Here is a 536,555-nt window from a genome sequence, read left to right on the forward strand (position 1 = left end):
CAAATTGGCATGGGAAGAGAAGCTGACAAAAGAAAGGTCAGCTCAGAAATGGACTAGATCAAACTGGAGGTTATAGAAGAAAAAAATATTTTAAAATATTTTTGAGTGTTCCATTCTACAGCCAATATATCTAGCTCAATGGTGGGTTTCACTTACCTTTGCTACCGGTTCACTCATGCGCAGAGCGTATTTGATGACATCCGGGCAGGTGGGCGGAGCCTCCTGCCGCTGCTGCTACCAGGTCGCCCGAACCGGTGCAAACCTGTAGCAACCCACCACTGATCTAGCTGTACTATACATTTTAGCGCCCAGGCGTATGCATGCACACACAAATGGCAATTCACTATGTTACACACCACCTTACACATCTATTGGTGCCTCCTATGACCACGGCTTGAAATGATTTTGGAAAGAAATCCAGAAGCTGTGCTCTGCAGGATTTCCCTGTTTGTGAAGACTGAAAAATCACCCTGTGGAGAAAACCTCCTGCACCTTTACCACCCCTCAGACTATATCTATGTCATTTTTAGCTCCACTACATTCTTCATTGAGGTCAATAGCCATATTATTTCTTTGTTTAGATTTGCATGGCCACCTCCCTTTCCAGAGTTCTGGTTGGTGAACAAAGATTACAACAGAAATTACAATATAAAATCATACAATAGTCAGGGGTAAAAACCACAGAATGACATCAGCCAGCCAGGCTTCACTAATTTCCTTCTGGGCAAACAACCAAGTTTTCAGCACTTTCTGAAAGGTCAAGAGGATTGGAGCCAATCTAATCTCAGGTGGCAAGTTTTTTTCAAAGGATACACACCATGAGGACAAAGGCACCCTTCCTGGATCCCATAGGATGGCCATTTTCAATCGATAGGACCCAAAGCAGGCTTCCAGATCTAATGTGGATGACATAGACTTACCAATGTATGGGGGACAGGGATAGTCTCAAGAGGTTTTTAAAAAGGGCAAGAAGTGGCTACAACTATGCAGTCAAAATCCTGACCCTTTGATGTTTGGCACAAAGCATAGATGGGGGGGGGGAGGGATAGGCTTTGATTGCACCTTGTGGTCACCATTTTGGCTTTTTTGAGCCACTCCCTGCAGACCTGCCTGGTATGGGGAAATTGAAATAATGAAGTAACTCTTGCATTTGGTTGACCTGATTGGGATTGCAACAAATAAGATGGGGAAGCTATTTCTTTCCCCGTAGAAAACTCTTCCTCATAAGCTTTTGTATATATTTTTAGGAGGTAATCTTTGATTGGAAATACTGTAGGTGATAATCTGCTGGCTTCACAAGTTTCCTCAAAGAATCAATTTGTCATGACAGGCATACATAATCTCTTGTTTCCTTGCTAGTCATCTGCGTCTGTGTTTTGGATTTTAAACAATTGGTGCAGATTTTATTTTATTTATTTTTTTTGGCCCTCGGTCACAGTAATTGCAATCTACTTTTGACTTAGAGGCCATTCTGGTACCTTGACTAAGGTAAGCAATGAGGTTTGGGGCAGAATAAGAGGAACCATCTGGGAAGCAATAGAAGACAATGAGTAGAGGAATAGGAAAATATTTTAATTGCTATGGATAGCGCCAGTAAATATGGCAGATTTATCCAATATCTACTTTCTAATGCAAGACCAAGTCATCACAAAAGTGCCTAGAAGAGGAATCTATCCACGGATATCACTTCCATCTGCTATATTATTCTACGTCACCTCTTCTTGGGAATCCTGCTTTCCTGTACGTGATACACATGCCAGTGTAGCCATAGCAGACTCTGACCTTTTTTTGGGGGGGGGAACGTTCTGCACCTTCGGAAGGTTCCCATCACACGGCCTTGAAGTATCAGGATCTTCTCAGGCTGCAAACCTGAGTTATGTTAGCTCACATAACTTCCTCACCTCCCTCCCAGCTGCCAATACATTCCAAGTATTCTTCTCCTTCCTCCCTTCATTTCTGTTGTCAAGTTGCAAGTAGAGGTACATTACGAGTCAACCTTGATAGACATTTTCTACAATCTTTTCGCCAATGATTGTGCATATTCAGTTCAAACACAGATACCACACAGAAGTTGCAGCAATCTGCCAAATTTCTACCTTTTATAAAAAAAATAATTCTGGCGTATGATCTAAAGGTAAATTGTAGTTATGTACACGTAACTACAGGAAGACACTGGACTGACTGTCTTCCTTGGAAAAAAGAAAATGTCAACAGTGTTTATATTTATCCTGATAATAAAGTGTTCAGTGAGAGATTGCACAATTTCACCATTAAAATAGGCCACAAATTAATATAACTTTCTAAAGAGAAATTATTTCCCAAGGCAAAAATGTAAATGTTTTTTCTTTCATGAATGCTGTTATTAAATCAAATAATTCTTTTAATAAATCCATCTTTGTTGGATTTTTAGAGACAACCTTTACAGGAATATGTCTGCTGCATATGAATATTTTCAGCTTGTATAAATTAAGTATTTCTTTAGCTAAATCCATTCTCCTATGATAATTTCTTCATGCAAAATGATCGTATGGGAGCATGTTTTTTGTCTTTTAATAAACAAACCCTAAAACCTTAAAAGATACATCTAAATATATCCAAATTTAGGTGACTATGGCAAAGTGTGTATTTATGTAATACAAGATTATTCAGCATTATGTAAAGAATCGTGCACAGAAAATCAACACTACAATATGTTCATGAAATATCCCAACACTATTTAGCTGATGTGTTCTAAATTCTTCCTTTATGATTTTTAATTAGCTTAATTTTATTCACATTCAACCCAAGTGCAAAAGTGTAAAACGCAGGTGAGAGACAGAAGGCTGACAGAATGAATTTTTCAACAAACAGCAAACTAGGTGAAAATTATTACACTCAATCAGTAGCATGGTTCCAGAGAATAAAGATCGTGTCAAATGCTATTTGAGATCAGAGCTTTTGTAACATAACTGTCCTTAGACCAATGTTAAATATTACCTTTTGGGTCATTGAATAATCATTAACTACATGTGGTTTTTTTTTAGTAGTAATGGAGTTTCCAATTTATTTCTTCATTCTACTAACATATAGAAGTCTTGCAATCAAGACCAAATCTATAGAGTTGCCTTAAATTATTTCAAAATCTGAATGTAGAATTTCAGTTATCTTTAGAATATAAAATTTAAGCCATGAAAGCTATTGCAAAGTTGCTGTTAAATACCAGGTCAGATCACTATAAAGTTTTACAGCACTGCTTTATGACTTGACCATGAATGAAAGAATTGACTTGGTAAGTGCTTCAGAACTCCAGATAGATGAGCTGGTTGGTATGGATTTGACCCAGAACAGCTGACTTGGTTCCTTGGTTGTGGGGACAAGATTTAAACAACTTTTTGTGGTCTGCCAGAATATCTTCCCATTTATGAGAAAACTTCAACTGTGGGTTTTTACTAGTTGCTGAATCAACAGAATAAAGATATTACTAGTATACCACCACCTTATCATTCAGTTTCCTTGATGATTAAGTTGTAAGAGTGGTATCCAGTGTGATGTAACTCTGTAATTCTAAGAAGCTAATTTTGGGAGACAATGTTGATATTTATGCTGAGACAGTCCTAGTATGCTTGGAATTTCATGGTCTCTATGACATATATGGATCTCTGTCAAATTATAATCAGGCTAATGAATAGTCAAAACTCATTTTAGTTTTTGCTTTAAACTGAGTTGGGATGGATAGTTAGGGATATTGGGGCAGTTAGTGTTAACTCATTGTTCTGATCAAAGTTCACAATCGTTTGTCTCATTTCTCAAGATTGCTACAACACTGGAGTTTTTAAAGAAAAGATTGGACAATCACTTGCCTGAAATGGTATGGGATTTCCTGCTTGAACAGGGGGTTGGACTAGAAGATCTCTAAGTTCACTCCAATTCTGTTATTCTCTTATTCTGTTATTCTGTCATGATGGCATTTCTATTCTGCAGAGATTAAGGACTTTGCTGCAGAAACTTATGGAAGCTGGTGAATTTTTGATGGTACTGGGATATTTTATAGAAGTCAGAGTCAGGGATTGTAGTAATCCCTTTTATGGACATGGAGGGTGGTCCTTTGACAGTATTCCCTTTCTTTAGCACTATGACATCAGGGTTTCTCCATGATCTTTCTGGGGGGTTCCAGATGATGAAAAAAGCTAGAGTGCAAATGGGGTAAGATTCATTTTGAAGCTGATTAGACATAACATAGTATTCAGTCATGCTTACTAAGTGCCAACGAAGGTTCTAAAGCAGCCTTCCTCTTTATACAGGCTAAGAACGTACTGTCATTTCCTCCAGAAAACACTTAAGAGAGCTGCTGTGACAGATGTGCAAGACATTTTGAGAACAAAATTACAAATCTTCACAATGAGTCATACAAAGAATAAGTGCTCAGAAGATGGGAAGGGATTTGTCTATTCCTCAAAAAGCTTATCTGGTTCCAAGGGATTTGGTCAGTTGTTATTGTACCATGATGGTATTCTTATTGATAAAATGCCAGTGTGAGCTGGGATTAGAGACATTATGTCAGAGTGCTTTTTCTTCTATGTTTGGGAACATTCTTAGTAATAATGGGTGGCTGTGCCTCTGATTTCAGGCGTTTATGCTCCATAGTACTCCAGAGCATTGTTTTGTCCCCAGGACTCTTTAACATCCATCTATCATCTACTATGAGCCTAACCTATCACATTTATAGGCTGCACAACTTAATAGCAATTAAGAGTAGTGCCTATGAAGCTAATGGAAGTTCTCATCGAACATTCAGGGTTCAGTGTCAACAAAATCTTTATAGCAGTAACAATCTGCACAAGGAGGGCTTGGGCATGCTTTAAATCAATATCTAGGTGCAGTGAATTAGTGGATGAGGGCCAGTAAATTGAGACAGAACCTAACAAGATGCACAATCATAGAATCATAGGGCTCTTTCGAGCTTCCACCTATTGCTTCTTGTGCTGCCCTCAGGTGCAATGGAAAATAAATTGATCTCTCTTCCCCATGACAGCCCTTTGAGGGATCCTTGGTATTCTCTGAGCTTGGTTGATTTTTTGTAGATGTTTCATTACCCAAACTAGGTAACAGCACAATAATGATGTTACCTAGTTTGGGTAATGAAACATCTGCAAGAAAGCATTTTATCCCTAAACTACAAATATTCTCCTTTATCGGTACCTTCAGGTCTCCCCTAAGACTTTTCTAACTTAAGCTAAACATACCTAGTTCTCTTAGCTGTTCATCATATGATTTAGCCTCCAAACCCTTATCATCTTTGTTACTCTTTTCTGCACTCTTTCTAGAGCCTCAACATCTTTGGTGACCATAACTGGACACCGTATTCCAAGTGTGGTCTCACTAGTGCAGTCCCTCTATTAATACAGCCTAGGACTGCATTGGCTTTTCTGGCAACTACAGCACACTGCTGGCTCAGACTTCAATGGTGTCCACCTAGGACACCTAGTTCCCTCTCACAAGCAGTAATGTTGAACCACCTATCCTGTACTTCTGCATTTGTTTTCCTGCCTATATGCAGGACCTTACTTTTCATACCACTAAACTTCGTCATGTTGGACAGAGTCAAAACCTCACCTGTCTTGAGTCTTAACTTTAAAAGTGTTAGCAATTCTCTCCAACATGGTCATCCATCTCTTCAAACCCCTCATCTAGGTCATTTATGAAAATGTTAAAGAGCATTGGGCCAAAGCCAAAATCTTGAAGTATTCCACGGCATGCTTCTCCCCATGTAAATGTAGTTCCATTGAGGGATAAACAGTGAGTGCAGTTCAGTGGTGGGATTCAGCCAGTTCGTACCACTTCGGGAGTATTGGTTGTTAACTTTCTGAGCAGTTTGGCAAACTGGTTGTTGGAAGAAATCATAGGGCAGAGAACCGGTTGTTAAATTACTTGAATCCTACCACTGGTGCAGTTAGTCAGCCAATTGCAAATCCATCTGATGGTGGTTCTATCTTTTTGAAGATTGGAATCATATCACCTTTTCCGATCTCTGGCAGTTCCTCCTGTTCCAGGAGTTCTGAAAGATTTCATAGAATCATAGGGCTGGAAGGGACCTTGGAGATCTTCTAGTCCACCCCCTGCTCAAGAAATGAGTTCTTATCCTGGACAAATGATTGTCCAATTTTTCTTGAAAACCTCCATCAATGGAGTACCCATAAGTTTAGGTGGCAAGCTATTCCATTGATTAATTGATCTCACTGTTAGGAAATTCCTCCTTATTTCCCGGTTAGAATCTCTCTCTTCTACCCATTGCTTCTTGCCTGCTCTCAGGTGCTATGGAGAATAAATCAATGCCCTCTTCCCTGTGATAGCTCCTTCAGGTAAATGAGTAAATAAATTGTGTTTCCAATTCAGAAAGATCAGGTGCATTAGCTGGATGCTAATCTGGATGATCAGGAGCATATATCACCAATTGTATGCCAATGACGCCTTTTCCTAGCTATTGTAGTCTATGGACTGGTAACCTAATGCTTCAATCATTATATTATGCTATATTTTGAGATACATTTATTCTTAGTCTAGTAGCTGCGGCTGATGCAAATTCAGCCATCAGGTTGTTTAGTGGAATCCCTGATTATATGCCCTCTCTCAGAGAAACTCACTTTTTATGCCACTGACTTATTTTATTATTGACTCAGATCCAGAAAGTTGTTTATGAGATGTAAAAACATAAGCAGCATATTTGGTTGTATACAACCAGGATACTTGATTGATAGGCTTCACAATTAGAAATGGATCCATCACTAAGATCACCACCTGAAGTCATCATGACTTTCAGGCAAATACTTTCTGCAGGGATAATACTTTTTGGAATACTCACTCTCTGAAATAGGGACATGACTCCTGTTTTACTTCTCGAAGGCTTAAAAGCCTCTCCCTTCGTGCAATATTTCCCTTATAGATGTTGGATTTTTTGTTTGAGTATAAGAAAAAGAGAATAATAATAACAGTCATTAATAACACAGGCAAAAACTGAACTTGTATCTTAGCTATGATTACAGTAGCACTATCTCCCTTTATTATCTAACTCAGAGCTCCCTCTTCTGGATTTATAGGACTATACTTCTATGCATACAATTAAATATAAATGCACATTTTTGATAGAAGCAATCTGAAAATTAGTCTTATTTACAATAACTCATATTCAACTTTTATATTTGCATAGTTGAACATATTCTAAATATATTAGAAAACTGAAATCTAATCGAAGCTCACCTTTTCCACCAATTTATAGCAAAACCAGGAAATTATGAGAGGTTTAGAATATTCTTTTCCTTTTAAACCATATTATCTGTAAATGAATATGGAAGAGAAAAGAGGACAGCATTGTTAAACTGTAAGCAATGTCATTGCGAGATTAAGGAAAGGTAATGGGAATGTCAAATCCTATCGGCTTATTATATTATTTAAAAATATTTTGATGATCTGTTTCAGAGCTTTTGTAGAAACCAATAAAATCAATAAAAAGAGATCCAGGTTTTTGTATTCAGCAATTTTCAGTTTTTTGAATAAAAAAAAGGTACCAGTAGATAATTTGAGTCTAATCCATTTTCAAACTTGTAATTGCCACAGAGAAATTTTGTCATAGGTATAGTAAGAGGCAATTTGGTGTAATGATTAAAGGAACTAGGTTAGAAACTAGATGTCTCTGAGTTCTAGCCTTGACTCTTAGGCACAGAAACCAACTGGGTGATTTTGGGTTGATCACTCTGTCTGTGTCCTAGGAAAAAGGCAAAGGCAAACGACATATAAAAATATTGCAAAGAAAACTGCATAATCTTGTTCATATTGTTGTCAGGATTCAAGACAGACTTGAAGGCACCAGAACCAATAAAACATCTCCATACCTCATCCAATCTTAGCCAAAAGGCCAAGATAGATTCAACATAATGATTTTTTAAACTTATGTTTGGTCTATGACTGTATTTTAATAAACCAAAACTAAAAAAACTATCTTCTGCCATGTCTGATAATCTCAACTAAGAAGATAATTATTTGATTGAATCCAGATGCTGTTCTACAGTTCCCAATGTTCAAAACCAGGGATTAAGAATGCAAATGGCTTAAAATTGAAAATGCATATTTCCCATGGAATGGAATAGTCTGATAAAACAGCTCTTTTCCTTGTCTTGCTAGCTGAAATTCATTAAAAGAAGTAGTTGAGAAAGAACTGTAGGATGAGACTAGTACCATACCAGTTACTTAAATTGTGGTTTGGAGGTTTTTCACCAATAGCTCAAGTATATTAGCTACCCCCATGGTGTTAGAAAGAAAAGTTCCTGGGTATTCATCCGTGTCCCTCAAAGTGAAACTGGGGCCATCACTTCCTGTAGACTCTAATGCTCAATGCAGGTCATGGCACCCCTTGGCATGTAGAGAGATATAGAAGTGGTTTTGACTTACATCCAAAGTTCTAAGCTACAGTGGGAATTTTCAGTTGATTGCTAGGGAAGAAACAATTCTATCTGTTTCTATGAGTTTAGTTTATATAAGGCCTGAGCCTCTATTAATACACTCTAAATTCCAACCCACATGATGAACATATGACAGTTTGCCATATATGCAGTGAAACCTATAGTCGAGAGAAGAATGTGGGCATGAGTTTATATGTGTATCTGAGGATATTCATGTTTGATTGCAGCTTATAACATAGGGATAGTGCACTATGCATACCCAAGCACTGAAAAGCACACCTCCCCCAATACTTAACTCTTCTAAAATTGGAAAAAGTAGAACAGGGTTAATTGAACTGTGGCAAAATAATATTAAAGTAGCAGATGGTCAAAAAAGTCATGGCAATACCAAAGATCTGCAAATAAAAATGGATGGTCACTGTCTTGATTTTTTTTGGCTGCATCCTACAGACATTCTTGCTAAATAGGAATTAAAAGGCAAGAAAGTAATAACAAATATGGGGGGGGTTGTGTTTCATGTGTATGCAGTTCTTTCACCAAATGCAACAGAGGCATAAAGGTAGCATACACATATGGGCAAATAATAATGTTTGACTATTGAATGGAAAGCAATCTCAGAAAGTTTTAAACCACAAGTTGTAAAAGGGCCATAGTTGCCCAGCCCTGTTTTAAAGGATATTATGGACATTAGAGAAGTGCAAAGGTTGACAGAGCAGCAGAAATATGGACCCAGGGCATTGTGTAGATTGCTGCTTCTCTGGAATTAGCTCCCAATGTCTTCTGTAATTTAAAAACTTTTTAACAAAGGCCGTTGACAATCATTTTGGCACTCTAAAACAAAGAAAATAGCAAATAAAACTAGTTCAGCACTTGGAGGCAGCCCAGGAAAGTTTTGCAGCTTATATTACATAGTATTAAATGTTTAATTTCCAGTTTGCTCACTTTTGGAAGTAACAATGCCTGGGAGTGAGGGCGAAGCAAGAGTTCAGCCCAGGCTGTTAATATAGGCAGGAAAATTAAGTCAAAGACTATGGTGGTTGTTTTATTGGTAATGTGAAACTGACTGAAAGGATTAAGATCAGATTTCTGGGTAAAATAAAGCAAGCGGAAATGAGACCTATGGATTTTCTTTTTTGGGAAGAGGGCTTATAAATCTGATCAGAACTAGAAGAATTAAGACTGAATTGGTTGATAATTTCCAGAGAAATTTACTATCGTAGTCTTCTTCTATGCCCTGAGCGTTACTAATCCTCAACTGGTATTTTTCTTGGCAGAAAATTTTATAAGTAGAACGTTGTAATCTTTGTATATTAATATACATTTACTGTGTTTTTTCCAGTATTGCTTACTATAATAGGAAAACTTTTGATTTGTGTTAGCTGTGATATTCTGGAATAGGATGTATAAATTTGAAAATGGAGGAAGGGAGAGAAGAGAAGAATATTTCAAGGGAAAAGAAAATGAGGATAATGAAACCAACTGTCAGAAATTTCATTATCTCACACCTTTTGATTTCTATCCAAAACATTGGCGCAAGGGCAGTAATTCTTCTATTGTGCTTTAAAATGTGTAGTCAAAGAGAGAAGACCCCACATCTTTCCTCTAAGCAATCGATAATCTAAATGTAAGACTGTGAGAAATTTAATACGAAAGGTGAAAAAGGAACAGTTAGAAAAAAGTGAGGAGTGGAAAAGGCAAGACAAGGCTAGGAGAATAAGGAATGAATTTGAATAAATGCAAGAAGAATAATTTTTGACTGGCAAGAAAAGCTGTTCTAAGACAATTTTTTGGGGGTGGGGGCAACTTGCAAGAAGAGAAGCAAGAACATTTGGCAAGTCTGGATGTATCCAGAGAATCATTATCTAGAATAAAGGTCCTTGGTTATTATAGTTAGTAGAGCTGATGCTCTAAGGTCAATCCATATAAAAATGACATTTCTATGTGAATAATAAATTCACAATTATTTTAAGTTCTGGGAATCAGGCAGAGGGATGGTACTGTAAACTCTCACAAGAAATAGTCTCAAAAGTAGTAAAAAATCAGATCAGAAATTTTCGTCATTTTTCCTTCTGATGGGATTTTTTTTTAATGTCTTGTTTGTTTTGAGGGTTTTTTGTCTGTTTTTTGAAAGAATTTTTTTTGAAGTTTTGTATTTGTATTTTTACCTTTTTTTGAATAAAATTAAAATAGAAAAAAAATTCCCCATTTCCCCCTCTGTTGAATTAGGCACTGCGGCAGGTGATACCTTAGGCTTAATGGCCCATCATAACTTATGGGTATCATCTTAGGTGACCCACATGCAGCATTCTGATGAGCAAAATCCTATAATAGATGAACAAATTTTAACTCACATTATCAACTCTGTACAAAGGAGATACTATTTGTATCATATTCTTTCTGCCTGACTCTGGGATTTAAAACTGAATACTGTTTTTCCTCCTTCTGTTTATGCTTCATGTGTTGCTTTGAATGCTCTAAAAAAGGACTTTCTGAACAGTTAGCTCTTCCTTACCTTCAACAGTAATGCTGCTATCAACACTCTTTGCCTCACAGTCTATTTTTGCATTCACATATTTTTCACTTCTTTGTAGTTGTTTCTGTTTTTTCCCTTGGTATTAAATTGTTACTTTTTGAACTTGAACACTTTATCCATGTCTTATTGTTTCTTTCTGCTTAAATCAGTATGTCATCCTTTTCTCTTTTTTGCTTGTTCTCTGCCATTTTTATTTATTGTTTTTGGTATAAGTCAGTCTTGACTCCTGCCTATGGCATCCCACTGTTTTTCTTCCAAATGGTCAGATCCTGGTTTGTAGTTTAAACCTCTTTGTCATAAAATCTACTCTGCTGATGATCATGTTGCTAGGGTTTTTTTTCCAGAATACCTGCTACTCTTAGCTGTCATCAAATGTCACTCAGTTTGTTTGCCCTCAATTGAAACGAATGAATTGTTTAATGTGCCCACACTAATTTGCCAACACTGCCTCCCCAAACTGCAGCTATCTAACAACGCTTCCCCAACAGGCAAATGAAAACCAGAACCAAAATTGAGTGAAGAGTGAAATAAACTTGAAAGCCAAACCATCAATCTGATGCAGAAGTCAGCTATTCCCCAGTTTCAGGGAACTGCAAGACAAATAGCACAAGCTATTCGCAACCCCCACTGCCAAGGGGCCTGGCAGCTGAAACTAACAAAAAGGAGTTACTATGGCAGAATTACTGACCCTCCTTCATTCGAGCAATTCCACGATCTGCCCTGTCTTTCTCTTTGTCTAGAGTTCTTAAATTCTTTAATGTGCTTTCAAGTCATACTGAAAGCCTCCAATCTTTTGGGAAGTGGTTTGCTCAAGTGTTCCCAGATGTGCTTTTATTAAACAGACATATTCAGTGTAACTAGAGTGAAAAGCTTCTTGCATATGGCTATTAGCTTTGGAAGGCAGGGAAGTTTCCTGTTCAGCAAGAATAAAACACAAATCCCTTTAGAAAACGCTGCCCTTCCTACTTTCATTATTATCCTGCTGCACTCCCCCTTCCCTGTCAGCCAAGAGGCAACCTACCAATTAATAACATGCTAAAATGCCCTAGATTGAAGACTGTTTGGAGTGGGGGGGAGGACAAAAATCTGACTTCCACCATATGGGGCATTCTGGAAAAGCCCCATCAGGGTGATGGATTCCTGAACTACTCTGCAATATTTTGCTGTATGTCCGATATTAACATTTCCATAATTATAGGCAACGACCCTAGAGAGTTTCTCAGATGATGACCCTAAGGAACCTATCTTGTCTACAGACTTCAATGGTAGCAGCGAGATTCATAACAGTCATATGACTCTGCAGATTCTGACCTATGTAACGCAGTGTCACCATTGTGTCAAGGAGGCAAAACACAAGGGTGCTGGATTATAAGAATGTGACCCTTGGGAGAAATGGCTTTTTAGGGGTAAAAATCATGTAGAAATAGTGATAGAGTGAATTGAAGAAAAAATCAAATGCCTGAAATTTAAAGTGCAACCCAGGAAACTAATAAAAAGGGGCTCTCTCATTCTCTATTAATCTGCCTAGAATTCTGCTCTACTCAAGAGAGTTAGGTATAAGGACTTCTATATCATAAACTGTTCTCTGCCTCCAACCTTATGGACCGATGGTTTTATTTATGTCACTTGAACCTTGAAATGAACTCAAATTCTTCTTGCTATAGCTTCCTCTGCTGCATTTGTCTCCTGTGCCTGCGACCTGGTTTGTTAAACTACATTTTGCTGATGTTCACACCTTTGAACAGGGGCAGAAGTAAGTTTTAAAAATGCACTGAAAGGAATATACTTTGGGATATGGCAGACTCACACTTCTCTTTTTAGTTATGAAGCTCTCTAGATAAAATCCATCTCCAAGTCTCAAATGAGCCACAAAAACTGATTAATACAGTACAGTTTTGCATTCAAAATACAGTAGATTCACGATGAACTTATGTTTTACAAATCATCTCCTTTGCCACACACCCCCTTGAAAATACTATCAGTGTAAGAAGTCATTGATTCAGATCAGGTTTGGTTTGTTTCATTTCTTTCTGGTTTGGCTTCCATCATGAAACTCACAAATTCATTGTCCAAACACTGAATGTGAGCCCCCTTTACATAATACTCAACTCTTAACACAATCTTCTTCATTTTTGTTTTTCTCTCATGGACATGCACACAACCTTTTCTGAGCTCCACTTTGCCTGAGCAGCAACAACTTTGCTTAACGCATTGTAAGCCGCCCTGAGTCTCCAGAGAAGGGCGGCATATAAATCAAATTAAAAAAAAAAACTTTCTCAGTTTAATGGCAGCTGTTGGGCACCCATGTCACCTAAAGTCCACTTTGGCAGGCGTCCTTACCATGACCTGCTTAAATTAGTGATTAGGGAATTAAAAAAAAAACCATTTTAATAGACAATGGGTTATAGGTTCAGGTATCTGTGTGAGAGATTTATTGAAATTTATTCAATAATTATCTGGAATGCTTACACAGTGAGTGCTCTAGATAAGCCCCAATCCCAACTAATATCATTCAAATGACAGCAGCCTGCTTGTGAGTCAGCATGCCCTGCCCCAAAGCAGCATGGATGAGAACTTCTCTGTGTATAACTCTATACTTGAAACCACCCTTTCTGTCAATATCATCAGTGATCACTGACAGAAAGCTTGGAATGCGTAATAAAGCTCACTAAAGTGACAGAAAAGCTGCAGAGTTTTTAATCAGTACTAAGAATCTTTTTAAAGGCATCTTCATCTGAAATACAGTATGACAAATTTCTATCACTCCCAAGAACAGAGTCAGACCATAAGGCCTTGTTTTTCTATTATAACGTTGACACGTTTGATTCCTTGAGCTATTGTTTACCATATGATTTCCAACCTATGCCATCAGTGTTTTTTTCCCATTAGTGGTAATTAAATATGTTCTTCCAGCATGTAATCTGAAATGCAAAACTCTCAAAAAGGTGAAATAAGAGTCCTATAGCCAGTTACGTGGCTAATCATTGAATTAAATGGAACTTTTTTTCTCAGTAGAATATATAGGTTTCCATTAGTACTGGAGGAAATAAAAGGTGAAAAGGAGTCTATTTGGACATTTAGGGAGGAATTTTATGCATTTCAATATCCCTGCAGAAAATTTCTGGATTGAGACAGCACAGCTGTCTGCGTGAGAGAGCTCAGGTCTCAGGAAGTGAATTGTAGAGTGAAAAGCAAATAAAGCTGGAAGCCTGGGAGAGAACATCTGGTATGTTTGAGGCGGTAGAACATGAGTTCCCTTGAGCCAATCAGCAAGTTTGCTGGTAATTTTTCAAGCTAGTCATGTATGCCATTTAGGCCCCCAAAGATCCTAAAAGTCACAAACTGCAAAAATAGTTTTGTCCATGAGGTTATCCTACAATATATAACTTTTGTGCCCCACTCAAATTAAAATGGACCAGTGTCCTACAAACATTGGTTGTTCTTTCTTTCCAAGAAACTGAGAGCTGAACATGATAAATCTAGGGTTTGGTGATTTTTTGGTAGTTTAGCACTTGAGAAAAATGCAATTAAAGCAATATTTTGGCATAAAGGTGTGCACAGATGCCAAAATGATTTCACCCCAAAATAATCCTGCACAGTGGCATGCAAAGCAGATTGAATTCTAACCACTGTAAATTCCAAATATACTATTTTGAATTCAAAACAGCCTGTCTTGCATTTGAGCACAGCCGTTTCAATTATTTTAGAAAGTGTTCTGAAACATCTGTTTTGTTTCAAAACAATCCCACAATGATCCAAACAGTCCTTTTCCAATACAAAACAGCTGTTTTAAAGTCAAAACAATGGTTTCAAACTCGAAACTGGGCAATTCAAACTGTTTTGCACGCTTCAGTTCCTGCATACCTATCTTTTTACTAAATGCTTAATTTTTAGAAAAATGCTAGTTTTAATAATAAACTATTACATATCAGGTATGAAAAAAGATCTCTTTCCAGAATCCTGCAGTGAAGGGTCAGATATGTGATTCTTGTCAAACAAATATAACAATCCAACAGATGACTCTAAATTATACAGTTCAACTGTTTTGTATTAGGCAAGTTCAAATATATCCTTAGGTTCAAATTCCACATGACCATGAAGCTTTCTTGATACTTGACCAGCTACTAACTCTCAAACTAACTAAAAGGACTGTTGCCACAGTAAAATGATGTTTAGTTGCGTTGAGGTCCTTGGAGAAGCAGGTATAAATGAAAGAAAGCTTTTTTTCACTAAAGGAAGACTTCATAAGTATTCTCAAACTGATCTTTCAATATATAAGATGTTTTCTGAAAGATCTGTGAGAAAATTGTATTTTCAATTATTATAATTAAGTTTGAAACATAATGGTGTAAGGAGAATTCATACCTCAATGGCCGAACCAAGTTTCAAGCACACCATTAAGGAATCAAGATGGAAAAGTCTGCTTATTTCCTCTTCCTAAGGAGGAAGACAACTGCTAGTTGGGAAGAGACAGCATTTAGCAAAATAAATTATTAGGTGGCATAAGGCTTAATTTTTTTTACAAAAATTCTAACACACAAAAAAGTATAACATTCACATGATAAAATGAGTTGAAAACACAGAACATAATTGTATGCACATTTTCCTTACAGCACTGGAATTTGCAAAATAAAATAAAAAAGGCTTGAAAACACAACATATAACCAAATGTTATTTAATATTTTAAAAAGTAACACAATCCAAAATGGATATTTCACACAACACTACATAAACAACATGAACACAGTATTACCATATGAAGGGACTTTCAAATATAGACTTACAAAAATCCCTGTCCTTTTTTTAAGTTATTTTACTAAGCATGACAAGTTATCATCATTTACAATATGGTACACTGACACAATAAAAACCATGTCACAAATGTGCTGTTATAAATCAGTAACGTTAAGGGAAGACATTTCATGAACTGTAATTATTTCATATGAAATTCTGTACAATATAAACAGAACATCCAGCTTGGATGACCTTTACAGCAACCAGAGACCAAGTAATTTTAATATTTCTTTTTCAGTGCAAACACATTTGTACAAGGCTGTCTTGGTTGCAAAACTCCCTTCTAGCATACAGTAAGTCCCACTTGCATTTATTTACTCATTTAAACCTAATGCAACAGTCACATTCAGTCACTCACAAAAGGTTACCTGCAGAATTATGAACCCTTAAATGGAAAGTCTTTTGATGACATATAAGTTACTCATTGGGCCCTATTAAGATCTTTCATGCTCACAGGCAGGTGTTTGATGTATATCCATTTTAACAGCATTGTTAACTTGAAAATCAGAGTACTGTTACAGATGATTATCAACTAGCATCAAGGGGTGTGTGTGGGTAAGTTTCTCACAGAGAGAAGAGCAATTTGTCTAGAATACCTTTTATGATCCAGAACTCAAAGTGGAGGCACTCTGGTGAGTTTATGAAGTGTTTGTGTATCATATACTTGACATGATACGAGCTTGCAGGCCCAAATTATGAAATACAATAGCTCTGTGTGTATTTCTCCAGTAAAAGTAAATCCCAATGACTCTATTCAAACTACCTGTCCAACATTAGAAGTCATCTACTGTTCTATACTGCTGCATAAGCTAGTAATACATTACACTTCTCTGAAGTGTTGAGTGTAGCCTTTGCTTCAGTCACATGTTAGAAGAGGCACCATATTTTGTTTTATCCATGGGACGCTCACAGAAGAAGCCTGAATCGTCCTGCTAATTTTGCCATCATGCTATGCAGCGGGTCTGTTTTTCAATCTGTCTCTGCACCAAAAATGGGGGATCAGCAGTTTTCCTAATTATCACCTGATGTTTAAGCTCTCTGTCTTTGCGGATCCAAGGAAGACTGCAATATTATGAGCAAAAAACTATAGTACGATATACTTAGTTCCACACATTATTTAACCCCCACATTTGTCTTACACTTTGTGTACTGAATGCACATCATACAAACATTTTTATGCATTCATCTTACTTGAGCTGAGCTGAAACCATTATTATGACATTAATGGTTCTATTCCAGTAATGTTATCTTTAAAACAAACACAAATATTCAAGCCATTGTAAAAACGCGAAGTCTACGTATATTCTATCATTTCAATTAAAGTAAACATGATTTGCACCAATGAACATGAAAGCAGATTTGGAATGACAGCATGTAACAATATCATGAGATATTTTACTAGCCTTCCTTTGATCCCAAATCCAGTGATAGCACCTCGTATATAAATCTGCAGCAGAGAAAGGCTTAAAATGCCAGCTGTACGGAGAGAAAACCTCCAGTAGCTGGTTTGTGTGCTTTCAAAGAGGCTGTGATCAATTCTTGGTAGGTAATCCAAGAATGTCTAAATTCTCAAAAGGGCAGATAAGGGCTGGGCAGTTTGGAAGTGCCACAGACCTTGAAAAAAAAAATAATGCTTACGATAATTAACTGAATGCTTAGGACTGAAAGGGGATTTTCTTTTCTTTTTCAAAAGCCAGTCCACAAAAAGAATTGAAAATTTTTCTACTTTACAATATCACTTGCATGGAGGAGCAGAAAGAAGTATAAACTACACCAAACTACATTAATGAATTTGGTGACTTCCTGTTAAGGTAAATCCTGCATAAAATATATTTAAATTATTTAAATTATTTTCCTTGCTTGTATTAATTTTGTTTTTTTGTCAATGGAAACAGCTATGTTGTTGGAAGTAAGACATTTTGGCACTCTGGTAAGAGCTAGTGCAAGGATTCATAATAGTTTCTTTTCTTCAATAACTTTAAATGAATGCTTCTGTATTAATACTGATCTTATTTTAAACATTTATTATAAGCAGGCAGGCAAAGATGCCCTGATGTACAATAAATTCAGGTCAGATGGCAGCACCCTTACTTGATAAATTTGTGAACCTAAGAACACTTACTTAAAAGCAAGTCATTGTATTTCAGTGGAGTTTGGACTTGTAAAGTCAAGGCACAATATTAGTGCAACCTATTACCACTGTTTCAAGACCTACTCTTTGTATTAAAATCATTCACTACCTCCCAAAATAGAAGCAGCTGCCATTTTTGATTGACAGCTAATGCTGGTGATTTACTGAGAGTAAGAATGCTGTTTAATTACACAACTCTTTTATATTTATCTAGTTATTATATTCAGGGAGGACTGTTGTCATTGTGTCCAGGACCGCACCACACAGCTTGAATTCTGGGAATTGGCACCTTCTGCATTTCTATAAGGGAGATTAATCCCTTCACCTCTGGGGATTACTTCTTGATTTCTGGATGGATCTGCATAGGGTTGTCATTAGGAAAAGTCTAGTTGCGGTTCTCCTTTCAGGTGAACAAAGGAGCACAGGAGCAAACCAGCATTCAGATTGCAGGTACAGAATCTGGATAACTTTGCTGTATCCTGATAACTGCTGTACAGGATAACTGCTGTATTGCAGTGTGTTTCAGGCACACTGTGTCCACGGCCATGAATATAATAAAGCCAATACTATTTTAACATCTTAAAATATTCTGAAAATATGTTCCTCCAATTATCTTTAAAAAAAATCCTGCATTGAACTGAAAAATCCAACCTGTATGTCTAGCACATCAGAAACAATATAGTTGTTGTAAGGCAGCTGCCATTTAAATGCCTCTTGATCCTCCAACTTTCTCTAGATTTTTTTAATGTACTTCTTAACTGCTCATTAAAAAAAACAACAGGAAGCAACCTGATTTTCATTTTAAAAAATGAAAATCAGTGGTTTCATCTTCTATTGTGGCTACATTCCCGATGTCACAATGTCAAGACATCAGATTATTTCATTGTGAAAAGGACTCAATTTATAACATTTAACCCCCAAGATGCCAAAGATCAAAAACTGAGAAATTTATCACACTCATGGTCAATTAATGTAAGGATGATAGTTAAGTTCTGGCATGCTTCTGCCCACAAGTGGGGCAGAATAGGGCCCAAAGTGTTCCAATGGAGGCAGTTAAAATAGCCAGCGTGTCTCCTGTTAAGCCCTAAACTGCCAGTCATATTCCATATACTGTATCTATTAACAGGCTTCTAAATTACAAGCAACACTTGACTTTCTATCAGGTCAACATTTCGACAGAAATGGAAATACAAAGGACAATTTTGATCCTCCCTTTGTTTATCTAAAAGATTCTACAACTTTTTATAAAATCTTGTACTACTAAAGTCAAAAGCCAATTTAACACAGTAACAGGAAATCATGGCAATGAAAAATGACTTCATACACAAGCACCGACACACAAGAGAACATCATGGCCTTTTTTTCTTCATAAAGTTTTAAATGCTGCTCTTAACATTACCTTTTTTTAAAAATTTTTGCTGCATTTCATCAAATTCATGGAGGTAGTTATATGTGTAAAAAAATCTTTTTTTACCATAAAAGTAATATGTTGTATTATAATAATACATATTCAGTGTGCAAAATGCCGACAGATTTGTGTTGACCCTTTAAAGTCACAACATAGAAATTCAACGCATTCTGGTTTTGCAAACCTTTCAGCTGATATAGTAAAAGGAGGATAATCAACCATGTAATACAAGATCATTGTAATTTTATCACAGGATAACAGTTTGTCACTCAACACTCAAGCTCCGCTCCTGTGGGTATATATCTATAATCTCAAGATGGGCTTTCCTTTAAAAATAATGCACAATAAGAACATTTCTTTTTGTAACTTCTGTTTATATTACATGTTGCAAGAATTACATTAATGCTAATAAAAAGTCATAAACATACTATTGGCCAATAACCATGCCAACATAGCCAGGACCTTTTTAAAGCTCTTCTTTGGGAACCCTTAAATGTCAACTTAAGATAATCTGTAAATATAACAGCGGTGTGATTTATTTTGCATAACTGCTACAGGTACCCATTTCAATAATTCTCATTGATGAAAAAAGTAATTTCCCATATGTGGTAATATCTGCCCCATTTTAATACTGAATTTTAATTTTTGCTTTTGGCCATAAGTTAAGCAATCTGTTTCTACAATTTTTACTTGGTGAACTAATACATATGATACTATCAGAACATATTTCAAATTCAAATTATAATGATTATGATAACAGTTTTTTCCTCAAAACCTATTTGGAATCTGCATGTATTAAAATACTGCTACTGTTATATGTGTCAGTAGTAAGTTCTGTCCAGCAATGACTTACTGGTTTATTGCAACATAGCTTCAAATTTAGAGGAGAGGCGACCAAGGAATCAAGCAGCATAATATTCTTCATTACGTGCAGTGGGTTCTACCTTTCTCTTTACAGGAAACAGAACTTACACATGATAATAAATAAAGTATCTAGTCCTTCTCCTGTACTGCTTGTTCTAAGTGTAGAATGGTTGCAACTCAAAATGAAGTGACTCAGGAAGCATGGTGGAACGCTTGCCAACACTGAAGGGAAGAAAGCGGCTCCTGCTTGTCAGAAATGCAAAAGGTACTTCTAAGTTTTTCAAATGGTTCCAAACCCCCCCGAATATGGAATAATATCAATGGAATAATTGATCAAAATGTAAACTGAAACCAAGTAAGTCTAAGATTTATAAAGCTATTTCAAGAAGCACCTGCAAGCTGTTCAAAACCGGTTTCAAAGTGCACCTTCAGAAGACAACACAGAACACAAGTGAAGCTTGAAAAATTATATTGTCACCAATAGCTGATGAAATACTGCCTTTAATGGTATATTTGATTTTATCACCTGAAGATCAACAAAAGACAAATAGTGTAAATGTCAATGTGCACAACAATTTACACTACTCCTGATCTTACTGAATTTCATAGTTTGACTTGCACCACAATTATGATTGTTTGAAAAACTAATTCTCTGCAATGTGGGATTGCATAAATAACTGAAGCAGAATTTGGCCCTTTATATTATTCAAGTTTACTTCTGAAACTGTAAACCTCTCTAACCATTAATTTAGTATACTTTTTTTTCAAAAATAAATTACTTTGGATTAGCCATTGCAGGACATATACTTTATAATAAATCAATGCATACATAAATTTTGTTATTAACTTTGTGAATTTTATGCGAGAGGTAAATAATGTATTTTATGGACCTAGCTTTTGATGATGAAAAATCTAATTAAGCTTTCTATGCATCAATGCATCAATTTTTATCACCTCTCTTATCAGGAAAGTGATCTCTTTGCATATCAGCAACACTTCTAGATATGTTTAATTTCAATTTCTGTGATTGTTCTTAAACTTAGTATTTCCATACAATGTTTACTTACAAAGAAATATAATTCAATAAAAAGCCTGAAGTTTATTAGTCTCTATATCTGTTTTCTACAATGTATGCTCATTTCAATAGCCTAATTTAGGCACTCTAAAATATACATAAAATAGAAATATAATATGTCCTTCCATAGAAAGAAATCAACTCTTCAGGCCACTATTATTTGTATTACAAAGAGCTTTTTTTAATAATTGTTCAAATTCTTTCAATATTAGTAATATTTGGGGGTAATAGCTGGGGTAACACATTAAAGTGATTGCTTAACTTTATTTGCTATTTAGTATTTGCTATGTTTGCTACCTCTCCTATCACTTAATGATATGTCCCAGTCAAAGTTAGCATTTTCTTTACTCACCATCTATTACAAGTATTAAACCCCTCCTTGCAAATATGCAAAATTAAGAAATAAGATTTAGGCAAATATCTACTTTTTACTTTAAAAGAACTCAAGTAACATAAAAATAGGTAACTTCTCCATTAGCGCCTACCTCTTCCCACATTTTTAAAACATGACCTCTTTTAACTTACTTTTGCTATGATTTCTTGCAAGATCATGTCATGAAGACTCACAGTGAAAATGACAGATATATAAATAATTCACAGGTAGAGCTGAGGTCTTTCCTAATCTTGTTTGGCATTGTTTGCCTTCAAGGTGACCCTTAGCTGTTTACTTTCAATGAAGGCTCAGTTTATAAAGGAAAAAAAATCACATCTGTGGTAAACAGTTTAATCAGTGGTGGGGGCATCACATATCTGTGGCATTTTTAAATGAAGTTGGCAACTGCATGACATTGAAAATGCAGATTACACTTACAGTGTCTAGACTTTCATATATGTGCTCAGTTACAATAAGTGAAGCAAAAGTGTACATATTGTCCCTATTCTGTTGCTACAGAGCCGCAAAATGTGAAAAGCAATGCCTTGAAATAAAGATTTCTTTGTTGCCCCTAGCCTATCTAGCAGCACAGTTTAAGTTGATACAAAAACTATGCAGTTAAAATGCCTGGTTTATTTTTTCCTTCCAAACACGTAAACATCAATCTCAGTGTCGTAAACTTTGATGCATACGATGAGACAGAAGATGTGAGGCAGAAGCACTATCAAACACTTGTAACAGAAGCTTGCAAGCAATTAGCGGGTTTCTGCAGTTTTTCAGTTTCGCTTGTTGGAGGGTCAGCAGTTGCTCGGAAGCTGAACACTGGACCTACACCACCATGTGCAGGACTGAGAGCTGGATTTTGGCGTCTGTTGCTTTCAACAATGCTTGAAGTATTGGAAGCTAAGCTCTCACGAGTACTAAAGAAAGAGAAAAAATAATTATCAATGTAACCTATGTAGGTATCCATGAGTCGACCATAAGGAAAAAAACAAAGTGCCATCAAGAGAAACTTCTGTCTCCGATTATAAATATATGCTATTCTGGGAATTCTGTAAATTCCAACTCAGGTACTAAAACACATATTTTATACTTATTTTTAAGGAAAACCATGCTTTAGTCCCCCATGCCTATAAAGACAGATGAAAGAGTCTAAAGAATGTTTGCTGCAAAGTCACTACCCAAAGAGTGGCAAATTTTAAACATACATGAAGCCTTAGCACTACGAGCAGAATCAGAATAAATTCTGTACATTAAGGAAACAAATTATTCATTTCACTCCACATTATATTGTTGTTGCAGAATGTAGCCTTTTGTGCACTGTTTACCATTTCCTGTTGGGTCTGATTTTACCAGTTGTTGTTGAGTATATATGTGTGTATGTTGATCTTTTTAAATATATTGAATATTCATAGCTCTTTCTAAAATTGACTTTGAGAATTAATCTACAATGATACTTTATAAATAAGTAACTTTAAAAAAAAACCATGGAGCTAAAGATACTGGAATTATTAAAAACACTTTGTAGTTAAAATGTTTTTTTTTAATGTTAGAATTGCTGGATTTATCACTTGTCATTCAACTGGGAGAATCAGTGTGCTAATACTGCAGGTGAACTTTGGCATCTTTGCATTTTGGACTGTCCATCCAACAATACAGTTATCCTCAATAAGCTGTGTTCCTGCATGATTGAACAAAAATAGAGGAATTAGTGTTTTATTACAAGTTCTCATATAGCATAGAGGACCCTATAGACTTTTCAAAATAACTTACAGTATTTCTAATGTTAACTCTCTCCCACAGTTATATCTGTTAACCATGTCCAATATTTGAATTTATGCTTAGTCCATTGATATATTAAATAGAAATTTAACCAAACATTCAAACATAATCAGCAGTGGAAGGCAAAGAGTAATTACATGTACAGCAAGTAACACTTGGTAGTTGTTAGGCACACTATAATATGGAAAAACAATTGGTATTTTTGGGACAAATGACATTGATAGAATTTGTATGTCATAGTAAATTAGGATTTCCAAGTATTCTGGCTTAGTATACACAAGCCAATATGTTTATTAACAACTAAAAAAGATTGGCTCAAGGAAACAGAGACACTGGAAACTACTTCTGTAAATTGTTTTTTATGGTGTTGGTGATTTTGTCTGCCTTCCAAGCCAGAATTAAAAATCATTATTTGTTCTTGTTATTTGATTCTTGTCTTAGTTAGGAGAAATACCTCAAATATATTCCACAAATACTGAACTAAGTTTTCAGTCAGTAAGTAAAGCATTGCTACCAATCTATTTATTTCTGCTGAGAGTGATGATTGAGCAATGTCTACTACCACTGATTGATTCATGGTAAGCCAGAATTATCAGAAATTGGGATTCACTGTACTACATAAAGTTAGTAACTTTCTTGTTTCCTTTACCTTCCTTCTAATTCTTCTTATAAGTGTCTTAATATTACACATACATAAGTACATACAAAAATCAGTACAGGAAAGTAAGGCTGTTCTCCTTGCCATATTTTGGAGTATAATTTACTTTATTTTGGTACTTATATTTCACACAATATTAATTGTTCATCTTATAATAGAATACAATATTTCCAGCCAATCAATTGTTCTGTTGCACTTAGACTACTAAAGCCAATATCTCTTTTCTAAGATGTCATGCATCGGTGACATATTAAATGCAAGTTTTAACAGAAATATAAAATTACTTATGAGTTAATACCAGTGAAAAATCAGAATGAACATGTCTGCCATATTTCTCAATATAAACAGATGAGAGTTCTATTTATTAGACCTCAGGCCACATATTTGTGAACAATAATAGATTAGTCAGCTCCTATGAATTATTCTTCCTTTTATTATCTTCAGTATCACTTCAGGAATATGGACATTGGTGTAACATCATGGTGGAAAAAAAGCAAATAAATAAATGAAAAAGAATCTGATTTAGCGAGCTGCAGCTCATTAAAATCTATGCCTTATATTATGGTGCTACCAGACTCCTGATTTTCAGGAATATGGGTTATACTACAAAGGAGCCAGAAACATAACTAAGATATTTCAAAATAAAAATGATGATGTATAAATTTAGAATACTGGAAGGAAATCAGATGTTCTCATTTATACATTGATGCTCTATGTGTTTTTATATTCTCAGTGTAGAAATGCTGGTAAGAGAAATAAAATATTGATTCCTTCCAAATAAAAATTATGCATAAAGGTTGTTTAGATCAGCGGTCCCCAAACTTTGTGGCTTGGCGGCTCAGCCGCAGGGAGGGTAACTGGGCAGCATGAGTGGCAGGTTGGTGTACAAACATGTAGCTCCACTCATACAAGAGAAAACAGAAGCCTTTGGGGCGCAGTCTTGGCTCCTTCAGGCTTCTTCATGCCAAAAGCTTTTGCAAAGGTACAGAAGGCCTGAAGCAGCATGAGATAGCTCCTCTGAAGCCTTTCATCTCTTTGCAAAAGCTTTTGGGGTGAAGAAACCTTTGGGGGCACGGTCTTGCACTCCTTCAGACTCACTGAGGCTGCCCAACGCTCCAAAAGTGGAATGGGTGTCCTGTTCAGGCAGCCTCAGTGAGGCTGCCTCAGCAAAGTTGAGCAGGCGCGCTTGTCCCACTCAGCCTCTGGTCTCACCGCTCCATTTTTGGAGCATAGGGAACAGGTGGCTTGGCTGAGGGAGGTAAAGGGGAACAAGGTATGCAAGCAGTGGGCCGACGTGCACGCACGGGTAGCTCCATTCATGTAAGAGAGAAGTCTTTGGGGCACTGCAAGTGTAGAGTGGCTGTAAGCGCTGGACGTTTGTGCAAATGGAGCTGCGAGTGCCCACTGCTTGTGTGAGTGGAACTGCACATGCATGAGCCCACAACTCACATGGCCTGGTTGCGAGTAGGCCACAGCCCGGTAGTGGGCCGCGGCCCACAGGTTGGGGACCCCTGGTTTAGATAAATGCAATACTCTTTGGTATTTGTTGCATGCTAGAAATTACTGTAATAATATTATGTTGAAGAAGTGTTAAGAAACCTTTATAAAAAATCTATGTACCACTAACAGATTTTTCTTCCGATCAAAAATTTATTATCATATCTGTAATCATAACTGAATATGAAACAAACCGAATGGTTGAGTATAATGCTATATGAAAGAATAAATTACAGAACACTACAAAAGAAATTTAGTCTGTAATGATAAATATTTTAATTCTGTACGTATTTATGTTGGTGCTATGTTACCACCCTTGGTTGGTCAGATGATGCTGTGAAGTGCTAAGCTAATTCTTGGAGTCTGTGAAGATTTGGATGGGGAGAACCAGCTCCAATTAAAGATTAGCAAGTAGAATGGCTTTAGGGTTTTGGCTTCCCAAGATCTGGTGATGTTTCATCTTTAATTCTTGATGGGATTGCACTTTCCTAGACAAAGCTAACCGATCCTATTCTTGGACAGAATGGCCTTGCTTATGTTCTTCACTTGTTTGTGTATTCTTTTAAGCTGGGTGTGTGTGTTTAGGGTTAGAGTTTTTGCTAGATCCCACATCAGCTGCCCACAGTAGGTAAATTGCAGCAAAGAGATAGACAGATATGAAACAACATATAATTTACTAATGTTGACTTTCCAAGCTAACATCCTCCATATATGTTGAATTCCAACTGTTATCATCTCAGGATTAAAACAGCCAAAGTAATTATATCTAGAGCAACATTTTGAAGGGGAATTCATGCCCTCATTAGCTGAGGTGGGTAATCAGTAGACTTCCTGACACTGATTGATGATTATGTGCCATCAAATTTCTGACTTTTTAAGCACCTACATAGATTTTCTCTGTCCTAAACCTGGTCCTTCAAGGCTTCCAAATGGCCATCTATCACCATTGTAACTGAATCCATCCACCTTGCTGCTGGTCATTATCTTTCCTTTCACCTTTCCCAGCATAAGAGCTTTCTCTAAGGGACATTATGTCTTTGCATGTCTGAAGTAGAACAATTAGAGCGTGGTCATTTGTGCCTTGTGTGAGAATTTTTGAGTTAATTTATTCAATGATCCAATGATTTGTTTTCTGGGTATCCAAGGTATATTCAGGAGTCTTCTCCAACACCCAAGTTCAATCTGTTTCTTTAAAGTCCAACTTTTGCTTTTATAGGCTATTACAGACTTGCACGATTCTGATATTATTATACAATATGATAGGTGCAATTCCTATAATCCCTTACCACTAGTTATGCTGACTATGGATGACAGAAACTGTAGTTCTATAACAAACAGGTAATATCTTGCTGACCTCTGTTTAAAAGCAATATGCACAGCTAATCCGCACTTAAGATTCTGAAATCATACCCTTAATTTTTCAGATCATAGTGAAAAATTGGAGAACTGAATAGGGGAACTAGGAAAGAAATGCATCTTCTCTGAAGCAATGGAAATAAGGAGATTGAAAGAAATGTAAAATCTGTGGGAAGAGGAAAAGATTGGTGTCTTACGTTTATGATAATATCAATAGTATATTCGCTGAAGTGATACAAAAAGGCCCTTATTGAAATAGCCACAGCAAAAGTTTTCTTTATGCAAAGACAGCTATATCTCTTAGAAAGCTGTGCCAATTTTATTAGTTGTTATGTGAAACTATGTAAGATTCAAAACAGCTGCAATAATATAGTCTAGTCTGGTCTGATACAACTACATGCTTAGTAGCAAACAAACCAATTTGAGAAGTAGCATCATAACTCAAAAACTGACCACAAAACAAAGGGAAGGTCTACAGATGCGTTGAGAAACTCAGGTTTCCCGGCACAAGTGTAGAAACATTAAATGACAAGCAACTTTCAGAAAAATAGAAACTCTGAAGCTAACTCCAAGTCTATTAAAATAATGTAACTGTTTCATATAAAGAGCAACATATTATTCAATGTATGTAAGTATCTGTACCATATTTTCCTTTGAGATTAAGGAAAAATATATCTAGGATGTTTGTTCAATCCTTTTCTCGCTTCTTTTCTTGCTGTCTAACCTGAGATTTTGGTCTCACCTCAATGGATTTCCCTATGATTTTTACCTGTTTTATCTCTATATACAGTAGAGCTAAGCTAGCTAGAGAAAGATGGAAAATTTCTACTTTAAATAATTATGGCTTTTAGTCAAGTTTAATAAATGTAGATTAACTCTATAAGATATACTAAAAATCAATGCTGTTAAAATATCTAATGTCAATTGAAGTGGTAAATATTGATTGCAACGTCTGACTGACTTGCCTGTTGTCCAGCTATCCACTGCTATTGAAGCTGTTAAAGGTACTACAAAGAATCAAATAGCTGAATAGCACAATTGGAGAGATACAGTTTTGACTTGGTATTAATATTTCGTAACCTCTAGCTTTCTTCTAGAGTAGAGTCTGGCCATAACAATCACAGTCATATATCTATCTATATCTGTTTTGCTCTACATTATTCCCTTCTGATATAATTGAATGGGCTGATTTTGTACTGTTCTAAGAATTGTCCAAAAAATTGCAGGAAAAAAAGGAAGAAAATCATAACCTGTCAATACTTCATGCATATTTCTATTTTGCACATAGTTTTGAAAGTGTCAGAAATTTCCAGGAAGAGATGCATAACGTGGATAAATCAGAAACACAATTAAGGAGGCAAATGTATCACATATCTAGGAAAAGAAGAAAATCTGAAAAGTCGCTTTGTAGAATATGGTATAGCTGCAAAATTTAGTTTTAAGTGCACAGCTTTTATTTTAAAAATAAATACTTCTCATAACTCCCTTCAAAGATGGTATTTGAAACTCTGAGGGAAATATTTGATGACATTAAATAAATTTGCAAAGGTTGGAATGAAAGGAACTTTATTTCCTAGTATTGTTTTCTCTTTGTTTGTAATAGCAATAGGGACAGAATAAATCTGAAGTCAATAGTTTTATAACTTCCTCCAACCTATTTATCTTTAAATAGAGCTTCCACCATGGGAGAACTATAGAACATTTGAAATTCTATAGTATTTTTCAATTCATTTTAGGATAAAAATTATTTTAACTCTGAACCTTTATTACCAGAAGTGGACAGAGACGAATAGGTACTCTATTTATTGCAAAACAGTAAATAGTATGGCTATAAAACACATCTGAAACCTTTGAAGTGATGAAGCAGTTGCATTCTCTAGAATGCCTCGCTTCAGCAATAGTCACCAAAAATATCTGTACATGAATATACAGAACCTGCTTCAACACTTCAAAGAGGGGTGCTTCACTTGCACCAACATGGTTTATGTATTAGCTTTATGTTAAGCCTTAACTCACAGTGAAACAATGATTTTACCAATAGGCTGAATCTATAATATACAGACACCTGAAATGTAGCATCCTGTAGCCAAAGACAGCAAGCATCTGTAACAGAGGTGAAGTTAGAATCTTCCAATCATGGGAAGTTAAGCTACTATAATGTAAATGTTATTCTGAAAAAGTCTGATTTATTATATGAAGTCATAGTTTAATTATTTAGGTGATTGATACCAAGCCATTGTGATGCAGATTCTACTCAAATCAAAGACCCTAAACACTGCCTCAAGCTGTAGGAAACCTCCAACCTAAAACACTATAAATCTGCAATATTTCCATGAGTTGTTTATGGTAATGAGACATTACATTTAAGGTATTTAAAATTAATGTTGTTAATTTAAAATCTTACCGTGGAGAATTGAATCCACTATCAACTGTGATACTACTGCTGTCCATGCTGTCCAGCCGTGCCGAATGTGTGGCTCTCTGGCTGTTGCTGTTTTCCGTTTCCTTTGGAGCAAGTAGAGTGAGATTCTTTTCAAATTTCCTTTGCAAGTCTCTTTCCTTCTCTCGCTCAAGAAGCCACTGCATAGTGCCCACATCATCCCGATTCTTCTCTTCCTCTGTATTCTTATTAGTCCCTTCCTCAGAGTCATCATCATCAGAGACATTGTAATAATCAAAAGCTGCTTCTTGGTTTCCAGCTGTTTCTTGCTGCCTCTGGGAAATTGGTATGACTTGTGTGACTGAGGTTACCATAGCTTGTTCAAGTTTATCACATCTGCTCGGCAAAGTTTCAGAAGGTGTCTTTTGATGAGGTTTTAAGTGTGGCACATTAGGTTTGTGAAAACTGTTGACAGAGAGAGTACTGTGGAGAGGCTTAAAAAGTGTGTCTTTACTAAATATTTCTTTCCTCTTATCAAGGCTACTGGATTCTGTGCTATGATGTTGAGCTAGTCGGCCATTTGTAATTACTTCAGCTGTCTGACTTGTAGCAATTGGCCCACTACTATTACTTGGCCCTTTAGGTGACTCCTCTCTATGAACTCCTGGTTCTCTAGCTAAGTGCTGTGACTGTCTTTCTGAGGGAGAGACTTTTTTCGTACTGTCTGCCAAAGTCACTGGGTCACTGTCATCTTTGTTTTTTCCTAAAGGTGAAGGAGCTGTGAGTACTGTTTCACTGGAAGTATTACACTGAAAATAATCATCAATGGCTGATTTTGTTGTACAAGAACTGAGTTCATTATAAGGTGGTAAGTTCTCAGTTGGTTTGCTTTGTTCTAACAAGGTACAGGAAGTAGGAGTTTCTGCACTGCCAACAATCTTTTCAGGTTTAATTACCTCTTTGTAATTTACAGATGACAGAAGAGCCCTTTGATGACTAAGTGATTGTGAAGGCCTTAAGGTGCTATCATCTATATATGTTTGACTGGTTGCTTGGTCATCTTGGCTGCAAGCTTCAATTATGTCTTCAGGGGTACCTAAGGAAGCAGTACCCAGAGGTCCTTTTGAATTATCCATAGATCGAGATCGTTCCTTGGCTTTATTAGATCTCTCGTTTCTTGATCTTCGGTCCTGTGTGTGGCTGTGGCTTCGATGGACCTTAGAATGAGAGCTTCCTCTTGAAGGTTCAGGAAAAGGCATTTCTGTTCTTCTTTTGGCCAGTTCACCAGATACATCCCATTCAGGTGTCATAGGAAAATGAGACTCAAGAACATTAGGACTGCTGTGCATGATGAAGTTGTCCCTTTTGTGTTCTATTATGTAGCAGCCTTCCCTTGGGGACCTCATGAGAGGATCATAGAAATCATATTCCCTTTCACCTGGCACATCTAAATGAGAACCCTCTGAAGGATCTACTTTAGAGACTCGAGTTTTGCTGTGCGACCGAGATTTCCCATGAGATTTTCTATGACTTCTACTCTTTTTGCTTCTCCCGCTATGATGAGCTGATGATCCAGCCTTGCTCCTTTGAGCTTTTTCTTCTTCAAGCTTCTTCATTAGTGCAGTGTGCCGCATGACATTTTCCACAGTCAGATCAGGATTGATACGCCTAATAATCTCCATTTCTACCTCCCTAGGTATAGTGGTAGGAGTATCTTCATCCCTTAAAGGCCATTCTTCAGGAGGAAATTGGGCAGAAAAATTGGCCAGCTGTTTTGTCTTATCTTTTTTGAAACTCAGTCGAAACAATTTTAGCCCAAATTTTTTAGACTGCTTTTCTCCATCTTTAGGCTTTGAAAGTGTCTCTGTTTTGTAAGAAAAATTTACAGTACTTTTACTTTTTTCAGTGGGTGGCACCTGGCAAAGAGAAGGGGGGCAATAAGAGTCTTTGCAGTCTTTTGTTGATTTCCTCTGTAGAGTTGATGCATGCATGCTATGCATGTCTTCTCTGCAACAATGGCAAGAGTCGCAGTGGTTTTTAGGTAACGTTCGATCTCTGACACAGCCCGAGGTGGAAGGAGTTATAGTTCCTTGCTGTGGAGAGGTACACTGAGACCTGTCAGGTATCCTCTCATCCAGATGGTACCATTTACTGTTAGTTCTTATGAGAGAAGGTGTTATAAAATAAGTCTGTGGGGTCACAATGAAGTAACCATCTGGAGTTGGGTATATTTTTCTTTCTCGTACAAGCATGTTTAAGGTATGACGAAGGATTTCAGGACTTGGAGTTGGAACACCTAAAAAAAAACAATAATGTGAAAATATATTCTCAATATATCTCTAGTATATAAATGATCTAAAAAATGAAGTACAACATATAATTCAACAAACTACTTTGATATGAAGATGTCAAGCAAAATATTTTTGGAACTTTTTCCTTGATATCTGAGGGACCACTGCTGCTTTGATGGGGTTTTTTTGCAACTATAATATAAAAATGCTCCAGATTAAACAATTTAACATATATTTCCTAATAGTTATAAAATACAATGTAACAGTTCTAGCATGTAGGTGAATTTCTGTAAATTGTCATATAAATTGAATATAATACAAACAACTTCTTAGCTGTGTTTCACTGACTTTCCTGGGGCACATGTTACAGCCATTACAGCCACCACGGACTTTCAGATTACTATTTTATGACTTGAAGAAAAAAAAAAGACTAACAGAGGACTCTTTTATATGTAAAGACATTTTAGATTTAACACCAACTATTGCCATGATACAACTATGAAAAAGAAATTCAGCTATTAGAAAAATCACTTTTCATGTTAGATCAGTTAAATTTCATCCCCATACCTTATGTACCTATATATCCATACAATCAATGGCAACACATATAATATACTGTAAAATTAAATTGTACAGGATCCATTTATTTTATTGAGGAAAATATAAATACAATTATATATCTTTACACATCACTTGTAACTGTACAAGATGAAATAAAATATTGGATAAAAATAAATGAACTATTGTCTTAATGTAGATTTTTATGACATAATGCTTCCCCTGATATTTATTTGAATCTACTATGTATCTAGAATCATATTAACTTCATTAATATAAAAACAGTTATATTTCTTTACACTTTTGCTGTCTATCTTATGTTCCATCTAAGACTATATTCACTATGGCCTGGAATTTTTTTTAGTTATATATGTATGTTCATGGATGCTGCCGCTTGCAGCACGACGTTGCGTGGTGTCTTGTGTCATTGCGCACGTGAACAGTGGCACCAGTGCAACAAACCTTGTGGCATCCTGCTGCAAGTGGCTGCAAAAGAAGTCAGACAGCGGTATGACAGGTGTTGAGGCATGGGAGGTCTGGCTGCGGCGGTCCTAAGGTAAGCGGCACAGGGCACATGGGGCAGCTCCATCCACCACCCAAGCTTGATTTTTCGCCTGTGCCTCACCCCACCTCGAACAACCAGATGGTGGGCGGGGCTTAATTAGGACTTATTTTGGGGTAGGGCTTATATTAGGTGCAGGCATGAAAATTGGACTAGAGCTTGTTTTCGGGGAAAGTTGTATTTTCGGGAAAACACGGTAGAATAAAGCAGGTATTTTAAAAGTCATATGGAGGATTAAAGCACCCTTAAAAATCCTACTCCCACCACAGGGCAATTTCATCCTTTTTATTGGTTTTCCAATCCTCTGCATGGCTTACAGTAACAATTTTATCCCTTTAAAAAACCCAAATGGAAAACAGGTCATCCATTCCAGTGAGATATATATCCCACCATGGTCCTTAAGTAAGACTCAAGGAGTGTAAGTTGAAATCTCTCACATGAACAGGCTGCTGCTGAAAGAGGAATTATTTTAAGGACTTCAGTACAATATATGTAGAGTTTTAAATATAATAACCAGTAAAGCTACAAAGAGATTTGGATTCAAAAGGCAATGTATGACTTGGAGTACAAGTGAGAACACACATAGTATCTATTGGGAAAAAAATGCATCTCTCCTACTAAGCTCCTGTGGCAGCCACTTAATCCTGGGGAAAAGACCAGCTTTTTAGATAAACTGTATCAAAGTTACTTGAGTTGATGGGTCGAATATTATTTCTCATCACACCCTATCCCAGAGCGTTGTAGGAAAAACTGATGCAATATTAAATCAATAAAATAATTACATATGAGGTTTCAGGAATGGTATAATATAGATTCTCTAAGAACCTCTGGAGATCAGCTAGCTGTGGTGTACTAATTGAAGTTTCCAGACCAAGGACAAGGTAGCCCCCTTATAGATTACGCTATAGCTATTAACCCTGGAGATTATCATAGCATTTACCACTGGATAATTCCCCTCCAGGAAATGGTGCAGCTGATCTATATGCCAAACATAATTAAAGGTGTTCCTGGCTGTTGCCGGAGTCTGAAAAAAATTGAGAGATTCATACTGAGAAGCACCTCCAAAGACCTTCCCTTCCCTTCTGGGGAAATGTAACCCTAACTAGGAGCCAGATCAGTTACTTCTTAGAGTTGTAATCCTGTACAATACCCATCTCCATCTTGACTGCATTTGACTTCCATTGATTTTCTCTCATCTAATCTGTTACTAGCTGAAGGCCGCAGCTATTCAAAGGAACCACATGATTATCTTAACAGAATTAACAGAATAACAGAGTTGGAAGGGACCTTGAAAGTCTTCTAGTCCAACTCTCTGCTCAAGCAGGAAACCCTTTAACATTTCAGACAAATGATTGTCCAATCTCTTCTTGAAAACTTTCAGGGTTGGAGCATCCACAACTTCTGGAGGCAAGTTGTTCCACTGATTAATTGTTCTAATTGTCACGAAATTTCTCCTTAGTTCTAGGTTGGTTTTTCTCTTTGATTCGTTTCTATCAATTGCTTCTTGTCCTGCCTTCAGGTGCTTTGCTAAAATAAGGTTTACAAAGGAATAATTTGTGTATCACCGGAATATGACGGAAACCCGATTCTATAAATTTCATGGTACTATTAGAATTAATAATGTGCAGTTAGTAGGAGAATGGTTTAAATGAATTCATACAAGGTGACAAATCAAGCAACAAGGAGGACATTGACACTTTAGAAGCCATTTGAATCTATCTGGCTTCCCTGACAATCATTAACTGAACTATTTACGTTGACATAAATTAGCATCATGAAAGAAGAAAGAAAATACTTATTTCATTTACAGAGATACTGGATATATTCATTTACCTGGCCAATGGTTTCCATTGACAACCATTTCATGAGTCAAACTTGGAAAAGTGAGAGCTGGAATCTTATAAGAATAAATCACATATTAGTTTTAAAAAAATATCTATTCTGACAGTTCAGGCCAGAGAGGAAGGTTTTCACAGGCTATTAGTAATTTGTATGAGGCCTTGATTAGGATTGGAAAATAAATTTGCATACAAATCCTCCCCCATTAGGGTTAGAATAGGAATACTGAATTGGAATTTACATTCCTTCAATAAATCTGATACAGTAGTCCAGAAGAAAATTGAATTTATTCCTTTCATTAAAACTTCTACTTCTGACTACATTTTAACTCTATAGGCGGCTTTTTTTTTTTTTTTAAAAAAGGCTATTAGTTTGTGGTAGTCATGCATAATTTTTAGCATTTCAGTGTGGTTTTTTTGTGGTGGGGTGTCCGAGGGCCTTGTACATTGCTGCCCTCAATAGCTTTCTGCTATGTAAACAGTTAGAATCCAACCAATTTGATCTTATTTGCTAATGGTTTCAAGTGGAGGGGAGTACAGCATAGGTCGGAGAAGCTGCATGGGTGAAAGAGTGCGTAGAGGTTCCTTCCTCCTTATTCCTCCCTCCCCTTTCCCTTCTCTTACTTTCCCTTTCAAGCAGGCAGTTAAGTGGCTGCTGCTTGGTGGGTGAAGGAGCAAGAAAGAGTTTGCAAGACTGGTTGGGAACCTTTGAAGGAATTTTGAAAATGAAGATCACATGACCGCAGCAGCAGTGTAGCAGCAGCCAGTAGCATATATGCTAAAGATTTATTTCACTTTAAAAAAGAGAGACACTGATTCTGGATAAGATGTTCAGTCCTCTCCTCAAAATTAACATTATAGTTTGAAGTTCCTTCATAATGGAACTCAGATGTCTCTATACCCGTGATGGCGAACCTATGGCACACAGGTGGCACGTGGAACCTTCTCTGTGGGCACATGAGCTGTTGCCCAGCTCCATCGCGCATGCATGTGAGCTTCCCACCAGCCAGCTGATTTTCAGGTCTCTGCCCTGCAAACGGGAGACGCGCACGCATGCGCAGAGGGGGGGCTACCTTTCTCCTTACTTTCTGCTGGCTGTGCCTTCCCAGATCCCCGGAGATTCCCTTCCCAATGCTGTTTTGGGAGGCAAGGCTTTTTCCCCCTCCCAGCCCTGTTTTGGGAGGCGAGGCTTCCCCCCCCAGAGCTGTTTTGGGATGTGAGGCCAAAAGGAGGGGGGTTTTGTGTGCGCAAGTGTGGGAGGAGGGGAGTGCGCACATGCAGGGAGGGTCGTCCGTGCATGTGCAGGGGGTGTGGCGTGTGGGAGGGGCATTGCTTTTGGCACCAAAGGAAAAAAAGGTTAGCCATCACTGCTATATACTATTAATGTATACTGTGGACAGCCCACAATCCTTAGATGTCAAGATCCTCTTCAAAAATGATGGACAAACAACAACTATTAATGTGAGCATGCAGATGCTCTATGGCTAGCCATATATTCCTAGATAGTCCATAAGTATGAAACAACATAGGTATGAAACAACATATTCCAAATATTACATAATCTTCTAGTACAGGGGTGGGCAAATGTGGCCCTTTTACAACCTGTGGACTTCAACTCCCAGAATTGGCTTGGCTGTCTCAGGAATTCTGGGAGTTGAAGTCCACAGGTTGTAAAAGGGCCACATTTGCCCACCCCTGTTTTAGTATCATTTTCTTCTAAAATGTATTATTAAGATTCAATAAACAAAACATTTGCTTAATATATTTGATTTAAAATGCATAATGCTGGCAATGTGATGCCATAAATAATTAGCACATTTTTTCTTTATATAGCTGTGGTTCAGATTCCCCACCCCCACCCCATTGCTTAGTAAACTATGCATGCCATCATTTCAATTTGGTTTCATATGCTGTTAACCTAGGCATCACACAATCTATACACATGCATTTCAGAACACAGGCAAAACAGAGCTACATTCATCAGAGCATTTACAAAATTTCACCCCCAAATTAGAATGCATTTAAAAATATGCATGTTATCAGACTATATGTGACTTTAATAATTGTTTTCAAACTGCTAGTATTTTTTCAACTCCTACTTTAAAACCTGATGGATCTATTTCAAATATATTTGAATAGGAAGGTGTTGTGGTGGCACTGTGGTTAGAATGCAGTATTGCAGGCTAACTGCCCACAGCCATGAGTTCAATCCTGACCGGCTCAAGGTTGACTCAGCCTTCCATCCTTCTGAGGTCAGTAAATTGAGGACCCAGATTGCTGGGGGCAATACACTGACATTTGTAATTTGCTCAGAGAGTGCTGTAAGGAAGTATAGAGTGGTATATAAGTGTTAAGTGCTATTGCTATATTTGCAATATATGCCTTCCATGCATCACGATACATGGGAGGAAACTCTTTAAAACAGAGATGAAAACTTAATTGAAAAGATGCATTATTCAGACTTATAAAAATACAATAACTTTCTTAAACAATATAAAACTGCAAGCTGGGCAAGAAACTGAATCTTTTTCTGTAAAGCGTGTTATTTTAAATTACTAATTGCATATATCTAAAATAAAGAACAGAAAATCACTTCTAAAAAACAATTAGGTACTTGTATAAGGAGAAAATATTACTAAATGTTAAGTAATTATCATATGTCATTCATGTCCACAGAAAGTTGAGAAAACATTCTGTGATTCCTTACATGAAATTCAATGTTCTTATTTGTTCTAAGAAAGTATGCCAGTCTAGAAGTAATGAGTAAAAGTTGATCTGAATGATAAACTAAATTTCATCTTGTTTATTAACTGGATCTACCATGAAAGAACTATAGTTCATATACAGAGATTGTAAAATAATTTAAATAAAATGTATGACCTCATGAACTGAAGATAGAAATGTACTTAGCACTAAAGGAGTAAAAGTAACATAAATGTAGCCTCTTTGTTAATCATCGTACACAGGCCTAAGGCTTCTTTCTTTAAGAGCTCTATTCTTAACAATATTATGACACCTTTAAATAAATATCAGTATGTGAAAAATATATTCATGTGACCTATAAGAGAACAAGAAGAAAAATAAAAGAATATAGGTTTTATTTAAAACACAAAAGTAACCAGGTAGAGAAGAGAATGAACGTAAAGGTATAATAGATTCTACCATTATAGGAGAACCATGGAAACAGAACAATATAGGTTAAATGTTAGGTAATGTAGTTTTTTTAAAAAAATGAAAGAGCAATTAGTTCAGAGCCAATACAAATGTATAGCTGGGAATCACACTGATATACAGGTGAATGATACAGAACAATTATATATACAACTATCTATTGATAGATATATATATAATAGCATATATTGTATGCAATATCTAATTGAAAATCAACAGAAAACCTGATCAATTATTATAGTGAAGCAGGGCATATACCTATCCACCTAATCATCTGTGCATGCATCAATGTGTTTAGAGATAGACTAGTATATATTTTACCAGGAAAGCAGGTTGTTAGATGCTCTATTAATGCTTCTTGCGTGACTTGTTTTCGTGCTGAGTTCATTGATGAGATGGCCAAGCAAAGGATTTCTCCAAGTGGAATAAATTGTGACTGACTGATGGGTGACATACTGATTGGCGATACATCACCTGTAGATAGAAAACGAGATTTTGCTTAACCATCCTGAAGTGATTGTAATGAGACACATGCTTCCATTACAACTTTAGAGTAAAGCCTAATAATATTTTGAAAACATAAAAAATGCAGATTGTATTTTTATAGAGATTAAAATAGCAACACCTAGTTAATTCAAAGTTTGGCTTAATAACTGAATGGAGGAAGAGATAAAGAGAGATTAAGATGTATAATTAACAAGGTACATTTGCAATTATAAACAATTTTAAATAAAGTGTATATTAAGTTGTAAATTCTGTATAATTAAATACCATTAGTGAATTAGTGAAATAAGTATAACAGATAAATACTAAACAATTTACTCATTGTATTAGTGACATCAAAAATCCAATGAAACTAATGGAGAGAAGTATACCTAAAATCATTGAGTGGTCTAACCTTAAATTGGGATTTTCAAAAAGTAATGAATGAGTACATATTCTGATACAAAATGTCAGAACTGACAATTTTACCTTTTAGGTCATTTAGCCAAGCATTTACTGGCCACTTTCTATTTATCCAAATCAAGTACTTCACAATAGCTATATTGGTATAATATAGATCGTTTTTAAACAGCAGTAAGATTATCGTTTTAAAATTATCCACAATGAGTGCATGATAGAATCAATTTTAGGAGCCAAATTATTATTTTTTTTCAAAACTGCATTTTGTCTATTCTTCAGATTCAAAACAACATGCTAGAAAAGTGATGGAAAACCACAACAGGAATAGGCGATTAATTTCATGCTTTTCAAAGATACTTGGTAGTCAACTCAAGATATTATATCAGATACATTACTAATCCAATCAATGAAGTGACTGCTTATGCTCCTAAGGTAAAAATAACTTTGACAGAAAATTGTCAAATTATTTATTTAAAATCAAATATATTTTATTTGGAGAGTGGAGACAGAGACAATGTCAGCCCCACTTTGCCGGGTCTGTCATTCCGGAGGGGACGGAGACAAACAAAGCATGCCACCCTTGTTCGGCACTGACACTCTTGCCTTAACGCCGCCTGCTTCCTCTTCTGACCACTATTCTCAAGATCTCCGGCACCGTCGGACGGGTTGCCGCCCCTCAGCTGAGAGACGGATGGAGCCATGCCTGTGCAGATGCCAAGCCGGCTACTTTAGCCAACATTAATGGGAGCTTACCGAACCTGACGTCCCTGGGCTACTCACAACTAATGACCAGCTAGGGGAAGCAACTGGAATCCTCCAATTGGCGCTAGGGTTTGGGGTGGAGTTAGTGGGTGGAATAGCAGGGTGGGGCGCACTGGGTTTAAAAACGGTGATGGGAGCACGTATGATTAGAGCTGACAATATTTCATTGAAACTGCACTGGGTGATTGTTAGAGCGTGCCGAATCGCCTGGAAGGTAAAACTTTACTACAACTTCCACCTTGTTGTCTGGCGTTTCCTTTCCCATTCTTTTTCGGAACCTGACAGACAAGATAAATATCCCAAATCTCTGTAACAATATTTTGACTGTAAGCAGGAAGTATATACAGTGCTAAAGCCCTGCCTGATATAAGTAGACATAAATATAAGTTCACTAAATGTTTGTGAAAGGTTAATGGGGTTGGATTCAATCTCTCAGATGAATATTGAGTATTTATTATTGATAAGCAAACATTTTACAGTGGTACCTCTGTATTCAATTGCTTCAAAACTTGTCAAATTTGGTACTCAACATATTTTGATGAGAAAATGTTGCCCAGTACTCTTTGTTTGGTACTAAATACCCTGCAATAGGAAAAAGCAGACAGCTGGGGAAAACGGACAGGAAGTTGGTCATGCAAGGAAGGTCACTGCAAAAGGAAGAGGGGGACCGTACGTTGCAGAGGAAGGTTGTAATTATAGGAAAAGGAACAGACAGGAAGTCCTTCCTGGTGAAAACAAAGGGTCAAGGGGGAAGTCATGTGGTTTGTTTGGCAATCATTGTTTTTAGTATTTATCATGCCTCCCTGAACCTATTAATTGTATTTTCAATAGTGCTACATGGTTAGTTGGGGCCACAAATATTCACATATGTATATATTACACATGCCCATCTGCATTCATACAACATATTAAACTTCTGAATTGAGAACATCATGCGAGAGGCTTCCGGTTAGGTTTCCGTCGTCGCTAGACGGTCTTTTGGGACTGCCACCCCCCGCCGCCTGTAAAGAGCCGCCCTTACAGCTGGGAGGTGGCTCGAAAAACTCCGTTTCCTTAAGGAAATGTGAGGTGAGCCGGCGAGAGCAGGTAGAGCCCTCTGCGAAGTCCCCAGAGTTTTTTTTTTACTCTAGGGGAGGAAGCAGGATGAGGCTCCCTATCCAGTTCGCCGCTGCTCCGGGCTTCGGGAGAACTCTGCGCTTTGCAGAGCTAGACGATGTGACCAACCTAATTAGCGAAAACTAACAGATTGCTTGAATAAGCAGGATGAAATCAGGATTTGGGACTCTAAATCGCAAGTATTTGTAACAACCCTATGATTGATTTTAAGAATGAAGAAAGAGTGAAAAGGGGGGAAAAAAGTTTAAAATGGCGGCTGGCTGAGGCTTGAGAAGAAAGCTGAAAGCGAAAATCTTTCCGTTTGAATGGTTTAATATGTTACAAAGTATCTGAAGCAATAGCGCTGGCTACAAGAGAAGAGAAAAATTTCTGTTTCATACTTCTTCCTTTCTTAGAGACTTGATATTGATATTGTGTGGAGAGAAGACTTTTTCTTTAAAAAGAGTCTGTTTGTGTGGCAGGATGGCGTTAAAACTGACAAAGCCAGACAACCAAGCTGTGGGGGGGGGCTCCCCCATTTATAAATCACAAGAGCAATTTTTGAGCTCGCAGATGCAGAAGAATGGTTTTGATTTAAAGGAATTTGTTGTGGAGGAGTTGGCAAGACATGATGAGATTATGAACCAGAATCTTGAAAAATTTAGACAGGAAATTAAAGAGTTGGTTCAACAAAAGTATGATAACCTGAAGCGATATATTGTAACAGCTTTGAAAAGCTTCTCAGAAGTAATTCTAAAGATGGATAAAGATATTAATTTAGAAATAGAGTCTAAAATGAAGGAAGCTGATTATAAGATTCATAATCTGGATAATAAAATACAAAGAATTGAAAATGATTTGACAATGATTCAAGAAAATAGCTCAGAAGTAGAGTCTATAAGACTTACAATGCAGATAATATAAAGCAAAGGATTGAAAATGAAGTTACAATGATGCAATTTAGATCCATGGAATTTGCGATCAGAATGAGAGGAATACAGGAAAACAACAGTGAGGACTTGAGAAAGATGTCTGCTGAAGTTCTGGCTGTGATTTTAAAGGTCAGCTCTGAAGAAGTATTCTGTAAGATTGATAAGGCCTCCAGAGTAAATTCTTGGGTGGCAAAGCAAAGACAATTGCCTAGAGATGTGGTGATTTATTTTACTGATAAAGGAATAAGAAATGATATTGTGCAAAGGTCTTTTAACTCCACTCTAGAAATGAATGGAATGAAGATCTGGATATATAAAGAGCTGCCGTCCAAGATGTTAAAAGATAGAAAGGACTTTGGATTTTTGGTGACTGAGCTAAAGAAACAAAACATCCCATTTAGGTGGGATGCTCCAGTTGGTATAATATTGAGATATCAAGGAGAAAGATATCAATTAAACACTGTTGAAAAAGCGGAAGAATTTTACTACAAGGTTTTTAAAATGGATCCAACATCTCCACGTATGTCATCAGTGTCAGGAATACAGGAGGGGGATAAAGAAAAGCAAAATGAACAAGAGATTGAAACTCAGGCTAAGCAGATGGAGATGGAGGTAATGGAAAAACGACAAGTTATAGAAGGCTTTTTGGATGAGTCGCTTTTGGATTCTCCTTCAGAGGCTATAGCTGGATCACCTATAAATATAAGAGAGGCGGCTTTGGATCTCGATTTGATGTCTTATCAAGTTAAAGACCAGCATGTAACTCAATCAGCTGATATACAAGTCCTAGAAAGGCAACCAGGGTGGAGATCTAAACCACAACAAGTTAAGAAAAGAAGAAGCAGGTTCTACAAAACTAAAAAATTTTAAACTACAATTCTTTTTTAGCCAACAGATTAATGCCAGTTATTTAAGAGACGATTAAATATAATAAGCGGGATTTATAGAAGGCTGATACATGAAAATATAGCTGAGGCAAATTACAGACTTATACTATTTTGAGAAGAATAACAGATCTCTGCAGTGCTGGTGTTTTTGGAATGTGGAAGATGGCCTGTAATTGAGTGGATTGGAACTTTCTATTTTGGACTCTCTGAAAAATGGATTATGTATATGTGGAGCTATAAGGCAAGAGAACTATGGAATTGGGGCATGCAGATGATCTGGTTGTTACCCTAACGTGGTTGTCGGAATTAATAATCTAGATAAAAGGCATTACAGAAGATACCATATGGAATATAAATATAAAGTCACTCGGTTTTTTTTTTTTCATATATAGAAATACTTATTAATGATGGGGGCAGATGGTAATTGAAGATACTGAATATACTGTTGGAGCAGGACTTGATGTTACCCTAACATGGTCGATGGAATTAACAATCTAGTTGAAAGACATTACAGAAGATACTACATGGAATACAAATTTAAAGTCATTTGAGGGTTTTACTTATATATGGAAATATCTTTTAGTGATATGGGCAGAAGAATAAAGATATTAAATATATTATGTATGGTAGACCTGTAGGAAAGTGGGTGAAATAAAATTGATATGGTACAAGGTGATAGGTAACGTTACTGATTGCTTAGTTTAGCAAAAGGGATGTTATGTCTAGAAATTAATATACTTAAAAGATTTGAATTAAGAGATATACGTATGGGGGTGGAGGAAATGGGTAGATTATGAGTAGAATAAATGCCAAATTAGGATTTATTATATAGTTTCATAGCCGAATGTTGTTTTGAACGTATAGTATATGGGGGACATAATAATAATGTTAGAAAGAAATGTTTAGCACATAGGAGGTGGTGTAAAAGGGTGGTAAAGTATTATATAATGTGATATTAATTTGGATTTCATCTTGTAGAAGCCATGGGGGAAGGGGAGAGGAGGGGGGGTTAGGGAGCGGGGGGGAAAGGGGGAAAAATTTGTATTTGAAAAACTTTTTCAATTAAAAAAAAAAGAGAGAGAACATCATGGGAGAAGAAAACTTCTTCCTATTTTAGCTGCAAATTCCTTGTAGCTTTCTGGTTCCCCTCTGCTGCTAATACCAAGGAAATAAGTTTGACCTTGTTTCATCCCCACCCAGCACTTCTATTTTAAGGCTATTTTCTTGCTAACATTAATAGTGGGCAATGAGTGATCTGTTGAAACTTCTAACAGAATGCTGATCAGATGGGAGGTGGGAAAACTGGGAAAAACTGCCAGAGGATCTGTGGGCCATCTATCAAGCACCATATGTACTCTCATTTGCTTTACATGCTTTTTAACATAAATGTGAAAGTCACAGCGTAGTTCAGAAATAAATCTGCCAGTTTTAGTGGGCTGAAGAGCAATGAGCTGGATTTCAGACTGGCCACAAATAAGGCAACCTCAACAGAAGAGCACTTATAAAAGTTCTTTTTAATACTGACCAGCAAAATACTAGGAAGCATTACTGAAGAAAAAATAATCATAAAGAAGAATAAGTCTTGCTTATTTCATTTACAAAATAAAATAAATATTTTGTAAATGAAGTCTTGTCTCATATTTTTAAGGATACAAACATGCAAATAGAAGCTAACCCAATTGATTAAAACTTTAAAATATTATTGGACTTTTTAAAAAACTTGAAAAATATTGAACAAATTCCCTACTAGAGTATAAGGCAACAGATATTCTAATGCAGTAATTCCCCCCCTACTCTCTTATTCATTCATTCATTCCTGTGATTTATATGCTGCTTAGTCCAATATGTTCAGAGCTACTTACAAATTGTAGAAAATAAAACGGAGGAAGTTTTAAAAGAACCCAATCAACTTTCTAGTCAAAAGTTTACACTGAGGAAAACACTTCTAGCAGCAAAAATCATCTTTTATGGGGAGGCGAGTCTGCCATGCCATTAATTCTTATACATTTTTGAAACATTTGCTTCTGGCAAATTTCCTGAATACCATCAGGTTGGTGCTAACCAATCTCCAAAGAAGAAGGGCACTGGCTATGGCACATCAAAAAAGAAATAAAAAAGTAATAAATGTTTACATATGTCTAATTGTTCCATCTCTTAAAAGCCTATCCTAATTCAGTTCTTTTGTACCTTAGATAATGACTACTTGTTGTGTATCATGACGGTGCAATCCTCATTCATCTTCTCTACTGCCAGAATTAATTTTAAAGGCACTCAACTGATGTCTATAAGCTACTAAATGACTCATTTAAAAGACAAGTACATTAGTAAAGCTTACAAAGAACCAATGTCAGCTCATCTTCTTTCTTCTCACAGAAATGATAACTGGCCACAAATATCCTTTGGGACTAGGAAATTTCAAGTACTTTATAACAATAGTTAAGCAAATAATTTGTGGGATGCTCAAATGATGGATAAGACTTTTCAATTTCATTAATAATTGGAAAATACATTTTTAAACCAGAACTGTACCAGTTGCATTAGTTTTAAGCCATACTAAGTTTTGCAGTCTGCTTTTCTAATATATGCATAGGCAAAATATATGGAGGGCTGAGTTTTTAAGAGATGAAACTGGTTTCACCTTAATCCATCAGTCAATTTTTAAAAAGGTGAAATGTTAGGATCCATTCAATTCAGGAAAGTATCTCCTCCCCCACCCCCCAAATAAAGGTTGGTTGGCTACAGTTTTTGCACTCTAGCTTTAACACATTATAAAATATATTTGCCATGTTGTATCTGTTATGGACTTTCAAAAATAAACCACAACAATGAGAATCCTTTTAATTAATAAAATATGTTATTTCTTCTGAATGCTACTCCTCTTTTCTGGTATGGACAAAATCAAACATAAACTCCCATTAAATTACTAGATTCAGCTTGTCAATATTTTTGTTACAAATGAAATGGAAAACTAAGGGCCACAAGATAAAATGGTTTTACAACTTGACTGTGCATTTTATTCAAATGCTTCCAATAAAGGTCTTATAACTACTGCTATTAAGTGAAAGAAACAGCAGTCAACTCAGAACAAACAAAACAGAAATTCCTGCTCCGTTACCTTCTCATTTTCAGTACCCAGCATGAAAATGTCTACATAAAGAAGTTGTATTAGTGAACAAGATGCTGCTTACAGATTCTACAGAATTGTAAAACAGAACTGAATTTCATTAATTTACAAAGCTATTGTACAGCTCTCAATCAACATAAATTACTATCCCATTTTACAGACGCAAAATAAAATACAAAGTACAGTGAAGTTAGTAGCCATACAAATGAATATGACCTCCATTGTGCCCTTTCATATATCTGATCTATGTATTATTATGTGAAATCTTTAATATACCTAAATATCCAACTCTTTAAACATTTTAAACACTGCAACATAGGAGAAAAGATAAGCAAATATGGCTTCTGCAATTTTTTCTAGTCCATTCACCAGCAATTGACACAAGAGGCACTTCTATTTTCTTCTTTGTAATGACACAGCAGTTGCATCTATAAATTTCCTGCTCACCCCTTGTGTTACATCAGTGGGTAAGCATAGGTATTTGTGTACCCAGAAGCAAAGAATAAGCTACATATACTCTGTTCTGGGTCATATGACCAGGAGGAAGGAGGGATGGTAACCACCACTCAACTGCTTATTCCATATGTGGGGGATCATCTCTCCCCCATTCCCTCACTCCTTGGCAATTTTGAGCCTGATGTACTATTTAGAACTCAGCCTTCCTTTTTCCAGCTTCTCAAACGGTACCAAATTTGGGTTTATTCCGTTCAGTTTATTAAGCATTAACCTGCCAATGGGTGGGCCGTCACCTGGAGTCATGAGCTCTTCTGCAATGTCCTCCAATATTCTTGGGTGTTGGAAAGAAAAAGGAACCTCTAAGGGACTATCACATCAATATACCCCCATGGATATCTGTATATATGGATATGTACAAGCCACTGATGATCTGAAGTTGAAATAGTTTTATGGTATGGAATCCCAAACTGCAACCATAATAAGAAAGTAATTTTGTCAGCATTCTAGTGTTTAACCTACTAGATTTTTCTTCATATTCTTTGAAGCTTGAAAAGTATGCTATAGAAATAGGAAGAGTTTCTTTTCCTCCATGTTTCCCAGCATCTGTCTTTAGACATTTAGACTGCTTTTGGTGTTTTGGTTCACAATGAAAACATGCTCCTGAAACATCAAGTTATGATAAGAAGAAGTCTTAAAGTCTGCCATCTAGTTCCAGTGATAAAAAACATAATATTATAAGCATTATCCTCACCAAAATAGAAAAATAAGGAAATGTCTTCCCCTTTAATCGTAAGTACAATTTCAGTAATGTATCACCATTTCTGTACTACAAAAAAACCCTTTTCTTCCCATAACTCATATCTTATCTAAGGTTCTTGCCAGTCAGTCCATTAAGAGTTTTGAGAAATATCAATCTTGATCTTTGATCCACATAGTATCTCAGAATTTGATTCTTCTCCATTTCTCTTTGTCATCTCTCAGAAGCTTCTTTAAAAATTTAACATTTCTCGTTTGTAAATTCAAATTAAGATTCCCAAGTCATTCTTCAGTTTGTTATTTCTATATCCCTTTTAATTATTAAGACATCAGCTGATTTCATTTATAAATCCAGTGTAACATCTTTTCCTTATCATTTTTGTAACCTGTTATTGTTAAATCCACATTCAAATCAGACTTAGTCTTAATCTTGTCCAGAACCTATAACCTCTTTTAGATCCATGTTTATAATAGGTAATCTTAGCTCTTGAGTACTTTGTTCCCCAATATTGAATTCTTCCAAAGTTAGAGTATTTTGCTCCATTCTGTACTATTAGCTCTCTTCTCCTTTAATTATAATCTTCATAATCTCTTCTTCCCGATTCTCTCTAGCATCCAACCTTCATCTTATTATTTTCTTTTTCTAATCAACAACATTTTCTCACAGAAAGATTTCTTAATTTCCAAATCTTCATATATTTTTAAATAGAACGCTAAACAACCCACAGGAAGGATCCTGTAATTCATTTTAAAAATTATTTCAAATTCATCTAGTTCATTTATAACTTTTCAAAATCAACATTCAGGTCAACCTTTTGCCATTTTATTAAAAAATAACAATTTTTAAGTCCTTAAATTTAAATAAAACTTATTTTGCCAAGGATTCTGAAGGTTCTTAGTATCCGAGAAACCATTACCAACAAGTGATTAAGAAAGAAAGTATGGAAAACCTGTGTCCTTTTGGGCAAAGATAACAATCCCTCAGTTCCCAAAGCCCTAAACTTGCGAAAATTGCTGTGTTACAATCTCCTCATAGGGAAACTACTGTATGGGGCATGTGTGGGCAATCTCAAGTCCCCTTGTGACAAGAATGATGAGAAACTGATCCATTTGCTGTCTTACTCGGCCACGATCATCAGCTCCGCTTTCAGCAGAACTGACTTAAATTCATCAATGCTCTCCCCAAAGTCAGAAACAAAGGCATCTATGAGAAGTCTTGAGATCATGCCAGTATGTTGACAGAAACTTCCTGACATAGGAATTACTTACTTTTCTTGCTCTTGATAATGAGTAACTTTGGGAAGTTATTTTCAGTTTAATGTTTCTATCTGTTGACTGGACACAGCTAAATACTGCAACTCTCAAAAGTAAAAAAACAAGACTGACTTTACGGGGGTGGTGGTGGTGAGACTGAAGTCACAAAAATATATTTGATATTCTATATTGGAATGAGAATAGTAAAATAGGATAGTTAGCAATTCATAAGAAACAGAATTTATGTACAGAAAAGGGTAAATTAACAGGCAATAACCATCAGTGAGATGAAACACTGAAAGATTAAATTTTCTCAGAGTGATCAGATCATGGTTTGATTTTTATGATTACACAAGGAAATTTAATTTTTTTTCATAGGGCTGTCCTTAAACCTCTTTATATATAACAATTATGTTAAAAGTTTGTCTTAAAAGTCCAAATTCCTTCTTCCTATTCAGTCTTTGGAAAAAAAAATCACAAAATGAGTTTTCACAAAAATTTGGTAAATTTGGTAACCAAAAATTTGGTTTACTCTCAAGGAATAAAGGAACTACTATAAAAATACATAGACAGACACCCTTCCATCCCACCCTACCATGTAAAAGCACCCATACACAAATATATTATTGTCCTTGTAGTTTGGTTTGGCCATATCTTACCCACCCACATATAGCCCCTTAAACCTTATACAGTGTAGGGCAATTCTCCAGAGACTTACTTGGGAGTAAGCCCAGATAAATACAGTGCAATTTGCTTAGTAAGAAACAGGGTTTTTTTCCCCAATGCTTTAAATCTCATTTAAAAGAAGTCAAAATAAATTCTGCCCAGAATTGCAAACGGCTGTGCCGATGAACCACCAGGGGGAGCATTTTTTGTAGAAATAGACCGTTGTTGCTCCTAGGAAGTATTTAATTTTGTGCTGACTTGCAAAATATACTCCCATACTTCGTAAATGGCCAGGGACCATAAATAAAGAAGATATCTCCCTATCTTCTGGTGTTTTTCCAAACATGTTCTTATCTTTAATAATGAATTAGGTCTCGATTAGGCCAGGTTGTTTTCCAAACAAAGCTGACAAAACGCTATAATACACGTAAAACAACTCAGAATCACAACTATAACAATAGAATAGAGCTGGAAGGGGCCTTGGAGGTCTTCTAGTACAGCCGCCTGCTCAAGCAGGAGAACAAGTGACTATCCAGTATCTTCTTAAAAATCTCCAGTGAGGGAGCACCCACAATTTCTGAAGGCAAGCTGTTCCACTGGTTATAATTGATCTCACTGTTAGGACATTTCTCCTTAATTCCAGGTTGCTTCCCTCTTTGATTACTTTCCAACCATTGTTGCTTGTCCTGCCCTCTGGTACTTTGGAGAATAATTTGACCCTCTCTTCTTTGTGCAGCCCCTCAAATAGTGGAATACTGCTATCATGTCATCCCTAATTCTTCTTTTCTTTAGGATAGCTGTTCTTCATACGGTTTAGTCTCCAAGCCTTTGATCATTTTAGTTTCTCTTCTCTGAACTTTTTGCAAAGTCTCATCATCTTTTTTGTAGTATGGTGACCAAAATTGGTTGTAGTATTCCAGGTGTGGTCTTACTAGGGTTTTATAAAGCGGTACTAATACTTCACGTGATCTTCATTCGATGCCTCTGTTTATACAACCCAGGATTGTATTAGCTTTTTTGGCTGCTGATTCACTTAAACTATAAAACAGATTCACTTAAACCATAAAAATTTAGTCTTAAAATACATACATTAAAGTCTTATTTGTAGCATGAAATTTCTAAAAATGTTCTTAAAAGTTTACTTTGTTTCTTAAAGCAAACTGCTAGTAGAATAAAATCACTGCTGAATATGCAGCATTGAACTGGATGAGAATAAAAATCTTTTTTATATTCCTATTTTTTAACATAGTCAGGGACAGGCAATCTGAGAACCATATGTAGCCCTCAAAAATTTGGGGAGGGGGAGGCAACCCACAGAACTTCCCACTGCAGCAAATTAAGAGTAGTATCTTTTCAGTGAAAGGTTGGTATTTTCATTGCAGGAGACAGTTTTCAAAAGTTTAACTCATGGATGGTCTAAACACAGAATGTCAATGACTTTTGTTTTTTCTTTTGTGGGGGACTGCTTTTCAATACAGATAATCCTCAGGTTATGGTGGCAATTGGGAATTTCTGTTGCTAATGGTGTGGTCCTAAAGCATGTCATATAATTGCATCCTTAGCACCAGCCATCCCGGCAGTTCCGACAGCTACTGTAATTCTACCCCATGTACGTCATTAAGTGAAGAGCTCACATGATTGGGACATGGAAAAAGTTGGGAAACCTAGGCAAGCCGGCCAGCCAGGAGAGCTATGGGCTGGTGGGTGAGTGCTGCAAATGGGCAGTATGAACTACAGGCAGGAGGGCCTGGGTGGGTAGATGCTTTGGTCCAGCACTATGGAGTGCAGACAGGCAGGTAAAAAAAGTGGCAGGAGTAATTTATGACTTCCTGTCAGCTTCCAATTTGTGGGAAACTGACAGGAAAGGTCACAAATGAGGATCATTTGATGCTGTAACCATCATAAATGCAACCTGGTTGCAATCTGCGTGATTAGCGATCATTGAACAGTTGTGAACAAGTGATCATAACTCAAGGACTACCTGTAAAAGCAATTTTCTAGGACAGGTCAGGGTATACTCAAAAAATAAGCTGATCTTATCTTCAGATACCTACAAAAATTAAGAAATGAAGAAAAATTTGTATTTTTAATGTAACAGAAATCTGGCTCTCAGCTGCATTAATGATGTTATTAAAACATTGCTCAACTTACTTTTTAAATATGCCCCCTCACCCAAAATTTGCTGAGATATAAATAAAATAATAAAAAGGACTAAGACTCTCTAATAGAAAAACACAATTTTTAGTAATGGATTTATCATCCCATTTATTTCCATGTTTCTACCCAACTCGAGGGTGGCACGATGGCTCAGCAGTTAAGATGCTGGGCTTGTTGGCTGGAAAGTCAGCAGCTCATGTTCAAGACCCAAGCACCTCGCAACAGGGTGAGCTCCTGTCCTTGCCCCAGCTCCTGCCAACCTAGCAGTTCGAAAGCATGCAAATGCGAGCAGATAAATAGGTACCACTCTGGTGGGAAGGTAATGTCATGCTGGCCACAGGACCACAGAAATGTTTTCGGACAGCGCTGGCTCAGTGGCCTTGAAATGAAGATGAGCACCGCCCCTATTGTCAGCTATGACTAGCAGAGTAAAATCTGCAGGGACTCCTTTACTTACCTTCTATCCAACTCTACCCAAAACATTCCAGATATTTCTACCCAAAGACTTCAGAGGCCTATACTCTCTGTATAGATATGAAATATTGCTGCCTTCTAAATGAAGATTCCCAGCTTTAGAAAGGTCTCCTAAGTGAGGCATAGCCAGTTCCTACCTTTGGTAATTTCCTGGGCTAAGCAAAGAAACATTTATTTTTGCAGTAGTTTATTTATTTACTTGTTTATTTAAACTATGTTAATAACTTTTCTATTGAAATGAGATATATTAAATTTTATTTCTGCCACCAGTCCAGCAAATAGAAGACCATGAGTTCTAGCCCTGCCTTATCCTGGAAAGCCAGCTGGCTGACTCTCTCAGCCCAACTCACCTCACAGGGTTGCTATTGTGAGAAAAATAAGAGGAGGGAGAAATATTAGATATGTTTGCCGCCTTATTTATAAAAATAATAAAGGGAGGAAATAAATAAACAAAGAAATAAATAAAGCAAGCTTGTTTTTAACATGCTGCATGGTTTTGCCATCTTTTTTTTTTTTTACTTTAAACTTACAGCACTTTTGATATAGGAATTCTTAGAAGACATTGATTTGAAGGGTTAGGGTAAAAGAAACTGGGAATCTGTAAACCTTAAATCAAGTTAGCAATAGCTTATTCTGAAATTTGCATTCCGAGTGGAATTGTACAAGTAGTTTAACAATCATGCCGGAGAGCCATTCAGTTATGTCAGTACTCACTCAGTAACTTTGTGACCAATCCTTGCAGTCAAAAAAATCCTTTTGCAGGTGTGTAGTCATGAAGTTTCACTTAGTGACCTTTTTGTTTCACAACTGAATTGCTGCTCTTAACTGTGGTCACAAAAATATAATGGTATATATCAGTGGTGGGTTGCTACCGGTTCGGGCGACTTGGTAGTGGTGGATGGAGGCTCTGCCCACCCACCTGGACGTCTCTGCGCATGCGCAGAAGCATTGCACATGCAAGCGCACCTGCGAGCACACCGGTAGCAAACGAAACTGAAACCCACTACTGGTATATATGGTTTCTGACAAGCTGATAAAAGACAGCTTGGCCTATAGTAGGAATATGAGTGGAGGAAGGGTCTCAGAGAAACTCACTCTGGTTTCCTGGGCTGTAAAGGGGACAAGGTGAGAGAAGTACTTTCAGACTTGCAAGATTGTGTTAGTGTAGCCTTACAATGAAGTGGAATTAGCTTACTGGGTCATGTTTCCTGTATGGTCTACTCGTAAGGTTGACACTGAATGAAGACTACCTGAATTTGCAACAGATGCAACTGGTAGAAAGAGCAACTTTTGCTCCAAATTATAACCATTAAATTAAACAATATTTCTATAGTTGTAATTTATTTCTAGAAAAATTTCATCGCTTTTCTTGAGAAATGCATATATTGTGTAACTGGATCTTAACTTCTATTACAAAATAAGGAGAAGCCAATTATTTATAGGCACAGAAATTGTGATTTCTAGCCATGAATTTGAATGCAATTTGTTAACAATATTAAGTGTACCTCTGGCCAATACATAAAAGAAATGTGAATGATAAAACATAGCACAACTAATTTTTTGAACAACATTCTACACAGCCCACCAACAAACAGCGGTCCATGTCTCCTCTTTTTGAAAATTGTTAAAACAATTTATTAAATAAATTGCTGGTTGCTGCCTCCATTTCAACCATATGGTGGAAGTAATGTTTCCCCACTAGGTACAGGCAATTGTTTTCCACCACTCCCACCCATATAGACGTAGAAGCAGTTGTATGGAGAGAAATTGATCAATTTCAGGACAATCCTGTAGATTATGCAACAGCTCTCTCTGCACTGCTCATTTGTTCCCCATGCAACTGCCAAGCATGTGCGCCATTTTCCAAGATCCTTTCTCTGGGTAAGGAACAGGCTTACTTCCCCCCAGCCAAGTATTTGGTGATTTTAAAGATATGGGAGATACCAGATCTCCTGGTCCCTGATATTGCAGTAAATTCACCTAGTAATTCTCTGCACTTACAGTGTGATGTGAATGAAACAATGATGAAACAATTTTGCCCAATGATAAGAAAGGCAAACCAAAGAGGGGCACTGAGATAAGATAGAGCACTGGTCAACACTTAATGCACTTATGTGACTCCTGAGGACGTGGACAGGATCCTGGGGAGATTAAACGCAACCACATGTTTATTGGACCCGTGCCCCTCCTGGCTGGTACTGGCCACCCGGGAGGTAACACGAGGCTGGCTCCAGAGGATCATAAATGCTTCTCTGAGAGAGGGTTTCTTGCCTCCCGCCTTGAAAGAGGCGGTGGTGAGGCCCCTCCTCAAGAAGCCTTCTCTGGACCCGGCCGTTTTGGCAAACTATCGTCCGGTCTCCAACCTTCGCTTTGTTGCGAAGGTTGTGGAGAGTGTGGTTGCGCGACAGCTCCCACAGTTCCTGGATGAAACCGTCTATCTAGATCCGTGCCAGTCCGGCTTCAGGCCTGGGTACAGCACGGAGACGGCATTGGTCGCATTGGTGGATGATCTCTGATGGATGAGCGGTTGTTCCTCTGTTCTGGTCCTGTTAGACCTCTCAGCGGCTTTTGATACCATCAACCATGGTATCATGCTGCGCCGGCTGGAGGGACTGGGGGTGGGAGGCACCGTGTTGCGGTGGTTCTCCTCCTATCTCTCTGACCGGTCGCAGTCTGTGTTGGCAGGGGGGCAGAGGTCGACCTCGAGGCGCCTTGCTTGCGGGGTGCCGCAAGGGTCGGTCCTCTCGCCGCTCCTGTTCAACATTTATGTGAAGCCGCTGGGTGAGATCATCCGTGGTTTTGGGGTGCGATGCCATCTGTACGCTGATGACACTCAGCTGTACATTTCCACCCCAGACCACCCCAATGATGCCCTCGAAGTGATGTCCCAGTGTCTGGAGGCCGTGCGGGTCTGGATGGGGAGGAACAGGCTTTGGCTCAACCCTTCCAAGACCGAGTGGCTGTGGATGCCGGCGTCCCGGTATAGCCAGCTGGTGCCATCGCTGGCTATTGGGGGCGAGTCACTGACCCCCACAGAGGGGGCTCGCAACTTGGGCGTCCTCCTGGACACACGGCTGTCTTTAGAAGAGCATATGACGGCCGTGGCCAGGGGGGCTTTTTTATCAGGTTCGCCTGATACGCCAGTTGCGCCCCTTTCTGGATCGGGACTCCTTGTGCACAGTCACTCATGCCTTGGGTACGTCACGCCTGGACTACTGTAACGCTCTCTACATGGGGCTCCCCCTGAGGAGCACCCGGAGGCTCCAGCTGGTGCAGAATGCGGCCGCGCGGGTGATTATGGGAGCGACGTGGCGCTCCCACGTAACACCTCTCCTGCGCGAGCTGCATTGGCTCCCGGTGGTCTTCCGGGTGCGCTTTAAAGTGTTGGTTCTCATCTTTAAAGCGCTCCATGGCTTAGGGCCAGGGTATTTGCGAGACCGCCTGCTGCTACCGATAACCTCCCACCGGCCAATACGCTCTCACAGAGAGGGCCTCCTCGGGGTGCCGTCGGTCAGGCAATGTCGGCTAGCGGCCCCCAGGGGGCGAGCCTTCTCTGTGGGGGCACCCGCCCTGTGGAATGAGCTGCCTCCTGGAATACGATTGATCCCGGACCTCCGGACCTTCCGTAAAGCCCTGAAGACGTTTTTATTTCATCAAGCCGGCCTAGCCTAAATGGTTTTTAATTGGGATTTTAAATTTTATGGATTTGGGGTTTTAAATTTGGGGAGCCAATGATTTAATTCTTTTAATTATCTTAACTTTTGCATTTGTATGTTTTTTAATTTTGGCTGTTCACCGCCCTGAGTCCCTTCTGGGAGAAGGGCGGTATACAAATTAAATTAATAAATAAATAAATAATAAATAAATATTAGGTTGCATCTCCTTTTGCCTGTGAGATACAACCCAGAAAAACTGAAACATGTCCAATGAACAACATGGGTCTCGAGATTGATCTGCTAGTGATGGTAGTCAATGCAGACAGCCTCAGGCAAAGAGTTAATTCTGGCAAGGCTACAAGTAAAAAGTTTGAAATTGCATTAATCCATTACCATAATAAGGGGCAGGTATGTACTGTCTTCCCATCTAAAACATAGAAATTTCAAACCTGTTGTACCACACTGTTGTACCGCAAAAAGGGTATAAGAATATGTCACAAGCATTTCAATGACTATGTAGTCACTGAAATTCTTATATAATTATTTAATTTGCTTGTTTTTGCAATAAATTTATTTATTAGAGTACCTGCATCCCTGAAAGCCTGCCTGCATATGTTTCCAGTTCTAATATTTGCCATTCAAATTCCTTTAATGAAATCTGTTTTGTTATCATATATATTAACAAGGCCCTGGAAGTAGATATTAAGTCTGGGGATGAGGAGATTATCAAACAGCTATTTTCAAAGGCACTATCAGGCGTAGACAAAGAAAACAGGATTATCTGCGAAGCAAATTTCACTAGACTTTATACCTGTGTCCAAACTGTCATCCACCACAGCAAACTCTAAAAGACTAACCATTTCTGGCTTCCTTCATTTTTCAACTGTTTACATTTCATTTGCCTCTGGAACAAGAGCAATAATGCCTCTCTGCATTGTATCTATCATTATAAGATTTAGTAACTTGCCTTCATTTGTTTTGATTTCCTTATTCCTTCCGGAGTCCTTTTCCCTTTTGTACTGTTGAAGGCATAGTCTCATTTTTATTTGTAAGCAGATCTGGGAGACTTTCTAGGGTATGAATGCTTTAAATAAAGAAATTAAATAAATTAGTCACCTTAATGATGCCTCTGGTTGTGATGTAACATACTCTTTCATCCTGTGCTCACCAGGGGAAACTTCAAGGAGCACCAATTGAACAGCTCCAGCTATAGTAATATTTAAAGCCTGATATAGGGACAGTTATTATACATTCTTTCCACTCCCACTTTAGCTTTTATCAATCAATGTGGTCTTTGAAAAAAGTTCCTATTTGTTATAAACAAATCATTTCCCAAATCTGTTCCTTTCATATCTTGTATTGTTTTTGTATTGCATGCATGAGTTCAGAGGTCACTGGGCAAGAAATGTATTATTTTTCAGTATTTATACAATTCCTAGAAATTTACAATAGTAAACTAATGTTATTGCTACTGTTTCTAAAATAATTGGACTGTACAACTATTAACTACAAATTATAAGGTCTTGGCTTGAACTCAAAATTACTGAAACTTAAATTACCAGGAGAAAAGTGGTAGAATAATCAAATATTTGTCTTCTAATATCTTCTAATACATTATTTGATGAACTACTTCTTCCCAGTACTATCAAAGTATTTTCTCAGCTATTCCATTCCATATCACTCCAATACAACTTAAATGAGCCCTATACATATATATTTAAAATAAGCCTGCTGAAAACAATAAGATTTACTGTTTAGTAAATATGAATGGGATTGGATTATAAAGAACTTTTTTAAAAAAATAAACCCGGTTAACAGAATATACATTGAAAACTAATGAAGTATTGAAATGTGTTTTGATAAAAAAAAAAAAGTTTGCAAACAGAATTACCCGACTTAACAATAACTATAACACTCCTGAAAATTCAAAAGTTGGGTAATTATTTCTGACATTATTTCTATCTCTCTCTATCTCTCTCTCACACACAAACACACACACCCTTCCTTGAAAGTATACAGGCTCATACTTGCCTCTGAAGCAAATCTATGAGGAACTGGAAGCTTCACAATGTAAGATTTTAAACTTTGGTTTTTCCAAAGCCAGATACCAGATTTGATTGCATTACATTAAGCTTAATAATCTCAAAATATTTTTAGGAAATGTGAGTTCAAATCATTCATAAACAGAACATGCCAAACATTCTTGAAATAGACGAGAAAGAAAACAGATTTAAAAATCAAGTGGATATGCAAGTTTATGATGAAATAATACAATCAACTTTTACAATAAGCACACAAGTAAAGGAGCAAATATTTTTCAGAAAGTATGTTAATTTACCATACAAGTTTATAGGATACTGGAAATCTACTGACTAAAAAAGATTGAATTGACATTCTTTCTTGGGTCACTGGAATACTCAACATCTTTTTTTTTTTTAATTTGATTTATATGCCGCCCTTCTCTGGAGACTCAGGGCGGCTTACAATGCGTTAAGCAATAGCCTTCATACTTTTGTATATTTATACAAAGTCAGCTTATTGCCCCCACAAACTGGGTCCTCATTTTATCTACCTTAGAAAGGATGGAAGGCTGAGTCAACCTTGAGCCTGGTGAGATTCGAACTTACAGTAATTGCAGACAGCTGGTGTTAATCACAATGCTTTTAGTCTGCTGAGCCACCAGGCCTTATCTTACACATAAATGCATAAACACATACATAGACATGCACACAAAGAACAAATATTCACTTCTGTTTTGGATTAGATTCTCAATACAAAAACCTAATTGTATACGTGAAAGTGTTAGGAACTACACTTCTACCATCTATATATGTGTCTTGTCTTCCTGCTGGACATTTCATTATCTATACCAGTATGACTACCTGACTGGCAACATTAACTTCCCTGGGGCAGAGATCTTTCACTCTGACTTTACTGCACTCTGTGTTCCTGGCCATTCGCCAAATTTTCTGCTAAGCCACAGATCCTTTTTCCTAAATAAGAAGAGAGAAACCAGTTTTTTTTAAAAAAAAACAACATAATAGCTATAACAGTACAAATTATTAGTCAGAAAACTATAGCAAGGCAAGAATTGCAGTTCCAATGACAGTGTCCTATGTGAAAGAGAAAAAAGGCGCTAGAGGTAATTTTTCTTTTCAGTTGAATTAGCAGATAACATTGTTCTTAGAAGTGTACCCATTATGGATCACCTGGATGTTTCCAATATTAATCCCCACTGCTAGACCAAGTTATAAAAACTTTTAAACTTTTCACTACAGAGCAAGGCAGTTTCACGACAGAAAACCTACTGTATTAGCTTCATTGATACTCATAGCAACTCTGAGATATTCTGTCCCATCAGCATAATTTACAATTTTGGATGCTGTCCGCTAACCAAATAATTTTACTTTTTTCCTCTTTAACAATTATTCATTGAAATCCACATACCAGTACTTGCTTTCCTATATTCTAATCCATGTGGCCTATATTTTTAAACGGTTATTTTCCATCATAGTAAAGGGCAGCAAAAAGGATATATAACTTGTTCATGTCCAAAATACTAAGGTGCTGGATGGAATAGAGACAAAGAGTTGTTTTTCTTTAAGTACCGCATTCCCATATGAATTATTTTATCTAGGGGGCTACATAACAAATGTAGATAGAGCCAGTGGTAGGCAGGATGAAATCAAAACAGATTCCACTTCTTTTTTTCTTTCTCTACTTCTCTTCCCCCCCCCCCGCCCTTTTCTTTAAATATCTTTTATCTTTCTGATGTTTGCTTCTGTATGTTTCTCTATCAGGCTACAGGAAAAGGAATAGGTCAGTCTCACCAAGGGTCACTTTACAATTGAACTTGTTATTCATTTGTCAGTTAAGGACACACATTACAGACTGAAAAGAAGCATGAAGTACATCTCATGTTCATTTTAGGTACACACCCCACAATGTGGAAAGTTACTGCACCTAATCAACATTGTGGTGTGGAAATGGAGTCACCCTTTTTGCTACTCTTGTGTCCCAAATAATCAAGTTGTTTCTAGTGTTCTTTCGTTCCTGGAAATTTGCTAAGCTTTCTTTGGAAATATTTTTTATAAATATTGAAACTACGTATTTAATGCAAGTCACATGTGAATTTATATTTGCAACATGCAAATCTGATAATGCAGCAACTGTTTTGATTTGGTTATGTATGTGCTCAAACAGGCCAAACTAAACATTCAAGAAAGTGATGCCACAACATGATGTAACTCAAAGCACAGCAATTATTTCCAAAAAAAATTATTGGCTCAAAGCATTATAAAAACCTCTTCCGATGCTTAGTCAGAAAAAGAATCATATAATTCCTAGTTAATTTCAGGGACTATTTTTTATACAAATACAGTATAACTTGATAGTACATTTTGGTCTTAGAAACACTCTCTGTTTTTAACAATAACACAAAATATATTTGCATATCATTGCTCTTAGCATCCTAAATAGCTACATATTTCCAGACCATTAACAGGTGCTAAAACTACATTAGATACTTTTTTTCTGCACAGAGGAATTATTTACAGGCGACAGAACTGACTATAGGAAATTACTATATAACTGAACGAACTACCCAAATCCCAGAAATCACTTCACGAAATAATTTGGTTTTTCCTTCCAGGGGAGGAGAAAGTAATTCCAAACTTTCCAACACCAGCCCTTTTATGATGGGTTACAAAGGGTAACGCCACCACGTTTATAACCATGCCGAGTGTTACGGCGGCATGATGCTGAAAGTAGCTGTTCCTAAATAATGTCAATCAATCTGCAATCAGATAAACCTTAACACTGATCTCCTACGTTCCCCACCTCTTATCACATTAGTACAGACAGAAACCCTGCAAATCATAGGCAGGCAATTAGTCCAAAATGGAATGAAAATAATCTACTCTGCAGCCTTTTAAAGATGCATTCTATAATCCCCAAAGATTCAAAAGCATTACCTCACCGCTGCTTTGAGACAAACTGAGCATTCACTCTGGGCTCTACCCAGCATTCCCTGGTTCACACAAAGACAACAGAGGTGTGACCAATCACATTGTGGCAAGCAGGCACTGTTTGAAAGCTCCCTCCCTGCACTGCCCATTGACATGCTCGCTGGCAGCCTGCTGAACTTGTTGTCATGGCAACACATCTTAGCTGCTCTCCACTGAGGTTTGTTATATTATTCAGCCCCTCTCCCTTTTCACCACTCACTTTTGCTAATTAAAAATTTAGGCCCACGTTTTGCGTTTTGGAGCAAACAGAAAGGAACAGATTCCTTGGTCTTGAAAAAAGCTGAAAGTGCACAATTAAAAAATTAATTACAGGATCTGTTCTAACCTATCAAAGGTCCGCTGCTCGGACCTGGACAGATGAACTTCTCACTCAAGCCCGTCTTTGTTTTACAGCAAACAAGCTCAGACCAAAAGCATCGCCTTCTACATCTTGCAGACCATGCTAAGACAGAGACATCGTTCTCCTTAAAATCATGGCTTCTATACTATCGGCTGGCTAGAATACTTTCTCAACAGTGCTCTGAGTGCTCTTGTGAAGTGAGGCAGGAGAAAGGACAAAATGAAACTTTCCATGGCTAAACAGTACATTGTCAAGGAGCAATGTTATATTGAATATTACAGAGCCTACATGAAGTCCCTCAAATGACCTCATGGAGCTTTCCTTCGAATTGAAATGATGGGTAAAGTCATCAAAAAAAGAGAAAGGACCTAAAAATGAATTACATCAGGATTAAAGCTACATTGTCACAATGATATGCTTAAATAGTGAGATAACCATAGCTGACCAAATAGAAGAGGTCAGAAATAACAAATCTGTGAATGCACCAGTATCTTTAGGGCTACAATCCCAATGTGCCGGTGTGGGTTTCTTTTAAGAAATTCTAGGGTTTTAAAAGCGAAGCAGTTAATCACTTTTAAGGACACTATTTGCTTTTTACTGGAAATTGTTTGATTCCCTCCTTGAAAGAATAAACAATCTATAAGAATATGCTTTGATGTCCACATCACTTTGTAACTTCTTTTTGAGTTAGAATCCTTTAAATTCTACCGTAATGGAAATCATTCCTAGACTATAATCTAATACGCAGATTTATATCATAGCTGAAAAATGAGGTTTTCTATCCATACAGCCTATATTTTAACTTCATATGAATTAAAATAATCTCATGGGAAATTATATTCCTAGTATTAAATCAATTTTAATCAATAATTTTTAGTGTTAGCTATGGTTCTTAATAGATATGTTAGCTTAGATAATTTTAAGTGACGTAATAGATTTTATAATTTTGTAAGTAATTAGTGATATTTGGAAAGCCTGTTTTCAGACTAGATTTAGAATAGGCAATTGGAAAAGATAATACTCTGCTGTGTCGTACTTTTTTATCAACAGGACATTTGGATTTGTTGTCATTTATAGAATTTGCATGTGACTCCTCTCTGTGTTTGAACACATTTGCCTTCTGAATGGTTTATAGCTATTATCTCCATCATTTGCCCTTTAAAACTCCTGCCTCTACAGATCTTTGAGGGTCTTGATTTTTTCTCAGGTGATAAAGATCCTCTTAAAAGAACAGTTAGATTTAGCCAAGGCTTTGTACATATATGCAACCAATGCACAAAGGCAAGAGGTACCAATACTGCAAGGTGGGGGTGAGATTTTATATCACTATGGTTTAACCTTCCTCTTGACTACTGAACAAACTAAACTCAAAGTTTATGGGTTCCTTCCCTGTCATCAAATCAGACAGTAGCTTTCCATCTGTAATTGCCCATCTCAATAAAGGTACATTTCACTTTTCTGTCCTTGTATGAAAGGAGCCTCCTTATTCCTTAGGATCAGGGCCTTCCCCTCCCCCACCAGTTCTTATAAATGGAAAGGGAGATAAAGTGTATTCTGGAATCTTGATTTGCAGGACTCTGCTATCGTTAGCACCCTTTGGAGGTCTCCACTGACATCAGTACCAAAAAGGTTTTTTCCCTTCCATTCAATAATGTTTGACTCTTGGGAGACTGCCTGGACAGGTCCCTGCAGTTTTCTTGGCAAGGTTTTTCAGAAGCGGTTTGTCATTGCCTCTTCCCTAGGATTGAGAAAAAATGACTGGCTGAAGAACTGAAACAACTTTCTATTAATCTGTCAGTAACAAGGACTAGAAAACTACAGAAACAGAAAGATAAAACTGAATAATTTATAAAGCACTGATACATCATCTCTATTACTAGACTAGTTATGCATTCATCCCTATATTCGTTTATAACATAGCAACTGTCACAACAAAATACCTGTTCACAGACTGATAGCCTGAAAGTAGCCTTACTTTCTCCAGATAATCCAAGAAGTGATTATATACAAAACTAACCTTAGTATTTGTGAAGTATAGATAGCTAATGTGAGATCTACAACATGATTTCTCAGAGTCAATATAGGAGGCATATAAATGTAACATATAAATAAATAGCTAGTTAATTAGGTATTGAAATTAAGACATCTGTTAATAACAACTATGTTATATATTATATATTAATTATATTTTATTATGACATAATACAATACAACTGATATAACATATTACATTTTTGTAAGCCACCTAGAGGAGTGGCTCCCAACCTTTTGGTACCATGGACTGGTTCCGTGGACAGAGGTTTTTCGGCATACTAGAGGGGGCGTGGTTTTGCATGCTGCCTGCATCCCACGGATGGGATTTGTTTGTTTGCTCTGGCATGCCGTGGCCTGATGCCAGTCCATGGACCAGGGGTTGGGGACCCTTGACTTAGAGTAGCCCCATGGCGAAACAGGCGGCAAATAAGTTTAACAGATAATATATAATAAGGACTGCATCATAATTTACAATATAAATATTGAAACAAATGTGTAGAGTTGGGTTGTATAAGAGAAGAGATCTTACTCAGAGTTTACTTCCTTTTCTAACTCCAGCACAATTTGTGTCCGTGTGAATATGTGTATGACATTTTCCATCTCTTTTCCTAAACAATCTCAACCTATGCAGATCTTAACCATGTAGCAATATTTGTCAGATGGGTGCTAAAAATCAGATATAATATCTTTAATAGGGTAAAATATATAACTTCATAAATAGCATATCAAATATAGGGTTTTTTTAAATCACCCCACAACTCAAACACTGTCAAATGATAACTTTCAACACATTATAATAAGGGATTCCTTAAGGAGAAAAAATAATAATGGTGGAAATGTATCCCTAGAGATACTTTTCATTTGTTCTACCGAGTACACACAACAGAATGATGCATGAATTGTAAAAAGGAATACTTTAAGTTATGAAGATTAGATGTCAGGACAGTAACAGAAACTCTGCAACATGCTGCAGCTACCAGTCTCAGTTGTGATCACTAAGCAAGGACTATCTGCACACTGGTTTTACTCACTGCCTTTTCTTATCTGAGAAAGAAAAGACTTAACTATTCAGAAAGTCTTTATTTATTTATTTATTTGACTTCTATGCTACCCATTTTGACTCCAAGTGGCTTAAAGACATGCAATAAATAAGAACCATATATTTACATATTTAGACACATTAAAAATGTGATTCAAAAAATTCCTCAATGTGGAATGGTTAGCAATGATTGTGCAATGGCTATAGTATATAAGCTATGTATACAAAACAAATATGAAAATTCTTAAAAGTGGATATGTACTTTTGGATACGTAAATGTGCATTCTGAGAACAGATTAATATTTGGAGGAAAAAGTTAAAATAGAAAATTCCAGACTTTGGGGAAAGAAATGGCAAACTGAAAATGGCTTTATTAAAAAGTGGATCCAATAATCAGGAAAAAAAACTAGCAAGTAGATTGCCCTTCATAATTCTTCTCTGGACACAAGACAATGGTCTCTGTTAGTTTTAAGAACTCTGGGGGATGAGGGAATAGCCATCTTGCTCAAACTAGTTGTCCCCGTTAAAACGACACGGGGTTCACATACTTCCTTTTCTACTCACTTTCAGAAATTAGCTTCTTTTCAGCTACTGGGAACCTTTGGATAAACTAGTCTGAAAACTCTAGATAAGTTCCCTTTGATCTTTAGCCAAAAAAAAAAACAAAAGTATTAAATACAAATTAGGACTCTAAATTTTTTTGGGCAGAAACAAGTGATTAGAACATTGATTTTGGAAAGATTCAAATAAAACTAAGGATCCAAATTTGAAATAAGATTTTAGAATTAATTATAAAACTCCTTCCTATGACAAAATGTTTTTTTGTTTTGAATTATTTATAAAGAAGCACGTCAGGGTGGAACTTTGAAGGTTGGACACTGAAGTTAACTAAAAATTAAATTTAAAGGAGGAGAATGCTTAAATTCAACTTACAGATACAGAATGAAGAAAAATAACATTGGACATACTGAAGAATATTTTTGAACCAATGCATCCATAAGTTAATTTAAACAGCCTCTGCCTCTGTAGATGGAATCTATTTAAAAGAAAATTTTTGAATTGCATTGTTCAAAAAAGGCTTGTTAAACATTTGAATAATTTTGTGAGAAGGGACAAAGAAAAAAATGAAAATAAATCAATAAATTCTACAACATTATTTAAAGGGATAAACATCAAGATTATCAAAAGTAAAAGGAAGGAACATAAAGTTGTTTTATTTGATCGAGATTAAAATAGATATCTTATCTCTGGTGACTCTTAATGGATTTTTGTTGATATCAGAAGTGAAGTGATGACTTTAAAATACTTAAAAATGATAGAGAGGATGGAGAAACTTTGGGGGAGAGTGACCATGTCATACTGGAATTCAATATAATGCAGACACAAGCAATAGAGCAAAATCAAGCTAGTGTCTTCGACTTTAAAAGAACTGATTTCAACAAACTTAGAGGAAGCTTGAGAAGAATTCAATAGATGAAAATCTTAACAGAGAAAACAACTCAAGGAGCTTGGAAAACTCTGATTATAAAAGCCCAGTCCACCACAATACCACTGAAAAAGAAAAATAGGAAATTCAAGAAGAAACCAACATGGATGCATAAATAATTCTGTGATAAACTGAAAGACAAAAAGATAAGTATAAAAAATGGAAAGTGGGGCACATAGCTAAGGCAGAATACCAGCATAGTCCAAATCTGCAAAGATGAGGTCAGGAATGAACTAAGACTTGCAACAAATGTCAAAAATAATTTTAAAAGTTTCTTTCAACATGTAAACAAGAAAAAAATCAAGGAAACAATTGGTCCACTAATGGGAGATGATGGCAAGCAAAGAAGTGAAAGCAGAATTGCTTAATTCATTCTTTGCATCTGTCTTCCCGCAAAAGGAAAAAAATAGCACAACTTACCAAAAACAACTGTAAAGACAGACTAGAAATACAAATTAAAATAGGCAAGAAAATGGTAAGAGAACTCCTGTCCACCCTAGTTCAAATCACCAGGACCAGTTGGATTACATTCTAGAGTTCTGAAGGAGCTAGCAGATGTGATCTTAGAACCATTGAATCATATCTTTCAAAGATCCTGGAACACCAATGAACTACTAGAGGACTGGAAAAGCCCTGATGCAGTTTGCATCATCAAAAAAAGAGAGGGGGGGAATGGATTTAGGAAACCACAGACCAATCAGCCTGACATAAATATCTGGGGAAATCCTGGTAAAGATCAAACAACGATTAGTGAACACCTAGAAGCAAGCAAAGTTATAACCAGAAGCCAACACAGATCATGCCAAAGAAATTTTATTTCACCCTTTAACAATGTGACTAAATAAGTGGACCAGAGAAATGCTGTGGACATAGTATATTTGGATTTCAGTAAGGCATTTGACAAAGTAGACCATAACCTACTTCTTAGTAAGTTACAAAAATGTGGGATAGACAGCATCACCACCAGATGGATTTGTAACTGATTGACAAACAACACTCAACATGGAGTCCTTAATGGAACTACATCTAAATGGAGGTAAGTAAGCAGTGTGCTACCTCAAGATTCTGTATTAAGCCCAGTACTGTTCAATATCTAATATGATTTAGATGAGGAAACAGGAGAGAACTCATCAAATTTGCAGATGACACTAAGCTGGCAGGAATAGCCAAACACACCAGAAGGTAGCTCAAGATCCAGAAGAATCTCAACAGACTTGTATATTGGGCCCTATCTAACAAAATGAAATTCAATGGTGAGAAAAGTAAGATTTTCCACTTAGGCAAGAAAACCCAAATGTACTCCAAGATGCCTCTCACAGTTACTGCTCTTGAGCCAGGTTCCACCTATACTGTTATAGGTGGAACCTGGCTCAAGAGCAGTAACTGTGAGAGGCATCTTGGAGTTCTAGAGAACAATCACTTAAATATGAGCCAGCAGTGTGCTGCTCACCACCAAAAATCCAATGCAATCCTAGGTTGCATTAACAGAAGGGTAGAATCAAGATGACGTGAAGTACTTACTACCACTTTAATAAAGCCTTAGTAAGACCACACTTAGAATACTGCATCCAATTTTGGTCATCATATTGAAAAAAGATGTTGAAACTCTGGAAAGAGCAACAAGGATGAAGAATGGCTGCAGGAATTGGGTATGTTTGAGTAGTGAAAAGAAGGACTAGGTGACGATAGCAGTTGGGCTGCCACAAAGTACTACCACAAAGAAGAGGGGGCTCAACCTATTTTCCAAAGCACAAGGCAGGACAAGAAACAATGGATGGAAATTAATCAAGGAGAAAGGCAATCTAGCACTAAGGAGAAATTTTCTGACAATGAGAACAATTAATCAGTGGAATCAGTTGCCTTTATAAGTTGTGGGTGTTCCATCACTGGAGATTTTTAAGAAGAGACTGGACAGCCGTTTGTCCAGAATGCTCTAGGGTCTCCTGCAGGGGGTTGAACTAGAAGACCTCCAAGGTATCTTCCAACTCTGTTATTCTATTATTCAGTCATAAGTTAAGGACTATCTGTAATGATAAAACAGGATAACCTATAGGGCTTATATATAGATAAGAGATGGGATATTGGAAGAAAAGATCATTTGTTATATTTTAAGAGAAAGGAATAAGTAAATAAATACCAAAATAAATAAAAAGATAATCAAAAAACAGATCTGCGAACATCTAGAAACAAATGAAGCTATAACTAGAAGCCAGCATGGGTTTGTTAAAAACAGATCATGCCAAACCAATCTTATTTCATTCTTTGACAGAGTGATTAAATTAGTAGACCAGCGAACTGCTGTGGACATAGTATACTTGGGATTTCAGTAAGGCATTCTACAAAGTAGACCACAACTTACTTCTTGGTAAACTAGAAAACTGTGGGATAGACAGCATAACCACCAAATGGATTTGTAACTGGTTGACAACCCATACTCAATGAGTAGTCCTTAATGGTGCTACATCTACATGGAAGGAAGGATGCAGTGGGGTACCACAATGTTCCATCTTGGGCTCAGTCCTCTTCAATGTCTTCATAAATAATTTAGATGAGGGAACAGAAAGGGAATTCATCAAATTTGCAGATGATACTAAACTGGCAGGAATAGCCAACACCCCAGAAGACAAGGTCAGGATCCAAAAAGATCTTGACAGACTTGAACAATGGGCCCTATCCAACAAAATGAAATTTAATGTGCAGAAAAGCAAGGTTTTACACTTAGGCAGGAACAACCAAAGGTACAAGTACAGATAAGGCGAAACCTGGCTCAAAAACAGTAACTGTGAGAGAGACCTTGGAGTTCAAGTGGATGATCACTTAAATATGAGGCAGCAGCGTGCAGCAGCAGCCAAAACAGCTAATACAATCCTTGGCACAGCACAGAAGAAAAATCATGTTAAGTATTTAGTACTGCTTAGTAAACTGGAATACTGCATCCAGTTTTGGTCACCACATTACAAAAAAGAGACTTTGGAAAAAGTGCAAAGAAGAGCAACTAAGATGATTAAAGGCCTGGAGACTAAAACATATGAAGAACAGTTGCAGGATTTGGGTATGGCTAGTCCAGTGAAAAGAAGGACTAGGGTTGACATGATAGCAGCATTCCAGTATTTGAGGGGTTGCCACAAAGAAGAGGGGGTCAACTTATTTTCAGAGGGTAGGACAAGAAACAATGAATGGAAACTGATTAAGAAGAGAAGCAACCTTGAAATAAGGAGAACAATTAACCAGTGGAACAGCTTGCCTTCAGAAGTTGTACGACTGAGCAGGGGGTTGGACTAGAAGGAGGTCACCAACCGGTGGTCTGGGAGAAAAGTTTGGTGGTCTGCAGTGCACCCGAGCTGCTCCGGGATGACCAATGGTCAGTCCTGTGACTAGAGCTCTGGAATATGGGGCTGACCAGGCAGCTCGTGGTGGGGCTGGAAATCTCCGCTGTAGAGGGAGCTACATGCAACTTGCAACTTTGCAGGAGGTGCAACATGCAAGGAGTAGCGCAGCCCTCACCGGCCGGAATGAGGTAATGGTGCAAAGGCGGGATGGCAGCGCAGGCGGGCCAAAGCAACGGGTGTCGGCAACCCGCAGCTTTTTCTTGTCCTTGCTGTGGCTTCCTGTCGGCTGAACCCACCGGCTGTCTCCGACCCTCGCCCTCCCCGTCACTCCTTGCCTGGCCTGAGAAGGGAAGGGCGGGGGATGGATATTCGCTCCATATTCCAGAGTGGGAGTGAAGCCTCATCTATTGCTGGGTCTTGCGAGAGTTTCTTCAGGTCCTTGTTGGTGTTCTGCACACCTCGGTCTCTTGGGGAGATGGGTGACTTCCTCTCAGCCCTCAGACACTGGCCCGGCCCGGCTGATCCTCTCCGATGCTGCTGTGGCGCCTCCAGGGCCTGGCTGCTGCTCTTGCAGCGCAGTTAAAATTAGCATGCTTCACAATGGGGGAGATGGCGTCCTCTTTTCCTCCTGGAGCCCATTATAACACAGAGCATCGGCTGCAGCTGGGTCGGGCGAGTGTCTCAGGGCAGACAGCAGGTCATGCTCCCTGAGCAACCGAGGTGCATCCAGCACCAACAAAGGCCAAAGAAGTGCCTGTGAGACCCAGAAAGCGCCGGAGAATCAGAAAGAGAGAGAGAGAGAGAGAGAGAGAGGAGAGAAAGATCCCAGTTTTGTTTTCTGTGGGAAACAGGTCCAAATGGCTCTTTGAGTGTTTAAGATTGCAGAAACAGGTGACCAAACTAAGTGCCTGAAGGACCCCATCCTGTCACTGGGAATCCAGCCGCTTCAGTGAGCGGCGTGCTGGATTCATATTAGTGGTCTGCGGGATTTAAAATTATTAATTTAGTGGTCCCTGAGGTCCGAAAGGCTGGACTAGAAGACCTCCAAGATATCTTCCAGCTCTATTCTGAATTGAAAGTTACTAAAATTGCTTATGCTAATTGAGATGAAGGAGGAAGTCATTCCTTTATAGATTTTCTCTTTATTATATTCTTATTTTTTTTTCTATTTTTTAATTTGCATTATTTTTTACTGCTGCAGTAATTTTTAATAAAATTATCATAAAAAAGAAGTTAAAATAGAAAGTTTCCACATGTGCTCTGCTTAAAAAGAAAACAAAGGTTTTTAAAGATACACTTTTAATCCTGTCCACTAAATATATTGCAGCACGCATTCAAAGTTCTACCAATTTTGACAAAGACAGATAGGTTTAACTGAAACATATGCAATTTCCATAGTAACCTTCTTCATTGTTTATTTGCCAGTTTTATGATGCCCTTGAGCATCCCTCCCCCCCCCCTTTTTTTTTTTTTTTTTAAATAGCACTCAATTATTGTAGTTCATCCCATCTGGCTGGGAGGTAAATTTAAAATGCACTAAATTATCAGCAACTATTTGGCACGCCTACAAATCTACATAAAACAGTTTTTTGTTCCAGTTCTAACATATCACAGGCTCAGATAACTGTGCAAAAGAGTAATGATTTTAGTTTGTTTCTTTTTTGCCAACACTCTATTTCATTAAAACATAATGAAATATCATATTTGGCAAATATGACATGCCTGCATTAATAAAATATTACTTTTAGGATAATGATAACCCAAAACAGATAACAGTATACAGAGAATTAGAGAAATAACTGTCTTAAAACATCTGGGAGCATTAGTTTGCAGGAAACTGGGAGAGACAAGTAACTAGAGTAACTGCAGTAATAGTAACTGCAATAACTGGAGACAGTTTCATACTGAGGGACTTCTGACTTGATCCAGCAAGCGATTTGTATTATTAAAATAATTTTTGGGTATCCTAGAATATTTATGGCTAATATGCTTTAAATTCAAACTTCCTAGATCAGTGAGCGAATTTCAAGATGCAAGCTCAAAATTCCTGCACTGAGCCTAGAGCTGGACTAGGTAAAATTTATAATCCCTTCCAATCCTCCTAATGTATTATTATGAGTATATTATTACTGATATCGCTATTAATATTTTATTTTCCGCAACAATCCTGATCAAAGGGCAAAATGTGACTTGGAGTACATTATGTTGTAAATAGGTATCTAGCACTTAGTAAGGAACACTTTAAAGCAGCTGCATCTTTTCCTAGGCTTGCACAGCTGCCCTATGCAGCTGACATGGAATCCTGGAAAAAAGCACATTTGGTTTAAGATACTTCCAACAGATGCTATGGTTACACCCACACATGTTCCAAATCAACTTTGCCTTTTTTTGTCTAGATTCCTGCACAGTGCTAAAGCTTATGATCAACTGAAAAAGTTAGTCATAGGAAAACAATTTAACTTTTGAAGTCATTTTAGTCTCATTTGTGTGGGAAATATTGCACCTAACTATTCAAAGCAGTAGTTCTAACATAGTTGTCAGAACTACTTTCATCACTAGCTTTCATATAAATAGAGTATTCTGTACTTATGCAGGACTATGAAGCAGTGTACAAGTAGTATTCAGATATTTCAAATGACACACAATCCTTTCATAAAGAAAGCGGTAACAACCTTAGAAGTAAAAATAAATAACAAAATACAGGTCCTATTGTTTCTAAAATTTACTCCAAAGCCATAATGCACCATAAAGATACCCTAAAATCATATTAGCTTGCAAGTGCAATTCACTGAGGAATGCTCTATGGCATAAAGGCTGGTCGTTCACTGTCTCCTGAGCAGCACTGTGGGCCAAATCTAGCCACATCGCCGGCCGGATCTGGCCCACGGGCCTTGAGTTTGACACCCCTGATTTAAGCTATTAAGTATCAGCAAAGGCTTATCTGTGGCAGCCCCTAATATGAAATATGTTGAGAGAGAAATTTTATTTTATTTTTTTTAATATAATAAAAGATTTTTTTTCATCCCTGTCCATTTTAAGCTGATTTTTTGCACAGTACAGTATATTAACAGTAATTTTAGCTAACTTTATTTCAATATTCCTTAATAATGTTCAGATCTATTATCTTATTGGCTTATAACTTTTATTGTGCCCTTTGCGCATTGTTATTCTTTGAGAATACAGATTCCCAGAAAGGGGGTTTGGAAAACAGGTCAAGCTAAATATAATCTGCTGGAGAAGGAAACACCAACCAACTCTGTTATTCTTTTTCTTTTCTTTTCTTTCTTTTCTTTTCTTTATTATTGTTTTCTTTTTTCTTCCTTAGATGGTCTTTATTTGTATTTGGGGCTTCAAGGGGGGGGGGAGAGATTTTTGTATGTTTTTTAAAAACCTGTAATAAAATAACTTTTATTATATTATTATATTGTAACACCCTCCCAAATCATACTAATTATAGTAGACTGGAATGCTGAAGTTAGAAGAATAAACAAGTTGGAAGTAAATAAGTACTATGAACAATGAAAATTTGGCCTCAGAATACCACATGAAGCTGAGCAAATTTGCTTTTCTTAATGTCATTGTGCAAAAATCAGCCCATAGCAAATAATGGGTTTGTTTAATGACCGTGGCATTTGCTTACGGGCCCTCGCAAAAAAGTCGTAAAATCAGCCACAGTCATGTGGTGACCCGCTTTATGACTGACACAACTTACAACCAAAATTGTGGGCTCAATTACGACTATTAACTTGACAACTAACTGTATTTTTTAATGTGACTTGTCAGGACTATTTTTTTATTGCAGGGCATATAAATATGTTTAATTAATCTATAAATACCCTGCAAGCAAAGACAGCTTTATTCAGTCAGTTAAAACAAAACCTGATTGCAACTCAAATCACAAATTCCTTGCAAAGTTGTTACTTTAAATAAAAGAATATTATCAGTACATCACAGAACTAGCTCAGCAATATTCCACATACTTATGTAGAGAAGGAAATAAATATAATGGATTAAACACAGTATGTGGACTTAAATTTGTCATATCATTAAATATGAAGTAAACAAATATATCCTGAAAGGCAATTTAAGAAAGCAGTATGCAAGCGACACAGACAAACTATATACTGACTTGTTATTCTTAAAGAAAATGGCAATAAGCAGCTGAATGGGAAATCAAGAGATTTATTTAAGAAATGATGGGAAATCAAGGGAAATTTTTTTGTATGACAAAAGATGGAAAACATCTATTATAGATAGATATAAAAAAGAGATGGTGCAAACATGCAGAAAACAGATGACACTAATAAGTAGCACTTGGATTAGGATGGCAATTGGGATCAGGATTTCATTGCTAAGAAAAGTAGTTGTGAAGTACAGGTAGTCCTCAACCTACGTCCACAATTGAGCCAAAAATTTCTGTCATTAAGCGAGACATTTGTTAAGTGAATTTTGCCCCATTTTATGACCTTTCTTGCCTCAGTTGTTAAGTGAATCACTTCAGTTGATAAGTTAGTAACCCAGTTGTTAAGTGAATCTGGTTTATCCGTTGACTTTGTTTATCAAAAGGTGGCAAAAGGTGATACCATGACCTTGGGACTCAGCAGCAGTCATAAATATGAACCATTGCCAAGTATCTAAATTTTGATCATGGGGCTGCTACAAAGGTCGTTAAGTGTGAAAAACGGTCATAAGTCACTTTTTCCAGTGCTGTTGTAACTTTGAACGGTCACTAAGTGAACTGTTGTAAGTGGAGGACTACCTGTATGACATTACGTGACTGCACTGCTTAACAATCTATCAGTCCCAGTTGCCCAGAACAGGCTGTGCATAATTGGGGAGGCCAGGAGGTGTGGCACTACACAAGCACAGGAAGGCAGGGGAAATGAATGGCATGGTGCCACATGAACACAGGGTGACCAGGTGAACGAATGGAGCATCAATATGTGAGTATAGGCTTACCAGAACAACTTGAGACCGTCTTCCCTGCTGGCTTCCCCATTAACTTGTGTGTAGGAAGCTGTCAAGGAAGGGCACAACGTGACCACATAAGTGCAGGGTGTTACCATTGTGAGCTGGTTACAAAGCTGGCCCAAATTGTGAACATGTGACTGGGGGGGGGGCACAACAGCTAGAACATTGAAGATTGGTCGTAAGTATCAGTTTTCAGAGCCATGACAATTTGGGTCAGTCAGCAAGCACTATTAGTACATAGATAGTATATATCTTTAGTAGATAACTGAAGTTCTGGAAAGTAAAATGAAATGGACCCTAAAAAACACATCAAACAATGAAACTGCAGAAATTGATAACAACATAGAACTGTTTAAAACCTTGCAATACAATGCTACATGATTTATAAATGCACACACAAAGCACAATAGTGGACACAGAACTAGAAAAATATTGATCTATAGTCCAATAATGAAAGTGCTTAAGGATGCTCACAGTATCAAACAACACATCCTAATAAAATAGCTTAGATGCTAGCGAAATAAATATTCTGCGTTTTGTAATCAAGATTTCAACAATACATGACATGATATACAATGTAAACTGGATTTAAAAGAGGCACAAAGAGGCTAAATCAGAATAGGATATAGAGCAACTTAATGGTTCAAAATTGAGAAAGGATTTTTTTTATAATAATATAATATATAATATTTAATATTTAAATAACAAAACTGGCAAAAATAAACCAACAATTTATTATTAATAAAAACCCTAAACATTTTTATAGAAATTACAGTAGAAATTACAGTAGAATAAAGACTAAACCATCAGAAAAATAAACTTTGTGGGTGGACAGTTCTGATGCATACAATTGGAAATATCAAGGGGTTGCAGTCTATCAAATATATCAGGTATTTGGTTTGGCCATCCTTCTACACATCATCACTGTCTTTGGAAACCAAAATGAGCCTTGTAGGCAAGAGTGCTATTGCCAGCTTTAGCCAGTATGCCATCTAACCCTTTGCTAAACAGGTAAGACCTAGTTCTAGTTGTTCAACTATGGATATGTCACATTTAGATTATTGTACATAATATTGGGGTAGCAATTTTGTTGCTAAGTCACATGGTCAGTAAGCAAAACATTATGAGATGGGGCGTTGGTCTTACCTGACATGCTCCTTCTCGTGGGGATGAAGACAGCATCCAGGAATGGGTTAACTTCGTCTGTCAGCTAATTAGACTGAGTCTGCAAGTTGTGATGACACGCCTCCTCTGCTTGCATTGCCAGCTTTTTGACAAAGGCATTAATGCAGACTGACGTGCTGTGCTGTGCTGTAGTTGTATCCACTCGTGGGTCCAGGACCGGATACTACTCTGGGTGGGACTGGATGCTGTTTCCACCCCCACGAGAAGGACCATGCCAGGTAAGACCAATGCCCCTTCTCCATATTGGTGGAGACAGCATCCAGGAATGGGACATACCAAAGCTGGCTGTCCTATGGGCGGGGTGCGGTCCGGTCCAAAGTCCCCTGCTCCATGTGGACACTCTGAAGCACCCGCCTGCTAAAAGTCACCTCAGCCAAGGCATAAGCGTCCAATTTATAATGGCGGATAAAGGGGGATGGCAAGTATCAGATAGCTGCACAACAGACCTCCTCTATAGAGGCCTGCATTGCCCATGCACCAGTGGTGACCACGCTCCTGGTAAGAGTGGGTGGTTACTCACCAGCAAGGCCTGGATCTCATAGGCCTTGGCAATACATGCCCTAATCCACCTTCCCAAGGTTGAGGGGGTAACCCTTTTTCCCAGCGTGGCAGGTTGGAAAGAGACAAACAGGGATTCTGCCCTTCGCAGGGCGGAAGTCCTTTTGATATATATATATGGAGGGCCCTCTGCAAATCCACAGTGTGCCACTTATGTTCTAATCGGTTGACTGGCTCAGGGCAGACGTTCGGTAGCGCCAGTTCCTGAGCCCTGTGGAACCAAGTGTTCACCTTAGGGATGAATGAGGGGTCCATCTGCAAAACCACTCTGTCAGAGTGGAATACACAAAGGTCTTTGCGTAGCAACAGAGCCGCCAGCTCTGAGACTCACCTGGCTGATGTGATGGCCACCAAAACCACCACCTTATACATAAAGTAGCGTAGGCTGGCTTCTCTCAAAGGCTCAAAGGGGCCCCCTTTAAGGGAGTTTAGGACTTTGGCCAGGTCCCATACTGGGAATGTGTGCACCACTGGTGGCCTGAGGTTGGTCGCTCCCCTGAGGAACCGACGAACCATGAGGTGCTGAGAAAGGGAGTCCATAGCTCCACATGTCAAAACGGAGGACAAGGCCACCACCTGCCTCCAGGTCATATTTGGGGATAGCCCGTTATCCAGTCTTTCCTGGAGAAACTCCAGGATCTGGGCTATGGAAACGTCCATAGGGACTAAACCCTCGTTGTCACACCACCCACAAAAGGCCTTCCATGTGGCATTATAAATTCGGTTGTCTGAGGCTCTGCGCGAGGCCTGAATCATCTTGATGACCCTGGAGGAAAAACTGTCCGCACTCAGAAGGCTCCGCTCAAGTGCCAGGTGGTCAGTTGGAATCACTGAGGGTCTGGGTGGACCAATGCCTCCTGGCTGAGGGAGACCCTGTTCTGAAGGATCCTCCAGGGTTGAGCCACCGACAGGTTTATCAGGTCTGCGAACCAAGGACTTCTGGTCCAGTGGGGGGCCAGAAGCAGAAGCTCCATCTCCTCCTTCTCCAGCAGCTTCTTGATGACCTTCAGAATAAGTGGAAGAGGAGGGAAGGCATAGAGCAATTCTGGAGGCCATGGACTGCGCAGCGCATCCACTGCCTCTGCCCCCGGAGTTGCAAACCTAGCAAAAAACCTGGGAAGTTGGTGGTTATCTTGAGTGGCAAAAAGGTCGACTGCCGGGAGGGTGAAGTGGTCTGTCATCTCCCGGAACAGGGATGGATGCAGGCGCCCCTCTGCGTGGTCAACTGCTTTGCTGAGCCAGTCCGCCTGCACATTTGCCACTCCTGATATATGTGCTGCCTGATGGACAGCAGATGAATCTTTGTCCAGAGGCCCAGCTGCTCGGCCTCTTGCATGAGAAGCCTGGAGTGGGTCCCCCCTAGGCAGCTGATGTGGGCCTTGGCGGCAATGTTGTCCATCAAGACCAAAATGTGCCGGCCCGAAACCACATCCTCGAACCTCCTGAGGGCCAGCTGGATCACCCGGAGCTCTAACTAATTTATGTTGTGGCTCAGATGCTCCTGAGTCCACTGTCCCTGAGCCATATGTGATTGTAAGTGAGCTCCCCAGCCAAATAGGCTGGCATCAGTTGTCAATATCAGGCGATCTGGTTCTCTGAACTGGCAGCCTTTGGAAATGGCCCAGGATGTCCAACAATCGAGAGAAAAGATCACCTCTGTCGGGAACTGTACTCTGGCCTGAGAGCTGCTCTTGCTGGATCTCTGATGTGGAAGTAGGAACCACTGTAGGCTTCTGCTGTGGAGTCATGCCCATGGGATGACAGAAATGCAGGGCACCATCTTTACTAGGAGCTGAGAGACAAGGAGCAGTGATACAGTATGCTCTCTCCTGATATGAAGTGCCAATTCCCTCAGGCTGGATTGGTGCTCCTGGGATAGATATACCTTGGACTCCACAGTATCAATGACTGCCCCCAAGTGAAGTAGGCGAGTTGTTGGAATCAGATGGCTTTTGGTCAGATTTATAGAAAAGCCATAGTCCTCTAGGACCTGTATCGTGGTAGCCAGGTCTCTCCTTGCCTGTGGTTCTGAGCTGGACTGAATAAGGATATCATCCAGCTAAAACTGGATCCTTATTGGAAGAGTCCAGATGGCCCAAAAGTGCAGCCATCAGCTTAGTGAATACCCTAGGGGCGGAAGACAGGGCGAACGGCAATGCCCAGTATTGATAGTGTTTCCCCGCATAATGGAAGTGGAGAAATTGTCTGTGGGCGGGTAGGATGGGGACGTGAAAGTATGCATCTGTCAGATCCACTGACGTGAGGAAGTCGCCCTTTCTGACGCTCTCTAAGATGATCAAGAGCAACTGGATCTTGAACCGTTGGTAAACAATGTGACGGTTCAGAGTTTTAAGCTCGAGAATTGCCCTCCATCCCCCTGAGATTTTTGGGATGATGAACAGTAGGGAATAAAACCCCTGTCCCTGCTGCTCCCCTGGAATCGGTTGGATATCCAAGAGATGTTTTATGGCCGATTCCACAAGAAACCGCTTCATCTGATCTTTTGACACTGGACATTGGATGAGAAGCCTTGGGGGTGTGTGGAAAGGAATTCCAGGGAGAGGCCCGACCTCACAGTCTCCCTGACCCAGGCATCCATGATGGTGTCCTCCCATTGGTTGGCAAAGAATGCCAGGTGACCCCCAATGGAACGGTTGGATGAGCAGTCACCTCGAGCATCAAAATGAGCGACCCTTCCCACCTGGAAAGGACCATTTGGGTGGGTATCATTGCCCTTGCCTGCCCTGCCTGTCCTGTTGTTGCCCCTGCTTGGGGAGAAAAGACCTTTGTGAGCGTGGCATTCCGAATCCGCTGTCTGGTCCTCGAAAGGATGAGGGAAGAAAATAAGGCTTTGGGCAGGAATCTGCTCTCCGGGACATGGAGGGCAGAACCCTGCGCTTGTCCTGGACTCGACTAGAATGGGATCCAGGGAATCCCCAAACAATTTACCCCTGGGGTGGATGCCAGTCTCCACTTATTCCTAGCATCGGCTTGCCACTGGCGGAGCCATAGGAGACGTCAGGTTGCTACCGACGAGCCTATGGACTTGGCCACAAATTTCACTGCATTCAGTATGGCGTCCGCTGAAAATTCCATTACCACCATTAATTTATTAAGGTCTTGATGGGACCTTTTTTTTTTTTTTTGGCTTTAATTTATATGCCACCCTTCTCCAGAGACTCAGGGTGGCTTACAATGCGTTAAGCAATAGCCTTCATACTTTTGTATATTTATACAAAGTCAGCTTATTGCCCCCACAATCTGGGTCCTCATTTCACCTACATTTGAAAGGATGGAAGGCTGAGTCAACCTTGTGTCAGCAGCTAGAATCCTGTCTTGTAGTTGCCTCAACCAGAGCAGTGAAGGTTGTCTCAGCCGAGGAAACCCTTTGTCTTATAGGTTGCTCCCAGGTGGTCTCTGGTAGCCTGGGTTTTGGCATTGAGCCAAAGAGCAACTTGCTTTTGCTGGGCAGATCAGAAACCTGCTTCATGGTGCCATCTGGGGAACATGCTGCCTCTGGCAATTCCTCCTGAATATCAGGCAGTTCTAACTGTCCTGAGGCAAAGGGTTGGGCACAGGCCAGCTCCATAATTTGAAGGCTTCTGGGCTCGTTATCAGCCTCCCTTTGGGTCTTTTCAATGGCTTTTTCTATGGCCTTGTGCCTCTGCTTGGCCTCCCATTCTGTGACCTTAGAGGCCTTTCTAGGTGGCTTGTTCGAGTGGTGCTCGGCTGCTGCTCTCTTTCTTGAGGGCCTCGCTCCGGAGGGCCCTGCTTCCTGCTCCATGTCCTGGCAAGGGATCATTGGGTTTCCTGCCCTGAGAGTGGTGTTCCCAGGAAATGCAGCCACCATTTTGGGCTGTCTGGCCCAGCAGTCTTGGCCTAATAGGGCCCTGTTGCATAGCTCGCCTGAGTGGTCTGGCAAGTGGCCTGTCGCATCTAGTATGCCCGGGGTGCGGGCAGGGGCTAGAATGGCTCATATTGCACCACGGTATAAGTCTTTCCTTGTAGGGCTGATTACCACGCAGCGGGAGTGATCCAACAGTCCCGTGACTCACTGCGCCCAAGCGCAAAGCTCCAAGTCCTCTGAGCCTCCAGGTCCAGTATCACGAACGCTGTCCCATTCTGTGATTCGGTGTTGGAATCGTGGCTATGCGGCGGGAACTGTTGTGATTTGCCCTGCTGGCCCGCACACCTTCAGCTCCAGCAGCCCTTTTGGGTTTCAAAATGGCATGGCCTTTCCGGGCTTTCAAAATGGTGTGTTATTCCTCCTTTGCGCTCCAAGGCTAACGCTGTGGAGCCAGGCTCATGCATGCTGCCTTCACCCATGCTGCAATCTGGCAGCTCTTACTTTACTTTACTTACTTTAGGCCGAATCGAGGTGATTAATCGAACCCCAGGGTCAGTGGTTCGGAACGAAGCTTGTGAGCACTTCCCTTTAAGATCTGCCAGCTGGCAGTCTTTTACTGCCCATGCGGACTTCAGCGGGCTCTGGCTAAAAGCCGTTCACACACTGGAATAAGCGAGTGATTCGACCAGCTGAAACTGGAAGCCGCTGCGATGACTCCAAGTTTTCTGTGATTGCAGAAGGTGAGTTTAAAGCATTCAGGAAAAAACACATCTTGTCCAAGCTGGACTGAGTCTAAAAAGCTGGGGACGCAAGCAGAGGAGGCATGTCATCACAACTTGCAGACTCAGTCCAATTAGCTGGCAAACGGACTTAACCCATTCCTGGATGCTGTCTCTACCACTATGGAGAATATGACAGATTTACAACCTTTCTGTGGTTCAGTAAATCACCCATGGTCATTAAGTGAGACATCATGTGACTGTGACTGTTCTATTGACTCTGATTGTCCAAAGCCAACTGTCAAGTATGCAAATGGTGCTCACGTAACCTTAAGATGGTTATCTGGTGGTTATAAACATCCACTGGCTGTGAAGCACTCATATTTTGATCACGTGACCACAGGGATGATGCCACATGTGAGGACTAGTCATAAAATTACTTTATTGCTTTTTCAAAACCATAACAACTGGTTGTTAAACCGGGCAATCATTAAACAAACTCTACTTCTACAGAATCCTTCAAATATAGAAATTATTTAATGCAAAATTGCAGGGGTTCAAATAAGAACATCTACAAGTTTTAACTGAATAAGTAGATGTGAAAGTTCTGCCAGTAACAAGTTGGACAAAGCTGTGTGTGCGCACTGCTGCTTCTTTTTCAATTACAAGGCAAAATATGTTAGCTCTATGAACTGAAAAACAAACAGTATTTTGATTTTGTTGATAGGGTAAGCCAAAACAATACTAAGATGGCCAAATGGAGAGAAATCATTCCTTTTAAGATGAACTTAATTCAGTAAAAAAAAAAACAACACCAAAAACATTATTCCTCTTCTCCTTTACACTAGCAATATCTGGTACAGCTTACAGTTAATGATTAATCATTCTCCTATGAAGGAACTTGTGTACTGCAGACTGTGGAAATTTTACACCTAGCTCTGAAATCCTTTCATTTGTCTGTGAAACTGAAAATGGTATAACCAATAAAGTGGAAATTCCAGGTAGTATTTTTCATGACTAGTATGACTGTTTTTTGTTTTTTTTTAATTTGATTTATATGCCGCCCTTCTCCGGAGACTCAGGGCGGCTTACAATGTGCTCAGCAATAGCCTTCATCCTTTTGTATATTTATACAAAGTCAGCTTATTGCCCCCACAAACTGGGTCCTCATTTCACCTACCTTTGAAAGGATGGAAGGCTGAGTCAACCTTGAGCCTTGGCGAGATTCGAACCTGCAGTAATTGCAGGCAGCTGGTCTTAATAACCAGCTTAATAACAGGGTGTCTTAGACAACTGTACTACCAAGGCTCTGTGTGACAGTAGTAAAGGACAACGACTGTACTCCTTTTGTTTACAATATATAGAGCACCAATTCAAAGCAGTATCAAGATGCTCACTTTAGAGACTGGAAAAATAAATGTTACGAATCAGTGGTGGTAGTTACTGTTAGTTCTTTTATATGCAGTTACTTTCCACAAACAAAAAAGACTTCACAGCATTAAACTATGTTATAACAATTAAAATTCATTTGGAAATGTCAACAGTTTAAATAAAGACAAAATGTATTAACAAATCAGACAACAATACCCAGTTTCAAAATATCTACATTATATCTATCTTAAACAATTCAGCAATTCATTTTAAAAATTTAATAATCAAAAGCTTTCCTATAGTGAACAAACTGCAAAAGCCTGTTAAAATTAAAAACCTTTAAATATATTGCTTTAAAGAGATACAAACAAGGCATTACAGCACAGCTCCCGCTTCAAGCCTAGCACAGTGAACAGTGATGGACAATGGATCTTGTAACCTTCAAAAATTCTGAATACCATACACAATTGTATGAATGGATCATAATGTTGTCCTTTCCCCAACCGCAGGAAAGACTACAGTTACCCAACTGGAATCAGCAAACATTTAATTCCTGGAAGAGATATCATCTGTGGCCTCTAATCCTGTGAAAAGTACATTTTTATTGCAAGTAAATGGACAATAAGATGATCATTTACAGAAAATGTAACTTCACCAGACTGTTGACTGACTAGTAGCAGCCACACACTGGAGTTACAAATTCATTTTAACAAATTTACAAATTCATGTTATATTGGCAACCTATCACATGTTACAGCTAATACACTATGTGGTAAATAATTGTTATGGTTTGCAAACCATTATGTTCATTTAATATAATGTACAGTAGTTTCTCTGACAACTACTTTTCTCAGTTACTATCAACTACTGATAATAGGGTTGCCTCTTCTTTCCAGGCTGCTTCTGCACCAAGAGAAGCTGCTGTGAGCAAGTTCTGGCTCTTACTTCATTTATCGAAGTTGGTTTCCAAAAAGAACCACAAATTTCTGTGGCTTTTATTGATTTGACTACAGTTTATGACACAGGGTGGGGCTTGATGGTTTGATGCTCAAGCTGAAGGAAATTATTCCGTGTCTTAAAGTAACAAGCTTCTGAAGAACATGTTTAAAAAACGATACTTTAAGGTTACTGTAGAAGGCACCACTAGTAGATTCTTCTCCATTAAGAATGGCTTGCCACAGGGATCGGTTCTAACCCCACTCCTATTTAATCTATATACTAATGATTTACCCGAAACCAACCAGGGTGGATTCGATTTAAATCATAATTTTTAAAGAGCAACTGTCATCTCTGTCCCATAGCAGCTCCTCTTCTGACCCCGTTGACTCGCCAACAGTCCCACTCACTTTAACGGGACAGCTGGTGATGAGGCAGTGACACAACAATGTGAGGGACATGGTGGGCAGCAGGTGAGTGGATGCCCACTAACAGGCGCTGCCATGATGGATCTGAAATGACAGGTGCTCTTTAAAAGTAAGGACTCATTCTTGCCGATAGTTAGTATCTTTAATATTATTTGCAAACAAAATTAAGGTTGCCTATTTAGCTTGCAGAGCGCTTGGATTCATTGAATGAGTTTACCAAAAATGTAAATATTGCAGAATATACAGCCTCATGCTACATAACTAAGCTCCATTTCATGCTGAATAAACTAAATTATTAATGTATCTTAAATAGGAAACTATTTATTTTCTTTTATTAAAATAAATTTTATAAAAATAAAAAATCCGACTTAAATTTAAAAAATCTGATTTAAATTTTTAAAAAACCTATTTTTTTTTATTTTTAAAAAAAGTCATCAATTTTTATCCACCAACTCTGAATCATTTTATCAAACCAACTCTGAAAAATTTTGCTATGCTAATGATATGGCACTAGCTATCCAAACCAAGGATTTTGAAGAAGCAGAATGCATTCTTACTAAGGATCAGAGATCATTAAGTCAATATTATGGGAAGTGACAGCTATGGCCTAAACCAAATAAAACTGAAGTACGCACCTTCCATCTAAACAAATGTACAGCAAAGAGTTAACATAGCTTCTTGTGGGAAGAGGAAAAAACACAATTATGGTATCATCCAAAATATCTTGGAATAACCTTTGACTGATCCCTTATATTTGGAAAACACCTTGAAATAATCGGACAAAAATTGAAAACCAGAACAACTTGATCAGAAAGATCACAGGAACAAGTCAAAATATTAGATATATGATAGTGGCACAATCATTAGTATACTGTGCACCTGTATGAAGAAGTTGTCATACCAACAAGATTGATGTTCATCTTAATGACACATTGAGAATAATATCTGGAACCCTTAAATTCACACTGCTCATGGGTCCATGTTCTTTCTAACATTGCCCCTCTTGATCTCAGGTGACAACATACAATTCGAGATTGGGGAAAAATAAACTTGCTATTAACTCCTAGAGATTTTCCAATACATAAATTATTAGACTTTCTACCTCTCATCGGGCTTAACTCTAGGAAACCAATTTGGAACAACATACCCACAGTCTTACAATCTAGATGAAGAATGGTGATTAAGATGGGTGACTTTTAATAACCATAACCAAACAGATCACAGATCGAACAAATCACTTCCAGGAATGTAGTTGCCACCCCAAAGATGGAGCCACCTCAATAGAATCAGGACAGGACATGCCAGAACTAAGGCAAACTTCTTTAAATGGGGAATGGCCAAGAGCCTGCAATGCGACTGTGGCACACCAGAACTATAACACAAAGAAGGTTCCCTCAGGAAATTTGAAGGCACCTGGGATGACCTCACCACAATCACACCAGAAGCAGTTAGATGATTAGCTTCCTTAGATATCGAATTGTAACTATTCGATGCAATTCTATCCCTCCATATTGTGATGATTTCATTATGGTTTTATCTTAATATATAATCTCCTATATTGTATTGCCCCCAAATCATATATTTATGTGTGTATACACAAACACACGGGTATATGTATGTACATATATGTACATGTGTACACAGAGAGAGAGAGAGAGGTAGTCCTCAACTTATGACCACAATTAAGCCCAATTGATTTTGCTTATCAGAAGGTCACAAAAGTTGATCACATGACTCTGGGACACTGCAACTGTTATAAATATGAACTAGTTGTTAAGCATCTAAATTTTGATCATGTGACCAAGGGGATGCTGCAACAGTTATAAGTGTGAAAAATGGTCATAAATCACTTTTTTCAGTGTATATATACATTTGTGGGATACCCACACACACACATACGAATTTGCTGACACTTTATTTAAACTAAATTTGTATTTTCAGTGATTGTATTACTTCTTTAGAGGTCCTACACTAAATAAAAAAATATTTTCAAGGCACTGAAGTATGTATGTATTTTCCAATATTGTACTCTTGAGTCTTTTTGCCTAAATTTTCAATTATGAAGTAACACATGGCTATTTTACTTATGGAATGTAAGAACATATGAGATTTAATATCCTATCATTGAGTAGTATATGTATCTTCTATGTCCTTTGTTATGGGATGGATGCAGAGATGCTGTTCACATAGTAATACTGATCTGTACATTGCATGCAGCTCTCATCACAAGATTTTTGGCTACAAATGGTTGCTCACTCTTCCAGTAATACAATCAAACTAAGTTCCCACCTATTCAAACACCACATGGCTTCTTTAAGGAAAAGTCTTTGACATTAATTTCCACAAAAAGTATGGAAAATATACTTTTCATTAAAGAACTCAGAAGTACAAAAAGTAATCAGAAGAATGTAACACATTTCACACACAAATCAGAAGTTTATACATTGCAAACTCCATCACTCTGCAAATTTATTAGGAGCAACGCAATGCATCCTTATTTTTTGCTATGCTAAAAGTGAATTATCAGAATTGTAGGGAGAGGGAAAGAAGGAAATATTTCTGCAATTAAGAGCTGATAGTTCTGTATATCCCCCAAACCAAAAAAGCCATCTGCTTGACGTATCTCATTACAACTCTAACTTCCAAAAATGTGGGACAATTTAAATCTTTAAGCCATTCGATTTTATTGGGAGACATAATAAAAGATGAGGTATACTTTTTATATTTATAACTTTAGAAAATAACTTCGTATCCAGAACAATTATTATTCAAAAACTCAGTGATTTCTCCTAGACATTTGTTTTTCTTTCTGTAGTTACATTCTTTTAAGATTTATCTTACTCAGCATTATTACTATTCCAAAATAAACACATTTCAATTCCAAGTATCAGACAAACTGGCAATAGAAAATACACAAGTATAACACATTGTCCAAAAACAATGAAGAACAATGAAGTACAATATTCCCACTGAAATGAATTATTAAAAAATAACATGAAGACAGATAGGGGTGCAAACATTTGTTCATCCTGGAAAAGACAGATCCTGAGAATGCCAGAATATTCCATTTTTCCCAAGACCATGTCAATTCTCTTCCTCCATATCATGTCATAGACCATGATACTCTAGCTGAAAAAAATCTTCTGATTGGAAACTGTTCAAGCTATTCCATAGGTGGTCTTGTCTCTAAACTGGCCTGCTGCACCTGGTGCATCAAAAATCTTGAACTGCTTCTAATCTAGGAGTGCCAAATGTCCCCCCACCACCACACTACATAGTCTAGAGCAGTAATGGCTAACCTTTTTGCCGTCGTGTGCCAAAAGCAGGGGGAGCATGGGGGGCCGCGTATGTGCGTGCCCACACCCATAATTCAATGTGCCCTGCCTCCCGTGCATGCATGCATGACCATACGCGACCCCCACTTTTGGCACACGATGGCATGGTGGGCCTGGTAGGCCTATTTTTCGAAAAAATGGGCTTCCTTACCTCCCCTGGAGGCCGGAAACAGCCTGTTTCCTGATTTCTGGTGGGCCCAGAAGGCCCGAAAATCAGATGGCTGGCACATGCATGCACACCAGAGCTGTGCTAGGGCAACGCTCGCATGCCCACTGATATGGCTCCACATGCCACCTGTGGCACACATGCCATAGGTTTGCCATCATGGGTCTAGAGGGTAGCAGAAAATATGAGAGGTTTTCCAGAACAGTTATTTGTCGGGTCTAGGAAAGGAGAAATTTCCAAGAACTAAGGAGAAATTTTGTGACAGAACAATTAATCAGTGGAACAACTTGCCTCCAGAAGTTGTAAATGCTCAAACACTGGAAGTTTTAAAGAAGAGATTGGATAACCATTTGTCTGAAGTGATATAGGGTATCCTGCCTAAGCAGGGGGTTGGAGTAGAAGACCTCAAAGGTCCCTTCCAACTCTGTTATTCTATATTCTAAATTAACAGGTTTATGTATTATCCTCAATCTTGCCAGAGTAATATCTGGGAATTCTACATATTCATGCATGTCAATGTATTATATTTTATGTTTCTTTTGAAATGCAAATCAATTCTATCAATTCTTCTACCACTTTCATTTCTTTTGAAAATATATAGCAAACATTGCAGTGATTAGTTTCATATTATTGCTGTCTCAGTTTTTCTAAAATAGGCAACATCAATCCATAGTTTTCTAGAACATTATAATATCTAATTAATTAGAGAGCACTTCTATAACCAATCTTTTCATTCCTTCAGGCATGAAAGACCAGGTCCACACGTGAATGTTCAATTCAATTGATTTACTGCTGAACACCTACGCACAGCAATCTCAATCATGGTCAGCACTTTCCTAGGCTGATCCCCCTTTTCACTCTGCCCCCAGGTTCTGATCCCTTCTCCTACACCTTCTTGATCTTTCACTACCCAGGTTGAAGTTGAACTGGACTATCCTAAATTGCCAATCTTGAAATAAAATGATCAATTAGTACTCTGGTCCATTTCTGTGGATAACAATAATCACAGCGAAGTCCCAGTCAGTGATCAGTTACAATTATTCAAGTCTTGAAACAATAATAAAATTCTCAATCTCCATTCTATGTAAAATAATAAACTATATCTATCCATATTTTTAGAACATACTGTGCACATCTACAAGATCCTTTGCAAAATCCACCCCACAAACCCTAAAATGTTTAAAGGGATAAACTATGAATCTGTCAAAACACTATTCCTCTGTTTCATTAGAAACATCCTATTGTTTTCCTTATTTTCCTTTGTATGACTTTATTAAATAAATAAAAACAAAATAATAGTAGTAATAATAATAGTAATAAAGTTTCTTCCTTAGCATTAATAGAACTGGACTGCAAGCATCCAAAGGACCATAGATGGCAGCAAAGAAACAGAGAACCCACTTTGTTTCCATCCAAATATGACCTGAATTTCTGTGGCAAAAGTAGCATACCAGCTATTTTGCAAATGCTTTCTTTAAGTGGACACTGGTTGAAGGCTGGTGTAGTGGCTGGCTTGGAGGAGACGCATTCATGTTAAATATTCATATCCATGTAATATTGTTGTATGAAACAAAGCTTATGGAAAGTTGCTAATAGACAGAGAAATGACCTTAGATCTGCGGAGCAACGAAAATCATTTAAACCATATATGAACAGAGAAGAAACCCACACACTTTTTGGAGGGGGAACTTGGACTATAAGTAAGTCAGTTCAGCATAAACAATAATACAAAGGAACATAGTTGATTTTCAATCAATGAAGAAATGTCTAGTACAAGAGTTTTTCTTACATGCAGAACAAAAGTAATTGGATACCTTCATCAGCTCATCATTATGTTCTTCGGAGTAGTTGTACTCGACACAACAAATCAAAATAGCTTTCTATGAGTTACTAAATGAAAATAAATTTTTTACTTGATATATTAATTCTATAATTTCGAGTTAATATCATTTAGAGTAGAACACATTTACAAGTAAAGTATTATTAGATACCCCTGCGGTTTCAAGGAAAATTATATCCAATTCCTTCAGTCTCTTTTCATAGGATTTAGTATCTTTCTTCAGTTCATACTTGTTGCCTTTGTTTGAAGCTATTTCAATTGCACTGATGTTTTCTTACAGTACCATCCCTAATCTAACCAGTGCAGAATGAGATGAAATTATTACTTCCTTTAACTTGGAAATCAGACTTCTATGGATGAAACCTGAAACAGGATTGCTGATTCAATCAACACCATTCCAAGATATTTTTCACAAGCACCCTTCACACTTACTTTTACACCAATGCAACTTCTTTCTAAGTGAAGAACTCTACATTTTCTCTGTGTGTATGGGTATGTATATGCATATTTGATTTTTTTTAAAAATTCTGAAGTTTCTATCCTCCCCATTTTTGTGTGATCTATAAAATTAATCAGCATTCATACCAACTCTCATTCCAAATTATTAATATCACTGAAAACCAGAAGTCCCAGGAGAGAATTTTGTAGCCCCTGTTCAATTTGATGAGGAACCACTGATAGAAGACAGATTTATCAATCTTCCTGTCACTTGGTTTAGGAGAATAAATGGCAGAAGTCTTCTCAATTTAACCAACTCCAAAATATCTTACTCCCAGTAAGTTTTGCAAAAGAATGACAGCGCAGGCAGCAAGTGGTTGCAATCAATTATTCCTGGCGCATCCAAAATGGTGCTAGAGTAGGCAAAATGGCACCTCCTCATTCCATAAGTAATAAAACAGTAAACTATTTGACCATGCAAAACACCTTGCTGGGGATGAGCAATCAGAGTAAATGAGAATTAGAAGACTAAACTCTGTTTTATTAGCCAGATTAATACCCTGGGCTATTTCCTTTCTTTTGATTTGTGTTTGAGATCTTTAATTGTACAATTAAACTTTTAATGCACTCATTTGAAGCAAAACCAGCTATACATCTGTTTTCTAGTTTGAATCAAACAGTGAAAGCTATGAACTGTTAAAGTCAATGTTCAGTTATATCCTTTGTGATTAGGCTCATTATGCTTTGGGCAAACACCTTTTTACTAGCTCTTTGTGCAACCTAGAAACCAAATCCCTCCCTTAGGTACCATTTGCACAGCTGGTCATTCACTTGCAGTGGATGTCTTCTGTGGACTGGAGGAATGAATGAGCATACCCATCTGAGTCCTAGGACTTCAACTTTCCCTCCAAAATCCATAATGTCTACCTGTAACTTTTCTTTAAAATAGTATTTGTCCCAAAAGTTAACAGTAATAATGTTAGTATGCCACCCCCACTCTACTTTTCACAAAAAATCTGAAAATACTAAACCTATAGGACCAAATGAAGAAAGAAAAAACCCCAAAGCTAAAGAATAAACGAACTGCTCCTTTGGAGTAAGCACAATCTCACTAAATAGAGAATGCCTGACTGACTCTCTGACTGCTATAAATATATATGATTATGGATGTTTGGAAAGTTTTGTGCTATAGTTTGCGGGGAGGTTGAAGGCTGATTACAGAACTGAGATTACAAACTAATTCACTGCAATGTGAAATTTAAAAACAACGAAATGTTTCAGATAAATTTTTTTAGCCAGAATATATTTGTGGGATATCCATAGTCTGTCTAGAAAAAGAAATAATAACAACAACAATTCTTTTGAACAAAGAATTTTTCAGAGTGGAATTTCTTGTCATATATTGGATTATATAGCCTGAAACAATAGAAATAAAACCTTAAATGACTCTGATAGGAAAATCTAAAACAACCTTATCGCTTACAACAAAGAGAATATGCAAATACATGGAGGAAATGCATGGCTTATACAGAATTATCAGCTAAAATATCTTAAAGGACATGTATTTATGTAAATGGATGGAATCCAAAATACTTATTCACTTAATAAATGCATTATTCATTAAGGTACAAGGAGATCAATTGAATATGTTCAGTGGGCAAAGAACAGCAAGAGTTTTGTAAGATTGCCACTGCTGTTGATTGTTATTGTGTGTGCATCAGTGGTGAAATGTAAAATTTGTTACTACCGGTTCTGTGGGCATGGCTTGGTGGTGGTGGGGTAATGTGACTGGGTGGGCATGACCAACTTTTTTTTTTTTTAACTTTTAAAATCATGTTTTCTACAACCTCTTCACCGAAGAGGTTGTAAAAAAATGCTTTTAAAAGCCTCTGACGATCCCAGCTGAGTTGCTTGATGACAGAGGCTTTTTTTTTTAAGCCTCTGATGATCCCAGCTGAGCCCCGCGATCATTAGTGGCTTTTTTTTTTTACTTTTAAAAGCATTTTTTCGGCTGAAGAGATTGTAGAAAAAATGCTTTAAATTTTTTTTAAAAAGCCTCTGAGGATTGCATGGCTCAGCTGGGCAGAGGTGGGGGCAGGGATTTTTGCTACCGGTTCTCTGAGCCACCCGCCGCCATCACTACCGGATCAGGTGATCCGGTCCGAACCGGGAGCATTTCACCCCTGGTGTGCATGTGTAAGTATATATAGGTTTCATGCTTTTCGACATGGAATAAGACAGCAGGTTCTTAAATAGGTGAAGATTTCATTCAATCGCATTAAGTGAAGCCAATTCATATTTTTGGGTGAATGCATGATTGAAATAGTGTGCTCTGTTTACTTTATACTGTATATGTATATTACGCTTTTTTAAGTTTTATGAATCCTGCTACACTGATCATGTCTCAAAAAAATCCCAAATGTGTATTTTTAGCCTAAACAACAGAAATGTATATTTTTATAGAAATTATCAATTATGCATTTAAATACAGATACTGTGGGAAAATGTTACTTCATTCTTGGAGGACTGAAGGTCTTTTTCAATTTAAGAGAACCTCTTAGCTATTTTTCATCACTCCACCTAATGAAGGACTTCTATACTGAGGAATGCAATTTATACATCAGGAAAATGGCGATAGAATTTCTCTGATGACCTTTAAGGAATCTGTTTAAAAAACAAATGCCCCTCAGGTTCACTCAGTTTTACTCATAAAGAATAAATTGACTTTGACTCCATCAAATTAGGTATGGAAGTTGGTTATTGGGAAAAAGATAACTGGCTGTATTCCAGCTGTGCAATGTCTTTCCTGAAATACTTGACTGGCATTTTACAGGCATCATCAGATCAATGCCTTTTTTAATTCTTTCAAACATTTTTTTCTATTTTTAAGTATTTTAACAAAGGCTTTGGGCAAGTTTTGAGGGGTCAGGAGCCTTCTGTAGGCCTACAGAAAATAATGACAGCAACAAATTTGGCCAAAATTCTTAAGCCTATTTTTTCAGAAGCAGAAGAACTTTAGGAGACCAACTGTGATCTTTCTCCAGCCATGAAACTTCCAATATCCCAACATAGGGACCAAATTCACACTATTTACTGACATTCAGTGATTTTGCCCAATAATTTTGACAGTGCATCTTCGGATAGCTGGGGACTTATAGGTAAGTTGACTGACCATTTTCATTGTAAGGGGAAATTTGATACTTTTTTTCTTCATCCTGATTTTAATTTTTTATTTATGCTGGTCTATGGCTGTAATAAAGATTTGATTCATTTTTGATTTTATTCAGATTCTATTTTCTTCTTATGTTTTATATTAATTCCAGACTACATCATAATCGGTGATATAAAATATGGAAAATATACTTCCTTTTTAATAATACCTAATATTATTATATTATATTATAACATTATATGTTATAATACCTAATATTAATCTATTAATCTTTCACATAATTTAGTTAATTAATTCTGTGGCATTCAAGGATACATATCAAAGCTCAAAAAATATCCCTTGTGATACAATTGTCCTGCCAATCTGATATGAACTATGTGTGAATATTCTTTCACTTAGGAAGTGTACAATACCAAAACAGATTCCCCATTAGAATCGGAATGCTTGATTCAATTTCAGTTCCTTTTCTTTGGTCAAGCAATGGTCTCATGAACAGAGTACAGGTAGTCCTCGACTTACGACCAAAATTGAGCCCAAAGTTTACGTTGCTAAGTGAGAAATTTGTTAAGTGAATTTTGCCCCATTTTACGACTTTCCTTGCCACATTTGTTAAGTGAATCGCTGCAGTTGTTACGTTAATAATACTGTTGTTAAGGGAATCTGGCTTCCCCATTGACTTTGCTTGTCAGAAAGTCGCAAAAGGGGATCACGTGACTCTGGGACACTGCAACAGTCATAAATGTGAGTCAGTTGTCAAGCATCCGAATGTAAATCATGTAACTATGGAGATGCTGCAATGGTTGTAAGTGTGAAAAATGATCATGTCAGTTTCCAGTGCCGTTGTAACTTCGAATGTTCACTAAATGAACTGTTGTTAAGTCAAGGGCTACCTGTACTACCAAAAAGATGGCCATCATGCTTTGTACTATTGTGTTACTTACGATAGGGATGGCAGTCTTCAACAGAAGATCCCATTTACTTCCTTGTATTTTAATGAGATGAATATGCCAAGGATTGCAGGTGGTCATACTAAATGGGCAAAGGGAGAGTATAATGAGAGTGAGGGAGAGTCTGAGGGAAGTTCTGTTTTAGCACCTGGCCACCACAGGTGCCTCCCAACATGAGTCATGCCCATCCCAGCCACACTCATCATGACCATGCCTACCCTGGCCCTCTGACGTCAAATACAACCCTGATGTGGCCCTCAATGAAATCGAGTTTGACATCACTGCTCTATTCCAATTACTGCTGGATGGAACATGGCTCTTGGCTTTCAACCAATCAGGATATGTGGAGGGAGGAGACACCAAAATGGACACTGCTCTTTTTTCTTCTATGTTAGTCCCCAAGAGGGAAAACTGCTCATTTGACTGGCTGTTAAGCATTTCATTTCCCAGGCTTTGGATTTTCTATCCATTAACTGGATTGATGGGTTGTCACTTTTCATTAACCTTTTCAGTCACTGAACTTGAAATGGAAGTTCTGCATATTCACTACAATATGCAAGTCTACTTAAGGCTTAGGTAACAGTTAACTTGTTTTTAATCTAAGTCAAAGGGGCTCTCAGGCCCTTAAAAAAGGAAGTCAAAAATAGGCTATTCACTCCTTATTTAAATCAAGCCCCACAGCCTGTTCATAAACCAATGGGCAATATTTTGGCCCTAGTCTCTCAAATATGCTTCAGAACCTCATCACAGAAAAAGATTAGAGCTGTATTTGACACAATGAAGTTTACAAGACCTTATGTAAGGTATATAAATAATCCTATAGATAAGTTTCCTTTTTATTAATTTACACTATTTCTAGCTGTTTATTGTGCAACAGCTCTCTGGTATATTAAAGTTTATGGAATGGCAGAAAATATTCTATAGAAATTCTGCTAACGTACAACCCTGATAGAGTTCTACTGCCAGTAACTCATAGGACAATGTTTTATTTTTTAAAATACGTTTTCCAGACTGAAATATTGCCTGTTCTTCAACAGTAGTCCTATCAAGAATTCACCCAAATATGTGTGAATGCTCACCATGCAGTCTTTGCCAGTACTTTTCCACCCTGAGTATGTTTTACATGAAGGAAGAAAACTTCTATATCCTCAACAACATAGAAAACTCTAGTGCCGTGATGGCGAACCTATAACATGGAAATGGCACAGAGAGCCATCTCTCCAGGCACGCCAGCCATCGCCCGTTGCTTTTCCGGGTTCCGGTGCACAAATGCACGCCAGCCAGCTGGTCTTTGTCTGTGTGGGAGCACTGGAAACTGTAAGAGTAGCTCCCTGGCATGCATGCGTGCGCCGGGAAGCTGAGCTTCTGGTGTGTGTATGCACGCTGGCCAGCTGGTCTTCTCACGTGCATGTATGCATGCCAGAAACCAGAAGAACAGGTGACTGGCGTGCATGCGCACACCAGAAACCGGAACTTTAGGTTCCTGGTGCGCACATGCATGCCTGGTAGTTGTTCTTCTGATTTCTGGCGCTTCCCCACGCGCACCCATTTCAGCATTCAGTGCCGAAAAGGTTCGCCAACACTGCTCTAGTGGCAAGGGAACCTTGAACTGAAGACATTCAGAACAAAGACCTGGCTTATGCAAGTCAAACAAAACTGTAATTATGAGCATTCCAGTAGTTTAATAGAATGGAACAAACATGTGGCCAAATTCAGCTTGTCCTTTAAAAAAGATTCAGCTGAAAGTTATATTCCCCTATATTAGGATTTATATATTATATGTATATAAACATAAACTGTATTCTGCAAAATTAAAAATTGAAAATGTTGCTTCTGCTTCCTGACAAAGAAACAAAAATTGGGCCAAAGTCAAAAAGTGGCTAGACAAAATAACGGAACAATCAATAAAGGGAGAACCAGAGACATTTTTGCTAGGGATCTTCACAGAAAATTATACAAAGGAAATAAAATATTTAATACTACATATTTTAACAGCTGCCCGCATAGCTTATGCCCAAAATTGGAAAAAAGAAAATATACCAACAGAGGAGGAGTTGATAAAAAAAAAAATTGGAATGCGCAGAGGTGAATAAATTGACAAAAGAACTCAAAGAAAAAGAGGATACAGAATACTATAAAATTTGGTAGAGATAGCATGAGTGGCTGGAGGAAAGGAAAAATGAAGAAGAAAAGTAAGGGGGAGAGAAAGAAATGTCAAAAATAATGGGAAAATTGTTAAAATACAATTTAGTGATTGAAATGAAAAAGAGAATTATATTGTAAATGAAATGATGGGGACAGATAGTAATTTGGAATAAGATAAAGTAAAATTCATGGAGGTAGTAAATAATAAGGAAGGACCACTATGAAAAAGCTGTAAAAAGAGTTTTGTATATAAGTGTTGTATGTCTTGTATTGTCTTACTGTGTTATAATAATAATAATAATAAGAATAAGAATAAGAATAAGAAGAAGAAGAAGAAGAAGAAGAAGAAGAAGAAGAAAGAAAAATTGGTATATAATAATTTGGCAATTCAAATTAAGGAATTCTGATTAATTATGCAAAATATCCTAGGTCAGAATCACATAATACTTTTATGTCTGCTTAAGTAGAATTTATCCATTGACTTACAGGCATAAACAATGTTGACAAAAGAATAGTATTACAACAATAGAGCATTTTCAGAGTACAATATCTGTTGATTTACATTCAGCAGAACAGTAATTTTTTAAAATGCCCAAGTTTCTCCAATAGATTCAAGGGTCTTAGATCAATTAAACAGTTTTGGGGTAAAATAAATCTCCACAAATTTGACCAAACTGTATATTTAGATGCAATCTTACCCCTTCAAAAATTGTTAAATCAAAACTATTAAATTAATGAAAAGTGCTAATGCTCTTTCAACAAATTTGTATGAAATATGTAGAAAAGCAGGGGTATACAATCTTGGCAATTTTAAGTCTTGTGGACTTCAACTCCCAGTATTCCCTAGCCAACCCACTTCTTAAAGTTGTCAAAATTGAACACCCCTGTAGTAAAGGATATTATCGATTATCTTATCTCTTATCCCTATTGCCCCAAGGGATTCGTATCACCTTATCTGTTGTATTTTATACATATACATAATATAATATGCAACACTGAAGGTTTTTAATAAGAGATTGGACAACCATTTGTCTGAAATGGTAGGGGATTTCCTGCTTGTGCAGGGGATGGATTAGAAGCCTCCAAGTTCCCTTTCAACTCTGTTTTTTTGTTGTTCTATTATTCAACATTACAATGCTATCACTGGAAAATGATCTTTCCTTTAATTCTGCTCTTAACTATCCAGTGTAAGGATATAGCTACAGGACATAATAAACTGTAATTAAAATTGGAAATCAGCAGGAAAAAATGGATAAAATTGCAAGAGGAAAGGAATTTTGATGAACCTGAAGTGGAGAATCTAAAACTAGTATTTAAGAGATGTGTTCTTATGACTGACCTTGCTTCCTGAGACATAAACATTCTAATGAAGGCCTTTCCTTTGTTTCAGCTGTGCTAGAAAACTGTGAAAGAAAAACAGGTGGCTAACTATTTTCCTCACCTACACTTGCACTTTACATTGCTAGCAATCAAGAACTATCTACCATTTAGGAATGGTTTCAAATAAATATGTAAATATTCAAACAGATGATAAAAAAAGTTCAACAATACAATTTGGGATAAAATGGGGCATTGGTCTTACCTGACATGCCCTTTCTCAGGATGGAGGGAACAGCAGTCAGGGATGGGTTAACTCTGTCTGTTAGCTGCTAGGACTGAGTCTGCAAAACTGTTAAGCCACGCCTCTTCCTGCTGCTTCCCAGCTTTTTGACGAAGGCGGCGATGCAGACTGACGTGTCGAACTGTGAAAACAAAAGTAGTGTAGATCCCCACTGAATCCCAATATTGGACCGGAAAAGAAAAACCGGGTGGGGCTGACTGCTGTTCCCTCCATCCCAAGAAAGGGCGTGTCAGGTAAAACCAATGCCCCTTCTCCATAAAGGAGGAAACAGCAGCCAGGAATGGGACATACCAAAGCCGGCTGTCCTATTGGGAGGGTGTAGTCTGGTCCTGCGTCCCCCGCTCCAAATGGACTCGATGGAGCACCCGCCTGCCAAAAGCTGTCTCAGCTGAGGCGTAGGTGTCCAACTTGTAATGGCAGATAAATGGGGATAGGGATGACCAGGTAGCGGCCCGGCAGACCTCCTCTAGAGAGGCTTGCGTAGTCCATGCAGCTGAAGTAGCTGCGCTCTTGGTAGAGTGGGCAGTGATATGTCTTGGGACTGGGACTGGACTTCATATGCCTTAGCAATAGAAGCTCTAATCCATCTTCCCAAGGTCAATGTCATAAACCAAGACTGTAGAGACTGTGAGACTCTCTGTAACCGAGAGTCGCAGGTTGGAAGGAGACGAAAAGGGCTCCCGTCCTCCTGAGGGAGGAGGTCTGTTTAATATAGATTCGGAGAGCTCTTTGCACATCCAACGTATGCCAAACACGTTCCAACCGGTGGTCAGGCTGAGGGCAGAAGTTGAGTAAGACCAGTTCTTGAGCCCTGTGGAACAACGTGTTGACCTTGGGAAGGAATGTTGGGTCCAGTCGTAAAACCACTCTGTCTGCATGGAAGACGCACAGGTCGGATATCCACCTGGCAGATATTATAGCGACCAGGAATACCACCTTATATGAAAGGAAGCATAGACTGACCTCTCTCAGGGGATCCGGGTTAGGGCAGTTAAGACCTTGTTTAAGCTCCACGTGGGATACCAGTGTACCACCAGAGGCCTAAGGTTAGAAGCCCCCCTGAGGAACTGGCAGACCACCAGTTGCTGAGAAAGGAATTCCCTGGATCCACAAGTCAAAACGGAGGAAAGGGCTGCAACCTGCCTCTGAAGGGTGTTTGGGGCTAGCCCATCGGCCAACCCGTCCTGTAAGAAGTCCAATATGTGAGCTACAGAAACATCCATGGGGACCAGGTCACATTTCTCTCACCAGGTGCAAAATGCCCTCGATGTGGCATTATAGATGCAGTTGGTGGAATCTCTGCAAGAAGCCTGAATATTTTTGATGACCCTGGAGGAAAAATTGTTCCCCCCCCCAGCAGGCCCTGCTCAAGCGCCAGGCGGTCAGTTGGAACCACTGGGGGTCCGGGTGGGCCAATGCCCCCTGGCTGAGGGAGATCCTGTCCTGAGGGATCCTCCAGGGCCGGGTCACCGATAGGGTCATGAACCAAGGCCATCTGGGCCAATGGGGTGCCAGAAGCAGAAGCTCCTCCTCCTCCAGAAGTTTCCCAATGACTTTGGGAATCAATGGAAGAGAGGGAAAGGCATAAAGCAGTCCCAAACGTCACAGGCTGCATAGAGCATCACTGCCTCTGCCTCCAGAGTCAGAAACCTAGTGAAGAATCGCAGGAGAAACCACTGCAGAGCCCTGCTGTGGAGCCGAGCCCAAGGGGTGATGCCAAAGCTGGACACCATCTTTGCCAGGAGCTGCGATAGCAGCAGCAGAGAAGCCAAATGCTCCGTCTGGACACGCCTTGCCAATTCCCTCAGACTGGATTGGCGCTCCTGGGAAAGATACATCTTGGACTCCAGCGAATCTATGATAGCCCCCAGGTGGAGCAATCATGTAGAGGGGACCAGATGGCTTTTGGTCAGGTTTATGGAAAAGCCATGATTTTGTAAGACCTGGATCGTGGTCTCCAGGTCCTGTTTCGCCAGGATTTCCAAACTGGACTGTATAAGAATGTCAACCAGATAAAACCTCTGGACAAACTTCTTATAGGCAGAGTTTGGAGATGACCAGCCAGAGCAGCCATCAGTTTGGTGAACACCCTGAGAGTGGAGGACAGGCCAAAGGGCAATGCCCGGTATTGGGAATGTTTCCCCATGTAATGGAAGTGGAGAAACTGTCTGTGGCTGTGTAAGATGGGGACATGAAGGTACGCCTCCATCAGGTCCACTGACGTGAGGAAATTGCATTTTCTGATGCTCTCCAAACTGGTCTGGAGTGACTGCATCTTGAACCATCGATAAATGATGTGATGGTTCAGAGACTTGAGGTCAAGAATTGCCCTCCATCCACCTGAGGCCTTCTGGACAATGTACAGTCAAGAATAAAACCCTTGTCCGTGTTGCTCTCGTGGAACCGGCTGGATGGCCCGAGTATCCAAGAGATATTTTATAGCAGATTCCATGAGGAGCTGTTTCATCTGGTCCTGTGAAACCGGGCAATGGACGAAGAGCCTCGGGGGGATGGAGAGGAATTCCAGGGAGAGGCCCGACCTGACTGTCTCCCTGACCCAAACATCCATGGTGATGTCCTCCCACTGACTGGCAAAGAGGGCCAGGCATCCCCCTATGGGAGGGTTGGACCAGCAGTCATTTTGAGCATCAAAAGGAATGATCTCTCCCACCCTGAAAGGGCCGTTTGGGTGGATATCTTTGTCCCTGCCTGCTCTGACTGTTATGGAACTGTCCCTGCCTTGAAGGAAAGAATCATTGAGTTGTGGCATGGCGAAACCGCTGTCCAGCCCTCGAAAGGACGAGGGACGAAAATAAGGCTGTGGACGGGAGTTCCCCCCCTTCTGGATAAGAGATAGTAGAATCTTGCATCTGTCCCTGGTTTCGACTAAAATTGGATCCAGGGAAGCTCCAAGTAATTTATCCCCAGTGTACGAGGACGATGCCAATCTCCATTTACTCCTGGTATTGGCCTGCCACTGGCGGAGCCATAGGAGGCGGGACGTCACTGAAGAGCCGATGGATTTGGCCGCGAACCTAGCCACATTTAGCATGGCGTCCACCGAGAATTTCATCGCCACCATGATTTTATTGAGATCCTGATGGGACCTCGAATCAGTGGCCGGAATCCTATCCTGTAATTGCTTAAGCCAGAACAGCAAAGCTCTGTTAAAAATGAAGCTGCAGTGGCGGCCCTAACTGACCAGGCGGCAGCCTGGTGGCCTTTCTCCAATGATTTCTCTGCCCTTTTATCCTCAGGGTGTAGGTTTTCCTCCGGGGTGCCTGCTAAGGGCGAGGGAGAGAGGCACTATAGGGGCATCTACAGGAGGCACTTGGAGGATATTAGAAAGCTCTGGAGCCATGTTATAGAGGTGTTTATCCATGCCATTAGGATTGGGACCTAATGCCCACTGCCTCAGCACTACATCAGAAAAAAGTTTGGGAGCAGGTATGACCTCCGCTTTCACAGTGGGTTCTACAAATAGAGGGTTTGCTGGATCAGTCACCTCTGGAGCTGTCACCAGGGAAGCCAGAATGCTGCCTAGTTGGGTAGTGTTCCGTGCTTTGAATAGCAAGGATCTAAAAATCTAGGGCTGGACAAGGCCGACAAAGGCGGGCTGGTCAGAACCAGGCCCTCACTGTCAGTGAAGTTGAATTCATGTTGTGTATCTTCGCTGGACAAGGATGCCTGGCTGGAAGAGACAGGGGAGTAGTCTTGCTTGCGGGCCCCCACAGCATTCCAAGACCTGGGTCCTTGATGACGGTCCAGGTGTCTGGTGTAGTCTGATTCAGCCCTTTGTTGCAGCCTGGCTGCAATGCCCTGCAAATTTAGAGTTCTGGTTGCTCATCTGCGCGAAGACCAGCAGCCATGGGCATGAAGTCACTGATGGGTCCCACTGTGTCTCAGGTTGTACCCAAGAAGAATGTGGAAGCCTGGTCTCTGGTATAGGGCCGAATAGCAGATCAGTGTTGCTGGGCAGATTAAGGCCTTGTTGTATGGAGCCATCCGAGGACCATGATGCCCTGGGACTCCCCTCAAGAGGATCAGGCTGTTGAGACCCTTCAGGAGCAATAGATAGGTCAAAGGCCTTCTCCATGAATTGGAGACCCTTGGCCCTTTTTTCCGCCTCCTTTTGTGCTTTACTTATGGTCTTCTCAATGGTCTTACGTCTCCGTTGCTCAGCCTTAGAAGCCTTGCCATGTGGCTGTATTGGAGGCTGATGTGCCTTAGTGTATTTGCTATGGGGCCTTGCTCCCAAGGGCCCCTCCTCTGGGTCGCAGTCACTGCGTTTGTTCCCCCGGGTACCAGCGACGCATTTGCCATCTGTCGGCATGGCAGCTGCCATTTTGAAATTGAGACCAAGCAGTCTCAGCCTGTAGGCCTGCTGCTGGAAGAGTCACACTGGCCAGGCATTAAAGACCATCCCAATGTGGTAAGGGCTGCGGGGGTGCTAAGAATGCCCCGCTACTCACCGCCCTCCATGTTGCGATCCACAGCTTGATCCGAGACTTGCAATTGCTGCCTCGCCAAAGAGGAGAAATGAGGTGTGGGGAGTGGTATTGTTCTCACTCACCCCTCTGACTCGCTAGCCTTCCAGTTTCAAGCGCGATTGAAATGAGTGTGGAATTGTCCCTCACACTGTAAGGGTAGCACTGCGGAGCAAAAGCTCATGCACGCAGCCATCGCCTCCACCACTGCTCTCCTCATCAATATCAGCAAGCCATGTGGGTTGCCAAAGCAAACCCCTGGGTCAGCATTTCGAAGCAAGCTTGTGAGTACTGTCCAGTCAGACCTGCCAGCTGGCAGTCCGATGCCGCCCACGTGGCCTTCACTGGGGTCAGGCTAAAAACCTTTCACGCTGGAAAGCTGGTTGCTCAACCAAATGTCCTGGGAGCTTCTATGAAGAAATATTTCTCCTCAAAGGTAGAAAAGTAGTTAGAAATGCATTAGCAGAAAGGGACATGTCTGTCCAAGCTAGACTAAGTCTAAAAAGCTGGGAAGCAACAGGAAGAGGCAGGGCTTAACAGTTTTGCAGACTCAGTCCTAGCAGCTAACAGACAGAGTTAACCAATTCCTGACTGCTCTTCCCTCCTTTATGGAGAACATCCTGTTCTAAAATTCACATCCTTATTTTTGAGGGGGGGTGGGGGGAAACAGGCATCACATTCTAAGATTTTCTCAAGGAACTAGTGTTCACATTCAACACTAGGAACTTGCCTAGTTCCTGCAATAAATCAACTTTGCTCATCTGTCAGGCTTCTTAGACTCAAATCCTTCAGAAAATCTCTAACTTTTTGTTTTAGTGACATCCCTCCCTCCACCTGTTGCTCCCACATCTACTTGAAACAAAATTGTCTACTGAGTTCAATAGTCTTCATGGAAATTCAAATAGATTTTATATCAGATATTTTATTTCTTGTGGTTAAGTTATATCTCAACACTTGTTTGACAGGCTCTCAGTTGCTACATCCATACAGAGCAGTAAAGAGAAACAAGCCAAGAACAAGGCATTAGTATTGTTAAATGCAAACATTTATTGGTAAGCAAGTGGTTGACATACTAAAAAAAATATACCAGTACTTAGCAACAGTAATTTTACATCATCCAGAGACATTCTGGATGGGCAAAATTCTTATATTGTCATCAAGAAGAAAAAGGGATAAAATCCTGAAAAATGTCATGGAGGAGGCAGCATGTAATTTTTGAGTCAATGACTGCACAGACAACAAAATCCTCAACTTTAAATATCACATTTTTTTCTTCCTTGCAATTGTATCTGATGCTTGGAGGTTGCCTCAACAGGTCCCTGAGGTTTTCCAGAAGTGGTTTGCCATTGCTTCCTTCCTAGGGGTGAGAAAGTGACTGGCTCCAAGGTCACCCAACTGGCTTTGTGCTCAAGAGGGGATCAGAACTCATGGTCTCCCAGTTTCTAGCCTGATGCCTTAATCAGTCTACCAGATTGAGTCTTCTACATATCATGTATAGATTATCTTATTAAAAATATTCACACTGTTCGTCTATGGAGATTCTCAGTCATCCAGATCATGGTTGTCCCAGTGGTGCTTTTTCAAGAGGCAACTGGACTTTCTGGTTTTTCTTGGAAGATGTTTTGCTTCTTATCCAAGAAGCTTCTTCAGCTTTTCAAGAAGCTTCTTGAATAAGAAGCAAAACTTCTTCCAAGAAAAACCAGAAAGTCCAGTTGCCTCTTGAAAAAGCACCTTTGGGACATTCACACTGTTTCCCAACACATTTAGAAGTGTTCTTATCATTGCATTAGTTGAAGACAAAATGTCTATTCATGTTGGCCCAATGTATACTGCTAAATAGAACAGCTTAGTTTTATTTATGGAAGCAAAAAAATTAAAATTAGATAATGAAAGGAAGGAAAAAAGATTCATGTATTTTAAGCTCTTACAATGTGCAAAAATCCATCAACTGGTATAACAGTAACCAGATTATTAAGAAATTACAGAATATTATAATAGAAAACTATGTGCTCAATGGCATCAAATAATCCAGTTAAAAGAGATGGGGGAGTCATGGGCTACAATTATAGTTCCCAGCCTATCTCATAATTTGACCACACTTCCTGAGATATCATCGATCAAATAACCATATATTCTTCAAGGTATACATGTGGACACACATTGAGTGCTCATTGAAGTCACCTTTAAAAACAAAAGATATCAACTTTTTAATATTATATTTAAATACCACTATCCTATGGATTATGTCCTCTAATTTACTATTCCAATAAGACCTCATGCATACCAAAAGAGAAATTTTAGTAATACATTCTAAATAAAAAATATAGCGCAAATTCCAAGTATCTTACTAAACTTTTACAAGGAACTACCAACTCAGATGATCAAACATCTAATAACAGCCTAATCAAGGAATTACCAAGAAGAAAACAACCCACCCCCACCCCCACCAACAAGGCAGCCCATTGTATATAAACAGAGAGCAAACCACACCCACTTCTAGCACTGATGATGTTAGCTATTGGGTATTTATGTATGTATGTATATATGTATGTATGTATGTATGTATGTATGTATGTATGTATTTATTTATTTATTTATTGGTTCGATTTATATGCCGCCCTTTTCTGGAGACTCAGGGCAGCTTACAATGCATTAAGCAATAGCCTTCATACTTTTGTAAATACCTGCTTAGTAGGGCTTTCGCCGCCGCCCCCCCAGCGGTGTTCTTTTTTATACAAAGTCAGCTTATTGCCCCCACAAACCGGGTCCTCATTTTACCTACCTCAAAAAGATGGAAGGCTTAGCCTGGTGAGATTTGAACTTGCAGTAATTGCAGGCAGCTGGGGTTACTTAACAGTGCTTTAGTCTACTGCGCTACCAAGGCTCTTAATGAAATATCTTCAAGAAAAAAACCTAAGCTCAGAGAACACCAAAGACCCTACTATTCATTTTCACTATAAAACTAAATATTACTCCAGAAAATGTATTCCTTATAAGGTATATAAGGGGGGAATAAGCACCGAGTGGTTAAATCTAGATTCATCATGTATCTAGTAGCAAACTTCCAGATAGTAATACTCTACCTTTCTAACCAAAGGCCTATTGACGAGAAACAAATTAAGAGGTATTCATTTTCACATCCTTAAACCTTCCCAACAGAAGATTGGAATACTTTTAGATCTACTTCATCAATTACTGTAATTCCCAAGTGAAATTCTCAGCATAACTTCTTTCATTAACTTTAGTTAGTGCATCTGTTCTAATTGTCTCCTGGAATGGGATAATCCTTCACAATTATCCTGCTATGGAATTATCCAAGCAGGGATACTAAAACATTATACATTAGGTGAGTTTTGAAAAGCACTGGGCATTTCAACTTGTTCAAAATAGGACATCAAAGCTGTTAATTCAGACATATATCTCACTAGAATTCAAAAATCTGCTGTAATGTGTAGGGTCAGGCACAACTGTTCTGGGGCCACAATATTTGAAAGACTATTTTTCCCATATGATATGGCCAATCATCAACTATTATAAGATCTGTTACAGACTTGCCTTTTCAGACAATAAATTACTATGGATCAGGCTACAATTCTAATTCTTATCCAGTAACATTTTTGTTCTCTTATTTTGCAAATTTTTTGTTTTAATTGTTTTTCTGTTCAGACTTTGATTTTTAAAGAGTGTTTTTCCTTTGTCATTTCACTGCATACCGTACTTTTCTATACACACACAAATAGAGACACATCACTGTAACAAAGGCAATTCGCCAGCAAGCTGTTTGCCCAAGGCAACTTCAAGTCATTCTAGAAGAGCATATACTCACTTGGCAAGTTATACAGCTAAACTAAGCAAAATGTGGAAAGAGGATAATTTCCAACATTAGATAATAGACCAGGTGCACAGGAAACACTACATTTTTATTCTATCCTATGGGTTATGCCTTACCTAGCTCTCAATTTAAAATAAAGAATAGGTGATGTCTAGAATCAGTAATTATAATTAAAGCTATCAAGCAAGACTAATGCCCCTTTTAAGTAACATTTTTATTGACTTATTTGTATTCATCCTTCCTCCAAAGAGCTGGAGCACTATACATATTCCTTCTTTATTTTAACAATGACTGTGAGATTGGGCAGGTTTATAACAAAAAACAGATTTTTACCAACAATGATTTGGAGGTGACAAGTATATCTAATTCTCCATCTAACAATCTAACCACAAAACTATTCATACTTTCACTCTCCGAAGTGGAATCTTGGTGAGACAATTTTAATTTGGTGCTTGCTTTTTCCTCATTATAGTATCTTTCTTTAATGTAGAGGATTCTGTAGTACTTATATTACAGATCTGTTAATATATTATTTCTATCTTACTCCTCAGCAGGAATACATTTAGTGATTAAAAACAGTTAAGATCTCCACAACCTTCCACAATAAAAGTAACTTCTTCATTCAAAAATATGCTGAATCCTTGATTTCTGATTGATTTTATTCAAATGCATGGATTACACAGTTGTAGAATAAAATGGATAACAACTTTTTATTTTGATATAAGGTAAAATGTTTATTAGATTAAACTTTTTTCTATTGTCCAGATAAATATTCCAAAATCTGGAAGTTTAGACAATAAGAAACAGTTAGTGAATTAATTTATTCCTTAATTTGAGCACCAGCATTTCCACATTTTAATTGAGGTAAACCCTTTTTCACCTCAAACCACCTAGTTTCTTGTTTTAAAACAAAACAAAACTATCTGAATGGATCTTTTTAAAAAATATCTTCAATTCAACACTAATCTAATCTAATCATTACCAAAATTAGTATTTAACATCTATGTTCCAAATAAGTCTTTAATGGAACTAATAGCCCATCCGCGAAAGATTTCCAATAACCGGAAAACTACTTTGGTATAGATATGAGAAAGAGCAAAGAAAATAAAAGGTATACACACTACCAGAGTATTTAAATTATACAATTAATGAGGCCATTCAAAATTTGTCTCAAAATACAAAAGTCAAACATGTTGATTGTTCTACTCTTTATTCCTTTGAAAAAGTTAAGGCAGTGAGTTTTCCTATGGAAAATTTCTACTTCCAACATGAAATAAACATGAATAAGCTCTACAAAGTGGTGGCTCAGAAACTTCAAGAAATTTTGGATTACAGGTAGTTCTTGATTTACAACCATTCATTTAGTGACCAAAGTTACAATGGCACTGAAAAAAGTGACCTATGACCATTTTTCACACGTTTGTTGCAGCATCCCCATGGTCACATGATCAAAATTCAGACATTTGGCAACTGGCATGCATTCATGCGATCACCTTTTTCGGCGTTCTGACAAGCAAAGTCAATGGGAAACCAGATTCACCTAACAACTGTGTTATTAACTTAACTACAGTGATTCGTTTAACAACAGTGGCAAGAAAGTTCATAAAATGGGGCAAAATTGTCTTGCTTAACAATGGAAATTTGGGTCAATTGCGGTTCTTAAGTTGAGGGTTTCCTCACCTTTGTCCATAGGTGGCTGTTAGTTTTAATAATACAGGCAGTCCTCGATTTACAATTGTTCATTTAATGGCCGTTCAAAGTTACAACAGCACTGGAAAAAGTGACTTATGATTGTTTTTCACATTTGTGACCATTGCAGCATTCCCATTGCCACATGACCAAAATTCAGATGCTTGGCAACCGATTCATGATGGTGGCAGTGTCCTAGGGACGTGTGATCAGCTTTTGCAACCTTCTGACAAGCAAAGTCAATGGGGAAGCCAGATTCACTTAACAACTGTGTTACTCATTTAACAAGTGCAGTGATTCACTTAACTATGTTAAGAAAGGTTGCAAAATGGGCCAAAACTCACTTAATTAATATCTCACTTAGAAACAGAAATATTGGGCTCATTGGTGATCATAACGACTACCTGTACTTTCTATTGTTTTTCTGAAAAGGGATCAAAATTTTAGTATCAAATATTATTTACCATATCACAAAATCTCAGCTATCTATATTAGTGAAAGGAAAACCATGCTTAAAAATGGACCCTTACCAAATGCTAATTGAAAATCATAACCTATCAGAATACATAACTTAGATATTTCTATATTCAATGCCTTTATAAGGTATTCTAGGGATGTTCCAGCTTAAAAAATCTTACAGATGGAATGACTTGGAGATTTAGGGAAAAGAAAAAATGATTTGCTTGTGTATTTTAACATTATTGACCAGGGGTGAAATCTAAAATTTGTTACTACCAGTTCTGTGGGCATGGCTTGGTGGGAGGTTAATGTGACTGGGTGGGCGTGGCCAATTTTTTTTTACTTTTAAAACCATTTTTTCTACAACCTCTTCGGCTAAGAGGTTGTAAAAAAATGTTTTCAAAAGGCTCTGAGGATCCCAGCTGAGTTCCCTGATCGGCAGAGGCTTTTTAAAAAAGCCTCTGCCGATCAGGGAACTCAGCTGGGATCCTCAGAGCATTTAAAAGAAAACAAAGGTTTTTTTCTTTTAAATGCCTCTGATGAGCCGCGCAATCATCAGAGCCTTTTTTTTAACTTTCAAAAGCATTTTTTTGGCCGAAGTTGTAGAAAAAATGCTTTTAAAAGTAAAAAAAAAAAAGCCTCTGATGATTGTGCGGCTCAGCTGGGTATGGGGGGGGGATTTTTGCTACCGGTTCTCCGAACCACCCGCCTCCATCGCTACCGGATCGGGCGAGCCAGTCCAAACCGGGAGGATTTCACCCGTTATTGACCCACCTATCTTTTCTTTCTTCTTCCAAGAACTTACTGAAGTAAAATTGCAACAATGTTAATAGCAATTAGGCTGAGTAACAGGACAAACACAATTTGGCAGTCTGAAAAATCAAGACCGTCCCTTTTGTATAACATTTTGAGCGACAAAGAAAACATTTGTATTCAGTCTGTCAATTTTATGCAAGGCTGCTTCCTATAGATTTCCTGACCCAAAGAGGCCTATAAAAAGAGCCAGGGTTTAGAACATTAATTCATTCCTCCCCAACCAATATACAGAACGACAAAAGACACAAGTAAATTCAGAATGAGGCTAATTTTTTTTCAGTCATAGCATCATATATTAAGTTTGCTTTATATAACTTCTGATATACTCTTAACAATTATAGAGTATTACTCATAGTTGATGTGTCACCTGCTCTTTTCTCACCCCCCACAGACACCATATATTTTTGCACTGTTAATTTTGCAGACTTTGCCACCAGGCTAGGGAGATGGAACATTTTGTTTTACAATGTCCTGACCCAACACAAGTAACTCTAGCACCCCCCAAAAAATTCATATCAATTTCAGTATTGATGATGAGATTAGATCAAAAAACTGCTCTTCAAATTTTGTAGTAACTATTTCAAATATATAACCTGTTCCCTAGGGATTTTACATAAGTAATATGAGTTAAACACATATGTTAAACTTACCAACAATACAGATTTGCAGAAAAAATATGAAACTGTAATTCTAGTGACACAAGACCAGACCACAATGCAGTTAAATACTGGTTACTCTAAACTATTTTTTAAAAAATAACTGCATAATGAATTACTAAACTCCCATTCAAATTTTAGAAGTATACAGCATGTGCCAAATGCAGTATTAAATATACCGAAGCAACAATATTCCAAAAAGTGTGGCTGGTTTTTATTTTTTATACAGATTTGGCATTTTTCTGAATGCATGCCTATGTGGCAGCCTAAAAGCTTGTAGACCAAAACTCAGTCAAACAAGATTCCCATAAAATATTTTTCCTCTATGTTTACATCTACTGACAAAAGGCTGTTAACAATCTATTCTTACCTTTAAAATTTAGTGCTTAGTAGAAAAAACATAATTATTAACAAAAGAAAACAAGTTAAGTAAACAAGTTACTCACAACCACTAACTTTAAGAACTGGGCCAGAACAGAAGAGAAAAGCTACCCTTTGCCAAGTAATAAAGGTTCATGTTTTTATGCTGAAGTGAGTTTAATTCCCAATAATAAAAGAAAATTTAATATTGTAATAATGAAACCTGACCTCAGACTAAAAATAACCAAGAATTAAAACAATAAAAAATATTTCCATATTATGTCCTTTCCAGTAGGATTCTTATAAAATATTCCTTTTGGTCTCTCTTCAAAGTTTGAAATTTAAAAACCATCAGTTAAGCAAACATGCATTATTGCAAGAAGGCATTTCCTTCCATAATTCCTGACTGAAAGATCAAGTTGCCCTGATACATAGCTTTCTGCAGCCCTCCTGTCACATTTTGTTGTGCTCTGATCTTGTTATGCATGCACAAACATGTTAATGCAGTATCCATTATTACTAAGGAGCCTGCGCTGAAGCAATAGATAGGGAAAGGCACACATATGATACACACCCCCAGACACTCTTCCCTTCCTACCCACTAATGTTTACATATGTACTCATTTTTATCAGCAAAACAAAACTCCCCTTCAACCCGCCCCCCCCCCAGCCCCCAGCCAAATGGATACTGGAGACAATATTCCCAATAAGGCCACGATGGCAGGGCCACTTCCAGATGGAGAATGAAATTCAGAAATGCCTTTAGAGATCATTGCATTTAGGTAAAACAAGAGACAATATCTGGTTTGATCATCCTTGGTGAGCCCAGCGATGGGGATGGTGCTTGGGCTCTCACAAAGGGGTGCAAGATTCCAAACGCGGGCTTGAGCGTTTCCTTGTCTCCCCATTTATTTTAAGGGAGCTGGAAGGTTTTAAATTCCATATTGAGAAGGCCCTGCTTCAAATAAACCTTCCCGAGGTACAAAATGGTGGATGCGAGCTTTAAAAGAAATTGGCTCCTTCATTGCAACCTATGCTAATCAGTGGCAACCCTTAACACGGCGCGGCGGAGATAAACAAACACACCAAGACCAGCCCTTTGAAACAGGCAGATTTGCATGTACGTGTGTACACCTACCCACCACCCCCACAGACACTGATGTTACAGACCTGATGTCATGTAGCCCCGTGATGCTTGGGAGAGGAACGCTGGTGGGAAATGTTTGTGCAGGCGGTAGTCCTTCTCGCTGCGGGACCTCATGCGGTCCGAAGCCCGGTCAGAGAAATCCGAGCTCGGCCAGGCTCGCCGTAAGGTGATACTTCGGGTCTTCTTCATGTTGAGGCTCCCCCGCAAGCTAATTCCGCACGAGCCGCCGCGGCGGCATGAACCAGGCAGGCCTCCCGGCTCGCTTTATCTCAGCCGCCTCACAGGCAGCGCTCGGGCTGGCAGCGCAGCGCGCAACCTGGAGTCCCTGCCTCGTCCATCGCGGTTCCTCCGTGCCTGGTTTCCCTCCCGCGAAAGAGCCTGCGTTACGCGCGCCCCACAACGCATCCCCCTTCACGGGCACTCCAACCAGCTTCCATCCCGAGTCATGTGGAGGACAGGCAAATGGGGCGGCTTCGAAGGCGGCGGAGGAAGAGCAGAGCCCTCGACGGCGTGGAAGAAGCGCGGCGGTTCCAAAACAATAGCTTCGATTCGGCGCGATAGAGCTCAACCAGCGGTGAGCCGGGACACCCAAGGCCCGAGCAAATCAGGCAGCGCGCTCGGCCTGGGGGCGCTGACCCCGAAGGCTGCGAAAAAAAAAGCAAAGAAGCCTCCGAGCTGTAAAGCCATAGGAATCGCCCGAAGGGCTGGCAGCGGCCAAAGGCTGGCTTCCCCCCCTCCCTCCGTCAACCTATCAGAATCCAAGCAAACCATCAAGGAGGCAGCCTAAAAAGCATGGCTGCAGCAACCATTCTTCCCGTTCGCAGCACCCACTGCCTCTCCTCCCGCCCTGGCCGCGCATATTCCTCCTTCGCGCACTCCAGTTGCCTAAACCTACAAGCGGCGGCAACGGTAACAATCGCCTTCACTGCAGATGGCTGAGGCGCCCATCTCCATCGCGCTCCCGCAGCAGCGGCAGCATCCCTCGCCAGCCGTTCCTCCCTCTTGGTCGCCTGCAAGGTTATTCTCTTCTTCCCTTCATTGAACGCGCGCTTACGTCTGTCTGTCAATCGCGCCAGCAGCTAAAGCCCGAAAGCGTTCGGACTGCGAGATTAATCCGAAATGTTTTTCTCTCCGAAAATCCGCCTTGGATTGTCTGCTGCTGCTGCTGCTGGTCGCTGCTGTTGCTCCTCCCCTCCGAAAATGGTGAATAGCTACTGAAGGGCAGGAAAGAAAGCAACAAACCAGCCTTATGCTAATCGAGAAGCTGTCTTAGGTTACGCGCGCTGAGCGAGTCAGCCTGCAAACTTTCATAGAACCCAGCCTAGAGCTTCTCCGGACCTTGGCTTGTGCTCCGGCCACCATCAGATTTGTGGATTTACATATTATAATGTTATTCTGTTTCAATGGGCAATATGTTCTACACCCTTTTCTCACAAAGAAAAGGCAGCAAAATAAAACTCTTAAACTGGTTTAAACTAAGCCTGCCTTTCCAACTATTTCCAAATATTATTTTGGAAACAAATACTCAAAACCAATGGACAGGAATCCATTGGAGCTGGACTAATGGATGGAACCTGCAATCTTTCTTTTCTATATACTTGCAGTCCAACAGGCTCTATTGTCTGTAATTTTTGTACCAAAAGAAAGAAAAGAAAAACAAGGCCAATCACCCAACTAGACAGTGACAGTGATAAAAGAGGCCCACTTCCATATAAACTTGAAATCATTTAAACTGGGACACCAGAATTGAGGAAAAATCTCTCTTTTTTGTTCAAAGACTTAAAGAAAACCCCCATTTTCCCCATGCTCTATTAAAGGACATATAACTATGGATCACTTGACTCTAGGGGGCAATGCTCATTTCCGTTTCAAAGCCGAAGAGCCAGCGCTGTCCGAAGACATCTCCGTGATCATGTGGCCAGCATGACTAACCGCCAAAGGCGCATGGAGAGCTGTTACCTTCCCACCAAAAGTGGTCCCTATTTTTCTACTTGCATTTTTTACGTGCTTTCGAACTGCTAGGTTGGCAGAAGCTGGGAGCTCACCCCGTTACGCGGCACTAGGGATTTGAACCGCTGAACTGCCGACCTTTCGATTGACAAGCTCAGCATCTTAGCCACTGAGCCACCGAGTCCCTTTTATACATACTTTATATGTATAGAAATACCATAAATCTCATCTACATTACCAAAGACACTTAGCACATTCCTCAGAATTGTTTGTTCACCAAAACTCATAGAATGATGTAGTGGTTAAAGTAATGGATTGGCACTGGGGAGACTCAAAGTTCAGTTCTCAATTATGGAAGCTTTACTGGGTGACTTTCAGCCAATTATTCTCTCTTAGACCAACAATCTCACATAGTTGTTGTGGGGAAAATGGCAGGTGAGAGCAATTCTGCCATCTTAAGTCTTTAATAGGAAGATAGAACATATATATCTAACAAATACAAAACCATCAACTAAAATATGTTTGTTCTAAGAAGATATCCACTTGCAAAAAACTGCAGACAATCTCAGAAGAAAGTCCCTTACAAAATATTTATCCTCCTTAGCATCTGATTCAGGAGCATCAGCAGGGATAACCATTGAAATAGCAGGCAGTTCAGCAAGTCATGATAATTTCCAGAAAAGCATCATGATTTTGACGCTTATTTTTGTTACCCCACCCCCCAAAATAGAAGTTAAATAAGTTCATATTTCTTATTCAGACATACGGGGTACATCAGCTTATAATTAAACTGAAATAAAACGTCTTATGTGTCTGTGGCATATTAAAACGAAATGCAAAAGCAACATTTCCTTAAAAATGAAGTTAACACCCTGGCTTGTTTTGAACTAAGATTTATACTCTCCAGATCCAGACAAAATGGAAACTATGGTTAACTGAAAGCTCTCTAATTTATTGCAGGATAATGAAAAGAAACAAGCAAAAGCCTCACAGGTTATTTTAGCTAAAATATTTCCAGCTAAGAACAAAGCTAATTTCTTGCCATCCTACCTCATTCGGAGTGAATGTGCTGTCCTATGGTAGCTCTCCCATCCTGGTACCATCCAGATGAGTTGAACAGGTAGTCCTCAGCAATCACTCAAACTAAAAAGGGACCCCCAAATAAGGACTTATGACATGGATTCAAAAGTCCAACAGTTGTCTCTCTCCACAATCATGTGGTTACATTTTAGACAGCATTTATGGCTGTTTGCAGCATCCCGCAGTAATGTGAACCAGTGTTTACTTCCAGTTTCTGGTGAAAACAGATATTAATATAGACAATGAATTTGGTTAGCAACCATTGCAAAAAAATAACATAAAATCAGGTCATTCACATGATGACCATTTAGCAATTGGCACGACATGTGATCACAATTCCAGGTTCAATTATGATCATAAGTTGAGGACTACCTGGTTCATCATTTCCATTCTGACTTGTGCTTTGACATTGGGAATTATAGACCAAGAAAACTAGACTCCATCTTGAGGAAAGCTACTATGTAGAATTTAATTCCCACCCTCTAGCAGACAACTTGGCCACTATTTGTATGATTATTCACATAGTAAATAAATAAGGATGTGGAACTGCCTTTATTCAAATCTGATTTGCCCATGATAACGTAAACAAGTGAGAGGTTGAAGAAAGTTCAGATTATTAATTCTAACTCAAGCATATCTGGTGCAAGAAAATCCTTTGCCTTCCTTAGATTTATCCATGCCTATCAATTTACTATACAAGCCAAGAAGTACATTTACCCATCACTTATGTAACAATAACAATCATCACATAATCTGCCTTCTTTACAATGAAAAAAACATGTCAAATATTTCCTTCTGTCTTGTTTCTTTCAATACATTAAACCTCTAGAGAATACAACCATTCTTTAAATATACTTCTGAAATCTTAAATCCCAGAGAGGAGAGAAGAAGGGGCTTGTTTGTTTACAGACAAGCAGATAATTCATACATGGAACTAACAATTGATCATCTATCAATTTCCTATTTAAACAATACAAAGTCCTGGCAATTATTTTTTAAAAAGCTATCTATAATAGCATGGTGAGTGAATACCATGCCATGCCAATACCATGCCATTTCAGATCTGTAATGTTTAATTGTCTTGGGAAAGCCCCAAGAAACATTTAGAAATTGGTATCAAGCTGTATTTTTAATGGGGAAGAAGGAAACTTATTTATTTATTTTATTAAATATTTTAAGCCACCCTCTCCCCTACAAGATGACTGTGGGCAGTTTACAGGTTATAAAGCAAGCAAGAAATAGTTAAAATATTAAAACAATACAGAGTAAAAAAAAATATTAAGAAATAAAACCGAACTAAGAGAGCTAAGAGCCAGACGGGATGGAGATGAGGCCTTCTTACTCCATCAGCCATCTTCAGCAATGAGTACTCCCTTCGGGGTCCCAACGCAGCTGGCAAGGCCAAATTTTGATATCCTTCCAGAAGGTCAAAAGGAAGAGGGTAGTGCTCACCTCCAGTGGTAGAATGTTCCATAGGGATGGGACCACAGAGGAAAAGGCTAGGATAAGGGGGGCAGGCTTGTCCCAATTGGGGAGAGACGATAATGAAATATATAACTGGAAAGTAATCATATCAACTAGATGTAATACTATCCAAACACCTGGATATGAAGTTTTATTCTGCTCTAATTCCAATCACATGTGGTGAGGAGAACACTCAAAGGCCATCTGCGTGCTCAGCCCCTAAAATGTTATGTATTTAATCCCAAACCAAACACCTTCATCTTGCTGAATATATTTCTTGTAAATTAAAAATAATTAAACATAACTATTAAAATTGAATTGATGCTTTATGTAAGAATTAATTAAGCAGCTAAATATCAAAGAACATTTTTTAAAAAATCAAAGAAGACGTCATGGACCAGACGCCCCTATTCAGATGAATACAATCCCTGAGTGACTTCCTGCTATTTTCTTCAGCCTTTCAAATAGAGCTAGAAGGCACTAGTGGGCCATCACCAGTGTCTCCACCCTGGAAATATAATCTCTTAACCTGAGATCAAAGGCTCAGCTCAGCAATAAAGAAATACAGCATTTCAGTATTCAGTGCAAATATCTCTTGAAATCTTACAGAGTTCATGGGTTCAGGGAACATTTCTTAGTTTCTGTAAACCAATGAAGACCTGAAAATGTTTTGCTCAAGCTGAAATAATACGAAAATGAGGGTCAGAAATGATATACCTGTTTCACAAAGTAAAAACAAATGATTGCCAGATAACTCACACAATTTGTTAAAGTTTTAAGTGAGACATAGTAGAAATTGTTATGGAGGAACACTATAGGTATACATGATGTCATTTTGTAGCGAGTATTTCCATTATCTCGTTTCAGGTCTGTTTCAGAAGATGCTTTCTGTGAGCCGGGTATCTGGTGGCAGCTATCATTTATTTTAAAGAAGACCTTCATTCTGAGCATCTATCACCAAGTGGCAAGGATTGCAACTGGCAAGGACTGCCTAGATATGATTACTGATAATGGTATAAATTAGCACTTCAGTTACTATTTGGCTTGCTTAAGATATACATTTGTGGACATCATACCAGCAAAAATATTGTTAAAGCATTTTTTAAAATGATAGAATAAAAATAGATAATTCATAGCCTGTCAGAGTAAGAACAGGATCTCCAAAATGTGAAGACAAGAGCCATTCAAGTATCTTCAGGCTAGTCTGCTGCTTACCAAAAAGGCGGCAAGTACATTATGCTGCTAAAATAATCCAGTGATAATTACAGAACCTCTTAAGCTTATTTCAGATCATATTTCTCTTATTTTTTACAATTCTGGAATGCATCCTTCTATAGCCATATCATTTCCCCCACCTTTACTTTGCTCTATAATAGATTTGTTTTTCAGTCAGCTTGGAGGCTCCCTCAATCACAGAAGGGACAGTTGGCAGCTTACACAGCAGGATCAAAACATTAAAAAAATAATGAGTTAAAAAAAGAAAAAAAACCATGATTGACAACAGCTGAAGCATAATCTTAATATCCTGAAAAGTCTATTTGGAGAAGAAACATTTATCAGTGTTCGCCTTACTCCATTTCTTCTGAAACTGCAGATTTTTTTAGTTCATAACTCCATTACAACATATAAACAAACTGGATGAGTCAGCACAAAGGTTTCTGTATCACTTAGATACAAAGCTTGATGCTCATAGGCACGTATTTCACAGGTTACAAGTGTTATATAAACTTATATAAGCTTATAGCCTAAGTTTTAATATGCAGAAAATATAATACATAGCACCTCAAATTTTAAATATCCAATAAATGTATTTGCCAGTTTAAGAACGCTTTTGCCAAAGTATACATGATTTATTCTCATGATGAAGCTGTATCAGAAGAGAGGAAAAAACTAGAAGCTTAAACATATTGTATAGTCTCCTATCATGTTCATAGCAAAACCTCCAAGACTCACCTGCACATCTAATTGAATCCTTTTTTCTCTCCACAAACAGAGGTACCAGAAAACATTTAGTTTACTTAGCTGGTTTAAGATTCAGATTTAATCACAAGCATATTATACTGCAGAAATCATGCAAGACTCTACGGGGTAATGTTATCAGTGCATGTATATGCAGCAATTTGTCTATGTCACATGTTGCAATTCGGAGAATATCAGAGCAAAACTTAAACTCCCAAAGGAACCAGATATTTTCTTACACAACAGCCCATTTGCATCTAACATATATCTGAACTGTTTTGAAAAAATGTCTACATGTAAGGGTCTGGACCAGAAAAAAACTAAAACTACCGCTTAGAAAAAGAGAAGTCAAACACTCTATTTAACATGTAGTGCATGGTCACAGGCTGTCAAGATGGTAACCACCTTTGAGTTGGGTTCCTTAATTTTTGAATTGCTCATATGAACAACGATCAAGATGAATTTGGATAGCAACTTTTTTGACTAACAGAGTTTATTAAAAGGCATAAGCTCCATGCATCTGATGAAGTCACTGGCAGTTCATGAAAACGTAATGCTTTTTAATGGTATTTGTTAGTTGAAAAGGATGCTATTAGGCTCATCCAGATTTTGCACTACAATAAAATAATACGACTTTCTTTCTATGTTATCTACATATAAACAATTATCAATTTAGTAGGAATGTATGATGGGACTACCAATACAACAGGGTAATTTTAACCAAAGAGAAGAGAGTCAAAGAATTATTGTCTTTTCTTCCAATCCGGGATTGTGTCAGAATATATGTAAGATTGACAAGTGTCCCACTCTGGGGACCTAAAAATCTCCATCCTGTGATTTTCCTGCAGAGATGTTTGTGAGCTATAAATTATTGCAAATATTTACTCTACTTGCCATTTGAAAATGGGCAGCAGAGCAGCAACAACAGGAGACAACAATCACTATAGTGATATATGGTGAGCCAAAAGGAAAGGACGATCCAATCAGCTGAAGAGGCAGACAAGATAGCATTATGGTCTTTATCTGGTCTGCGGACCACCTGTTGAGCCTTTTGCTTTATGTCATTTCCCTACCATTTCTAGACTAAAACACATTACTGTTTTAAATGCATGGTGCTAAATGTTAAAACATTCAACAGCTGCACTCCTGTTACAGAACAGATATTGCAGATCGTAGCTTTAAAAAGCATAGTGTAACTTGCCCTTATTTGCCAATGCGTTCTTTGATGAAGATGGGGGGAAGCCAAACAGGTGCCTACTGTTATATTTGGACAACAGATTTAAAAACGTGTAATGGTATTTGCTAGAAGAAATGTATTATCTTCTTCCGTTTAACAGGCTGTCATTTAATATAATATGCAGTGCAGCTGGCTTCAGCATGTCAATGTGTGCCCTTTTGTTGTGGATCTTTAGACAAAGTTTGAGATGAATGTTCATTCCAGACTAAATAATTGCAGTTATTTCAATTTTCTTTTAAAGTTAATACAGCACTTTATTATTTCTTAAAGCTAAGTGTTTTACTTGATGGATAAGTTGTGCATATTTTACAGCGGTCATGCCCAAGCCCAGAGACAATACAGTGAAACCCAATCAAATTCAATCATTTATTTGTTTATACTTAATGGACAAAATTTTACCAAACTCAAACTACAGCCTTCTAACCTACTAGATGTATCCTGAGAGATTCTAGTATGTGGGTACCCTGAACAACTCTTCCCTCTCTCCCATCTAGTTTGGGACTGCACCATCTCTTAACCTGGGCCTTTTTCCGGGAAAGCTCTTTGTTGTCAAAACCACTCCCTCCAGGTGAACAGTCCATGAGATCAGCTAATTTTCTTATCATATATATAAAAAACTGTAGGAATTAGAAAAAAACGCATGGCACCTTATTTTAGGAATTGCATTTTTGAAGACATTTTGGAATTCTAGATACTCACTATTCTGCAAACTGTTTTCCTTTTACTACAGAAAGCAAAGAAGCCACTTGAACTGAAAACTCATCTGAAGACCCTCAAATTAAGGTATAGTCAATGATATATTAGACAAGAACATTTAAAGTCCATAATGTGGGATTCTCCAAAACTGCAGGCCTCCTGGAAAATGTTGGTAAAAGGTAAAGGTTTCCCCTGTCCAGTTGTATTCCTTCCCACCAAAATGGTACCTATTTATCTATTTGCATTTGCATGCTTTTAACTGCTATATTGGCAGGAGCTGGGGCAAATAATGGGAGCTCACCCTGTCACATGGTGCTTGGGTTTCAAACCTGGGCTGTCAGCTTTCTACTTGACATTTTGGAGAACATGAAGCTGAGGATGGTTTCTTTTTAAGTAAATACAATAAGGATTGATGGTGCAGTGGTTAAAGTGCAAGCTTTGCCCACAGTCAGGAGTTCGATCCTGATGAGGCTCAAGATTGACTCAGCCTTCCATCCTTCTGAGGTGGGTAAAATGAGGATTGTTCAAGGCAATATGTAAATAATGCTTATATTGTAAACCACCCAGAAAGTGCATTAAAGCACTATGGGGTGGTATATAAGTCTAAATGCTATTGCTACAAGAACTGGAAATTCTGTGCTAGACTACCACAAAACACAAGTATTGCCTAATACTTAGAATACTCAAATACGGCTCACTTTCTTATTTTCAAAGCCCAAAAAGTAGCTTTCCTCCTCCCCCAAAAATTATCGAAGGAGTTTATTAATGCTGAACACAGAAACATTCTGATAAAGCAACAGACTTTGGACTTAAATGTTGGTAATTTCTCTATTACAATGAATTATTTTTCTCCAACAATGCTATTTATATTTTTGGGTTATACACTTGCAAGTACAAGTTGTTGTTGTTAGTCATGAAGTCGTGTCCCTATGGACATACTGTCCTCTACCATCCCCCGGAGTCCATTAATCTCACTCCGACTGCTTCAGTGACTCCATCCAGTCACCTCATTCTCTGTCGTCCCCTTCTTTTTTGCCCATTAGTTTAGCATGTACTAACTCGTACTTTAAGCCAAAAGTACGAGTTAATACATGCTAAAGTAATGGGAAGCACTAGACATTTCAATTATTCAATTTGAAGCTTTGTTTCAATTCCGTTTTGTGACAGTTATATTGTTCTGCAAAACACTATCTCCAGAGACTTCACTGCGCTGATTTCACACTTTTGTACATAAGATTTGCTTCTGGAATGGTATATAGCGAAATTGTGGACAAGTAAACTATGCAATGCTCCCAAATATAATTTTTGGCAGTATCATCAAATTATAATTACAAAGTTGTGTTGATTTTCTGTATGTTGGCCCATCTATTTATAATCACTTCCAGTTGCAAAGAATTGTGGGCAATACACAAGAATAGAAAACAGTTAGAAAATCAACAAAACCTAGTCAAGACTTATGATTCGTGCCCTCAGTCAATATGTCCACTGAGCCTTGTGGGATCAACACAATATGTTTATGGAATATTAGAGAATAGAGTGTACACATACATTCGAGACATGGTATTTCAGAGAGTGAGCGTTACCACAGAGAAAGCAAGCTGTGGTTGCTCGTATTAAAGTTCCCTAACTTTATTTTCTAAATTTTCTCATTTAGATTGGTATTCATATTTTTCCATGAACAATATGAACAGCTCAGTCACCATTTTATTTATTTATTTATTTATTTATTTATTTATTTATTTATTTAATTAATTAATTAATTAATTTGCATACCGCCCTTCTCCAACAGGACTCAGGGCGGTGAACAGCCATGGTAAAAACACAATATATAAAATTTAAAAACAATTTAAAAAGCATTAAATACTTTTGGCCGTCAATTTAAAATAACCCAATTAAAACCAATTATAAATTTAAAACCGTAAGGATGGTGTCAAGCCAGCCCGGCTAGATGGAATAGATGTGTTTTCAGGGCCCGACGAAAAGTCCGGAGGTCTGGTATCATGTGTATCTCTGCGGGTAAGTTGTTCCAGAGGGCAGGTGCAGCCACAGAAAAGGCTCTCCCCCTGGGGGTCGCCAGCCGACATTGTCTGGCCAACGGCACCCTGAGGAGGCCCTCTCTGTCTGAGCGAACTGGCCGGTGGGAGGCTATTGGCGGCAGAAGGCAGTCTCGTAAATACCCCGGCCTTAAGCCATGGATCGTTTTAAAGGTGGTCACCAACACCTTGAAACGCACCCAGAAGACCACAGGAAGCCAGTGCAGCTTGCGCAGGAGAGTTGTCACATGGGAGCGCCCCGTCGCTCCCATAATCCCCCACGCGACCGCTTTCTGCACCAACTGGAGCCTCCGGGTGCACCCCAAGGGAAGCCCCATGTAGAGAGCATTGCAGTAGTCCAGGTGGGAAGTGACGAGTGCCTGAGTGACCGTGCGTAGGGAGTCCCGAACTAGAAAGGGACGCAACTGGTGTATCAGGCGGACCTGATAAAAAGCCCCCCTGGCCATGGCCGTCATATGCTCTTCTAAAGACAGCTGTGTAATCCAGGAGGACGCCCAAGATATGAACATCTTGCGTATACATACATATGTATATACACACACTATATCACACACACACACAGTACATACAGTACATACGTACATACATACAGATATGTATCAGGGGCAGGTTCCAAATCCCATTGCTACCAGTTCACTCATGTGTATGTGCAGGGTGCTTCTGCGCATGCGGAGAAGTGTCCGGGCGGGTGAGCGGATACTCCCACCACCACTGCTACCAGTTCGCCCAATCCAGTGCGAACTGGTAGCAACAGACCACTGATATATATGGTTCAATTATGAGATAAATATAATCAAAACTTTCATTAATTTATACAATTAATTTATACAACCATCAAGATAACAAACAAGTCAAGTCAGGAACTAGTCTGATGTGGAGTGGAAAAAAAGACTATATAATATATTCTTGCTTTGAAAAATATGGATTAAGTTGCTATATAGCCATCAAATTTAACTTCAACATATAAACTTGTAGCATTTTCCAAGTAAAAAGCTAAATTCACCTGGAATATATTACACAATAACAAAGAAACTAAAAAATAATTAAAATATAGAACCCTAATTATTCAATCCACGACTAAGCTAAAATCTAAGCCCCAGCATAAAAATCTGGATGGTCCTTCTATACCACTATATAGTAATTTATAAATACAACATAATTGTTAACATTTAATCACCAGTATTAAAAGATTCCATTCCAAATTACTTGTTTCTTATTCTGCTACATATGTTTTAAGAAGAGTTTACGACTACAATTTCTGTTGAGTTTTGCCCCATTTTACGACCTTTCTTGCCACAGTTTTTAAGTGAATCACTGCAGTTGTTAGAACAAGGATAGTACCAATAGAAATAGATGCCCTGAGTGTAATCCCAAAACATCAGGGTCACATTTGAATGCCATCTGTATTGACAAAATCCATCAGTCAGTTGCAAAAGGAAACTTCACTTGGACAGCTTAAGTCCTGAATCATCAATTCCCCTAACACCATCAAACAACATCTGCTTATCCCAGGTCATCGGGAAGGACTCACCAGGTGGATAAAAATACCAAGTGCAGTCTAAACATTAATGGAACAATTAAAATTCTTAGAGATCAGCTCACATGAAACAAGAACCATCTACCTTGAAAATTCTGAAAAGAAGCATGCCACAGAATAGAATAGAATAGAATTCTTTATTGGCCAAGTGTGATTGGACACACAAGGAATTTGTCTTTGGTGCATATGCTCTCAGTGTACATAAAGAAAAAATAAAATATGTTCACCAAGAATCATAAGATACAACACTTAGTGATAGTCATAAGATACTAATAAGCAATCAAATCATACTAGGAAACAATAAAAACAACATAAATTGTAAAGATACAAGCAACATGGATATCACCATAAGTGGGAAGAGATAGGTACTAGTAAGGATGAGAAGAAGAATAGTAATACAGTCTTAGTAGTTAATTTGACAGTGTTGTGGGAATTAGTTGTTTAGCAGTGACGGCATTCAGGAAAAAAACTGTCCTTGTGTCTTGTTGTTCTGGTGTGCAGAGCCCTAAAGTGTCGTTTTGAGGGTAGAAGTTGAAACAATTTATTTCCAGGATTTGAGAGGTCTGTGGTGAAGCAATGTTGAAAATAAATATGTTTAAGAGGTACCTGTCTATAGGATTGGTTCCCAGGCGGGAAGTGATGAGGGCATGAGTGACCGTACTTAACAAGTCCCGATCCAGAAAGGACTGCAACTGGCAAATGAGACGGACCTGATAAAAAGTCCTCCTGGCCACAGCCATCAAATGCTCTTCTAAAGACAGCTGTGAGTCCAGGAGGACACCCAAGTTGCGAGCCCTCTCCGTGGGAGCCAACAACTCACCCTCAATAGTCAGTGATGGCACCAACTGATTATACCAGGACGTCAGAAACCACAGCCACTCGGTCTTGGATGGGTTGAGCCTGAGTCTGTTTCTCCCCATCCAGATCTGCACAGCCTCCAGGCACCGGGACATCACTTCAAGGGCATCATTGGGATGATCCGGAGTGGAGATGTACAGCTGAGTGTCATCACTCAGGGATGGAGTGGGAGGGGAGGGAAGAGCCGAGGATTTTGTTCAGTATCTGTATGACAAAATCACTCAGATTCGGGCAGGTCTGGACTCTGACGGGATAGATCCAGCGAGGGTAACGGAGACAGGTCTTGAGACTGTTATCTGGGATGAGTTTGATCCTGTGACCCCAGATGACGTGGACAGGATTCTGGGTAGATTGAACGCGACCACATGTTTGTTGGACCCGTGTCCCTCCTGGTTAGTGCTGGCTTCCCGGGAGGTGACGCGAGGCTGGCTCCAGGGGATTATAAATGCTTCGTTGGGTGAGGGTGTCTTTCCCGCCGCCTTGAAAGAGGCGGTGGTAAGGCCTCTCCTCAAGAAGCCTTCCCTGGACCCGGCAGTATTGGCTAATTATCGTCCAGTCTCCAACCTTTGCTTCGTTGCGAAGGTTGTTGAGTGTGTGGTTGCGCGACAGCTACCCCAGTACCTGGATGAAGCGTCGTATCTAGATCCGTTCCAGTCGGGCTTCAGGCCTGGGTACAGCATGGAAACGGCATTGGTCGCGTTGGTTGATGATCTCTGGAGGGCTCGGGACAGGGGTTGTTCCTCTGTCCTGGTCCTGTTAGACCTCTCAGCGGCTTTTGATACCATCGACCATGGTATCATGCTGCACCGGCTGGAAGGGTTGGGGGTGGGAGGCACCGTTTTACAGTGGTTCTCCTCCTTTCTCTCTGACCGGTCGCAGTCTGTGTTGACAGGGGGGCAAAGATCGACCCCGAGGCTCCTTATATGTGGGGTGCCGCAGGGATCGGTTCTCTCGCCCCTTCTGTTCAACATTTATGTAAAGCCGCTGGGCGAGATCATCCGTGGTTTCGGGGTGAAGTACCATCTGTACGCTGACGACACCCAGCTGTACATCTCCACCCCGGACCACCCCAACGATGCCCTTGAAGTGATGTCCCAGTGCCTGGAGGCCGTACGGATCTGGATGGGGAGAAACGGGCTCAGGCTCAACCCATCCAAGACCAAGTGGCTGTGGTTTCCGACGTCCCGATATAGTCAGCTGGCGTCATCGCTGGCTATTGGGGGCGAATCATTGGCCCCCACGGAAAGGGCTCGTAACTTGGGCGTCCTCCTGGACTCACAGCTGTCTTTAGAAGAGCACTTGACGGCCGTGACCGGGAGGATTTTTCATCAGGTTCGCCTGATTCGCCAGTTGCGTCCCTTTCTAGATCGGGACTCGTTACGCACAGTCACTCATGCCCTCGTCACCTCTCGTCTGGACTATTGTAATGCTCTCTACATGGGGCTCCCCTTGAGGTGCACCCGGAGGCTCCAACTGGCACAGAGTGCGGCCGCGCGGGTGGTTATGGGAGCAACATGGAGCTCCCATGTAACACCTCTCCTGCACGAGCTGCACTGGCTCCCGGTGGTCTTCCGGGTGCGCTTCAAGGTTCTGGTTACCACCTTTAAAGCGCTCCATGGCTTAGGACCTGGTTACTTACGGGACCGCCTACTACCATCAACAGCCTCCCACCGACCAGTACGCTCCCACAGAGAGGGGCTCCTCCAGGTGCCGTTGGCCAAACAATGTCGGCTGTCGGCCCCTAGGGGGAGAGCCTTCTCTGTGGGGGCACCGACGATCTAGAATGAGCTCCCCCCAGAGATACGGAGGATTCCGGATCTGCGCACCTTCCGCCGCGAGTTGAAGACGCTTTTATTTCATCAAGCTGGCCTTGCCTAAATCTTCTCCCTTTTAAGTGTAAATTTTAAATTTTTTAATGTATTTTAAAATATGGGTATCTTAAATTACGGGTATTAATTCAGCCAAATTTATTTAATTCATTTTATTCAATTTTAAATTTTGTATATCTATGTGTTTTATTTCATGGCTGTGCACCGCCCTGAGTCCTTCGGGAGTAGGGCGGTATAGAAATTCAATAAAATAAATAAATAAAAATAAATAAATAAATCAGTGTACTGATGGTACTTCACCCCGAAACCACGGATGATCTCACCCAGCGGCTTCACATAAATTATGTAGCATGAGGCTATATATTCTGCAATATTTACATTTTTGGTAAACTTGTTCAATGAATCCAAGCTCTGCAAGCTGAGATAACATGCACTGCATTGATGCTTTCACACAATTTCACAGTAACCATGAGATAAATCATAAAACAAAGTTCAGGAATATTCCTTTATCCCATTGTTTTGCAAATCTATGTACGCTACAAACTGTATAATTGTTTGAAGAGAAATGCATCTGTACCACCAGGCTCTAAGTGTGAAGAGGAAGGGCAAGCAGTAAAAATGAAAGTGAAACATTCTAAGCAGCTTATAAATATAATATTAAAGGGCACCTGTCATTTCAGTTCCATCATGGCAGCACCTGTTAGCGGGCATCCATTCACCTGCCACGTCTCACAGCTTGTTGTGTCAGTGCCGCATCAACAGCCGTCCCATTAAAGGGTCAGAGGAGGAGCCACTGAGGGACAGAGATGACAGTTGCTTTTTAAAAATTATGATTTAAATCAAGTTGATTTAAATCGTGATTTAAATCGTGATTTAAATCAATTTGATTTAAATCAAATCCATCCTGCTCAGGGCCTACACTTACCGATTTTAGCTAGACTGGTATTTGCCGCAGTGTATTGTCAAACTAAGTACTCACACTGTGCAAAATTCTAACATGGTTTGTTATGTTCATGTTTCTTCAGGACAGCAAGATTTATGCAAAATATGAACTAGGCAGCATACTATAGCACAGAATATAAATTGGTGATCTGAAACTGCACCATGGGTAATGTGAGACAAAAACAACAAAAAGGGATGAACTCAGGAAAATCACTGTGCAATCCTCTAAAACACAGACTATGGATATTATATCTACACATAGTTAAAATTCTAACAGCAAAATTATAGCAAAACAGACATTTAAGTTACAGAACATTTTAAAACATGAGTTAGTATGTATGCTCACACTTTTAATTCTTTGTAAAAGAAACAAAAATATTATAATAATGCTGATGATTTAATAACAATTTCCTCCTCATATAATTTTATATTATTTTCCTGGCAGTCAAGTATTCTTACACAAAAAGAGGATGAGAATAATTAGTATAAATATTCTGACAGCAAAAGTATTTAAAACAGATATAGTCCTTGATTTACAACCACAATTAAACCAAAACTTCTGTTGCTAAGTGACACATTTGTTAAGTGAATTTTGCCCCATTTTATGACCTTTCTTGCCATAGTTGTTATATAAATCACTGCAGTTGTTAAGTTAATAACACGGTTATTAAGTGAATCTGGCTTCCATATTGACTTTGCTTGTCAGAAGGTTGCAAAAGGAGATCATGTGACTGCCGGACACAGCAATCATCATAAATATCTGTCAGTTGCCAAGCATCTGAATTTTGATAATATGACCCTGGGGATGTTTCCACAGTCATAAGTGTGAAAAACTGTCATATGTCGCCTTTTCAGTGCCATTGTAACTTAGAATGATGACTAAACGAACTGTTGGAAGTCAAGGACTATCTGTAAAAACTTGTTTCAAGTCTCAAATAATTTTTTGCAGGTAAGTATTACCAAAAATGGAATGCTAGAAACATTAGGTAGAATGAAGGTCTCTGAAGGAAAATTTATATCAGTCTTCACAACAGTTGTAATATAAAGGAGGGCTACAGAGTTATCCAATGGTAAGTTTGCGAACAGAAAGAATTCAGGCTAGGCACCCATGGACTGTAGCAGAAATAAAAGTTATCCCAAATTTAATTCTCTCTTTTCTCCAAAGAGTTCGGTACAGGACACATAGAATTATTTTGCTATTAACCACAGCCAATCTTCAACTAATTATATGATGACTTAGGATCCAGATTGATGCCCCCCTCCTGAAACATAAAGATAGGATTCAGATGCTGACTTTTTGCAAGGCCTTAAAGACCTGGTTTTGCCATCAAGCCTGCAGCCGAGATAGTTGGGTAGATTGTGTTGATTGAGTATGTTTGTTAGTGCTGTTGCTCAACTGCTCTTTTATGTTATTTATAATTTTGCTTATTGCTTTTATTGTTTTTAATTGTTAGTACTCCAGAGTTATGTACTTGAAATGGAATGTCATATAATGGAAGGCCATATAATTTAATAAATATTACATACTAGGCAAAACTTATCGTATTTTTCAGAGTATAAGATGCACTTTTTCCTCCCCTAAAAGAGAGTGAAAATTTGGGTGCGTCTTATACACCAAATGTAGCCCCACTCATCCGCCGGCCCCCACCCTTTGGCCTCTGCCTCCCAGCAATTTGCCTCCTTGCAGCAAACAGCCCGTTTCAATTTCAGCTTCAGCACAGCCTAATTAGCACAAGCAGCTGATTGTCGGTTGGATCAGCCTCGCAACCATCAGCTATTTCAGGCTGCAGGGATTGCCATTGCCTATTGCCACCGCTGCCCACTCCATTTTCAGCCTCTGCTGTTTGCTGTTTGCTGAAAGGAGGCAAATTGCTGGGAGTGCTGAAAATGAAAATGAAACTGGCTGTTTGCTGTTTGCTGCAAGAAGGCAAATGCTGAGAGACAGAGGCAGATTTTTTCCTCCTTGTTTTCCTCCCAAAAAAAGGTAGGTGCATCTTATAGTCCAGAGCATCTTATACTCCGAAAAATACGGTATATACACTCTGTGTCTGAAGAAATCAAGTTCTTCTCCTTTCAGGTACAAATATTTTATTGTAATCTTCAAATAAGTGAGTTTTAAACTACAGGTAGTCCTTGACTTATAACAGTTCATTCAGTGACCATTCAAAGTTACAACATCACTGAAAAAAGTAACTTATGACCATTTTTCACACTTACAACCATAACAGCATTCCCATGGACATGTGATCAAAATTCAGATGCTTGATAATCGACTCATATTTATGACAATTGCAATGAACTGTTGTCATATGATCCCCTTTTGCAACTTTTTGACAAGCAAAGTCAATGGGGAATCCAGATTCACTTAACAACCGTGTTACTAATTTAACAAGTGCAATGATTCACTTAAAAATCACTGGCAAGAAAGAGTGCAAAATGGGGCAAAACTCACTTAACAAATGTCTCACTTAGCAACAGAAATTTTGGACTCAATTGTGGTTCTAAGTTGAGGAATACCTGTAGACTATAAGACGACCAATAAAAACAATGCTTTTCTAGGTACTCGTGACTTGTCAAAAGATCTTTTTTATATTTTGAGGCTGAAAAATGAAGAATTCATTTAAAATTTGAATTCTTCCAATGATTTTTTCAACCGTATCTTTTATGATTTCCTTTCCCCTCATAACCTGTCATTCAAAACCGATTTAAGCTGAATTTTGAGCTCGTGCAGTGGGCATACTCAAAAATGGCTCCCAAGGAAGATTTGCAAATTCACCAAATGGCTGCCATAGTACAGGTAGTCTTCAACGTATGACTACAATTGAGCCCAAAATTCATATTGTTAAGTGAGACATTAGTTAAGCGAATTTTGCCCCATTTTATGACTTTTCTTGCCACATTTGTTAAGTGAATCCTGAAGTTGTTAAGTCGGTAACATGGTTGTTAAGTGAATCTGGCTTCCCCATTGTCTTTGCTTGTCAGAAGGTTGATGATCCCATGACTTTGGGACACTGCAATCGTCATAAATATGAACCAGCTGTCAAGCATCTAAATATAAATCATGTGATCATGGGGATGCTGCAACAGTCGTAAGAGTGAAAAATGATCATAAGTACCTAAAAAAATAGGTATAGGTAGTCCTCGATTTACAACAGTTCTTTTCAGTGCCATTGTAACTTTTAACAGTCACTAAATGAAGTGTTGTAAATTGAGAGCTACCTGTACTATTTTTTTCCTTCCATTCAATTGTATCTGATTACAAGACACAATTCAATTCAGAGACTGCCTGGATAAGTCCCTGCAGTTTTCTTGGCAAGGTTTTTCAGAAGTGGTTTGCATTGCTTTCTTCCTGGGGAGGAGAGAAAGTGATTCGTCCAAGATCACCTAGCCGGTTTCATGCCTTAAGGCAAGACTAGAATTCATAGTCTCCCAGTTTCGAACCTGATGGATCTCCTAGTAGGCATAACCAGTCACAATAAAACTCCATTTATCTGAAGGTGAACGTGGCCCCATCTCACTACCACAAATAGTAATGCACTGGAACATGTCATTTTATCTGTGAAAATCTTTTAAAAAGACAAGGTGGAACAGAGAACGTGATGGAGACTAAGGAAGCTGTCCATGTTAACTATGCTGTAAGTAAGTCACATGCGTTCATGAGCAACATTGAGTTTAGTGGACTATACAAAAAAGACTTCAATATTTCTGCATGGTTATTTGACTCAAAAAAATCAACCGAAACACTTCTCTGTTGTTCAGGATGATTCATAAGTTGAAAGAAAAAGAAAAATAAACAGTGAAATAGTCCTTCGGTAAGCATTGGGGAAAAATTAGTACAGATACTTTACATGCTTTATTCTTCCTTTCTGGTTTCCTATAAAAACAGTTAACTGCAAAAACAAGTTGAAATAGACCATACTAAATATTTCAGACATTAGAAACTTATTCTCAACTGGGATTTGAAATCTTTCTACTATGTAAGTTTTCATTCTCATAAAGAATATACTATAATTTATGTTTAGCTAAAGATAAGATCAATTATGTTACATTTCATGCAAATAAATTATTCCCCTTTATTCTCCTTAACAATGGGATCCCTCTACCTTTAAATTAACACCAAGAGGCCTTTCTCTCCTTTTCCCCACCATCTGTAGAACAGCAAGTAGAGACACAGCTCAACACGTTTCTATTGCAGATGCATCCAACAGCCTAAGTCTTCTCCAACAACACCCATCAATTTCAGCCAATTTGGCCAGTATTGGGTGGGAGTGATGGGAACAATAGTTGAATGAATCTGGTGGGCTCGCTGGGGAAATCTGCTATAGATTAAAGTCTTCTGCCATGCTGTCAAGACCCCACTTTTTCATAAGACGCTTGGGAGAAGCTGATAGCATGGATCGTGGCTGTTAGCCAAGCTCATTATGTGTTGTTGCTGCTGCTTCTGTTGTGATACTCAGTTTGATTTGTGGGTGCATGTGGGGAGATGGGGGAGGGCACTTTCTATGCCTGGGGAACAGTTTTAAAAAGCAACTTTCAAATGGCATTCAGTGAACAAAGCCACGTTTCACACATCAGCTTTTGACATTAGACAGTGCCCTCTGTTGCATATATGATGAACAGCACCATCTCACAATGGTTTTAATGATAACTAATACTGTATTCCAGTTTAAATATACTGTATTGTAATACAGTATGGCTTGTTACAGGTGTTACACTTCCCATAATTCTTTGCCACTGGTCATCCTAGCTAGAACCAGGGTGGATAAAAATCAATGATTTTTTTTTAAATCAAAAAAATCAGATTTTTTTTAATTTAAATCGGATTTTTTTTATTTAAATCGGATTTTTTTGATTTTTATCGAATTTATTTTAATAAAAAACTTTTGGGGTAAAAATCTATCGTAAGATAGTTTTCTATTTAAGATACATAAATAATTTAGTTTATTCAGCATGAAATGGAGCTTAGTTATGTAGCATGAGGCTGTATATTCTGCAACACTGGGACTATCGGTGAGTCAACAGTGGGTCAAAGGAATAGCAGAGATCACAGTTGCTCTTTAAAAATTATGATTTAAATCGAGTTGATTTAAATCAAGCCTTTTTACTAGTGATTTAAATCATGATTTAAATTGTGATTTAAATCAACTCGATTTAAATCAAATCCACCCTGGCTAGAACTGATTGGAAGTCAAGTCCAAAACTTCTAAAGGCCCTTATATTGCTCATTCCCTACCTGCCAAGCAATATTTTCTTCAGTTAAAAGTATAAACTTATAATACTAGCCTCTAAATAGTCTCCCAACCTTTTTCTCCTTTTCCATTTATCAAAGTTTCTTCCTTCAGGTATCAACAATGATTTTGCTAGTAACATTTTTTTTTTATGGTAGTCCTGCTACTAGGGAATCTGAAATAAAAATACTATTATGCAGCAAACAGTCTAGCCATACCATTCATTGGCTAGGGAGGCTGTTCTTATGTTAAATACTCAGCAGAATCGCAATAAAGACCACATCACATGACATCCTTTATGACAAAGGAAGTACATGAATAAATCTGTCCACATTGTCCTCAAGAGCTGTCTTTTAAATACAGATGTTGAACTGTCTCTAACTTCAGATGCAAATCTACGTTAATACCAAGTAAAACATTATTTTATCCATTTTAAAATTTAACACTGTAAACAGCTCCAATTGCTGGTTTTATAAAGGAAACAAATTCACACAATTGGAAATGAATGGAAGGCACAGACAGAAATACAAAGCACCCAAAGAAACGTATTGATCATCATGTAGATCCAGGGATTTCTGTTACCCAGAACACAAACATTCAGCTAAGAAATCTTAGCTACTCTCTTTAAGGACCTTAACGTAATATTCACTACCACAAATTCTGACTATCTAATGAAGTGATGCATTTCCAAAAATAAGGGCTTGTCTTCTGCAATAAGACTCAAAAGCAACTGTCCTAAGGCTACAAGGTCTGGCCTGCAAAAATCCAGATGATCACTAGCTGGCCACAAACAGATAAAGAAAATTCTAATGCATGCTGCATTTAGCAATCACCTGGATTTTTCATCCCATATTGCCCAAAATTGGTCAAACACAGACAAAAGAGGACATAGGATGAAGAAAGATTTATGTAGTTAAACACCAATCAAGGCAAGACAAAAATGCTAACTCTGCATACATTTAGATTATACTGTATTCCTAATTGAATCAGAGATGCAAAGTATACAGAACTATCAAATTAAATATATTTAATAAACAAACATCTATATTTGAAAATGAGGATTTTTTTGTTATATTCTTGGGCTTAAGCAAAATTGGAGCTCTTGCTAGATGGTGAAAAGCTCTAAGTTGATCCAAAAGATAGACTCTAAAGCACTTATGATGCTGAATAGTCCCCTTTGTGAATAGGGAGACTTTACCCCGTGTATCTAAAAGAGGAAGAAACTTACAGAAAGAACAGAAGCAGGCATAAAGATAGTGTGCCATAGATTACCGGCTGTATCCCATTCCACATCCTCTGGTTTGGGCCAGAAAATCCATTAATTTACAAAAAACATTAGGCACACCCCAGCTATCCATAACAGCCCTCATATTGCCACAAGGGCTATGTCTAGACTAGGATTTACAGGCTGCATTAGCTTATCCAAGCATCTAACTCAATCAGTGTTAAGTATGCTGAAGTATGTATACATTAGGCTTTTTAAACAATGGTTCGCACAATCTACTTAAATTAGCAGGCAGACTTTTTAAAAGCTGCTGAGTGAAAATTAAAATGCCAGGAGCCCTGGCTAATTCTGTACAGGGGTACAGATCTAACCTAGAGCTGCTCAAGAGGCTGGTGACAAGGGTACAATAAGCTTCTTGCAGCTTGGCACCACAGTTGCCCCAAAGGGTGTCCCCGGACATAGCCTCCTACAACGTGTGAAATAGATACTGCTGAAGTCAAAGATAGTGAGTGACCTTTTGACAAATGATCCTTTGGTCCATCAGAGCAACCCAAGAACCTTGACACGTTGCTGAAGATTTTAAACTAAGAACTAGTAGAGTTACCTATTGCTAACTTTTCTCTTAAGATTATAATTATAATCTGCTATTATCTAATTACAAGCAGCAATCCTAAACCATCTTTTCAAATTTGACTACATTTTTAAAAAAAAAGCTTTAAAGAGGATCTCAAATATTCACATCTTCTTTAAAAGTGTGACAAATGGTGATCCATTTTGGGCTCTTTAGTTATCACAAAAACTGCCATCAATTTTTCACAAAGGCCTTTAAAAAGCTCAATTTCCTATGTCATGAGCAGAACCATATTTCATTTAACCTAATGTTTTAAAAGGGTAAAGACTACTATGATTTTTCATGTAGTTCTATAAATGTATTAATTAGTTTAATATGGAAGGAAGGAAGGAAGGAAGGAAGGAAGGAAGGAAGGAAGGAAGGAAGGAAGGAATTATTCCTTTATTTTAAAAGCAGATCTGAAAATTAATAAGTTCATAAACTGAGTGAATCTGTCAAGGGTACTGTGAAGTTCCTGGAGTGGGGGCGGGGGGAGGGGGAAGAGACATGGTAGAAGTTGCTTAATAAATATCTCTTCTTCTCAGGCATGTCTTCTTTCCTCATTCAGTTTCTCAGAATCTTACTTACAAAACCTCTACACATTTGAGGAGTCTTTGAACAAATTAACCAACCTCAATCTTAGGACCAGTATCTAATTTTTAGTAACCAAATATTTTGCATACGTTTATCATTAACTAGAGGGAAAAGCCATAATGGAGCCCAGCACTTACTTTCCAAGCAGAAGACCTCAGATTCAATATGTGTCGGTGCTAGGCAGATGTGGAAAAGAGTCTCTTCTCAAAGTCTGGGAAATCATCGCCAACAAGAGAAGGTAGTTAATAATGGTAGTACTTGATTTATGACCATAATTGAGCCCCAAATTGAGCTCAGTTGCTAAGCAAGACAGATGTTGAGTGAATTGCACCTCATTTTACCTGTTTTGCCACAGTTGTTAAGCAAATCACTGCAGTTGTTAAGTGAATCATGCAGTTATTACAAGAATTTGGTACCCGCCATTGACTTTATTGTCAGAAACCAGCTGGGAAGATTAGAAATGGTGATCACATAACTTTGAGACACTGCAACTGTCAAATACATGCCAGTTGCCAATCGCCCAAATTCTGATCCCATGACAATGGGGATGCTGCAGGGGTTGTAAGCCTGAAAATTGGTCCTGGTCATAAGTCACCTTATTCAGCGCTGTTAGAACTTCGAGCCGTCACTAAATGAATGGCCCTAAATTGATGACTATCTGTATTGTCCTAAATTAATAATTGTATGACTGGTACCCAATCCATGTTAGCACAGATCCTTCATAGAAACAAACTCCTATGTAGGGACTATCTTCCCATTGCCATTTTGGAATTCATTACAGAAAAACCGCAAACAAACAAACAAACAAATCTACATGGTTCATAATTCACAGCATAACAAATACTTTTTTCACCCAAACTCTGGCATACTTTATTTATCTATCAAATTTATATGGCTGCCTAACTCACAAGAAATTATTCTGGATAGTGTGCAGCAAACAATATAAAAATAACAAACATACCAAAAGTAGACAAATTAAAAACTAAACACACACACACAAATAGATTAGCAAGGGAGCCACCTTAAGATTTCACCAGTCCCCTGAGCTCCTTTCCCCTCCCTGGCCATATGACAGCCAGGTCTTGAGGGACTTCACAGAAAATAAGTAGGGATGAAGATGATCTAACTTGGGGCAGAGAGTGTTCTGAGAGAGTGTGATAGGTGCCACAATGAAAAGGGCAAGGGGGAAATAATCTTGTCAGAAAGCTATACATTCTAAATGAGGAAACAATTCTTTCATCACTGGGTAGCTTCGTGATATTTAAGAATGTCTATAAGGTTTGGGTGTACATTCTCTCCAATACAATGGGACTTAGAGGTGTCATAGAACTAGTCCCACTAATTTCAATTTTAAAACAGTGATAATGACCATTAGGACATTGTATTTTATTGTTACTGGTTGCAATACAAATGTAGGTAACCACAATATTCTTTGTTTAGTTATCTGTTGTTTCTTGAATATTTTTAAAGTACTTTCCTTTTGGAAATAAAATTTGTTATTATGCAGGAATTATAAAATCCCTCAAAAAAGGTAAGGCAGAATTCTACAAACACCTAATGGTTAGAGCAAGTTCAACTCCTAACTCAATATACAATATCCTGAGTATACGTGTTCCATTGAAACTATAGAGCTGAATATTCAAGATGTTTAATACTGATCATTCCCAATTACTGCACTGAGATTTAACACTGAATCCTAAGGGAATGTGTGGGTGGAGGGACTATGCACAGAGAATGGTTTGTTATAATATATTACTAAAAAAAACCTCAGCATTGGATAAGGGCCTGGAACCAATTTTTGTTGGGACGTTTCCATAGAAAAACAGTGGAGATTTTTTCAGTAGGATATTGCAGCATACTATCCCCAGTACTGTATATTTAGGGATTATTAGTGGTGAACGCTCAATTCTCTGCCAATACTTTACCAGCAATTCATCACTGTGTTTAAATGCAAAGAAAAGAAATTAACCCTTACATGCCTGGCTGGAGAATTCTTAAGAGTTGAAGCCTACAGTTCTTATTTGCTGAGTTGAGAAACACTGATCTAAATCAGTGAAATGACAATACCACAGAGGGATCTTAGACATGTTTGAAAACATGTCCCCAATGAGGAGCGTATTTTTCTTGAAGGCTCAAATCCATAGCTTTGTGATGGATGATATTATTATTATTATTATTATTATTATTATTAATTATTATTATTATTATTATTATGACAGTATGCACAGCAAATGAGATGACCATGCTGGATTTCGTATCCCAAATCACTAGTCGAACACTTCCCAAGTGTTTAGGATTGTGTGATGTATCGGCGGATTATGCGAGCAGATCCTAGTAAGGTGGCCTTCTGCAACTGACCAATGCAGAATGTTGTTGTTGTTGTTGTTGTTGTTGTTGTTGTTATTATTATTATTATTATTATTATTCTGACTTAAGCAATTTGTTTCTCCAGGTATTTGAAAAATCAATATAACCTACAACAGAATTTTTCCGGATTTGTTGGATTATGACTAGGCCAGAAAAAAACTTTTCCATTCTCTGCTGTCTAAGGTATAGTCACTGTAACCTAGGGTTTTTTTTTTAATGGAGATAACAATCTTTTATTTTCTCTTTGGTATCCAGGTTTAGTTCCCCATGCCCAATTGGAAACATTTATATCTTCCTGATGTGGTGGCAGCCTCTAGCAACCTTTGCTGGTCTGGAAATATTAAGGTAGGATAGATTTGGACTCAAGATTACTAGCAAATTCTAGTACTGTGAATTAGACTGGGACGTAAAAACCAAACACAATTATCTTTCCATCATTTTTTTTTTTGTTTGTTATTGTTGCTGTTGCCAACCCAATTCAAGAAAACCTTTTACTTCAGCTAGAAATATTTTAACAGTGGTTGGATGCAGTTTAAGATGCTGGTTGTCACCTACAGAGCCTTCGTAGTCATGGGTCTGGTTCTGAGGGACTTGCTTTCTTCAACCGTTTGTGTCTGTCCTTTCAGACCTGACAGGTTGGCATGCTTCATGTCCCTCCTTTTAAGCAGAGCCATCTGATGGGATTAGGAGACACACATTCTCTTTGGAAGAGCATTCCCCCCCTCACCTCCCCAAGTTTCAGACAGCCCTGATGACTGCTGTCCTTCAACAGAGTCCTGAAGGCATGGCTTCTTCCCAAAGGCCAGATCTTTTAGGCTAGGATGGAGTATGAATTCATATGCATCTACTTGAAAGTGGTATATTCTGTATTAATGGCTAAGAGTATTTCCTCCTCTGCAGTGGCCAAGTTTTGCATTGTTTCTGTCTTTTACCCTTGTAAACTACCCAGGATTGTTGACAAGTGAGCAGCCTTAGAAATTTAAAGTAATAATAATAATAATAATACATATATATAGAGAGAGAGATAAATAAAATGAACAATTTTAACTATTTAGGTGATAGGCTGGGAATACAAAGACTCCTTGGCTGCTTAAAAAACTGGATACAATAGCCTTATAAAGTGAAAAGAGAGCAGTGGAAGGAAAGGGTCAAAATAAAGAGACTTGACAAACAACTGTTTGAATTTTACAATCCCAAAATTGAAGTTTATTGGAATGAGGAAAGAATCCTAACAAAAGACAAAGGAAGAAAACCTATTTAGTATCAAAAGGAGAATGTTGCACTGATTAATCCAGTACTTGGAAGTTCTTATTATTTGCCCTTTTAATAGAGCCACTGTACATAACAATGAAATAAAAATATTATTGACCATCAGTGAAATACCGAAAATGGCATAAAACCAGTATCCAAAGAACTATGATCGCAAGGAATGGGGCTCTAATTTTAAGGACATTCTTTTAGAATTAGGGACGGGAGAAGAAGTCAAATCCTACAGTGAACCCATAATCTTAATGTAGATTCTTTCATGGGTGACTACAGGTAATCCCCGAGTTACAACAGCTCACTTTGTGACCATCCGAAGTTGCAACCTAGCACCTTCCCCATTGGCTTGCCCCTCAAGGACTACCTGTACTGGGAAAGCAGGGGAGGCAAAACATGAAATCTGTGTTGCAACTGCACACAAAAATGTGATTTAGGCATCTGTACACAATTACAAAATTACATTTTGTAATTTTCACGTGATCATGGTATGTACAGTGTGCCTTTGGATTCTTCTGTTGCTCTTATTAAAAAAAAGGACAGCTTCTGAAAATTTTTATAGCAACAAATATTTATACTTACGTGCCTGTATTGCCATTCTTCCTTCAGGCAAACTACTGTATAGTTTTGTTCTTTATTTGTAAATGCCTTGTTTATTTTTAAGAAAATTAATTAGTGGGAGGAAACCCTATAAACTACTACTCTGCTAATATTTCAGCTCCCTATAGTAGCTGGTTGACCTCAGAATCTCAGAAGATACACAATTAAAGGAAACCACTACACATACATGAAGCTAAAACAGACAGAGATAAAAAGAAATGAATGCCAAAAAGAATGCATGCCCCAAACATAAGCTTCAGATTCATCCAGCAACCAGCGTTTTTTAAAATAGCTTTTACAATCATGCTAGTTCAAAACGTTTTCTTTAGAAAGTTCTTGACGAACTTGAGGAGGGAAAGCTGTCAAGTATCATTAGATCGGTAAAATTATATATCAGGGTGTTTAGCATTCAAACCCCTTTTTCCAATCCGCTTGCCAAGTTTTAGCTTTTAAGATTCATTGCATCTTGCAAGATTATATACCATATTGAAATATATACTTTGGACAGAGTATGCAAACTCTAAACTAAACAATGGAAATGGGAGAGAAAGCCAAATGCAGAGTTTTATAGGCAAGCATTACTGAAAAATTGGATTGTCCATTCAAGAAATACTTACTAAATTAGATATATATGAACTATCCTGTTTTAAGAAGAGCTTGAAATATTGCTAAACAACTAAATTTGAAGGAAGCAATATGTATGTATGTATGTATGTATGTATGTATGTATGTATGTATATATTTGATTTTTATCTTTAAAATTAGATGTGATGTATGAAATTCCATACATGCTCATGAGTGGACAATTGTTAGGTGGAAAAGATAGAGACCACAACAACTAAAATTCCAAGAAAGCTGCTGTCTGCAAGGTATTTGAAAGAGTGTTGATGAGTTTGTATGTATGGGAAGAGGAAACACAAAGCGTGATTTCTTGATAAAAAAAAAATGTGCATGTGCCCTTGCCCCTTTGAGCCCCAAATTATCTACAGCTGAGTAGCAGAAATAAGTTAGAAATGTCTGAAGAGGATGTTCCATCTGCACAGTACACGTTCCTCAATCATTTATGATATATCCAAGGATCTTATACCATTGAGCAGAAATTCATCTTCCATCAATTAGAGAGGATCAACTGTCTGGACCTAGGAAGTGGTCTTTGTCTGTGCTCGCCCGCTGAAACAATGTCCCTCAGATGTCCATATGCCCCCAATCCTGACCCTATTTACTTGAGTCCTAAAAATCTGGCTTTCCCCAGACCTTGGGTTATGGTGGGTGGGGATGGACGCATTCTTTTTCCAGATGTCTGTTCTGTGTGATCTCTATATTATTCTGTTTTTAATTGTTTTTATGTTGTATGTCACCCAAAGTTGGATTGGAGTTGGACAGCATTTTTTTCGATTCAGTTGTGTCCAATTCTTGAAAACTATCTGGACAAGTCCCTGCAGTTTTCTTGGCAAGGTTTCTCAGAAGTGGTTTGCCATTGCCTCTTTCCTAGGGCTGAGAGAAAGTGACTGGCCCAAGGCCACCCAGCTGACTCTATCGAAGTGGGACTAGAAATCATGATCTCCCGGTTTCTTGCCTGATGCCTGAACCACTACAACAAACTGGCTCTTGGGACAGCATATACATCTGATAAATGAACAGACAAATACAGAGGACAGATATAGATATTTGGTTGTTTATGTAATTTATATCCTACCTTTATTTATGTCTTATTTGTTTTAAATGTTTAAAACAATTTGCAATTCTCTCAGAGTCATTGGGAGTGGTATATAAATATAAATAATACTATTATTAGTATTACAGTATCAGGCAAAAACTGCTGGAATTAGTTAAGCAAAAGAAATATGATTTAAAAGTTAAAATTGCATTTAAAATGGAATTAAGAAATCAGCTCAACAATGCTACACTATATTGCCTTAGCAATAATGATCTAAAAACCCACCTCCTATTGTCAGTCTTAACAAATAAAACAGCAGATAAAGTAATCCAATAGTTATACATTAGCTGTTTTCGTTTATCGTTTTTCAAAGGGTTCAATTCCAGCAAGCTGGGCTGGCCTAACTCTTTTAAATTGTTTTAATTTTTAAATTGTTTAATAATGGGTCTTAATACAGGGGTGCTTTTAATTGTGGGCCAAATTAATTTAATTGGATTTTAATACTTTTTAAAATTTTGTATTTCTTGTGTTTTATCTGTTGGCTGTTCACCGCCCTGAGTCCTTCGGGAGAAGGGCAGTATATAAAAATAAACAAATCAAATCAAATCAAAATCAAATCAATGATAAATAAATGTTTATTATTATAACCCCAGGTCATAACAATGTAATACATCATAAAGTTCACTAAATCAAAATAACAATAACAAGATAAAATGAAGTAAAATAAAATAAAATAATAAAAGCAGTGTTAGAATCAAGTTCAGATAAACTAAAGACTTACTTATATTTTATAAATTGCTATTTCTTTGCTTATGCTGACCTCTAGTGGTTGAAAGAGATGTGGCAATTTTGTTGCACATTATTAAATGTTATATGTAAAATAGTTTTGGTATGCAGTATTTACTTTTAAAAGTCATTGAAATTTAATCAGACAACCGGTTTATGGACTAAATGACATCTACGTTTAACTTGCAGATATATTTGCATAACCCTTTAGGCTTATATCCAAGATGGGAAAGTAACTATTAAATTATTCAAAGAAACAGAGGATGTGAAAATTAGGACAGAGGCAGAAATACTTCCCTTTGCAAAGTCTCTGAGGTTCGTGGTAGCTATTTTTCATCCAAGGGATCAGAAATATCCCTGGGGAATGTCTGATTGTTGTTCTGAAGTTCTCCAAGTTTTCTAAACTTGTTGGTGGCTAATAAGTTCAAATAAATCAAAGCACTTCTTGATAGGTTTGATCCTTTGGTCATGTTTTTCCATCTCTCTGTCCATCTGGCTTTCTTCTAATTTCAAGAAGACTTCTTCATACTGTTGTTCCTCTGCAAGCACTTCTGTGCCCAAAATGGAGAATTTGTTAGTTTATCCTGATAAGGTGGGCAAGGTCACCCTTATGTCCTAGACCTAGAATAATCTGCAGCAATTTCTCCGCATCCCTGACAAATATTTTCTCTCAATACCCTTTCCTCAAACTGAACTCCTAAATGTTTGCTTCATTTTCTGTCTGGTCACTTAGTAAATCTGAACTACTGATGAATTACAAGCTGAGCTGCTTGAACTTATACTTCAGCAATATTTGGAGGGCCATAGATTCTCTAGCTCAGCCATAGTTATTAAATGCTTGTGATGGATACCATGCATTATGGAAAAACCCTAGAGGAAGCCTTATACTACATCAGTGGACAATATATAGCAGTGAAACAAAAGAAGGAAAATATTCCAAATAGCCTTGGATGTTGAGCTAGAAACAATGGATGAACACAATACTGCTGATGATTAATTTACTATCTATATATACCATTTGCCTGTTAATGGCTTTCAAGTACAAACAAAACAAATTCATTTTGGCATTCTAGCTAGGGTCAGAGGACTGTGAATAAACAGGTCCACAGATGTTGCAAAAGGAAAAGAGAAAGGGTCAAAAGATGGGCAACTATTAGGAAGGTATAAAATCTCATTCAATAATGAAGTTCATTTCCCCTTTTTAAAAAAAACTGCTGGTATTTCCTGTTTCTAGAACTGATTTCTAAGGAAACTGTTGAAATCAAACTTGTGTTATACAATGAAATAAAAAGGTAGTTCACAACCTGATGCTAAATAAAAATTATTAGCTGAAAAAATTATATTGACATTCAGCAAGAAGGTAACTTCAGCAACAAGTTCCAAAGACATTTTATGGCTGGCACAAGCCTTCGTCAATAATTTGTGGCCTAAAGGAAACTTGAAATATAGCTAATATATGTAAAAATTATCTATTTGATCATTAGGCACAGGTTTTTTTCCTTCTCTCCCCAGGCTAAATCAGTATGAGGTATCTATTACAACAAAAGTCTTTTGCTTCTTGTGAATAGCTTGTATTATATCTATTCCCTTTCTGGCTTAAAGATAGGGAAGCCACACACACTCTACAAAACATTCATCAAAATGAGCTTTGTTGCTGTGTAGACAATCTGACTGAAAGGTTACAGGCAACTTGAAAGCCTAATGTATTTGCAAATTAGCCATCAGAATTATCTACTACATTTCTAAACATACAACTACCTTGGGACAGTTGACCAAAATATGTATTCCATGTGAGCTTCAGCTGTGTGTGATTTGAGCAAAAGTGTTCTGAAGTGGCTGACGGTAGAAAAGAAGAAGGGAAGGGGAGATACATCATGCAGGGACATTGTGGTTGAAGAAAAAGAGGGAAGACTATGTCATGTGTATACAAGCATGGGCAGCAGCTGAGAAGTATGGAAGAGGAAACGAACAAACTTCCGAGTTTCCAGTCCTTCCTCCATGAAAGTTATGGAGGGTTTGGAGGAACTTTTCTACTTCATCTGTGCTAAAACCCACATGCTTCTAGTTGAGATTGTAAAAAGTGTTTTATACTAATCCTTGTGAATGCTGGGTGGCATCACAATAGTGCAAAGGTATAACTGATGAAAATTAGAATGCAGCTTTATTATTCTACTAAGGGTGCTGAGTAAATCCAGGACATTATAAACAGAGCACTATGATTGCACTAATCAAAAATCAGTCTTCCCAGGCTTTCACTCATCCTCAATAAAATTGAGGACACCTGCTGAAAAGTTAAAATGGAAGAAGTAACAAAAAGGAAGTCCTCTCTGTGAATATCCTAGCAAGAGAACTAAGGTGATATCTATCTCTGTCTCTCTCTCTGTTTCTCTCCCCCTCCCTCTCTCTCTTTCTTCTTCACAATGAACATGTGTTAAAGCCCAACGGCTTATTCAAGGACATAATGAGTAACCAGTCCAATTAGACTGACTGCACTAATCCCAATCTCTTTATATCTACAGAATTGGCTTTGGAAAGAAAAAATGCACAACTGTCCAGCTACCTCTGTCATTTTTGGATTGACAGAAGTTGTATTAATTCTGAACTTCTAGGTTTTGGGTTGGGGGGTCCAAGATGCTTTCTAATTCTAGTTTTCCTGTAGATGGATTAAAGGGAGAAGTTCTAGTTCTAAAGTGCTAAGAAATCCCCAGATGGGGGAAGACATGTTCACGAAATTTACCTGATTAGTTGCAGTTAATCAGAATGACCTTTTACTGAGGAATGCTTCTGAAAATCTGTCAGGAGGGTTTAAAATTATCTCCTCTACCAGACTGTACAAGATTGTACAAAAGGGAATTGATGGTCTAGATAAGACCACACTGAAATTTTCCAAGCCCTATTCAAAACAACAAGCACAACTGGATATTAGGCCAGGATATAATGAGTTCTGAGAATACATTAGCACATTTGATTATTTTTTTTTAATCTTGAGCTGAATTTAAGGCAGTATCATCTTTTGTAATAACAGTCCACAAACTTAAGCCAAAGAAACAAGAAGAGCAGAGGAGACATATCTTCATATAACAGACATATACCTAACAAACCCTTAAAAAAATAGGAGATGCAATTCTTTACTTTCCAATTACTATTCAAAATAGTGGCAAAGAAAGAAATATTTTAAGTAGTTCAATGGTGCAATTACAATAAGATAAAACCAAGCATTCGAAGCAAGCCATTTATAAAGCTTATAAAGAATTTATTGTTTAGTATTAAGCTCTTCCTTAAAACTGAGGGCTTGCACATTGACCTAATCATTTAAATTGTTAGGCGCCAACCAGTGGGAGACAAAAAAGATCAAGGTGAAGATGAGTCATAGGTGAGGCATTTTAAAATACCCAAGAAAGGTAGCGTTTATTACAGAAGCGCAAACTGTAATTTGCAAAAGCAATTTTCACTGAAAGGATGGGCTATTCATTCTCACTGTTTCTTCCCAAAGAAAAAGACGCCTAGGCTGCAAGAAGTTGAACTGTAAAAAAAGTTGCAAGGTGCTAAGAACATTTACACAATATTGTCAAAAAAAATCAATATAGCAATATTATGATATGATGTGATTGAAGTTCCACCTCCCTACCCTGCAGACATCCCTGTGAAAGACAGAATAATCTTGGGTGTGGAAAATTTCTGCTCTTAGTCTCTGAATTGCAAATTTAACATATTTGAAAATTATTTGATACAGAAGACAGCTAGAAAGCTAAGGAATGTCATTAACATCTTTGTTATTCTTCAAGGTTATTCCCATTTTGCCTTTGTGCAATGTTATTTGAATATTTCAGAATATACTCCCTCTATATCAGCAGCTCCCAACCTTTTGGCACCAGGGACCGGTTCCGTGGAGAGACGTTTTTTGAGGACCAGAGGAGGCGTGGTTTTGTGTGCTGCCTGCATCTGCAGATGGAGCTTCGCTTGTTTGCGAGGCCCGGTTTCTGGCATGCCGTGAATTGGTGCTGGTCCATGGACGTGGGTTGGGGACCCCTGCTCTAAATCATTTTCATTTAAACTCTTTGGTTCAAATTAAAAAGAAAAGTTCTTTACAAAATTGACCTCATAGGTCTATAGCAGTTGAAAGACCAAATCCCAAACAGGTCAATGTTTGCCACTAGAACTTAACATGTTATTTCCTCTTACAGGAATTATCAATTTTACACCTTTTCCTTTCAGTTACGAGAAGTTACACCCTTTCCTCAGGAACACACAAATTTATGCTGCCAAGACTGTCTTACTTCCTGGCTGAATATATACATAACACAGACATTTGTGGGCTTCTACTTTAAAATTGGTTCCTGTAACAAACTCCTCAGGAGTCGGACATCAAACAGGTTCCTGATGTGCCTAGCTGACACCTTTGTCATTCAAAAGAAAATGGTATCAGAGGGCCAGTTATTCTGGACTTAATTCTTAATAACAGGGATGAAATAGTTGAGGAAGTAAAAGTTGTAGGAAGTTTGGTGGGAAATGACCATGTCATACTAGAATTCACTATAATACAGGCACAGGTAACTGAACAGTCAGAATAGTGTTTTCGACTTTAGGAGAGCTGACTTCAGCAAACTGAGATTCCATGGACAGAAGTCCTAGAGGGAAAAGCAGTTCAGAATGCTTTGGATACCCTGAAAAGCAAAATAATAAAGGCACAAAGAAGAGGGGGAGGGGGATAAAAATGTCCAGATGAAACCAGCATGGTTACACAAAGAACTCTGACAAACTGACAAAAATGACAATTTTCCATAAAAAATTGAAAGAGGCTCATATAACTAGAACAGTACACTAGCAAATAGCCCAAATCTGCAAGAATGGAAGGCTAGGCTCAGAATGAACTAAGACTTGCAACAAATGCCAAAAGTAACAACAACGAATTGTTCAATAGGCAAGAAAGAAGAAGAAAAATCAAAGTCATGGTCGGTTCATTAATGGGAGAAGATGGCAAGACAATGACAGGCAACAGGGAGAAAGCAGAACTGCTTAATTTCCTTTTGGAATCTGTCTTTATGCAAAAGGGGAAAAATAGTCCAATGTATCAAAAGCAGCACTATGGTAGATGTAACACGAAAGCAGATCAAAACAGGCAAGGAATTGGTAAGAGAACATCTACGTGGAGGGAAGCAGGCAGTAGGATACTGTCTTGGGCTCAGTGTCTTCAATATCTTCTTAAGTGACCTAGATGAGGGGACTGAAGGGGTGCTCATCAAATTTGCAGATGACAGTAAGCTGGAGGCATTACTAACACTTTGGAAGATAGACTCAAGATTCAGAAGAATCTTGACAGACTTGAGCTTAGGGCCCTAACCAACAAGATACAATTCAGTGGTGAGAAAAGTAAGGTCCTGTACTTAGACAGGGAAAACCAAATGTATAGGTACAGAATAGGCAGTACCTGGTTCAACTGTAGTGCCTGTGAAATGGATTTAAGTGTCCTAGTGGACCACCACTTAAGTATGAGTCAGCAGTGTGCTTCAGCTGCCAAAAAGCCACTGCAGTCCAAGACTACATCAACTTAAGGATAGTATCAAGATCACAGGAAGTAATAGTACCGTTCTATACACTTGGAATACCGCATCCAGTTCTGGTCACCACAATACAAAAATAAATAAATAAATAAATGCCAAGACCCTAGAAAGAGTGCAGAGAAGAGCAACAAAGAGGATAAGGAGTCTGGATGCTAAATTGTATGATGAACGGCTAAGAGAACTAGGTATGTTTAGCCTAATAAAGGTGGTTTATGGGAGACCCATTAGCCATCTTTTAATATTTGAAGGGCTGACACAGGAAAGGCAGGTCAATTTGTTCTCCACAACATCTGAAGGTAGGACAAGAAGCAATGAATGGAAACTCATCAAAGGGAAACCCAACTGGAAAATAAGGAGGAATCTCCTGGAGTTGCGAGTGCCCCATTGCTGTAGATTTTCAAGAATAGACTGGACAATCATATGTGCAGGATGATATAAAGACTTCTGCCTTGGACAACAGGTTGGACTAGAAGACCTCCAAGATCCCTTCCAGCCCTATGAGTCTACGAAAAAACACCTTAAGTTTTATATGGCTAGTAATCTTTTTAATGGCATCTGCCCATCACAAATGCTCCTCCCCTTAGAAAGCATATTCCAGATTCCCTCTTTTAAATTTTGCTACCTTAGGATTCTTACAAACTGTGACAGGAATGATTTTCACCCCCAATATATGACAGGCCCCAATTCTGCTCACTTTTAGCAAAGTCATTAAGACCTGGCTTTTGAATTTTGTTGTTATACGCCATGCAAAATCACATTGTTTGACACTAGGCAGCCTTATAAATCTAGTAAACGCTTTTTATGCTTTAAGTAATTTTAGACATACAATTCAAAATTGATCTAAATATACAAAGTTATTCAAATAAAGCTAATATATAACTTCTTGTCTGCCAAGAAATGGGTGGACATCAAGCCAAATAATGCCTTGTCCATTTATTTAATTTATTAGCTTACTAGCTGTAGACCAAAGAGATACCAAATTCAGTCAAACTGTACAATGGTTTAGACTAGAGCTGCGGTGTCAAACTTGATTTCATTGAGGGCTGCATCAAGGTTGTCTTTGACCTCGATGGGCCAGGATGGGCATGGCCAGCTTGATGTCACTTGTGTCGGGGACACCTGTGGTGGCCCGAGCGCTCTGCCAGCTCTGTTTTTGGCTGCAACGGCCTCCTACAACCCTCTGCCAGCTAAAATGGAGCTCAGGAGTGCCACTCATGGACCTTCTGAGCTCCATTTTTGCTGGCAGAGCCACCGCGGGCCAGTCCTTCACTGTTTCCACGGTGTTCCCGCAAGCCAGATCTAAGCACCCCGTGGGACGGATCCAGCCCATGGGCCTTGAGTTTGACATCCCTGGTTTAGAGGAAGAAAAGCAGAGAGTTGGAGACCAAATTTAATGCGAGTCAAGCCTTACAGATACCTTGTCTAAAACTATGGAGTTGAGCAAAAGGCCATCTAGCCTTTGTTTGAATAATTACAGAAGGTATATTCTCCTCTTATAATGTGGCCCAAATTTGCATATAGACATAAATACAGCTTCTTCCTGAGTTTGGTCTTTTTCATGTTTAAAGCTTGGGAAAAAGCTAATGCAGCACTTTGGAGCCGCTAATTCATTTTTCATTTCGTTCTACTGACTTCTTGATGAACTTGAACACAGAAAGACTTTCTCCTAATCAAATTTTAATGAATACCGCTGTCTTCCCTATTTTCTATTTCTTTTAAATTGCCAACCAAGAAAGAAAATTTTAACAACACTGACTAAATTATATTTTACATAACCATAGATTTTACAGTGGCTTGCTTGCCATAAATCACAGATCCTTCTCTAATACACACAACAAATGAAAGCAGGGGAAAAGATACCATGATGAATCAAGTGAGATAGAAAATGAAAGAAGTAAATTGATAAATATCATAACTTCATAAGTAAACACGAAGGAGAGCATGTAGGAGATGTAAATATAATTATACAATTAATACATTCAATCCATATGCATTCTTTGCTTCATTATTAATTAAAATTCTGTTACCTTTTCTTGACCTTTGTTGTAGGCAAGTTCTTGAGAAATCTCGGTGGGAGGACACCATGTGGTTACAAAGCCTTCTTTTCTACACTAGCAGTGCTAATCCTTGCCCTTCCTTTCTCAGATGTTCCAGATGTGTCATATGTGTAGTATCTATGATTCCCAACCAGAATCATGAGGGATAAAAACACTGGGAAATCTAGTCTACCACACTTGGAGCTGTCTTAGTCAGTGGAGGCTGGATGAGTCCACTTTGATTGAAGCCAAAAGATAATGCAGTTGAAAAAAAAGAGAATGCTACATGCCCCATATCATCTCAGCTTTGAGATTGTAGTTGGATTTTCTTTTTTTTTTTCTTTTTCTTTTTAAACAAACTTTGTTCGTTAAAAAACATTTAAAACAAATATAAGAAAAACATACAAATTTCTTTTAATCAAAGACAAAAATTACATATACAGTACTTAACTTCATCTATTAACTACTTTCTATTATTATATATACATATATACATACGCACAGTGACTTATTTCCTTTTCTATCCATCTGACAGTGCTGTTTTTAATTATGTTGATTTCTTCTAAATTTCATCTTTAACCATTCCCCCTCCTCTGGTTTATCCACTGGTACCATCTATTCCATATTGTGAAGTATTTTGAGTCTTCCTTGTCCTGTAACTCTAAAGTTAGTTTGTCCATCTCTGCGCATATATAGATTTTTTGTATTAGCTCCTGGTCAGTTGGCAAGCGATCTATTTTCCAGAGTTGTGCTAACGCTAGTCTAGCCGCCGTAATAATGTGGAGTAGTAAATATTTTATATCATTTCTAATATTCTTATTAATCATGCCTAATAAAAAGACTTCGGGTTTTAATTCAATTTCGTGGTCTGTTATTTTTAATATCCATGTTTTTATTTTGTTCCAATATTTCTTAAATTTCTGGGCAAAGCCACCAAGCATGGTAAAAAGTTCTCTGTGTTTTTTTGCATTTCCAGCAGGCCGGATTTACGTTTGGATACATTTTTGCTAATCTTGCGGGTGCCAGATACCATCAGTACCACATCTTATAGTGATTTTCTTTATAAGCTACCGATTTTGTCATGCTATAGTTGTTTTCCCATGCTCTTTCTCAATCTTCCAACTGTATGCTGTGCCCAATGTTCCTCGCCCACGCTATCATCTGCCCTTTGACCAATTCTTCTGCCAAATCATATTCAAGTAAATATTTATAAATTTTTGAAATTAATTTCCCTTCTTTAGATTCTAGTAATTTGTCCAATCAATTTTGTTTTAAGTCTATTCCTCCCTCCTCTTGGTCCTTTCTGTATCTTACCTTTATTTGTGAATAGGGCCACCAGTCTATTACTATTCCTTATTCTTTGAGCTCTTCCCTAGTTTTCAATTTCCCCTGAACATCTACTATTTCTGTATATCTTCAGATTTTTTGTTTTGTTAATATGTTGGGGTGAGTTATTGCTTCTATGGTTGATAGCCAGCCGGGAATTTTCATATAGTGTTTGTGTTTGATTTGTTGCCATGTGTTGATTAAAGATTTCCTAATAGTGTGGTTATTGAAATGTTTATATATTTTATTTCCTGAGCTCCATATAAAGGCATGCCATCCCTTCATTAAGTCATGTCCTTCCATATTTAATAGTCTTTGATTATCCAAGGTTATCCATTCTTTGATCTATAATAGGCTTGCAGCCTTATAGTATTTTTCCCATGCCGGGAACCCAAATCCGCCTCTAATTTTGTCGTCTTGTAATATATTTAATTTTATTCTTGGTTTTTTCCCCTCCCACACAAATTTTATAGTTGTTTTGTCCAAGTTATCAAAAAAATTCTTATCTAATTTTATTGGAATTGTTTGGAATAAATAAAGGAGTCTTGGAAGTATGTTTGATTTTATCGCTGCTATTCTCCCCAGCAGAGACAATTTTAATTTCCCACATTTATCTAAGTCTTCTTTTATTTTCTCGACTAAGGGGTCATAATTATCTTCCTTTATTGTTGCCGTTCTAGCCGTCAAATTTATTCCTAAATATTTTACTTTTTTAACTGCCTGTAATCCAGAATCTTTTACTAATTTCTCTACTTGTTTTGTTGTCATATTTTTGTTATCATTTTTGTCTTTTCTTTATTAATTTTTAGACCCGCTACCTTTCCAAATTTTTCAATCTCTTTTATTAATTTCGGGATTGTTTCTATTGGGTCTTCTATGAAGAAAACAAGGTCGTCCGTGAAAGCTTGGACCTTGTAATCCTCTCTCTTAATCTTTAATCCTTGTATTTCTTTGTTTGCCCTAATTCTAATTAACAAGTTTTCCAAAGTTAGAATAAAAAGTAGGGGTGACAGTGGACATCCCTGCCTTACTCCTTTATTTATTCCAAAGAATTTTGTTGGATCTCCATTCACCAAGACGCATGCTTTTTGGTTCTGATATATTGGTGTTATCATTTTAGTAAATCTCTCTCCAAAATTCATACTTTTAATTTGTTGTTTCATAAATTGCCAGTTTACTTGCTTACTTACCAATGGAGTTCTATAAAATATTTGGAGAATCATTAAATGGAATATTATTAGAAATATACAACAAAGCTTTAATGGAGGCAAAGCTACCAAATACGTGGAAAGAAGCATATATTTCCCTAATACCCAAAGAGGGGGCAGATACCACATTAATAAAAAACTATAGGCTGAATTCTTTATTGAATACCGATTACAAAGTCTTCATGAGTATAATTGCCAATAGGATGAAAAAATTATTACATAACAAAATACATCAGGATCAAAACGGTTTTTTGCCCACAAGACAAATAAAAAATAATTTAAAGATGGTAATGGATGTTTTAGAATATTATGAGGTGCATCCAGAGAGACAGATAGCGCTGATCTTTCTGGATGCACAAAAAGCGTTTGACCATGTAGTTGGATTTTCAATATACCATAGTCATATTAGTGCATGATCTAATCCAGTGTTTCTCATGCTGCCTGGGGAATTTTGGGAGTTGAAGTCCCCATACATCGTAACATTGCAAAGGCTGACAAACTCTGATCTAACTTTTTTTTAAAAAGCAAATCTCATGGTTGGGATTTCTACTGACTATCAAGAAATAGTCAGGTAGAAGCATCATAGAGCTAAAACAGGATGGATGAATCCCAAGTCCAGTGAAGGTCTGGCTTTTTACATTCAGATCTGGCCGCGCCCGGCAAATCATACATGCTCTTGGAATGTTAGAGGTAAAGACAAACAGAGATGCCTTTCTATTAGGAAAGTTACAGATTAATTTTTGCTGGTGCACTAGGTTAAAAAGTCAGCAGAAGTGAAAGGGTGTCACATTACCTACTAGGAAGGGAGAATAAAAGGCTCAAAGGGTGAGGTCTCTGTTCAAGACCTTAAAAACCATCACCTTTTGTGCCCACACAGGAAGAAGCTCCTCCTTATACTGAAATGTATTTCATGGGTTTAGTTACAGCATAAATATTATAAATTTTCAGACTCAATGCTTTTTCTTATCATTCATATCTGGAGTTTTCATAATGGCACACTCTTTCATCCAATGTGCACAGATGTTCAAGTTACAGGTTTTGATTAGTGCAGAATGGTTTTACCATCAGCTTAGCAGTTTGACAACTTCAAAGAGGTTATCCTGATTTTCTTTCTGTGACTAGAGATCAGTAGGAGACTTAATCGCTTCATCATTTTGTTTTTGGTTTTTAAATAGCACTGAGCATGCAAGGAGAATTTTTTCTCTGAAAAAGAAATGGACAGCAGTACTGTAAAGTGCACTGGCCCCATGAAGCTGGACTATGGAGAAATTAAATTGCAGCCTATCTAAACTAATGTAGCAACATTGTCCAGATCCCTATGGTAAAATAGATTGCACAAACATTTAACTTCGCTCCACCATCTATCCTCCTTCAGAATTAACAGAAGGAGTGTTAATAGCTTCTGTAATCCATTTACTTGTGCCAGATCAATACATAATGTCTAATCTAGTTTGCTGTGGTGTTTCGTATCAGATTAGAATGAGAAACTAACCTTCAAAAGACAAAAATATTTCATTCTGTTTTGCTTATACAGCAACAGGACAAAATGAAACAAAAATATTTTAATCCATGCTGGGATATACAGCCATCCTTCCCTAAGGCTTGATGGAAGAAGCCACTTTGATTTATTCTTCAACCAACACCCATCCCCACCCACAAGCCAGGCTTACTCTATACTTCACCAACACTAACTTCTAACTTTATTCTTTAAAAGCCTCTTCTTCTGAGACTTTTGTATTACTCGAAAGAGGATAGACCTGTTTTCCATGCTTCAGATTTTGTGCACAGATTTTTTTTCTCAAATTTATACTCACCTTTTAAACCATGAACATAAAGTGGCTTCTAATTCATGCCATATATGAACAAATGTAACTCATATCAAAATAGGCTCTGGAGAACAACAGCAGACCATATCCTGGACTGCTGCTCCCATTCAATGAAGGAAGCTTGTAACACATTCCTACTTGTCCTCGACAGAAACATTGCTAAATCAGAAAGGATCTGGACCAGTTTTCTGGTCACCCTGTTTCACTTCTCCCCATGTCTGAAGAGGGCTACAACTGCACTTCTCTTACAGCAGCATGGATAGAAACAATGAGAATAAGTGAAGTTGTCCTATCTTTACAACACACAGAGTATCCTCGCACCTCCATTAACTTTATTGCCTTGACTATGGCATAATAAGTAGCTTTCCTGGTTGTCAAAATTACAGTTATGTTTTCTGCACCAAACAGAATCACATCAAGTGTCAAACTTTTTTTTTGAAGCCCTTTCACTGAGCTAGGCCAAATGCTGGCAGAGGTCAAATGCCTTTTAAAGATTTTAAGAGGCTCAAGGGCAAAATGTTAATTTGACTACAAAAAGTTCACTTTCTTCTGGTTTCCTACATCAAAGTAAGTTTTTCTTCATGTTTTCTCCATTTTTGTAGATAAATCTCTGATCTGGAGTGCCTAATGTAATCCAAAGTAATTAACAGTATTGTGATTTAACTGATTAGTTCTACTGACTTGAATGAAAAAGTCTTATTTTAAAATATCTTATATAAAATAACCAAATTTTATTTCAGATCAGGGTATTCCACCTGGGGTGGGCACAGGCTTTCCAAGCAATTGCTCATCCCATTAAAAACATCTGGCATAACGACCTATTGGCATTTTGTGGTCAGTAACCAAAACCTGAATGCTAGAGTCAATTATGGAAATGATGAGATGAAGATTTAAGTTTCTTTGTGCAAACCTCACTGATATGTTTGGCAGTTCACCCATGTACAGCAATGAAAAGAGCAAACAACAGAATTGGTCTTGAATTTGTTCACCAAAAATAAATGCTTTACAATTATTTTTAAAAGATGCAAGAACTATAAATTTCAGCTTTGGTATTTGGAGAAGTTGAAGGTGCAGTTATGATAACAACATACAGGTGACATATTTTGAAAAAAATATTCATTACTCTAGTTTCTATTTCACACAGAATATTTTTTAACATTCAAATTGGTTTGAATATCCATTTGAGTCAATGTGTGTCCATTTGAATAGCTATTTTTCTATTCATTCATTACTGTTCCTAAAAAACTAGTCCTGAGACCTTCAAAAACCTGCTATTAGATTAATGAAACTGAGGAAAAGATGGTTTGTAATCATTCAAATTATTTTTGATATTTACTGAGGTATCCAGTCCATCTGCCCCAGTTTCTATGACATTACTCTCAATCTATTGGGCATGAGGATTATAGCAAGATGCTTACAGCCCTATAGAAGGAATACAATCCTACTGATCTTGCTTAATTCTTCTGTAGCTTTTGATACTATTAACCATATAATTTATTTTGGACCATCACAGTGATTTGGCAGCACTAGATAACTTCTACTTGCAGGGACAATTTTAGAATGTAGAATTGTGCCTCTGGCCACTATGCTGGAGAAGCCATAATGCCAAGGTTTGTTCTGAATCTACATGAAAAATTGAAAGTAAATGATCTCCTGAGAGCTTGATAACACACTTATGAAATTGACATCTCTATTTATCCATAACATCTAAATCAGATGCCAGCCTGTAACCATGCCTGGATGCAATGATGGGGTACAATTAATTGAAATTGAATCCCAAGAAATGAAGAGCTTGTGGGCAGACAATTCCCAGATTTGGAAATTCTGAGTTTTTATAATGATGTAGCATGAAGAAAAGATACATATTTTGGGATTTTCCTAAAATTATCATTGGCATGTAACACAAGTTACATAAAGCAATTAAAATTCGGAGAACATAGAAACAATATCACAGAAACTATGTGTTGAAAAGAAAGTTCTCTAAGAGTTATTATGGACTTCCCAGAAGTTGAGGCAGACACGCAACCATGGTAAGACTGAAATTCAATATCTTTTCAGTCAGGAAAACAATATTTGCAGACCACATCTAGACTTGCAATGCTATTGCTCATGAATTTTCTCTCTCTCTCCTCAGTAACCTTAATTAAGTAGCCAGTAAGTGAGTCACCACATTTCAACACCCACACAGTACATGAGCTAGAATGGACCTTTAGAAGTGGGACATTCTTTTCTTTTAGCCATTTTGTAGCTGGGAGAAAATACATATTTTTAATGAACATGGATGTGAAGTAAAGAATCATAAAACATTTTAAGTTTATCAAAAGGTTAGCAAGTAATAAAAAGCTCATTAGAGCACTATTTATTTATTTATTATTTATTTATTAATCAAATTTCTATACCGCCCTACTCCCGAAGGACTCAGGGCGGTGAACAGCCAAGATAAAATACAGATAATACAAATATTAAAAAATCCCTTAAAATTATTAAATATTCGGCCGAAACACAGATTAAAACACCCAATTTGTAAAATCACGAATTAAAAAATTTAAAAATTTAAAAGATGGGAGTTAGGCCAGGCCAGCTTGCTGAAATAGAAAAGTTTTGAGAGCACGGCGAAACGTGCGCAGGTCCGGGATCTTCCGTATCTCTGGGGGGAGCTCGTTCCAGATGGTAGGTGCCCCCACAGAGAAGGCTCTCCCCCTGGGGGCCGCCAGTCGACACTGTTTGGCCGACGGCACCCTGAGGAGCCCCTCTCTATGGGAGCGTACTGGTCGGTGAGAGGCTATTGGTAGCAGAAGGCGGTCTCGTAGATACCCCGGTCCGATGCCATGGAGCGCTCCAAAGGTGGTAACCAAAACCTTGAAGCGCACCCGGAAGACCACTGGGAGCCAGTGCAGCTCGCGCAGGAGGGGGGTCACATGGGAGCACCACGTCGCTCCCATAACCACCCGCGCGGCCGCATTCTGGACCAGCTGGAGCCTCCGGGTGCTCCTCAAGGGGAGCCCCATGTAGAGAGCATTGCAGTAGTCCAAGCGGGAAGTAACGAGAGCATGAGTGACCGTATTTAACGAGTCCCGATCCAGAAAGGGACGCAACTGGCGAATCAGGCGGACCTGATAAAAAGTCCCCCTGGCCACGGCCGTCATGTGCTCTTCTAAAGACAGCCGTGAGTCCAGGACGACACCCAAGTTGCGAACCCTCTCCGTGGGGGCCAGTGACTCGCCCCCAATAGTCAGTGATGGCACCAACTGACTATATCGGGATGTCGGAAACCACAGCCACTCGGTCTTGGATGGGTTGAGCCTGAGTCTGTTTCTCCCCATCCAGATCCGCACGGCCTCCAGGCACCGGGACATCACTTCAAGGGCATCATTGGGGTGGTCCGGGGTGGAGATGTACAGCTGAGTATCATCAGCGTACTGGTGGTACTTCACCCCGAAACCACGGATGATCTCACCCAGCGGCTTCACATAAATGTTGAACAGAAGGGGCGAGAGGACCGACCCTTGTGGCACCCCACATACAAGGGGCCTTGGGGTCGACCTCTGCCCCCCTGTCAACACAGACTGCGACCGGTCAGAGAGAAAGGAGGAGAACCACCGTAGGACGGTGCCCCCCACCCCTAACTCCTCTAGCCGGTGCAGCATGAAACCATGGTCGATGGTATCAAAAGCCGCTGAGAGGTCTAATAGGACCAGGACAGAGGAACAACCCCTGTCCCGAGCCCTCCAGAGATCATTAACCAATGCGACCAATGCCGTTTCCGTGCTGTACCCAGGCCTGAAGCCCGACTGGAACGGATCCAGATACGACGATTCATCCAGGTACTGGGGGAGCTGTCGCACTACCACACTCTCAACAACCTTCGCAACGAAGCGAAGGTTGGAGACTGGACGATAATTTGCCAACACTGCCGGGTCCAGGGAAGGTTTCTTGAGGAGAGGCCTCACCACCGCCTCTTTCAAGGCAGCAGGGAAGACACCCTCACTCAAGGAAGCATTTATAATCCCCTGGAGCCAGCCTCGTGTAACCTCCCGCGAGGCCAGCACCAACCAGGAGGGACACAGGTCCAGTAAACATGTGGCTGCGCTCAGTCTGCCCAGTATCCTGTCCACGTCTTCGGGCGTCACAGAATCAAACTCTTCCCAGATAATACTCACAAGACCTGCCTCCGTCCTCCCCGCTGAATCTACCCAGTCAGAGTCCAGATGTTCCCGAATCTGAGCGATTTTGTCATACAGATACTGTACAAAATCCTCGGCTCTACCCTCCAAGGGGTCCTCCCGCGCTTCCTGGTGGAGCAGGGAGCGGGTCACCCTAAACAGGGCGGCCGGGCGATTATCTGATGACGCAATAAGAGTGGCAAAATAGTTATACTTCGCCACTTTTATCGCCACCAGGTAGGTCTTAGTATGAGACCTTACCAGTGTTCGGTCAGATTCAGAATGGCTGGCCCTCCAACCACTCTCCAGGCGTCTTTTCCGGCGCTTCATCTCCCTCAGCTCCTCAGTGAACCAAGGAGCCAGGCGAGATCGACGCCGGGTCAGAGGCCGCAAAGGCACGACCCGATCCAAAGCTCCAGCAGCCGCCCTATCCCAGGCGGCCACCAGCTCCTCAGTCGAGCCGTGTGCCAGAGCCTCAGGAAATGGCCCAAGCTCCGTCTGGAACCTATCAGGATCCATCAGGCGCCTGGGGCGGTACCACCTCAATGGTTCCGCCTCCCTGCGGCGGGGTGCGGTGGTTCAAAGGTCAAAGCGAAGGAGGGAGTGATCTGACCATGACAAGGGCTCGATCACTATATCCCCTATCTCAAGATCACTCAACCACTGACCAGAGACAAAAACCAGGTCTAGCGTGTTTCCCCCCGTGTGAGTAGGGCCATGAACTAACTGGGTCAGGTCCATAGCCGTCATGGAAGCCATGAACTCCCGAGCCACCTCAGACGCCTCACCGACGGATGGCAGGTTAAAATCCCCCATGACCATAAGCCTGGGGGTGTCAACCGCCACCGCGGCTATAACGTTGAGCAGCTCGGGCAGGGCTGCCGTCACGTGGCAGGGAGCCAGGTACGTAACCAGCACACCCATCTGCACCCCATGACCCCACTTCACAAGGAGGGACTATCCTTTAGTCTATCATTATCATTATCTATCTTTATTGCGATCATTATTGCGTGTCCAAAGCACTTCTGATCAAAGTATCTGTGGCTACTTTCTCCAACTACTTAGTTCCTCATTATTTCTAATCCAACAAACATTCTTATTTTTATTTTTTAACATTTACATCCTTCAAAATGAAAGTTTGACCAGTGCAGCTTATAAACGGTGCCCACTGAAGACAACAGGTTGGACAAAGCTGCTTTCTGAGATAGAAATCTGTGGCTCTCCAAATATTGCTTAACTATAACACCATCATCCCCAACCACAAGCCATCTGCAGATCATAGATTGGTCCTGCCCAGCAACTGCAGTGCCTCCTGCCTCCCGACCCAGCACCCAAGGCCATTGCCAGCCCCATTGACCCACCAGGAATGTGTATTTAAATGTCCCATGCAATGAATTGTCCAGGAGAAAAGGCTGGGGCAGGAGCACTGGTGGACCACTGCTGGGGGAGGAGGGCAGCGGAAGGCCAGCCAAGTATAAATGCTGGGGGGGAGGCTGGCTGGGATGAGGGGCCCATTGAGAAGTGAGCGTGGCAATATGGCAGGTGCCACTTGTCCTAGACCCCCTCTCAACAGCACATTTTTAGGAGAGATTGTGTCATTACTAACAGAAAAAGCAAAACCAAATAAAGAAAATAGACTAAGAGTAACCGATAAAATATTAAGCATCAATCAATACTGTCACCAATTTCTGATGACTCATTCTAGATAGATTTGTGATTAATCTGAAAGTAGAAAGATGAAATCTTTATTAATTGTTTAAATTATCTTTGGAAAAATCCATGTTTGATTTTTATATATCAGTGATATTTTAAAACCATGAACATGATTTCTTTGATCTTAAAATTTTACATTTCTCAACTTTTCAATCCCCTCGATATGAAATAATATGAAACTAAAGCATAACTCATACGGTTTGGCTTCTCTTTTTAATGATATATTTTGGTATGAAATCCATAGGACTCAATACATGTAACCTCATTTAGCAACTGCAATTGGCACCAGCAATGTGGTCATTAAGTCACTGTTAAGTGAAAAAGCACCAGACCATGAGCTTCCAGAACTTGATTCATGAGGAAGATGAGTAAAAGGGGAAAGCTTATTGCCTTTTTTCACCACTCCCTACTCTTTGGAATGTTTATCCCAACACTGGGATAATTAGTAAGAACAGAATTAATGTTTGTATTCATATTCTTGAAGAAAAAGAAGAGATTACAAGAGAATAAGCAGTCACACAATGGGGAATACACATCAAAAGGAATGTGCTAGCAAGCTCTCACCCCTAAGCTACTTGAGAAGCAAACAAGGCCTTCAGTGCGCAACTGCTTAGGGTCTTGTCAGCATCAGGCACCCATGCAAACTAGCTAAGGAGAATTTTAAATCAACTAATTACGTTCACAGAGTTCAGCTTGTTAACTTGTGGTTAGCACTTTCTGAGACATGCTACCTACAGAGAAAAGGAGTTCAGTAAGATATAGTTTGCTTAGGCAATCTTCCATTCTGTGAGAGGGGGAAGAGAAATAAACAGGTCGGGCCTCGGACAATGCATCCTCAGCCATGGTCATGGCCAACGTGTGATTGAGAGAGAAAGCAAGTAAGCTGCTGAGAAAACCCAGGCACTGGCCACCATGTTACTTTTTCATCAGTGTCATGGCCAGAGTCATTCTACAAGGCAACTGCTAAATGAGAATTACCTGTATGACATTTCAGTAGCTTATCAAAGGCACACATGCTCTTTTTGGTTGCATCTGCAGTACATGAAACTTAACCACACATCTGGGGTTTGTGCGTAGCCAATGAATTAATTGAAATCACCAGCAGTGTAAATGTTATTTGACTACAAGATTGTACTTTTTAATATTTTTTTTCCAATACAAGAACAATTTTTAAGTATTCTGATCAAATTTATTTCGGTTGCTTTATCTATGATTATACATTTGCAGAAAATTTATTGTGGTCAGAAAAAGAAGAAAAGACAAGCTGATGCTTTTAGCACAGTATCAACAGCATAATGTTGTATTTCATTTTTGTGACAAATCAGTAAAATCTCTGCCAAGTCAGATTGATTCCTGATGATTGGATTTTTCATGTATTTTTCTGAGCAATGAAAAGAACATTATTTGCCTACAATGGGGTATTTTCTCAACTTCCAAGCTTCTTCCACAAGCCTGATAATCCTCAGAGGTCTGCCAATCAAATACTAACCAGGCCTTATCCAGCTCAAGTCCAAACAAGCTGAGACTAGAAGTAAAAATCTCTTTTGATTTCCATGAACAATTGGTCCTGACATCTCCAAATTCATGCCCAACACTACCTTTATTGACCTGCCCCAGGAGGCTGTTAGCAACTGCAGGAGAAGTTCTCTTCTGGCCCTCTGATCAACCATTGAATCTAATACTAGTAGCTTTTCTTTAATAACCATTTGCAGTGATGATGATGATGATCATCGGGCAGGGTATAGTAAAATATTAAAAGCATTATAACAGTATAAAAAAATTAAAGAAACAAGATTTATTAAAAGTAATTAAAAGGCAGGGGGGAAAGCTTCAGGGCACTAACCAGCTCTGTGGCTGTGTGCTCCTCTGTGTGTCCCAAGCAAGGCAGCAGAGCCATTTTTTACGCCTTTCCTGGAGGTCAGGAGAGTGGGGGGAGGGTGCCTCACCTCGGGGGGGGGAGTGTTCCACAAGGCAAGGAAAACTGCAGAGAAGGCTCTCTTCCTGGAACCCACCAGTTGGAATTCTTTGGCCAGCAGGGTCTGCAATATACTTCCCTGCCATTAGTGGGATAGACTGATGTAATGAGACAAAGATCATTCAGTAGGTACCACTGCCCACATGAACAAACATGAATTTACTATTGTTTGGACCCACCCACATGACACCTCCTAGGCAGCATGTTTTTAAATAGACATTACATGGTTCCCACGCCCATTCAATTGAATACATACATTTTGACTCTACAAACATTCTCACTGAAATAAATACATAACCATTCAACCAAATCAACTTAAAGTACACTCAGGCCCAGCAGCTTATGCTTGTAAGGGCTAGACTGATATTTATATAGTCATGAAAAGTAAATACGCCTTAACTATTCAAAGGATGTATTGATTACCACCAAAATTTGATTTTAGCACTTCAAGATCTACATAGTGAGAGATATTTGAAGGCTGTGTGTATCCTTCAAGCAATCCCTCAGGATTATTCTTCAATATTCTATTTTATCAGTGTATAATAGAAATAAATAAAACATTAAGTGCAAGCATTAGAAATATCAAAACATAGATAAGCAATGTAAGATTACATATTTTGCTAATATTCTCTCACAAGAACTGAATTCCTGGGAATCTCAGGTAGTGTTAGCATCTGGTCAAGCATACTTGGGCTTGGAAGTCAAGTAGGGTTGGGCCAAGTCTGAAGAGCATCAGATTAGATTGGGTTGTCAGGGAGAAAAAAAGCCACTTTCAGAAGGAAGCAGTAGTAAAACACTTCATATTATTGCTCAACGAACTGCATAAAAGTAGCTACAAAGTGGCCAGGAAGTTGAGCTCAGATCAAAGGACCTGACATTACTGAAACTCCTGAAAAAAAGGAACAGCAGCAAAGGAATAAAAAAATAAAAATAAAGAGGATTGTGTGATACCTAAAGCACAAGCAGTCGGTCAATTTATTTGTCTGATTATTTATTTCACATATTTACATGCTGCCACAGTAAAAAAAATGACTCAGTGGTTCATATAAAGAAATGCAATAGAAAGCAAACCCACACACACACACAAAATTAATTAATATATTACCGTATTTTCCGGCGTATAAGACAACTTTTTAACATATGAAAATCTTCTCAAAAGTCGGAGCTCGTCTTATACGCCAGGTGTCATTCTCCTGTAACCAGGCAGACCAGCCCGAAAGGCTCTAACCAGCCTTAAATGACTCTGACGAGCCAAGCTCTGACCATCCCAGCTGAGTTGCCTGCTAATCAGGCAACTCAGCTTGGATCGTCAGAGCCATTTAAAATCATTTTTTTAAAAAAAGCCATTTAAAATCCCCCCTCCCCAGCTTGCTTACCTTAGCTGCTAGTCGCAACGCTTGCCTTGCTTCACTTGCCTGCAATCCATTGTATCAGCAAGCAACTGAATCTCCCTGCCTGCAATCAAGCAGGCAGGGAGTTGTGGACTTCAACTCCCAGAATTCCTCAGCCAGCAAAGCAAAGCTGGCTGAGGAATTCTGGGAGTTGAAGTCTACAAGTCTTAAAGTTGCCAAGGTTGGAGACCCCTGTTCTATTGGCTAAGTTTTTTTCCCCTTTGGGAGCTTTAAAAAAATAGTTAATTGGGGTTTTTTTTAGTTGTTCTTTTTTTAGACCTAGCCATTTAAAGTTTAGGAAGTTTTAAATTTAGCTGCTTTCATATAAAAATAAAAATAAAATAAAATAAAATAAAATATTTGTGCAGTTTTCTGAGATTTAGTGTGTTTCTGTAGTGTTTCACTCTAACTACACAAACACACAAAATCTCACAAAGTTGTATGTGGAATTTTGTGTGTGTAAAGTGTGAAAGTTGGTTTTTTGGGCTTTTTGTGGCTGTGTGAGCATTTTAGATCTAGCACAGCTGCTTTTACATTGTGGGTAAACCAGTTGTGTTATGTTGTGTGTGTGTAAAGTACCAGGGACTTGCCCAGCACTTGTTCTCTCTCTATTGTTTGTTATCTTCCTCCTATCATCATCAGTTCCAGTTTGGTTGACAGTTTAGAAAACAAACAGCATGGCAGCTCTCACTTTAGAGTGAATTAGGAAAAGTTTAATCCAATTGCACTGTTTTATGTTTACATGTTTGATGACAAACAGCCTTATGTTTATAAGTGACAGTTTTTCTGCTAAGTCATAAGCATTTGAATTAAAATTACCATATTGAAATCAAATCTGATGTTTTTTAATTTTTATTTGGTGTGCATTGGAAGAGGAGTAGTCTTATACGGCGAGTATAGCCCAAACCCTATATTTTAACAGGAAAAGTCGGGGGTCATCTTATACGCCCAGTCGTCTTATACGCGGAAAATACGGTATATATATTATAAAATAATAATAAATATTATAAAAATTGAAAATACAGCAACACTACAGAAATTGAAAAAGTATAATAGCTGGTAACAATGATTCAAATAAGGGGGAAACTCTCCAAAAAGACTTTCAGTCCTCACAAGTTTGCAGAAAAGTAACAAAGATGAAATTAGGTAAATTGAAAAGGTACAATACCTTTACTAATAAATATAGGCTGGGACCAGATAGCTCTCCCTTCCTACTCTCTATATCCATACACTAAAAACTCCATAAACTTATCAACTTCTATGTTTTAAATCTGCAAAAACCCTAAATTCTAAAAATTCACAATTTCAGAAGAAAGGGTTGTTCTGCACAGAAATCTTATCAAAATAAGAAAAGAGATGGCAAAATGCTGTTAGATGCCATAGATACCAGCCAAGTATTAACATGACTGAAATTAATAGGGATACTTTGCAGTCAATCATGCTGCCAACTATAAAAGATAAGTGAGAAGTTGCAAAACATGGCTTACAGGAAAAGAACACCCAAGAATTCTGAAGGAGCAGGCAAGGGCAAAAGAATAGCTGAATTAAGGCAGCAAAAATGTACTTGAAATATAATTAAGGATTAAAAATACAGTTTATAGTTGATCTGCACTATGACAGGCTAGGCTAATCTCAGACTGAAAATATTAGCATTTTTTGTTTCTATGATCCTAGGTTTTTTTTATTTCTAAAAAAAGGGGAAATGATGTTGTACAGAGAACGAGCATCACCATGGTTCTTCTGTCAGAGTATCCCTGGTTCAATGAGAAAAATGTGTTACCACAAGAAATCAGAGCCTTTTCAAAGAAAAGAGAGTAATTATAATAAAGTTACAAAAAAAATTCCTTAAGGGTTAAGCTCATAACAAAAGTATGTAAGATGCAGAAAATAATATATCCTCAAGGATTTTTTTCCTAAAACTATTTTGCCAGTTCTTGCAATTAGCAGAAATCTGATAAAAGCCAAATTTGCTCATACCAGAGCTCTGGTTATATACGCCATAATCTTAGAAGCTGAATTTGAAATGTGGTAAATGTGATTTATTTTGGCATACAGATTAATGACCAATGTGTATATGCCTTAGCCAAACTGTAGATAGCAGTCACAGTTGTCCCAAGGGCCAACTGGGAGAAGAAAGTAAACTCCAGATTTTCACTTACTTAAAGCAAGTTGACCACTATATTCTGGCAGGCATTTTCTTCCCAGCCTTCGACCATCAGAGATGAGTGAGGATTATTCCAAAGTTCTGAGCAATCTTTATCTGCACTCCAACTAAAAGATTAGGATGAAGAAGAAAAAAGGTTGGGCAACTTGTTGTTGAGGTAAGCAGAGTATCCATGAATAAAGAGGACCACTTAGGTAACCTTAGTCCTACTATTTATTATTTCTTACTATTTCCTGAAGATTAATGCAATAACAGAGTACTTTTTTTGAATAGCACAAGTATTTTTGATGAGGCACATTATATTAGATATATACACTACTGTAATTGTTCTCATAGAAGCTGTTCAGATATTGAACATTATTTTTTATTACTTATTTAGTTTAATGACAATATAAAGCACAGAGACTACTATTTTCTATAGCCAAATACATACACAAATTTGTTTTTTTGAGGTCAGTATCTGTTTCTTAATATCTGCATCAATGGTGGGTTGCCTGCGGTTCGTACCGGTTTGCAAGAACCGGTAGTAAAACTGGCGGGAGACCCTGTCCACCGCCTCGGATGTCGTCATCAGTGATCTGTGTATGCGCAGAAGCAAGGCACGCGTGAGCAAAGCAAGGGTGCTTGCACAATCATGTTGCGAACCGATGGCAAAGGTAAGTAGAACCCACCCCATACCCTAGATCACTCTTCTTCTAGCCAGTTGTTCCTCGAACATCTTGAAAAAACTACCAAAAATCCCAACTAGTTGGGAACTGATTTCTAACTTATGTAAAAGACAACAAGTTGGGGAAATCTACCCTAGGCTACAATTACAATATATAAGTACTGACATGTATTTACTGATAAGTACTGACATGTCAACTCAGTCCCAACTTCCAGCAGATATGGCACAGAAGAAATACAGAATGTATTTTTTTCCAATCTATATACTTGCAGGCTAATAAATAAAAGCAATATGAACGTAACTACATCTTCCCATTCTTATTTTGATAAACCTTGAAGCAAATTGATTAATAAATGTTTCCACAATAAATGTTTATGTATCATGACTGGGGCCAATGTCTTTCTTATTATATCTAGTCATCTAAGCTTCATCAGTGCCACAATCTTCCTGGATACTATCCAAGTACCTGACGGGTCTTGTACTCTCAACTCTAAGCATCAATTTCTTTTAATTCCTAGTGTACAGTTGCTATTGCTTCCTAATGTAAATAAATTGCTTGAAGTTTGTTTCATAAAAAATAAAAGTTTTCATTTCTTGATAACTAACTTGACCTCAGTCATCTTATTCAAGTTTTCATTTTTCAAATTATAATAAAGCAAGCTTCCAGACATGGGGAAATTTCAAAAAGTCCCTTGTAATATCTTTTCCATCCAGTTCATCACATTACCTTTCCATAATTATGCTCATTTTAGAGATGTTTGAAGAGTCCCAGAAGAGAAAGAATGCATGAATGTCCCTGGTAGTTTAGATCAAAAGCATTTTTTTTTAAAAAAAAAAGTTCTTTCTTGTTAATCATTTGCCAAATACAATTCAGAGCTACACATTCAAAACAAAACCACATACTACATTTGTGTAGGACTTTACTGGATTGTGATAAAGGGCAAATGAATTAGATTGCTGATTAACTTTACTCTGAAGCTTTAAAAGTTCCTCAACATGAAAAGTAAACAGTTACCTGTATGTCTTATTTTAAGACATTTTAAGAAGAAATAATTTGAGCTGACAAAAATCCATCTGGTATATCATTCTAACATTCATTTATTGAATTTATATTGTTGCTCATCTCACTCTGCAAACTGCTAAATTATTTTGGATTCTAATTAATAGAATTATAATAAAGAAAACAATCACCTTTTCCTCTGCATCAGATATAATTTTACTGCAATGGTATGTGGAAATGACCTGGGAGATTTGGCCCAGAGTTGCAAGCTACTATGTATAAACAGATAGCAAACCCCTTTTAGCACTGAAGATATTACCTAGATGGGTAATGAAATGTCTGCAATAAAACAATCAAACTCAGAAAGCATCAAGGACTCCATTATGCTATCTCTTATCTGACCATTCCCTAGGCAGCATCTCTAGACCTTCAGTCTCTGAAGATCATCTCCACATAATATTACAGATAAAATTATACCTGATAGCCAGATAATGAAACATCTGTACAATCAAGCTCAGAGAGCACTAAGGACTCCACAGTTCAACTTTGAGTTACAAATATTCTTTTTTATTGAAACAACATAATCCAAACTGGAGAGAAGTCAGACAGAAGGCTTATAAGAGATCCTTCCTAATTTCTCAAGGATAAAGGGGATGGGAGAAGAAATGTACTTTCCAGACTTGTAAGAATCTGTTAATGTAACATCGAATAGAATTAGCTGATCTGATGGTGTTTCCTCTCTGGTCTACTTGGTAAAGTTAACATTTATGTATCTCTGTATATATACTTCCTTACCTTTGTTCTAAACTAAAGAAACCACTAACTGTGCTTATGTCAGATGGAATTGTTCCACCCTCGTTATTATTTAATCTCTGCACCTTTTTCAAGTCTATGATTTTTTATAAGCTTGTAATACAACATAGGAATCTATGTGTGGTTACATTATACATTATATTAAAACATTATGATATTGGCAACTCATTTGATACTCCTTTCTTGATAATTCTCAATGTGGAATTTGCCTTTTGACAGTAGTTGCATAATAAGGTGGCATTTTCCTTGCCCAAACATTTGTAATTTCACAATCCATCAACGACTGCTAGCTGAGATCTTAGCAACACAAATATGAGATGAATTTTCTTTGGTCTAACGAGCACAACTTCAAGACTTGCTTAGACTGATTCATATTTGCTAGTTTAATTCCTCTAGTTGGAGAATATTTTGGAGCCATCATAGCTTGCTATTATCAGGTAAAATCTTGGAAGATCAACTCAACTCCTGCTGACAAAGGAGGACTTGTTTTCTGCAACAAATAGAAATGGATTGTTATTGCCATCTTCAAAGTTGTTTTCTTGACTTCCCAGCCTAGTGTACAACAATGACTTCCTGATTGCCCCCCGCCCCTTTCAAATATTAATCAGATTCAACTATGTTTAATGTTTTCAAGATTGGTAACTTTTTCTGCTGCTTAATTCTAGGTAATTTATGCAGAATGTTAAAATCATGATTCCCAATAAAAGTATCTATAGAAATTTACTGCTAACATATTTCCATTGCAAGATCTGTCCATTTAGTGAGATTCTCTGCTTCCCCATCTTTAACCAATCACTATTTTCATTAAAATGATGCAACCCATTTTCCCCAGATTAATTTCTCAACTATCAAGTTACATTCCCTGAAATATAAGATATATTGATTATCAACAAGCTTCTAATATATTTGCATGAGATGTAGAATATCAACATGGAACAGAGTAATAACCAGTAGGGTCTGTGAGAGAGATGCAATTATAAATGCACAGTGCAATAACTGTACAGCTGGGTTTATACTCTGTTCTTAAAGCAACTGTAGAGTCCTCTATTCATTTTCAAATTTCTCAATCGTTGAAAACACTGAAATCAAGGATCTCTCAACTAAAGCAATGTTAATAACATCAAGGATTAAGTTGTCCAAATTGGTCTATTCAATGTACAAGATAAACTTGCTTTAAGCAGTTACTGTATTACACTAGGAATCTTGTCATCTGATACCAGTCTTCTGGCTAGTTAATACTAGACTGAAGAGATTTAGACTATGCATGAGTCATCTAATATCAACCCTTCTTAGGCAAAAGGAACACCAGATAAATGATATTTATACTTGCTGTGGTTGTTTTTCATGAGAAAAGACCTGATTTAATTCAAGAATATGCAAGTATTAGCAAAATTTTGTATAATATATCTATGTATGGTTTTTGACTGAATTGTTTTTCTTTAAATTAATATTCATAAAATAAATTATTCACAAACATTTATGATTACAAGGAAAGTATTCATGTGCTACTATAGCAATAGTTGCCATAAAAAGTGGCAAGAATAAGACCTTAGATAGGAATCAAATTGTGGCTGAATTCTTTTCCTAATGATAAGTTGAAAATTCTTATTTATTTTATCTTATTTATTGTAAGAAAATACTTACAAAATTGTGTACAAATTCTGATCCTTACGATGCTCATGGTGTGAATCTATTTTGCATCAATAAAAACTGAGCTCACTATCATGAACTACAATCTGATGAACAATTATACAAAATAAGAAATTTTAAAAACAAGTTCTGACAAATAAAATACCTAACATAATTATTATGCAGTTCAAGGCCTAAAATTAAAAGCAACTCAAAGAAATGCTGTGTTGGAAAGTTCATTGTTCTTTCCTTCACCTTGCAGCATATGTATGCATGCATACAAATACATGCACACACACAAACACAGACAGATACACAAAGTTAAAAATGAAAAGCTTTCTGCAAAAACAGGGAATTTCATATGGTATTCAAATTTGGGGATTATACATATTTGATGCAGAAAGGAACAACATTTTTGTGCTCTAGAGAAAAAAATTAAATATACTTAAAACTTTTGTAACTTTTGGCTGAAATATATCTAGTGCATTTAAGCAGAGACTTATCTGCATCCATTCATGTACATTTTAGTTTGGATAACAGTAGAAGGTGGAAAGTTTATTAAGTCTGATTCAGGAGCATATACTATGGATTTCTAAAATCTGAAATTCATATTTATGGTCTGCTTTATTAATTATTTTACTTTCAGTATTTGGACAGAATGATTCTCGGAAACTAGCTCATCTTAACATTGGTTGCACTATTCTGCAGTCACATGACTATGATTTGTGATGGTTTCTGACAAAAAAAACTCTCAGAAGAATGGGTTCGCTTAATGACTGTGTCATTCACTTAACAACTGTTGTGAAAAAAGTAAAATAAAAAAAAGGTCCAGTTACATGGGTGCCTTGACTTATGACTGCAATGACTTAAAATTGGATTTTTGGTCCCAATTGTGGTCAATAATCCAGAACTATTTGTAATAGAAAGAGGACGAATGTAATAGAGATAATTGATCGGTTGTCATGTGCTGAATATTTTATTCTATGCAAAGAACTGTAGGTTTCAAATGATTTGTGGCAACCAAACCACACATGTTCCAAACATTTTGGTCAAGATTCTATCTGGAAAAGAGCTGCTTAATTTCAAATATGGTTGAAAATGCAGACAATAGACATCAAATGCAGACCATTTGATTTTAGATTTTACTATAGGAATTATTCTTGTCTCAACAATTAGGGTTTAAAAATCTGCAATCTGCTCCAGTACAATAGAAAGGCTAAAACATATTTCAAAATTATTGGCAAAGACCACATTAGAGGGAGTCTAAGAGAAATATTGGAGTGATGGGAAGTTGAGCATCTGACTCTGTAAGTGAGCCATTCTTGGCGGTGGAGGGCAAACCTGTTATTGGAAAAAAAGATTGAAGACTGGTGATCCATTTAGAGGAAAAGAATTGTGAAGATCATTAACTCAGTGTTGGACTGGTGCTTCTGCTGGAGGGGCAGAGACTAGTAAAATGGATTAAATTATACGCCAAAAATTATGAACTGGTGTCATTTAGGTTATTGTGGATAGAGGAAAATAGAAATCTCTTAGTGACAGTTGCATGTCACATTCCAGAAAACATGATTTTTTGGGGAGGAGGGGAGGGAATTGCAACATTCTGAATAAATATAATCCAATTTTTTTTAAAAAAAATTAGATTTGACATTAAGGGATGAGCAAATAGGGATAAAGGACACACGATAATAAATGAGAATGATCATTGGGGCATGAGTGTCTTCAAAAATGTCTGTTTCTTTCAAGTACATGGTTTAAATACAGGATATTTATATGTACTATACATACAACAGTGTTGAATATGAGCCTAAAAGCATGATTGATCTGCTGACTTGTGATGAAAGATGAAGAGAATCAGTGAAAGATTCAAGGGTGATAAGAATTTTGGATCTGGGACATACCAGGAGATGATGACAGAAACGTATTGCATAATGTTTACAGAAAAGGAAAAGACTGTAAAGATTTAAGCGAAGCATACAATAAAATGAATACTTTTGAATTATGTAATGTTTTGTATGAATGTGTAGTTATTATTAGTATTATTATATTTATTTGCTGCCTACCTTGCCATGGGGCTACTCCAGGTGACTTGCAACAAAAAACAAAAACAAAGAAATAAAAAGGAAGTTTAAGCAAAACAAAATAATGGAACAATAAAACAAACAAGGAGAAAGAAAACAAAGAAAAAACATTGATAAAAATGTAAACATAAAAATGTAAAAAAAAAAAAGAAAAAGATGGGTGAGTGGGGAACAGAGACCGAAGGAAGGGAAGTAGAGTCTGCTTTCAATTTATCAGCTACCTCCAGAGTAGAATTTCCCCCATTGGGTCAAATTGGTAGTTGAAGATTGGTTGCTAAATGCAAGAAGAAAACACATGATAATAAATAGAAAACTTAATGAGAGACTCTACACTGAGCAAGGTAAGATTGTATGACATTTCCATAGTGCATATATTTATCCATAAATGAAAGCATGCCTGTGCTGACATCAGGGGTGTGTTGACTGGGGACAGGAAAGTACATGCACTTTCGTATGCAGATGATATCATGTTGCTGGCTAGAAACCTGCATGATTTGTAGCAAACACCAGAAGGTGTCATACTATGAATATGGATGTGTAAATCAATGTACTAAAAAAATTGCCTGACACACACACACAAAAAAAATCTGCAAACAATGGTAGAAAAATAGTGGGTGGTTTGTAATCTGTTCTGAGATGTGAATGTCAACAAATAACACAAATAGCTGAACATTATGAAGTACAAATCATTGAATTTAAGTAAAAATAGCTATTTCAATCAGATCAGAGGCCATTCTACCAAACTATAAATGGGAATAGAAGTTCTGAAAATGGAAAATCAAACAAAAAGGAAACAATCCAATTTTGGAAAGGTCTATGAGAAACTCAAAAAAACTATAATAAAATGCTGTACAGATAAAAGAATTTGAAGATGAATTTAGTAAAAAATCAAATGGAATTAATAATAACAACAGAAATAGTTAAAATGGAGTGAAAAGGAATTAAAAACTGGACATTTCCTGGAAATCATCAATTGTGTGGCTTGGGTTCAAATATCTGACTAGTTTACATCCAATTGTAGCTATAGATTATATCTGCTCCGCAAAAATGGAAGAAAAGATCTACTTCAAGTCAAAAACTGTCAAAGACAGATTGGCTGATGACATAAAAGACAGCCAAGAACAAGCATTGATACAAGTTAAAAATTGGGATTTATTGAATGTACAGGAAATGAAACATGAATATCGAAACAACATAATAAAAACATGGACAGAATGCTGGCAAGAAAAAGTATCACATGGTCAATTTCTATAAAAGACTAAGGGGAAAGTGGATAAAGATAATCTGGCAAAGGCTTACAACTGGAACATTAAAAAAAGAAACTAAAGCCTTGATTTTGGCTTAAGAACAAACTGTTCAAATTAATGCAATCAAGGCCAGAATTGAGAACTTATCAACTGATTCAAAGTGCAGATTGTGCAAAGGAATGGAAGATACAGTAGACAATACATTAGGCTCAAGCAAGGAGATCACAAATTGAATATAACCGTGATGGCGAACCTATGGCACGCGTGCCAGAGGTGGCATGCAGAGCCCTCTCTGCGGGCATGCGAGCCGTTGCCGAACTTAGCTCCATGCCCATGCACCTCCTGCCGGCCAGCTGATTTTCAGGATGTGTAGGGGACAGGGTGTATGCAGGAGACGCATGCGATGCGGGAAGGGGCAGGGGTCATGCGCGCATGCGCGGGGAGGTGTGAGCATGGCGTCAGCCCCCCATGGCCCATTTTTGGGCCCAGGAGGCTCCCAGGAGTCTCCACGTAGCCTGTTATGGATGCTAGGTAAGTGCAGGGCCCGTGCAGAGCCTGAGAAGGGTGAAAAACTGGCCTCCCAGAAGTCCGGAAATGGGCCCATCTCCGGCCTCTGGAGGGCATGCATGGGGGGGGTCATGCGCACATGCATGGGGGCGCACACATTCCATTATGGGTGCCGGCACGCACGCACACTGCCACGCACGAGCATGAGCACTTTTGGCACACAAAGAGAAAAAGGTTAGCCATCACTGGAATATAAACAACATAACACAGTTGCCAAAATGATTTACTGAAAAATCTGTAAAATAATCGTGTGTAATTTGAAAAATTAGTGGAAACATATAATTGAAAAACTAATCAAGGCTGAGCAGGTTAAATATTGTGGGATTTCTGAATACAAGTATATAAAGTCTTGGCTCATCATACATCAGATTTAACTGTGATTAAAAAGAAGGAGGTTTAGATAATTTATGTGGCAATACAAAGGGGTAGTTGAGTAGAAGACAAAGAATTGGATAAGTATCAAAATGTGAAAATCAAAGTTGAAAGATTATGGCACAAACTGACTATGTTGGTTCCAGTGGTTATTGGCACTAGGTACCATACCAAAAAATCTTGGAAAGCACTTAAAAAATCTGTGCATTGGCAAAATTCCCATCTGTCAATTAAAATGGCCACACTGGATCTGCACATATATAGTACTATGCAGATTTGTTAGAACTCGATGCATATGAAAACCAACACCAGCTAAAGAACTGGCATCTGTGACCTCATATGTTATGTATATAATAAAAACTGGAACACCACTTGAATACCATTGTAATCAGTCAATTGCAAAAGGCAGCTTTACTCGGAACAGCTTACGTCCTGCAATACAGGTAATCCTTGACTTACAACAGTTTATTTAGGGACTATTCAAAGTTACAACGGCACTGAAAAAAGTGACTTATGACTGCTTTTCACATCTGATCAAACTTCAGATGCTTGGCTAATTTCTATCTATAGTTATGACGTTGCTGTGTCCCAAGGTCATGTGATCACCTTTTGCAACCTTCTGACAACCAAAGTAAATGGAGAAGCCAGATTCACTTAACAACCAGGTTACTAACTTATCAACCACAGTGATTCACTTAGCAACTATGGAAAAAAAGTCATAAAATGGGGCAAAACTCACTTAACAGGAATTTTGGGCTGCATTGGGGTCATTAATGTGGGCTCCATTGGGGTCATAAATTGAGTACTACCTGTACTACCTGTACTTTAACACCATCCAACATCAACATCTACCTATTCCAGATCCTTGCGAAAGACTCAACAGGTGGATAAAAATGCCAAATCTAGTCTTAATCTCTGGCTAATTGCAACAAATCATAATTTTTAAACTTGTATGTCATCTGAGTCCCAATGACCCTCTATGGCTCTAATTACAATTTCTTTCAGACCAAAAAATATTTTAGCACAAGATTTGAATGCTAATTAAGATTTATACCATAAAATAGATCCCTTAAGAAATTGATGTTTGAGGATATTAAACATCCTATAGACTTCCAAGTCTGACAGTATAAAAATAACTGGTAGAATAATCAGTTTTTCTTAGCAATCCTAAAACAGATGCAAAAGATAAATACCTTATCAAGATCTACTATTACTATGAAATAATATATATTATTACTTCCTCAGTGAAAGTAAGATTCCGTGGTTCAAGAAACTATTAGAACATGACAGTAACCATTTGTAATTGTTTTTAATGTAATATATCTAATGGACATTTCTACAATGACCATCTTATGACTAGAAAAGTATCACAAAGACCATTCACAAGAGAGAAGATTAGTGGAAAGTTAATTTAATTTGAAGAAGAGGAGAGTGCAGAAAGTGAAAAATGTGCACACTCAGCTTCAGCTCAGAGTGCTGTTTAATAGCTCCTCTCCTTCTCACGCTTGGTGGCTTATGAACAATGGACAATATTCCAGCCAAGCTCACTCTGAAGAACTATTTTGGGACCCGTTGAGTTCAATTATTGAACAGACGTCTCTTGAAAATGGATTGTTTGGGAAAGAAAATAATCTTCTGAGGAAACTGGCTTCTGAACTATAGCAGTTATTTACCATAGAATTTGTTAACTTTAATATTGATATTTTCCAGTAAGTCTATTTCTTTGCATTAAGTGCTAAGCCTTATAGAAATGTTTGCAATTGGGCACTTGATTCAGTGAGCCACTAAAAGCATCTGTGGGGAGTTAAGTTTTCCAATAAAGGAGAAGAAATCACTTATTATTTCTTATGTCATCCCATGATATGTTTCTGGTTAAGTGCTCCAACCTGGCCAACTGCATATGGTAGATTTGAGATACATCAAAACATCAATCTGGGGTTAGAATATGGCCCATCAAACACCTTTTCTTTATTTTCCTGTCACCGCTTCTTTTTGCATGCCAGTCTCAACATTTTTTTTTAAGTCAAGTTTTTTATTTATATATAAATATTTTGAAGACAGTGTATTGTCCGGGCATTTCATTTTACAAAAAAAGGGGGAAAAAACAGATATACTTATAGTAATAATGGTAATACATGTAATAATTACAACCATATTTATAATTATATTAGGTTATTTATGATCATATTAATTGTACTAGCATACTTATAATTAAAAACATTCATATTTTACTTATAACAATAATCTTTCTTCATCTAATTTCTACCTCTTCTCTAAACATTGATAAAACCTATTCCACATTGAATAAGTACTCTGTATTTCCTTTATCTTTTATTTTCAATGTCAATCTATCCATCTCTGCACAGTGCATAATTTTCCAAATTATGTTTTCATCTGGTGTGAAGTTCTCATTTTTCCAGTATTGTACAAATATAATTCTCCCTGCTGTTAATACATGTAGCATTAAGTATATAGTCCCTGTATCATAGCTTTCTGGTATTATGCCTAACAAAAATATTTCTGGCTTTAAATCTATATGCTGCTTAAACGCCTTTTCCAGCCATGTGTGCAGTGGTGGGATTCTGCCGGTTCTAGGGGGTTCGGCCGAACCCTTTGTTAAATTGCTGGCTCGCCCTGCCCCTTGCCCCGCCCCTCCGCACCACTATTTATTGCCAATAAATAGTGGTGGGCGAGCGAGCCAACAATTTAACAAACAGTTCGGTGTTTTTTTGTAATTTTATTGGCCCGCGGAGCTTCAGCATAGGCTAATTAGCCCATGCTTAGATCGGCTCCCGACTTTCAGCTGATTTGCTCTCAGCTGTTTTGCTCAGGGCTCTGCTGCTTGCTTGCAAAGAGTGCTGATTTTTTTCCCCCTAGCTATGCTGAAAAACGAAACTGAAAGTAAAGCAGGCTGTTGGCTTTGCTGTTGCTGCAACGTTGGAAAATTAGGCAGGCAGATTTCTTTTCTTTTTCCTCACCAAAAAAGGTAGGTGCAAACAATGGGAAGTTTAGGGGAAAAGAGGAGAGTTCAAGCTTTTAAAACACAAAAGAAAAAAAGCTCTATTTAACTAGGGAATTGTAATAATTGAGATACTATTAATTGTATATTGTGTTGAAAGCAGAAATGGTTAAGTTGTGGTTTGGAGGAATATATGGGGGAAATTATTTGGTTTATTATTATTGGTAAATATAATTAATTGATTTGTAAGAAATTGGATTGCATGGAAATAATTGTATATATTCATGTTCATATTGATTAATATACAAAAAAGGTAGTTATATAACTAATTGATTTATATTAAAATGTTGAATTTATATTAAACAACTGTAATATTACATAATTAACCAATGTGAGGATGGATATAAAAATAGATGACAATGGGAAGGGATATAATATAGAAGGGAAAAATTGAATTTGATTAAGATTAGAGATGAAGATGAAGGGTAATATTGGTTTTTTACAAAAATAGATGAGGAATAAATATGGCAAAAAGGAAATATAGAAATTGTAAATTTAATTGAAATGACTAAACACTGTTTAAATTTGTGAACCGGCCAAATACTCTGTTCAAAGAAAATACATTGTATGTTTGTATGTGTGTTTCTAATTATTGTTATTTATTCATATTTGTTCTCTTTTATTCTTTAAAGTTTAACAATTCATTCTTTATCTTAATATCTTTATATTTGTTTGGGGTTGCCTTTCTTCCCTTTCATCTTTTTTATTGTACAGCAATCTTTCTCCTCAAACCTACCACCTCTCTCTTTTCTTTCCTTCTTACTTTCTCTTCCTCCCCTTCTTCTTCTCCTCCCTACTTCCTCTTCCTTTCTCCTTCTCCTCCTCTCTTCCTCCCTCTCTTACCCTCACTCCTACTCTAATTTCCTTTTCCTTCCTTCATCCCTCTCTATTGCTGTATCCTTTTATGCATATGGACTATTCAGAGGGCTGAAAAAGTTATTTTTGACTGATCCTCACACTTTTGACCAGTCCTCGAACTTACAACTGTCCTCACATTTTACGTTTTTGCCCTATCTTGTCACCATGGTGAAGAGAAGCAGTTGTGAAATGAGTGACACGGTTGTTAAGAATGCTAGAATGGGCATAAATGATGACCAGTCATAAGTGCGAAGACCGGTCAAAAGTGCGAGGACCTGTCAGAAATCACTTTTTTCAGCCCTCTGGGTTTTTGTGCATATGGACTACTCAGAGGGCTGAAAAAGTTATTTTTGACTGGTCCTCACACTTTTGACCAGTCCTCGAATTTACGACTGTCCTCACATTTTACATTTTTGCCCTATCTTGTCACCATGATGAAGAGAAGCAGTTGTGAAATGAGTGACACGGTTGTTAAGAATGCCACAACAGGCATAAATGTGAGGATGGTCATAAGTGCGAGGACCGGTCAAAAGTGCGAGGACCAGTCAGAAATGACTTTTTTCAGCCGCCTGTAGTCCCTATGCAGATAGCCACGCCCACCGGTCACATGACCACCAAGCCACACCCCCAACTAAGCCACGCCCACAGAACCGATTGTTAAAAAAATTGAATCCCACCACTGCATGTGTGTATTGTTGTCCAATAGTTTCTTGCTTTCATACATGTCCACCACATATGATAATAAGTACTAGAGTCTGATTACATTTCCAACATTTGGCGGACATGTCGTTAAACATTTTTGCTAGTCTTGCTGAGGGCAAATGCCACTTATAAAACATTTTATAAAGATTTTCCTCATGTGCAGTAGCCATTCAGATAATTACAAGGTACTAAAATAGGTTTACTAGCAAGCATGAAGAGAGAGGGACAGACAGAGAAAACCTAAACGGTACTCATTAAGACAAGGAATATTAAAGCTTCATTCCCAGATTTTCTGTAAGCCTTCCTTGTTTTGCTCAAAAAATCTTGCTATTTAGAATTATTGACCAGTCTTAGCTTACTGACCATTTATACTGTAGCTCTCCAGATAGAAATTAGCCACTGTAACATTTTTCCTATATATACAATTAAATATAATTATAATTAAACACATACACATACATTCTAACTTCACTGCTACAAATTTCAAAAAGCATGATGATTCCAAGATTAGAAGCAAAGATCATTCTCAACTGCAGAAAGATTTCCCCTTTGGGGACTGTACAATTACTTAAATCTTTCACTCAGAGAAACATGATTGACTCACTAATTACTGTGCAGAAACATTTTTTGCTTAAGGTTCTAATACTTCAACTTGATTATTCTACTTCTATGTATTCTGTATTGCTGGTGCTGCTTCTCTGATTGCCAATTATGTTTATTTTATAAGCTTTTACTATATAACTTAAATGTATTATATCTTAAAGTAATATGCATTTTCAGTACAAGATGATGAAAAATGCCTCATGTCTTGTATTGTCTTGGGTTCTGATGTAATATCTGGCCATAATTCAGTAATCCAAGCTTCAAACATGGGCACACTATGCCATATCCTGTCATTATGCTCTTTGTTCTTCTGTACTTTTACTAATTCAGCTAAACTGGCATGCTATGGTTTCTACTTGCCCTCAAGTCTAAAATGTAAATCTGATTATGAGTTGCAATTCTTCTTTTGAAGTTAGATGTAATAGCAAACTGTCTTCTGCAAAGGAGACAAGGGAGGGTTCAAGGAGGAAATGATGGTTTGGAGCTCACTTGTTTATGTCAACTCATGGGTCAATGTTCCATTTGAACAAAATCATTCTGAAGATACTTTACAAATAATGTAGAATTTTTAAAAAAATTAAAAAGTTAAAACTATGAAGAGGTATAACTTGGCAAATTATTTCTCAGTAATTATCTTTCTATCCTTATTCTTCCATTCATTTGGCCCAATACATATTTTCTATGCAAGAGAATATGTGCCTGTCAACCAACTTCCAGCAGTCCCAGCTGGATTGGCCAGTAATGGGATCTTCTGTTCAACTTCTACAAAATCTTAAAGAGACATGGATTTTTTTTTACCTCAATCTACATTACAAATAGTATTTTAAAATATATAATCTACAAATTTTGCATTTTGTTTTCATGACAAAATAAACTTAAAGAGACTTTCAAGCAAAATATATTTCAAAGCACACAAAAAAATCAGCTAGGAAAACCACAGTAATAAAAGCCAGAACCTTCCCAAAAAAATTGAAGAAATAGAATGATTCCTCTGTTAGTATTTTATATCAGATATTTAACATGACTCTTTTTGCAAGTCTAAAATAAATATGCCAAGTACTGAAGGAAATAGGATGCTTTACTAATAAAGAACTACTACGAGATGGATTTGTGACAAGACTAAAGAGAAGCAGAATATCTGAGACATGGAATATGCTTCCTATGTAATCCATTAAAAGGCTCAAATTAAAAAAATACAATTAAAAAAAAGGGTCAAATTCAATTTATATGATGGAGCTGAACTTCCAAAGAGCCTCAACCATTCAGAGAAGACATTTCTACGTTATATGACTTAATACAAAGGAATTTGTTCTGTCTGTACATGTTAGATCTCTGTATAGATTTCTTATTGTCTGACTTCCATATTAGAAAAATCATTATGTGAAAAATCATTGTTGTATAAATGCAGGTGGCAGAAGGTCAATCAGATATGTAAATCCAAAAGCCAGAAAAAACAACTTACAGAAGGCATACCTTGTGTTTACCATCAAAGCTGACACCAGCCAAAGTATAGAAAAACTTAAATAGTGCAAGATCGAAAGATGTGGAGAGAATATGATTTCAGCAACAGAGTGGTCAATGCCTGGAATGTTCTACCTGACTCTTTGGTTTCTTCCCCAAACCCCCAGAACTTTAAGTTTAGACTATCTACTGTTGAGCTGACCCCATTCTTAAGAGGTCTTTAAGGGGCATAAATAAGTGCACCATCCCTGTCGTAATGTTCCCTTTTATTTGTATCCATCTCATGTATTCATAATTATGTCTATACTTATATCTGTTATCCAATACATGCTTGATGAAATAAAATAAATAAATAAACATACAATTTCAGTCCTCATCAAATAGGGCCATTATGGTAATAAAATATGACAAACTAATAACAGACTATTGGGAGAAATGTCTTGATAAATACGGATCATGATGGCAATGCTGGAAAAAAGTTTATAATAGATTTTTAAAAGTATGTTTGAGAAAGTATTGCAGGTACTCTTTTTTTCCTATTTGCTCTCACATTAGGAAGTGTTTTGTAATTTTATTATTATGGGCCTCCTATTAGAGGCCTCAGGATTGCCTTCCCTTAAGGGGAGGGGTGATGTAACTTTAAACATATTAGCTACTGACCATTAGGAGGCACTACATGGGGGTCATTGTTTTGTTCCAGACACTGTGTGAAAACCATCTGATGTAGTAGTTAAGCCATCAAGTCTAGAAGCCAGGAAAGTCAGCTGGCCTAATGACTCTTCCCCAGCCCTAGGAAAAGGCAAGAGTAAGCTATTTTTGAAATTTTGCCAAGAAAACTCTCCAGGTAGTCTCCATTAAAAGGCTTTACCAACCTTCAAAGTTATGCGGACTGAAAAAAATAACTTTACAGCCCATTTACAACCTTCACAGCTTTCTTCAGTCAAATGATCATTATTACAGTCAGTACACCTTGACCTCTATGTTCTTTTCTTTTTCCATCCTACATCCTTCCCATCCTACAGAACAGAGAGACTGGAGAGGAAGAGATTGCAAGAGACTAAGGTGTTTGCACTTCAGCACATTGAAAGCAATGGAATGGCGGTAGTGAAAAAAGATCAGGCAAAGGAGAGATTACCTACAGAAATCATTTGCTTTTTCTGAGATTTCAAGAGTTAACTGTTTGTGTAGGACTCTGGCAGCTTCCAGCCTTGGACTGGTGGTATGACGGCATTGCTTTCAATGTGTACAAGATAACAAAAAGGATCTCAAGCATTCCAAGAGGTGAAGTGGTTAGGAGGCAAACAAAAACCAAAGGTGTAAAACTGATTAGTCTTGTGTCTTTCTAGACAGAAAGCACAGCTGCCATCAAGTTATTTCCTACTTAGATACCACTTTGCTTAGAGGCAGAGTTGTCAGGTTCAATTAGGGTTCTTAAGTGAGGATTAGCTGTAGTGTCTCCTACTGATCAGTAAATAACAAAAAATATATTAACTTGGACTGTTGACTCTACATCCCAAAGAGTATCAATATCAATTCAATATTGCTACTTTGGTTAATTAGGGAAATGCAAATACCAATATGCTGTTAGGCATAACAATAAAAGTTGTAAGCAGCCAAAACCAAATCTGTTCAGTCATCTCCATGCCACATTACTTAATAAAGGGCACTGTGTGAGGGGAGAGAATTATAGTCTTTGTTCTATTCACAATACAATCCTAAAATTTTTTACTCAGAAGTCAGCACTTCTGGAAGTCAAGATAATTTATACCAGACTCTAACCTCAAACCTATTCAATGCAAAAATGCTCAGTGACTGCTAATTTTTAAAATCAGAATTCTCAGCCATTTATTCTGTTTCACTCAAGAGAACCAAGCTAGCAAGTTAGACAAGAAAGAAAAGATAAGTCTATTATCTGAGGTGAACTCCAGAATTACATGGACACATTTCATGTGCTTTTCTTGGCAATAATCCAGTTTGCTTAATGCCTTCTTCCAAGATGTTTTCCCACCATTTCAATCTTGCCTACGGCTCCTGAAAGTATACCATAATGTGCATACCACACTAAAAAAAAATTGAGCAACATAAAATACTTTTTTACTAACAGCAAAAAATGTAACATTTTCTGAAACAACCTGAGAAAACCACTTATGAAACCTGGTATACAAATTAACTCTTTTATAGATAGGGTTTTGCAAAGAAATCAGCGTTATCTCATTACAATAAAAAAAAAAAAAACCAGTGAAATTTCCAAATCCGGATGGCACTCAGGTACCAGGTCATATCTACCTTTGCAAACACAAACTCAGGATGCAGTTTTACTATAGCAGATTGTCCTAATGCAAAAAAGTCAGCTTTCGCCTTAGATACTGATGCAGGGGGTTGAAAGGGGTTTGGAAACAGGCCGCAAAAATGTGTGTGTAATTTGCCAACCATTCAATTAAAGAGTTAGCTGAAGACAAGCTTGATAAGCGAAGGGCTACCAGACCTGCCGAAACCTCCCTTAAGTTATGCTTTCTGCTGAAGCTGGAAGGGGGGACAAAAGTAGGCGAGAGTTCGCACTAGTGTGATGGCTAAAAAGGTTAAAAAGTTGCACTGTTCCCTTTAGACCACGAAGTGCGCGCGTACAGTACCGCGTCCGCCAAAAGCCTCCCCAAAAGCCCACAGAGAGCCACGGAAGAGCAGGGCAGCCAGCGCAAAGGGGAGAAGCGCAACGAGGAGGAGGAAACCCGGCTCGGGGTTTGCTCACCAGGCCGAGCCCGAGCGCCTCCCTGCCTTCCAACCGGCCAGGAAGGAGCGCGGCGGTTGCCTCCAACGGCAGCGGGAAACGTTAGCGCCCCCGGCGCAGGGAAGCGCGTGGCGCCGGCCCCCGCCTCTCCACGGGGACGCAGCTGCTCCCCCTGTCCTGCCCCGGCTTGTCCCGGCGCCGCCTCCGACTCGGCGCGCTCTTACCCAGGCACTTGATCTGGAAGCCGGCGGGGGGCTTGAGAGCCCTGCGCATCCAACCCTCGCGCAGCGCCTCCAGGTGCTCCTCCTTGCCCTGGATCAGCAGCACCTGCTCGTCGATCCAGCCCAGGAAGAAGGTCTCGGCCACGGCCGCCGTCACCTTCTTGTTCCAGAAGTGCTGCATGTTGCCCTGCTTGAAGTCGGCGAAGATCTCGTAGCCGATGTGGTGCCGCCCCAGCTCGCTGTCCGCCGCGGGCTCGCCTTCCGCTCGGCTTCCCTGTCCCGCTTCCCCGCCGGCGTCGCCTTCTCTCTGCGCTCGGGCTGCTGCTTGTTCGGGCGGCGCGGCTTCATCCCCGCCGCAGGGGCTCAGCACGATCGCCAAGGAATGCGGGGCAATTTGCAAAAATTTATCCAGCCTGCGCGGCATGTCGGCCCCGGAGGAGATTTAAAGGGAGCCGCTCAGCGCCTCAGCAAAGGCAAGCAGCCGCCGCCAACTTGGGACAGCCATGAGCCCGGGACAGAGCCCGCTGCAGCCGCTCTGCCGGTCGGGCGCGACTTCCAGCTCAGCCAGAACCTCCCCCGCCGGGCCGGCCGCAGGTACAGCGCCTCCCCGCCCGGCCCGCCTTCTCCCAGCCACACGTGCGGCGCCCGCCCGCCTCCGGGCCAGGGGGCTCTCTGCGACTCCGCCTCCGCCTCCGCCTCCGCCTCCTCCTCGGCGGCCCTCGGAGCATGCCTGGCCGGTCCGGCGCGCTACTCGCCTTCCGCGAGTTTCTTTGCTGCCTTTTAACGTGACGCGCTCAATGTTATGACGTAAACCCTTAATTAAAAGCTTTCCTTAAAGAGTTTCGCAGTACGGCCAACTTTTCTCCCGGAATTAAGTGAACTAGCTTAACAAACATTGGAGCCTAATTAAAAATGCTGATCATGAGCCATTGTGTAAAGACCCTGACTTGAAAAGTATCTCTGACCATTTCCACTTCATTAAAAACAAGGTATAAATATAATGTCCACTTCCTGTTAGCCTATCAAGGAGCTAAATTCTAGCAAAAAGAATATTTAGACCCCCATAAGTTAATTTTTAGAAGCCAGACTGGAAAAGTTCATTTACAGCATCAGGTGCAACACTCTGCTCTGTAGAACTCCAAATTATTTATTTATTTATTTATTTTATTTCTATTATTAAAGCATTTGGCTCTATCCTCTACCTGAGCATAACCAAACAAGTGGATCTTTCTGAGTAATTGATTCTTATTCTTAACTGTGAGAACTTTTTTCCCCTTACATTCAGTTAGAATGTATCTTTCTATAACCTACATTTTGCAACAATGGTTCTATGATAAGCTGCAGAAAATGTCAGTTCTATCACCAAGTTCCATTGTTGGCTCCTTGGTGACCTTGGTGAGAGGTTAGAAGATGTAATTTTTCACATTTCAGAGAACTTAGATACGTGAGTTAGGAAACATCTTGACAAGTTGGCACAACCAGTAAGGAGAATTTAAACCAGAAAAAAGTAAGCCTATATCGGGGTTTGAAAAATAAAAATAGGAATATAACATGGGGAACGTGATATAGGGCAGTAATATCTATGAAAAGAGCCTAAATGCTTTGGTGATTACAAATAGTTTGCAATTAATTATTCCAACTTATTTACAAACAGCATTTCCAAATCAGATATTCTCTATGCCACAGGTGTCAAACTCCCGGCATCACATTGCTGTTACGTGAAATTTGTGACATTTTGTGACCCTTCACTGAGGTGGGGTGGGCATGGCCTGCACATGACGCATCTGGCCTGTGGGCTGCCAGTTTGATACCTGTCAAACTGGGGTGCATATACTTGTGCATTTGTTTTTGTTTCTTGTGTTAACATTTGCCTTTCATATTTTAGCCCATTTCTCTAGCCCAGGGCTGTCAATGTCACATCATCATGTTGTCATCACGTGACATATCTTGACTCTTTTCCCTTTCACTAAAATGGGGGTCGGGTGGCCAGCACGTGATACATCCAGCCCACGGGCCGCGAGTTTGGCACCCCTGCTCTAGCCTATCAAACTTATTTTGCATTTTGTTACTTTATGTTATTAGGTACCTCAGTTCATTTTGTTTTATCTGCAAATCCAGTAAGAATTCCTTTTTAATTGTTTCATCAATGTCATGAATATGGAGAAATCAGATTTACTTCTCTCCAATTTGATGAGAAACCATTCATGAGCACTCTTTGAGCATAATGTTCAAGCTAGCTATGCAGCTAATTTCATGCTGTCCAGCCAACACTAAACTAGTTTACTTTGTCAAATGCTTTGGTAAAGCCAACATATACCTACTGCATTCCTAAAATCAATTACGGAAGTTATCAAAACATAAGAGTAAATCTGAGTCTAACTTTACAAATCCATTCTGATTTCTGGGAATTAAACACTGTTTTTCTAAGACTTATACCCACCTAGCAATTCGAAAACATGGAAATGCCGGTAGATTAATAGGTACCACTTCAGTGGGAAGATAATGCCTTTAGCATATAGCTATGCTGGGCACATGACCACAAAAATTGTCTTCAGGTACCCCTGGCTCCCTCAGCCAAGAAACAGATGAGCACTCTGCCCTGGAGTTTGACATGACTGACAGGGAAACATTTACCTTTACTTTCCTAAGACTTATAACTTATCTTTTTATGATATACTCTTCCTAGTATCTACATAAAAGTTATTGGTCTGTGGTAGCTTGGATGCTATTTTTTTCTCCTTTGGCAGTAACAGACATTTGATCTGTTCCAATAATCTTGCACTCTTCAAGTCCCAGAATTTATTTATTTATTTATTTGATTTGATTTGATTTGATTTGATTTTTATACTGCCCTTCTCCAGCAGGACTCAGGGCGGTGAACACCGAGATAAAACAGAGCATACAAATTTAAAAAAAAAAGTTTAAAAGGTCATTAAATAATTTCGGCCCAGTCTCAAAGAGTCTCAAAGACTCTTGTTTACTCACATTTGTATGCCACCTAGTCTTTGCAATTCTAAATAGCATGTAGTCAGATGCAATTTGTCTGGTTTTGGAGTTTATTCAATGTATTCCTGACAAAGTTTCAATCAATCTCCAGCTTCAAACCTGACCCTTACACAGCACACCTTGCAATAATTTACAAGCTGCAGTCATATGTCATGCATAACGACTGCACCAGAATTGATGAAAGTATGACAGTCATGCTTTTCACTTAATAAACACATCACTTAGCAATGGGCCATTAAGTGAGGACTATGTTTTGTTGAAGAACTGAAATAGGAATTGTCTTAACATTGTTACTTTTTACCCATTAGCCAATAATAAAAAAAGTCTGTTTATTATTCTTGCCATCTTTAACTCTATTGATTCCTTTATGACCTGGCTTTTTATGTTTCCTCTATGTGTTCTCAGTATGGGTGAGTACACTGAATACACCTCCTACTTGGTGGGATGCAGGCAACAGTATGATAGTAGTATGCTGAAGAGTGAAAAAATGCTATATTGTCCGAGAAAAAAAACTTAAGACACCCAATGGAGAATCTTTCATTCTTATTTTTCTGAGACAATCATTCTCTTGTATATATATATTCAACTAGTGTTACAGTCAACAATTCCAGAATTACATGGTCTCTTTCCTCCAATATTTTTGATGGCTCAAGTGTTTGAGGTTAAGTGAAGTAGTGATTGTCTTCAAAAGATAGGCCAGTTAAAATTAATTTTAAAAAGATATTTCAGTGATCTTGTTTAGCTTGAGTAAGAAAATGAAATTATTAAATAAAAATGTTACAGTTTAGTTGGATATTGGTGAAAATAAAGTTGTAATGTTTTCCCATCCAGGTTCATGGACTGTTAAATCTATCCATGCCCCATCCTTCATGTCAAGAGATCCTGCAGGTCTTGGTATCTCATCTTTGTATTTTCTCATCTTTCCCATACAATGCCTACATTTTTATATTTTTTTTTGTTGAAACTAGACTAAATTAATTAAAGAAATTAGGTGGCAAGAACACTTGAATAAACATTCAAAGGTAATTGTGGTAATTTTTTAAAAATTCAAGATTTTTTTTTTGCTGAGGATAGTATTTCTTATCCCTGAGGACAAGTTGACATACTTTGAGGATACTACCTAATTTCAGATCTTTTTGTTAACTAACACTAAATCATGTCACTTATTTATTTATTGTATTTATATGGCCACAATCTCACAAGAGTGTGACTATCATCATACTCAGCAAGATTTATTGTTAAATCAAGTGATATTCATCATTACTTCATTTTGTTCTGTTAGGAAATTTCTCCTTATTTCTAGGTTGGTTCTCTCCATTAGTTCCATCCATTTCTTCCTGTTCTGCCTTCATTTTCTTCATTTCTAAATTTTCCTTTATTTAGATCAGTGTTTCTTAAGTGGGATGCAAGAAACCCTGGGGGTCCCCCAAGACTCGGGTCCACAGAGCCAAAATATTTGCCAGATACTGAAGATATTTGCAAAAATTTAAAATTATTTCACTCTTCTCATTATGTTTTGTTTAAATTATCATTTTCAGTAACAATGCTAGTATCTAATGGGTTTAGTATTGTTAATTTTATGTCATTCAATAAATATTGTACAAATGTGATTTTAATTTTTAATATGGTAAATATTTATAAATAAAACCAATACAACAAAAGCTGCTTCGTAAAGTGTTAAAAAGTGGGAAGATGTCCTAAGAGTAAAAAGTTTAAGAAACACTGATTTAGATTATTGTTGACTCATATGAACATTAGATTGCTCATTTGTACATTTACAAGGATAATTAGTTGGCATCATGCTTGAGCCTTGACTGAAGCTATTCCAATGTGAGTTTTTAATATACTGGGTGGCTCTCCAGAATGCAGAAACATTAGCATTATAACGTCAGCCAAAATGTCTCACCCCCACATATGTTACTCATCTCTTCCAAACAAAGCAAAAAAGCAAATACTGACAAAATCTTCCTATACAACTTCTTCATTCTTACAATAGTAATTAAAATAGATGCAAATTTAAAATGAAGAGATTAAAAATACTTAATGTTTCTCTAATCTATGAGGCTTATGCTAACCATATTCTTGCTGGGCAAAAAACGTAAGTGTCGCGATCCACTCGACATCTCGCCCCGCTGCTACGGCCATGGACTCACGCTACGATCACGGGCTCAACCGCTCCAGCTGACGTGGGCGTCAAGGGGGGGTGTTGGGCGTCGGAAGCTATCTACGCTGTTACACGGTGGTGGGGTGTTATTTGAGGCGGTCGGTCACGGTGGCGGCCGGGGAGAGGGAGTATTGTTTACCTTCCTGCTGTAATGGGACGGCAGCCGGCGGCGCATGCGCAGGAAGCCCGGAAGGGCGATGGTCTTAACTACCATGCCGGCGCGCTATTTAAAAGGCGTTGGGAGGCAGCCGCTCCCAATGCCGACTTTATGTGTATTCGTATACCTGCAGCTTTGCCGTGCGGCGTGTGAAGGCATAGTGAATAAAGAAGTTGCATCAGCTTAGGCTCCGTGTGCTCCTTTCGCCTTGCTAACACGGACCCGCAACGCATCGTTGACAGAAAAGTCGGCGTTCTACCTCCTCGCTTTCGGCGGTGCTCAGCGGCATGGCGGAGGGTGCAGCAGCTGAGTCCCCGGCGACCGAGGAGGAGTTGGATGTGGACATGGAGGGCCTGTCGGAGACTCCGGCGTCTGAAGAGCTGGAATTGACCGTCGTACGCCCGAAGGAGATTACGCCCCGGGCGGGCGCTGTTGACCTCCCTGTGGACGAGGGCATTCTGCGAGGTGAGAGGGATTCGTTAGGCCAGTGGTCGTCATCCCCTCCTGACCTGGGCAGCGCGTCGTTCCAAGGGTGGAGGGAACGGAGGTGGACAGAAGACGATGAATATGACATGAGCTACTCGACCGGACTGGGGGCGTCCACGCTGGACGTTTTAAGGGAGAAGTTTGGTGAGGCCAGCTTCCGGGACGCCCCCTCTTGGCAACCATGGATACCGGAGGCACATCCCTGGCAGGGACAAAGAGCGCCTCATAGCGCCTCGGAGCCACGTTTCCGTCTGGCAAGCCCGAAATTACGTATCGGGGAGGAGACACCACGGCTCGAGTATCGTGACAAAGGAGCGTCTAGTTCTACCCAGACCGTGTCCCATACAGGTCATGTACGGGCTCCCGAAGGGGATGGAGACAGGGCAAGGGGCTCACGCTACGACCAGCAGGGGCCGCAAGGACACAGTCGTCAGCAGAGAGGCAGCCACCGCAGGAGTGGCGCCAGGGACGCTCAAACCGTTAGACCAATGGTCCCGGGCCCCGGCTGGGGTCCTGGCCCATGGCACCCCCAGCAGCAGCTGTGGGGCCCTCCTCCCCTACAAGCCACCTTCGACGGCAGTCCAGATAGAGTATCATTATTTTTGAGTCAGATACTCAATTATATGGACTTGTATGGTCATCTTTTCCCATCGCAATGGTCTATGGTGGTAGCCATCACCACTGTTCTGTCGGGCGAGGCGGCAGACTGGGTTGCCGATTTACATAGCGACCATGCCAAGGAATTAGCTGATGTGGGCCTCTTTTTAGAGGCGTTGCATTGCCGCTTTGAGGACCAGTCACGCACCCAATTGTTAGAAGGCGAGTTGGTGGCGTTGAAACAGGGGGGTCGGCCTGCTAGACAATATGTCAAAGAGTTCCGAGCTGTGGCAGGTCGCTTACGGGCATGGCCTGAACGGTTACTCATCCATCAATTCCGCCTGGGGCTAGATCGGGAGTTGAGACAGGCATGTGTCTATAGAGGGCTACCACCGAAATTAACGGAGTGGTTTAAGGCTGCGGTGGACCTTGACGTAGGGTTACGGGAGTTTAGATCCCGGGGGGTGGCTAGTTTTCCCACCGCCACACGGCGTGGTAGTGATAGGCCTGTGGGGACCCGGGGCGTAGGCTCTTCCCCTCCTCGCTCTTTCCTCCCTGTTGGGAGGGGTGCAATCCGGTGTTTCAGGTGCAATCAACTGGGTCATCGTGCAGCTGATTGTCCTATCCCTCCTGTATCGGCCACCTCCAAACCACCATCATCTGCAGGGAAAGGTCGAGAATGAGTTAGGTCGTCATCGGACTGGTCCAAAGGGGCTACGCCTACACTGACGTCGGTGTCTACCTGTGGACCGGCGTCAGAATCAAGATCCCTTCCACTCCAGGGCAGTACCCCTTTGGCCTCGGACAGCAGTGACGACGATGCAGCTGGAGACCCCATGGTGAGTGACCCAATACGACCTTTTGTGATACCTGTGGTCTTAAAACACTTACGTACAGCGGGAAGGGTGGAACAAAATGCCCTTATTGATTCCGGGTGTACCCGCTGTCTCCTACAGGAATCTATAGCTGTGGAGCTGGGTTTACGAATGGTCCCCTTAAAGGCCCCCATACGTTTTGAACAAATGGATAGGTCGTTATTGGGGGGTAGGCCAGCAACCCGGGTAACTGAGCTGGTCCGGCTGGAGGTGGGAGACCATTGGGAAAAAATCCGCTTTGTGGTTGTTGATACTATGGTAGAGCTCCTTATCCTTGGTCTAGCATGGTTAGACAAGTGGAGACCGACTATTTGGTGGGAGGACGGTTACCGGAAATTACGACTGGGGCTTGGCCCTGATCCAGTCCCGGAGGAATCCAGCGGGAGGGCGGAGGATGATGGGAATGCTGTACACCAACAGCCGACGGGTGGGTACCCTGTGGAATATAATGATCTGTCGGCGGTTTTTGACGAACAGGAATGCGAGATATTACCCCCTCATAGGCCGACAGACTGTGCCATCGAACTGAAACCAGGTGTCCGTTTGCCAAAACCCCGCATGTACGCTATGACAAAACCAGAGTTAGAGGAATTAAGGCGGTACATTGACAAGAATCTGGCCAGAGGCTTCATACAGCCCAGCAGGTCCCACATGGCAGCGCCCGTCTTGTTCCGGGAAAAGAAGGACGGCGGGCTATGGTTGTGTGTGGACTTCCGGGGTCTAAATGCTGTTTGTGTTGAACATCTATATCCCCTGCCTCTCATGAAAGACCTCTTGGCTACACTGTCAACCGGTAAAGTGTTTACAAAACTAGATCTGCGTGAGGCGTACTATCGGGTCCGGATTAGACCTGGTGATGAATGGAAGACCACATTTAACTGTCCCCTGGGCAGTTATAAATTCCGGGTAATGCCCTTTGGTTTACAGGGGGCACCAGCTGTCTTCATGCAGGTAATAAACGAGGTCCTGCATGAATTCCTTTATCGAGGTGTTCTCGTATATCTGGACGACATTTTAATCTACACCAAAACCATGAAGGAACATATAGTATTGGTACGACAGGTGCTTAAAAAATTGTTACAAGCGAAACTGTTCGTCAAACTGTCGAAATGCGAATTCCACCGCACAAGGCTGGATTATTTAGGATATCGAATTTCGGGCGATGGAGTCGAAATGGATCCCAAGAAGGTGCAGGCGGTGCTGGACTGGCAAGCACCGAGAACACGAAAACAATTACAAAGCTTTCTCGGTTTTGCGAACTTTTATCGCCAGTTTATACCAGCGTTTGCTCAAATAGCTCTTCCGTTAACGAACCTGCTCCGCACAAAGGACACAGGCCAGAAAGTGAGACCAGGTCAAGTGATAGCCTGGTCCGCAAAATGTCAGCAATCGTTCGATGGTTTGAAAACCCTGTTCTCACAAGCTCCAGTCCTGAGGCATCCAGATCCCTCCTTGCCATTCATGGTGCAGGCTGATGCAAGCGATGTGGCTGTGGGGGCGGTTCTTATGCAAAGAACTACGACAACCGGGTTAGTTCCTTGCGCATACACGTCCCGTAAATTGACCCCAACGGAGAGGCGTTGGGCTATTTGGGAAAAAGAGGCCTTTGCTGTTCGGTGGGCTTTACTCACCTGGAGGCATCTATTGGAGGGTAGTGGGAGAAGGTTTGAGGTATGGACAGACCATAAAAACCTTGAGGCACTACAAACCCCAAGACGCCTATCACCCAAGCAAGTGAGGTGGGCTCAATACTTCCAACGCTTTGACTTTGACCTCAAATACGTCCCGGGGGGTAGGAACTTCTTGGCTGATGCTTTATCGCATCTCCCTCAATACAAGAGTAAGAGGGAACAAGTCGTACAAGCATTAATGCCTGGGGTCCAACAGGTAGGTCGGACGTCCCATACTGTGCCACTCCAGTGGGAGAAAGAACTAAAGGATGCCCTAGCAACTGACACCTGGCTGGCAGAACATAAGCAAGCGTTAACATACAGGAACGGTCTTGCCTGTGTGGGAGATAAAATATACGTTCCCCTGGCTCTGCGGTTGAATGTACTACACCGATGTCATGACGTGAAAACTGCTGGCCATTTCGGATTCATCAAAACATTACATCTGGTACGACGTCAATTCTGGTGGCCCCGTATGAGAAAAGAGATCGAGGACTACGTAAAAAGTTGTAAAGTATGTGCAAGTGCGAAACCCCGGCCTGGAAAGCCTCTTGGCCTGCTACAGTCCGTAGCAGACCCCAACCGACCATGGGAGGAGGTTGCTATGGACTTCATAGTGGATCTCCCACTAAGTAATGGATATAACGTTATATGGACTGTAATAGACCTTTTCTCGAAGCAGGCCCACTTCATACCATGTCGTGGGTTACCTTCTGCCCGTAAACTCTCCAAACTGTTCCTTGTACACGTTTACCGATTACATGGGGCACCTCGGCGTATCATCTCGGACAGAGGTGTTCAGTTCACCTCGAGGTTCTGGCGCACCTTCATTACCATGATCGGTTCGTCACAAGGGTTGAGTTCTGGGTTCCACCCGAGTACTAATGGGGCGGCGGAACGAGCGAATGCTATGATAGAGCGATACCTACGATGTTATGTCTCATATCAACAGACAGACTGGTCGGAGCTACTCCCCTTCGCCGAAGTTGCTTACAATAATACAGTCCATGGGAGCACAGGGGTTACTCCGTTTCATGCAGTCTCTGGAAAGGAGTTTTCCGCTATCCCTGAACTCGATGTGCCATCCCAGGACCAGTCGGCTCCTGGTACCTGGGCCAGCCATGTTGGGAGGGGTTGGCCTCATATAAAAAAGGCCTTGGAGAAAGCAGCCCTTATGCAGAAATGCCAAGCTGACAAATGGAGGGCAGATCATAAACCCTTTGAGGTTGGAGATAGGGTATACCTTTCCACCAAATACCTGAAACTACGAACACCGAGCCGTAAATTAAGTCCCAAGTATCTAGGCCCATTCCCTGTTATAAAGATCATTAATCCGGTTACAGTGGAACTCAAGTTGCCGCCGTTACTCGGCAAAGTCCACCCTGTATTCCACAGCAGTCTGTTGAAGCCCGTAGAGGTAGTCCGGGAACCTGTAGGTATGAAGTGGAACAAATCCTAGATGCAAAACTTAGTAGGGGAAAACTCAAATATTTAATTAAATGGAAAGGATATCCTTTCGAGGAAGCGTCATGGGTAGCCGCTACCGACGTAGAGGCCAACCGCCTGATCAATCGGTTCCATAGACGGTATCCCCATAAGCCAGGGCCTCGGGGCGCGGAATTAGAGCCTTGAAGCGTGGTTAACATGTTCCTTTGTGTCTTCCAGGAGGGCCCCTGGTAGGGGGAGCCGCCTGTCGCGATCCACTCGACATCTCGCCCCGCTGCTACGGCCATGGACTCACGCTACGATCACGGGCTCAACCGCTCCAGCTGACGTGGGCGTCAAGGGGGGGGTTTGGGCGTCGGAAGCTATCTACGCTGTTACACGGTGGTGGGGTGTTATTTGAGGCGGTCGGTCACGGTGGCGGCCGGGGAGAGGGAGTATTGTTTACCTTCCTGCTGTAATGGGACGGCAGCCGGCGGCGCATGCGCAGGAAGCCCGGAAGGGCGATGGTCTTAACTACCATGCCGGCGCGCTATTTAAAAGGCGTTGGGAGGCAGCCGCTCCCAACGCCGACTTTATGTGTATTCGTATACCTGCAGCTTTGCCGTGCGGCGTATGAAGGCATAGTGAATAAAGAAGTTGCATCAGCTTAGGCTCCGTGTGCTCCTTTCGCCTTGCTAACACGGACCCGCAACGCATCGTTGACAGTAAGATTTAATCTTTTGCAAACTAAGTGGAAAAAATAAAGAGTGGAGAGAACAGAGCAATGAATGCTTACCTGTCTTACATGTCATCTATTTCTAGACATATGCTTAAAGGAATTTGGAATTGAAGAATACGATCAGGAATGACAAACCTGTGGTTTTTTAATGCCGAACTGCAATACGCATTGCTGTACAATTAATGTTCCTAAGATATATTGGAAAGAGTAGACAACCATGTGATTGGTTACATATTTTCAACTTGCATTAGACCAGCCAATATGACCAAGAGCAAGGAACTATAATTTAGGTCATCTGGAGAGCACTAAATTGCCTATTTTACCTTAGGTTAAGTGATGTGATGGTTATGATTTGTCTGAATACTATAAAACATTAAGAATCAGGTATTATATTATAGTATAAGAGGTCTAATAAGAACTTTAAGACTTGAGAAACATAAAAATCTTTTTGGGAAAATAACCTTTTGCTGATCCCAATTACATTTAAAAATATAGATGTACTTTAGATGTAAATTAAATATAGATGACGCAGATAGTACAAAAATATTTTTCAAATAAATCTATTAGGAAAATAATTTTGAATGAAATACTTAGCATAAACTAAAGATGTAAAGAAAAGTTAAAAAGCAGCATTTCAAAAGAATGTTATATTTAAAATAGTTTTTTAAAAAAATGGAATGCAAAAGGCTAGAGCTAGGTACCCTAATTGCATTTCTGTTTAGATTATAGCCTTTCACTGAAGATAGACAGCTCGATTGTACTAGTGTCTCAGGTCTCGACACATCCTATAACATCCTGCCATCACTCTGAGAAGATAGAGAAAAAAAGTGGCACAACACAAATAAAATGGAAAAATCAAGCGGATCTTAATTCACTTTCTCAATAGCCTTTTAAAAACTGTAGGCATATATTTTTAAACAAAGTATCACAAGTTTGCTCATACCTAATAAAATTTCTGAAAATCACTGTTCTACTACGCCTAACGAAATCTCATCAACTGTTTGAAAATTAATGACACATTTTTAACTTAAAAAATATCATTGCTTATTCTTGTTCATTTTCAGATTTTTTTTCCCCCTTCCTTTGTACTAGTAAATTCTTCAATACTTTTGTTTTCTTCTTTAATGTTAATCTGACATGCCACTGATGTCCTAGTATAGAACAGAGCAAATATTACAAACAGACCTTTTGACCTTACAAATTTTTTAAAAAATGACAAGAAAAGGGAGGCAAAACATAGGCAAGGTAAGAAGCTTGTATTTCAATAATGGATAATGCCCAAGGCTTGAACAAAAAGATGATTTTTCTCAGGGAGGATTAGAAGAGTTTTCAAATGGACTTCTGGGTATTAAGGGCCTCAACAGTAGAGTGCTATTTTCTCTAAGATGGGCTTTTGATGCCCTTCTTTTGAACCTTTTAAAAGCAATTGGCTGATTACTGCTAGAAGGAAATATCTTGTATGGTATTTGCTTGGCTATTTAAATATTAATTTAAACATATTTAAAATTTAAAAATTAAAGATGGACCATTTCCATCTTTTTGTCCGCATGCATTTTTTAATGAAGTCCACCAAACTCCACAAAAAATCCAAGATGTTCTTTAGCATAAGAATGATTGCTCATATGAATTATATCATTGTATGTTAGTATTGGTAGATATTTATTTACTTATTTATGTAATTGTAGAGCATCATCCAATGACCTCAGTTGTAACTGTTTAGTGGTAACTAAATTTTTAGGATCTTACTCTTAATATTTAGATGGCATTTTGGATATGAAAATGTTTTCCATTTAATATCCTAGCAGTTCTTCATAGACCTGGAATTTACTGTATTTCTTACCTGCATATTACAAAAAAGGAAAAAGAACCAAAATACCATCCATTTATTTAAGGTGGCACAGAAAGTTCATTATTCTGAACTATGAACTATCCCAGTTCACACAATTTGGATATACTGTATCACTTTGGAAAAGGAGAAATGTCATGAGACCAGAAACTAAAGCTTAAATTAATTTATTAAACAATAGAAAATCATTCACAAAACAGGTATTTACATGATTTAATATGAATATTAAGAAGCCATCTTATATCAACATTGATAGGATGAATTTCTCTTATCTGATACGGTATTTGAAAAAACTGATAAAGGAATGAGTACTGATTAGGCAAAAGCTTTAAGACTGAATGCTGTTGAATATTCCTATAGCATACAAACCTTTTCCATAAAATGATCTCCAATTCATATTTAGCAGCCCAGGGTTGTACACTTTTTTGAAACATTCCATAGTACGCTTGCTGTAAATTATTTTAAAAAATATTGACAACTTCAGCCTACTCCAAAAAATCTGGCAGTGGCTTTATGGGATAGTTCCACAAGGATGATCAGCATTTCTTATATACAAGTGGCTTTGTAACAATATTTAATGGCAACATATATAGTTTGTTTCTTCCTATGGCAAGCTTTATTATATTTTTTCTAAAGTACCATAAGCTTCTCAGTATTTTACAGAGTAATTTCTTTATACTAAATAGTATCACTGCCTCTTCCTAACTATGGAAGAGAAAATGTGTCAAAAGCAGTTTCACACAGAGCCAACAAGTATTAACTGGTCTCTCAAATGTAGAAAATGACCATGCTGATGATTAAACACAGCAACTCATCATATGAAAAGCCAGAGCCTACTATGAAGGAAGAAAGTGTATAAATACTGTTATTTCAAATATATGAATATATTTGATATTCATATTATATAAAATTAGGTTCTGTAAGCATAAAAATGTCAATGCTAAAGTATTTGTGATAGTAGTGAAATCAGTAACTGCAACAAGTGACCGATTTGTGTTTTTTTAGCCAACATTTTTTTTATAGTAATTTCACCCAGGTTGTCAAAATATTCCATTTACTTAATTTCAGGAAAGTCAATGATAAAGAAAACCCTTGTTTTAAATAATAGCACAGTATTTTTTATATATTTAATTATTATAATCAAGTCCACAAGATACTTAGTTCATTCCACATTTTTTACCAATCTAAATATAAAGCAATTTTATTTGTAGCTGAAGACAAGCAAAAGTTTGAAATAAAAGCTACTATAAATTCTGTGCAAAACTGTTTCCCTTGTGCATAAATCTTCAATTATGCAGCAGCAATAGATGCATCGTCCAATTGACGGCCCTGTGGCTTCAGAGAAATAGACAGCATTATTTCATATATATGTTTTCTCACAGTTACAAAGGGTTCTACAGAGTTACACAATATCTATAATATATTAATTTCACATTATTTTAGGATCAATACTGCAGTATGACACTTAAAGATTTAGCAGTGATCCCTAATGTTCCATTGAAAGTACTGTAACAGCAAGCAAACCCTATTAAGATTGATAATACTGAATAATTCTTAATTAGACTAAGATGACAAAGTAATTATGAAATTATTATCTACTGATAGAAATGCATAGAAAATGGCAAGTTGTTTTACTTTTGTTTCACTTGATCTATGTCTACCATTTTTGGAAACTAACAACTATTACAGCAGAAAACATTTACTATATAATCAGAAAAATTACAATACTGTACAGCGCAAGGAAGATTTTAAGAACCAAATGTCTAGATTTGAAGCATTTGAATTTTTTTTAAACTTAGGAAAAACAGATTGTACAACCTAGAAGATACTGCAGTTTAGGAATATACTTATAAGCTTCTTTCTCTGTTAAAAGAAGGCTTACATCCGTAGCTAGCAGCAAATGTAAATGACTGATTTAAGAAGCATTCTGACTGTCAGAATTCTTGAGAAATACCCATCCTTTCTGGTTGTACTGTGATCAAGTAGCCTACAAAGCCCCGTCACCATAAAGGGTGGATTAAGTTGGTTTTACAATGTAATTCACAAAAAGCACATCACATTTTTTTTCCAAAGATTTCATTTACTCTGCCTGGACAGATTTCTTCCTACTTATTTTGATAATCCCTGCTACGCAAAATGGGGAGGAGGGAGAAAAAAAGAGCCCTTCACTAATGTCTTGGTAGCTAAATAATTATCACATGCACAGTTCTTAGTACCATTACTGCTGCAATGTGACATTACATTATTTCCAATTCCTATTATTTGCATATATGACTGGTCATTCATAATGAGATTTATTCTAGATTAAAAATCTGCTTCAACTAATCATTTTCAAAACAGAACATGGAATGACATTTTCCTCCAGTGTTTAGACCAGTGAATTTAGGCAAAAGCTTGAGCGAAAAAGTTTATTTTACCAAATAGCTAGTTTATCAGGGCCGGATTTTCCTATAGGCTAATTAGGCTTCAGCCTAGGGCCTCAAGAACAAGAGGGGCCTACACAGTGGTGGGATTCTGGGGGCTCTAGAGGGTTCGGCCGAACCCTTTGTTAAATTGCTGGCTCGCCCGCCCCTCGCCTCCCACCCGCGCAGCGCCAGCCTACCGTAGCCAGGGGTAGGCAATTGTGGCTCTTTTACAACCTGTGGCCTTCAACTTCCAGAATTCCTGAGACAGCTTCTGTCTCAGGAATTCTGGGAGTTGAAGGCCACAGGTTGTAAAAGAGCCACAATTGCCCACCCCTTCCCTAGCCTGAGTTCCGCTGCCTGGGATCCACGTGAGCTGCCACGTGGTTCCCCACCGGCTCCGGACGCAAGAGAGCAGGATGGAGAAAGCAGCTTCCATGCCTTCACTCACCCTCACTCTCTGCTCTGTTGGATCACCGGCCATTCGCTTACCCCGCCCACTCCCAATCTACTGCTGCCTCCGATGGCTAGAGGAAAAAAAAACTTCAAATACTTGCCGCCGGGCTTCAAAGGGCCGACCTAGAACCAGTGGTGCAGCCGAACCCTTTGTTAAATTGCTGGCTTGCCCCGCCCCTCCACACCACTATTTATTGCCAATAAATAGTGGTGGGCGAGGGGTGGGGAAGCCAGCAATTTAACAAAGGGTTCGGTGTTTTTTTTGTAATTTTATTGGCCCATGGAGCTTCAGCATAGGCTAATTGGCCTCCCGGCTCTCAGCTGATTTGTCTCAGCGGTTTTGCTCAGGGCTCTTCTGCTTCCGTGCAAAGAGTGTTGATTTTTTTCCCCCTAGCTATGCTGAGAAACGAAACTGAAACTGCTTTGCTGTTACTGCAAGGTTGGAAAATTAGGCAGGCAGAATTCTTTTCTTTTTCCTCACCAAAAAAGGTAGGTGCAAACAATGGGAAATTTAGGGAAAAAGAGGAGAGTTCAGGATTTTAAAACACAAAAGAAAAAAAGCTCTATTTAACTAGGGAATTGTAATAATTGAGATACTATTAATTGTATATTTCTGAAAGCAGAAATGGTTAAGTTGTGGTTTGGAGGAATATATGGGGGAAATTATTTGGTTTATTATTATTGGTAAATATAATTAATTGATTTGTAAGAAATTGGATTGCATGGAAATAATTGGAATATTCATGTTCATATTGATTAATATACAAAAAAGGTAGTTATATAACTAATTGATTTATATTAAAATGTTGAATTTATATTAAACAACTAATATTACATAATTAACCAATGTGAGGATGGATATAAAAATAAATGACAATGGGAAGGGGTATAATATAGAATAGAAGGGGAAAATTGAATTTGATTAAGATTAGAGATGAGGATGAAGGGTTATATTGATTTTTTACAAAAATAGATGAGGAATAAATATGGCAAAAAGGAAATATAGAAATTGTAAATTTAATTGAAATGACTAAACACTTTAAATTTGTGAACTGGCCAAATACTCTGTTCAAAGAAAATACATTGTATGTTTGTATGTGTGTTTCTAATTATTGTTATTTATTCATATTTGTTCTCTTTTATTCTTTAAAGTTTAACAATTCATTCTTTATCTTAATATCTTTATATTTGTTTGGGGTTGCCTTTCTTCCCTTTCATCTTTTTTATTGTACAGCAATCTTTCTCCTCAAACCTACCACCTCTCTCTTTTCTTTCCTTCTTACTTTCTCTTCCTCCCTCTCTTCTTCTCCTCCCTACTTCCTCTTCCTTTCTCCTTCTCCTCCTCTCTTCCTCCCTTTCTTACCCTCCCTCCTACTCTAATTTCCCTTCCCTTCCTTCATCCCTCTCTATTGCTGTATCCTTTTATGCATATGGACTACTCAGAGGGCTGAAAAAGTTATTTTTTACTGGTCCTCGCACTTTTGACCAGTGCTCGAACTTACGACTGTCCTCACATTTTACGTTTTTGCCCTATCTTGTCACCATGGTGAAGAGAAGCAGTTGTGAAATGAGTGACATGGTTGTTAAGAAAGCTGCACGGGCATAAAAGTGAGGATGGTCATAAGTGTGAGGACCGGTCAAATGTGCGAGGCCCAGTCAGAAATGACTTTTTTCAGCCCTCTGAGTAGTCCCTATGCACATAGCCACGCCCACCCGGTCACATGACGAGCTACCCACGCCTACACAGTCACGTGACCAGCTAGCCACGCCCACCCAGTCACATGATTGCCAAGCCACACCCCAACTAAGCCACGCCCACAGAATCTGTTGTTAAAAAAATTGAATCCCACCACTGGTGAAAGGGCCTCATAAGTGGAATAGCCTAGGGCCTCTTTTCATCTAAATCCGGCCCTGATCATAATGCTTTCCTAGAAACCTAGAAGTGTTAAATAAAAAATACAGTTGAAGAAAGTCTGAGTAATTGCTGGTTGAGTTATAGATTCCATTCTTATATTTTATTATTTTCAGTAGAAGTTGCACTTATTTCAGAAATCCATTGTAGCATTCCACTGAAAATCATTTTCAAATAACTATCTTTATGAACAAACCACATGTTGAAACAATGCTAAATACTGTCACTTTGTTACCACTATTTGTTACCTTGACGAAGATGTGTGTTGGTATAAATTTCCTAAGCAGTTGGTTAGTAAACTGTGGAAATCGTAGCAGATTGATACTGAGAGATGGCAGCTGCTGATATCCAGCCATAAGAGGATAGAAGTTGTATAGCATTTCTTGTTCAGTGCCAGGAAGGATTCTCAGTCTTATCTAAAAGTACATCCCACAGTAAGTTCCTTGATAACATGTAGACTAACTGATAAAAGTTTTTTTAACTTTGCGAAAATTTTTCCAATTTAAAGTTCTCAACCTTTTTACTAATCTGCAGCATTATCTTTGTAATATCAAAGGCTCGATCAGATGCATGTTCAATATCATTTCATCTACAGCACTTTGACTCAGAAATAGTATTGAATCAGTGGAAGTCACTTTTACTGCATTCAAGTTACGTTTAAAACTTCATTTCCTACCCTACATTTAACAGGGCAAGTAGAAGGCAAGTTTCTTTTGTAACACAAGCATGTTAGCTGAATAATTTCTCTTAGGTGATTTATAGTTCATTAACAGAATTAAATGAAGATTAAAAAATCTGGATGCATCATGATCCATACCTGCTTAAGACCAGAAAACATGAAGGCATCACTAGGTTCCACTGTTATTTCTACATCTTGCACTAAATTAGTCTTATTCTGTAGATGAAATTTTACAGGTAAGGATTCTCTGACTCGACCAAATGATGGCAAGTCTAGGAAAGAAAGCACAACAGTAATTTCCATCAGTTTCAATAAACAGGATTTCTTATTTCTGTTTTAGCTCCACAGGAACATATGAATACTATTTAAGATTACATACTCATAAACTAGAAGATTACAAGTTTTAAACGTTATGACTTAGAAGAGAGACTGAGGAAAACATAATTCTCTTTTCAAACACTCAGGCACTGAAAAGTGCTGTGAGGAAAATTCCACTGTTAATCATGTGTCAATCATCATTATGAGAAAGTGATTAAAACAATGGTACTGAGCTAGCCAATGGAATGTTTTCTTTTTGTATACTGAAAAGGCAGTAGCAAATCAATTGAAAACAGTTGCCTGCTGGACTTAATTCACAACCTGTCAAACCACAAATACTTTAAGCCTTTCCCATCTCATAGTAACAGTAGCAATAGTTAAAATATAAGCATAATATCAACATATGAACCTGTATGTCAAAAAAGCTCACCAAAAAGAATAACCAAGCCAAACAAAGGCAACTTTATCTTTGGAGATAAGAGTAAAGTAGCAGTGACAAGAGCTTTCTGTTTGTATTATTAAAACCAGCTGCAAATTTTGAGTCACGTATTCTATCTTAGACCAGTCCAATAAACTAAATTTTTACTCTCTGAAAGACAGAAACTAAAGTACAAAATTAGAAACTTATTCAATGGGTAATCTCACCAGTGATAGTACAGACTGTAAGAGGAATTCAATGAATAAACTGCAAAACAGTCTTTTTCTAATGATGCCCAGTAAATACTCTGTTTGGGTACACTGTAGCTAATAGTTTGAGGAAGGCAAAGGTAAATAGGGAGAATGTGTGACTTACAGCTAATTGTTTCTCTTTTCTTATATTTTAAAAATCTGATTTTGAGAATTCAAAGCCTTAAACAAAAATTATATAATGATCCTGAAAAAAGATTTGTTTCCAAGTTTTCTTGATTTTCTCCCAGATACTTTACCGTAACTATAATAAATTTTTCGAAAGTTCTGTAAGTCAATCTATGAGAATTGTCATGTTATCAATAACTCATTAATATTACCTGCATTAACATGGAGTGGGATAGTTTCAGTGATCACATGCGGCAGTGTGATCAAAGTATTAACTACAGGTATGTTCTCCACAGCTGAGCTCCTTTAAAAAATATTAAATTTATTTTTAATTATGGTAATCACTAAAAAAGTATCAGCAAATAAACAATTTAAAACAGGAAAATTATAACAAATCCAAATTTGAAATGTGAGGATGTAACACAAAAAGACATAACCAATCAGACAACTGAATTCTATAAATTTATTTCTAGTAATCAGAGAAATGGCGAGTTGATTAATGCACAAAGAATACTGGAACAAAAACAAATGTGGTTCTCTCATTTATCAGTTTCTCCAATGGGTGGTTTCTTGATAGGCTAAAGGCACCGGTTCTTGATTTGAACTTAGTAAAATGTACAGAAAGGGCATATTGTTAAATATGGGTGAAATACAGAACAGAAACTTTAAAGAATATTTTGTTTTGTGAATGAAACTCTTAATAGAAAATTATCTGCATATTTTCTGGGATTCTTCAGGCCCATTTATCACCAGCCCTATGAGGTATTTTCACAGAATACGAATTAAGTCTGGTTCAAAATATTTCAGGCTGTAAAGTCCATAGAATAAAGTATCTGGGATATTGAAGAAAGCCAGGTCAATTCATACTGAGACAGAAAGATTCACGGTCACATGGCTCTGCAATCATATGTTTGGCACAGAGAGTTTCACAGGAGAGCTAGAAAGTCAGAAAAAGCCAACAAATCAGCCCAATCCATGCTATGCATATCAGTGGCCTTCAAGCATCAATATATATCAAGAGACCATAAAGATGAACTTGTGGAAATCAGTCAAAATTCTGTTTTGAGCAACATTTGGTGTCAACTCTATTCTTCAGCATTACTATTATGGAAACTGTTTTTACTTTATTCCTAATGTCGTTGTTAGAGAAAGCCCTCATCTTTTGGAAGTGCTTGGTACACTTTGAAACCATACAGTGGGTGCTTCTGCAAAGTGGGTACACAGAGGTTTACTCATTCACAAAATAGGTATTATTTGGAGCATAACCAGTGCCAAGAAATAATTTACTGCAACCACCTATCTGTTTTTATTTTCTAACAAAGCTTATAACTTTTAGTTAGAGCCCACAGGCATTATTAGAGATAAAAATAGTGCTGGTTTTTTGTTTTGTAGCATTCCAGTTTAAAAAGTTACGTTTGGGAGGTTGGCAAGGGAGGTGGAAATCTCAGGCTAATTTAAAAGAAGGGACAAATACCTTGGTCTGCTTGATAGTATGCTTTGAATAACAGGTGATAGACATATTTACTACCTTGAACATACCTGCATATTTTTTTGTTTAAGATTTTGGAGGAAATGGCAGCAGAAATTTAACTTGAAATGTTTGTTCCTTCTTTTTTTAAACAATAATAATCTTGACTAAAAAAAAGGCCAGGTGCCCAGATGTTTTCTCTGTTTTGCCTAAATGGCATACACGAATGTTTAAATTGTAATGCTAATACATTTAAAATAGAATGTTAATTCACTAGGAGAACAATACAATGGTATTCTTGAAAAAGTAAATAAATAGCAGCTACCTTTTCCAGGAGATTACATAACATCCGGTAGCAACTCCACCCTGACCAGTTGTAACTGGTGGACAACGAAGGCAAAAGCATTCACTAGCACTTTCACCCGTCTGTAAAACAACTAAAAGAAAAGTCAGGTTAAGTCTAAAAAGTTGAAAAAAATAGTAAATGTTAGGTAAATCTGAAAGTCTATTTCATGCATTATTTATTATATATTATGTACAAACAAAGCAAATATAGCAAGAATAATGAGAATAAAAACATGCAGACAGAAGCACAAGTCCATTTTGTTTTGTTTTTTCTCTTGTGGAAAAAAGGAGGGAACTCTATATAGAAGGAATCAAATGATACAGTCATTTCATCACTTCACAGGTTACTAATTTAATTTAATAATAATTTAATTAATTTAATTTAATTTAATTTAATTTAATTTAATTTAATTTAATTTAATTTAATTTAATTTAATTTAATTTAATTAATTTAATTTAATTTAATTTAATTTAATTTAATTTAATTTAATTTAATTTAATTTAATTTGTATACCGCCCTATTCCCGAAGGACTCAGGGCAGCGAACAGCCATAGAATAAAACATATAGATACAAAATTTAAAATAAACTAAAACGAATTAAATAATTTGGCTGAACAAATTTAAAACCCCAATAATTTAAAACCAAATTTAAAATTTCCATTTAAAAAGGGGACAGACTTAGGTCAGGCCAGCTTGATGAAATAAGAAAGTCTTGAGCGCGCGACGGAAGGTACGCAGATCCGGGATCCTCCGTATCTCCGGGGGGAGCTCGTTCCAGATAGTAGGTGCCCCCACAGAGAAGGCTCTCCCCCTGGGGGCCGCCAGTCAACATTGTTTGGCTGACGGCACCTGGAAGAGCCCCTCTCTATGGGAGCGTACTGGGCGGTGGGAGGCTATTGGTGGTAGCAGGCGGCCCCGTAAATAACCAGGTCCTAAGCCATGGAGCGCTCTAAAGGTGATAACCAAAACATTGAAGCGCACTCGGAAGACCACTGGGAGCCAGTGCAGGTCGCGCAGGAGAGGTGTTACATGGGAGCGCCACGTTGCTCCCGTCACCACCTGCGCGGCCACACTCTGCGCCAGTTGGAGCCTCCGAGTGCTCCTCAAGGGGAGCCCTATGTAGAGAGCGTTACAATAGTCCAGACCAAGGCTCTCCAGTTCATCTACCCATATATACTCGAGTATAAGCCCACCCAAATATAAGCCAAGGCACCTAATTTTACCACAAAAAACTGGGAAAACTTATTGACTCGAGTATAAGCCTAGGGTGGGAAATGCAGTAGCTACTGGTAAATTTCAAAATAAAAATAGATACCAATAAAATTACATTAATCAAGGCATCAGTAGGTTAAATGTTTCTGAATATTTATTTCAAAGAAAAACAGTAAACTAGCTCTGTAAGTGGAAAAGAGGGTCAACAAAAACAATATGGTATCAACAATAACTTTATACATTGGGTTAAGTGATGTAGGGCTTGATCTAATTTCAGGCAAGTTCAAGCCCCTGTTAAGAGATGCCTGCATTCTCTCTCTCTCCCTTACTTTTTCTTTTTTTTCCTCTTTCTTTCTTTGTCTGTTTCTTCTTCTCTCTCTCTCTTTCTTTCTTTCTCCCTCCCTTTCTCCTTTCTCCCCTTCTGTGAAGAACCCCAGAAGGTCTTTGGTAGGAGGAAGAAAAGCCAGACGTTTTGAAATGTTTTGTAGTTTACCCTGAGCAAGGATAGCTAGTGCAGGCACTTACTATAAGCTCTCAACTCAAGCTCAGTGCATGTGGGGATCCCCAAACAGTGAGGATGAAGTGTGAGTAAAAGGGTTTACCCTTCCCTCCCTCCCCACCCTCTCTCTTTCTTTCTCCCTCCCTTTCTCCTTCTCATCTGGCATTCTTAGAGCTCCACTATTGATTAGCTTAGCCTAAGTAAGGATAGCTAGCAGCCAATTACAATAAGCTCTCAACTGAAGCTCAGTGAACCTGGGGATCTCCCTAAACAGTGAGGATTTCTTTCTTTCTTTCTCCCTTGAGGCCCCCCCCCCGTTTTTGCTTCCACGGGGTTGCAGGGAGTCTTGCTAGGCACCCCCCTCATGCCCCATTTTGGCCTTAACAAGCCTCCCTGCAGCCCCTGGGAGCCAAAACAGGGCATGGGGGGGGGCGCACCCCCCACGCCCCATTTTGGCTTTAGCAAGCCTCCCTGCAGCCCCTGGAAGCCAAAACGGGTTGCAGGAAAAAAGGCATTTTTTTCTCACTCGAGTATAAACCGAGAGGGGCTTTTTTCAGCATAAAAAATGTGCTGAAAAACTCGGCTTATACTCGAGTATATATGGTAATTGAATCTAAGCTGTCTGTGATAGAGGAAGTGAGAAGAACATTAAATTATAGCATATCCATTCACTAATAAAGATGACAAAATATTTAATTAGCTGAGAAAGAGCATAACTTTGAAGTAAATATGTGGTAGAAGAAAATGTTGCCGAATGTGCCACTCTGCTCTTTAAAAAGGCAGTGTTAAAGCTGCTTGATTGGCATGGCTGCTGTCAAGGAGAAACAGCACCTCACTTCCCAAAGATATACTGGAAAAAAGCCAACTAATTCAGCTTGTATCTCCCCATCAAAAAGGAATAGAGTGGAAATCTGGACAAGGGGTTCTGCCATGAAACCTAACCTACTTTGGACACAACTTGGACTGGTCAAGGACAGGACTATATCTTTAGCAGGGGTGTCAAACTTGATTTCACTGAGGACCATATCAGGGTTGTGTTTGACCTTAGGGGGCTGGAGTGAGAGTGGCCAGGGTGGGCATGGCCAGCTTGACATCACTCGTGTTGGGGATGCCTGTGGTGGCTTGAGTGCTCTGCCAGAGAAAACAGGCCTCTGAGCTCTGTTTTTGGCTGCGATGGCCTCCTGCAACCCTCTGCCAGCAAAAATGAAGCTTGGGAGAGCTACCCGCAGCCCTCCCAAGCTCCATTTTCAGCTGTGACAGCCTCCTGCAACCCTCTGCCACTAAAAATGGAGCTTGGGAACGCCATTTTCGCTGGCAGAAGCACTGTGGGTCAGTCCTTCGTTGTTTCCAGGGTGGCCCCATTGGCCAGAACTAAGCACCCCGTGGGTGGCATCCAGCCCTTGGGCCTTGAGTTCGACATCCCTGATCTATAGCTAGCCAAGTTAGCTCACTTTGCCCCACCTGAGCCCTCAGTATAAAAAGGAAAACTAAGAAAAAGTTTGTGAGGACTTTCTTCTTCCCTGGGAAAAGGAAGAAGGAAAAGCAGAAAATGATGTCTGAGCAATTTAATACCAACAGGCACTGCACAAGACTGCTAGACATCCAGTTGCTAGAGCCAAAAGCCACAAGTCTCCTTAAAATCCTGCCTGGAGCTTTGCTTGACACCCAGCACCAGTTCTGCTTAGAGGTCATCTTGGACCTTGACAGCAGATCTCCCTCACAGCATGAAGGGAGTCAGATGTGAAGAAAAAGACTCCATGGCATCCACATTAAGTTGTATCAAGAATGGGCAAATAACTCTGAAGAAAGAGGCAGGGATTAAGTCCTGCTTTAATCTATAAGGAAAGGGGATGAATAAACTGAAGTCAAGGATCTAGTTACTTGCTAAGTTGGGCAGTGATAACAGGGAAGGTGAAGCTAACCCTATTTAGCCAACTCAAACAAGCTACAAGGCCAAAGGAGAGTAGAGAAAAGAGGACTGCTGGATACATTTTGAAACTTTTGTAACAAACTATCATCCAGCCTACTTCAAACACCCATAATTAAAAGAACTACCCATGGCAAGGTTAATTATTTGAACTAAGTATGTTTCTGATATTTCTCAGGTATCAAGAAGGGTTAATTGTTCAATCGAAGAAGCAATTCACTTAAATTATGCTACCAAAGAAAAAAATTGTGTACACATAGAAAATCTTGTAACTTTCAAAGACTGTTGAACTCTAGCAATACCTGGAAGGTTAAATGTTCACAACGTGACAGTAAAACTGAACTGGAAGTTTCAAACTTTTGTTGAATTCTGGGCCAGTATTTTTATCTTTGATATACTTTATACCAGGTTGTAGAGAAAGATTCTTAGAATTCCAGCAAAAAACAAAATAGTGACTGTAAGCTTAGCCTCAGTTTAAAATGTACCTCATACAAGATTTATGTAACTTAAATGATGAAATTAAAGAAAAGTGGTAACTTCACCAGATGTACTTTTCCAACGATCAGTAATTTTTTGCCATCCCAGAAGCAGATTATCTAAAACTAAACAATTGTGTCTCACCACTTTCCACACAGGACTCTAGTTGGTCCACTGGAACCACTGAAGAAGCAAGCTGCAACTGGCTGTTTACAATAGTAAGGGCCCAGGGTGAAGCACTGAGGATATCTGTCATCAGTAAAAATGGTACGTCGGTGAAGACTTTATCTAAATGCTCAAACTATCAAGAGGAGAAACAGTGTTATTCTACTGTTCATTTGTATATGAGGCTATGTTTTATTTCAGTATTTCTCTACATACCTTACTTGAGACAAATTTAACAGCTACATCAAAAGGGAATACTGTCTCTATAGTAACGGTCTCATCCTGCATTAAAAAAAAGAGACGAAATTATTTTCTTTTTCTGACAGATTGCCATCTGATAGCAAATTCCTTTAATTCTGTTATTACCCTCCCCATAAAAAGACTGCAGAAGTAGCAGTAATATCCAGTGTGCCCTTCCCCCAAAGCAAAGCACAATTAGGTGGTTTCAAAATGTTTAATGGGTCCTACTTATGCTGAGTACCATCCCCCCAAAACACATAAACATGTAAATATATTATAAATATTATATGCTTTCAATCATACCTTATTTATTTAATTAGAAGCATTTATAAAAGCCCCAGAGTTCACACAAAGACATTTAATAGAAGAGAGTGTATGTATGTGAGTGAATAAATGAATGAATGAATGAATAGGGAAATGAACATTAAAATACCAATTCAATATTATTGGCATCTTAATTTACTGCAATGTTTATATGATACTCAATCAACTGCAAACTTAACATACCCTGTGACACCTGCAAAGAATTTCTTTTCCTTCAATGACTGCATTCACCAGGTAAGAAACATACACAAGAAACATCCTACTACCAACTGTTCCACAATGAATATATATAATTTTTTCCAACTGTAAAACAAACAAACAGATAGACTAGTTATAAAATAAATGGTCAAAGACTTTAAAATACTGCTCTATTTAATAATGCACAAAATTTTTTAAAAAATTTCTGGGTTCTGGGTGCAAGTTAATCCAACCTTTTTTTCCTAATTTGAGTCTAATGGTACTATGAGAAAAGGGCAGATTATTATTTGCTATTTGAATAAATCTTTGAAGCTAACATCTGAAATCAATTTCTATTTTAATAGCTTGCTTATTCACAGGTCTTCATCCTAAGAACCATATACAGAATGAATCCTGTTCATTTTACAAGAATTCTAAGACTAAACAGATTTTGTACTGGGGTTACTGTCTCCAAAATAGTCTTAAATATGGCATACTGATAACATAGCACACTACCTTTTCACCTGGCTGCAAGTCTCCCAGAGGGATATCAGGAAGCAAGGCAGGGTAGGAATCATCACACATTTCTGTTCCATTCAGAGTTACATGTGTTTTTTGTGTCAAATTTGCATCTTGGCCTAGGACAAAACAATATGTATGAATATATCTTTATATGTATTTGTGTGTCTCTTGCTTGTAAATATTTATTTAGAGAAAGATTGATGCATTTATCAAGCTAATGCAGATTTTAAGTTTAGTATGAATGTAATATATTTTAATATGAATTATGGCCAGTAAATAAATGAAATGCATGCGAGTTTTAAGAATTTCAGATGCATATTTATGTGTTCCTTTTACACAAAACAAAGCTTTAACCTATTTTAAATAACATATTTTGCAAGATTTCAGACAATTACCATTATGTTTGGAGCAAGTTCTCTAATTTTCAACCCAGCATGGCCATATCAAGGCAACTTTAGAAATATCAAAATTATCAATGAAGAAAATTATTTCTAGAACTAAAGTTCAGAACTGTCACTTAGTGACAACACTGCATCCTGAAAATTCCTGACTTTGCTTTGACAGTGAAAGAACAGGCAAGTCAAGATACAATATAATCTACACAGTTAAATGTTGCAATGTTCTAAAACCTGCTTTCCCAACTAATGCCCTAAGAAGTGGCAGAATGTGCCAATTGGGCATAACTATAATAGTGCAAAACATAAATAAGCACTATGTTGAGGAAGATTCTGCTAAAGTAAAAGTATACCATTTTATATAAATGAATGTTATTTTTCAAAGCCATCAAACATTTAAGTTAGCATATCTAAATAATATGCATATCACTTCATAAAATCTAACTATTAAATGGCCTTTTCATTTGTCTTCTACTATCTAATTGTTGAATTATTGACTTGCCCTATTAATAAAAGAGAAGGGAGTGGTTTAAACCTCTCCACAATGAGAAGTTCCTTGAGGATTGTGACTGAGCCAGTAATATGATGTTACATAATGAATACCTGGTTTTAAGCCTGCTGTGAGCTTTACATCTTTGGCAATTGTCTTCTCATGTGACTCGATTGTCACAGTCAAACAATACATTTCATTCATTAGGGCAGGAGGTTCATGACTAAGCTGGACAGAAATGTTAGGCACTCTAGAAATGATCCTTGAATAAAAACAAGAAACAAGTCATCTGCTTGCTTAGCTTTATCTTCTTCCTTAGTTGAGCTGTTATTCTACAAGCCTCTGCGTGTGTAGTAACAACAATTCTCTAGGCATGCAAGTAAATTCAAACTATTGTGTGTACTTTTCAAACTCTTCCTATTTTTACTCTCTTCTAATACGTTCTTTACAGTGTACAAACAAGCATAGATGGTAGTCCTGTAGCCATTAGAAACTCTTTTAAGGGCCACAAAATGCTTTAATTTAGGTAAAATCATCTCTTAACTATTATGATAAAAATGGTTGTAAAATGAGATCCGGTCATGTGATGACCCACTTAAGGACCACATCATTTAGCAACAGAAATTTTGGTACCAATTGTGATAAGTTGAGGACAAGTTGTATTGAAAACATTTCTAAATGCCTTTCATCGTATAGAATCATTCCAGCGCTTCTTGCAATGCAGATAATAAATTAACTTGAACAACATCATTAAGAATGTGAAAGCCCTACAGAACATATTAGCAAACTGTTGTCACAGAACCTGGGAATCCTAACTTACAAAGTCATAATCCTTTTAGACAGTGGAATATTTTCAGTCTCCGATATTGCCTTGCAATTTCTGATAAACTTTTTCTTGAAAGGTGGAACAGTGAAAGCAATTCCCTGTTTTATTCTATTCTCAAACCTCAAACATTCATAGAATTATTTCTCTCCATGGAACCCATTCATACTTACATAGTGCTTGCCTGAATTGTAAGGCTATCCCAGTGAACCTCATTATCTAGAAGTTTGGGTCGTCTTTTGAAGGAACGCGCTGCCAGCACTGCTTCTCGAGAAGCAGCAGCATCACCCCCTCCTCCATGCCAGTTCAAGACCACACACCTGCCATTTTCACTACCCAAAATTAAGTCCACTGAGGTAATCTGAAAAGAAAAAAGATTATATTTAGGTTTCCCATCCTTCAGTTCATTTAAAGCATTATAATACAGAGTAAATTACTGCTTTTAATATTTATTTATTTATTTTTATTGAATTTCTATAACGCCCTTCTCCCGAAGGACTCAGGGCGGTGTACAGCCAAAAATAAAACCATGACAATATACAAATTAAAAGCAATTTAAAACAATTAAATAAGTTGGCCAAAAAACTCTAATAAAACACCCCATTTAAAATAGTAAAATGTTATTATTATTTAGGCCAGCCCTGCTTGTTGAAATAATAATGTTTTTAGGGCACAATGAAAGGTACATAGGTTGTGAATCCTACGAATCTCCGGGGGCAGCTCATTCCAGAAGGTAGGGGCCCCCACAGAGAATGCTTTCCCCTGAGGGTCATCAGCCAATGGCACCCGGAGGAGCCCCTCTGTGGGAGCGTACCGGTCGATGGGAGGCTATCAGTGGCAGAAGGCGGTCTCGTAAATAGCCAGGTCCCAAGCCATGGAGGGCTTTAAAGGTGGCAACCAACACCTTGAATCGCACCTGGAAGACCACCAGGAGCCAGTGCAGCTCGTGCAGGAGCGGTGTTACATGGCAGCGTCGAGTCGCTCCCGTAATTACCCGCGCGGCTGCATTCTGGACCAGTTGGAGCCTCCGGGTGCTCTTCAAGGGGAGCCCCATGTAGAGAGCGTTACAATAGTCCAGACGGGAGGTGACGAGGGTGAGTGACTGTGCGTAGGGAGTCCCGGTCCAGAAAGGGACGCAACTGATAAATCAGACGAACCTGATAAAAAGCCCCCCTGGCTACAGCCATCAGATGGTCTTCTAAAGACAGCTGTGAGTCCAGAAGGACACCCAAGTTGCGAGCCCTCTCTGAGGGGGTCAAGGTCTCAACCCCAATAGTCAGTGATGGAGTCAACTGACTATGACGGGACGCCGGAAACCACAGCACTCGGTCTTGGAGGGGTTGAGTCTGAGCTTGTTCCTCCCCATCCAGATCCGTATGGCTTTCAGGCACCGGGTCATCACTTCAAGGGCATCATTGGGATGGTCCGGGATGGAAATGTACAGCTGAGTATCATCAGCGTACTGATGGAAATCCACCCCGAAGCCACGGATGATCTCGCCCAGCGGCTTCACATAAATATTGAACAGGAGGGGTGAGAGGACCGACCCCTGTGGCACCCCACAAACTAGGCGCCTTGGGGTCGACCTCTGCCCCCCTGCCAACACAGACTGCATACGGCTGGAGAGGAAGGAAGTGAACCACCGTAGAACGGTGCTCCCCACTCCTAACCCCTCCAGCTGGCGCAGCATGATACCATGGTCGATGGTATCAAAAGCCACCGAGAGATCTAACAGGACCAGGGCAGAGGAACAACCCCTGTCCCATGCCCTCCAGAGATCATCAACCAATGCGACCAATGCCGTTTCCATGCTATACCCAGGCCTGAAACCCGACTGGAATGGATCTAGATAGTCCGTTTCATCCAGGTGCTGAGGAAGCTGTCGTGCCACCACACTCTCAACAACCTTCGCCACAAAACGAAGGTTGGAGACAGGACGATAATTTGATAGAACAGCTGGGTCCAGGGAAGGCTTCTTGAGGAGGGGCCTCACCACCGCCTCTTTCAAAGCGGCAGGAAAGAAACCCTCGCTCAAAGAAGCGTTAATAATCCCCTGGAGCCAGCCTCGTGTAACCTGCCGGGAAGCCAGCATCAACCAGGAGGGACACGGGTCCAATAAACATGTGGTCGCATTCAGCCTACCCAGGACCCTGTCCACGTCCTCAGGAGTCACAAGGTCAAACTCCTCCCAGCTACACTCTCAAGACCCACCTCCATCATCCCATCTGAACCCATCCAGTCGGAGTCCAAGCCCTCCCGAATCTGAGCGATTTTGAGATATTGCACAAAATTCTCAGCCCTATCCTGCAAGGGGTCTTCCCGCGCTCCCAAATGGAGTAGGGAACGGGTCACCCTAAACAGGGCGGCTGGGCAGTTATCTGCAAACGCAATCAGAGCGGAAAAATAATTAAATGTTGCCGCTTTGATCGCCACTAGGTAGGTCTTAATATGAGACTTCACCAGTGTTGGGTCAGATTCGGAACGACTGGCCCTCCAACCGCTCTCCAAGCGTCTTTTCCGGTGCTTCAACTCTCTCAGCTCCTCGGAAAACCAAGGAGCCAATTGAGCTCGGCGCCGAGTCAGAGGCCGCAAAGGCATGACGCGGTCCAAAGCCCCAGTGGCTGCCCTATCCCAGGCGCCACTAGTTCTTCAGTCAAGTCATGAGCCAGAGCCTCAGGGAATGGCCCAAGCTCTGTCCGGAACCTATCCAGGTCCATCAGGCGCCTGGGACCGAACCATCTAACCGGCTCTGGCTCCCTGCAGCGAGGGGTAGCGGTTCGGAGGTCCAGTCAAAGGAGTGAGTGATCAGACCATGACAAGGGCTCCGTAACTAAATCCCCTATTTCTAGATCATTCTGCCACTGACCAGAGACAAAAATCAGATCCAGAGTGTGTCCCCCCGTGTGAGTAGGGCCTTGAACTAACTGGGCCAGGTCCAAGGCCGTTATGGAAGCCATGAACTCCCGGGCCGCCATTATGATCTGTATGCATTTATAAATGAGTCCTAGCCACTACTTATTTGTTTCTAGCAGAATCCTACCAAAATATATCAATTCTCTGAAACCTCTGAGCTCAGGTTGTCCTTTTACAAAGAAGCATTTGTCTATTTTATGCTCTTACTATAATTTGTGCACATTCTTAAAAGATGCCACTACTACATGTATATTCAAGAGCTAATTTATTTCATTTGGACTCTTCCTGTTTTTATTTATTTAATATTTTATTAAATAATTTAAAATATGTAAATAAGCTAAAAAATAAACATGATAAAGCTTAATAACATACAAATGAATAAATCGGATTTAGGAATATCTAGAAGTTATAGCATTCTAATATATGATGATATTAATTATTACTTTTCCAAAGATTAAAGTCCACAATTCCTTTTTCTGGTGTGGTGGCCTTGACTCCAGTTCTTATCCTCTTTTTCTCAGAAAAGGCACCCTACTGTATTAGCTGATTACTGTTCACACATTCCTGAATTATAATCAACACCACCATTAATATTTTTATAACACCCTGTAGAACATACCTCAATTTTTTTCCCCACGTCTTCTGTTTTTGCCACAAATTTGAAAGTGAACTTTTTTGTCTTACCAGGGATAAGACACAATGTTCCCTGTGTAGATGGTTCCAGGATGTCACATTTTGGATAGTTTTCTTCCACTACACAATACTGATTGTATTCCTATGGTAAGAGAAAAATAGGCAGAAGTAGACAATGCAAAAATAAGTAAGATTTACCTGAATTACTATGATAATTTGCTATACTGTTTAGAACTAAGAAATATACTGTGTAGTTCGGATTACTGTCTTTCAAACATTTATTTATATACCATTAATGTTTTTAAAGAAATTTAAGGGCATGCCTTTTGAAGCAATTAAATGTAAACATTTACAATATGTTTAGATTTGTCCAATTTGGCTTGGAAATTATACATGCATGATATTTACGAAGAATTTCTCTCAAAGAACTCTCAATTAGATTTCTAAATAAGTGCTGCAGATGACATACAAGTTTGCATGACATACATGTATGCCTGTATACTATACAATACTACATTTCAAATAGATTAAGCATTTTAATTTTGTCCAATCTACTTAGCTTCAAATATGTTTGAGATAAACTATTCTCATCAAGGCTATGCTAGGTGGCAACATATGGAATTTTGGCCTCCTATATTTGAAATTAAGAAGACTGTGTAGGACAGACTGAATAAAATGTACATTTTGTTCACTTTACAAGTTATTACTATATATATATATAATAAAATAAAAGAAATTCTAAGTCTGTGGAGTATAAAAATAGAAAAGTTCGAGACTGTTAAAACATAGTAGCATTAAAGTGAGAATACTGATAAAAAGCAGGTTGAACACAACCAGAAATAATAATCCCAGCTATCTGTCAGACTTTCAGATGAATATGTGAATCCTTTGGTCTTCCTTTTTTAGTAAGAACAAGCAAAATATATAGAAAGTTTGAGAACAAGCCAGAAAGCCATATTATTTCAATAACATATGTCTGTCATCAAATAAGAAGATGATGAAAGAATAAAGGAAGTAAGAAAAAAAAGCTTTGGGAAATATTACACCTTTCACATATAAAGTGAAGAACTTTGCTAAAATTGTTTTGAAAGGAATTTATTACCATAAGGAATTCCAGATTGATTAATCATGTTCAAAATACTCTTCTTATTCTTCTTTTCTGTGGCTGCTCCTGTTCCTTGGAATGACCCTCTCTAATATACAGTATGCCAATTTCCAACTCTTCTTGCCTTTAAGAACGCCATTAAAACTTGGCTCTTCCACCAGGCTTTTAGGGACCAGTTGAGTGGGAGTCCCTTTCTGATTGCTTGGTTATGTGCTTGACTGCCATTTTATGTTACATTTATATATTCTATATATTCTATTTATTGTTATGTAAGGTTTTTCTTTTATTTATGTTTTTATGCTGAACGCCACTCAAAGTCACGCTGGTTATGTTGGGTGGCCTTTGAAGTCAATAAATAAATAAATGAGATTTTCAATAAAGTCTGCTCTGTTTGATCTGAGAATTTTAAAGAATGCTGAGGAAGCTTTTGATTTTAAATGAGATATTGTAAATATATTGCATTCTTTTAAAAAATTTATTGTCAAAATAGTTCCAATCTGCTAAACAGAAAAAGAAATTATTGGAGATTTGTCTCAATTGAAACTGACTGGATCATGTAAACAGTAAACATCTACCGTGTTTCCCCGGAAATAAGACTGGATCTTATTTTCTTTTGACCCCTGAAAAAATGGCTAGGACTTCTTTTCAGGGGGGTCTAATTATTGACTCACCTCAGGTCAGCGGCACCAACAGCCCTGCCTAGCAGGAGCCCGCCGCTGGCCCACTTCTGCGACCGCTTGCCACTGCTTGCAGGCGTTACCCCTGGCCTTCCATTTCACCTTCAGAGCCTTCCAGAAAGCCCTCTGAAGCTGAGAAACAGGCTCCGGATTGACATGCATGGCGCCTCTGGATTCTGTTTTGCCTTTAGAGGCCTTCCGGAAAGCCCTCAGCTGCAGAGGGTTTTCCAGAAGGCCTCCGATGGCAAAACGGAGGCCAGAGCAACACATGCGAGCTGTGGCAAGCAGCTGCAAAAAAGAGGGCTACAGAAGAAGGCGAGGCTGGCGTCAGGATGTGCGAGGTTTGGTAAGTAGGTCGGCTCCAACCCCCCATCCCCACCTTAGCTAAATTTTTACCTGTGCGCCTCACCCCAACCCCTACATCCCAGGATGGGCAGGGTCTTAATTAGGGCTAATTTTGGGGATAGGGCTTAATTTGAGCAGATGCGTTCAAAAACATGATAGGGTTTCTTTTCGGGGTGGGTCTTATTTTACGGGAAACACGGTACATATTGTGACAACTACCTCATCCCATTAACATATATGAATCATAAAAATATTTTTAAAAACATTACCTGATTACTGAAATTGACACACAACTTCGAAAATTGGAGAGGATGCAGGCAGTCAGTTTTCAAATATACATCAAACTGAATTGGTACGTCAACATGAAAACTTGGAGCAAGAAATTTAGCTTTACATTGCACTAGATGTTGAAACAAAACAAAATCAGAGGACAAGCATGTTCCCAAAAACAATGAAATATTTTATATTTAGCAACAATATTTAACAATTTGGGCTAATTTTCTATCTTGTACAGGTAGTTCTTGACTTAACAACCACAAATGAGCCCCTAACTTCTTTTGCTCAGCAAGGCTGTTGTTAAGAGATTAGCACCCCATTTTATGAACTTTCCTGCCACAATTATTAAGAAAATTGCTACAGTTAAGTGAAGCATGTGGTCATTAAGCAAATCTGGCTTCCCCCATCGACTTTGCTTGTTGAAAGTCAGCTGAGAAGGTTGCACATGATGATCACATGACCCTGGGACAGTGTAATTGTTATAAATACATGCCATCTGCCAATTGCCAGAATTTTGATCACGTGACCATGGTAATGCTTTTAAGTGTGAAAACTGGTCACAAGATTGTTTTTTCAGTGCCTTTGTAAGTTTGAAAGGTCACTAAATGAATGATTGTAAGTCAACAACTACCTGTATTGGATGAAGGTTGACAGAACTTTGACGTTCAAACATAAGCAGAAAGGTGCTTTAGAACCTAGCAGACCCTCTGCTGAAAGCATTTTCCAAATATAAATAATTTTTTCTCATACTAAGCTTGTTACTACAACTATTTCTAGTCCATCGTCTGCATTTTTGTATGCAGATGTGCACCTGCACAACTAGTCTGCTGCCCAGTATATTGAAGAATATTGTATTTCAGAGGTACAGAAGATTTTAATTTGAACATATTGCTGCATAAAAGGACCACTAATCATGTGCAAGAATTTTACATGCAATGGTAAGATTATCCACACTGTAATTTAGCAGGAAATTAAAAGCAAATATAAAAATTTGGGTATAATTTTGTTTCTAAATCAATGACCTATATCAAAGGAATTCCTTATAAATATATATGCTTTGGAATAGAAATCTTTACAGAGTAGCCTAGGATGCAATTTAAAAAACTGTTAGAGGTGTATGAGAGGGCCTTTGGTAATGAATGGCTACCAGTACACCTACCACATTGTAGCAGAAATTATATTTTATTTCGATGATAAGTTATGCATCATATTTCATGTTTTTATAATGTAAACTGCTTGGAATTGTTTTTGTTGTATATAAAAATACAGTAAATCAACAATAAGAAATATTTGACTTTTAATAAAGCATTCCTCTACAATATATTAGTCTCTTTCAGGTATTTAAAAATAATTAAACTATTCTTCGAGTTTTCATTTTGTATCTAATATAGACTTCATTTCATAAGAAAAGGAAATATTGAAGTATTTATGGATTTAAATTATATCCTGCTGTTTTTACTTCTACCTTTATACCACTGGTTCACACAGGTGCTACTCTTTTGTTATAAAAGTTTTAATACATACCAAAAGGAACAAAATCTTGTACTTCTATTGTAAAGATATTGTTGCCTGCCAGGGATACTTTATCAGCCCACAATTTCTGTGCAGCTTTTACAGAAGCAGCATCACAGTCAGATTCAGGATCTGGATTCTCATTCTAAATTCAAAACAAGATTATTTAAACTGATCAAATCTATGCATAGAGCTGGTAAACTCTGCAGATTATTTCACATAAATGTGCTTTTTTCTACTGACCATAAGAACTTTGATCAGATTCTTTTCTATTCGAGATTTCTGATCTTCTTTCAAAGTAGATGCTTCAATAAAACACATATTAAAATGAATAAATAACATTGTTATCTTTAAAATAGTCCTCTAAACGTTTGGAAGAGGAATTATAACCAATATGTTATCTATACGTTGTAGAAAACTGAGCAACAATTAGGTGAAGAAATCACAAAATCATATAGTAGATAAAAATACAAATAGTAACTATATTTGGGTGAAATCAGAAGCCATAATTAATCACTAGATGAAAATGTTATAATGTAATTTGAACTCACATGGTTGCTTCCCTATATCTGAACATTTTTAAGCATTTTAAGTTTATTATTATTTCCTTTCAGGCTTCAAATCCTTGGACAGCATTCAAAGAATAAATGGTGTCCCTTGTGGAACATGGAAGCACAAAATGGTTTGATTTTTATTACTTAGGACATTTTTATGCCTGAACAACAAAAGTTTACAATAAATTCATTGGGAGTTCAAGTAATAAAGAGAAAGTATGCCTTATTGCTCCTTATTCACATTTTTCTGGGCTCATCTATCCTTTACCATAAAATATCTTTTAGCATAACTGTTCACACATAATTCCAAATGCCTGTCAACTTGCCCACACTTGCTGTTAAAAACTCACAGATTGAAAACAGAATTAAAATGCCTTGCTTACCTCTGCCCAGTAGCTCTAATGAGTATGTAATATAATCTTTTATTTGGGCCATTAGATAGGAACATTTAAGAGCAGTGGACAGTATAGAAGTCAGGAGAGTCCACCATCCTTCACTACGGTAATCACACAAAACATAATCAAGGAGCCTAGAAGACAGAATATTTAAATAACTTGATATATGTAATATTTTCTATAAAGTGAAGAGCCAGCCTGAACTAGTAGTTAAGGCACTGGGCTAAAAACCAGGAGACTGTGAGTTCTAGTTGCGCCTTAGGCACAAAAGCTGGAGGATCTTGGCCAGTCACTGCCTCTCAGTCCAGGATGTCACTTCTCTATTAGACTACTGCAAGATCTCTATATAGGGCTTCCTTTAAAGGTGCTTCAGAATTGCAGTTAATTTGACATCTTGCTTTAGTCCCTGATTCAGTTACCAAGGGATTTGGTCAATTACCAAGGAATTTCAGGATCAATTTCAAAGTGGTGGCTTATAAAGCCCTATGTGGTTCAGAGATTTCCTTCAACTCCCTAAATTATCAACTAGAATTGGCCCAACCTGTAAATTGATTTTTGGGAGTGGGAATGCTTAGGGTTTCCATCCCATGTGACATTAAAAAACAATCCTTTGCAGTGGTGGACCCACCATTATGAACATTTTTGTGGCCTAAATTTATCTTATAAAAGACTCTTGTGTCGGCAAGCCTCTGAATGCTAGTGGCTATATCAGGCTACCTTCAAGGTTTTTTTTTTTAAAGGTTTGTTTTGTCTGAGCTAATTGTTTTTATTATATTTGATTTTATGGACTGTGGGAAATGAGGAAATTTTAGAGGTTTATTTTGTTGTAAATTATTTGGAATCTTTGTATTCCAAATAATTTTCAACAAAACAATACAAAGTTCAAATGTTCCCATTATCCCAGTGTCTGTGGCAGTGTATATATTTGTGTAATAAAGAAATAACTACATCTACCTGATGACCTGATGGTGATCAGAGTTAGCTTAAGATATTTAGCAAATGTATATGGCGGGTCTACCACTTTATAAGTTGGACAATCTGGTTGTGTTAGAATTAGGGTCGGTACATCCATGAATCCTGAAAAGGGAAAGCTGCAAAACAGTTATTCTATAACTGGTCCTACTTTAGAAAAAGACAAATATTGAGGATCATTATACTGTATATGATGATATACATTATATACATTATATATACCATGAGAACTTGAATTTTTTAAAATAATTTGATCACAAATTATATATTTCACCATATTGATGAGACAGAAAAATCTAATTCTCATAGTTTCTAGGTATATTAAAGTATTCAAAACTATGCCATACTACATTTATAAAGTCACACTTACTTCAAAGCTTTGGTGTAATCTTTAGCATAATAATATTCTTCACCCATCTGAACCACTGAAAAGAAAATGAGATTATTCCCAGTACTTTAACTCATTTAAACATCTTTTAAAGATGTGTTTGAAAATGAAACTTACTCAAGTGACTTTTCATTCTTGGACACTTGTATCTCTTGAATTGCGTAACTGCATTACTCAACAAGGTGATTATTAGCTCCTAATAAATAAAAAATTCTGGCAGTTATATTTGGACTTACAAAAACTAGAAACTATAAACAGAAATCTAACTTACAGAATGGAGAACTTTCTTCTCTTTCAATTGCAGTGCCAAGATTCCCACTTTCTCCTTTTCAGGATCATTAAGATCAAAACCTGCGTAAGACAATGAAAAATCCATTTTAATGAGTTTTGCTCCAAGAGGGGTACATTATTATTACAACTGTAAGGCACATGCTTAGTTCCAAGCCAGGAGTACATAGATTCCAAACACTTCTGTAACTTAGGAGAAAGAATGTTTGGAATTCTACCATATTCTTAGTTCTTTTGATAAGACTGATCTAAAAGAATCCCTGAAGGAATTAAATGTATATGGAGTATATTCAAAGAGCTCCTGCAAGAAAACAATATTAATAACACCTCACCCCAAAACCTCATAACTGTTTCTTAGCAACAGATAATTTATGGAGGCATTTCTAATAGGCAATGTCCACTTGATTTATGCTACTTTGCAGATTGCAAATAGGAATGCAGGTCTGGTGTCACATATTTGCCATAGGGCATTTATTTCAATTTTTTAAATCTCTACATTCTCTTATGATTAACATTTAAGACCAGATGTTGAAACTGTAATCTCTCCAAATCTCTGCATATGCAATAAATTAAACAAATAGTTTTTCTATGGACTCTAATTCATTTCAATATGCAGATCTATTTTCTTCACTAACATCAGTGTAAAGAGTATTAATAATGCAAAGTGGGTAGGGCAATATATGAATGGAGCCAAAATTTTACAATATTTCCTGGATTTTGGGAAAAAAATATTGTAGCTGTTTTGCCTATTTTAGGGCCTACACCACACATTTCCCAGATGTTGTCCATTTCAAAACTGTGCAAAACCATGATAGTAATTTTTAGGCATCTCAATCACAGAGGGACCAGAAGCAGTCATCAACGGCCTTGGAGTTTTAAGTTGCCCATCCCTGATATAGCAAAACCTGAAATTTGCCATGAAACATGCTCATAACCTCCGGTAAGTATTTCATCTGACTGTAAAATATTAGTTCAAACTTTAAACAATGTTAAATTATGTCTACTGAGGAAGCAGTGCTTAAAACTACTTCAGGGAAACTGTTTTTAAAAAGTGTCTACTGGAAAACATCAGCTAAGTCATATATTGCTGTTGCAGTAAGTTGTTAAATATTTAGAAAATACATATTAGGGGTTCCTGATATATTCATCATGCACGCTGGGTTTCATGCCCAGTCCTACAAAACCAATTAATTCATTCAAAAGAACATGAACAAGTGCTGAGCTGAACAAGGAAGCACAGAATTCTGTTACCATCTCTGATCAGTTGATAAGAGCTGCAAATTTCTCTTCAGACTTTCTAGGATAAATGTTTATTGAGTTATTTGTTTTTTAATTAAGAAATAAAAAATATATTTACTTAATATTCCCTGCCTCCATGGCCTTTGTCCATAGAAGTCAAGCATTCCAGTTGGTGTTTCCAATGGATCCGGATTTGGATATATCACAGAAGACTGTAAATTCAGCAAATGTTTTCTTTACATTTGATTTTTAATATGTGATAAAAGCAATAATGAAATAACAAGTCAAGGAAGAAGAACCCTTAAAATGAGTTCATAGAAGAACAAGCCTGCACCAACATAGTATCTCATAGAGAATGCAAAAATATCAACTGAATTGTAAAATATTAAACTAAATCCAAGTATACACTCTTCAGCTAACTAAATATCAATGATATTGATAATAAATATTTGAGCATAGGAATCACAATTGATAAGGAGAAAAGTATATGTTTTGCCTGGCAATCTGAACAGCTATACTAAATTCCTTTTTCTTAGCAAACTTTCAGTAAAAATACATATTACTGTATAGTCATTCTATCATTTCATGTAGCATGGCTTATAATTAAAATTTGCACACAGGTCTGTAGCTCAAATCTTTCACTTAGTAAAACAGTGGATTGGGACATTAAAAACATTAAATTTAGAGTATCCAACATTTATTTTGCATTTACTATAAAACTTCCAAATTTCAGGTTCCACATTCAAGATTTATATTGAACATGGAAAATGCTTACAACTCAGGTAGGATAGATGATTCTTTAGCACATACACATTAATTATTAGTGTCAACTTGGGAAGGAGAGTCATTTGATATAAGGTATTCTTTATCTGAAATTCATTCAGGTTACTTAATGTATGCCCAGCATTATTTTAGGACCTTATCTAATTAGTATGATATGCAGATAATTCATGACTAAATTTGATATTTAAATAAGCTGCATAGCCATACACAATAGTGCTTGTATGAATGCCTTGTACACAAAGGAATGAACATGTATCAGTTCTTTACACAATACTGTAATAGGGTACATTTCAATGACTTCAAGAAAACTTTTTTGCAAACAAATGCAAAATACTATAATTCTTTGGTATGTCAATTTGCCAGAACACTAGCTTGCTAGAAAGTAAACAAAGGCTTACTAAAAACCATGACATAGAAAAATATATGATCTTACCACAGAGTTTCATGAGCTGTAAAATAATCTGACTCACCTCATGATCACAGAGAGAATTTGCCAATTGCTTCCTTTCTTGTGCATAATATGCTGCCTGCTGATAATAGAAACCTGGGTTTTGTGTTTGAATAGCTGTCAACCCGAGCTTAATAGCTTCATCAAATAGATCTCCAAAAGCCTGAAATCTGTTAAGAAACCACAAACATCGACTCTAATATTTTACCAAAAGTTGAACTGAAAATAAAAGTAGTGGCAAGAGGCAATTCATGAACATGTAAGGTCCTAAGAATCTAAATTTAAAGAAGCATCCTAAATTTTCCAGCTTTCATAATTATATAAAAAAAAACCCAAAACAATGTATTATATGTCACAAAATGTAAAAATAAGAAATTGATTTACAAATTTCTTTTCATTGCTTCCCTAGACTTCTTTGCAGGGTTGCAGTCGTAATACATCAGCTATTAATGACAATTTTAAAAAGGAAATGTATTAGTCAGTATTAGTAAGTTTTTATCATGGTGATTGCTAATTGGACTAGATTCACAAGGCTCACTAGATGATTTTCTCAGCCAATTTTATATATATATTCATATCCATATATATACACACACACATACATAATACATACAGTATATGTACATACATACACACACTTATATATGTATGTATGCTTGTGCGTGTGTGTAAATTCCACCTTTATTATGTTTACAAATAACTCAAGGGATTGAACATATGCAACACACCTTACTCCTCCCAGACCAAACTGGCTGTCATCTCACAGACTGTCACTGTGAGAATAAAATTATAGGAGACACCTTCCCCCACCCCTGCATACTTTGAGTTCAGAGAAAAATTAAGATATAAAGTCAACAAATAAGACATTATTTCATTATTTCAAGCTTAATTCTGAATCTGACAGTCTTCAGTTGATACTAATGTAGGCAAAAAAAGAACATTTTCCAGTTTGAACTACCAAAATAATTAATTAGCCAAGCTTAATATTAAAAATACTTTAAAAACATACTGTTTTGACATCCAGGCAGCATGCTCAAAAGTCAACTCTGCACTTCCTATTTTTTTCTTGCATAGATCTATATGTTTCCTAAACTGTTCAATTGCATCCAGTGGTGTATTATGCTGAAAACACAGGCGACAGATCTAAAAAGATGAGAAATCAGAACACTTTATGAAGGTTAGAAACTCAAATTCAGTATAATGAAATTGTATATTCATGTCGCAAAAAAAACATACCACTTTTATGTTTTTACATGAATCTTTCTATATCCAACCCTTAAATACCTTCATTTTTTAAGTGTGCTTGGCTTATGAAAATGATCAAACTGAAAAGGCTAATAATTAAGGAATAAAAGAATGGATTCCATTAATTCCCAAATAATCTAGATGTTTAATCCCAAAGATGCCAAGAACAATGCTGAAAAATCTGGTCTCCCCAGAAGGGATAGTCTCAGATTTCTTTTATCTGAGCCAGTTTAAGTAAGGTCTGTCCACAAAGCTTTTTATCTTAAAGGCCAGTCCTTCTTTTCTATTGCTAAGAAGAACAGAACAGGCATCAAATGTCTTCCAGAATGCTCTAACCTGAACCACAGCAAAGAATGGTGAAGCTGTAATCCAGTGGAGGCATCAGATTGTCCACCCCTTTAATACAGTATATGAAGAAAGGTCATGTGTTTAGCAGAAGCATGGCTTTTCCCTTGCTTTTCTGCCCTTACTCTCTCCTCACCCAGCTTCAATCTATTCAACAGATTATCCTAAGGTGCACATTGCCCTCAAATCACTATTTAAAGAACTCTATTGCACAACCAAAAAGATAACTAAATGTAAACAAAAAAACATGATATATCAATTTTTTTAGTAAAACAGGATGAATTATAAGTGATTTCCCAATAAAGCTATCTATTAAGACTTCAGATCTGAAGACAAAAAGGCAATTTAGAGCATATGTGGGCTCCCACACAATTCATGGAAGACACAGGTACTCCGAAGAGTTCTCCACATGCTCTGAACCAACTTTGTGATTTTGAATTTAAAAATGCTGCAGAAGCCTAGAACTTAAGGCCAAATCTTTGCAGTTTCCACATCAACTGATTATATCAACAATTTCTGATAATCAACTTTTTCTTAAATCAAAGTAGCAACACTTAAAATTCTCCCTTTAAAAGTTCCACTGGCAGTGAATTTGAAGAAGTGAATATTGCAGTCACTCAAAATGGACAATTTGCATCCCACATGTGGATCTTGGGAACCTTGAACCTTTATCTGGTCATTCTTTATCTTCCAGCTCCTGAACTACCCTCTCTGATGTCTATGGAGATTCTCAGTCATCTAGGTAAAAGTCCACATTCTGGACAGAGAGGATCACTAGTTTTAAAGAGGAGTAAAAGAGGCCATCTGTGTTAAAATTTAAACAGCACTCTCTCAACAGATGGGGAGGAATATGACCTACAGTATCTTCTGTTCACAACACAGTCCTTTCAGCAGTTCCAAAAAGATTCCAGACCCATTTGCACTCTGATTTAGATGACCCTCAGGGCATAGATAAACCCCCAAGTGGCCTCAACAGCTTTCAGAGAGAGTGCTAAAGACCAGATAACAGAAAATGAATCCTTCCATCTCCCTCTCCCCATTCAGTCAGAACTGAAGAAGCTTCTTGGATAAGAAGCGAAATGTCTTCCTTAAGGAAAAAACAAACAGTTGATGTTTGAAAAAGCACTTTTGAGATACACTCTCCGATGTATACACATTTGCCATCCAATTGCTTTATAAGTTAGAAGGATCAGGATTGTAACAGCCAGTGTGTAGTCTCCTTAGTTAGAAATTGCACTGGCATCTTCCTGTCAGTCAACTGACTGATTTTCTGAGAATTACTGACATGTGGTCAGCAATACATCGCCTATTACCACATTCCAACATAAAGGATAAAAATGTTCTTGTCATATATGTTTCTAGATATCATCAACTACAACATTTTAATACATGTATAAATTGGTATTATTCTACCTTTAGCCTAAAAGTAGTACAAGTAAAAATAATACATAGTTGTTACCTTGTAATTTATAAATCCTGCCATAGTCTTGATTTCCAGCATGTTTGTTTCATGAGCTCTCAATTCATGTACAAGATTAAAGGCAGTTTTGTAGTTTCTAAACATAAAATAGTATTCATTTGGAATACAAAATTCTGTTAAACAATCCCAAAATCCCAAAGTTTAAATGACAAACATGGTAACCTTAAGTCTAACTCTAACCCTTTCCTCAGTCAACAATTTTTCCAAAAAAGCACTTCTTCACATCTTTCAAGTACTCCCACCATTTAATTATTGCCATCAAATTGGTGTCAACTCTTAGGTACATTTTCTCTAGGATGAATCCCACTGCCTTTTGATTCATTTAAGAAATTAATCCAGTTGGATGGCTAAGAGTTGTGCTCATCATGCTGAAATGAATCAATATTGTTGATACCATACCATAAGGCAGTTACTATCTTTGAATGAAGTTATTTGAGAAGAACAACATGCAGTATATACTTAATCCTGGAAAATAGCAGGAGGTGATTTAACAATGATCACATACAAAATCTTTCCACTCTTCTACTACCCATTCCCTGTCTTTGATGAACATTCACTTACTATTTCAATATTTGAATAAAAATACTTACTTTAGAGCATTTAATGTGTCTTGCTTCAACTCATTGAAGAATGCTATTTTGAACTGGTGTCTAACAAACAAAAGCTGTAACATAACCAATTGACAACATTTTAAACTATGTTAATTTTAACTGTAAACTTTCTAATGTAGGCAACATTAAATGCGGATCAATATCTCTTCATACTTAGCTAAATAGTAAGCCTGACACATTTTCAGTGGATTTCAATTAATTTTGTTCACTAGCATAAGTTTTATTTTGCTACTAGATTGCACTTTGTAATTTGCTTTTATAGGGCTTCTAAAATTTGCATTTGGATGTTTTATCACTATGTTTTACAATCTCTAGGCAATTTTAGTAAAACAGCAGGATATAAATAATTTTCCCAAACTGCTTTTCATTTCTTTATCTTTTTCTGATACACAAACAGATATACATATGCAAACACAAGTCATTCCTTCTTCCATTTTTCAATATAATGAAACATTAATTTTCTAATAAAAATAACAGTAAAAGTAGTATTACTTGTTAACAGGAATTAATAAACGACAGCACTGAAACATTACAAGAATGCCTTGGTGAATAAACTTTATTTTAATGGTGGTTTACCTACTGAAATCTGAATAAAGAAAACATTCTATAAGTAACTCTTATACTAATATTAACTTTTAATAATGTTATATATTTGTATTCTTTAAGATCTTACTTCTAATGCTTCATCAATAGTAGTTTACTTTATCAGTAATCTTAATAATACCTGATGTGTTGTTTTGTTCAAATACTCTTTATGAGATTTTACTCTTCGCATTTCTGTGTAGTAATAGGTCTGAGCATGTTCATAGAAAGCATTTTCTAACCTATGAAGGAAAATCACGTAATTTTTTTAGAAACAAAAACAAGAGACATATTTCAGAATATACAAAAAATTACAGTTAGGGAAAGTCCTACACAGACTGATAATATTTCTCTGAAAGCATTTAAGTTATATTTGTATTTTGTACTAAACTCCTTCTAACTATTTAAAGGATTGTAAAAAAAAATCTATGTTAACCACCCTTAAACAGTTACTATTTATTTAATGGAAATAATCTCACCTGTCTTTCTCTAATCCTAACCCTAACCCTTTCTGCCTCTCAAGAAGTAATACAGAAAAGCACTATATTTTGCATTATCTGCTTACCTTATAATGTAACCTACAAGATGATCAGTGTGTGGCAAAACAAATAGGGACTTTCCAGAAAGGTCACAAGCATTACATAAAGCTGCTGCCCTTTCTGAAGCAATAACGTCTTCTCCTAAAGCAAATACAGACAAGCACATTAAAAAATGATTTGAATGATCTTAATACAAATATTCACACACTTTATTATGATGTATCTAGGAAATAATGAAATAATGAAAGCAAGATCAAAAATTGTGAAGGAAACAGTACACATAATCATTGATAATCAACACGATTAAACAGTATCATCATCACCAGTCAAGGAATATTGATGTGTTTTGTCTCAAATATTTGTTACAGGTAATAAGAGATTATGCCTCTTCAATTGGTCCAATTTAACTAATCTACAAAACATATAAATGTTAATAAATAGGATGAAGGGTATCTAACTGCACAAGATATGACCTTCAGCAGAGAACAAATATCTTTTAATAAATGCTTTCTCTCTGTATACCCCAGAGGGGCAAATTCTATTCAAAGCAAGCTGCCTTATAGATATCCAAGTCCTAAGCCATGCAACATGTTGAATTGCACCCAGAAAACAGAAACAGGTAATGAATGCAGCTCCCACAACACAGAAGTTATATGGGAATATCAAAACAGTCCCATTAATATGCAGACCACTGCATGTTGCACTAGCTGTCATTTCTAGGTGGTCCTGTGTAAAGGAAATTACAATAATCCAGCCATGAGGAGTAAAGGTATGAGTAACTATTACTATTGTCTCCCACTCCAGGAATGATCTTAATTGGAATACAAGCCCAAATTGAGCAAAAGTCCTTTGGGCACACATTGCCCCTCTTTATCTGGTATAAATTGTTAGCCTGAAAGACACCAAATTATGACCCTGCTACTTTGGGAGATCACAGGCCTAGTCACAAGTAAAACTGGAATTGTTTTGTAATCAGTTGGCTTTTAGGATAATAGCCAGCTGTTTGATTTTTAATTTATTCCTCCTCTTTCAAACCCATAACAACTTCCAAACACAAGATAAAGACTTCCACCTTATCTCTCATTCAGTCTGGAGTTGTATAGCCAAGTATTATCAGTACTGATGATACCTTATCATCTGAGATACTCAGTAAGATCAGGGAGGGATCAGCCCTGTGGCAATCCAGACTGGATGCCCAAGGCTTGATCTCTCTTCCCACTCTCTGACTGCAACCACCCCCCTAGAAAGAATTACTGCTCCTCTGAACACAGCTGTAACCAATAAAGGTGAATATCTGTAGCTCAGGGTTGAACTGATGGCTCTTAGTGCTCTCTGAGCTTGCTTGTTTTCTTTCCAGCCGTTAACTCTTTTATTCATTATGCAAAAGCTGAAATAATTAACTGATTCATTTCATAGGAAAAGCTGATCCATTTTATAGTCTGATATTTTTCCTAACAAGTAAAATTGTACTGCAAAATTGTCAGTTACAAATTGTAGTTGTATTATAAACAAAAAGTTTCTGTTTATTTTAACGCATCTAGTCTTCTCTTCCCTTAACAGAACTATATTGTCAAAAATGCAATGGGGCAAACTTTTACAAATCTGTTTCCAAGGATATCCAATCATCCAGGACAATCCTTCTGGGTTTATTGACAACCAGAGGGGAAAGTGTCCTGCTTTTATTGACAAAAATTTTATAAATGGAAGATGAATACTGGATTCCAACCTAAACTATTTCCAACTGTTTTCACTGCTCATATTTCTGGTCACTAAACAATAATAACATTCCACAATTCTTTAGATTACCATGTTTCAGGTACACAACTCTAGTTAAATTGTATTTTACCTGGAGGTAAGGGAGTTTTCTTCTGAATTAAAACTACAGCAACTTTTGTGTTTCTGCCCTGCAAACTCTGCCTGAAAAAAATAAAGACATCAAGCTAACCAAAAATTATAAAGACTTAACAAACTAAAATTTATTTGTTCTTTCAGATGGGTAATAACAAATATACAAATTTAAAAACTTCACAAGACTCAAAAATTGGTGTTTTGCCATTTAAGATTCTAAAAAGGAACTGCAGAGTAAGACTTTTTACTTGACAGGTACTTTATACATTGTAAAGCTTTTATTTTAAAGAAGCATTCAGATAGATAACAGCTCCTATGCTAAAACCAGAAGAAAAAAAATGAAAAAAGTGAATTATATCTTCTTTCCCTCTTCAGTATTACTGTAAAACAGTATTTTATAGAATACATAAAATAATACCTGACAATTTCAACTCTAGTAGCACACTCTGATTGTTTTTCTTTCCACTGTGGCTCATCCCAGTCTAGCTCATAAAATACCACAACAAGTGCAGGAACCAAATTCAGATGCTTGTTCATCCAACCTGTTTTCAGGATACCCTTTGGAATGTACCATTCATATGACAATCTCTGAAAAGTTGAAAAATTGTATCATCACTACTGCAGACAGGTGGCATTTTTTTGGTCCCTTCAAGTAAACATTGACACCTGGTGACTGCCTGGACTAATTTTTATATTTTTCTTGGCAAAATTTCAGAAGACATTGAGCATTGCTTTCTTCTTCTAAGAGACAATGATTGGCTTCATGCTTAAGGCAGGACAAGAACCTATAGTCTCCCAGTTTACACTAAGAGCTAGCTCTCTGTATTTTTCTTCCCTACTTATCATTTAAATCATATCGTGCATATGTATGGCATGAGTTTTGCTAAACTTATTCCTAACAAAGCCTGTTTAAAATTATGTTGCATTATTTCTTCAGCTTGATATAATATAGCTGCACATCAACAGTATGTTTTGTTTAGGTCATAATCAGAGAAAGCCTCTTTAAGGAGTTCTACCTTTGCTTTTGAAAGAATTACTTTACCAATGTTAATTCCAAAATAACCCTGGAAAAGGATTAATACTCAAAAACAGAATTTAAACACTTGAATCTCAGTAAAATAAATTTACATTAAAATATGATTTTAACTCTTACTGTAAGATTTAGAGTTATACCTTTACTCTGCATTTGGGATACTCATGATCACCGGGAAGTACTTTAAAAGAAATTGGTACTCTGTCTGCTCTCCTATTTGCACAAAATGCATCCCAGACAGCTCGATGAACAGCATTATATACAACATCCAAACCAGTGAGTGTAACAAAGGCCATTGGTCGGCAACATAGTTCCACTGGAAAATCCCATTGTGAAGGGCTCATATTGACGGTTCGAAATATACTCTGAAACTTTAAGCAGAAAAATGTTCAAAATAATTTTATTTATAAATATTGTAATATGTATAATATTTAAAGTTGTTATTCTCTAGACTTGTAACAAGCAGACATAAATTCAGGTGTTTCGGTACAGCAAGATATAAAGTTTGAGAGTATGAGACTGAATAATTCTAGATTCTATTAGACATTCCACTGCAATATTGTGTGCCTTAAAATGGTTTTGCCTGTAGCTAAATTGAACCAGATAGAAAAAAAAATTCAATCTTAGGCCACAGCCTAGTTTCCTGATGTTATCTGGAAGGCCTTCAAAAAAATTACTCACTTGTGAACTTTAAAGACATTCAAATAAATTTACTAATGAGTCCTACTTATTCACATCAAATATGGCTACATTTATAATCTCCATAATACATTTATTTCTTAGTAATTTTTCAAGATTTGGGAAGCCATGGCCATAAAATCAAATCAATAAACCTTCTAAGGCAGAAAAAGGCAGTCTATTTTCAGCTTTCTCACCAAACCATATTTCTATTCTTTGATTTATTTGGTTTCATTTTACATTAATACATTGCTTTGCATTCATTTATTGCATAGTAATGGCAGCCATGCAGGCTGAAGGCTATTCAATGCAGGCTAAAACACATTGAGAGGGGGTTTACACATCATATAAAGTAAGAATATTCTTTTGCTTTTCTACTGCATGAAGGCCAACCCTGCGATTGGCAAATTACCGTTGACGGTTTAGCATACTTTGCAATTCCAGCAAATAGTAGTTTATTCTATTCCTCAGGAAGAAATTTAGGGAATTAAATAAAGCTTGCTACAATCATGCTCAAAGCCAGTCCAATGCACTTAATAGGTCTTCCGTTATCTCTGATTAAAGTGCCATTTATTTTAATAAGTATAACTAAATCTGAATGTATACCCCTTTCATTAAAATCTTCAAGTCTCCATTTCACGTTCCGCGTAAGGGAGGCATCCCTATGAAACCGAAATGCTTTCCGAAAAACAATGACAGAATGTCTTGTGTACAATTTGAATCTATTTCTCAGCCGCCGCCGCCCCTTGTGCCTTTGCCTAAGAGGATCTGCTCACGCTGCAAGCTCCGTCGCGACCCCGTTCTCAGTTCAGCTGCCTCGCACCTGCGCTACGACCTCCCCGGGTATGGAAGGAGCACCTCGCCGTCAGCCTTCGGTGACACGATCCATACGACAAGCGGGTGCAGAGCAAAGAGGGGAGAACACTTGGAACAGAAACCCGAGGCCTGCCTGAGGAAACACCTAAAAGGGAAATTAAGATTGATAGCCATAAATGACCAATAAGCACTGCGGCTCCTGAGCGCCTGGCGCCAACTATTGGAACGCGCTAGGAGATGGGCAGAGCTAAAGTGCCGCGAAGCGGCAAATGAAAAGAAGAAGAAACAAAGAGGCGGAACCGACCGAGCTTTGCTCCAGTCTAGGGCAGGGTGGGCAAATGTGGCTTTTACAACCTGTGGAATTCTGGGAGTTGAAGTCCACAGATTGTAAAAGAGCCACATTTGTCCATCCCTGGTCTAGGGTAAAGGACGTGCAAATCAGAAGGTATGGTGAAAAGAAGCGGCCAATAGTCAGCTGGGGAAAGTGGAGCGAGGAGGATCACACTGTCCAATCACTGCTAAAGAGGTAGCGCCTGACTCCCTTTCCGCCTTGTCATTTTTGGCGCCTGCGCACTGAGGATCATCTTCTGTATTGACCTGGCGTGCGCGATTCCCTCTCCGATTGACAATTCTGTGGAATTGTTTTTCCAGGAGACCGCGGAAGGGGAGAGAGAGCGAAAGGAAGCCGGGGGAGGGCGGGGGGGGAGGTGTCTCCTTTCCCGGTGTCGCGCCATGACGGCGAACGAGGACCAGGAGGTGAGGGAGACGAAGGCGTGGAATAGACTGGCAGTGTCCCGGGAATGGAAGGCGTAAAAGCGCCCTGGGCTACGTGAAGCCCGCCCCTGGAGGGGCGTGGCTAGAAAGGACCGCCCCCCCCGGGTTTCATTGTGGTAGCTGCTGTGGGAGGGAGGGATGGTCTGTGTAGTGCAGGGGTCCCCAAACTTGGCCGCTTTAAGACTTGTGGACTTCAACTCCCAGAATTCTCCAGCCAGCATAGCCATTAGCTGGCTGGAGAATTCTGGGAGTTGAAGTCCACAAGTCTTAAAGCGGCCAAGTTTGAAGACCTCTGGTGTAGCGGATCAGCAATAAGCGGGAAGAAAGCTCACCTGTGGAATGTTTGCCTGTGTCACGCGGGGAGCTTTGACGGCGGGGTAACCGCAACGGTTTGACAGGGTCCTCAGCACCACCCATTGCACGAAAACCCTGGTTTGATTTCCTTCAGTAGAACTCGGATTGGATCATTTTTAAACCAGTGTTTTTCAAACTTGGCAACTTTAACATGCTGGCTGGAGAATCATGAGAGTTGAAGTCCACCCATCTTAAAAGTTGCCAGGTATGAAAAAAAACACTGGTCTAAATGGACCCTTTCTACTCCATGGTTGTACTAAGGATGGCGCTATAAAAACCCCAGTCGGTACATTTGTGATGCGTGAATGTAGCTAAGATCTTGTTTCCCCTGGAAATTAGAGTTCTACAGCTCTACACACTATGTTTTTGTAGATATATTTTCATGCATCACAAAAAGCAATTTCTGGTGGTTTTCAGTCTTTTTAAAACCAATGCTACTGATTATACTTTATGGTTGATGACATCCACCATTGAAAACATGTATTGGCTTATCACATCCCTTTAATTTTATATATAACATACATAGCATGGTTAGTTTCCTAGGGTTATAGAGTTCTTTGAAGATGTTTTTAAATATTTTTGAAAACTACTAAAATGTGATTTAAGATTATATTCAATCAGATATTGTTTATTTATTTTAAATATTTTACTAAGAATATATACTATTCCACTCATGCCTGGCTGAGTGGTTTATAGATGTCCCAGAACAGTTTAAGATTAAAATTAAACATAAAAAATATAAAGTATTTGCTTGTGCTTTTTTTTTTCAGATGGAGTTAGAAGCATTACGTTCTATTTATGAAGGTGATGAATGTTTTAGGGAACTTAGTCCCATTTCATTTCAATATAGGGTGAGTTTTTAGAAATCGTATTAATTCAAATCAGCCTATATTAATTTCTTAAACTTTAGGTTCTGTCTTTATCAAAGTAGTCCTTACTAAACAATGGTGATTGAGACTGGAATTTCCATTGCTAAGCAACATGGTCATAAAGCATGAAGCCTCATGAGCACAGCATTTACCGATGAAAATACCAGCACTTCCAGTTGCGAGTAAATGGATTCCTTCTAAAATTGACATTGAATGAAACATCTATTTCAGTATTTTTGTTGATTAAAGCTTGAATTGACTGGATTCCTGCATAGACATGATTTATATGTGTTTTTAGATAGGTGAGAGTGGAGACCCCAAAGCCTTTCTTATAGAAATATCATGGCCAGAAACATACCCGCAAACTGCTCCAGTCATATCAATGGATGCATTCTTCAACAATGCCATGTAAGTGGTCCAGTTCTTAAGACGTTCAAGAAACAGTCTTTCTAGAATTAACTTTTTATCTCTTCTTGGTCATCTGCCCTAGATCCTCAGCCATAAAACAAGGTATATTGGATAAATTAATGGAAGAAGTTGAAGTTAACCTGGGAACCTCAATGACATACACAATATTTGAATATGCTAAAGATAATAAAGAGATTTTCATGGAGAATCAACCAGTTAATACTGTGGTGAGTTTATATTTCCAAATGTTGACCTATCTCAACATATGAAAATGTTTTTCTATGCAATCTATCAGTTTCTTGATATTGAATTGCTACTATAAGATTGAACTCAATTCCTAGCAATGTTTGACATTTCTATATTAATCCAGTATCCCAGAAGCAGTGGTTAAAGTTATTATGTATTACATCATACAAAATTTTTTGTATTGACAACAGAAACATTTAAGCACAGATGTAATCAGTTTTCATCCCATTTAATGCAAATATCAAGTATAGAATTAATAAACTACAGAGAATTGTTAATAAATAATACATTTCATTTCTTTAGACAACATTAAATAACTGCATCTCAACTGGACATTCTGATACAGCACCACCAACTAAGAAAAAGGAAAAAAAGGAACAATTGTCCAAAACGCAAAAGCGGAAGTTAGCTGACAAAACGGGTTTGTATAACTTACTCCTAATATAGCTTAATTTTCTTTCTTTTAATTAAAAAAGTATGGTATAGAACAGTGTTGGCGAACCTATGGAACGTGTGCTGGAAGCGGCATGCGAAACCATCCCACAAGGAATGCATGGCCTCGACAATGCATGGCCTTGTTGGATCCTCTTCTGCGTTCGTGTGCACACACGCATGCCGGTCAGCTGGCTGGTGCGCGTGCGGGAGCGACGAAACCCAGAAGAGCAGCATTCCATCGTGCATGTGCAAACACCCAAACTTCCGGGTTAACATCACGCGCGTGATGGCCAGCTGTTCATTGGGGCTCATCCATGCCGGAATTTGGAAGTTTGGGTGCCAGCTCGCGCATGCGCGACAGACTGCTGCTCTTCGACATATTGGCACTCCTGTGTGTGCGAAGGCTACCGGGGCCACACATTCCTCACGGGATGGTTTCACGTGCCATTTCCAGCACGCAGGCTGGCATGCAGTGACGTAAAAGGTTAGCCATTACTGGCATAGAATATATGTTTTCTATATACAATATAGCAAATACAGTTTTTTTCCTGTATTGTGATTTATGCTTAACTTTTGTGCACAATATGTGTTTCTTTGTTTCAGAATAGTAATGAATCCTGTTCTTTTGTGGAATTTATGTTGCTGAACCAGAACTATCAGCATGACCAATAGTCAGGGATATTAAAATTCAGAAACATCTGGAAGGCCTTAAGCTCCCTTCCTCATCACTGCCAAGCATTACCCAGTTATTCATAACAGTTTGCAATAAGCCAGAGTTTGCTATTTTAAGCTTAACCACAAACTATGATGTAAATTAATACCTTAATTTTAAAACACATGCTTGAATTCAAATTGCAAAAATACATACAGAATTTTTATTTTGACTAGATCACAAAGGAGAACTTCCTCGAGGATGGAATTGGGTTGACGTAATCAAGGTAGGAGTGTTGAAAATTAACAATATTGGTAATTTTGGGGGAGATTTTAGCAGTATCTAATATTTTTTTCTTTTTTCTTTTTTTAACCATTTTGGATATGAATGATAATGGGATTTTCCTCGTGTTTTTATAAAGCATGTAAGTATTTCAATCTTCTTGAACCATTTTGAACCATATTTTTAGTTCTAAGCATTGATATCTGTATTTTTTTTTTGCCTTGATCAGTGTTTCAGAAATTTTGTACTCCATCCTAAAGAAAAAAATTTAGATATTTAATTAAACACTAACATTCTGTAGAAGAGTGTTACAACTGTTTTCAACTAAATATGAGGCATACTCATAGAGTATGCAATAATGAAATAAAAATATTATAACAGTTTTATGATTTTTACAAATGGGTTGTTAAAACCAGATAATTGTAGTATAAGGCAAGTTGAATGCAAAATAGGCAGCCACAATTTCCTTTCACATTTATATCATACTGGTTCAAATCAGCTAAAATAATTGAGAGCAAAGCCAAAGATTTTCAACAAATTCTTCAACTCTCTAAAAAGCACAAAAAGGGGCCCAACTTATTCAATTGGTGTCCCAAAGAAGTCATGTTGTATCATTCATATTTCAAAGATTAATTTAAAAAAGAAGGAAGGGGTTAGTTCCAAGTATCCATGTTGCCTTTGGAATCCATTGAAAAGAGTATCCAGAAGAGTATCTTAAGCATTTTTAAAAAATATATGTTTGCATTCATTATGATTTTAAAAGTTCCATATAGATAGCATTGTTCAGCAGCCTCTCTTTCAAAAGCCTTTCAAAGTTGCAATAGTGCTGAATGAGGGTGCTTAACCACTGTTTTTCATAGTTGTGACTATTGCAACCATGATCATGTAATTAAAATTTGGGCAGTTGGCAACTAGCTTGCAATTAAAACAGTCACAAATCCCATGGTTATGTTTGCCATTTGTAAACCTCATTGTTCGCTTTCAACAAGCAAAATCAACAGGGAAGCTGACAGAAGATCGCAAATGGGGATCATGTGACTGTGGGACACTGCAACCCTGCAGGATTCGCCTAATGATTTCTACTGAAACTGGTTCAATTGCCATTGAAGTCAGAGTAGTCATGTGACATTATGCTATATGACACTTAGCATTGAAGTTGTTGCTCCCAATTACCATTTTTAAGTGAAGACTATCTGTTACCAATCCAACATGCATATTCTAATTTATCACATGTCTCCTAGTCTCTTTAAGTCCAACTGAAGCCATATCGCCTATAGCCAGTTATGCCCATTTTGGCAGAAAATCCATATTTACAGCCCATTTACAGATAAGCTTATTGTTTGCATTTCAGAAGTGTTTACAAAAAAAAAGTTAATAACTTTTTATGAATGTATGGTGTTTAGTACAAATAAAAGAAATAAGTACTGTATTTTTCGGACCATAAGATGCTCTGAAATATAAGGCGCACCTAGCTTTTGGGGAAGAAAACAAGAAAAAAAAATCTGCCTCTGCCTCCTTGCAGCAAACAGCAAACAGCGTGGTCAGCTTCAGCACAGCCTGATTTAGCACGAGCAGCTGATTGGCGGTTGGATCTGCCTCCCGGAATACCTCCTATCAACTGTTCCAGGTTGCGGGGATCGCTACCGTCCATCGATGCCGGTGGCGCCCATTGTCACTGTCACTTATTGCTGCCTCTGCGTGCCCCTTTTTTGGCCTCTGCGAATCCCATTTTAGGCCTCCGTGCGTCCCATTTTTAGCCCATTCCAGGAGGCGGGATTGCCATCGCCTATCCCTGCCACCTGGAACAGGCCAAAAATGGGGCGTGTGGAGGCCGAAAACGGGATGCACGGAGGGCGAAAATGGGGTGTGTGGAGGAAGTGATAGGTGACACTGGTAATGGGCGGTGGCAATCCCCGCAGCCTGGAACAGCTGATAGGCGGTATTCCATGAGGCCGATCCAACCACCTATCAGCTACTTGTACTAAATCAGGCTGTGCTGAAGCTGATCACGCTGTTTGCTGCAAGGAGGTAAATTGCTGGGAGGCAGAGGCTGAAGGGTGAGGGCCGGCGGGTGGGTGGGGCTTCAGCAACATTCACTGTATAAAATGCACAGATATTTCCACCCACTTTTTTTGGGGGGGAAGTGTATCTTATACTTGGAAAAGTATGGTAATTTATATAAAAACTGGTAACATTATTTTTCATCTAAAAAGATGATATATATGTTCCTTAGATATATCACAATGTATTACTCCAATTCAATTGCTGATCCAGGACATAAAGGTGTTCACTAGGAATAGCCAACATTGTTAACACTGTAACTTGTATATTACAATTTTGCGAACTTATACTATGTAGGACACAACTCAGTAGAGTAATGCTATGATGAAAATAGCAACAGTTGTGTGTTCTCAGTATAAATGCATCTAAGAAGAAAAACAGAACTGCGCCTACAAAGCATATGATACTTTCCCCACAATATTTGTCTAATATATCCTTCTGTTATTATTTTGGCTCTTTTCTATTCATTTTACAGATAGCTAAATACATGAGAACTCACAGTAACAAAAAATCTTTTTTTAACTTCAAGTATGAAGACCTAGTCTGTAAAGAAAAAAAATATTTTACAAACTTCAATGGTCTATAATAAAATTGTCACATTGATTTTAACTGTTCTTTATTGTCACAGAAAAATGATAAAAAAATTTTTGTCTTTTTACAGCTGAGCAAAACGGGTTCCAAGGATGATGAATAGGAGGACTTTGATATAGGAAAACCTTAGCTGAATCCACATTGTAATAACATTGATTTTTTTTTCACAAGTTTTATAAATAACAGTTCCACACATGTTTAAATGTGTTAAAATGTACCCATCAAGAGCAACATTTTTCGGGCTTTACGATTTTCATCCAGTCACATGTTTTCCTTTAGAGGAAATATGTCAAAGGCAGTGTTGATGTATTTTGTCATGACACTGACTGTAACAATATGTAATTTTAACGTATATTGTACTAAATCATAAAAATCTTTGGTGGTAAATGAAATCAACATAGCTAATTTTAGAACACTTTAAATGCTCTAAAAATTCTAGACCTGTTAATCTTTATATTTGTATTTGAATCCCATAGTTGATTCTTATATATTTACTTCAGTATCATTTCAGATACTATTCATAGCATCCAGCCTTTATTGAAAGGCTGAAAATTTTTTATTGCAGCTGATGTTATGAAAAATATGCACCAGCTTAAATTACATTTTAAAAAAGAATGTATAGCCCAATTCAAATGGGCATCCCTTTTGTGCATAGCATATTCATTATATATATATTCTTCAGTGTGAAATATAAAACAAAACAAGGCCATTAGTTACAAAAAGCAATGTAGCAACAGTGATTTCTATTTTCATGACAATTTTGCTACTACTACATTGCATACTATTGATGTTCCAACACTGGTGCGTTCATTCCATGGCAATTAGCCCATACCAAAGAATGACTCCCCATTATTTAATTGAAAAGTGTATATCTGGTGTACTCTAGATAATACCAGTCAGTAAAAAGAGAAATAATATTCCTTTGGCATAACTGCTAATATATGAAGAAAGTAAACAGTTACAAAAGTGGAGCCTACAGATAGGAAAGAAGAAATGATCTGAACTCCTAAGACAGAAATACTGACCCATTTTTCTGCCTGTTGCTGAACTTTCACAGCCAGTTTCCCTTATCACTGGCCATGCTGTTCTTGGCTGCTGGGAATTAGTAACATCTCACTATGAAATAAACTCCATTATAAATAATTGAATTTATCTCTGCGTAGGATTACACTATATGAAGAATTTTGAACAATGCATATGATAAAATAATTACTGGCATTGCCTTTGAAAATGCCATTTCATGTAATTATATTTGTTTTGCAAAAAAAAAATGGGATACTGGCTTCAGGTGCTGCCCCATTTTATTTCAGTTTCAATTTTTTACTTGGAAAAATAGATACTGTCATTAGTTTTCAGCCAGATTAATAGCTAAAATGGTACTTCGATGGATCAGATATCTTGTATTTGAGGCTTCCCTTTTTATTAAGTCAGTAGTGATAAAGAATAAGATGCCTTAATACAATTTTTTTAATTGTTGGGAGGGATTAAATAAATTTCTATTTATCTTTGTTGTGTTTTTATTTATGTTTGGGCTCTTTCTACAGACATTGGACGTGTATTAAAAATAGTCTAAATGAAGTGTTCAGTTTTTGTTAAAATAAATGGAATTGAAATACGTAAGTTTGATTTGGCAGAATTATGTATCTAAGCCATGTTAAATATTGCTACCAAATAAAATATGGTAACTATTAAAACATCTCAATATCAAAAAGGTTATTGATATACTAATAAGTGAACACATCTAAAAAGTCTGACTGAATAAAAGAAGTTAAATTGAAAGATTTGTTGGTGAAGGAAGAACAGAGGGAAGTATCTAAGAATTCACACAAAGCAATATACTACTATAGCTACTAAATTCAAGCTTCCTTTAAAAATAAAGGTTTTTAAGTGAAAAAGGAAGATTTTAAATGTAGGAGAGCTTGTTCCAGACATTGCGTGTTAGAAAATAGTAATGGAAAAATAGAGAAACAGCAAAAATATGGCCCAGTATGAAATACAGCAAGCGAGGGGTCACAACGCAAGGATGACTTGATGTCAAGGGAGACCTAAGTTAGCCTGTGTTTGAAGCAAAACAAAGTGGCAGAAAAGAGGGATGATATGTGCAAGGAAATGCAAACATACCACTATTTGTAAGAACACAGATGCTGTGCTAACATCAGGCCTACAAAACATCAAGGCAAAGAATTTCAGATTTGGTATTTTTCCATAGGGAGTTAAGATATTTCAGGAACAGCTTTTTGTACAGTTTTAACTACGAAATATTTATGACACAAGGGTTTTTGTTTTTTTAGGGAAAAGCTAATGTATCCGTGGTTCCACAAAAGTTTAATTTAGTGGGGAAACTAGTTCTTTACAGTTTTGTTTATGTCATATTTGGCAAAGAAGAGCTACACAAATTTTGGCAGATTATTTGTATAACAATGTGATTTATATGAAATGAATTCTTCGTAGAAAAATTAATATATTTGCACCTCTGATGAATCAGTATATTTTTCTGAAGAAAGAAGGAACTTTTTTCTCATCTCTCAGAGTCCACAATTGCGAAGCTTCAAAAAAATACAGTCCTTTTATTCAATCAGTCCCTTGTTCTTTGTTTCTATGGAACAGAAATCTAGTTACCTTGACAATTTATTTGAATAGACGAGTTATGGGGGAAAAACAGTTGGAATACCCTATCTCTCTTCTGATGTTTAACATGCAAATCAGATCTTCTAGGTGCAAAGAGAATATTTAAAAGGTAGGTATCTGTGTACTCATACTGTAAACTGTTTTAAGCTGTGAATTATGATCAGTTTAAAACCTGTAAAAGTAAAATTATTTCCTTAAAACTTAAAGCAATAAAGAATTTTATTAAAAACAAGTTATTATTAACTATTATCACTATTATATATTAAATTATTAAAATCAATTAGTAAAAGATTTATCTGTGAACTTAATCTATTTAAGTACCTAGAGCTATTTTGATTCTCTAAATGGATTAAGTATATTATTCAATACGCTTAATTCAATAATAAATAATTTATCTACAGTAACCATCTTACTTAAACAGCCACATAACAAATTTCAGACAAGATATTTATTTTTCTTTTCTCATCAAGTTTTATGCTAATATTTGTAATTTAAGTTTTAAAGGCAGATTACAACATGGTACTCATTCTAGTTATTAAGGCAGAAAATCATACTGATATGCTAAAGTCATGATCCTGAGTTCCTGAATAATGTTCACACACAAGATTTGATTTGTGATTCTACTTCTAGTTTCTTTCATATTTGGGCTTGGGCTAATGTCAATAGATCTTCAAAAGACTGAAACCTCAATTGCAACTCAAACAAGTTATGCCACTAAACGTTGCTATGAGTCTATGCTGCCTTGGAAACACCCATTTCCATAAGCCAAGAGCAGAAGGATAAATAGAAGAGGGCATATTCCCAAGACTGCTGTTTTTTGGATGTTTTATAAAAACGATACTTCTAAAGAAGAATTTTGGAAAAAAATAAAGTATAGAGACCTGTTGATAAGAAATGTAGTTATGACAGTAAAGGTAATCCTTGTGATCTGCCTTTGATTGCCAGCTACTTATTTAAATGATCTTGGAAGGAAATATTTAGATATATGTTTATATTATAGGTAACTGATTCTAAGGTCTGGAAAAAGAAAACTTACCTGGAAAAGCCAAAGAAACAATAAAATATAACCTTAAATTAGCTCATTCAGCCATGTTGTCAACGTACAGAAAACAAAATTTGCTTCAGAAGTCTTTACATTCAGTAAGTACATTTTTAAAGATGAAAAATTAATTTTAACTTCTCTCTATTAGTTTATGTTTCATATAATTATTTCAAACCAGTAGAAGTAACAATGAAACAAATGTAATAATGATTTCGGATATATGTAATGTGGTTTAGTAGAACATTGATACTAAATGGGTGTTCCTAGAGCTTCACAATAAAATTACAAGAATTACTATTATTTTTCTTCATACTTTTTAATACAAATGCTAAGCTATAAATAGTTTTGAAACACAAATGTAGACTATAACAACAGCAAAGAGCAAGGAAAAATGTACCATTAAGGAGCACATTTTACAAATACACACAAAAAATAAAATAAAAAGTGAGCTCAACATGTATAAAGCCAACATTAAGCATGCACAAAGCCAACATTAAGCATTTCCATAAATCAAGGAATGCTTTATTCAGTCCTGGCTGAATGTTGAAAAATATTCTCAAGTAAACCTAATAGATTCCCCCCCCCTTGCACAGTGGGCCTGCAAATAATTATAAAGTTTCACATCTATAATTGCAATGTATAGTATATTACTATTTTACATCATATTTTTTTTTAAATCTCAAATATAGAAGTCTATTGTGTATCAATCAAATTGACTCCATATCTATTTAGCTGTAAAAAAAACCTGTAATTTTTGTCTTTTTTCTTCTTGTAGTTTTTTCAACATTTTACCTTTGAGATAAATAAAAACATTTTTATTTTTTAAAATAACATTAATATGTTTTAAAAACATTTTAAAAATATTAGTGCTTGCTAGTAATTATATTAACTATAGAAATGAAGGACAGATGACACACAACTACTTGCCTAGATTTCAGCAATGAAAATTATTTTTTCCATATTCAAATAAATAGATTGTTGCAGTACTGTATTGGACCCCAGTAAACTTTTATGATCTTTTCTACAGGATGATAAAGAAATTGTTGCTTTACCTCCAATTCATAAGCAACCAATGGAAAATGTGGCAAAGGTATGTATATTTCAATAATAATGAATTCTTTCTTTCAATAAAACGTATGGTATATTCTATGAGGTTTACCCCATAGAAAATAGGCTTAGGGAGCAAGGCCTAAATGTACATCCTAAAAATCAAATTGAACATGAATTGAAATCAGAAATAGTGTTTTTTCTTGAACAGGAACAAAATTTGAATCATCATCTGGCAGTTTTTGCTAAAACTCAGCCAGAAGAGGAACTGGTTGAATGGAGGCTAGGTTATAATTAGGAATAAAATGTGGTATCTGACAATACAAAAAGAGCAAAATTCACCAGGCAAGCTGCAATGAGCAGCCCCTCCCCTCCATAAATCTGGCTGTGATGTCAACAAAGAGGCAATCATTTGCAGATACAGCCAGACATCTCTACTGCCAAGATCTTAATATGTCCAGGAGGCCTCTGTAGTGCAAAGAGGCACATGTTCTTACCCATAATTGGTACTTTGCTAATACTGTAATGTGATGTACTGATCAACGCTGCTCCCTGTTGCTCATAAGGTGAGTTCTATACTTCATCTGAATTACCTGAATGAGCTATTGGATCTAGCAGAACCAGAATAAAGGCATATAAACCAATATTTAGAAGATTGTATAGATCTTGCACAATAACAAGTAAAGCCTGTGAAGTTTGTTTATACAACTTTCCGAATCAAGACGTCAAAGTGTACTGTATTGACCATGGCAAGAGATAGATTACAGAGTGGGATATCAGTATCTTCAATGCTTGGAAAGCAATAATTTCCTGGGTCCCTAATGAAAGTTAGATGACATATGATACCAACAATATACAAGAGTTGAGATAATAAGATATATAAGTTGAGATACAACTCCATATCAGCCTGGCTTTAAACTTCAATATATGATTTAAACTTCTGCCTATTTTATTAACTCTACCCAATGTACTATCTTGTCTGAGAGGAATTCTGATCTTCAAAGCTTAATTTCTTTTCAAACATTATTGGTTAGTTCCTCTAAAAATGATCCAGCATAATTGTTAATGCTTTTTATTTGGCAATTTGGTCTTCTATAAATTCTTGCTGTTTCAATATAAGTTCGATTTCAAAAACTCGTGAACTAAAATTCTTATTTTTCCAAATATATTAATTTTGTACACATATTTCCTTCATACTGTATATAATTTTCTCTAAAACAGAGTTTCTCCATCTTGGCAATTATATGTGGACTCTAATGAATAGAATTTCCCAACCAGTGAATTGAAGTCCACACATCTTAAAGTTGTTAAGGCTGAGAAGCATTGCTTTAGAATAATGCATTATACCTATACTATATTATACCTATACTCCTGTAGTCAATGGAGAGGTGTCCTAGAGGCTATTTTGGATTTCTGCTTGCAGGTTGAAAAAGCTTCCCGTGGACATGACGTTTGTCTTCCCTCTGCCACTGAAATTGCAAAAAGTAGAAACAAATAAGGGGCAGATCAAAAAGCAGTCTATGTATAGTTGCTTCTTGATTTATGATATTATACCCGATTTTATGACCTTTTTGCCATGATTGTTAAGTTAATAACTGCAGTTGTTAAGTGAATCACATGATCCTTAAGTAAATCTGGCTTCTTCCATTGGTTTTGCTTGTCAGAAGGTGGTTGGGTAGGTCACAATTGGTGATCACATGACCTGGGGATGCTGTAACCATCATAAATACATGCCGGTTGCCAAGTGCATGGATTTGGATCACGTGACTATGGTTATACTGCAAAGTTCGTAAGTGTGAGGACTGATTGTAAGTCACTTTTTCAATGCCATTGTAACTTTGAATGGTAGCTAAACTAATGATTGTAACTTGAGGACTATCTGTATGTTATAGGAAAATCCACAGGTTTCTAGGAGAGGTGGGAAAACTATGTCAGCAAGGTTCATTTTGCACCTATTGACATAAATATGAGGGCAGCAAAAAGCAGAACACTTCCCGCCCCCCCCCCTGCTCTTTTATTCTTATTAGTGGGAGCCCAGCACGGCTTTTTTGAAGGCTCTAACATCAAAGTTCCTTACCCATCACAAAATTGAGATACAAAATGACGTCTATATGCAGTTTAGTTTCCAGGGTATTCAAAATCTGAGGTATTCGAATTATACCAATTTGCAATATCACAATGATTTAGTTAATCAAGAAAATTGGCAAAATTCATATACAGGTAACCCTCGCCTTACAACAGTTCAATTAGTGACTATTCAAAGTTACAACGCCACTGAGAAAAGTGACTTATGACTGTTTTTCACACTTACGTTACAGCATCCCCATGGTCACCTGATCAACATTCAGACACTTGGCAACTGACTGACATTTATGACAGTTGCAATGTCCCAGGGTCATGTGATTGCCTTTTGCGATCTTCTGACAAGCAAAGTCAATGTGGCAAGCAGGATTCACGTAACAACCATGTTGCTAACTTAACAGTTGTAGTTAACTTAACTTAACAAATGTGGCAAGAAAGGTCATAAAATGGGGCAAAATTCACTTAACAAATGTATCACTTAACAACAGAAATTTTGGGCTCAGTTGTGATTGTAAGTTGAGGACTACCTATATAACAAAGGAGCTGCATAATAAAAATATAATGTATTATAAGAATACTAATATCAGCCATCAGCCACACATCAAGCACCAATTATATAGCTGATTAGCTTTCAGCCTTGACAACAGCCAGCTGAGATCTCTAATCCTTTGCAGTTACCTTCAGATAATGATTGTTTTCATCTCCACAAGTACCGTACTTATCTAATGTGAACATTTGGGAACTGACAGAACAATAATTCTACATTAAACATATTTGTCTTTATTTTTAGCCTTCCAGCAACTTGAATCTCCAAAAATGCACTAGTGATATGCTCCACGAAATGTTTTTATCACCACATATTTCAAAGTCACAGAAACATGTATACAAAGATATGTGCTCAAAATGGACTGGGGTGAGTTACCATCTGACTTTCTTAATAAAGAAGTAGGAGAATACGCATCATCTTAATGAACAGTTTAAGAATAGTCCAAGGCAGATGCATAAAAGTGATAAAAATAGTTAAATAAGAAACATTAATATGCTTCTTTTAAAAATAGAATCAATTATTCATGCTATAAAATATAGAATGCTATCTGGAGCATAGCAGTAAAATATTGTGCATCTGCTGATTTTATTATTGGCGGGGGAGTATTGGAGATTTATTTGCAAAATCCTTAACAGTTGAACTCAATTTCTTCCTCAAGAATGTACAAAGAATGGATATCGGGCTTTCTTTGTTGGAGGTGAAAAAAATCTTGAGAGTTCATTGATTCATGAATTATGATCATGTGTCATTTGGTATCTCTTTGGAATGGAACTGTAAAGTATATAGTGAGGTTTATGGGGATTTTTCTAAGTGTTAAAGATGTTAATGGGATGTTGATTTATATATCAATGCTTTGGCATCTGACTGTTATGAGGAGTGATGGCTATATGGAAGGTGTCTAAAAGAATTATACTGAGAAACTAGAAAAGTTATGTTACAGATGTTAAGGAATGGCTTTTGAAAATGTGTTATTTATTCATCTTGGAAATCAGTGTCTTCTAATCAAAGAATGAAACAATATACGCTACTGTTTATCAGACATGGGCAACTTTGGATCACTACTCTCATAATTCTTGAGCATTAAATAGAATGGATGGGATTGATGTGAATTGTGTTTCAAAACATCTGGCATAGACCACCTGGACCCTTGGATTAAGTTGTGATCACTGTTAGTAGAAAGAAAGTAGTATGACCTGTGGCCCCAATATGTCCCTTTGCTATAATAAGGATTTCAAAGAGAAAACTATGTTCTAAAAAAATGAAAAGAAATTAGTATTTTAATGAAGAAGCAAAACAACTGATAACCCCTTTTCAGTAATCACAGAGTTATCACTATGCCCTTGTTATTAGTTGGTAATACATCCAAATAAAATAGTATTTTTAAGAAGATAGTTAGCAAACAGATTAATAGTTAAAAATATTAAAGATATTAAATTGCCTCTAGAAACAAAGATGCCACTGGAATATTCCATATGTAAAAATAACTGAAGAAACAGACATGAAAGTGAAGAAGCACTTAAAGGTAGGTGATTATTTTTTTCCTTTAAATATTTGGAAAAACCTGGAAAGCAAGTATTTTCCTAATGTGTGTTTTGGTTCCTTCCAGCATCAAATGTATTTTCATTTTGCTAAAAGACTGAATCGCCCTTTAAGCAATAAAAGACACCTTTACAATACAGAGACATTCATCATGAAGGTAAGAGAAACCATTCCATAAATCCCACTTCTCTAATATAATTTTGGGAAGTGTTGTGCCATTAAATAATAGACAGGTAAATTGATAAACTTATGGCTTAACTGTATATTCTCCCACTCTTCAATCAGTGTAATTTTAAAATAATTTGTTCAAATGGAAGATTAAAGATTTTATAAATTTGCTGATCATGTTGTTAATGGAATCTGTTTCTGTTGAATTGGTATTTTTCAAAATATTTGATCACAAACTCCAACTTGGTTTCAAAGGAGTGGAATCAGTTCCTTTGTTATAAGAGCACATCTATATATTAGTAAAACTCTGATTTGATTTATCTGTTTCTCTGTACTCTCAAATTAGCCCAAATGGTGTATTATACCGCAACAACCTTTGAATCAAGGTACTTAAAATCTGCTAAATTAAAGAGTTTGTAAAAAAAACCAAACAGGTCCATTATTCCTGTGGAACTGAAATTTCTAGTTTTATTCACAAAGCTGTGGCCGTTGCAGTTTCCCCACAGTCACATGATGGTGATTTCCAATGGTCCTTGCCAGCTTCTCACAAAGAAAGTTGGGGAAGCTGGCAGGAAGTCAGAAGTCACTCCCACTCCCATTGCTTTTTGGTTCACTCATGATCATTCCATGTATCTCTTTAGTTAAGATAATATTGACTTGTTCAATTTGATTTCTTACAATTATTTTTCTATTTATGATATGTATTCTTCTTAGATAATCACAGAACTGGCTGGCAGTAATGTAAAAAAGAAATGGTTAGCCTAAAATTTAATATTCATCCTGGTGACATCAGACTGTACAAAGGATGACCCAACAGGTCACAGAGTTGTCTAGTCAGTAAGAAAAATTGATGGATTTTCTTTTGTTAGATACCTCTATTTGTTATCCCAAACACTGGAAAAAATAAAGTAAAACTGAAGTGGGATTTAAAAGCATAGGAAATTGCTATGTCTAAAAAGTCAATAATAACAACCACCTTGAATAAATTTTCACTTAAGGATAATTTTTATTCAAATTTATACTAATTGCAAATACGGGTACTATATATTAGTAAAATTTAAGTTTGTTTTATTCTTTCTAAGCCTTTAATGTTCTACTTCCATGGAAGGAAAGAGATACTTGGGGTACTGTCCTCATTACAAAAAAATTATGCTTATTACAGTGGTGGGTTTCAAATTTTTTTACTAGGGCATGGCATGGCTTGGTGGGCGTGGCTTGGTGGGCGTGGCAGGGGAAAGATACTGTAAAATCTCCATTCCCTCCCCACTCCAGGGGAAGGTTTCTGCAAAATCCCCATTTCCTCCCGATCAGCTGGGACTTGGGAGGCAGAGAATAGATGGGGGAGGGGCCAGTCAGAATTTTATTACTGGTTCTCCGAACTACTCAAAATTTCCGCTACCGGTTCTCCAGAACTGGTCAGAACCTGCTGAAACCCACCTCTGGCTTATTAATAGATAATGTACTTATAATTTATGTACCTAATTACAAAACTCTTATTTCTCTTTAGCAGGAAGGAGACGGTAGAGGTCAGGTCAAAAGTTACCATGCAGCTGTCAATATTTGTTCAGAGGAGCCTCTGGTTAGAGACAAAATCTCTGAACTCACTGAAAATTCCAAATACAAAACAAAAACACAAAAATCAATGCAAAACTACAGAGAGTTCCCCCAAAGGCAAACAAGTGGCGACTTTCTTCATTTAGAAGAAAAAGACACAATCCAGGATAATAAATTCAACAGAAGAATAATATATTTATCCAGAAGCACACTTTCAGGCTCTCTGCAGTTCTCAGACATAAATGGATCAGAAGAGAATGAAGCAAAAAAGGCTGTTCACAAGGGTTACAGTTTTTTGACTACATCTCATCTGAAAACCGAGACAGAAGAAACTAAACCCCGTAGCATTTTCCTAATGGAAACCCTGAATGCCACAAATGATGTAATCTGTTGTCAGAAGAGCCCAGCAGACACAAAAACAAGTAGGGATGTAGTGAGAGGACGAATCCATTTGCCCTGTTTAACCAGAAAGAAAAAGTTTATGATCTATATCTGCGGAGGTTATCAAGGTACTTCTATAAATTTTATAGAAGACCTATATCTAATCTAAACAAGAATGAATATTCCTTGAGATTTAAATAGTTTTTAAAATTATTATTCAAACAATTAGGAAGCCAAGTAATAGCATCATCTGAAACATGAATATATCTGTAATTCTATATTTTTGTTCATTTGGTACATTTTTTAATAAATTAAAACCTTCATAGTCGGACAGCACATGATACAAGAACACTAAGCTAAATATGTTTGGATGTAGTTAGTAGCTGGATAGTGTGTATATGTATGGGCTTGTGTATGTATTCAAATAAACTAAAGTAATTAATAGAGATTCTCTTTCTAATTCAATGGGCATTCTTTTTTATACAAGTATTCTTGGGACCATTCAAAGTTAAAATGGCACTAAAGTGATTTATGACTATTTTTCACACTTAATGAGCATTGCAGCATACTGATCAATATTCAGATGCTTGACAGCTGGCATGTATTTATGGCTGTTGCAGTGTTCCAGGCCAGGGTCATGGAATCACCTTTTGCAACTTTTTGACTAGTAAAGTCAATGGGGAGGCCAGATTCATTTAACAACTGTGTTACTAACTTAACAACTGTAGTGATTAACTTAACTGTGGCAAGAAAGGTCATAAAATGGAACAAAATACACTTAAAAACTGTGTTGCTTAGTAATGGAAATTTTGGGATCAATTGTGGTCATAAGTCAAGGACCACTTGTATTACAGTTAGATTTCTGGATATAAATGCAACTCTGCCAATTCTTTTTTTTAAGTTTTAGATGTTACATAGGATTGCTTTAAATCAAGATAACGCTGTTTAGCAATTTTGCTTTGTTATTTTAATTAGATTCAGAAGTAGAACGAAATGCATTAATGGAGAAATCCTTCCCATGGCTATACAACTACTGTAAAAAGAGAGGTTATGACTTCCATGTGTTTGATCTAAGGTGGGGAGTAAAAGATGGTATCACTAATGATCATCAAATGGCTTCTCTACATACAAGGACATTAAAGAAATGCCAGAAATTGGGATTCCAAACCTTTATCGTAAGTTGAATAGAATTCGCAATACATTTTCATCTGACATTTTTATTGTGCAGTCTTATATGTTTTGGTGACGTTTGTTTGCTCTGATTAGTCCTGAGTTCACTCATCATGGTAAGAAATGACCATGGCTTGTTAAATAGACAACAACTGGCTGAATTTACACTTCAAACTAGGCCCTAATGTTTGGTTTGGACTTAGTGTGATATGGGAATCCAATACATAACTGTATTTTGTAAGCCACTGGTTCTCAACCTGTGGTTTGTGGATCTGTGGAGGACCGTGATGTTGTCACAGGGGGCCCATGAAGAAATGTTACAATTGAAATCTTGAGTAAAGTCTCGGGGGTCCGTGGCCATAGTCTGTGACCACAAAATGTATTTAAAAAGGGTCTGTGGTAAAGAAAAGATTGAGAATCACTGTTGTAGGTCACTATTTATGGCTAATCAAAGAGAACAAAAATTTCCTGACAATTAGAACAATTAATCAGCACAATGACTTGCCTCCAGAAGTTGTGGGTGCTCCAATACTGGAGGTTTTTAAGACGAGATTGCACAACCATTTGTCTGAAAGGGTATGGGGTTTCCTACTTCAGCAGGAGGTTGGACTAGAAGACATCCAAGGTCCTTTCCAACTCTTTTATTCTGTTAATCTAACCCTATGATTCGTTTTCAATATTCCATAGTTGAAACCAGCCACATACAAATCCAACTAATGAAACGTTTTGGTCTTAAGAACCTATTTCTGTTACAAATCTACTAGATGAAAGAAAAAGCAGAATTCACCTATGTACCAAAATTAATTGGATCATCTTCATAACATTTGCTTCATTGGATTGCTTAATTTCCAATTGGCACAATATATTAAATAAATTGGAATGCCATCAGCTTCAGAGAAAATAATGATTTGTTTGCTAAGAATCATTTTAAAATTATTTTCCATGCTGCATTTCAGGTTTTTATTGGCCAGAAGTATGATGATCTCTCTCTTCCAGAAATAATAGGCAAGGAAATTTTTGAGTTAATTAAAGCCACGGTGATACGTAGGAAGCTGAATATCAAAACATCAAAGAACGTACCCCCTGCTGATTTGAAAGATGAAATCAAAGTAGAGAGAAATGAAAGTCAAAGTGAAATTGTTCAGGATTTCCAGGATCCTGATGCAATGGAAGAGTTTGAAGCTGAGATAAGCAGCCAAAAAGAACATGAAGTGATTAATTCAAATGAATTGGATCTGCTTAATACTTCTTTACTCACCCAAAAGACTGTAGCTGAATATGAGAAAGAACTTCAGCTTTTGAATCAATGGTACAAGGTGGATGAAAACTGCATCCCTGCAGTTTACAAGCTTCAACCTATTTGGTAGGTTGGGTTTTGATTTTTTTAATTGGCTGATGGCATTGGTTACTCTAATAAATTATTTTTGCAGGAACCTCAAAGAGAGGAATATGCCTTTCATAGACCGGTTTGATACCACTGACTATGGTATCTTGTGGACTGCCTACAAGATTTATTTTATGATAATTTCCAGTCAGCAATCAAAGGGGAACAGAATTTCAGCCCAGTAACACTGTGAGATACTGCAGGGCATGACACTTCCCTACAGTAAGGCTGTGTATTACTTTGAAAAGATGTTTCATGTATTTGTTTCATGTTGCTCTGCTTAGACCTCGACTTACTGAAGCATCAAGGCAAGAACATCAAATGCATATGACAGTGAGGCAGCTAGCTGAAACTAGCAAAGCTAAACTATATGTTATCACTTAGAAATGTATTAAATACATGCAATACACTAAACCAAAGTTAAGCAAACCAAACCTTCCAACTCTGTTATTCTATCTTGAAATATTTAGGGTCTTTGGACTTTATTAACACTAAACTTGCTATTTTTCTTATGCCTTCATGAATAATATCACTTGATTCAGGGCATCTGGAATATTTGCATGACTGTGGTAAATTAAATTTGCATTGACTCTATTTGTTTTTAGAAAATTAAAGTTAAAACTAGGAGAACTCAAGCCTGTGGGTGCAAATTTAAGTAAGAGTTCCCTCATCTTTCTCCAAATGATATCTATTCTATTTATGATAAAAGTAAGAAATTACATCTCCCTATGTCCAGATTATCTAGAGGAGACTAGTTTTCTGCCTAATTTAGTCAATTTTTTCAGCTCTGTAGAACAGTTTTGGTCATTTTGCTGCATGACCAATACTAAATATTGGATAGGAGTGAGGAAATTTTTTCTACTTTTTTACTGAGTTTTTGAGCTTTTCTGTACCTATAACCATGGTATCTCTATAGATTTTCTGACTGGGATTAGGTATTGGAAGTATTATTTTTTGGTGTCTGATTCTCCCTGTCACCAGAAGATGGTGCTCAGGGATTATTATTTCAGAGTTAGGCCACCGGTGAATGGTTTCAAACAGTTTCAAACTCTTTTGTGCTCTATGTGGTCTGATATAACATGAAACTGCAGGAAGAGGTCAAGCACAGTTTTTCAGTGGGATTTTCAGTAGTCTGATGATAGCCAGCTCAAATGATCATCATCATTTAACTCCAAGAAAGCAAATGTGCTTTTAAACATTGTCTTAAATTCAGCAATGTGCTGGGTGGAAAGCATGTTAAAATCAAATACTGACATGACAGTAGATGCAGCTTTTTTTTTTTATTGAAAAAGTTTTCAAATACAAATTTTTCCCCCTTTTTTTCCCCCTCTCCCTCCCCCTCCCTAACCCCCCCCTCCCCACCCATCCCCCCCTGTGACTTCTTCATAACAAAAAAAAAAACCCTAATTCATAACAGATTACTTACTCCCTCCTCTAGATATTGACCTTTACTTACTAAAAATATTATTAATATTATAACATCCCCCTTTATCCATACATTTCAGAAAAGAGAAAAGAAAGGAAAAAAAAAAGACATTATACTATGACATTATAGAATAACTTCTCCACTTTAAAACTATACGATAAGTCCTACTTTAACATTTAATCTTCTATATATATTACTATAACATTTCAAAGCGGCCTTCCCCATAAAATCTAGTTTAACATTTATTCCACTCTATCCATTTCCTCCACTCCCCTAAATATATCACTTAAAAATCCCTTTTCTTAGACTAATCAATCTACTAACTAGCTTATTCACCCACTATCATGCAAAATTACCATACACAACATTTCTTGATATCTTTGATTCACTGCCCACACTACTTAAAAATATATGTCTATATTTTCCATTATATCTAAATAAAAAAAAAGAAAAGACAATGACTTTAAATTTATAATCCATATAGTATCTTCATTGAGGTCTTTCCACTGGATTGGTAGAACCAACATCCATAATCGGGTAACATAGCTTGCTGGTGCAACAGTTTATTCAGGATCTTCAATCATATCTGCCCCCATCAGTAGTAAATATCTTCTTATATATATAAAAGTAAAAACAACCACCCGAGTGACATTATAATTATATTCCATATAGTAATAATTGTGGGTTTCATCAGGATTATTAATTCCCATCATCGTAGTGGGTAACAACCCGATCTTCTGCATGCCCCAGCATAATTCTCTTGCCTTGTGATTCAAGATAATATAATATGTTTATCAACACAAAAAGAAATTCCAAAATGGATAATTCAAATCCATCAGTTTAAGGCTCGTTTCATGTCCCCAGATTACGGCCATGCAGAGATCTGCCACAATCCTCAGGATGATATTAACCAATACGTCGCCTCTTCTGTGTTTACACATAATCATTCATATTTTAAAGTCACTGGCTTCACTGTTGCCTGATTTAGAAATTTCTATTTTTATGCCACCTATTTCTTTTTTTCTTTTCTTTTTGTGGGTTTGGTTTCCATCCTGGTTTCCTTTCTACAAATTGTGTATCATCTGGTCGGTTTTTATTCTGCTTTGTAGATTGGTCTTGTTGGTTTTGTTTTTGTATCTCATGTTTCTTTTTTATCCCTTGTATATCCCCTAATTGGTTTCCATGCTTATCCTTGCCTTGATAAGTCATCACATTAAGGTTAGATGCCACTTCTCTCAAATTTGTAGATAGTCCAGCTGGGGTATCCAATAAATCCAAAGGCAATTCATCTGGTACAGTCTCTGTAATTCGATATTTTACCTTTATTTCCGGCTCCTTCTGCTTATCCTGTATTATACCTGAAGATGTTAAGTTCATTTTCAACCTATTTTGATAAAATTCTTCCGCTCTTTCAACAGTATTTAGCTGATATCTTTCTCCTTGGTATCTAAATATAATACCAACTGGGGCGTCCCACCTGAATAGGATATTTCTCTTTTTTAACTCATTTACCAGAAAACCAAATTTCTTCCTTTCCATCAATATCTTAGGTGGGAGTTCCTTGTAAATCCAAATCTTTCTTCCATACAATTGCAAATTAGAATTGAAGGAATTTTGCACGATATTATTCCTAATTTCTTTATCTGTAAAATAAATCACCACATCTCTAGGCAATTGCCTTTGCTTGGCAATCCAGGAGTTGATTCGATAAACTCTGTCAATCCTACAAAACACTTCGTCAGGTTGAACCTTTAGAATCCCAGCTAGAAATTCAGAAGATATTTTCCTTAAATCATCTCTATTATTTTCCTGCAAACCTCTTAATCTTATCGCATATTCTGTGAAATTATATTGTACCATTAAAATCTCTTTTTCAATCTTCTGTTGCAGATTTTCTGCATTACCATACTTTTGATCAGCATCCATTTTAGGTTTTTCTTCTAAGCTATTATCCTGAGTGTTTGTCAAATCATTTTCAATTTTTTGAATTCTATTGTCCAATTTATCTTGAATTTCTTCCATTTTAGATTCTAGTACATTAGTATTTGTGTCCAACTGTATCATAAATTCTGTAAAGCCATTAGCCACTTTTGAGAATTTTTTCTCCAAAGAATCAAACTTAGATTTCACCAATTCTTTAATTTCCTGCTTAAATTTTTCAAGTTGCTGATTCACAATCTCCTCCCTTCTTTCAATCTCCTCTATAAAAAATTCTATTATATTAAAATCAGGTTTCTGAGACTGAAGAGTTAAGACTTGTTCCTTTAAGTTGTTGGTGGGGGAATCCCCCCCCCTTCTTGTTTATCTGACTTTATGAGTCTCAGTGCCATGTTTCCGCCCAGGCAGGCTTTGTTAAAAAAAAAAAAAAAAAGGGACTTCTTTCCAATCAACAACAATATCAAGTCTCCAAGGGAAGAAAAAGAGAAAAAGACACAGGAGCGAAGTTTTGTCTACAAATGTAGCCAGTGGTATTTATTCCGCTACATTGTAGTAATAGAAAACGGAAGAACTTTCCCTTTCAGTCTCTCCTCCAGCCGACGCCATTTTAAAAGGCTTTTTTTCCTCTTTCTTTTCCTCCTCTCTCTTAAGTAATTTTTTAAAAAATCAGTAAAATACTTGCGGTTCAGTATTACAGGTCCAGCTCACATTTTCTTTGAGTAGTCTGTTAAATTTGCAGGCTTGCTTTTGACGCCTGGCTCTGCATCAGCAGAGGTCTCCCAAAGCCCGGAGCAGCGGCTGGGGATACGGGGCATCTCATCCGCTCCGTCCCAAAAGTAAAGGAAAAACTTTTGGGACTCCGCAGAGAGTTCTACCCACCCCTGCCGGCTCTATCTCCGTTTCCTCATGGAAACGGAGTTTTTTCGAGCCGCCATTCCGCTGTGAAGGCGGCTCTGACAGGCGATGGAAGCTGACGATCCCAAAGGAACGTCTGGCAGCGACTGATGCAGCTTTTTTTTTCACTGGAAATTTGACTCATGGATTGTAATTTATCCTGTTTTGGGTGGAGTTGCACTCCCTTGAAAGAACAGATCTGCAGTTTGGGAGTGCTCCTTGATGAACTTCAAATATCATCATATTCCTAGGTAGCAGCTTGGATAGAAAATACTTCTAAACATTTATGCCATTTGCAGCCATTTCTTGTTGGTCAGTTTTTGTGATAATTACCCATACTTGTTATACCTGTTTTATTTATTTTATGTGATGATAACTGAAAGGTGTATGAAAGTTGTGACTGATGCAAAATGCAACAGGTAAGCTAGTAACTGATGTCCACATTAAAAGATCTGTACTAATGTTTTCCAGGTACAATGTAAGTTGTTACTTTAAAATTTTGAAACTCCCAAGTACCATAGACCCTAACTTTTTGAAGAATATTCTCTCCTATTATTAAACTAACAAAACATTAAGATTTGTAAAGACTCTTCTGAAGTTTCTTATGGTTCAGAGGCCCATCTAATGGATTTTCAAAGCTAATGATTGTATCATTATGATGTTTCAAAATGAACTTTCTTTTATATTTTTTTATTTATACTAACTTCTTTTCCTCTATTTCCCACTTTGGGTGTTCAAGGTAAAAGCAATCAAGCAAGCATGTATTGCTTTGGGAGGCAATCCCAGATGTAGAATAACACAATTGCCCTATATAACCCCATATTTCTTTTGTCCATAACACATTTTAAAGAAAATTCTCCAGTAGTTGCTTTCACTTATCACTAGAGTGAGTGTATATTATAGTAAGATGAGAAGAATGTCTTATTAATTTGAAAGTGGTTTCTCATACTTTGTACATTTTATTTTGTCTGCCCAGCACAGTTTACAGAGATATCTTCAGTAAAGATCCAAGTCGCAGACAGCAAGCTAAAAGCAAATGGCTGGAGTCTTTCCAGAAACTGCATAAGATACTTCAGGAATATGCTACAATTGTTCTTGGTCAAGAAGATGCAGCCATGCTGCTTAGAACAAGTGAGGCTATCCAAACTACAATCCGTATGGTATTTTGTTATAGTTGTTCAAGGAGAGATTTATTATATTAAATTGATTTCTCTATGTTTTCCAAGCTCTGCAGCAGGAAGTGAATCAAGGATTCCGAGTCCAAGGAACACGTGAGGATCACTGTCACTGCTTCAAAAGAAATATAACTGACCTACAATGCAATCTGTCAGATCCCCAGGCATCTAAATATATTGATATCCACCCATTAAAACTAGAAGTGAACAAAACTATTAACGAAGAACATCAAAACTTTGTGAAGAGCATTCATTCCAGGGTAGGATTATCAAACGGGCATAGGTTGTCATGTTCCGTACAAATAACGGTAAATTTAAAAGTACCCTAATTTTCAGATGGAAATATTTAAAGATCCATCGTTGATGTATTATGGAATCTGAGAATTGTAATGCATCTTATTATAGTATTGTAAAGGTTGTTGAGGTCTATGGCTAAGCAATGCAGCTGTTTGAAAAAAATGTATTGAGTATGCTGAAAATCTTGATTTCCTAATCAGCTATGGACCATAATGTTAATGGAAATCTGAAAAATTAAATTTATCATTTTATTTGTTTAGCATTTATTCACCACTATATACTGAGTCTGCTTTTTAGTCAAACAGTGTAAGAAGCTTTGGATCTTTTTTGTGTTAATCTACTTGCAAACACTTTCCTTCATATAGAAGTTAATAGATTTGCTTTTACAGCTTCGTCATACAAATATTTACAAGAAGAATGTTAGCTGGGGAAAAGGTGGCATCAATCCCAACAGGAACAGGTCCCATGCCTACTACCTAGAATGCCTTTGCAATGACTTTCAGAAAATTGTTGTTAATCATTTCAACAGGTTAGCTTCATATCTGCTTTTTGAAAAGAACTGTGGACACTGAATGCATAACTTATTCCTAAAACTAGGGTTCAGTCAACTGGTTTTCTATACTTAGTCCTAGAAATAGAACAAAATACATTATTGTTGCCTTTCCATGCTTAGATTCACTTCCTAAGACAAATTACAAATTAAATTCCGTTGGCTATATTTATAGATCACTTCTGGGAAATCCTGACCAACTTGATTTCTGTTAGTCTGTTCTAAGTTTATATAAGTTTGGATTCAGATATGAAAAGATAAATGGTGATGCACTGAAAGTAACAGTAACATTCAATAAACTGTGATGCTAAAAAGTAATACCTTTTTGAAAAAATGTGGTTGCTATTGTTAATTGAATATTTTGAGGTCTGTGCTATATATGTGTCTCTTTACTTATATTAAACCTTTCTACACCTTTGTGAAAATGGTAATTTCAAATAAATACTGCACAAAGGACCAAACCTTATATCCAGTACTGAGTAAGACTGATCCAAAATGATCTAGGACAGAGATGGCTAACCTTTTTGCCATCGCGTGTCAGGAGGGGGGGGGTCAGGGGGGTCACACGTGCATGTCCACACACATAATTCTATGCGCCCTGCCCCTGCGCATGCGTGCGTACCCCTCCTGCTCCCCGGCTCCTGGCACGCGATGGCTAGGTAGGCCCGTTTTTCTTTCTCACCTGGCTCCAGGGCCTCTCTAGGAGTCTGGGGAGGGTGAAAACGGCCTCCCCCCCCGGAGGTCCTCTGGAGGCTGAAAACGGCCTGTTTGACAACTTCCGGTGGGACATCCTGCCGCAAATCCATCTCCATTGCCTTGAGCCTCTCTGCCTTCTGAAGATACCGGAAGTTTTCCACCCCATCTCCAGGCTCTCCGGAGGCAGGAAACAGCCTGTTTCCCTACTTCTGGTGGGCCCAGAAGCTCGCGTGTCCACTGATAATAATAATCACATGCCATAGGTTCGCCATCACGGATCTAGGATATATCTGAATTCAAATGGAATTGGGAATCCCTTAAAGCAAAGCAAAGCAAGTTTGGATACTTTCTTCTACATGCTTTCATGAACACTATAACATACAAATTATTTTTCTCTATTTTCATTTGACCAGAATCATCAGTTCAGAAGGAATGCCAGAAAGACTATGTACTAAAAGAAAGCAAGAATTTAACATTCTTAATGATGAAGAGATTCTGGAACACATTCAACATTATCAGGCCTTGTAAGTTTTGTAGGGTTTTATTGCTTATCAGAAATACTTTTTATTAAAGGGAATATGAGTTTTAAGGGTTCACTAATGAATGTGGTACCGTAATATATAAATACATCTTTATTAGCTTCTTGTACTGTGGGTGTTTGAAGCAAGCTGGATTCAACCCTTTAGTTCAGAGATCTTCAAACTTGGCAGCTTTAAGACTTGTGGACTTCAACTCCCAGAATTAGCATTGCTGGCTGGAGAATTCTGGGAGTTGAACTCCACAAGTCTTAAAGCTGTCAAGTTTGAAGACCTCTGCTTTAGTTGAACAGCGTTCAGGCCATTCCCCAAGAAAAAAAATATTATGTTGCATACTTTTAATGTTATATCACAATACAATAATGAAACAACATTAGTGTAGTCACTTGATCTTAGCCAAAAGGCCGAGAAGCGATACCTAAAAGCAGATGACTTTTATGTAGGCTTTCTCCTCCAGGATTCAAACCCGGCTACCATGCGTGCAGTGGCAAAATTCTGTGTCACTGCAATGTCCACAAGAAAAAAATTGGTTACAGAATTATAGCTGTCAACTTGTGCCAATTTTTTGGAGATATCTATAACAATTTTTGGAAAAATACATTTACTCACATACTTATCGGCTCTCCACTCACATAAATTAGGGAGTGACCCTAATGGATTGAGATCATGTATTTTCATAACAGGGATGTTATTATTCACTATTAATGTCAGTTTTATTTTTAATATATTGTATGTCTATTGCTGGTTGATGACCATAATAAAGTTATATTCTATTCTATTCCATTAGTGTAGTCTGGGGAAATTTTTTGTAAGGAGCTGTACAATCAGACAGGTTAAAAAGTATTAGTTGCCTATTCATTTCAGTCTATTCTACTATTAGACTGGCAGTCTATTCTCTTGGTAGCATGCACTAAACTGACTTTAAACAGAGCAGAGCAAATATTTCTTTGAGTATTTACTTTAATTTGCAAATAGCCTGAATTGTTAAGCATTTCATTGCTTCAGCACAGACTGGGAGCTGCATGAGGGGGATTGAAAATTACAGCTTTCAGTCACAAGAAGTGCTAATCAGTATGTAGCCTAGGTCACAACAGCTTTGTTAGTGCAGATCATATTTAAGTGGACTCTGCTTTACTCAGTCAAGTTTTCTGGTGTACATTACACAATGAACTCAGACTGTATTATCAAATGTGGTTAATTCATTTATGGTTCCTTATGTTGTCCCAACACCATCCACTTAAAAAAACTTGAGGATTTTAAGTTAAAAGGAGGAAGAGGAGCAGAGAGTGGAGTATTTATTACATTGTTCCCATAAACCAGTCCCATATCAACCATTCTAACATAGATATTGCCTTTAGTTTTTTTAATTACGCAGACTTAAAAAACACTAAACAAATAATTTTTGCTTACACTATTTCTAATTGGAGTATGTTCCGGGGGTACAGAGATTGGATGATTGGTTTCCAATGCTAGCAGGCCACTAAAGGTTTATTGGTGCTTTGCAATCTTTAGGTTTGGTTTAGTATGAATAGATATTAGCCCAAAATTACAGTGCCTTCTCCAAACTGCATGCTGCTTTCCATTCCACTTGGCTGATCCCTCCTTGGGGCTGCGGTGGGAAGGGGTAGTTTTCTCCAAGCATTTGTTAGCACTTCCTGGGGCTTTTTACCTATAGCTTCTCCTAAGAAAGGAGGGCCCTGCAGATTACCAATTTTGCAACTGCTATAAAATATATTTGTAGTTATTCTGACTCCATTAACACTTTCCTGTTCAAGTGCAAAGCAAGGTATTATTACTCGTATAAACAGTCTAAAAGCAGACATCTGAATGTTATTGGGACAGAAGACTCCAATTTTAGTTCAGGAAAAAAGTATTCTGTTGGAAGTCTGGGATAAACTGGTTTGTTTAAGTTGATTAAAAATTGCGATTTTCACCTATGCCATGACATTACAAAAATATGCTTTTCCATTGCAAATAGGATTAAACGTATAAAAGGAAGACAAATCTTCCTGAGCAAGCTGAAGAATCAGGTTACATCTTTAAACAGAAAAGTAACTGTTGTTTGTGGTGTGGCAGGATCGGGAAAAAGTGGGATCATTGCAGAAGTAGCTTCTTTGGCTTCAAACTGGATTTCTGGGTAAGAAGAATTATTAGCACTCCTTTCTGGCAGGGATATTAAGAACTGTAAGTCCTTGGAAATATAGGTAGCTTGAAAATTCAAAAAAAGTCAACATAGAATTTGGACAAATTCTTAACAGATCTTAGTTATTGCTATCTGGCATGTTTGCTTCTTATGAATTAGCTTGATTTGGATCCCAAAGTCCTCTGAATTATGTAAAATAACTTTATATTGAAAAATGAAAATATATATTAAGTTTGTAATAATTTGCATATTTTATGCTCAATTCAGTTCAATAATCACAGTTTTTAAAAAAGTAATTATTTAAAAAACATTCCCTATATAGTATAACTATTTTATTTATTGAATTGGGATAGGCCATCATCACCATAGGATCTTGAAGAAACTCTACTAAACATATAAAATATAGTTCTTAAAATGTACCAGGGATTACAATGCAGCACAAAACATTATTTCTAGCAGATTCTGAAATAAAAGATAATTCAAGCAATAAAAGCTAAGATTTTTTTGGTCTTTTTTAAAAAAATGCAAGTAGTTTTTAATTTTAAAAAAAATCTGAGTGAATTCACTCAGACTGAAAAAAGAGCTCCCCTTGGAAAAATAGTTTGAAGCAATAACTTTTTGTTGCCCAGAATCCAGAGGTGAAATCCACCAGGTTCTAACAGATTCTGGAGAACCGGTAGTGGAAATTTTGAGTAGTTTGGAGAACCGGCAAATGCTACCTCTGGCTGGCCCCAAAGTGGGGTGGGAATGGAGATTTTGCAAATCCTTCCCCCAGGAGTGGGGAAGGAATGGGGATTTTGCAGTATCCTTCCCCTGGAGTGGGGTGGGAATGGAGATTTTGCAGTATTCTTCCCCTGCCACCCCCACCAAGCCACATCACGCCCACCAAGCCACGCCCACAGAACGGTAGTAAAAAAAATTGAATTTCAATTTTTCACTGCCAGAATCCCCCTATTTCACCTTATTTTGTGGAACAGGGACCATATTACAGATAGGCAGTCTTTCAAGTAACCTGACCCAAACCAAAAAGGCTTTAAAGGTTCAAGCTAGCAGTTTAAAGAGCCTTTTCCAATGGGAGAGTTTATTTGTTTATTTCTTCCTTTTTGACCCAGGAATCTCAGAATTGTGCTTCGATTTATTGGTATAACTGGAGAAAGTAGAAATGTCCGACGGCTGCTTCTGAGTCTTTGCTACCAAATAGCTGACATTTATAATGTTTCTGTCACTTTATCTGAGGTATTATTTATTTCCTCCTTGTTTTGATCAAGCACCAATTCATTTTTATTATACCTTCATGCTTTTTCATATAAAACAGTAGGCAGCAGATCACAAACCTTGGGACAGAGATGGGATCAGTGCTCCCTGTGAGTTCTAGGGCAGATGGATATCTTGAGTAGAACAAAACTCAGAAAAGCTATGCAGCTTTTTGTGTGTGGCAAAAATAGGGAAAAGGCATTTCCATCAACTTCTTCTAGGAATTGTTTTGTTCTGAAATTTCCCACCATCATTTGCAGCCATAGGGCTGTCTGATGGTCTCCCACCTACATCTTTACCAGGCCTGGCCCTGCTGTTTATTTAGACAAAATAGTATTGTTTTCCCAAAAGGCCTAATATAGATAATTCTCAAAACTTATAGTACTATTAACATTCTTAAGACAGTCTCATCCCCTAAAACTTTAAATTTTTCTTTGAAAATGTTTCACTTCTCATCCAAGAAGCTTCAGAATTGAAGGGGAATTGAGAAGAAGCTTCTTGGATGAAAAATGAAAGTTTTCAACGAAAAAAAACACCAAGAAAACCCAGTTGCCTTTTGTGGGGAGGGGGGAGGGGGGAAGCATCTCTGGACAGCCTTCGTGTGTTCCAAAATATCTCATCTGAGTAATTTTTAAAGCATGCAGAGCCCTACTAATAGCCACCATGCCTGAGCTACAGCACAGAACTCATTATCTAATCATATTTTGTTTTTCTCAAAAAAGGATTTTGAGGGACTGGTAGAAGAATTTTCCTCTCTGCTGGAATTTGCTACACAAGACAAGCCACTCCTAATCTGCCTGGATAGTATAGATGATTTATCAGAGGAATATGGTGCTGCCCTTTCTTGGATACCACCTGAATTACCAAAGAATGTGCATTTTATTGTTTCTACTTGTTCAGAATCAGACATTTCATGCATAAGAAAACTGGAGGTAAAATGAAGTTCCTGAATGAATTGTTTTTCATTCCATATTTTCTCAAATAGTTGGAATTCCAAGAAAGCTTAATAATGCCAGGCATCTTTGAAGCAAAAGCATCTGGCAACATAATAATATTGATTCCTTATAACAGGGGTTCCCAACCCCTGGCCCACTGCTATAAGGAATCAAAATTATTACGTTGCCAGTTGCTTTTGCTTCAAAGGTGTCCACTACCAGACTGGGGCCTATTCGGAACAAGGCTATGTGAGTGGTTGGCACGTATGCGTGTCTGCCGGCCCACCACATGCACAAATTGAACTGCATGCATGCTGACCCACCACTCATGCAGCCTGGTTTCCTTCTCCCCCACTCCAGCTGAGCTGCCAAGCCGCAAAGGTTGGGGACTGCTGCCTTATAATACAGTCATAAATTTTGTGGGATCAGCACAGGATTCACAAAATTGTCCACCGATCACCCTATTGTCAGGGCAAAATAAGGGACATTTTCAGAACTTAAGATTCATTTAATTATTGAAAGGGAAAGTTTAAATTTTGGAAGTTGCCATTTCAGAATATCTAAAGAGTGGCAGAATACTATTTTTGTTCTTTCAGGTTCTCAGGAAAAGTTATGTAACAGTCTTATCGCCAACATTCTATTAACCAGTGTTGTGGAATTCTGTTAAATTCCCTAAGCATTATAGAGAATATATTATATTCCAGCACATTTTTCTACCTATTTGTAATATTTTATGTTCCTTAGACAAAATGATAATAGACGAATGATTTTGTTGTGCCTGTTGGCATACAAATCTAACTTTTTTAAATGTAAACTGGAAAAAATAAAGCAATGTAAAATTTCCTTTGTTCATTGTTGTTTTAAACTCAGACCTCAATTTCAAGTTTGCATTCATATTCAAAGATGAAAACGAAAATGAAAAGTTTTGTGTATAAAGCAGGACCTTTTTTCTTTTAAATTAATATTTACAACAAAGTGTGCGTGTGAAGGGTGAAGGGTGGGTCCAATAGAAAAGCTTCTCATGTTTTATCACCCTGGTATTTTGATCTTTTCTCAGTCTTAGTACTAGGTAGACTTGGTGAAACAGTGCTACGAAATTGAACTCAGGAAGACAAAATAGAAGGGGAAAAATCTGCTTTTGTTCCTCTATACACAGTTTAATGTAAACCTACTTTGCAGCTATGCACATATGTGTACTAAACATGCACAATTTCAGTTGAGTTTTGAGTTTATATTGTAAACCTGAAAATCAGACCTGTGATTATGGGATTAAGTGACAAAAAAATCTCACTGTAATGTAAAATTTCCTTTGTTCTAATATTTGATTAGATTGTCTTGCATTTGATTAGCAAAAGTGATCTTGTTGCTTTTGTGATTGTTAATAACAGAGCAAAAACTGAGGAATCTTTATTTTATTTAGAAAATCACCTTGAAAGAACATTTTTTTCAAATACCTCCTTTAACATTTGAAGAAATCAATGAAATTATCATCTGTTGGCTCGAAAAGGATCATCGAAGACTCTCTCAGTATCAGTTCAATCACTTAATGGAAGCATGCAAAGCCTGCCCATTGCCACTTTACCTATACTGTGCTTATAAGGAATCCTGTTTATGGACATCTTTCAGCCCAGACACAGAGGTGTATCTCCCTCAAAGTATACCTGACATGTATTCTTGGAGGCTGAGCAGAATGGAAAGATCTCATGGAGAACAAATTATACAAAGGATGGCAGCTTATTTGACACTTTCAAGAAATGGCATCACTCAGGAAGAATTGCTCAACCTCATGTCAATGGATTGTGTGGTCATTCAAGAAATAAATAAATTCCAAAAAAGCTCAGTGTCAGCATTTCCACTAGTGTTATGGCTGAAGTTTTTAGATGATCTTGGCGATGATTTGAGAGAGCAAAGAACTGATAACACATATGTTTTTGCTTGGGCTCATACGTCTTTAAAGCATGTGTGCATACAAAGATACCTGAAATCACAAGATTCCCAAATATCACTACATGCTATCTTTGCTGACTATTACCTGGGTAGAAGCTCACAGGAGTTCAGGAAGTGCAATGAGCCATCAATATTTCAGCCTCTGGCCTGGACTCTCAAAAAAGGATCCAAGACTAGTTACAACTTCAATATCCGTAAAATCTTTGGGGCTCCATATCATCTCATCAGATCAAAAAATATTGCTGCTCTGATTAAAGAGTGCCTCTTTAATTATGAATTTCTTTTGTACAAATCCTGGGCCTCATCAATTGTCAGTATTGAAGAAGATCTAGGAGCAGCTATTAATATTGACAGGTCAGTTCACAAAAGTAAAATAGAATTCTGCATTAACCTAATATAATGAAGTAGCTCATTATTCCCCACTTACTACATCATTGTGAGCTGGCTAGGATTCCCATTAGAACTAGGCGTTTCCAGAGAGTATCAACTACGGAAAGTCTGCAATAGTCTACATTGAAATATGTTTTAGAGATTCACTATACATCAAAATAACATTCAGATAAAGCCTGGCTGGAGAACATTATTTATTTTATCAGATCTGTATGCCATCTTCTCAAAGAACTCTAATCAGCTGTTTTTGAACTCCCCTAAGCCTTGATCGGTGTACCTGCTGGCTAATAATGAAGGGAAAAAATAGTTCAACAACTCACTAAATAACATGTTTCCTATCCTTAATAGGAGCATTTCAACACTCTAATTATTTGTCACTCAACTATTTTGTGTTTATATTCTACTCATCATTTTGTCATGCAATGAATAAGGAATACAATAGCTCAGCCTTAGAAAGCTTCTGTATAAAAACCATGTAAGACATTTGCTTTGGGGGCAAAGAAATCAAAACTATGCATGCTGACCATTTTTTTCTCTGGCTCCCCCAACAGGACTATACCTGACTTAGCCTTATTAAGTGAGACTCTCAAATTGTCCAAGAGGGTTTTAATAAAAGATCCATGCCAGATGGCTTCACAGCTGACAGGCCGTCTTCATCAGATTGTTGCAGCTGATATACCAGTAGCACCAGGTAGAGCAAATTCTGAGCCTCTGATTTTTATAGAAAAATTCTGATTCTACATTTCTTTACGGTGTTTTGGTTTTTAATCTGTAAATGTCACTACTGGGATGTAAACAGCAAAGGCAGAACTAAACTATACTATTCATATATACCTGGAGAATTAATCCCATAAAACAAACTGCAGGCAAACATCCAAACAAGAGTGCACAAGGGAAATTTAATAGGGTGATTCACCAAATAAGCAAGACCTAAACCTAGATTTACATTAGAAAACATTTATAGTTTAAATATATAACAAACAACAGGATAGGCAGAGAGGAGCCACCTAGGAATTTGAAAAGAACTGTTTAGTCATTTCCAAAGGATAGCAAGGATTCAAAGCAATTCAGTTCTTTAGCTTTAGTTTAAAAGAATTCCTGATTTATTGATTGGGATGATTGGGATGTTTATTAGCGTCTCAAAGCAGATCTCTTTTATGGAAGACCCATTTCTCTTTAGCATTGTGTGCTCTATTGATATGCCTTTGTGGAAAAAAATAGTTAATTTGAATTTATTGGGAAATTAGTCATTAGTTATTTTTAGAGAAATGTTTCTAACAATGTCTAAGCCAATCTTGTATTAATTGGGAAAACTTGTAGCTACAAAATTCAGTATGGAGGTTTTTAATTATAGAAGGTAAATGATTAATAATTACACTTTGAAAGCTATAGCTCTTAAGAATTGGAAACAGTAATGTAACATGTAATATTTCCTGTATAAGATGTATATTACAGTATTATTATTAATACATATTTTCCCATGTTGATTCAGGTGATCCAAAAAAATACCTTTACCTGCCAGTTCTTTTATCCCAGTGTCAGAAATCTTCTATTCCTGTTCTTATACCTTCAACCTCTTGCCTTATAGCTCCTGGTGGACTTCTCTGTGATCTTTTGAAAGGTGACAATATTATCTTTTCAGAAATGATTTAATCCCTAATTCATGAAGAATTTTACATAGGCTGATTTCCATAAATGGCTCAGGACCTGGTTATTTACGAAACCGCCTTCTGCCACCGGTAGCCGCTCACTGACCAGTATGCTCCCACAGAGAGGGGCTTCTCAGGGTGCCGTCGGCCAAACAGTGTCGACTGGCGGCCTCCAGGGGGAGAGCCTTCTCTGTGGGGGCACCTGCCCTTTGGAACGAGCTCCCCCCAGAGATACAGAGGATCCTGGATTTGCGCATTTTCCGCCGTGGCCTCAAGACCTTTTTATTCCATCAAGCGGGGCTGGCCTACCCCTTTTTAATTGTTTAATTTTAATTCGGATCTGTTCTTAAAAATAGGGGTGTTTTAATTAATGGGCCAAATCTATTTAATATGTCTTTTAACTTGTTTTTAAATTTTATATTATATTTGTTTTATTTATGGCTGTTCACCGCCCTGAGTCCTTTGGGAGTAGGGCAGTATATAAATTTAAATAAAGATAAAGATAAAGATAAGATTTGGCTAGTACTATATAAATGTATGTAACCTGCAATTTGGTTCAGACAAATCAACTTTGTTATTATGTAGGTGTGCTGAACAATCTGCCAATTTAAAATTGGTTGGTTATTATAATCACGAATTTCTTTTCTTTTAAACTTTAACTTGCTGGTGCTGAAAGCAAATAGTTGGACGAGAAGCAAAATAACTAACCATCTTTTATTTACAAACATAATCACTGTTATCACAAAAAGTGTGTACCCAAGAGAAAGATAAATCTTTCATTCATTTGTTAGCATTGATGCTATTCAATCTACCTCTGACATGTTATTGATTTCATTCTTTTACAATACTTGATAATACCATGTTTCACAATGCTGTACTCTCTGATAACACCAGGTGCTACTATGTATAACAGCCCATAGATTAAAATTTTATGACAACCAGGCACAAGGAAACAACTCTTACTATTCTTTGTAAGGATATGAATCAATTCTTGCATTGCATTTAACAATGCAGTACAATCAGTAATAGGATTTCAGTTGTGAAAAAAAATCTTTCCTCGAGTTATAAAGGAGGTACCAATACAATATTGTATTTTTATAAGACAAGAGCAGACCTTATTCTCAGAGCTGTTTAAGGATTTATTGTGGAGTTACTAATTGCTTCTTTCCACTAATTGATTTTAATCAGTTTTATTGCTCTTGGGGTTTGAGCAGAGCAGTTCTAAATATAAATCAATTGGCTGCAATCTTTGATGCTCTAATCCATCTGGCATCAAGACAGAAATAAGAATTGAGAGATGTTTGTGTTCAGTTTTGTTTGCTGCTGATAGTTGCAATATTTTTTTGTTCAGCTCTTTGTTGTCTTCCACTTAAAAAAATCCTGGAAAGGAAATTGTGTAGATCAACCAAGCCAAATTTCTCTTTGACTTGGTGATCTAGAGAGGAGCTACGGCATCTCTTGTTTGCAGGGGAGAGGGCAGGGGGAGGAAAAAAAAAAACCCAAACCAGAATTTATAATTTCAGGAATTTCTAATCTTGGAGGCTGGAAAAAAAGTTTTATCCCTATAATCATAGCCTTTTCCCCTATATTTGGCTATACTTTGGGAAAGATTTATATAGGAGATGGTGAGTTGATTACCCAGAGACTTTATACACTTTGTTGAGGAATGATATATTCAATGGGTGTCAATACCTGACATTATTTCTCATGCCCAACTGAAACATTTAGCATATCAGTATCCTTCAGAAAATAACATTCTGTAGGTCAGGTACATGGATTTATTCATTGATCTAAAAATATTTCTGATTTTCTGAAGTATTAAATATTTCTATTTTTGATATTCTATAATGTTTGATATTAATGAGCAGAAATATCTGAAGAAATAGCCTAGTAGTCCTTCACAAGAAAAATATTAATTTTCACTTTTTCATTCTGTTCAAATTTACCATCATTCCAGGAAAAGTAAAACTAATCTTAACAATTAAAATTTGATTTTATTAGCATCATTGCTCAGAGGGAGAAGCCAAAAGGTGTAATTTGGTTGAGAGTTGTGCAAACACATTAAATATGAAAAAGCTCCTCTCATGTCAAGATGTTAAGATATCTAAAGATAGAATAGAAATTATTGATTAAATATATGGCATGCATAATTCTCAAAGTATTCATCACACCAGCTGTAACAACGTGGCTTTAAAAAGCTATTAATTTCTCTGCAAAGAAAGGTCAATAGGCTGATTTTATTGAAATTAATCTTCTACCTGTGAGAAAATTCTAAAACTCTGCTGCTGAATCTATAGGTCATTTGGACAGAATTACAGCAATAGGAGAAACCCAGAAACAGCTCATAGCTGCAACAGTTTCCAGGGATGGTATTTTGAAAATGTGGGATTTGACTCTTGGCAAAGCGGTCTTCACTCTACATGAAATTGGGAAAAATATTAGTACTATCACAGTATGTTTGGACAACAGGCTGGTGGCTGTGTCTGACAAGACCAACATTAAAATTTGGGATCTTTCCTTGCAAAAAGTGGTGTATAGTTCTGGTGAATTTTTGGATACACCAATACTAACATCTTCAATGAATGGACAACTTCTGATAGCTTTTTTTAGTGGGATCCACAAAATTCAGGTGAGTTAGTTGTTTAGAAACTCAAAAGTCTATATGCTCTGATTAGACCTAGCTGGAAATATTTTTTGTCCTTTGCTCAGTTGATATTCATAATTGTAAAAACATCACAAACAGATGATTTTGTTAGCATTGCTTTTCAGAGGAAGGAGCCAAAATTTATAATTTAGTTAGGAGAGTTGTGCAAATACATTAAATATGGAAAAAGCTCTTCCTATATCAAGATATTTTGATAGTTTCCCAGGAACATTGGGGAAATAACCCAGTAGGCAGAAACCAGCTTTATCTGCATATGTTGTATAAAGAAAATAAAATCAACTAATTTCAATAGGAATTAAGTATTCCTTTTTTGTGGATGTAAATAATCAGATTTGTTAGATAAATTGTTTGCTAGAGATTCTTGAAACAATGTGTTTTAAAAAATCATGCTTAATTAAAAGGGTTCTTATACAGGTGGTCCTGCTTATTAGCAAGGTTCCATTCCAACCAAGCTACTGGAATAAGACTACTGTAAATATATTTTTTTTCTGTTCAATTGGCTCTGGTTCTTGGAGACTGTCTGGACAAGTTCTTGCAATTTTTTTACAAGGTTTTTCAGAAGTGGTTTTCCATTGCCTCCTTCTTAGAGCTGAGAGAAAGTCACCCAACTAGCTTTGTGCAAGGCAGAACTAGAATTCAGGTCTCTCAGATTCTAGCCTAAGGTCTAATACCACCACACCAAACTGGCTCTCACAGTACAAGAAATGCAATGCAAAATATAACTTACATATGATAAAAGTCTGCAGATGTATAAAGTACATTTAAAAACTCTATAAATACATGATACTTTTACCCCTTGTTAGAAGAGCTGGTCTATATTTTCCAACTGCAGACAATGAGACCCTAGAATAGATAATAAGGCTTTCCTGCATAACTAAATGATTCCTTTTTATTTTTCCTGTTATATTCTACAATGCAGGTTTTAAAAAGAAGAGGGAAAATATGGGGCTTTAAATTGATACGAAATAGCTGGCAGCTGGTTGACTATTTACTTTCATCCACAAATGTTTCAGGTTTTTGATCTTGTTCATTCATGCCAACTGCTCCATGAAGTCTACCTTTTTTCTGAAGAAGCTCCTATGCACAAGACTCATTCTCTACTAGTATCAAAGAACTCAGTAAAAGATTATGTTCTGTGTGCGTATAGGTTAGTGTAACTTAACTTCATGCTAATAAATTATTAAAATTCTCTACATAAAAATAAGCTATTGGTTCAGTAATTCTTGGTTTGCAGAATGTAGTAGATTCCATGAAGAAAAGCCCTATAGTTATGGCAAATTTGCTTGACAATTGTTCAGGCACTACTTTATAATACAAGATTTTCTCTATTTCTTCTTGCAATATTAAAGATGGGATACAAACAAACAAGTAAATATCAGGACTGAATGCTGAATCCTGAGTTACAGTATATTGAATACTCTCCTTTTTCAGGAATTTCAGTTAAATAATAAAGGATTGTCATTTAGGGAGGCAGAATTGTATAGCCTTATCAGAAATGATATAGTATGTACTAGAACCTGAAATTAGAAATAATTCAAGACAATCAAAGAAATATAGCTATGAACAAGAGATATATGAAGTGGCAAATACTTTGGGAGGGGGGGCGTATCAGTGACTTGCTTGGTTTTATGACTTATGAGACTTCGAATAGGGAGGCATATGGGATGAAGGAATTGCTGAAAAGGGCCAAAGAGGCCTGGCTCATTGGTTTAGATCTTGTTCTGTATTTTTTTTTATTGATGGCTCTAAAAATAAAGATTAAAAATATAGTACTCAAACTTACATTCTTAATGAGCCACACATAAATCTGTGAATAAAAAGCATTTTTTAAAGAATTGATTTTGCAATACAATAGTTTCCATCTGTATTTTTTTCCTCTTTTTTTTTTTTTTTTTGCAGAAGTGCAAGCGAAGCAATGGTTTTCAGTGGCAAAAAGGGAGAAGTAGTTGCTAGACTGAAAAGCCAGGAACCAATGGCTGCAGCTGAGGGGGTGGCTATCACTAAAGATTATTTTCTTGTGATCTTCAGGTAGTACCATCAAATTATTCTTTTACTCTCACCTAGCTGGCTCTTTCTTTGTCACTTTGTCACTTTCCCACATCCCTCAGTCAGCAGAAAACTAAATCAGCTTCAGGTCTGCGGTCCCCATTAAGATCTTGACCCAGACTCTGTTTCAGGGCACTGAAGCCCCCTAGCCTCCCTCCTAGGTTACAAAGCCTAACAAAATTTATACACCTTGTGGCTGCCATTGAACACTGGCAAAATAATTAAAATACTCTTTATCATTGGTTCAGTTAAGACAATATAAAGCTAGGAACAAGCTTTATATTGGCTAGGAACAAGATAAAAACAAATTGAAGGGGACATCTATTTGACATATCGGGCATTTGAAGATTCACACATTGGACTAAGAAATAATATGATTTGGTTAGTTTTGACATATGTTTTGTGAATATAGTCAATTATGGCTTATTTAATAAACCAGGACTAACCAAACTGTGCCAATCACAATTTGTAGATTCAGCCATTACATCATGCCAGAACCATACCAGATTCAAATTTTATGTAATGGAACTAGTTTTAAACACATTTGTATATTTTTCATAATAAAGCTAGGTATTCATATTTTTCTTTGTTTACATGTAGTATTTTATTCTATAATTCATTTTAGACATACTCAGGAGTATCTATCTCATCTAAGACTAATTATCTTGTTATAGGTGCCCTTTCATACGAAAGCAAGAAATTGTTCTTATAGAGCTCTACAATGTCCATACTTTTGCTTATGCTCATAGTCTGAAGGGTTGCTGCAATGATTATATTCACACTTTTGCTGTAAATCGTTTGGGATCTCATCTTGTGGCATTTAGTCCTATTCCAAATACTGGTACTACTGAGATAGTATCATGGAACTTGGAGTCTGAAGACCACAAACACTTGGCTAAATTTCCTTCAGTCCTTGTCGATGGTAAGTATTTTTTCTATGAATTTCAAACATTTTTGTAGAAAAAGTGTGTAATAATAATCCAGAAGTAAGAGGCTTTCCCCATTCAGTAAGTAAACAAGAATATCAAAATATAGAGATGCCTGCTCCTTCTCATTCAATCCTGCATTTGTTTTCAGAAATTGACTAACATGGGTGGAGAGCTACAAAAAATCTACAAGTCAGTAAAAAAAAAGTATGGCCAGCATAAAGCCATTATGAACTTTAGGAATAAGACATCTGTAATGCTCACAGCTGACAAAACTTGATCATTTTTCAGAATATAAATAGACTTCAAGAGTATCAGAACTGGCTTTCTCCAGAGACTGCTAGTGCTAGTTTTAAATCCAAGTCTAGCACTCCTTCAAAAAATACTGAACACATAAATAAAAGAGCTAGTACTCTTTGAAAAGAGCATTAACCCAATACTTGAAGGGTAGAGAGCAAATCCATATCAGCCTCAAGCCAATAGGAGTTGATCTGACCAAAGGTCCTGACATTAAATATTAAATATTCAATGAGCCACAGCAGATGGTTCATATGACAAGACTTCTTTTAACAGAAGACCAAAACCCCTACTAGAATAATTATAAGCAAATCTAGGTTGCTTCACCAATGGCCTAGGGATAATGCAATGGCATTCATGAGGAAATGTTCTATAAAATGGTTATCAGGACATCTTTATGTCAAGGTTTGTAGAATGTTAAAATAAGCCCTACAGTCCATTCTCATCAGATGCCATTTTTAATGGATAGTATCTTAAAGGTCCTTAGGAGAGTTTAAAAAGTGAAAATATCATTAAAATGTAGCAAAAGAATAGTCAGTGGGAACATGGGCAGCAGTGCTTTATACAAACAAACAAAATCATTTATAATTTAAATTAGATGTATTGAACTAGAATCAATGGAGGTAGAATTTTCCTTGTCTTCATTATTATCCTCTCGACTTTTTCAGTTTTGCCTACTATGGTCCACCATGCAGTTACCAATGTTACTGAAAGATCTAGTAATAGATTACAAATAATCTAGTTAGTTCCATAGCTAGAGAATATATTGCTCAAGTGATAGATGAAATTCGGCATTTCCTTTATTTGTATTGTTTTATACATTTCACTTTTTTTCTTACTATGCTACTAATATCTTTTTCTTCCAAATATATCCATTCTTTTCATAGCCTTGTGTTTTTTAAAAAAATTTCAGCAGAATTCTTAAAAATGTCTGTGTGCCTACATTGCACATGCAAGAATAGCCAACAATCTAAATTTTGCCCAATCATTGCCACAATATGAATTATATATATATATAAACACACACACACACACACACAGTTTTGGATAATTTTCCTCAATAAATAAATGAATAAATTTATTTAGCTTAGGATTTATGCAGATCACATTTTAGATCATATTTATATAGAAATACTGAAAATTAAAAGGCCAGGAACACTTCTATTACCAAAGCACTGCCCCTCCAGACCTTGGCAGATACCCTCAATTTTATGGTCTGGGACAAAGTTATTCTAAATGCCAACTCTTAGCCTTTTTAATGGTATTTTCACGAATATCTTCCCTAGACCAACTCAAGCTTTAATTGATATTTTTAAATGATCACACAAGCATTAATGAATGTTGAGATTTATTGAACAATGGCCAAAATGATCTTTTCTAATTATCATAATTCATGTATCTGTAGGTATATGCTCTGACCTTCGATATTGTTTAGCATTCTGTGATGGAGATAATTACCTTCGATCCTGGAACTTGGCTTCCAAAATCAATGACCAGTCTTTGACTGTCACTGCAAGCAACACAAAGAAAACAAATGGTATTCAGAATATTGTGACAATGAAAAACTATCCCAGGTAACCAAAATAGGCAGGAGGGAAGTTTATGTTAGAAGTAAATTATGTGTATCACTTTGAGACCCGGAATATATTTTTCACCAATTCTAAAGGCAGGACAGAAGATTGAAACAGCCTGTTCCCAACGTAACAGTTCTATTTTGCTTGTATTTACTGTATAAGCGAAACAAGATTGTGGAAAAACCAAAGGCTACAAAAGTTTCTGTAGGACTGAGAAAAAATTAGAAATTGGACCTCCACAATATTTATGCATTTATACTCATTGCCTCATTTATTCAATATTTATGCATTAATATACATTGCCTTATTTATTTATTTATAAAATTTATAGGTCATCCAATTTACTTCAACATAACCCCTATTACTGGAGGACTAAGTAGTTTTATATTTAATTATGGTAATTTTATTTTATGCTGTGCTAAACAAGCCTGGAATAACAGCTCAAGGCTCTTAATGGGAACCTGTGAAATAGATACGCACAGAATTAAAAACATTGGAAGCATTTGACAAAATGCCTTTGCATATCAGAATTGAAGATAAGTATGGCATTACAGGCCAGGCATTGTATTTCAGGATTAGATGCTCATACTTCTGATTACATTCCTGGCAGTTGTCACAAAAAATAGAATAAATCTGAACCAAATTAACCTTCTGCCACATCATTCTTTTTGTAGAACATATACCTTAGAGTTTACTGCATTGAAGCAACAACTTACATATAGAAATATCTTTTCATTTTAACATTCAGTTTACCTGAACAGAACACCAGTTTTTCTCAAATAATGTAACTTTAATCTACATCATCTTGATTCAGTAACAAAGATACATTGGATGTTGGAGGGTTTGTTTGTTTGTTTGTTGCTTGATTTGCTGTTCATCAGATGAGTGGTTTTGAATTCATAACTGCCTTCCTTGCCATCCACTATCACACAGATTTTTAGTTGTGGGGCCAAAATGAGGGGAAATCCCCAAGTAAGCTCTTGAGCTCTTGGAGGGAAGTTGGGACATAAATGCAGCGCACAGTTCATGATAAAGGAAGCAAGTGGGCATATAGCTGATCACTCAGTTGTACATATTGCAATTCTTAATCCTAATTCCATAGCTCAAAACAACCAACTATCCTACTTCCACATAAAATCATGTTTGTTTTTATTTTACTGCAGTAAAATATAATGGTAAGGAATAGTGTTTCACAAGCAAATATATGGCAAATTACAAGAAACTTTTTTCTTGCCATTTTTTCAACAACAGAGAAATAACAATGTTTTGACATTTTTGCAATATAATAATAACAAGATTATTTATATCTATCTTTCCAAAGGTATGCTGTGTGCCGAAACACAAGTCCGGGAGTCATAGCAGTATGGAATATTTTAAAATCCAAGTGTAAACATAATGCTGTGCGGGTGGAAAGAGGGCTGGTAGAGAACACAGACGTTGTACTGGCGAGAGACATGAAACTTTATATACTTACAGGCAAGGGAATAGCCTCCTTTGCAGATCCTCCAAGATCAATTTTCCAGGTACCAAACACATTTTTTCCTTTATAAATACTGATTCTTTGCTTTTCAGCTGATTTCACAAATGGTGAATTTATTGAGAAAAAGTGGAGTCTGATAAGAAAATGATTTTGTAGTGAATGAGGAAAACCTTATCCAAACTGTAGAGAAATAAAAGTATTAAAGGGTTTAAATATCTTTGAAGGAATTAATGAATTTAAGTCTAAATTTGTCAGTTAAATCTAGAAAATATGGGTAATCATCTATTCCTGAATAATTGAGTGCCGGAAAGTTATTTTATAGAGAAAAATAGTGGATAGAAGTACACTAAAATGGTAGATATATGTGTGGAATTAGGGATTGTCTAATTGTTAATATGTGTGTGGCAGGAGGTATTGTCAGGATGGGGCCTAAGACCACCTAGTATGAGAAAACCAGGAACATTTAGGGTTCCTAGATGTACATGTATTACAATTTAGCAGGTCTTTCTCTACACCAAGCAGAAATAATTTTTTATGCAATTCCAGACGCTGTTAGTTTATGATCTTCTGAAAAAGAAGTACATAAAGAAGCAGAGTGGGCTTTACATAATTCCTTGTCCAAATAATGAATACAAGATGCTAGAAGGAGGCCTTCTACTTGGTCTTTCTGAGAACAGGTAACATCTTGCAGCTATTGAAAAAGCACATATTTATATTACAGGTAGTCCTTATTTAGGGACCCCAACTGGGACCAGCAACTGAGTCATTAAGCAAAGCAGTCACTAAGTGAAATTGCAATTGTGCTTATGATCGGGCGAGAAACTGCTTAAGGTGGAAAGAAATTGCATTATTTACACCATCTATCACTATTACAAGTTTAGAATAGTTTTAAGTTTCAAACCTTAACCAATTAATCTTTTTAGAAAATTGTACTTTTTTTGTGAATTGTAAAATCAGTGGAGTCAGTATAACATTGCAAAATCAGAAAGCTCAAGTCTGTTTTGAGACTGAAAATAAAAAAAATCAACATGAAGTGGCAATTCTTGTGATAACATTTGAATTAATTTTAGCAGATAAATTTAGCAGAAATTTGTAAACTCAAGCATTCTTTTACCTTTCAACATACATTTTAGATTAAATTTATCTCCTATGCTTTATTACAAATTAAATGTTTACTGTATATTAATAGAATTTCTAATAAAAAATAGTACATTTTTGGTTGTTTTGTCTGATTCCTATTGTATTTTCAGAGACCATTTTGTTACTTGGAACTTGGAGACAGGACTTATTAAGGATCGATTAAGACCAGAATACAAAGAAAATTTTGTCTTGCAATGTACTCAACCCACTACCCATTCCTCATCCAAAGAAAACATGAAGAGACCTAAAGGAGTTTTGTATAAAGAAAAAACAGGTTTCAAATATTTAATTCTACTGAAAGTCTAAATTGTCAAAGCTAATTCTATGCAGTAATCAGTAACAATTGAAACATAAAACCATTCCTTGGTAAATTGGAGAAACCACAGAAAACCCATGACGTCAGGTTTATTATTTTTGGCTTTGCATTTTGTTTGAAAGCTCACACGACTGCACGATTGTTCCATTTTATCTTCTGAATAATAATAACTTTCAGTTTTGTTGAAACAGAATGACTTGTTAAACTCTATGATTCATCTGGAGATTTGAACCTTGGTGTTTCTGATCCAAATTCAATACTTTACTTTTAACACTTTACAGCAGGTGTTTGGTGGCTAGCTGAGTGAATACTGAAGCTGGGGGTGGCACTGAGACTTTGAGATGCTTGGCAGTGCATCTTTTGGGGCACTGGTGAATTTATCACTTTTTAAAAACTGCTGATATGCCACTCAACATTGCTTGTCAGGCTACATGCTTTATAGATGTTCTTAATTTTTAATACATAGTTAACATAACTTATTTAAAATAACCTATATTTTGAAGTCATACAGAAAGTTTCCACAACATTAGCTTATTCTTGGCCTGTGTGATCCATTTAACAATCATTTACATATACAGCTAAAACGCAGAATGGGTATAATTTCGTTTTATTAAACTGATAGTTTCTTGAGAACATTGCAAGCATTTGAAGTAATATTACAGGTAGGCAGAGAGCAGAGAAAAAGTAAAATAAATTAGTTCTGAAATACCTAATTTAATTGAAATATCTATCAATCTTCAAAGAATCTATTTTTTTTTTTAATTTTTAAATTACTGGCTACTTTTAGAACTGTTGCTTGAATTTTGCCTTAATTCAGTTGTGTCCCCAAAGAGTAATTCATGTTTAGGTATTTACTCCCACTCTACTCCCCCCTATGCCTAAAGAAATCAATCAATTTGGTTATTGACCAGCAAAACAAATATTTTTGGGGGGGAAAGGGACACTGGATATCAATGCACCCTATACAGGACAAAAATTGTCTAAACTGAAAAAACTATAAAAACACAAAATACAAGTAAAATTATAAGTTTATGAAGTTGGGTCATAAAATTAATATAATAAGCCATTATGCAATTTGTATAAGACTTGTTTAAGAATTTAAAATAATAAAATTACTAATCCAAAATATAGAACCATTATAATTATAATTGTACCGGATTTGAAATGAATACCTAACACTAACCATCATTACAAAGAATGTTCTTCCTGCGTTAACTCACAAAATTCAGACTGCCCCAGGAGCTGCTGATACTGTTCTATAGGGGAATGACTGAGTCTGTCATTTGTACTTCTATAATTATCTGGTTTAGTACAACAACCAAACAGGACAGATATAGACTTCAATGGATAGTTGAAAGAAAGAAAGAACAATTGCAACCAGGCTGCCTTCCATTGAGGACCTGTATATTGCATGGGTCAGGAGGGCTGAGAAAATATCTACAGACTCCTCACATCCTGGACATACACTGTTAAACAATTAGGTCCAGGCAGTTTTTTCCCTCATGCCATCATTCTGCTGAACACCTACTTACCACAGTACTGTCTTATATCTATTTAACCATCTAGTATGGTTGTAAGCTTTATCCTTCTCATCTTTTCTACTACCTTCTTCTACTGGCATCTTACGATTATATTACTTTATTGTTTGTATGTACAGACAGTTTATGCACCGGAGACAAATTTCTTGTGTGTCCAATCACATTTGGCCAATATTCTATTCTGTTCTGTTGTTATTCTCTCCTCTCCTCTCCATTATTTTATTCTTATTATTCTATTCTAATGCAAAAACACCAGCTTCCTTGCTGTATAGCAACTACCCCAGACTCTGTTACCTGTTTCAGGGCACTAAAACCCACTAGCCTCCCTCCTAAGTGACAAAGCCTAACAAAATGTATACACCTTGTGGCTGCCATTAACACTGTCAGAATAATAAAAATATTCTTTATCATTGGTTCAGTTAAGGCAATATAAGGCTACCTCACTCATGGGCTAGGAACAAGATAAAAACAAATTAAGGGGACATCTATTTGACTTATGGGGCATTTGAAGCCAATAGCTCTTTATTATTATTCTATTCTTATTGTATTCTAATGCTAAAACACCAGCCTCCTTGCTGAATAGAACTACTCTACCTAAGCTACCTGACTCCATTTCTGTGTTGGCAATGGAATCCCCCAGATTCATGGTTTTGGGGGACTTCTTTCTCTAGGAAAGAGGTATGAGGGAGCATGTCAAAAATGCCAGTTTTTGACAAAAATGGCATAAATCGATCAAATGACTTTGGGATGCTGCAAATAGCCATAAATTCAGGTCATTTGCTGAATGGCTGAAATGTGGTCATGTGACCATCGGTGGGTTAACCATCAGAAATTTAGTATTGGGTCGTAAGTACATTTTGGGAAGTCCATTGTAATTCTGAATGGTTGCTAAGTAACCAAATGTAAGTTTAGGACTATCTGTATTCACTATCTCTGCTTTGGGTTTGTACATTTTTAGTTTTAATAATCTCTATTTTAATGCTGATTTTTCTATTTTTAAATGTCTGTTTTTACCTATGTATTCTTTTTCAAAAAATACATTTTTCTGACTATTGTACACCACTCAGTGTCACTACTCATGACATGGGTAGCTATATAAAATTGAAAAATAATTAAATATTACATCTAGAAAAATGTAGTAAGGTAATGCATAAGAAAGAAAAATATGTGAGTAGTGATCATGGTTTCAAATCTAAAAGTTAGACTTCATCTATAGTGACTATATTGTTAAAATAGGTCTGGTAGCTAATAACTACAATAAGAGTCAATTGACAATAATGACATACTGTAATATATTGTTATGAAGTAGAATGAATAAATAGACAGCTCTATTCGAATTGTGGAACATATCTAGAAGGAAGAAAAATTATGTTGTATAAATCATGAAACAATATTTGGCTGTTATTTCTGAAGTAGAATCCAAATGATCTGATAGTAACAAATTGAGACAAGAAATCAGTGCAACCAGGGTATCTGATGCTGGGTGGGAATACTAACTTCTGATGAGTGTCAGCACAGAGGCAGCAGTACAACAGAACATCATCTAGCATTTCGATTGCTCCTCCACTGTTCAAAAGGGATGTTCTTTCCCCTCAATAACTGCTTTTGGAAAGACATTGGATCAAGCCATAGACAGAGCCATTCTAAATTTAGGCGATGTTATGTACTGAGGCTTCTGGCTAAGTGAAGTGGTGTCTTGGAAGGGTGTTTCTGGGCAAGAGTTATAGATCTGATTGTTGCTCTAAGTCAATGGCATGTTGTTAAAGACTTGCATATTTGTAACCCATCAAGGTGATAGCTGTCCATGAGAAACCATAGGATTTAAACTTTTCATGTATTGTCTCACACCAGGGAGACTGGAAGCTGTCAATTATAATTAAAGCGGCCACTTGAGGAAGCTTTCTGATTTTGCTAGATCCAGAAATGATTCTTTGGTCCTCAGGAAGTCAATTTTATATAAGCATAAAGAGGTGCTTGAATCAGTTGAACTGTTTTTGGATATGCATTCTTGAGAAATGGGGGCTATTCCACATCAATAGCTCTTTCCTCAATTGACTGACTGAGATGGTGGCAGGTATACCATGCCTGCATGGAAACAAAATTTTGTTGCATGGAAACAAAATTTTTAATATAAATTTGCAGGACAGGCAGACAATTAGACATTGCTTATTCAACATTCTCTCTTCCCTATAGCCACCAAAACCTACGCTGTTTAGTGCAAAGTAAATTCTTTATGTATCTCTGGCGTGTGACCTGCCAAGCTTGAATAGTTTGGTATCAGCTATTGCAGGGCTGTCAAACTCAGCCCGCGGTCCAGATGCGTCACGTGATGGCCACGCCCCCGCCCAGTTTAGTGAAGGGGAAAAAAGTCCCAATACGTCATGTGACGCCGCTGTGACGATATGAGTTTGACACCCCTGAGTTGTAGCCTTATTACCATTCCATCTAAAAATGAGAATAATTGGTTTTACCAACCAAACTCAAATCCAAATCAAGCCCTCATAAATTTATTGAGATAATGCTAGGTCTATTTCTGATTTAGATCCAGGTGTGCAACAAAGGAGCAATTACTATAACTGAGTGCTCTTTCACCAGTTTCAAAAAACAGTATGACAGAAGGGTTTCAAATTGCTGTAGTAATTGCCCTGCTTGTAAAAAAAGTTACACCAAAGAATCATATTTGGAAGGCTAAATTGAATTTAGTAGTAACCTTCTTCCATTTTCATATATAATAGAAACAGACACTCGTCTCACACACAAATTCAATAGCAGATAGATTTTAAAAATTGAGGAAACTTTTAAAATAATTATCAGCAGTAGATACAGTTCATGGAGAAAGCTGAAAATATCACTATGGATCTCGGCCTAATCATCCATTTATGGAAAGCAACATTAATCTTAAACCCCAACCCTGTTGACTTTTTGCAAAACTTTAAAATCCAGGCCTGGGATTCGGAATATGTTAAGGGTCCCATTACTAGGTATTCTTATTAGTTGATTAATCATCATAGCTGCTGTTCGTATTTATTTCGTGAATGTTTTTATTGCTTTAATTTTTTATTAACTGTTTTACAATTTTAGAATTGTAAGCTACCCAGTCAGTTGGTTGAGTTGAGAGGCTATAGAAATTTGTAAGCTATCTTGTTGAAAAGCACAACTAGAATTCAAATTTTGTTTTAATGCAGTAGCCCCCAATCTTTTGGGCATCAGAGACTGATGGTTTTTCCATGGATGGGGGTGGGGGGCAGTGGTTTCACACACTGCCTGGATCCTGGACATACATGGATGGGGCTTCGCTCATTTCCGCAGTCTGGCTCTTGACTGGCTGCAGACTGGGGTATGGGGAGCCTTGATTTAATGGATACAATCATGTCTTTGTAGAAATCTGAAACTATTATATGTGGCAAAAAGTACTGGTACCCCACCTTTTCCCAAAGAATCCCAATTTGCTGCGAAATAAGTTGAAACTGACACTCACTATTCTTTATTCCTCTAATATTTCATAGCATACCCGTTTGAGACAATAATGGCAGTCAAGCATTTTCTGTAACTTTAAATAAGACTTGTACATTTTTCAACTGGCAATTGCTCCAGTTGTCTCAGGTTTGATGGGTTGCTTCCTCCAACTTTATGTTTCAGGGAGAACTATAGTATTGGCTCCTTCTATAGGGGAAGGGTATTGTTTTGGCGCAGTAATGGTGCAGTGATTAGAATGCAGTATTGCAGGCTAACTCTGCATTCCGTTGCCAGGAGTTTGATCCTGACTGGCTCAAGGTGGACTCAGCCTTCCATCCTTCCGAGGTCAGTACAATGAGGACCCAGATTGTTGGGGGCAATATGTTGATACTGTTAACTGCTTAGAGAATGCTGTAAAAACACTATGAAATGGTATATAAGTCTAAGTGCTATTGCTATTTATAACTTGCTATTGTCCTTTTTAGATTTTTTTTAAATTTCCTCAGCCTAACCTACAATCTTTTTTCCTAGAAGTCTCCAAATACCAACCAAAGCCCAAGATTGCTTAATGTTTGACTCTGCTGAGACAAAATAGCTGTTAAAGTCCTTTAACACCACTATTAAGAATCACAAAAATTACATGAAATGGTATTTCATGTGTAATACCATTTTTTTTTTTTACATATGCCTTTCTCTTAGCATTATGGCATCCCTGGGAAAAGCGAAATGAAACCAATACTGGAAAGAAAAGGAAAAAAGAAAAGGCATTAAAACTGGAGGTAGAGACATTACAAAAACTAGCTAAAGAGAAAAACAATACTATTGATCAGTTCCTCCTGAGTGGAGATGAGAAGGTGAGTTATACTTACCAAATCACCATTTATACGTATTTGTACATACTTATTTAAATGTTAACATGCTTAATATCCTACATGTATTCTTTTGTTCTATAAATATATTAAAATATAACTCATTTGACATTGTAACTTTTCAAAAGTTAACTAATGCAGACTTTTCAATGCTGGTATCTTCCTGTTCTGTGTGGTACAGATGACAGCATGATGTCTTGCGCATCATACCAAGGTGCCATTTATTATGTACCATATTTTTTGGTCTATAAGACATACCAGTATATAAGACACACCAAGATTTCAAAGAGGTAAGTAAGAAAAAAAAGGTTTTTGCCCTCCTCGGCCCCAAGGAGCACTCTGCAAGTCTCCCAAACCCTCTGCGTGCTCCGCTTTTCACAAAAATGGGGGCATTTTTGCCCTCCCCTAGCCCCCAGGACAGGGGTGAAATGCTACTGGTTCGCTCCAGTTTGGGCGAACCGGTAGTGATAAAAACTACGGTTCAGGCGAACCGGTAGTAAAAAAATGCTTTAAAAAGTAAAAAAAAGGTTCTGACGATCACAGCTGTGCTGCGTGATTGTCAGAACCATTTTTTTTTTACTTTTTTAAAACATTTTTTTACTACCAGTTCGGACCAATAGGTAGTAAAAAATGCTTTAAAAGTATATATATATTTTTAAAAAGTTGGCCACGCCCACCCAGTCACATGACTCCCCCAAGCCATGCCCACAGAACCAGTAGCAAAAAATTTTAGATTTCACCACTGCCCCAGGAGCACCCTGCAGGCCTCCCAAACCCTCTGCGCTCCCCGTTTTTCACAAAAATGAGCCCGTTTTTGAAAAAAAATGGGGTGCACAAAAGTTTGGGAGGCCTGCAAAGTGCTCTTAGGGGCTGGGGGAGGGCAAAAATGTCCCCATTTTCCCCCAAAACAGGGGCATTTGTGCTCTCCCCAGCCCCTAGGAGCACTCTGCAGGCCTTCCAAACCCTCTACGCACCCTGTTTTTGTGAAAAATGGGCCCATTTTTTGCAAAAATGGGAAGAGCGGGGCTTCGGGAAGCCAAAAACGGCTGTATTCGGTGTATGACCCACCAACATTTCCACCCTCTTTTAGGAGGGAAAAAACTGTGTCTTATACTCCAAAAAATACGCTATTTATTTTTTAATTTGTACTTTGCCTTTATGCTTAAACAAGCAAAGGCAAGTAACATTAAAAAATAAAGAATTAAAAATATAAAATAATAAAATTATTAACAGAACAGAAATGAACCATTGCACATTTTATAAATGCAAGTAAAGTGGGACCCAAATGTGTTTTTAGAATATAGGTAGTCCTTGGGTTACAACCATGTGCCCAATCACCATTTGAAGTTACAGCGGTGCTAAACGGGGGAAGTATGTCCAGTTTTCAAAGTTGCAGCCATTGCAGCATTCCCAGTTATTATTACATGATCATTTGGATGCTTGGCAACCAGCATGAAATTATGACAATTGCAGCATCCTGCAGTCACGTGATTGCCATTTGTAAGCTTCCCTGCTAGCTTCCCATAAACAAAGTCAGTGGGATAGTCGGCAGGAGGTTGCAAGTCCCCCAAGACTGCAAATTTTCTCCTGGGAACACCCAGGAAAACACCCATGAGACATGAGAATGTCATACTTCAGAGCATTAGGCCTCTTGCCCATACACAATAGAATGCGCCTGTTACTCCTAGTACCCATCCATGGCTCCTGCCTGCTTGTACTCCATAGTCCCAACTTGCCTGCCTGTAGCTTGACCACTGGCCTGCTTGCCTATGATTGTTTCAAGGGCATAGCAAGTGCTTCTTCATACATCATGGTCATGTGAGGTTCACATTTGATGGCAATGGGGATTGCTAGGATTACTGTTGCTAAGCGATGGTCACATAACATCATGCTTTATGACTGCATTGCTTAGTGATGAAAATTCCAGTCCCAATTACCGCAAACAAGGCAGTTGCTCAACATAGGCCACCTGTATACTTAGTATTCAAAGATCCTTTAGTATAACAGTCTTAACTGCTACATTTTGCACCAATCGCAACTTCTGGATACTTTTCTGTGCAGCCCAACATAGAGCATATGCAGTAATTATTTGGAGTTGAATTTAGCTCGTTTTAAAATGGAACAATATAATATCCCACTCATTGTCGTAGCTATATAAATTTACTAAATATAAAAAAATAAAAATGTATTTTCATATAAGTTTTGCTGATATATAAAGGAACCCTGTGTGAACAGAGTACTGTGCAAAAGTGCTAGGCAATTGTGCAAAAATACTGTAAATTAAGAATGCTTTTACAAATAAAAGTGTTAATAGTTTATTTTTTATCAATAACAAAATGGAAAGTAAATGAACAGAAGAGAAATCCAAGTCAAATCAATATTTGGTGTGACCACACTTTGCCTTTAAAACAACATCAATTCTTACACTTGCACAAAGTCAGGGATTATGTAGGATTAGTTAGGTGTACAATTAACCAATTATACCAAGCAGATGCTAATGATCATCAATTTCATATGTAGGGTGAAAGTCATTAACTGAAACAGAAACAGCTGTGTAGGAGGCTCAAAACTGGGTGAGGAATAGCCAAACTCTGCTACTCAGGTGAGGTTGTGGAAGAGAGTTTCATGTCACAGATCATACACCCTGAGCACAAGAACAAGACAAAAGGCAGTTATACTGCATCTCCCAGGCAAAGATTTCGAAGCAGACTGGGGTTTCAGGATGTGCTGTTCAAGCTCTTTTGAAGAAGCACAAAGAAATGGCCAATGTTGAAGACTGTAGACACAGTGGTCGGCCAAGGAAACTTAATGTAGAGATGAAAAGATACATCATGCTTATTTCCCTTCAACATCTGAAGATGTCCAGCAGTGCCATCAGCACAGAACTGGCAGAAACCAGCGGGACCCAGGTACACCCATCTGCTGTTCAGAGAGATTTATTTTTATTTATTTATTTTTATTTTATTTCGAATTTATATACCACACCTTCTCCCGAGGGACTCAGGGCGGTGTACAGCCAGATAAAAACATATAATACAAACATTAAAAACAATTAAAAGGATATATATTAATTTGGCCCCAATTTAAGATAACAAACCAATGAAAAAATTAAAAATATGTTAAAAAATATGTTAAGCCAGCCCGGCTTGCTGAAAAAAGAAAGTTTTAAGGGCACGTCAGAAGGCACCGAGGTCTTGGATTCTCCTTATCTCTGGGGGCAGTTGATTCCAGAGGGTAGGTGCCCCCAGAGAAGGCCCTCCTCCATTGTTTGGCTGATGGCACCCCAAGGAGGTCCTCTGTGGGAGCGCCCAGGTCGGTGGGAGGTCATCAGTAGCAGCAGGTGGTCTCGAAGATAACTAGGTCCTATGCCATGGAGCGCTTTAAAGATGGTAACCAACACCTTGAAGCGCACCCAGACCATTGAGAGCCAGTGCAGCTCACGCAGGAGCGGTGTTATGTGGGAGCGCCAGGCGGCTCCCGTGATTACCCGCGCGGCCGCATTCTGGACCAGATCTGGCCAGAAGTGGTCTTCATAGAAAAATTGCAGCCAAAATGCCAAACCTCCGATGTGGAAACAAGTACTGTATATGAATACTTAGTCTTAGAGCCTGGGGTGCAGCAAAATGGCAGTGATCTGGACTTGAGTCAGAATTTGAAATATCTGGTTATAGCAGTTTGTTCACCAAAGGGCTGGAGAGTGGTACAATAATGAGTGTCTGCTGGCAACAGTGAAGCATGGTGGCGCTTTCTTGCATTTGGGGCTGCATTTCTGCAAATGGAGTTGGAGTTTTGGTCAGGATCAATAGTGTCCTCAATCCTGAGAAATTCAGGCAGATACTTATCCATCATGCCATATCATCAGAGAGGCTTGTGTTTGGTCGAAAATTTATTCTGCAACTGGAGAATGGCCTCAAACATACATCCAATGTCATTAAGAACTATCTTCAGCATAAAGAAGTTATGGTTTGGCCCTCACAGATTCCTGATCTCAACATTGAGTCTGTCTGGGATTACATGAAGAGACAGAAGGATTTGAGGCAGCCTACATCCACAGAAGATGGTTAGTTCTCCATAGATATTTAGAACAATCTTGAAACCTTGCTAAGTTTTTTCAAAAACTGTGTGCAAATGTACCTAGAACAACTTATGCTGTTTTGTAGGCAAAGGGTAGTCACATCAAATATCGATTTGATTTGGAATTCTCTTCTGTTCATTTACTTTCCATTTTGGTAACTGATTAAAAAAAAACTTTTAACATCTCTATTTCTAAAAGAATTCTTAATTTACAGCATTTTTGCACAACTGCCTAGTACTTTTGCACAATACTTATATTGTTGAAGTTTAGTGCTTCTATAATTTATTTCATAAACAAAGTAATCAAACATGTCCTATTACACTGAAAAATAATTGCTCCCTACTTCTTGTCTTTTCCCTCTAAAAAGTAGCAAGGCCAAAACCTTTGCAGAGGGGAACCATGTTGCTTAATTTATTTTTGCCAGATGTTAAATATGTTTGTTTTAAAAAGAACTGCCTTTCTCTTTTCACAGATAGCTGTGTGTTCCTACTATGCACATCATCTATCAGTGTTCAGCTTGGAAACCATGTCCTATCGCCACACACTTGAGAGCAAAGAATCAATGCTTTTTTTATATAATGCTACCTTAACATATACTGGGCATTATCTAGTGCTTTCCAATTACAATGAGGAGGAAAAAATCAGCTATGTAACACTATGGAATTTAATCACAGGAAAGGTATAATTTCTGCAATACTTGGGCAACAACAAAGTTTTGTGGTAGCTTGGTTTCCAAATCAAACAATGATAAACAATCTAAGGTCTCTGCAAACAGTTTGTGAACTAACACAATTTATCTTATCATTTCCTTTCACGTTTCCATTAGTTAGTTTAAAATTATTCCTAATTTTGGAATGTTTGAATTGGGTTATTCTATCATCAAACTATTCCTTCTATAATCCAAATTATCCAGATCTACTACAATACATCTTTTTAGCAGAGTTGCAAGAATGTCCAAAAACATCTTTTTTATATGTTCAAGAATAGGAGGTAAATATTTCAAGTCTTTATTTTGCATTTTGAGGCACATGGAAGGGGTAAAATAGGTAGCATAGTCTTAATGTTGCAGATGAGTTATCTTTTATTCCTTAAAAATCTCACTTCCTTCCCAAGAGGGTCCTGGCCCTGCCCAGTTTTGAAGTGTGGCTCTTGACATTTGGGCATTTTACTTCAGCCATTATTCCTTCATTCCTTGCCTTTCCACAATACAGCCAAGTTCTGAAAGAATAAGGATGAACAGGAAAACATTACCTGCAGTTATACACCTGCAAACCGATGTATCTATAGTGTGCATGAAAAGTTACCCATAACCAATGTACTCAATTTATTTTTCTCCGTTATAAAAATACAGGTTAGAAAAAGATTAAAAAACGAGCCTAATGTCTGCTGTACAGCCATTTCTGCAGATGGCAGTAGGATCATTTTTGGAGTGATGGTGGATAACCTGTAAGTAAATACTAAAATTTATAGTTATTACTAGAAAGAATTGTGGCGTGCCCAATACATTTCTTGGTTGCATTCCACAAAGATACTGAAGCAAGATGAGAATACAGGTAGTCCTCAACTTACAGTCACAAAATTTATATTGTTAAGTGAGAAATTTGTTGTGAGTTTTGCCGCATTTTACAATTTTCCTTGCCACATTTGTGAAGTGAATCACTGCAGTTCCTAAAGGTCACAAAAAGGGATCACATGACTCCAGGATACAACCATCATAAATATGAGTCAGTTGTCAAGCTTCTGAATGTAAATCACATGACTATGGGGATGCTGCAATGGTCGTGGGTGTGAAAAATAGTCATAAGTCACTTTTTTCAGTGCCACTGTAACTTCAAACGGTCACTAAATGAACTACCTGTACATATATATAGGTAGTCTTCAGTTTAGGACAATTGACCCCAAAATTTCTGTTGCCAAGTGAGACAGTTGTTAAGTGAGTTTTGCCCTATTCTACAATCTTTCTTGCAATAGTTGTTATTAGTAACACAACTGCTAAACGAATCTGACTTTCCCATCAACTTTACTTGTCAGAAGGCCATAAAAGAGGATCACATGCTCTCAAAACACTGCAACTGTTATAAATATGAACCAGTTGCCAAGCATCTGAATTTTGATCATGACACTGTGGAGATGCTACAACAATTTTAAGTGTGAAATGTCATAAGTCACTTTTTTCAGTGTTGTAATGTTGAACGATCATTAAATGAATAGTTGTAAGTCAAGGACTACCTGTAGCTGGAGACATTTATGTGGAATATTAATATTATACAATATTTTATAACAATTCAAGAGAAAGTTGGATATTTTTATTACATACAGAAAATGTCAAAGATTGAAAAGATAAATGCAACTATTCCTTGAACCCATTTGGAAGATGTCTGGCTACAGTCTGCAAATACCACAGCTTTAAGCTTCTTAGTAATCAGTTAATAATACCTAGTGAGATATTTTTGCATTTAGATACAGATTCATAATAATCAGAAACAACTTGAGGTAGCTTTGAGAGGTTATATATTCCAAATGCAACTTCTCTACCCACTAATGTAAAAGAAGTTGATGTATCACAGACCTCTTTTCAAACTTCCAGGACTGTTAAAAGCTATTAATTATTAAACTTAGCATACCACCAAAAATAATATAACCGGCACTAGATATTTTTATGTAAATGTGCAAAATGGATCCAACTATATAATTAAGATGTACTGCTTTTACAAAAAACAGAAGTTATTTAAATAGTCCAGTATAAATTCAGACAGTGGAGTGATTCGAAGTTTTGCCAAAGTTAATTATAATTACCACTTCATAGTGCTTTACCGCACTCAAAGTGGTTTCCAGAGTCAGTATATGGCACCCAACAATCTGGATCCTCTTTTTATCGACCTTGGAAGGATGAAAGGATGGGTCAATATCTAACAAAATATGATGCTATATACAAAATAATTATTAAACAAGTTATTTCTCAGATTACAATGTGCTATTTTCTGATTTCCTGTTTAAAAAATAGTAGGTAAGGTTGAACTAAATGCTAAGTTTAATTATATCTATACTGTTATCAATTCTAAATAATGTCCAAACTGATACATTTTTCCTTGTGGTTTATAGGATTAAGATTTGGGATCCATTTAAGCATAAACACAAATTAATGCAAGGTTATGAAGGTCTTGATATGACTGTGAATAGCAAATTGCACATATTAGATGGAACAAAAGCAATTCTACTTGCAGGTTTGTTCATAATTTCTTTTGTAGGTTAAAAAAATGTGTTCCAAGACCTATATTCTTTTGATTTTTAATATTATAACCTGTTATTTATAACTACTGCACTTTTCGGAGTATAAGATGTACCCCCCCCCCCAAAAAAAGAGGGTGGAAATATTGATGCATCTTATACACCAAATACAGCCATTTTTGGCCTCCTGAAACCCCGTCCAGCGCATCCAAAAACAGGCCCATTTTTCACAAAAATGGGACGCAAAGAGTGTTTGGGAGGCCTGCAGAATGCTCCTGGGGGCCAGGGAGGGCAAAAACAGGACTGGTGGGGGGTTCGAAAGGCCAAAAACAGGACACGCAGAAGGTTTGGGAGGCCTGCAGAAAGCATTTTATTCATTCAATGCTGAAAATTCTGGCACCACAAATAGAGGTGCATGCAGTTCATAGACTGCAAGTTGCATGTCCCTATCCTCAGTCATGGGTGTGGGGTTTTTTTCCTAAAATTTTGCTTAGATTACCATCATTAATAGAACATGCTTTATGGCTCAGCTTGCTGTTAAAATACAGCCCACTGTGGGTTATTAATAAATTCTAATCAATAAAATACTGTTTAGCACTATGTCTACAGTGGTTAAAGAAAGAAAAGATGATTCAGTGTACATGGTGCTGCATGTGTCAGCGACTCTTTAATTCAATTGATTTTTTCCTGAAAAAAAAATTAAAGCTGTTTAAGCCTAGGAAAGGTAACTGCAAATTGTGACACATAAGCCTTCCCATGTTTTCTGAATTATCCTCTTCCCCTTTGAATCCAGAGTGATACATCACCTCAGTATTCAGATGCAATTCAGACATTACACAATTTAATATCCATTAATTTTGACTACACAATGGCAATACAGTGCTATTGTTTTGCAAAGTTTAATCCAAGCCAAACAGATTCCACAAGAACTTTGCATAACATTATATTCTCATAACAAAGAAGCATAAGCTTCAGTAAAAATGTTAGTGAATCGAATATAAAAACAGATTTAAAAAAATACTTTTTGATACCTATGTGCCTATATATAAATTACAGTCACAAATCTTACTAACCAGGATACTTCTGAAGAATAAAAGTGGCAACTATAGCAGTACTAAAAAATAACCAAAAATTCTTATTCTGTTATTAATTTCAGAATTTTATATTCTATTCTATTTACCACCAATAAATTATACCAAATGTGTTTTTAATCTTACTGCTATAGATTAACCAACAGAAGAGAGTTGTTATTAAAATGAAGGAAGTTTCCAAGCCAAACTAAATGTAGTAACATGCATTTGTCTCTCCCACTTTAGGTGAGGTCAGTTTCTGGGATTTGGAGAGTGGCACAGTTATATCCATCTTTACATTTGATAGCAAAATCTCTTGCATGACTGTTGCCTGTGACAAAAAGACAGTTCTTTTAGGCTTGAGCAACAGCTCTACTCTTACCACTTTGAAAATGATGAGCATAAACACTGCTGAAAATTCAATAGGAAAAGATTTGTTTGGAGAAGACTCATCAAGCAGTGAAGAAGAACATGAAAATATTTAAAAGAGAATTTGAACAAAATAAAATCGAGCATAAACAAATGAAACTTGACATAGTTTAAAAATCATTTTTGTTTTAAAAGCAATTGCACATATCTAAAAGAAGACAATAAGCAATTTGCACATAACATAAAAAGACAATAAATACTAATTCTCCTACCTGTAAATTAATTCTCCCTTCTCCCCAATAATTATCTGCAAGTCTAAGGAGGAGAAAGATACAGCTGATAATGTAGAAAAGTAACTGAAGAAAATGAAACTTTGCTGCCACCAGCTTTGCCTTTCTCTTAGCCCCATATAGTATTGAAAAAAATTATGCAAGATGAGAACCTTTCAGTCTTTACTCCCCATGTAAAAAAGGAGTCAAGAAACTAAAGGAAAATCCCGACAGAAGAAACTCTTCACTGAAAGGAATGCAATGACCACTTTGACAAGTCATAAACATAAGAATTACTGAACTCAGCTGGAGTGAACAAAGAATAAGTTTGTACAAAGGCTTTAATCACCCCATTACCATTCTGCAGAGAAAGGAGAGTGGGGAAATGTCTCCATACATTAAGGACATATTCCAAAATTTATATACCTGGATTTTTTTTTTTTTTTGTGGTGATGTTTCTCTAGGATTTGTTGGAGAAGTCTGTTTATTTTAATCTTCCAGCTTTTTGAGACATTTTAATTTTAGCCAAAGCATAGAAACAATGAGTAACAATTTAATTATGAAGTTATATTTAGAAAACATTTTATATATAGAACAATAGCTGTTAGACCTGTTCACAGTGCTTTACAGCCCTAAGTGGTTTACAGAATCAGCATATTGCCCCTAACAATCTGGGTCCTCATTTTACCGACCTCTGAAGGATGGAAGGCTGAGTCAACCTTGAGCCTGGTGAGATTTGAACTGCCAAATTGCAGGCAGCCGGCAGTCAGCAGAAGTAGTCTGCAGCAGTGCACTCTAACCCAGGGGTGTCAAACTCGATTTCACTGAGGGCTGCATCAGAGTTGTGTTTGACTGGGGGTGGGGGGGAGTGGCCAGTTCAACATCACTCGTGTTGTGGGTGCCTGTTGTGGGTGCCTGTGGTGGCCCAAGCACTCTGCCACAGGCTCCTGAGCTCCGTTTTCGACTGTGACAGCCTCCCGCAACGCTCTGCCAGTGAAAACGGAACTTGGGAGGACCTGTGACCTGTGGCAGAGGCACTGCAGGCCAGTCCTTCACTGTTTCCAGGGCGGCTCCACAGGCCAGATCTAAGCACCCCATGGGCCAGATCCGGCCCACGGGCCTTGAGTTTGACACCCCTGCTCTAACCGCTGCACTACCACAGCTCTTTTCAATATTATTTTTTCAATTGGAAATAGCCATGCTAAGAAAATACTTAACAGCTCACAACATTATATTGTTTTATATAATATTATATAAAATATAATATTCATCATATGAAATGATTCATGCAACTCTTAGAAATCACAGATGCATCCAAAAGTATTGCTACTCCTTACTTTTTCCCAAGAATCCAATTTGCCATGAAGTAAGTTGAAACTGACAAAGTAAATGCCATTCACCATGACAGTTCAAACAATGGACACTTGGATGTATGATTTAACAGATTCTTGTAATTACTAAAACAAGGGTGTCAATAGTTTTGGCCAGAAGAGACTAAACACTGGCTTTGTAGGGAAACATAGACATGTATTTTCTCTGCAAGAGGAAAAGGTGCCAGTTATTTTTGATATCAACTATAAAACAAGTTAATGATACTATTACTATTAGCCCATTTTGTGAGGTAACTTCCCTTTTTAGTCATGTTAAACATTGCTCATTAATACTCTTTTTGATTATATTGAAACTTGCAGAGATAAGTTTTAGGTATTATATTGTGTGATGCAACAGAATATATGTTATGCAAACTGCAATTTCTGACTATTCTTACCTTTAACTTTTTATAAGATACATGGTTAAATTTGGAGAATTAGAAAGAAATAACACTTCACATAAGAATTCTTTTCATTCTGATGTATAAGACTGTTGTAGGCTGTCAATAAGATTTATGGAACCTGAAATGAGTGTGCATGTAACGTAGTAACAATTAAGGAAAACTTCAATACTCATACAAAATGCTAGTTTCACTCGCGCTTTAACAATGTATTATTATTGTTCAAGATGTCATCAGACACAGAATAATATAATACATGCATTTCATATTACCATGTCATATCCTATCTAGAATTTTACTTTTCAATCCCATTTCAAGCTAGACACATCCTACAGTATGCTTAACTGTATTTTATATGCCAAAGAGAACTTATTTAAAAAAATCCTAACAATCTGTTTATACAAATTTAGAAAGATACCTTCTGTATACAGAAGTTTTTTGGATTCCAGCCTATGAATGCATGATAGAAAAAACTGGGGGAAAATTCAGATACAATTTTACAACCAGTATTTTTTATTCATAAATCATAGCATGCAAAATATTAGATCCAAGTAGCTGATACATTCTGGTGGCACATTTCTAATTTCCATGTGCTTATGCTTATAAATTTTGAACCAAGGAGATTGTCATATTATATCAAGCAACATTATATTAAAAAAAAATCAAAACAGAACTTCATAGCAATAATACAGTTTCTCAAAATAGGAAGCATTATAATTTTACTAATGTAGTTGACTAAGAATCAGTTTTTCTCAAAAGTAGAGACACGGGCATTGTGGCTGTTTTTATCAGAAGTTAATGCACATCATTCTCTGGGTACAGAAGTATTGTGTCCACAAACAGCTATGACTATGTAAGTAGTTTGTTTTATGGTAATGATGTTGTAGTGCACATATTAGTCAATTAAAGTTAACATTCTTCAAAATTTTACACACAATCATAAAATTACTGTGTGATTTCTTTCCTTGGATCATCCAGAAAAGTAAGAAGTAGCAACTACAGAAGCATATTAGTAAATTAGAATTTCCTTTAAACTGCCCATTGCAGAACTATGTTGGGGGAGGGGGCAAATATTCAAATTAAAACATATTATAGCTATATTATGAATGTGCAATTAGTGTCCCCCTAACAAGGTAAGACATGATATTTATAGAAGAAGGCAATGCCATTTGACCATGACATACCTTGTGGTCAGTTTAGTGGATACAATTAATTCATAAGATACAATTTCAGATTCAGCATAGATATAACAGCCATATGAAATAATCCAATCCTTACGTAGTAAAACAATTTCTAGTTAAATGGCTGAATATCTTTAGTTCACATAATGCAGCTGTGCTGCCATGCTTTCAAAATAACCATTTTTGAATATTTAAATTAATTTGAAATTTTTGTAGTATCCAAGCTTTTTTTTTCAAACCTCACTCAAAATGTAAGAAATGGCCAAATGTTATTTCACACTATAGGAATTCAGTACTGGAACTTTTTGTTGGCCTGCTTTTCTTTTTACTTTACAATAGGTTTACTTACATGGAGTCTGTAATGTCTAATAAATAAAATAAAGTACTCTAATTTTCTAGAGAAAAATAAGATCAGTATCTGGTAAAATAGTATATGGCATTAAGTTAGGCAGTCAAATGACTAAAGCTGTATATCATCAATTTCAAAATTGTTCCATTAAAGAAATATTTAGTTTGGGGATACTTTTAGTTATTGTTTCAAAGAAATGCCATTGTTCTTAATGTAAATTACTTCATTAAGAGTTGCTATATTTCAGATGTACGTTCTCTCTATGCCTATAGGACTACTCTTCTAGAGAATAACAACTTTTTCCTATGAATGCTCTTTGCTCAGCCCTTAGAGCCTGTAAAGCAAAATAAAATAAAATATTAAGACCAGTCAAGCTTACTTCACAAACTGATCTTACAGTATTTATGTATTCTTTGTATATCTAAATTTTGCAACATGATTACATACTTTTTTTTAAACATCCAAGGAATTATGAACAAGATGTCACAAAAGGACTGAGCATAGTGAGAACAAATAGTTCAGTTTAGGACTGCAATTAATGCTGATTGCAACTCTTCCAGTTTTTGTTTAATATACTTTCTTTAAACGGACTTATAAATTCACCACAAAATTAATATAAAATAAGTTAATGACATATAGATAGATCACATGGAAGACATGAAGAAAAACTGGTTTTATATTTTCAAAGGCTTAAAATTTAAAGTTTGGCAATAGATTCAAATATTATCTTTAGAATTCTGAAGACTAAAAGCATCATAGAACTAACATGTTCTCAGCAAAATGTGCTATACTCAACTAAATTTACAATCACAATTGTTACAAATCAGTTTTAACATGATTATCTTTCCAATCTTTCCTCTTCATACATCACCATAATTCCACAATTAAAAAGAGCAAGGAATCTGGAATTCCTAAATTCCTTCTGTGCTACTCCCATGTGACCCTGCTTGGAAATTTTGGTTTAGTGCAGAATATTCAAAAGCAGAAAAAAGTATTAACATCTGTGAACATTCCAATAGTATTGTACATCTTAAAAATTATTGCATAGTTTTATGCATTATTCTAAAATACTAATCTGCTTATTAAATAGTTTTATAGAAACCACACAGCTGTCTGTGCACTAGAGCATTTACTACCTTGATCTTCTATCCTTTTTGGATTTGTCTGTACATTTATCCATAGTCTTCTCATTGTCTCCTCTGCACTTTGGGCAATACCATTTTCCCTTTGGTTTATAAGTGAGTCCGACACATGAAAAATGAAACCACTCAATGGGACACAGATCATTGTCACAGCCTATCATTTCTCCATAAGACACTTGGTCACAGAGACAGTAAGTTGGCTCATTAGGGTCAACTGCAAATTCTACTGGTGAAGCTTCCCTTTCTTGTTTAGCTTTAGAGCGTTTTTTCTTTTTAGCAGATTTGGATCTTTTTTCTTTAGGTGGCTGGTCATCATAGTCATCAATTCCATTGGCTATATGGCATATATCACGGCTTTCACTAGTACGTTGTCGGCGGGGTCTTCGTGAAGATCTTTCTGGTTGACATGGATCCTGTTTGGATTTTTCAATAGGTTTTTCAGTATCTGACAGATCTTGAAAGCACTGAGAGTGGGATTCTATCTGCCGGGCTCTGTTCTCCACTAATTCAAGCATCTGAGTAACTATTTGGATTTTTTCGTCTCCAAGTTCTTGACTGTTGATCAAAGCCCGTTGAAGATACTGCTGCAAACGCTTTTTCTGTGCAGGATCATCTTCTGCTTTGTATTTTTCATACACCTCATCAATTTCTTTCAAAGCTTCTGTTGAAAAGCATCATAAGAATATAAGATCAAAGTTCCCAAATCATTGTGTTCTATTTTACGAATATTACATATAAAATGTAAATTATAGTAATAAGCCAGAGCTAGCTCCACAGTGCCTGACAAAATCAGCAAACTGCTATTCTACTTCTGGCAGTTGATGTCCTGCTATGGAGCGGTGAGGCACTTTAAATTGCTTTTGAGCCAATGAACCAGTATGCTCCTTTATTACTCAATCAACTTTGCTTTTGTGTTACTTGTTAACTCAACTGAATATGGGAAAGGAGTCATGCCACATTATTTTGGGACACCCCTCATCAGATGTGAGAGTATGCTTCCCAAGGCTTAATGTTTTGTGTTGCAGAAAATTACTCAAGGGGCCACATATTGTCCATAGACTGCACATTTGAGATTACAATTTTACAAAATAACAAACCTTCGGGATTAAAAAAAATCATAAAGATTGTGCATTTTTTAACATATAGCACCAAAACCGAAATTAAAGAATATAAACATTCCATGCTGGAATATCAATGGTTACAGATCTTAAAAACATTTCATTTAAAATTGTTTCAGTCCCTTAAATGTATTCATTAAAAGATCCTATTTTGAATTTACTAGACAACCCAAAGAACATATTTGAAAGGATGCATATCAGATTTCCTCTGCTGGCAATATAAAAAAATTCACTCATAGAATTTGATCCTGTGAATTACTGGGATTTTTTTATTATTATTATTAAAGATGTTAAAGTATGTCCTGAAATTTTGGAATTAAGACTATTTTTTGTGAAATAATGATTATTATGGGCTTGGGCTCTTCCTAAGAGAATTATTTTGAGAAATTGTAGTTATTCTTGATATTAAAGATTTGAAAGATATGTGACTTACTCATTTTGAAAAGGCAATTTTACCAATTAATAAAAATGATGAATTAAGTTTTTTGTGGCAGAGATTTTATGACATTTTTTGATGTTAATCAATCATATTTTTCCCAATACAGATTTAGAAATCTGTTTGATATTTGATAAATAGGTGACGTATATCACCACTTTGTTCTTTTTTGTTTGTTTTTATAGCTTTCCATGTTTTTTCCTGCAATTTTGTATTTTGAAATTCTATTTCTTTTTAATGAAACAAAAGAACAAACCCCATATACATTTATTTGTATTTGATGTTCTAATCTAAATACTAGCAAAGTAGAATCTAATCTAAATAACATTTAAATAATTTATTATCTCCAATATAAAGTTTCATTAGGGAGTGAATTGCAGCATCTTTTAGAAGGAAAACAGGAACAAAAGCTTCGACAGGGTAGTTATTTGCCAAAAATTGCCTTATTCCTGGTCACAAAAGTAAAATACTAAGGAAAACCAAAAATGCTTTTTATTTGATTTATATCTATCTTTTTCTTAGGATCTGAAGATGGTGTGCAATGCATGGCACCACACCTTCAATTTCCCACAAGAGCAACCCTGTAGGCTGAGAGTAGACTAGTGCCAATTCAAAACCATGGTAAAATTATATCCAACTATCTACAAAAAAAGTTTAGTGTGACAATCCTCAACATTTGTCTAGTGTAAATGCTGCTAAACTCAGTAAGACTCTTTCATAAATTAGTCTGTTGTGTGCTTCTCTCCCAAACAATTCTCACTTCAAAAAAAAGCCCAACACCTTCATTTCCCTTGACTGACCTGCACTTCCGGTTATCTGTGCCAAATGTTCCATAATCAATGTGTTTAAATGCGGAGGAGTCCCCTCCTTTCCCAAAAGAAACAAAAAAATTGTACTAGTTTCTCTGTCACTACTGATGTACTAACGAAGAGCATATATAATTCATAATAAAAACACGTGTACCTGGGTCTACCTATACCAGGGGTGGGCAATTGTGGCTCTTTTACAACCTGTAGACTTCAACTCCCAGAATTCCTGAGACAGCTGGCTGTCTCAGGAATTCTGGGAGTTGAAGTCCACAGGTTGTAAAAGAACCACAATTGCCCACCCCTGACCTATACAATTGGGCATTATATTTGAATCCTTTCCCTTTAAACATTATTTAAGTAACATTATTTAAGTAACATTATCTTACCTGCATTCTATGGTGGTCTAAAGCGGGGGTCTCCAACCTTGGCAACTTTAAGCCTGGAGGACTTCAACTCCCAGAATTCCCCAGCCAGCAAAGCTGGCTGGGGAATTCTGGGAGTTGAAGTCCTCCAGGCTTAAAGTTGCCAAGGTTGGAGACCCCTGGTCTAAAGGACTATATACACTTGTACTACTCTGAGGCAAGTAAAAAACTACCTAGCAGCAAGTGATTTGGGAAAGTTATGTTCTCTCAAGATTGGCACCCAAATGATTAGCCAAAAAAGAAAAAAAAAAGAAAAAAGAAAAGAGTCACCTTACTTACTCCCCTACAACTGCTGAAACAGCATTCTGTTTATCCCCAGCTCTGAAACATCACCGCCTACGGAGGGAAGATCTTACCGAACGATACAATTTCACGTATTTGTCACATCCGGAGCATCATCCCAAACAAGGCAACATGCCTCTTCGTCTCCGCCTCACTCGCGGGACCTTGACAGGGGCCCGCGTGAGCGCGGCAAAACAAGGCGACCGTCAGAAACCACCAGAAGCCGGAGCGGCCCCGGCCGCCACCCACCCACCTCGCGCTCCCTCGGGGCCTAAACGGAGCCTCTTCGGGCCGGCTTCTTCCCCCCCCCTAATAGGGTGGGGTGAGGGCAAAAGAAGGGTGGCCATTTTTTTCTGCCCCCCCCCCAACCCAGAGTCGGGAGGAGGGGAAGGAGATCGCCCCTCCTCTTCAGGAGGAAGAGCGCTCCGGCTGAGCGGAGGGGAGAAGCAGTCTCCATAATCAGTTGCCAGCGCCCGTCATCGGCGCAACCCCCGCCGCCTCCCCCCTCCCCTTTACCGATCGCGCTCGCGCCCCTCTTGCTCACCACGGCAGCGCGTGTCCATCTCGCGCAGAAGCGAGGCCAACCTCTGCATGTCCAGCGGCAACGACTCGACGCACTCCAGGTAGTCTTGCACGTAGCGCGCCAACAGCTTCTCAGACGCCCCTCCGCACGGGAAGCTGGCGATGCCCCCGGCCCCGCCGGCGGCAGGGGCAGCAGAACCGGCAGCTGCCCCGGCCGTCGCCCCAGACCCCGCCCCCCCGGGCTGTTGCCCCGGCGACCCCAACATCGTTACCGGACGTGACACCCCCTTCCCTCTTCGCTCAGCCCGCTCGGATCGCTCCAGGGCAGGGAGGGAGGAAAGGGGGCAGTGAGGGAGACTCTCAGGTGGCTGCGTCTTTAATCGGCCGAAGGGGGGGGGCGGCTAAGAGAAATGCTCTCCTGCCTCACTTGGAACTCCCCGCCTCTTTTTCCTTCCTCGCACCCCCTTCGATCCGCAGAGTACGCATGCGCAAGGCCCTGTCCTTATAAGGTGCGGCCGGTTCACATTCTCCCGCCTTCCCCTTACGACCTATGCCATTGGTCCAGCTTGGTGGGACGTCAGAAGACAAACGGGGCGGGAGGGAAAGGCGGGATTTCATTTAAAGAGACCGAGTCAGAATTAGACTCTGCCGGGTCCCAAGGAAACGTGCTATCTCCCCGCCCTAGGCCGCTCCCACTCTTTCTCCGCTCGGGGAGATGGGCGGTAACAACGCCGTAGAAACGAAGCACGTGCCGGCCACTGATCTATTTCGCCCATCCTCTTTTTATAGTCGGGCATGTTTAACAGGAGCAGGCAGGGCAAGAGTCGCGGGTAACCAAATTCAAGAAAAGCAAATGTAACTTCCAGGCAGGGTTTTCACGACATCCCAGCCGCATTGAGTCCCACCGTCACACGGGATCTGCGGTAACGTCTGAAATGAGCGAGAGTGAACAAACGAGCATTAAGTCGCCTCATCCGCTCCAGATCGAACCTCAAACTCCTCCTTGATGGCAAGAGTTAGGCCTCCTCTTCCCCCTCTCGTCCCACACCCCTCACGGATCCCGGCTCCAGTTAGGTGGCGCGATGTAATTAAGTCGAAAAAGGAGCGAAAAAGGTCAAACGATGCTGCTCTTAGGGTTCGGGAAGAGAAAACTAGCGAACTGACAGTTTTTTCTGTGGATTTAGACTGGGTTTTTCCTCTAATCAGCTTCCCGGGAAGAGTAAGCCGTTTGGTCGCGAGCTACCTCCGTGCATTGTTACATTTAGCCATGGTTTTCTCTGGCCTGACTAGGGAAGGTAGCCGAAAAAACAGGAATTCCATGTTACACAGTAAACAGTATTTCTAGAGCAATATTCAGAAGCCTGCCAGGCTCCCTGGGACCGGAGGAAGGCGTGCCATAGACATAGACCTAGGTCAACCTGCTCTGACAGATTTATGTTTTATATTCCGTCATTCGGAGAAACATCTCCCAAGCGCGCTGACAAGGAATATAAAGTTACAAGATTTTAGTGCAAATATTGTTTGTCCTGTACACATGCAACAGCCTTGTCAAAAGCCCCTAAAACACGGACAAAACCCTTGCATTGGCTAATCGTAGAAAAATACAACCGCAACGATTCTACAATGATTCTTTCTACACTTTTCGGGATCGATAAAAAAAAAAAACAACCATTGGTTTACAAGACCTACGTGGTTGCGATGCAGAAGTCGCAGTTAAGGCTCCGTAGAGGCAGCGGCCAAGAAAAGAGAAAAAAAAAAGAAGCGTCCTAAGAATGAGCCCCGTTTTGTTGGTGCGACCGCCTCCTTGGGAAAGGAGCACATGCGCACTACCTGCGTAACTATGGAGCTGACGAGAGCCCCTCCCGCACTCACCCGCTCGGCCCTGAGGGCTTCTTGGCGGAAGAAGCGTGAGTTTGCGAGAGGGCATAGCGCGCGTGAAAGCACGCGGCACTCTCTGCCCGGGGTCCGGGGACTTTCCCCTAGGCGGCGAGGAAGCCCAAGAGGAACAAGTCCTCCGCAAGTAGCCTAGAGAGCAGGTCTTCAGAACGCTGATATGACAACGCTACCATTTTCAGGTTTATAAAACTCCGTTGGACCGGTTATCTTGTAGGTTATAGTGAGCAAAACGAAAGCAGCGAAAGTAGAATATATTTTCCGGTTATTTGATTTCTCGAAATACGGGCTATTTCTTAAATCACGGTCTTTTGTTATGGAGTGAGGAAGGACACAGGAGAACAATTCTGAGCAGAAAACCTCAGATTCTCATCTGTCATTTGCCTGCATATATTATGCAAATATTCGTGTCTTCCCATTGCTTGAGTCAAACAATGACGTGCAGGCGGGTTTGGGATTGGTTGAAGAATGTAATTCCTGAGTAATTAACGAACTAGAAGGGTGGTTTGAAGGTTTGTGGCTAGAAAAGGAGAGTAAATGTGAAAAGTAAATTATGTTAAAACAATTTAAAATAAATGAAAACAAGAATAAAAAAATAGCATGAAAACACGAATAGGGTGCATTCCATTAAAGCCATATAATTACCTGACAGGATCCACTTTTTCATGGGGTCCCCAAAGCTAGATGGCAAAACCTTGTTTTGAGGGCCTTCTGGAAGTCCAACAGGGTTGGGGCCAGCCTCATCTCAGGGGGAGTTAGTAGGGCAAGATTAATGAGAAACAAGCATTTCTCCTTGATCAATACATATTTTAATTAGAAATAGGGATTTTATTCAGATAGTAAGATTGTCACATTTTATCTTCATAAAGGTTTTAATTTACTAGACTTTCAAACTAAAAGTGGGTACTTATTTCATCTATTTATGTGGAATATCAATTTAATTGAATATCAAATCATTATAGACTTCATTGAAAAGGTATAATTTTTATTACAGCCCTAGGACTAGAAAACCCAATATAATTGAAATATCTACAGGTAATCCTCAACGTTAATTTAGTGGCAGTTCAAAGTTACAATGGCACGGAAAAAGTGATTTATACCATTTTTCACATTTATGACCATTGTAGCATCACCATATTATCCAACATATTTAAACTCAAAATTACTAATATTTACAATTATGAAATAAGTGGTTGGAATACCTGATAATGGAACATCAGTGAATGCAAGTTTTAAAAAAATGTTGTTTGTATGTTTGAATTCCTCAAATATGTGCAAAAGATGGATTGTAGATTTTCTTTTGTGAGTGACATATGACATTTAAAATACATTAATTCATATTTTTTGGTCATGTCTGATTTGGTTTCTTTTTGGAGTAATGTTATATTCCAAAATTGTAGAATCTGACCATTGTTGAGGAATATTACCTGTTAGATCCAGAGAATAGCCAGAATTGTATTGAGGGACTGATTTGGATATATCAGAGAATAGATTCAAGTAATGTGTAACTTATCTATTTTTAAGACATATTTTTACTAACTGAAAAAAATGTTATTTCATAACCATTTAGAAGAACAGACATTCTCAAGCCAAATTAGATACATTGATATGGATATAAACATGGTATATTTAAATGGCCTAGGATGTTTTTTCTTTTTTGCTATTATAATAATTACTATAGTGGATGGGTGTGCTTTTGTATATTTTTTTCTATTTTTTTAAAAAAATGGCAAGGTTTTTTTTAAAAAAGCACTTCCAACCAGGCTTAGCATTTCTGATATTGGCTGAGGTCTGTAAAGTGCTGCCACCTACCTTTAGGATATTGTAAAAACAACTGAGTTTTTCTGGAATCAATGGAAATTACTAAGGTCATTTGGCTCTCTCTTAGGTAATGACAGCTACAAGCTGCAAAGTGACTCCTTAGACATAATGGAATAGAGCAGATAGCGAAAATAGAAATAGGATTTATTCTTTAAAACCATGTTGAAATTCATTTAAATTCAACTTTAATATAACTTTTAGTAAAGGGAATTGAATTACATGTTTAAATTCAAATTTTCATCTTTCCTTATTTGTGCTTTCATATCATATATGATAAATGCCAATACTTTCCTGTCATTATAATTTCAACCACTGCTTGCAATACAATTTTTTAAAAATACCAACACACAAGCTTCAACCTGAAAGACCAAAAAATAAAATAAAATGCAGAGGCCCATGCAGCTCCTTTGAGTTTTCCCTGAGCATCACCAAGTTCTACATATGAAGCAGTTTTGGATAGAATGTCTAGCTCATAAAGCATTACTGGAGGAGGATCTTCTCAATTTAGAAATTAAGCAATCCAAGGCAAGAAAAAAGTATCTCCAACTTTTTTGAGAACAAATGGTTCTCAATTTCATCTGTTCTCACTACTTAAGAGTTCCTTTCCCCATCGTAGATGTTAGGCCTGTAAACCACTAGAAGACTGCTTCTTATTCCAGAGGCAATCTTACAGAGTGGTGAAGATATAACCCACTAAATATTTCTGGGGCCTAGTTCTTTTCAACAATAGGCAAAGGGACGAGAGTGTGGTAGATCAGCAATTCTCATCTCATGGATGTATGAAATAAGTCCTATATCACAAATCCTATACGGATACAGTATTACTATAATACAGGTATCTTCACTGCATCATCTGTTAATGATATACTTTTGCATGTATATTGAGACAGAAGTTTTTGTTGAGATAAGAACATAAAAGTGGAAATAAACTGTATATTGTATTAAGCCATGGTTTGCTCCATTGAAGAACCTCAAATTGGCCTGACCCATACATGTCTATCCTTGTTTACAAACCACAGGTGCTCAATTTGCACAACACATAAAGCCAAAATGAAGCAAATCATGTTAGTTTAATTCAATATATGAAGCCAGGCATTAGGGGTCTTAAAATATAGTGTACTCTAGTCTACTACCTTTACCCATTTATTTATTTATTTGATGAGTTTTCAGCTAGCATACCTGTCACAAAACTCTTAACACAAGGAAACATCTCATTACAAATTACCATTCCATGACTATTCCTTGCATTCATTAACTCATTTTCATATAAACAAATATAACAATGGGAACAAAAGTATACATTTGTAGCAAAACATAGGTACAATCTGAAATGCTTTTCACTAAAGGCACTGTTTTTCCTTTTTTTCTACTCTGATTCAATGTTATACATATCTGATTTCAGGGTAATACACCTACATAAGCACTTCATTCAGGCACCGAAGGCAGTATTTATAGCATACCATTCTCCAGTGTTTGTCTACATCATTAAATGGGTTAGCTTGAACAGAGAGATAGGGACTGGTCTGAAGTGAAGCACTGGGCTTCCCTGACTGAGAGCATACCCACTCTTAGTCGAACACAAGTCAGATTGATATACAAGTCTTTTAGCAGAAAAAATGCCACAAAATATCACTAATCCAGAGCAAGTAGTATCTTTATCTATCTTATGAGTCCATAAATATTTAAATTTCTTAAACATTTGTTTAAATTTGAACAGGAGCCAAACAATAGAAAATGTCTTTATTTAAGGTAATTTACACTGGATGCAACTTTAAAAAAAACCAAAATGATCTCTTTTCTAGTATTCCTACACAATACTCATTTTAATTTGATTTGGAAAGACTGTTAAAATACTGCTTTGGATTATGAAGTTAAACAAAGTTCATTGAAGGGGTTTCCTATCCTTCTCTAAACCTTTCCAAAGGATCACAAATCCTTCTGAACAATGTGGATGTCCAAAAAGGTTACTGACAGCAAGAAATTGCCAAAATGGAATCTTAAGATTAAATCTTAATAGAAAAAATTATTCCAGTCCTTTCTTTTGCTAGTAGCTCCCATCTTCCTCTCATTTTTACTGCTTCTGACACACACACCCAAATTCTCTGGAAAGGTTTCCAGGGGCACAGGGCATACATGTAGGGACAAGCCAATCTGTTTCTAGAGGTCAGATGAACTGCATTATATTAGCAGTTCAAGCAATACTTTGCTGTAATTTCTACTTGTGTTTCATTTAAAACATGAAATGATAATATACTGTTTTTGTCAACATTTATATTCTATCCTTGATGTTCAAATCACTAATAGGCTATTCCTTAGATTACTTTAAGAAAAATCTCAATGTTAGGTAAAACTACTGATGGAAGTCTTATCTGTTTTTGTCAAAAGATATTCATGGATCATTCAGAACCTCCCAAAATAAATTCATTAAAACCAAATAGAATACACTTGCAAAAAGAACGCTTTAAAAATATATTGAATTTAAACAATAGTTTCCAAACTCTGACAACTTCTAGATTTATGAACTTCAAACCCCAGAATCCTCTGGCAGCCTAGCCTTTGCTAAGATGTGAGAGTTGGTCCACAAATCTTTAAGTGGCCACTGAGAAACATTGTCACTTAAATCAAATTTCTGAAAATCACCAAATCAATGACTAAAACTCAAGAGAAGCCATAATTCAATTCATAATTTTAATATTTAAAGTATTAAACTTTAAACTGAATTAAAAGAATGGTAGCGGAGGTCATACAGAGGATCCCCAACCATTGCAAAAAATCATTCCTAAAACCAATTCTTAGTGCTAACTACTTTTAAAACGTATCAAATTATATCAACAGCTACTAACTGGATCAGGAAACAAATAAGAAACTCTGATAAATGCTTGTGAATTACTGAATCACAGCCTGGGTCAGTAACATTGCTCTATTTTTCAGGAGCTGTTGCACAATGAAAGTGGTATTTGATTTTAATTTATAGAGATATGCTTGAAATGTAATGACTCTAGAATAAGCCAACATTGCAGAGAGAACACAATATATAGATCTGCTTTAGAAAAAAAGCACTGCCAGACGTTTGTAACTACAAGCGAAAACAGCACTGCAGTGTTTTCACTCTTGCACAGTAAATTAGTGCAACAAGTTTCATCTGTTAAATCCTAGAAAACAGATTTGAAAATACACACTGATATAAGATTAGAATGCAATGCAGATGTTTTAATAAAACTAGCACCTCATATTTGTTGAACTTGTTAATTTACAGCACAAGATTTAAGTTTTTAAGCAAATATCAAAGTTATAAAAAAGGGTTGAGATCATTAAAAGTGCTCAGTCAAAACAGTACATTACATAAATGCAAGAATTTTCCCCTAAATTATTAGACATAAAAATTTGCTTAGTATAGAAAGCTGTATTTATTTGAAAAAGTGAATGAGAGATTTTTCACAAATTTGGATATTAAATTTGAGGAACCTTAGTAAAATAAGAAAATTGAAGATTTAATGACAATTTGATATTAAAAAAGGACCAGCATATACTACTTTGGATTAAAATTTAAATACCACTACTTAATTAAAACAATCCAAATCAATAGCTTGCTTTTTAAACAGGCATGTGAACAGTATGACCAACACATGAAGCAGGTGATTAAATATTTCTATTTTTAAATAATATTTTACCATCTAGGTACAATGGTTGTTGTTTGCGTATTTTATTAACGGTTTATAAAGGATCAGGGTTCAAAAATGAGCAATACTGTTACCAAATTGTAGGAGTTACAAAATGTGACCGCATTGACCAGCAAACTGTACCTTGATTAGTTAAAAAATATAAGAGTTCAGTAGACTATTTAGCAAATAAAACAGCACACTAGTGTGCTAAATTTAAGGCATATCTCTGCACACTTTACATCTTTAAAGAATTATTTACATTTACTACTGAGTGAAAGAACAATAATGGTATTTATTCTGCAAAACAGAACCAAGAAATAAAAAATATCTGGGACTCTCCTTTACTGTTCAAAGATAACACAGTTAATTGTGATAAAACATCATTTGCTAGTATAGGCCGTAACAGATTCACTGTTATGCAGTATTTCTTGAGGATTTCGTAGAGCAGGAGGTAAATTTAATGGTTTGGATTCTTCATCAAGAAGCACCAAATCTTCAATTTCTCTTCCTTTGTATTTCCTTTTACATAATTTCACAATAACTTTCTTCTTGAGAAATAGTTTCAGGGCTTCCCTTGAAGCAACTGCTTTGGCATTTTCCTTGCTTTTCCCGCAGCCAGTACCCAAATACACAGATTTGCATCTCAGTTCACAAACTATACTTTCCTGAGAGCTTTTATTTTGAGGTAAATCTGCAAGCTCTTTCAGTGGAACAAATTCAACATCTAATGTTGCTTTTACAGACTGAATGGATGAGTTTAAGAGTTCTACATGGTTGACACTTGGACTAAATCCTCCAGCAGCAACTAACTTCCAAGCAACAGCTTTGTAGAGTCTATTGAAAAATGGTTGCCTTTCTTTTGCATCTTCATGTGTCAACAATTTGCAGGGCACTTTAACTGGGGCTACACTTGTATGTGAACTACTTTTTGAAGCTAATACTGTAGTACTTTCCAAGCCAACCTTCTTTTCAGCTTGTAAGACATTTTCAGATTTGTGCTTATTAGCTGGTGTAGATTCATAATTAGCAGCTTTGCTTTCTATTCTTCCTCCAGTTAAAGGTGCTGCAGGAGCAATTTTCTGGGTCACAGTTGAAGCTGCTGCAGGCACTACATTGGGAGTCAATTTTGAAGCTGAAGCAGATTTTGTCTTCTGAGATACAGTTGAAGCTGTTGTAGGCTCTACCTTTTGGGTCAAGGCCAAAGCTGCTGTAGGCGAAGACTGAGTCTTCTCTGGGGTTTCTGATATATCTTTTTCTACGTTCTTTAGAGATTCCTTATCTGTTTCCACCTTCAGCTCTGCCTTTGTGGACTTTTCGTTATTAACTTCGAACGGTTTGTCAGCACCAACAGCCTGTTTCTTGCAAGGACCTTCTGGAAAGCATAAACAAATTATGTATGTAATTCTGAGTAAACACAAGTATCCTTATTATCATAAAACACTACCAAGAGAACTAGAGCCAAAGAATCTACTTACTTTTATCTTAACCATAACTCTAATTAAATTTTGCAAAAAGTTTACATTTAATACAAAAGATAAATAACCTCTCCCATGAATTTATAATTTGGATCAAAAAAGATGGAACTTTTTCATGGAGGGGGGATAAAAAAGCAAACTGAACTATGAATTGTAACTATTTAATGCTAGTTAACACCACCAACTTAAAAAAAAAATCACCTTACAAACTTTAGAAGTTTTAAGAATTATCAGAGCAGTAATTAAATTAAATAATTTCTGAAGTATTAACAATTTTAACAAATAAGCTAACATGTATTTGGTTAAATATATTCCTATGTGTATTTGCCAGCTATGATCTGCTAACCATTGCTACTGGATATGCCTCGTTTCACCTTGGCAACCAGTTCATCTCTCAGAGTGTGGGTTGGAGCATTGGTCACTGTAATGCCTACAGCCATGTCCATCACCTTTTCCATCACTTGCGGAGAATATCTAAGCAGGAAAAGATAGAAATTAGCACTTTGAGGAAAATTGATTCTATATTCATGACATTTAGAGCATCAATGGCTTCTAAAGCAAAAGCATTGGGTTGGTGCATGTTAAACTATTTAGTTAAGCTATTTAAAACATATTTAGAATTTCAAGGTGATGTACAATTGTTAAATCTATATAAAGCACAATACATAAAAGCTCAAAGCCTTGATTTTTTAAAAAACAAATTTCAAGTCTAAGTACTTAGGCTAATAAAAAATACAGGTAGCCCTCTATTTACATCTACAATTGAGCTCAACATTTCTGTTGTTAAGTGAGACATTTAAGTGAGTTTTGCCCCATTTTATGATCTTACTTGCCACAGTTAAGTGAATCCCTGCAGCTGGTAAATTAATAACCCGGTTGTTAAGTGAATGTGGCTTCCCCACTGACTTTGCTTGTCAGGTTGCAAAAGGTGATCATATGACCTCAGGACACAGCAACAGTCATAAATATGAGTCAGTTGTCAGCATCTGAATTTTGATCACATGATCATGGGGATGCTGCAAAGGTTGTAACTGTGAAAAAGGGTCATAAGCTACATTTTTCAATGCTGTTATAACTTTGAACAATCACTAAATGAACTGTTGGAAGTTGAGGACTACCTGTATTAGGCTCACCCCAAGAGAGTACAGTGGAGGCATTAGACAAGCTACTACATGGATTTCTACTCATTGAATGTTGATTCAAAGATTCTGCTATAGTAAAGATTTCTATTATGTGAACAGAAAACATTTAGGATGACTTATCAAAGGTAACACCAATAGACCAAAAGCAAGAACCAAGCATTTAAGTGAAAAGAAAAATGCAATCCTCAAGTCAGTGGGGATAGTTTAATTGTAGGTGCCCCATAAGTATTATTACAGCAATACTTTTCCTACAATTCTCTAAATCTGGGCATAGAAGAAAAATAGTAAACAGGAAATTTATTTGGGAAGATTACCCAAGAATTACAATGTATTATTATCATTATATTCTGCAGAGGTCAGTTATACCAAATAACGGCATTGTGCTTTATCATTGTAGCAGCTGCAATAATTAGATGCAGTTGCACCAAAGATAGAAGACCACGTAGGATTTCCACATTTGCCACTGTGACTTTTGTAAGAAAAAGCAGAAGAAAAAAATGACCATCTTGCAAATTTTCAAAATGTGGGAAACTTCAATGCAATCTTTCAATCCCTCTCAACCCCCCCCCCGCTCCCCAATTGCAAATCTCATATGGTAAATAAGAGAGCTGTGGAAGCATTTGCATCGGGCTAGAAAAGACAGAACTACATTTAAAACAGAGAGCCAGTTCTATTGGCTAGAAATTAGGAGACTGTGAGCTCTAGTCCCGCCTTACCCGTGAAAGCTGGCTGGGTGACCTTGGGCCTCTCTCTCTCTCTCTCTCTCTCTCTCTCCAGCAAAACCTTATAGCAGTGTTTCTCAACCTTGGAAGCTTGAAGATGGGTGGACTTCAACTCCCAGAATCCCCCAGCCAGCGTTGCTGGCTGGGGGATTCTGGGAGTTGAAGTCCACCCATCTTCAAGCTTCCAAGGTTGAGAAACACTGCCTTATAGGCTTATGGTGGCGAAAATAGGAGGGAGGGAGGAGCATTTGGTATGTTTACTGCCTTGAGTTGTTTATAAAAATACTTTTTTATATTAAAAACATTTTTTTTAAAAAAACCCTAAAAACATCTATCAATCTTCTTCCCGCACTACTTTTACTACCCTAAAATACGCCGTTTCTTGAAAGCACATTACATTTGCAATTCTTCACCAAAAATATTACCGCCACCAACTTACCGACAACCCAGGAAGACGTGGTTGGCCCACACCCTGGAGAAAGAGACCAGGCGACGGAGCTCCGCGCGGTCGGCGTCGTCCTTTCGGCTCACGGACAGACCCTCCGCATTGCGAATCAAGAACTCCCGCCGGTACTGCCAGTGCTGCTCGGGCTCACACTCGTCGCGCAACTTTTCTACCCAGTCCACGCCGGCATCGCTCGCTTCTCCCGCTTTCTCGTTCCCTTGGCTAGACGCCGCGGCGGGCCCCGCTACCGGGGCGGCCTCCCCTTCGGCCATGGGCCGCTGGGAAGTGGCTCTTAACAACCGGCAGCTTGCAGCTCGCTCTCCGACAGAGGAGTATTTACTTCCGGCCTACGTTACCGCGACGCGAAGGAACTGACTTCCCGTTTAAACCGGAGGTAGCGCGAAGACCACTAAACATCCCCACCACCTCCGGAGGTGATCAAATCAGAAGCTGCCCAATTATCATAGACAAGTTCCGGCTATCTATTTATGACTTCATTTCCGCGCGACCCGCCACTTCCTGTTTATGAAATTTTTCTGTCCTTCCTTCCCATCGTTCCTCCCGACTCGATGTTCTTTCCGAGGGACGGAGGATAGGAAGCGGTTGCTTTTTGGCGGCTTCCTCTCCGGATTGGCTATGGGCTCTCTCGAGCTGTAAAGGCGGGGAGTGTAAAGTAAATGATCAAAGTCTCTGGGTCCACAAGTCGCTTTGGTTCCCCTTCAGTGCCTTTTGCTGAAAGTCTGTTGATTAAAAGGTTCTCTTAAGGTGTCTTTGGATCCCGCGTCTTCTTGGTGGTAGGAATGGGACTTTACTGGAACAATCCAACCAAGAATGTTTTTCTTTTTTTGCAGACTTGAGCGAATAGAACTTAAAATTACAGACAACTTTAAGAAAGATTTTGAGATACTTAAACGGGAGCAGCAAAAGATAACAAGGATAATTAGGGGAAACTATGAAAATACTTATCTCAGAATATACTCAGGTAGAGACTGGGAAGACAGCTGATGGAGATCCTTTAATATTAATAACACACTCATTAGGAAATGCAGTTGTTCTAAATATACTTTTCCAACCGAATGGCTGTGGTTTCCGACGTCCCGATATAGTCAGTTGGCGCCATCACTGACTATTGGGGGCGAATCATTGGCCCCCACGGAGAGGGCTCGCAAGTTGGGCGCCCTCCTGGACTCACGGCTGTCTTTAGAAGAGCATTTGACGGCCGTGACTGGGAGGATTTTTCATCAGATCTGCCTGATTCGCCAGTTGCGTCCCTTTCTGGATCGGGACTCCTTACGCACGGTCACTCATGCCCTCGTCACCTCCCGCCTGGACTATTGTAATGCTCTCTACATGGGGTTCCCCTTGAGGAGCACCCGGAGGCTCCAACTGGCGCAGAGTGCGGCTGCATGGGTGGTAATGGGAGCGACATGGCGCTCCCATGTAACACCTCTCCTGCGCGAGCTGCACTGGCTCCCGGTGGTCTTCCGGGTGCGCTTCAAGGTTTTGGTTACCACCTTTAGAGCGCTCCATGGCTTAGGACCTGGTTACCTACGGGACCGCCTGCTACCACCAATAGCCTCCCACCGGCCAGTACGCTCTCATAGAGAGGGGCTCCTCCGGGTGCTGTCAGCCAAACAATGTCGACTGGCGGCCTCCAGGGGGAGAGCCTTCTCTGTGGGGGCACCTACTATCTGGAACGAGCTCCCCCCAGAGATAAGGAGGATCCCGGATCTGCGCACCTTCTGCCACGCTCTTAAGACCTTTTTATTCCATCAGGCTGGCCTGGCCTAATCTTTTCCCTTTTTAAAATGTAAATTTTAATCTGTTTTAAAATATTGGGGTGTTTTAAACCTGTCTTGGGCCAAAATGGTTTAATTCGATTTTATCTGGTTTTTAAATTTTTTGTATCTATGTATTTTATTGTTTGGCGGTTCACCTCCCTGAGTCCTTCGGGAGTAGGGCGGTATACAAATCAAATAAACTAAACTAACTAAACTTTCCCTTTCAAGCTACAACACAATGGCTTTATTTCAGAGATACTCTATAAATTTCTGACATTTTAAAAAAAAATATCTAAGGCTTCTATGCCAGTCCCTTCACAAGATTCTGAGCAATTTATGTTTCTACATTCAGTAATAGATTAAACTAATTCAAACAATAAACTGCCTCAGTTCCAGTAGTCAGTTGAACCTGCTCCTAATTCAATTTTCCAACTTATGCCAACCATTTCCTGACAGCCAGATCTTCAACAGAAACATTGTACTGATAGGGCGGTCCTTACATTCAGGGAAACAATATTACAGAGAAGGAGGGCTATCACTCAGAAAACTCAGTATTTGGATTTTTTTTTTTAATTTGATTTATATGCCGCCCTTCTCCGGAGACTCAGGGTGGCTTACAATGCGTTAAGCAAGAGCTTTCATACTTTTGTATATTTATACAAAGTCAGCTTATTGCCCCCACAAACTGCGTCCTCATTTAACCTACCTTTGAAAGGATGGAAGGCTGAGTCAACCTTGAGCCTAGTGAGATTCGAACTTACAGTAATTCCAGACAGCTGGTGTTAATCACAATGCTTTTAGTCTGCTGAGCCACCAGGATTTGTGTTGATAATCTTCCTTTGGCAACGGAAACCTTAATTATCTTTCTGATCTCACCAGGTAGGTATTCCACTTGGAGCAAGTGCACTTGGGGACAGTCAGATTCTGAGCTACATAGGGCTTTAAAAGAATAACACCTTAAATTATACCTTGAAGTTAATCAGCAGCTATTGCAGCTTCCCTAGTAAAGGGGTCACAAGACAAGCCCGGGCAAACCTATAACTATTTGGGCCACCATATTCTAAATCATTTGCAACTTCTGAATGTTCTATAGCTGTGATGGTGAACCTATGGCATGCATGCCACAGCTGGCATGCAGAACCCTCTGCGGGCATGCGACCAGTCGCCCAGCTCAGCTCCACTGCGCATGTGTGCGCGGGCCTCCCACCGGCCAGCTGATTTTTGAGATGCGCAGGGACTGGGGTGCATGTGGTAGATATGTGCGCATGCGTGGAGGTCACGTGCGCATGTGCAGGGGCATGAGAGCGTGGGGGGATGAGCCCCCACACACAACCCATTTTTGGCCCAGGAGGCTGCAGGGAGGCCTTCTAGGCCCAAAATGCATGCAAGCGCGGGGTGGGAGCGTGGAGGAGTTGCATGTGCATGCACGGAGGGGCACAAATTGCATTATGGGTGCCGGCACTCGTGCATGCTTTTGGCACACAAAAAGAAAAACAAAAAAAGGTTATCCATTACTGTTCTATAGGAATGGTTCCATGTAAAATGAGTTGCAGTAATCCAAATCTAAATGACAATGTGGCAATCCAGCAGTGTCTCCTGATTCGGAAATGGTTACACCTGACAAAATAGTACAAAAACCTTCTTTGCCATGGCCTCCAATTGCTGTTCTAGACAGACCTCTGAGTCCAAGAAAAATCCCAGATTACAAGCCAGCTGCATCTTGCAGGACACATAAAAATAACTATCAAAGGCTGACTTCATAAATTGGGAGTGCATCACCATCTCCTTGCCTAAAGATGCATTAATCATTCCTTGTACCTTGCCACTAACAACTCTTTAAGGCTTTCACCAATCAAGGACAACAATGATGTAATCAATAGATCACAGACTTAATCACACAGAGAATATTGTTCATTTTTTTCAGGATTGACAGGCTTAAATCAGTTCCAAATCACCTCAAAAGATGTTGCCTCTATCATCTCAGCTAGACTTGCTTGACCAGCCACCAGTTCTGAGCAGATGCAAATGATGTTTAGAGCCAGATGTTTTGCAAACTTAAATTTCATTTGATTTTATTTATATAGCTATCTATTTCAGATACATCTCTGGGTGACTCACAATATTCAAACAAATAAAATATGTAAAATATTAAAATGAAACACATAGCAGCCAAACAATCATAAAAAGCCCTTGTCATAGCCGATAAATAGAGTCTGGCACAGAACAGTCTTCAAAGCCTTGCAAAAGGCCACTCTCAGGGAAAGGATGCAACAAGTGGTGCATGCCCATGGAAAGAAAAGCTCTTCTACAAGGCCTGCCAACTGATACTCCTTGGCTGATCGTACCTGCATATGCCTCTCCTGCCTTATCAGACAGGATGAGTAGGAACTGAGAAGAGATGGACTGTAAGTAACTTGGCTTTAAAGGTAGGTTGGTGAATCTAGAAAAACATTCATGGACATTATTTTACCAAAAATATAAAACTTTACTGAATAAACCACATTGGCACCGAAGAAGTGAAACCAGTTCTGGGTTTCCGGCACAAAAGCAATCATAGTTAATTCCCCTTTTTCCCTTTGGGCCACCCACAGTCCAATAGGTCCACCAATCGCTTCTGTTCATTTTGTTATGGGAACCAGCCAGCCCTGCCAGGACATCTGCTCTGTGTGTCCTTGAGATGCCAGCAATGTCTCACAAAAGCCAACAAATGCTTGAATACCATTCTCCCACCCTTGCATTCCATCTACCCCCTTCCTTGTTATTGTCAAGCTGTGAGTGAAGCAAAATGTAGATGAAAGTGTGAATCAGCCTTGACAAGCACCTTGAATTACATCTGGAAACAAACTGGTAGCCAGTGCAGCTCATGAAGCAGTAATGTCACATGTACCAAACAATTGGCACCTTTAACTGCCCATGCCACTGCAATTTGCATCAACTAAAGCTTCAAATACTTTAAAGTGGTAGCTCCATGTAGAGCATGTCACAGTAGTTCAAATAGGAGGTCATGAGGATACTGTTAAATCTATATGCTGCCTGACTCCCAGTGACAAAAGTTATAATTGCTCATAAACTAATCTAGCTTGGCATTCCCCATGTAACCCAAATAAAATGCTGCAGGGTGGCTATTTACAGATGCAATAAAAGCAGCAGACTTACTATTCAGTAGCACAAATCAGAGTATGGTTTGACCTAGTCATGAGATAATGTCAGGGGCTACATGCGGGAACTGATCTCAACTTTCCAATTTTTCCTTTCCAAAGCGATCTTGTACCTTTGTCTCCTATCATATCTTTCAACTACCGTAATCTTTTAACTTCCTTTCTATTTCCTTTCTATTCCTCGCTTCTTCAAGGCAACCTATACAGATGCCTGTTTTACCCCAGTCCCTCCAATTTCCAACACTCCATTCAATCCAGAACATCCATTCTTCTTGGGGCTGCTGTTGACAAAGTCACTCAGCAACCACCTCATATCTCCAACTATACCACTTTATACCTAGAAATAGCACCTTTCCTTTCACTTGTCTCTCCAGAACAAAAATCTTCCAGACCATAATCTCACCAAAATCATGCTGTGGTGGATCTCCCAAACTTTCACTCCAGGTGGGGAGCATTTCATTCCCACTCTTTACCTTTCATCTTGAGTTTTGCTTTTCCCCAGTAACTTCCCAACATCTCCCTGGAGTCCCATAACTTCCAGAAATCACTTCCAGGATTTCAAACATAGCTCCTACTACTTTCCAGTCTTTGCCTGCTTCTAATGATATCTTTTTTCTGGCAAGCAAACCAGTACTATGGAACAATGTTTATAGAGTATTTGGCTTATAATATGTAAGTAATTATATATACTATGTGCTGCATCTGAAAAATCATACAAATCAAGCAATCAAAAAATACAAGAATACCACTTTAATTTTTCAAAATTAAGGGATCATGAACAGAGAAAGATCTATGATACAAATTCTTTTTAGTCCCTTAAAATATTGGAAATTGGATGCTTGCTTGCTCACATGCAAGCATAAATAAATGCATAAATAAACAATGTTCTCTAATCATGGTCCTTTATATTTCTGCTTTCTGAAAATATAAATAGATGCAGCTGTTTGTTTTTAGCTAACTTCAGGAGAAATAAATTTGTTCCATTCCATGGAACTGTTTTGTATCAGAAAAACAAGCTGCAATGATATAGCTTGTGTTGGTTGTAGGAGCAGTTGAATGGGGGAGGGGGTATTAATGTTCTAAAAGCTTGTCTTAAATTCTCCTATTCTCTGTGTACAATACAGCTTCAAAAGATGTGGCAATTAAAATTACCCTAGATATGAGCCATCAACCATGTCAGTTAGAATCATGCAGATAAACAAGTATAAGCAGTTTCGCTATTCATCTTACAGTTTAGGAAGACATTCTTTGTGTTTAAATAATCAGAAGTGGTTGGTAATGTGCTTATAGTATATATAGCTATATACTTCATAGTATAGCTATGGACTAGGCCCGTGATGGCGAACCTATGGCATGCGTGACACTTGTGACCATATCAGTGGGCACACGAGCTCAGCTCCGGTGCGCATGTGTGCACTGCCTAGCTGATTTTCGGGCCTTTTGGGCCCACCAGAAATAGGGAAACAGGTTTCTTGCCTCCGGAGGGCCTCAGAGGATGATGGGGAAGTCCCATTTTTCTCTCTGATCTGGTTCCAGAGCCTTTCTAGGAGTCTGGGGAGGGCGAAAACAGCCTTCTCCACCCCGCCGGAGGCCCTCTAGAAGCCAGAAACAGCCCGTTTGCCAACTTCAGGTATAACCAGAAGGCCAGTTTTTTGCTGTCCCCAGCCTCCAGAGCCTCTCTAGGAGTCTGGGGAGGGTGAAAATGGCCTTTCCCAGCCCCCGGAGGTCCTCCAGAGGCCAAAAACAGAGGCTGGACGGTAGGACCGGAAGTTGGCAAATGGGCTGTTTCTGGCCTCTGGAGGGCCTCTGGGGGGGTGGGGAAGGCCATTTTTACTCTCCCCAGACTCCTAGAGAAGCTCTGGAGCTAGGTGAAAGAGAAAAATGGGCCTACCAGGCCATCATGTGCCAGAAGCGAGGGGAGCGGGGGGGGAGTCATGCGCATATGCTTGGGGGCAGGGCGCATATGGCAAAAATGGTTAGCCATCACTGCACTAGGCATTGTAGCTTTGTGGAAGAGTGACCACATTTTCAATATATAAGAATCCAATATGTGAATTGTTTTGCATAGGGCTTGTCTTAAGAATTCTGATATTTTCTTCTTTCCTTTAAAAATCAATTCATATCACTCATATAAACGGAAGTGCTTTCATAGACCCACTTCACAAGGCCTCACCTGATAAAAATACTGGTCTTTTTTATGTACAATTGCTGTTATCAGTTCAATATGAGGTAATTTCTTTGAATGTGGCTAAATTTTGTTATATTGTCTGTAGAATTAAATAGACTTTGACTCCCCAATGACAACCCATCACTAATTGTGATATCTTCTCTTTTTTCCTTTTTAATGCTTTTTATTTGTAATGCTGGTCTGTGACCATAATAAAAATTATATCAGTATTAATAATATTTCTATTTACAGAGAAACCTCTTCTACATTTCCTCTCATAACCTAATAATCATATGTAATGCTAAATACTAGATGTCTGTGCCAATCTAGTAGGGATGGTATTGGGAAAAAAGTGAGTGTTGTGTTGGCTCAGAATGCATTTTAATGGAAGTGTGTCATCTGAATGTGTATATTCAGACTTTGGGAAATGGGACAGGTAATGCACTAAGCCTCAAGGTAATTTATTTAGCTTAGTGAAATATGTAAACCAAAGTATGGGTTATTCCTAAATATGTTGTTTAAATCCAGCCAATAATATTTATTTAATACAGTAGATCATTAAGCCATGGATTGTAGAGGGCATGAACTCAGTCGTTAAGTCCTGTAATTCTACATTCTTACTTTTCTTTCTTTTGGCATTTGCCAACAAGCATCATTTATTCATTAGGATTTGAAGATAGATCAAGGTAGTATAAAACTTTCCCTTATTCTTTTTGAGGATAGTAGAGTAAAATTTAGCCAACTATTTAATTTCAGGAAAATGAACTGCCATTGATTGTTAATCATTTTTAAAATACAATTTTTCACATTTTATATCTTAACCTTGTACAACTGTGATATACATTTATTCCACTGGATGGCACTGAAGGAAACTGGATCACATATATACATTACACTGTTGAAGCTGAATTCAGGGGTTACACTTCATTTACGGCGCTGCTCGACTACCAGGCAAATACGATCTGAAGTGTAATTCTGCTAGATTTGTAATAATAAATATTGACATCATCTCCAATCGACTTGATTCCTGGTGACTTAATGGATGTATGCATGCAATTTTCCTGGCATCAGGATAGGCATGGCTTGCTATTGTTTTCTTCTGAGAGGCTCTTAGATCTTCCTGGTCTTCCCAGTCTTCCCTATAGGCTGGTATCCCCTGACAGTCTCCCATTCACCTATTAACCAGGATGACTCTATTTAACTTTCAGTCCCAGAAAGGTCACCTGGGGCTGCCCCCTGATGTCTGAAGAATAGGAGTATGAATTGTGGTTTCCAGGATATCAATGTATACATACTATATGAGAATTAGTTGAGGCTGGATTCATATTTAACATTTTATAGCATATGTGTAATATAGCATAATCATTGTAGGCTACCTTGTAAGCTCTTATGTCTTTCAAAACTGTGGCATTCATTCTAGAATACATATTATATTTGTAATGGGATGCTGTATAAAATAACAGCAACATTATGAGTTCTCTCTTTCCCTGCCGAATTAGCAAGGAATTCTTCCTCTGTGCCACTGTAGGAGAAGGCATGCAAAGTTTTTTCCTTAGCTTTGCCATTGTAATTCAGGCAACCCTTCACTGAGACTGAGAAAATACCTAAAGTTCAGAAAATGACACAAATTGCTAACACTACTCTTTCCCCCAGATTATCAGAGATGCCCTATTTCTCCTATGCTTCTAACCCCCTGATCTATTAACTGACTGAGCTTTTTCAATACAAGTAGCAGAGGCCCAGACTTAGCATGACTCACCGGAGAAACAACATCCCATTCCAAAAGGAATTAATTAGGGAGAAAAATCAAGTGTATACTAACACACACACCCCTTAAAACCCTGTAAAAATATAGGCCAGTTTCACTAGCTGGCAAATTTGGGACATTAAGAGCTGTGGTGAAGCAGAGCTATGGTGGCACAGTGGTTACAATGCAGTATTATAGGCTAATTACAGACACGGCAGTGGTGGGTCTTATCCAGGATGACAATGAAGATGCTTATAGGTAAGAGGTGAAGGCTCTGGTGGACTGGTGCAATAAAAGTAACCTGTTTCTAAATGTTAATAAAACAAAGGAGGCAGTGGTGGGATTAAAGTAATTTAACAACCGGTTCTCTGGCCTAATGATTTCTTCCAACAACCAGTTTTCCAAACTGCTCAGAAAGATAACAACTGGTTCTCCTGAAGAGGTGCAAACTGGCTGAATCCCACCACTGAAAGGAGATCATTGTAGATTTTAGAAAGAGCCTGCATGGTCATACTCCACTCAGTATCAAGGATGTAGCTGTAGAATTGGTCAACAGTATTAAATATCTGGAGTGCAGATAACTAACAATCTGAGCTGGTCTCTCCACATGTCATCCTTAGTGAAGCGTGCAAACCAGAGTCTGCATTTCTTGCATCTGATGAGAGCACATCTTTCTCCTTCTATCCTGGCCACTTTTTACAGAGGCACAATTGAGAGCATTTTAATAAACTGCATCACTGCTTGGTTTGGTGGCTGCAATGCCTCAGAGAGAAAGTCCATTCAGAGAGTGGTGAGGACAGCTGAGAAGATTATGGGAATTTTCCTCACTTCCTGTCATTCAGGATACTGCTTATAAGCGCTATGTGCTTAGAGCTCAAAGCATTGTTAGAGACCCCACACACTCACCTCACAGTCTGTTTCTGTTGCTCCCCTCTGGGAGGAGGTTTCGAAGTATTTCTAGCAGGACTACAAGATTCTGTAACAGCTTTGTTTCCTATGCCATCCATCTGGAAAACTCACAAGATTTGTTTCTCTCACCATGTACATATATAAATCCAAATTAAACTTTGTTGTTTCTCCGTGTCATGTAATATAGGTGGGTATATGCATAACTTATTTATTTATTTAGTCATGTTTATGTAGTGTATATTAGAGGTAGAGACCTTTGAGAGCTGTATGCAACGAAATTTCATTTTAATGTATGCCGATTAATGTATATTCAAAGTGACAATAAAGTTATTCTAAGTCTAAGTCTAAGTTCTAAGTTTAATTTTGCTGCCTGCCGGCTGCCTGCAATTTGGCAGTTCAAATCTCACCAGGCTCAAGGTTGACTCAGCCTTCCATCCTTCCGAGGTTGGTAAAATGAGGACCCAGATTGTTGGGGGCAATAGGCTGATTCTGTAAACCACTTAGGCTGTAGAGCACTGTGAAGCGGTATAAAAAAGTCTAAGTACTAAGTGCTATTAAGAGATCCATGTCCTTGGCTTTGCTGTTTTCAAGAATACTTTCAAATGCCTTTTCATGGAAGCATGAAGAAAATTTATTAGCATTCTTACAACAAGAACAACACCCCTACCTCCACTTCTATTGTAAACTAACACAACAAATGAAAAATTAATAACAACTCTTTCCTTTCGTTTATTGACTCTCAGCATGTTTTAAAAAGAATCTATTTTTTTTCAAGGGAAATGGTTAATGTACCGAAAGGCACATTTCAGCAAATTCAATTCATATAAGGGAAGAATTGTTTGAAGTGAGGATTTTGTTGCAATGTGCTGCAATTTTTAAAAAGGGGAATACATGAAAGCTGCTTTTCCAAAATTGTACAATTTTTCCTCTTTATTTTAGTATCTGGCCCATAGGTGTTCCATGTTTATTTTTCTGGAAGATTAACTCTAACTCTGGGGCAAATTTTGGAAAGACATTTGAGGTTTTTTTTTTCCTTTTTAGAGTAACTGAAAGTGGGAACATCCTTTCTATGAATAGAAGTCACAGGATACTGCCTAGAGTTTAATACTACAGTAAGATGAGAGACTTACTACAGTAGTGAGAGAAACAAAAACAACAACTATTTTTCAAAAAGAGAATTGGAGGATGATCTAAGAATGTTTTCATGAGAATGTGTTGGTATCATATGATTATGTGCCATTTTCTCCATACTTTCATAGTAGTCTGGTTCACACCTTGTAATAAATCTGGTTATTTTTAATCCTGTTTTGAATTAGGCCAAATCCATACATTACATTAAGCATACTGGTGGGCTCAATACTCTAAGACAGGGGTGTCAAACTCACGTTGTCATGGCAGTGTCACGTGATGTATTGGGACTTTTTTCCCATTTGCTAAACCAAGCGTGGGCGCGGCCAGTGCATGATGCATCTGGCCCATGGGCTGGGAGTTTGACAGCCCTGCTCTAAGAAAATACCAAACAAACCATACTTCTCTTTAACATACTTTAGGCTATCACAGACTAGAATAAGCATAGCATGTAGTTTTGTTCTAAAACTGTGTTGCATCAACTGCGAATCATGTAAAATATAAAGCATTAATAAATTGTTAACACTTTGCTGCAAATCATTACACTATTGCTTTGGGAATAAGATTATGTCAATATCACAGACAAAAATGTCAGTAATTAAATTATGGTAAATATTTAAAAATAGTTGTTAGCTTTAAAATTCATCACTTAGGACTTTTCTCATCTTTCAAAGAAAACACAGTGGTATTTTTAGGAAACAAGCTTGCATTTTTGAGCAACACTTTTTGATATTTCAAGGAGCTCTGCTTTTTTATTTATTTTAAAGCCTAACTACAATTGATACATACCATGTGTAATTCTGTTTTACAATCAAAGCCACAATTATCTACCTTGTAGATTGGGATCATGTCAGTGATTGAAATAATTCTGTTTTGCATTTAATTTCTCACAGGAACTGGGGGTTTTTTGGTCCCTTTTTCCCTTCTCAGTGAGACATGGCCTATGACTAAATTATGGAAACATTCAGTACTGCAAATTACTGCTGAAGCAGCATGAAGCTGAAACTACAGAAGAAATCAGAAGCTTAATGCTTTGATAATGCTGTTCTATTGTTTTAGAAAAGCCACTGTCGTCCAATCCTATGTCTGTTACACAGTGTTGTTTCTTTCCTTACTCTTCTAGTTATCTAGCTTTCTTGACCATAATTATATCAGGCAGCATTCAACAATTCCCAGTGAAGTTCTGCCTCCTTTTCCAAATGGGTGACACTGAAGAAGTCTCTCAGGTTGAATCCTGTTACAGATATGATCAGTACCGTAGTCTGGATTTCCCTTAGTCCTGCTATGTGATGCTCTCCAAACTCTTGCCACTCCAAATGGAAAATAGAGGAGCAAAGGTAGAAAGAATATCTTCAAGAAGTTTTTATTTAAACATGGCATTAAAAAAAGAGGGAAGAAATGCATTGAATATACATAAACAAGAAAAACACAAATATTTTGAGTGTGAGAAAAGAACCTGAGAGATCTAAAACTCTCCTTGCTTTAATTGTGGCTTGATCTAGTTAATTATCTGGAACAGCTTGCTTCTCAGAACCATCCACAGACTTAGTATGGGGCACAAACTGCATTAATATGGACACTTGTGACTTAAGTCAATAGTAAAGCAGTAGAATGTCAGCATTACATTAACAATTTTTTAGGATGAATAATAAGATCATCCTTTCAACATCTGAGACCTGGATGGAGATACTGCAGGGGTGAAATGCTACCGGTTCACACCGGTTTGGGCGAACTGGTAGTAATAAAAGCTACCGGTTAGGGTGAACCAGTAGTTAAAAAATGCTACTGTTTGTCTGAACCTGTATTTCCAACGATGAGCTGTGCTGCGTGATTTATATTCGCTAGAAAGCAGGAAATCCTACTTTCTAGCAAATCTAAATTGCACGGCACAGCTGTTTCCTCCCCTCGTGTTCTACTTACCTTCTTAAGACTCTTTTTTCCGTGCGAAGCGTGCACTTGGTGCATACTGTGCATGTGCGCTCAGAAACCAGTGGCGAACCTCAGAGGATTTCACCACTGAGATACTGGTTGGAAAATGCATGTTACTGCTAAGTTTCGGGTGTGGCTTTATGGTTCCAGAGTTACCCCCCTTTTCCACACTTGTGAACAATATGATTTATTTATCCTGCCATGTCCATATGCTACTATTTTTATTTCATCCCAGCCCATGAATGAGATAAACATACATTACAGAAGGCTTTTCTCTTTAAGCTAACTGCCTCCAATTACAGCTGCAAGGGGTATACAAACCATCTCTACATACGGGCTCAGAGAGGCACTTACTGGCTCTTTTAGGCTGATCCAGGTATATTCACTCCCTCATACACTGCTATTCTACGGTCTTCCTAAAAATGTGGATGGGGAAGTGCATGGAATGCAAAGGACACTTTGCATATTGGTGAAATGGTGAAACAGATTATCCAGGGATACTCCTCCCCATACCCCATCCTGAAATAGATGTATTGCTAGCATAAAGAAAGAAAACTAATCCTAAATAAAGTGCTTCGTTTTATAACTCAGCTCCCTTTGTGCTGAGGAGTTTAAAATAGGAGTCATGTAAACTAAGATGATTGAAACTATTGGGGATTCAATCTCTTCCTTAATATATTTTATTACTGTAAACATTATCTTATAAAGGCCATGAACCTGCCATGATTTCAACTGAACTGATCTATGGTGATTGTAAAATCTTCAGTATATTAAGGGTGCTAGGGAGGAAATATTCTCAATCAAAACTATGCTGTGAATTGTTTTCTCCATCCTGGAAGCCTAGCTTTTATAAATCTGGGGTTTATATCACCTATTTTTATAAAATCCTTAGGGAACAAAAATAAGTATACTTGTTTTTATAAATTTGACAGGAATCAAACCTCCTACAGAAGTGTTATTATTTCTCAATCAGGTTATAGATCTGGAGCTTTCCCAGATTGAAACTGGGGATCAACCAGGAAGATAATTTAGTTAGTTTCAGGGGACCCATCTTGCTTGAGGCAGCACTAAAGTTACTAAAATGCTTGACCCATTTACTTTTTCAGGGGAATTTGGTGGAAGGTGACATTCCTACCTATCCGCAGTAGTCCAGGGAGGTCATTACAAGGTTTGCTTAAAAGCCTTGCTTGGGTGATAAGCTTCCAAATAGGATGGGCTATGGCTGAATTGGGGTGGGGTAGGATGTGGGGAGGAGGGAAACAATACTAAAAATTCACATATGTGAATTTTTCACACATCTCATTCACATATGTGAATCAGAAAGGAATGGAGTTTTATTTTACTGACTTAAATATGAATACACTATTTCTTAACAATTTAAGTTACTCAAGACTTTTCAAGGCAGATTACCAAATATATATTTCAATCGATGATTCATCAATTTTATTTGATTAATAAATATTTTCACCAAATCTTTAGAAAACTATGTTAAATAGATGAACAGGCAACAGCAATGCTTTTTTTCCTGTTCCTCTTTCGATAATTTTGACTGTTAGGAGGATGAAAGAGATTTTATAAATCAAAATTAGCTCATGGCAAGTCAATAGAGAGATATGCAACATAATATACTGAAACAAAGCTGGATCAAACTTTGACACCTGCAGTATTTTAAGAAAAAATGCACATTAATAGCTTACTGATATTGAGTTGGTGGTATCTTTTGTTCCATTCATTTTCTTCCTTGTGTTTGTTAGCAACAGAAGGGGTGATTATTAAAGTAACAACTGAAAAAGAAAATGAAGCTTGATATTTTTTCATCTATTTTCAACAAACCTTCCAGATTATATCTTCAGCTAATTATTTTCCACTGTTTCTGCCAGGAAAAAATATGCAAGCATGAACTGCTGACTATTGAAAAGGAGGTTGACAGGAGAAAGTATGTTGTTTGTATTACCTTTACTTATCACAAATTTTAAAGAGACATAGTTACAACTGAGTAAAAGGGAACACAGTTTATCTATGGAGTAGGAGCTGGTTGTTTGGCACGTTGAAATTGAATTGGAGAGTCATATCAGAATCAATAATGTCTTTTTTTAACTACTTCTGACAACTTGACAGATGCCTCTTTTTTTTCTTTGTAAAAGCTCCAGCAGGTGACAGGCTGTGATTCATACGTCTTGATTCAACATATTATGTTGAATCTTAGAGGTCTGACACTTGAAGCTGTTTCTTTCATCAATGATCCACTCTCATTCTGCTCTTCATGACTACAATGCTCTGGATTGAATATATGGAGGGGGTGGTTGAAGTTATTTTTTCCTTTAAAAAAAATCCTGATATTGTATTTCATTAATTTCATGTCAGTGCAGGCCAGGGAAAAAAGAACCTGAAATAAAAAGATACACCCAGACACACAAACTGTCAGACATCCTATGAACAAAGCCTTCTTGAAAAATGTGAAAATACTGCATTTTGAGCCTTATCTCTAACAGACAATTTCCTTTTTGGAACCAAACATTTCAGTGAGTAATTTAAAGGAAATACTGAAGGTACTTGTAAGATCGCACAGGTTTGAGTCTTTATTCTAGCAGCATGAAAACTAGTTCTCCAGAATCTTCTGTGCTTCCAGAATAAATAAGAAACGGATGTTACAGGCAACCCTGGTTTAGCTACCACAATTGGAATCAGCAACTAAGTCATTGTGAAGCGGTCACAAACAGTGACCATGCTTATGATCTTACTTCAGCTTTCCTTTGCTCTATAGACATAAAAAGTTGTAAATGTGAGAATGGACATAAATTACTTTTTCATCGCTGTCATAACTTCAAATGGTCTCTAAATGAGTCAATAAATGAGATCTACTGTTAGTCCTTGACTTATGACCATTTGCTTATAACAGCACCAAAAAAGAGATTTAAGGCCAGTTGCCACATCATTTATGACCATCACAGTCACATGATCATGGTTCAGGTTCTTGACAATTGGTATGTATCTATGATGGTTGCAACATCCCAGTCATGTTATCACCATTTGCAACCTTCCCAGCTAGTTTCTGACAAGTAAAGTCAATGGGGATTCTGGATTTGCTTAATGACCATGGCAAAAAAAAAATTAAAAAAAAAATGACTTCAGCAACAGAGTGGTCAATGTCTGGAATGCACTACCTGACTCTGTGGTTTCTGCCCTAAACCCCCAAAACTTTAACCTTAGACTGTCTACTGTCAAACTCACACCATTCCTAAGAGACTTTAAGGGGCATGCATAAGAGCACCAGCGTGCCTACCATCCCTGTCCTAATGTTCCCTTTTATTTGTATCCATTTCATGTATTCATAATTATGTTTATACTTATATCTGTTATCTAATACATGTGTGACGAAATAAATAAATAAATAAAAATAAAAATAAAACTCATTAAAATCAGGCACAAACACAGGATGACTCTTTTCAGGACTGCATCGCTTAGCGATTGAAATTCTAGTTCCAATTATGGTTTTAAGTCAAGGACTAGCTTTACCTGCATTCAGAGTCAGTCATGCTCTTTGACTGAATCATCTGTGCTGTCATAACCACATTGAAACGGTTGCTACATATATTCATATTTTGGTGGCAATTCCACAAGGTTTGGACCCTAACATCTCCATATCTTAAAGCTTTGCTACATCTTGAAAATACTGTAGTATCTTTTTGTTTGAATTGGCATTTAGCATATGTGTCCATTCATGAACAATACATTAATCAGTGTCTAAGTTGGTTTGTTCAGTTGGTCAATAGCTTTGAGAACAATTGACTAGGCTAAGAAAATGGAGCTGCATATGATTGTGACAGTCACTGTGGTGTTGTGTTTAAGTGTTGGATTAAACTGGGAAAACCCAGGTATAAATCCACCCTAAAATGTGGAAGGTTACTGGGGGAAAAGAATTTTAATATTAAAATAGCTAAATTCATTTTTAAGCATTTAAAAGTAATGTATTTTAACATTGTGCATCTTGTAATGTCTTCCGGGCAACATTCATCGCTACCTGTTAATCCTTTTGCCAAAAAATAATAATAATATTAGTTTGTAACAAAATGGCTCATACAACTGCTACTTTCTTGAGAGCTGAACATCTTCCTAACCCAAAGAATCATGGCAAAGCTTCCTCTCTGTCCATATGTCTACTGATTTAAAAATAATAATAACTGGAAGTATACAAAAAATATTTTGAATTGAAATGTTTTCAATACCAGAGCAAATCAGGTAAGATTGAAACACCTTCAAAACATTTCTGAAGAGATCAGAACAGATGTTTCACTTTGCATACCTCATTTAATAAGTTATTTGATCAGATTTGGATTGTCTGGGATTTGCAGTAATGATGTCAGCCCTTTGAGGTAGACCAGATTAGGAAGCCAATAATCTAGTCTAACGCTACTGTTATTATTAGGTTAAAATAAAAGAATCATTTAAGTCTCAGTGTGCTTTCCCCCTTTCCCTTTATCACTGTGAGAACTAGAAAAGGTCGAATATGAGACGCTTACTCAGGTTACAATTCTAGCTCAGAGTCAGATTTCTTTTATCTGGCCACTGTCTTGGTGGCAGCTCATCCTTATGTTCCTTCTGCCTCTTACAACTAAGTAGGTGTAAGGCAGCACTGGTTGGAGTTGCTAGGCAGACAACCTCAGATATTAATAGGCCAAACAATAATACGACTCCACTGAGTTAGAGGAGAAAAAAAATACAGGGGTTAGAATACCTTTACTCAAATTAATTCTGGATTTCTATATTCCATTATCCTCATTGCTTACTGCCAATACTGAATTTCAAACAAAGGCTTTTTCTATTTATCTATCTATCTATCTGTCTATCTATCTATCTATCTATCTATCTATCTATCTATCTATCTATCATCTATCTATCTATCTTAGATCTATCTATCTATCTATCTATCTATCTATCTATCTATCTATCTTAGATCTATCTATCTATCTATCTATCTATCTATCTATCTATCTATCAATGTATCTAAGATCTATCTATCATATCTATCTATCTATTTTAGATCTATCTATCTATCTTAGATCTATCTATCTATTTTAGATCTATCTATCAGATCTATTCATCTATCTATTTTAGATCTACCTATTTTAGATCTATCTATCAGATCTATTTATCTATTTTAGATCTACCTATTTTAGATCTATCTATCTATCTATCTATCTATCTATCTATCTATCTATCTATCTATCATCTATCTTAGGGAGAAACCAAGGGGAGAAAACTGCTTGTTGGGCAGAATGAACTAAATTCTGGCCACTGCAACAAAAAGTATTTAATCTTTGTTGTTATAAAAAATAAAACTGATCCAAGAACTGCTAGTAGTTAACAATTTGGAATACAAATTATATATTTTTAAATCTTCATCCTCTAACAATTTTCAGAGAATAAAGTACATTTCATGATTACAATAATGGACAGGCTCCAGGAAACCATGTGAGGGAGATGGAAAGATATGTGTGTGTGATCATTACAGGCAATGGCAAATTCAGGTGGAACAGAATTGACCTCCTGAGGTTTTTTTTTTTTTTTTTAAGCAAAACAGTCTGATCAATTGTTAGCTTTCTTCCCGGTAATATAGCCCAAAAGCAACACAGTTCCATGTAACATTTTCTTTGGTCTTAAGAATGGTTGCTAAGGACAAAAGTTGAGTGAAATAGATGGATGAAAGTAAATGAAAAAAGATTTAATATAGATAAACATAAGGCAGCACAACTAGGAAAAAATAGTCATCATTGATACAAAAATGGGACACTGTTTAGAAAACAATGATATAGGGAAGCCCTGGAAGGCCTGTGAATAATTAATTGTTGCCAACTTGAACAGTAGCCTGATTCCAGAGTAGGTTTGATTTTTGTGCGTTTGTCTAAGAAAGCATAGAACATATATATGTTCAACATATATTTGAATAATACTGCTATAGTACCAACAGAAACAGAGAGAATTGTAAGAATTATGTTTTGCCACAAAAGGTTCTCCGTGTATGACTTATTAATTCACAATTGCTGTTGTGTGCCTAGTAGTTTGCAGAATGCTGTAAATGGTCCTGCTTATTCAATACGTTCAAGAAATTACAAATTTCTCAATAAAATGGTACAAATTGCATCTGAGAACTGACATCTAGAGTAACATCAGCTCTAAGGCATTTTCTTCTCTTGCATTTTTATATTTTTAAACATGTGTGTGCACACACACATTCATAATGCGCAATGAGGAAACACTAACACCGAATCAAAGTATTTATTGTATCTCCACCAGTATTCATCAGAACCTGATAGACTATTTTTATGTCTATATATAAAAGTTAATCAGAAGTCTAGACATGTATTTTCTGTATCTTGTGAGATGATGATAATGTACTGATGATCACTTTTAGTCTGGTACAAAGAGATTTTTTTTTTGTAATTTATAAATTAAAGGTTAGGACTGGCATGAGATATTGCTCTTAGAGTCACTATTCTCTACTAGCTGCCTAAAGCATTCCTTACAAAAAGGGAAATAATGGACACAGATCTATTTCCCCACTTGATTGATGCATGTTTTCCTTTAGAGGGGTAGGTCAACTTTGTCCAATCCAATATTTTTCAGATATATCGGATTCCAACTTCACTGATTTTCAGCATATCCAGAAAGCAAGAGTTTGGGAGAGCTACGTTGCTCTTTATTTAGACATCCCCAGTTAGCTCACATCCTGGTAACTGAGTTCCAGCCTCTTGTTTATAGTGTCTATCTGGGCCTATTGTTTAAAATATATTTTCCCCTCTTCTCCTCTTAGGTTCCCATAGTGGCTGCTAAGAAAGTTTCAAGGATGCTCTTGTTTCCTCTTTATAGCTTGCAAGAGACTTTTAAATGCAGAAGAAAGTCAGATTTGCAAGTTTCCCTCATTGTAATTAGTGAAGGATATTTTTTCCAAGCAACTCAAAAAAACATACATAGAAGTGAGGAGGGAGATGCTAGAAATGTATTTTCTTTTCTCTTTTTTTTGTATAATGAGGGGTGAGAAGAAGGATCAGCAGTAGCTCAGAAGGCAGAATATCACTTGATTGTACTTTTTTTTTTAGTGCTGTTCATTGCAATAAGAGGCGAATGCTGAATAGCTCTTAAGTGCTGCATATTCTTGGTATTTTGAAGCTATAAAAAAAGGTTCGCTTTAAGCTACTTTGGAGGGATTGAGGAATGGTCCCAGTGATTATGTAGAAGTACCCAAAATCAGCTAAGGAATAACCCTATTTCTAGCCTGATGGGACCTCCTGTAGAAGTTTTTTAGTTGAGCTATATATAGCTGACTGGAAGTTGAGTCATAGTAACTGGACTTTTCTTGTTGGTTTGAAATGTTTTGGTACTTACCTAAGTAGCTTCTTCAGTCTGGGCAAGTAGGTTAGGGGGACCCTATACAATAGATTGATGAGGTGAGTAGAATGGAGTTGTTGGGATATAGATGTTCCAACAGCTAAACTCCTTTACGCCCAGATCATTAAGAGTGACCTCCTTGGTGAAGTGGTCTTGATCTTCTAGTTCTGCCTTTCCTCACTTTTACCATTCTTTATGTGGAAGACGATAAACACATTTAAAATTAGGACATATTAATTATATCTGAGCATTATAGTGTTGTTCTAAGTATCTGATATCTCTGACAAATGTAAGAAGTAGCCAGTAAGTCTGTCCTGCACCACAGGTATTCTAAAGAAGAAAAAAAAATGGAAGGGTGTGGAACTCAGAAAAGTTGATGGTGACCTGGAACTAGAGCAAAATACTTCTCAGTTTTTCAGAGATGCTTCAGAAAGAAAGGCTATCAGAGAATATATAAGCACAGTGCAGATAATGGAACTAGTATTTTTAAAAGCTTTCATAACCCTAATTAAATAATTAAAATCTAAAATACTGTAGATAACACTAATTGAAACATGTCAAAAAATCTTAAAACCACTACATTTTCATTATTAATAAAACACAATGGCAACTCTTTTCTTTGTTAATTATGGTCACTTGATTATAAGTAAGTAAACTTATAAGTTAAATTCATTTACCTTTTGCATAGAAGTCAACAGGCTAGTTAATTTATGGTTGTCAACCTCAAATCTCAGTTTAATAAAGTCAGAAGAAAGAGGGTTTTTATCCCAAGCCTGCTTATTTTCTGTGAAAGCAAAAATCAGACTTTCAAGAAAATGTTCTAATTGAAGAGGTTTTATGCCTTATTGTAGGTCTCCTGCTCTGTGTAAAAAATACCTAGAGCCATCTTCAAATACAGTTGTAGACTTGTAAATTGTAATCACTATAATGCTGAAATTAAGGGCAAATATAGTTCGTATTTCAGTCAGAAAATGCTGTTTTGTGATTCAGTTCAATTATTCTGCATGTGATCTTTGGGAATATAAATACCTTACATAATGCTCCTTTTGCATAGAGTTAAAAGAGATACAGTTAAAAATCATAGAATCAATGATCTGATGCATTTATGGCAAAGATATTTGAAAATTTGAAAAAAAAATGGAAATTATTATTACAAACCATGATATTGTAGTGCCAATACTTTAGACCTCCTTAGTAGACTCCTAAAATGCCATAATATGAGATTTATTTTCTTCCATTCAATTGTTGGAATGAAGTAGACACATTTCTTTCGATGTAAACCTGGAAACTTTGCAAAAATGACCAGAGCTTATAAACAATATGAAAAGGAAAGGTTGCTGGGCAGCGACCTCATTAATTATCTTTTGGCATGGCTACCATTTCATATATTAGGATTTCCATAAAGAAACCAGGCTGACTGACCGTTCTGGAATTCCTACCAGGTATGAACTGTATTAGTGAGATTTAGATGATATAGACATTATTTTGTCTTGAAGGATCTTGTTAGTGAATAAACCTGTCATAGACATAGAAACATAATTCCCACAATCTTTCAACCATGACATTATATTTTTAGCCACATGCAGTATCATATTTCTAATGCTCATTTTGGTTGTTAAAACTAAGTACATGTCCTCCTGCATCTCCCTAAGAACAGATGACATTCTGTTTTCTTACCATGGAAATGGTGGCCAGAAACAACTCAACTACAAGGCTTTATTTATTTATTTATTTATTTATTTATTTATTTATTGGTTCGATTTATATGCCGCCCTTCTCTGTTAAGGTGTTTCCTCTGTTTTCATGTCTCTCTGTTAGGATAAGTAGGATTTCAAGCTAATAATAAAAGTAAGGAATAGTAAGTCTGCTACTTGCCTGCTCCTTTCAGTCCCGTTGCACTACTAAAAAAAAAAAAAAAAGAATAGTGCCCCATAACAGACAATAATTAGTAATCAACAAAAAATGCAGTAATGGCATCATAACATGTAATATTAATTTTTTTTAATAAAATCCAGCTTTCTGGATTATGACAATAATCCTGAGCATGCAGCTATGTGGATATACACGGACCATCACCAAAATGATATCAATTCAAGGCCAACCCAGTTCTGTAGCTTAGGTTGGGGCAATTGACATTCTTATTTCATTATTTCTGCCATATCTTATTTTTTCACAACCCTTATCTGAGATGTGTGAAGCATTGTGCTGTTATGCTGGTACAAGATCTATTATGACATTACATCTATGCAGTTTCAATCCCTTCTAGGATGCTTTCCAGATGAAGGTGCTAGCCTGATACTTGTGCGAGATGCATTTCTGTTTATCTCTTGATCATAAACAGAAATTTGCAAATATAAGCTATTTTTATTATATTCCTGCCCCAGTGGGAATATATCCATGGACAAGAAAATGTTGTTTCAAGGAAGTAAACGTTACTTCAGGAATGGTATGCCTTGAAGTGTTAGTTGGTGTTCTTACTGGACACGATATGTCTGCCTTGCCTCCTATTAGAGATTTACCATTTTGAGGAGACAGAAGTCCAATTGTCTAGAAGTGTCCTGTGTATAAACTAACAAATCTATTTATTTGCACCCATTTATTTGAAGATAGTATTTTTCTGTCAAAACAAGGACAGTTCTTGCCATCTTAGACAGGAAAAGAGGAGCGTGTTATTGCTATTTTTGGACTATATTGCAATTCACATTAAGCCTTTCATCAGTTAACAAGAAAAATTGGACTGAATGTATTTATGACTCATCTTTTTTACCTTTAGAGCACTTGGAGTAATCCTTTGAAAGCCTTTGATATTTATTTTTCAACTACCAAGAAGAAGAACTGATCTGTACCTTTACAGAGCATGTGTCAATGGAAAGCTAACACTGCAAGGAGTGTTGTAAGAAGACAGGACCATCTTGCAAAAAAAATAATTCATCTTGCAGTCTTAAGCAGGTGGGACATTCTTCCTCTCCATTCAGAAGAAAGCTGCTCTCTTGTGAATGCAACTAATGAAGGCTGTTATTCTGAAAAGGAAGAGATTGCATTTCCTATAGATAGGCAGTATGTATCAGTTTACTTTTTCAGTCAGAGGCTTTGGAATTTATACAAGTTGATGCCTACCACTTTTATTTCACTTTAAATTCTACTACAACAATAACAAGGTTGTGTTTATAAAATGGGCTCTTTTCTCCCCTACGGGTTATCTCTAAGCATGTGCATTATCATGCGTTCCAGTTCATTCAATTTCAAGGAAGTGCTTTCCTTCCTTTGATAAGTTTTCTTGCAATGCAGACATTTTCAAACAAAAGTTAATTAAATATTTTCCATCCAAATTAGCAGTCACAAAAAATAATTATTTTCTAAAGCAAGGCATAGATAGATACTATAGGTGTCCAAAAAGCAGAACAGTACAATTCTGAAGAACCCAGAATGCTTTAAAAATATCATTGTTTTGAAATATAACAGTCATACTATGATAGCATTCAAGAATATAAAGCAAGGATCACAGCATTTTATGTTTGCCTTTAGAGTGACATGAAAAAAATGAGTTGTAATTTTTTGTAGCACTTATTATAGAACAATAAGAACAACAATAAGATAATTTTGTTTTTTCTTATTTGAGGTATATTATATTCAATAACATATGTATCACATTTGCAATCCTCCTTCTTTAAAGGTGATTTAAGTTAATGTCCTATATCAGGGCTGTCAAGCTCCCAGCCTGTGGGCCGGATGTGTCACATGTTGGCCACGCCCATGCCCATTTTAGCAAAGGGGGGAAAAGTCCCAATATGTCACTTGATGCTGCCGTGACGATGTGAGTTTGAAACCCCTGTCCTATATGATTTTTTAATAGGATTGATTGTATTGATCAAAACATAAGAATTTGATTTCCAATTCCATAGCATTGGAACTTGTGAGTCAGATCATTAATCCATATAACATTGTATTGATTATCTCAGCCTTCTCTAACTTGCTGCCCCAGAGGCAAGGGCATTTGTACGACAGGTCAAATCAGTCAAGATAGTATCAGCATCAGCATCATCCAACAGTCTGATTCCAGAATGATTCTAAGTGGCCCACAGTTGAAATCCATAAAAACAATAACGAGAAAATCTGAAGTGTTCAGACATCCTCATCCCATATAACAAAAAAAGAACAATTAACACGAGTCATCAAGCACCATATCCCAAGGCCAAAGAAAGAAGGCAATTTTTAAAAAGACTTCTGGAATATTAGGGTAGGAACTGCATAGATCTGTACCTACATTTATATGTGATTGAACTCCCCCTCTTTTTCATGTGCAGAGCAGTGGTGAAATTCAATTTTTTTTTACTATGGTTCTGTGGGCATGGCTTGGTGGGTGTGGTGTGGTTTGGTGGGCATGGCAGGGGAAGGATATTGCAAAATCTCCATTCCCACCCCACTCTGGGACCAGCCAGAGGTGGTATTTGCCGGTTTTCTGAATTACTCAAAATTTCTGCTACCGGTTCTCCAGAACCTGTCAGAACCTGCTGGATTTCACCACTGGTGCAGAGCTTTGATTGTACAGTTGAATCTGTGTCATCTTGGTGTTTTTTGACCTCTTGTGGATGCCACATCCCAAATACCTTAAGACAACTGGTCCTTGAGTTGGCCATATTAATTGAAAAATGTGGCATGTAACACATCTGGAGAGAATTGTATTAACAAAAAATGTCCTCACTAATTAACAAATCTTTAGCAGAGATCTTTTTCAGCTGTGTGACTAACCATAACTTAAAGAAAGATTAATTAAAAATTAAATAGAGATGTCTGGTAGTTTTCCAAACATATGATCCCTATAAAAAGTTAAAGTTTGAATCTCCACATTCATTACAACTTAACCATTGTGTGTAACTAAATCATAATATATAAAAGTTAAAAAATGATCAAAGACTTTCTTACCTCAAAAGTCATCAAAGTTCAGATGTCAATGAACTTGTTGTGACCTAGGCTTACTGAATCATTACAATACACAATTAGTCCCAAACAAACCTATTTTATTGTAACAGCTGAGAATTACGTTCATTCCCAGCTGAGTCCCAATTAGTTGCAAAACAAGTCCTTCGGAAGAAGTCCTTCGGGATAATCACCAACCTTTATCTTCTTTGACACCCTGCCAAAGGCCTTACTTGACAAAGCCCCACGAAGTTCAGAAACAAACAAGAGATGCCGACTGGAAACAGAGTTAGCAATGTTGCTTTCCTGCAAAAGGCCCAAGTGCCTTTGTTTCTCTTTTAAACCTTATGGGAGGAACCAATCATTTCCTGGCCTTACTCCCGAGTCATCCCTTTTGCTTTAGCTGCTCTTGCCTTCTGGCAGCTCTGCGCATACGTGCACTAGGAACAGACTCCTCCTGTTTCTCTGCCTCTCTGCTGTCCGGCTCTGGGGACTCCAGAGTCTGCGCATCGATCCCAGATGGCCCTGGCCCCATCTCTGCCTCCGACACAGAGCCCCCATCCGGGCCTTCCTCAGACTCCAGGACTGGCCCATGTTCCTTCCCAGCCTCCTCACTGTCCAACTCCACTGCCAGCTTCTCAGGCTGCTGGCAGACTACAACAGAACTCTTCCAAGGTAACCCAGTTAAATTATTAGAAATGAAGCAGAAACAGCTTTGCATAAATTAATAAAACAAGTAGTGTGTCTCTAAAGTAAGAAAAGAAGTAAATATAATAACCATTTCAGAAGGAAAGATTCTATTTGTGTAACTAAATTTGGTTTGTTTCAATTCCTAGAATCTTCAATTCCCATAAGTTTGCTAAACATACTGTCTTTCTTGAAAATTGTAGCTTTTTCTATACTCAGAAACTGAAAATTTGAGGATATGATGTGTGAGAAATGTCACATCTGGAAACTAAACTTGCCACATTTGTCAGATATATCTTGGACTGATAACCCATTTAGTCAACTTTAAAGTTCTCCATTACCTCAGCTTAGCACCAGCATCTTTTCTGCTTACTGTCAATACGTTCATAAAGTGGGATAAGCTTTAGACTTTCCTTTACTCTTTTTAAAAGACAAATATTTAACTTATAAAGCATTTAAAAGTCAAATGACATGTTGCAGAAATTGCTAATGGGATAGTGCCCCCCCATCCCCAATAAAACAAGGGGAAATTTGTGAGAACAAGAGGTCTTGTTTCCACCAAATGTGTCAGGGCAGTAGGTTTTTTTTTGACACTACTTCTCTCCCCCTTTTTTTCCTTAACATTAACTTTAGAAACAGGGGTGGTCTCAATTCATGCCATTGAACCAATCGCTCTGCTGGAACACAGATTACAAAAGGTAATTGTGTACAGTTTTCAAATCCCATTCATCGCCAATGTTTCTTTTCTGTAAGAAATGACTTTTTAATATAACAGGAGTGATTCCTCACAGCTCTGGTAGGATAATAATGAAATAAGAGGCTTCTTATTCTGCACCTGAAAGCATAAATTTCCCAGTGACCCATCCACCCACTGGCACTTGACTTCAGATCTGGCAGGTACAACAGCAGGAGATTAATTAAAGCAAGATCCTCTTTTCATATAAATGGCCCCAGTGTAATGCCCAGCTGTGCTTTCTAATGACTTAATATTGCTCCTTTCGTAGTAGCAGCTGTGGAGTCATACGATGAGAGTTTGGGTAGGAAAGAAAAGGAATCCTATTTCTTGCAGTGGGAAGTGGAGTGAAGAATGTGGATAGTATCAACATTTTAGAAAACTCAAGACTCCTTACCCCTTCCACAAATCTTAAAACTGACAACCAGTAGGCCATTTCATTTTGAAAGACAATGACAGCCATCAGATCTCCCCAAATTGGGGTTTGTAATTTCTCTGCATTTCACTTAATCCAGGAAAAGTCATTCCAAATCTATGTGGATACAATTATTTTGTATGGTTGTATTGAATTAAATCAAGATTAGTTAAACCAAATCTAATCTAACTTTCAGGGTGCATTCAGGAAATGAACTAATAAATTATGAATTATTCCATGCAACTTCTATTGGTTAATCATCTATGCCATGGGTGTCAAACTCACGGTGTCATGTTGCCGTCACGTGATGTTTTGCAACATTTTTTCCCTTTGAGGAGCAGGAGTGGGTGTGGCCTGCACATGACGCATCCAGGCCATGGGCCACCAGTTTCACACCCCTGATCTATTTTATGGTGGGAATACAATACACAACCGTCTTCATTAAACCAATCTCCCAATGAGGTAAGAACAGGCCCACTATGTCTTTCAAACTGATATACCGTAAATACAACATAAATAAAAATAATGGGTGAAATCCAGATTGACTTCTGCTTATAGTAAACTCAAGCCAGTTTAGTGTAGTGGTAAGGCATCAGGATAGAAACAGGGAGACACAAAGCCAGCTGAGTGGCCTTGGGCCAGTTCTTTGTCAATCCTGGGAAGCAATCAATGGCAAACCACTTCTGAAGTCTTGCCAGTAAAGTTTTGCCAGGCATTTACCAGGAGTTAACAGTGACTCAAAGGCATAAAAACATGGTAAACTCACTGGATTTGCAGGATATTAATATTTCTAATATATTAGCACTATGTAGTACTTCATACTTGAACGAGAAAAAGTATTTTTGGATAATGCAGGAATGCTCCTTTAGTGCCTTTGGGCGACTTAAAGCAAATATAGTTTTTGCCAAGATCACATTGCCCTGCAGTTGTCGAAGGTAGCAATCTGAAATTGTCAGATACCTGGGAGACTACTGAATTAAATGCTAAACATAAACAACTAATAGGGAGTAAGAGAGTCTGCTGGTAGTTTATCTCTTAAAAGGCAACTCCAGGCAAGAAACCTGGGAAAAATATTTAATACTCTCTAAGAGATTCCACATTGATGAATAAATGGGAGGTGAAGATTTCTCTTCCCACTTCCCCAAAGCAAATCATCTTGGAGCAGGAAGAACACCCTCCTCTGAATGGTTTAACCAGTTGTACTCACCTTCAGAAGTTACTCAATTGATTCTTGGAAAGTAATGGGTTTTTTCCCTATGTTGTGTCCTCTTTTTCCTAAAGCCTTTCTTTCCGCAGTCTGGCACCTTCCAGCTATATTGGAATAGGAAGGTTGCTTTGAGCATATTCGTTCAGCAGTGCCTTTATTCATTCAACAACCAGACAGCACTGCTATAATGTTTAAGAGCAATTAATATCTACTTCTTTGGCCGCTTATCACCTTACCGGAGGTGTTTGTTTACTCTTTTAAAATTATATTATATTATTGACTTTATAAATAATTTAGAGGGTGTCTCATATTGGAAAGGTCAAGCAGACAGTAAATAAAAGATTGCTCAAAGCACAGAAGCATCTTTCTCCTCTGCTGAAAAAGCTGCTTTCTAAAAGCAGTGAAGATTTTCAGAGAGTGAAAACCCAGCAGACCTGGGAGGGCAAGGAGAGATACGAAGCCTTCATTCTGAGGTTCCAATTACATTCCTATTATTTCTACTCTTGCTATAATGTGGGAAAGAGGATAAGATATTTTCATGTGGCTTATCCAGTCCTAAAGTAAACATGGATATAAGTCACAGCTACTGAATGCTCTTGTGCCACTACCAATGCCCCATTCTATTAGAGCATCTTGATTGATAAGATGGACTATGCCAGACTTTGCTTTCAGGTGTAGCAAGCTGGCTGGCAAAGAAAATACAGTACTGCCAATGCTTAAGGGCTATACGAGTTGTGGCACTGTTTGATTGAAATAGGTTGCATTTTTGTCTCAACACCAAATTACTAGGTTTGGTGCTAAATCTTATTATCAAAAAAAATAACTGAATTTTCTGCTGTATTTTAGCCATTTTTTCTCCCAGAGATGCTGTCGGTAAAGCCTACCTATACAAACTCAGTTAATTGGAAGCACAGGTAATCTTGCTTATCTGTTATCCAGTGGTGAAATCCAATTTTTTTTACTACCGGTTCTGTGGGCGTGGTTTGGTGGACATGGTGTGGCTTGGTGGGTGTGGCAGGGGAAGGATACTGCAGGGGAATACCCATTCCCACCCCACTCTGGGGCCAGCCAGAGGTGGCATTTGCCAATTCTCCAAACTACTCAAATTTTCTGCTACCAGTTCTCCAGAACCTGTCAGAACCTGCTGGATTTCACCCCTGCTGTTATCTCAGCCCAAACTCATTTGGACCAATGGGTACGGCAAGAATGTGATATATTGTATCATATAACAGCCAATCACTTCTCTACAAAACTAGATTCTAACTCTAGGTTTGTTCAGTTCAGCCATTCTTTTCCTTGTTCTTTTGATGTATTGCCTGAATTAATCTGGGCAAGATGCACTTTTTGAAATGCAAATGTAATACTATGTTCTTCAGATAAGAGAAAAATAAAATGAAATACATTATATCCTTTTATAAATGCAAATAAATGCTAAGGGTTGGTACTTTCTGTCAGTTGGTTTTGAATAAACATTCTAATCTATTTTGTATATATTCTGAACAAATAAAAGGCATGCTACTACCACAAATTCATGAAAACATTAATGTTCATGTGAAAGAATGCAAAGTTTGCTAAAAACAATTTAGAATGTGGGAATGTTTTTAAACAGTTCACAAAACTAGGATGAATCAAGTGGCCTTTTCTGTGTTAACCAACACTGAAATCTGATAGTTGTGATATATTTTAAGTGATTAAAGAAGACGGATTCTGACTTGTCTCTTTTGAACAAAGGGAAAAAATAGTTGAGTGGCTTCCCCTTAAAAACTGATGTTGTATTTGAAGAGCACAAAGACCAGAGATTTAAAAAATCTAAACTGTTTGTTTCTTTCACTATAGTCAGAGATATTTCAAGTTGAATCATTCATCTTTTATCTCTATGCTTTAAAAAATTATACTCAGGCTGCCATGGCATTCATAGACAACATAGTACTTTTACAGCTAGTCCTCAACTTATGACCACAATTGAGCCCAACATTTCTGTTGCTTCCTTGCCGTAGTTGCTAAGTGAACCACTGCAGTTGTTCAGTTGGTTGTTAGGTGAATGTGGCTTCCCTGTTGACTTTGCTTGTCAGAAGATCACAAAAGGTGATCACATGACCCTGGCCATGGCAACAGTCAAAATATGAGTCAGTTGCCAAGCATTTGAATTTTGATCACGTAACCATGGGGATGCTACAACAATTATGTGAAAAATGGTAAAAAGTCACTTTTATCGATGCTGTTGTAACTTCAAACAGTCACTAAACAAACTTGTAAGGCAAGGACTACCTGTATTTTTCTTTTTGAGTCAGCACTGTGACACTTTTACCTTCTTCTCAAGCCTCTGTATGATTTGCAAATCACATCAGAAAAACACTCTTTAATTTCCTGCAGAAATCCTCAGTGCGGCTGGTCATATTTAAAGATATTTGTAAAGAGGGAAACCAAGCAAAGATTGAAGTATTTGTGGTATCACATCCAAAGAATAAATTAATGACATAGTATTAATGTATACTAACTCCAGTAGTATCTCTGAAACTCTTAGCCTCTAACAGAACATTACCAGAAATTATAGATTATAGTTAATTCTATGCCCTAACCAAATCTATATATTATTCTCTTCTGGTTCATTTATGTCATAAATTTTGCTTGTCCATATCAGAATGGAATCTGTTGGAGTCATTTAACCGATGAATGATGGCTACTGTATCTACAGTTTAAGAATCTACATTATGAGAAAATGGTTCCTTTCTAAGTTCCTACAGAATGGCAATGCACTCACTATCATATACCATGAGCATTACCATGTATTCAGCATGAAGCACATTCAATATTTTGAATATTTTTACAGACTTAAAATAGGATTCTTCCACATAAGGAAAAATGCCAATAAGGAAGCCTACATACATGGAAGACTTCTGCCTGAACAGATCTTTACATTGTTTCCCTCTTTGACAATGACAGCAAAATAAACATGATTAGGGCATAGGGCCAATTGGGACGATTCTATACTGTCTCCTATGAATTCATTAAATGGTTACACATAGAAGAGTTGCCTAAAGATTTTTGCAATGATCAAAACAAAAGCTAGCTTTAAGCAAACAAGACTTCTTAATATGGGTGAATAACTTTTTAATGTCTGAAGCAATGCATTTAATGGCCTAGCTCAATGGTTTGGGGATGGCCAACAGCTGCAGAGAATGGACTGATGATGCTAAGCTTGCATGTATACATTAGTGGAGCCAGGATTTGATGCAGGGTGGGGGTGGGGGGGTGTCTATGTTAAGTCTATTTTAGGTTTGTGCTACATTTTCTTCTACTTCCCATTTTAAGTTGGCAAAGACATTTAGCTTGTTCACAAAAAACAAAACTACAAATAATCCTTACTCATTTTTAAAACAATCTATAATAATAAAATATTTGAAATGAGTTCAAATTATTAGATTTTTTTTTCATTTAAAGCTCCCGCAATCCTTTTTTATCTCACAATATAAGCAATTTGGTAGTGGGAACTATCATTTTTCTAAACCTCTAGTCCAAAGATTTCTTGGATGCCTGTAAAAAGTATCTTTATGGTATTCCTTGTTAATTTTATGTTATTATCATTTAATATCGGTGTATTTTTGAACAGGAGAAAACTGAAATGATGGCCATCTATCTGGTCTGAAACAAAGATGTACTTTTAACACCAAGCTTGTTCAAACACACATTTTAGAAGCATTGATTGTAGTTTTTTGCTATTGTAGCTTTCCACTTACTTCCTCTGAAGGAGGCAAAGGCAAGAAAATGACCTGGTAAAAACATTACACTCAGAAGATCAAGATGCTCTAGGAAGTCACACTTTTGTTCTTGTAATGTCCTGTGGTGCCACTTATATAAAGTTTTAAGACCATAGCATTTTCTTTCTCTTCTGGTAAAGAAATTCTTTTACTTTTTCTGTTAAAAGACTTTCACAGTGTCTCTTTGAATGGAAGATCTATTTCTGATGCCCGGGGCTAGACAGAGTCACAAGGGTACAATATTAATTATTGAATACATACTGTTGCTAGTCTTTCAAATAATCTTTGGTATGTTTCAATTTGCTGTATTTTTGTAAGACACTTCAATGAAGTCACACTTGGATTTTTTTCATTTCACCGTCCTGAAGTGAGTTTGATGGATGGATAGATGGATGGAAGGACTGCTGCTGTTGGACCTTGAACATATTGTTTTTGGCATTATCTTTTAAATCTAACATTTTTTGATTGACCTTGGCAGACATATCAAAAGTATTGTCTTGATCTCGCTGAATATAGCTGTCTTTTCCCTTTTTAGCGAATATTTCAGTTGGTTTTGGTGGTTTGAGTTTTTCAAATATTTCCAGTTACAATGAAGTACTTAACAATGTCAGCCCTGTCTCGGATCCTCTTACGATTTCCTTTCATCAAGTTTCAAAAGATATCAAGTCCTTCCTTTTTTCTGCCCCTGGAAAAATTTCTTGGCCCTTTTCCATGAACTTCATTATTTCCATTCACATTGTTGTATGCTGTCATCAAACGAATGGACTATTCATCATGTGTAAACAGTGAGTTACAAATGGGATTTTGACTATACTAACCTTTGTGTTTTACTAGTAGAGCAGAAAATACTGTTTCTGTATGAAAAGGGGAACTTACATATGCATGATGGTGCCTTCAAGTGTTCCTTTGGATGCATGAAATGTCTACAGATCAAATGGAACAAACCAAGCATCATCTTACATAACTCCAAATACATCTGAATGAAAAAGTCAAAGTACTGGTGGTCTCACAAAATAAAGCACTGGCTCAAGGCTTCTTCAACCTCATAATCAGGATATCAAGACAATCTGGAGAAAGCGCCCAAAGATTCTATTTAGTTGACTTACAGACAATAAACACTGAAAACCTATTTGATAAATAATTATATAATTTGGCTAGAATTTTGTCATCCATTTATTGGAGTACGATATGGCTGAGGAAGTAGTTAAAGAACCGATGTTAGCATGGGCCAAAAATATCAGACAGAATATAAATCTGAACAAATGGGATTCAATATGGAATAATAATCTTAAAATGACAAAGGCGACAGCTTACAAGGAAAACCAATACAAGCTGTTTTATAGATGGCATATGGCCCCAGCTAGGATAGCGAAGATCTACCCAATTTGAGCCCTAAATGTTGGAAATGTGACTATCAGCACATTTCTTCTAGTCCACCAGCAGTGATTTCTATCACTGCTGGTGGACTTGTAATCAGGCACAAAAATTCTGGAGGATAATATGGATGTGGATTAGAGAAATAATAAAAGAAAATTTTGATTTCGAACCAAAAGCCTTTCTCCTGGGAATTCTGAAAATTGAATATGCAAAAAAGAAAAAGTACTTAATTATACATATTCTGACAGTTGCTAGAATTTCCTTTGCCCAGTATTGGAAAGAAAAACAAATACCACCTCAAGAACATGTTATTGGGAAACTACTGGAGTGCGCCGAAATGAACAAATTGACTTCAGAAATTAATGACAGAGAAGATTCAGAATTTTATAGGGTGTGGGACATGTGGTATGAATGGATGGGGAAAAGAAATAAAGAAGGAAATAGAGTATAGAGATTAAGTATTAATTAATCAACAAAATCCATGGAGAAATGAACAGTATTACATTTAATCTTAGAGATTGGAGCACTATTATCCTTAAATGTCTTAAAATTAAATTTGGCTTTAAGAAACAATATCAAATAAAAGACAAGTTAAAATGCATGTAGATATATATATGTATATATTTGCACCAATGAACCGGAAATGTATTGAATGTATCACTATATGTTATAATAAAAATCAAATTAAAAAAAGAAAAAGAAAAAACCTATTTGATAATTTACTTACAACTTAGTTATATTAATTGGATCTAACACTTAAGACTGTAAGACCCAGGGGGCAATGATCATTCAAGGTAGTTTATTTATTTATTTATTTATTTTTATATGCCGCCCTTCTCCGGAGACTCAGGGTGGCTTACAATACTTTAAGCAATAGCCTTCATACTTTTGTATATTTTATACAAAGTCAGTTTATTGCCCCCACAAACCGGGTCCTCATTTTACCCACCTTAGAAAGGATGGAAGGCTGAGTCGACATTGAGCCTGGTGAGAATTGAACTCACAGTAATTGCAGGCAGCTGGATGTTAAATCCTGCCTTAGTAGGAAGCATTAGCCTCCTACGCCACTTTGACTCCTACCCAGTTTGACTCAGCCTCTTCCCAAATACCCCCTTGACAGAAAAAAGAAGCTTGTTTCTTTTTTCAGAGATCTAAAAAACAAGAGCTGGATTATACTGAAAAAGTAACAGGGACAACGGTTTATCTGTTGCAATATCAATGCCACATATCCTCTGGTGGTGAAGGTATCTATAATGGATTTTTTTAATATTCGACGAATATAACTAGTAGTGTGCTGGACCAACTTTCATTATGTCATGAAAGCTGATAGTTAATTTTCTGCCATTTTGTTAATCTGCTGAGAGCAGAGCTGAGCCTTGACATCTAGAGTGCCAGTCAGCTCTTCCTCATTTAGTGATGCTGTGTGGCAGCAGCAATGGTGCTAGCAGAGCTGATTTTTGAACATTTAGCAGCACACCACTAAGTATAACTAACCCACATAAAATATATAGAACAGTTATTTTGAATATTTGTGCAATATTTCATCAATAATTTTTCATTTAATAGTAGCCACACCAGCAGAAGTAGCAGCCATATCACCAGCAATGTTATTCAACATCATTACTAGTATTCAATATTGCTAAAGATGAGCATATGTTACATGTATGCAATTCACATTTATTCACGTGTCATGATAAATGTGGGATACCAGGCCTTTTCCCAGAGATGTGATGGGCATATTGTCCATTGTACACTGCATTTCTGCAAAGTGAATATATAATACTTTAGCTAGAGAAAATTAACTTGTGATTACTCAGAGTAATCATTGTATAACAGATTTCATAACAGATATCTTAGAGAACAAAGCAGGGTTGAATATTCTGTAATCCTAGAATACAGTATGAACTTGTGAATTGGATAATAATGACAATGTCAGGGAAAAAAAATAAAAGCAGGCAAATTAACATTTTCCAAAGAAAAACTGTGGAAATATTAAAGAAATAACATGAACGTTTTGGAGGAGCTCCATGAGGACCCAAGTGTTGGCAGTGATAATAAACCATGTGGAATAGAAGCTTTAAATTTAGAGCAAGGAGAAAGATAAAGAAACAGACACAAAGCAGTTTTATTTTCAAGGAAGGATCTCATGGTTATTTGGGAGCACACAGCAGCTACAAGCTATTTTCTGGGCTCCAGCTTTTGATTACAAATTTAAGACTAAGAAGAAAACAAGCAAAGAAGAAAACAAGCTGCAACAAAGACTTTACATACCTGTGAATTTGTAAGAAATTGAGCTCAACTTGAAGACAACTTCATGTGACTTCCACGCTAACCACGGCAATGCACAGTTAACTCTTATTATAGGAGTGTATTATGTTCTCAGCATTTCCAAGAGATCAATCACAACGCTAATTATTCTTATGCTCACCTTAAAGAGAATTGTGTTGTATTCTATGTAATGGAATCTTTTTTAGGATAACAACTTCTAATGGCTAGTCTAGATATAAGGAGAAAAACAAATAAATGTGTACCGAAATTAATGCAAGCAAAACCAACATTTCTAATATTATTAGAGGTATAATTTTAGCCTACAGATTTTGTACAGAATTTCAGAAGTTCACAACACAGGATACAGCATTACCGGTGAAGGTTTTTTTAATTTGCATTTGCCTCCTGTTAGATAAATTTATTTATTTACTTACAATATTTCTATAGTTCTGTGTGGTTCCCAGTGGTTCACATATTAGGTTATAAAAAACAAGAACAAAATAAAACTGTTAAAACAATTGCATCAGTTAAGAATAATCTATATCTCTGCAGGGGCTGATCGGTGACCATAACAAATAATTCTTGAATTACATTGTCTTTACATCCTTTCCAAAGGACATCAGCATGGGCACTAACCAAATCTCAGAAAAGAGGCACTTTCAGCACTGCAGAGCAGAAGCATTGAGTCTAACATCCCTCCACAAGATGAGAGCATAAGATGTCTATATGCAGGAGACAAACTGGACTGTTTGATGGCCAAGCTGTGATGGGCCTTATAGCTAGAGCCAGCATTATGAGTTGTACTCCAAAGCCTACTGGTGTTTTAGAGCTGTTGTAGCTCTTACTCACTAGAAACGCAGGCCACAATATTTTGCTCCAATTGCAGTTTCCAAATAATCTTCAAAGGCAGCATCAGATTAAGTAGATTGCAGTAATCTATCCTGGAAGTGATGAGAATGTGTTTGATTTTGATCAAACAAGATCTCTATCTTGGCAAATATTCAATTTCCTTAAAGACAATTCTAAAACTTCACTATGCAAATATTATACTGAAACCTAGTTGTAATCCTACACTCAGTAGTAGAGCAATACCATGAACTCTAAAAAAAAAACCCAGTACTATTTCTATGAGATCTACCACAACCCCGCAAGAGAGAATGGGCAACAAACAGGACAAAATTTGCTATCACTGCCAGTATTATGAAGAAGTGGAAATTGTGAAATTCTTCCTCTCTTATTTTAATCTTAAAGAGTGTTTTTTTTTAAATGAAGAATTTAAAGCCATTTTAGCCACTTTTGCTAGCTGCCATTGCAGAATGAAATAAAGCAATGACACAGTTCTTAATCTAAAGTACATTCTCTGTATTGAGTTAACATTCTTGATGGTGAAGAGCCTGCTTTTCCTATGGGTTAGCAAGTATAAGCATATTATTAAAATAAGAAAATCAGTTGTGCATGCATGCCCTAATTTGCATAGCTCATTCTTTGCACTCCTAGTAGAAAAGTTTTAAGGTGTTTTTATGACAGTAATATAAACGAATGAGACCTTAGTTATACCTGTTGAGGAAATGGATTACCAAACAGTCACAAATGCCTCTGTTTCAATCTCTAAGATTTATATTTAAAACCTGCTAATGAATAATCTTTGTCAATGGTAGATTCTTGAGTACTACTAGACATCAGTTGTTAGCTCAAACTTCTATTTTTGAAAAAGATATTTATCTTGCATATTATTTCACATACAGCTCAAAGCAGCAAACATACCAATACTCCTTCCTATCTTCTCCACAACAATAACCTGTGATATGAGTTGGGCTGAGAGTGATTGGCTCAAAGTCACCCCCCTGGTTTTTCATGCCTAAGGTGGGACTGAAACTCATAGTCTGCTGCTTTCTAGGTCGACATCTTAACCAGTACACCAAACCTTTTGTTCTTGAACTACTCAGATGTAAAGAAAGCCCATTTAAAAGTAACTTCAGACAGGACAGAAAATCAATATATCTCAAAGCTTTCTTTGCAGAAAAATGATGAGAATGAAAGATAAGACTTAATGTATACATTTAACTAAGGAAGTATAGTAGTACGGAAGATAGAAAAACAGGATGCCTTTCTCTACAAGGCCTTGATTTGAAGCCCTGAAATCTCAAATTTAGCTATTACAATGAAGTCCTGTTGCAGACAGACCTGTTTTTTTTATCACCACTTAAAATCTAATTAATCCGTATTGAAGCACAAAGATTTCTGTTGTTTTTTTTTAGGTGAGGGGTCATAGAGCTTTCTTTGTTCATCCTCAGACTTGCAATCATCAGGCATTGGGATATAATTTTACCAAGCAAATTGAAAGGTAACAGATCAAATCCTTATCACAAAACCCAACTCATGGTTAAGCAGAGTCCTTCGTCCTTTGCAAGAAACCTTATATTCAGGAAGAACAAAAACATGTTTCAGAGTTCTTAAAGGGTTAATAGTTAAAGCTTATATTCAGGAGAGCAAAGAGCAACCATCATTGGAGCTGCAGCCACTATATAAAGTCAAAGTTCCAAAAAACCTGGCCAAAAGATTTTCCAGCCAGTTGATTGCATCCTTTACAATGGCTTTAGTGAACCGAACCATAATGCAGTTAGCAGGGATTTTATTTTGCCTGTTAGGATGGGTCTTATCCTGCCTCACTACTTATTTACCTCAGTGGAAAAATCTCAATTTAGAATTGAATGAATTGGAGATCTGGACAATGGGACTCTGGCAAGCTTGTGTGGTCCATGAAGAAGGGGGAATGCAGTGCAAAGAATTTGATTCCTTTTTAGCGTTACCCCCTGAGCTCCAAATTTCTAGGATTCTGATGTTCATATCCAATGGATTAGGACTTTCTGGTCTCTTACTCTCAAGTTTTGGATTGGATTGTTTAAAGATTGGAGAACAACAACAGGATCTAAAGAAGCGGTTATTGTTGCTGGGAGGAATATTCTGCTGGATATCAGGAGCTGCAGCCTTAGTCCCAGTGTCTTGGGTTGCTCATACCACTGTGCAGGAATTTTGGGATGAAACTATTCCAGACATCGTTCCGAGGTGGGACTTTGGGGAAGCACTTTTTATAGGCTGGTTTGCTGGATTCTGTCTCATTTTTGGAGGCTCATTGCTAAATTGCAGCGTCTGTTCTGTTGATACTCAATCGTCCTCGGTCCATTATACAGTGGCAGGTGTGCTAGATGCTTGTCAACACTTGGAAAGTAACAACAGACCCCGAAGTCTAAGAGTCTGAGAGACACAGGAGACCCTATTTTTCCTTTCAGGCACTTAAACACAGTGTGCAGAACCTTATTCCAATTAAGATTAAAGGACGCTTTGTTCCTTACTCGATTAATTACACTTGAGTTTCTAATATTTTTCCTGAACTTATTATTTCAAGAGTAGTTTTATCCTTCTTATTACAAGGCTGGCTGGCTTCACAACAAGAGTAGATTAAAATGACTATAGAAAACGTCATCATATATTTTTGTCTACTTCAGCTTAAAATGTACTGTAAAAACAAAAATGCCCAAAGCTCAAATAAGTCATAAAAATATGAATCCTCATATTACACAATCATACCCTGCTAAATTTGGTACTTGATTTTCAGAAAATGGCTGTTTTTGTTTCTCTACTGTCTTAAAATTCAAAGACTATTGTCATTTAAACTTTCTGCTACAAATTCAAATATGAAGCAAAATCTTTAAATAAACCTTCAATTAGCAATACTGGTTAATAGATTCCAGTTCTACCTACAAACTAGGATTCATGTTAAAGCATGGAAAACACCAAGTTTCCCCCCCTTATTTGTATGCTGTTGCCTCTACCTATTTTTAAGATATAAGGGAATAGCTAACAAAATATTTTAATTAGATGTGAAATACTGGTATTGTAAAGAATCGGTTCTGTTGTGTTATGTGTTGATATTTGAGTGTTAAGTATATATATGATCCCAATATACTTTCTAAAGTCTGAGAAAGACTGTATTAATTTTACTGTGTGATGACAGCATTCTTTTTTTTTTGTTTACATCTTTTAAAAACTGGATTGCTTCTGTGCCATCCATTTATAATGTGTAATGTCTTTTATTAAGCAGCTCCAAGTTACATAATTGAATTTACAAACTTAAGAGTGTTAGGTTAATTATATTTGTACTTATCTGGAGGAAAACATTATTAAACTCTGTGGATTTGCTTCTGAATGAATATGAATTCAATTACATAGTTAAATCTATCCAAGTAAGGATTGACTATTGTTTCCTAAATAGAAGTAAAATATTAATATTTGAACTGTATTTTCAGTGTAGAATGGATCTTATGAGTATAATACTTTTGAAATCACGATTTGTCATTTTTCTCTATTAAAATATCATTGGAATGAACAAATAATCTAAATGTGAGAACATTTACTGTACCTATTTACAGATAGTAATAACACAACATTTCTTCACTGATCCTCAAACTCAAAGTATATTCACAAATGCTAAAACTTGTATACTTCTGATTATATTGCTTAATAGAAAAGTTAATGGTATTTTATAAGAAAATATTGTTAAACCTATTAAGTGGCTTGCAAGGCTAGAATAGCCTTATTGTTTATGAAATGAAGGAAGGTGCTCTGGAAAGCTACATGGGTAGTACGAAAAGGAAAGAAAGGATATAATGTAAAATGCATTTTTTTTCTTTTAGCTTTGCCTAAAGAAGTCAAGGTTTACAGAATTTTAACACTCTTCACAAATGGACAATTGTCTGATGACAGAACATCAAGAGTAAAAGCTACAAAAAGTGCTAGTTGTATAAGCATTGATGTGCTCTATTTCTCTGAAGTATGCCCACTGTTGAAATTTGATAGGCGGCTACTCAAAAGATAGCTGTCAGATGGGAATATGGGAACACACTGTTCATTGGTTACCAGTGGATTTCTACTTCTCTGCACAGAATTGATCATAATTCTTTTTGTTAGGCCACAGAAGAAATGCACAGAAGAGTTAGTCTTTTTGACAATAGCTAAATCATTTTAAACTAAAAAAAAATCTGCCAAGTATATTAAAATTAAATTTAGGATGAAAATTACATCTATTCCTTTTTAGCATAATCTACATTTATGTAGTTTGATTTGTATTATTAGTTAAATAGACACGTTTCAATGTATTATATAAACAGATTTAAGATATTATTACCTTATCTATCATATACATATCTGTTAATATTGAAGAATCCAGATTTCCAGTGTCATAAAATGTATTTTTAAAAATGACTTCTCTGTATTACAAAGTCTATTTCCCATTCTGAAAATAGGGATGGACCTCAGTTTCCATGAAAATCTGCATTTAGTAATATAAAATGAAAACAGAGCATGGACTTGCTGCATTTCAGAGTTTCAGATCCAGTCAGTTTTATATTATATCTTAGTATGTAAAATGTTATCAGAAAAAAAATCATTCACTGTCATGGATTATGGTTTGTGTAGGACCTCACATAAGTACAGTTTACATAATCATTGTTACTCAAGAAACCACCCATCCATAATGCTGATTAATGGACCACCATTATGACATGGTCTTATTAATGAATGTTTTATGTGAACATTTGCACAAATCACATAAACTTGATTTAACTGGTATTGGTAAAGAATAGAAGCATGCAAAAGTTACTGTTAAAAAACTGTATTTTTCCAAATCATTGAAACAATTGAAAAGTGCAGAGACAAAGGTTAAACTGGGTGATGTGTACATATACAGGCAATATTAGGATAGAAGACATTTGTGATACAACTTGATTAAATATTGAGTTCAGTTCTGAGCATTTAATACTTAAATATAACATAACTGTATAAAAATTGAAGTTTAGTTTCATCCAATAAAAGATTTGCTAACTTTGTTCATTTGGCTAAACAATATTGTATAATACTTGTAATACGACGTGCAGGATTGTACTGAAGTAATGATAATCAAGGTATTATTACATTTGTTCTATTCTCTGATAGGTAACTTTTATGATAAAAATGATATTAGTGTAGTATGAGACTTGACTGGTATTTGTCTATGATCACAGTTTTCAAAATTGTTTCAAATGCTAAACAGACTTTGTGTAAGACTTCCAGGACTTCAAAATGTTTTCTTAAATATTAGTTAAGGTTGCTGCAATTTTAGTATGTGAAAGAAGACATGGATGGAAGATCCTTTTTATAAACATCCAACAAAATTTGTCTTGCCAATATATTATTCTTTTTGTTTCTCTCTAAATATTGTGGCATAACTTCAGAAGAAAAAGAGGGAAGTATATTTGTATGTGTCCCTAAAACAATTTGCACAGTAGCTTTCTTTAACCCGCAAATTTAAATGTGCAGAACTGAACTATATTAAACTGTACTGTACATAAATAAGACTGAAAATAAATAAATCACAAGATACAACTCTATACATCATTCTAAAACATTATTATATTGTAATGTCAAACTGAGAAGCTGAAATTATCAGCCTTCATTTCTATATTAAATAACTTTGCGACTTCAGCTTTTAGACAATTGACCTTGACAGAGTAAATGGCATGTACATGTTTAGTTCACTTCTAAAAGATGGGTTAAAAAAAAAGAGGGGCACCCAGGAAATATTAAGCAGTTTCCTACTTCCAAGTAGAAGCAATATTGAAAAGATCTGAATAATTACACATAGTTGTGCATAATAATAGGACCCTTTGGGAGATTTACAAAAATAAATTAAGACACAATAATTTATTTCCTTTTGTAATTCTAAGGATGGCAATGAACATACTGTAAATGTTCTCCTATTTTTTTCAACAATACTATTATATCCTTGAAAAATAAAATACAGCATGTCAATATACAATTATGTTGCAAAATGAACAAGTACACAATTAGTGTTTTGTTTCCTCGGGGTCTTTTTGTGTGTGTATGTGAATATGTATCACATACAGAACTATATGTCACTTTCATCAAATGGCTTTAAAACTGCATGAATAACTTTCATTCTCTCATTATCTTATGTTCCATAGCTTGGAAGCAATAGTTACATTGTTTAAATAGCCTGTTCTTATAAACTGAGAAGTTCTAATTTAGTCAGTGGGGAGTATGGCATGCAGATTAAATTTAGTAAAGACACTTATCACTACTAGTTCTTCAATCCCTTCTTAAATAATTAGATGCCTTGCTTTGGTCTGTTCTACAAAACTGTGACATTACCACTGAAACAAGGCATTAATAACCATGTGTTCCATGATGATGATATCAAAACTAATCAGTGCCTGGTTATCAGATGAGAATTACCAAGGGAAGTGAGGATGCCAAGAAAACCTGTGCCTGTACTACGGCTATGCAAAACGCCTTGATGGACTGAATGAAGCAAAAGTCCTTGAAGAGATACTTCCAAAGTTTTGGCACAGATTTTCTAGACTTTAAACATGTTCACAGACTCTGCACATGTGGATACATGCACGATAACTGAAGGTCAGCTAGAAAAGTACCTCTACCTAGAAGGATGATTGATAAAGCAGCCACTTCCAACTTGAGCCTCCTGGAAGATGTGCAGTAGTTTCCTCAGCAATTTGAGAAAGAACAATTTGGGGTGGGATTTCAGATGTGCCCACATGTGCTTTGTGAAGCACCTTTTAAAATCAGAATGGGACATCTCGCCACAACCAACTCACCATGGCCAACTCGCCATGGCCAATTTACTATGGCCAACTCGCTGCGGGACAATTTGCCATTTAACAATTCAATTTAATTATTTAAAAAAAATATTAAAAAATTTTTTTTTTGCCATTCACACTTCATTTTGTCTGTTCTTTTTCATCCTTTCTTTAATGATTCTATTCCACAATTTCTTTGATATTAGTGTAACTCTTGTCCCACAATGAGTTGGCTGCAGCGAGTTGGCCAAGGTGAGTTGTCCATGGTGACTTGTCCATAGCAAGTTGGCATCAAGTTGGCTGCGGCAAACTGTCATAGACCCTTTTCAAATACTTTGCCTAGAACCTATTGTAAACTTGTAGCCAGAAGCTGATTTTGGAGAATAACCAATTAAAAAAAAAATCACCTTGTATTAAACCTGTTGCTGGTTAAACAAACTAAGGTTATTGATCATGTTTAATCCTTATTGTGCCATAATTAATTTAGGAACCATTTTACATGGTCTATTTAATTTTAATCCAACTAATATTATTTTAAGTGCTCATTATCAAGGTTTCTTAGAAGAAATCTCTATAACAATAGTATACAATGGGTGCTTAGATCAGTGTTTCTCAACTTTGGCAATTTTAAGATGCGTGGGATTCATTTCCAAGATTTCCCCACATTCTGGGAGTTGAACTCCACGCATCTTAATGTTGACAAGGTTGAGAAACACTGCCTTAGAGAAATAAATTTGTTAAGAACAATTCTTGTGAAAATGGATGTTTGGGCTCCATGAATGTAACTATTTTAATAAGCTCTTACTAGATATATTTACATATTAGTTTTAATTTTCATTCTTTGAATACTTAGGTTTAAAAGTGAATTTGAGTCCATTTTCCTAAAACAGCTGCCATTTGGGTATTATCAATTTTAACACATGGAGGGTTATACATACTTCCCTCATATTCTCTCCAAGCTCTTAGATACAGTGAGATTTGAAATACAGCCCCAAATTCAGTACATTCAAAAAGGATACTATTCCAGCTTAGTATTCTAGATCTCTTCCTTCATTCAAGAAAAAAAAAAAGGTAGAAAGGGAAAAAGATTTTTTGTCAGATATGAAAGTTCCCATGTAGACAGCAGAAATCTAAACAGAACCTGTATGCACTAAACAGACCTGCTGGCATGGAAGAGGACTCAACATTTCCTGAAAGCTATGTACATACTACAACTACTACTACTACCACTTTTTTTTTGCAAAACCTATTAGATGGCTCAACAGCCATTTTCACAGTCTGTCCTTGTGAAAAAAAATAAGCAGGGAAATGAAACATATGGGATACATTGCATGATATAGAGCAGCAGTGCAGTTCATACATACTAGGATTTCCTTTGTTTTTACATATACAAACTGTACAAAGTTAGACTCATTGGTGTATCAGTGTATATTTTGCTTTATATTTCTAGCGAAAAGACAAAGGGAACAGTCTGCACATTTGAAATGTTACATTAGAGCATAGTATATGCATTTTATAAACAATATCTACAATTGAATTCAAAAATATGTCTTTAAAAGATTGTAGAACAATAATATAAAAGCATTCACTTAAAAAATGAACAACACCTTTGATGCAAAATATTGTTAGACATCATCAGCTGGTAGAGCTGGTATGCTTATTTTCGCTCTTGTGAAGTATGCCATCTTCTCCCTTAAAAATAAATATAAGGGAAACAAAAATGTGTTTAATTTATAATAGACTCCAATACTAGATAACATATAATAGACTCCAATACTAGAAGATAAAAGAATAAAGAAGCAATTTGCCTCAAAGCACTATATAACAAATCCTTAGGCTTTTAACATAGTGATTAGAAATACAATTTAACTGAGTTCAAGTAGGGTAGCACTCAAATGATATTTCTGTAAAAATATTTAGTTTTGCGATAGGCCACTTAACTAGTTTAGAAAGTTATGGGAGACACAATGTGCCTTTCTTCTACCAAGGGCTTCCATAGTTTCTCTTCCTACCTGGTGACAACATGGTGAATAAGAACATAAATGTTGATTTTACACACCAAGAGTTGGGATTTGTTTTGGAAGTCTGCTTTGTAGATTGGATGGATGAAAAAAATGAGATTACAAGTGTGTTGCATTCCAAGGAAACAGAAGAGACGGAGGCAGGAGGCACTTAGTAACCAGGGAAGTCAATATAGAGGAGGGTGCAATGAGATATGCAATCCAGCAGAGTCAGCTTCATTACTCACCACATTGGATTCTGTTAAGTACTTGGGCAGCATTTGGAATGTAACAGTGGTGGTGGAGGTTCTTGTCTACCTTAACTGGCACTAGCTGGTAATGATGCGCTAGCTGGTAATGATGGCAAGGTTTGCGTAGAGCAGGGGTGTCAAACTCACATTATCACTGTGGCATGATGTGCTGTATCGAGACTTCTTTGTCCTTTGCTAAACTGGGTGTAGGCGTGGCCAGCACGTGATGCATCCGGCCCATAGGCCGGGAGTTTGACAGCCCTGGACTAGAGTGTCTATCTTTATGCATGAGAACAGAGTAGATCCAGTGCAGCAATGCCACTAAGTCCCTTGTTACCTTTGCTCCACTTTTGCTACAAGAAGCAGTGCAGAGTAGAAACCTGAGATATGGCTGGAGAGAGCTGGGGCAATTGGAACAGAGACAGCTTGAGTCACTCACCTGAGCCCTGCTAGGGCTCAGATATTTTGCTGTCTGGGATCTGGTCCAGGCTCCTGTTTACTGAAGTGGTCTTTTTTTCTGTGTGCAGACTTGGAGCGTTGGCAGGCATGATCAACCGCCCACTTGGGAATGGGCTTTTTGGACATGGAAAGAGAGGAATGCAGATGTAGAAATGGATGGTGAGGCTCGTTACTAGGATCTATGGTGGGGAATGACAGTGGTTAGATAGGTTCATTAGCCAAGAAGGGTGTGGTTGAGGGGGAGTGGAATTGGGGGAAAGTAGATGCAGGTAGTAGCCTTAAGGTTGTAATGGGAATAAGAATTTTTGATAGACTAGATCCACCATGGAGGGAACAATTTTGACCAGATCTCGGAGTTGCTTGGTAATTCTGAAGGCAGCCAATCACTATGATCTAGAAGGATGCAATGACCAGATCCCATCTTTTGTTTTCATGGGAACAACCACACCAAATTCTGAGTCGGGAAATGGACAATTTTCCAGCTGGAGCTTACCAATGGGACTAGTGACATCATAGAAGAAACTTATACAAGGACAGTATTTCTTGAGACAAAATCAAAACAAAACACTCCAACTCTTCTGTTCTCTGTAGCAGCCAAAGCAGAAATGGCCATGGACATACAGAGCTCCATGGTCAGATGGAAAGGAACAGTCCTGCAGTGGGCCAACTGCAGGTCACTGACCCTCTGAAGACATTTATCTGACATAAGAAGTTCATTTCAGTCTTTTTCTGTTTTCTGATGGAAAATACTACTTTCCTGCCAAATTACCTTGGTCTGACTTCAGCCTCCTCAGCAGCAGGCTGTCTCCAAGATGGAAGATCCATTGTTAGAACATTTCTTTCCAGCCACCTTGGGGGCTGGGTCAGAGAGGTAAAAGCATTTACTGTGAATAGGCTCTCCTAATCCTGTACAGTAACAGTTCCCTTATCTAGTGGTTACAAAGAAGATTGGCTAACATTTAGGGAAGAGGTCAGGGAAGTTTTCCAATAACCAAAATGGCCATGGTTTTAATTTGAACTGTAACCACTATTTCATCAGAGAAAGACAGACAGATAGATAGATAGATAGAACTTTATTCTGGTCATCAGTTTCTAGCCAGGTGAATTACTTAGGAAAAACTGACTATTGACAGTCAGGATGCTGAAAACAAGTGTAAATAATTTCTGGTGTAAATAATTTGTTAACTGGACAGAAATGTCCTAAAATCGGCCAAACTTTTTTCTCTAATCCTATTCCCGATAGAAATAGTAGATATATTTCTTTAAGCTATCTCTGAATATAATACCTACACATTCAATTTATCACATTCATATGCAGAACTGATATGATCCTTTGCCCACCCCATAAGTATTTCAGGAAAATTATAGTGAATTTATTTTTAATAGACAATAGACATAAAACAAGAGTATTTTACTTTTATTGAAAAAAACTAGTTCTTTATCCAAAGAGTTGGTTTAGGACATGGGACTCCAAAGCTAAATCTTGGATCTTTGATCATTTACTTCAGAACATTTGAATTAATTTATCTTGTAAATGATTGAAACTCTAGTGAAATTTACCACAGAGCTGTCTAATTCTAGAACGATATGCTGCATAGTTAAACTGAAAATTTCAATGTAGAAATTGCTGAACAGTTTTACAAAACTCATAGAGATACAAATTCTCCTCACCTGAAAGACTGCACCTGTAATGGCACTTTCTGGCTTTGCTCTCGTAATCGGCACACGTCTTTTGAAACTTTCCTCATCAATTTTTCTGCATTTAATCCCTGTTTTTTTTTGTCTTTTGACTGTTCAGCCTAATGAAAAAAAATTACAAGCCACATTTAATAACTCATAATATTATAGAGGAGTTAAGTAAGCACCTTGCAAACCATCTTCAGCACAAATAAAAGGAAAGGCATCTTGGCACTGCAATTCAAATGACTTTGGTCTGATTTAATTAAGATGTTGATGAATAAAAAAGGTCTACCTAATTCTTGACAGTTTCTTTAATCCACTGTAATCCGTGGGCAAATGTTTGTACACCAGAAAGTTATGCCCCAAATAGAAGCTCTATTAGCATGCCAACCCTTCCTATTAGCACCTGTAGATGGATTAACAGCATCTAAAAAAGACAGCAGGTCACAAAAAACCTTGCACGGCAAAGTGGCTTTGCATACCCAATAAGCTATCTAATTATCCTTTGGATGAGCTAAGAAAAAAATACCACTGGAATTTTATAATCAGTTTTTAGCTAAGGGTTTAATTTTTTTTCTGACAATTAAAAGTATATAATACACAGTCTAAATTATATTTTTTATCTGCTCCCTGTGATGTTGATTGGTTTTGTTAAATGCCCTCCTTTTGTGTTAATAGAATACTCCACTGCTTTAATACTTCCCTTAACTTTTTATATTAGTATATTAAAAGCCTTTAAAGTGTTTACTGACTTCGGCATTGTAATAGGTATAGTATTTCTGCAGTAGGCTGTTTCTGTAAACATATTGCAACTGAAGAGGGCACCCTAGGAATGCTTTTGAACTATTCAAAGCAGTACACGACCATGAAAATATTTAAAACAGATCTGGCCCTGCTATCATGTGCATTTCCAATCTGGTCTGGTCATTTACAAAGAGAGAGACTCCTCTTCTCATAACTTAAATGGACTGTGGGTAAGACAACAGGAATTTTCTATAGTAGCCCCCATTTTATGGAATTTTCTTCTGCCATAAGATCATGAGGCTCCACTTTCCTGGTTTTTTTTTTATAACATAGGAAAATAATCTTATTTCACTGGGCCTTTGACCTAAAATGATTGTGGGCATCATCAGTGCAGATTAAGAATAATCTCATATTGATGAAGTCATGTCAGGGAATTATTTTTTCTTTATCGTTTCTGTCCAAATAAGCCAGTCTGGCATGGGACAGGGTAAAATTTTTCCTAAACAAACAAACTAACTAACAAAGAAAAACCCAATCTAGGTTTCAAGAGATGAGGATATGCGGGAGGAGATACTTTTAAAAATATTGAGTATGGAATATAGAGGTGTACAGGTAATCCTCAATTTACATCTATTTGTTTAGTGACCATTCAAAATTACAATGGCTGTGAAAAAAGTGACTTATAATCATTTCTCACACTTATGACCGCTGCAAAATGCCTCTAGTCATGTGATCAAAATCTGAGTGCTTGGCAACTAGCATGTATTTACGATAGTTGTACTATTCCAGGATCATATGCTCACCATTTATGATCTTTTTACTGGCTTCCAACAAGCATAGTAAATGGAGGAAAATGGCTTCACTTAACACTTGGTTCACTTAACAACTGCAGTGATTTCCTTAAGCACCATGGCAAAAAAAGATCATCAACTCAGGCACAATTCATTTAACAATTACCTTGTATAACAATGGAAATTCTGATCCCAATTATAGTTGTATATTGAGGACTACCTGTGTTCTGGATCGCCTATATGTCAAACTCACTTTAAGTATATCAGCAAAAATGTTTATATTCCTTTTCCTGCCAGAAAGGCAAATCTCTTATTAAGCAAGATTTTGCCAGATTAGGATAATGTACAGTATTTCCATGGTAGGCTTGCTTCTGTAAACAAATTACAACTGAAGATGGCACTACGTGAGTGCTTTTTAACTATTCAGAGATATACATGACCATGAAAATATTAAAACAGATGTTGCACTGTAAGAGTGTACATTTCCAATCTGGTCCAGTCATTTTAAAACCAGAGATCCTGTTCTCATAAAGTAAATGAGGTGTGGACAAGGCAACAGGCCATCATGGGGCTGATGATACCCCACTGTCTAGGGAACAACATTTGGTGGGCCCTTGGCAGTGGACTATTTCTGCTGTGGTATCCACATTGTGGGATCTTCATCCCTGAGGTGAGATTGGCCTTATGCTTCTGAAAGTCCCTCAAGTTACACCAGCAGGCCTGGGGACCCCAAGGAGATGGATGAACTAGTGAGGTAGTTCCATTACTATTAATATCTCTTTGTCTATTATTTCTTAGTTTTAGCTCTGTTTTTATAATTTTTAACCTTTTAAATAATCAACATTGACTATTATTTTAGATATTTATTATTTTAGCTTCATTGTACACCACTGTATATTGTTTTGTGATATGAGCAACTATGTAAACTGGATAAATAAATAAGATGATGTGAGTTTGGTTATAATGAAATTCCTTAAGAATCTAAAACGTCTTGTGGATTTTGTAGATATTTAGTCATTTATAGAAGTAGAAAGTTGTTTAATAAAAAACCCAGCTTTAATTATCTGGTTTTCCTAAATTTGAGGCAACATGATCTTTCTATATTTAGAATGCAACAGTTTTACAACCAGTTCTGCCATATTCTTAAATGTTTTTAAAAACTAGGAAGCAGTTTCTTAAAGGCAGAATGGAAATAACTTTCTCTCCCCCCCCAAAAAATAGCTATCCTCTTGGTTAAATATAGAAACCTCCTGAGACCCTGTAACATCTAAAATTAATCCTCCTAAGGCAATTCTGTGATTATTGATATCCAAAGGCATTTAATTACTAAATTAATTTTTAGCACCATATGATTATTGGACTCAATAATTTGAACTATACTAATAAATTCTGAAGTGTTAGAAAAAACAGGAAAGTTCTCAGCAAAAAAACCCCACTGTAGGCTGAATGGAATGTGGGGGGGGGGATGCTTTACCACATTAAACCAGTATCCATTTTTCTAAACAATTTGTTTAAATGCCTGCACTCTTCTAAGACAATAAGCCAGTGACTTCTGAACATTTAAAACCACTGAAACCCCATGCAAATCAGTACCTGGCAGTAGGAAAAAAAATTACCAATAATATAGAGATAGTATACATTCTGAGCATTTCAATTTTATATGAACACTTGGTCAAAACTGTACATGCAGACACTAAAACATCATACATTTGCCTCTTTATTAGTTAGTTCATGTTCATACCTCTTTTTCAGCTTGCTTCAAAAGCTTTTGGAATCTTTCATCCTCCAAAATACATGGAGGAAGGTCCGTCTGCCCTGTTACTTTCATGTCTTCTAACTTCTGCCTAAGAGCACGAAGTGTCTGTAGTTCATCATTCAGGCGACTCTGACGGGTCCGGGATGCCTGAAGATCCAGCTCCAAGTCAAGAGAAGTACGCACCAGGCGCTCTCGCACTGCTCTTCGCAAGTTGGACTGGCAAGTAGGCTATAGTTGTCAGGAATTCCATAAAATAAGAATATAATATAATACATGCACTGCATGAGAACAGCCCAATACTCATGTGAAACATAACAAATTTGCTATGGGCACTAAGATACTATTTTTGTACAAATGAAGTTGCAGCAGACTAAACTCTAAGGGGCGGCTATTCTGCAGTTGTTTTTATACAACTGGAATATTTTTCAGCCCCTATAAGATAAGAACCTGTCATACAATTTTCCTTAGGCAACATAAATGAGATAACACAGTAAAAACATATTCTGCAACATCTTTAAACTTTATTTCAATATCAAAACACAACATTTTTGGTACAACTATGATGAAGGGTATCCCTAAGGGGGGGAAAATAGAAGCTTGTAATATTTCTAACTCTGAGATTTTAAAGGCGGCTGACTTTTAAAAAAAGATTGTGAACATCTTGCTAATGCATGCAAGTAAAATACATTACTATAGCAAATGGCAGGACAAAAGCTGAGAGATTCTGAATTCTACCCGCCATCATAGAAAGGCCTCTAGTGCTATGCCTATTTATGGGAGAGGAAAAAATGTTATTTAATGTTATAGAGAAGATTCAGGACCACCCGGAGGACAATATTTTATAATAGTTGTACTGGAATTCACTGCTAGCAGTTATGGAAGATTGTCAAATTGGAAGATTTCTTAAAAGGGATTAGACAGGTTCACGGAGGATCATGCAATCAACGACCATGAATAGGCATAGTTTTTTATTACCCCCTGAATCCTTAAGCAGCATGCCTTAGCTGCATTTGGTTGGACAACATCAGGAAAAGAGAGTTATAGCCCTGCAGTCCAAGCTTGTAAGCTTTCCATGGGCCATTCCATGACAGAATGCTGGAGTAAATGAAACAATGGCCAAAGGACTTTTCTTATTAATTCTGTGTCTGCTACCCAGTCTCCTAGAACGGTTTTTGCTTAGGGAAATATTAGTGGGAACACTGCAATTTAGCAGTGCAACTCTAGCAGCAATTTATTAAAGATTGAGGGAAGGTTCTGGTATATGCATATATAGTGTTAAGAAAGAAAGAAAATTTTGGATTTTCAGGGTTGCTTCTCTCTCTCTTAACGCTGGCTGTACAATACGTGGCTGCTCTGAAATTCATGTATTGTTGTGTATTGTAAAGAATTCTGTTATAAAGTTATGAAACTCTTGAATTTATTTTAGAAAGCAAGCCTATGGGTAAATTTGTGCTAAATACCTCATTGCTTAATTAAAGAAAGCCAAGGAATGTATTTATTTTTTTGTTAAATTTTCATCCCACCTTTCCTTCACAAATGGTGCTCAAAGTGATTAGCTTGTTCTGCCTTTTAACTAATCTGGAAGGGTTCCATGTAATTGAAATTAAGCATAAATCTATAACAATAAAACATTGTTTGAGGACATATCAGTTTCCTTGGGATATATTTGGAAGTAAATTGTCTGGATGTTAACTTTACAATCTGAAAAAAATAAAAGAATATACCTTGTTTTGAGATGGATCTATTAATCTTAGTAGCAGCTCTCCAATCTGCTATGTCACTAGAACTGGAAATGACAGGCCTGTTCTCTGACACTATCTGAGACAATCTCTCCCTTTTTTAGTTAAATGTGTAAGAGGATATAACATTCACAGTTCCAGGAACAAAACACAATTCTAAGAATAGCTACGAGTATAAATTTGTTAGTTGATGAGAAAAAGTGTCTGATGAACAATGTGAAAGTTAAAATTCTGGTCAAGAACATTTCTCTCCACCTCAATTTCTTTGATATATGTAGTTGTCTTTATGATTCTTTTTAATTATAAATTGTCCAGACTTGCGGTGAAATCAGGTGGCCTCAAAATTGAAATATAAAGTTAAATTAAACTAAAAAGAATTTGCCACTGACTGCTGTGATAAATGTCTAATTTGAAGGAAAGATTTCCATCAGTTGCAGAGTCTTTGCTTTGCATGCTTAGATTTAATCCTTAATCTCTCCAAGTAAGGCTGGGAAAGATTCCAATCTATATCTCTGGGGAGAAAGGATAAACAATAGTGAACTTGGACAAAGATCTGAACTAACATGTAGCAGTTTTTTTGTGTCCAAGTCCTACATTTTTCTTGACAAATTGGGTTGCATTGTCAAATTTATGAAAAAGATTGCCAGAAAAATGTCCACATACAAAAACAACTGTAAAGTATATTGTGGCAAATTAACTACAAGTTATGATCATCCCCTATATTGCAGCCTCACTCCTACCCTGGAAAAATCCTTTAGATGCCCAGTTTTACTATGAAAGTTCTCAGAAAAGCAGAAATGCAATGTCAAGAAACTTCCTTTGCTACTTCTTGTTCTCAAAGAAATAAATCGTTGTTTTTTGTTTACCAGAATACAACCTTGGAATAAGAGAAGAGGCAAGATAACGATCTACATCTTCAATAAGAGATTGTACATGCATGCACATCAATCTGTGTAACATGCAAAGCAATGCTTTATAAATAAACCTTTATTATAAGTTTGAATATATTTGATGAAAATAAAGAAATGAATAATAAATGATCAAACAATACCTACCCTTTTGACTCTCAAGCTCCGCCGTTCTGTGGAATTTCTCACAAAGAGAGTTCTTTTGGCCAATGTTGAGCTATCGCTATCGCTTCTATTCAGCTGTCAAAATAGAACAGACAGTAATTGAAACAGAGTGGGTAGAGCTAAAATAAAAAAGCTACTGGTATTAAAACTAGCAAAAATAACCACTGCATATCTGTTAGATTTGACTACAGTTTTGCATAAGAGATAATTAATGTAATACTGATAAAACAACACAGTTCAAACACCAATAACTTAATATACAGAAAAAATATTCACTTCTTGATCTTTAATGAGGCAGATGCTGTTAACACTACTGTTTTTTTGTGTTACTAATGGCAACAATGTAGCATCCTACTTGGAAGGGTGTGATCTAGGATTGACATGGCCCAAGGGGATGATATATGCGGTGAGTGTTGTCATTAGTAATTTTATTTTTCAACTGGACTGATTGCTATGAACGCATACCAGATAAATCCCAAATTGCTTCCAGTATGGAATGAAATGTGCAAGTGATCTGAGAGGAAAAAGAGGTTTTGTCTAACAAGGATTCCCATTATTAAATAAATGAAAGCACAAATAAAAGGAGGCAGGTGGCTATACAGAAAATCTGAACCATACAAAGTGATTGTCCTTGATTGTCTTTTTCTTCTTACATTTGAGTATTTGATGTTTACAGATCTTGGTTGAGACTGATTGATCATCCTGGTACTGGAGGGAGTTTGGATGGAAGAATTCATTCCACTATGAAGCCCTATCAGGAAATGATCAATTCCTCCCATTCTGTTTTGTAACAGCCTGAGGAGGAGAGTCAAGTCTCGATCACATGGTTTCCTTTAAGTAGATGTGTGTATCAGGAGAAAAAATTGCTGTTACAGTGTCAGAGAACTCCTGGAGGGGTACTACTACTGCAGTCAAAGATAAACTGCAAGGACAATGGAAGACAAATACACAAGTCTCTTTCAGCTTTAGAAAATTCTCAAAAGAGCACTGTGCAAGGCCAGATACCAATAGGAACGATTCACAGACTACAATGAAGAACCGTCTTTTGCATTGGAGGGCAAATAAATGTTGAAAATACTGAAAAGCAGATTACTTGATGACTCATCTGCAGCATAGAGTTTTTGATATTTTGTCCCTGTCGTATGAACATATTGTTTCAGATTACGCATGCACACAGCAACTTTATTTGAAGTATTTCATTTTTGTCAGGAAATTAAAAAGCAGATAGATTCTAATTTGTTGAACCTTCTTCCTTCTTTCTTTGGGAAAGTATTCTTAGAAGAAGTGCTATTTTCATTTGGCAAATCATATTTCAAAAATTGCATGCTGCTAGACATGTCATAAAATAGCAAAATGAATATAAATATTTGCACTGAAATGGGTATCAACAGTAAAAAAAAAACCACGAAAAAATTATTTTTGGCGTCTGCAAGCCAATTCTACACATGACTATTGAGAAAGAATGACTGGGTTCATATATTCCACTAAATGTAGCATATGGTGCAAACACAGTCAATTGCAATTGTCTTCAGTAAATCATGGTTAAACAATTCATGCCTTAGCATCCTGTTCAAACCATGTGTTTGCATGTCAGTAAGTGGAAGACGGGAAGAGTGAAGGAATGTTAATTGCGACAACTTTATTCTAGCTTAATACAAAGCTAACATCCAAATAGCTGAGAAGTTACACATTATTTTATAGGTGAAAGCAATAATTTTCATAGCCTCATAGCTGACAGATGGACACTAAGTTCTCTAGAGGTGGCCCACTGCCAGCAATGAGCCACTGCCAAAGAAATTAAATGAGTCTTTAGTTAGCAAGAGTTCATTGAGAACACTCTTTATCTTACCCTACAGATGTACTGGTTCCGCTCGCCTGGAGAGAACGTCTGTGAACGTACTATCATGCTGTTTCTGACAAAAGGATGCTGTTGAGACTTCAGGCTGGCTTTGTCCTTGGGTTGTATAGCTACACACTCAATCCTATCTTCTGTATTTGTTTCTCTATCAACCTGTGGATATATTATACATCATTTCTAATATTGAAAACCAAGACCTGCTCCCCAAATTATATCAATTTATGCCATTAGGACACTAAGTTAAATTCAAACCAAAAAACCAAGGCTCAAAATACATTAATTTCTTAAGAAATAAAAAGTAGACAGACATTTAATGCTCCACAAAAATCTTTCTTTTATCTGGACACTGTATATTTCACTAGATAAAGGACCATATACTAGAAAAAAAATCTTTTCAGGATTCTTAAAATGAATTCATTCTAAACAAACAAATCCCTTGTCCATTTAAAACTACAACTAGGCTTTCTTTTAAATGGTGATTATTATTGCACTTTTAGGAATGTCATATGGACCGAATGTAGGACTTTTGTATCAATGCTTGAACTCTATTTTTGACTACAGCCTTTCCCCAAGAAAAGACTTAACTAACCTAATTTCATGTGATCCTCATTTGTGACTTTCCAAGCCAGTTTCTGACAAGCAAAGTCAATGGGAGAAGCCAGATTCTCTTGCATGATTTACTTAACTGCAATGATTCACTTAACAACTGTGGCAAAAAAGGTCGTAAAATCGGGCACAACTCACTTAACCAGCGCCTTGCTTAGCAACAGAAATTCTGGTACCAAGTCAAAGACTACCTATAATATGTTTCTTGGATTAAATATCAGTATTTAGGATTCTAGCATACGGAATGCCTGAACAATGTACATTTGAAGAGAAACAAATTGATTCACACTTTCTGGTGAATTAAATTTCCATAATTTTCTAAATGTTGTATTGCAGTTCTAAATTCCAGGCTTTAAAAAAAATTCGCAAATCATATAAAATATGGTTTTTTTAGAAAAATATAGCCAAATGTAAATATTTAAATACAGATTTTCATATGGATTATTTTTTAAAAATTCAGTTTAAAGAGGAGTAGGGCAGAACAGATTTAGAAATGAACATATGTAAAATTTATAGTTCATGGACTGAAAATGAACTGATTCATCCATCCATCACATATATAACCGCCCGCCCCCCTTTCTAGCACTGTTTTTAAGAGCTTGGCCCTTGTTATTAAAACTTCAAAACAGTTGCAAAAATAAAAATATTAAGTGTGTATGCTAGTATAATTTAAACATTAAATAACTTATTAAATATTTAAAACATCCATTATTAAACATGAATTATCGAACAAATAAGCATTAAATGTTAACTAGCAAGCTAAATATTTTCTGTGGCTGCTCTAAGGACTTTTTTTCCTTGCTGCTACTCTTTTTTGTACTATGCAACAAAAACAGTACCAATTCAAAATCACTACATATATTAAATGCTATACTAAGTTTCTACATTTATCTGAAAATGTTTTGAGAAGTTTGCAATGACAAATATTATGGCTCAGCTATAAAAGGCATTCTGGGTCATATAGGAAATGTAATTTAAAATGCTCACCAGTATTGGGGATACTATTGTTTTTTTGTTGAGATCCACTTCTGTAAAGTTGTTGCCTTTCTCATGTTCAGTACCACCTGCCTGTTCCAAATTAAAGCTCATTCTCTTGCTATCTGTGCATTTGTCTTCTTTGGTGTCTTTGATTTTATTCTCTTCATTCATTTCTCTGGATACTTCTGCCAATATTCCTACCCTGTGAGAAGAAATCTATCCTTAATTTACTAAGGTATTTGGAAAATAAAATACCAGCATATTTGGAACCTAATATTCATACAATTAATGTGACATTATCAACAACTTATTTTCGCCAGAGGTAAACTTCTACTGAAACATTTCTATGGTTTCAGTATTCTCTTCTTTGGAAAAAGCAGAAGGATCTGTTATAAATTTACTGTGTTAGAACATCATAAAATTAAATGTAAATTTAATATTGAAGGTTATTTTTGAAGATAGATATTGCACCCTCTGCATAGTCACTTGGTGGAGCCCATGGATATTGCAAATAGATAAAATAATAACAATATCCTGAGTGGATAGAAAGTCAGAGCATCCATTCATCTGTGAAAATATCTCTCCCAGCTAATTATAACCCAACAAGTCAATCATCTTTCAAACAACTTTACAGTAAAAGGAAGGTCCAAAAATTGAATCAACTATAATGAAATGTCTGCACCTGTCACATACCTTTTTTTCTTACTCTGAATATGGAGCACACAAATGGTAGGAATACATTGAAATTTGAAGAATGATATCATGTTGAGATCATGTCAGCTTTTGTTCACTTAGGGATTCATTGAAACATACACTTTGACCAAAGTAGCTTAAAGTTTGTATTTTTTATACACCTTGCACCTGTATTTTTTAACCCAGTTAATTCTCCACATGGTAAATTGGGGGGGAGGGGGGAAGCTAGGATGTTTCTATATAAAAACTTGTTAATCCAAGTAAATTGACACATTTTGGATTATATGTTTCATGAAAGATCTACATTCCAAATTGTGGTTAACAAAAGGCTGCTTAGAAACAACTGATTCACATTTTCAGAAACAAATGCTACCAATAAGCATTTCTTAAAAGAGAAGAGGCAAGAAAAGTCTACTGCCTTCATGCCCAGCTTAAATTTACCAGAAGTAAGATGCTATATGAATGTTTGTTCTGATCAAAAATAAAGGAAGCTCATGATAACAAAAGCAAAAGCATAATATAGACAGGATACATCCCCAGTTCATACCTTTTGCACATAGTCTATATTTTGTTAGCTAGATGCACGCTCCCCTTACTTGCTGGCTCCTATTTAAGGAGAATGATTATGCATATTCACCAGGCTGTATCCTTTTGAGACAAGAACACAGAACCCGAACATTGGATTGGAGACAACAGCATGGCTCCATTCCCCAAGCTGCATAGAAACTAATATTATTCATTATTTTCCTTGTTGCTTTCCCTATAATATTTGTGTTGTGTTTCTGTCACTGAGCAAAACAGCAGAAAAAAATATTCCTCCCTAAATTGCCTAAGGAATAATAGGTTTTCTTCCTATCTTTCTTACCTACCTACTGCGGAGGTCAAGCAACATTTTCTGTATTTTGCTTTTTTATGCTTCATATTTTTAAATGCTATTTTGTGAACGACCAATAAATAAAAATAGTTCATCTTACCAGTCTTCCTCAGAACTTCGTGTTTCCTGAGTATCCTGTGCTTCCTCCTCTTCCTCCTCCTCTTCCTCCTCCTCCTCCCCTTCCTCTTCGTTCTCTGCCAATTCTTGTTCTACAGCTTGTAGCTCAGCTGATGTCCTTTCCAACAATGCTGAGACTGCATCCTAACGAAGACATGGAAAGCAGCTCTACTTATACTAAAATATGTAAGAAGTAATGCCAGTAATACACCTGGTCTGTAATGATAGTGTAGATGGACCGAGCCCAGAAAAATCACAAAGCTGCTGAAACCTTTCAGATTAAATTTAATAACAGACCTGAACACTGGGCCCTATATAACAAAAACGAATTCAGCGTAGATAAAAGTAAGCACACACGTATCTACAGAGAGTAGGATTACATCATGAAACACTCAAGACTGATTTAAACCTTGAATTGCTGCATGATATCATCTTAGAATTCATTAAATATATTGTGAAAATTATACCCTATAACAAAACTTTATATTTAAATATAATAAATAAAATTATTTTCAAAAATAGCATAGACAACAAAAATATTGACATGCAGATCACTAAAGACTAAGTTCTAATTCACAAATTATAGGCAAAAGCAACAAGTTATATTGGTTTCTGACATTTACAAATCATTAATCCAGATTTTACAATTGATTTTCTAGTTTAAAACTGGGAATTGTCTGTATTATGAGATTCGTATGACCTAGATTTTGCATATACATTCTTTAAAACAATATTTTGTTTTCATTCCCTATCATTCAAAGGAAACAGAAAAATATATTCACTAATTTGAAGTCTGGTGTAAATGAAGTACTGTATTAATCTACATTTAGTTGTTTGGAATAGACGCTCAAGTATAATGAAATTTAAATGGGGAAAATAGAGTAGACCATAAACACTTACGTTACATTCTGTGAAAAAAATAATCAGCTGCTTGCCAGCAGAAACATAGCATTTAGAAAGAGCAGTTATATTTCACTATTCTTCATTTATTGATTTATTTGATTGATTGATATTTCATTTTTCCATTGTTGTTGTTCCATTGGTTGATTGTTCTCACCATTAGGAAATTTCTCCTTAGTTCTATGTAGCTTCTCCTTAGTTTCCAGCCATTGTTTTGCATCTTGCCTTTTGGTGCTTTGGAAAATAGTTTGACCCCCATCGTCTTTGTAGGAGCCCCTCAAATATTAGAACATTGCTATCGTGTTTCCCCTAGTCCTTTTTTTCATTAGACTAAACATACCCAATTCCTGTAGTCATTCTTCATATGCTCCCTAATCATTTTTGTTGCTCTTCTCTGCACTTTTTCCAGAGTTGGAAAGGATTGAGAGTAGGATTGCATTTGCTTTTTTGGCTGCTGCACAACACTGTTGGCTCATATTTAAGTGATTGTCTAAGATTCCTCTCACAATTATTGGCACTAAGCCATGTTTCACCTAATCTTTATCTATACAGTTGGTTTTTCTTGCCTAAGTGTAGAACCTTACTTTTATCTACGCTGAATTCGTTTTTGTTATATAGGGCCCAGTGTTCAGGTCTGTCAAGATCTATTTGATCTTGAGCTTGTCTTCTGGTGTGTTGGCTATTACTGCCAGCTTGGTGTCATCTCCAAATTTTTATGAGTTTTCCTTCTAGTCTCACATCTGGATCGTTTATTTAAGAGTATTGAGCCAAAAGCAGAAGCTTGGAGTACCCCACTGCTTACTTCCCTCCATGTAGATGTAGTTCTGTGGAGGACTACACATTGAGTATGATTTGTCAGTCAGGTACAGACACATCTAGTGGTGATGCTATCCATACCACATTTTTCTAGCTTGCCGAAGAAGTAGGTTGCATTACACTTTATCAAATGTTTTCCTGAAATCTAGGTATACAATGTCCACAGCATTTAGTCACTTTGTCGAAGAATGAAATAAGATTTGTTTAGCATGATCTATTTTTGATGAACTCATGTTGACTACTGGTTATACCTTTATTTGCTTGTAGATGTTCAATGTACAATGAACAACGTACAATGATGTAGGTTGGACTAAAAGATAAAAAGTGGTCCAAAATTAGTCAGTGAGTTGCCTGACAATGGACTTGAACCTGAGTCTCTGCAGTCCTCTCAAACCCCTCAACCATTATACAACTGAGCAAACTACTGACAAAGAAAGTTTAATGTGGCAATATGCATTTTACATGTGATTCCCTTGTACTCCAACAAATAATGTTTGAATGTTAAGATAAGCACTCTGTTCCTTACAATGAAGAAGTTGTACATAAGCTTGACTGCATTTGCTTCTGTTTTTTAGCAATACATTCTGACAAGGAACTCTGGCTTATTGCTTTCCTCATAATCAAGATTTATCAATTCATTTATAACGTTCATTGTTTGTTTAGCCATTGCTGCAAGCAGAAAAGTCAACCGGAAGCCTAATTATACTTCTATTTATGATAATGAGACATATAGCAACTGGAGGCTACACATAATAATGTAGCACAACTATTTAACTGGTGCCACTTTTTTTTCTAGCAATCAACTTACCAAGGAACCAGGTGATGGATTGGCTGCCACAAAGACTGAATACTTCTTTGGCTTCACATTCCTTTTTCCAGCAGTGTGCTTAGAAGATAGCAAATTATACCACAGAGTAGATATCTCATTTGAAAAGGACACATCTCCCAGACTTATCTGTATTCCACCCTACAAAACAATGTATATTTGTTACAGAATTTTAATTTATGTAAAAACAAATATCATTGAAATGTTTTGTTTGTTTCGGCAGTCAAAAATTATTCTCCAAAGCCTTTTTATATTAGAATTATTAAAAACTTCATTTATATATTTATATCTTTCGGATTAAAATACAACATTTAAGATTAATATTACAACTGAAGTCAAATAACAATGCAACAAAGTTTTAAAAGTATTAGGTAAGGAAGACTTTCCACGTGATACACTTTTTATTATGGTTATAATGCAATGTGTGAGGTAGCCATTCTATAAAAGCCTGATGAATAGGATTCATCTATCTCTCAAGAGGGAAATTGCAGAAACATGTTTTAAAATGAAAAGTGAAGGGGAAAGCACAAAGATAAAGAAAGAGGGAAGATGAATGGGATTTACTTGGAGCAGTTGGCACAAGTGTTAAAGTAATTCTGGTTCATGATAAATCTTGAGGGATTAAGGACACAAGAGTCCTTGGCTTGTAAGATAAAAGGATGTAAAGCATTAAAGTGCCAAGAGAGTAGTCAGGAGTTGCAGGTGAAAACAGAAAAGATTATGATATTGATATTTATCTGGTGATTTTATTTGGTAAAATTTTTGTTTTTGTTCTTACTTGTTGCTCAATCTGCATTAAAATGGAAGTTAAAGGGGCATATTTTTTTAAAAAAATAAACAGATCATTTGTTTAATTATAGATCAGACATACAATACATATCCAAAAGGAAAACAGAGTTATACACTATAAATCTGATCTACAGTGCAATAGATCGATGCAGGAGAAAGCACTGGCTAGGTTAATGCCTGAGGCAAAATATAGTTGGCCTCAGTCCATCTTATTCATGAGGAAAAAAATGGCCTTATATGCAAGAAAAGAAAATTTAAGCTCATATTTAGAGTCTTCGATAGCTTTATTGTATAAAAATGCCTTGGGCACCATCAATTTATATTCTGTCAATGTCTGAAATTATTAATCATTACATTTCCATTTTACAATCAACTACAGGTAGGAATAATAACTTGAAGAATATTAAGAAAAAAAAAAGTCTGCTTCTAACTATAGTAATGTTATATACAAGAAGTGGAACATTTTCGCTGGATGCACCTTTGCCATTGAAGTCAGATACAGTTTTGCATGAATGAGGTCCTAGGTTCAATGCACTCGCATGAGAAATCCCAAGCATGGGATTGTTAAATTTCCTGGCTAATATTTGGGTGAAAGAACACTTCTCAAAAATAGTAACCATAGTTTCCATGGACGAAAGTCACTGCAAAACACTTTCAAATAAATTAAGCACAGTTATGGATGGATGGAAGTTATAGACATTCAACTGGCCAAATTGTATGTCCTGACTGCTCTTTGAAAAGGTTCACCACAATAAATATTAACCCAGGAAATTGCATCATCATAAAACCCACAGAGAAAATATTTATCTTCTTCCTTTCCTCATTTAAATGAAGCCTATAACAACCAAAGCCCTGCAGTTTTTCTCTGCAGTGGCATCAGAAGTGCTTCCTTCATTATCTTGAGTGTGAAAAACTATTCAAGCATTTAGCCTCTCAAGTAAATGGGGCAAGGAAAGTAAATTCAATTTCTATTTATTTAAATATTTGTATACCATTTCTCATTTGCATTAATACCAGAAAGAGTTAATGCTATAAAACAGTGCTAGAACACTAGTTATTAAAAGGACTAAAAATATTAATAAAAATAAGGTGATTGGTGAAAATCCCCCCTAAAAAGAAGAATGGATTTTTAAAGGAGTAAATGGTTGCATTGGAGTGATGTTTTGCAGAGGACTGCTGAGAAGGTTTACTTATGCTGTGCGCGGTAGAGAATGCAGGACCTCACCTTGAGAACATTAAGTGCCAGGAATATTACATACATGAGGATGCTAAGATAACATGCTCCCTTTTTAGGAATAATACTAATTTCATCATCTTGAATCTGTTTATTATCAGAACAACAGGTAATACAGATTTGGTATAGGTGTGATGTAGCTACAGTATTCCAATCAGCAGTTGAGCTGCTATATATTAGATTAGTTGTAGCTTCTAGACCAGCCCACAGTGCAGGCCTAGGAACAGTGCAAAACATAGCATAGGAAATAAAACATGAAGTGCAAGTGGGGGAAATCACATTTAAACCATCCTGCTGAAATATTTACACTAGGTCCTTGCTATTTAGGAAGTGTACTTCCCATGAAAATGGCAAGAAGAATCACCTAGGATCAAAGGTGACTATGCCCAAACCCAGGGGTGGGCAGCTATGGCCCTTTTATGACTTGTGGACTTCAACTCCCAGAATTCCTGAGCCAGCCATGTTAGCTCAGGAATTCTGGGAATTGAAGTCCACAAGTCATAAAAGGGCCATAGTTGCCCACCTCTGCCCAAACCTATAAAGATTGTTAATACATTACTCAAAAGACTCTTATACATCCCAAAAAGGGAGAAAAAGATCAAAATAAATCAAAATATTAAGTAAAGATACTTACTAGACATTCTTCTTGGTGACTTTTACTGACAGAGCAGATATCTACTCTTAAAGTTTTTTTCTGCAAGACTGCCTGGGAAAGAACCGTTCTGAACATCTCACTAAATAAAAGAGGTTCAGTAGCAAGATGGAACTTTGTACGGAATAGACAGCTGATGTCAGTTGAAGGTGGAAGAAGTGCAAGTCTAAAATATCTAAAGGTAAGAAGAAAAATAACAGAAAGGTAACTTAAATTCACTATAAAGTGTCTTTCCATATTATGCAATATACTTATTTAGAAATGACATAAACGTATTTTTCCCATTTAAGGATGAAAAAATGATGGGAGACATCAGGCAGGAAATATAAGCTTCTTCCTTCCTCCATAGATACACTAAGTTTGAGTTTCTATTTATTTCACATTCAGCATGGGTCCTGTCAGATACAAGTGGTTTCCTACAGAAGAAACAGAATCTGTAAGATGAACATAAAGCAGCTTGATTTAAGGAGGTGAGCTCACTAAGTGAGCAAACAGGAGACTTAGCATGCTGGGGAGTTTCGAAGTTCAGTCCCTATTAAATTATCCCACTAAATTAGAACGGAAGGAAAAGTTCCTGCCTCATTTTAACAATGTTCTAGTCATTGACAGTTGAGAGCATTGCTGCTATAGTCAACAGCAATAGGAGCAATGCTTGTGTGAGAGTAGCAACTCTACCACTTTATCACAATAACAGGTGCATTGTGAATCAGTTTTCAAAACATACTTTCCTCCTTTCTTGAAAACAGCAGGAAAGCACATTCTCTGGGGGTTTATGGGTAAATCTCCAGAAGAGTCACAGTACTTAATGATTCACCACTACAGGGAATTAAAATAAATGTATGACAAATCAACCAATTGGCTTGTAAAGTCTTCTGTCTGTCAGATGCCAGGGTTAGGAACATGACAGAACAATTTCCAAGACTTATCAAGTCTACTAACAATGATCCTTTCGTGCCAGTACTGCTCAGGATAAACAATATTGCAAAGAATTTGTACAACAGTATTCTGTGTCACTTGAACATCTCTGCAGGAAGCATAAGACACTGCATCCTGTAAATACTGAGGAAATGAAGGAACTTTATGTTTTCTCCTCTCAGCACTCCTGCAGGGCAGGTATGATAAAACCTCAATAGCATATGAATGTGTACATGTGACAATAGAAAAGTTGAAGACATCTCACATGTCTTATTGTGCTGTGAGCTCTACAGGGACATCAGATCAATGTACATACTCCCTCTATTAGAGAGATTTCTCGGAAGAGCAGATAATTTCTATGCGTACCATCTTCTCCAGGACCCAAATCCAAACTCCACTCACACAGTAGCCAAATTCTAAATAATTTTAAAGGACATATATTTTAATGCATACTTTTATTAGATTAGAATGATTAGTGTTATGTAAATAAGTATGTTATTATTGTAATATGGATGTTCAGATATACCATAGTTGATTTATTTTATAGTTGCTGATATATACAGTAATTACATCCAATTCTCCCTGTCAATCCTGGTTGTAATTGTTATCTTTTATTTCCTTTTTATGTTGCTGATCATTGACTGACTGACTGACTGACTGACTGACTGACTGACTGACTGACTGACTAACTAACTAACTAACTAACTAACTAAATAAATAAATAAATAAATAAATAAATGTTTTAATTGGAATTGGAAAGCAAAAATTAAATGCAGAGTTTATAGGATAGTAACAGAACTTCTGAAAAAGTTTACTGAAAACTGAAGATGATCCAGCAGTGTGATATAGCTGTAAATTTTAGGCTGCATCAGTGGAAATGCAATTTCCAAAGCATAAAAAAAACTCACTCCCTTTTTATAACCCTGTCATTCCTTAATTTGGGGTAGAGTCAGAATGACTGGACGGAGCTGAGCATTTACTGGCTGGATGCCCTTCCTGACACCGCACAGTTTGCAGCAGGTATTTTTTCATTGTGGCCTATGAGAGAAAAATTTGCTGCTACCTAGGACTGAACTTTCAAACTTCCAAGTGGGAGGTAAGTTCTATCACAAGAACTGGAATGAACTTGAGAAAAGACAACTGAAAGGATGCAGGATACAGAATAATGAACTGATTATTACATGAAGGCACATTCTGACTAATGTCAGAAAAACTTTCTAATAAGTAAGAGAAACATCTCTAGTACTGATTACTCATGGAATTGGTGAGTTTCCCTTCATTGAATGTTCTTAGATAGAAATTAGGCAGATAAGCTATCTGTCTGCAGTAATTAAATTTGATTCATGTCTATTTTATGAGAAACAATGTACCGTTTTACTTCCAATTATTGTCAAAATGACAGAGGTATGCTGTGTCAACATCACATCATGGTATGGCTACTTTTTTCCACATTACAATTTAGCAATATGGGAGTACTTTTCATGTATTATTGAAAACAAAAGAGGGAATATGAAAACAAAATCAAACACATGTCAATGAAGATCTGTGGCTTTCCTATCTTTTTTCAAGCTCATGAAACATTTTCCAACATGAAATGAAGTTGGGAAGCAGACCTGTATCATATTGCTGTGTAAATAGTAGCTCTCACAATATTTGTAGAGATTAAACCATCTAGGCTGAAATAAGTGCTCCTAGTAAAAGCAGAATTCCATGCTTTGCTCTTCAAATGAGAAAATGAAACTGTGTTTTCTTTGAAATGCAAATACAACTCAGACATTCAGACAAGGAATGCTTAAAATGTCTCCAGGTAGCATACAAATCTCAAACCCAACGCAAAAGTTTGTACACTTTAAGAACAGCTCCTTCTGGAGAAGTACTGTTGCTCACTTTCTGGTCATCATCAAATGGATTTTATTTAAAGAGTATTTCTTGGAGTCTATTAAAAGCCAAAAAGTCAAAATGCTCCTGACTTAATGTTTATAAAAGATGAAAAAGCTGATGTGTTTTACCCATTTCACTCTGTTTTAATTTAGGTAGATTCAAGCACACCTTCCTACCTGCCTTTTGACAGTTGCTGTGGAGAGGCATGGAATACAAATCCCCAAAACTTAAAAACCTTATCACAGCAGACAAGGTTATTTATTTGAGGAAACCAGGAACTGGAACTGGTAGTCTTCAACTTGTACTGCAATTGGGAGTGGAAATCTGATCATGTCATTACATTCATAGGTTGAGGCACCCAATTGACCAGAAGTGTTTTTATGATATTTTTCTCCATAGCGGATAAGTGAACATGGTGGTGTTTAAGTGAATCCATTTGTTCAAATGGTGGAAATGAAAGAAACCTGGAAAAATCATAGCAAATTATAGTCATGTGACCGCAGGATGCCACACCAGATCTTTGCCAAGCATCCAATATGTGATCACGGGGAGGGGACAGTGCAATCATTTATGTCTTTAAGGTGCTTTACAGCAATAGAGCACTTGTTCTGTGGCTATCTTAAATGTGAATAGTCATTAAGCAATCAGTCATAAGTCAAGGATTACCTGTATGTGTCTGGACTGAAGAGAAAGAGTCATAATTCTTGAGAAAAGAAAGGAAGAATAAGAAAGAGATTTTCAGGAAAAAGGGCAACATAAACTTAAATTGGTCAGGTTTTTTTCCCATTCAGAAATTGCATACATTTTCATGTGGTTCAGTAAAATGCAGTCATTCTTTACAGCAGCAGTTCCCCGACTTTTCTGGCACCAGACAGAAATTTTGTGAAAGACAATTTTTCCACAGGTTGCAGGAAGGAGATGGTTTCATGCGCAACCTAGATCCTGCGCATGCTCAGATAAAGCTTTGCTTGATTGGCCACTGCCTGTGTGGCTCAGTTCCTTACAGACTATGGACTGATACTGATCTGTGGCCTGGGAGTTGGGGACCCCTGCTTTACAGAATAAACCACAAAAGCAAAGGAAGACTTCAGGAAAACTATTGTGGATAAACTCAAGAAATATAAAAAGAAATGTTAATGTGGCAAATTTCCATTCTTTCCATTCCTGTCAAGAAGAATTATTCAACAATGGATGTTGCAGAGATATTTATAACAGAGACTTATGAACTTTGGAAATGAAATGCAGTTGTTGGGAAAGTTCCCAATTAAAAACTTAGGGAAAGGTTTCATTATTAAGAACCATACAAGGGTAGTTGATCCTGGATTGATCAGAGATAATAATAGGGTTATTTGTAGTAAATAAGAAACCATGCAGACTTTCTATGAGTAAATACAATAACAGACTATTAACAGAAAGCACTGTTAATAGAGTGCTTTGAACTTTAACTTCATTGCTGTTTAACCTGTTAACTATTTTTTCTTTCATATAAGTACTGTATGGCAGGTCAGTTGGGTTGCAAATAGATGTAGGAGGTTATAAATTTTGGACCTGTTTTGCAAGGGTAGCGGGAAGCCATTATTGTTGTAATAGATTTGTCAGTGTTCAATTAAGGGGAAATACGTGTTTTTGTCTTTTGTTTTTTGTTTTATCACATTTTTAAAATCCAGTTTTGTTTTGTCTCTGTTTAATTATTATTGTACTTTATATTTTAATCTTCTGGATAAAATAAAAATGGTAAAGGGGACATTCCTGTCCTAGCTAAGAATGAATCATATCCTGTGCTCCAATTAGCCAGCAGATGTCTAATAGGCTCATGAAAGCACTGATAATCCAGATGAAGGTGGTTGGTTGGATGCACATTCTAGCAGCCAACACTTGCAGCACTTAAAAGATGGAAGAAAATTCAAGCTGACATATGCTCCCTGCAACCTGCGTGTTATAAATGCACTTTGATTTCCTGAAAAGGTAAATGCTTAATAATGAATTCCTAGACTTCAAAAAGTACCATTGTCAAAAAAGCATTTTACTTACATTTTGTTACCAGGGGATATTGAAAGAGCCTGAAGATTTTGTAACTGCATTATAACGATCACAAAACTTGAGCTCTTTGTATCATACCTGTTGAGAGGGAAAAAACCTGCATTAGATACCACATATTTACAATGGTCATTAGAAACTTAATATCTTAATATATGTAGTGACTCACCGGAGCCCTATTTGTACTTGAGCGGTTTCCAGCATTGTGGTATCATTTTCACTACATGCGACTTCATTGCTATTGGGTCTAGGGAACAGAGTTTTAAGATAGATCAATGGCAATGACAGAAATACTTTTGCTGACTGGGAATTGAGGTCAAACATATTAAAGCCCATAATTGGTAAATGCTGGTCAACATTTTATTTTATGAACGTTAATATATTTTATTTTTACTACATAGAAATAAATTTGTGTGGGGAGTTTTCTTCATAAATACTGAAGCTGTTGAAGTGTGATATTTAGGAAACAATGCTAAAGATTGTCTCACTAACAGCAATTTATTTGAAGGCCCTATCCTTTAAGATCATAATAATTTACATGATCTGCATATTGTTTGGCTATATAAAATGAAACTAGTTTACATACTTTAATTACAAACAAATGGAATTTGAAAAGAAGACATAATAAAATGTAGTAGTTTGTACAGACATGATCTCATATATTTGAAATTACTACACTGGGATATAAGATTACTGCACTGGGATATAATTACTACATTGAGATATAAGATTACATTGGAATTTTTAGGTCAATATTGGAACAACTTTTCTGTTTTCTATTTCTTTGCTTAAATTAATGAATTACTTTTGCTATGTTTGTTAATCTTACTTGAGGTACTGTCTCATCCTGATGGGAGTGGCCCGTACCACCTGCGCTGGCAGAGGGGACATGCTGCAGATCGTGTCAGCCAAGGAATTTCAGTTGATGGGCTCCAGGAGGAGAGCCTTCTCTGTCATGGCTCCTGCCCTTTGGAACATACCATCCTCCTGTAATTTTGAAAGAGCCTCAAGACCTGGCTCTGCCAAGTGGCTTGGGATCCAATAGGGGAGCTTCATACTGGAGGTGGGTGATTAATTAATATCTAATCCCATCTCCCCACTTCTTGTGTGTCAAGCTCCCACCTTTCCCATCTGGTTTTAACAGTTTGCAATTGTGAATTTTATCTGTTGTGTGCCATGACTATTAATTTTAATGTCTTTTTTCTTTAATGTTTTATGCTGTAAACTGCCCAGAGTTGTTGGATATGAGATGGGCGGCAAATATTTTTTTAAAATAAAATAAAATAAAATTACTGTGCCTTATTTAAATGTTATTGTCCTTCAATAAATTAAAGCATGTACTCTCCATTTTAAATGCCTGAATAATTAAGACTTGTTAAAAAATTATCTGAATACTTATTTTCTAAACATATTAGAATGTTCCATAATGAAGACTGATCAGTTCTCGAACTCTTCAATTGTACTATTTTAAAATTTAAATTAGGTCTATGGAGAATGTTTTCCAGTATTGATATTAATACAAATTTACACAGATTTTAAGGTGTCATTTTTACTTAGGAGAATGCTCATTCTGTTCCACTGACTCTTTATTCTCCTGATTGTTAATTTTTCGGAATTTTTTTTTTATTATTCCTTGCCCTATTTGTTTGATTTGTTCTGAAATTGCTGGAGGGTACAAAGCCAAATGTTTGAATGTACTGTTAATTTTGTTTTCTGACAAATAGGAATATTCCTGGCTTTAAACCTACTGTTTTACAGAAGCTTCATATACACCACTGTCTCCAGCCATGGACTCATCAGATACAGCAGCAGAAACACAGCCTGTCTTCTCATCAAGCAAATGAGTTCTTGTTCTTCTTGAAAAGTCAATACCTAGGTAAAGGAAAAAAACCTTTATTTTGGGCTGTGAATAAGAAAAGCATTTTCAACTCCTGGTCAAACTCACATGAGAGATTCTGGGTTCCAAAAGTGTAATTAAATTTTATCACAAGCATTACATGTATTGAAATAATATTCAAATTTTTCAGATTTAGAATGAGGCTTCTTTACCACTATGTGCATTTTATAAGGCTGAAAAAAGCAACATATTATGGTACTTTTCTGCAACTCTTAAAAGTAAGGATCCCTATCATTCAGCCATCAATTTTTCCTCTTCTCAAAATCAAAAAAGCAAGAGGAGAATGTGTCAATTGAGACAGGTCCTAGCATTAGGTAGAATAAGTTGGCAATTTCAGAGTAAGGGACTATTTTCAGAGCCAACAGTGCTGAGCTCAATGGATTTTTTGGCAACAGAACTATCTTTATGCACTGTGTCTCGTCTTCCAACCGTTAACCTGCTATGCAGACATATAGTTGCAATTTTGCTCCATAGCTACTATTGAAATTTCTTGATTTTTGCACACACAATATAAGAACATGCCTTTTTATCTCAAGCAACAAACATTTTAAGCTGTAATGCACCCCAAGTCCCAATTTACTGCTTAATAGGAAATAGGAACATATGATTTCATCAGAACATCTATACAAAATTGTTGAACTTCTGAGATTTAAACAGTTATGGCTTAAATTGGCTACAAATTTAAGTTCACCTTTATTCAGAAATCTTTCTCTGTTTCATTGTTGCCATTTCAATCATATTGGAGAAACACTGCAAATCACAAAGTTTGAGAGTGCTCAAATGGAATGCAGAGTGTCATAATAAACTAAAGACTTTTGACAACAAGCAAATTAGATTCTAAATACTTTAAGTTTTTTAAAAAATCTTTTCTGAAATTTCTATATGGTAAGATACAAATCCCAATTCTGTTTTGGATTCACCAGTGACAGAATCTAGGACTCTACCACAAAATTTAAGAGAAAATTCAAGTTTCTTTCTCCTGATTTGAAAATTCAATTCTTGCTAGTTTTCTTGCAGAAACCATAGTACAATCAATGCAAGCAGCACATTGTAATGTAATAACTTGCAAGTGCATGGAGTCCTTTTATCTATCAAGAAACTAAATGTATTGGTATGCATTACACCCCCCTCCTGAGTCATGACTTTACATCTTGTTAAGATGTTTAAATTTTAAGGCTTCAGATTAGAGGATTGATTGCTGCATTTTTCTTTTCATTTATAGCAGTAGGGATGCTTTTTCCTTGATGATGAAGTGCTTTTTCTTTCACCACTTTGAGAGAGGTGAAGGTGATGACATGATTTATTGATTACTCTCAGGAATAAGCACAGCGGTCTGGAATCGACTTTGACAATGACAGAGTCTATCTATGAAAGAACTTTACAGTTATTCTAAATCTGTTATTCCAAAAGATGCTCTGCGCAGAAAAAAAGCTGTGTGCAGGAGACAAAGTTTCCTCTGCCTGAAATAAAGATGCAGAGAAAATACAAGCATGTGCACCATTATCAAAGCTCTGTTCAAACCAAGTCTAGAACTGATTGATTTCAATGTGAGCAAAACTAAAGATCTGGTTTTATTGATCTATCAAAATCAATAGAATTACAAGATATAAATTTGAAACTGGACATAATCCAAATATTTTCATAACTTTTAGGAAGCTTTTCATTGCATTCGATTGATTATGAGACAGGGATTATAATAACCTTTCGTAACCTAGTGCTCTTTACCTACATTGGCACATTCAGTCCATCAGTAGGCCTGTAATAATGCCTGGTGTACAAATAATCACCAAAGTGATGTCTCAAATTTGAGAGCAGCTGTCTGTTCAGAACTTAAGTAAACCACATTGCATTGCATTGGCATATTCAGTCCATCAATAGGCTTGTAACTGAGTGAGACCCTTGCAGGTTCAGGAATTTTAAATTGGAGGAGATGGTATAATGAATAATTTTTTCCAATGACAGTTAAAGAATTTTTACCGAATTCAAGAAATTAGAGTTTGTATAATGGAGAACGTACATTAAAAATACAGAAATAAAAGTCTCAAAGTAATTTTTAATATTAACATTAATATTGATACAAAAATAATGTTTAATATCCCAAAGTATATTATCTGACATGGGGGCTTTGTAATTTTAAGAATTAGATAAAACTTATTTATGCAATCATGTCTTCTAAATGTAATGGGTAGTTCTGAATGAATATACATGCAATTGTACTGCTATGTTCCAAATTGTTCTCTGACATTTCACTTTCTTCTCCCTCTCTGGTTAGCCTGCAATTAAAACTCAAACTAAAAACAAGCAATATCCCATTTTGGAATTTTCATGAATGATCATGTGTTGTTGTTGTTTTACAATCTAGGCTAACCTATAGTAAAATTACCTGATCGTCTATGTTCAAGAATTGACCATAGCTGACCCTGCTTAGCTTAAGATACCAGGCTAAAGACTGAGAGACCATGAGTTCTAGTCCCACCCACAGGAAACCAGATGGGATGACTTTGAGGGCCCCTCCCTCTTAGCCTAGAAAGGTGACAGAGGCAAACCAAATCTAAAATCATTGCCAAGAAAACAGCAGGGACTCAATGAGGCAGCTGCTAGGAATCAACACGGTCTCAAAGCCCCTTGACCCTAAAAGTTGACCACTATAGCTGCTGCCAACTGATGTGATAATTAACTAATCTAATAATTGTTATTAATGACAAATCATTTGTGAATGTATGTTTTATATTTTTGAATAAATCTTCACTAGTGGGATAACTCAAAACCTCAGAATGGGACATTTTGTGTTATCAGGGGAAGAGTCAGTAAAACATCATTAAACATTAAACTTGATCTGGCCAAGGGTGAGGGGAAATAATTATTTGTTGTGCTTTCATGTCCGTATTGACTCCTGATGACTGCCTGGACAAATCCCTGCAGTTTTCTTTGCAATATTTCATGGGTTTTCCTCCTGCCTGTTTCCTATGGCTGAAAGAGAAGGACTGGCCTAAGGTCACTCAGCTGGTCTCATACCTTGGACAGAACTTGAATTCATGGTCTCAGTTTTTAGGCTGGTGCTTTAACCACTACACCAAAAGTGGCATATTCATGGTCCCTTTAAACCATCACTCTTTCTCTCCTTTGTTTTGGCAGGATGTAAAACCAATCATCCCCTTCATGTATTACTGCCTTGTGCTGAAGGGGCTTGCGTAGCTCAATGAAGCTATGAACTATGCCATGCAGGGACACCCAAGATGGACAGGTCACAGCAGAGAGTTCTGACAAAACATGATCCACTGGAGAAGGAAATGGCAACCCACTCCAGTATCTTTGCTATGAAAACCCCATGGACAGTACCAAAAGGAAAAAAGATATGACGCTGGAAGATGAGCCCTTCAGGTTGGAAGGTGTCCAATATGCTACTGGGGAAGAGCAGAGGGCTAGTACTAGTAGCGCCAGAAAGAGTGAAGCGACTGGACCAAAGCTGAAAGGATGCTCAACTGTAGATGTAACTGGTGGTGAAAGGAAAGTCCAATGCTGTAAAGATTTTTTCTCCATAGGAACCTGGAATGTAAGATCCATGAATCAAGGCAACCTGGACATGGTTAAACAAGAGATGACAAGACTGAACATCAACATCTTAGGAATCAGAGAACTAAAATGGACAGGAATGGGTGAATTTAATTCAGATGACCATCAGGTATACTACTGTAGGCAAGAATCCCTCAGAAGAAATGGAGTAGCCTTCATAATCAATAAAAGAGTAAAAAAAGCAATACTGAGATACAATCCCCAAAATGACAGAATGATCTCAATTCAAATCCAAGGCAAAGTGCCATTCAATTTCACAGTAATCTAAGTCTATGCCCCAACCACTGGTGCTAAAGAGGATGAAATTGACCGGTTCCATGAAGCCCTACAGCACCTTATAGAATTAACACCCAAAAATGATGTCCTTATCATCATGGGGAATGGAATGCTAAAGTAGGAAGCCAAACGATAACTGGAATAACAGGCAAGTTTGGCCCTGGAGTACAAAATGAAGCAGGGCACAGGCTGATAGAATCTTGTCAAGAGAATACAATGGTCATAGCAAACACTTTTTTCCAACAACCCAAGAGACGACTCTACACATGGACCTCACCAGATGTCAACACAGAAATCAGATTGACTATATGCTTTGCAGCCAAAGATGGAGAAGCTCTATACAGTCAGTAAAAACAAGACCAGGAGCTGATTGTGACTCAGATCATGAGCTTTTCATTGCAAAATTTAGGCTTAAATTGAAGAAAGTAGGGAAAAGCACTAGGCCACTCAGGTATGAACTAATCATATCCCTGATGAATATACAGTAGAGGTGACAAATAGATTTAAGGAATTAGATCTGATAGACAGAGTGCCTAAAGAACTATGGACGGAGGTTCGCAACATTGTACAAGAGGTTGCAACTAAAACTATCCCAAAGAAAAAGAAATGCAAGAAAGCAAAATGACTGTCTGAGGAAGCTTTGAAAATAGCTGAGGAAAGAAGGGAAATGAAAGGCAAGGGAGAAAGAGAAAGATGCACCCAATTGAATGCAGAATTCCAGAGAATAGCTAGAAGAGATAAGAATACCTTCTTAAATGAACAGTGCAAATAAATAGAAGAAAACAATAGAATAGGGAGGACCAGAGATCTCTTCAAGAAAATTGGACATATGACGGGAACATTTCATGCAAAGATGGGCATGATAAAGGATCAAAATGGCAGGGACCTACTTCTACTTCACTGACTATGCTAAAGCCTTTGATTGTGTGGATCACAACAAATTGTGGCAAGTTCTTAAAGAGATGGGAGTATGAGACCATCTGATTTGTCTCTTGAGAAACCTATAGGCGGGTCAAGAAGCAACAGTGAAAACTGGACATGGAACCATTGATTGGTTCAAAATTGGGAAAGGAGTCTGGCAAGGCTGTATACTGTTACTCTGCCTATTTAACTTATATGCAGAGCATATAATGAGGAAGGCGGGGCTAGATGAATCAAAAGCTGGAATGAAGATTGCCAGGAGAAATATCAACAACCTCAGATATGCAGATGATACCACTCTAATGGCAGAAAGTGAAGAGGAACTAAAGAGCCTCTTGATGCGGCGGAAGAAGGAGAATGCAAAAGTTGGCTTGAAACTCAATATTAAGAAAACTAAAATCAAAGCATCTGGTCCTCTCAATTCCTGGCAAATAGATGGGGAAGAAATGAAGGTAGTGACAGATTTTATTTTCCTGGGCTCCAAGATCACTACAGATGGGGACTGCAGCCAAGAAATTAAAAGACACTTGCTCTTGTGTAGGAAAGCTATGGCAAAGCTAGACAGCATTCTAAAAAGCAGAGACATCACCCAGCCAACAAAAGTGTATATATCAAGGCTATGGTTTTCCCAGTTGCAATATATGGCTGTGAAAGTTGGACCATAAGAAAGGCTGAGTGCCAAAGAATTGAGCTTTTGAACTATGGTGTTGGAGAAGACTCCTGCGAGTCCCTTGGACTGCAAGGTGATCAAACTGGTCAGTCCTAGAATAGATCAACTCTGACTGCTCTTTAGAAGGCCAGATCCTGAAGATGAAACTCAAATACTTTGGCCACCTAATGAGAAGGAAGGACTCACTGGAGAAGAACCTAATGCTGGGAAAGATTGAGGGCAAAAGAAGAAGGGGACGACAGAGAATGAGGCGGCTGGACGGAGTCACTGAAGCAGTAGGTGTGAGCTTAAATGGACTCCAGAGGATGGTAGAGGACAGGAAGGGCTGGCGGAATGTTGTCCATAGGGTTGTGATGGGTTGGACATGACTTTGCAACTAACAACAACAACAAAACCAATCATCCTTTTTGGATTATTGGATTATATATATTTTAAGTACATATAAGATTTGGGAAACAAAAGTGAAACTCTACTATGTTCCAATTGATGTATAGTATATGGTAGAAATGGTCCATCACACTGGAGCAATTATTGCTGAATGAGAACTAGAGAAGGTTAGAGTTTGCCAATCAAAGTCTCATGCTGTAAAAAGTAGACATCTACAATCTTCCTCATCCCTTTCCTTGTAAACTAAATGAAAAAAAATTCTATCCCAAAAGTATCTGTCCTCAACTATCTGCAGATTCTATACTGTTAGCAATTTTGTGATAAGCTACAGAATGTACCATTTCATACCTAGTACATTCACCAAGTGTGTTAAGCTTGAGCTAAACACTGAAATATTATTGTATGCATTGCAAAGTTTTTCCGCCCCTTCATTCTACTCAGGGAACTGAGCAAATGGCAGACTGTCAATACTGGGAGCCAAGTTTGGACAAGTTGGCAAGTGACACAGTGTCAGAAGTGTAAACCAGCCTCTTTCACTACAAATATTTGCTTGCTAAACAATGTACTTTAATCCCAATGTTCCCAACATCAACCTACATAATTAAACAACAATGTCAATGACACTTCCATCCTTTACTCTAGCCACAAAGAGCAGAGTTAAAGATATAGGTGCTTACTTTCAAAGTACAATGGCTTGAGTTGAAATACTTGAGGGAACACCTGTTCTTACAATCTGCTTCCTTTGGCTTTGAGTTCATTGCTGCTCTGGGTATTATTGCCATTTGAACTGAGGCAGGTTGCTGCTGGACCAGGGTTTCTAGAATTCCTCTCATGGTATCCATTATACTGTCTTTATGGCAAACACTCCTTTCTTATTTCCCCATGCTTTTAAATTTACATATTTTAATTATTTAACTGACACACCAAGTGACAGTAACTAGTCATTCTCAACTGATTTGGGGAAAGCTAACAAGGGTCCCAACTGGTCTGTACGTAAAGGGAACCATCAGGAAACCACAGAGTGGCAAACTTCATTAGGAAATTAAAAAGACATCCTGTATTTTACCAAGCAAATAGGATGGCATGTTCATGTAGTCACCAAGAGGTCAGGCTTCGCTCAAGAGAGACTTTGAGCAATACTGTATGTTACATGTTACTACTCATTCATTATTATTGTTATTACTAATTCTTATTATTGTTTTGGGAACACCATTTGATTGAAAGACACTATAAAATGTAGTTTCGCCACTATATAATGTTTTTATTTCTACACATGTAACTAAATAACAGCGATTTCTAACTAAAAGAATTGTATGTGAAAAGGTATATATTTGGTTGAAGTATTCAACCAAAATATGGCAATACATTATTCAAAAACTTGGGGTAAAGGAGCAAAAAGGTTTTGAACATGCATCTTCGATCTGTTTAAGTCAATATACTGATAAATCAAGTTCTTAGTAAACAACACAGGTGAAATATGCAAAACAATAATTCACAGCTATCAAAAAGTTTACTGGACACAGTGAGGTAACAGCTGGTGCAAGAAAAAAATGGTCCTTGCTGGCAGCCATGGGCATCATTTACTACTGTTAAAACTAATCTAGCATTGTTTAGAATATTTCTGTCATAGATTTCATTATGTTATATACTTCTGCTACCTTCCGGCTGCCTGCAATTTGGCAGTTCCAATCTCACCAGGCTCAAGGTTGACTCAGCCTCCCATCCTTCCAAGGTGGGTAAAATGAGGACCCAAATTTTGGGGGGCAATATGCCGACTCTGTAAACGGCTTAGAGAGGGCTGTAAAGCACTGTAAAGCAGTAAGTAAGTCTAAGTGCTATTGCTAAAATTTTAATCTCAACCATAAGTATAACAAGCACATTCTAAGAAAGTTCTATACTATGACATTTCCAGAATGGTTTACACTTAAAAATACATTCATTTTGGGACACATTTTACAGTGGGAAAAATGGCTGTTATTGGTTTTCTTCCTGTTTCCTATTTCCATCCCTGCAGCAGCCTCTCTGACTGTTCCTCCTTCCTGATTTTAAATAGGCCAATGGGATAAGTTCATTCACAATGACTTCCATTGAGATCAAGAACTTCCTTTGAGATACAAAGATACAACAATCTCCTCTTTCTTTCTATACCCTTTTGGTACAAGATGTGAGGGGTGGGAGCAAATCTCATCTCTATACATTTAAAGGACAGATTGTTTTGATCTTGTAAAAAGAAATAAAAATAAAGATCTTGTGATGTCAAGTAACAAATCCAAATTCACTCACAACAAATTCATGCAGTTTACTTAAGTTCTGAACCGCCAGCTGCTCCCAAATTTGAGACATCACTTTGTGTGATTATTTGTACACCAGTTTAAAGTTTTCAAAGAACTGTCTGTTAAACTATTGTAAAAACTACAAAGACTCTTGCAGCATTTATTTATTGTGATATAATTTGTTGTAGAGCATGTGGTGCTTCATCAGATATATTAATATGAGGAAGAAATACATACAACCCTGAGGAATTGAGGGGGGATTAAATTTGAACAACATTAGATTTTTGAAGCTTTTAAAAAAGATTTGTAATACTTGGATTTTATGGCTGTTTTTAATACATTGTTGTAGGCTGCCTTGAATTACTTTAAGAAGCAGCATACAAATAATTCATACAAAAAAATAACCATGGCTAGAAGTAAATAATAGAGTAAGAGAGAAATGAAACGCAGAAATTGCAGACAGAAATGGAAATTCCTTGGTCAGTCACAATTGGAAGTCTGAAATGCATACATACTGTGAGATAAAACAAATATCCTGGAAAATGAAGGAATATTTAGAACTCCACAGAACACTGTGACTGCCTTAAAAGTGGGTATTTTTCAGCAGAATTACTAACTTCATTAAAATAGTTAGGTTTAAATTAAATTAAAAATATTGGTTTTGTTAATCCACTAAACACCACTTACCATACTAATGAATTTATAAGATTTCTAGAATGATTATGTCACATTCACACTTTTTTTTCTGAATGATTGCTTTCAATATATACTTATAACCTTCTCTGCAACATGCCAATTCATTCCCCCACCTTTGGCCAGTCCTTGAAACCATGGATAGTATGTTCTCATCTGTCGACATTATACTTTATTCATTTAATGAAGTGAACAGTAATGAAGAAAAATCAAGCTATAATGAAAGTGTTATTTGTCTTTTAAAATGTCTTCCTTATTTTTAATTCCCTTTTGCAAATAGGTCAGTGGATACCCGAATAGGCTGCCAGACTGGAAGAATTTATCTTTTTCTTGAAGTTTCACTGCAGCAGGGAAGGACTATTAAACCCACATAGATACCTGCTTATTTTAACTTCAGTAATTAGTAGGTAGAAACAGATTGTAGAAAATGTGGGGAAAACAATGTGCAGCTTAAGATCAGATCTTTGGGGCACAAGCTTCCCTACCTGTGCTGTTAAATGAGCTGATTGAATAGTGAAGATATTATCAACAGCACTGGCCCTCAAGGGATTCTATTCTGCCCATGGCAGCTCACTGGTTTTGTGAACATCTTCCTGTTATAAAGTTATCCAGTGTCTCTGTCTCAGTGCCTCTATTGTCAGTATATCTTCTTATGAGAGTGAAGGTTCATTCTCCGAGCCTTCACTTAAATCCTGCACCTGAGCTACAGATATTCACCACTATATCATATCTTCCTATTGCTGTGATATCCTTTCTAGTACATTTACTGCCTGTTTTTTTTTTGTTTGCTTGTTTGCTGTTGCTGTTTCACCACAATTTTTAGAATTCTACCCACTTTATAGTAGTTTCTCAAGTTTAATCTCCCTGGATCTTTCATATCTAGTCCTACTTCTTAAAGTTTCATATAGAAGTGATGTGCTGAGCTGATGATGATTTTATTTGTTAACAGTGACTTATCAGCTTATCAGGAAAAAATGCACAATTTTTTGAGGACATATTGGCTGCTAAGTGAGTAAGTAACTGAGTTTGATCCAGAGAGGGAGAATTGGCTGAGTTTGAATAGCAAGACATATTTACCTGTATTTCTTGAATGTGATATGCTCTGTGAAACACTTTCATTGCGATATTTATCATTAAGTGATTGAGAAGATATTCTAGTTTCAGAATCCAGGAAAATTTGTTTCTCACAGGTAGTAATGCCTGTAAAGTCACTGGGTAAATCGCAGTCATCAAAGTCCGTGGTGAAATGATGTAATGGAGAATCTCGAGGAGGGACTGAAAAGCCACCTTCTAAAACCAAAGGTGATTCAGGAGGAGATAATGATGAAAGGGAAGATCTTGAAGAGAATGATGTGATAGATTTAGGAGGTTCAGTTATTTTAGGTGCATGACTTGCTGCCAAAGAACTGGAAGAGTCACTGTATCCCATTTTCTCATGGGAGCTGGCCACTTCATTTTCATGAATGGTGGTAATAGGGCCAGAAGGAATATAACCACATTTCTCTTGTAATATGAAATCCAATTTATATTGATAGTCTAAATCTACAGGTTGATCACCTTGGTTGTAGTAGAGGTCTGTAGAGTTAAGAGAATTCAGTGACCCCCTACTAGATGTATTCAGGGACCCTCGACTAGATGCTAAGGATCCCAAGCTGCTCCCTGAAGACACTGATAACGTACTGGCAGAGAGGCTGCAACAAAGAAGCAAAGAGCTGTCATTCTATTCTATCAGTAGTATATTCAGATGATCTCAAATCACAGGTAAAACTTAAAATTTAATCCATGTTAGTCATGAAATTGACAAGTATAATAATATCTCTTAAAAGGAACACATTTTGCAATGTCTGAATACTACCAAAAAGAAATTTCAGATGACAGAGTATTAACTATAGCAGCAACATGACTTCCTTAGATGGCTCTTTAAAAAAAAAACATATAAGCAATCATAAAAAAATTCAGTTATTTTAATTATAATTCTTTTTTTAAAAAAAAACCCTGATTTTTAAATATATCAATTTTGTGTAATACTGCACAAAATTGTGTGACAATCTCTACCACTTTAAAATATTGCTGATTACTGTAACAGTTTCATGAGGACACATTAGAAAGTACAATTAGAACAATAAGAAAGTAGTTTTGTATTTAGCAATCCACAACTCCTATCTAAATTTAGATAGTCTTAGATCACTGTTTGAGATACCCTATTTTTCCCATTCTGGTATTTTCTACTCAGTTGGTAGGTAAAGTATATGAACATTTATTTATTTAGCATATGGCAAATACATGGACTTATAGTGGTTCAAATGGTAATGTCCAGTCCACCCAGCCATTCAAAGACAATTCAAGTATATGAACAAATAATACATAATACCTGAAGAGAAAGGAAAACAAAATACAGTACAGAAATGTCCATATAACATGGACATTTCTGAATTTAAGGAAATACTGCTTTGTTCACTGGTTATTAATCATAGTAAACACTCTCTCAATAAATGGAATCACATTAGTGCAGTGCTGCCCTTAAGAAAGACGGCACTATGAAATCAATAAAAAGAACATTAATACAAGCTATTCCTTAGTGATTGTCATTTGCATCTGTGCACAGATGTGTTGAGAAAATGAGCATTTGAAGTAAGATGCAATGTACTTATATTCATGATTTATATCTTTCATTTTTGCCTAAATGGTTTAGGTAGTCCTCAATTTATGATCACAATTGAGCCCAAAACTTCTGTTGCTAAGCAGATAATTGTTAAGTGAATTTTGCCTCATTTTATGACCTTTCTTTGTAACAATGTTTCCATGTGCAAAACTGATTGTTACTCATAGTAGAAACAGCCAACCTATTTGTTTCACAATTTTCCACCAATGTAGCTTGAATAATATAGAGAAAGGGCTATAACAGATCAGTCATATATATTTTTTGCTGGCAAAAAAATTGCAGTTCAGTACTTAGACAATAGATAACCAAGCTTTTAGTAAGAAGACATTTGTGTAAGACAGCTTCCAAGTTAATATTCCACCTAAATCAAAATAGACAATTCAGAAATACAGTATGCCAACAGCAGTTTTGGACAAACTGTTATTATCATTTGTCAAAAATCTGGTGTAAACAAAGTTATTTTACCTTTTAAGCTGGGAATGTAAATGGGTGGTTAGATGACTAGTTTCTTCAAGTTTTTTAACCAATTTATTCTTTCTATCTTCTAATTTCAACCTAGAAGATGAAAGAGTTTGTCTGTCAATATATAAATGCATATACATTGTAAAGAGAACCTTGTTTTAAAAGCATAATGACAAACAGCTGAAGGCAATTTATTTAAGTTCAACCAAATCACAAGTCAAATGGAAATTTTCAGGGCAGCTGAAAGATTATGGTACAGAAGTATATTTGTACTATACCATTAATATGTTTAATTGATTAGTGTTAGTGAATAGCCAATACATATTCTCTCTTTTGGGGGGGGTCTAAAAATCTTTCAAAATATTTTCATTTTGTTCTCTTTCTCAGATTCTGACCATGAACTGTTTCTGGAAATATATTAGCCCTGGCTAATGGGTAAGGATATAATAATTCTCAAACTGCTAAAAATTAACTGATCAAATGAAAGTTATAGATGAAGAACAAACTACCATCAATGTTGGACTGTGCAGTCCATTAGCTAATAATCATTTGAAGGTACCTTACATCTATTATGCTTGCGCCTGTTTGTAATTATACTCTTATTTATCCTGGAGGAGCTGGTGAGCTACTAAATTAATTTACAATATTTTTAAAGATGTGGGCTGGATACTGCCAATTCTTGAGAACCATATTCTCAAAGATACTGTCCTTGTATTCCTATCTCTTAGTTTTTGTTTCGCTATTTATCTAGCTCAGTTATATCTATCCTTTACTGGATAGAAAACTCTCATTTGGATATTGTCCAACCTGCACCCCCCCTTCCCCCCAGAATATACCAACATTAAGTGAGACTATACTATGAGGTGAGAAATTCAGTTTTCTACAAAAACTATGATTTATTATTGCATCCAGGTATTTTTAAACAAACGTTATTAGGCCAGCCTGTAATTGCAGTGATATACTGAGACACACCACTCACTTGAAATACTTTTGTTTTGTTCAGAAACCTGGTCCAAAATATTCTCAAATACAGGTGTCTTATTTCCTAATCCAGCTGCACTGAATGAAGGAGTTATGTTAGGCATCTGACCTGACTATAAAAGCTTAATGGCAGCCCTTGAATGAAAAAAAGAAAAAAAAAACTTTCAACCTTCTGCCTACAAAGAAATGAGCTTTCCAATTTCCAGCTGAAGAGAACATAATTGCTGAATAATTAAAATATGGCACTTGCTCAAGTCTCTGCCTATTAATAATCCACTTTAGGCTTTGGAGTCTTTTTGCAAACACCAAGATCTTTGGGGGTTTTTTGTATATTCATCTTAGCTGCAGATGCTGGTATTTCCTATAGAAGAAGAGCATGGATTGAAATGTCATGGTATCATCTACATATAATACTACATACACCTATCTGAAATTCTGCTTTTGATAAATAATTGACCATGGAATTTATGTGATAATTAAATAGTATTGGATGATGTTAATTAAAAATAAAAATGATGAATATAATGATGTTAATTAAAAATAAAAAAAAATATAATACACTGAGCAAAGGGCTGAACTGAAGGTAAAATTGAAGGTTGGAAACACCATCAAAACCTTTAATGACTGGGCCATACATGTGATATGATATACAAAGTGAACCAGGCAGTTTAGACTGCAAAAAAAAAATATTCATGATTATTCACTATACTACATCCCTACAATGATACAGATAGATTATATCTGCTCACAGAAATGAAACAGAAGTTTACTTCAAGTCAAACAAACTGTCAAAGAAGAAAAACATGCACAGGCTGATTATGTCACAGACAACCAAGAACAAGCATTGATGCAAGTTAAAAATTAGAACTTATTGAACGTGTAGGAAATGAAACATGAACCTCTAAATAATGTTTAGAAAGCTGACAAGGAAAAGCATTACATGGTCAATTTCTACAAGAGACTGAGATGAAAGTGGATAAAGATAAAACCTGGCAATGGCTTTCAACTGGAACAATTAAAAAAACCCTTGAAGGCTGGATTTTGGCTGCTCGAGAGTAAACTATTCAAACTGATGCAATTAAGGCCAGAACTGAAGAACCATCAAAATCAAAGAACAAGTAGTGCAAAGGAGCAGAAGAAACAGTAGACCATATATTTGGCTCTTACAAAAAGATTAATCAGACTGATTATAAACAATGACATAATACACTCACCAAAATGATTCACTAGAACACCTGTAAAGATCATCATGCACCAGTAGTGAAAAACTGGAATAATATAATTGGAAAAGTAGTTGAAAATGAGAAGGTTGAAATATTTTGGGATTTCTGAATTCAGTCTTGAATCATAATACTCAGATCTAACTGTGACTGAAAAGAAGATAGATGGATAATTGATGTGGCAATACCAGGGGATAGTATGAGCCATGGTGGCACAATGATTAGAATGCAGTATTGCAGGAAAACACTGCCGATTGTCTGGAGTTTGATTCTGATGAACTCAAGGTTGATTCACCCTTCCATCCTTCCAAGGTTGGTAAAATGAGGACCCAGATTTTTGGGGGCAATATGCTGATGTTATAAACCGCTCAGTGAGGGCTGTAAAGCACTATAGAATGGTATAAAAGTCTAAGTGCTATTGCTAGTAGAAAGGAAAACAAAAAATTGGGGGGGGGGGAAATCACAAAATATCAAGATCTGAAAACTGAAATTGAAAGCATATGGCCTAAATTGGCTATGGTGGTCCCATATTGACACACAGGGTGCCAATACCAAAAATTCTTGGATGGCACTTAGAAAATATACACATTGACAAAATGTCCATCTGTAAATTGCAAAAGGCCATATTGCTTGGATCTGCACATATACTATGCCAATACATTACGACATCCTAAATTCTTGGGAAGAACTCAATGCGTATGAACGCCAACACCAGCTAAGAACTGGCAGCTGTGACTTCACATATTTGTAAACAGATAATAATACTAGCAGCACTTTCCCATTTTCTTTCAGCAAAGCCACAGAAGGAGTTTGGAAGCTCTTATTATTTTATTTCCACACTTCTTTTGCTGCCACAAATGAACAAACCAGAGATTAACTTAAACAATATAATTAGTAAAATTTGAAGTGATATTTTCTCATATAAAATATTTTAGTAGTATTTCTGGATTTCAGAAAAGCCAATGTTGCAAAGGAATAGATTTCATTTTGAATTTAAATTTAACAAGCACTTTTAACTTTCCATTCTAATGTCTATATATCACAAAAAGCAGTCTGTAACAGTTGAGAAGCTGGGTCGACAATAGTTGCCAAATGAAGGAATATTCAAGAATGAACTGAATATGATTGAAGAGTACAATTTGTCTGAAAGGGACTGAAGAAGTAGAAAGGACAATATATCCACATCTATAGAGAATATTTAGATTAAAAGATATTATAACCGTCTATTGTTGCTCATTCAATCAAGAGCAGATGAAGTTGCTATCTTTAAAAATAAGCAGATCTTCAAAGAGACATGGAATTGTAGAGATGGAGGACTTCAATTATATCTATTTGGAAAGAAAGTCTCTCATACATGTCCTTTTTGGAAAATTCCTACCCTATTTTTCTGATAATTTCCTTCTTGAAAAAAGTCAAGAAGGTATAAAACAATCAGCTACCCTTTACCATATTAAATAATATGGAAGACTTAATCAAGGAAGTCAAAGTAGCATTGACACCAAGGGAAAATGAATATTTAATTCATGAATCCTGATCATTAGGAAAACTAAAGCTGAATGTAGTCAAAAATATATCTTGGACTTTCATTGAGCAATGAAAATTATATACTATATGTAATGTTAATAGGAAAAAACCTGAAGGTAAGTGAGAACTCTTGAAGAAGGACACACTACAGTAAACATATATAACAATATCAAATAATTCCAGTGAGGGGAAAAAACAAAACAAGAAAAAACAACAATGCGGCTACTTGTGTTGTTTCCTTTTTACGGTTTGGTGAATACAGACCATGGCAAATTAGTCAATGCTGTGACAGTCCTGTCTTGATGTCTGGAGGCTGTTGAGGTCTGGATGGGGAGCAATGGGTTAAAACTGAACCCTGGCAGGAGGGACGTTGGGAACAGGGCTCCTTGGCTCTTGGGGAATTATCAACTTTGGCCATGGATGGGATTGCACTGCTCCAGGCAGATAAAGTCCATAATTTGAAAATTCTCTTGGATTTATGACTCTTGCTTGAGGAATAGGTGGCCCCTACCTTGTTATTTTTTCTGAAAGGCCTAAAGACATGGTTTTGTTAGTAGGCTTGTAGATCCCAGATTCCTACAGAATTAATCAAGTGCCTTGTTTATGTTTGTTACCATAGGGGAGAGGGTGGAGTTTGGGGGAGGATTCAAATTGTGGTTTTTTATTGTTTTATGCCAGCAGGAGTCACTGTGTATGAGTTGGACAGCTATAAAAATCTGTTCAATAAACAAAAATATGCCATATAGAGGAGGTGGAAATAAATAAATAAATCATTTTTCTCAAAAATATTCATAAATTATATTCTAAGTGCATTTTTAAGGGCAACAATTAAAAAACCACAAAAGCAAAGATGAATGCCCCTCCCACCCACCCATGTTTATTTTCTCCTCAGGGTAATGTTTCATCTATGCTTGGAAAGCCAAATTTAATAAGGCTGAAATAACACAAAAGCAACTGTCACAGAATCAGCTATATGAGAACATGCATAAGAATGCTAAGCTAATACTTAGTTTCAATTGTTCTTTTTCTCAAATATTTGCTTTTTTTTTTTCAAAAAAAGAACTATATATAATTATTAGCCATTGAGTGAAAAATCCATGTCAATAGGTTTAAAGTTATCAAGTTCTATATGCATTATGAGCAAATAAGAGTTAGGGAAGAGATATATTTCTTTTTCAAGAGGCTCTTCAATTGTTTAGTCTTTGGCGTTCTTACCTGCCATAAATCATTTGTGACAATTTTTGTTAAAATATTTAACTTGTTAACTTTAAGATTTGTTCATTGTTGTAATGATTTTACACATACATAAACACACCCACACCCACACCCACCCCAGATTGTTATCTTTTTGCTGCAGAAAAAAATCTAAACCAAATAGATATTATCTTGAGGTTGATTTTTTGCTTTTTGCTTTTTGGTGACTTCAGGTTAGCTTTGACTCCTGGTGACTGCCTGGAATTGTCCCTGCAGCTGTTTTGGCAAGATTTCAGAAGTAGTTTGCTGTTTCCTTTTTGTCGTGGCTGAGAGAAAGTAACTAGCACAAACTCACCCAGATGGCTTTATATCTTAAATGAGACTACAACTCATGGTTTCATGATTTCTAGCCTGGTGCCTTAATCACTACACCAAACTGGCTCTCGTCTTTATATTTATATATTGCAAGTTGAAAGCTCAGTGCTTTTCTGTCATATTCTTTTTATTCCATCTGCTCCTGGTTAGATACACAATCTTTCTTCAAAATTAGCCATTTGGTCAGGGCTAATCTGCTAAGAGCTGAAGATGGAACGGTATGAAGCAGAAGATGTATCTTATTTTGAAAGTTAAAGAAGCAAATTGCAATCTGGAGGTTCTATGAAATTCTTCTGGATCAGCTGCAGGTTGGACAAAGTAAAAGCTTGGAACAATTTTGTTGTTCCTAGTTTCAGTCAAAACAAAATCCTGAAGATTCTAAAAATATTTCATGGTGAGGTAGCAATGCTGAAATACATCACCCCTTCTTTATATATTTAGACTTAGACTTATATACAGCTTCACAGTGCTTTACAGCTCTCTCTAAGCAGTTTACAGAGTCAGCATATTGCCCCCAACATCTTGGGTCCTCATTTTACTGACCTCCAAAGGATGGAAGGCTGAGTCAACCTTGAGTCTGGTGAGATTCGAACTGCCAAACTGCTGATAAACAGCAGTCAGCAGAAGTAGCCTGCAGTACTGCATTCTAACCCCTGTGCCACCACAGCTCATAAAGAAGGAAATCCTTCAGAAAAAAGGATACATGGAGCTAATATTGTTTATTTTATACAATTGGTTCCTTGATGGTCTCAAAAAATTCTCACTGTGGCATATTCCACTAGCCCAGTGCCTTCCTTTCTGTCCCTCCTTTACCTCACAGCACAGCTATTAATACAGTGTCCGTGAATGCATCTCACCAACCCATCTACTTCCTGATCCTTTTCCTGTGTCTTTCTTCCTCTGCTTCCCTTCAACCACTGCAACCTGTGTCTATGTGATGAAAAGGGTCCATGCCAGTGGTGAGATTCTATCAGTTTGCCCCGGTTCAGGCAAACCGGTAGTGGTGGCGGCAGGAGGCTCTGCCCACCCACCCGGACGTCATCACGGACGCTCTGCACATGCACAGAAAGTTCTGCGCATGTGCAGAAGCACTGTGCGAGCTCACAGTTCCGAACCGGTAGCGAAGGTAAGTGAAAACACTACTGGCATGTTATACAAAAGCAATGTGAATGGTTGGAACCTCCCCAATTTCATATTTCACTCCTTTCCTTATTATCATTGGCATCAAAAGCATTAGATTCTTCTAGCTCGCTCTTACCCACTGTTTCAATTCATATCCAGACCAATCATGGTTGCTTCGATTTATGCACAAATCACATGAAACCAGTTGCTCCATTAATAAAAGTTTTCATGCACAAACTGCTTTGAATCTCATTAGCTGAAAGATAAGCAAAGCTGAAACAAGCAGAGGATTCAGACTGAGTCAAAAGTGAGTGGTGCACTGTTCTCTCTCAATCATCCCCCCCTTTTTTTTTGCAAAAGACTTATTGCAAAAGAAAGACGAGTTTCCTTTTTTTTTCTTCCTCTGCTCTTAATACTTTCCTCTCAAATGGTATTCCATGGTTATAGTCAGCATCCCCCTCTGCTCAAATTACATTCATCTTCTGCTTTCTAAAATCCATCAATTGTTTGTACTCTTTAGTAATAAACAAAAAACATTTCCGTAAAGTTCTGATCTGTTTGTATGTTTTAATTCCAATTTGTTCAAAAGCATTTTCATCAAAAAGTAACCTTTCTTATAATAATCAAAAATTACTAAGCTCTTTTTCCATTTTAAACTTTCTTACATCCAATCTTTGTTAAGCCTTTTGCCAAAATTTTTAAAGCTTTGAAACCTGGTTTTTCCTTTTAAACCAGAAAAAATGTTGACTCAATAAGTGAATTTCTCTTAGCATACTGCTTAAAAAATCTCGTTAGCTGTAAATTGATTACAACTGAAACTGTTTAAGAAAGTGAGGCTTCTGCTAACCTTGTGTCCATAAAAGATGCATTAGAGCTGTGAGCTTGACTGAAATGCTTCAGCTCCCAGCTGCTCAATTCATGAGTTCACCACAAAAACCCCAGTTCCTGTAACATCTGTCCAGAGTGCAAGTGGGAGATCTCACTTTCTTTCTTTATCTGGTGAAAGAAATTCACTGTCTGGTCACTGTTATCCACCACAATGCTATCCCCACTCTTTCAGAATGTCTAGTCTGCCATAGATCTTCATTCAGAAGCAGAACTACCTGTTTTGCTAGCAGACCACCTTGCCTCTGAAAATCCCAGTCACAGTTGCCAGTGAAATATCAGGAGGATCAATACTACTATTGTGTTCCCCAAAAATAAGACTTATCACGAAAATAAGCTCATGCCTGGTTTTTAAGCATGTGCCTAATATAAGCCTTATCCCCAAAATAAGCCCTAGTGAAGATCGTCATCAGCCTGGAGGATGGGTGTGGCAGCATTGGAGGTGGCGACGGTGCAGGGGGAAATGCAGGTGAGCTGATTACCTGTCCAAGCAGCAAGCGGAGGCAGAGGTGGGGGCAAGGCAGGTGACCTGGCCATGCCACAGAAAGCCAAGAGTAGGTGGGCTAGACCAGGCGGACGGCTGTGGGAGGTTTGTCTTCACGTGGTGGCACTTGCACCAGATGGAGGCAGAGGCACCGGGGGGAAGGCAGGTGATCCCGACACTCCATGCTGGCCGTGGGCAAGCCAAGAGATGCAAAGATAAGCCTCCCACGACCAGCCACCCACTCTGTCCCACTATCTCTCAGTTTGCCTGCGGTGCATCTGGATTGCATGCCTCCCCCCGTGCCTCTGCCTCCATCTGCTGCCAGTGCTGCCACGTGAAGATGGACTTCCCATGGCTACCTGCCCACTCCATCCTACCATCTCTCAGCTTTCCTGCTCCATTGCAGCTGTGAGCAAGCAGCAGAAGTGGACCTCCTGTACATGGGGAAAAAATAAGACATCCCCAAAATAAGGAATGTCTTAGTTCTTATTTTGGATCCTAAAAAAATATAAAACCAGGTCTTATTTTTGGGAAAACACAGAGTAACAGATACCAGCCATGGAAGCCAACACCAGTACATTTCACCACAGTTTTTAAAATTTCATGACTTTAAATTACAATTATTTACTTTAATTATAATTACCATGGTCAACTTTAACTTATGATAATACAGTAAGCCAAGGATAACATCTTAACATACCAACAAGTGAAGGAGATCAAATTGCATGCTGCTTATTAACCTTCTCTTTACATAAGTGGGTAAACAAACTAGACAGCTTGGTATAACATCCAAGCCCAGGATTACATTTATGGTGTCCAAACAAGCCAGAAATGTGTTTAAATCAAGGTTTAAAGTATCTATCTTATTTGTGCACAGCAACTATACAAAGTTCACACTAACCTCTCCTTGTCTTTTCTTCACCAACAGAGAATAGAAGGAAATAGGCTGCATTTATAGACAAAATACAAAAACCCATGGCGTATACTGTAAGAGCATGATCAGTGTGCAAAACAGGCACAGCAGATAAAACGTGACACTTCTACAGTCATCATTCTCCCTTTATCAAAAGTCAACATTTATATGCAGTACTTAAGGTTTTATAAACATGTCTTAATTAACATAAACCTACTCTGCAATTCTTAATATTCTATGGTTTTCCAATCCATTTTCTTCTTAAAAATACACTGTATTCTAGAAGGCTGAAGCATCTCGGTGTGGACCTTGATATAAATGAATAGAATCCAGCTGCCACAGTATACACCTTCTGAATTTAGTTAACTCCTTTGCACGTGTGTGGAAAAACATCTCTATCAACTATAAGTGGCTCCAGTGCAGAAGCAATGAGAATAATATTTGCAGTAAGAAGTTCATAAGGTCTCAGCTATTATCCCAAAACTTGCCAATGATATATTGCACTCTGCTGACTTCCTTCAGCTATTTAACATCAGGACTTGCTATTTTCATGCTGGTCGCAAATGAAGAACAACAGAGAGCTTGAAATAATATGAACTCTGTGCATTCTGTCACAGTGTGAAGGTCTTTCTGTATTACTGCCCACAAGACTAATTTTAAATTTAATTAAAATGTACATAGAACAGCTACTGAAAGAAAATGGCCCATTAGGGCACAACTCAGGCTCTCCAATAAGTATAAAGGTTAAGATGAATGAATAAATAAATGATAGAGGGAAAGGATTTTTTTCTATACCTTTCTGTAAGTTCATCACTAGGTGTGCTTTTCATAGATAGTTCCTCTTCCAGTCTCTTCCTTTCTGCTTCTAAATGCTTCAATTCATCTTGCGTGCGTTTACATGAGGTGACAAATTGAAGTTCTTTCAGAAGCTCTTCCTTTTCATTTATCAGCATCAACTTTTCCTTCTCAATTTCCAGTGCCCCGGGCCAAGCTTCACTTTTTAACTTAGAAAGTTCTATTTTTAAGTTTGCCATTCTAAAAGAGATAGACAGACACAAAGAACAGATAAACAAGGACTTCAAAAAGACAAAAACAAAGGAAAAGCCAGAAGGTCTCTTATCTCCTGGCCTCCTCCACTTTCAGGAGCTCAATAATATAGTAGGACTATACTATACATAATATTTTATATAAAGCCTAACAAATGCAGGCCAAAATCATGCACAGCATTTCTAATTATTTTTCTGGTTATTTATTTATTTAGGGCATATGGCATTTTTACAATGGTAATGCAGAGTAGTAATTTGGCAGCCTGTTTAGCAGCTCTGTTAGGTACACACCAGTGGTGGGTTGCTACCGGTTCACCCCAGATTGGGCAAACCGGTACCAGTAGCAGTGGGAGGCTCTGCCCACCCGCCTGGACATCTCTGCACATGTGCACGCCCACAAGCAAACCAGTAGCGAACAAAATTGAAACCCACTACTGGTACACACTTGTGTGCTTCCCAAGGTGCACCACAGAAGGTGAACTAGCTTTGCACCAGAAAGAAAGATGAGTGGCTTTTCCTGAAGCACCATCCAAGGTTCTCTCCCTCCACCTCACAAATGGGTGTTGCAACCTGGAAAGTTGGGGGCCAATAGGATTTTAACTGCTGCATGAAGCACCGGCTTGTCTCCCCACCGAACAGGTACCTCTTTATCTATTTGCATACAACATGCTTTTGAACTGCTAGGTGGGCAGAAGCTGAGGCGAGTGATGGGAGCTGACCTCACCATGCAGTGCTAAGACGTGAACCGCCAGAGCAGAGACCCTATCCAGTTTCATTAAGCCACTGAGCCATCACATCTCATTTTTCTAGCAAGTCAATATATAAAAATATTTGAAACAAACATATCATGTAGCATCCTTAATTCTGATCAAGTTTTTCACAGTAATATAGACAGTTGGTGGAGTTAAAGGTCAGAGGATGAGATAGTGCGCTTTTTTCACATGAAGTGAATGAATCAAATTCATATCATTTATTATTTATTTGATTTTATATCACCTTTATTATTTTTATACATAAAAATAGACAACACAACAATGTTGTGCTATGAGGTGGGTTGGTTGAGAGTGTGTGTCTGGCCCAAAGTCATCCAGTGAGGTTTCATGTCTAAAGTGGGACTAGAATTTGACTAGAACTCTTAGCACCTTAACCACTACACCAAACTAGATCTATAATCTGATCTGTCCAGGGCTATCTTAGTTAACAATTAGGGACAGGAAAAATAAGAATCCTTTATAAGTTCCTGAGAGTCGAGTGAAGTGCATTATTTACATGATGGTTGGTTTTATTACAAAGTGATTTACCCATTGATAAGGTTTTTAATTGCAAGACAATGAAAAGTTTTAATGAACAAAGGGTTTCATTTTATACAGTAATTACTACCACAGGAAATAGCAGCTGTCAGCCTTCTCTGACATTCATTTTATGGAATGTTCTCCTAAAGAGATAATGTTTCAAATTCTTTCCAGCATAAAAATTCAAAATGTGTTGTTGGCATAGACTAAACCAAAAATCTGATCCACTATTCCATTTACATAGCCCCCCCTTCCTCCCCCCCCCATGGTGAAACTTAACAAAAGGTCATGAATGCACCAGTATTCTTACTCATGGATTATGGTATTACAGGAAATATATGGAGTTCTAATGTAACCATTAAGGCATTTATAATCCATTGATTATATAATCACTTTTAAAATTGGTATCTACTATGGTAGATATCATAGTTGGTATCTATTAGCTTAGCCTTCTAATTTTGATTTCTTAAATAGCTAAGTGGCAGTTCTAAAAGCTATGTACAACTAACATGGAAAAAGATAAAAATCATTCTGGCTTACTAAATAAAGGCCCATATTGATGGAATGCATCAGGTTTATTTCATTTTATCAATGGTTCGTATTTAGCCAAGCTTGGCTAGAAATAACCCTGACTATTCAGTGACATGCAAGGTGGGATGGTGTCTCAAAGAGTTTTTTTCTTCTTTAAAATGTTACTTATCAGTAATTGTTACTGACTTATCATCTCTCCAGCTACCAGAGTATGCTTCTTAGTTTCTTATATTAGATGACTAATGACTTGCCTTTAATATTGTACTTGATCACTGAATTAAGTTTTCAAGTCTTCTTCACTGATACTGCTTGTCAATTCCACATTTTATTTTAATGGCAGATTTCTATTATATTTGAACCATTTATATGTTTTGAATAAGATGTTGAAGGCTTCCTGAAGCCTTTTAGAAACAATATTTTCAATTTATTAATGTGATGAGAAAAAAGATGGTGAGCTGAAAGTATCATTTATGCTGTATACTTTACATTATTGTATATGTAGACCTACTGCCTTGTGTAGTGACTGTTCAAAGTTATGACAGCACTGAAAAAGCAATTTTACAACCAATCTTTGAATTGAAAACTCATGCGACACCCTTGCGGTCACATGATTGATATTCAGGCACTTTGCAACTGGCAGGATTTTACACATTTACATGGTCACATTTACATGATCGCCATCTGGGGCTTTGCAGAATCAATAGAGAAGGCAGCAGTAGACAGTCATTTTGGTATTGTGGTTGAGGTGCTGGCCTAAATCCTAGGCGACTGTAAGATGACTCTGGGCTGGTCACTCTCTCTCAGCCCAACCCCCCACACATGATTGTTGTATGTGGAAAATAGAAGAAGGAAGGAGAATTATGTATGTTCACCACTTTGAGTTATTTATGAAAGTGAGTTGGAGAGACTGAGCAAGAGTGGATTGGCAAGGGTGTATGAGGAAGCCGTGTGAATCAGGGATGGCACAGAAGGGTATGGCATGAACACAGAGGTGGCTAGAGCAGACTGTGTGGGAGGGGATATTTATCCCAGTGATTTGCAACCTTCCCTGCCAGCTCCCCAATTAACTTTCTCAGGAGGATGGCAGTGAAGGTTGTAAATAGCAATCATGTGTTTATAGAGTACATCAATTGATTATAAGTGTGAACTGGTTGCCAGATGCCCAGATTGTGATCACATAATTTCAGGGGTGCTGGGATGGCCAGAACTCCAAGGACCAGGTGTATCCACATTTGAACAGTGCTGAATTGAATTGAATTTGAATTTATTAAATTTTTATACCGCCCTTCTCCCAGAGGGACTCAGGGCGGTGAACAGCCAGGATTAAAATACATACAATATGAAAATTAAAATAATTTAAAACATAATTAAATCCGTGTGGCTTCCCCAATTTAAAAGCCCTTACCCATAAAACAATTAAAATTTTTAAGCCAGCCCGGCTTGCTGAAAGAAGAAGGTCTTCAGAGCCCGGCGGAAAGTACGGAGGTCCAGGATCAATCGTATCCCTGGGGGTAGCTCGTTCCAGAGGGCGGGTGCCCCCACAGAGAAGGCTCTCCCCCTGCGGGTCGCCAGTCGACATTGCTTGACCGACGGCACCCTGAGGAGACCCTCTCTGTGGGAGCGTATTGGTCGGTGGGAGGTTGTCGGTGGCAGAAGGTGGTCTCGTAGGTACCCAGGCCCTAAGCCATGGAGCGCTTTAAAGATGAGAACCAATACCTTGAAGCGCACCCGGAAGACCACCGGAAGCCAGTGCAGCTCGTGCAGGAGAGGTGTTACATGGGAGCGCCATGTCGCCCCCATAATCACCCGCACAGCTGCATTCTGGACCAGTTGGAGCCTCCGGGTACTCCTCAAGGGAAGCCCCATGTAGAGAGCATTACAGTAGTCCAGGCAGGAAGTAACGAGGGCGTGAGTGACTGTGCATAAGGTGTCCCGATCCAGAAAGGGGCGCAACTGGCGAATCAGGCAAACCTGATAAAAAGCCCTCCTGGCCACAGCCGTCATATGCTCTTCTAAAGACAGCCGTGCATCCAGGAGAACGCCCAAGTTATGAGCCTTCTCTGTGGGGGCCAATGACTCGCCCCCAATAGCCAGCGATGGCACCAGCTGGCTATATCGGGACTCTGGCAACCACAGCCACTCGGTCTTAGAGGGGTTGAGTCGAAGCCTGTTCCTCCCCATCCAGACCCGCACAGCCTCCAGGCACCGAGACATCACTTCAAGGGCATCATTGGGGTGGTCTGGGGTGGAGATGTACAGCTGAGTATCGTCAGCGTACAGATGGCACTGCACCCCAAATCCACGGACGATCTCACCCAGAGGCTTCACATAAATGTTGAACAGGAGAGGTGAGAGGACCGAACCTTGCGGCACCCCACAAACAAGGTGCCTTGACCTCTGCCCCCCCAGCCAACACGGACTGCGACCGGTTGGAGAGATAGGAGGAGAACCACCGTAACACGGTGCCTCCCACTCCCAACCCCTCCAGCCGGTGCAGCATGATACCATGGTTGATGGTATCAAAAGCCGCTGAGAGATCTAATAGGACTAGGACAGAGGAACAACCCCTGTCCCGAGCCCTCCAGAGATCATCAACCAATGCGACCAATGTCATTTCCGTGCTGTACCTGGGCCTGAAGCCGGACTGGAACGGATCTAGATTGACAGTTTCATCCAGGTACTGTGGGAGCTGTCGCGCAACCACACACTCCACAACCTTCGCCACAAAGCGAAGGTTGGAGACTGGGCAGTAGTTTGCCAAAACAGCCGGGTCCAGAGAGGGCTTCTTGAGGAAGGGCCTCACCACTGCCTCTTTCAAGGCGGGAGGCAAGAAACCCTCACTCAAAGAAGTGTTTATAATCCTCTGGAGCGAGCCTCATGTAATCTCCCGGGTAGCCAGCACCAGTCAGGAGGGGCACGGGACCAATAAACATGTGGTTGCGTTCAACCTCCCCAGCATCCTGTCCACGTCCTCGGGAGTCACAGGGTCAAACTCACCCCAGATAACATTCTCAAGACCCGCCTCGGACATCCTGCCTGAACCCACCCAGTCAGAATCCAAGCCTTCCCAGATTTGAGCAATTTTATTGTGCAGATAATGTGCAAAATCCTCAGCTTGCCCTTGCAAGGGGTCTTCCTGCGCTCCCAGATGGAGAAGGGAGTGGGTCACCCTAAACAGGGCGGCTGGGCGATTATCTGCCGACGCGATAAGAAAAGTAGTTACACTTTGCCGCTTTTATCGCCACTAAGTAGGTCTTGATATAAGACCTCACTAGTGTTCGGTCGGATTCGGAACGACTAGCTCTCCAACTACTCTCTAGGCATCTTTTCCGGCGCTTCATCTCCCTCAGCTTCTCAGAGAACCAAGGAGCTGGGCAGGTTCAGCGCTGGGTCAGAGGCCGCAAGGGCCGCAAATGCATGAAGTTGCTGTCGCAACTTCAAACAATCACTGAAAGCATGATTGAAGATCTAGGACTATCTATTAAATTATGACTTCTAGTAACATTTTTTGTTGCTTTTTAATGTTTCAAGTAGCAATTTTTTCATCATTTGCAATTTCTGTAGGTATCAATAAGGATTTCCCATGTCATCTGATAAACAATTGCTATTCCTTTTTAGGTTGAAAAGCTCACTTTATTCAGATCTGACATTGCCTTTGAGTACGTGGTATGTATTTTGCACCTTGGTTCTAATATTGAATTTAAGATTACTGTGTTACATTTTATGTCATTACAATTAAGATTATGTTCTTAAAGCTACTAGTTTACATATCCTAATTTTCCTGTTATCACCTAAACATACAGGCAATTCTGAAGTGTTTGTTTTGCAAGTGAGGAAACTGCTAGTAATAACCTGTTTCCCTAAATTTGCTGTTTAATTTGGTTCACATTCTTTTGCTTACAATTCTTTTGTTAGTGGAAACAAAATAGCTCCAAGTATTCACTAATAGTCCAATATACAAAAATAAATGATCCAATATACACAAATAAATGATCCTGATAAGAATATTAAACTATGTTTTCAAGAGATGCATCCAGTAGATGTCACTGCAAGCATTATATTGGCTACATGGCTTTATAGACTGAGATACAAAATGTATATTGTAACAAAGAAATAAACTGTTTCTTTACCTTCTTTTAGCTTCTTCATACTGAAGACTCAATCTGACCTTTTCAGCTAAATTGGCCATGTTCTTTACACTGACCTGTTGAAAGAATCACCATCTCACAGCATATATCATTAAGGATACATGAAATAATTCAATTTATTTAGCTAAATAAGCTAAATAAATAGAAACACATTTCAAAACACTAATTGCTATTTTGTCAGCTCAACGGCTAATTCAAATGTTTTCTAAAATAATATATGTTTATTACTACTAAATAACCCTAGGATATATTTTAATAGAAGAAAGTACAGTTCTATTAAGGCCAACTTTGAACCTCCATTTAATCCCAAATTGTTGCTTAGCACTTTGAACTCAGAATTTAAGAGATCGATGAAGCTCAAAGGAGGACTTCAATGAGACTGAAATTGTTAAAAACCACATTTAAGTATGGGCTGCTTCTAAGAAAATCCTAGTACAATCATTCACAGAGCCTTTTATGATTCCACCTTAAGAAATAGACCAAAGTTTGGAAAACATTTGTGAATATAAACCTATGGCAATCATTCCAGTCACTGAGAAATATTTTAAAGTGACTAAATTGGACTTTTTAAAATTGGACTTTGGGGTTTGATCATTGCTTTTTGGAGAAAAAAATAAATAAGGTTCACTTATATTTATATACATCAATATTCAATGAATACATGTCATTTTGGATAAGACCTATTTGACATAATGTGTTCGATGACTTCAAAAATGACTTCAGATTAAATTAAAATGTTTTTGAAATGTGATACCAATAGAGGGAGATGTGGTTAGACTGAATCTCACATTGTTAATCTAAATTCAGGATATCAGGAAGCCAAGAAGAAGAGGGGAGAAGAAGGCAGGGGAGGGGAGGGAAGATATCAATGAAATTCTAGACTTAAAATAAATAATAGAAGATGATGACGTATTCCATAGTATAGTAGTATACTATACTACTATACTATATATATATAGTATAGTAAAGGTTTGGTTTTGTGCGAATAAGAAAAAAATGCAAGTTTTTAATGTGTGTTGTAGCTACTTTGCTAAATTAAAACCAACTTGGATTACAATTAATATTCTAGAATAAAATTTATATCTGATATATTGACTAACATTTGACTCAGATCTCTTCAAGAGTATTCCATAGTTATTTTTTTTTATCCCCACCTTTAAATAATAGGAAAAACATACATCACCAGAAATGTCTGTCTGAGACCCTGCATCCAAAGTTTGCTTGGAGAGAGACTGTTGGGAATGTGCCAGGCTGCATCTCAAGTCTGATTCTGATTGGGCAATAGTTTGACCAAGAAGGAATCTTTCTCTCAACTTTGCAAGGCTCTGGGAACAACAAGAAACATCATTGCAGCTTTGTTATTACAAAAGAACAACAACACACAGCAAGAAATGCATAGGTAAAAGAGAGACAGAATAATTTAGAAAGGAATATCTTATAGTTGTTCATCAACATTTACCATATCTATTTTGAAAGACAACTAGATGCATGCTTTCTCCTCTCTGTCTCTCAAACAAGGTATTTAAAAAGGCATGGTGAGAAACTTTAGTTAGCTATGTCAATACTATCTTGCAATGGTTTCCAAAGCCTGGAAATGAAAATGGCAATCGGCAAACATTTTACAAGGCCAAAAGATATGCTCATAACACTGTAATCAATAAAACAATGCAATCAAAATACCCCTACCCTACCAAACGTATAGGAGATACTAAAATACACATATCCAGTTTCCAAGATCCAGTTCTGTAACTTAATCTCTCTCTTTTTTTCTTTTCTACAAATTTAGTAAGACCTTAGAAAGTACCTCTCTTACTTATTATGATGGCTATTAGGGCCTAATGCACCCTTATTCCCAAAAGACCACCACTACAAATGCTGAACAAAAATGATATCAAAATACCTTCATTAAATCTTGCTTTTCTTTTTCACCAGAGTTTATAGCTTTTTGGATAGACTTCAATTCATTCATAATAGCTTTGGCTTCACTTAACTCATATCCATTCTGGCCTCCAGACATTTTTTGGTCAATTCTGTAAAATAGTACATTGATAATAACTCTTTAAAAAACTGTTGTTCCTGGCATTTAGAAGAATAACCGATTGAGGGAAAGAGAAACAGGCAATTCTAATAATATTACCTTCCATAAATAGCAACTATTTTCAATCAAAATATAGGAGCATCAGAGAGTACTTTAATCTTTCCAAATTCTATCCCTACAAATAGATACTGTAAAGTGGGAATAGAGATTTTGGCAAACTGACAGCACAAAGCTTCAAATCACCTGGAAATTGAAGCTACATTCTTATATGTACCTCCCTAGGAAAAAGCCTTTTTAATCCTAGTGAATTTTGCTTCTAGGAAATAACATAGTATTGCACAAGAAATTAGAAATGATTATAACCTCCGTAATGTGATTTTTGATTTGTTAGACCAATTTATAACACACACAGTAATATAGGATTTTTTAAACTTATCATTTCCTGGCTTGCTTCCCACAAAATACTAAATCATACTGAGTAACTTGAACTAAGGTCTCCTCCCAAAATTAAATGCTAGTATTACTGCGTAGATTAGACTTTAGTATCTAGTATAACGTATCTTCTTGAAAGAATGAAAGCAAAAAGAATTATGAAGTGTTTTACATATTGCTGATCAATTATTTTAAAGTATTCATCCACATCTATAACATTAACTCCCAAAGACACATTTTAAAAAATAATTGGAATTTTAAAAGATTGATTTGTAAAAATTACAATAAATATCTTTATTCATAACCCCTGCCCCTGGTTCTGTCACTCCTTTTCCTACATCACCCTCCCCTTCAAAAATAGTCTCCCCCTTCTTCCATGGCATCATTATGCTTCCCCCTGGATATGCCCACTGAGGCTTTCAGCTACAGAATCCTCACATGGTGAAATGGGGGAGCCAGCAGCTTGGTCAGAAAATGGTGAAACTGCTGAATCAAGTCGGGGGACATAGACATACCTGGCATTCTCCCAGTTCATTGAGATTCTGAGTACCTTTTCCAATGGATCAGATACTGTGTGCTTTTGCCCCTTTGCCTAGAATCCTGGATTTCTTATACTTGGTATTCCTTTTATCCTTTCACAATTACAGACGGTGAGAGTGGGTGCTGGGAGCGTAAGGTGCTAGAGGGTTTATCTTTGACTAACAAGGATCAGTGAAAAACTGGATGCACTTTCATGGAGATATCTGTGATATACCACTTTCATGGTGGTATCTGCAAATTAAATGCTTCAGGACTGATCTGCTGGATGACCTTGAAGGGTCCCAGAAATTTAGCATTCAGTTTCTTAGATGGTTTTGTTCAGACAAAAAAATTGATAGAGAGCCAGACTTGGCTTATTCAGCTCTCACTCGCCCTTCCTGTCAATGGACGTCTGCCGGCTTCTTGTACAACTGCTTCAACTTGTTCTAGCTGCAGTTTCAACAGTGTTTGTGCAGCAGCTCTTGCAAAAATCCACAACTCTGGGATGGACTCTTCCTACCTTGGGTTCTCTGGTAGAACTCTAGGATGTGTGTCATACAAGGCTTGAAAGGGAGCAATTGATATGTGGAGACAGTTATTATATGAAAATTCTGGCAACAGCAGTAATGAGGACCAGTTATCTTGGCTATAGCTGCAGTAACATCTTAAATATTGCTGCAAGAATTGGTTTGTTTTCTCTGCCTTGCCATTCATTCTAGAGTGGTGGGCTGAAGACAAGATAACATGAACATTCAAAAGTGGGAACAGTGCCCTCCAAAATCTGGAAGCAAGTTGACTTCCTCTAGTGGAGACTACTCCGGAGACCATGCCTCTATATCAATAGATGTGATTCAAAAATAGCTGAGCTGTTTCCTTGGTAGTAAGCAACTACCCTTTACAAGGGATGAAGTAAGCCATTTTTGTAAAAAGATCCACTATGACTAGTATGGCTGTTTAGCTGAGGACTGAGGGTTAATCAACATCAGTCAAAGGGAGTTGAAAGTAGTTCATTTGTGGCTATGTAGTGATTTTAGGATGATCCCTCTTTTCACTTTTCCCTCAGGCTCTGCTAGTCCTTTTTCTATAAGAAGGAATGCCATGGTTTTCTTTTTTCCAATATAATCTATCATTCTTACTTTACCAAGTTATATTTTCCAAGGAAAAGATTTACAAAGTTTAAAACTCGAAAGGGTTTACCTATACTCTTACAGAGGATTTTTGCATTGAAAATAAAATATTTTCTTGACTTTATTATGGGCTTCCAATTAAAAAAATAATTACTCAAGAATTAGCTTAGAGCAAAATTATCCACATAATTTGATTTGTTAAATTTCATTAAAGAAAAGAGCCTTTGCACTGTAATGCGGGAAACAGAAATGACTATTTGTTGCAGAAACAGGAGATTAAAATATTATCAGTTAAACGACATATATGATGGAGATTAGTTTACCTATCCCAAACTAGAGAAAAGAAGGGAAAACACACTAGTCCAAAGCTTGTAACACTAAACCAGAATTTAAGATTATGTTAAGCATGATCTACACCTGGATTCTATTTAAATATGCTATTGACAGCAGAATATTTACTTCCTAATCATGTTTGATTTTTGTTACATTATCATCCAACCTGGATTAACTGCACATAAAAACAAGTGATATGAATCAGAGCTTTTCCAGCATGCTGCAGTTTTTGCTTGCTATTGCTTCAAAGTATTACATTTTAAGTTGCAACTACTTTTATAACAGATATGGCAGAAATGAATAAAGGGTCTTTCCAATATAAAATGTATTCTGACTCCCTGCTTTCAATAAATAGAATTAGTCATAAACTGACAGCCACAATTTTCATAACAAATGTTCATTGTTTATTTGTAGTACGCTGCTGAATGTTTCCCAAATTTGCTTTGGTTTCCTAATGAAATTACTTGCAAGCAAGTTGGTTTTCAAACAACATTTCATTTTACATTAATGTAACACAACCAGTGTGTTGGACTAACTTTAATTTTAATAGAAGCAGAAATTCTACAGCTTTAGGTATACATATGCTTTAAAAGAAAAAGCAAACTGGGAACAAAAAAATACCAGCATTTTTTATTATCTCCAACACTCATTTAAATTTTAAAAGTCTGTGGCTGTGAATTGCTTAAACTTTAATTCTATTTAATTTCATATTTTAAGATCATTTGGTATAGTAACAGGAATTATAGGAAGATTTAAATTCTTAACCATTTAAAAAAATGAAAAAAGAACACTTGCAAGAAATCTGCTCAACTTTCTTTTAAGTACATTTATTTAGCACTGGGTATTCTGTAATATGCCATCAGAGTTAATATAGCTGCTATTTATTTGCCACCCAGCCAATTTAGATGATTGACTTTTCTTTTTGGGCAGGGCAATCTTCAAACAGATATTCGTATTATGCTTGTCTAAACTTTGCCAAATACAAGTAGAGTGAGCAGGCACTTAGGGAATGCATAGATCAGTGGAGCAAAAAGAACATGGGATTTCTCCAATTTCTGATTTATTTCAGCCCCATCTTTCCTCTGTTTCAACCTTCTCACTGAAGCTTGTCCTTTTCCATGACAGTTAAATATTCAGTAAAGGTCTAATTATACTTAAAGGGCGCATGGTGCCAAATAACCAGCCTGCAATACTGTTTCTCTTTTTTGCTGCTTTTTTTGCTTTTCTCCATCACACAAGTGGCAGACAGGGACCTATTCAATTCTTTCACTTTTTACACCTTTTAAACAGCTTTCTACTTTTCTTTCTTAATAACAGGGCATTCTAAAGATGCTTAGATTTTCCATAGGAAATTGGTTGTAGATTTTTCTTACCTATTTCAAGAGAAATAATTATTCTATTTGATTTAGTTCTAACCAATGGGATGAATTATTTAAGTCAATTTCAATTATTTTCTTATACTCACTGTTGCAATGTTTCATAGCCTTGCTCCTTATATAATAATTCTTGCTTCATTTGCAAGAGTTCCCTCTTCAGTTTTTTAACCTTGTATGTAAAAATAAAAGTTTAAGACATTGCTTTTAAGATAGTGTAAAATAGTTCAGAATAATTAGCACCTTTAAACATGAACAATAAATAATACCTGGTATCTCAAATTGTCCTTGTTCCTGCTTTTTAAATACTACCACCATACATGTAAGACCACATGAAATTGACTTTATCACATGATATTCTGTGGAAAAAATGTTTTTCTTTCAAGTTTCTGCTGACTTGATTCAACATCATCTGATTTATAATATTAAAATGGCCCACAGCTATAGATGGTATCATAGGGCAGGAAAGCTCTTCCTTTTAACTCAGGGGTGTCCAATCTTAGCAATTTTAAGACTTGTGGACTTCAAATCCTAGACTTCTGGGATTTGAAGTCCATAACTCTTAAAGTTGCCAAGGTTGGACACCCCTGCTTTAACTCCTTTTCTGTGATTACACCTGCCCTGTGAAACAGCATTCTCCCTTCCAAGATATAGGTGCCCCAATCCTGTTCTTCTTTTGTAATACTTCTTTTGTAAGACCTGTTTCCCCAGGTGTTTGGGCCAAGAGGCTAGGTGAGCTCCCTAGTTTTGTTGTTGTTATTTTGAAGGTTTTTGTTTTAAAAAGGAAATGAAAGGTTGTATTCTGTAATGGTGGCTTTAATCTTTGTACACTGCACAGTGTCACTGCTGTGAGAAGTTAGCTTTATAAATCATACAAATGAATAAATCAACCCTTCTTAACTAAATCTTCAGGACTATTCTTCTCTCTGCAGAATTTTTTTTACACAAGAGAAGACTAACAGCAACCACTGACTCTAAATGGAAAAAGGAGGAAATCCTTTAAATATGAGAAAAACAATTATTTTGTGTTTCAACATGGAGAAAAAAAATAAGAGGCCCAAGAAGAACAACAACTACATATCAGGTGATTGGATGTATGTACTAAAATTGTGAGGGAACTATTCTGAATCCTGTTCCACATACTATATATGTACATTATGGTTTAGACATTTTACTAAACATATTGTATCTTCAAATACTAGTTACCCTGTTTCCGCGAAAATAAGACATCCCCTGATAATAAGCCCAATCAGGCTTTTGAGCACATGCGCTAAAATAAGCCTCCCCCCAAAAATAAACCCTCCCGAAAATATTTAAACGCAGAGCTGGAAATCAGGCAAGAGGAGCCCCATATTGCTCCACGCACCCCAAAATAATAAGACTTCCCCGAAAATAAGGCCAAGTGCTTATTGCAGGGTTCAAAAAAAATATAAAACAGGGTCTTATTTTCGGGAAAACACGTTATCTCAAAGATTTAAATATTTAGTCAATCACTAGTCCAGCATTTTTTTGGATTGCTATTTTCAATCACATTCAAACTCATTTACCAAGGGTGCTAACAGTCAGCAATTCCAAACCAGATAGCTACATATATAACTAATGTTCGTATTAAGTTCTAATAAACATGATGAGCAGGTCAAAAGAAATGCTTTTATAGGTCAGTGCTTTCTCCAGCAGACATACATAGATTAGACATAAACACTGTCTCTAGATTTGCCTATTAGTGTTCAGAATTCATTTCTACAGAAAAAAGGACCATTACCACTGTGGATATGCTAATGCTTACTAATATTGTGAAAATTAACTATTCATAAATAATTAATTAGTCTGAAAATAATTCTTCATATATGTGTACCACTGTTCGGCTCTGAACGCTGGCATAACTTGTGTTTCAATAAAGTCAGCACCACGACCTCATGTAAATAAACCATTGTTAGCATTTGCTGAACACCAAGAAATTCTATTGTCCTAATGTTCATGACAAGCATCTGGTATGAGAGATATGCTGGATTAAAAGATGTATCTTTATTTGGATAACATCATTTACCATGAAATTCATATTCACTTGCTAAGTTAACTTGTCAATGCCTGTGTGTCTAAGGAAGCTATTCTTATTCAAAAGAGGATTTATCATCAATATAGCCATAGGGAGATAGCTTAAGACAAAAAGAGCACAAATAAGATCAGGGGAGGACTCCTGACAGGCATCAATGTGTGGGCAGAGGAAAGGAGTTTGCAGGGAAACAGAATCTATAAAAAGAACAAAAATTTCCAAATGGGCACACTAGACAATGTTCATTTCAAACATAAATCCTTAAGGAGATATCTTTGGTTTAATACTTATCTCCATATGTTGATCATGAGCAAGTCCTAAAGCAAATATTACTTTAAAAATTATTAGCACTACAAATGTCCACAAAAATATAGGCTTGTATGTGTAGACTATTAGAAAACAATTTAGTTGAGTTATTGGGAGATTTCAAAGCATCCTTACCCTTAATCTTGTAGTGGAGATTTCTGCTTTCAGAATATCAGGATCATACTTTGTGCTGGAAGAGGAGCTGGAGAAAACTTATTAGGGGAATAAGGGGGAAAAGACAATGAACCATTTGGGAGATCATTTTATGTTTCAGTTTCCTAAAATATTCAAAACAGCAGTTCAAAACAGTTATAGAAAGCAAAATAAAAGGTTAGTTACTATATTACAATGAAAACTACAAAATGTAAGGAGCAATTATTCTAAGTATTTTCACTTTTATCATTTGAATAGCATTATTTGTTTATTACCTTTATTTACTCATTTTCTCTAAGAGCTATTAGTGGTGCATGCACCTACTTTTATTCCCATAAAGCAACCCTTGAAGTAGGATGAACTAACAGATAGGCTCAGATTAATTCAGTGACAACTACAGCTGAAGGTAGCCTTGAATTTAGGTGTATCTTTCCAAATTTAGCAATAACCAAACAATAAACTCTCATTGATGCATTTCATCCAACTTCATTTTCAGAAGACTCGTTTGTTCATAGGAAGGCATTAGCAGAATAATTCAGAATACCAGAATAAATAATTACTTCTGCAAGTAGAAGAGCTATTTATAGCACAGGAATGGACATTTGTTTAGAATTATGGTGCTAAATCAGGACTAAATCTAGATGTTGATAATCATCTTTAAAGCCCTTCATGGTATGGGTCCAGACTACTTGGGGGACCAACTCATCCCACTGGGATTGGCCTATTCCACCGGTGCTGGCAGAGGAGGCATGCTGTGAGTCCCATCGGCTCAATTATTCTGGCTGGTGGGGTCGAGGAGAAGGGCCTTCTCTGTCATTGCACCTGCCCTCTGGAACATCTTGTCTCCTGAAGTGAGGTCGGCTCCAATTGTCCTGACCTTCTGTAAGAGCCTAAAGACCTGACTCTACCGGTTAGCTTGGGGCCTCTAACAGTGAGCACCACAGTGGATGTGGTTTATTAACATCAGATACCACCTCCCCACCATCCTGCTTCCACCTTCATCTTTTAATTGTGCCGCAGTGTTTGATTTTTTGTACTAACTTATTTATATTTTTAGTTTTTATAATTTTTATCTTTTATGATTGTAAGTTATCTAGAGTTACCTTGAGGTAAGATGGGCAGCCAATAAATTTTAGAAATAATAAATCAATAAACAGATTTCTGTCCTTTCAGATGGAAACATGCTAGCTAACACAAGCATTCTGAGCCTTTCAGAATGATGGCATTTGCTCACAGTTTTGCAGATTTGAAGGTCCATTCTTCAAGTGTACCAAAGGTTTATTGGTATCCCTTTGGTTTATTGTGGAGGTGAAATCCCTTGGCGTGCTGAAGGAATGGGCCTCACATCTGGTGAAAACACTAGTGAATGCCATAATTTTTGTGATTGTTTTTCCCAATGGAGCTGAGACCATTGGGAAGAGACAGAAGGCTTCCTGGGTATGGTGGGAGGCTCAGGCACTCCACTTAACAATTGCAACTAGGAAAGCAGGGAATACAGTCATTGAGTAAAACAGTCATGTAGCATCTCATTTAATGATCATTTTGCTCAACGACTAATATTACGGGCCCAATTGTGGTTGTAATTGGAGGACTACCTGTATGTATTTGATACAGATAAAGAAATGTTCAAATTCTCTGTAAAACTGAACTGGTTAGAATATAAGGACCCTCTGATTTACCCTTCCCAAATCAGTTTCTGCAGCTCCCAGGACTGGGATAGTTTAACTACGGCTGGCCACAATTGTTTCTTGAAGATAACCCAGATCTTTTAAAAAACATGAAAAGAGAGGGATAGTATATTTCACATATCATACATATGTCTTTGATACATACGACTTGTATATGAGCTTGATTTTTCCTTGTAAACATCATTCAGCCGTACATATTCACCCAAGGCAAGAGCCAGCCTCTGTTCTTTCACATGGAAAAGTTCTTTCTTAGTGCTAAGTGCATCTTGAGCTACAGTAAGATAATCTTTTAACATTTTTTCTTGTTCTTGTCGCCACTGCTTTCTTGGATCTTCTATCTGTGTAGTTTCTGTAAAGGTACAACAAGAAACGCTTCCATTCAGTTAAGACCCCTTAAATCTGTTAGTGTCTTAAATCTAAAACAAAACAAAACAAAAAACCCACCATCCACTTTTATTTTGGTACATGCATAAGCAACAAATTGTTATTAGGTGTTGACATGTTAAACTAAGTTATTTATCAAATATCTTAGGACAGTGATGGCTAACCTTTTCCAGACTGAGTGCCCAAAGTGCATGCGCCCACCTGCCTGAACCCCCAAAATGCAATGTGCGTATGGTCCCTGCGCATACGCCCCATCCCCTGTGCATGCGTGCGAGGTGCTGAACTGGGGACATAGGTTCACCATCATGGCCTTAGGAAAACATTTGTACATGTCTTAGAGAAAAGAATCATTTTTACTTGTATTCTTTGACACATATTTTAAGCTGATTCAAAAAGTACAATATCAACTCAGACCCGGCAATAATTAATGCTTTTTTGAGTTTTGTTGTTTCTGATTATTTGTAAATAGCTTTATTTCTTGCTCCCTATTTCTTTTCTTTGTTTCATTTATTTGAATCCTATTTAGGAAAATGAAAGCAAACTTTAATAGAGAAAATAAAAGTGCCGTCATTCAACTGTACTGGAGAATGTGTGAATTTATGTACATAAATTGTCTGTTTACCTTTTGCAAAACTATTTCTTGAGAATTCATTCAGACTGGAGTCTATATAAGTCACATCTATATCAATCCAAAATGCATTTTAAGCACTGGCATTAGCTTGTGTATAACAGTTGTTTGCCCAAGCAGTTTGAGAGGATCAGAAAGGAGAGACAACTCCATAATCAATTTAGAAACTTTTATTTTGTAATAAGATCAAAGGTGAAGGAAATCTAGTGTATGCCTGCACCTCATTTGCTTCCTATCTTTGCTATTGAAAATGAAAATAAATAGAAATCAAAATGTTGCCTCCCTTTTGTTGTTGTTAGTTGCAAAGTTGTGTTCGACCCATTGTGACCCCACGGACAATTTTCCTCCAGGCTTCCCTGTCCTCTACCATCCTCTGGAGTCCATTTAAGCTCACGCATACTGCTTCAGTGACTCCATCCAGTCACCTCATTCTCTGTCGTCCCCTTCTTCTTTTGCCCTCAATCTTTCCCAGCATTAGGCTCTTCTCCAGTGAGTCCTTCCTTCTCATTAGGTGGCCAAAGTATTTGAGTTTCATTTGCAGGATCTGGCCTTCTAAAGAGCAGTCAGGGTTGATCTCCTCTAGGACTGATCAGTTTGATTGCCTTGCAGTCCAAGGGACTCACCGGAGTATTCTCCAGCACCATAGTGAAAGGCCTCAATTCTTTGGCGCTCAGCCTTCCTTATGGTCCAACTTTCACAGCCATACATTGCAACTCGGAAAACCATAGCTTTGACTATACACATTTTTTTTGGTAGGGTGATGTCTCTGCTTTTTGGTATGCTGTCTAGATTTGCCATAGCTTTCCTCCCCAGGAGCAAGTGTCTTTTAATTTCTTGGCTGGAGCCCAGGAAAATAAAATCTGTCACTACTTCCATTTCTTCCTCATCTATTTGCCAGGAATTGAGAGGGCCAGATGCCATGATTTTAGTTTTCTTAATGTTGACTTTAAAGCCAACTTTTGCATTCTCCTTCTTCCCCCGCATCAAGAGGCTCTTTATTTCCTCTTCACTTTCTGCCATTAGAGTGGTATCATCTGCATATCTGAGGTTGTTGATATTTCTTCCGGCAATCTTAATTCCAACTTGTGATTCATCTAGCCCCGCCTTCCTCATGATATGCTCTGCATATAAATTAAATAGGCAGGGTGACAGTATACAGCTTTGCCGGACTCCTTTCCCAATTTTGAACCAATCAGTGGTTCCATGTCCAATTTTCACTGTTGCTTCTTGACCCGCATATAGGTTTCTCAAGAGACAAATCAGATGGTCTGGTACTCCCATCTCTTTAAGAACTTGCCACAATTTGCTGTGATCCACACATTCAAAGGCTTTAGCATAGTCAATAAAGTAGAAGTAGATGTTTTTCTGAAACTCCCTAGCTTTCTCCATGATCAATTTGATCTCTAGTTCCACTTCCTCTTCGAAATTCTGCCTGTACTTCTGGTAGTTCTCGATTGACATATTGCTGGAGCTTCGCTTGTAGGATTTTGAGCATAACTTTACTAGCATGTGAAATGAGTGAAATGGTGTGATAGTTTGAACGTTCTTTGCCTTCCTTATTGTTGAATAAAACAACAACAGAGGAAAAAATTCTGAAACTACACTGAAAATTTCAAGATTAAAATACCATGTATTTAGATATTCAGCACTGAAGAAAACTTTTTAGTAAACTTTAAACACTGCACTATAAACATTGCATTCTTAGATTAAAAATTAATGCCAAATTGTTCAATGTAAACTTAGATTCCCAAGTAATACCAAAAGACCTATACAATACAGATTTTGTCTTTATTAATAAATTATAAGAAATACACAACAGAGTTTCAGTGGGCTCCCCTTAACTCGGCTAACCTTTTTTTTTTAAGCTTTAACACCTGGGGAATTTCAGAGAAAGATTCAGATTTCTAACAGATTTCAGTCAATGGGTTTAATTTCAGCTGATGAAAAGCATTCTAGCATATAGCTCTTAGGAGATACTTTACATCTTCACAACTCTCAAGAAGGCATTAATCTAAGCTACTGATTTAAGTTCCTCTCACCCCAAAAACATTAGTTACACAACCGCCACTAAGACACTTTTCTCTACTTTTGACTACTTAAATTATCCAGAGCAAACAGTAATTCAAATATGCTACAATAGTCTTTAAACATATGTTTGGTTAGCTTCTGCTGTGGCAGAGAAAGGTCCCTGGTGGTAAAAACTGCCAATAATGCTTGATAGTTCCACACACTTAATCTTTCTAGTGCAACGTTTTGATGTGAATTCAAGAGGCAAATGAAAATAAGACAGTAGCTCTAAAGAGAGTGAGAGTAATAATCAGAATGTCTTTTCTTTGTCAATGCTAAGAAAATATATTTTAGGTGTGCACATTTCTGTGGAAAAGATCTTTCAAAATTCAAAGAAATAGAGAAAAAAAGCTCATGCATTTTTACAGGTTCATAAAAGAAAAGTAAGCCAACTCAACTTTCTGATGTTGACTCCTAAGTGAAATCAAGTGTTCTTCTCTATATAAATAATGTAGGTGTGTGTGTGTGTGTATGTGTGTAATGTCATGTGAAAATGAAAGTACTTCCTCATCTGGTCCTTAGCAGTTCTTAAAAGTAGGTAAATATAACCTCAGGTGAACAACAAGTGACATATTACACCATGTCATCATATATTTTACAAAAAAAAAAAAGCCAAAATGGAGAAGCCATATGTGAAAAACTAAGTATTCCTTATGATTCAATAGAACTACTTTTGGCAGCACTAACTTGAAGTAATCATTTTCTGTATGATTTTATCAGTCTTTCACATCGTTGTGGAGGAATTTTGATCCACTTTTCCTTACAACATTGCTTCACTTTATTGAGGTTTGTGGGCATTTGTTTATGCACAGCTCTCTCTCTCACAGCATTTCAATCAGGTTGAGATCTGGACTTTGACTGGGCCACTGCAACATCTTGATGCTTTTCTTTTTCAGCCACTCTGTTGTAGATTTACTGGTGTGCTTGGAATCATTGTCTTGTTGCATGAGCCAATATCGGCCAAGCTTTAGCTATCAGACAGATGGCCTCACATTTGACTCTAGAATAGGAGTTCATGGTCAACTCAATGACTGCAAGGTGCGCAGGTCCTGTAGTTGCAAAACAAGCCCAAATCATCACTCCTCCACCACTGTGCTTGACAATTGGTAGATGTTTGTGCTGATAAGCTGTATTGGGTTTTCACAAAGTGTGTGGCACTGTGTGCATTGTGGCCAAACATCTCCATTTTGGTCTCATCTGTCCAAAAGATAGTGTTCCAGAAGTCTTGAGGATTGTTCAGATGAAATTTTGCAAATATAAAATATGCAACCATGTTCTCTTTAGAGAGAAGAGGCTTTTTCCTGGCAATCCTTCCAAACAAACCATACTTGTTCAGTCTTTTTCTAATTGCACTGTCATGAACTTCAATATTTAACAAGCTAACTGAGGCATGTAGTCTGAGATGTAAATCTTGGATTTTTTGCAATTTCTCTGAGCATTGCATGATCCAACCTTGGGGTTAATTTGCTGGGACATCCATTCCTGGGAAGATTGGCAACAGTCTTGAATGTTTTGCACTTGTGAATAATCATCCTCACTGTAGAACAGGGGTGTAAAACTTGCGTCGTCACAGCATCGTCACATGACATATCAGGACTTCTTCCCCTTTGCTAAAGTGGGTGGGGTGGGGCTACCACATGATGCATCCGGCCCGCAGACCGCAAGTTTGACATCCCTGCTATAGGACAATGACTTTAAATAAGTTGTAAATGGGCTTACAACTTTTCCCAGATTGATGGGCAGTAACAGTTACTTCTCTAAGATCATTGATGATTTCTTTATTTTTTGGCATTGTGTTAACCCACATTTCAATGCTGGAGACCAGCAAACTCCTAAAATTTCAGCTTTTATAGAGGTAGTCCCACTTGCTGATGATCAATTGATCAAAGGTACTTGATTAGCAGCATCTGGCTGCCACTTAGCCTCTTCATATCTATGGAAGAGTAAAGATGTATTTAGTTTTTCACACATGGCTTCTCCATTTTGGCTTTCTTTTTGTAAAATGATGATGATTATGGTGTAATATGTCACCTATTGTTGTTCATATAAGATTGTATTTACCTACTTTTAAAAAACTGCTAAAGACCAGATGGTTTTTACTATGTCCTGATATGTAAAACCAGAGAACTCAAAGATGATGTACTTTCATTTTCACATGAAAATGAAAACTTTTATTAAGGTCTTTGACCAATATGTAAAATAGTGTAATAGCAAACATAAAACACTTGTGTTACTTAATGAGATTCACAATGAAACCTCCACATAACAAAACCATGTCATAATAATAAACATCAGGGCACTTCCTCTACATCAGGGGTGTCAAACTGGTGGTCTGTGGGCCAGATGCATCACACGCAGGACACGCCCACCCTGGCTCCGCAAAGGCAAAAAAAGTCATAATATGTCACGTGACATCACATGATGCGATCGAGTTGACACCCGTCCTCTACATAAGTAACTTTTAGGATTTCCAGGTGCCCTGAAATTCAGCTCCTGATTATTCAAATGGAGATACATGAATAATTTTGGATCCCATCTTCCACAAGCAGGATTTTATAACTTTAAAAAAACAGTTCTACATATTTCTTGTCAGGTATAGTTTAAGGATGAAACCTGACTGCCCAAGACTAATAATAAAATAAAAATAAAAATATTGCAAGTGTATCCTCCTATTTTATCCTACCCCATTTTCTCATAAGATTCCAGCCCTTTTTATCCTAACATTGAACTTATTGAGAATGAGCATAGTGTAGTGGTTAGAGAATATCCAACTACAGTTGGAGAATCCCAGTTTCACAAGAGTCATAGGAAATATTTGGAACATGCTGCCATAAGAATAAAAGTCAATTCATGCAGCAATGCCTATGTATTTGGTGTTAAGCATTCTGGAATAAAGATAAACAGAAATATTATTATCCTTCCACTGCAATTCATTCCTCTGTCAGAGGCTTAGTAGAATTATTCTGATATTGCAAAAAGAAATGATGGGAATTAAACTTTGAAAGATAGGTTTTATGGAAAATAGGATCTGCGTCTCTAAAAATTTTGTTATATATTCTTGAGATTTTTAGCTGCTCCCTTAGAATCTTCTGATTAAGCAGTTAAATCTGAAATATCAAGTTAGAGCTTGAGCTACTAGGTCAATCTATCAATTCTTTATTTCAGCATAAAAACAAAGCAAAACAGAAACAATCTAGGAACCACACTATACAGACAGCATCAATTTTGATTACTTTCTATTTGTGGGTATGATATACAGCAAGTTTGGTGAGATAGTTAAGGCATTAGTTTAGAAAGTGGGAGGCTGTGAGTTCTAATCCTGCCTGAGGCACAAAGCCACATGAGTGAACTTGAGAGAGTGACCTGTCACTCTCACAAAGCCCTAGGAAGCAGGCAATGATGAAGCACTTCTGAAAAATCTTACCCTAAAAACTGAAGCGACTTATCCAGGCACTCACTAGGAAACATCACTGATTTGGAGGTACTAATATAGTACATATATCTATATGATATATAGACATAACATACTATTGTTAAACAAAAGGGACCCAGAAATTTTGCTTAGAATAACCTACAAGATGAGAGTAAAATTATGGTGTTGTTCAAAACAGTGACCTTGTCAGTAACTAAAGTTACATGGCGAAAGTCTGGAAAACATACTCAGATGAGGCCAGCTCTGTCTAGTTTTAATAACTGTAGGATACAATTTAGCAATATCTAAGAAGTACAGTCTTATTGGTCTGAAAGGAGGATCTGCATGTAAAAAGAATTCATATACCTGGGGTATTTTGATATATGAAGGTAAATGAAACAAACCTGAATTCCTGATAGTAGCTGCAATATAAAAAAAAATACAAGCAGTAGATTCCACACCACCTGTGCCACAGATCTGGTTAGTATAGACTATTTTTATACAGTATATGCTTTCTAGGATAGTAGATGGCAGAGCATTAAATTAGAGCCTTTCTTAGCTTGGAAACTGATAGAATTTAAATAAGCCACGGGTCTGAGTGAAGAAGATCAACTACTTCAGAAAATATTTTTGAGTACTGTAGTTGAGAAAATTCTAGTTGTTTTTCTGTGTCTAACACAGCGTATGTACATGTATCTTTTTAATTGTTCGTGCCCTAGGAAAAGAAGAGCTTCTCTGGAGTATCCACAGAAGTATCATTTTTCAACAAGGTATCTCCTCCATTTAGTATTGAAATTATTTGCTATTGTCAAAGGTGTCAAGTCTAATCCTGAGCAGTTACTATGGAGCTCAGTTGAGCTATAGGAACTGACAGCATATTTTGGTCAAGAATAAATTTAAAGCAGCAGGAATGGATAAGGAACTTCTTAAACACAGTAGAAAGTTTTGATTTTGGGAATTATAGACTACATAGGTTGAGCAAGCACTTCTCTCACCAAAGGCCTGAAAAGCAATTCTATTATATTTAAAAATCTTTGTTTGCTCATTTTTGTGACTGCTTAATAGTTGGTAGATTCTGGGATGTTTAGCAAATACTAGGACTTTTGTTTTTCATAATTACTAATTTTCTGTCCTTGCAATAAATGGTAAGGGATCTCAAAATGCATTTTAGCTCAACTGAAGTCTGATACAGAATGACATCACTGGTACACGTATGCCCTTGAGCTAACATTGGGGAAAAGGTCAGGGCTATTCTATTGGTCAACCAAAGAATTTATATAAACATTGAATAATAAAGGTGCCTGTATGAAACCCTGGCTCACTCCCCTTATTGTAGCAACCTGTTTTAGTTAAATACCCTTGTGGAACAAAATTAATTTTTAACATAGAATTTTTAGTATATCAGGAATAATAGGGAATTATCTATCATGGAATTGACCAATTTGTCCCATAGCCTAATTCTCAATATTGAATCAAAGGCGAATCTAAAGTTAATTAAAGCAGCATATAAAACAGATCCTGTTTGAGCTGTATACTCCTCGCCCAGATGTTATAGAGCCGTGATGGTGAACCTATGGCATGTGTGCCAGAGGTGGCATGCAGTGCCCTCTCTGATGGCACGTGAGCAGTCGCCTCAGTTCAGCTCTGCTGCGCATGCGTGTGCATCTTCCATCGGCCAGCTGGTCTTTGGGTGTGTGCCGCACATGTGCGGGGGTGCGTGCGCATGTGCGCATGTGGGGGAGGCACTGAGGAGGTTGCACGCATGCATGGGGGCAAGGCGCATGCGGGGGGCTGCACACACATACATGGGGGCTGAGGCAGGTACACACATTGCATGTTGGGGTTTGGGCGCATGTGTGCATTTGTGCGCACGTGCACTTTGGGCACTCAGTCCAGAAAAGGTTAGCCATCACTGTTATATGATGACAGCAGAATATACAGGAAATTAGCTCTAAAGCCAATCTTTTCCTCTGCGAAAATTTGTTGTTTTCAAACAAATCATCAATTTTGCATTTATATTTACTGTCCAATTTGCTGATGATTCTTAATAAATTGATAATTATCTGATAAGTCTCTTTTCCCCTCTTTATAAATAAGGATCATAAGAGCTGTGCCCTCAACCTTTTGGAACCATTGTAGTCTAATCAATAAAACAGAAAAGGAAAACTAGTACTGGACTCCACCAATCTAAGTTACGGATATTAGGTAATCATTACCAGGCACCTTTCCTGGTTTAAGTTGGTTAACTAAATTTATGATTGATTTAATTTCATTTCTCCTTGTGCATTAAAGATACTAAATTGTGCATCTCAAATTTCAGCTGGAATGGTAAATGTGGGGCACCTTGTGTCTATCCACTGAACATTCTGAGAAGGAAACTCAAACCCAGAATTTTAGAAGAATTCTACACAAAACAGGATATATCTTGTTCCTATATCTTTTCAAGCTAATTGTGCCTATATATGCAAAGTAAGTTTGTTTAATAGAAGCAAACACAAAGTAGCAAATGCGATTCATAACAAATCAATAGTCAAAGAGACTAAAGTCAGGGAACTGATGTATTTGCTGTGATTCTACTTTAAGAACAGCACTAACTGTAATGGAAAATAATCTTACAAGAAAAAACCATATCTGAACACATTTCAGGTAATTGCCCAGTAGGTTTAAGTTGAGATTGCTCAATATGTGGCCCAAACTGCAAGAATAGCCCGCAGAGTCCTAAAACGTGGCCCACAGCAACACTGTCCTTGTGATTGCTGGACAAGGACAAAGCATTTTCAAGGCAAGAGATGGGGATGGGGATTCAGTACTAACTGACTCAAAATCAAACATTATATTTATTTCCACCTCTCTGTGAGAGCTCATACAGCCACAACACTTGTCTCCGAATGTGAAGAAAACAAAATCAGATATGGCCATCCAAAATTTGAAAACCTGGCAAGGAACTCTTTGAAATAAATACATACTAGGTTAGGAAAAAAAAATAAGGATCTTTATAAGAACTATTTCTAAAGCATGTTTTCTAAAGATGATTTTCATTCTGCAGCTGTTCAGAGAAACAGCATGGTCAACAGGTATATGAATTAAGGCTATATGGAAGAATTTCAGCCTCGTGGAGATTTTGCAGGCCATCCATTCCTAACAGCAGGCTAATGTACTTCTATATCCATGAAGCAGCAGGATGAATGCCAGTTCTGCCTGCATTAAAGAAAAAGGTTTCACTTCCACTTCAAGATAGCTAACTCAAAGCTGAATATGACACACTGTGAGCATCTGCAGAACATTTCCCGCAACCTTGCTTTCCTTCAGATAAAAGCAATTGAGATGGGTCAGACATAATTCAGGTTTTCTTAGGTAGCAGGGCAGTTAGCACTCTAGTTATGCGACAGCAGAACTGCTATTACTAGGAACACTTTAAGACTAACAGTGATAACAGAAATATTTATTTATTTATTTATTTATTTATTTATTTTCAATTTATATACCGCCCTTCTCCCTGAGGACTCAGGGCGGGGCACAGCCAGAATTAAAAACATGAAATACAAATATTAAAAACAATTAAAATCTATATAAATTTGGTCCAAAATTTAAAAAAAACCACAAACCAATTAAACATTTAAAAATTTTAAAAAATTTCTTCCTAAGCCAGCCCTGCTTGCTGGAAAAAGTGGGTTTTAAGGGCACGGCAGAAGGCACTGAGGTCTTGGATTCTCCTTATCTCTGGGGGCAGCTGATTCCAGAGGGTAGGTGCCCCCACAGAGAAGGCTCTCCCCCTGGGGGTCACCAGCCTACATTGTTTGGCTGATGGCACCCTGAGGAGGCCCTCTCTGTGGGAGCGCACGGGTCGCTGGGAGGTCGTCGGTAGCAGCAGGCGGTCTCGAAGATAGCTAGGCCCTATGCCATGGAGCGCTTTAAAGGTGATAACCAACAACTTGAAGTGCACCCGGAAGACCACCGGGAGCCAGTGCAGTCGCGCAGGAGCGGTGTTACATGGGAGCGCCATGCTGCTCCCATCACTACCCGCGCTGCTGCGTTCTGGACCAGCTGGAGCCTCCGGGTGCCCCTCAAGGGGAGCCCCATGTAGAGAGCATTGCAGTAGTCAAGGCAAGAGGTGACGAGGGCGTGAGTGACTGTGCACAGGGAATCCCGATCAAGAAAGGGCCGCAACTGGCGAATCAGGCGAACCTGATAAAAGGTCCCCTGGTTACAGCCGTCAGATGTTCCTCCAAGGACAGCTGCATATCCAGGAGGACTCCCAGATTGCGAGCCCTTTCTGTGGGGGCCAAGGACTCACCCCCAATAGTGATGGAGTCAACTGACTATATCGGGATGCCGGGAGCCACAGCCACTCAGTCTTGGAAGGGTTGAGCTTGAACCTGTTCCTCCCCATCCAGATCCACACAGCCTCCAGGCACTGAGACATCAGTTCAAGGGCATCGTTGGGGTGGCCTGGGGTGGAGATGTACAGCTGGGTGTCATTAGCGTACTGATGGTATCTCACCCCGAAGCCACGGATGATCTTGCCCAGCGGCTTCCCATAAATGTTGAACAGAAGGGGCGAGAGGACTGATCCCTGCGGTACTCCACAGACGAGAGGCCTCAAGGTCGACCTCTGCCCCCCTGCCAACACAAACTGCGACCGGTCGGAGAGAAAGGAGGAGAACCACCGCAATACGGTGCCTCCCACCCCCAACTCTTCCAGCCGGTGCAGCATGATACCTGGTCGATGGTATCAAAAGCCGCTGAGAGGTCTAACAGGACCAGAACAGAGGAGCAACCCCTGTCCCGAGCCCTCCAGAGATCATCAACCAATGCGACCAATGCCGTTTCCGTGCTGTGCCCAGACCTGAAACCCGACTGGAACGGATCTAGATAAGATGTTTCCTCCAGGAATTGTGGAAACTGTCGCGCGACCACACTCTCAACAACCTTCGCCATAAAGCGAAGGTTGGAGACAGGACGATAGTTGGCCAAAATTGCCGGATCCAGGGACGGCTTCTTGAGGAGAGGTCTCACCACCGCCTCTTTCAAGGCAGCAGGGAAGTAACCCTCACTCAACGAAGCATTGATAACACCCTGGAGCCAGCCTCGTGTAACCTCCCGGGAAGCCAGTACCAACCAGGAGGGACACGGGTCCAGTAAATATGTGGCCGTACTAAGTCTCCCCAAAATCCTGTCCACATCATCGGGAGTCACAGCATCAAACTCCTCCCAGATAACATTCTCAAGACTATTCCTCGTCACCCTGCCCTGATCTACACAGTCAGAGTCCAAATCCCCCCGGATCTGAGCGATTTTGTCATACAGGTATTGTCCGAAATCCTCCGCCCTGCCTTCCAGGGGATCCTCCTGCTCTCCCGGATGGAACAGGGAGCGGGTCACCCTAAACAGGGCGGCCGGACGATTCCCTGATGATGCAATAGAGGCGGAAAAGTAATTAAACTTTGCCATCTTTATCGCCACTAGGTAGGCCTTAATATGTGACCTTACCAGTGTTCGATCAGATTCAGCAAGACTGGCCCTCCAACCGCTCTCCAGGCGTCTTTTCCGGCACTTCATTTCCCTCAGCTCCTCAGTAAACCAAGGAGCTGCGCGGGATCGGCACCGGGTCAGAGGCCGCAAAGGCACCACTCGGTCCAAGGCCCCACCAGCTGCCCGATCCCAGGCGGCTACCAGGTCCTCAGCCGAGTCATGTGCTAGATCCTCAGGAAATGGCCCAAGCTCCATCTGGAACCTATCAGGATCCATCAGGCGCCTGGGGCGGACCCATCTTATTGGCTCTGCCTCCCTGCAGCAGGGTGTAGCGGTTCGAAGGTCCAGGCAAAGGAGCGAGTGATCTGACCATGACAAGGGTTCCATGTCTATATCCCCTATAATAAGATCACTCAACCACTGGCCAGAGACAAAAATCAAGTCCAGAGTGTGTCTCCCCCGTGGGTGGGGCCATGAACTAGTTGGGTCAGGTCCATGGCCGTCATGGAAGCCATGAACTCCCGAGCCGTCTCAGACGTTTCACCGATGGATGGCAAGTTGAAATCACCCATGACCATAAGCCTGGGTGTATCAACTGCCACCATGGCTATCACGTCGAGGAGCTCGGGCAGGGCCGTTGCCGCGCGGCAGGGAGCCAGGTACGCAAGCAACAAGCCCATCTGAACCCCATGACCCCATCTCACAAAGAGGGATTCACATCCGGCAATCTGTGGCACAGTGGTCTCCCTCGGACTAAGACCCTCGTTAATAATAACCGCCACCCCCCCGCCCCTCCCCTGGGCCCTCGGCTGATGGAATGCTCTGAAGCCTGGTGGGCACATCTCAACCAGAGGGACCCCTCCCTCCGGGCCCAACCAGGTCTCCGTAATACCCGCCAGGTCCGCTCCCCCCTCCTGTATAAGATCGTGAATGAGGGGGGCCTTATTTACCACGGACCTGGCATTGCACAGCATCAGCCGAAGGCCCAGGTCCTGAGTATCTGAGCCACCTAGTATCCGAGGGGAGCCTTGGAGACCGGGGTGCGCAATAGCTCTCAAACAGCGAGTGCGCACCCCCGACATGTGATATGGTCTCCTGCTCCTGCCATATCTGCCCCTCCCATCCACCGTGCTGATGGTACACCCCTCATTGGTATAGCCCTCCATCCCCTCCCCAATCCCTCATCCTGCACCCTCCAAACCGTTGCCCCGTGCCAGGCTCGGCTCTGACCTTAGTGGATTTCCCCCCCCCCATCCCCTTTGGTCGTCCTCCCAGTTCCCCTTAAAAAATTGTTAAAAGACCCCCTCCCCGACCCCTTTAAAATCTTATTAAAACACTTTCCTAAAAAACCCCACAAGCCCTTCCTCGCACCATGCCATCTCTCAGGATTCCAAAATCTGTCATCGAGATAGGCCCTCGATAGAGTGGAGGGCCAAACCTGCGAGAGGGGGGAATCTCGCAGGGCAAGGAGTTCAGACACTGAGTACATTAAATCGTCAGGGGTGAGGATAGTCCATGGTCGGGAGACCACCATGATGTTATAATACAGGGGGAAAAGTTCCAGTCCATGGCACAGGCAGCCGAATTCCATTGCCCTCTCACAGCAGTGGAGAGGGAGATATGCCATCCGACCCCCGGAAATTTCTTGGCCGACCGTCCTCTCACAAAGGCTGACCAATAAAACTTTGATGGAAACCTGGGAGTGAAGGCAGCCATACACCGACTCCCACCGGCCTCGAGTCCATAGATCCAGTTCCCCATATGGATTAGGAGAAGTCAGAAAGCCCAATCCTCCAGTTCATGAGAAGGATTAGTTCGATGATAAAAAATATCTTATTCTGTGGCATTTTTAACGGTTGCTAACACTCATATTTATAAATGACACATTCTTCTTTAGGAAAAAACACTTTTTCTTCAAAAAAATTGGGCAAATACAAAAAATGATAAATACAATCTAACACTGTAAGGCAGGGGTCTTTAACCTGTGAGCCATGGCCCACTATCAGGCCACAGCCTATTTGCAACTGGACTGTGCGAGCGGCTGACTGGTGTGTGTGCATGCGTGCACAGTCCCACTTGCACATGGCAACCGCTTGAGGCCCCACTCGCACAAGTGTCGTGGGTGTTCAGGGCCCCACTCATGTGAGCGCTCGGGGCTCCACTCACATGAGCGCTGGTGGCCCCACTTGTTTGAGCATTGCAAGTGCTCTTGGCCCCACTCAGGTTGGTGCCTGCCCCTCCCACAAAACTTCTTCCTCCCCCCCGGACCACCAACCCAGAAAGGTTGGGTAACTGCTGTAAGGTACTTCAATCAATCTAGAGAAAATTCAAGGCAAAAATCACTCTGTAATGAAGAGTATTTCTCTTTACTGTCTTAAGCTAAACAGAAATGCTATAACATGGAATTGATAACCATTCTTTGAGTTAACTGCTTTGAATAAAATATATAGTTTTCCTGGGGATCATTAACAATAGTTCTAGATAGTTCTAAACAGTTGGATCTATTTTCTTTCCTAAGCTTCTGATTCTAATAAAATTCATATGTGCTTATTGCAAGCAATGAGTGATGAGTTTTTCTTTCCTGTAAATAAAAGAAATAAAAGACTTGTTTTAAACAAGAATAATAGTGCTAGGTAAAAGATTAGCTGTGCAGTAGCAATGGAATTAAGCCTTTTAAAATTAGGATGTCTACCTTATAGTTCCAGAGATAGCAAAGAAAACACTCAGATGTTATTGATTAACATGTTTAAGTGATGGTAGAACGAGTGATTTAATGGCACTTGATGAAGCAAATTGTGTTTCTGATGAAGTACATTGTGCTCAACCAAAATTAAACTTGCTAATTTTAAGGCATTACAAGATTCTTTGGGGATTCTACTGCAAAGGACTAATAAGATTATTCGATTGGAAATTGTTAATATTGCCTAATCTCTGTTACTTCAACTGCATAAAAAGAATATCTGCTGCACAGCTTGCACTCTGACTGGCATCCTATGCACAGATACAAATTATTATTTCTGCATACACTGGGAGGCACATATTTAGCCAAGCTATGGTTTTGAAGTCACAACAGCCCCATATAGCTGACTTTGGTTAACATTATACTGGATTAGATCTGGTTAATATTTAGAATATTATACTATAAGTGGTATAAGTATACCACTTGGAAATCCATGGCTATAAAGTCAAATTGGTGCAAAAACATCCTAAAAGATAGCAATAGCAAACAAGTTCATGTTCCTAGAGAATAGGTCCAGATTTTACATGTTCTCCAATTCCTCCCTGCTACCTTTTCCCAGCATTTATTGACTGTGGCCATTTTGTCTTTCTTCACAAAAGATAAGTGTGAGATATAAGGGCTACAAAGTTTCACTCCACATGGTTTTTGAGGGGCACATGACAGGGATTTTGTAAATTGCTAACATAATTACTTTGTATTTTAATTTGATTTATTTTTTCTCTTTTAAAATTATACTCCTCCATCACTGCCGCATCCATCCTGGCCTCCATTCCCACTGCCATCCTCTGAAGCTTCCCTCCCTCCTTGCAACCAGCTGTGTATGAATCCCGCAGCCCAGCTGGCCTTCTGCAGGCTCCATAGATGTGGCAGGCTTTTTGGGGATGTGCCTGTCCTCCCCGCAGCTTGGCAGGGGCCCCACGGCGTGTACACCCTCTGTAAGGCTCAGCTGTGTGGCTTCCGGGCTGTTGGTGGGCATTCGTTGGGTGTGGTTTCGGAGGATGTGGACGCGCGACCCAGCTGGCAGCTCTCCTTCCCTGCCTAAATGGCAGCCCCGGCGGGCTGGTGACCCAGGGATGACATGCGGCCCCCCCTACCACGGGACAACACCTGGAAGGCAAAGGACACCATGAGACCTCTCCTGGGTATTTCTATAGCACAGTCTGTTGGAGGGTAGGGAAGAAGGACATTACACTCTTTCTCACTTAAAACTTTGGCTATATCTCTGTATAGTGCTGGGAAGGCCATTGCCTCTCCTGTGGCTTTGGCCCTGAGACTTGGGTTTCACACTTTACTGAATCCCCCCGACCGCAGTTGTTCATTTTGCGGTGGGTTGGGGCTGACCCCTATACACAGGTATCGACAATCCCCAGCATCAGATGGTTGGGCCCCACTTATCCAGCCACGTGAGCCCCAGGATTACTTCCTCCATCATTTTCAGGACCACTATAAAGCAGATCAGTTCCCAATGCTGGCTAAACTCCAGCTTCATCCATTCTGTGACATGTGTAGCCGGGGCGCCACCCAACAGCGATCCATCTACCTGCTCAAATCACATGGGCCTTGACAGTTTTTCACCCTCACCCCTAAATTGGCAGCTGTTGCTAAGCTCATCAGGCATTGGGTACACCCCGAATCGATGAGCGTGTTGCAGAGGTGTGCTTTTGCTTTTGGAGCAGGGGTGGTGCATTCAGCTGCCCGGTGGCCCAGTTTCCCGCACCAAAAACATAGCATAGGTGGCCGGGTGGGCGCAACCTTCTCTGGTTGGGCCACCCAAGGGGGTGGAGGCCCTGGAATGCTACAGGTGGTATGGTCCGGGAACCATCATGGCCTCACGGGCACTTCCCCTTTTGGCCTATAGTCATGTAGCTCCACCTCCAGTTCCGTAGCTGCTTGGTACCAGGCACTCAAGTGGGGAGGTAAGCCCCGGTAGACACAGGCCTGGCATATGTGAGGTCAAGGTCTGTCTTAAATTGGTGCACCAGCAGCCGTTCTGGCCAACCCCGCAGCTTACCAGACAGCCATTGGAATTCACAAATGTAGTCCATGGCTGGCCTGCCTCTTTGCCATAACGCCAGTGTTATGTATGTATCTATTTTGTGCGGAAAATTCAAATGCACAGTGAATTCTAATTGGTTCTTGGTTGCCCCTGAAAAGTATATAAAGAGGGCTGTTGCCTGTGAGTTTTTGCTGAAGTCTCACCCTGAATTAAAGAGCTGTTGTTACTAGCCTGCTTGTGCCTCTCGTTATTCCCGCGCTACAACATTGGCGACGAGGATGGGATAGAGGCCACAAGAGGCGATTCAAAAAGAGCGTGAAGTTTCAGCCAGGGTGACTAGCGAACACGGAGACACGGCATGTCTGCCTACGTTCCGCCAAAACCCTTCGACCCGACCCGAGAGAAGTGGGGATCGTATCTGACCAGGTTCGAGTGCTCCCTGGAAGAGAGCGAAATGCAAGGGCTTTCAGCAAACAGGAAAAGGGCCCTGTTCTTAAGCCACTGCGGGCCAGTCGTGTTCGAGATGGCCGAATCACTCTGCGAGCCAACCCCAGTCCAGACGGTTCCCTGGGACGTCTTCCAGGCCAACCTGAGAGCCCACTACACTCCAGTTCCGTCTAAATTCATTCAGCGCTACGAACTCCAGCAACGAGTTCAAAAAGAAGGTGAGCCGGTCAGCGCTTATGTGGCCGCACTTCGAAAAGCCGCAACGCATTGTGACTACAGAGACTTAGATGACGCGCTGCTTGAACAATTGATTTGCGGGGTTCGAGATACCCGGTTACAAAGGCGTCTTCTAGCCAAGCCAGACCTAACGCTAGCCGGCGCGCTAGACGAAGCCCGAGCACACGAGGCCTCAACGAAAGCTTCGGAAGCGCTGCAGCAATCAAGTTCAAGCAAAGACGGGCCAAAAACAGCCCCCGTCCACAGAGAAGAGGTGCGAACCAGCACAGAGGAAGAGTCGGACGAGGACGTCTTCCATACAGACAAGAAATTGAGTGAACAAAGCCGCCGCCACGAGAACTGCCCTAGCTGTGGCAGGGATCACAAGAGACAATCGTGTAAATACAGAGAAGCCATTTGCAGGCGTTGCGACAGGAAAGGCCATTTAACACGAGTTTGCAGAGCTCAATTTCCGTGTAGTCGAAAGCCACGTGACTACTGCGACCAACCAGAACCGGCTCATTCAAAACAGCCAATCAAAGATGATGGCGCGAGAAAATGGCGCAAACCTCAAAAGCGGGAGACCTACTGCATGAGAATCGGCCAAGCCAGCACAACCGACGACGAGAAAGTCTACACGAAAGTAGAAATCAACGGCAAATCCTGCGAAATGGAAATCGACACCGGGTCTACGTTATCGATCATGTCCTGGTCAACCCTCAAGGCACTCCTGCCAAAGCTTCAGAAAAACCAGCTGTCCCATCAGAAAATCCGCCTACTCGACTACCAGGGAAACCGAGTTCCCGTTGAAGGCGTGGGCACGTTCCGGGTCACCTATGGCAAGTTCCAGAAAGAGCTGCCCCTGACCATCATTAGCAAGCCCCTACCAAGTCTACTGGGCATGAAATGGTTCCGGGCCCTCGGCATGGGCTTCATGGGCGTTCACAGCATTAGCGGATCATCACTTAAAGAAACTCTGCTCCACGAGTTTCGGGACGTTTTCGAAGAGACTCTAGGCAAGTACGTGGGGACCCCCATATCTTTTAATTTAGACCCCAACGTAGCGCCAATTAGACTGAAAGCAAAGCGAGTTCCCTTTGCTTTAAAGCCCAAAATTGATGCGGAGCTCGACAAGCTCATTAAGCAAGGGGTGCTAGTTCCCGTGGATCACGCTAAGTGGGAAACCCCAACAGTCACGCCAGTCAAATCGGATGGCTCAATTAGAATTTGCGCTGACTATAAGTGTTCGATTAACAAGGCGTTGCAGCAGAGCGCCTATCCGGTTCCAATAGTCCACCATCTACTACACTCCCTGGGGCCTGGCAAGCTATTCGCAAAACTAGACCTTGCGCAGGCGTACCAGCAACTGCCAGTAGATGACACTACGGCAGAATCACAGACAACAGTAACTCACAGAGGTGCCTTTAAATGCACCAGGCTTCAGTTTGGGGTCAGCATCGCCCCTGGACTCTTTCAAAGCACAATGGAGCGCCTTCTACAAGGCCTCCCAGGTGTCATCCCGTATTTCGATGACGTTTTGATTAGTGGCCAAGATGAAGTTCAGTTGGGCCAGAGGGTTAGACAAGTCCTAACCAGATTCAGAGAAGCGGGACTTAAACTCAAATGAAATAAATGCAAGATAGTGGTTCTATCAGTGGAATTCTTAGGCTACAAAATCGACGGCACAGGCATTCACCCCACAGAAAGCAAAGTTAGGGCTATCCAAAGCGCGCCCACCCCCAAGTCGAAATCCAAGCTGCAGGCTTTCCTGGGCCTTCTCAATTTCTATATGATGTTTTTGAAACACAAAGCCACCATTGCGGAGCCTCTGCACAGGCTCCTGGGAAAAAACGTTCCGTGGGTTTGGGGCAAGCGAGAAGCGACCGCATTCAACACAGTAAAGAGACTTTTGTCTGAGGACAGTTTCCTCATCCAGTACAATTCTGAACTACCTCTAGTATTGGTCTGTGATGCTTCCCCCTTTGGCGTAGGCGCAGTTTTAAGCCATAGACTGCCGAATGGGTTAGAGGCGCCCATCGCCTATTACTCTCGCACTCTGTCTAGTGCTGAAAGGAACTATAGCCAGCTAGATAGGGAGGCACTAACGGCTGTAGCAGGGGTCAAAAAATTTCACGAGTATTTGTTTGGCCGCACCTTTGAACTCATTACAGACCACCAGCCTCTTTTGGGACTTTTGGCTGGAGATAAACCGACCCCGGTGGCTCTCTCCCCCCGGATGACCAGATGGTCCATTTTCTTAGCCGCATATTCGTACAGACTGCTCCACCGACCGGGCAAAACCTTAGGGCATGCTGACGCCCTCAGCCGATGTCCCTTGCCTGAATTGTTGGACAACCCGACCCCGGAAGCCCTGGTTTTACTGCTTGATATTGTTTCCCTGGGCCCCATTTCTTCGAACAAGGTGGCGAGGGTTTCTGCCAGAGACTCTGTTTTGCGCACAGTAATGGGCTGGGTAACGAGGGGTTGGCCTACCAAGGTGGACGGTGGTGACTTCCAATTGTACTTTAACAAAAAAAATGAATTGTCAATGTTGGGGGGTTGCTTGTTGTGGGGAGACAGGGTTAAGGCACAGAGTTAAGGCACAGAGTTCTAGAAATGCTGCATGAGGGACACCCTGGTGTTGTTCGCATGAAAGGACTAGCTCGTAGTTATGTTTGGTGGCCACATCTCGACCAAGATATCACTGAGTGGGTGGGGAAGTGCAGGCCATGCCAGGAGTCCCGCCCAGATCCTCCCGTAGCCCCTGTTCGGGAATGGGAAAGACCGAATGGGCCATGGGGGAGGATTCATATCGATTTCGCTGTCCCGTTCCATGGCCAGAACTTTCTTATTATTGTAGATGCATATTCTAAGTGGCTCGAAATTGCCTTAATGCCATCTACCACTTCTGAGGCCACAATCAAAGTACTCAGAAAACTATTCGCAACGCACGGGTTACCAGACACCCTGGTATCCGACAATGGGCCCCAATTCACAGCGACTCAATTAGACGGCTACCTAGCCGAATTAGGCATAAGACATGCATTATCCGCTCCTTTTCATCCAGCTTCTAATGGCCTTGTTGAAAGATTTGTAAGAACGGCCAAAGAAGCCCTCTCCCGACTCGATGCAGGGGACTGGCAGGCTAGAATAGATGAGTTCTTAGCGGTACAGCATGCCACCCCGTGCCCCACTTCGGGCCGCAGCCCAGCCAAGCTTTTAATGGGCCGAAAGCTATGATGCGTTCTAGACAGACTGCATCCTAATTACTCCTCCGATAGCTTCACCGGGGAAGGGGGAGGACTAAGACATTTCGAAGTAGGATCACCAGTTTTTGCTAGAAGCTACACCAATGGGCCTTTATGGGTAGAGGGAACCATCGTAGGAATTACCAGTCCAAAGTCATATACAGTTGATAAAGGGCATGGTAAAATCTGGAGGAGACATATAGATCAATTGCGTAAACGTTTACCAAACGAAAACTCGTGTCCTAACTATCCAAGTCTTCCTGACACAGCTATCTCAAGCCCGAGTAAGCCGGAATACTTATCTGGCAACCCTGAGTTCCAGCGCCGCCCCAGCGAGCCGACACTCCCAGCCGGAGATAGCCACACCTCCGGAGAAATCCAGGAGGTTCCATTGGCGGAGCCGGGAGAGACAGGAGGTCCCTCCGACCGACTCGACGCCTCGCCAACAACTGAACTGCGCAGGTCAACCAGGATTAAGACACGCCCTGGTCACCTGTGTGATTTTGTATGTAAATATGTAAATAGATAGAATAAGTGCCTTCTGGGAGGGGAGGGGTGTTATGTATGTATCTATTTTGTGCGGAAAATTCAAATGCACAGTGAATTCTGATTGGTCCTTGGTTGCCCCTGGAAAGTATATAAAGAGGGCTGTTGCCTGTGAGTTTTTGCTGAAGTCTCACCCTGAATTAAAGAGCTGTTGTTACTAGCCTGCTTGTGCCTCTCATTATTCCCGCGCTACAACAGCCAGCATCTCTCCTCTGCTCTCTGGGCCCTGGTGTGGTCTTCAAATATCTCATGCAGTGCCTCCAAGAACAAGCCAGCATTTCCCAATTCCCGGCCATGTTCGCTATACAGGTCAGCCACCCAGTCGGCAGCCTCATCATCCAGCACCACTGCTAAGGCCATTACCATGGCCCACTGGGAAGTGTAAAGGTGTGTGTATCAATCCAGATGGTCTATCAACTGGCAGAAGAAGAGAGCCACTTTATACAGACTGCCGTCGAACGTCACTCACACTGCTGGGTGTCCCAGGGTCCCTTGCCCATGCCCAATCCCAGCCAGCCAAGCATGTGCTGGCAGTGGGCTAGCAACATTGAGAGGCAACCACTGATGACCACTTCTCCCCTTTGGTGTTCCCCTAGGTAGTAACTCGGGTGTCCAGCAGTAGAGGCAGGCTCTGGCGGTTGTCCCCTCATGGGCTTTCTAGTGCATTCTTGAGCTGGCTCCAGTCGCAACTTTGGGCTGGCCAAGCGGAAGAGGGCAGGTAAAGCCGCCGGTTATTAGGTTGATAGTGGCAGACATCGGCCAGTCGGTCGGTCCTCACCCTCCCCAGTCCTTGCTGTACCAGGACCCGCCATCTTGGAAACTGGCCTTTCCAAACCTCTTTCTCAGCCAGTCCATGGTTTGGCTACCCAGTGCAGTGGAGTACCTCCATTCCCCTTCGTCGTCCCACTCCATCAGTTGCCACTCCTGCCATCGGGTTAAATGGCAATGGAACCCCAGAACCTGTAGCCACCGATGAATTCTTCCACCACTCCCCTGCAGGAGCCGCCTTCTGATCTGCACCCCTCATAGACTTCACTGTTGTTCTGACCTAGGCTCTCTTAACAAGCAAGAGGCAGGAATTACTGTCAAAACCTCTTTTATTTACACAGACTGTGAATTACGTTCATTCACAGCCAGCAAAGTTTGTCCAAACGGTTTTTCAAAGGAATATTTCTCAACACACCTTATCTCGTTTGGCAAGCTGCCACGTAACTTGTTTCCAACTGCAGTACAAAGCAAAACCTGTCACAGAGTCTCTCAGAGTCACGGAGTGAACTAATTGTTTCCTGCAAAAGCCCACTCCCTGTTTGCTCCTCTTTTATTTCCAGGAGCCCAACCCACAGCTGGGCTCCTGATCAGCTGTGGGTTGGCTTGAGCCTGCCCGCTCTTTGGGATGCACATACAGGGCAGGGTCGTCTTGTGGTGCTGACAAGGCTTCCAGGATGGATGGCTCCTCCATCACTGCCACATCTGTCCCAGCCTCCGTTCCCTCCGCCATCCTCTGAAGCTCCCCTCCCTCCTTGCAACCCCAGAGGGTGAGGTGCTGGCTAGGTTTGTATGGAAAAGTAAGGAGCACTGACTTAGTGTCACGTTCCAGCATTTAGCAGACAAGAAATGCAGACAATAAAGTTAATTGGATACTTTTTATCTGGCAATGTGGAAACCTGGCACAAAGTGACAAACAATTAGGAAAACAAAGTCAGTGCTATTGTGGTTTAACCCTCCATTCCTTAAATGCCCTCTACCCCACCCCGATTCCACCCCCTGGACCCGAACCCATATAATTCCCACCCCTCACACTTTGCCAACGTCTTTGCAGCTGTAGAGCTTTTCATCCGGCACACCCTGACACATGCTTGTTTCCGGTATGCCAGGCTCCCTGCGCCTGCGTGCGCTCTGCTGCCCAACTGTTCTGCCGCACATCAGCTCTGTACGAAGCCCACGGCCCAACTGGCTCCGTTGATGCAGCAGGCTTTTCGGGGATGTGCCTGTCCTCTCTGCAGCTTGGCAGGGGGCCCGCAGCATGTACGCCCTCTGTGTGTCTCAGCTTTGTGGCTTGTGCACTGTCGGTGGGCATTTGGTGGGTGTAGTCTTCGGCAGATGTGGATGTACGTCCCAATTGGCGGCTCTCTTCCCCGCCTGAATGGCAGCCCTATCAGACCCAGGGCTGATATAGCTTTCACCATTCCCAAACTGATAAACAGGTTGGAGACTAGCTCCGGATAAGAAAAAGATTGTTAGTACAAATTGGGGTCTGGTTTATCTCTTTTGTGAACTTCAAACAACTTTTTTCCTTACAATTTACATCCTTTCTGATTTCAAACCTCCATTTAATGAACATGTGTGATATTATGGGATGCAAATATGTAACATGTTTGACTACATGTAGCTGATTTTCTATGCATAGGGAAGGTTACTTTTATCCTGTCCAATCAACTTCCCTTTTGCATTTTCTTTCTTAGGTTAACTCTAAAAAGGAATGTAACATTAGGCTCCTTTTTCATAGAGAGATCCCACTTTATCAGGGTACCCCAATAAACTGTTTTTAAATTATCTTCCAACTTGGTTGCTTATTGGGAAGGTAAACCGAGGCAGAACCTAGGGCTATATTTGGCTATCAGTTTCAATCTTGCTTGCAATAAAATGTTTTTTCTAGCTAAGCTATTTTAGTGAGACTTGTGCCAGCTCTAACTGTTAGACCAAACTAAGCCTTAGGAAATTTATGGTTTTCTGGCAAATTGTAGTCATGGAACCTGAGAAATTTATATAGTATCTTATTCACTCACTCACGCCCAGTTCCTGGACATCTCATTTGAAATCCTAAAACTATAATAGGCTAAGAATAATAAATTAAAGCAAACAAATGAATAACTAAAATGACCCCATGAAAAACACCCTTTAAGCCCAAATGCTTGAGAGTTGATCTTTATTGTCTGTCTGAATGCCAAAATGTTTGACATTCTACCGGCCCTCAAAGGGTGAACTGTCTGAACAGATAAAAAGGCTGCAGAAAAGGACTGTCTCTTCCCGCCATCTCAAGGAGACAGAATCCAAAACATTTTTCTCTCAAGATAGTTGCACAGGCAGATTAATTCTACCTGCAAAAAATAAAATAAAATATGGTATTGGATAACATGGGCTAGTGCCATAAAGGACTTTATAAATCAAAACCAATAATTAGAATTGCATCAGAAACATATTGGCAATCAATCCAGGGGTACAAAATATGTGTTGTTATGTTGAAGCACTCTCACCCATCAGCAAATGGATTACCATGATTTGCACCTATGGAAGCTCTCTTCAAAGGTAGTGCCAAATAATGCATAATTGTCAGACACAAACAATCAAGTGGCTCTGGAAATCAGACTCAGAGGTTCCTTATTGTTGACTCCACTGTAATACAAGAATGTCGCTAGACTGCCTGCTTTCCTTTGGGCCAGATATAGGCCCAAGTGTTTGATTTCATATGGATCCTCCCACCTATAAAATCCAGACTGCCATATCTCTTAACTTCACCCACCAGGGCTTCCTTCTTTCAGCTGTTCATTCCACAACAATAATGCAATAAACCAGTTTTGAGTTTAAGAGGACATGACTATCTGTTACTCTCAATCCAAAAAGGGCTGCAACTGATGTACCAGTTCCAGCTGTGCAAAGGCCACTCCAGGTTTTGCTGTTCAATCAAAAGTTATGAATCCAAGAGAGCTCTGAAGTCATTGACCTGTTCCTTCAGGGACGATACTGTATGGCACAGTCCAAAGCAAGTGTGAATAGGAACTAGGTCTTGCCAGTGACCTATTTCAGCATATTTTACCCCATCAAATTCTTATAGCCTTCAGACACCAGGTGACCACATTTCTTGTATCCCCTGTTCAACCCATAACAGAGATATGTAACTGAATATTACCAGCATATACTAGATGTCTCATCGCAAACTAAAGAAACAAGCAAAGCAATGCATTTATATTGCACTTCTCACTGAGGCACAATCTAACAACAGTAAAAATTAATAAACAAGTATTAACCACCAATTAAAATTATACAAAAAAATATTAAAATTAATGCCTACCATAATATACAGTATTTACAATTATAATAAAAATATTGCCACACAATTATAAAAGGTTACACGTAACTACTACCTAGTTTTACTGATTCAATTTACAATAAAATAGCCCTACTAAATAAAGACAGACAGACCTCCCATTGGGACTTCATGGGTTAAACAACTTAGACCAGTGTATCCAACCTCTCCAGCTTGATGGCCTGGCCCAGCACGAGAAGGAGGGGAGGAGCGTGTGAGTGGTAGGCTCACACACATGTGCACAGCTCCAGTTGTGTGAGAGGCAGATGGGCGCACTGTCCACTTGTGCAAATGGAGCTTTACCCGCAAGCAGAGGACATTTGCTCTCATGGGTGAAGCTGCACTTGTGCAGAGTGCTCATGTGCAAAACTCCATTCGCGCAAATGGAACTTCTTATACAAGTGCCCTCTGCTCACATGAAGGGAGCTGCGCACATGAGCATGAGTGCCTTTCACTTAATCAAGTGGAGTTTTTTGCAAGAGCACAAGGGCCCACCCACCGTTCGCAAGAGTGAAGCTTTGCACCCATGCCCTTGCCTGCGACTCAGGTGAGTGAAGTTTCACACACATGTGCTTGCCCGTTGTTTGCATGCCCCAGTTTCGAACAAGTGGCAGCCCAGTAGTGGACCATAGCCTGAGAGTTGGGGATCCCTGGTTTAGACCTGGCATGTTGCAGTCCCTGGGCCACATCCAGTCTTTCGCTATCCTTATTCTGGCCTATGTGAGGTCAATTGAAAAATCAGAAATCAAATATAAATAAGTTCACTGCAGGGGATAGAAGAAAAAGTCGAACCAGGTCCAGCTCTATACAATTGCCATGTGCTCCTTCAGTTGGCTGGTGGCCATAGGTGGTGAGGGGAGAAATGCTTTTCTGTGCCTACACAGCACTCGTCCCTCACCTGAACCAGCCTGAGGAGATGGCAATGGTGGTCATCACATGAAGGACCTCAGGCATGGTAATCCACTGCCTCAGTCAAAGTGTAGCCTTGCAGGTGAGTGGGCAGAGCACAGCCAGGAGCTATCAGTTTGGCCCTGCACAACAATCCCAGTTCCTCTGTGGCCCCTTGGGAAAATTAATTGCCCATCCTTGGCTTACAAGAGAGAGCCAAATTCTGTTGCGCCCAATATAGGTGTGATCAAGGCCTTCAGTACTCACCCAGCCATAGAAATGTCCCCATTAGGAAGAAGTAAAAACACTGTACTAGAACATTTCAAACCACTACAAGTAGTCCCTGAGGACTACTGAGAGTTTTAATCGGGCCAGGTAAGTGTGTTCACCCAGAGTCCAATGGAGATCATCCACAAGATCAAACAATGCCATTTCTTTCTCATATCCAGGTCTGATGCCTTTCTAAAATGGTTTAACATAAAAGACTTCATCTAATTCTCTTCTAACAACCTTTTGTGAAATCTTGCTTTATAAATGGAAAATTGGGCAGAAATTGTATAATACTACCAGACTGAGAGGTGGCTTTTTTAGCAGGAATACTCCACTTCTTTAAGACAAAAAGTATTACCACTTCCTCAAAAAAGCATTAATTGTCTTGCAAAATTTGCATATGCTACTCAAAAGAATAAAATATGACAAAAATCTGGACTTGTTTAAGGAGATTCTCAATCATCTAGGTCATAGTTGTCCCAAAGGTGCTTTTCAAGAGACAACTGGACTTTCTGGTTATTCTTTGAAGATTTTTCGCTTCTCATCCAAGAAGCTTCTTCAGCTCTGACTGGATGGTGGGGAATGGAAGGATTATACTCCTTGCAGACATCTGGTCATTTACATTCTTTTGGTAAGTCATTAAGGTCATTTGAAGGTTTATCTGTGTCCTCAGGGTTACCTGAGAGGTGCAAATGGGTGGAGCCTTCTTGGTACTGTTGAAAGGACTGTGTTGTAGACCAAAGATAGATGATGTCGTATCCCTCACTCTCTGCTGAGAGAGGGCTGTTTAATTTTGATATGGATGGGCTCTTTGACCCCTCTTTCAAACCAGCGGTCCTCTCTGTCCACAATGTAAACTTTGCTGTCTTCAAAAGAATGGCCTTTGTCTTTTAAATGCAGATTGACTGCTGAATCTAGCCCTGATGTGTTTGTTCTTGTATGTTATGCCATGCATTTATGAAGTGTACAGACCAGAACATGGCTCACTGCATTGTACTGCATAGACCACATTGCTCAGTTTGTGTCTGGGTGTTTTATCCTTGGGGTGGACAAGCTTCTGTCTTAGTGTATTCTTGGGTTTGAAGTGTGCATGTATGTTGTGTTGGCTGAAAATCCCCCTGAGCTTTTCTGATATTCCTGCAACATATGGAATGACAATGTTGCTTCCTTTATTGTTCTTTTTGTTGTTTGTTATGGAGGAGCTCCTGTAGGGTCTTTTTTGAGATTTGATGAAGCCCCATTTGAGACAGCCAGATGTTCTGAGGGCTTCCTTGATGTATTTTAGTTCTTTTTCTTTCCCATCTTTGCTGGTAGGCAGGCCTTCAGCTCAGTATGTAGGCTTCTGATGATTCCCATTTTGTGCTGCATTTCCCACCCTTGGGCTTATACTCGAGTCAATAAGTTTTCCCAGTTTTTTGTGGTAAAATTAGGTGCCTCGGCTTATATTCGGGTTGGCTTATACTCAAGTATATACGGGTAAGTTATTGTTTACACATGTCAGTCAGCTCATTCCTCCCAAACCAAATAGTCAAAGAACAAGATCTTATTATACATATCATAATACTAGCTGGATACCTGTGCTTCGCTATGAAACTATGTGATGGAGCCAGTGGTGAAATGTAAAATTTGTTACTACTGGTTTTGTGAGCATGGCTTAGTGGGGGGTAATGTGACTGGGTGGGTGTGGCCAACTTTTTTTTTTTACTTTTAAAACCATTTTTTACTTTTAAAACCATCAATACGCTGATGACACCCAGCTGTACATCTCCACCCCAGACCACCCCAACGATGCCCTTGAAGTGATGTCCCGGTGTCTGGAGGCCGTACGGATCTGGATGGGGAGAAACAGGCTCAGGCTCAACGCATCCAAAACTGAGTGGCTGTGGTTTCCGACGTCCCGATATAGTCAGCTGGTGCCATCGCTGACTATTGGGGGCGAAGCATTGGCCCCCACGGAGAGGGTTCACAACTTGGGTGTCCTCCTGGATTCACGGCTGTCTTTAGAAGAGCACTTGACGGCCGTGACCGGGAGGATTTTTCATCAGGTCCGCCTGATTCGCCAGTTGTGTCCCTTTCTGGATCAGGACTCGTTACGCATGGTCACTCATGCCCTCGTCACCTCCCGTTTGGACTATTGTAACGCTCTCTACATGGGGCTCCCCTTGAGGAGCACTCGGAGGCTCCAACTGGCGCAGAGTGCGGCCGCGCGGGTGGTGATGGGAGCGACGTGGCGCTCCCATGTAACGCTTCTCCTGCGCGAGCTGCACTGGCTCCCGGTGGTCTTCCGAGTGCGCTTCAAGGTCTTGGTTATCACCTTCAGAGCGCTCCATGGCTTAGGACCTGGCTATTTACGGGACCGCCTGCTGCCACCAATAGCCTCCCACCGACCAGTACGCTCCCATAGAGAGGGGCTCCTCCGGGTGCCGTCGGCCAAACAATGTCGACTGGCGGCCCCCAGGGGGAGAGCCTTCTCTGTGGGGGCACCTACGATCTGGAACGAGCTCCCCTCGGAGATACGGAGGATTCCGGATCTGCGTACCTTCCGTCGCGCGCTTAAGACGTTTTTATTCCATCAAGCTGGCCTGACCTAAACTTTTCCTCTTTTTAAATGGAATTTTAAATTTGGTTTTAATTTATTGGGGTCTTAAAATGTCTCAGCCAAATTTATTTAATTAGTTTTATTTCTATTTTAAATTTTGTATCTATATGTTTTATTTATGGCTGTTCACTGCCCTGAGTCCTTCGGGAGTAGGGCAGTATACAAATTTAATAAAAAAAAAATATTGTTTCTACAACCTCTTCGGCCGAAGAGGTTGTAAAAAAAATATGCTTTTAAAAGCCTCTGACAATCAGATAACTCAGCTTGTAGAAAAAATGTTTTTAAAAATAATTTTAAAAAAACCTCTGATGATTATGGGGGGGCATGGGGGGCATGGGGGGGACAGGGATGTTTCCTACCGGTTTTCCAAACCACCCGGCGCCATTGCTACCGGATCAGGCGATCCAGTCCGAACCGGAGCATTTTACCCCTGGATCGGGCTTGATAAATTGACACTTACAGCTTGAAAATTAATGAATAGTTACAGATTGGTCTCTCCTCTCCCCTTCTCTCCCTCAGCCTTGCCCCACAGAAACCTCCCCTATCCTATCCCCTTCTCTCCCTCAGCCTTGCCCCACAGAAGCCTCCCCTATCCTATCCCCTTCTCTCCCTCAGCCTTGCCCCACAGAAGCCTCCCCTATCCTATCCCCTCCTCTCCCTCAGCCTTGCCCCATAGAAGCCTATCCTATCCCCTTCTCTCCCTCAGGCTTGCCGCACAGAGGCCTCCCCTATCCTATCTCCTTCTCTCCCTCAGCCTTGCCCCACAGAACCGTCCCCTATCCCCATCTCTCCCTAAACCTTACCCCACAGAACCCTCCCCTAATCTATCCCCTTCTCTCCCTCAGGCTTGCCCACCGAAGCCTTCCCTATCCTATCCTATCCCCTGGTTGCTGTTGTGAAAGTAAAACTGAAACTTCTCTCCTCTGCTTGTGTTTTGCATTTGGAACAGATTTCATTTCAGGTGGGGAGGGGGAGTAGAACTCCTTAGTATCAGAGGGCTGTTTGGAAAGTGAAACAGTATTTGTTGTGTGAGCAAGGAGGAGACCGGAAGGAGCCTGGCCGTGCCTTAGCTCAAGTGTTCTGTTTTAAAGCTGCTTCCTGCTGTGAAAGTAAAACTGAAAGTGAAACTCCTCTTCTCTGCTTGTGTTTTGCATTTGGAACAGATTTCTTTTCAAGTAGGGAGAGGGAGTAGAACTCCTTAGCATCAGAGCGTGTTAATAATAATATAGGAAATACTAATGCTCTGATGGTCATTTTGAAAAATCCTGTCTTAGTGAGCACCTAGAAGCCAAGAGGAACATATGTGGCAAATTTCAAGTTTGTAGGCTTTATGGTTCTGGAGATTTCGTGATTACGGCGTGAGTGGTTTTCGCTTTATATATATAGATTTGCTAACAATAGCTTATTTGTGAAAAATGGCCTATTTGATTTATTATTTTTAATCTTCAATGGAGCCTGTGAAGGGGCAGTGAATAACAATGGACACAAATAACCAATGTGATGAAGAGAAATAAAATGTGTGTTTACAGTTCAATACCTGTGTTTTCATTTGGATGAGAAGACATCCAAATGAACAAAACACCATTTATATACCACGATCATAAGCTAAGATTTGCCTACTTCCAGTAGAATCTTATGAGCTGTAGTGGCACAGTGGTTAAAATGCAATATAGTCTAACTCTGTCCACAGCCTGGAATTCGATCCTGATGGGGCTCAAGGTAGACTCAGCCTTACATCGTTCCAAGATTAGTAAATTGGGGGCCCAGATTGTTGAGGGCAATATGTTGACTCTGTAAACTGCTTAGACAGTGCTGTAAAAACTATATAAGCACTATTGCTATTTATAAGCATTATAAATGGTATATAAGAACTATTGCTATTTCTATTTTTCACATGTACAGTATGTGAACATGTGGAACAAGACAGCTGTTTTTCAAGAAACCTCAAGAAGCAATACATGCTAAGCATGTTTTAACATACGTTAAAAGTGGCTTATTTGGCCATAAACCATATTATATAATACTTCTAGTCTATTTTGGGTGAGTCTGAAACATTAATAATGCATGTAAAAATTTAAGCATAAACAAATGATATTTTCCAATGAATCCTTAGGTGAACAGAAACTAATTCAACTTCTACATTTTTTCCAACGTTAACCTTTTGAACAAATCCACTAATTGCTGTATGGTTTATTCAGTAAATAGTGGTTAAACAAAGTGAAATTGTAATTTACACATCATAACTGAAATAATGTTTCATAACTTTCAATCTTAGCCATGATATTAAAGTTCATAAGCTGTCACAAAACAATGTAGGCTACAGAAAAGTTTGGTATGAATTATTTTCTTAGGGAAGATTAAGAGGTTTCTTTTAAAAAGCAAGTCATTCATACACTAAAAAAAACAAGAGGGAAATATTTCTGGAGTTGAAACAGTACAATCCTTAACAGTTGTAGCAGTAACTGCCAATGCAAACATATATTATTACACAGGTAAAAAGGTACTTTCCCTTAAATCACTATTTCTACAGTTAAACTTTAATGAAACATTTCGTAAACTCTTGAGCAGTGCAGTTCATAATTATCAGACTATTGCATTCCAGTCAGGTGAATTAAAAGCTATAATCTCAATTTTAGCATGTAAGACATGTGACCTGCCTCTGACCCTTATCACAGGCAGCTTACCTTCCACTAACTCAAACAAAGAGTGTTCTCTTCAGAGCACCACTCCTATAGCCAACATACCGATGGTGACTGCACTCCATAAAAAATTCACTCAAATTGCAACATCAAATGGATTAATGTATCACTGAGAATGCTTTAAGTATCTGATTCTTCAGTCTGAAAGGATGAGGAAAAACCAGTTTAACGGAAAAAAAACCACACCAATCTACCACCCTCCTCAAAATACATCTACTAAAAGCTCAAGTCCCTCTTTTCCCAAAAGCCCACAGTAGGTGAGGAGATAATTCTCCACAAATATTTGCATTCTGTTCTAATGGTTATTATATCCAATGAAAACAAAAGCAAAGAAAAATTCAAAGAAAAATTCCAATCTAGCTTTTTTATTTACCTATGTGTAATTCATACTACTACTGTTTGCTCATCTTCTAAGCTTTAAGAATGTGGTGTAAGATCTTGAAAACATTTGATTTTACATTTAATGTTTTATTTCTAGGGTCAGTCTAATATTCTAGAACAATATCTCCCAGCTAGTCTATTGCTGTCCTTTTTAATCTGTAACCCGAAATATATAACTATTTTTTGTCAACTTTTGAGTATTTATTTGAATCAATTCCATTAAAATATTTTAACAACTCACATTCTTATACTGGTGTTTTCTTTAAATAATTAAATTGCTGTTATTCACTATATAATATAATATTTCTAGTCTATTTTGGGTGATAAAAGAAATTATGTTAATTCTTTCATCTATTCATTCAAATTATTCCCTGAATTTTTATTCTGATGAGTATTCAAAGTAGTTTAAAATAATATAAAGATAAAGGTAAAGGTTTCGCCTGCCAGTCATGTCCTAGGGAGCAATGTTCATCTCTGTTTCTTAGCCGAGGGAGTCAATATTGTCCAAAGATACTTTTGACAGCATGACTATAAACTGAGGTGCACGGAATACTGTTACCTTCCTACCAAAGTGGTACCTATTTATCTACTTGCATTTGCATGCTCAGATTGCTGTAACAACTTCTTTGTTATGTGTTTGGTGCCACTTTGACCATCTCTATAATCATACTAAAAGCCTAAAGAACAAGAACATAGGGAATTTGATATAACTGTAACACAATTTTGTATGAATATATTTCTTAGAAGGTTCTTCAACATCTCCTAGTTTTGTCATTGAGGAAAAAGCAGATTTGCGGGATTAATTAGAATGTTTTGTCAAAACCTGGGGAGTTCCTTGCACAAACAGAAAACATAATGTTTTAATTGGTAACATGAAAGTTTAAGGTTAATAGACAATTCTAAGTAATTCTGAAATCCACTTGATAGGATATAACAGCACTAACAAAATGAAGTAGGAGGAAAAGCAGCAGCAGTAGAAGCTATAATGTTTTTCCTAAGAAAATAAACCAAGTGAATTGCTGTGGGGAGTTTCAACTGTCTCATAAGAAATCTTCTGTTTTCAAGTCCTTGTTAAGAGTCTAACAGCAGAGTCTAATCTGGATAAGCCTTCTTATATAATCAATACAGCACTTACAGAAAACACTTACGGTTTATGTGGTCGATATAGTAGACACCAATCTGACGATCGTATGCAGCTTCCCATCCCCATGGTAGCTCATCTCCGACACAGTCTGCAAAGGATAATGGCTTTGTTAACCTAAAAACAAAATAACAAAATAATTGAATTAAGATTATAGAATTTTTTCCTCGATACAGACATAGAGAAAATTAAGCAATTTAATTCAGAAGTGCCTCTTCAGGCACGACCCTGTTCAATATCTCCACTTTAAAGAATAAGTGAGAAAAAGTTGATTAAGAAACATTGACAAGGGCTAAATGCTTTTTTTAAAAAAAAGATCAGTATGCAGAAAAGATATTCCATGCTCTTTCCTGCATTTTATTTTTAGCTGAACATTAACTGTTTTATTTTTGCATATTTTTTTCTTAATAATTCACAGCACTGAATTCTTTTTCATTACAGCTCTCTTGGGCTGTGCTCTAAGTCTACAAATCCTGAAGCCAATGCACAATTGGAAAAATCAGGGTGTTTTTCAATTCCTTCAAGGTGGAGCCATTGTCTCTAACTCACCTTGTCTCTGATTTTAAATTCTTCATGGTCTTCATATAAATCAATTGCCTTTGATATATAAATCAGAGCTTAGCATTTCAGGGAAAAGAAGACATCACATGCCATCATGGCTGAGAATTTTTTTTTAATGCTACCTTTTGACCTTTGATGGAAAATAGAGAACAGAAGTGGATTCAATGAGTGGTAAGTCTGCCCCTGTAATCATACAATATACAGACATCTATTGCTTGCCCTAACCACAGCATCTTGGTAAGTATACAGGGAGAACAAACGGAAGATGGTACTAGACATCTATAGGAAAACTCTTTTCCTTTTATTCTCCTAATCTGAATAACATGCATGTAGAATGATGCTTGTGACCTGCAGAGGTTGTGCCATATTCAAATGCTGCAAGTAGACGCTAACTGGTTCGCCCTGGAAGAAAATATGAAAAGGCTAGAATCAAACCTCCAGTTTATCTACAGTGAAGGGAAGTAAGCAGTGGGGTATCCCAAGGTTCCATTTTAGGCCCAGCACTCTTCAACACCTTCATAAACGATTTAGATGAGGGAACAAAAAGGGAAGATTTAGATGAGGGAACACTAAACTGGCAGGAATAATCAACACCCTAGAAGATAGGCTCAAAATCCAGATGGATCTCGACAGACTTGAACACTGGTCCTTATCTAACAAAATGAAATTCAGTGGTGAGAAATGTAAGGTTTTACACTTAGGTAAGAAAAACCAAATATATAGGTACAGATTAGATGAAACCTGGCTCAATAGCAGTAACTGTGAAAAGGATCTTAGAGTCCTAGTGGACAGTCACTTAAATATGAGCTAGCAATGTGTGGCAGCAGCCAAAAAAGCCAATACAATCCTAGGCTGCATTAACAGAGGGATAGAATCAAGATCACATGAAGTACTAGTACCACTTCATAAAGCATTAATAAGATCACATTTAGAATACTGCATCCATTTTGGTCACCATATTATAAAAAAGATGTTGAGATTCTGGAAAGAGTGCAAAAAAGAGCAAGCTGAAAGCTAAAATATATGAAGAATGGTTGCAGGAATTGGGTATGTCTAGTCTAGTAAAAGAAGGACTAGAGTGACATGATAACAGTATTCCAATATTTGAGAGGCTCCCACAAGGAAGAAGGGGTCAACCTATTTTCCAAACCAGAAGGCAAGCCAAGAAAAAATTGATGGCAACTAATAAAGAGAGAAGCTAACTAGAACTACAGAGAAATTTCCTAACAGTGAGAACAATTAACCAAGGAACAGCTTGCCTTTAGAAGTTGTGAGTACTCCATCACTGGAGGCTTTTAAGAAGAGACTGGATAGTCACTTGTCTGGAATGGTATAGGGCCGTGATGGCGAACCTATGGCATGCGTGCCACAGGTGGCACATGTAGCCATATCAGTGGGCACACGAGCTCAGCTCCGGGGCACATGCGTGTGCCGGCCAGCCGATTTTTGGGCCTTCTGGGCCCACCAGAAGTAGGGAAACAGGCTGTTTCCTGCCTCCGGAGAGCCTGGGGGGTGGAAGGCCTGTTTTTCTCTCTCACCTGGCTCCAGAGCCTCTGAGTCTGGGGAGGGCAAAAACGGCCTTCTCCACCCCCCCAGAAGGCTTCCGGAGGCCAGAAATGGCCCCTTTCCCAACAAGCTGACCAGTTGGTTGTTATCCGGATCCTCTTTTTACTCCTGTTTGAAGACAGGACTATTTTCTCTTCTCTGCCCCTCAATTTTCCTTGTCCAAGCTCATAATAAAAGTGCTGTGAAAATAGTTTATTGCAAAGATGTTTTGGCATGAAAGAGCCTTTCAGAAAGCAAGGAGTTTTTGGTATAAATGAAGTTATAAATGAAATGAAAGAGAGAGCAAATGTGCAGGCACTGTATAGAGGAAAAATGTACCAGTGAGGAGAAACAAAATTGGAAAGAAAGTGGAGAACATAAAAGAGAAGGAGAAGAAAAGAAGGTCTTCTTTGAACACCAGAGAGAATCAACTCAGCAGATATAGATAAAATACAAAAAAAAAGCATGTTGTATAAAGACCGAAGTGGAAATAGAAGAAAAAGATGAATTGGAGAAGTGAATACAATGTGGAGTCTACAAGAAATGAGGCAGTGTGGAACCAAAGAACGGTGGATGAATGAGACAAAGAGCTGAGTAAGGAGAACCAGAAGAGGCTTCAAAATGGCTTGAGTTTACAATTTATGGGTGTGAAGTAAAAAGCTATAAAGGGTTTGTCCCAAATAGCCAGCCAGCAAACATAGGAGAAAAATTTGGGCCAAAGAGGATTTTCTTTTGTACAGTTGCTTGCCTAAAGTCTGCCATCATCTCTAAACTATGACAGTACTTCACCAAAGGCTGTTGTGAATTACTAACCAACTAGGAGACTTGGTAGCGATGCTTAAAAATCTGATGCCTTGACAACTTACTATTTTATATATGGGAAAGATTCTCACAAGATAATTACATTTCAGTATGTTCACTTTAAGTAATCCTCTCAATTGTTATTCTCCAAGATGAACAGAAAAGGGAGAAAGTTCAAGAACTATACCGGCTGAACAGCATACTTTAAAGTCCTTAGTGCAAAAAAAAAAAAAAATTAAAGAAAGGGAAAGAAAACTTTTTTCAAGCAGATAATTTTTTTCCTGGTAATCCTGAACAGACAATTGATCATAAAGAAGCATCACTAATCACATGCACTGATTGAAATAGTAGACTGATACTTTGCCCCCTACTTTATCCAAGAAAAAATCAAAATGGTGGAGGAGGGTGTCCTTGTAGCTATGATACAAAGTACTCATATCATTAGAAACTGAGTCACACGGTCTGAAAAAAGTTTTCCAGAGAAGAGTCATGGCCCTGAAACATAGGGCTGTGAACAAATGTTCTTGAAAAAATGTAAAACTGGTGTTTAGAAAATTGTAAAATCATTGTGTAGGATAAGTAAAGTTGAGAAAGATTCCATCCTGTGTAAACACAATAATATATATAGTTAAGAGAATATTATTTTTTTTATTATTTACTTACTTATTTGTCAAGAACATATTAGGTAACTTATATAATTATAAGCATGAATTGAATACATAAAATAGATACAAGTAGAGGAAACATTAGGACAGGGACAGTAGGTATCATGAATTTACATATATACACCAAGATCTAAATTTTTAGGCAGATGCTTTCATGTAAGAATTTTATATTGTATGAAGTGAGGTTCAGAGTGAAAAAACAGCACTGAATCAATTAGGGACCAAAAAATGGGGATAATATTTCATTGCTATGGGAAAAAAATTAAGCACTTCCAGTTGAGTAAAGGAAACTTTAACCAGAGATCAGATATAAATGCACACATCTAAAAAGGAGGCTTGATTAGAGTTTAATATATAACCTATTCTTGACATGGGATCTGTAAAAGCATTCATGTGTTGACAGACTCTGCACAGAATTCAGCTTCCAATCTCTCTCAATTCTATTTTTATAAAAGTTATCAGATCTTGCAGAAAAGAATTAATTTAGGTCTCAATTAATATGTAATGTGCTAGTTTTCAATCATACTTTAAAGTGTATGATAAAGATAGAAGACGGATTGCTATATTTCAAATTCATTAGTATGCTGAAGCCAGAGCCTGAGAGACTGCTACAAAGATTATTGAGAAAATATTTCATTGTACTGTATGCAAACAAAAGCTAATCTGATTTCTTAAAATTCCTTACCAACACAATCCACTGTTAACACATAGAGTGAAACTCTTCACTTACACTTACACACTTAAAGAATATTCAGTATTCCTTTAATTAAGTAAATTATGCATTGCTGGCACCTGCAAAAATTTTTAGTGCCAGTAGGTGAAATCCAAACATTTAGTTTCCCAGTATGGTTCTAGATTCTAGATTCAAGATTCTATGATTCATAGATCAGCTATGCAGATATAATAAAAGTGGTCAATTCTTTTTATAGTTCAGATCATTGCTGAATCATTTTGCCTTGTCTAGGTCATCAAAATTTTCAAGGACATAGTAATACAGTATATATTAAAGGTAAAATAGGATACAATTGGTAAATATTGTAGACATCTTTATAGAAAATAACTATTGTGTCAATTAGCTCCTGTAGTTAAATGGAATCTTTATGTTTCCATCTTCCAGGACATGGAATACCAAGAGATTTGAGGCATTTCAGCTTGGGAAATGTAAATTAAGAGGAGAGCTAGACTGAGCCATTTTATAAATTTACTATAAACTTTCAGAGGGTTATGGCTGTTTACTTTTGGAAACAGAATTCTGAATTAAATTGAATTTTAATTCTTTCCAATCCTGCAGGTTATGATAACACTATAGCAATAATGCTTAGATTTATATACAGCCCCACAGTGCTTTATAGCACACTCTGCATGGTTTACAATGTGAGCATATTGCCCCCAACTGACCTCAGAAGGATGGAAGGCTGAGTCAACTTTGAGCCCATCAGGATCGAACTCCAGGTTGTGAGCAGAATTTGCCTGCAATACAGCATTCTAAGTCACACCACACCACCCACAGCTCCTGCATTACCAGGGCTCCTCCACAATGTTCATTCATTGTGCCAAACAATGGTGTGGTTAAACCAAAATGGAGGACATTATGTGTTTTTTGAGCCAAATCATATTCTTCTGATACTGATTGAAGAGTTAATTCAACTTTATGTTGCTTCTAATTCACATTAGAATTCATCTAATCATTTTGAAGAAAGGAAACAGCAAGTTTTGCTAAAAGTATTTTTTAATTGCTATCAAAATAGCACAAGCAACTTAAAATACAGAAATTAATTTTGATGGTCTGTGTTACCGTAATAAAGATGGATCAATTGACAGAAATTAACACATATTATAAGATTATGTTATAAACACTGGAATCAGAGAATCATAAAACTGGAATAAATCTTAGACATTAATCTGCCCCTATTAAATATAGAATCCACTACCATTTCTGACAGATGACCACTCAGACCTTTAGCAAAGGAGAATTTACCACTTCATTGGGCAACCTTTTTTACTAACTAAAAATTGGTAGAGTCAGGAAGTTCCTCCTGATGGCCACATGTTATCTTGTAGTTTAAATCCGCTCTCTCTCCTGCTTGTAGACCACCTAGTAAGGAAGGGAAGGGCCCTTCCATCTAAAGGGATTCACATGTTTAACATCTTGTTCCAATGATAATGTTAGTACACAATCATTTGTATATTAAAAATGGGGGGCATACAGATGCTGTCCCACCATCTCTAATTAAAAGAATATATTGGATCAACCTAAAATGTCAGCATATGTTTTCCTATCTTCTTCCATGAATCTTTTCCCCATTTCATAATCTAGTCTAGAATCTGTGTAGTGCACCTGGAAGTCTTTTATCCAAATACTGATCAGATTTGAACTTACTTAGCTTCAAAGCTCAGACAATGTAATCCATTTATTGAAATTACCCTTGGTGGGCGGGTGGGTGTTGGGCTGCTTTTTTGTTTAATGTATAAAATACCATATTAATTATAGTTTTTTTAAAAAATAAAATAAAACAGTGATATGAAAAAATATATTCAGCAATTAAATAGACTAATTATCAGAGCATAACCAACAATAAAGTATGAATACAAGATCAGTTAATTAAAACTTGACGCATTTGATTATGTTGTTCAATATGAAAAAGCAACATGTATACTATAAACATGTCAGAAAGGGTTCTCTAATATTCAGAATTCTTCTGAATGAAAGGAAGCAATAGTAATATTGTTTATCTCCTAGGATTCCATATAACAGTGTGAAGTAACTTTAATTAGGATGAACACTGAGAAAAGGCATATGATCAGTTTCAGCCATTTTCTCATCTTGTTTTGCACAAGGAAGCTATAAAACATTAAATCCTTCCTTTGTTTCCAATTATCACTGCAGTTAGGATGTCAAGAAACAGCATGTCTCATCATCCAAACAGGTCAGGGAACAGTATGTCTAATAGCCCAACTAGGATAAAAGTCTATTTGACTGAGATTTGGCCTCATTAATTGGAAGAAAAAATGAATTAAAAACATGGTTATTGTCATCCTCCAATCACAAAACACACTGGATTGGAACAGGCTGAAATTTAAACAGGAAAGATATGCTGACATTTTAGGCAAGGATCCAATGTATTCTTTTAATAACAAAATTTAGACCCATTTACATGACAGGTTTTTTTGACGTAATTATTGCGTGATAACACTACAAACACAGCAAGATATAATAGAAAAGGTACTGTCAAATACCGGTCTTAATATTTATATATAAAATTAAGCCAGGATTTTTAAAATCTTGTTTCATTGAACAAGTAATGTCTACTTGTCGGTGTTTTTATTTATTTGCTAGCAGCACCCATGGCAATTAAAACTAAACAGCAAATCATAAGCAATTAGAATGTCACAGAAACAATTAAAACTGCTGTTAAAACTAACTTAATTGAAAAGCCCTGGCTGAAGAAGAACTTGATTCCTTCCCTAAAAGCATAAAGAGTGGCAATTGAATACAACTCTGGAGGGAATGCAATCCATATTACACTAAGTTGTAATATAATGCTAAGTTGTAATGGATCTGATCACGTATCACACTAATCCCAAACCAAACAAACCACATTAGAGGTTGAAGTTATGTGCTGATGAGACTAATGTATTTCATCAGGGAAGATAGTACCCGTCATATTTACTGATGAGAAATTTCAAGGACTGCATTCTCTCATCTGATTTTTATCTACAAATTGTACTTTGACTGGACAGCTCTTAAATCACAACAGAAGTGGGCAAACTATAGCCCTCAGCTCAATTTTCCAAAGCCTTCTGCAAGCAATCACTTCTGTTATCCATACACTGCTGCATGGGAATACAGAGTAAAACAGATAAAGAAGAGAAATACCAAACTAGGAAACCAAACTGGATTGCTAGTAAAAATCTTTCTAGGCAGTTCACAAAAAATTGGACATATTTAGATCTTGCTACAAATGAAAAACTCGTGGTTGTGAAAAAGAAGATCCATATCAAACTATTTTGCAGAACTTCTAAGCACCATAAGCACATGAAGGATTATAAGGTTCTCTTTTCCCTCCTCCACTACTGTTTTATTTCCCCCTCTCTCACTCTCTCTTCATTTCACAAAGAATGTTGGAAAGAAATTATGTAATGTGTTCGGGAGTCTTTCTATCAGGAGGATAATTTCATGCAGTGAAACAAAAATTGGGTTAAAAATGGTATAGAATGTAAATTAGGCTAGAGGTTTAGAGGAAAAATTCTAAAATTCCCCTAATGCTGAGTGCTCCTTTTTAAACCCCCACCTCCCTGTTTACAGGACAGAATATATAGAGCCTATCCTGTGTTTTTCACTGCACACATACAAATACTGAGACGCCATCGAGGGAACAACAGAAACATTCATACATGCCCAGAGGCAATATATACAGTCCCTATGATTAGACACTCCCTCACACCTACACAAAGACAACACAAATGCACATACCTAATCAATCTTTGGGAACAAATATACAACTACTCATAAATATATGTATATGAATATGCATATCCATATGGAGAGAGAGAGAGAGAGAAAGAGAGAGAGAGATAACAAAGATTTTGAAGTACAGATTACTTCACAACAGAAAGACAAGCAATTGTCACATTATGTAAAAGCTGTCAAGTTTTTATACACAATAACATTGATACCAGGGGTGGGTTTCAAAATCCGTCGCTACCTATTCGCTTGTGGGCGTGCATGCACAGAAGCATCCAGGCAGGTGGGCGGAGATTCCTGCCATCACCGCTACCGGTTCACCAGACCCGGGGTGAACCGGTAGCAACCCACCACTGATTGATACATACTGTATGTCTATCCAGTGGTGAAATGTAAAATTTGTTACTACCGGTTCTGTGTGCGTGGCTTGGTGGGCATAGCTTAGGGGGGTCATGTGACTGGTAGGCGTGGCCAACTTTTTTTTTTTACTTTTTTAAAGCATTTTTTTACTACCGGTTCCGGCGAATAGGTAGTAAAAAAATGCTTTTAAAAAGTAAAAAAAAGGTTCCGACGATCACAGCTGTGCCGCACAATGCTCAGAACTTTTTTTTTCTTTTTTAAAGCATTTTTTTACTACCGGTTCCGGTGACTAGTAGCAAAAAATGCTTTAAAAATGTAAAAAAAAAAGGTTCTGACGATGTGGCGCCATCGTCGGAACCTCTTTTTTACCTTTTTAAAGCATTTCTTTACTACCGGTTTGCCTGATCCGGTAGTTTTTATCACTACACGGGCCTGGTGGCTCAGCAGACTAATAGCATTGTGATTAACACCAGCTGTCTGCAATTACTGTAAGTTCGAATCTCACCAGGCTCAAGGTTGACTCAGCCTTCCATCCTTTCTAAGGTAGGTAAATTGAGGACCCAGTTTGTGGGGGCAATAAGCTGACTTTGTATAAATATACAAAAGTATGAAGGCTATTGCTTAATGCATGAGTCTCAGGAGAAGGACGGCATATAAATCAAATTTAAAAAATGAAATAAAATAAAAATAAAATAAAATAAAAAACTACCAGTTCGCCTGAAGCGGAGCGTACCAGTAGCATTTCACCCCGTGCCTATCCTTTAAAAAATAAAGTAATTAAGGACTTACTCACTTTGCAACCTCTTCCTCCACAACCTTGTCTACTCTTTTAATTTACCAAGGCAGAGTTCACATGTATATAAAAGGTAAAGGTTCCCCTCACACATATGTGCTAGTTTTTCCCAACTCTAGGGGGCAGTGCTCATCTCAGTTTCAAAGCTGAAGAGCCAGTGCTGTCTGAAGATGTCTCTGTAGTCATGTGGCCAGCATGACTAAACGCCAAAGGCATATGGAACGCTGTTACCTTCCTACCAAAGGTGGTCCCTATTTTCTACTTGCATTTTTTACGTGCTTTCAAACTGCTAGGTTGGCAGAAGCTGGGACAAGTAACGGGAGCTCACCCCGTTACGCAGCATTAGGGATTCGAATCACTGAACTGCCAACCTTTCGATCAACAAGCTCAGCATCTTAGCCACTGAGCCACCACGTCCCTCACGTATATATATTTGCATGTATATATTTGCAACACAAATGCTTAAAACAGAATGAAAAATTAAGTATGCTATTTGACACTGCATGTCTTAGTGTCTTAGCGTCTTAGCCACTGAGCCACCACATCCCTCACGTGTATATATTTGCATGTATATATTTGCAACACAAACGCTTAAAACAAAATGAAAAATTAAGTATGCTATTTGACACTGCATGCAAAATTCAAGAGTTTTGCTCCATTATTTGAAGATAAACATTGTACTATGCATGTAGAAACTTCACACATTAATGTAGATTTTAGATTTAGATTTTATTGAACTTCTATACCGCCCTTCTCCCAAAGGACTCAGGGCGGTGTATAGCCATATTAAAACACATATAAACCACAAAATTTAAGAACAATTTAAAAACAAATATATAAAATTTGGCCCACGAAGTTAAAAACTAACAAACACCCAATTTAAAAATTCCTATTAGGCCAGCCCAGCTTGTTGGAATAAAACAGTCTTCAGGGCGCGGCGAAAGGTACGCAGGTCGGGGATCATATGAACCTCTAGGGGCAGCTCATTCCAGAGGGCTGGTGCCCCCACAGAGAAGGCTCTCCCCCTGGGTGTCGCCAGTCGACATTGTTTGGTTGACGACACCCTGAGGAGCCCCTCTCTGTGGGAGCGTATTGGCCAGTGGGAGGCTATCGGTGGCAGAAGGTGATCTCGTATATACCCCGGTCCTAAGCCATGGAGCGCTGTAAAGGTGGTGACCAACACCTTGAATCGCACACGGAAGACCACCGGGAGCCAGTGCAGCTCACACAGGAGAGGTGTTACATGGGTGCACCATGTCGCCCCCATAATCACCTGCGCAGCCGCATTCTGGACCAGTTGGAGCTTCCGAGTGCTCTTCAAGGGGAGCCCCATGTAGAGAGCGTTACAGTAGTCCAGACGGGACATGACGAGGGCATGAGTGACTGTGCGCAGGGCATCCCGGTCCAGAAAGGGACGCAACTGGCATATCAGGCGAACCTGATAAAAAGCTCCCCTGGCCAAAGCCATTATATGATCTTCCAAAGACAGCCGTGCATCCAGGAAAACACCCAAGTTGTGAGCCCTCTCTGAGGGGGCCAAGATCTTGCCCCCAATAGTCAGCGATGGAACCAGCTGACTATACAGGGACACCGGGAGCCACAGCCACTCAGTCTTGGAAGGGTTGAGTCTGAGCTTGTTTCTCCCCATCCAGATCTGCATGGCCTCCAGGCACTGGGACATCACGTCAAGGGCATCCTTGAGATGGTCCGGGGTGGAGATGTACAGCTGGGTGTCGTCAGCATACTGGTGGAACTTCACCCCGAAACCATGGATGATCTCACCCAGTGGCTTCACATAAATGTTGAACAGAAGGAGTGAGAGGACTGACCCTTGTGGCACCCCACAAACAAGGCACCTCAAGGTCGACCTGTCCCCCTGCCAACACAAACTGCATACGGTTGGAGAGGAAGGAGGAGAACCACCGCAAAATGGTGCCCCCCACTCCCAACCCCTCCAATCGTTGCAGCATGATACCATGGTCAATGGTATCAAAAGCCGCTGAGAGGTCTAATAGGACCAGGACAGAGGAACAGCCCCTGTCCCGAGTCCTCCAGAGATCATCAACCAATGCGACCAATGCCGTTTCCATGCTGTACCCTGGCCTGAAGCCCGACTGGAACGGATCTAGATAGACAGCTTCATCCAGGTACTGGGGAAGTTGTCGCGTCACCACACTCTCAACAACCTTCGCAACAAAGTGAAGGTTGGAGACTGGACGATAGTTCGCTAATACAGCCGGGTCCAGGGAGGGCTTCTTGAGGAGGGGCTTCACCACAGCCTCTTTCAGAGAGGGAGGGAAGAAACCCTCACTCAAAGAAGCATTAATGACCGCCCAGGAGGCCAGCACCAACCAGGAGGGACACGGGTCCAATAAACATGTGGCAGCACTAAGCCTACCCAGAATCCTGTCCACGTCCTCGGGAGTCACAAGGTTAAACCCCTCCCAGATAACATTCACAAGACCCACCTCCGTCACCCCATCTGGATCTACCCAATCTGAGTCCAGGACTTCCCGAATCTGAATGAGTTTGTCATGCAGGAATTGCACAAAATCCTCAACCCCGCCCTGCAATATACAAGGCAGAAGTTCTATTACAACATGAGATGCCTGGTTCTTTCCTCCCTGGATCCAGCTCAGTTGGCTCCTGAGAAAAATAAATTTTATTTAGCAGTCTTAACAGGAAAATGAGATTAAAAGAAGTGGTTGAAATGATGAAGAATGGAAAATCTGGTAATATATAGATTTCCCAATGAAGTGTATAAAAACACATGTTAGCCCACAACTTTATTTCCCTAAATCAGAATGCTTTGAAACATATCACATTAAGTCTCTCTCTCTCAATCTGCAATGCCCATAATATAGTCATCCCTCTACTGGCCAAATGTAATATCAGAACCTGAATTATAATAACATCTAATCTTCCTTATTAATGGGGATTTAAAGAGTCTAACGGCTGTTTTAGTAAAAGATTTGATTGCCACTCTTATCCACTCCAGTAAAGCTGGTTAATTTGTTAGCATCAGACTGCAAACAATTTAGATGCCAACAAATTTCATAGCTCTAAATGATTAAAGCCAGGTGCTGTAACTTTGAGTGTTTGTTTTTTAAAAATGAAAATGAAAACAGATTATTTAAAAATGCATTCTAAAACACTTTTAAAGCTCTGAATCATATGCTGTTATCCTATACCTCTACCTCCCCCAGTTACAAACTAAGCCAAATAACATTCTTTCATCTCCTTTGGGGAAGGAAAAATGTATTAGATAGGGATACTCATTTTTTTTCTTCATTTTTTTCAATCTCTAGAACTCTAGTTTGCACCAGTTGGTAAAACAACAAGATCCAATCATGGGTTAGTATATAGAGAATTTAATATATTATTGCACACATGTGATTTTTATATATACAGTTTTACTAGTATACTTGTAAAATATATACAAATAACCACAATTTCAAGAGTGAAATAATTGGGGGGGGGGTGTCAAGAAATTATTATACATTTATTTGGAAGACAGGAAAGAACACAATCTCCCCTCTGAAATTGATCCTTCTTCTGATTAAATAGAAATTAGCAAAGATGAAACATTCAAAGAAAAGTTTCAGAAAGAGGCTCTCATCCATCTCATAGTAGAAACAAGCAGCTAGTATAATGGAGCTTTAATGAGGAAGTGGGCGTATAACACAACTAGCAACTATAAGAAGCTGTAGAAAGTCAGTGCCAGCCCCCTAGAAGAATGAAATATTTGGGAAATATTAAAAAAGGCAGAATATTATATTTCCCGAAAGGGAGAATTGAAGAAACATGTTTCTTTAGAGGCAGAAAGCAGCTCCCACTTTCCTTAATGGTCCACAGAAGATGTCAGCACTTAAAAGATAAAGAGCTTATTGAAAGAGGAAAACAAGTATCTAGATAGCTCTATTCATAGGCAAAACAAATATTCAGGCAGAAATCCATTCAGGACAGGATATTTTGAAACTCCCTGCAGCAAAGTCTGAACAAAGGCAGAATGGTAGGATTAGAAGCAACCCCCTCACTCAAGATCCAAAACAGGACGAAAGCCATTAAGCCACAATAGGAATTGCCCAACACCCTTTCAGAACACAAGCTCCTTCATTGTACCATCCCAGAGCAGTCCAAACTTCACCTGGGAGCTCAGATAAACAATAAACCAGAGGCTGACCAGATTAGCTCAGACAAACACCTAGTATTTGCATTTCCTCTTTTGCCTATAGAGCCAGCTATGACCCCTACATAACCCCATAGGAATCTGACAACAGCCAATAGAATACATGTGCTTGCACAGGAACAGGAAGCAAATCCCAAAGAAGGTATAAACCCCCACCACTCAACTCCATTTTGTCAGCTGCCCAGAACCACAAACCCATGTGGTTCTGCTTCATCAATAAACCATCTTTCTAATCACCCTCCATGTTTTCAGTGTCTTTCTCCCAGCTTGGAACTGAACTGATGGATATTTCTTCCCACAAAGCCAAATTAAACAGAATCCTAAAATGGTTTGCAACCATTATAGGAAGGCAATAGTACAAAAAGACTTCATCTTAACACAGATGTATACATGTTATTTAGATTCTTCTTCTAAATAAATTGTTGAAGGTAAGACAAGTCTGCATTTGTTCAGATTGTAGCTAATGGGAAACAGAAAACACACATTTTGTAAAATGAATATTTTTGGTCATCTCTCACATGCTACACATTTTCTAATTCTGATCCCCTGCCAGGCATAGTTTTTCAACTGTCAATAAATAAATGTATAGTAATACAATATTATATGCTCATAAATATATATTTGTTCTTCTATGTGATCATAAATATATATTTGTTTTATATTGGTACAGCCTTATTTTGAACAATCATGAATTAATTTATAAAAGGAAGTTGCTATTAAGGGACCTGGATAAAATGTGGCATTTTTCTCCTTTTAATGCTACTTTTTCTACCTATGAAAACTCTGCCATACACCCAGGTATAAATAAACTGACAAATAAATTGTAGTTGGGCAGCAAAAGCAAAAGGAGGGCAATGAATCAGTTCCTGGGTGGAGCAGCAGGAGTCAGAGCAAGGCCTTAGTTCTCTACCCAGAGTTTATAAACCATAGAGGGCAGTTGTGATTAACAGCAGAACGTTGTTTTAGACTTAGTAAGAAAAATGTGCACCAATTGATCAAAACATTTTGCAGCAAATTAGTCCCAATAGACCAATTTATAAAGAGGACACTCAGGCAAGATAAACTATTTCAAGCTCATTAATAAACATACTTTTTGCTATCATTCTCACATAAATTCAGAAATCATCCACCAGTGGAATGGGGAATAAATATTGTGACTTGCATTTTTAAAAGGTTAACTATGTATGTCAGCATGCTATTATCATTAATGTTCTTTACCTAACATTCCATGGAATTGGCTATTAATCTCATAATTCATTACAGAGTAATATTTTCAATTTATGACTTTTCACGTGGATAAAGGTGTTATTAAAAGCAACAATAGTTTAGGGGTTATTTAGTTCATTCCCATCCTCAGTTGTTTCAACTGGCAAATATACACAAAACAAGAGCTTTTATATCTCTGGTAGATATGAAAACAATTCAATATAGGTCCCCAACTTATCACCATAACTGAGCCCAACATTTCTGCTGCTAAGCAAGACAGTTGTTAGTTGAGTTTTGCCCTAGTTTATGATCTTTTTTACTACAATCGTTAAGCGAATCACTGCAGTTGTTAAGTGAATCATGTGGTCATTGAGTGAATCTGGCTTTCTCCATTGACTTTGTTGGAAGTAAGCTGGGAAGGTTACAAATGGTGATCACATGACTCCAGGAAAGTGCAGTTGTCATAATTAAATGCCAGTTGCCAAGTGCCTGAATTTTGATCATGTGACCATGGGGATGCTACTCAGTGGTGAAATCTAAAATTTGTTACTACTGTAGGTGTGGCTTGGTGGTGGGGGAATGTGACTGGGTGGGCATGGCCAATTTTTTTACTTTTTTACTTTTAAAACCATTTTTTCTACAACCTCTATGGCGAAGAGTTTGTAAAAAAATGCTTTCAAAAGGCTCTGACGATCCCAGCTGAGTTGCCTGATCATCAGAGGGTTTTTTAAAAATCCTCTGCCGATCAGGCAACTCAGCTGGGATCATCAGAGGCATTTAAAAGAAAAAAAGCCTCTGATGATCGCGCGGCTCAGCTGGGCATGGAAGGGGGATTTTTGCTACTGGTTCTCCGAACCACCCGCCTCCATCGCTACCAGATCGGGTGATCTGGTCCAAACTGGGAGCATTTCACCCCTGATGCTACTGTTGGACGAAATATCCAAGAACAGTTCCAAGCCGGGAGAGAGGTGCAAAATGGAGGCTGGGGACTGATTGGAAAGAAAGTCCATTTATTGGTGAACAGAACCATCAGGGTTTGTGGTTCTGGGGCAGCTGACAAAATGGAGTTGAGAGTGGGTGGTTTTTATACTTTTTGGATCCCTATGGAGTCATGGCTGGCTCTATAGACAAAAGGAGAAATACAAAATCTAAGTGTTTGTCTGAGCTAATTTTGTCAACCTTTTGTATCTGAGTTTCTGTCTTGACCTAGTCTTTCTGAATGGATTACAAGACTTGCATTTCTAAAAGCTGGCTTCCTCAGTTTCTGCTTGGGGCAGGGAAACTGGGACTGGTTTCTGCCTCCCTTAAGGTTTTTCCCATTTCTCATTTACGGGAAATATTCTACCCTGCCTTTTTTAATATTTCCCAAAATATTTCATTCTTCGGTGGTGGTGGGGCTTCCCACACTACAAAGATCTTAATTGTGAAAACCAGTCATAAATCACTTCAGTGCTATTGTATCTTCAAATGGTCACTAAAAAAGTGGTTGTAAATCAAGGACTACCAATATAAAAGGCTAAAAAATAATGTTCTACATCAGCACACTGCATTAAGACAGTGCCTATTGGCACTTCCCATAATGAGTGCATTCACAGTCCAACACATCTAGAATTCCAACTGGAGGCTATAGGGTCAAATGTCAAGTGAATCCTGCACTAGGAAACCTTCCAATTTGTTTATTCGATGAGGCAGCTCAAGAAGAATTAAAATATTTAGTAATTGGTCTGCACAAACCGAAATGAATTAGCTAGGCAACAGTCACGTGATTTACTATATTGTTAATACTTCAGATGAACTGCAGAACTGCCCATTTTATAGCAAAGCTTTTTCATATAAAAAGAATGTAAAAATGTTTCATTTTATGTCAGTGACAGCACATATATATTTGACATATTTGCACAACAAAAAATGTAAAAACATATTATTGTGATGACCCAGAACAAGGAGCAATGGATGGAAACTAATCAAGGAGAGGGTCAACCTAGAAATAAGGAGAAATTTTCTGACAATTACAATTAATCAGTGCAACAGCTTGCTTTCAGAAGTTGTGGGTGATTCATCACTGGAGGTTTTTGAGAAGAGACTGCACAGCCACTTGTCTAAAATGGTATAAGGTCTCCTGCTTGAACAGAGGTTTGAAATAGAAGACCTTCAAGGTCCATTCCAACTCTATTATTCTGTTATTTTCTGGAGTTGGTCCTATCTTTAGGCAAAGTTGAGGTGGTAGCCTCAAAATGAGACATTGAGGGCACAGTACTGGCAGCTTCTATATGTCTTCCTCTTTGGAAGAAGAAATCTGTATGTCCTATTCAGCTTGTTTTCTATCTTCTAAACTATATTTCTATTTATAAATATGGCAGTGGATACCTCCTGTTTTGTCAGTACTGTGCTGATGTAAAATTCAATCAGCAGTTCTATACAAGGAACTGAAGCAAGATGCAACACAATCTTGTTCTTTCTCTTAGCAAGCTATATCAATTTTGAGATGGCCTTGAGCTTTTCTTTCCATGAAAATACCTTATGTCCAAAGAATGCAATGTAGGAAGCAGTCTGGAATTCACCACCCAGCTACATTTAAGGTTAATTCCTGGTAGAAGCTATTGGATACAAAGGTTAGCAGGTCATACTAAGGCTATGGAACCGTGGAAGGTGCCTCCAGATGGTAACTCCTAGTGCTATCAAATCATTGTTTTTTAACTGACAGCTACATATGGCTAGGATTTTCTGCATTTTCGCAGGGGGTGGGTGGGGGTGGAAAAAATCTTCTCTATTTACAGGCCTTTATGTTGTAATTACACAAGGGGCATTATGAGTGGGAACTAGACATTTCATCAGGTTATTAATCATTTCTTGAGATTAAATCTGTTTTAACATATATTATTTTTTGCAAATGGTATTTTAAAATATTTTTGAAGTCTTTTAGAGCAAAGCAACAAATTTAAAGGAGTCCTGCAACATTTGTTTTATATATATAGCCAGGGCTGGAAATAATGTGAGTTTCTCTCACTGAGGCATCAAACTACTTCAGCAACTTGGATACACTTGAGCAGAAATTTCAAATACATATCACCACAAGTGCATAAGATTACCACATTAAAACATTTTACTGCACTGATAAAATATTTCTAGTTAGTCTGAATCAAAAAAAGTATCCAAGTATGCATGATATATGAATTTATTACCTTAATTATTATTGATTAAAAACCCTATGATCAGCTCCACCCCCATGATGGCATGCTGAATGTACAGACATTCTTTTTCTTCCACTGATGAACAGCTGATTTTGCCACCAAAGCTGGTTAACCTTCAGATGATCATGCACTGACGATCATCTGAAATGACAAAAAGGGGGTCTAGATGCCTTCAATTTTCAGTTGGGAGCAATCAGAAAGTCTGGTCTCTTGCCACCTTTTCCCTTTAGCTGCTCATTTTTCTTAAGCACGCCTGGGTTTTAACTGCATTTTTTGAAGCTTTACAATCTTTTGATTTATGACTAGTTGACTATTTTATAAGCCCTTGCTGGACTTTTACAACTTTTTTTCCTGTTTTTTCAAACAATTGCTACCAACCTGCCTTCCATTGAGGACCTATATACTGCACGAGTCAAAAAGAGGGCTGAGAAAATATCTACAGAACCCTCATATCCTGGACATCAATTGTTTCAACTTCTACCCTCAAAATGATGCTATAGGGCAGTGTACACCAGAACAACTAGACACAAGGACAGTTTTTTCCCGAATGCCATCACTCTGCTTAACAACTATTCCCACAATGTCAAACTATTTACTAAGATTTTTTTACTATTATTGTTCTCATCCTTTCTATTACCTGTCTCCTCCCACTTATGACTGTAACCATGTTGCTTATATTTTTACAATTTACTGTAAACTATAAGATGCAGACTATAAGATGTTCCAGACTATAAGACGCACCTAGCTTTTGGGGAGGAAAACAAGAAAAAAAAACCAGCCTCTGCCTCCCAGTATCCATCTGGCCCGTTTGCCATAGTCCATTTGCCATGGCCTGTTCACCGTGGCCTGTTCGTTGCCACAGCCCATTCGCCACCGCCCATTCGCCACCGCCCATTCAGCACGGCCTATTCACAGCCAGCTATTCGCTGCTGTGGCCCATTCATTGCAGTCCATTCACCACTGCCAATTCGCTACTGCCCATTTGCCGCTGCCCCGTTTGGTATGGCCCATTCACCACCACCATGGCCCATTTGCTGCCGCCATGACTCATTTGCCGCCACCACGGTCCATTCGCCGCCACCACAGCTTGCTCACTGCCCCTGCAGCCCATTCTAGAACAGCTGATTGGCACTGCACCAACCCCCCTCCCCCCACCACAATATTTGCTGTATAAGACGCACAGACATTTCCACCCACTTTGGGGTGAGGGGAAGTGCATCTTACACTCCGATGTTTCTGGTATGATTTGATTGCTTATTAGTAACCTATGAGTATCATAACCATGTTGCTTGTATTTTTATGATTTATATTGTTCTGTTTGTTTCCTAGTATGATTTGATTGCTTATTAGTAACTGATGACTATCACTAAGGGCTGTATTTTATTATTCTTGATTAATGTATTTTTTTTATTTTTTTCCTTTTATGTACACTGAGAGCATATCCACCAAGGATAAATTTCTTGTGTGTCCAATCACACTTGGCCAATAAAGAATTCTATTCCAGTCCATTCCATTCCATTTCTATTCTATTCTATTCTATTTCTATTCTATTCTCAAATTTTAAATTATTTTTTAGCTGTAATGAAGTTGCAATGGGACTTACATTTACACAGGATTATACTATAAACTTTGTCTTCCTAGCTTTTATCTTTAAAAAAAAATAGCCTTGATATTTATCTCTTAATTTTTGATGGGAAAATTCCCCTTTCTTTAAGCCGGGGTGTGGGGGTGTGTGGATGGGTCAAAACAGATATGCAAACACAAAATGATATCCGAAAGCAAGAAATAACAGCTGGATCTGTTTGCAATTTGAGGAATTGGAATCTGATATATTGTTGTCAGATCTGAAGAAAAAAGTGTTTGGTTTGAAAAATATAACCTGCCATAAAAGGTTGAAAAGAATACAAATATAAGAAATGTTGAGATAATGAATGTGATGAAGGATGGGCTGGACTTTCTTGAGAAGAGGAATGTTGTACACTCAGGGAGAATTGTTCAAAATGTATGTTGCAAAGATGTTTACAACAGAGATTTATGAACTTTGAAAAGGAGATATGATTGTTGAGAAAAATCCCAATTAAAAACCTAAAGAAAGATTTCACTATTAAGAACCAAACAAGGGTATTTGATCCTGGATTGATTAGAGATAATAATCAGATTATTTGTGGTAAATAAGAAACTGTGTTGACTTTTTACAAGTAAATTACAATAACACACTGTTAACAGAGGGCTTTGAACTTTTAAGTGCGCTTTTGTTTAACTGTTAACTATTTTTCTTTCATATGACAGGACAACTGGGTTGCTAATAGATGTAGAAGATTATAAATTTTGGACCCGCTTTGCAAGAAGGGGAAGTTATTATTGCAATAGATTTGTCAGAGTCCAACTAGAAGGGGTAATATGTCTTTTTGTCCTTTTTTAAAATTCACATTTGTCAATTTTTTGTTTAGTTTTGTTTTGTCTCTCCTTAATTTTTTTTCTTTTGGGTTTTGTATTTTAACTTTTTGAATAAAATAAAATTGTTGCAGGAAAAAAAACTTCTATGGTCTGAAATCCATACAGGTAATCCTTGTATTACAACCATTCATTTAGAGACCATTCAAATTTATGATAGTGCTGAAAAATGTGATTTAGCAAGGACAGTACTTGGGTACAATTCAGTCAATGACTGAATAATATTATTTGGACTAATAAGAAAGAATCTGACAAATTTTTGATCAGGTTTAATCTGAAATCAACAGAATATGCAAGTAAAATGTGCAACTTGTTGGAAATTGAGATGCCAAAAATGAGGAAAGATTAAAAACATAGTTGGATTGTATAGCTTAGGAAATTAAAATGAAGCAAGAGGTGACATCAATTTTTCTAATCAATTACTTTCTTAACTGCCAACATAATCTTCCAATAATCAAAATGGTGTGAGTGTGTATGAACACACACACAAACACACACACACACAAATAATTGGATGGAGTACACAGAAATCTGTGGCTGTAACTGTATTGGTACAAGAAGGTAGAAAAATTCAGGTATAGTAACAAAGACATTGCCAGGGGCTGACTATGTAACAGATCAGAAACTGCACCTTGTTTGCAAGTTTCATTTTAGCAAAAATGGAAGAAGAAAGCTAATCCATTTCTATGATGTGATCTTGAGAAAACACATACCATTTTCAAGAACAACTTCAAGAAGTGTTTTGAAATCCTGAACCTTTTTGGTAGAGAACCAGAGGAACTATGGGGTGAAATCAAAAAAGTAGCTAAAGATGAATATGAACAGAAGCAGCCAAAGATCAAGAAACAACAGAAAGCATGGTCAGAACAAATCACGGAAATTGCTGTGAAGAGAAGCCAAAGCCAAGAAAGACAAAAAATATCAGGAAAGAATTTAGGAGAATTATGAGAAGAGATAAGTAGTACTGTTATAAGAATAGAAATCTTATACAGATAGAAATTTTCTATCTGTAAATAGAAAAACAAGAAAAATCCTCCAAAAGATCTCCAAACTCGGGGAGAGATTTCAAACTATTTATCAGTACAGGTAGTTTTTATTTAGCAACTACAATTGGGACCAGCAAACTGATCATTAGGTGGGATGTTGTTAAGTGAAATTGAGACTGTGCTTTTAATCTTACTTTAGCTTTCTCCTTTGCTTTACAAGCCTGCAAAGGATTTAAATGTAAGGATTATTGGTCTCAAAGTTGCTTTGAATGATGGTGATGCTTATCAGCATTGTAACCAACAATTTCTGTATAAGTCAGTCACTAAATAAGGACTACCAATATGCTAAAGAACACCAATTGACAGATGGTAACTGATTCAAAGATGATCTACAGAATACAGATGTCACTATCCAAGATATTTCCTCTAGTACTAGATCTCCAGTCACCATCAACTTAGAAGGCTACAGGAACTGATGCAGTATCTACAGAATATGACAAGCAACAGAAGTAGCATCCATAAATGTTCCATCCAAGCTATGCCAGGAAATCCAGAAAACAACACAGTGTCCAATAGATTGAAAGAAGTCAGTCTATATACTGTATTAATACCAAAGAAATAGACTTAACAGTGTACAAATTATAATATTTTATCCTTAATTTCACATGCTAGCAAAATAATGTTTAAAATCATCCAATGCAGATATGGAAAGGAGATGTCAGATCTTCAAACTGACTTTAGAAAATCCTAAGGAACAAAAGACATTATTGCTCATGCATGCCTGATAACTGAGAATTAAAATGATAATTAATTGGTTAGAGAAAGCCTTTCAATTATGTCAACCATATCAAGCTGTGGATTGTGATTAGAGAAAATGGGAACCCTAGACTATCTCATTGTCAGAATTAAGAAAGCAATGGTTTTTCTGTGACACTCAATGAAAGCAAAAGTTGGACTGTTCAAGAAGCAGGTTTTTAAAAATTGACATATTTGAACTTTGGGGTTGGAGAAGACTCTCGAGGATACTATGAGTAACTAAGAAAACAAACAAAATGGATAACTGAACAAATAAAGTTCAGAATTTTTATTCCAGGCACAAATGACCAGGCTTAAATTATCATATTATGAATACATTATGCAAAGACCTAGCACTCTTGAGAAATCTTTAATGCTGGGAAAGGTGGAAGGGAAGAAAAGAACAGGAAGACCAGCAGAAAGATTGATAGACTAATTAAATAGTGTCAATGGGTACACTGTTGGAAAAACTGATGGACCAGAATACAACAGATCATCCTGGGAAAAAATCTACCTATCTGGTTGCTAGGAGTTGATACCAACCTGATGGCACATAATCAATAAATTATATAGAAAAATATAAAAACTTTGATTCTGCTTAAGTTTGTGCCCTATGCAGAGAATTGTTGAAGCAAACATCCCACACTGGCTGACACATTTTGAAAAGTGTTGCTGAAGAAAGAAAAATAGGAAAAGTGCAAAATACATTTGTTCTCTGGCTGCAGTTATACTTGTGATGGCAATAAATCAATGCTTAGTTTTTAAATATGAATTTAAACAGTGTGAGAAATGTCACCACTTACTGAAGCTTCCTTTCTACATTTAAAGAATGGAAGATGTTGCCATTATTAAACAGTGATGAAATTTATTCCTGTATATATTGCTATTTTTATTTTAAAATGTTTTGTTTAATAATTCTGTGCTATATTTTTAATATTCTAACAGTTTGAATTATTAGAATTCCAAAATTCTAAAAAATGTCTAATTATTTGTTATTTTCTATTGATATGTTTTGCAGCTATAAAACAAGCCCAACTGTGCTTGTTGGGCTTGTTGGGCAAACCTGCTCACTTGTATGAGCTGGTTTGTACAATTTTGGAGTACAAAACTACCCTTCAGCTTTGAAGGGCATTCTGTAAGAAGCATAATCTCAAAAGTTAGCAGACTAAGCAAAACTAAATAGCCTGCTGACCTGCTCTCTGCTGAAAGAGGAGCCAATGACCACACCAGATTGGAGAGTCCACGAGTAGACCAACACTTTGCAATTCCTTTCTAGACAACAAGAGGACTGGGATTGTCCACAAGTGCTCCAGACAGCTTTTCCTTTTGAGGAGACCACAAAATAGTAACATCCGGTGTGTTTGGAACACTGGAAATAAGATAATGCTATTGTAGCCCAAACCTCAGTTCAGAACCTTTAAAAAGGACACAAATTTGCAGGCTTCTCTTCTTATAATCACTTTTGAAATTGTTAATTGTACTGCACTGTAGAGAATAAGCATACTTTGCTTTCTTCTGCTTCTTAGCCCAGCACAAAGGTCTCTATCAAGATATTTTCTTGTTGCAGGCAGAAGAATCTATTCTTCAGCCTTTCCCAATTTAAATAGAATAAACTGAGCTAAACAGATCAATTGTGCAACCACCAATGAATATTTCCCTGGAAACTAGAAAGCCCTAGTAAGTTTCTAAGAGTAAGCATCCATTGATTTCTATTTTCTGGCCCCAGATTTCCAATCTTTCCAAGTATCTATTCTGCATTTGTGTATACATGCAGATAAGAGACCAAGTAATTTTGCAAATGCGATGCCTATTTTACGGCAATTAACTTCAATACTCAATGTTTTTATAATAGCTTTATTTCTTTTCAGGTGCATTTACACACTCACACACAATTGTCTGAGGAAAAATCTTCAAGCATGGTTTTAATAGAAGTTGGCAACCTTAGTTTATAAAATAAAGAAGATAAGATGATCTTCATAAATATTTTAATTTTTTTAAAAAGGAATATTTTTAATTTAGGGTCCCCAACTTTTTGGATACCTGTGGCAAAATTCCTTTAAAAGTTATTTTTGCATCTATATTTATAGTTACATTTAATAGTTTTAATGTATTTAAATATTACCATAAACATGAGTTTCAGTCATTCTCTTAAATATCTATGATAATATTTCTTTATTCCTATTTTTTTCAAATGAGTTCAATGTATTTGTCTTTTGGAGTTGTATCATTAATGCTTTAATAAATAAAAACAATGATTGAGGGGGAGAGAATGAAGAAAGTCATAAATGAATTTTTTTATCTTAGGCAGTTGCTAAGTAGGGTTAAACACTAGCTGCTGGAACTGTTAAAAAAAGATGTGTGACAAATTTTGGCTTTTTTCTCTGTTGAGTCAGTAATTATCTTCCATAAGAAAAACATACTTCTGAAACCTACTAAAGTTTTTGCTACACACTTCTGAAGACTGCCAAAAGTAAGTTAGTTAGGCATGTATAAGCATGTGAAATTTACATTTTCAGATCACAAAAGAGATTTATGCCAAACACTTGGTTCAAAGTGGAGAAAATATTTTGCTGAGCTTTGTTTTAGCTCTTGCCAATTTTACTGCATACCTGAAAAAAACCCAATACTCTATATGAGATGAATATAAGGTCTAAATGTTAGACAAATGGAATGCTAGGAATTTCCCTATGTAGGCATCAGTCCATAGCTATTAGCCAAATGATGTGACCTTTGAGCTTTCCAGATGAAATCTCTGAAGAAGCAGAATTATAGAAGCCATTATGTAGAGAGGTATTCCAACTAATTGAATGTATAGTGCTATGTAATTTCTAATATAGACAATAATAGATGTATTAAAATAATTATATGAAACAACTGACTCTTAAGCATTTGCAAAACTATATAATGAACAATGAACAAAAATATTTATATTTTAATAAAAGATCACTGCATGTCCAATTTGCTGGGTTTTTTTGAAAATGCAGTTTTTGTTAATGTTTGTTTTTAGTATGATTTCTTAAATAAAATTGGTTTTTAGACTCACTACCCTGTTTCCCCAAAAATAAGCAACCCCCCCAAAATAAGCCCTCCCCAAAAATATTTATACGCAGAGCTGAAAATCAGGTAAGACGGCAAGAGGAGCCCCATCTTGCTCCATGCACCCCAAAATAATAAGACCTCCCCGAAAATAAGGCCACGTGCTTATTTCAAGGTTCAAAAAAAATATAAGACAGTCTTATTTTCGGGGAAATACGGTATCATTTACAATGTTTGGGTGCAATAAATCATAGAAAAACAATGCTATATCTGAGAGTCAGACAAATCCATTAAGTATCTTCCAGTTCTGTGGAGAAGTATTCTTTCTCCTTTGGATAGGAGAAATAATATTGGATATAAGTGTTTGAATTTTGATAAATCTTTACCGTGAATGTTATCAGAACTTCACGTTGGTCATTGTGATGTAGAAAGAGCATGAGTAATCAACTGACAACAAAGTCTCAGTTTCATTTATCTACTGGTAATTTTAAAAAAGTATGCAATATGCAATGTAAACATAGGAAATGATAATCACTCCTCTCCCCCTCCCCCGCAAATCTCCTTCAATCAATTCATTCAAAGAGGAATCTAGGGCCAGTGGTGTATATTCTTAAACTATCAGAGATGATTTAGGCCAGTCCCACCATACAGATTGTTACCTATAAAGCCCTTATACGTATAGAATTCTATGGCATAGAATCTGAACAGAGGAAACATTTGCCTCCAATCGTTTCTACCCATCCAGTATATGTTGGCAGAGTGGATGTACTCCAAATCTATTAAAGATTGTCAATTTATAAGACCAAGGAAGCATTCTATCGCATTCTCCCCCCAGAGAGATGGACTTGTCCTAAAGTTCCAGAAATCTCAGAAAAACTGGCCTAGAGTTGATTTATTATTATTTTTGTAGGGTACCTGTTTTGTTTGATTTTTGTTGTATGTAAGGGGTTTTTTTTAGCCTGGGCTGTCTCTTGGGTTTGATGCTTTCATCTGTTTTTAGGATTTTTCTGATTTTATATGCCATCCAGAATCCACTAGAGTTGGCAGCTAATACATTATTTTTTTAAAAAAATATAAAGTTGCATAAACTATTAGACAATTGGTAAACTAATAGGTGGTGGCTACATAACATAAAGCTAAACAAGAAAATGTTCTGCATATCTGAATGCTTACAAGTAGTCCCCACATTAAGAGCATAATGGAACCTGCCTATTATGGTCATAACTCATGACAGTTTTATATTGAATCAATAATTGTTAATTTTCCCATCCTGTCAAAATTATTCCAAGTGTTAGGTTTACATGAAAATTGTTTCTCCTTCATCTGCTATGAAGATTTTCTCATATAAAAGATGTTTCAATGCACAGAAAGGAAATGACATGGGAAATGTTTCTGAAAGAACCTTCCCCCGTTTTCCAAATTTGAAGGAAAGGAAAGGAGAAATATTTTCAGTCTTGCAAGTGTCTGTTAATATAATGTAAGAACTGACATATGCCAAAAATCTAGCACAGGGGCCCCAAACTCTAGTTGCCCTGAGGGATATAAGAGGAATCACATATAGGACAAATGGCTGCAGATACATAGTTTTTTAGGACTGTAAGACTGCCATGACTATAATATATTAAAAAGGAAAGGCACTGGGAAATAACTGTCTATATTATTACCATTCTAAGATGTGTCTCACATTCTGTTGCCATATTTGTAGACAGATACCATAAAAGCTTAGATCTTGATGGGTCCCAAATTGACCAAGTCATGAAACTCCCTAGTCTCCCTCTTCCCTGAACTCCGTCCTCTGTTATCTGAGGATAATGGAAATGTATACTTGACAGCTAACCATTGGCAAAGTAAATCTTCTACATTCAGAAAATAAAAGCTAATTTGTTTAATGTTGGTGCACTGCTAAAACTGAGGCATTGTAGACATGGTAGGTCACTATAAGGAATATAATTATGAGTAACAGAAATGAAATATTTTCAGGATTTAGAAAATATGAACAATTTAAAATCAATCAAGAAAGAATTATTAGCTAAAAGGATGAGTTCTCAAAAGAAACGGAAAAAGATGGTTAGAAATATACTTTTGTAATAGAAATGTATCCCTTTTAAAAATACGTATAATCTCTCAATTCATACTAAAAATGAGCAGATTTAATGTGATACAGTTAACCAGTAGTATTATTTCTGCTTCTTAAAAAGCTCATGCATACCAAAAAATAGATCTCCCAGGGATATCAAAACCTTGACTTGTATACACTGAAAATAAAATTATTATTAACCAAAGCATATATGCTAAAAACAGTCATTTCAGATTTTATGTGAAGAAACAGAGAAGTGGCCAAAACAAGCTATTTCATAAAGTAAAATTCTTCTCAAGATTTTGTAAAAGTAGTTGAGAATGCTCAAAAAGTTGACTTTGCTGGGGTCACACTGATCCAGAGCTCCTGCTTCAAGACTGAGGGAGTCCTCAGGCAAGATACTCTCATTAGGCTCCTAGGAAGAAATTAGACATGCAGCTTGTGAACCTTCTTATATTGCCTCTGACCTTTTCTCTTCTCTGTGCAAAGTGAGACTGAAGGCATCCTTGGGGCACATGAGATTTTTTCAGCTTTATTTTGCATAAAGAAAGAAACATTTTATACTGTTTACAGGTTTCCAGTTTCTACTTTACATGTATTTATCTTATTTTGCCTATTTCTCCAAATATTTTGTGAACACAAATTGATTCCTTAATAATAATGATTATTATTGATGATGGGGCTTTGCTTGTATGCGCAGTTTGGTTGCTGGCATGTCCCGGCCTGGTACCGGTCTACGGACCAGGATTAGGGATCCTGATCTATACAATAGATGTTCACCAGTAACAAAAGGCTGGCATCTTCAATGAAACATCAAGAAGTTCAATAATTACCAACAGATACTGGATATATATATAAAACCTCTGCTTATTGAGTCTTGTCATAAATTTCCCTGCTATCCTGTTTCATGAAAGAAATTAAAATATAATATTGTTTGATATAGCTAAAGAAAGTTTTATTTGATTGAATAGAAGTAGTACAGTCATCACAAGTGATTTTTGTTGTTGTTTACCTTTTCCTATAGTCTTCAGGAACACATTGCAAACATACCTCAAACAGGGAAGAAAAATATAAGGGAAATAACTCTTCCAAAATAGAAGATTGTGTGTTCTAATCCTGCCTTAGCCATGAAAGCCAGCTGGATGACCTTGGACTATTCACTTCAGCCCAAATCACTTCACAGGTTTATTGTGGGGAAAATAGGAAGAGGGAGGTGTGTTGGATATGTCCACTGCCTTGAATTATTTGTAAAAACATTAAAAGTGGGATATTAATCAATAAAAATAAATCAATAAATCAATAAATTTTTGCCTGCCAATATAGGTTAAACATGGAAATGGCAGGAATGGCAAGGGGTGAGATCTTTCTCTTGTTCCTAAGACAATTCTCCCAATGGACTGCGGAATGGTCCAGAAGTGAGTTGATGCTGTGCAATCTGCCCAGAGACTGAGTCGTAACTTTTCAGGCCATGCCCCCTCGTGACCGTTGGGGCCCAATTCTCGACTCAGTCTTCTGACAGAGACACCCATTTCGTAGTTGCTCCTGTTATCGTACTTCTGGACATTCCGCTGGTCACTAGATCAGGTTTTCTTTTGATTTCTTCATTTTTGCTACTGATTGCATGAACGAGCTCAGTCTGACTGTCACAGCTGTCAGCTTCGAGGCGGCTTGAGCCTCCACCAACGGCTTCGACCAAGAGCTCGCCACAGTACCGGATCGGAAGGGGGGGGCGCTTCGATCTTCGGATCGTTGTTTCTTTAATTTTATCAACTGCGGTGGGGCTGCTGACTAGACCGTGTGGTTGCTTGTTGCCGCGCCGCAGCCATCGCCTCTGTCGTTGGGCCGCTCAGATTTGGCGGTTGAGGGAGCCGGTGGACATTTTGAATCACACTGCGCATTGTGGCGGAAGCGGTGATTGACAGCCTTGTGGAGCAGCGGCGAGCAGATAGTTTGGCTCAGCTTCTTTAGCCTCCGCAGCTGCTTTCAGCCCCTTAGTTTGGAACAACCTCTTGCCTGCCATGATTATTTGCAGCCCTCATCAGCGCTGAGCCGCCTTCTTGTTGTTGCAGCGAAATGGCACGATCTTGCAGTGAAGCGCTTATTTCAGCGCCCCCCCCATCAGATGCCTCCGGTTGTGCTCTTTCTCCCCCAAAACATTGGGATTGCCTCTCTTTCCCCCTTTAAGGAGACGGTTATTGGCTGCGGGAACTGGCAAGACCTGGGTTCACCCAGGCACGCCGCCCCTTGATACTCCTGTGCAACCCTTGTGTGCTGGCTAATTCCTGGGCTCAGGCACAACTACCACGGTCCCTGCCAATTTTATTCACTGCTGAACATGGCTGACAAATCCAAACCCAGAGAGGAGCACAGGATCAGGGAGGATCCTTCTTCCTCAGGAGGCAGGAGGGCATACAGGCCTTGGTGTCCCAAATTCAGCTTCACCCCACAGTCACCTTGGCCAGCCTCTCTGAACTTCTAGGCAAGATGATCTCTTGCATACAAATTGTGTGATGGGCTTGGCTACACGCCCAAAGCCTTCAGTGGTTTCTGTTGCCACATCAATGGAAGGGCTCTGCCAACTCCTGGACAAAGGTCAGGTTTCCCCTCCCTGTCTAGAGGTCTCTCCACTGGTGGGGGTCACCAGTTCTTGACAGAGGCTCTCTCATACAGGAGTCCTGACGGACCATCTAACATCCGATGCCAGCCTCTACAGCTGGGGACCCCATCTGGACTCGCAAGTAGCCCAAGGTTGCTGGTCCCCTCACAAACTCGCCAACAACATAAACTGGCTAGAGTTAAGGGTGGTCCATCTGGCTCTACGGCACTTCCAAGGATCAGTTCGGGGGCGACACATCCTCATTCTGACGGACAACGTTGCCACAAAGGCACACGTTAACCGCCAGGGCGGGACATGATCCCGAGCACTCATGACAGAGGCCTTACAACTGGGCAGGGGGGCGGAGGCCAACCTGGCTTCTCTCAAAGTAGAACACATAGCCAGCAAGGCAAATGTTCAGGCAGATCTCCTAAGCAGTATGACGGTGGACAACTCCGAGTGGTGCCTCCGCCCAAGCATCTTTAGGGACATCTGCATTCAGTTCAGAACGCCACTAGTGGATCTCTTTGCCTCCCATCTGAATGCTCAGCTTCCTCAATTATCACACAGTTTCCGACCCAGGGTGCGGAGAACATCAATGCCCTCCACTGCGATTAGCCTCCCGGTCTCCTTTACGCATTCCCCCCTCTTCCCTTGATCCCTAGGGTGATAAACAAGATCATCGAGGAAGGGGCGGATGTCATTCTGGTGGCCACTTACTGGCCTCAGAGACCGTGGTTCATGGACCTACTCAATCTATTCACATCAGAACTTGGAGGATCCCTTCAGAGATGATCTCCCTCAGCCGGGGGTCATGCTACACCCAGAGCCTCAGTGGCTCCAACTGACTGCCTGGCTCTTGAGCGGGTTCTCTTGAGGAAGGAGAACCTTTCGGACCAGGTCATCCAGACCATGCAAACGGACAGGAAGCAGTCCACTATCAGATCTACAATTAAACCTGGAAGGTATTTACGGCTTAGTGGGCCCAGCACCACCTTAACGCTGTTTTAGCTTCTGTTTCACAGGTATTGGATTTCCTACAGGAAGGTCTCAATAAAGGGCTGGCCCCCAACACCATCAGAAGGCAGGTAGCCACCCTTTCCACCGTATTGTCGACTGCTGGCAAGGAGAGTTGGCACACCACCCTTTCATCCACAGGTTCTTGTGGGGTGCAAGTAACATCCAGCCCCCAGTCATCCACCTGGCACCTGTCCAAGGTGCTTAAAGTCCTGATGGGTCTCCTTTTGAGCCCCTGCACATGGCGAATCTCCGATTTCTCACCCTTAAGGTGGCATTCCTGGTGGCCATCACATCAGCCAGGCGCATTTCTGAACTTGTGGCCTTCTCCGCCTCAATGGTCACAAGAGGGGGCATGGCCCAAAAAGTTACGATTCAGTCTCTGGGCAGATTGAACTGTATCAACCCACTTCTGGACCATTCTGCAGCATTGGAGAAGAGGCGTTCACGTAGGACCAACACCCTTTCTCTCAACTAATAGTTAAAGACGTTTTTCAATTTCTCAAACATTTTAGGTGCATTTGCTTTATATATAGGGATAGCCCATTTTAAGATTTCATGTCAATGTTAATAATGCTCTCTACATGGGGCTCCCCTTGAAGAGCACTCGGAGGCTCCAACTGGTCCAGAATGTGGCCGTGCGGGTGGTTATGGGCGCAACTCGTTGTGCCCACGTGACACCCCTCCTGCGCGAGCTGCACTGGCTCCCAGTGGTCTTCCGGGTGCGATTCAAGGTGATGGTTACCACCTTTAAAGCGCTCCATGGCATAGGACCCGGGTACCTTCGAGACCGACTCCTGCCACCAATAGCCTCCCACCGGCCAGTTCGTCCCCACAGAGAGGGTCTCCTCAGGGTGCCATTGGCCAAGTTATGTCGGCTGTGACACCCAGGGGAGGGCCTTCTCTGTGGGAGCTGCAGCCCTGTGGAATGAATTGCCCCCGGAAATACATAAGATCTCTGACCTCCGGGTATTTCGCTGTGCACTGAAGACCCTGTTGTTCCGCCAGGCCGGGCTATCGACATGATAATTTTAAATTGGGGTATTTAAAATTTCTGGGGTTTTAAATGGAGCCAAATTTATTTAATAATTTTAAATTTTAAATTGATGTTTGTCTTGTGTTTTAAATAGGTTGTTTTTACTTTTATATATATAAGAAGATGTTTACTACTGATGGGGGCAGATATGATTGGAGATCTTGAATAAACTGTTGCATCAGCAAGCTATGTTACCCTATTATGGATGTTGGTTTTAACAATCCAGTGGAAAGACTTCAAGAAGATATTATATGGACTATAAATTTAAAGTTATTGTCTTTTCTTTTTTTATTTAGATATAATGGAATATATATATATATATATTTTTAAGTAGTGTGGGCAGTGAATTAAAGATATCAAGAATTGTTGTGTATGGTAAATTTGTAAGACAGTGGGTGAATAAGCTAGCTACAGACTGATTAGTTTAAGAAAAGGGATTTTTAAGTGATACATTTAGGGGAGTGGAGGAAATGGATAGAGTGGAATAAATGTTAAATTAGATTTTATGGGGAGCCCGCTTTGAAATGTTATTAAAGTAGGACTTATCGTATAGTTTTAAAGTGGAAGGTGGTTTTGAATTGTTGCAATAATGTATAGATATAAAACACTATTATGCTAAATTAGAAGTTATTTTATAATAGTTATAGTATAATGTGTTTGTTTTTTTTTTGTTTTTTTTCTCTTCTTCTTTTCTGAAATGTATGGATAAAGGGGGATTTATAATACTTTTAGTAAGTAAAGGTCAGTATTTTGAGGAGGGAGTAAGTAATCTGTTATGAATTAGGGTTTTTTTTTTGTTACGAAGAAGTCACAGGGGGGGAAGGGTGGGGAGGGGGGGTTAGGGAGGGGGGGAGGGGGGGGAAAAGGGGGAAAAATTTGTATTTGAAAACCTTTTCAATAAAAAAAAAAAAATAGGCTGTACACCGCCCTGAGTCCTTCGGGAGAAGGGCGGTATAGAAATAAAATTATTACTATTATTATTATTATTATTATTATTATTATTATTATTAATAATAATAATAATAATAAGAATAATAATCTGGCTACGATCCATTGATTTTTCCTTTTATACCGAAGTCCCATTTTCATATGATTTATATGTCTAAAGCAATTTATTTGGGGAATTATCAGCTTCAGAGTGAGGGACAGAAGTTTGTGTATTGCAAGTAGATTACACCTGTACTAGTAAAAGCTTAAGTTAGCCAGTATAACAGAAGGATTATTCACTGTTGGTTTTCTTGTTACAGATTGTGGAATTTGTGTTGGCTATGGAGGTAAGATTTATAGTACTGTGTGTTTACCCCGTTTTAAACACCTAACACGTACACCATTTTATAATTTATTTTGTGGTTTGCATCCCATTTTCGTTCTATTTTAAAGATAGCATGAGCAGAGAATAAATGTTAAATTTTAAACTAGTAACTATTAACATATATGTACAGGCTGTAATTCACTATGATTTTTTAACCACTGCAATTTGCCACTATCATATATTGCTCTCTGTTCCTTTGAAAACAGGTAGGAAAGATGAAGCATTCAGAATGTGTCCACCAACATTAATACCAATGCTTGAGTCTTTAAAGGGAGAAGACACAGTCTGCTGAATTTAAAAGTTAAGCAAATGTCCCCCATCCACAAAATCCTAAAATTTTAACTTGCAATGTAAAGTGGTACTTTGAAGAAGTGTATCCATTTTTGGTGATGATCATTCAATACTCAGCTTAATAACTCTGTTCTGACCCAAGTCATGCTGGCAAGTCAGAGGTCAAGGGTAGTCCATTTATTGCACAATTAACACAGCATCAAACAGCCCACCAATGGTGCCAATGAAGTGCCACCCTAGCCTACAATTTCCCCTCAGTCCTGGTTCCAGGAACTATATCCTAGATGACCCACAAGGCAAAGAGAGAAATCCCAATAGTCACAATTACCAAGTCCACAACACAAAGTCCAGGATTCCAAAAAACAAAGCACAGTCCCAGAGTCTTGAAGTCATAGAACCCAGTCTAAAGTACACAATGAAGTCTGAAGTTCAGACTCAAGAAACACAAATCAATATTCATGAGGCAGCATGCAGAAAAGTTCGGAAGGTATTCCCACAAACATACCTTCCCCCCAGTGTCCAGTTAAATTGTTCTTTCCAGGTGTGGACATGTGAATGGGACATGGCTGTTTTCTTATGAGCAACCTCTGAGACTTCCTCTGTGCGTCCCTCTACACTGCTCTCTGCACCTGCGGATCGGACAGGGGAGGTAGCTGTCCCACATCAGAGGCGATCTGTAGCCTGTCATCACTGCTGATCCTCCACATCTGATCCACTCCAGTAGACAGCTCCCTGTCCAGTCAGCCACCCTTTCAAATGCTGGATGGGCTCAGGACTGCAATGTCTTCAGCCATGGGATTCTCTGGACATTCTGGGAAGGGTTTGCCATCCCTGTCAGATGGTTACTCCTCCTCCTCCAAATCAGAGTCCAATGGGGTCATCATATACTTCGGCTTCACTTCGATGATGTTCCATTGCAAATAATTCCACATCATCTTTACATTTCAATTTCTTAAACTTTAAGGAAATACTTAAATACTTAAAATAATAAATATTTAATTTAATTTGGCTAAAGTTTATTTAATTTAATATTATTTATTTAAATAATAAATTTAAATAATAAATTAAATAATAAATTAAATAAATGAATTTAAAAACATTAGATACTTAGTTACTTAAAAAACATCATTATTTTGTGTTTTTTAATAATTTGTAAGTAGAGTTGTAACTTAAGCCAAACATTCAAACCCCAAATCATGTTAGCATTTAAAAGTATTTAAAATATAAAATTATATTCTGAACAGAAATACTGTTTTCAAATATAATCTCAATCTATGGAAATACATTTTTTTCACCAAAAATGTAATGAACTACAAGAAAAATAAATAGGTTTATGAACAAAAGCAAGAAAAACAGAATACAGAGAAAGACAAAAGATTTCTATGATGTGAAACCACAGTAAGGCAAAGAGAATGAGAAAGCTGAAGACTTAAAAAAGTATTCTGAGAAGAAGAAGAAGGAAAGCTGAAACTGTAATGGCTGGCAAGCTAAAATGAACCTTAGACAGCATTGTCTTTTGAAGATGGGGCAGAAAACTCTGAGACAAAATTTCTGAAGAAAATAGGTGAGCATTGCGGGGCAAATTTATCCAACACAGAGAAGACAAGAGAGAAGGAAATCACATTGTAATAACTTAAGAAAATGCCAGCCATCGTATTTGACTTATTTTTTGAATTTAGGAATACCAATAATTATGTTTAGTCCACATAAGGCTTCATCCATAGTCAGAAGAGCTCACTTGAAAATGCCTAGCAATACCTTAAGCCAAGCCTCTTTTTACTGTTTTATTGCTACTTATCAGCTGCAGAATGGCAAGGAGAAGCCACTGTACTATAACAAATTAGTGCCTGAAAACAAAATCAGTAGCTTGCTGGAAGTTAAGAACAAAAAAAAAAGGAGGGGGAAGATATGGTGTGTACTGTGAATTGGATCAGGTCCCATAAAGCTTTTCAAATGAGAAGCCTGAATTTTTGCCAAAACTAATTTAAACAGCTAAGTTTGCAGGAATTATAACCTCTCACTCTCACATGCCAAATGGGTCTGTTTCTTATATTTTTGTACTTGATCTTGGGTCGAACGATTGAGAGATATAATCTTTAAATACCGTATTTTTCGGAGTATAAGACGCACTGGAGTATAAGACGCACCTATCTTTTTTGGTTGTTGTTTTTTAAAAAAAGTTTTTTTTTTATTTTTTAGACAAGCACACATACAAACATACAATGTATTTTCTTTGAACAGAGTATTTGGCTGGTTCACAAATTTAAACAGTGTTTAGTCATTTCAATTAAATTTACAATTTCTATATTTCTTTTTTGCCATATTTATTCCTCATCTATTTTTTAAAAAAACCAATATTATCCTTCATCCTCATCTCTAATCTTAATCAAATTCAATTTTTCCCTTCTATTCTATTTTATACCCCTTCCCATTGTCATCTATTTTTATATGGTTAATTATTTAATATTACAATTGTTTAATACAAATTCAACATTTTAATATAAATCAATTAGTTATATAACTATCTTTTTTGTATATTAATCAATATGAACATGAATATTCCAATTATTTCCATGCAATCCAATTTTTTACAAATCAATTAATTATATTTACCAATAATAATAAACCAAATAATTTTCCCCATATATTCCTCCAAACCACAACTTAACCATTTCTGCTTTCAACACAATATACAATTAATAGTATCTCAATTATTACAATTCCCTAGAGCTTTTTTTCTTTTGTGTTTTAAAATCTTGAACTCTCTTCTTTTGCCCTAAATTTCCCATTGTTTGCACCTACCTTTTTTGGTGAGGAAAAAGAAAAAGAAATCTCTCTCTGCCTCATTTTGCCACATTGCAGAAAGAGCCTGCTTTACTTTCGGTTTTGTTTTTCAGCATAGCTAGGGGAAAAAATAATCTGCTCCAGCACTCTTTGAAGCAAGCAGCAGAGTCCTGCGCAAAACAGCTGAAAGCAAATCAGCTGAGAGTCGGGACGCTGTTAATTGTGCTAATTAACCTATGGTGAAGCTGAAAGGAGCTGTTTTTTCTTGCTGTTTGCTTGCAAGGAGGTAACTGCTACATTCGGTGTATAAGATGCACCTAAATTTTCACCCCCTTTGGGGGGCTAAAAGGTGCGTCTTATACTCCAAAAAATACGGTACTTCATTCAAACTACAAAAGTATTACTCATAGGATGTGGATTTGTCTTATTATTGTCATGAAACAATATGTACAGAGATCAATATACTATAGATGGGAATGTAGCATGAATTACATATGCAGTAAAATATAGATCTTATCAATACATAAAGAATTATTGGAATGAGGAACATGGGAATTACTTTTCAGTGTTGGAAAGATAGGGAAACCTAAATTTATAGTCTTGGGATTATATTTATGTAGTTTTTGCTTAAGAGCTGGATTTTAGCAATATAATAGGATTTTTTCTTCCTTTGGCATAGCCCTGTATTCATATATTTTGCTTTTTAATCACAGTAATTTCTACTACTTTCCGGCTTATTTCAACAAAACATACTGTGTTTCCCTGAAAATAAGACCCTGTCTTATATTTTTTTGAACCCTGAAATAAGCGCTTGGCCTTATTGCCATGCACTCAAAAGCCTGATTGGGCTTATTATCAGGGGATGTCTGATTTTGGGGAAAACAGGGTACTATCCACTCTTGTTTGGAAATATGATTTTCTGAGGCAATATATAATTCTAGCCTTCATTATGTAAAGGTCTATCAAAATGATACTTGAAAACTGAGACAATTACTAGTTTGATACAAAAGAAAATGTTTGCTTATAACATAAAATACAATGTTTAAATTAGGTGACTTTCACATATGTTGGACATGAAACCCTTCAAGTCTTTCCTTAATCATTCTAGTCCTGATCTATGACAGTTACCACCTAGTGAAATTATTATACTCAACTTTTCACGTATATGTATTGCCTCTTTGTAGTCTTTATGGTTACTGATTTTGATGTAGGCTTTAGATTACACAGATGGTTAAAATCATACACAATATATCCTTTTACATAACAGTAAATTATGAATAAATGTAAATGATTAATAGTTAACAATAAATAAAAATGATGAATTAAATAACTAAAATAAAAGAAATTATGTGGATGGTATAAAAAGCTAACACAAGGTAGACCTTCCAGTTTGCAATTTAGGATGGCAGATATGCAGGCCAATGGAAAGCTATTGAAAAAATATAAATCAACGTGAGTTAGCAGACAATACAGTTGGATATACTGTTTAAAGAAACAGAGACAAAACAGAGTGAACTTCTAAACACAACAACAAATATTGTTATTTGCTTATTAGGGTAGATAAAACAATACCTAATTTCTTCCATCATAATGTTCATTATAGCTGCTTGGCCAATGAATCTATCAACTGCCAAAATAAAAAATCCAGGAGAATAATGAAAACAGACAAACTTCACCTACTCTACTGTCCAGAAAGAAAATACATCTGAGGGGGTAAAATAAGTATTAAGTAGAATACAATTTTAATAAAATTAAATATAAACAATATTGCAACTATAAATCAAAATCAATCTGACTCCATTTTGTTCAATAATAATTTCTATCCAGTTAATGAATTATCATTTAACTATCAATCTCAAATGTTAAAAGTTTTATTATTCATCCATGTAATAATCATTTATTTAGGAAATGTTTGGTAAGAAATAGAAATTTCTGATGATAGCTTTTAACCATATTCAGTTAGAAAGTACCTTGCATAGCTCTAGGGCAGCCTCTATGTTTCGATTTAATCTACCATACATCAAAAGGTTATTCTGAGAATAAAATAGGCACAAAGAATATATACCACCTGGATTCCACGAAGAAAAGGTGATGTAAATACCAAATATAGTTAATGGTAACCACAAAAACTTTAGAACTTTCTTGTTTTCAATTTTTTTAAAAATGATGTAATATTATGAACAATATACTGTATATGATAAAGAAAAAACTATGAATATTGTAATAATAGCAATAGCACTTAGACTTATATACCTCTTCATAGTGCTTTATAGCCCTCTCTAAGTGATTTACAGAGTCAGCATATTGCCCCCAACAATCTGGGTCCTTATTTTACCGACCTTGGAAGGATGAAAGGCTGAGTCAACCTTTAATCAGTGAGCCTCGAACTGCCAAACTGCTGACAGCTGGCAGTCAGCAGAAGTAGCCTGCAGTACTGCATTCTAACCACTGTGCCATCATCTACTCATAATAATAATTGGCTCTTTATAATAATAAAATAATAATAAAATCCTTCATTTGGTTCAGTACCTCTAAATGTTATGTTAGTTACAATTAAATTGCAATTTAGTTACGTTAAAGTCCACCAAAAAGTGTTAAAGCTTTATTTCTTTTTGTTTCCATAATGAAGTCTCTAATCATCTGAATATTATTTTAGGAATGTTTGATGAAATGAATCAGATTATTATTAATCTCCCAGTATTCCTTTGTTCATTCTAAAATCTTTACCATTTTGTGTACGGCATTGATCTTAATATAATAACAATATTATATATATAATATTGTTGGCAATACAGTTGACTCTAAGAAAAGAACTACGTATTTTTCGGACTATAAGATGCACTCCCCACCTCAAAAGTGGATGGAAATGTTGGTGTGTCTTATAGAGCTAATATTGCAGTGGCGGGGGACGGGGGTTGGTGCGGCGCCAATCAGCTGTTCTAGGCGGCAGGGATCACTGCCACCTATCACCGCCACTGCCACCTGTTCACCACCAATTGTGGTGATCAGCGGTGAATGGGCTGCAGCATATGGGCAGTGATGGCAAACGGGCAGCCACAGCGAACAGGTCATGGTGAATGGGTCACGCCCCCTAGAACAGCTGATCAGTGGTATTCCGGGAGGCCGATCCAACTGCCAATCAGCTGCTCAGCAGCGAAGGCTCCAGTGTTACCCGGCGGCGGCAGCAGCTCAGCTCAGTTAACCAGTGATGGGCACAATGGAGCAGAGCCCTGACGAGCCACGAGCTGGCGCTGCAATAATGTGCTGAAGCTAACCAGGCTGTTTGCTGTTTGCTGCAAGGAAGCTAGCCAGATGAATACTGGATGGATGCTGGGAGATAGAGGCAGGGTTTTTTTTTTTCTTCTTATTTTCCTCCTCTAAAGCTAATCTGCATCTTATAGTCTGGAGCGTCTTATAGTCCGAAAAATGCAGTAATAATTAAAACCAGTTAGAGAGGACCCATCCTTTTTAAATGTAGTCATTATATGCTGGAAGGACTGAAACTACCCATTTAACATTTACTCCATTAACTCCTTCCTTGATTTAAGAACATCAAAAGTTAATTCATTATTCTTATATCAAGAGTTTAATCTCAGGCTTATTTACAGTGGAACTAAAATCAAGAGATATTAGCCATATGTTTTTGCACAATCTACTGAATTTTCTCAAGTAACCATGTGCCACTATTACTTCTGAATTGTCATATTTTCCAATCCCACAGTTAAATGTCTTCCACTGCCATCAGATATAACAATGACTATTTTTTACAAATGTAACAGAGAACTGAACAAATTCATAGAGGGCAGTCTATCAATGATTATTAATCTTAATATCTGTTTTATGAATTATATTGCTTAAGGAATCACAAAGTGTATTTTTCAAATATTAACTGGTGGAGAGCAATCGCTGTTACACATCCATTTCTAAATATCTGGAAGGTGTCTAGCTTGCTTTACTGTATGTAGCACAAAATACCAGTGTACACATGCCTTTTGTATATCTAACCATGTGAGCACTTCTGAAGTTCTTATTTTTGAATAGTTAAAGCAGCTGCTCATTTACAAAGTGCATATAACTGCTTTAGAAATTAATTCAAGGTAGATTGCTGCATTACATAGTTGAATGAAGCAAGAGAATATGTGTACTTGGTAACTGTTCAACCTTTCCTTTCAAAATGGCACCCTCAGCTCTTAACATATTATCTCAAGTGACTGAGAAAAACTAAATAGTATAGGGAAATTAGCTAGGAGAAAGCGAGAAAGCAAGAAAGAGAGATTTTTCTACAGGGTTTTAACCTTCATTAGAAACCCATTGACTCAATGTGTGTTCCTACCCCTGCAAAGTAGCCAATGAAGTGCAGAGGTCAAGTCTGTAACAAAAAAACATTAGCCAAGCAAATAGGAGCACCCAAGACAACATACAGGTAATCAATGAGTTACAACTAGTGAATTAACAACTGTTTGAAGTTACAATGGACTTTAAAAAGGTTACTTGTACCCTGTTCTTAAAGTTTCTATTGTGCTGCACCATCCCCTAGGATACACAATAACATTTTGGGTCCTTGGTAAGTGGCTCGCATTTACAACATGTCGTAGTGTCCTGCGGTCACATTATCAAGTTTTGCTGTTTATTGCCATTTTCTAGCAAAAACCAACAAAAAAATTCCATTGGATAAAATGGGTTCCCACTTAAAACAATGTAGTTCACTTAATCACCATGGAGACTTAGTTAATGACTATCATAAAAATGATCATAAAATCAAGTCTGGTTATGTGGTGCCTTGATTTACAACTGCAATGACTTACAACCAAAATTCTGGTCCTAACTGTGGTTGTAAGTCTAGGCTACCTGTGTAGGAAAAAGAATAGTTCAAAACCACAGCAAGAATTTGCAAGATTGCATTTACAATAGGAAGAGTGAGCACAAAGAAACATCATCGTCCATTCTTGCCCTCCAAAAATTGTTGCTCATTCATTTAGGAAATGGAGAAATTGGACAATACAGTTAAACCCATAGAATTGCAGTATTTATGTTTTCACATTTGTATGTTGCATGTTCCTGCCAGTCTAGACAGCTTACATTATATAAAATTTAATGCATATATAAAAATATGAAAACCATTAACAATAAAACTATATATTTATTCATTAAAAGCTGTTGCTACCATTAGGTAGGAATGCCTGAATCTTCTCTGAAAGAAGACTAAATTTATTGTTTTTTCAAAAAGAAAAATATTGCAACAGTTGATATATGATCTATGAGAGGGAACTTCTTTTGCTTTTCACTTCCTGTAGAAAAAAAAAATGAAATAAAGCAAATGAAAGTAAATGAAATATCTAGCTATAGAATTGAAAGCTCTTGCACTCTACACACCTTACCCATTTCACATAGATTACACGTTTTGCACCTCTTCTCAGAACTCCTTTATATCTCATTTTATCACCTATAAGTGTTATATTCTGACCAGCTAGTTTTCTTTAGTTTTGTCATGCCGCAAAAAGTGTCACAATATTGAGTTCGCTCACATGAGTGCCTCAACTTACAACCACAATAATTTACGATTGGAAAACCAGTTCCAATTGCAGTCGTAGGACGATCTATCTATATATTTGCATTTATATTCGTATCTGCCCAATAAATAAATACTTTGGCTTTTTATGTGTAAATCAAAAGAAATGTGCTGCATTTAATGTTGTTAATGTTGGATTATAATTATAGATGATGGTATAATTATGGTAACCAATAAGTATTGGAAATGTAAATTTGTATATAAGAATATGTAAATAATTTCTATTTTTACTTTCTGATTATTGGTGTATACCAATAATCAGATATTTTGGTGATGTTACACCGTGATATAAAAACTATTATATATTTGGTTTTGGTTTTTTTGAACTATAATAAAAAATTATAAAAAAAAAAGAAATGTGCTGCACTTGGCTTCAACTCTGTCAAAATTATTAAATTAAGTATGACCAACACTTACACCTATAATGTTAAAGACTAGCAATATCAAGAAGACATGTTTTTCTTGAAGCTAAAATAGCTGAATTACATAGTGGTACTTCAGGAGGATTTTAAACAAATAGTTAAACATGTCATTCATAAAGCTTTAATGGGAGATATCCTAATCCTAATGAATAATGTACACCCTGCAACAGAATTATGGATTTCCCTTTTAAGAAAAGTGCATGACCATAAATCACAATACTAAATTGCATGTTTGCTTTAGAACTGAAGTTTTATACTATAAGTAAGTCAAGTGAAAAGGAGCAGCACACCATCTTTTTAGAATTCCATTCCATTGTTACTGTGAATTATTAAACTATTTCTCTTTTTTCTCAACACTGATAAAATCTATTTCATATATCACTCTGGGCTCTTACAAGTTATTCTTCCTGAACACTAACAGACTGCTGCTTTGAGAAAAACAAGAAACCTTGAACACTGCATGAAAGAAACCAAATTGACAATCCCCAAAGCAAAGGAGATGCTACTTACAGATAACAGTATGCCCAATTATGTTAGGTGATTTTTGTACAGGTTATCAGAATGTATTGCATTCAGTTTCTAGTTCCAAAGATTACAGGCAAAAGCAACAAAAAATTGCTTATGCCCAGCTACTTAGACTATATTATCCAAAAGTATAGATCAGTGTTTCTCAAACTTAGTAACTTATAAGAGGGAGAGATTTCAATTTCCAGAGGGTGGAGGCTGGGGAGTTGAAGTCCACCCATCTTAAAGTTGCCAAATTTGAAAAACATTGGTATAGATCAATAATTTAAACCTTAAAACCAGCCGCTAAATTAAAATGTGCAAAGTATTCTTTTTGCACATATTTCCTATACCTAAGTATAAAGGATCAGTTTATGATTTATGTCATTCAGGTTGAAGAACAGATTTTGGAATGTCTGTTACTGATACTACTTCATTTGCAGGTTTAATTGATCCTATAGTTTGTTTATTTTTTTATAACTTTATTAAGGTTTCTGAAAGCAATTTAAAAAACTAACCGAAAGCTAAGTCAAGAAAGAGTCTAGAAAAGGAGTCAGAATACAGAGCGAAATAGATAGAAATGCAAAAAAATAAAAAAATATAGAAAAAAATCAAAGCTAATCAAATGGTTATCCAATCTCTTCCTAAAAACTTCCAATGTTGGAGCATTCACAACCTTTGGAAGCAAGTTGTTCCACTGATTAATTGTTCTAACTGTCTGTCAGGAAATTTCTCCTTAGTTCTAAGTTGCTTCTGTCCTTGACTAGTTTCCACCCATTGCTTCTTGTCCTACCCTCTGGTGCTTTGGAGAATAGCTTGAATCCCTCTTCCTTGTAGTAGAGATATTGGAACACTGCTATCATGTCACCTCTAGTCCTTCTTTTCATCAAACTAGACATACCTAGTTCCAGCAATCTTTCTTTTTATGTTTTAGCCTCCAGTCCCCTAATCATCTTTTTGTTCTTTTCTGCACTCTTTCTAGAGTCCCAACATTTTTTTTACATTGTGGTGACCAAAACTGGATGCAGTATTCCAAGTGTGGCCTTACTGAGGCATTATAAATTGGTATTGATACTTCACGTGATCTTGATTCTATCACAATGTTTTTGCAGCCTAGAACTGTGGTGGCTTTTTTGGCAGCTGCAGCACACTGCTGGCTCATATTTAAATGATTGTCCATAGGACTCCAAGATCCCTTTCACAGTTACTACTATTGAGCAAGGTACCACATACCATTCTTTTAGGAGTATAAGATGCACTCCCCCTCCCCCCAAAAAGTGGGTGAAAATTGTGGTGTGTCTTGTATACCGAATGTTGCCGAAATGCCACCCATCCACCCTTTGGCCATTTTTGGCCTCCGCGCATCGTGTTTCCGGCCTCCACATGCCCCATTTTTGGCCTCTACATGTCCCATTTTAGACCCAACCCATTTCAGGCTATAAGGATCGCCAAAGCACATTGCCACAGATCACCGCCTCCGTGCATCGCATTTTTGGCCTCCGCACATCACATTTTTGGCCTCCGCATGCCCCATTTTGGCCTCTGTGTGTCACATTTTCATCTAGCTCCAGGCAGCAGGGATTGGCTGTGGTGGCAATCCCCGCCACCTGGAACTGGCCGAAAATGTGACATGCTGAGGCCAAAAACAGGTGTGTGGAGGCCGAAAACGTGATGCAGGGCCACGTGATCGGCGGCAACGTGCTGTGGCAATCCTCTCAGCCTAGAACAGGTCTAAAACGGAGTGTGCGAAGGCCAAAAATGTGATGCGCAGAGGCCAAAAACATGACATGCGGAGGCGGCAACGGGCTCTGGCGATCCCCGCAGCCTGGAACAGCTGATTGGCACTATTCTGGGAGGCAGATCCATCCACCAATCAGCTGTTCGTGCTAAATCAGGCTGCGCTAACATGCTGAAGCTAACCAGGCTGTTTGCTGCAGCAAGGACGCTAGCTAGATGAATACTGATGGATACTGCTAGGCAGAGGCAGAAATATTTTTTTCTTGTTTTCCTGTCCAAAAACTAAAGTGCATCTTATACTCTGAAAAATACGGTAATTTGACTAATTTGATTCTGCAGGATTGGTGTATTGCGGGTTTCTTCAGTTAAATATGCCATCTATCCAGAAATCTAGAAATCTGCCTTGTCTATAGCAGCACTTGCCCTCTGAAACAATTTGTTTAGAACAGCCATGAGAACCTGGCACTTCACCCAGGCCTTTGGAAAGAGAAAATAAGACGTCATTGTGCATGCCATATTTTTTCTTTTATCTCTTTTATCTCTTACATTTCAGTGATTTGATTGTAATTTTTTATTGTTGTGAGCCACCAAGAGACACTGAGTCAAATGGCATACAAGTTTTAATACTGCACACACGGGGGTCAAAAATTAATCATAGATACATATTTCCAAAATAGTTGATTTTATTAAGACCACTATGAACTTGTTGTATTGCAAATGACTACATTTCTGTTATATGAAGGGAAGAATATTTTAACTTTCTATTAGAAATGGCTCAGATTTATGCCAAATATTATATGACAATAGGGTCATCAATGCAACCTGAACACCCCCATCATAAAAATAGTTCTAGCAACAAAAACAACTATTTTTTAAAAGAAGATTTTGGATGGATCTGGTCTTTATTATAGTAGCTCCAGACATCAAGACAAGTAGTCCTCAATTTATTTCCATAATTGGGACTGGAATTTTCATCATAAATAACTGGAAACATAAATCAAGTTGGAGCTGATTTTCTGATCATTTTTATGGTGATCGTTAAATGAATCGTGTTGTTAAATGAATCACATAGTCATTAAGTGAATCAAAAAATGAACATTTTTTTTGCTGAAAGCTGGCAAAAAAAGTTACAAACTGTGATCAGTGGCCACAGGATGCTGCAATCTGTCATAAATGTGAGTCAGTTGCCAAGCACCACAATTACAATCATGTGATCGTGGGGCTGGTTTGACTGTTTGAAGTGCAAGTACAAGTCATTAGTTATGCTTTCTAAGGCTATCAAAACTTTGAACGCATGGCTGTAAGCTGAGGACTAACTGTATACATTCCAATTACAGGTTCTGTGCCTAATATAATCAGTTCTGAATGGCTTAGATGCCTAGTCCCGTGATGGTGAACCTATGGCATGCGTGCCAGAAGTGGCATGCAGAGGCCTTTCTGCGAGCATGCCTGCTGTCGCCAGTTGCTGTTCTGGTTTCCGGCATGCACAAGTGCACTGGCCAGCTTGTCTTTGTGCATGCCGGAAAACCAGAAACCCAAAGACTAGCTGGCCAGCATGCACATGCGCACTGGCCAGGTGGTCTTCAGGTTTCCGGAGCTCTGGTGCGCTCACACACACACGTTCCAGTTTGGGCACTTGGTGCTGAAAAGGTTCGCCATCACTGCCCTAGTCTATACAATAAGGCTTAAAGTACACATAAAAATAAAATAAGTAACAGACAATTCATAATTCCAATAAACAAACCCAATTCAAACGAAAGGCACAATCAACTCATCTACCCCAAGGTACAATTCTTAGGAGGAATGCTGTTTCAAAGAACAGGATCAGCACATGAAATGTCCCACCTTCAAGTCCCAAGTGAAGGGATTCTAAGGAAGCCTTTTTTACCTGGTATTTTGTATGGGCATAAATAATTGGAACAAAGCAATTCCAAAGATATGTAGGTCATAAACTACAATAGCCATGGATTTAAAAGTGAAATAAGTACCTTGAATTTATTTCAAAGCAAACTGGTAATCAGTGCAGTTCTAGCACCAGTGTAGTTTATAAGCAAATCACAATGGATCCATTCCATAATAATACAAGCTGCTGCAATGGTGTTATTTCCACGTGGTTTACAAAGCAGCCTCAGATAGAATGGATTATAATAATCCAAATTACAATAGTACAAATAAGTCTGCATCTAAAAATATGCCAACTATGATCCAACATATCTAATAAGGGTTGAAAGTAGACTCTTTACTTCTGTGTAACTATACAAAACAAACCTGCATGTGGGTATACATTTGTGTATATTTTCTTGGGAGTAAGTTGCATGATAACCGTAATAAACTTTCATTTCAAAGTTAATCACATAGAATTAAAATAGGAACTTCACCTGTTAAATAGACTGTGTATTATAGAAGAATGAAAATCAAACTATGTATATATTGAATTCAGATAAAAGGGAATGAATTACCTACTTTTCCTTCTTTTTGTACATAATTTTGTCTGAAGTCAAGACCTATACATTAGTTATCGATTATCTCAAGTACCAAGTACAACCTCTTTCTGTTTGTTTTGTAACAGTGAGCAAAGAGATTGACAGGCATTAATAGAGTTACTTCAAACACTGTCTCCTACACTATTTAAACAAGGACTTCACTTCATTAGCTTTTCTGAAAGAAAATACAGTCAAGCTAAGGACTGAAATTGTCTCAAGTCTTCTGAAATAAGAATATTAATGAAATAGTAGTTATTTCAAGCCTCATTATCACAAAATATGTTATATGTCTTTCCTTTCTTGAAAAAAAACCCCATGATTATGGAATTGTATTTGTAGTTCTAGGTGAAAAGAAAAACCAAAAATAGGATTAGTTGTAATCACAGTTTTAGCCAACATAACAAATCAGTATTTAGTTTTAGTCTGAATATCAAGAAATCTGAATGTGCACCACATACTATATTTGTGTTCAGAAAAATATATGCTTAGTCTATAAAAATTTGTAAGATCAGCTAAAATGAAACAATTGAAAATGCCGAATAAGTTAAAATACTGAGTATATGTATATTTGAATATCCAATCATGTCAAGGATTGGTCCTATTTTGTTTAATAAGTTCTAAGTTTTCAGAAACAATTTCGTATCAACATTTCTAAATATAAATCCATTTTATTAATCCATTCATCAGGGAAGAAGTTCTGACACTGCATCAAGGCATGTAACAACTTTCATATAGAAGCAGCCTGACTCTGATAGTATCAGAAATGTTACAACTACCCTTTCTTATTTCAACCAGGAAAGTTAAAACAAGTCCTTCATTAATCATTCAGCATGGTTTGTGACATAAATTTCTAATGGCTTTTATTAGTTAAACGATACTGGATTTTATTAGTTTAATAAAGATAAGCAGCACGTAAGTCTGAAAAGTGAGAGAAGAATTATGTATTTTACTGAATATTATAGTATATACTAGAACAATTTTCCTTAATTTAAGTAATCTCTTAGATTTCAGTGTCACTTAATTTGGTGGTAGCAATTAAAAGAAAATTACTTTCTTCATAAAAAGTATTAAATATGAGGCATTCTATTGTAAAATTAATATAGACTTTCCCCTCTATTTTTAAAGAAATGTTTAAACTTCCTCTCTTATTTTAATAAATCTCTCTTTTTATAATCTGGGGAGACCAGAAGAGAGAAAAGGATTCAGTTGAGGCCTACTTCTAAGAACTCAAGTGCCAGGCCTGATTAGCCTTCTCTCAATTTCATTACAAGGGCTTCACCTTGAAAAGGATGAGGTGGTACAAATCTGAGACTCAGAACAAGGCAACATGCTTTTGTCTGGAATAAGCCAGGTTTTCAGAAAAATAAAAATGTTAAAACCCATTACAGTTGAAATCTTCAATTCCAAAAATAGATGAGCAAATGGCCTACTAATTTCACCCTTTTAATTGTGTACCTAGATGATTTGTTAAATATATTTTACCTTTTCACCAGGGAGATGGTTTCTATTCTAACCACATTTTCAAAACCCAGAATACCAATATCTCTGGAGATCCAGCATCTTTTTTCTTTGTGCTGTAGTATGTAAAGAGAAAACTATGTTTAAAACTCCTCTAACTTGACCCAATTCTTTTAATAGCCACAGAGAAATATTGCAAGGGCTTCTATGAAAATTAAATATTCTTTAAAAAAAAAAATCAGAACCTGTTTTTTAAAATCCCATAACTTCACTTAGGAGTTTTATAAAAAGAGAGAACTTGTTTCAGTTCTATAGGCAAATCATAGTCTGATGAGAAACATTTCAACACATACTCATTAAATAAAATCTGGATCGACAAATTGATCGGTGTTTGGTTCCAGTCACAAGAAAGAGAATGTTCACCAGAGTTCTTGCCTTTTATTACGACTCTCTTTCTCACTTTGCACCCTCCAATACACTTTCCCTCTCTGTCTCCAATACACACCCTTGCCAGACAACGCATGCCAGAAATACACAAACTTGCACGCTACCACCCTCCTCTCCTTCCAAGATAATGCTGGGGCGGAAGGGAACACTTCCCCTTTCTTCAAGAGCAGGTTGTTGTTGTTGTTGTTATCACTATCTTTATTATGTAACTATGTGAGACTCTCCCTTACACCGGGGAGGGGACTAGAGAGGTGGGGGGGGAAACAAACTCAACTCCTCCTAAAGTTAGGAGGACAAATGCGCCTGACGCCAATTTCCCCCTCCCCCCCTGGTTCAACCCCCTCCTCTTCGCGCACTGGGATTTGGAGAGGCGATCTACACCCACCTGTCTCTAGGGTCGATCCAGCTGGTCTGCTTGGTGTTGTGGTCGATGTAGAAGACTTTCCCATCGTAATCCCTCGCCTCCTCCCAGCCGTCGGGTAAAGGCAATTGCCCATTCCCCATTTTTCTAGGCATGGTCGAAGTCGGGGTATAGCTGCTCCATAGGGACAGCAAACAAGAAAGAAAAGGAGGGAAGCGGGAAAAGACGCCCCCTCCTTCCCCTGGAGCTCTGGGCGGGTGGAGGGAAGCAGAATCGTGCAATGGGCCAGGAAACTCTCCTGAGTTTCAGTCCACCATGTCTGAACGGAGCCTCCGCCTTCGGGCCTTATTCCGTATTGGCAGCAGGGGGTCAGGGGGTCCAGGCTAAGACGAGGCGCTGCTTATGTTCCGGGGGGAGGGGGAGAACCGGCTCAGTCCCGAGCGGCGGCGGCAGCCACTCATTAGCATGAGATTAGCATCCATCTCATCTGCATGCACATTCCTGGCGGGTGCATTCCTGAGCGTTAACCCTCTCCGTGCCACCCCGCTACTCCAAGGAAAGACTGGAAGAGCCCCCGTCCTGCAAAAATGTGCTGCGGGGGAGGAAGAGGCACGCGCGAGCACGCACATCCCGGGGGGTGGGGCGGACCAGGAGTGGGACAGATCGGAAGAGACGGAAGGGGGGCAGAACTGAGCAGCGCAAGTTCTCCTAGTGACTTTTTAAAAAGTCGCTTGGAAAAGTGAGGGGGGGGGAGAGGACCGTAAGTTCCAAAAGGAGAAAAAGGTGAGACGTGCGCAACTTTTTCAAAATAAACAACGTATATCTCCCCTTCTACAGTTTTTCTGTTGATTTGATGGTGAAAATCTAATAATTTTCGGCTCCGATTATTTTTTTTCCCCACATAACCCTGTCATTATAGTCGTGTGAGTGCTTTCCTGTCAATTCAACACCTAAGGAGATAGTTTCTATTTTCCAGAAGACTTCATGTTTTCCCAAGTTGTTGCCGGAATAGTGAAATACCTACAGATACACTGAAACCAAAACTGCGAGAACTGTTTTTCTGCACCGTAATGTCTTTACTTTATATTATTTTTGTTTACGGGCAGGGCAGTGAATTATTTATAGAGGTGCTCTCAGCAAAGAAACATATTTCAACATAAAGCTTAACTTTAATAGGAAGGCAAAGTTAGTATCCTGTAACAAACAGGTGGAATTCAGTACTTGAGACTAATAGACTGCATCACCCAGCTTGGTATTTCCCAGATGTGTTGAGGTGCAATTTTCAGAACTTTAATTTGGATATTCATGCTGGGAGTTGTGACCTCTACCCCTCTGCTGAAGTTTTGGTAGAAGGAGAGCAATAGACATTCATATCTTGGGATAAGTCATATTGAATTAACATTGACATACTGCCAATATGCCTAGTGTTAATTCTACTAGATCATAAGTTGTAGCTCACTGGTGGATATGAATAATGGAAAGCACAGAGAAAAAAAAAATTAGTACCCTCAGTTCTGGGAATTCCTGTCTGTGAACAAATAGAAATCCCATAGTATTTCATTTCAAAAATAGCAATTACTTCAAAAATCAGACACCAATTGAGGAGAACAAACATTCAAAATTTCCACAAGCTTGTGTGCTCATTCACTATTATGATTCTTCTAGTCTTTTCTTAGGAAATTTGAGAATAGCTACGGTAGTACAACATTCCACAGCCTAGCTCTCTGGAATTTTCCATACAATTTACTCAATTTATTTTTAAAACCCCTTTAAAAGCTATTCATTTTTATGTACAAACACCCACACTTATGTATATCCCAGAAGTTAATCAGTTTTATTATATTTTGTGACAATATTTTTGTGACAATATCTACCCATTCTCCATATAATAGTCTAGGCTACAATTCTTCCCAAAGTCTGTATTCACAAATGATAAAGACTGATATGGCATATAAATGAGATTATTGCGTGCCATATTGCAACAGTTAAAATGCCTGCTGTTACCCTAAAGCTCCACTTTCTATAATAAGAAAAAAGTGAAAGTAGCTGCCTAGTTTGGAGCTACAAACCTTAGTACTCAATACTGTAAAGATACGTTTGTGGCAACGTAGTAGTTATTTTAATGATAACAATATATACGGCTGTTTTCTGTACATTACGCAAATTAAAATTTTATTTCTATTCAGGACTATTACATCTGGGCTGCAAGAATGCCAAATGTAGAAAAAAAAATGTTATTGCCATACATGTTGTAGGTCAACACTGATCATTCTATTCCTGCCTTATCTATTATTTGCTTTTACCCCCTTTCCTTATATTAACACATAGTACTGAGCTTATCATTTACAAAGCAAATTTAAGTATAATTTAAACATAAATGCTGCAGACCGCATCAATTAAAGAATTCTGACTGGTGGGGTCTAGGAAAAGAATCTTCTCCATCGTTATCCCTGTCCTTTGGAACATTTTCCCGCAGATATGAAGAAGATCCCCAGTCTCCTGGTGGTTTAGAAATATCTGAAGACTGCCTATTCACCTATGGCCTGCAGAGGAGCATACAGCCATTGGGCTGGTTAGTGCCCTGAAGTTGCTCCCTAGCTTTTTTTTTTTAATTATTTTATTCTTGTTTTCAACTGCCCTCTCCTATAATATTTATATATAGATTTTTATACCTATTTGTACACTGCCCAGGTTTACTCTGTGAGTGAGATTAGTGGTTTCTAAATGCAATATATAAATATAAATGAATAAGAAATACTAGGGATGAAGGTAAGCAATGTTTTGCTTTTCTTTGCTAAAGAAAAGCAATATGGCAAAGAAAAACAATATAATACTGATATTTCACATATTTATTGATAACATATGCTGTTATAGTATCATTATACTGTTACAGATATACATAAATACATAACTAGAATTGTGAGAAGTGAAGGCAAAGACAGAGAAATAGTGAACTAAAGAAATTATAGGCAGGAGATTTTTTAAAAAGGGAAATCTAGCTAAACACAGTCTATACCAGTGATGGCTAACCTTTTCCGGACTGAGTGCCGAAAGCGTGCATGTGCGTGTGGCTCCCTGCATGTGCCCCACCCCATGCATGCACATCCCGGGGGCCCTCATGTCCCGCCCCCCGCGCATGCACGGCAGAGACCTGATGACCAGCTGGCTGTTGGGAGGCGTGTGCATGCACGGCGGAGCTGAACTGGGGTGCAGCTCGCGTGCTCGCAGAGAGGGCACTGCGTGCCACCTGTGACATACATGTCATAGGTTTGCCATCACGGGTCTATACTGATACTGTTTAGTATATTCACCATAACTTGCATCTATCTTCCTTACAGGGATACCCATAGGGAGAGGTTAAAAAAGTCAAGGAGTCAGCATCCCTTTTTATATATATCACAATGCAAGTAGAAAATATATGTGGACTTCAGTCATGTGGTTATGGCCACTCTTGACTTATTAATAGTGCCCTTGTTCACTTTCATCTTGCCCATACAACCATTTTGTACATTTCTCTTTGTTACTTTTCTTTCTTTCTATGCTCCATCTGAGTATAACTTCCTTCTAGATTGCCCTTCTGTCCTCTTTCTTTATGAACTACTTCTTTGTACATTTTTTGTAATTTGGTCCTCATTCGTTCTGTGTGACTTTTGATCTCACATTTGAATTAAATCTACATTCGTGCATCAATCATTCTCCACCCTATCTTTTTAATACATTTCTTAATTTCTTTATTTTACTACATACACCCCATTCCAGGTTCAGGTTATTTTTTTGTTTATACTATCGTACACAATCTTCACTTTCATATAACAAAGTGGGCAGAATCAATCAAAAGACATTTTCACTTCTTTTAATATACATTATATCTTGTCAAGTAATCATTGGCATGTTTTCCTAATCAGTATGATGTCAAAATGATCAAATGTATGTTAAATTATTACAGCACAAGTTTTCCATCTTTCATATTTGCATCATGATATCATGTTTCGTGACATCACAATCCATATTTCATCATTTGCCACTCCCCCAAAGCCTATGCACATTAGAGTACAAGCTATGTACTGTCTTTCTACCAATATCTGATAATTTGTCCATCTGTTTTTAATAAGTCTACTAATCAATATCTTGTTATTTATTTTCATCACCACAGTAAATAGAGAAAAATACAAAAAAAGAAACAATGGATAATAATAGATATATTAAATAATGATATACTGAAGCTTTTTTATTTAATTGAGGTGTTCCAATAATGTATCAGCATCTTCCATTTTATTTCTGAAAGAAATCAGGGAATATAATTTTCTTTCTTTTTTTCAGTATGATCAGTCATGCACAAATTGTTTCCCATAATCTTTGTAATCTTATTTTATCAAAGTAAGTCCCCAATTTCTACTTTTTGCCTTTTGCGCTCATGTCAAAAGCATGGAGCCACTTCTGGGTTGAAAAGATTAGGTGGTGACATCACCGTTGCCCAGGCGATGTCCAGTTGGGGGCTTTTTCATGCCCCCTGCAGGAGCTGGAGCAAAGGATGAGAGCTCAACTAGTGCCCACAATAGCACTAGGGTCTCAAATGTGGTCTTGCTAACCTGCAATCCAATGTTCTAATGAGCCACCATGCTTTTTAATTTTTGTGTTAATAAAGCACAAATTAGGTATAGCTCAAATAATAAAGCACAAATTAGGTATAGCTCAAAAACATAGGAATAGCTTTGTACTTTATATAGGAGATTTTAATCATTTTTTTCTTCAAATAGTGCAATGAAGTAATTTCCCCTTTTCTTAGAAATAAAGATATTGCTCAGGAGTGAAGATTTTTATGCTCAAGATTTTTATGATCATTTTTTCCCAATTTTATGATACACACTGCCTTATTGAAGTCTGCTAGGGATCCACTAATCTTCCAGTCAGAGCTGAAGTGGTTGAAATGGACCTGATGGATCAACAAATGGGGCTCTACACTTTGTTCAGAACAACAGATAACTTAATCAGTACAGAAAGATTACATGAATATGCTTGTTAACATACAGTAGAAGAACAAAAAGTGAAGAATAGACAGTGAAGGAAGTTAAGGGACATTGCCCAGAGAATATCAAACAATCTAAATTTAAATGGTACTACATATATGCTTTTCATACAGATTTTATACAACAACATACCAGTTTAATTTAATACACCACATTTTAATTATCATTATTTTCATGAGACAACCTATCGTATATGATAGAAAAAGCAGAGAGAAAATTCCTGTTAGCTGATTCTGGTTTCTGAATTCTGATTCTGAATTTGCCCTACTATGCAAAAAGAGATTAAATTTATTATAGCATGAAAAAGTAACCTTTTCTCCAAGTAATACACATTCTAATCCAAAGAATCTTTGTAATTATATGCATGATCTGTAAAATAAATAATGCAGGCTCAATGCAGATATCTCACTTACTATATTCTTTTCTTGCAATTAATTATATGATGTATAATTTCCATATCTGAATAAGAAGAAACTTTACATTAATTCCTCTACTAGCTTCAAAAAGTCAGGATAGGGTCTGGCATACATGTTCTATGAATCAATTCAATACCTAAAATGTATTTTTTCTATAAAAGAATCCTCTGTATTGGAGTCCAACTGAATTACGATTGTAATTTACAAGTAGTACTGGGGAAGAATTAAGAGAATGGATTGATAACACAGGCACCATTAAATATATAAATAGAAGTCTTCTTTTGATTTAAAAAAAATTCCTATAGACATTTAACATATATATCAAGGTAAAACTTTCAGTAATTACATGGACACATACATATAGTTTTCTTGAAATCAATGCTGAAGTTTTGCAGACTACAACTTTTTTCAGGTTTGTTTTTAATCAGGTTTAATCAGTTCAGCTATTTATTTTACAGCCTTTGTAGTTAATCAGTCATCAATCAGAACCATACAAGCCATAATTTCAGTCATGAACTTTTAATGAGAGTATTTATTATATTACCTGTTCCCTTACTTTCAAGAGGAAATGATAAGAAACCCATCCTTTGCATCATATAGATGCATGATATCACTATTTGATGGATTTTACTGAGTTCAGAAGCTAAGCAGAATCAGTTAATACTTGAAAGGGAAATCTCCAGGTAATATCATGGCTTTAGGCTAGAATAATTTCTCTGTCTCCAGGAACAATGTCAAGCTCCTTCCATACTATTAGCCAGATAGCTAAATGAAAATGTCCATGAAACTGGCAAAAGTTAAGTTCAACTTGAAGAAGAGTCCTTTTTAATACAGTATCAGTTTTCCAAAAAAAATCAGGAACTTAAAGATAGGGACAGAAGATTAATAAAGTCTATGGCTTCTGTCTTCAATTGTCCCCATTTCAATCATATAAGCTGTGCTAAGGGAGCTTTAGCAAAAGCACTGAGTGGGAGACTTTGTGCATCTAAGTCCATTGCCCTCTCTCCTTTCTTTTCTCAATGCAAGGAACTCATGTTCTACAAGTAGAAGATAATGGGGATGTGAGACTTCCTGTTCATTCAAGAAACCTTAGGCATCTCTCTGTTTATAGCCAAGAAAAGGAATTCTGTTAAGTATACTGGAATGTCTCATATGTAAAGCTGCAACAATAAGAGACTGGATTAAATCCTCTGCTGTTCCCTTTTATTTCCACTGTAGCATTAAGAATTCAGTATTACTATGCACTGTGCAGCCAGAATAATATATGTTAAAAGTGTCTTTGCAGCAGTGCCTTAAGATACATTAGATTTTTTTTTTCAATAGGAATGGTTCTTTAATCTACTGCTTTTGAACATTGTTTAAAATTATAGCACTTATATGGCACACAGTTTTTGCTTTTTACCATTTATGCAATAAATATAATTATTTGCAGGAAAACCTTGTCAAATACACTTAATATTCCCACTGAATAAACCCTTAGGTAATAAATCCCAGAATAGCAGTTATATCTTGAGAGTTATATTTTGTTATTGCTTTCTTCAGGGAAAACCTTAATAATATTTAGTAGTATTTTTTCTCTTGAAAAGCACTTTCCAGAACTGTTGCTAATTAAAACCTTTATATCTTTTAGACAGTAAGAGTGGCTTTTCAAACCTGAAACTATTATGTAACTTACTTTATTAGGGGTTCAGTTGCAAAGCTAGATAAACCTGTGATTTAATAATTGACACTCACTGACTACATTTCCCCCATTTCAAGCAGTTTGCAAACATTAATTAACTAATTAATCCTTGAAGGACTCCTATAATTTAGATAAGTACATCCCCACACATTTCCCTGTAATTTAGGTAAATAAGTATTGTCTCATGCATTTTATAGAGAAAACAATTAAATAGGCACAAGGAGAAAAAGGGAGACCAGGACCAAGTCATTATTCTAATAAGTGGCTTATATTTTGATTATCTAATTGCAATGCAAGATCTTTATCTTATGTTCTTTATAAAATAGAATCTAACAAATTCTCTAGTGGCTTGATAGCAATTTCTAATTTAGTAAAATTTGGCTTATGAAGTTAACAGATATGGTTTGGTATTTCCTAACAAATTTAAAATGAAAAACAGAGAACCATTATTATCTTTCCTAGTCATTTTTTCCTGTAATACTATTTTTTAAATATATAATATATATATATATATATATATATATATATATATATATATATATATATATATACACACACACACACACACATACACACACACGCTAAAAATTAAAATCTCGGGTGTTTTCCCCCGTCATTGTAAATAAGTTGGTTAAAATATTTAAAATTCTGGTTAAAATCCCAGCTTAAAATCTTCTAAAAATCTTTACAGCGCATTCTGCAAGGTCTTTAAAACCTCAGCTAAAATCCTACCAGTGACTTTAAAAGTTTTTCTTACAGCAACAGTTTCAACAGGCTCACAACCCTGTCATCTTCAAGCTCTTATTTCATTTAGAAGCTATGCGAGATCAGAACAGAGAACCCATAGCTTCTAAATGAAACAAGAGCCTGAAGATGACAGGGTTGTGAGCACCAGCATCTTGAAACGAACCCAGAGGACCACCGGCAGCCAGTGCAGCTCACGCAGGAGAGGTGTTACACGGGAGTAACGAGAGGCTCCCGTAACAACCCACGCGGCTGCATTCTGGACTAGCTGAAACCTCTGGGTGCATCCCAAGGGCAGCCCCATGTAGAAGGCGTTACAGTAATCCAACCTAGAAGTAATAGAGGTGTTTAACCTTTGTAAACCTTTTATGCAAACAAAGTAACACTAAATTAAAAAAGACTCTCCATATTCGCGGCCTACTTTCCATATAATGTTACCACATCGCTACCAAGACCTGTGCAATTTGTATCAGCTAAAAAAGAATAAAAACAATGCAGTTTCCAACCACAAAAGAATGTCTGTCTTTGTTCAAAGTACAGGCATGGACAGATAAACAGAAATGACATGATTCCCTACCAGGAAAAGATAAGCTATAGTTCTTGCCTTCTAAAATCATCATGGCAATTGGTTTATCTTAAAGCCATCAGCTATACTCTATAAAATAAAATAGAGCTGCTTTGTAAAGACTACCAACAAATTCAAGGCTTTGAATAGGAATGCTCAAACAATATACTGAAAATGGAAACTTGCTTAGGAAGAGGCTAAAATCATCAACTTGGAAGAGATGCTGAAAGATCACACAATCTGGTTCTGAATTCCATAATTGTACTTTGATTTTTTTTTCAGAATGCAAGGCATCTACAGTTTTCCAGTTAGTATATGAAACATTGATTCCTTCAGTTCTTCGGCAGTCAAAATGCAAATTTACATCTGTAGTCTTACAGAATATCTCCTGAGGAATCTTTGTATCATGACACTCATAATTTTAAAACATTTTAATAATGGAATATATTTTTTAAATCATTGAGAAATGATTCAGCTTAATCCCTAGAGGGAAGTTGCAGGATTTTTTTTTAAACTGAAGATTTGATTACAGATGAGCTCCTGAAGATCACCTGAAACAGATCAGACTGATCAAAAACCTAATTGTTTCTATATTTTTCTACATTGCATATTGGCTTCCTTTTAGCTTTAAATTCGGTCTTTAAATTTTCAGTTTGAATAATATGCCATAACAGCATTAGTTTAAAGTTACACCTCATCTTTCTTCCAATTAATTTTTTCCAATTGATTTTCCCTATTAGAGTTACCTTATCAGTGAGATAGGCAGTATATAAAATAAGTAAGTAAATAAGTAAGGTAAGTTGGACTGAGAATGATAAGCACCATCTAGTTCCTCCAAACTCTAGAAACTCATTTAGTGAGTTTCTATAGGATAGGATAGGATAGGATGGGATGGGATGGGATGGGATGGGATGGGATGGGATGGGATGGGATGGGATGGGATGGAATGGAATTTTTATTGGCCAAGTGTGATTGGACACACAAGGAATTTTTCTTAGTGCATATGCTCTCAATGTACATAAAATAAAAGATATGTTCATGGTTGAGTAAGATGTTCCTAGTCCAACATCTTAATCGCTATTTTGTATTGGTGGACATTACATAAATATCTTAAAATAAGTAATATATATTTTGAAAAGCTAAATTGAGTCACCACAGAGTAGTACTTATATCTGGAAATCAGGGCTGCAGGGAAGATTGAGAAGTTGAAAAATATCCAGGAAGAAAGTACTGATAAATCACATTGACAAACTACTTCCATATTATTGCTAAAAAAACCTTTTAAAATATTCACGAGTTCAGCTTAACTTGAAGAAGGCTTTACTTTTATTTTCTATCTATTATCCCTTTAGGTTTTTATTTTTTTCTGTAAGATTTATTGAAATAAATAAATAGGGTCTGGAAGATGCAGATTTAAATCCATTCTCAGACACAAAAGCTCATTCAGGGATAGTTACTCTCTCAGTTCAACTTACCTCACCACAGAAAAACTTGAGAGAAATACTATGTAAACCATCTCTGGCTCCTACATGTACACATTAAAATTAAATAAATATATAATATTCTGTTTTGTAGTTAACCATGTCAACACAAATGTAGAATTGGCCCTTTTGTTGCAATGAAGAGGGAAAAATCCTGATACCTGTATCCAAAAAAAAAAAAAAAAAAAATCTAGATTCAGAACACTATGCAAAGAACATGGAGCTTCTAAGGATTAAAAGAAAATAATTATTGCAGATTATGGAAAGAAAAAAAAGCCATGATTTAGTTTGTGTCATCAGAATTTAGGACCAATGGAAAACAACAGACTTCATGATTTTGTATCCTGCCTTCCAAATTCAATTTCTCTATAGACCTGAGCAGATTTGGGGAAGAATAATTTGTTCTTTTAGTGTATTTATAATTAGCCTTCTGCAAGGATAAATACTCTTTTTCTTTCAGCAGTGATGCACTGACTCTTTCATTATAGCAAAAATCCATGACCCCCAGTGTTTGACTGTAAACAATGGTAGTTACTGGCCTCATTAGGCAACTAGCAGATGGCTTATGAAGTTCTCATTGGAGCTTTTATCCATTTGTGATTTGCCATGTGCAAATGTTTGTCTTTTCTACAGAATGAAGCCATGCCAAATGGGACTCTTGTTTTCCTGTTTTATTAGTGTTAATATTTTCAGTTCATAAATGTGGAAGGATTTTTTTTTTTGAATTACACATTCAATCTGCTCTTGTTCCATCAGGTGAACTGCTAGTTAAAGCTTTAAGGATGTCACTTTGAAAGATATGAATAGAATATTGGCCAGAATGTTTCCAAACTGCAGGCATTCCATTCAGAGGGATTTGATTCCAAATTCCAGTCCCCATAAGCTCCAGGCTTGTTTAGATCCTTTCCAAAGTTTGCATACTTGCCAGTACTTTCTCCTCTATGTGGCTATTATGTCAATCTTGCAGCACTGGGGCCATTATTTTTGTAGAGATAAATGCAATTACTTGTTATTGATACTCTCAGATCTTTCTACTGCTGATAATTAGGTGTTAATAGCACTATTCCATTAAAATCGCATTTAGTTTGTTACTTATTGGTTAAGACCGCTTTAGTTTTCTACTTGAAATCCCTTTCATGCTCCCCCCTCCTGCCCCAGCTTTTTCTTCATTTTCATTTTCATTTTTTTTTTGTCATGGCCAGTAGCAATATCCACCATCTGGCAGCCATCATTTTTATTTTCTCTGGAATGTTTCTGTACTCAAAAGAATAATGGTCCCTCCATTATTTGTTTTAATTCCACTCCAACCCCATCTCCTTTACACATGCAGTATTTATCTTTACATGGTACAATCTGAATCAGCTGCCTTGTCACAGATTTTCTACATATCAGTATTAAAGTGCTGCTGATCAATGTAGGAGCAGGGACATTGCATTTTTAATTTCCTATTCTGTCTTAACAAGGAAGTAGGTGTTCTGTCCAAAACACAAGTAAGGGGAGAACGCACATACGGTAGGGCATTAGCGGCATTAGTGAACTGGCATTAAAGGAGACATGTTCATTTGGGGTCAGGTTGGATGAATGGAGAAGTTCTTATTGCTGCTTTTGAGTTCTAAGATGCTAGCAATTTAATAGGTGCCTTCATTTAAGCTTCTCCAATTCTTTGGTTTATGACTATGATACAATGGGATAATTATTCTCCCTAGACAGCATTCAGATGTTTAATAATTTCAGTGCCCAAAGAGTCAAGACTTAGTCTCTTTCCGTTATTATTTTCCTGTTTGTAAATGAAACACAAGTGGCCAATAGTAGCTATTATTAATTCAGAATAATATATAAACACAGACACGCATAATGCAATCATCTTTGCAGATATAATAACTTGCCCATGGGGAGTTTAGGAGAGTGGGAAAAGTTTTTCAGAAAAGAAAATGACTCTACTAGGACTTTCATAGGGAAAATGGAGAGGACTCATGAGTCTCAAGCAGTCTGCTATCTGCAACTCACCATGGAGTTGTAGTTTTAATTTCCTCCAGTACCCTGTGTGTTACTACAATATGGTTATTGTAGAGAACAAATATACCACTACCATGCAACACTACGTATTTCCAATATTTAAACTTTTCTGTTACTATTACTTTGACCAAGGTTTTCATAAATGGGTTACAAACATTTGGATGACAAACAGTGAAGAACAAGAAAATATGATGGCCTAATTTTGACTAACAGAAAAGCTTGCCAAATAGATAAGATCTATCTGCCAACCACCAGTACCTTGCTAATAATTTAAAATATGCCTGAATGTATTTTGCCCAAGTCTTTATCCCAAAAAAGATACTTTATTAAACCGGTATCTGTATCTGTTTGTAAGCTTAATAGAATTCTTTGGGTTCTGGTTTTGATTTTTTAAAAAATAAATAAAAGGAATATTTTTACCAGTGGGACTGAGGCCAATAAAAGTCATAATCCTTCCTACTTCATTCCTCTCCAGAGTCTCATATGCCTTTGATATTATACTGTGCTTTTATGTTTTATTCTCTGTTTTAAATTTTAACACTCCGCACTGAGATTGCTCTTGTGAGACACCATTGTCTCTTTTAAAAATGCCATTACTTTCTGTAGAATGTATTTTCTGTTTTTATCTTCACCTGCTTTTATTAGAACTAAATTTGCATTCAAAAAGATCTTTGTTTCTTAAGAGCACATCTGTTCCTTCTCCTTATTGCTCACCTGAAAATATACCATTCTGCTTGTGACAAGTTCAGAAGCAGATGAGCTCCTAAGAAACAAAGATTCCACTTTCATGTAAATGTCCAATTAATTAAAAGCCAAGGGGAGGAGAAAAAAAATCATAAAATGTGATGTCAGCAAAATTTTAATCATGCAGAGCAACCATATCCGTGTCTTAGCACCTATCCAAGGGAGGCAGGATTTCCGCAGTCCTAAATTCTCTTCTCCTGGCAATCCTACATGAACAGGAAAATTATGCTTGTGTTGCAGTTCCTTTCTGCTGATATGAAGTGCTCATCAGTGTTAAAAACAGGTGGCTTAACTTTTAAGTACTCCCACTGAAGTTACTGCTGTATCTCAGATCATTTTTCCAGATGCTTATATCCCAACACAGCCCAAAGACCCACAGGATTCCACTGATCCCAAAGCCAATCGTGGCTCAGCACCAAGAATACTTTTAAAACCAAATAAGAGATCTTTAGTCGTATGGGGCAACATCATTCTGCTCCTGTGATTAGAACTCCTAACACGGAAGTAGAGAGCGAAGGAACAAATATTAAAACACCTGATAACCAAAGAATAAATGCCATATGTATGTATATAACATTAAAAGTCTTTAGCAATGCTTATATGAAGACACTTATGATGGCACTAGTAATAATTGGTCCCTCACAACTTGTGTTAACAGCTCCTAAGTCTCAAGGAAATTGTGATTTAATGAGGTGGTTGCATTGTATGTAATATCTAATGCTCCCTCTTATTCTTTTAATAATAATATTAATGATTTAATTGTGGAATGTTTTTTAAGATTGTCATTTTATTGTATGCTGCCCAGAGTCATGTTGTGTGAGATGGGTGACTACACACACACACACACACACACACACACACACACACACAGTAGACTATTTGGAGAAGAAGGAAGACTTTAAACTGAATGTCATTCTAGACTTATGGGAATTATTTAACCATACACTCATTTTTTCCAAATTTATAGAATCATATTTAAGACCTAAGTATGTTTCATTTGTTTAAGCACAGTTGGAGCACAAGATGAGAATTCTTTTTCATTGAGATTTGTGATGCAGTGAATTTATGAAGGAATTAAATTTGAAATTACTATTAGCAGAACTGAAAATGTCATAAAAGTATTAAGCTCGCAAGATAAGCCCAATCATTTATCTGTAAAAATAACCAAAATGGAACTACAGGAGAAAGAACAGAAAGTAAGGAGATCAATAGCCTTCCAGTAACTGGGCCTCCTGTGGCAGTCAAATTAATCCAAAGGAATGTTTTTGAATAGGAGCCAAAAAGAGAGGCAATGACACTAGTTCCATACTTAGGTACTGACTGATATGTAGAGAAACCCCTAAGAGATTAAAGAATATAATCATGAAAGAAAGAATAAGGCATACCAATTAATATCTACATTTAAGGTATCTAATATCTGTACGATTTTAGCTTAGAAAAGAGATGCACAAATATAAAAATTGGCATTCTTGGCCCAATATGAATAGGTAGAAGTCTTTCTTTCCCTCCCTTCTTATATAATACTAAAAGGTGAGATCATTCAGTTAAAAACAAGAAAAATTTCAGAAGACAAAAAAAAAGTTATGTACGTATCAAGGATTTAGAAATGGCCAACAAGATTGAATACATTAATGGCACATAAAACTACCAATAGCTGCTAATTTTAATGGACATCGCATTATATCTAATGCCTATGAATACAAGTTACATCTGAGCATGAACGGGGCATTTACTGTGCTCATTTATGCCATGTGGCATTTAGTTGTGAAGGGAACAAATAGCTTGATTTGATTAAATCTTTGTTCTCATCAGGAACATTGTGATGTTCTCTTCGGAAAGAATTCTGAAAAAACATGATTGGATTTCCAGGAACTATAGTGAAATAGAATAGATTGAATAGAGCTGCCCGTAACTTGGGAACCTATCAGGAATATTGTGAATTCTGAGGACTGAAGGCAGCCAAATTAAGCAAGACTCATCTAGAGACTCTGTTTGTATAGCCATGGACCAAATTAACAGTTAATGCTATACATATGTGAATGATGTAAGCAGAATATAGTTGTTCTCAACAAAGTGATGTCAGCTAGGACAACAAGCAACTTCTTGGCATTCAAAACAATTTCTTTATTGCATTATTCTACTGTAATCTATTTCAGTCTTAGAGCTTATATGGCATAAACAACACTTTGAAACATCCACAATGTGCATAAAAATAAAGCCAAATCTTAATAATTGTAAAATAGCAATGCAAGAAAAGTAAAACAGAAGATGGAATGCTCTCTGGAACAACTCAAATCTTCAGCATCTTCCCAAATGCAAGCAGATTATGAAGCACAAATCTGTTCAAAGGAAAAAATAATGAATTATGCTGCCATGAATACAAGAAGGAATTGCATCCTTCCACTGACACAGGGAAATCAGCTCTTTAACATAATGTCATAGTAGCTTGCAATAACAATTCTATGCCCTGTGAAGAATATGAAACATTTCTATCAAACCTACCGGTCGTTAAACCAGGTGTCTGATTTACAGACAAATTCTGATTTGGAGTGATTGTAATATATGTGGCAGTAATTGTATTTCAAAGTTAAATAGTATTCTTTGCTTACTGATTTCTCTTCAGCACCAACCCCTAATCTAAGACAACAGCAATGAGCTCTGTTAGAAACACAAGAAAATAAAAAATAAAAAAATTCAGGAAAAAGTAGAAAACAGCCTGTGAAATGCACTAGTATATCATTGAAAATTGCTTATTACATCATTATATACATATATACAACTTGTTTGCATTTGTATTGTTTTTTCTTCCTAAAAACTGTAGGAAGTTAGCACCCACCCTTCTCCTGGAAGAGTGAAATATTTTAGGAAATATGAAAAAGGCAGAATATTATATTTCCCTGGGATAAGCATGTTTTGAAGCAGCTCCCATCTTCCTGTCCCCACCCTTTGTCAATGGGCCATTAAGGCCTGGGCCAGTCTATTCTACAAAACAAAGATCTACCTCCTTCAGGCAGAGCCATAGTGGGAATTGCCAAAGATCCAACAAGGATTAGCCCTCTACACAATAGCAGCAGAAACTCACCACATGTGACCTGGGAAGCACATGTGACCATCAGCCAGCAAGGCCCCCACCCCCTGGGAGTCTGACAACCAATCAGGGTACTCTTTTGGGGCCCCAAGAAATGCAGAGCCAGAGAGAGCATAAAAACCCGAGGATTTTCTGTATCTGCCCCTTTTCTGTTCAGGAACTCATGTGATCCTGTCCACCATTAAACCATCTTTCCAAGCAGTCTCCATGTTTCCAGTGTCTGTTTTCCCCACTTGGAGCAGAACCTAGAAGGATGTTTCTTCCAACAAAACAAAAATATTCAAAGATGTTATTTCAAATTGGGTTCATCTATGTTACAAACACTGAAACATACTTTTTCAAATTTTGGAAAAATAATTTTATGCTATGAAGTAGACCCATTATAAAATTGTTCTTCGCAATACCAATTTCTGAATTGGATATATATAAAACACCGATAATTATTTAAACTTAGACTAAAACTATGCAAGATAGAAATCCCCACGTTCTACAGGAATGGAATATATAGCAATTCAGGCCATATCCCCACATATCGTTTAAATTGTTTTTGCCTGTGCTCATGTCAGCTTGATTCTAAGCTAGTTTAAGAAAATTCTGTTGAGATTTAAGACACTTTCTTGGAAGGTACTCAGTCTGGAGTACAGATTAGCATATTTTCGCATTTGCAGTTCTTTTTCTCCTCTGCCCTCCCATCTTTTTGTTCCAGAACATCAACTGTGGATTAATCTTTCTGGTCAGTTAAATTGAATTTATACTTGCAAAGTTAAAAGCATCAAAATGTACATATATCCAGGTACAATAAGCAGTTTCTTTTTTAAAAAAAAACCCTTTCTTATTGTTCTGTTTCTTCTAAAATCTTTTAGAGTCACCATTCTCAAGAATATTATTGATAGTACAATGGCCTTAACTCTTGCCTTATAAATAGAAAGTTGCTGATTCAAAGCCTACAGGAATACTTTTCAGGAGACTGGAAAAACTGAAATGCTGCACTACTTGACTTTTTTAAAAAAGTCACTGGAAAAATCAGGAAGCTCATGGAAAATACAAAAGTAATTCAATGGTTTTCAAACCATCAATGCTCTATTCATACTGAAAATATTGTGATCCATGAATGAACAATAAAATATAGCTTTAAGAGATATCAGAGCATTGTAAGAATTGACTCAGCTGTGTTCTTTCCTCTGCAGAGTAGCTGCTAGTGTTTAGGCTACAATAAATTGAAATCCACTATGTAAATGAACAGGAGCATTCATGTGACTTAACGTGGATACCTGTACTTTGAATGGAGCAAAACAAAGAGTGTATTTTGATGGTGAGGGGAGGATTAACAGAGGTAAATTATCTGTTTTTATTCTCTAGGCGTAGCCATGTGGCTGTTCTAGTGACTAGGCAACCAGCAATGACGATAAGATGTCAGTCACAATTGCTGCCCAAATAGACATTGATGGGGGAAGGGAGAGATTTTAAATAGAGACTGAACAGCTGTCTGTCAGAGATACTGTTGATATATCCTGAATTGAAGATTATGATGATTTGTAGGCTGAATTAAACTTCCAAAGTATTTTCCTTTTTCTATTCCATTATTTCATGTACTCTAACTATATTTAGCAATAATACAATGAGTAACATTGTATGGGAAAACATAAAAAAATGTAAGCTCTCACCAGCAATCAGAAAATGGGAAGGCTGGAATATAGGGTAGTAAGAAAGAATTTTATGAATATACCCAGAATTATAGCACATTTTAACAACAGAAAATCCTGTTTCTCTGCTAAAACTCAAGTTTTCAGTTGCCTTAATCTCTCTTCATATTTATCATTCTACATCAAGAATTATACTACTTAGCAGCCTTCTCGCTTTGCTTTTATACCTGGTCTTACTTTGTAGCCTGTAGTTACAAATATAGATTACTGGTTTTGTAAAATTCTCACAATGTTGCACTGAAACTACAATCTCTGTGAATAACATAGAGGAACTGAATGATAATCAGAATCTTCTACATCTAATCTAGTTTTCATATTTTCCTAACTGATCACAATTGAGCATGGAGCTACTAGCAAGATTGGATTTGCTGATTCACTTCCAACTCCACTCTGATCTTATAGTAAGTTGTTGCTGTTGTTAATGGTTAAAGTAGTTTTAATGTAATTAGCTATCATGACATTAACAAGTAACCCTGCTACTTTACATCTGTTACAGGGAATATAAATTTGCATACTCTACAAATACAGAGAAAACATTAAAAATTCTGTTTCACCATTTTGTTACATAAAAGATGTTTTATTAAATGTAAATTTTTATAAATAACAGAAATAAAGATACAATACATTGTGCATTATTGTTTGTATTATCCTGCAAATTAGATTTTAAAAGCAATCTAAGATGAATAATATACTGAATAAAAGCAGCAGAACTTTAATCAAATACCTATCTATTCTATTCATTTATGTTGTTAGTAGCTCATCAACTTTTTTCTTTTCCAAAAGAAAAGTGGGAAAAAAATTAAAAGGATAATGGTTAATGCCAGCTGGCAATAGTACATGACATCCATCAAAAATTGTCTTACATTAACAGATTTTTTTAAATTGCATAATTAGCAAAAAGACACATGGCTTTATTAATATTTCTTTCAGCTTTAGGGCTAAAAGCCTGAGCTCGCAGGAGCCCAAGTTATGTTCAAATAATCTATATCACATTTCTAGATATATAACATTTTGTCCCATTAGAAATAGTCTGCAAAAGCTCTTTTGAGGAGCATATGCTCCATTTATATTTCACATTCAGCATTTGACATCCATAACCAAGCCTCAAATGTAGAAAAATTGATCCCTGTTGTGCCTAGTTCAGTACCATCTCTTTCAGTTTTTTGCTACATTTGTTAGAGATTTTGTGTAGTCTCCTCTGATAACTCCATTAGAATTTCCTCCAATTCTTATTTCATTTTTTCCAGAAATTCCCTTCCCTTCTGGACAGAATTCAATTGAAAACTGTGGTTTAAAAGTAAAAATTACACCTTCCAATTTGTCTCACTGAAATGGGATCTTTTTCTACTTTAATTTTGCAGCACAAAATTACATTTTTCTCTTAAGTAAAATCCTGATAGAAAGTTTTTAAAGGAAAATTATATCAGTATTATCAATCTTCAGTCTTGAATTAAAATTATTCTGGAAAACCTGATCTCTTGTCTTCTTCCTGGCAAAATGCATCTAAACATCCCTTAGAAGTTGGAACATTTTTTATTTTCACAAATCTTACATTTATTCCATATACTTTATCAATGTTTGTCTCAGTAACTACTCTTCTCAATCCAAAAAATTTACCAAGACTTTAATAATCTTTTCTCAAATATCTTTATCAGAACCTTCTGGGATTTCTCTGAGTCTCAAACAAAATCATTTCTTAATTGTATTAGAGCCAGATTATCTAGTTTTCTAAGTCTGTCTATGATTTATATCTTATTTTTTTTAATTTTCAATTTATCATTCATTTATTTTACCTCTCCAGAATTTTTTTTACAGAGACTTCCATCTTCTTAACATCTTTTTCATCGCCTCTTTCATCTTTACAAGTCTTTCATCATTCTTTTTTTAAAAACTTTTTATTTAGTATCAAGTGATTCTAATTTATTGGCCATTTACTCATATAATGAATGAAGCAGATATTGTGCAATTTCTCTCTCTGTTTTAAACTTTTTTACATCAATTCTTTATTAAGCCTTTTGCCAAAAGTTTTTTTTAACCTTTTTTAACCTTTATAACCTTTCCCCCTTTATTCTTACCATTATTACCAAATAATAACCTACAAAGTGGAATCTTATCCCACCACTAAGAAAAACTCTCTTTAGCTCTAAATTAATTACATCTATATTAATTACACCTAATCAATTATGTTAAGAAATAAGGTTCTTGTGTACTTTATGTCTATATAGACTATATTAAAACTGCGACCCTCATTCTCAGCTGCTTAATTCACAAGATGACTGCAAAAGCCCCAGTTCCCGCAGTTTACTTCTGAGGAGTAGTTATCCAGAGTGCAAGTGGGCAATCTGACAATCTCTACTTTTTCTGGAGAGATTTTGGCAGCCAGAATGTGCTAATCTCCACTATTAATGCCATCTCCATTCCTTTGGGGACATCTAGTTTACCATGAATCCTTACTGGAAATCTCAAGCTGCAAAAGCTGATATTTCTTGGTAAATTGCCACAGTTTATATCATAGGCTGAAATATAAATGGATATTTCAATTTCTTTTCAAGTTGTATTTTAAATAGGAGAAGCTGGAATTTTCAGCCTTAAGAAATTTCACAATTTTTAGCATTCACAGCATGGCAGAAAGCTCATTCAGAGAATTATAGCAGGATTTAGTGACATATGGGAAGGTATCAGAACTGCCATCATACTCTTGAGCTTTGCATTCTCTAGCTGCTAGCTTCCAGTTGCCATGAACTATGAGGGAAGGGAATCAGTTGGGTGTGGTGAAGGCTAATTACTCATCGTACCTTCCAGAGACACCATCGCAAGGTCAAAGTGCTGGGAATGGAATGCAATGGTTCATCAACTAGCCTGCTGTTGAAGAGACAGTTCCCAAAACAATTTATTCAAATATTATTGGACAGTAAGGGACCAGCAAGGGGGAAGGAATGAAGGGAAAGATAACTAGAAAAGTTTGTCATGAAAACTTCAGTTCTGGCTTTGCTATACTTGGCCTTTAGTAAAGTAAACCTTTCACACAGAATGGAGTTGAGGATCATTCTTGCTTAAGGACCAGGTTGGGACAGGACTGACAGAAGGTTTGTCTGACGATTTCTAAGTTTGTACAGTTGTGACACAATAACTTAATATATCTGTCTTGATGGTTTGCTTGCTTCAAAAATATTAGAGCCTGGGGTCTATTGACTGAAAAATTAACGTCATGTATTTAGTCATGTTTTCTACATTTCCCCTTATTTTCCAACCATAATATAACTTTTAATGGCATCTCTCTTCCAAAGTTTCTGATATTACATTATATTCAAACAAAATTCATTATTGCTTTCTATTATCTATCTGCACCTAGCTCACTCATACATAATAATCATATCATTATAAAATAAATTATTCACATTAGTATAAAAAACTGGTAACAGCTTGGAAGTTTTGATTTTGCTTGATTTTCTTTTAATTGTGCTTGACATCCTTGTTCTACAGAATTTTCTAGTAGGACTAAGCATACTTTGAAGAAAATGATTAAGAAGTGCTTAAGGCCCCATACAGTATAAGCACAGCACCTCTCCACTATAAATTAAAGCAGATCCTTTTTGTTTCTTTTAAGCTTGTACAGGTGGTAGAAAAAAGGCACAGCTAATTTAAGATATCAGCTAATTAAAGGAAACACAACTCTTAAAGCAGCAGCATTTTTTCTTCTCATATAGGGACAGTTATTTTTTTCAAAGAAGAGATTGCAGGAACGTTCACTGTGACAATAATACCACTCAAATGATATATTGAACTTCTTGTCTTGTTATTATTGATAGCCCTTAAGACCATTGCGGTTTTGGATTAGTAAAATCAACATTTTATTGGTGGTGACTTGCTGAGTAAGTTTTGACAGAGAATCATTACCTAGTGATGATATTACTATATGATCAGTTTAATTAGCAGGGCATGTATTTCTCCTTAACTTAAATCAGGAGAGGAAGGCACGTGTGCAGTGATAATATAGAAAAAAATGAGGTTTATTTCTATTTAGATATTCCTGTTTCTGTTTTAGTTTTTGTATCATTGTCCACTAGAGAGCAGGCTGAGATAAGCAATCCTATTTCATTTATATCCTAAACCATGTTTGAACCCGGGTGTTTCTGTAAATAGCTAGTACATTAAAGCACCTTACTCCCTTGTTACCATTGTTAGCTTATAAATTGCTGTCAAAATTGTTGGATATGACTTAGGAAGTTTAGTGACCTGCAACACTGGTAATAAAGTATTAGAGTACCTAGATAACATTTTACTTTGTCACTATATACAGCTCTTTAGTTATGGTCTCACTTTCCTAATATTGCTCCTACTCCTTTCTGTCAGACTGAATTTCTTTCAGAGAGAAATACTGCTTGATATTGATTCCAGCGCACTAGATAAATCCAGATTTCAACAATGCTGTTCTGTTATTGTTTGATTGTGCTAGTACATTTTAGAGGCTCCAAATTTTAGACCTTAGACTTTTAAACATTACAGAGTATCACATAAAAACACTTTTAAAAATCCAGCTAAAAATCTTTTCAACCAAAGAATAGTTTCTTGATATTATAATTGTGGTATACTTTATGGAATTACAGATATAACATATAATCAGGAACATTTTCAAAATAGCTATAATGTCTTGGTCAATATTAGATAAGGCAAAGTTATATGTCCACCTACACACACACACACACAATATTTACTTACACTTGGCCCATTTTTTAAGATCCCAGGTAAGAATTTAATAAATCAAGAAAAAAAATCCAAACATTTATTCAGTATTAACGATAAAATACTTTAAAATAATATGTTAGGTGGCTTTTTATAGTTGTGTAAAGGGAACATGTAATGCAGTAAATGAGAACTTTGTCACTTTTTATTTTTAGTTTAAAACAGGCTATTAGCAAATAATTGAAAATATAGGTGGAAATACATTCTAGTCTAAGTTGCATAAAAGATGCCCTAGCACAGCCTGTTGCCAACTCATTGTAATGCTGAAATTTGCTTAGGAAATAGTTGGAAGCAACATGGAACACAAGCAGCTTAGGCTACAATGCAAAATTGCTCTCAGAAAGACAGATGTATAGGTAAAAGTGTACTTTAGATTAAATTTCCTTGAGACAATGCCTGAAGAGAGATTCTTTCTAAAGAAGAATGGGAGTCCATGAGCATAAGAAGATTACTTTCAGATCTTAAAAATTAGAACGTCATTTGTTTTTAAATTAGCTGTTATAAAGAAATATGTAAATACTACAACAAAAGAAATGTTGTTATTCATTTTTGATGAAATGGATCTCTTCAAAGATTGGTAGGTAGAAGCAGTTTCTTCATGCTTCGCAATAGTATTTTTGTCATGGCTCCATTGGAGCCTGAGTGAGCGAGGAGGATGAGCCAGAGCTGGGGCCAACAGAGGTTGAGGGTGTAGCTTGTTGGCTTCAGAAGAATGTGATGAGGAGCTGGACGAGGCATCCCTAGGTTCCTTGGGCTTTGGAACGGCTTGCCAGCTAGAAAGAATATGGGCAGGATGATCGAGAGAGGGGGGAAGAGAGGGCAGGCAGTGGAGATGAGGAGCAATGAAGCTCAGGCGATGAGCAAGGACCACCCCCTATTGATTCCCGAGCATGGAGAGTGGAGAGGAGCTGGGGACAGCGCAGGCCGACCCAACAACTCAGGAGGAGAGCACCTGCCCCACTTCACAAGGTACACCTGGGGACTGAGACTTAAGGAGACGATGTGTGGAGGAGCACTTGTCAGGAACAAACACTGAATTTGTGAAGTTTTGTGTACCTTTCCTGAAGTCTGGAGTTCGCTGGACTTCTTCCCTAGTTCCTTTGCTTTGTGGAACTCATTGCCTTGTTCCCTTGCCTCACTGGATTTCTTGCCTGGAAGCTGTTGTGCTAATAGTGTTTTTCTGGACTACTTGCAGCCAGAGGCTGCTGGAGGTGTGTGTGTATGAACATTTTATTCCTGGACTTGCCATAAACGTTGGAGTGTTTGGGGCAATAAGGGGGGTTTGAACTATCAGCTGACTGTGTTGCCTCCGTGCTTTGCCCCGGGTCATCACAATATTGTTATATAGGAGGAGGAATATGTTGAATATGTACACTACTTTGAGTTATTTGTAAAAATAATAAAGATGGGAAATTAAAAAATAATAAAATAAAATAATCCTGATTATTTGTAGGGGTATACAGTATCTCTTCTAGCCAAACAATATGGATAATGAAATTCTGAATAAAGCTGTGGAAAAATCCTCTATGCATGTCCAATGTCTGGGTGACATTTATTACATGTGTAAATACAATCCAGAAACAATGTTGTTGTGGCCCTTACGCGGCCTGTGCAGCTAGTAGCTGATTCAGGCAGCAAAGAGGCTGGTGTGGTGCTGCGCCAGCAGCTTGTGCAGCTGACACTCGAGTCGGACAATGAGGAGGCTGGAGAAGATGTGGTGCCAGAGGCGGGGATTCAGCCAGGGCCTTCAGAACCTCCAGAAGCTCCCTTAAGTGAAGAGAACAAAGAGGAGGAGCCTCTTCTCAATGCATGGGCACGCAGAGCTGCCAAAAGGCAGGAGTGGCTTCTCAGGAGGAGGTCTCCTCGAGAGTAAGGCTTGGGGCTAATTGGCCACTCCCTTAGCCTATTTAAGGAGGAACACCAACTGAAGCAATTTGCAGGGAACAACTTCGTTCACATATCTTCGTGTCTTGTCTTGCTTATCTTATCAGCTTCCTGAAAATTGCTTCTGGGCATTCTGTCAACCACAGTAAGCTTTCAGTTATTATTCTTTGAATTCTTGGTGGCTGTTAATGCAGTTAATTAACAGCCGTTGTTGTAAAAGACTGATTCATTTACTAAACCAAGGTTTGAATGGCCTTTGTGTGTGCTGCGTTCTTTGGGGTCCATAGATGGGGCAGAACAGATGTATGTGTGAGATCATTTATCAAAGATGTCAAGCTCTGGACTGTATTTTGTAATTGCAGCCCTTAAATGTTACACTGCATATAATGATGGCCATTCTACCTTGATGTACTTCAGTCTTTTTAAAGCACCTCCTATGAAAAGATACTGTATTGCAGGACGGTCACACTCACAGCCCATGAGTCGGATGCATCACGTGTTGGCCACACCCACATCCAGTTAGCGAAGGGGGAAAAAGTCACAAACCGTCATTTGACGATGCCATGATGAGTTTGACACCCCTGCTGTATTGAATAAAATCCTGTATCTGGCTCTTTATTTGAAAGCTTTGTTTTGCTTAGAAAAAAATGTGACAGTATCTTTTAAGAACAAAGAAGCAAACTCTTTCAAAAGCACTGCCTTTCCCAACAGCAATTTTACCAGTCCCAGCTGGAGGATAAAATGGTAGCAGGAGAGCATTTTATGCTATAGAAAAAAAAATTAAAACAGCCCAGAAGTCCTATTGCATCTTAAAGACTAACATATATATTGTTGCATAAGCTTTCCTTAATAGTTGGATGAAATTGCTGTATATATGTATGGTTGACAATAATATACTATGCACATCACAGATGATGTGACATTTATAGAAGCCCTTCATATGGGGGAGGGGCTACAGCCACATTATTTTGGTAATCTTAATTTGGGGCAAATGGAAGGCAAATCCAATCTATTTCTTTTGCTTTAATCTCTAACATGATACATGATATGAAAATTAGAAAAGGGAAATTAAAGGGTGACTGCTGCTTTGAAAAAAAGTCTTTGTTGACTTTTGGAATAAACAGTTAAAATGATATCAGTCTATTCATTATATATTCTTCCTAAATGAAATACATGCACTCTTGCACTCTTATGATGGAATAACTAGATTATTAACTTGTACAAAAAGATAATAAATGAAGCAACTTTAAAAGGGGGAAATTAAATCTTGATGTATTGTGAACTATTTTTTGAAAGAGCTTGAACAAGATATTTATTTCTAAAATATAACAATGCATTTCTTGAAAGAATGATACAGCTCATGCATATCCAGGAAGCAGACCACCAAATGTGATAATTTGTTATACCCTCAGTCTAATGTAATGTTTTAGCTGATGTCTGCTTTATCTTCTAAAAATGAATTAATACTACATACTTTTGTTTTCTGCTTCCCCCCCCTTCATATAGTTGAAGCAGTTTCAAGAAACAAGAGACATCTGTCTCTCTCTCTCTCCCCCTCCTCTCTCGAAGTTTTATTGAAGTTTATTATAACATAAAATACAATGAAAATAAAGATTAATAAAAACAGCAGTGTTTCTTAATATTGGCAACTTAAAATATATGTATTCCAGTTCCCAGAATTTCCCAGGCAGCATGCATTTGATGCTACTCATATCATTCTCTAGTCATGTATACAAGGTTCCTAGATATCAGTTTCCTAATATAATTTCTTTACTTGTGGCTCAATAGATTCCTAAGTCCTGGATGAAGGGAAGCTATTTTTTTTTTCATAATTTGTTCCAAATCCACTCTACTTTTCTGTACATCACAAGTGGATAATCTGAGACCATAAGCACATATTGTAGTTCTGTTTTGAAGTTACAGGAGCTATTCTGAATTATGGTACCAATAATTAATGGCAATAATTTCTTGCCATGATGAGACGAAGACTGATAACCAAATGAAGCTTGGCCTAAAAGAGCTTAAGATAATGTGTACAATACAAACAACTCCAAACTCTAAGTAAATATATTCATGAAATGCTGACATCACCTGTTTTGCATAATCGTTCCAACTGCAGCCTTTAGTCATGCCTACAAGATTCCTAGATATCAAAAAGTTGGTCCATCCCTGTGTATAGGTGTCCTTTCTTCTAATATGACTTACATCTGTGCAAGAGGGTAGGATCAAGAACATAGGATTGTTTCAGCAGTCCTAAGAAGGTTCCCTTGCATTCTGAGTCAGATAACCCTGAGGGTACAGATAAATCCCCAAATGGCCTCAATAACTCTCAGAGAGCTAACAACCAGATGACTGTAAAGAATGTAAATTCTTTCATTCCTCACCATTCAGTCTGAATTGAAGAAGCTTCCTGGATGAGAAGTGAATTGTTTTCAAGGAAAAAACGAAGAAAGTCCAATAGTCTTTTGAAAAGCACCTTTGGGACAACCATGACCTGGATGATTGAGAATTTCCATGGATCAAAAAGATAGCAACCACAATAAGTCAATAGAAGTTCTGGCTGTTTATGTGTGTTGCATAAAACAACTGGGTGCAACTTCAATTATCCCTCAATTATCCCTCTGGAATCAGCTGCCCCCGGAGATAAGGAGAATCCATGACCTCAATGCCTTCCGTCGTTCCCTGAAAACCCATCTTTTTCAGCAAGCCGGGTTGGCTTAAGAAGAAATTTTTAAATTCTTTTAATTAGTCTGTGATTTTTTAACTTTCGGGCCAAAATTTATATATATTTTTAAATGTTTTAATATTTGTATTCTATGTCTTTTATCTTGGCTGTACACCGCCCTGAGTCCTCAGGGAGAAGGGCGGTATATAAATTGGAAATTAAATTAAATTAAATATCACCGTTACTACCACTTAGACTTTCTTAATTATAGCCTGCAGACATTCATGATGTATATGTTGACATAGAATGTATCCCTGGTTTGAAAGTGAAATACATAATTATTCCAATTTTCTACACATTCAGTATAACAGATTGAGATATTCTTAATATGAACCTATTGAGTAGAAGTATTGTTTTAAAAATATTTCATTTTTGAAATTAGGAACTGATTAATAGCCCTCTTTCTTTGGAATTATTATTTCACAAGTAGAGATTATTCTCCAAAGGCAGCATTTCATCTACTGTATTTTGTCTTCTATCTGTCCTTGTAAATTAGCATGTAACCTCCAGTGTTGTATGCTATATATATTTTTTTTTCTTAATGTGATGCTAAAAATTTTATTGATTGATCATGTTTCTGTAGCTCTTACTCTGACTTTATGGTAGCAAATATTGGCTATCCTTTTTCATCTTCTCAGACATGCCAGAGATAGTGACTTGATCTTGAGAACACCTGGTGTGCTACAAAGCTGAATGAGATTTGTAAACCAAAATTGTCTGTGCACAAGATGACTTTTGTTTGAAGGCTCATTCTGTTTCCTATTAGCAAGAAGAATCAGGCATCTCCATTGCCCCCAATATGGGGGAGTTACCAGAGATGAAAGATTGCCAGAAACAAGCACTTCAAATTATTTTTTCAACCTATTATTAAGCCATTAAATTGCACCACAAAAAGGTACCACAGGATGCCATACGATATCCTGTTGCTTATGAGAGACTCATTTTGAGTTGCTTCAGTTTATTAGATTGATTTGAAAAACTGTTCATCCTTTCTGTTCACTCATGTACTTATGAGCCGTACTGCAAAGCTCAGAAGATCAGGGATGAATAAAAAGCAGATCATGGAATAGATAGAAAGACTATAACTGAGAGATATGGGATCTCTTATTCCTCCTGTAGTCATTTTAGCTCATTCCAATGACTCTACATCATCATTGAAAGATAACAGTGGCAACTCTCTATTCTGAGTTCTTCATAGGAAGGAAAATATTCTTATGTGGCAGCTAAATTAATGGAGCATTCAATGAATAGGAATAAAGTATTTATTTGGACATTCTGCTGAGAGAAAAGTCAGTCTGGCGTGAATCCTTTGTTTTGTATTCTTTGTTTTGCATTCCCTGTTCTAGGATGGAAGATTTGAGCAAAAGTTCATCTTATAAGAACTGAGAGAGAAATGCTTATAAAATGATTTGGAATTAGGTAGTATCGATCCATATAAAGAATGCACCTCTTTGATTTTCATACACAACTTAGAAGATAAAATTAGTGTAGCTATCTAATCATTCTACCTGCTGTAAAGCAACCTTTCATAGCATGGAAATCTTCAAGTATGTCAGACTTTAACCATGATGCGTGTATGTACTTATTTGATAATCAAGCTTTCCTTCCAGAACTGGGAGAGATACTTACAGTATAGTTCTAAATCTTGGAGGGTCCGTTGCACATTCTGACTGTACTTCCAGGTTGGATCCTGCTTTGCTATCAGTATGTAACCATGCAACTTACCAACTAAGTGGCAGCAGAGAATTTGTCTCCCTTGACTATAATATGGGAGTCTCCCTGATTTCTGCTACTGAAATGCAACTGCTGCTCAAGTGCTCTTCGGGTTTTGGTCTCTGGGAAACATACTAAATTGTGGCATGCTCTTGGGTACACCCACAAATTTTTTTCCACACGATGCAATTGATTTATTGGTAACAAGTGCTAGAAAAGAATTTCAAAGAAGTTTTTTTCTCTCTCTCTGTTGGTTACCATCTAGTGGTCATCTGATAAATACAGAGTGGGAATCTGAGGGATTCTGATGTGTATTGAGGATCATTTGGCTCACCCTTCAAAACAGAGCAAATAAATTGGCTGCTGAAGCTAGGCATCATGGAAAAGTTAAAAATGTTAATTATTGAGTGTGGTTTGTCCAGATATTGGTCATGAAATTTATGCAAGAGTTTCAGTGCTTGCACATGCTGGTGGCCACCCATTCAGCTTCAGATGGGAAATGTTTCCATGAAATTAGGTATTGGAGTTTGCCTCTGTGGAGATGTGAATCTAAGATTTCTTTTACTTCAAAGTGTTGTCCACCTTCAATGAGATCGGGAGGAGGACGGGCTTCTGCCAGCAGCTGTAATGGCGAGGTTTTCACTGGATTCAGAAGCAAGTGGAAGACAGGATGTATTTTCTTCAGGTTTTTTGGTAATTTTAGTTCAGCTGTACTGGGTTGACAATTCTCACAATGGGGAAAGGACCTATAAATTTCACTCCTGTTTTTTCCGAAGGTTACCTAAATTGCATGTACTTAGTGGACAGGTACACTTCCTCCTGATTTCTTATTTTTTCTATGGAGACCTCTTTTCATCGGCATAGTTGTTATATGTCTCCCTGGCTGTATCCAACACTTTGCAATTGTTTTAGCCATTTGGCTAGTGAGAGGCATGGAGGCAATTCCTGTGGAAATTCCGGCATGGCTGCAATTTCTCATCTGGTAGCAACCCAGAAAGGGCAAAACCAGTGCTGCTATGTACTGAATTATTGTAGGCTACCCCTGCGAATGGAAGGACATCTGCCCAATTGTCTTGTTGATAATTTATATAACACCTGAGGTATTGTTCCAATACACTGTTAGTATGTTCACAGGTGCCATTAGTCTTTGTTGGCTTTAAGGGTGGTGTGAGGAGCTATGCCCCAGACTGGTCCCTAGTAATTTAAGGAATTCTTGCCAGAATTGGAAAGTGATTTGCACCCCTCAGTCAGAGATAATCCTCTTGGGAGTGACGAGTAGGTGATAGTTGTGTTGAATAAAGTTTTGTGAGGGTTTGTGTGGATGGGATCTTGGGGTATGCTACGAAATGAACCTGTTTTGAAAATAGGTTGGTGGTGACCCAAATCACAGTATTCCCTGAGCTCTCTGATAATTCCACAATAAAGTCCCTGGAGACCTTTTTCTAGGGCACTGTAGGGTTAGCGAATGGTTGCAATAACCCCTATAGTTTACTGGCATGTCCTTTTGCTGATGCGCACAGGGGACAACTAGACACATATCCCTCTATACTTTTCACATGCGTGGCCAACAAAATTGACGTCTAAGAAGTTGCAGGGTTTTCACAAAACCACAATGCCATCTGGTTTTAGAATCATGGCTTCTTTGTAAAATTGAGACTTTGGCTGGTGGGCACATAGTTTACTGCCGACCCATGCGAGACCATTGCATAGGGAGACCTCCTCCTTATGATCTGTAAATCATTCATCCTTGGCTAGGGCTGTTTTCATTGCCTGGGTTAGGTCATCATCCAAGTCAGGTTTTGCCTTACTGGTTGTGACTGGTGCTGCTATCTGGCTAGAGGGGATGATGGAGCTCATTACCTCCTCCTTGGTGCTGTTATACCGGGGCAATCTAGACAGGGCATCGGTTAGGAAGTTCTTTCCCCCAGGAAAGTACTTCAGTGTGAAGTTGAATTTGTTGAAATACTGCATCCACCTCCCCTGTTTGGATGACAGTTTTCTGGGGGGAGGGTATTTCAGTGCCTGTTGGTTCTTATGGTCAGTCCACACCTTACCCCCTTTTAGGAAATGTCTCTATGTAAGTAATGCCCATCTCACTGCATAAGTCTTTTTCCCCAAACCATCCATCTGCGTTCAATCTCAGTTTTTTAGAGGTGTAAGTGCATGGTTGCAAATGGACCTGGTGTTCCTTTTGGGGGAGGATGGCCCCTACCATTACATTACTTACATCTGCTTGGATAATGAAAGTTTTCTCATGATCTTGGTACTCAAGAATAGGCTCAGCAGCGAACAGTCTTTTGAGTTTCTCAAAAGCCATTTGGCATTCCATAGACCTGTGATGGAGAATCTATGGCACGTGTACGACAGGTGGCATGCAGAGCCCTCTCTGTGGGCACGCAAGCCACTGCACCTTCCACCAGCCAGCTGATTTTCAGGTCTCTGCCACGCATGCCCGGGGCCCATGCCCGGGTGGGGGGGTTGCATGCGCATGCACGGGGGTATCACACACGCATGTGTGGGGGCTGGGGGGGGAGCATGGCGGCTATGAAATCCAGGATTCCTTCACAACCCAAACAGTGCTACAGAACTGAAACAGAGCCCAATGAGTGGAACGAAGAGGAGATCTCATCCCAAAATGTCTGGATCAATAGGATCCAAACTGATTGCCAATCCTGACTATGTCATCCAAAGCCTAGATTGTCCACATGGAATGTCTTGTGGTGGCATAAAATGGAAATATCACTTCCAAAATATTTTGAATTGTCTTATTTGTGGAAAATGAAATAAATGTGATTGGCGGACATGCATGATGAATGGAACATCTTCCCTCTAGAAAAGAGGGAACAGTATATGGATGGGTTCTTAATTGAGCATGCTTTCCTCATATCAATTTTATGTCATCCAGTACATATCAAAATCTCCTTACTTCATTTGTCTTAACATATTTTATTTTTATATATAAAAATATTTGTTTAAAATCAGAATCTTTTTTGCATCATTATCATCATCAGCATAATCACTTTTGCATTCAGTAGTAGACTAACCAGAATATCCACAATCAATGTACTTAATAAGAGCATCAACCTCTCTATTATGGTACATAAATGTTATACAGAAAGTGACTTCTTGTTCTTGAAAGCTAATCACCATAAAGTTAATCACTAGGTAATCATATTTTCTAAATAGAACAATTAAGACCTAATCTCTGTGAGCATGAAATTAATAATTGTGAAGTCTCAAACAGGTTGGGAAGAAACACCAATAATTTCCAGGTTTTCCATAATCATAAAAAGAAGCAAGTCAATATAACACAGTTTTAATTATTACCTCTTTTTGGGTAGGCTAATTCATTTCTATTTATGATTGTGAGTTACCTTAAAGATTCTGGAATAAAAATCTGAGATATACATATTTTTATAGATAAAATGGAAATAGTTAACTTTTTTTGACAATAAGCAATATATAAGAAAAAAATGCAATGAACTATTGCTTGCAATTAGTTTCTGTATTAAACTGTATTTATATTAAAGTTATACTCGCCTCTTACTCATTCAATTATATGCTGTGTGTGTGTGTGTGTGTATATATATATATATATGGAATATGGAACTGAGATTACATATAAAGAAGAGGAAACTACAAACAATGGGTCCAGCAATCAAGCTGGACACCTTCAGTGTCAAGGTATCAGTGGGAAGGTATGCAGAGAGTCATGTAGATGATTAAACTATTCAGAACAATTGCAAAAATACAATGTGTAGAAGAAGGCCTTGAGCCTTAGAAACAAGAAGTATTAGAAAAATACCTAGATTGACTCCGACTCCCTGTGGGAGGAAAATGTAATCAGACTTGCAAGGTTCTATTACTATGGTATATCTCAATGAAGTATAGTTATAGTATACTTATGGAGTTTGTTTCGTCATCTGGGCAACTCAAATGGCTGATAATATTGAACTGCTGGACAGCTTCTGCTTTTTAGAATCCTCCATCTTCAGGAAAAGAACCCACAATCAAGAAATAAGCTGCAGATTAATAGTAGTGTAGCAACAGACACTTCGTTAAAAGAAATTGTCTATATCTTTAAAGATCAGAATCGCACAGGAAATTGTTTTTTTCTTCCCTGTGGCACATTATAGAAGTAGAATTTGGACTTTGAAGAAGCAAGATAGAAAGAATATTGATGCTTTTGAACTTTTGGCATTGGAGAAAACTCCTGAGGATATTATGAATAGCCAAGAAAAGCAACAAACTAGATCACAGAACAAATCAATCCAGAGTTCTCACTTGAGGTGCAAATGTTTATAATATTATTCACGTATTATGAAAAGACCTCTTAAAAAATATATGATGCTAGAAAAAGTAGAAGAAAGATGATCAGCAGCACGGCAAATAGACTTGCTTACATGGCAAGGGGGTATTGCTGTTGGAAGACTTGAAGGTCCAGGTTGGTAGCAGATAATTCTGGAGAAGGCCTACCTGTGTGGTTGCTAAGGGATGAAACTGACTTGATGGCACACTATAACTAAATAGATTAGATCATTATTCTCGTCACATAAAGCAACTTTCGTTGCAAATGGGCTGCTGCTCAAACTTTTTACACTTATAGATATCACCACTGCACAGATATGAAGTATTTCTTTTCCTTTCAAGTACCTTTTATTTCTAGAGCAAAGAATAAATCAAACAATGAAAGAGCTTTTTTTAAAAAAAAAAAAGGAAAGAAAAGGGCAAAGAAATTATCTGAGATTTATGTTGCCTTCACCTATACTTCAAAACACAGCCTTAGTGTAAAGGTGGCTTTAAAGAGGCATGTTTTAGTAACGTTGTCACAGTCCCAGTTAGAGATTAACATCCTCCTTTTCTCACTCTGTAAAGGTTATGGCAGGGGTTCTTAAACATTGTGATGCTGTGACCCCTTAAAATGATAAATGGATTTGTGTGATTTTTTTTTTTATAAAGAATGAGCTTCTCTTTGATAGTAGTGAGTGGGCAAGCTTCCAATTTATCATGGAGTGAGGCCTTCATCCCATTTTTAATCTCCTTGACACAGGCAGAATGAGATTGCTGTCAGAAGGTGGTTGCTCTGCCACCTCATCGAGGCAGCATGACACTGAGTTCTCACAAGGCTACAAGGGTGCTACATGGAGTTTTTGGATGCCATTTTCCTAAGAATACAACCCAGATTGTACATTCCCTGACTTATAAAAGTGTGTACCTTCAGGGAGGAAGGAAAACTTCTAGAATGATAGCAATGAATGCCTACAGCCATTTTGAGAAGTACATATTACATATTTCCTTATCTAACAGAGTGGCTCAATTGATAATAGATTTACATATCATTTGAAGGTGAAGCACAGAGATAGCTTGCATTTATGATTGTTTAGCAAAAATTCATCTCTACAGGTATTGCCTTAACAATTCTTAAGATGCATTTCTTAAAACACAACGTTTCTCAGGCAGTCAGCTCACACATTCTACTTCACATAATCATATTTAATAAAGTTATTATCAGCACTCTGGGTGTATCAGATGGTAAACACAACTAGATCAGCTAAATCTACTTTATTGTAAGGCTGCATTAACAGAATCCTGCAACTCTGAAGGTACAAACTTCCTGCTCTCATTTTTAAACATCAGATGAATTAGGACAGGTCCTTCTTAAGTTTCTTTCTCAATCATTAAGAAGCCCTTGGGGGCTCCCTCTTTTCTTGTCTGATTGTTTCCTAGACAGCATCTTTTTCTTGCCCCCCAAAGTCATCAACACATTCCATTATTGTTACATATAAGTGTACTCACTCAATGTCTTCTGCACATTTGTAATTATGGCAGTATATGTATATGCTGTACCAAAACCTGCTCATGTATGACAAATACCATGTTAATGCACACCACAACCGCATCATTACAGAT

At 37.8% G+C, this 536,555-nt stretch overlaps 7 protein-coding genes, 3 long non-coding RNA genes and 1 other non-coding gene across 36 annotated transcripts; 2 read left to right on the forward strand and 9 right to left on the reverse strand.

Annotated features, from left to right (window-relative positions):
• Positions 1 to 15,624: 15,624 nt before the first annotated feature.
• Positions 15,625 to 181,384, reverse strand: STOX2 (storkhead box 2). 5 transcript variants are annotated; one of them, XM_034442803.2, is made up of 6 exons: positions 180,267 to 180,328; positions 162,497 to 162,608; positions 55,793 to 55,909; positions 38,025 to 38,177; positions 29,308 to 31,579; positions 15,625 to 22,530 (listed from the first exon to the last, which is right to left on the reverse strand). In XM_034442803.2, exons 3-6 carry the CDS (start codon positions 55,863 to 55,865, stop codon positions 22,335 to 22,337), a joined length of 2,694 nt encoding a protein of 897 aa, XP_034298694.1. In that variant the 5' UTR covers positions 55,866 to 55,909; positions 162,497 to 162,608; positions 180,267 to 180,328; the 3' UTR covers positions 15,625 to 22,334. The 5 variants fall into 5 exon arrangements, with proteins under 5 accessions (XP_034298694.1, XP_034298693.1, XP_087730835.1 ...); XM_034442802.3 differs by lacking the exons at positions 162,497 to 162,608; positions 180,267 to 180,328 and adding an exon at positions 57,708 to 60,804; XM_087874709.1 differs by lacking the exons at positions 55,793 to 55,909; positions 162,497 to 162,608; positions 180,267 to 180,328 and adding an exon at positions 180,470 to 181,384.
• Positions 164,714 to 180,234, reverse strand: LOC117680197 (uncharacterized). The gene is made up of 2 exons (XR_004595567.3): positions 179,807 to 180,234; positions 164,714 to 165,471 (listed from the first exon to the last, which is right to left on the reverse strand). It is a non-coding gene; the product is annotated as an uncharacterized LOC117680197 (long non-coding RNA).
• A 12,198-nt stretch (positions 181,385 to 193,582) lies between the features above and the next one.
• Positions 193,583 to 231,017, reverse strand: TRAPPC11 (trafficking protein particle complex subunit 11). Of its 9 annotated transcripts, none has more exons than XM_034401379.3 (30): positions 230,771 to 231,017; positions 229,410 to 229,640; positions 228,655 to 228,824; positions 228,235 to 228,305; positions 226,415 to 226,529; positions 225,992 to 226,091; positions 225,247 to 225,320; positions 224,636 to 224,732; positions 222,596 to 222,729; positions 221,609 to 221,756; positions 220,474 to 220,567; positions 219,100 to 219,179; positions 218,946 to 219,024; positions 218,811 to 218,865; positions 217,457 to 217,602; positions 216,763 to 216,824; positions 216,532 to 216,664; positions 215,001 to 215,131; positions 212,591 to 212,746; positions 209,232 to 209,419; positions 208,349 to 208,497; positions 207,345 to 207,466; positions 206,835 to 206,954; positions 206,304 to 206,369; positions 206,067 to 206,223; positions 201,787 to 201,898; positions 200,206 to 200,297; positions 199,019 to 199,152; positions 198,450 to 198,617; positions 193,583 to 194,766 (listed from the first exon to the last, which is right to left on the reverse strand). In XM_034401379.3, exons 2-30 carry the CDS (start codon positions 229,611 to 229,613, stop codon positions 194,722 to 194,724), a joined length of 3,402 nt encoding a protein of 1,133 aa, XP_034257270.2. In that variant the 5' UTR covers positions 229,614 to 229,640; positions 230,771 to 231,017; the 3' UTR covers positions 193,583 to 194,721. The 9 variants fall into 9 exon arrangements, with proteins under 9 accessions (XP_034257270.2, XP_087730844.1, XP_034257271.2 ...); XM_087874718.1 differs by having other exon boundaries at positions 228,235 to 228,301; positions 230,724 to 231,006; XM_034401380.3 differs by having other exon boundaries at positions 230,724 to 230,955.
• Positions 231,018 to 231,321: 304 nt separating this feature from the next.
• On the forward strand, positions 231,322 to 292,015 carry RWDD4 (RWD domain containing 4). 5 transcript variants are annotated; one of them, XM_087874714.1, is made up of 32 exons: positions 231,322 to 231,519; positions 232,662 to 232,742; positions 233,059 to 233,168; positions 233,251 to 233,395; positions 233,718 to 233,835; positions 234,738 to 234,787; positions 247,996 to 248,551; positions 249,399 to 249,598; positions 250,550 to 250,956; positions 256,212 to 256,366; positions 256,462 to 256,670; positions 257,097 to 257,236; positions 258,367 to 258,477; positions 260,468 to 260,626; positions 261,745 to 261,868; positions 262,609 to 262,818; positions 264,242 to 265,122; positions 265,710 to 265,849; positions 266,651 to 266,779; positions 269,105 to 269,436; positions 270,486 to 270,619; positions 271,372 to 271,500; positions 272,193 to 272,440; positions 274,147 to 274,315; positions 275,637 to 275,838; positions 276,342 to 276,472; positions 277,046 to 277,209; positions 282,945 to 283,099; positions 287,662 to 287,868; positions 288,541 to 288,635; positions 290,292 to 290,413; positions 291,734 to 292,015. In XM_087874714.1, exons 1-32 carry the CDS (start codon positions 231,496 to 231,498, stop codon positions 291,970 to 291,972), a joined length of 6,276 nt encoding a protein of 2,091 aa, XP_087730840.1. In that variant the 5' UTR covers positions 231,322 to 231,495; the 3' UTR covers positions 291,973 to 292,015. The 5 variants fall into 5 exon arrangements, with proteins under 5 accessions (XP_087730840.1, XP_087730837.1, XP_087730838.1 ...); XM_087874711.1 differs by lacking the exons at positions 231,322 to 231,519; positions 232,662 to 232,742; positions 233,059 to 233,168; ... (1 more) ...; positions 233,718 to 233,835; positions 234,738 to 234,787 and adding exons at positions 240,040 to 240,172; positions 241,064 to 241,203; positions 242,133 to 242,195; ... (1 more) ...; positions 246,226 to 246,303; positions 246,388 to 246,477; XM_087874712.1 differs by lacking the exons at positions 231,322 to 231,519; positions 232,662 to 232,742; positions 233,059 to 233,168; ... (1 more) ...; positions 233,718 to 233,835; positions 234,738 to 234,787 and adding exons at positions 240,040 to 240,172; positions 241,064 to 241,203; positions 242,133 to 242,195; ... (1 more) ...; positions 246,226 to 246,303; positions 246,388 to 246,477 and having other exon boundaries at positions 247,999 to 248,551.
• On the reverse strand, positions 272,098 to 284,956 carry LOC117680208 (uncharacterized). Its single transcript, XR_015729118.1, has 4 exons — positions 284,851 to 284,956; positions 275,790 to 275,975; positions 274,200 to 274,251; positions 272,098 to 273,457 (listed from the first exon to the last, which is right to left on the reverse strand). It is a non-coding gene; the product is annotated as an uncharacterized LOC117680208 (long non-coding RNA).
• ING2 (inhibitor of growth family member 2) lies at positions 288,253 to 302,459 on the reverse strand. 5 transcript variants are annotated; one of them, XM_087874723.1, is made up of 5 exons: positions 301,847 to 301,935; positions 300,180 to 301,087; positions 296,563 to 297,229; positions 292,129 to 292,171; positions 288,253 to 288,407 (listed from the first exon to the last, which is right to left on the reverse strand). In XM_087874723.1, exons 2-5 carry the CDS (start codon positions 300,421 to 300,423, stop codon positions 288,375 to 288,377), a joined length of 987 nt encoding a protein of 328 aa, XP_087730849.1. In that variant the 5' UTR covers positions 300,424 to 301,087; positions 301,847 to 301,935; the 3' UTR covers positions 288,253 to 288,374. The 5 variants fall into 5 exon arrangements, with proteins under 5 accessions (XP_087730849.1, XP_087730847.1, XP_087730846.1 ...); XM_087874721.1 differs by lacking the exon at positions 292,129 to 292,171; XM_087874720.1 differs by lacking the exon at positions 288,253 to 288,407 and having other exon boundaries at positions 292,026 to 292,171.
• On the reverse strand, positions 301,918 to 302,208 carry LOC148112613 (RNase MRP). The gene has a single exon (XR_015729307.1).
• A 4,081-nt stretch (positions 302,460 to 306,540) lies between the features above and the next one.
• CDKN2AIP (CDKN2A interacting protein) lies at positions 306,541 to 311,801 on the reverse strand. Of its 2 annotated transcripts, none has more exons than XM_034401496.3 (3): positions 311,312 to 311,801; positions 309,355 to 309,482; positions 306,541 to 308,905 (listed from the first exon to the last, which is right to left on the reverse strand). In XM_034401496.3, the coding sequence occupies exons 1-3, from the start codon at positions 311,587 to 311,589 to the stop codon at positions 307,914 to 307,916; spliced, it is 1,398 nt and encodes a 465-aa protein (XP_034257387.1). In that variant the 5' UTR covers positions 311,590 to 311,801; the 3' UTR covers positions 306,541 to 307,913. The 2 variants fall into 2 exon arrangements, with proteins under 2 accessions (XP_034257387.1, XP_034257388.1); XM_034401497.3 differs by having other exon boundaries at positions 306,541 to 308,902; positions 311,312 to 311,775.
• Positions 311,802 to 326,075: 14,274 nt separating this feature from the next.
• LOC117654578 (uncharacterized) lies at positions 326,076 to 332,810 on the reverse strand. The gene is made up of 3 exons (XR_004588331.3): positions 332,681 to 332,810; positions 331,520 to 331,713; positions 326,076 to 326,522 (listed from the first exon to the last, which is right to left on the reverse strand). It is a non-coding gene; the product is annotated as an uncharacterized LOC117654578 (long non-coding RNA).
• A 16,566-nt stretch (positions 332,811 to 349,376) lies between these two features.
• LOC117654609 (claudin-22-like) lies at positions 349,377 to 351,639 on the forward strand. The gene is made up of 2 exons (XM_034401376.2): positions 349,377 to 349,950; positions 351,579 to 351,639. The coding sequence occupies exons 1-2, from the start codon at positions 349,475 to 349,477 to the stop codon at positions 351,586 to 351,588; spliced, it is 486 nt and encodes a 161-aa protein (XP_034257267.2). The 5' UTR covers positions 349,377 to 349,474; the 3' UTR covers positions 351,589 to 351,639.
• On the reverse strand, positions 350,905 to 504,023 carry WWC2 (WW and C2 domain containing 2). 5 transcript variants are annotated; one of them, XM_087874725.1, is made up of 24 exons: positions 502,140 to 504,023; positions 452,982 to 453,091; positions 419,902 to 420,105; positions 418,051 to 418,127; positions 415,649 to 415,728; positions 411,635 to 411,764; positions 410,913 to 411,059; positions 409,717 to 409,790; positions 403,513 to 403,752; positions 394,023 to 394,112; positions 392,453 to 392,586; positions 381,954 to 382,077; positions 380,375 to 380,452; positions 380,200 to 380,286; positions 375,355 to 375,547; positions 372,680 to 372,838; positions 370,139 to 370,299; positions 368,481 to 368,673; positions 366,879 to 367,040; positions 365,012 to 365,104; positions 362,203 to 362,445; positions 358,918 to 359,045; positions 356,144 to 356,228; positions 350,905 to 352,213 (listed from the first exon to the last, which is right to left on the reverse strand). In XM_087874725.1, the coding sequence occupies exons 1-23, from the start codon at positions 502,268 to 502,270 to the stop codon at positions 356,162 to 356,164; spliced, it is 3,105 nt and encodes a 1,034-aa protein (XP_087730851.1). In that variant the 5' UTR covers positions 502,271 to 504,023; the 3' UTR covers positions 350,905 to 352,213; positions 356,144 to 356,161. The 5 variants fall into 5 exon arrangements, with proteins under 5 accessions (XP_087730851.1, XP_034257265.1, XP_087730850.1 ...); XM_034401374.3 differs by having other exon boundaries at positions 391,973 to 392,586; XM_087874724.1 differs by lacking the exon at positions 350,905 to 352,213 and adding an exon at positions 451,438 to 451,593 and having other exon boundaries at positions 352,540 to 356,228; positions 391,973 to 392,586; positions 502,140 to 502,588.
• Positions 504,024 to 536,555: the final 32,532 nt, after the last annotated feature.

This window comes from Pantherophis guttatus, chromosome 8 (genome assembly GCF_059756535.1).
Source record: "Pantherophis guttatus breed Tessera chromosome 8, ASM5975653v1, whole genome shotgun sequence".
Lineage (NCBI taxonomy): Eukaryota > Metazoa > Chordata > Lepidosauria > Squamata > Colubridae > Pantherophis > Pantherophis guttatus.

Bases quoted from the DNA above. Each gene is read 5' to 3' on its own strand.
- ING2 (XM_087874720.1), bottom strand. From the start codon at position 300,423: ATGTTGGGGTCGCCGGGGCAACAGCCCGGGGGGGCGGGGTCTGGGGCG. The intron at 297,230-300,179 runs GTGAGCAAGAGG...GCTTTTCAACAG, and splicing joins GATGGACACGCGCTGCCGTG to AAGCTTTGAAAGAAATTGAT. The intron at 292,172-296,562 runs GTAGTAAATGCT...TCTCCTCCTTAG, and splicing joins AAAAAGGATAGAAGATCAAG to ACTTGCAGATAATTATTGGG.
- TRAPPC11 (XM_034401377.3), bottom strand. The intron at 199,153-200,205 runs GTAATATTAATG...TTTCTTTCCTAG, and splicing joins CCCACTCCATGTTAATGCAG to ACTTGCCATCATTTGGTCGA. The intron at 198,618-199,018 runs GTATGGATCATG...ATGTACTTTTAG, and splicing joins TGTTTTCTGGTCTTAAGCAG to ATAAGACTGAGAATCCTTCC.
- LOC117654609 (XM_034401376.2), top strand. From the start codon at position 349,475: ATGGCTTTAGTGAACCGAACCATAATGCAGTTAGCAGGGATTTTATTT.
- WWC2 (XM_034401374.3), bottom strand. From the start codon at position 502,270: ATGCCTAGAAAAATGGGGAATGGGCAATTGCCTTTACCCGACGGCTGG. The intron at 403,753-409,716 runs GTAAAGAAACAG...TATCTCTTTTAG, and splicing joins TATGAAGAAGCTAAAAGAAG to AATGGCAAACTTAAAAATAG. The intron at 382,078-391,972 runs GTAAATATGTCT...TCCTTTACCTAG, and splicing joins ATCACATTCAAGAAATACAG to GTATTGACTTTTCAAGAAGA.
- CDKN2AIP (XM_034401496.3), bottom strand. From the start codon at position 311,589: ATGGCCGAAGGGGAGGCCGCCCCGGTAGCGGGGCCCGCCGCGGCGTCT. The intron at 309,483-311,311 runs GTAAGTTGGTGG...TTTCCTGCTTAG, and splicing joins CACGTCTTCCTGGGTTGTCG to ATATTCTCCGCAAGTGATGG. The intron at 308,906-309,354 runs GTTAGCAGATCA...TATGCTTTCCAG, and splicing joins AGGCATATCCAGTAGCAATG to AAGGTCCTTGCAAGAAACAG.
- STOX2 (XM_087874709.1), bottom strand. From the start codon at position 180,890: ATGCCGCGCAGGCTGGATAAATTTTTGCAAATTGCCCCGCATTCCTTG. The intron at 38,178-180,469 runs GTAAGAGCGCGC...TTCTATCTACAG, and splicing joins CTTCCAGATCAAGTGCCTGG to GTGATGTATCGCCAATCAGT. The intron at 31,580-38,024 runs GTAAAATATATA...GTTTTTTTTTAG, and splicing joins TCTAACAACCTGCTTTCCTG to GTGTTCCAACTCCAAGTCCT.
- RWDD4 (XM_087874714.1), top strand. From the start codon at position 231,496: ATGACGGCGAACGAGGACCAGGAG. The intron at 233,396-233,717 runs GTGAGTTTATAT...TCATTTCTTTAG, and splicing joins ATCAACCAGTTAATACTGTG to ACAACATTAAATAACTGCAT. The intron at 287,869-288,540 runs GTATAATTTCTG...ATAAAAATACAG, and splicing joins GGAATTTAATCACAGGAAAG to GTTAGAAAAAGATTAAAAAA.